This window comes from Zosterops lateralis (assembly GCF_965231275.1).
Source record: "Zosterops lateralis genome assembly, chromosome: 5".
In the NCBI taxonomy this organism is placed as follows: Eukaryota; Metazoa; Chordata; class Aves; order Passeriformes; family Zosteropidae; genus Zosterops; species Zosterops lateralis.
This window is the reverse complement of record NC_139766.1, coordinates 20,416,989-20,993,704: the sequence shown is the minus strand read 5'-3', so window position 1 is coordinate 20,993,704 and position 576,716 is coordinate 20,416,989. Positions and strand designations below refer to the sequence as shown.

Here is a 576,716-nt window from a genome sequence, read left to right as displayed (position 1 = left end):
GTTGCCCTTGGGTCAGAGCAACCCTCAGTTACCAGTACAGATTGAGGATGACCAGATCAAGATCAGCTGTGCTGGGGGCTTAGAGGTGCTGGTGGATGAGAGGCTGAACATGAGCCAGTAATGTGCACTTGCAGTCCCAAAAGCCAACCCTATGCTGGCTGCATCAAAAGCAGAGTGGCCAGCATGTTGTGGGAGGGGATTCTTGCCCCTCTGCTCCACTCTGATGACATTCCACCTGGAGCGTTGTGTCCAGTTTTGGGGTTCTCATCACAAAAAAAGTTATGTGTTGGAGCAAGTACAGAGAAGGGCAACCAAGATGATTAACTAAATAGGGCATCTTTCCTAAGAGGAAAGGCTTAGAGAAAAGAGTTGTTCAGCCTGTAAAAGAGAAGGCTTTGGAATGAATGACCTATCTGTGGCTTTCCAGTACCTTGAATGAGCCTACCACAAAGATGGAGAGGGAATTTTTCAAGAGCATGTAGTGACGAGAAAAGGGGAATGATTCAAATTGAGATTAGGTTAAGATTAGATATTGGAAAGAAATTGGTTACTGTGGGAGTGGAGAGGAACTGCAATAGGTTGCCCAGAGAAGCTGTTGGATGTACAGCTCCTGGAGTTCATGGCCAGGTTGGATAGGGTTCTATCTAGAGCAACCAGGTCTAGTGGATGATGTCCCTGTCCATGGAAGAGGTGTTTAAACTCAATGATCTTCAAGATCCCTTCCAGCCCAAACCATTCCACAATTTAATTATTTTGAAGGAATATGGCATACATTATATATGCTAAGTAAGTTTGATTATGCCTTCTGTAGTCTAAATTAATGCAAATGACAGCACTTATTTTAAATTATGCAAAACAAGTGCTTCACTAATTATTCTAGAGTAAGGAGTTGGCCAGAGATTTTCCTCAGTTCATGTCTTTATAACTTATGTAGCTTATGCTTATAAGTCTTATAAGCATATAAGCATATATAGCATAACAGCATATGAGTATTTATATTGTTTATGCTATATACAGGAGCTGTAAAAATAACAATTTTTCCACATTTTCATTTTAAAACAGGCCATAAAGACACATTTTCAGGAATGGAGTTATGTCTTTTACCTATCCCTTTGATGACAGATATTTGTGATCTGTTTCATAAGATAATAGCACCTTTGTTTTTTAATATTTTTTAAACACATACACATTCAGTTTTTCTGAATGTCCAAATGCTTGGTCGTTTTTGAGGAAGAATCTGCTGCTTGAAGCCATCAGGATAAAGTTTCTTCTGTGTTACCTCTACAGTCTCAGGATTGGACTCTTCACTTCCATTTTCTTAAACCCACCCTTCCATCAATGTGAAATTTTACATGGTAATATGCTGAGATTCTTTTCTCAAGCAGCTAGATTTCTGTTGCAAGGAGAAAAGCACATCACTGCTGTCCCCAATATTTGCCTATTTACCTGCAGTAATCTGTGGGTTTTCAGTATTTCTAACAATACATTTTTGTGCATAGGAGTTAAGGTTTATTTGTTTTGCTCAATGTGTTTTTATGAAGGTACTATATTCATGCCTTCTCTAACAAATAATTCACATGTATAAATTTTATATACATTCTGCTGTGCTATTCTCTATGTGAGATGAAGTAGCAAGTTGAGCAGTTCTTGAGATATTTTGACTATATATTTATCTAGATGTTAATAGTGAATGCCCATCTGTGATGGCTGGGTACATAGGTAAAATAAATGATAGATAAATGCCCAAAATAATTTTTATATTATAAATAGGACATAGAAAAAAAACCACATCACATCTGCCCATAAAGACACTTTAAGAATACTATTGTTAGGGCCAAAACTTTTGATATTCTACCTTCAGGTAAACAAGACTGAAATACCATAATATCATTTTAAACAGCATTCTGTGAGCAGTAATCAATTCAAAACAAAGTAAGGAAGTGGCTGCAGACTAACTCCCTGTACTGTGAGACTGTGTGCTGAAACCAGATGAGACTAAAGGATGTGGAAGCCATCTAAGAATCAACTGAGTTTAACTCAGCCATCTGAGACTTCCATTTACAATGTGGCTAGAAAGAGCATCATCACATTCTGTTCCTTTTGGAGCTCCTTACAATAAATATTCTTTAATAAATTACATTCTCACAGCTTTTTCTATGTATTGCAGATAATCTACTTACTAACATAATGTGCAAAGCTTTTTGTACATGATCTGAAGGATTTTTGGTTCCCCTGCCTTTATCCTTCAGCTCTCTATTCTCAGCCCTGTTCTCTGTGTCAGATTATTTTTTCTTTTTCATTAAATTCTCTCTGGACCTGATGACCTCTGCTTGGGAAATTTGAAGTGCTTCATCACAGGTCAATTTCTGTGATCTCTTACAGAGTTTTCTATTTCATGTCATGTGCTCATTTTAGGGATTTGATCCCTTAATGTTCCAAAATTGACTGATCAGTTAAAACCAAGCATAATCTCTTCAATGAGGCTAACTTTGCTGTAATAGAGTTCTGATATCTTATCAGCTAATATCACCAGTCAAGTCCCCTTGTTATCCTTAGTTTGCAGGGACCTGGATTGTAAGTTCCTTACTCACTACTGAAGAACATAGTCTAATGGTCAGATTCAATATTAAAGGAATATTTTCCATTCCTTCAGCTACCTTTTTAGAGGAAGAGTGGTCCTGGCTATTGTGATTTATATTGTATTAAGGATGCTGACATGAGTTAAGCATGCTCCAGCATTGTATGAGAGACGTTATCTGTTTTGTTTGTGAGAAATTTACTGTATAAACTGAGGGTTTAGTTTGCTTTGTTGTAGCAGCAATGCACTGTGTTATAAGAATCATAATTCAGGAGGAGATTTTCCCTGAAAGTAACTGAGCATATTCAGTTAGGGAAATGTTTATTCTGTTAGAAGCAAGGGCAGCCAGTAAGAAGAAACAGCAGTTGGAGAAACTAACATTTCCAGAAACCAAAATCCCCCACTGATGTATTTCTGTTGAAAGACTGAGCATGGCAACCGTGAACATAGCGAACAGTAAGGGCAGGCTTCAGCATAATCAGGGTATATTTTCATTCTCTATGGTGGTTATTTTAACTCATGATTAAATTAGTTCTGCTAATGCACAGAAATTGTTACAGAGAGCCATGTAGGTGACTTGAATGGAGCACATAGTCTGTCATTATTCAGATCTTTAGACTATTTTAAAGATATTCTCTAGGAACTTGGTGAGAGTTGTGTGAAGTTACTTCCAACACAACAGTGACTCAAAGTTTGTTGATGGTGAAGAAATCAGAATTAACTCCCCATGACACAAAAAAACATTGGATAGGAGAAAGACCGCCTTACAAGTCCCTTATTTTAACTTTCGTTACCTGATAGACACTTGTCCTCTATTTTAAAGATACCTGGTTTCTATGTCTTAAGATATTCTAATTTTTATTTCTTTTAACACAAGCTTTTTGTGAAACAGTTGCTAGTGTTTTAATTTCAATACATAATCAGAGACCTTTTCTCATTTACAATCAGAAGTTTTATTTTGTTCAGCCTTTCTTCTGGACTGTTACAAAACTTGCTCATATATTTGTTCCTATCCTACATGACTGGGTATCCTTTCTCTCTAAATAACAATGTGTGAGCAACAAATTAATGTAGATGCCTAATGGCTTTACCAGTGCAGGGACAAAAGCTTTCAAGGCTTTTTTTTTTTTTTCCCCCCCACTGCCTGGATATGTTGTGATGTGCATTTTGGGGCTTTCTAAAGTTATGTATGTTTTTTTATTAGTTTTGTAATGTTTTATCCTACATCCTCCATCCCCAGTTCCCTGTGGCCTTTCCCTGATAATAATCTTGTCAATCACTGCCACCGCGCCCTAAGCCTGAGAGTTCTGGTGGAGCTTCAGGGTGACTCAGCCAGGTATCAAATTCCCCACTCCCCTTTCTGTCCATAGATGGCCCTGCCAATTGTCCCCTGTTCTTGGTCACTCCCCCTCTTCCCCAGGATTGGTTCTAGGTATTTCCTTGCCCGGGAGACACCTCTGGTACTTAATGGGCAACCTGAGCCCCAGAGACTCACTCTTCACATGGGCTTCAGGGTTGAATAAACCTATCTGCTTCCCTTGTGAGAGTCCTCCTTCTCCTTCCACACCGTAACCACATTTCAGTCTGAGGTTCAGTCCCACCAAACATCAAAGGTACAAAGCTGTACCCTCCATATTCTGACCAGACCAGTGAGAGAGCTAGCAGGTAAAGCTTACACCAGAATATGGATCAATTCTGTAATTCATTAAAACACTCGACGACCACTTTTGGAGTGTCATCATTAATGATGTCATTCAAGATAATCTTTATTTTTATTACCTGCAGGACTTGACATTTTTAAAAGATAGATGAATAGGTGTCTTTAAACACAATTAAAGACATTCAGTTTTTCACTTGCACCATCTGATAGTGTAAGAGCTCCTAGGCACCTGGACATCTGTATGCCAGTAGAATCTCCCTGCACCTTTGCTCTTACGAGCTGATTCCACAAATCTCTACCCATTTCTAGTCTGGAGTATTCCCATTCTCCCATTTCCTGAACTCTCAAGTGTTGCTTATGAGTAAAAAAATTAAAAAACTATAGGGGGGAAAAATGTAATTTCCTAAATAATGGATTTTGCTGTGACAAGCTACCTTGTAGGAACCAAATCAGAATTAGTAGTTTGTCACTTCTGAAGGAGATAAATGATGATTTCTGTACAAACTTGTTAAACTAAATATCTCATCATTCACTATGTTTGAAGAAAGCAAAAACTTTGGTAGCAATAATCTGTGCAAGTCATAATCTTTTCTGAAATGAGACTTTTTTTTACTATTATGTAAAGAAAGGCAATGTTCTCCTATCACCTTAAATATTTGGACTAGGAATGTTCAAGTTGCATTTGTTCAAAAATAGTAATAATGGTAACAATTGCTAGCCTTGTAAAGGGGGTGATATATTTCCTCAGCTTATTAATTACATATTATTGTGTACTATCTAAGGGTTAATGTAGTTGATCTCTTGCATGATGCATCCAAAAATAATAGAAACATTTTCCCAAAGTTTACTTAGGTACTATTATCTAAATGAATACATTTATTGAGAAAAATTTCTGCTTGACATTTTTTGTTTTGACTGGCATTTGCTAGTTGCCAGCTGTCATAAGGAAAGGACTGCAACACATGCCGTTAGCAGCATATGCCTTTTTGGGCGCTGAGTAGCGTTTTCATACAAAAAAATCAAATGATCCATAACATATTATGCTGTCATTTAAAAACTGCATTAGAACTGTAACATTTTTCATTTTCATAATAAATTTTGTTCCCCGAGGCTTAATCTACCATTTTCTTACTGTGTCTGGGGAACTAATGAAGAAAACATTTATTCTATTAATTGACATTTTGTTTTTTCAATACGTGAACGATTTTCTCAGAATGGAGATTTCTTGCAATAGTTTTTAGAAGATTTTGATTTCGTGCTTTGCTACTCTCTGTCAAATCTATTTGTTTTTTCCTACTACACCATCTTCTCCATCATTCATAACACTGACAAGTACTCATCAGATGGGATGAAGATTTGATAACCACCCCATTTTTTCTTTCCTAAAGAACTTTTTTGTCTTTCTACAAAACTGTTTCAGAGATATTTAAGAATGTGTGACTAAAATTCATTAACAATTTTTATAATAAAAATACACATTTATTCTACTAATCATACTGTCTTTTAATTTTATTTTGCTGAGGAAACAATCACCTTGTTTTACCACAAAGAAATAGAAGACCATTTCTTTCCTAGAAAGAGAAATCGTAATTTCTGATTTACATAAACAGTCATTGATGTCTGGATTTCTTTATCAAATATTTGGCAAATATATGTCTCAAATAGGAGAAAAGCTGTTGTAAATTCCCTAAACAATCAAAAGAGAAAAATTAATATTTCCTTGATGGAAATACATTTTTCTTTCTCCAAGGAATATCTGAAGAGCTATTCAAACTGTGATACTAACTTTAACAAACAGATATATAAATTGAGATATCTTTAATTTATTCTTCAATATTTAAGATCAATGCAACATTGTTTCTAAGAAATACCTTACCATTATTAAGTATTGAATATTAGTGAAATTTTCCAAAAGCTCAAGAATTAACTATTTTTCCCATGGAATTTTGTTAAGTCAGACTAATCTTTACCTTCTGCTTTGGTCTGGCTTACCTGTGTTCATTATTTATTGACCATAAAAAAGCCAAAAAGAAACCCATGTAATTTAATTTAATATCACACTAATGCATTATGCAGTAAACCCAGCTTGTGGCCACATTGTTCTTAATCTTTGCTCTGTTCATAGTTTCAGTTATGGAAAGAATATTTTCCAGAGCATAGATGATATAGTTCATAAGTTTGAGACTTGTGTTTGATTATCCATACTTTCATATAAGTATGAAAGTACACACTGAGAAAGAGCCAAAGTAATAATAACATTAAATATTTTAAAAACAGCAACTAAAAAGATATATATTTTAAGAATTTGTTATCTTAAACCAGTACCCAGAATTTTAAATCTACCATTGTAATTAAAATTAATGCCATTCTAAAACAAAGCCCAAACTTTGACTTTAAAAACATGTTTTCTACTGATAGCTCTGAACCTGAGAACAAAGGAAAACAAACACCATTTAACTAGAAATTCAATTTTAAAAAGTAGATATTTTCCTGGCCAAATATATTTAAATAAGATAGAATTTCAAGGGAGGAATATGTGAGGAATCAAGTATGGAGGTCACATTTCAAAGTCCCTTTTACTAACCTGTAACTTGCTAAAGATATAAATCTAATTCCACAGAAGTATTACTTACAGAAGGAATATTTCCAGTGTTTCAGGTCATCTCTGTATCCAAAGCAACCAAGAAGTGGCAAATGAGAGGTGCAGTAATTTGGTAGAAATCAAAATCCCATGTGAGTTTTGTTTAATACATACATTTGTAAAAATTCCTACTCGTTAACTCTGGACTGCTAGTGCTCAGCTGCTGTACTCATTATTTGAATAGCTAATATGTAACAGACATTTTAGACAAACAATCTTTAAAAAAAACTAATTAAATGGTCACCTTTGGATTTTTTTTTTTTAATGTACAGTTAATGTGTGTGTTATCCTGCTTTCTGGCCCAAGTTAATTTTGATCTACCTTTTTGATCTACCATAGAAAAACAGTAGATCGCCAACTAAGATTACCAGTTGGGGAACCTTACCTTGCATCTTACCATTTATATATTTAATTAAATGTAGGCTAAAAATAGATGTTAAAATTTTGATGTAAACATAATATATAATTTTGAATTTTGTTATAAAAGTGTTAGGGAAAAATATGAAACATTATTTAATACCCTGATAGTAATTTGTCACATATATTAAACTATATATTTTCTCTGCTTCACTATGCAGCTCTAAATATAATTGGTTGATAACAATATGTTGAACCTACAGATCAGTTGTATAATGCAAAAGGTGAATATTCTGTGCTTAGATCATTTTAGGAATTTAGAAACATGTCCTTTTCCACTTCATATTTTTTCCTGTACATTGTATATATGAAAACAATATTAATTACGATGTTAAATACTTCTGTATAATCTTTCCTTTGTGAAAAACTAATTTAAAAATGCTACACATATATAAAGTAACACCTGAGTCAGAATGAAAGAGCACTAAACAATAAGCTGTCTCATCAAGCTTATTTTTTTCTTTCTAGAAACGTGGAGATGTTATTTGTTCCTATGAACAGCTTGATTTTTCAAAGCAGAAGTTCCTTACAGATTTTTAATTCTCTCTGTATGTGTTTCAGTGGAAATATTTCTTGCATGTAGCACTGAGTTCCTAGTGTAAAGAATGAAGTAAAATAACTGGCAATTTACACAATGTTGAGTGTAGCAGAGATAATAATTCTTTATTATTATACATAACTCATGTTTGAATTTTTTCAAGATGAAGTTTTAGTTTCAGAACAAAAAACACATGTTGAATGATCAATACTTTCTAACCAATTCTAGTAAATTACATACTATGCAGTGAAAAATATTATTTTAAAGGCTTATAATATGAAATAAAAATATTTTATATTTAATAAAATGGACTTTTATGTGAAGTAGACTCCCTTAGTATTTACATTGCAGATATTATTGTCATTAACAGTAAAAAAATCCCCATTACTTACAAGAGTGATCTTAATAGGGCTTAAAAACTTATCTTTTCACATTAATTTGTGGAATATAATATAAAAACTTAATAGAGATGCACTATATACCAAATATAGCCTTTCAGTTTGGAAATGCAAGTTCTGTCTAGAAAATCCCTGGAATGAGAAATATGCCTGCTTTTCAGCCTGTTAAAATTTGCGTTACTACATTGCCTATCATCTTAAATCTCTTACAAGTATTCTTGGGAGATTATTTGTTCCTGAGATAAGAAATTGGAATCAAGAGACACCTGTTAAGCCATGATGGCTATCACCACAAACAGCTGAACATACAGTTGCTATTTGAATTCATTTCTACATAATAAATGTGTAAAGATCTATGTTTATGAAACCATCTTTGCATGTTTGAAATATAATGTGAGGAAAAGACCAGAAATGAGGCAAAGAACTTCTCATGAATCCTACTGACAGTCACACAAGAAGCCATGTTTTTCTGAAATGTGGAAGTTTGTCTAATCTGATAAAGTCAGAAAGGCTTGTTGGAGCATAAAACCACATGCATGCAAGATTTAAACTCTGCTTGACAACTTGATCACTACTGAAGTTAGTAGTCATTGCAGCAATTCTGCAGAAGTTTTCACACTTATATTAGAAAAACATTTCTATGACCTTAAAAATAGTTCCTTTCATGCTATATATAGTTAAGTATAAACATTAATACTTCATTGCAATACATGTTAAGAATTTATATAGTACTTATTATTAACATCTTCTGGAAATTTTTTATTTTGTATATTTCAAAAAAAGCCACGGGGGTTTTTTTGTTCACAGATGAGGGATACAGAGCCCAAGCTTTTCTTTGTCATAGTTCATATTTTGAAAATAATAACACAAAGTAAAATTCATGTGGAAATCTCTCTGAGAATACCATATGCTTTTTAGTGGCTTCCTTTTTAAAATGCTTCAGTGAACGAATTAAAAATCTCTCTTCTTTATACAAATGGAGGTAAAATAATATTTAATAATATATAAATTTATAACAATTATTATTATTAATAATAAATAAAATTGTTCTATTTATAAATATGTCTTGGGAATAATCAGAATTAATAATGTGGGACCTTTAAGATAAGTTTAAAATAATTATATCAGGTATATTAAAAACATTAAAAATACAATAAAAATTTATGGAACAAAACTCAGATGATTAGTCCTTTTTGTCAAACACATCTGTTAACCATTTGTTGCATTCACAAAATTTAATAGTCACAGAATCACAAAATTCACATAAATTTTTTGATTGGAAGGCGTGATGTGAGATCATCTCTCTCAGACTCTCTGCTCAAGCATGGTCAGCTCGAGAAAGTTATCCTTTTTAATATCTCCAGAACTGGGCCTCCACCTCTCTTGGAAACCTGGTCCAGAGTTTCACCACCCTCACAGTAGAAAAACATTTTCTTGTATTCAGGTGGAATTGCAAGCACTTGCATTTGTGTTCACTGATTCTTTTCCTTTCAGTGTGTCCCACTGAAAACCACCTGGCCCAACTCCTTTACACCCTTCCTTCAGCTAATTTGGACATATTTATAAGCTTCTCCTTGACCTTTCCCTTCTCCAGGCTAAAGAATCCTAGCTTTCTTCACCTCTCTTCAGACAAAAGATGCTCCAGCCCCTCAGTCCTGCCTGTGGCCCTGTGCCAGACTCACTTCAGTAAGTCTATATCTCCTTTGTACCCAGAATTGGGCTCACGCTTTAGGTGTGGTTTTATCAGTGCTGAGTAGAAGTTAAGGATCACGTCCATTGACCTGCCGTCCACACTCCTCCTAGTGCAGCCCAGGCTGCTAAGCTTCTTTGTCACACGGACAAGTTGCTGGCTTATGGTCACCTTGCTGTTCTTTCTTGCAAAGCTCTTTTCTAGCTGGTGGGTCACCACCATATGCAGGTGCATGGGATCGTTCTTCCTCAGATTCAGGACTCAGTTCTTCCTTTGTTGTTTAGATGTATGTGGGCCCTCTGTAGTCATTTCTCCACGCTTTTTGTATTCCTCTGAAATCAGCTCAATTTGATGTATCAGCCATCAATCTCCATTTTCTATCATCTGCAAACTTGCTGAGAGTGCATTTTGTCCCATCATTCAGGTTATTAGTGACGTCAGCATTTTCTGGAGTTCTTTGACTCAGACTCCCTACCTCGTTCAGTCCAGGGCTCTTGTTTTCCATAGTCTTCCCTCTCTCTTATTTCACTTGTAGAATACTTTACAAGCCTTGGCAAATTCATCTCCAGGTTCTGGCTTTTCTAACTCTGTAAACCTGCAAGATTGCACAGAAACTCTAAGGTCTTTCTGAGTCCACTCCCCCTATTTCTATCTGTTGTACACCTACTTTACGTCTGAATTCAGACAAGAGGTCCTTGCTCATCCATACAGATTCTTGCCATTTTTTTTCAACTTCCCACTTTTTAGGCTGAACTGTTCCTGAGCTTGGTGGAAGCTTTAATATTAACTAGTTCTTCTGGACCCCTCTTCTCTCCAGGGTTTAATCCAACATGACTCTTTTAAAAAAATACATGAAGTGGTTGAAATCCAGGACTATAATCCTGTTGTCAGTCAAGAAATCTCTTATATGTCTTGAACACTGCTATATTATACTTCCAACAGATACCAGGGTGCTTAAAATCATGGTGAGGACAAAGAATTTGCAGTTTCCTTCAGTTGCCTGAAGAAAAGTTCCTCTACTTCTTTTTTCCTAGTCATCAGGTCTGTAGCAAATATAGACTGCAACAGTATCAGTGTAGGTCTGCCCTTTAATTTTGACCCATAAGTTCTCAATTGACTCTTGATATCCCCCATGACAGCTCCATGCAACTCATTAGAATAAGATGTAGATTTATATCCTGAACCCATTAAAAATGATTCTGTTTTCTTCAGTTGATGGCTTTATATTAATTGTTCCTTGTGATTCAGAAATACATCCTAAATATACAATATTCCATTATTCAGTGAGAAAACAACTAATTCTGAAAAACACATATCAGCTAATTAGTGCCTAACTTTTAAAATGAAGGTATATTTAGTTTTCAAGGGAAAATACAAACTAAGGAAGTGCCTGAATGTGTAATAAATATTTTGTCTTGTTTTTAAGCTCTCAGATAAGTAATAGTTTTCAGCTGGATGGATATAAAATATCTCTAAATGAAAGACATTTTTGCTTTACACACATCACTTTATAGAGGAAGCACTGGTTCTCACATTCACCATAAAGAATTTTTATTGACAACTGTCAAGGTTGGTGTACTGGACTAAAAGCTCCTTTTTCATGCATTTGAATGACAGTTTTTATACATTCATACACGGTACCCACAACTTTGTCTCAAAGAGACTTGGTGTTCTCCCTGACAAAACTGCTAATAAATGTTAATACAATTAATCTTTAAAACTGAAGATTATATATGAAAGTCTCATACGATAATTTTAATGTACAGGTCAGTACAAAAATTTCAATGTCTCTATGTAAGTGTCATATAGCTATTTCATTTGAAAGGATGATTAATTTGGTCATTTATCTGACAGGGTGATAAGACAAAACAGCAAGTTACCCTTCCTTTACTTATTTTATAATATATAATCCACAATTTTCATGAACTCAGAAGGTTAGAAGCTATACTGTTTCTTTATAAGGCACACAGAGGAGTAACACATACCTCTGGTGATTTGCTAGTATCCTTAATTTGCACTTCTAATTAAAAGTGAAAAAAAGCTGTGTCTAGATCATCCTCATTTGCTGTTTTTTTGTAATTTTGGTTGTTTCCAAGAAATATTGTTTGCCAGGGGCTTGTTGGTATACAAAATGACTGGACTTTGATTCTGATGTCCCATATGGTCTTCCTTGGTTTCCCAAATGCTTACCACAGTGAAACCTATTTTCCTGGCAGCCACAGAAGTCTTTAACAGCCCGTGCTACCCATTTTCCATTGTTCAGAGATGGCTCATGTTTTTCTTGTTATTTTGGCATATAACTGTGAACAGGTGTCAATAGGTGCAAGGAAGCATGTGGTGTCAGTGTAGTGGGGCTGTCACAGAAGATGGACTTCTCTCTTCTTTTCCTGGAGAACAGATGTCCTTTGCAGTGTTCTGCAGGTCTTCCTACCTCAGTCCTATTGATACCTGGCATCTCTGCCTAATGGAAAAAGCTCCACCAAATTCTTCTCAATGGGCATTCTGCCATCCAGACAGATGGTCCTAGAGTCAGGCAGCCCAAAAAAAATTTGATGTGGATATAACATATTTTTAAAGGCCATAATCCCAGCTGGCCACATAGAAATGGTTGCCCTTTCTCTGCTCCTGTAACTATTATTCAGACAATATGTTACTGATATTTTGCCTTTGATCTGTATTAATTTTTCAAATTGCATTGCATAAATTTCATTAAACATTAACTTTTCTCATATATACATATATATATGCATATATAGGTATACAATCAAATAGAGTTAATTTGCAGCATTTAAAGAGTGACTTACAGCTCATTTACGTCATAATACTTAGCAGTTATGCAATCATTTGATATTCCACATCCTTATATTCAACTCACATATTCATTAATTCATATTCAACATCTATATAATCAATCAAGGTCGAGGTAATCAATGTAAACACACACAGTAGAATAAATAAAGTTAATATGTGGCAAAATCTATGAAAATTTTCATGCCTTTATTTGTAGAAAGCTCATTTGAATTATTATAGTAGTTGATGTCTCCTTCATATTCTGAATCATCACATGGAAGTAATGAAATGAGATTCTATATAAGCATTTCTAAGGAAGGTAGAATTAAACTAGACTTTGAATGTTTTCCTTCTTTTGACACTATAAAATTTCCAGAGAAACATTAGTTTAAATCCATTCAACTCTTTAGGATTTTTTTGTTAGGTGACATTTACATATTTGTGCTATATCATCCTACATTAACCAATTATACATGCAATCACTTACGCAATTTGTTGCTGCAGTTTTAGTGCATTTAAATTTACATTAAGAATGCAATGACTTAGGCAATTATATACAGAGGACACTGAAGTGAACTGGGAACTTAGTAAGAATTCCAAAAGTTATTTTTCAAAGAATGCTCATTATTGGAGACATCCAGTAGTAATATCCTAGGTGACTACAGAAACTGGAAACCTCTAGAATGATGTGTTTCAACATTTTCTACTTTTTCCAGCAACTAAGTTAATCTGTTTTGCTGTTGAACACAAAGTCTCGCCCATTTTTCTTTCATGAATCCAGCACCAAATTATGTCTACTACACTATTAGTTGCAAATATGAAGTATGTCTTTATTGTCATTTTATACTACAACAAGGTTTTAAATACAACCTCTTCTGTAGTATACACTTTTCAGAATGGCTGTTAGAAGTTCTCCTTCATGTGTATGGGTAGTACCAGATGTAGAAGTGATTTGAACTAGGCAAATATTTCCAAATCTGAACATTTCCCATGTGGTTTCATTATCATAGACATAGGATTTAAGTTCCAGTAGTCAGATTTATTGTTGCTAAAAATTTTCAATTGAAAAAAAGATGGATTTCTAGAAAAGGACATGACCTATTCTACCATTTTATTTCCTTAGCCTAACTGATAACAGCTGTCATTTTTATCTGAGAGAATAGCGTGTCCTCAGGCACAAGTAGCAAGAAAAAAGGCTGCATAATAAAATTGCATCTATGGTGCTGTAATTTCCATAAAAAGAAAGATAATACTGAAATAAATATGAGCTATAGGAAAATACAATAATGAACTATAACAAAGTAAATGAAAGACTACAGGGGGAATAAAAGATGGAACAGAAGACCTGCAGTTGTCAGACAACCCCACCAATCACTTGATTATATCATGGTATCAACAGAAACTCTATTTGCAGAGAAATCAATCTGTCCAGTTTTATTTCATAGCAGTCTCACAGCTGTATTCTTGTCTATGATTTATCCCCAATAAACATCAGAAAAAGCTAGGGTATGTCAGTTGATATAATAACATCTACCTCACCAGAACATTTTTGGCATCCTTAAGTGGATCCAAGGAGAATCAGTTTTTTCTCAATCCAAGAATAACCACCTGTCTGAAAACAAGAGAAGAGAATTAGCTGGCAACTGTAGATATTAATAGATTTATTTAGAGTTTTGGGTTTTTTGGGTTTTTTTGATTTTTTTTTCCCAGATAGGTTAATAACATACATAGAGTAAAATAAACCAAAATTTGCCATTAAGTATATTATGAAGGTTATGGGACCATGGGTACAAGACAGAGCAGCACTTGCAGACCTTGAAGGCTTGAAGTAGTTTGTGACTTAAGGAAGATACAGTGAATGTGCTGTTAGCCTAAAAATATTGACATGATACTAAATTCAACTCCTTTATAGGGTTCTACAATTTTTTTTCTGTTACTGTTAGTCTGATGAAAGTTGTAAAATAATTAAAAGTGGTAAAAAATAATGAGGGAATGGAAAAATTAATCTATTAGATAATTTACAATCCGGGCTATAGATACTACAAGTCATTTTGCTAAAGGGCATACTCAGGACAATCTTTTTGAAAGAAGAGAGTGTTTCAGCATGGATGGTTAGTAATATCAGTAACTAATTAGTTATAACAAATATCAGTAATATTAGTTATAACATTATATATAACATTATATATATATATACTATTATATAGTTATAATATTATATAATAGTGTATTGTTTCTGTCTGCTTCCAGGGAAGACTTGTCTTCGGTGGGGTTCAGATGCCCACATTATTTTGTTACTTCTAACAAATTAAGTTGTCTGTGATCATATTTAGATCTATATTGCTTGCTTGAAAGTTAGTAAATTGTTTCATTGAGAAAGTAGAGAACAGATCAGGTCATACTGAAGACAGCAATTCAACCCTGCTCTTTTCAAGTCTTTCTTTCCAGAAAAGGTATTTATTACCCTTTAATAAAATCAGCTTTCAAACTTCTAATTAAGGTAATCTAGATTAACAGCATGATACAGTAAGAGGACTCTGCAGGTGGAATTATAAGGCACATATAGGACATCCATTGCTATTTTCTGAAAGTTGTCCCTGCTACCAATCATTAAAGAATGCAGAGTAAACACAGGTTTTACCCTTATAATTTTGTTATTAACTATTGATTTATTTTAATAGATTTCTGAACTCTATGTTCTGTATAGTCACCATAACAGTAACTAGATGTATTCCAGCCTTCAAGCACATTTTTATTCAAAAAACAGTAAGAAATGGTCTTTATAATTTTTTTTCTCTCAAGGTCTTCAGGTCATTTATTGCACAGTGCCTCTTTCTCTCAATAAATAGCTCAGGTATAGTAAAGATTGTTGTGTCAGTGATAGCAGGCTGCCCAGGTACAGTAATGAGCTCACAGCACAGGGCTTTTCATAGTAACATGGCTTTCACATAGTCCTCTGGGAAAAATAACATGCTCTTACTGAGGGTTTTATTTGCTCTGCAGATGGTTATTTCACTGTAGCTACTGCATTTCTGACAACTAAAGTTTTTTGCTTGCATTCCTGTTATAAATTCCTGAAAAGACAAGATTAATTCTTTGTCTCTGATTTTAGATTTACTACAGTAAAAAGAAGAAATCCTATTTTAATTTCAGTGTTCCACAAAACAAGTAAACTTGGAGAAGTTTGTGTTAGCACCATGATCTTCTGCTGGGAAAGTGATTCTTAAGAGGAGTCCTGCCAGCCAAGTATATGACAGGGAGCTCAGTGTCTTTGTGGTTTTAATAGAGATCCACAGTGTTATTACCTGTATCCTATAGTACTGATTGTGAAATTATGTATAGAGGGGCCACCACCTCAGGAAAACACTTCCCTGAATTTGGTATGGTAATGTAAGCTAACAAATATAGTCAGTGCTGAGAAGCCAGAAAAAACCTGCATGATTGTACAGGTGAAAAACATAGCACAGAAAATCAAATGGATTTTGGACATCATTGTTCTACTTCTGAGTTAATAAAAATAACTTTTAAAGAAAGACCTAGGGGCCCTGCATGTCAAGCTATACTGTCTCTTTTCACTATCTCTATCCAAATATTCCTGAATATAGGAGCCCCTATGCAAGGCTAAAAAGAGGTCTCCTTAAATATCAGCTTTCAAATATTGCCAGTATGTTACAATTCCTTTTAGCCCAAAGGTTGTTACAAAAACAAAATACTTCTTACTCTGTGTTATTTAAATTAATTTTGAAATGTTCACTTATAGTTCGCTTCCTTCTATTTTTTGAATGATGACGTTTTGGGTTTTTTTGTAATCTATTTGATTGTTCCTTATACTTTGGAAAGACACTGCTAGGAGTAACACTGCTAGTTTATGGGAAAATGGCAATTTCTGTTGCTATGAGATATGTGAATTTTAGTGAGAAGTATCCAGGATTGAATACACCTTTCTTGCAGTAAAGAACCAACAACACCCTCCCCCTCTCTCTGAAATCCTAACCAAATGAGGAGAAAACCCACCTCTGATCAGCTCCAGTCCATCCGGCTTTAGCTCTGAAAAATCACAAGAAAAAACTAGAAATAACCATCACAAGAGCAGCACACTCTGAATAACAAAACAAACAAACAAATCAGATTTTTTTTTCCAAAATTAATATGGAGATATGTCTGGATTTAGTTTACCAGAGTAAGTCTCAATGAAAGAAAGATGATGTGAAACTGTGGGAAACCAGTTTAATCAAGCATGAAGAATCAGAAATTCTGGGAAAATGATGGTCCTTTGGAAATACAAGAACATATAGCAAAATTGTGCTGGACTATTTCAACCTATATGCAGAAACTTGCCTACATTCTTTTTGTTTTTATCTTATGTGATTGTCATCAGGAGGTGAAGCCAAATAGGTTGTGATTAAAGACTCATCAGATAAAACAGAGGAAAAATGAACGTCTGTCTAATATGCATGAAGCTGCCAACCAAACTACTGTTTCAAGAAAAATCCCTGAAAATACTTATGAGAAATATTTTCCTATATATTAAATTATTATAATTATGCTAATACTTAACATTACACTAAAGAAACGGAAAGAAAAATTACTTACCGTTATAGGGAACTTATAATATTTTACTTTCAATTTAATCAATATTTATTTTCAATTAAGACATAGCAGAATTGCTATACAAAATATAAAACATTTTGAGCTTCTTCCAGATTGAGGTATTGTGTCCTGTTCTCCCATGAAACAGCTGCTTGGCCCTGAGTTCTGTTATTAAGTCTTGAATGAAAGTTTCTTGAACTAAATTCAAGAAATTTGTCTTTTTTTCTTTAGAAATTTACATGGAATTATAATTTCTTGCATTGTGTCAGACCAGCAGCACAGGCATCCAAGGAGTTACTACATAGTGACAGAAAGAAAAAGTCCTGGAATTTGACATAGAATGCCTTCATTTGAAAACAGCAGCATCTAAAAAAAATTAAAAGTTGAGTAATTGTACAGTCTGCATTAGAAACTTGCCTATGTATCCTATGAAATAAATTGATTGCTTCATAAAATTAAAGTAGCATTACTTTATTACCAATTTCCATATTTCATTGCAGTTTCAGGTAAATGTCCTCAAAACTTTTTATTAAAGTAGCTGAAAATTTTTTGGTACATATTTTTGATTAAAAAAATAAATCCATATAAAAGATCCATCTTGAGGATTTCATATAATGTTTCTGAATAACTTGCTTTAATATTTGTTTTTAAATATTGTTCATCTTTTAAGTCATAGTGGAATGGCTATTTTATTAATTTTTGATTATCTAGAGCTGAATTGCAAGGAATAGTCTTCCATTCATGCCTAATCCAAACCTCTGGAGGAATTATAGCTGCTACTGGAATGAAAAGAGGTCTCCTTGCTATTATTTAATCATCCAATCTGTTATCTATTATCTGCAGTAATAAGAGCAAAGTTCAAAAGCTGTAAGTCCTTCTTCAAATTAAATATCATTAACTTTAGCCTCACATCAGATTTTCTTGAGATGTCTAAAAATAAATACCTTCTTTGGATATTTTCAATAGGCAATTCATCCTCACTTGCAAGTAGACAAACTGAAAGAAAGCACTGTGAATGAAACAGAAAAATTTACAGTGTAGTAATGTAGAAATGGTACATTCATTTGTGAGAGAAATAAAATATTTTCTCATAGTATTTGGGGAATTTGCTTGTTAATCCAGTTTCTTTTGCCTTTCTGATATCAATGCTAACATCACATTTCTTCCAACCTGTTTAAATCCTATCCATTCCTGATTTATCAGCAGTGGAAAATTCTGTCTCAGAGCCTTGAATTTCCTGCCTGTACCAATCTCTTTATAAAGGAGTATCTGTAATTCTAGAAGGAAAAAATAAAACCCACTCGAAACCCATCTTTTCTGGCTGCTTGTGTCAAGTACTCACATTCTATTCATTCATTCAATTCATCATTATTAATTGAATTTCTCAAATTAATTGGAAGGATTTTTTTCAGGTTTTGGGCCAATTTATGGTTATGGTTTAGGCCAAGCTCCATGCATAAATTAATGGCGTATTAAAACCTGATAGTGTCTTCAAAAAAGAAAAAAGCTGTGATACATCTGAAGGTTCTCAGAAACACTTTGCAAAAACAGACAGAAAGTGCCTCCAACAGGGTTATTTAACACTGATGGACTCTTGGAGATGGAATTTGGCTATGACTCATCTGACCTCTGGGCACTGGCAAAGATACCCTGAGCTATCTCCAAGCAGCAATAAGGCTGTTCAGCTTATTCTTTAATATTATACCTCCTAAAAATATAAATTTTCTGGTCACTATTCTTTGGATTGTTTTATGTGACCTTTCCTTCATGGTAAAATCTCTGACTTCTATAGACCAAGGCAGATGTAATCTACAGTTTTGTCAAGTTTTAAGCTTCATGTTGCAAAGTACTAAAAAGATGGAAAAATAAAAAACCTCTTATCATGATAATGGTTGTTGTTATTTAAAAACAAAGTTAAAAAAAAGACATCGTTTAAAAAAAATGGAAAATTACTAAATTATTGTTTTTTAAAGGAAATTTTAAACAAGTAACGCCTTCATATTTTCAAATATGCATCGATATTCTGTATATTTATATATATATATAATGTATGCAATATACTGTATTTTTGCCTGAATAGGCACAATTTAATATTCTGATTGCAAATGCAAAAAAATGTTTGATTATATTTCCTACCAAGGAACAAAATTCTGATAAAAATATAGCCCAGAGTAGCTTGAAAAAACTTGAATGACACTGCCATTTAGCTCCAGGAGCAGGGATTCTAACATTTTGACTGTATTCTCACTTTCATCAGAAAGAGCAGTTCTCTCTCTGTTAAAGCCAGCATTTGAATCAGATCTCTTCAGTTTGTTTGACCTTAACTGCTGCACAGTTCCTTTTTTTTTTTGTCTTAGCTTCAGATACCTGTACTCAGAGATATCTATGTGCCTAGTTTGCAGAGTAGGCCAACTTTTATATTTTGTTGCATGTCTGGTTCTTCTGTATGAAACTCAGCTCACAAATTATGCATATAAGTTAGCTGGATACAACAAATCCTTACAGCAATAAATTCTTAAAATTTATGTGTATTTATGGTTCATTTGGATGACTCCAGAAGCTCCAAGGAGCATTTCAACAAGGAAACTGGGTGTGACTAGTAAAGCAAATTCCTATAAAAACTTTTCAGTCATTTTTAATTCCTAATAAGTAGCTGTTACAAAAAAAAAATTAATATATTTAAATTTATTTGAAACAGAAAAATCTTTTCTGAGATAAAATTTTGACAGTAATTCTGAATTTCTGGATTGTTAATAATTGCTCTCACTTGCATTTTACACAACAGAAAGATGTGTTTGAATCAGATTCTTTCTAGTCAAGAATAGTAAATAGTAATTAGTGGCATATGGGAAATACAGTTAATAAAGAAGATTACTTTGTATATAGAAAATGTTCAGCACAGGGGAATTCATGAAAAGTCAAACAGGCAGTTTGTGTAAGAATTTTGACAGTGGTTCAGCAAGATTCCCTAAATGGATAAAATCAAAGTGAACCTTTTTTTTTTTTCTGTAAAAAAAAGATTTTTTTACAGAAATTTCTGAAGATGCTCTGTCAGTTTCTGAGTCTCAAATCTCTGTGATGAAGAAATTCACCTTCTAGACTTTCAGTGCACCCACCTGCACATTTTTTGTCTTAGAGATCTGCTCGCTGTATCAGGGAGCTTGTGAGAGCACAAATGACAAATCACAAAGCGTTGGAGTTCAGTGAGGAAATACTGTATACACACACTGACCCATACTTGAGTGTTTAAATAATCACATTAACAATAATTATTGATACACTTACTCTAATAGGATTTATGCACCACCACACAACGCTTAAAAATCTAGCAAATTAGAACAAATACAAAAAATTTTTATTGCCATTTAAGATGTTGTATATAGTTGAACTACATAGGGAGTTCTATATATACTACAAACTGACACTACAGAATTTTGTTTAAAAATGGATTTTCCTCAGTCTTTCCATTAAAGTTAAAACAAATATATTTTATTTTGTCACGTAGTTATATCATAACAATTAAATAATTTATTTCAGATTCTTTGTGGTCATTCTGCACCAAAGAATAATACATAAAATTTAAACCAAACAAACTAACTAACAAATAAACTCAATTTTTTAGGCTTTTCTACCATCCATGGTTCTGCTGGCTTTGCTGCTGAGGTCCTGGAACTCTGAAAATCCATTTTATTTCAACATTCTTGTAATGTTTTCTCTCTGAAGGTCAAATTTATCAAGTTCCCAGTAGAAAGGAATATGCATGATTAACAATTTAATTTCTATTAACAATTTATAAAAAGAGATTTCCAAGACTCACAGTCACATGTAGAAAGTTTTTAGCTACATAATCTTATGCCTGTTGAAATGCTCACCTTTGTGGGAGGGAAAGATCAGATTCCTGTTACATCTCTCTCAACAGTGGAGGTGGGTGGGAAAGGAAAAATTATCATTGTGATAGTAGGGGAATAAAAACAACAACACAGAGAAACAATAGACTGTTCATTCATTAGGAGATTAGATCAGCAGATAATGAAAACTTAAGTATTTCTACTACAGTAATTTACATAATCTATAGACTTTTCTCAATTTTTTTACTTTTCAGACACAGGAGACTTTCAAGAAGTTTCTTAATCATGCTTGTGATCAATCTCCTAAAATATGTTATACTGTACATTGGAAAGTTACAAAAATTAAAACACTGAGACACTAAGTTCAAATTTTACTTTCAGTGTGAATTGCACATAATTAACCAGGTGATTACTGGTTAACCAGGTAATTAACAGATAATATAGTAGAATTAGAGAGTAGATAACATACTCTTATGGTATATCAACTAATGTCCCTGACATAATCTGGCATAATGTCCTCAGACTACAAGTAACAGGATTGAAAGTTCGTTGTCATGATCTTTTAGGCAAGATACAAGAGAAGATGTTTAAGGGAGATGAATTAAAGACACTGAAGGAGAAATATTTTAGTATGTGTGTAGGTGATGTTGGGATTAAGAGCAAAGTTGCTGCACTCCATGTATGAAACAGACAAATGTATGCCAATTCTCAGCGTTTTTTAAGGGAGAAGAAAAATCACTGGAGAGGCAATGGCTAGGATCAACAGATAAGAAAGAAAAATCAATAATTAAGAGAAGAAAAAAAATGCAAAAATATTTCAAGTTTGACGTTGGAGGATCAAAAGAGGAAGTATATAAAAAAACACTCATAGCCGACAGAAAGGACTGCAAAGATTGAGCATTGGAGTTGTGAAAGAGGACTGTATTGGTCATGGCTCCAAATGGCAATTTTATCTATGTTATGCAACTGATGGGAAAAAGAAATATAAAGTTACCCAGTCATAAAGAGATCTCCAAACAACAGGTCCTCTGGTTTCTATTTCATGTTTTGGAAACAGTACCAACTTAACTGTCATGCTTTGTAAGACAGTACCTTATTTTTTTGTAATTCTGTGCTTCACATTTTGGTTCATATGTATCTATGTTAATGATTTATCAAATCACATGGTTTTAATTGGCAAAAGAAGAATGCACATTCCTTGCCATAGCTCCCTAAGCTCTGTGGTAATTAGTCTTTTCTTACTTTTTTAACAAGGTGTGTTTGTGCATGCGTATGGATAGAGAAGAAAATTTGAAAAGAACTTATGTAATCACGTTTGAATGTACTTGATCACTTTAAAAAGCAAGAATTGAAAAGCCTTATTGTGTATTATGAGGCAGTAGGTTTATGTCTTTAACATTTCAGTGATTATCTTTCACACATTAGGTAAGTTGTAGAACTACACTGGAAAATACTTCTGTGAAGTAGAAAGATTCAGAGCATAAACGTAAGGAAAGCATTGTTAGAATCATGTGTGATTGAATAAATTGGGAAATATGCTAGTCAAATAATTCAAGATAGTACAGAAAATGTTTGTTCTGTATCAAGCGTTCTTTCTTCTGGAACTGATTTGGGGCTCTGAAATAATATTATTAGATCTTTAAATGATCCATCAGGCCAAAATTCTTATTTAAAAAATGGACATCAGAATAAGTTTAATTTGTAACAACAAATTTTATTTCACATACTTGACATCCTTGAGTATGTGAAATAAAAACAAAGCCCCAAAACATCTAGTTTCTTTAAGCTGGTAGTACAATGTAGCACATACAACTGGCTGTATCAGGTCATGTTGCACAAAGCTATCAAATTCAAAGGCTGTTTTCAAAAGCTGAACACTTACTACCAGTGGGTTGCTACCCACAAGCAGTGAGTCTTTTACTGTTATCCATGGGAAGGAGTCAGTGGCAGGTGTTCTGCTTCTGGCATAGCTCTGCTTTAGAATTTATGGGATTCTTTCTGTTTTCCAAGGAAGATTTCATTAAATGCTGTTCCAGCTCTCTATGCATAGTCAACAACCCTAGATTGAAACATAAAAGAAGAAAAGAATTCCTTCTCCCTGCAGATTCTGAACAAAAGGAATATATTATCCTAATGCTTATTGCAGAGAAGAATGATGCCTTGTATGGTACCATTTATTGTTACAATAAAGAACAGGTTGCTGATAAGACAAGCTGTTCATTAGAATGCCATTGGCAATAACAGTAAAAAGTACGTAACTAGATGTTCCTGCCAGCCCTGAAGACATTTTGTGCTCATGAACAACCCTTAGGATATTCTTTCAACAAACTACAAACTTTTATTTCCCTCAGAAATGTATAGAGGTCCTGTAGACTAAATTTATGATGCAAAGAAATTTATCTCAGGAACACCTCATACACAGAAATTAAAACGTAATTATTCTGGTGCGCATTTTTCAGAATCCCTGAATATCAGTTACAGCCATAGTAATTTATCCAAAACTGGGAAAAACCTGTATTGGTTGGGTTTGTTTGCTTTGTTGTTGTTGTTCGTTTGTTTGTTTGTTTCTATTCTATCAGCAGAGCTTAGTTACCCTCTTAAGACCTGCATGTTGTATATTAATTTTGTCTAACTTGATGACATGAATAGCATCAGCTTATTCCATCATACCAATAAAATTAAATTCATTATCACACATGAAATTTATGCTTTCTTTATTAACAGTTGAGAATAAGTACAAAATTTAATTAAGAGAATGAATTGATGCCATGAAAATGGAAAACAAATTTAGGAAAATTATGTTCTAATGGAATTTTGTTCCAGTATAATTTCTGTAATGGATACTTATTTTTCTGTATAAATTTGGTAAATGTTAAAAAATGGTTAATGTTTTAGGAAAATGCCAGTATAAATAACATAAAAACTTTTCATCCAAAAATCATGGGCATTTCATGGCAGTTAACAAAGGCTATTTAATGTAATATGTGCTTTAGATAAGTGGACGTAGTGGGTTGACCCTTGTTGCCTTCCAGACTCCCACCAAAGCTGCTCTATCACTTCCTTCCACAGATGGAAAAGGAAGAGAAAATAAAACAAAGGGTTCATGAGTTGAGATAAGGACTGGGAGAGATCACTCACCAAATACTGTCATGGGCAGAATAGACTTGAATTAAAGATATTAATTGAATTTATAACTAACAAAATCAGAACAGAATAATGAGAAGTTAAATAAATCCTTAAAAACACATTCCGTCACCTCTCCCTCCTTCACATCTCTACCTCCTCTCCCCGTGGCACAGGGAATATAGCTTATGGTCTGTTCATTCCAAAATATTTTTCCTGCTGTTCAGGGAGGGAGGAGTGCTTCCCCTGCTCCAGCAGGTATCTCCCACAGAGTTCTGCATGAACTTCTCCAACGTGAGTCCATCTCGCCTAGGTCTTTTCTCCTTCTCCTTCTCCTTCTCCTTCTCCTTCTCCTTCTTCTTCTCCTTCTCCTTCTCCTTCTCCTTCCTTCTCCTCCTCTTTCCTCTTTCCTCTTCAATATGTATTACAGAGGTCTTACCACCATTTCTGTTTGGTCCAGCTTTGGCCAGCAGTACATCTGTCTTTGAAGCTGCCAGGAAATCACTCTGCTGTACATGGAGAAAGCTTCTGGCAGCTTCTCACAAAAGCCATCTCTAAGGCCCCCCACTACCAAAGTTTGGCCATGAAAACCCAGTACAGTAGATCATACAACAATTAATTGAACAGAGTTTTATAGAATATATTAATGATTGTAATATAGTAATCATATTTTAAGCATGGCTATATGATCTGTTGACAAGAATCTAATAGAATACTCAAAATGTTACCTAATTTCTTGAAAAAATCAATGAACAGAAACAATACAACTGTGTTTTAGTTCAGCATTCCTCTCAAATGGGGTCTTTCATGATTTTGTGTATGGTTTGGGGTTTTGGAAGATTTTTTGTCCTTTGAGTTTCCCTCCTGTTACCAGGTAGCAATTTTTCATTGCTGCCGAAAGGAGATTGTTCTGGCTCTATAATGCTTATACAAACAAACATATACCAAGAAAGATAATCAGTTTCATGCTAAACTTTGCTATCTCAAGTGTCTTAATTGGGATAATTTTTTTTCCTATTGTCCATATTTTCAGCAGTTTACTTCAGTTTAAATAGCTAGCTGAATTTACATCAAAACAGTGTGACCTGTCATGTCTAACTCTGTAGTCTGTCAGAGTTCCATTCAGAGTTTGTGTCCAAAGCTACACTGTCATCCTCTGCATACTCATCACTTGCCCATTCATCTTTTTTATTTTGTTGTTTCCTTCTTCTCAGGTTAGTAGAGCACCATGGTGTTGCTGCAGAACTTCTTCCTTTCCTACTGTGCTTGCCATGTGATTGCAATTTTGTCCTACTCTGTTAAAACAGAAGCTGTTTCTTGTATGACCCTTTACACGGCATTTTAACATTCTTTCCTTGCTGTCAGGATAGGTAACATATTTCTGAAGGATGTGGTGTCGTCCAGAGGAACCTGGACAAACTGAGGAAGTGCACCTCTGGGAACCTCGTGAAATTCACAAAGCCAAGTGCAAGGTGCTGCACCTGGGCTGGGGCAACCCCTGTGTCACTACAAGCTCAGGAGACTGAGCAGAGGGACCTGGCAGGGCTGGTGAATGAGAGGCTGGGCACAAGGTGGCAATGTGCATTACACTTCAGTAAGCCAATTCTATCCTGTCTGCAGTAGGTGATTCTGCCCCTCTGCTCCTCTTTCCTAGGACCCCACCTGGAGTTCTGCATCTAGCACAGGAAGAACATCAACTTGTTGGGAGGCCATGAAGGTGATCAGAGGGCTGGAGCATCTCTCCTGGGAAGACAGGCTGAGAGAGCTGGGATTGTTTAGTCTGATGAAAAGAAGTTTCTGGGGATGCAGCCTTCCAGTACCTAAGGGGTTCATACAAGAAAGCAGGAGAGGGACTCCGTACAAGGGCATGTATTAATAAGACAAGGAGTGATGAATGAATGAAAAACTTTATACAATGCCTGCTTTTGAAATTTACTATGTAATGGATTACAATAAAATAATTATTATTTACTTTTATCAGGGATCCAATATAATTATAATGGGGATCCTTCCCATTGTAGAATTAACAATAATATTTTCTTTCAGCTTTCACTCCTTTGCTTTTCTCTCTATGCTTCATAATTCTAAAGTCTATATTTAGTATGGCCCTCCTTTTTTTCCCCCCTTGTGATTATCCTCATTCTCTTCCACCAGCATAATTCCTTTTTTTTGTGAGCACTTAACACATGAGTTTTCAATATTTATTCAAAATTACACATACTTGCCTTCTGCAAGGCTTGAACAGGATGTAAACTCCACTTTCTCTATTCTAAAGACTGCATATCTCTTCTGCCCCTCCTAATGCTATAATAATGTAGCATGATGGGATCCCAGACTTTAGCTGAATAAGGCATAATAATGTTGATAAGAAATGACCTGCAAGCTTACACCTTACAGACTAATATTTCCTTTTCAGATCAAGATACAGAAGATTAACTCTGCAAAGAAACAGGCTGTGGGATGATGCCTGGCACATGCAGGAGTCTGGTCACACACAATAGACAGAAGGTAACATAAGCTCAGAGTCTAGAGGATCCTGCAGTGTTTTAGTCTCAACAGAGCAAATCAAGTCTGAGAGGCTAATCCTTGTCAGTGCTGTGTGTAACACCTACTCAGTATTACCTCGTAATGATAATAAATAAATAATTTATTTTTTTTTATTTATAGTCTCTTCTGACTCAGGATCATGGGGTTTTTTTCCCCTTCATTTAATATTTTTCTTCCTTTTCTATAGACCCATTAATCTGAACTTTTTTAAAAAAATTAAACTGGGTTGGACATCTGTTATCCTTAGCATTTTAAAGCTCTAACTTTGGGTGGTCCTGCTAATTCACTGGACCCAGAAAGTTAATTCTATTTATAAAATCTTGGAAAAAACAATGTGCTAGTTTACATGTGACTCCTTTAAGATCCATAAGCTACAGCTACAAGAACACAAGAAGAATCTTCCTGACCATGGTGCCTATATAAGAGGTAAACTGCAACATGCCACAGAAGAGCCACTCTTCCTTGGAAGTGGCAGATAGAAAAGACTCTTCTCATATCTTGTTGCTGAGTCAGGAGCAGCACCACACAATCAGGAAGTGGAAGAGCTACACAGCAGAATACATTTCAGAAAGTACTAGGAAAAAATATACATCTGAGAAGACACTCTATAGAGCACAGTCAATTTATTCTTTGTAATTTTTGACATTTTATTTTTAATTTTCTAATGTGCAAGTTACCCTCTTTAAATTCTTTAACAATTTTTCTGAGCTCTTTGTGTGTCTCTGGCTTTTTCCATAAACTTATATTTTATACTTAATAAAATACCGGGCAAGTAAAAACTTTCTTTACATTCTCCATGATGTCACATTAATCTTTAATCTCTCCCCTCTCATCATCCACAGTGTGGATTGCTGAGGAGCATGAAGTGTGCTACAGCAGATGTTGAAACCACTTTGATCAGTGCACTTGCACTACATAACTTCCTCAGAGCACATATCTGTCCTCATTCTCTCTGACACTGCTTTAACATTCTCATAAGATTTTATTCCACACTAACATGCTTTTTCATACTATTTTTTCCTCCACATGTGAAAAAAAAAAAGAAAGAAAAAAAAGAAAAAGAATGGTTACTGGACTTTTCTACTTCCTAGACCATTTTTTAAATTAGATTAAGTTCTTATCTCATGAGGAAAGGAGCTTGAAACTGAGAGCAAGGGATGAAGATGGGGTAGATGTGTGTCTATTTTAAATGTTTTCTGTCATCAGATCACACTGTTACACACCATATTTAGTAGCAAAACCATCTGCTTCTTTCCCCACTTCTGAATATTCTCTGAAACATAAAAGACCTTTAAATGTCTGGAACTTGTGTTTCTTCCATAAATAGTGTTGTTTTGAGCAGCTCTCGTAATGGTAAAGCAGTGCCATTTTGTAGTCAAAGACTACCTCTTAACACCATTTCCATGGAAAGTTCAAAGAGAATAAATTATTTATTATATTCAAGACTGGGCAAAATGTTCATTAAATATATATAGAGACCTAGATTCAAGCTGGAGATGACTTTAGCAATGAACTTGAGGTGTGCCAGTTATAAATATCTGACTTGACTTGCACCCATATAGTGTATTTTTTACATGTCATTGGCTTTATGTCTTTTTTAAAAAAAAAAAACTTAAGGGAATCTATTTCCCTTAGCTTCTCAGATTAAAAACAAAACAAGCCAAGACAAAACAAAACCCAAAAAAAACAACCTCACAAGCAGCGTTCATTTTGATATTCAAGGAATTTGAAGAAAGGTGAAGCTTCCTTCTTGTAAATTAATAACTGTAATTCAAAACACAAAATGTAATGTGACACACCAAAGAAATTTGCTGCAATTAGAAGTGGTGCAGATCAAATACAAGAACAGTTGTGTTGGCATCTTATGAAGCTGTTTACCTTAAAACTTGGACTGAACATCTTGATGCCTATTTCTGGTTGAAAAGTACAACTTTGTCATAAAGCAAAGTAAAGTAAAGGAGAAAATCTGCTGTGGTGTGTACTTGACATTAGACTACCTGAGTTCTATTGCATAATAATTCTATTTAAGGTTCAGCTGTTCAGTTAATTCAAATTCTGCAGGCATTTCAGAGAATGGTTTGGAATTGTGAAGAATTTGCAGTAGGAATAGGAGACAACTGAATATTGATACTGGATAAATAATGATAGAAAATGACATGGACTGATGCAGTCAAGGGATGTGATCAGATAATTTATATTAAAACTTATCATCTTCTCTGCATAATAAGGCATTATTAGAAGTCTTTCTCACCACTAAGACTGAAGGGCCAGGCAAGGGGGAGTGTTCGTGTATGACAGGTGCGGGTGATATCAGCAAAAAAGCTGGGATGCTGCAATAGAAAAATTGAATTTGAAGATAACTCCTTTCTCTTACTAAAAATTCTGTCTCCTCACAGAAGATTTATTCTCCATGCTTCATAGGATGCCACATTTAAAGGCAATACCTTCCACAGCCTCTCCTTCAGTCCCCCAAATAAAAAAGGTAAATTCAGAGCTATCAATAATAATTGTTTTATTATTAAAACAAATATAATGTGTAGAACAGAACATATTTAAAAACAATTACTCCTTCAATTAGAATCCTTTCTTTATATTCCTCTGTGGAGAGCATTTGAGAAATATTGTATCTTTGAGATTTGCTGTAAAATCAGTGAAGCCTAAAATATTTTATTCATACACAACAGAAAAAAGTGAGGGTTCTCTTTATCTTTCGTATGCAAATACAACAGTTAATTGTGCAGTATTTATCACTGGTACTTTTATAAGCTAATGAAAGGTAATGCAGTCTGTTCATTACTGACAGATGGGGAGCGGCCAGCACTGCCTGGTGGAGCAGGGAATAGCAAGCTCCAGCTCCAGAGCCAGAAGAAGCTGAAGGTTCAGGTAAAGAGGTGCAGAAGCAACAGCTGTAAGAAACAGCAGTGCTTAGGGTAGGAATGAAATGTGGTTCAAGACACGGTTGATACAGGCTTGGTAAAATTGAGTTAGACCAGTAGAGAAGAAAGAACAAAGCTGAGAAGCTGAGGAAAGCTGTGAGATTCTTAGCAAAATAAGTGGCATTTCCATTTCAAAAAGTTATCATCTTTTTTTCTCCGAATTCATTGAAACCCTTTATCTGAAGACATATATTTTAAATGCTGTTGTTATCTTCTTACTAGTTCAATATCATCGTGAGCTTTGTTTTAATGGTTTCAATTCATGAATGGCAATAAAGAGTAGCATCATATTTTTTGTGCTAGTTTTTTTGTTGTGTCAGAAAGTTCCCTAAATATTTAAAAGTGTGAATTCTTTCTTTTATGACTTCTAAAGAAATATTTCTTCATTTTTGTCAAGGGCTGATGGATCATGAAATTTGCTTTTTAAATAGTCCCGACTTTTGTACTCTACAACACATTTGCAAAGTTTACCAAGTAAACTTTTATAATTAACTACATCCTAAAAAGTGTCTTTAAGTTGTAGTAAGTGCTTCATTTATTATTAAAAGTATTATCATAGTCTTGTTCCTATACTGCTAATCAGTTGTAATCAATTCTCATATTGAACAGCATCTAATTCCCTCGAGGACTAAGTATTAGTGGGAATTTAGCAGGCTTCCAAATCCCTACAAGTGTGCAATTAGGGTTAATTTTAAGGTTTTCTGACTTGAATACTCTGCTTTATTGCCACCATTCTCAAATCATTTAGCATCCTAGAATGGCTTGTGTTGGAAGGTAACTTCATCATGGGAAGAGATGTCTTCCACTAGGTCAGGTTTTTCAAAAACACATACAACTGCCTGACTTCTGTGAAAAACTCAGCTGAAAATGAAAACTTAAACGAAGTGAGACAATTCTGCCTTACACTCAGAAAACGTCAAAGTTAAGATACCTGGAATGGAATATTTTGCACTCAACTAGACAGTTCTTTACATTGAAATTCATTCATGAGAAGATTTCTATTCATCTTAATTTATGACATTATCATGGAAACCTGAGTCATGATGAAATAACCAATATTTTTCCATAAAGAATTTTTTAGATATTAATCTTTCAGTTAATGGTTGAAAGTCTTTGAATTCTGATTAAAGCAACATAAATTAATTTCACGAGCTTTTTTTTTTGTTTTTCTTTTTTTTTTTTTTTCCTTTTTTTTTCTTTTTTTGTTATTTGGAGGGATACTTCATTTCTGAAGAAGAAGGAAATGTGCTTTGACAGTCTACTTTATGGTCTCTGATGAAACCTCTCATGCAGGATCTTCTGTTTAAAGTAACATGAACAAGGCCTCTTCCATTTTTGTCAAGACCGTTCTGCAACATAAATATCTTATAAAAATAAAACTTTTCCACACCATCGTCCTTGCAGAAGTAAGATCATATTAAAATCAAATAGTATTTTTGAAAGATGTGTCTTGCTTTTTAGTAAGACTATTGTTTGTTATTCTGCAGGGGGGTAGAATATTTTTAAATTTACAGCACACTGCTCTGAGTGTATTTGTACCTCACCACAAAAGGATGTAAAGAAGGAATTATAGAAGATATTGATTAGACACTTTTTCTTGAAAATACGGCATAAAATAATGTTCTCTGAAAAGGTTCAGGCCAGGTTGAAAATGAGTCCATGAGACACAGGAAATGAGGAACAACATTTTGAAAAGGAAGTGTAATTCTTCCTAATGCTTAGCTGTTATCCAGCTAAAAAGCTTTCAAAATCAACAGCTTATTTGCTATTAATTTTTTCATTCATACATCACAAGTTTATGCTACTCACGCTGAAGTTAAACTAACCATAGCAAACAGATCTGCCCCATGTCTTTGCCTGCCTTCCCTGTGTTTCTACTTTCTGCTACACCCACAATCATGATGCTACATGTGACTTACAAGTGATGATGAACTCAGTTAAAAGGTCAAAATATGTGCCAAGATATATTGTTTTTTCTCTTCAGTGACAAAATAGGTTCTAATCACCTTTATAGAGCACTCTGTTTTAGTGAAAATTAGTGACATTTTCATGTTGATGAGAATTAACTAGCTCAGTATTTACATGGGACAGAGATATTAATGTTTTTCACTCCAACAGTACAGTTGGTTTGAAAAATAGCTGAGTGAAATCAATTATCTTGCAAACATCAATTCCTCTCCCTTTCTAAAGTGGGATAAAAGATATAACAAATAAAAAGGCGCTGAGCACTAACCTCTTCCTTGGCCACTTGCTGGGTGTGTAAAAAGGCTTTGTCACAAGATACCAAGAATACAAATTTGGCTGGTTTTCTTCATGGACAACAGTGTGAGAGGCCTAAAGGAAATTACATTTCATCATTGCCAAAGCAAATAAAGTTGGCCTAAAGTGGAAGTCTTTCATAATAGAATAGTAAATAGCAGATTTCTATTTCTTCCAAGTATTCATGTATGCTATTGATTCAGTCTGCTGGAATTTTGAATCTATCTGAGGTTAGCAAGGCCTGTCAATACCAAAAATGCCAGAAGGCGAATTCATTACTGTTGCCTCCTCATATATATATATATATATATATATATAAAATTTACTTTAAAAATCAGTATCTCATTTGCATGTGTTATATTCAAGGTCAGCAAGTTTGGGAAAAAAATCAGCTCATATAGGAGACATTTTATTAAATAGCAACTAATAGTAATTTTTGTTACACGGATTTGAGTTATTGGATCTGAGCAAAGATCTTAAAAAAACCTTTTATAATTGATTTCTTAAAAAAATAACAGTAGCAATAAAAATCAGTTGTGGTGAGTGTGAAGTTTTAAATGCATTATACAATTCACTACAATAAGTAGAGAAACATTACTGTGTTTTCTTACAAAAATATTCAATTAAAAACAAAAATAAATTGTTTCTATTTGTTTTAATATTTACCGATACACATCTGGAGTGTAATTGTGACACTGTCAATTGTCACCATGTCTTACTCTCTGTGAAAAAAAAAAAAGTTTAATACAGAAATGGTTGATAGTTGCGCCATATCATTAATTGATTTTATTGATTTTTCATTTTTAAGATGTAAATTTTGCTTGTAACCTTTGTTGGGTTTTGCTTTCAAATCAAAATTTTTGAAGTTACCATAAATGATTTTCTTAATCATAGAAATAAAAGGTAAGGAGTTGTTTAATCACATTTACAACTGTAATAAAGTTTAACATCTCATCACTTTACAGCCCAGTGTATTAATTAATTCAGATTTTTAAAGTGTAAAACTGACTGATACAGAATCTTTATTAGGTTCTTCAGCTTCACATTCTTCTAGTTATGTTCAAGAATCCAAGATAAACCTTTTATTAGTCAGCAAACAAAATTGCCACTCATAATGTAAAAACTGGAGCACTAGAGGCAGTTTATTGGGGAACAAAACTTATTTTTTTCCAGAATATTAAGTGGAACTTGATAGCTGACATTCAACTGCTGAGCTCAAGATGAAAAAGAGGACTTGAAACTTACTATTTTAAAGTGTAAAGAAGTAGAAACTGAATTGTCTAAACTAGGGGTGAAACCAGACAAGCAAGGAAAGAAAGATACTTAAAACCTATCTCAAATCTTGCCCATGCAGAATCCAGCTCAGCTTGCAGGTATGCAGCACCTTGTCTCTTCTGGGGAGAAAAAGGGAGTAATGATAATTCTTCCACATGCCCAGGAAAGACAGCACTTTCTGTTTTACTGCACACACACATTTTCTGGTTTGTTGCACACGCATATGAGCACCCTTTCCTGCCAATTTCTTTTATCATTTTGTTCATTGATTTTTGTCAAGATTGTGTGATTACATGCTCAGGATGAGAAACAAGTTCTCTCAGTCACAGTAATTTCTATTAAGATTTTCAGAATCTCTCTGTTTCTGTATCTGTCTTTCTCTCTTTCCCTTCCTTCCAATCTTTTCTCTTTTTCTCTCTTAACTAAACTGTTCTAAGATTTCTTTCTTGAAATTCTCCAATATTCACCCTCTAGGAAATTTATCAATGTGCCAACTGGAATGTTACAAGGTTTTGCTTTGAAAAACTACGTGATTCTTGAGTGGGAAGGAAACAAAAAGAAAGAAAAAAAATCAACAAAAGCAACAATGTATGCTAAGTTTCTGGGGGCTTTATTAGTTACATTAGAAAATACAAGAATACCACGTTTGAAAATATTAATAACATTTTATAGACTAATTTTTCACTATGATGCTATACCGCCATTATATAGCTCAATTAAAAGGAATATTCCTTCATAAATTGATCCATTCCTGAAACAAAAGGATCCACTCCTAGACCTCAGTTGAAATCTCCAGAATTTTCTACTGCATGCAGCTCTCCCACTGTACATCAATACTACTTGATTTAGGTTTTTCAGTCACATCTTTAAGGATGTGTCAGCATATATATTATACACATTTGTTATGGGATCTGTAGCTTGAAGGTCAGTTGCCTATGTACAAAAAAAAAGGGATCTGGAAAAGCTCATTCTTGAAGGTCCTTAACCCTCATTTGGTTAATAAATTCTCAAATTACCACTGTTCTTTAGGTACTTAACCTGAGCTACCACATTGCAAGGAACAGTAAGTGCTATAGTGAGATACATGACTTAAACTCTCTTGAGATATTGAAATAACCTAGACATATGTTTAATCTTCTCTGAAGTTGGAAGGACTTGATATTTTACCACTATTCAAACACACGATAGTCATGCACATCTTTGTGAAGCTCTACTACACTAATCAGGGTCACCCACAGTAAGATACAACCAGATGGAAGAATATCACCTCTATGCCCTACTTCTTTACGATTCTTCCATTTGTTTAAACATGTTTCTCATCCCTTTGTACACAATGACACTCACTATTCTTTTGACATCTTATTTCAAAACTGATCTTTTTTGTCTTGGCCTTTGAAAAATTCTGTCCAAATTCTAAATAATATTCAATGTTAATATTACCTTATTTGCTCTTTGTCATGACTTTTGACCTTGAAATTTTTAATTCTTTGCTGCCTTCTCATATGGTACAGGTTAAACTGTGTATCTTTACTATATTTTTCATTAGGAAATGAAAATTTGATCTATATGATACAGAGCATAACTACACTTTAGAATATTCCTCATTAACTCTATTTAGTAAAGGAGTAGAAAGTTCAAACATGCATTCAAACTTCATCAAAACAAAATTTTACAACTTTTGAATTTCTTCTCATAAAATATAAAATAATGCCTTGTTATTTTGCTTCTGTCTGGAAATGAGAAATAACTAAAGATCAAGTAAGAGATATAGTGTAAAGATACTTAGTAATAAAAATACATTTAATTTAAATGTAGTTTTACATAAACCTGATTGGTAATGTTAGAGCTAGAATATTTATAGATTTTACTATACATCTTCTAGAAAAATACTTACATTTTTTGGAGACATATACTAGTTTGGGAAGAAATGAATGAGTACCATATCTACTTTCTCTCTATTTAAAACAACTCAAGATAATTCGCCTTTTAATCCAACACCATTCTATGTTTTCAGTCCAAATTAAAAAGGATTTTGCATATTCTACTATATTCTACAGTATTTCTTCTGTCTAGAATAAACACCATTCTATCAGTTATTTGTCAATCTTTCTTTGAATAAACTAAAGGGGAAGGAGTGGTGAAAAAGAACAACAGTTTGAAACATCTGAATCCTGGGTATCTAAGAATATCTGTGAGTAGGAAGGTGAAACAAATTGAGTGTTGATGCTTCAGTGCCATCTATAACAGACATTTATCATTCTTGTTGTGGTAAGGAAAAAAAATTAAGGACCCTTGCAAGATTGGAACAAGATATTGATCAGAGTTTACTAAGCTGTAAAATCTTGTACTTGAATTTGGAGTAAGTCCTTTAAAAGAGCTGTGTCAGCTCAAAAATTGGCTTTCATGGAACATGTGAATAAAAACTAACATGACTGTAACATGGTTTTCTGGTGAAAAAAAAAGGTGCTATAGGGGATATTTGAATTACAGTTAAAAATCTGCTATTACAAACTGAACAAAATTGTTCAATTTTTCCCTTTCCATTTTAACATAAATTTCAATCTCTTAAGCAGTGAAGTACCTATTGTTATAGATCTGTTCAGTTTCTATTGATATCAGTCTATTCATTGGTTATAGATGAGATACAGAGTTAAGGAAGTTACAGTTTTACCCTTCAACATGATCCATAAGACAAGGGAATTACATAAAATTGTTGATGGGGGGTGGAGGAGTATGTGCATCTACAAGTTGGTGTCAGGAAAAAAATCTTTTATCTGTCGATAGCTTTTATAAGGCCAACAATCATATTTAAACAAAGGACAAAACACAGAGCGCTATGGTCAAAGGCATTGTATGCCACCTAAATACTTATCCCGAATATTTCTTAACAGTTGTCTCTAGAGAAATCATTTGGTCATGAAATGTAAAATGTTCTTCAAAGGAACTCAAATGAAATTTAGTCCATATGAAATTTCTTTTTACAAACCAAATGCTAGACTGCTTGTTTCTGTTTGTTTTCATATCTGAATAGTTGTGTTGCTTCTATTAAGAACTTATGAGAGAAACAAACAAGAGAAATTATTTGCATTTTCATTGATTTTATCTGCAGTAGGAGTTTTACTATTTATCTCTGTGTGACGCAAATACAACCCGGTGTGTTTGTTTTTAATTTGAGGTCTTAAAAGTGTTTGAGATGATTTCTGAAATGAGTTAAGTTTTTAAAATATATGCCTTTAAGATCTTACGAGGAACTGCTTATAAAAAGAACAAGCATTTCTCTAGATAAACAGAAATTATAGCTATAAGGGAGTCCTAATAGATCTCTATTTTGTTATGAAATAATATATTAATATATTTGCTTCATTATTAGTCTTTAACAATATCATACCTAATCTTCCACTTATTTTAATGTTCAAGGTATGAAAAACACAGTAAATATAGGGTAATATCAGGGTGAGATCAGAAATTTTTATATATTAGGTTCTCAGAAAGGCATCAAGGACCTGGACCAGCTGCCATTTATAGGAACATAATCAGCATGTTATATCAGGATGGGACGAAGGAAATTTGGCTGCTATGGAGAGTCAGCTAGTAAAAAAGCCTCGAGGATAGCACAGGATGCAAAATCCTTCCATTTGTAAACTTAGAATATTTCATTGAAATTTTGAGAATATAATTGTCATACTCTCATTATGTGCAGTAGTCTTCTGTGTGTATACATTTAAACTTAGTGAAAAGAGGTCAAATGGTCACAGTCAAAATACTAATATAAAATTCTAATAATTAGATCACCCCTTATGGGCTTTTCCAGTTGAGCAGAGAATTTAGACAGAAAACCAAATAGCTATGTGCTCAGGAATGATTTGTCTGAGCTCTATTCCTTCAAGAGGTTTTGGTGAAAGAATGCCTAATTTCTGTGTCTAAAGGATGTTTATGTCTGGATTGATTTTGAACTAATTGGACTCTGAAAGTCTGGATATGCGCACAGCCGCAAGAGTAGCTTACTAGAGAACCTAAAACTGAAGCTGGACATTTTCTAGGTAGTCTGGATGTTCCAAGGCTCAATGACAGCTGGAAGGATAGTCTTTGGGGAGTTTTATTTTTAAGATCTCAGTGACAGTTCACATCCAGAACAAACCTGGTTTGGGTAGCTATGTACTAAATTTAAGAATCTAGTTCTGAAGTAATGAAACTTGTTTCAAGTTGTCTAAATGCCTTCCATACAAAGAACAAACAAAGAAACAAACAAACAAAAAGAGCAGAAAATACAATACATAGTTACTGACTACAAAAGACACTTCCTTTTAAAGAAATATACTAATTATCTGAAGGAAAATGAATTTACATTTTATAAATGAATACAATATTTTTTCTACTTTGCTCAATTCCAGTCATCTATTACTAAAGAAAAGCAACCAACAAAAAGCCCCAACAAACAAGACTCCAAACTGTATACGCATATAAAAAAAAAAAAACAAAAAAACCCAAACCACAAGCAAAACCCCTCAAAACAAAGTAATTAATATTTGAAAGTCATGAAATTTTAAATAATAAAATAATTAAAAGAGATTTTTCTATTCCAGATGTATCTTACAATTTTTTTCTTCAATCAAATTGATAGCCAAATCATAAGTGTTACCTGAGATCTTTGGATCTTTATGATGCTTTAGAATTTTCTAAAAGGTGTCCTGATGAACAATCACTTGGTTTGTGGAAAGGATTGTGAAAATATGTGGTATCCATCAAAGTCAGTCCTAAACAAAGAAAAATGAAATCTGAAATATAAGATTGATTAATCGGTGACTTAGAGGGCTTACCAGCCAATTCCCACACAGGATTTTTTTTTTTCCCATGTTGTTGGATAACTTTCTGCATTTTCATGCAGTATTTCTAAAAAATATTAAATAGTAAAAATGCTCAAACTCATTCAGATAAAAAACATTGCCAGCCTGGCAATGTTCTGATCTGCCTCATTTTGTCTGTAACAAAACGTTTTGTGAATACATCTAGGTTTTCTGGTCTGCATAGAATTTTGATTAACCTAGAAAGCTGTAGAGATACAAAATAAAAACCTTTTTCTTAATAGAGTACTATATGTGTACTTGTGCATTCAAAGTGGACTAAGCAGTCCTTATTTTTGCTCTCTTGGTGCACACTTAACATTATTAGGATTCATTTAGGGACTAAAACTGTATATTCCTGATTTAGACTGTCTCCACTGGGGTGCAGATACTTGGGAGGAATCAAATGCATCACCAGCAGAGCTCTGTTCTTTCACTGACTTCTACATCTCCTAGTATCTATATCCCTGAATCTTGCTGTGGCTCATACAGTCTTTGCCTCCTAGAAAGCTCAGGATAGTTGCTCTCCAACTGGCATTTCCTGAACTGAGATGCAGGACCCAGGAGAGGCACCCTTCAATTATTTTTTTTACTGCTTCACACTAGCAGCCTCCTATGTGATATTTCTGTGTAAGGTCTGGGAAACAGCCATCCAGCCCTCCTGCTCTCCTGGCCAGACAGGGAGAACAACTTGCAGGAAGATGTAGGAACAGTATATCAACCTCTGTTGGGACCTAATCCAGCATAGCAACTCTGCCAGCTAGTCTGGTCCCCCTCCTATACTTGTGGTTTGTTTTCTTTTTTTGTCCCTCTGTACTCTACTTTCAATTACTCTTTTCACTTTTCTGTTTGCATACTGTGCGAGCTGAAACTTATTTCTTTGGCTGTGATCTCTAAATGTGTAGGAAATTTAGCTGCCAAGACCTGTATGTCTACAATAAAAAAAAGGCTAAAGAACTCAGACTGTCACAGCTTGAAAAGCCAGGATATAAAAAGCCTGCAAGGCCTGGGCTGACAAGGTTGCAAAGCAGAGTAGAAAAGACTTCTGTGCTGGGCTTGTAATGGTTGCAGAGTCTGAAAACATTAGATGTGAAGGCACATGGAGCTGGGATAGATGAAACAAGGTGAAAGCAGAAGTCAGGAACCAAGACAAGGTTGTATTGTTTCTTTTCTCTTTTGAGTAACAGATATATACAGCAGGTAGTATACTTATTCAAGCTTAGTCTGCTTGGAGAAAAATGACTAAGCATCACCCTTGTGTTTTTGTTAGTGTTCGTGCCAGCATTCAGGGGGCCACGCTCCCAGGCAACTTCAGTTTTTCTGAGCATTGCACAGGAGCACAACAAGCAAACACAATCAGAAAGGACTGACAATAGCATGGCAAGAGGGAACTCTCACCAATTTTCAAAGAACAAGGACAACCTAGTTTTCAGTAATCTGTGACACTCATTTGTCACATAAGCACAATGCGGTTTGTTTGTTTGTTTGTTTGTTTTTTTATTAATATAAATTCTTCTCCAGAATTTCTCTCTGACGTGACATCAATTACCATCTGCAGCAATATCCTGACCAGTATTCACACAAAGTAACACACAATGTGGAATGATGGGCAAATATTAACACAGGGTGAAAAGATACTTTGTTTTTAAAAAGCAAGTATTTAGCAACAATGCGATGAGGTATCTTTATAATGACCTTTTAAAACTGAAAACACAATAGAGTTGCCATGAAACTTGCACAGTCTGTCTGGCATGCCAAGTACACAAAAAACTACAGTAACAGAAAGCACAGAATTTGTTTCTGCCTTATGCCTTGCTATAAGCCATGACATTTTTCCTGCCTTGGAATCACACTTCAGAGCCTCTAACTCGTGAAGCTCAAGAAACGTACCTTACTTTACACTCAGTTTTAGTGAGGTAAGTATCACTGTAGGAAAAAAAGTATTCATCATCCCAAATATTTTGATCATCAGCTACAGATAATTAGGAATATGGCAGTATCCTTCTATCTCCTTCATTCTAAAATATGTGTATTTGGCAAAACAAGGGTTTTAAGGGACTTCAATTAACTTAGAGACATAATAGCCAGGTGTCCACTTTCCCAGCCTTGTGGCTGGAGAGGCCAGCCAGTGCCCATGTTTTAAAACTAATGTTGCACTCACATTAAGAAAAAAATTTTAAAAAAAATTATGTCCTAAAAATAGAGCAAATCTTCTGGAGAGCTTATAAAAAAAGGAGGAAAAGACAAAAAAATTAAAGAACCCAAAACCAACAAAAAACCTCCTCCTCCAAAAAATAAACAAAAAATACCCCAACCAGTCAAACAAAATCACAAGTGCCAAAAATAACAAGGAAACCTGCTCCAAAACACTTGCATTTCTATTTATCTACTATCTTCAAGTGTTCCTTCTGACCTTCAGGATGAATATTTTAATGCTTTACATTAATCAACCTTACAGTAACACAAAGCTCACATGCCTCCCAAATAAACAGTAGAACAGCTGTACTAGATAACAAGAGAATAACCAGGAAAATAGCTATCAGGTAATAATGTGTTAGACTTAACAAAGACTGCCAAGAAGTCTAATAGAAAGTTGAGAAAATTAGTTCCTAACACTTGGATTCAGTTATTAAAAACATATAAAAGGATAAATAAAAAATATGTAATATACTTAATATTGTTATTACAAATACTCATAAATAAGAAATTTACCATAAATATTGCTATAACAAATGCTCTAACATATCATAAAACAATATCTAGAAAGATAAGTAAATATTTATAATGGAAAGGACTTGAAATACTCTTTACAAATTCCATTGTTGCTGTCTGCTAGTTTGTGAGAAGATAACAAGTCTTTTGAGATTAATACAAGGTAAACCAGGGAGGAGGGGCTGCTTCAGAGAACAAATCACTCTTTCCTGTTGACCTAGTTAGAGTTTACTTCTCAAAAATAGGTCTGTTCTCTAACTCTGTCACATAACCCTCAGTGCAAAGTAAAATAGGAACAGATTCAATAAGATGGGAAAAGTGATTCACTTCCTCTTATGCTGTGTTCTTTATAACGCACATGGAAAAAGAAACTTAGAATTCCCTTATTTCAGATAAGAAAGAAGAGAAATTGGAATATTACTTTCATACAGTCTCAATAATACAAAGCAATCTGTTTTTCAAGTGAGGTGCATAAAAGATAGAGGAATAGGAATTTGAAGGTTTTTTTAAATACTCCAAGAACCATAGATGAAGTTTCTCTAAGCTTCAACTAAATTCATTTTGATATATGAATCTCAGTTCAGTCTTGGCTTTCTGTTTATGTCTTTCTCTACCAGTGTAAGTGGATATAAAATGGAATAAAATCAGACATGGCCCTTTATACCTAATGTACACTCATTTTGTTTTAGCTCAGCTGACAACAAGGCACCTTCCTGTCTGTTACGTGGAGATACAGAAAAAAGATAAGTTTTTTTTTATTTTTAAAGATAATTTGTTTTCATTTTTGGTGTCTTTAAACCACTGGTCATGAGGACTTATGGAAAAATAGACCTTATGTAGCAAGACAGGTTTTTTTTTGAGAAATCAGCCTCATTATTTTATACTGTACTGTGTTAGTTGTGTTCTGCTTGTGATCTGCCAGTAAGCCTTACAGATAAATGAAGAATATCAATTATACTAAGTGGAAAATTATTTGGATAATAAAAGTGCAAAAGACCAAATAAAATTAAAATTTGGCCAAAAAGATGATAAGAGCATCTCTTAAGGATTAGTTTCGTATAGACTTTTACCCTACTGGCATAGACAAGAGAAGTGAAGTTGTTCCCTAAGGGAAGGTTAGCCAAGAGCTGGTGACCCCAGCACAGGCTGTGTCCTACAGGTTCTGACCAAAGCCAGCTGCTGGAAACTGGGTCCAGCAACAGTTCCAGACTAGGGAAAATGAAAAACAGCAGATCTGAAGTCCAACTCATGGGGTCCAGTCAGGAGCAGCAGTCTGGAGACAGGCCCAAAGACAAGCTTGAAACCAAGTCAAAACGTGCCTCGGGAGACAAGGTGCCTGCATGCTGGGCATGAAGTCACACAGCAAGGAGAGACAAGGCTGGGACAGGCACACATTGGGCACAGCTCACCAAGAACTGGCTGCCCAGGGCTGAACTCAGCTGGCCATCCTGGCTGCACGGGCCAGGTGTGGATGGGAACCTCTGCAGGTTCCTTGTAGAAGCCATTAAGGTCTATTAGTGTCCTTATGACTCTGAGAGCCAAAAGGGGTAAAAAGCAAAGTCTAAATGTTTGGGTTTAATAGAATATAACAAAAAAGAACGACAATCAACCAAGTACAACAGAACAATGAACTCTCACAAGAATAATCCAAAACTTACAATATTTTCATTTAATCCTTTTTGATTCACTAAATCATACTTGATCAGCTAATGAATTCAAGTAATAAACTTTTTATCACCAGGACTGTTTCAGGGAGTACAAATTCTTGTGGGATTTTCATGCTGTAGAGGAGCAACTGGGAAATATTTTCTAATCGCAACCAAATCTGAACTTCTTAAAATATTTTTGTTCAACATAAACAATGAAACATCAGATTTACACCAATTTATATCAAATTACGTCTTGGTGTTTTTAATAGTAGACATTTCTTTGCTGAATTTGTATTATTCCTAAAAGGCCAGTGAAACATCTGTACTACCTTTTGAACATAGAATACCCATGCTGAGAAACATGCTTGCCCGCAATCACCTGCTCTGGGATTCCGTGATTACTGTGTGGAACGAAGTTCATTCTCAACAAGTTTGAGATGCCAGATTGAGAAGAGCAAGCAATTTTCTGGAGGGCAGGGCTGTTCTTCATAGGGACCTGTTCACACTGGAGCCATGATCCTAAAGGAACCTCCTGAAGGTAAATAAAAACACATGCAACATTCTTCATCCAGGATGGAATAATCTCAAGCAAGCAGTAGAGACTGGGTGAGAGTTGCCTAGAAGGCAGTTCTGCAGAAAGAAATTTGGGATCCAGGTGAAAAATAAGTGGAAAATGTCTCAGATATGTGCACTTGCTGTGAGGGAGGAGACTATATTATTAAGTGTGTAGTTAATAGTATAGGGAAAATTATTTTCCCCCTTTGTTCTACACTTCTAAGACACCATTTGGAATTCTGTGTCCAGTTTTAGGCTCCTCAGCATGAGAAGGATACTGTCATACTAGAAAAAGTCCATCAGAGGCCACCCCGAGACTTGATTTCTGGAGCACAGAGTTGTATAAAAATGGGCTGAGAGAACTGGGCCTGTTTAGCTTGAAGAAGAAAAAGCTCAGGAGATCAGGTATGTATTTATATATGTACAGCTACCTTATCAGAGAATAAAGAGAAACTAGGGCTATACTCCCATCAAAGGTGCACAGTTCCCTTTTCCTGGGATAACTAATTTCTGGAAAATACTGATTAGATAGTATGGTGATTTGGTGGTTTTTATTTTTGTTTTTTTATTTCAAAAGCTGGTTAAACTCTCAAAAAGATCTGAAATCTCCATCTTTGGACAAAGCACTGAGCAAGAAAACCTAATAAAAACTTCTCTGTATAGCCATCTGGATCAGAAAGCCTCCACAGGTCAGATACAACTTAAAAAACAGTTGTATGATTCTATATACATTATTTTTAACTTTACTATATTGAAAGAATGATGACCTGATCTAAGGACATAAAAAGTCTGTGGACATAAGGAGAGAAATTATAAGGTATAACATACTACACTTAGCGTATAACTGTTTACTCTTAAGCAATCTTAGTCAGTCATATCTGAAACAACATTTATAATGTAGTTGAAATTCCGAGTTATGAATTGTGAACTTGACAAGAGAGGAAAGAATTATCATGAAGCATGAGTATATGTACAGTTACATAGATATATAAAAATTAATTATTTTACAGAAATAAATACACAGATAAAAAAGAGAAACCTCAATCCTTATGTTTGCAGGTAGTCACTACTGATATTGTAAATATGAAAGTCTATATATAGCCACAGCAGTCTTCAGTACTGTGTGATTAAGACTTAATGCACATACAGGCAAAAAGGACAATTGGAGATTATAAAGAAAGAACAGGGCAAGATTCTAACACTGATAGCGTAAGAAGGATATTAAAAATGTGCCATCTTGAAACACAGATAACAGTAGCTTTTAAGCAGGACTGTAACATTATGCTGAAGTATTGAACTGACTTGTAATAATTTTAAATTATAATGTATAATAGAATGACAAAAATACCAATTTCATGTCTTTTCTGGATTTAAGGCATTTTCTATTGATGATTTCTCTATTAAAGTATTTCTGAGCCTAAAAATAATATATTTTCACATTAATAAAAGTTATCAAAATTTCTAAATAATCACGATCATGTGTTTCATTGCTAATATATTAGCTTAGATCATGTAAACCCTGAAAACAACTATGTGCCAACGAAGTTACTTACTTTAACCTGATCACCTGAAATACCTAAAGTGACACCCAGAGGGTGTGACAAGAAATGTGTCACAGTACTAAATAAGTAACAGAACTATTATTGGGAATTTTACATTCTTATTAACTGTAAGCATTTGAGGACTTCCAGATCTCACATAAAATGAAGACAATAAAAAGTAGGGGGATGAGTCTATCATTGAATTATTCTGAGGCAGGAAAAAAAAAATCTCAGATGCATGTTATTCTGGTGTATTGAATAAGGTTTGCAAAATCATACCCAAACTGATAGCTGCAAACTGAACCACAGAAGTTTTTGAGAGCTAGGGGCTTTTGCAGTTTTAAAAAAGGCCAAGGAAAGCCCCTTCATGCTTTTGAGATCACTAAATCAGCTTCCACCTCTAGTCTACATTAGGAAATAAGATTTCTCTCAATGACTCATTTGATATGTACATTAATTTACATGTTATATTTTCCATTTAATATACATATATTTTTTGTCCATTCATCAAAAAGCACTACACATATTATACTGATGTGTTTTTAGCAAAACATTAAACATCATGAAAAGAAGCTTAACCTGAATTATTCCATATTTTCAACACTCCCCACAGTAAAATTTCTTGTTTTAAAAACCCCAAACCAAACAGAACAAAAAAAACCCCCAGAAACCTGAAAGTTATGTCCTTGTTCTCAGACTTCCCGTTCAAAAACATGCTTGCAATAATTAGGGCAAGGCTGAACAAATTATACCTTCCATAAAGATTTATGTTAGTATTCCCAAATTCACTTTTACCTTTTCAAAAAAAATATTATGATATTTTAATTCTTCATTGAAATAATATTAATTTTTACATTTTAAAAACATTGTATGCAATTAGAAAGTTTTCCTTAAAAAATTAGCACAAGTTCAGTTAGCAGAAGAGTTCTTAAATTCAGCTGTAAGATGCCCCTGCAGAATTACTAACACTCTTTGCCTCAGCAAGGTCAAGTAGGGATCCTCATCCATATTTAAATTCCAGCTAATACTGAGAGAGACAGTTTTGCATCGTATTTTCCAGATCTAATTAATAACATCTGGACAGTTGGGAACAGATTGGGAAGTGCTAAATGTGCAACAGCTAAGAAATTCATATGTCAGATGAGAGAAATAAGGGATGGAATTCAAGTACTCAGAAGAATAGAAGAGATTTCTCATTAAAGAACTTCTTGCTTTGTTTCATCCCAAAATTATGAAGAAGCAGAAAAGGGAAATACATTAAAGCAAAAGGGATATTTAGGTTCTGGTCTTCCTCTGACAGCTAGCAACCAGGCCAAGTATCCTTAGCAAAGGGAGAAGTAGCAAACTACATAACTGCTAAATAAGAGAACAAAATGCTTAGGTAAGGAGACCAAAAGTTTTGATCAATAAGAAAAATTAGAACTATTCATGGCAGAATTTAACTAATGGATTATTTTGCAGGAATAAATGCGAGAGAGGTGAGGAAAAAAAGAGGAAAACATGAGGTGAATCTCATTCCCTGCTTTTGTACACCCATGAATGGATTTCCAATCCATGGCACCCTTTTATGGATTTATCCAGTCTCTTTACAGAGCTAAAGCTGACTCACGTTCCTCTGTTTACCAACCTGCTCAGAGTTTACCTTGCAGGTCAAACAAGTGATCCAAACTTTATGGAGATCCTGTTCTAACCACTTACCACATGGACAAATTCACACAAGAAAAATAGTACCAGCAGCATTTTGAAAGTGGTACTGGTATATCATCAAGTAAATTCACAGAGAAAATTAATGCTTGGTGTATTCCTAATAGAGTCTATGAAAAAGAGTAAGCATATCTTAGCTTCATTAAAAAACCTTAGCTTTTAGCAAAAGTTTTGCTTAAAGAAACTTTAAGCAAACAAACAAAGCAAACCCACAAATTAAGGCTTAAAGTTTGAATCAAATGTAAAAGACTACGATGTATCTTATTTCAGAGGTGTATGTTTTAATTACATTACTGACTATCTACATATAAAAGCAAGAACCATAGAAGTTATGTGAAGCTCAATAATTTGCTTGCACCACAGACATATAAAGGAGCTAGTGCTGTATCTCAAAAGAAAAGACACTGTCAAACAAATAGTCTATATATTTCCAAAACTGACAAAGAGACTAATTTGTTTTAATGCTCTGTGACTTTGAGCTACATTTTTACAGAATAAAATTGTCTGTATTGCCCTTTGCACATACCCCAAAAATTTTTTGGAAACTGACAAAAAGCAAAACTGTGCAGGCTTTGGGTGCCTGCAGATGTGAGTAATGAAAGAGTTAACCTGCCAAGATTAGTTTGTATATAGGATAAATTCAATCATGCAAAGGAATGGAATCCCTACAAAACAGAAAAGAATGACTAAAGGGAGAAATTCCATCACCAGGCAGGACTGCAAAGAATGGGAAGTCAAAAAATAAGTGAATAATAACCACCTAAATGAAAACTGTCATAGGACATGCAGGACTTGCACAGATAAGATAAATGATGGTACATTTGCTCAAATAAAATGAACCTGTAAATGGTCTACTGAACATCACACAAATGTTAAAAGGAAATATTCAGCCTATTGCAGGAGAATTTGTCTGTACAACTAATACAATGGAAGGCTGATCTCTAGTAGTGCAATGATGAAAGGTGGTTTCCTCTTATAATAGTTTTAATATTGTGATCCAGTCTTAAACCACTAGAAAATGCAATGCATTTTACTGTTTTGGTGTAAATAATCCCTGGATTTCACCTGAAGTCACACCTCATGTCATCTAGAAGTTTCTCTGTATAAATCTCCATGGCTTTTGTTTGGAGAATAGAAGAACCAAAGAAACAAAAAGCAATCAGTCATTACAGGGAAAAGCAACCCCACCTCCAAAGAAAATAGCAAACTCCAGCTACATGAACAGAACAAATGCTGTAGAATCTTGTGATGATGTATGATATTTTTCTAAATTATATCACACCAGAAAATATGTATTTCAATACAAGAAATATAGCAGGTGTACTCAAAGTAAATGCTTCATTCAGGGATCCGTTTCAGTTATATTTTACAAACCAAAAACATTTCTCCAAGAAATGTAGTCTATCAAAACCCAAGAAGCTATAGATGTTAGTAAAATTTTAGAAATAACATTTTGAACAGAGGGGGAGAGGATGCTGAAATAAACTAAACCAATGATATCAGTTAATTGAAGATAACAAAAGATTTGTCATCATAGTGTTATCTCAGTGTCTTCTACTTAAGAAGATGATGAAGAGATCACATGAGTGGAAAATAGTGGCAGTCTTCCTTTATTGTCTTCTGGTGTGCTTGATAAGGGGCAAAAGAGAGTCTTTCACCACAACATTCATTCTGTTTCTCAGTAGAACATGATACAATACTTCATCAATATCTTTCCTTCATCCAGTTTTCCTATGAAGTCTGTGCCTTATGTAATTTTTGACACTGGGCTGAAATAAGAATGTCTCCTGATTTTTAAATGCCTTGAGAATACTAAAATGGCATGTGTCTAAGAGTTTGTTTGTGTATAATATTTTTAAAATATATTTCTGTGTACTAATTTGATCACATCGGAAAGAGTTCTAGCTTTTCTGAGGGTCCTTTAACAAATTCAAATTGCAGCTGTATTTTAGCAGATGAAATACATAACTGCAGATACTTTCATAGTTTTAGTCAAACTGATATAAACCAATGTTATTTTTTTTACTGAGGCATAAACAATGTTCACAACGTTTTACTTTACATATTACTGCTATTTTCATATACTATAAAATGAAAATAAAATCTTAGATGTTAGAGATAAACACAAGAGAAAAATAGTTTTGTTGAATATCGTAAGTTCATGGTGGTGACTTTTCTAGCTCACTTTACAAAACTGATCTTTCAAAAGGAATTCATAATTCCATACACACAAGAAAGTCATCCCTCTGAGAAATACAGGTCTTTACTCTCTGTGTTCCATTATTCTCTACCCATTTTTTTTTTCCTTGGAGTAGGAAACTGATCAGAAATATTTTTCCATCTATGGTAGTTTTGTTTGCAGCTTTTCCTCGTGTCTTTGCAAATTTGCAAGGACACAAGTGACAGAGTGGGGAAGCAATAGGACAGATCATTCTGTCTAGTTGCTCTTTGATTGGTGCTGTCTCACAGCACCTTTAAAATGTATGGGAGTCACTTTCTTGGATGCCTAGTCAGAGTGAATTAATATGTTGGAATTGTGTAAGAGATACAAAGTCAAAGACATGCTGTTTTGAACCATGAACAACAGGTGCAAAGAGCTAAAATTTGAGGATAGATTATTTCAATTTAAAACAAGTGTAGTGCTGAAAACTTGAAAAGTGTCACTCTCTTCTGAAAGATACAGAAGGCTTGAAATACCCTTTTAAATTTTAAGAGGAGCCTTTAAGAATCACTCCACACCATTATGTTCTGAACTTATGCCTTTGCAAAGTGTCAGAGCTTACTGCAGTGGGACAGTGAGTAAGGGGACTTTTTATTTCTTCTTCCTTCATCCCACATCCAGGGACTCTAAGATTACATAAAGGGGTACATATCACAAAATTCTCTTCTAAATAAAGGGGGACAGGTCCTTAGTATCTAGTCTTCCAGATATTGCTGAGTTCAGACACTTTAGAATTTTGATGATATTAATATATAATCTGTAGAACTTTTGATTGTGGGCCATTCTAACAAAAAGGGAAAAAGTGAACTGAGAAGGGTAGTATAAAAGATAAATGAGCCAAGGTCATGAAGCAGCTTATGCTAGGTCAGAGGACTGAGTGATAGAAAAAAACAAACTGGATTGGACAAGGCAATATGAATGTGAAGCTAAAGGTAATTCATCAGATTAGGAAATATTTGTAGAACACTATTTGTAGAACTCTATTGGACACTACTGAAATTACAGACAGAGCAAAAAATAGAAATAAATACTACCTGAAACAGTGAGGTCAAAGAATGATTCTTTGGAGACACCTTTATCCTTATGGCACACTTTGTCCTTTGTTAGGGGCAAGTTCTGATCTACAGCCTCTGCCATTGCACATTTAAGAGGTGAAGAAGCACAGATCAATTTGACCCTTTTTGTTTTCATTTCACAGAAATGAAAATATGTTAGCTCTTAAAACTGTTTAAATCTGGTATTGCAATAGCTTAATCAGAAAAGCTCTTTCCTCTGATGAACTAGTTGTTAGAAGCAATACTTCCAAACAGTCAATAGAAAAATTGAGCCAAATGCTTCTGTAGTGATGTTAGTCCTTGGCTCCTATACTATGTCCCTACAGTAAAGTGCTCTGCAATTAATTACCATGTGCAACCCCCACAGCAGACCAGAGGCATTAAGTATGATTAGAATTGAGTGCTGGAGCTCTCCTTAGCTGATGTGATTCTGCTGCCTGCATCACCACCACCCTACTGTGGCTATTTGAAATCAACAGCCTTGTCATTGTACTTGGACAGTACAAAGGTGTGTACTAATAAGCATAATACAGAACCATTATATAATTATGCATATGTGTGACATATATGCTTGTCTATAAAAGCATTGGAAAAATACTATACTACTAAGAAAAAACCTTGTTTGTCTCTAGACAGGATTCCACCAGGCTCTTCCTTAAAGGTAGGAAGACATGACCAACCATATGCTCTAATTTGGAGCATCCTAAAACTCTCAGTGTTGATGGCTTAGGTATTTGGAATCATGACCACTGGCAGAGGCAGTTCTAACTCTACCTGCTGTTCTCTTCTGCTTGTATTAACACCACAGATTTTTAAAGGAAATGAAAAATACTTCTACTTTGGCAGTGCTGAACAAATGTAAAGAGAGAGGGGAGGGGTAGGTGACATTTCTTGTTTGTTTTTAAAATTTGAATTCTTCCTCAGGATTTTACACTAAAAACATTGAGAACAACATATCTTATTTTAAAGAAGCAAAGATTCTTGCCTCCTAATATTCATAATTAAACCCAAAGAATTTGCCATTTCTGTCTATATACTGAGTTAGAAGCAATACTAAATTAGCTTTATCATTTCTATTGTGTTGTGGGCTGCCTAACAGGCAGTGTCACAAGCCAACACCCCACTGTGCTAGGCATCACAAACAACGAACAAAAAAGACTGTCTTGGTGCCAAAAAACATTTCAGCTGAACATTATAGTTCAGAGAAAAAGAAGCAGGAGCCAAATGTAAAGTTCAAATATAACAGTATGCACTATCTCAGCTAGTTCCCATGCCCATCTGTATGTCCTGTTTTATCTTTCTTCTGGTTTTCAGCTTTAGAATGCACCTTGTCATTTCACAGTAAAGCCAGACTGATCTGAGGAAATGTGAATACAAGCAGGAAAAAAATCCTTGGAAATGCCTGGTTTTGTCACATTATTTACTTTCTTTTTTCTTTTTTTTTTTCACTTTTTCTTCGAATCAGCCAGAAGAGTAAAAAAAAAGTTTAGAGAAGGAAAAATAAAATGGTGTGTTTAGTGATTTTCCACATATCTGGCAACAATTAGAAAGTTATGTTAAGTAAACAGGTGCCATGATGCTCAGCTCCTATTCTGCTTTTGTAAGTATGCAAACTCCAGTACTCTGCGCCATTGGTCTTAAATATGTTTGTTTGCATATATACTACCTGTTGCAAATGAAACCATCACAGAAGAATCAAAGTGGACTTGGAACTACACTGACCAAACATCTCATGATCCAGAGCAGAGGATGGACTATGAAAGAGAAGGGGAGAGAGAGGCTGGAGAAAACTATTACAGGGTAAAACCAATACTGGTAGGGGGAAGCGGTGGGAGGCAGGGGCAGCTAGGCAAGTCCTGTGAAAAGTGAGAGGTGCACTGCTCCACACCCCAGCCCCCTGGAGCCTCTAACCCAGCTGAGAATGGCTGTCAATCACTGCACACCTGAAGCAATACCCCACACCTTGAGCCCCAGTCTAGCCATAGAGTGCTGATGAAACCCACGTTGGAGGGGGTGGTGTCAAGAGGCCAGAGCTAAACCATTGCACAAACACTCACTTTGTTATGTCCCTATTGTCCTTGGATTGCAGGGTAGGTGAGACCACACTGGATCCAAGAGGTGGTAGCTCTATTTTGCTGTCTCCCTTAGTCTCCCTTTTTTTACTCCCAACTTCCTCTTCTTGAAATCTGGGCAATTTATAGTTGGATGGGTTAGAGTTTGCTAAGTTAATGCTTTATGAAATGTTTTATTTTGATTGAATGATTGCTTTAAATTTTGCCAAGTTCCTGACTGTGGTGGGTTGACTTTACTGGACACTAGGTGCCTGCCCACTAAGCTGCTCTACAACTTCCCTTCCTAGCTGGACAGGGGAGAGAAAATAAGGAGAAAACAAACTTAGGTTGAGATAAGGCAGTTTACTGAAGGAAACATTAAAGTTTGTGGATGTATAAGCAAAAGGGGAAAAAAAAGCTTTTTCTTAACTTCCCAATCTTGAGTGATGTTCAACCACTTCTTGGGAAGCAGAGATTCAACATGTGTAGCAGTTGCTTTGGAAGGCAAACACTGTAAATAATGAATGCCCTCCTCTATTGTTTCTCCTTCTCTCGGCTTTTATATCTGAGCTGATGTCACATGACATGGAATGTCCCTTTGGTCATTATGGGGCAGCTGGCCTGGTTGTGACTCCTCCCAGGACCTTGCCCACTCCCAGCCCCTGATGGAGGAGGAAATGTTGAGAGACAGCTCTGCTGCTGTGCCAGCCCTGCCCAGCTATACCCAAAACACCAAAACACTGCTGTGTTATCAACGCCTTTACAGCTACCAATGCACCGCACTGTGAGGGCTGCTATGAGAAAATTCTTTGCCAATATACTGTTCTTCTAAAGTTTACAAGTTTGTTTTTTAATCTCCTGAGAACAATGTCACATTTCTTCTATGCCCCTACCTCAGGGAAAAGTAGTACCTTAAGCTCCTTTTAAATAAACTTGCTAAGTTGGGACTGGGGCTTTACAGAAGGTGATGCTTGCAGCCTTCAGCAGGGATACCAAGTCTCTAAAATTTTGAAATACCTATGAACAAGGACAATGTAGAGAATAAAGTATATTTTTCCATATTGATGGAATGTGTATATTTTTAAGGCAGACATGAGATTTATGTAGCATTGTAAGTGTGATTTGCAATATACTCATGTTGTTAGAATTGCTTCTCATGGAGCTAGCTATGATATGCTATGGTTTTTGTGGAGTGAAAATGCTTTTAAAGTCATCTAAAAATTGTCTTCCTAGACTGTGGAAGGAAAATCAATCCATCTACAATTAACTATGTTCCAGTTTTGGGGCAGAAAGGTAGGGAAATATTGTGGGTTTTTTTTTTTTTTTTTATTTTATTTTATCCTTTTAAGATGCACACATAACTATCAGTCACAGTAATCACTAGATAGGTCGTTATCTCTAATTTTCTGAGTAAGAAAACAACAATGTGAATAAAACTTTCATAAACCAGGCTTAGGGGTGTGTTAGCTACCACTAGGAGTTCTGTTCTTCTTTCTCATATTTACAAAGAATTCTTTTCCTGCTCACTGTTAGCCATGCCATTAGCTTGACCTCGATTGCACCACTTCAGAAAACTGAACTGAGAGAAAGCAAACCCAGGTTTAAAGGAGAGCTGGAGGCAGGGAGGAGTAGGAATGCACCTGGGATTTGTAGGTAAATCTGTGTTTATACACACATTGTCAGGGAGCAGTGAGCTGGACTACTCCCTGGGGACGTGGGAAGAGAGGGGGGCATGAAACAGGAGAGCACAGAGCTGCTGAGAAGAGAAACAGCTCCTTTTAAGAGTCCAGTGCTCAGTAGGTAAAAGCAAGATAACAGGTTGAGGAAACCAAGATAACAGCTCAGGAATGGGGCATTCCCATGGCATGGCTGGAGTGGGGCCTGCTGGACTTGGGCTGGGGTGCAACGGGATTCTAGGCCATGGGCAGGGCTGGGAAAAGCCCTGGGGAGGCTGACTAGGGATAGTCAGACTTGTCAGACTGACATGTGAGCAGAGAATGGTTCCTCTCAAATGTGAGGCTTGGAAAAGGTACGGTTCAGAACCTTTTTACAAGTGATGAATGAGGGAAAAAAAGAGAAAGTTATATGATTTTTCAGTAACAATATTTAATTTTTTAATCTCAACCCTCAAATTAATCTCAATTAATTTGTTGACTTGGGATAATTACTTGTATCTTGATTTGAAACACAATATGCTGAAACACTGATATTGCATCCCCTGTTAGATATCTACACTTTCTTAAGTGTTTCACATACAGATGTATGTGGACCAGTGAATTTCTTAACTCATGCTCTTCTTCCTCTCATTCACATTTGAAGCTATATAGTACACAGGATTGCATCACAAATTCATAATTTGGACTATCTGGAGAATATACAATGATTTTCTCTGGAGAAAAGTAATAGTTCACATTACAGGTCTGATACTAAGGACAACGTTTTATGTTTAAAAACAAATGCAGATATTTTAAACATATTTTCAATGACACTTTTTTTGGTGTTCCTGTACTGAAAACACAATTGTGATTTCCTGCGGCTATCGCCTGAAGGAACAATCCAGTGTTGTCTGGGAGATAAGGTTCAAATTAAAATGAAATGGAGAGACTGAAGCCATTCTGCAGATAATGTCTCAATTCACAGGTTTACTAGTCTGAAAGATGTCACCCATTATATATTTTTTGATGCCACATTTAAGGTCTATCTTCATTTAATAGGTTTGCTTTGTAACTGCATTTTCACTCTATCAAAACAAACTCAAAACTAAATCAAACAAGTATTCTTGTTTGCACTAAAATTCTCTCCTGTAATCCATCTTCTGCTGGTATAAAACATATACATAAAAATGTGCAGAAATATTTTTTATTATCAATATTTCTTGCTTAGTGATCATTCAAAGGAAGTTTGAATTAACCTATAAAATTTAACTTGAAGAAAAATACCAAACTGTTTAGCAGTGAACAGAGAGAAATTATTTGCCTATTGTGTGACATTATTTTTATGCAGTTTAAAGGTTAATTAATAATAAAAATTATGGAAATAACAAGTAATGGAAAATAGTATTGGGCAGTTCTAAATGAAGATTTCCTTTGTTATATTTACTGGCTTTTACTTTCTATGCAATTGCCCTGAACTAATTAAAAATAAACGTATTAAAACTCCAGTGAGTTTATAATAATTGAATCTATTAAAATGAAACCTATTAAATAATTTTATTAAGCTACAAGCCACATAAGGTATATTGTAAACGTCAGTCTAAATGACAATAACAATATGAAGAAAACAAAGTATTAGTGGGAGGCATTTGCACGTTTTAATCAATAAGGACGTATTTGTTGCCAGATAACTTGGGACATACTCAGACATAAAAAAAATTAACTCACGTTATACCAAGCAACAAATCAAACCAACTGCATATTGTACAGAATGTTGTAAACATTGTACTATTGTAGAACTGTGTAGATAAACCTTGTACAAAATGTATAGTATGCTTTACAGTTACAGGATATCTCAAGAAGAGATAACCCATATATTAGTGAGTGCATCAAATTAAAGTTTAAAAATGAAAACATGAATGAAAATAATGAAAACTGTAGCAGTTTTATTCAATTTTTTCAAGGTCCCTGAGGAATGAATCACGAATTTTTAACACAGATAAAATCTATCCAGCTATTTTGCATTTTCTATGTGTATTTAATAGTTTTGAACAGAAACACAAAAAATTCAGGCAGGATATCAGGTAGGATTTCCTGAAACAGCAGAATCTGGATTCACCAGCAGGCATCAGAAAGGATTCTGAGGCAAGAAAAGCTGTGTCTGGGAATAATTTCCAAACTATTAAGACAAGTATACAGCCATTCACATTCTCCTTCACAAATACTCAGACTGTGTCTTGTCTTGAGAAACAGGCCACCAGGCTGGCATAAAACAGTATCTGTAAGATGTTGATGGAAGGTCAAATGTCTTGGGAACTCTTTCAAAATGTGAAAGAAAAAATTAATCCATTTTAATTTAAACATTGTTAAAAATCTTAATTTTTTCCCTGCCCTATTTAAGAAAGATGCAAACTCTGTTGCTTCATTTTCCTGTATGCCATTATATTCGCTATGTTTCATAACAACTTCCTACTTATATGCTCTGAACCTCTAGTGCACTTCTGAGTGATACTTGAGGTACACCCAAAATATTGTCTTTATACCATTTTATTTTTTTTTTCTCATGTGAAATAGGAAATACAGTGGAAGCTTGCCTCCAGTTATAATCTAATGTAACAAATCATGGGGTAGTTTAAATGAGTTTTAGTACAACATGCAGCATAACTTCTGCAGTGCAGCACATCCTGCATGTTCCTTTACTTTGCTTCTATAAAAAGTAAATAGCCTACATAACTCTGTAGTGCAGCAGCTAGGATGCCTTTGGAGTCCATGCTAACTACATCTGCTAAAGCAGCACTCTGGCACTTGTCAGGCTCTTCTTAAAAGTATTTTCAAGTACAGAGAATTTTTGATTTCACGTTCCTAAAATGTTTAATCTTTTTCATTTTTAGGAAGGGCATGCCAGCCAGAACTAAGATATTATGTTCTCTATTTTTTTAAATTCATCCATTTATCTGACACAATAGAAGAAGAAAGCCCACTCACAAGATTCTACTGAGTTTTTGACTCCTGCCATTCTTCACAAATATAGTGATATTGGATATTTGTCACATAGTCCGGTGTTTGGAGAAAACCAGCAGTTTCAGAATCTGAACTTTCACAAAAAGTGTGTTTCTAGTTCTCACAGAGAGTTTGAAGGCACAAGGAAAGTGAAGAAGAATGATTCAGGAGCCAGAAGGAAAATAAAAAAATAATCATGCAAAAAAATACTTCTAGCTTTCAAATTTATAAACAGTGTCATGGCTCAGTATGAATGATATATAATTTTAAAAAAATTAAAAGAATGTAATATAGACAATGGTTCAATTATTTCAAGAGACAAAAGATCACCAAAATTTATAGGAAATTTTTTAAAAAATAGTTAAATACTTTGATAAGGTCATATTCTCATTATATTTTATCTTTTATCTCTATAGTTTGTCATGAGTTCATTTTTTCCTTCCAATAAATGTCTTCATAGAAAATAAATATTTAAGATTTAGTTTCTGGAGGTATGAGTTTTATTATCATTATTATAATTTATTTCTTATTTTTGTGGCGTTTCAAGCATAGGAAAGATAGGACTTTTGTTCTTAGGATCCTACCAAAAAGGAGATCAAGAAGCATCAGTTGAAAGCTATAGGTAAGAGAATATTTTCAGTCTGAGCCACCTTCCCCATCACCAGCCCTTTCTTTTACCTAAGTCTTTCTGCCATAAAACTATGCTATTTCAGTGGTTCATTTTTGCCTTCAATGGAGTTCTGAGCTTATTCAGAAAATATCTTCCTGTCTCTGACACACCTTCAAGGATAAAGACTTTTACCTACCATCACAAAATTTAATTGGACAAAACCAGATAATGCATAGCTATGCATACCATCTCCATGAGACATTCTGAAAGGGAATGAGGTCAATAAAACAGGGTAAGCAATTTTTCTCTATTTCAGTGTTTTGGCTTTTCTTTTTTTTCAATAACCACAAGAGGTTGAAAATTTTTCTATCTGTTGATTTGTTAATAACTCTGTGAAAGCTGTTTCCAGAAGCATGGAAGAGAAGCCATAAAATCTAAGCCATAAAACAAGGATTGAATACAGATTCAGAGATCAGATTATAATTTATGTGCAATCATGTCATGTTTGAGTAGACATGATGCAAAACACATGAATATAGACTAAAAGTTGACCAAGCCATGGGGACAGATATGAAGAGACAGACAGATTTTAAAAAGTCCTAATGTAATCACCAAAATATAATGTGCATTTTCTTAGAAGTATAACCTTATATATAGTGCACATTGATTGAAAACTTAAGAACTTTCACACTTGAAAAAGAAGCAAGTTTTTATGTTTGTGTCTTCTTTTTTGTTGTTGTTGTTGTTGTTGTTGTTGTTGTTGCTGTTGCTGTTGTTGTTGTTGTTGTTGTTGCTGTTGCTAAGGAATACTGTATACATAGAGCTGTATCCTTGCCTATTGCCACTAGACAAATATGATTGTCTTGATTCCAGTGTTTTGAAATCTAACCTACCAGCAAGTCTGGCAGCAGCAGAGAAAAATTTAGACACATACAATTCCAACTTCTAAATAAAATTTATTATTTATTCATTCAGTTACTCTTTCTCAAGGGAAAAAAATAAGCTTGTAATTTGGGAATGGAGCTTTTGAAGAATAGGAGGAGAAAATTTTTATCGTATAAGTCTAGTTTGACAGTGATAAGAAGTATCTTATTATATCACTTAAATTTCATTTAAATTTGTCCTTCTTATGTTGTAATTTTCTCTCTGACTAATACCCATAAATTTCAGACTTATCAGAATAAATTAAAAAGATATAATTAAAAAACTCTTAAATGGCATTCGATAATTAGTATTTATTATCCATGACTAAAAGTCTTTTGGTTTGCTTACTGACAGAAGTTTCAACAGATTACAATCATTACTTAATGTTTTATTAGTCCAGTTAAATAAAATAAAAACAAACATACTTTTTAATAATTAGTTGTTAATTAGAGATAGTAAAGTCTGGACAAGCTATTTTTTCTGAAATGTTAATAGTGATAATATACTGAGAGTGTAGGCAAGATGTGTGTGCCTACATTTCTCAAAGAGGGAAAGTTATTTCTTCACTTCTAATTTATGTTCTATGCTTATATTATCTTTTTGGTCATTTAAAAAAATTGTGTAAATTCCAGTGTCTGTATAACTCTTAACATTGTAGTGTTAGCAGGGAATATGAAAAATAAGACTGTGGCAAGCATGAGCAGCACAAGTCCAGTGGCAGTAGGTATTAATATGTATAGTGAGAGCGGGGGAAGACATCTTTAGAAAATTAACCGTGACTTATTGTGAGTAGAAAGTAGATGCACTCCTTGTTTGTAGAGCAAGTTGGGTTTTTTTAAATATATGAACAGATTTAAATCACTGCCAAGTGATTCAGGTATTAGATTGACTACTTTACAAATCAGGATGTGTGCTAAAGACAGATTTTTACAAAGCTGTTTTAACACACCAAGCATTTTTCCTGACAAATGTTTTTGTGACTTTTACAGTTACATTTCAATACAACATGCAGTAGATGAGCTGTAATTGCTTAAATAAACAAAAATAATCCATATAATTTTCTGAATATCAGAAATATCAGAATGCTGGATATGAGACTTAGAGGATAACTAAGAAAAAGCTCAGTTTACAATTAGAGAGGTTTTCTGTAAGATTGTATTGAACACAGAACATAATATAATTTGTGTTTGACTCCAGCTAATGCTGACCAAAGTTTCAAGGGACAAGGACAGTACAAATATCTATACCTCTAGGCAAGTGGGGGATTTCTAATAACTCAGGAGACTACAGACCTTAAGAGGAAAAATTAAAATCCCTTTTGAAATTCAAATTCCTTTCTTTAGCCAAGGAGTAAATTTTGTAGGAGCAGCACCGTTCACCACCACTCTGGGCCCAGCCATCCAGTCAGTTCTTAACTCAGCAAAGAGTGCTCCTGTCCAAGGCACGGGCTGCCAGCTTTTCCAGGAGCTGCTGTGGGAGACAGTGTCAAAGGCCTTGCTGAAGTCCAAATAGACAACATCCACAGCCTTTCCTGCATCCACCAGGCAGGTCACCTGGTCATTAAAGGAGACCAGGTTAGTCATACACAACTGACCCCTCCTAAACCTGTGCTGACTGGGCCTGATACCCTGCCCATCCTGTAAGTGCTGTGTGGTGACATTCAGTATAAACTGTTCCATTAACTGTTCCATATTCCTCCTAATTGTATCTAGGAATAGGAAGGAAAAAAAAAAAAAAAAAAAAAAAAAAAAGAGAAGAAAAATGGAAAAAATGCAAATAACAATCTTTTCTTGCAGGTACTAAGTTGTAGATGGCAGATTACATTTTGTATATCTATATTGTATTTTGTATATCTACAAAACAGATATTGGTATGTAAGCACAGGACAGTCACCACTAATTAGCTTGCTAACAATGTCTTGGTAGTGTCCTGGTAACTCTGTCAGAGCTGAATAAACTCTTAAGCAGCATGATGAAGGAAAGGGCTAACCCACATTGAACTGACATACCCGTAACATTTACAAATGAACTGACTACTTGGAAAAACTATATCATGCTGAGTTGAGGTAGATTTATTGCACATGACATTCAGTGATTAATGAAAGAATTGCTTCTGGCCTTTCTTGAACAGATGCTCAAGGAGAATACATAGAGACTATTCTTATTTTGTGAACAAACACAATTACTATTCTTGCAGTTGAGCATTATCTACTCTTTGTGACTTTCCATAGATGACATAAAGAGGTGAAAAAAGATATTCCATTGCCTTCTTATGCTGGTCACACATAGAAGTAAAGTTTATTATTCAGAATAGTTTATAGTTCTCTGACATTTTTGAGTGCAGGTGGGTCGTTCAGGGGAAAAGTTCATTTTTGCTGGCTTCCTAGAACTACAGCTATCCTCTCATCCCAAACCTAAAAAATAGTGTATAAAGATAACTTATGTTTTCTATATGCAACAGTCTATAGCAAAATTCATTATAAAACCAGTCTTTTCAGTGGGGGATCCTGGATTAACATCTTCAAGAGGCTGCACTGACAACTTTTGTTTTAGCCTTTTTGTTCCCCGATTGCAACATCTGCCAAACACCATGTTTTTCAGCCTAGCTATTGAGCTTCACAATCCACTAAGAAATTCCTAAAATCCTAATTGTCTCCTTCTTTGTCTGCTCAAACTAGAGAGAAACAGCATTTAAAAATCATTATTTTTTGTAATTGTTTGGATCTTCTTTTATTTCCTTCTTGCTTAACATAGTGTAGTTTACAAAAGGAACATTTTGGTTGTTTCAGTTTTGGTTGATTGATTTATTTATAATTTGCAGGTTTTCTCTTAATGAGTACTTTTAAATTATTATCATGAATATCTGCAAGGAAAAAAAGAGTTTTCTTTTGTCTGTCTTATTTTCTAATGAAGGCTTTGATTTCTTCAGGCTTTTGGTGTCCCAGTTTCCCCACAGTCAGCAAATCATTCACATTTACCAATTAAGACATTAACAAGGTTTAAAATAAGAGTTAAACCAGCCAATCTTGTCATTAAACTTAAGATGGATGGGTTTAGTAAACTCAGTTCTATCTCTTACCTTCTTTCCACATTCTGGCATAATATACCATAAACACGGAATTTGTTTTGATTTCAATAAACACCAATGGCCAAAATCTGATCAACAAATCCTCTTAGCTGAGGACAAATTTCCTGATACAAGACTGAGAAAATATTTGTGGCTTCTTATGGTGTTCTGATCTAAGAGATACCTCTGCCTGAATTGAGTTGCAAATGAGCCCTTATGCCAAAGTCAATACTATGGATTTTATTAAACTGTTAATGTGATGTAGGGAAAGAGAAAGAAATAGGAGGAGGGAAGGGAAAGAGAAAAAGAGAAGGGAAAAGAGAGAGCTTAAGTAGAAAGATATAACCACCACAAGGCTCCTGTGGCATCCCACTAGTTCTTCTCCACCCTTCTTCACCTTGCACTGGGGCATGTCCAGAGAAAATCAACAAATCTGGTGAAGAGTCTGAAGCACAAGTCTTATGAGGAACAACTGAGGGAGCTGGGATTTTTCAGCCCAGAAAAGAGGAGCTCATGAGAGACAAGATTGTAGCCAGGTTGGGGTTGCTCCCTTCTCAACGAGCAACAAGTGACAGAACAAGAGGACATGGCCTCAAGTTAGCCCAGAGAAGGTTGAGATTGGACATGAGGAAAAATGTCTTCATTGAAAAAGAAGGCATTGGAACAGGCTGCCCAGGGAAGTGGTAGAATCACCCCTGGAAGTGTTCAAAAGGCATGTGGATGTGGCATTTGGGGACATGTTTTAGTGATTAACATGGCAATACTAGGCTATCAGTTGCACCCAATCTTAGTCTTTTCCAGCCTTAACAATTCTCTGACTTCACCTTTCCCAACAAGGTAGTTTTAGAGATACTCTTAATACTCTGCGATTCACTAAATTGATGCAGCAGGAGAGATACTTATTTAACATTCAAGTTAACTTTCTGTACTATGATTACTTTCTATTCTACAATTAGCAACAGCCAACCTTTGGGCAGCATTCATTTACATCTCAGGGGGAAAATAAAAGAAAGATAAAATGCATGCAAAGAAGAGCAAACAAACAATTCTACTAGTATATATGAGGCCTACTCAAGGGGAAAAATATTTTCATGAGAGGGTAGTTTTAGGGTTTTATCAGTGATCATACTGTCATTGATGCTGCAATTTGAGAAAACAAACATTTGAGGGCCAAAATCAGTAGAATTGTCACATCAGTAATACCCCTTTTAATTTTATGACTTTTTTTGAATATTTATTCTCTCCAGTAACCCAGATATTTATTAATAATACTCAGACTGATATTTCTGGTGATAACCCTAGATAAAAATAACTTTAAAAAACAAATCCTAGGTTTTTACCCTGTATTCTAATATTTAAATCAGTGAAATATGATAGTGTTTACATGCACTCATGTTATAAAATACAATGTGACTGCTAATATATTCCCAGGAAATTGCTCCAAACAGGGCCATTTTTTATGAAATTGAAGGATTATCTCTCCCCAGGGATCAACTCAGACGGGACTAGTTCTTTATTTATCATTTTCATCTTAAAAAGTAGTACAAGAAACAGTGGTAGCTCAAATGTACAATGTGCCAACCAATCAAAATATTTTATCCCCCTCCATGACAACAATCATAAAGATGGCATTGCAGCAAAGCATCGAAATTCAAATTATATCATCAGTCTGACAATATATTGAAAAACAATTCTGTTGCCTATAGCAACAAATAGCTTTATTGAGTCCTATGTTGCCTTGGGGATGCACAAAGACAAAAATTAAAGAACTATAAATTACAAGTGAACTAACTGGCAAAAATGTATATAAACTAAAAGCTAAAACTAATTTAAGATATAGTAGGTGAAAGACCTACCTAAATCCCAAGTCTGTTGCCACCAAGAAAGTTCTAAAAAATGTCAGATAAGTGTATACAATTCAGGAGTAGCCCACAGAGTGCCTTAGAAACCTGATCTATAAAATACAATAAATTTGCATAAATCAGGTCAGGAAACACTAAGCATATGGATCTGAGTTTTCCTGTATATACAGTACACAGAATTAGGGCCAAAGGAAAGCTCATGCGCAGTTTCAGAAATTTGCCACCATTACTAAAGTTATCTTACTGACTACCATTAATGCTGCATTCACTTGCACATGGAAAAGAGAAAAAAAAAAAATCAATTTCTAGAGTAAAGAACTCTACCCTCAAGTTTCATAAACATTTCCTGAAAAGTAAGTCACAAACTATTTATGGTGGAGGATCTTGCAATGCTTTCAGAAGAGTTGAAAGGTTTTTTGTCCATTTTGACAGAAAGACAATAGGAATTATATCAAACTAAAACATAATAACTAACATTAGTATGCATTTGAGAATGGGAAATCTTAACTCCTTAAACTAAAGGGGTGCTCTGTTAAGTGTAATTAGGAAACAGAGACTAAGAAATAATACTGGCTGTAATCAGCTTTTTTTTTTTTTTTTTTTTTTTTTTTTTTTTTTTTTTTTTTTTCAGTGCTGCAGACCTTCCTCAGTCATAAATTTATTTTGTGATGTGAAAATTACTCTAAGACTTATTAGCTAGAGTGGTTAAAGCATTTCTTAGTCTTTCTTTTCTACATCTATGGAATTTGGGAGCCAGATGTCTTGTTGATTAGGTTAAGCTAGAACAACCCAGAAAGTGCTGAGGTACTGTCAGCTTTTGAAGAATATTGTGAGATATTCAGGATGTGGCAGATGTTCAGGAGTACTCTTATAAATAGTAATTTAGAAGGGGACATTTGAAGTCATCTAAGTTACCAGATCCCACCAGGGAGAAAGTGAAAATATAACAACTTTTATTTTTAAAAGACCACCACTAGCTGGAAAAAAAAAAGAACACAAACAACTTTCTTATTTCACACATTCTGAGCGATAATCAGAACTTCACCTCCTCTTTGGAACACATTTAAGAATAAGTAGGAAGTTTTTTGACTGATACAACATGATAATCAGCATGTATTTTCAGAAAGACTTTCCAGAAAACATGCATAAATTAAGAGGAATGTAGACTTATCTGCAATTGTTTTCTCTACAGTTGGAATTTCTGCCATTAGCTCTAGATTCACTTGGATAACACGATAGTAAAATACCAGGAACTTTCAAGTTTGAAGAGATACATCCATCAGTTAGAATAAGCATGCTTCAGTTAAGTAGGATAAGTAAGATCCTGATCTAGCAAACATTTAATAACTTCAGAAACCATGTTCTTAATTAATTAATTATCCACTCTATAGATACTCAGTACTTCTAGGAAAATTATACTCAATTAGAAAGCAAGAGTAATTAAATATGGGAATTATCAAAAAGTGTCCTTTCACAAGTAGGTGTTTAACTATCCTCATATTTCTGAAAAGTAGGAAAGCTGGAAAGCTCTTAATTTTTTTCTGAGAGTTTGCATATTGTGTCATTTTTTGTTGTACACTTTATGGCTTTTAAATTGAGAATGTGGTCCCATATTCCAATACACAAGTTGAATCTCATTTGAAGCTTACAAAATTTCAGCTGTTTTTTAAAAAATCATTTAATGAACAAAAGTAATTACAGTTATAAAAGAGAAGATAACTGTGACTGAGTCATGTGAATGAACTATACATAGATCCTGTCAGGATGTCCTTTAACATTCTTTGCAGCCAGATATCTCTACAACAGATGCCAAAATTATAAAAGAAATAGTCAGTTGAGGCTTGAGCTGTCTGCACTTCAACAGCCCATTAAAGTCCTGAGATTCAACCAGGGGCATGAATGCTTACATGTGACCATGAATTGCTAGGAAATACCAGTCTTTAGGAAGAGGACAGCATATCACAGCAGCAGAGAAGTTTGAAGCTGAGCTTTTTTGCAATTATTTTTGCAATTCTACACTGAACCACTTAACTACATTGCAATCAGCAGTACTGTGTTGCACACAAAGTTAAAGAGCTTCACCCACTGGATCCCAGTGGGATTCCAGGTGAAAACTTATGGAGAGTCATCACACTTCCTTAACATAAGCCAGTGGCTAAGTAAGTTGGTGATGTTGTGTCTTGGAAGGAGGAGGAAGAAAAGTGAGGTACATGAGTCTTGAAACAACAACAACAACAACAACTAGGTGACTGCTTATCACAGTTCTATATATACACAGCTGTGAATAAGGGAGTCCAGTTAGAAAAGGGAAGGTGGCATTGTAGTGGCTGAGTTACTGTAAGTATTTGCAATGACAAAAATGGAAATTCTGCAGAAGAAAAATGATCTATTTATGAGTTGTGTTGCAGAAGTAATTCTGTGAAAGACAGCATATGTATTTGTCTTTTTATAGATATGCAGGATCTAATCCCATAGTACAGATGAGACATGTTAGTGCTAAAACAGTGGATGTGGACTGCAGATGTTTGACTCATAGCAAATAGTTTCCTGTCAAATAAAAGGCATTACAGGGAGATGGGAACTCTATTTTTTTCTTGGAAAAACATGCTTGTAGGGACTTATTAAGGAACTGTAACAAAATTTTGAGTCAGTGTTTAAAATCCAAGTAAAGTATCTGTAGAAAAAGCCAAACTATCTAGACATCTGAAAGACTTTGCAATCTGTGTAGAAGTTTATGAAATCAAGCTTAAAATAACTTTTAAAATAACCTAGGATAAAATAAGCTAGCTTATATACAAGAAATCATAGCATTGTACTTTTGTTTTTAACTCAAATATGACTTGACTCTTTTTCCATCTTCAACATTTCATTTTTTTAAAATAACCCATTCTTCAGGTTGGAAGCTTCTATTTCTTTTCCTGTAGTCTGAAAAAGGATTTTTTTGTTTAGAAATATTAAATAAGCAAGATCCTGTGTTATTCCATGTATAACGGGTATTACAGTAATCCTCAAGTGTAAGAGCTTACGATACATATAAATATAATTTTTAAATAAGATTTCTCCTTCCTAATTTCTAGCCTTATGTTTAACTTAACTAACCTTTTATGCTTTGACGTCCTTTAAAAATACTTATAACAAGTTATGTCTCTCATTGGTGGCAGGGTAATATCTTATGTTATCTAACTTCTTGTCTGGGATTCTATGACCTTACTGTAAGTTAACTTCATCTTCCTTTGGTTTTATTTCTTGTCAAAAGCTCAGTTAAACAGCTCATGTAAATTATTTATATATAATTTGCTTAGAGCTTTTTTTCCTTCACTTATCTGTTACACTTTATACTCAAAAGAGAGCTCACTGTGAGCCTGTATGCTCAGTACTGATCTACAAAGAAGTTCTAAACACATTAATTTGTTTTTCTTGGTCTTATCTGTTCTCTGCAAATTTTTTTGAGATGTATGTTGTCATGAGGTCTTTTGTAGTTTATGTTGGTCCTTATATTTCTGCTCTGAAGTGTACATGTACATATTTAAAACTATTTGCTTCTCTCTGCAAGAAAACCATTTTAAATAGAGCTAATTTGACTTATCAAGCACTAGGAAATGTAGAAAGAAAAATATCTAATAGACTGCAATAAAATCAGCTTTTCCAGGTTATGTGTTTTCTTTCAAATTGCCTTTGATTATCTATTTAAAAGTGCGACTTTTCTATAAATGTCTTTTTTACTTTACTGACTAAATTTTTTGTGGGTTTGTTCTTGTTTGCTTTGTGTTTTATTTAAATTCTGCTTACTGTTATTAAACCAAGGAGCTCCTTCTTCCAGTAATTACAAGACTTACATACATGATTTTATTTCCTTTCAAGGTCATGTTAAAATTAAGATAATAAGACAGACGTCCACTATTAAGGTATGCTGTTTGTTGATGGTAGTGCCTATTTGTTTCTACAGTTTTTTATATGTATTTCTGCAATTATTTCTTTTGCACAAAGCCAAATCAATTTTTTTATTTGAGTAATGTAAACCCTCCCATCATTCAACTGCATTGAAAATCTTAAAAGTGCATTATGAAACACATGACAGGATATAGATTTATATGCACAATGTGTGCTAATTTACACATTGGTACCAAGAGTTATATAAATCAGCACTTTTCATACTTTACTCTGAAGAATTTCAACTTCATTTTTATCACTGGATCTGGATTTATTTGAATTATAATGTAAACTCAGAATCAGACAATAATGAGAGAAGGATTCTGTGTTGTTTTGCTCTTAATGCATTTATATGTCATGCAGCTGTTTATTTCTTAGTGATGTGATCTGTAGCCACAATGTTAAAAAAAAAAAAAAACAACAACAAAAAAAACCCCACACAAAACACTTTAAGACAAAGTGTGTATGAAAATTTGCTATGCATTTTCCTGGTTGTATCACAAAACCTGAAGATATGCATGTCAGAACAGAAAGCAAAGAACAAAAATAAAAAAAAAAAAGGAGATAAATATGCTATTTCTGAGTGAATAACCTCAACAGACCGCACTTTGATTTCCCATGTTAGATTTGAATTATTAATATATTTATTTTTCATTTTAGAAAAGCAATTATAAGTTTCTGTGTGTATTATGAATGAAAAGCTTTTAAATTATTTTCTTTTCTACTGCATTGAGTAAACATGAGGTTGGATTGGAGTTATAAGATTGGCATAGCATTTGCTATTAAAACCCTTTTTACTGTGTTACTAATTCAAAATTGCATGTGAATGTGTTGAAAACCTCATATCTTTGTTTCTTGAGGCAAACTTGATATTCACTTTGTATCCAAATTAACCACTGGGTAACAGAAGGCCTCAAGACAAACTTTGACACCAAACTACTTTTTAACTACAGCTAATCATCGAAAATATTCTATATTTTAAAACTATCATTCTTCAAATAGTATCACTATAATTACCTAGCCTGTTTCACACACAGGTTCTTGCTCTCTCTCCAAGGTATTTACTCAGTTTTATTGTTCTCTGTAGCTCATATAATATACAGATCTAAAAGAATAAAGCAAGCCATGTGGGGATTAGCAGTGGGTTTAAGTGTTAATGCTTCATAACACTCCATATACTCAGAAATTCACATTAAAATTCTGATAGTGGCATAAGCAGTGTGAAGAATCTTTAAAGAAAGATACTGTTAATGTAGGGGGCTGGGGAGGTTATCTAGAGGTGAAAAGTGCAACAAAGAAAGTATGTTCCAAGCAGAACTTTTGTAATATGGTGGGAAAAAAGACCATATAATGAATTCAGCTGCAGTAGCTAGAAGTTCACTAAGGCTGTGTCTGATAATTGTGAAAAGGATTTTTTACTATTCCTACTATGTTTCTGATTTTTTTCTTCTTGTATTGATAGCAAGTATACTCTTGCTATTTATTATGATCTACAACTTTAATTATAGGTTTTTATTTATATAATGGCATAAGTCATGTTTTCATTCATATTTTGATTTTCATGTTTGGAACGGATCACAGCAGTCACTACTAATTTATGAAATTATAAGAATGCCTAAAAAGGTGTTTTGCCCAGTTTTGGTTGTGTTTACCTCAATTACTTTAATCCCTTCTTCAAAAATCTGCTGTTAATTTTACCAATACCAATGTAAACAGAAAAAACCAGATTGAGATTAAAGTCTGTAATCTTTCCTCCATAAAGAGTCATGAAAAGGAAGATATCTTACTGTCCAAATTATTACTTGCTGTGTTGTTCTCTGTTCCTGCTGCCAGAAGTAACTGACCCCTACACTAACTTTGGAGTTCTCATTTTCCTGGAAGAGGCCAGAGCTAACTGGGGTTTTTTTTCACCCCATTAAAAAAATTACTTTCTCAAAAACTGTATGACAGCAGTCAGCAAGATAACTCACAGATGGTAAAGCCAAAAGCTGATATCCATTACAGGAATCAAAGAAAAACAAAATCATGAAAGCCTAGCTGTTTGATTCCTCCTCTATTTTTGTTCCAGTCCAGGCTTTTTGGTTGATTCTCTGATGTGCTGAATTTTTCAGGACTGAAAGGAGTCAAGACTACCTTTCCTCTTGGCTCTTCAGGGAACCCTACCACAATACGGTGCTGATAACATGCAGGCAAGTATAAACCTGTTAGCAGATTTAGTAGCCCCAAATTTCTCAATTCTGTTAACACTTCTATCAGATCAAAGATTTAAACTCATCTTTCATTTTTATTTCACTGTCAGACCTATACTTTACTGTCTTGGTAAAATTATATTGTGTCAGAAATAAAACTTTTTCTTTTCTATGGTGATCCTAAAGCAAGCAGACTGTCTATTTTTTCTATATCAACCGTTTGTAAAAAAAAACATTATTCCTTTGCTGAAATGTAGGAAGTCATCTTCCTTAGCTGTATGTGAAAGTCACTAAGCATACCTATTGTAAAGTAAAATAGAGCAAACAGCACAAATATAATCAGGTAACATTGCTCTGTTCTGGTCTGGGAGCTTCTTAAAAGAGAACCGTTTTTTCACTACATTTTCAAATCCTTTGGCCTCACTCAAGTCATCAGTAAAATTCCCACTTGGTGGACTAGAATAAAAGTGACATTAATGAGTACAAGAAGTAATTGTTATTCTTCAACAGTTATATTAAAAATATACATAAATATAACAATTGCTGGATACTGTAGTTGATCAAAAATAGGTGGCATGATTTTGTAGAAGTCCTGGAGCAGTACTCCAGACTCATATACCAGAATTCACATTGATAACTGAAGCAGGGATTATTGAAAGATGAAGGTGTACAGTTTTTACTGGTTTGGTAGATGGTGGCTGAGATTCAAAACTGAATCCAAAGATCTGTACCCCATTATAAGGAGTGGTCTGGACACTATTTACAGGTATTTTGACATTTTCCCTCAGCAGCGTCTAATTTAATTATGAATGCAAGAGTTTATAATTTAAAAATCTGAAATCACCCATATTTATGATTGTATAACACTGATATTTTCCATGCTTTGTTTTATTTTTTTCAACTGGTGTAATCTTCCTTTTGACAGTTTGTGATCAAACTATGCATGCAGGTGATCACCATCTAAAATATACCAGTCGCTGTAATTTCAACTCCAAGTATTATCCTACTTTTTGAAGCAATTCATGTAATCAGTACTTTTCAGTCTGTTTTAATAAGGAGCACTATTTAAAGAAAGAAAAATATTCATTAAATGGAGCACTGAGTTTTTTCACTGAGGAAGACCAAAGAAATAATACATTGTTTTTCTTGTCAAGAAAAATATATCTTTAAAAATTACATATCGTTCTGTTTGAAGAAGCCCCCAATATTAAAAAAGCAAAGTGGAAAGGCAGGTCTTTACAAAAAAGTACAAGTTCAAATTTTGGAATGCTGTAGAAGGAAGTTGTTCCAATACACTTACAATATAAAATCACAGAATCATAGAATGGTTTGGGTTGGAAAGGACCTTGAAAATCATTTATTTCCAACCATCTTACCATGAGCAGGGGTACCTTCCACTACACCAAGTTGCTCAAAGTCCCATCCAACCTGGCCTTGAACACTGTCAGGGTTGAGGCATTCATAACTTCTCTGGGCAACATATTACAGTGTCTCACCACTCTCAGAGTGAATAATTTCTCCCACACATCGAAACTGAATTTTCCCTCTTTCAGTTTGAACCCATTACTGCTCAACCTATCACTACAGTTCCTGATGAAGAGTCATTCTCCAGCTTCCCTGTAGGCTCCCTTCAGATCCTGAAATGTTGTTATGAGGTATCCACTGCCCTTCTCCAGGTTGAACAGCCCCAACTTTTTCAGCCTGCCTTCAGAGGGGAGGTGCTCTACCTCCCTTCTCAACCTCATGGCTCCCCTCTGGACTTGCCCCAACAGTTCTATGTCCTTTTTATGTTGGAGCACCACAACTGTATGCAGTATTCCAGGTGGGGTCTCATGAAAGCTAAGTAGAGGAGGAATCACAGTGATCCTCTTCTATTAAATTTCTTATGGAAGGAAAAACATTTCCAGAGTTTACCTAAAAAAATCAGACTATTTTGATTTACACCCTTCTATAATCCCTTTTACCACTATCTAAAAGATCTTTAACAAAAAATAGGCTGCCCTGTAATTTTACTTAGAATTTGCTTACCTAGAATTTATTTGACACCTAATTTTCCTCCTTATTTAGCCTTTTAAAGGTAAAAGGTCTTTGGGACAGTCTCCAAGACTTGTTCATTCATTTTAACCCAGCCCATTTTACTAAATATTGGAGACTAATGCTATCCACTAATGCTATCATGCCTGTTCCAGAACTACTTTTAACAAATGAAAACATACAAGCCTTAAAAAACCTGGTTGGAAATCTCATTAACAATTTGTTTGACAAAGAAAGGTTCTATTTTAATATACAAGGTCTCCCTTCCTTCTAGTGACTGTACTAGCAAAACGTTGCACATGCATATGAGGAGCAGATGGAAAACATGCCTGCACTGCAGTACGCCTAAGACTTTAATTTCATTATGTGCCTATTTTTTCTCATTGCTTTTGTCAGACTTCTTTCAGAAAAAAAAGAGTATATCTATATATTAATGACTTACCTCATTTAATCAGCAGCTTTTTGAAGAACAGATTTGCAAATTAATTTGAATTGAGGTAGCAAGGCAGGCAGGTGCTTCCATGTTGGGAGGTATTGAACTTCCCTGAACCTGGTCAGGTCATTCCTGGAATGCATCCATGCTTTAATAGATATTAAAGCTGAACAGGATCTCTATAAGTCATCTGCCTCTCTCCTTGCCAATATGAGTCACTATAGGTACAATAAATATAACCAATCAAGCCTAGTTTTTAAAAACCCAGGTCATGAATATTTCACTTTCTATTGAGAGAGTATTCTTCAGCTCAGTTATTCCTCTGAGTTTGTGTTAGATTTTATGTAGAACCCAAATATTTTCTTCTCTTACTTTAATGGTACTATCTGACTATTGCACCTTTCCTCCAGATTTGAAAAAGACTGAAATGCTTAACTCAATGCCAAGAGTGTCCTTGATATAAAAATTACCAAAAATTCACTGTCAGTTTAGTCTGCTAAGTGATTACTTCCTCTTACTCAAATAATGCCATTTGGGATATGACAGCCACCGTACAGCCTAACAAAAAGTCAATACTAAAATAAGACAACAACTTCTTATTTGTATTACACATATTTAATGACAAAAGGAACTTGTTTTTCTTTCAATCAATGATAATGGCCCTACCTTGATAATGGCATTATACCTTCTCTTTAAATTGATGGGACTTTTGTCCTTATTTTTTTATAAGTTTCTTTCATGTAGCAAGGATCTTTGAATTTTTTGGGTTTATTTCTTTTTTTTATTCCCTTTCTTTCATAGTAGCAAAGCCACTCTTACTTCATGGAGCCTGGAGAAGTATTTTTCCAACAGCACTTTTCAGTTTTGTGCAGGGAATATATTTTTGTCTTTATGATAATGCTAATATGTCAGTTAGCTTTAATATCCCTAAAAGGGAGGTAAATTTATTAATAAATTGTTCATAGTGTGTTCTAAGCCATGCCTTTTTCAACAGCAATGGTAGTGTTCCTCCAAGAATTCTTTAGAACAGCATGTTTCCTACATCATCTAAATTATAGTAACAACAGTTTCTGATTATTAAACCCCACGTTTTTTCACATAATGCACTCTTTAGTGAGAGATAGGGAAAAAGCATCAGTTTGCTATAGGAAGTTTTCTTTGCATATACCTAAAAAAATTATCTGTTCCTGTAAAGCATATTAATTCTAAGGAGAAGAAGAGTGTAGGCACTCTTATTTTGATTTGGGTTTGAGGTTTTTTTTAGGGGAGGGAGGTAGGTGTGGTAGTGTTTGCTTGTATGGGTTTTTTCCCTGGATTTCATCTGTAGGTTGTACAGGTAGAGAAGCATGTGGACAAAACAGGAGAGGAACTGATCCTTGAAAAAATAATAATTGTACATATTTTATTGCTAAATTTATCTATATCAAATATAGATATAAAATATGTTTTGCTACACACACATACATATAGGTATACATATATATTTGCATGTGTGTGTATGTATTTTTAAACATATATATGTACATATATATGTATATTTTGAATTTTTCTGCTCTGGTTAAATAAGGTAGTAGTATCTGAATATCCAGACAGACAGCTAGTATGTAGCCATTTACAAAAATGTTGTCATAGCTGTTAAAAAAATAAAACCCTTTTGAAAACTGGCCCTGCAGGGGTTCAACTGTGAAGATTCGTGTCATAAGGACATCCAAAGAAAGCTGAAGTAGCTTATAAAAATCATAAAGCATCCATCCATTGACCCACAAGTAAAAGTTTATAGTCAGTATTAGTTTAGAATAAGGTGAAGAATTCAATTATATTTGAAAATTCCTGTTAACATGTACGTGAATAGACAAAAGAAACCCAGCACATCACTTTTATGAGCATATATTAACCTTCACAGATCACTGAGTATATCCAGACTCTACAATTATGTTTGCTAAAAACAAAGACTCCTAAGCTTCTTTCAGGTGACTCAGCAGAAATGTATTTTTTTTAATGGCGCTATATTGATCTTAACTATATATCCTTCAAGAAAATCTATGTGTCAGGAAACTTTGACGTGAATTTTCAAAGACAGCAGAAAAAAAAGCTATATTCTTTTCTTTTTCTTCCTGGATTTAGAAAGAGATTTAGCTGTGTCTCTAGTGTTTGCAAAAAAAAAAAAAAAAAAAAAAAAAAAAAAAGCCAGTGATAAAACACTAAATGTTGCTGCAATGACTGAAAAATGCATTCCAAACTCCTGGAGAGCACCATGTTTAAAAGTTTCATGAAATGTATGAGATAATCATGTATTTTCTAAACAGACATATGTTACGAAATAATAGACAAAATAAGACAGAGAGAGATGCAAGCTAGAAATTTTGTTCTGGTTCTCTTTTAGCTTCAGTTAGTTGTGGGGTGAAGGAGTTGGTGGTTTATTTGTGGTGGTTTTTAATTTCCTTTTACTAGAAAACATTTATCTGTCTTTTCCCCAAACTGGTTTGCAGAACACTTTCAAGCTTGGAATTTGTCTCCATCTTGACTTAATCCTGGACATCAGGCCCTATATCAATTAATTCACCAAATTTTTTCTACTTGAATTCAGCATTTATGTCAAAGAGGAGTCACACAAACTAGGTCCCCTGTTATTCTAGTTTCCAAAGATACATCTGGTATATAAAGCCTGCCTATCAAACACCAGCTTTTGAACTCACCCTAAAACACAGCAGTCACTGCCACTTTCAGGTTCTCTCATCCTGCATTTTACAGAGTACCTACTGAGGAAGTAGCATCCAGTTCCCTCGGAACTTCAAGGCTTTAAAAGCACAGCTAACACATTCTCACTGCTGCCAATTAGATTAAGTGCAAACCACTGTCCTTACTGATTTTCTACCAAGAATTCAAGGTTAATAGAATCATAGAATCATTTTTGTTGGAAAATACCTCCATGTTCATCAAGTCAAATCATAAACATGGCAGTGGCAAGTCCACCACTAAACCATACCTAAGTGTCACAGCTACTTGTCTTTTAAATTCCAAGGACAGTGACTCAACCACTTCCCTGGAAAATCCTTCCCATCCTTAACAACACCCTCAGGGAAGACACTTTTCCTAATATCCAGTCTAAACTTCCCCTGGCACTACTTGAGATCATATCCTCTTGACCTGTCACTTGTTACTTGGAAAAGAGACTGAGCTCTTTCATTTAATGAAAAGAAAAAAAAAAAAACCAAAACAAAAACAAAAACAAAAAACCAAACAAACCCAAACAACCCAAGCCTTATAACATATGAAATCTCACCTGTTCATATAAGGAATCCTACGCCCCAAAAAACATTTAAACGTTATTATTTTCATAAAATAAAAACTGATTATATGGGAGATAGAGGTAATTAAGGCAACAAAAAATAATCTTTAACTTACCCTAAGATATTTACTACCGAAAAAGAGGCATATTTTTTTATGTACTCCCCCATATTATGTGATTTTTATATTTTTCCTTGTTTAAAGTAAAGATGTGATTGGCACTGAGAGATATGATATGTGGAGGTCAGAGAGGTATGACTAGGCTGACCATAACTCTTCATCCAGGTTACGGCTGGTAGCCAGAATTGGAAGAATCACTTCAAGTGTTTCTCCTTGATCCTCTCTCTCTGCAATGTGCTTTTTGTTGTATCTTGCTACCTAGCATCTGATCACTGCTTTAACAGAAGTCCATACTTAAGATTTGGGTAAATTAGAAATGCAAAGAAACTGAATAAATAGCTTCAGTCCAGTATCCAAAATTACAAGCATCAATCCAAAAACATTCAGCAGAGAATGTTACTAGAGATTTCCAAGGTAGACATTTTATTTGTGAAGAAAAACATTTATATGTTTCTTCATTCTAGCTCACAGCAAAAGTTTGCTTGCAAGCCAAAAATGTTCATATAAAGAAGTTTGAAATTAAATTTGAAATTAAATAAAACCCTTATGTTGTACATGAATTGATTTTTTTAGAACAGCTAAAATATTTACAGTATTTTTGCAATATCCCTTTCATTAAGGATGAAAAGCTGAAAAAAAAAACCTCAAATTTTTTTTTAAATTTATTTTTTTAAATACATCTTACTCTTTATATTACAGTGACTGTTAAGAAAACTTCCTTCTCTGACCATTGAGGAGCCACTCTGGCAGTCACACTCCCACCACCAGAGGCTTTCACTGCTGGGACTGAAGCCCCCTCACAGCTGCTGGCTCCAGTGACCAGACAGGTGCCACTCTTGATGCCCTACAACACCCCGCTCTGAGTCACACCAGGTTTCCTTCTCCTTCCCTTCCCCGAACACTTGTTCAGGCCCAGGTTTTCCTAAGGCACAGAAACAGAAGCAGCTGGAGCTCCTGCTGCCCAGGAAGGATCCCCACTAAAGGGTTTTTATACTCTCACAGTCCAAGAGCACGAAAGTCTTGGCTCTTCCTCCTGAATCCTCATCTCCTGCCGTATGTCTGAGTGTCCTGGCTGGGCACAGCTCCCCGTGCCCTTGGCTGTGCAGAGTCAGCAGCACAAGCCTCTTCACTGGGATCCCACCAGGCAGAGCCCCACCTGCAGCACTGCCTGTATTCCTTAACAGTGACTGTGTTTGCATTTAGATTTTAACAGTGGCATTTTTTTCCATTTACCTCTCCTAGCCTGAGGGAGAGGTCCCAGGCCCTCCAGACTGCAGCTTGCTGGGCTGTATCATCTGAAGATTTGTTTGGGTCAAAGCCTCTGCCCTGGCACAGACAGCTGCGCCAACACCTCTTGGAAAATGTGCCCTGTGCTGCATAACCACCATTCCTTTGCTGTTGTTGTTAGTAGATGAGCTAGCTATTTCAATGAAATTCTAAAATATTTTAGTTTACCTACATTGGTGGGTTTTTTTTTTGTGGAAAAACATAGAACAATTTTTTGTATATATTTTTAAAACATTTTCTGAGAGCTTCCCTAGTGAATTATAATTAAAAAAAGTATTTGCTGAAGTTTTAAGTTTAATGAAGATTTATGCTGGAGAGAAATTCTCCATCAAACCAATGCTTATTTAAATTTTTCACAGAAAATATTTGAAGAGTTTCTATTATTTTAAAGAATATCTCATAACTCTTAAGCCAAGACTTAAACTGTACCCTGGCTCTACAATTATTCTTTGAAAAAAACCCCATATTTAAGTTCTGATTATTTTATTCTCACATTTTTGTAATGCTTAAAGAAAACCAGAAAAGCTCTGTGATTCTTTGTGAAATTAAGAAATTATCAACATCAGCATTCCTGTCTGATACAAAAGAGGAATTATACAGTGAAATGCATTTCATCTTATACTATAGCTCTTAAATATAGTTATTTAATAAAGTTCACTAAAGTTATTTAATAAAGCCACAGGTGCATTTTACTCTATAAACAAGTAGCCATAGACTTAAAAAGAAGTATCACCCAAGGTACATTTGCTTAAACAGAGTAAGAAAAATAAGATGAAAAAGGGAAAAAAACAGAAGGTGAAGAAGAGTACATCATTTAGAATTATGTGTAATTCAGGTACAAACTTTGTAGAAAATATCACGGAAAAGGCTATAACAAAAGTGCAGAAATTGCCACTGAAATTTTATTCATATTTTATTAGACCAATGAACAAATAGTGTTATAGGTTTAGAAATATATTGAATCCAAAAACTTAATTGTATGATTGGTACTTTAAAATCTTTATAGGTTTTTTTTTTACTATTATCAAATGGGAAGCATGTGCTTTTGGAGCTATATTTTCACTGAACATGGTGACAGACTACCAGCTATCCCAAAAAAAATCAGGGAGATCATAAGGACACAGAATAAAAGTTGTAGACTTTAAATCACTCTTCAAAAAGCAGTCTAAACAAAGGAAAAAGAAGGAGATAATCTAGTCATTAATTATAATACAAAAATGAGCTTTCAAAAAAAGTTATCAAAAAAAAAAAGAGTTTAAAGAGAAATTCATTAAAGCTATATATATCTTTAGATTGAACCCTTTATAAAGTTTTTGCTAGGTGATCCCATAAATATACACAGATGAATAAGTGCACCTAGAAGGTTAATTGTGTGTCTAGGGAATGAAATGCCTCCTGTAGAATAGGCAGAAAGACCCCTGTGCTTCTTCAGTCTGAAAAAAAAAAAAAAAAAAAAAAAACAACAACAAAACAAAACAAAAAACCCTGAACTACCAGTTAGATAAATCCTGCAGAAAAAGCATTTCTCTTACCAGCAAGACCTAATGAAATTATCAATCATGTTAAACTTGAGAAAACTTTTCTTCATGGATACTTAATAGAACATGTTGTCATGTGTAAGACTGAACTCTGCACAGAGGAATGAGTCATTAAAGCTTATGAAGCATAACTAAAGGCTGCCTCCTTCAGAGAAGTATGTGTCCTTGCAGTTTTTCTTTGTATTTACTGCTGTCAATGTAAACAATATTACCAAAGAGGATACCAATTAGTTTCACCCTTTTGAGAGTATTTGATTATTTATGCAACACTATTTGCATGTCAACATTCAGAAGTGCACCAGAAAGTGCATTAGTTAGTTAAAAGCCATGCAAACTTGTAAATTTTATTTAGCTGCATAATTTTTTAAAAAATCTATCAATACAAAACTAATGAAATGGTGATATGGCAGGAGTGCAGACAAAAAATAACACATAACCCAAATAATAAAGCCTAAGCACCTAGAAATTCAGAAACAGCATATGTATATCATGAGAATCATCTTCATTTGTTGACATGTACTTTTCCAGGATCAGCCAACTTAATTTTATATCTCTTCTTCCATTGAAGAATTTAATACTTTACTTCACTGAAATATATTTACCAGAAAAAAATAGCAAAACTGCCATTTGCAGTAATAAGATCCAATTATTACATTCACTATCTTTAGATTTTTCTATTGACCAGCTTTTAATTTTATCCAGTGTCCTGGATAACCCAAAATGTTATCATGTTCCTCAAATATCTGTGCCCAAGGTTGTTGTTGTCTCTTTAGGAGCCAGTGGCATGGCTGAAAATGGAACTGTGGGGCAGGGAGGTGCTGCAGTAAGGTGGAAGTTTGAAAAGTTCATCAAATTATTGTTTTAATTCAAATCGGAACATGAAAATTACAAGAAAAGCAAATAATTGTGTTTTCCTGACTGAAAATAGCCTTTTCTATTTAAGATTGATTTGAAGACCCATATGTTATGTTAACCATAAGATTTTGTTTGTCCCGTATTTTAAGTGGTGTTCACATAATTTTATTGAGTCTTTCTACAGTCTGAAGGGCAAGCACTCTATTACAAAACATGTCCAAAATATGTTATGAAAGCACAAGATAATTACTGAAATAGTAATTATTCAAGAAACATTACTCTGGAAGATTTAAAATTAAAATGACCCTAGTAAGAGGCCAAATGTTTGCTCATAATAATAAGTCACAAGTATGTATTTCTGAATAACCCTTCATAGTGGTAGGATGTTTTTTCCTCTCTTTAAACATGCTTTCTTAAATCGAAGTGGATAAAATAAAAAGAAAATCCCTCAAAAGAATGAGGCTATTATCAGTGATTGAGCTCATCAGAGTTCATTGGGGACAACAAATAATGCTATCTAATTAATTAGGTTGACAGCAAACTGTGTGACATATTTCGTATGGCTGGCTGGTTTAACATTCCAAACTCTCTTGTTTATTAGAGCTTGCATGTTTCAAACAGAAAAGGATGTTAGACATCCCATCTGCTGTGTTACAGATCTTCAGAAAAAAAAAATACACTGAAGTCTTGATAAGTTCACATCACAATAACAAGACAAATGCAGCATCTTATCTGATATGCAATGACACAATTCCAATTGTTCTAAAATTCTATTATTTTAACCAGGCTACATGGAAATAAAACTTCCTACTGTCAACACGATTCTTTGATCAAAGTCTGACGTCAGGTTACTCAATAACATGTCTCAGTTTGAAATACCTCTTATCTCTGAGTAAGCACCAGTAAAATTTTGAAATGGAATTCACATCCTGGGATGGCACATCTTGTTTACAAAGTGGTGGTTGGCAAATAGTGATATAATACTGACTGACTACTAGGCAGAGCTGTGACTCTAATTATGTGCATATTCTGAAATAAATTTGTTAGAAAGCAATTTACTTAAAAATGCATGATTCTATTTCATGCCTGAATGCACTTATGTGAAAGTGCTGTACTTCTAGTATACTTCAAATAGATTTAGCAAACAAAGGAAGGGGAAGAAGTAAAGGATGCTATAATCAAACTCTCTCTTTTTTTTTTTTTGTTTCATTTTTCTTTTCAATAAAATATTTTATAAGTAACTTCATTAGTATATCATACATATCATATCTATATCATACATGGCAAAATAAAACTGTATGCAATTATAAGTTCTTGAGTTCTGATGGAATCGAATGCAGAAATTAGGTAGCAGGACTACCTAAAATTAAAGCACATGACTGAGAGCATTGTCTGGATGCTCCCTGAACTCTGACAGGCTGGAAAATATAACTGGGGGACACATTCCAGTGACTGACTATTCCCGCACCCGGTGTGAACCTTCCTTTATGCAGCTGGATTCCATTTACCGGTGTTCTGTCGCTGGTTGCCAGAGGGAAGAGATCAATGCCTACCCTCTGCTGACACCTTTAAAGAAGATATAGATTGCAATGAGGTCACCCCTCAGCCTTCCCTTCTCTATGCTGAGCAAGTCAAGTGACCTCAGCCACTCCTTCTATGTCTTGCCCTTGAGACCATTTACCAACTCAGTCATCCTCCTCTGGACACACTTCAATAGCTTCTAATAAGTCCTTCTTAAAGCAAAGTACTTAAAACTGCACATGGAACTTGACTTGGGCAGTACCACTGCAGTGTAGAGTGGAACAATTACTTCCCTTGACCAGCTGGCAATGTTCTTCTTGATGTTCTCCAGGACACAGCTGGCCCTTTTTGCCTTTTTTTTTTTTTTCTATCCATTTTTTTCCCCAATTACCATTAGTTTTTTTATTATCTTGCCAAATCTTGTTGATTTACCATTCAAAATATAGGGAAACATTTTCAAACAAGGAATGTTTCCCGTGACATATTCTCATATCTAGAAGTCTAGGTGAGTTCTAGACATACAATGCATTAGGCTTATGTGCCAAATATGTGTGCAGGATGGCTGTAATAGATCTCTAAGTTACCTGGTCTTTAAACTTTACATAGAGTGTTTTTCAGCAGGTGTTCATATCAGGTTGCTTTGTATTGCTCTTTAATTTTTTTTTCATGTTACAATATAAACAAGAACTGATTTATTCTTAATAAGCCCTTTTAGTCAAGAACATTTTGAATGAGTATAGCAAATTGCATGAAAGTTTATGTTTTATTGTTGATACTGTGTGAGTAAGAATAATTATTACCATGGAAATATCCATGGGCAATATTATACATGGAAATAATAACTTTAATATTAGACTGTGTTAGAGATAATTTTGTATCAGAGGAATGACAAGGCAGTGTACTCTGTAATGATCATCTTAATAAAAAACAGAAGCCCATTTTATGTTTTATGGATCACACCAAAAATCTAAGACTATATTCTAAACACACATGGAAATGTGCGTTAATGGCACAGTTAAGAAATCTTTAAGATCCAAAGATCTTAGCAAAATCATAATATAGACTGAGACTCCAGCTGATCTTGCAAAACTCACAAAAAACCATAAGGCTAGACAGGTTTAATTTTCATCATGGGTGAACAAAAAAAAACTCTACTCAGACTTAACAAAAAAAATCCATCTAGAAACATAAAGAACACAGAATAGGCCTTATCCATACTATTGAATTCTCTTACCCTCTGAAACAAGATTATCACAACTGCCCTGTCTTGGGAACAGTCTCTAGCCTGAGCCATGTTGAGAATTAAATGCTACTAAATGGTTTTCCTTTTGCTGAGTTGTTTAAATTCTCTTGTGTGCAGATTTTTAGCTTAGACATCAATTTCTCTTCTATGGAGTCTTGCCATGAGTAAGTAAAATTTCAGTGGAGAATTCAACTCCGTGGAAATCTTTGTACATGTTCAAATTTATATTAGCACAGAAATTTTTCCTTTGCAATTAACCTTATCTTGGTCTCACTTTATTAGGTCTCCTGGAACCTTTGAAACAATTATTGAAAAGTAACAGAGCTTTATATCATGTATCCAAACCTAACAGATTCAGTTTGTTTTTCAAGTAAACATGTTTTACCCTTGACAGCATGAGAAACTGTAGTTTGTGTAAAAGGACTAGACTATGCAGAGACTTACAAACACAATGTAAATGGTTTTCTATTGTTAACTGAGAGGAAGGGTGAGTAGAGAAACCAATTTATTTCCAGTCTGGCCATGTCCATTTTTTTTTCATTAAAACAATAAAAGTGCAAATAAAGAAGGTAATTGCTCCAAAACAAGCGAGTTAAAACCATACTTGGCTATTTCAAATGTAGTAGTTAACCCAGACATTCAAAAAATGCATGCACTGAAATACAAGGAAGATTCCTGGATCAGCTCCTGTACTGACTGTGTTCAGAGAGGAGATATACTTCTGGTACACAGATATTTCCTTTTGTATAAACCTCTTTTGTCAAGAAATTGAAACAAAACTTTAATTCTTCCTGCTATAGCTTCTCTGACTGCAGAAGTTCTTTGAAGTGCTCCCAGCTTTCTGCCAATTTTCTTTCCAGTTGTAATGCAACTGTTTGTCAGCTCCTGAAATATCCTGAAATAAACATAAATACTGAATATGTCTTCAAGGTTTTTCTTCAGATTTGTAATGACTAATGTATTTAGCTAGCTCATTAGTTCAATAGTGATAGCACTTGATATATCTAAAGGGGGTAGTTTATGTCTCTTCTCACTCCTTACTCAGTTTTCCGAATGATGTAGAGAAGTATCTGGATTAATTTTGATAGTGTACTTCATAGTTTTAAAATACAACAGGCTCCAAAAAAAAGTCTTGCAGATGGAAACCACATATAATATATATACAACAGCAGTATGGAAGAGGGTGATATGAACCAGATGTGATTTACACAGACATGTACCTGTAAAACCTCATATGTAGACCTTATCAATATTTTCAACCACTGAAAAAATCTTTTTAGTTCCCAAAGAGCCTCTTTGTCTCAGTGAATGAATCCAAACTTTCCATTTTAATGAAATTCAGAAGAAAAATTGAGGAGAAATGAACTATCAAGAAAATGAGCAAATATTATTAGCCCATTTTTCAAATGTTTGTAACACACAAGCACACCTCCTGGTGCAAAATCACTTTAGCAGTATCTTAAGCTAGTCTGCTTGCTTTACTCAAAAATGTGTTTATGGGCAAGAGAAAACTAACTTTACATATCAAGCCAAGAATTTATTGCTAAAATAATTGAATATGCACAGTCTTACCTGTCAAACCAGAATAAATCCCAGAAAAGAAAATGAGCACTTTGTAGGTAAATCCATTTATATGGGAAAAAACCCTGAGACTTAATTTATTGACATTCTTGTCTGTTGACATGGGAATCAATGTTCAAAAGAAGATTCATCTTACATCTGACATATCAAACAGTTGCCAAACAATCACAACTGTATTTTATGCATCCACCAGGTTTACTTCGGGGGAAGAAACTGCATTAGGAAGAGAAAACTAAATCACTTTGAAGTAGGACCATTAAGTTGTTGCCATACATAGGTGACATTTCAGAAATTTGAAAATATTTATTCAGTGTAAGTAACTGTATACTAAATGGCAGATAATTTTATCTATTTGATTTAAGGCCTCAGAGAAATGGAATAATTACAAACCTGGAGTTGACCCGACAGGAAGATGTATTAAAATATAGTAAGCTTAGAGGTAAGAACACCATAGTAAAATTTAAATAAAATTCAGAAACTCTTCAATTTTATTTAAAAAAACAAACAAACAAAACCAAAACACACAAACAAACAAACAAACAAAAAAAGACATGAAAATCTAACATTTGTGTACAGCAAATATGTAAAGCTCTGGTTAGTGTGGTGGGTTGAACCCTGTCAACTAAGTACCAACCAGTCTAGCATGACAGAGGGTGAGAATCAAAAGGGCAAAAGTCAAGAAAAAAGGAGAGAGGCAAAGGCAACCACTTACCACCCGCCACCCACAGGCTGATGCCCAGACAGTGTCTGAGCAAAGGTCATCTGGGAAAAGCAGTATCCTCAGTGTGGAGTCATAGGATGTTAATTATCCCTTTGGTCAAACGGGATCAGTTTTCACAGCTGTGTCCCTCCCAGTTTCTTGCCCCCTCAGCCTACTCACTGGAAAGGGGCAAGGGAAGGAGGCAAGGCAGAGTAAGAAGCAGAAACCCTTTTTGTTGTACAAACAGTTCAGCAATGGATAAAACACCATGTTTGTTATCAACACCATTGCCATAAATACAGCACTACATAGGATGCTATGAAGAAAACAAACTCCATCCCAGAAAGACTAGAATTTTTTTTTAAAAAATAGGTCTGCTGATTCTTTTCTATGTTATAATAATTTAATAAATAAATATAATGGAAAACAAAGGCTTTCCTTATATGTGAAATAGTAATTCTTGATAACCTTAGTCAAATATCTGCATTTTCGTGACTGGATGGATTCTTTGTGCTCTCCACTAAAGGCAAGATGTGCATAGACGTATCTTTTATGTCAATTTATTTATTTAGCATTGTGGGGTTTATCCTAAATATAATGAAGCTAAAATATTAACTTGATGTCCCAAAGAAAAATATTTTATTCCAGCCAATGCAGAACATGGCCAAATGTTGCATTAAATACCATCTGTATCAACATATTGTCAGCCAGGTGCAAATGCTTAGCTGGCAAATCTGGCAGTCCACCTTCTAGTTTTGTTTAAACAAATGGGTTTCTGTTCCTCTGGGATCCTTCATCTGCTTAATGAAATTCTTGGCATTTAATCTTTCCAAAACTTATTAAATGACATTTCTTTGCTTCTATGCATTCATACACTGGTACATTTCCTGAAGGTGTTCAAATAGCATTAAAAGACTCACCCAACTCAAAAACACACATAATCAGAGTTAGTAAGTTTTATGGAGGAATCCTTGCAGATGGCAGAGAGTAGCTAAAATTGAACACATATCTTTGAAAAACAACAGCAGAAGTATACTATTTTTACTTAATAATGTACCTCAATTTAACATATTTACTCTTTAATCTGCTACAAACAAACAGGAAAATGCCTCATGTGAAACCAATAATTGTTAGACCAATTAAAGTTTTAATAGTTTTATAGTCTGACTCGTTAGTATAGTTACCAATATTGTATATTCAGAGTCCAAACCAACACAGATAAGCCTTGATAAACTATTTTAAAATATACATTCTATTCTATGCAATTTCAAGATATTTATACCTTGTGTACGCATAAAGTTTCTTATGTGCATTTATATATACATATATATATGTATACAATGTTAACCAAGAATATTTCTGTAAAATTCGAGCTTTTTCCAAGGGGACTGTATAGTCATGCTGATTTGAAAAAATCTCTGTAAAACTGTGTGTTACTGCATGTTCTCTTTATTCTTACAATTACAGGAAAAAAATCCCAGTATTTTTTAAGGGTTTTATTGCTGGTTTAGTTACCAACTTTTATTTGTTTTGTGGAAGATCCTACTATAGATTAGGAGATAATTGCATCTTAGTTTGCCCGTTCTAAGATCACCAGTTATATATATGATTGACAGTTTTTCTTAAAGACAAATAAATCTATTAACAAAGATTTCATTTTTATGTGAAAGTCACATTCAGTCACTTGCTTGCTACCCCACCACTGGGATTAGGGAGAGAATCACAAGAGTAAAAGATAAAGAATTTGTGGGTTGAGATATGGAGAGTTTATTAGGGAAAGCAAAAGTCACACACACAAGCAAAGCAAAGTAAAAAAATCCATTCACCACTTCCCACAGGCAGGCAGGAGTTCAGCCATCCCCTAAGAGCAGGGCACCATCACAGGTAGCTGTGACCTGGGAAGACCAACACCATCACTCTAACTGTCCCTTCTTTTCCCCACTTGACATACAGAGCATGATGTCACATGGTCTGGAATAATATCCCTTTGGTCAGTTTGGGTCACCTGTCCTGGCTGTGTCTCCTCCCAAGCTCCCAGTCACCCCCAGCCTTCTTGCCAGCCCAGTAGTACAAAAAGCAGAAAAGGCCTTGTCTCTGAGTAAGCCCTGCTCAGCTGTAACAAAAACATCTCCATATTATCAACACTGTGTTACAGCACCAATCCAAAACACAGAACCATACGAGCTGCTGTGAAGGAAATTACCTCTACCACAGCTGAAACCAGCACAATCTCATTCAGCAGAAAGGAAACAAACAAACAAACACACAAACAAGCATACAAAACCAAAAAGGTTTACCCCCCTTGTCAAATAAACAAGCTCAACTAAAATATAGTTCAGCTTTCTTTTCAAAAGTAATGACATACAACTATATTTCTCTTGCTAACATAATGAAACTGAAAAAGATAAGAAGAGTGAGAAAAAGATAATAGCATCCAAAGGATGAAAAATTGATCTCTTGTACTGACTCCAGCATAAAAAGAAAGATTTCACATCTCTTCATCAACAAAGAGAAACAGTCCAACGCAAAAAGCACAAATGTATGTCAGGTGGGCTGTGTCCCTGCAAACAAGAACTGCTGCAAAGGTAGTTCAAACCACATACAAAATATGGATTCATAAGATAACAGAAAGACTGTAAAGCATATTTACATAATGGCTTTCTAACAATACATTAAACAGTAATTCTACACTCTAATAATCCTTGACAAGAGCCAAATATTTTCATGGACCCCACTTTTTGTTTCTGTACAAATTTTATGTTGTATAGAAAATAGAAGTGTTGACTGCTGAAGACAAATTTGGAATACTACAAGTTGTCACTGGAAAAGACACGGGAAATGCTACCGCAGATCAAGTACTTTTGCACATGCACAAAATAAATGAATGAAAGTTTGCAACGTAAGTTTTAGAAAAAAATATAGCCCCGAACTAAAAATTCTGTGTGTTCAAATATCACTGAAACTGAGGTAAACTAAATTATCTGTAAATGAAAACGCAACGGAATTGGCAGAATTCACTCTGTAGTGTTCTAATCCAACTACTGTGAATGCCAGATGGGTGTGCTGTTGACTTCATATAGGCATGAAGAATCATGTTTTCTTCTAAACAAAATATCCTACTGCCACTATTCAAAACAGGCTGGTAGACTCATAAGATTCCTCTGGTGAGACACTATTCACCTGAAAAAAGCAAAAAAGTAGCCACAGCCCCAGTGATGGATGTGAAATTATCTGAACCTTTTTTGTTCTGAAACTTATGATAGGTTTTAATGCTGTAAGAACAGTCTCTTCCAGAGGACTTGTATTTTCTAGAATACCTGTTTTTCAAGCAGCACTTACACAAGTGCATAGCTGAAATTTGTGTAGTTACACAACATTCAGTTATGTGAGATAAAAAAAAAAAAAAAAAGGTTGTTGCTGTTTTTATTTTAAACTAGGAAATATGAATTAATTGAAACCAAAATGCTTTAAGCTAACATGGCAATTCCCAGAAAACCCATCTGAGGATGAGGCAGATTTTATTTTCCTTTCAAAATCAAGGAAAAATGAACTGTATCAGGCTCAAAATGTCCTGATGCTGTGATAAGGATGTTTATACTTAGTATGATATTCCATTACACAAGTGCAAGTTTAACAAAGCTATTTCATTTGAGGATACAAAAATTCAGTATGTTTCTGGAAATGTTTATAATAAAATTTTGTTTTTCTTCGCTGATGCAAGATACAGTTCTCTAAAATGTTCAAGGAGATTTCAACTCCTTTTAAAAAATAACACTTTGAGAACTGCTAACTATTGTATTTTTAATCTGGAAGTAATTTTCTGATTGTGAAGGAATCTTATTGCTGTAGAATATCAAAGCATTTCATATTTTCTGCTTCTCATTTCACAGGACTCCAAAAACTACAAAGAATGAGGATACAAAAAAAAAAAAAAAAAAAAAAAAAACCCAAAAATAACCAGACTATTTTAAATTACTTATATGAACTAGAATTAATTTTGTCTAAGCTAGAGTTGAAGATGTGAATATCAAATAGTATGACTGTTACTAAGCGGATAAGCAGGCAATAGAGTGTGTATCAGCAAAAAAAGCTTCCCCCATCACCTCCTGCCCCACCTGGACATGCACGGTCTGCTGATTCCTTCCCAGTGATCCTGAGGGCTCTGACCAGGCTCCATGTCTGCCTCTGGCACTCACCCAGCTTGGACACCCAATGGGTCTGCCTCGAGTACCTGCCTCGTGCCACATTCCTCACCCATGTAACCATGGTCCTTCAGCCTCCTTCTCAGAAGGTCTTTCAAACCAGGTGTCAGCCCAAGCCACCAGCCAGGTTGGTTCATAATGCTTCTGTGATCTACCTTTCCAGCAGTTTCAGTTTTAAATCTTTGGTTAATTCTTGACCTGTGGTTCACACGAAGGCCTTAGTTTTCACCTTATTTTCTGCTTGTTTGTATTTTCCTGTTCACCCTGGATAACCATACTTAGCCCATTTGCACAGAACTCAGCTCCTGGCCAAAGTGACACCATCATACTTCTGGATCAATTGCTGATTTATGAGTCTAATGTCAAGGAATTCTGACTTTAAAAATTTAGGATGAGACTGAATTTGTTCCTCCTTAATATCTCACATGCTTATACAGATTTCTCCGTAGTCTCCAAGTAGTATTGAACTGCAAATAAATGCTTAAAAATTATGTAAATAAAGTGAATAATCTATTTGCTTCAAGTATTTTTTCCCCAGAGATACTTCTTTAAAGAAATTCCACTTCCAAAAATGATACCGCAAAAAAATGAATAAATATGTGTCTATATTTATCAATTCAAAATTATTTCCAAATCAAACATAATGATCATGAACACAAAGATAAGGGAAACTTCACTTGCAGTTCTGCAAACTTAGTCTGAGGTCTGACAATACATATGTATTGTTCCTTTTTTTGCCTACTGTTTTCACTAGCAGGAGATGAAAGTCAAGAGTGGCTCTCAGTTGTCTATGCCCAATATGCTGCTGCAGCTTGTTTTCTGCCAAAGTTTTTGATTACAAGAAAATAGAACTGAGCTCCTTATCTCTCTTTCCTGTGGTATGGCACGCTAGCCAATAAAAAAAATGGTTTAGCTTCTTATTTAAGTAGCAGAAAAGTACAGTTGATCCTGAATGCATGCACGGGAACTGATTCTCAACTGCACTCAGAGAATACAAGGTGACTGAACATGCCAGGTGCAGGCCTAATTTCTGAACAGGAAAAGGAAGGTTTTAATATTTCTCCAGCTTACTACAATTACTTATAAACAGGTAAAAATACAATTTGGAAATGAGTATTGTCCACCAGTATATCAAACAGATGCTCTTCAGCTCCATGAGGTTGAAATCTGTGTTTTTAATAAAGCATTGTTTCTAAAAAAAATCCTCTGAAGGGCATTGCCCTAAAGGACAGATTTCAAAAGTGACACCATCAGTGCTGTCCATAGACCTGACTACAAATAATTTTCTGGCTGCACTCCAATCATGAGCCACAAAGAATAGAATAGCTTAGAGACAAAAAAAAATATTTTGTATATGCTTGCTTTCCAGATAAGGATATATTAGACTGACTAAGTAGACACAGAAAGAAAAGTACATAAAACCTATATTCTGTACTGGAGCTCTTGTATTATGGCCTGAAGGATTGTAGATTTTAATGATTATATACTAAATGCTTTTTTATGTATAATAAATGTATACATAGAAACTGACACCAGAGCATGATGCCAAACTATTACATTCTATATCAAGGCAGGAATGTTCCCCTCTCCTTTATAGGTGCAAACATAATGGATTTTCAGTAGTTTCTGTCTCTGAAAGCAGAGCAGCTTCCTTCATATGCAGTCCAGAAACTTTGCAATTTCTTTTTGCCTCAAAAATATTTTACACTATGTTTTATTCACTCACTTTGCAGAATGGGAAATAGCATGCAAATAATCATGTACCTAAGGCTATATCATGGTTCTATCATTACAAGGCATGGCGCACTCCCACTGAATTTTTGTTTTGATGCACAGCCTAAGTGAGATGAGTGTATTCTATGTTTACTGCATATCATTGTGTAGAGCTTCAAGATCTTTTCTGAAATGAGAAATGTTACATATAGTAAATATAAATTATAACTTATTCAACATGATTTATTATTTATATTAAACATACTCAGTTTCCTTAGGAGCAGAAACAAATATTTATGTTAGGTTAAATCTGGTGGTTTTCCTATGCAGCAAATCCAGTTCCAATCCAAATCTTTTGGTGACAGACCATTTTGCAATCTGGATTTCATGCATACGTTGTTGTGATTCTCTTTTTTTTTTTTTAAATGTTTGACCTCGGTTTTGGTGATATTGAATACTCTCAAAGAATAATGAAAATGGAACACATAGTAAAAAAAAAACCCATACCATTCCTTTCTCAAGTGCTTTTTCAAGTCCCGTCACTTAGTGCTCTAGGGACTTAAGAACTGATTTTTCAGAAAAGGAATAGGAAATTGGGTGAAGTTTATTCTTTGAACCCACCTACATACAAAGCAAAAAAAAAACCAACAAAAAAAAACCCCAAAACCAAACAGACCAGAATTGCGTGTTTATACCACAATTTAGCGTATATTGTCACTGGTAAGCACAGAAGCATTTTTACCTGCAGATGGGATTTTTACATGCCTGTTGGGTTGCCAGATGTCATGGATTACCAAATTACACTCACACACAGTTAATAAAAAATGCAAGGATTGGAGGAGGTCTCCATAATTTCTGCGGGTTGTTTGAATTCATAGTTTGGAATTTTTTTAAAATTAATGGCTCTTGTAGGACACTAGAAAACAGTGAGGACTTTTTCTATCATATTTTATCTTCTATGCAACTATTAAAAATGCAATTTCTATCACACCAGACCAATACAGATTTTTCACTCTTTCCCTGCTTCACAGCATAATTAATGAGGCTATACTATGATTTATGATATCAAACTACTATAAAACACATTTTCAGAAGACGTTTATAAATGGGATATAATGGTTTATTCTGTAAGAACTTTTTGTGAGGTTTTTATTTTGTTTTCAGATAGGACAGTTACGTACTAATTAGATCATACTGCTTGTATCCTCCATAGTTTTCTCAGTTCCAAATCTAATTCTATGCAAGTTAGGAGTTATTCACTATAATGTGTCACTTTATTAAGTGCCAAAGCTAAGCCTTTCTGTCATTTCAATAGAAATGCTCTGTTTCAGCATAGGTCCATTAAGAAGTGAAATACATCCAAAAGAAGAGCAATGGGTACTTTAAACAGACATAAAAGCCTCATGCAGTGAATACAAAGTTCTAGATAAAATCTGAATTGCAGTATAGGTAATACAGAAGCAGCTAGGTACACTGTTAATCATTATTCCAGTTTGATTATCTGAGATTTGGAAAGAAAAGTTTCATATAAGAAAAAAAGGCATATTGTTCAAATAGATCAAATAGCAAAATGGAAAGGGAGAAAATATAAGCTGCTTGTTGACCTTCCATACATTACTCAGTATATTATTATAACTAAAATTTGCTTCTTATTTATGTAATACAATTCTAGAATAAAATCCTGGACAAGAAATAAGAAATGCAGAAGTACAAATCCCTTAAGTGAAACAAAATCTGTTCTTGTAAATATTCAACTACTTGGACATCTTACCCTTACCTAAGTGAGTTCAGGTTTAAGAAAACAAACGTGTGAGGAGAAGGGAGGGGAAGCAAATAATTCTACACAAACAAACACACTAACTTCAGGTCAAACATTTGTCAGATTTCTGTTAAATTATTTTTTTCACAATTTAAGGGGAAAATCCATATTTTTTCATTTAAGTCACATTTATTATAAAAATTAATTTCTACATCTATCAAGAGAAAACAGTCATTTCAATTATATATGTGCTATAATAAAACATAGAAACCCCATTCAGCTGTAATAGGTGTGTGTGAGTGTACTGGTCCCAGTCACTGATATTTTTTTAATTCTTCAGTTAAAATTTTTACTGCCTTTTTATGCTCAGTTTCTGCACTCAGGGTTTGACCTTCTTTACTTGGTCCCAGATATTTTCCAGATAGAATTTAAATTTCTGCTTTATTTACTGCTTGACATATTGCTGCTGCCTCTTCCCCCACCTTCTCAGGGGAAGTTTCTCGAATCATAATATCATCCATATATTTTGTTACAGTTTTACATCTTGGGGGAGTGAGTCTCTCTTCAAAAGTTCAGTACGTGTGGCATGAACAATTATAGGTGAATATTTATATCTCTGTGGGAGTCTGCTAAAGGTATATTCCTTCCCAAGTGAAAGGAAACTTCTCTTTATCCTTCTCCATCAAGGGAACCATAAAGAACATATTTTTTATATCTAGCACCACCATCAATGAATGTGCAGCTGCTTTCAAAGCAGCAGTTTGAAATTTGCAATGTTTGGTACAACAGCTGTTAGCATGGCTGTATTAGCATTCAGATACTAATAATCAATTGTTAAATACCACCTCCTGTCTGCTTTCCCCACTGGCCAGACAGCTGAATTATATGGAGAGTGAATTCTGGAGATTATTTGTTGTTTCCCAGTCATGGCTTTGGGAATTCCATTTTGTGCCACAGCAGAAATCATTAATTTTTCAATAAGGGACTGCATTGGCTACAATCATTAGTACACACATTCTAGACTTCGAGTCCCTACCAAGGCTGGGATCAATGTCGGAACCTAAGGACCACACATCAGCATTTGGCTGGTACATCCATCTAAAACATTGAAACCTAAAATATTTTCATGATGATCTTTAATTAAAATGTATGGGCTACCATCACCACTCAATAAGCCTCCACTCGCTAACAGAGAGGCCTAATTGCCTCCAGGTGTTAACTTTTCTTTTTTTTCTTCATGCTCTGTAATTTCTTCTTAAGGGGAGGGAGAGGTTGTGTCCCTTTCTGGAGACTGATTCCAGAGGGGTTGAAATATGTTTCTTCCTTTCACTGCTACCTCATTTCTGGAGCACCTATTACATTCAAAAAGCCTCATCCAACCTGACCAAGAACATTCCCAGTGATACAGCATCTGCCATCTCTCTGCAACTGGTTCCAGTGTTTTACCTCCCTCACTGTAAAAAGAAAAACAAAAACAATCCTTCCTTATAACTAACCTACAACTAATCCTTATAACTAATCAATGCTCTTTTAAACTGCTCTTACTAGCCCTCTTCAAGTATTGAAATGTTACAAATAACATCTCCCCAGAGCCTTCTCTCTCCAGGCTCTAATGGTCCCATCCAGCAACCCTCCTCTCTAACAAGCCCATGTTTTTCTTGTACTAAGAAGTCCAGAGCTGGACTCAGCACTCCAGGTGTGGTCTCACCAGAAGGGAGCAGAGTGGAGGAATCACCTCCCTCACCCTGCTGGCCAGGCTTCTTTTGATGCAGACCAGGATGCAATTGTCTTTCTGAGCTGCAAGTGCACATTGTCTCCTCATGCTCAGCCTTTCGCCCACCAGCACCCCCAGTTCCTTCTTGGCAGAGCTGCTATCAATCTCTTCATCCCCCAGTCAGTATTAATATCAGGGATTGCCATGAGCCAGGTGAAGAACCTCACACTTGGCTTTGTTGAACCTCATGGGGTTCACATGGATCCCCTTCTCGGCCTTGTGAAGTACATTACATTTTCCCCGGGGAGTTCTTGCACTCCTAAGGGAAAGATTATTCAAACTTCTTCATGTGGTAACAGAGTGAATTTTACATTACTGTCCTAGGATGACTATGATGCCTGTATCCCCAGTCGTCTGTTCTGTGAGTGCTGTGTGTTCTATACCTCTAAGCCTGGTTTTGAGAGTGAGCAGAGAAAGAAGAAGCGCGCAGTTTGTTTTGAAAAACTGTTCACTCCTCTGCATCTTCTCTTCGTCCTTGGACTGCGCGTTCATCGGTTGCACAGACAGCAGCCAGAGAGGTTTTTTTTTCCTTGTAGTCAGTCTAGCTACCTGAGGCAGAGAAGTTTCCTAGACTGATTTTTTTCCTTTTCTTGGGAGTGCTTAAGTCTGCTCTGGACTCAAAAACCCAGAGGAGCACCAGGAGCTGCACCTGTGACCCACTGGGGCCTGGACCTCGGCATTTTCCAGCACAAAAAGAACTGAGACTGATAAGAGACTGAGAGAGCTGAGCCAACTCATGGGCAAGGACTCTCAGTTTTGCCATGTCTCTTTGGACCAGCAAGAGGTTTTATTGTTTCATATTATTCATTTCTTATGCTTGTGGGCAGGTTTTTTGTTAAATAAATAGTTTTTTCCACTTTTCTTTGAGACAGTTCTTTTCCCGGTCTGGCTGGGGGCGGGGGGTAGAGGCCATTTGGGTTTACCCTCCAGAGGAAGCCCATTCGGAGGTTTCCTCCCAAATTTGCCCTAAACCAGGCCAATTAGGTCTTATTTGCACAAGGACAAATTTCAGTCTCTAACAAAAAAAAAAAAAAAATCAGAAAGTGAAGTGTAGTGATAATGTCTTTACAAACTAGATTTCAAACAGTCAATTTTAATAAATAGACATTTTCTCCTAGTATCATCATCTCTGTGTTTTTCTTTCCTACAAATGCACAAACAGTAATTCTTGAAAGAAGTAGATGATAGGTTGATTAGAATTCAGTGACTCCTTTCTTTCCCTTTTGTGATCCTCAAATATTTGTCAGCATAGTCACTGTAAGGTCTCAGGAATAATTGCTTTAAAGAAGTCAGTATTTCCTATTTCCTATATTCTAAGGTTTTCCAAAGCTAACAGGACTCAGAAATATGCTTTCTGTATGTGTAACACAAAAAACTAGATGAAGTTCAAACCTGTATCTAAAGGCTTTCAGAGCTGCTAATGTCATAAAATGAATTTATCAGCACAGACAGTTTCCATTACTGGGATAAAATGCACAATTATTTTAACAGAGATCAAGATTTTCTTAGCATTATGTATATTATTAAAGGAGTTAGTTTTAAGCTGATTTGAATTATTTTTTGAGAACATGCATTTAGGAAAAATTGAGGTCTCTGTCAAGAAAGCAGGACTGTGAAAAAGGAACCTAAGTTATACTGGTTGAAAGAAATCCTTCTGTTATAAAAAATCTATTTGAATATGTCTTGTATCTTATTATCCCTTCTTTAGACTATGTCATGTTGTGAAATATAAGGATACACATATAAAATTTACATGTTATCAGTGAAATGCTAACGCTTTTTGCAATCAGATGCTATGGCAATGACCATGAATGAGCAAGATCTGTTGTCCAAGATACTAAAGGTCATCTTGTCCAATCCACCACTCAAAGAGGGGACTAGTTCAGGTCAGGCTGTCTATCACCCCATACCATAGTTCCCACAGCATTGCTGGGCAGCCTGTGTTTGACAATTCTAATTGTGGTAGGTATTTTTTGTCTAAGCTCTAATCAGAAACTCTGTTAGAACTGAGGTTTTTGCCCCTCATCCTTTTGATGGATACCTCTGAGTCTGTTTCCACCTTCAACAGGAAGGATCTTTAGTGTAGCATTTTAAAGAAAGTAATAAACAACACTTTTTTCTTTAATGACATAAATTGTACAGATGAACCATTAAGAAAACAAAATATTTCATTGATGAAGAGATAAATATGTCATACTGTTTTTTCCTTCTTCTAATCTGAAGTCAGAGATTAATCAGAAGTGTGTGGGTGGAGTGCTTGCAGGGCATTATCTCCCTGGGGTGAGGAGGTGTTGTCTGCATCTATCATTAGGGGCATGGTCAGTATCAGTATAGAAAATGTAAAGGTCACACAGTTAGACCCTCCATAACAGGAATTCTGTATATTCTACCCAAGCACTGGTCCTGACAGCCAATGGGATGCGCCTGCAAGGGAAGAGCCTGCCATGGAGAAGTGTAATTCTTTGTTGCAGACAAAATAAATATTTCTCATTTGTTAAAGATTGCTCTACTACTCTCCCATTATAAGTACATACATTTATAAATTATGCATTTTCCATTTTAAAGGCAGATGTGTTTAATAAAGTATATTTTAAAAATACATGAACCAAGACAGAAATAACATTCATTGCCCACTTAGCATCATCTGGCATATGTAAACTCAAATGCCTTGTCAAACTAATTTCTCAGACGCAAAGTGCTGAGCCTACCAAAGAGGAATAAAAAAAAAAAAAAAAAAAAAAAAAAAAAAAAAAAAAAAAAAAGGTATTTTAAGGATTTTTGGTTACTTGTAAGGGGAACAGTGAGAGATGTTTTTCTGCATATGCAATTTGCCATCCATATTTCAATCTGGTAAGATCTGTCTCTAACCGGTGAGCATTTCCCTCCTAACTTACACACCCGTATTGGCCTCTCTTTCATGGTTCAACTCTTTGAACCAGTTCAAAGTCCTCAGTCCTAAGCAAGTTCTTAATAGAAAGAAATTTTAAAGACAAATGGATTGTAGTGATATAGTACAGACGGGTTATAACTTGGTCAAAGGCAAATCATAATTTGATAATAGACTGAAATGTCTGAGGAAAGCTAAAGAAAAAAGGTCGAAAACCCCTGCAAACGGAAAGGATATGCACCTGCTGCAAGGAAGTGGTAGCCAGCTGGGGTCAGTCTCTTCTCTCATGTAACAAGTAATAGGATGAGAGGAAATGGCCTCAAGTTGCCCCAAGGTAGGTTTGGAATAGATATTAGGGAAAATGTCTTCCCTGAGAAGGCTGTCAACACTGGAAGAATTTCCCAGAGAAGTGGTTGAGTCACAAGCCCTGGAAGTATTTAAAAGACATGTTGAGAGACATGGCTTAGCAGTAGACTTTGAAGTCCTAGGGTACAGGTTGGACCTGACTATCTTGACCTAAATGATTGTATGATCCTATAAGGGACTGATTGACTTTAATACAGATATTTGAAATTCATGACTTTTCATATTTGAGTCTATAGCCCAGCATTGTCCATTCTCCGCTCCTGTGGTAGGCCGGGCGCGATTCCCCAGCAGCAGCGGCCGCGTGTCCCTCCTGTGGGCCGAGCAGGGGCTGCCGTGGCCACGGGCGCTCCTGCAGCACCCACGGGTCTCAGGGCCGGGGACACAGCGGAGCCCTGCGGGGCCGGGGGGTCCGGCTGCCTCGGGGAAGGGCCAAGTGAGGCAGGACACGGGCGGACAGGGAAGGCAGCTGGGGAAGGGGCAGGAGCAAAGGGAGAAAAAGGCCAGGGGGGAAGGGGGGAACCGAGTTGAGCCTCCGGACGAGCCCCCAAAACAACCACACCCTGTGGCGGTGCAGTTCTCTGGTTTGATGTGCTAAAGCCCCTCCCTCAGCCCGATTTCCTGGGCACGTTTGTCCCGGGCACAGGGATCTCCCCCCGGCAGGGGCGGCTGCTCGCACCCCGGGGGCGGCGCTTTCTCTGCCCCACCCGGCTGCGGGCGGAGCCTCCCCGGGGACGGGGCTCCAGCCCGGGCACCACCCTGTGGACATTCCGGACCTCCTGTGGGGCACCTGCTGGGCAGAAAGAACAGTCAGACTGGTCCCTCTCACTGTCTTAGAAAAATGATAACATCTAGAGGGAAAAAAAACAAAACCAAAGCAAAAACAACAAAAAAGTATTTCAAAGTGTTTTGACATGTTATGCGGTAACTTCTGTTCACGGGAACAGGCTGCGATGGGAAATGCAGGTTGTTTTCTTCTCCATATATGGTCCTGAAGGAGCGTAGGTCTTCTAAATTGAGAGTAAACATAGCAAGTGTTCTTTGGTCTGTATAACTGAGGGAAGCCGCAGGTTACTTTCCACAGCATCAGAACAAGTCAGTCAAAAAAGTCAGTGGCAATACGTGGAAAACCTGCAAGCTTTATTTTTGTTAGCCTGTTTGTTGAAAGAAAAAAATATTTGAGTTTTATGTCTAAAAGTGTCAAGAAGCCTGGTAGTGGCTGTTGGTTTGGGAGGCGGGGGTATTTTTGGGGGTTTTTTGGTTGGTTGGTTGGTTGGTTGGTTGTTTTATTTTTCCCCTGAATTGATCCTTCTTTTGTTAAAGAGACCTTTCAATAAATGAATTTACTGCACACAACTTTCTTTTAGACACAACTGATTTCACAGATGATCATAAAATGTCCGTGAGAGACTGCAGTAATGGAAAATAGAACTGCCTGACAGAACACTGTTGCTGTAGTTCTTCATAAATCAGAGTACAGGATTAAAATGCTGTGGGGGAAATGACTACCATTACATTCAACTAGGAGAATTACCAGAACTCATCTGTATCCCTCATTTCTCACATGCATAGTCTGTTTTTATTCCTTCTAACAATCTTGGATTCTTTCACTTCAGATTCTAGATGTGCCCTGTTTTTTTCTGAAGGAAAGGATTCACCACCCTTCATATTTTTTAAAATCATATAATGATGTTTTGAAAGGAAATTAAGTAATTTGTAAAGATTTGAAAGAAAAAAAATGTTATTTTATTGCAGTATGTATTGACTGCATTTATATGATTTTTTGGTGCTTTGCACTGTGTAATAATAGAAGATATTGAAAGTAAATTATTTGATCTGATGCATGCTAAAATATTTTCTTAATATATATATTTAAAAACATAAAAAATAAAAATCACAAAATGAACTATTTTAACATTTCTGACATACATGAAAGAGGCAATTTCTTACTTTTTTTTTTTTTTAAATCTATTATAACAACATATTTATTAAGTGTACTGAAACTGATGATTCAGTGCCATTGTGGATTATTGCTTTGTTTTTAAATGTCAGTAATTCATTTCATGGAGAAGAAGTTGTAATGGGTTTGTGTTTTATCTTTTATTTTCTTTTTTTGTCTAACATTGAACTTCTGGAAACAAAAACATCATAAAATAAAAAACTGGGTCAAAATGAAAAAAAAAAAAAAAAGAAAAAAAAAAGAAAATAATTCAAACTCAAATATGTCCTGAAATAAGTATTAAAATGGTTAGTCTTTTTCTGAAGATGATATCCATATTTTTGGTAAATTGCACTGTCAGCTTATGGGAATCCTGGTCTGTTTGTCCTGAAAACAGGCAGCTGGTAGCTCTCCAAGTTTGAAGGCAATAGATATATCATAGAATGGAATTGTAGAAACTCAGGCTTGATACATCTTGGTGTGACATTCACTGTACTTACTATTGATTCCTTTCTACTCAACATCAATTTTCAAATGCATAGAGTGAATGTTCAAGCTAATTTTGACCAAAGTCTTGATAGTGTTTCACCGAGACAGACATTCCTTTATTCTGCTTATTCTGTATCTATATCTATTCTATATCTGTTCCATGTGCTTCCAGAGAGTGGTAGAGGGAATTCTTTCATTTTCTCCAGTTATTAACTACCTTCAGATACCAAAAGGATGGACTTCACCTGTGCAAGACGAATTACACAGTCTTACTCCCCTTATTTTGACATTTGATTTTTGATTTTTTGTTTCGATGTTAGGTCCATATGATTCATACGTTTTCCTTACAGCTTTCTAATAGATACCTAAAAAGAAATAGATACACCTTAGCAGTTTCAAACCATTGTAATATTTTGTAACCATATACATAAATATAGTACTAAAACCACTACTTACAGTACCTTGTTTCCAAATCGGTCCAGGTAATTTTATGTAATGTATTTTGTTTTGTTTAATTGGATTATCTTGGTGTACGTATTTTAAGGCACCATAAAATGTATTAGAAAGTAACTTTTCTATATGTATTTCTGTAGATCAATTAGAAACACTGCTGCATTTTATTTTTGCAGCTTTAGAATACTGTTTAGTCATAACAAGACTTCTCTTATACAAAAAAATGCAGGTAAAAAAGTCAGGGGAGGGGGGAAGAAAAAGAGAAAACCTATTTGATAAATATTTAAAACAATTACAAACTAATTGAAAAACAATGCATGTTCTAAAGTGAAGGTACTAATTAATACTGACAATCATGGAACTGAATCTTTCCCTAAGAATTAGGAGGTCTTTTATTTCATTACTCAACATTTTTCATCATATTAATCAAATACAGAATTATATTTTTAAGCTAATATATATCTGTATGAATTACAGTAAAAATTCTTTTCAAGTCAATAGATTAGATATATAAGCTTTATTTTAAAAACTTTTTTCCCACTTTAACAAGGTGTGACCTTATTAGATATTAAAAGACGGAAAAGGCCTTCTGAAAAATGCATAAAAGCTAAATAACCAAATAATTTATAAAATACAGAGGGGAAATATGTCTTTCCCTGGTGATAAATCGGTACACAAGCTTTTAAAGGAATCTTTGATCTGATCAAAAGAGGTGGGTGTTTCTTATATTTCTGTTGAAATTCTCAAATGACAGGAAGGGCAATTAGGGAAGCTGGATGATTTATTGCTTCAGGGGTGTAATAGACAAAATTGTTCTAACAAAATTAAAAGCATGAAACTGAACTAAAATGCCTAGTTACTTGAGGCAACTAGAATGAATATATGCCCATTTTGAACTGCATTAAAAGGCTGATGAGAAATTAATAACAATACGTACCACAACTTTGTCTTCTCCTTTAGTTCATAAAATTATTTCAACTTTCTAACTTAATATATGCCTTTTCAAGAAAGAATATGAAGACAGGTTCATATCTATGAACATTTATTAGAGGATGTATTAGATGATGGCATACCTGAACTATAATTATGAAGATTAGCTTGGAGCAAATAAAGGAGAGAGAATGAGAGAAAGAGGGAGGGAGACAGAAAAGCTTTAAGGGGGAAAATGCCCACAGGAAATTGTAAAAAAAGTTCTAAGTAAGAGGGAACATGGATAGACATCCTCCCCTGTGGGGTTTCCCCAAATTCAGGCAGTGCCAATGATGATGATGATTTTCAGCATTCTTTTTTTCTTAGTATTACCCTTTCAGTGGGATCTGCTCAAACTCTCCATTGATTTGTTTTTCCGATGGCATTATAACTTCTTGGAAAACAAATGTTTTATATTTATTGGTTATTAAGTCCCTGTTGACACATATTATCAGGTTTTTATAATGAACTTCAGTGACTACTGTTCACTTTCTTTGTGCACCGTGCTAGGCTTTCTGGAGTAAAAAAAGTAAAATCTGCAAAACAAAAATGAAAGGGTTAGTGACAGCCTATGGAAACATGTAATAGTTTGAGTTGAAAGGGACCTTTAAGAGCATCGAGTTCCAAGCCCCCTGCAATGGGCAGGGCAATGCACCTCCCACTAGACTAGTGCTGTGTGTGGAGCAGACACAGTGATGGTTTCATTTCTGTGACAGCTAAGAAATGTTCAGTGAGTAGAAGCTGAACTTGAAGTAGCTTGGATTTATGTACCTCTGAAGACGACAGTCAAAGAGATGACATTATCTCCTAATGGGATCATCTTTTCTAACACACAGATGTGGATAACCACAAAGGGTCTTAGGAATCATATATTAAGCATATCCTCATTATCAAATAAAAATATTGTGATACTTAGAAATATCAAAGTTGTTTTCTTCTCTTGAATTTTTTAAAATTAATCTGTAAGACTTAAAAAAAATCTTTATCTTAAGAGGACATGATATAGTAGCTTTTCAGATAACAAAGTTTTCCTCCTTTTCAGTCAATACTTTAATTTTAAATGTAAAAAAAATTAATGTCAAAGTCTTAAACAATAAGAATGCTAGAAAGAAAAGATAGATAAATAAGAAAACTATGAAGACACAAGTAAAATTTTAAAAAAGGAAATAATTAATATAAAAATAAAAGAAAACATGAAAAGAAAAAAAGAACTAAACTCCCAGGAGTAAGGATCAGTTTTTTGCTTCTTTCATGGTTCCTAAATTAGAGGAGAACCTTTTAAATAGAAAAATCCCTAGTTAATGTCATATTGGCAACCAGAGCCTAGAACAAGATGTTCAAAACAGCGGGTAAATTATTTGCATTCTGCTAGGGTGAAGGGTATCAGTAACCACAGAAAGCACATTTAGTCTTCAGGAATCCATGTCAAAATTGCATTGAGCGTTTGAGTCGGTATTATCTCAAAAGTGAAAAATTAGGTGTTAAGACAAACAATATACGCAGCTAAGTACAGCTGTAGGGAAGTAGCCTGAGTAACCCAACCATCATTCAAGTTCTCTGTTTGCAAAGCACTTTGAACAAAACTGATCAGTGGCAAGAGTTCCATAGACATTTGCCTCTTCAAAACAGTTCTAGAAATTTATTAACTACCTGAGGAAGAGACTATTTTTAAAAGTTGTATTAATAGGATATGTACTGTAACAGGATCTGACCAAACACTGGCTTTCCTCAGTATTTGTGAATAACTGGGGTACCAATCATGACAGAGAAGGTGAGTTTTGTAGGGTTTTAAAAATAAACATGGCACAACACTTGAAGAAGACAATTTTTTAATTCACCTATGACAGTTGCTGTATTGATTTCTCATAAATTGAAAAAAAACAAAAAAAAAAAAAAAAAAAAAAAAAAAACAAAAAAAAAAAAAAAAACCAAACAAACAAAAAAAAACCCCAAGAAAATCAAAGCCTATTTGTGGAAAAGATACATATAGCCAAAATAGAAAGAATTATAGCATACCTTCTTAATGCAAGCAAATCACCAATGATCTTAAAGGTATGTTGTCCTCTTACATGTACCAATCATACATGTTGCAGTTAGGGAGGCGATAACAGATGACAAATAGACTTTCATGGTGTTATCTTGAGTGTTGTCTTACTTAATTCAGATTGCTTCTGTTTTCCACATACCCATGTTAAAAGTATTCTTTCAGTATCTGATATATAATGATTGAGAAATCTGATTGTCCTGCAATGTTAATGTAAAAAACAAGAAGATCCTGCAACGGTTTTAAAAAACCTTTCTTATCTGTGAACATAGATGTTCAAGTTAGTATGGATTATGTTCTTTGAAATACTGGAACTGAAATCTGTGCTATTGCTCCTGAGCCTTTGAATTCAAAGGCCTCATTTCACTGTCTTTAATCTTCTATTTGAAAACACTAAGTCTAGGTCCCTAAAGGGACATTTGTATTTTTTTTTATGCTATATGCATTTCAAATTACTGCATAGTAGTTTTGATCTGACTTTCTGATAAGGTTAAAACACAGCTGATACAAAAGAACAAAGTATTTTGTATCCTGTTACATTCTATTAAGTGATTGTCTCATAATACCAGAAATTGCATTTCATCTGATGCTCCCTGGTATGCAGATCAGTTTAAGTACAGTGTAATGGTGACAAAGAAATGAGGAGGCTTTACATGTAATATTCATTAATTCACTTTTTTTGGCACTTGATAGACACAGTTTCCCCAAATTTCTTAACTTTCTTTCTGTATTCATATGATCTGAAATAATTTAAAACTGCTTACATTGAGTTCACAGAGATTTTTTTTAAATTGTAGAAAACCTTTATTTTTTATTTTAAAATGTATATATTAACAAAAGACAAATGGAAACAAAGGCATTGGTCTTTGACACCTGAAATAAGTTACAAAGAATTATACATTTCTTTGATCAGTAACAATGAAACTTATATCCATTTTTCCCCCTCAGAATCCTTAAAAATGTCTCAGGGAAAGTAGCAACAGGATTGCAAACTCAGATATTTGTCATTTACCTATATATTTAGGATACTAAACCATTCCGGTATCATAGAGTTGGGCCTATATTACAAGTCTTAGAATTCAGATGTCTGCTCTACTAAAATTCCTGCATATGCCTAGCAGACTTTGTGAAATGCCATTGCTAGCATTTTTCTTTTCTCTCATCATTACTCATCTGTTAAACAAATTCAAATTAAAGTTATATGTGGCAAACGTTACAAAGCAGTTAGTTTTTCACAGAAGATAAGATCAAAAGTTTATTTGAATATCTAAATACAGGTGGAATACCTTTAAAAACATCTATAATTTCAGTTTAGCAGTGAAGTCAAACACTTAGTTTGTAACTATTCAACCATTACCATAGTAACAAACTCATCTCTTTAACACAGTGTCACAGTTTCATTGCAATTTTATCTGAAGCTGGATAGGAAGAGAGTGAAAGCTCGTATCTATCAACAAAGCAACAAATTTGAATAATAGGAAAACAGAAAATAAAAAAATATTCTAACTTAAAAGTTTCTCTTAATTGTTGTAAGCAAACCCTAGTAGGCAGCTAAACACCACAGAGCTGCTTGAACTCTCCCTGATTGCTCAAGCTTATTAAAGCAAAAGCTGCATGCACAAGAAAAGCAATGTAAGGAATTCATTCGCTTCTTCCTATTGCAGGCAGATTTTTTTAAGGGATAGCAGGATTTCCTCATGCCTAGCAGCTACTTGGGAAGACAAACATTATAACTCTGGACATTGGAATGCTCTGAAATGGCCTTTTCAATGGACACAAATGCCTATGAATTATCCCTGTTCCCATGTGGAGTTATCCACAGGTCATGGTCCCTTTAACTGGAATTCTCATTCAAGTTCCAGCCTGTCCAGTATAGCAGCACAGGAAGAGCAAAAATGCCTTGTCCATCTGCTAACCAAGACATTTTTTTGTGGTTATCAAACTGTTCCCAGGCATAGCACAGTAAGATGATAAGCAATACAGGAAACAGCAAAAGCAGCCACTAACAAGCACTAGACTTTTATATACAGTAAGGCAAGCAAGCCCCATGGCAAACACAGGAGACTGGCTGTTAATACCTGAACAGTTACAGCAGCTATAAATTCAGTCTATCACACTGAAATCTGTCCTTATCACAAGCCCTTCAAGACTCACATTGGGTTCCATAAAAGACTGTTGTAGCGTAACCCCAGTGGGCAGCTCAGCACCACACAGCCACTTGCTCACTTCCCTCACAATGCAATGGGGAAAAGAATCAGAATGGTGAAGGCCAAGATATGGACATTTTAAAGGATTAAGCAAAAACTGTGCATGAAAGCAAACCAAAATAAGGAATTCATTCACAGCTTACCATAGCCAGGCAGATGATCAGCCATTTCAAGGAAAGCAGAGCTCACCATATGTAGCAGGGACAAACAGATTTGGGCAATCAGATGTTGTAATTCAGAACATCTCCTCCCCCTTTTCTTTCCCATCTTTTATTGCTGAGAATGTTATAACATGGTATGGGGTATCCCTTAGGTTAATTTAGGTCAGCTGTTCCAGCTGTCTCCTCTCAGTTTCTCGTGCATCCCCAGACTACTGACTGGCTGGGCAAAATGACTGGATGAAAAGTCCTTAACCTAAAGTAAGAGCTGTTTAATAACAACTAAAACACCAGTGTGTTATCAACACTGTCTTGGTCACAAATCAAAAACATAGCACCATACAATCTCTGATGAATAAAATTCACTGTATTCTAGCCCAAACTTGTAAAATAACCTAGATTATAAAATAATATTAGATTTGTATTTGAAATATCATGTAAAATTAATTGCATACATTGTTGAAATTCCTTTTAAGGACTTGATGTCTTCAAAAATAATAGCTATTAGTATGATTTTCATGGCAGACTGGGAAGCTGAATTGTATTTCTGCAGTAAACATGGCTCAGAAAAGTTAAACTATGTATTACACTTGAATTATTTTGAACATTTCTGCATGCATGTATTTGCAGTAATTTTTTAACTGTAAATGAATTATAATTGATATTTCAACTAATGTAAGTGAGGTTTAGAAATTTAATGCAGTATATACTAGAGTTAAATAAGAGATTCTACATATTATCTTGGCTTGTTTTTTCTATTTTTTCCCTCTTAGGGTTTGATTGATACAGTGGCTTTCAGCTAGCATCTTACACTGAAATTTCTTCTTAGACAGAAGCAAAGCTTTGTTATACACTGTTACAACACACTGCAAGAAGAATGGGTATTTCAGGTACCAATGCATCAATGTAAATAATAGTATTTGGGAAAACTGCAGTACAGTAATGCTCCAAGTACCAGTCAAAGTGGCAGTTCTGGAGCATTCTAGTGTAATCTTTTCAACTATACTTGAAACATTATGTGAAGGGATAACAAATACACTACGTATAGTTAAATTGCTACCATGAACCAAAATTAAATTCACAGAAGATAGTATTAGAATGTTTGCCCAGTGAAATCTGTGACTCTAACTGGTATTTTATGCTGCATTTTTCAACACAGAGAAAGAGAATGGAAGTGGAATCTATTACAGTATGGAAAGGGCAAAAAGAATGAGCTTCTCATTTTTAGGTCTTAGAATTGTAGAATCATAGAATGGTTTGGGTTGAAAAGGACCTTTAAAACCATATAGTTCCAAACGCCTTCCATGGGCGTTTGATCCACTAGATCAAATTTCTCGAAGCCCCATCCCACTTGGCCTGGAACACTTGAACAGATCATGTCACTTGTAGTTCTTTTAAATCATTAGGACTTAATGAAATTTACTCTTTTCAGACATTAGTATCACAGTCTAGATAACCCAGAAAAATTGACCTCAACAACATGTTTTAAATGTCTTTTAAAAATTATAATAACCTTGTTTTCTGAAATCTTTGATTGTAAGAAATACTTTTAGACCTCTCATTTGAGAGCTTATGTAATATGTGATTTACTTAGCTACAGGTTGTAATAAATTTTGACTTAGCTTTCAATTTGAGACTGAGGAAAAGCATCCTTTTTCCATGCTGATTTGGTGTATTCTGTCTTTTTTTACTACATTAGATGTAGATGTTTACATAGAATAATAGCTAATCTTCTCTCCACCCTATCCATAGTTAATTCTTTCCAGTACTTATTTGATTAACATCCCCCCCTTCCTCCTGTCTTTGAAAACCCAAACATTGTATTCAAATTACTTATATTTATTGATATTATGGAACTGTTGATACACCCTCAAACTTTTGACAACTCAAAGAAAAAGAAAGCACATCTCTGCTCCAATTGTGAATGTTTGAAGTGATGCTGTCTAAACAATCATTCATTTCACTTTAGTTTGTACTTTTGACAAAAAAACTTGTATCCGTTGAATTTAATGACTGTCAAAATCTAATGTCTTAATGCTTTTCAGATGTATAAAGATCACAACAAAGGGTTAGCAGGAATTTGTAATACACATAGACACAGAGATTTTATCCTTTAAATTTCTCTACTATATTATAGGTTACTACAAATACCACAATGAATCACCGTTACCATGTAAACTATCACAAAACTTACCACTAACAAGTATACATATGATTTACAAACTGAGTATATATATCTGACGCTATTACAAATTATTATCAGCATTCACTGATACAGGATCAATCAAAAGTATGTCAACAATCAATAATAATAGTAATTGATCATGTAGCAACAAGCAATAACAGCAACAGCCAAGTAGACATATACTCTTACATAAACTTATCATTACTGAAGCAATTTTTCAACAACTTAACAACAGATAAATACTGCATCACTATCAAGTGAATTAGACAGATTTCAGAAGAGGAAAAACAATCTCAAAGGGGAGGACAAACTCATTCCAGATGGGGATCCAACCATCCTAGAGGGCAAACCAAGTGAACCCCAAAAATGGAGTACAAGGTAACAGACAGAATCTCACTTCAATGATGAAGTGTCTGAGTCTGAAGTCAGACAGGACTTCCCACTGGAAGTCCAAGATTTCATAAAAAGTTAATGTGGAGAATTCAATCTCTTTAAGAAAGGAGAGGTAGGAGTAGTCTGGGGAGTTCTAAGAGAGAAAGGCTCCATTTTAGATGAAAATAAATGTCCTGTTATAGAGATATAAGTGGGCATAGGACATACTAGAGCAGATAGTAGATGCACTTAATTTTGCTTTTTTTTAACCTTAACAGCCAGTAGATGATGGTATTTTCTGTTCTTCTGTTCTTTCAGAGTAATTTTATTTTTCCAGACAGTATTCCACCTTTTCAGTCAATAAGTTGCTGTTACTGTGCCTTGTTTTTGTCTTGTCAGTGGTATCTCAGGGTGGGTCAAGTCTCTCTGTATTGAGCTGTACTTCTAGAAAGTTTATCATTCCTAGACCTAGTTCCCAGGCCGGCAGTGTCAGCCTGGAAGTCCGTCCTCTGTCAGTCCTTTTTCATCAGTACTTTTCAACAGTCATGTTCTTTTGCTCAATAAGTTTCACATTCTAACCAAGCCACCTCTGCAGCTGCTCTCATCAGTAGTGAGCCAAACCCACTAAAACGATGACTGAAGAAATAACTTTCCTATAATTCAGCTCATGTAGACCTGGGGTTTCTCCAAACCTCTTTGCCTAGTATGAGAAGAGAAATGCAAGTATTTATATATCATTATATGAAGGATGGCCTCAGATAATTTTTAATTTTGACAAATTCTTTTCAGAGCGTGTTATGATGCCCACTAGAAGAGGGGCATGTGGAAAATAACTGGTAATATGCTGGCAACTAGTGAAATTTAGAATTTATCTATTGTGCTTTTGTAGATTTTTATTTTTAATGGGGACTATTTGCTTACATTTTATTTGCAAGATTTACATTCTAAAAACCCGAGTTCCAGTATCCTGGTGACTGTGCATAACACATTTATTGAGCATTGCAGAAAGATATCTGTTTTCTTTCCTCTTGCTTGTTCTCTCTGTTATCAGGGATTCTTTCAGAAAGAGAAAATGGTTGTGGAGTGTCTTTCATCTTCTTCTGCCCCATGTGAAAAGGAATTAAACACTCCTGTTGGCTGACTGCTGCCTCTAAGCCACAAGTACACAATTTGGGCCTTAGTGTCTTTTCAGATTCCTTTCTCTGTGATACACTGTTGTCCCCAGGTGCCATTGCTGACACTAGCTTGCCTGTGGCTATACATTCCTCATACATACAGTTTGACACACAAACTATTGTCTGTTGCAGGTTTGTTCTTCACAAACATTAACTACAGTTTGTCTTGTTGGAAAGGTACAATGTACCTTCAGGTTCCTTTTACAATTCTGTGCAGTTATCAGCAGCATTTTTGTATTTTCTTTTGTTTAGTAAGAAATAAATTTATAAAAAACAAAACATCTCTTAGATGTACATGGAGATAAAATACGTACCAACGCAAATATGAAAATAAAAATAATTTTTCTATACTTTAGAGTTTATGGACATTAGAATTTCAGTTTGTTCAGAAAATTATTATGAAGCAGATTCCAGTTGTATTATTTATATCAATATTATTAATGCAACTTGACTAGATATGAGTTTGCAAATATACAGACTGTTGAGACAGTGAGATAATATTTTCAAATGGAACCTGTTTTATGAAAAAATAAAACCTAAGGCTACTGACTTGCGAACTTGGTTCTTGCTAACATGTTGTTGCTATAGGAGAAAAGAAATAAAAGGAAGACTTTCCAGCAGAGACATTCACCCAAGACCGTATTAAAAATTTTTGGAGTTAGATTTGTCAAAGAATTGCTGTTGTGTGAGAAATTATATGGCAATAACATATTACCAACAAATCAAATTTTATAAAAATAAATTACATCTCAACCTTCATTTCATATTATGTGCAAGGCTTCGTATTAGTATGGAAGAGAAGTATAAATTAAGTTCATAACCTTTCTTTTAAAAATAAAGTCTAATTTTGGTAAATAGAACATTGTTGACATATTTTACCAACCTTGGTTCTCATATTACTTCCATAGCATTCTCATTCTTTTTTGTTCTTCTTGTTTTCAATCTGGAAAAAAGCTATAAAATTCAGAAGTAGTTGCATATTTTTTGCATTAAGAAATTTGGCAATTCTATCAAGGGTTTTTTTGGCATTCTAAACTGCCTTCATAATTATTTTCAATTACATTATTGTACTTTCTTGAAGAGAAACTGATATTATAATAGAAATAGAGTGTCCTTCCACTCACCAACAAATGAGCTTGTGTACAAAAGAGTCCTTGACAATATTTTCTTTTCATTACCAATTGCTAATTAGTCCACAGAACTTGTCTATGTGTGTTGCTGTTGTCATGCTTGAGTGCCCTTGAAAAAAATCAAGTAGCAAGCATATATGTTTGATGTCTGATAATTAGGTAATGCTGTACTCACTTGGAGTAATTGGTCTGGAAACATATAATTATTTATTATTCTGAAAGTGTTAGAGATACTGGCTCTTAATGCACCTGATTTTTGGTAACTTGATTCCAATTAAGCTTTAGTTAAAAGGATGTCTTGCAGAAGCTGGTGAAACCAAGCACTGTTGCATGGGACAAAGGTGAGGGAAATATTGTCCCTAAACAGAAGCAGACCAGTTGATATAAGCCTTCCTAACTCTGATTCACTAAGACCAAGTAAAAAATTCTTCTCTCTCATGAAAACATCTCTTTCTCTTGCTTTCACTTCTATATCTTCCTTTGTTAAAAGGGTATAAAAAAAATTAGTTACTAAGCATCAAATAAAGAGACGTTCCTTCTTGCAATGATCACTTCTAGATTTTTCTCTCCTGTTTTCAAGCTTGCCTCATCTCTTTTCTCCTTTTTATACTTGTTATTTCTCTGTTATTTCTCCCACTGCTTTTACTTTCCATAGTTAAGCATTTAGGGAAGCAAAAAAAATGCACAAACATACTTTTCCTACAGAAGAGGTAACCAATAGTCAACAATATTTGCATGTATTTATGGAAGGTATGCATGTTGTAGATCCCTGTGAAGCAGTAGCAGATAGGGGCTTGATCAAATATATGTGGAAATCCATGGTATCTTACCTTTACTAGAATGACTTTATCACTCTTCCCTAACTGAATTGATTTTAAGTCTTAGAGCTGAATTGAGGACACAAACTCCATCAGCTTTATCTTCCAACAGGTAGACTGCCTTTGCCAGTGGAAAAAGAACTGTTTGCAGATCAGATAAGTACTAAAACCTCTCCTTATCTTAGGGTACCAGCAAGTCATAAAACTAGCATGATTTGTCTTATTTCTTGTACTAAATAAATGTAACGCTATGTATGAATCCCTGAAAAAAACTTAAGGCACATTAAAATTCTCTGATAAATAAGCCACAGACCATATATAATGTTTGTAAATATGTAAATGTTTGTAAAGATGAGGTTAGATGAAAGGGATTTGTATAAATAAAAGGGTCACATGTATTTTAGCAAAGTTATTAAAGAATGATACAATCAGGAACACAAATTTCACACCTAGAGGATGCATCCTGCAGCCTTAATTCTATGCATCAGAAAAAATATTAGAAATTCATAGACAGGTACTGAACACTAAGAAAAACCTTTCATAATAGCTTTGAGGCTGAATATTTTATGTTTCTTTATTGATAGAAGGATAGCTTAAACTAATGTGGAATTAATGGGATAACATTGGAATACAGGATCCAGTTCTAATGTCCACACTTTGTAAAAGATACCAAAAATCTGAGTTTAGAAGATGCCTACAAAGATATTCTGAGAAATCAGGCTCTGAGAGCACAGATGGGCCTTAATATTCAGGGGACAGTATTAGCCCTATTTAGCCTCCTCTAAACACCACCCTAAACACACACATGCACATCCACACACATCTCCCAGTCCCTGTGTTCAGAGGCTCGAGTTAAGCTCAGATTTGAATGTCACATCCCTGCCTGAGGCCTGCCATGGGTGTTCCCCACAGCAGCTCAGTCCTGCTTCTGCCCATTCTGATGTCCTGACTCTGCTCCCCAGACTGATCCTCGACCTCACTCATCAGCTGCCATTTGCCTGGTGCTGGTGGTGCCTGGCAGGATGCACTGCTGTGGCCACACTGCTCTGCTCTGCTTCTCCCTGCCTGCCCTGGGTCACTCTCCCATCCCTCAGGACCAGCCTCACTACTTCTGTTCCCTGACAGCTATTGCCTTATTATTTGAGACAAAGAAGGATAGTATTTGTTTGTCAAACTAGAAGGACCTTGACCATTATCTAAATGGAGAGATATTTCTCATTTTATTACATATGTTGACTAATGTATAAAATTCTATAGAAGTTCAGATTACATGTTGTATAGTTTTTAAATTACAATTTTTTTCTGTTTTGTTTTAATTACTGAACTAGCCATAGGAACTACACACAAATTTATTGTCCCTTATCACTTAAATTTCTGAAAGCCCTGTGGAAAAAAAAAAAAATTATTTAAGTGTGTAACCTCACTAAATCCAGTAGTCTTTCTTATTCAGGATCAAACTAAATGATTGTTATACTGTTCTCTGTCCTCATAAAATCTATTAAATAGCTTTTATCATGTAAGTAGTGTGGAAAATAAAATGAAAAATATTATTTAATCTGTCTGTTCAGGGATAAGTGTGAAAGTTAGTAATAAAATACAGAAATGTCATTCTTCCAGATTATACATTTATACAGGAAATAGATAAAGTTTTGACAACTATGCAGAAATTGTGGAACATGTTATAATGTAAATATGACAAAATCTACAACCATTCTAAAGTGAACTGCCTGAAATCCAGATCAACACTGACAGGCAGGAATGCCTGCTCTTTTTGCACTTGAATGAGATAAGAACTTAAACTTATATTTAATTTCATACAAAATGCATAATTTTACATAATTCAGCATGTCTGACACTAATACATAAGCATTAAGAGTGTTCTTTCTTGAGTCAAGAGTTTGCCCAGGGCAGTTTAGAAGTTATTCCATGCATCTTTGTGAATAAGATTTTGTGCTGACTTTCCTACGTTTACTACCTATTCTATGTTTTACTGGTCTTTATAATTTCAAGACTTCCAAATATAGACATAGACAACATTTAAAAATGCAGTTCTAAAAGATGACAATAAAGCAAATAATTTGATTTTCCTGAAGAGTCTGTATACACTAAAATGACACCCATTTCTCACTTCCCAGTTAGTTTCAGGTTCTTCCGCTGGGAAAAAAAATCCTATCTAATATGCAATGTACCAAACAGTGTTAATTCAAACACTTTGGTTTAGAAATATACCTATTTACATGAGTCTCTGTTCTTTCTCCTTCAATGCCCACGTTTGCAGGCTGCTGTGGCTGACACCACAAGATACAGAAAAGGTACCAAAAATCCTCACATATATATTTTAAGGAGAGTTTTACTTTCAGTTCAATGAGCAAAAAAGCATATCCTTTGCATTTAATTGCAAAAAAGATTCTGAGAGAAACCACTTATGTTATTTTGTCCTTCTTAGGGCAAAAGACAGTCCATGTCTTTTGAAACATTGCCCTCAAAATATCTATATATTTTTCTTCTTTCATGTCCTGAAGAACTTTTGGTTATGCCAGCTACAAATCAGATCCCTGAACTGAGTGCCAGCCTCTGCACTTGGGCTCCTTAAAGAGAAGAGGCATCTGGTATTCTTCTTGCATTCTAATATGCCAAAATAATATCTTGCCCAAATCCTTACTCTTCAACATTCTTGCTTTTGCCTTTGTCTTGGATGAAATAAGCTGTTTACTGTTGTAGTGCGTTGACCCTGGCTGGATTCCAGGCACCCACCAAAGCCTCTCTCTTAATCTCCTCTGCAGCTGAAGAGGGAAGAGAAAATATAACAGAGGGTTCATGAGTTGAGATAAGGACAGAAAGAGACCACTCACTGAATTCCATGATGGGCAAAACAAGCTAGAATTACAGTTATTAACTGAATTTATTACAAACAAAATCAGGTCAGGATAATGGGGGGAAAAAAAAAACAAATCCAAAACTCAAAGACCTTCCACCCACCCCTCCCTCCTTCCCAGATCTGCTTCCTCTCCCAGCAGTGCAGGAGACAGGGAATGGGGGTTGTCATCAGTTCATCACATGTTTTATCTGCTGTTGCTGCTCAGGGACAGGAGTCTTTCCCCTGCTCCAGCATGGGGGCCCTCTCACAGAAGGCAGTTCTCCATCAGTTTCTCCAACAGGAGTCCATCCCACAAGCAACAAACTGCTGCAATGTGGGTCACTCTTCCAGAAAGTGCAGTCCTTCAAGAACAGACTGTTCCAGCCTGGGTCCCTTGCAGAGACACAAGTCCTACCAGCAAACCTGCTCCAGCATGGGCTCCTCTATCCATGGGTCTGCAGCTCCCTGACAGCGTCCTGTTCCAGGACAGGCTTCCCAGGGGTTCATAGGCACCTCTCAGGCATCCACCTGCTCTGGTGTGCATCTCCTCTGTGGGCTGCAGGTGCACCTCAGCATTGCCATGTTCCTCCATGGGCTGCAGGGGCAGAGCTGCCTCACCATGGTCTGCACCAGGGGCTGGAGGGGAATCTCAGCTCCAGCGCCTGGAGAGGCTCCTGCCTCGCCTTCTGCCCAGATCTTGGTGTCTGCAGAGTTGTTCCTCTCACATATTCCTACCCTTCATTTTCTCTGGCCATAATTATATCTACACAATAATATTTTTTCTTTCTTCTTCTTCTTCTTCATATTCATCTTCTTCCTTCTTCTTCTTCATCCTTTTTTCACAGGGTCCTTAACAACATTTCTGATTGGTCAATCATTGACCCACACCTATCTTTGGACCTACCAGTGATTGGCTCTGCTGGACATGAAAGAAGTTTTCTCCCCCTTACCAAAGCTTGGCCATGCAAACACTGTCTATCAAAATTGTTCAAAAGAAGGTGGAGAAGGTGGTCTGGGCAATGAAATTCCACATTTTAGTAATTAATAACAACAATAACAACATATAATAATAATAACAATAATAGCACTTATTATAATTTTTACTACTATGTCTTGATTATTTATTTAGCATTATAACAAAAAATCACAGGTTTCCATTAACCAGATTTTTGCTGGTTCCCATTGATAAACTCAAAAATTATGGTGTCTTCTAAAATACAAAGTCACATATAATTTCTCTGGGAGAAAAATAACCCAAAAAATTTAAAACAATAGTGTAATGCTATTAACTTTAAATTAGGCAAACAAAATCCATTCATTTCATATTAGGCATATAACTAACTGACCAGTAAATTACTAATCACCTGTCTTGTGGAGTTGAGAATGTGTTTTTACATGGAAACTCCCAGTTAGGTAAAATTTTGCTCATCTGTGACAGAGACTATAAAGAGTTTTCTGAGTCCTGTTCTGATGAATAAGTTATCTGTCCCATTCTATACTGTGTTGTTGGAATCTACACCAGACATTGGGAAGACTGTTAGGTGATAACTAGGATTTGCTGGTGGTGGTGGCAGAGCTTCTCTGCATTTTGTGAGTGACAGGATTCTAATGACCTTAGCTAGGTGAAGAGGGTGAATTCAGGCAGAAATTCTATCCCATATGTCCTTGACCAATAACAAATATAATAAGGGTATAAGCAATCAACTAAAACCAGCTGAAGCAATAAAAAACAATAATTGAAACTATGGTGGAACAACATAATAATTAATGTAAATGAGACTGCCCGGACATGGCTTTTTGTCTGTATTGAGGACAAAGGGTTCAGTCCCTCTAAGCCTCCCAGCTTGTGAGCTGGTGCATACATTAGCTTCAGTGATCAAAATAAGAATGAAATACATTTTTAAAAATATGAATTCATTACAGGAATGAAGAAGCCAAGAAGGATCCTTTACTAACCTTTAAAATGGAGAAGAAAATTAAAATTCCAGTATATAGCTGTTGTTCTATTTTTCTGAAAAAAGAGGACATGAGGTTACCGAAATAAAATACTGATATGATTTCCAGTAAGGTTCCAATGACTATTGCTCTGTTATAATTTCATTATGTGTATTTTAAATAAAATTAAAGTAGAAGAGTTAATAAATCTTTGTTGAGCTGAATCTTATAGAGAAAAAGACAAGTGAGGGCAAAAAAGGAAGTAGACATCCCATGTTAGATGACCAATTTTTCAGATCATAATGGTAATTAATTAATTTTTAAATATGCTTAGATGGGGCTTACTGCTATGTGAAAGGCAAGAAATAATTTTTTTAAACCTCTTGTACGTATATGTATAGATGACAAGTCAAGTGCGCTTCTTGTTAAATGCTATGCGAAATAAATCTGTTAGTTTACCATGGATTCAGTTAAAAGGAGACAGTCACAAAATACATTTACAGAAGAACAAGACGACATATCCCTGTTCTAATGAAGTCATAAATTTATAGACTGACTCACTGAATCTTTGACTGAATCAAAGCACCAGAGTTTTTCACGAAACACAGGGAGAATACATTAAAAGAGAATTGCAATTGTTTTCACTTAGTAAATATATGCAACATGAACTTTATTGCATTCATAATTTAATTTGGGAAAAACCACAATATGAAATTCTTCTGTTTCAAACAGTCTCCATCAGTGAGCAACATATGTTCACAATTAAATGTTAATCTGTATAAGTAGCTCTTCAGGATATAAATGTAAGTGAAATTCTATAGAGGCAAAAGACAACTATATGTCTAAGTGGTCCCTCACATGAGAAAATACAGTTAGCATTCATTAAGAAGTATGTCATTTTTCAGAACAATCAAAGCATTCTGAATCACACTGGGGAAGTGGTCATGTTTACTATCTAATTATGTTTTGTGAAATGTGTTTCACATATGTCCTTTAGGCCAGAAGTACAGACAAGATCTTTGAAAATACCAAAGTCATTCCTAAAGAACAATGAAATCCCAAACTACTGGTGGGGAAAAAGTAAAAAAAAAAAAAAAAAGCGAGGGGTGGCAATGCAAAAGTTTATGTGCCATAGTTACCATGGTTTGAGGGTGATAACTCCTAAAAGGTGCAACAGTCAGAGATATTTTATGCTGTCTTTAGGTTCTTTATATTTTATCTTTGGCTTACAGTAACATAATTTTAAAAAAGCTTGGCATGTGAGAATCGCATAATATATAAATCATCAGATGCAAGAAATTATACTATATTTAATGAAAATTACAGTCCCCTTTCTGTACACACTTTTTTTCACACAAATTCAGCGCATTATGTCTGTTTTTGCCCTCTGAGCATATAGTTTCTATGTATATGCCTTTATTTCACTGCTCACTTTTTAAGGTTTCCTTCTGTGTGATGAGACTTGAGTCTCATTGCAGCAAACTACCATTTAAAAATGAAGTAATTGGGAATTAAATTGGAGCTTAATTTTAATCTCACAATAGAATTCAGTCAGAATAACACACATGAGCTCAGAAGCTTCCTCAGATGAGGGCCTGAACACTGAGTGTCGTTCTTCCTGCTTAGTTTCCACTTTTTTCAAGTAAAAACATAAGTCCCAGCTCCTAGATACTTATTTAATAACAGCTGACCAAAAGACAACATTTCAGTTTTGCTGCAATGTTTGAATTTACAATTTTTATTTTTATTTTTTTTATTCTGTCCACAGCAATTTTTTTCTAGGACAGATTCACGCTAAACTGTCTTTTATTAATAAGTTTTATGTGCTGTTCTATGCTTACTTGATGATACCATTTGACTGAAAAAATGACATCTTTTTACAAAAGAATGTTATTTTGAACCTGTTCACATCAGGTGTGCATTACCAAGTTCAAGTCTTCCATTTTTTCTCTCTGAGAAGTAAAAAACAACGTTAGTTTTGTTATGTACTTTTCCTTTAAACATGTGGATGGCTACAGAAATCATAAAGAAAAAAAAAATCCTTTTTTATTAAGGATTATCAGACCTAACATTTGCTTTGCTTTGTTCTTTTTATCCTTAATGAGCTCTGATATTTCTGGGTAGTTCTTACCTCACATAATTTTAGAGATTTATGTTTGTTGTTAGATATTGTATGTTTTATATTACATCAACCAGTTTTGGCTTTTAACTGTGATTTGTACATAGACTTTAAGGTAAAAATCATCTTTCCGTTATGAATCTGTTCATTAGTATCTTATGCATTGTATTTTTTGACTATTCTTAACTTCTATACTCAATCATCGAAAAAACATACACTGTATAGTGCTTTAATTGAAACATGCATCTCCAAAGTGGTGTCTTTCCTGTAAAAAATAAGGATTAAATAAAATTCTCAACAACATATAAAAGTGTAGTCTATGTTGATAATTATAAAAAACAAAAGTAAAAGAGAAACTTGAACTGTAACTGACAGATTCTGAGAAGTAGAAATTAAATACTTAGAGACAATTTTTGTGAGCTATGGGATTTTTAATACACTCATGGGATCGAATGAACTTGTCACCCTTTATGTAACATCACATCTGCTTAAGAAAAAGAAAAGAAGTTATTATGAGGCAGTTTTTGCAATGTATGAGTCACCCTGTCCTCATAGACTATTAAATGCATTTGAAGATTAGGTTGATGTAGTCAACAAAACTGATACATACTTTAGATGAAAAATTCAGTCTTGCAACTTTGACTTATTCTTTTATTCTCTAAAGGAGAGTGCCCTGCTAAGGGCAATTTTTTGCTAAGGGTCTCAGTTATGGAGGAAACAAAGTCTGTACTAACAGACAGTGGTTGGAGTTTCTACTACCACTCACTTTTAGGATTACAAAACTAAGGCAAAGTAGCTGCAAAAAATAGATTGCCTTCATTGTGACCACACAGTATTTCAGCATTCAGCATTTTTTTGTTTAGACTGAGTCTATTCAGATGTAAAGATATCATGAGAGACAAAAAATAAAGGACCAAACCTATTGTTACAATGGTCAAATAGCTGAGAGGTGCAGACAGATCTTTACATCAAGTAATCCTTAAAAGTATATAAATATTGCTCAGAAGCATGGAAGTGGCCATCATGGATGCTTCCACACAGATAATTCCATGAAAGCCAGCTACACACTTTAAAGTAAATCTCCCAGAAGCCTTCAGTACCTACTTTTGTACTGTGATGCAGTTTCAGTGTGCATGAGCTGGATCCCTTTCAGATCAAAGTAAAAGAGCAAAACTAATGCATTCTAGATTTAAACATAGATTATGTCTATGGGACCTCCCTGTAGATAATTCAAAGTTAGAAGCTCCTAGAATATATACAGTGTGTATTTCAGGTCTTTAGCTTATTTCCGGTCATGTACACTCCTTGCTAATGTATACAGAACCACTGGCTCCATTTATCTTGAAAGTATCTTGACTTCTAATATCTGATACCGGTTGTCTGGAGTAAGGTGGGAATTTAACAAATGTGAGTTTCATGAGTCAGAGAAATGTTTGCCTTTCATGCCACTGTCAAATTTCTATTTCATGAATATGACATCATAAAATACTTCTGCTTAAAAAAGAGTTTCCACTTACAGGATGATTATGGCATTCATTAAAATGAACTGTGAAGTCAGTAGTCTTTTTTGAAGATTTTGTTTAATGCAGTGGTCATCATTAAAATATCATTGGCTGCCACATAGCTGACAGGGTTATCTCTTGTTTAAAGTGAAAAAGAAGTCTTTAAAACACTGCAGTGACTGCTGACTCTTCAAATGGTGACCTGATTATTTTACTGTTTTGATCATGTACCACAGTTTACAGTGTATAGTTTAACAGAAGAGATTTGCTCACACACTGCTCATTTAAATTAGGTGTACTAGTGGAGAAATGATCTTAAAACCTCCCAGAGAGATATATTGTTATCTCTTTTGCTCTTGTCTCTTAAGCAAAGAGACAAGATTTATGGAGATATAAGCATAAAGCTGAGAATGATTTTTTCTTGTGATACACTTCATGGTATTTAACTTGTTTTATTTAACCAATAGGAATGAGAAATTATCTCTTGCTCCCCAAGGAGAAAGACTATAGCAACTGCTTCACACATACCTATGAAGTGATAGAGATGCTGAATGGCACAATTGAATTCAGTAGATACAAGTCAGACTAACAAAATAATAATAATAATAATAATAATAGTAACAATAACAATAATAATAATAATAATAGGAGGAGAAGGGAATACAGGTGACTTCTCCCCTGATAATTAACAGCTATGTTAATCACCCAATACAGCCTCACCTCGATGAGTCACAGCTATATCCAATAAAGTGTGATAAAGGGAGTGGGTTAGCTGGTGGGGGGAGAATTAGGAAGGAGGAGGAACATTGAGGAAGAGGGAAAAAGAGGGTCATGAAGGAGAAATACTCTGGGGAGAGAATCATTGCTGTGAGGTCAGTCTGGGTCTGCAGTCAGAGCCTGTTGTTGGAACTTGCAGTCACAGTCTATCTGGGTAAAAGCTGCATTCAGAGTCTGCAAACTAATCCCTGCAGTCACAGTTTAGCAGAAAATAACCAGCAGTCAGAGGCTGCAAGGGAAACCTGCAGCAGGAGCTTGCTGCAGCCAGTATCAGTGAATGGTTGGAGTCAGAATGGCTGAGCTGTAAAGAGGAATAAACCAGGACCCTTTTCATGCTGTGATAAATAAGAAGTCTGTGTCTTGGTTCATTTCTACCCTTTAACAAGAGGGCTGCTGCAAAAATAATAATGGCGCAGTGCTGATTTTTCCCTTTATTTATGCTCCCTTCTGAAAGAGGAAAATGCAAATATGCCAAGACAACTTATAGCAGGAAAATACTGTGATTATTCCAGTCAATATCAAAATAATTTGTACTAACATGAGTGTAATACAGGTTTCTTCATGTTATCCAAGCAAATGTTTTGGATACTGAATTACAGGTTCATTCATGCATGAAATCTCTCACTTCACCTCCCTTTTTCTCCATCACTTGCTTCCTCTTCCTCCCTATCCTTATTTGTACCTTCCAGTGAATCTTTGAGTTTGTTTTCTTGTTGTTTTATACTCAAAATAGTGATCAATACAAACGAAATCCTGAATGGTCTTTTTATTGAAAGACATCAAGATAAAAAGTAAAGAAAGACATGGAATTTGCTAAAAAAAGGAAGCAAATCAGTCTTGAAAGAGAGGAAAAGAATCAGCAAAAGTAGACTGAGCCAATCTTCTCCCTTACAGATTGCAAACAGAAAGACACTGAGAATAGCTGCTGGGAAACTAAGCAGAAAACGAATAGAAATTTTGGCATCCATATAAAGCTTATATAAACCTCTCTTCATTTCTGTGGGTTTTTTGCTTTCTCCTTTTAAACATTTGGTCTTCATCTTTAACTCTCTTTATTTCTTCTTTCTTCCTCAGCTTCTCTAGAACGTAAACTAGTCTAATTGAATTACCAAAATTATTTTGGTGCTACTTGTAACAAGTTATACAAAACATAACACTCTGGAAAGAGTGAGGTTAAAATGTGAGTCAGTGCTCAAGAGTGACTACTGTATTCCAGTAGCCACCAATGTGAAATATGCATTACTTTTGTTTTATTACTACTTCTGGACCAAATAATTGTTCATTGTAAATTGTTCTGATTTCAAATAGTTTCCTTTAAATCACATAGTTTTATAACATCTGAGAGTATAACTATGCAAAAATACTCATGCTAATACATGCAAAAGTATTGACAAACTTGGAGGTGACTAACCTTTAATTAGTATTTTAAATATTTTTATATTAATATATATATATATATTTAATCTACATTGAAGTTCTATATTTTTATAGAACTTCAATGAAAAATATATTTAGTGCATGAAGAATTTCCTAAGAATGATTTGGAGTTCATATAAGCTAACAAACAGCAAAGCATAACTATATTGAGGGTATTGCTAAACATAAATTCTAGTGGAGAAAGTTATTTAAAAGTCTACATGTTAACTATGTTAATAGGATTCATTCAAGCAGTGCCATAAGTCACATCCTATTTTAAATCTGGATGCATAATTTCTTTTCTTTTCTGAGAAGTAGGAGAGCAAAGAACTAATTTCACACTTTTTTTTTTTTTTCTTTTCTGCACTGTAGTGTTCTGTAGGAATATTCAAATTCACAGTAAAACATAACTTTATATTCCAAATATTTCTTTCAGCAATTGTATGTAAATCTACTTAATCTATTAATCACAGTGTAAGGTGTCATATTTATCCTCTCAAAGATTCTGTTTCTTCCCCTTACTTTGCCTGACTATGCCAGGTCATAGGGTTAGGGTTAGGGTATTTTTCTGTCACTAAAGGTACTCGAACAACTTCTGCTTACTGTATATGAGGGCATAAAGAGACAGTCATTTAAATGTGCTGAATAAAATAGCATGTGCAGTTTCTGAAACAGTTGTAAATAATAGGAGAAAGATATTGAATATTACATAACATCTGAAGTCTAAGTTGGAGAGAAACAGCTTCTCTCTCAGTGAGTGAATTAAAATTCTGGCAAAGGAAATCCCAATGTGTCTGGAGAATAATTTGTTATGGGAGAGAATTCAATCTTCCTCATAAGCCTGAAAATTTTTTCCAGAACTATATTTTTTTTGTTGGTGGCCAAATACTCCAATTGCTCCAGCCAAGCATTCTGCTATGACAGACATGGTAGGTGATAAAGAATCCTTTGGCAGAAAGCAGGAAAATATTGAAAGTGATTGATTACTTCAATTTCAAAACTATTTTGCAACATTAGAAATTTGTTTATAATTTTTAAATATAAGTGTTTTAGATGGGAAGGATGTCTAGGTAGAGTGGGCTGCACTAGATTTTTAAAATGTAGTTTGTTTTAGAATCTTCAACCTGATTCCTAAATTTGTATTCCAATATTTTGCTGTGTTTCAGTCAAAGATTTTGATAACCCTAAGCCTATTAAACTCCACTTGAGGCTCTTTGTTTTAAAATTAAAATTTATAGTTTCTTTTTTTTTTCCTCTCACACCATTTATTCAAATCATTAATTAGTTGATAAGGAATTGTAGAATGTGAAGGAAAGGAGGAATAAGTACGACTACACTGCTTGCTTTTGTTGCATTTTGCATTATCACCTGCATATGCATCTTTGCAACCAAGGGTCTGTTTGCAAAATATCCCCTTAAGGTTTCTGTGAATCAGGATTTTACAGCACAGGACAGTAAATTTATTATCAGTCCTACTTCTCTCATCTGCTTCTGAGGAAACAGCATACAAATGTGGAGGGTTTTTAAATAAGTTATTCTAGTGTCTAAGGGAACTGCAATATAGACTCTCCAAGCAATTGTAAAGCCTATTAATATCCTTTCTGGTAGAAGCATATGCTATCTTTGGACATTATCAGCTGAGAACCACACTGAGGAAAAAAAAAAATTATGTAAGATCCTGAATCTTGTCTCAGTGGGACACATCACAAAGTAAGTAATGTATATGCTTGTAAGAAATGCATATTCTGATCCCTTTTGGAGGAAAAAAAAAAAACAACCCAGCTGTTCTATGTAACAGAATAGTGGTCATGACATGCAAGCTAAGGCTTCTTTAGTTTTCCCTAATAGAAATCAATAATCCAGCAGCAGCTTTGAGATCACTGTAAGCTTTACACAGAAGCTGATTAGAAGTGAAATTGGTATAGTTAAAATTAAACCAAATAAGATGCCTTGTATTGTGGTATTTTAGCAGAATAGGAAAAGAACTATTATTTTCCTCCTTGTGGAATAAACAGAATGCATAATAAGCACTTGCAGCACTGCATGGAATCGATTTAACTGGAGAACAAATACATTTATTACTCACTTGTGGCTTTGACTTCAGCTGAATTAAGAGGTGTTCTCATTACTTGTGGAATGCGATTGCTGTTCCATAAGTGCCTAGGCACCCTCATGTGTGTATGCTAAGCTCTGAACTTCATGAAAGAAATTCTATTAATCCTAACTATAGGCTTACTCTTTAAAAGTAAGTTTATAAAACAATACAACTAATGATTATTTGGTATGTTCAGTATACACTGAGAAAAAAAATCTCATCAACAGTAAAAGAACAGCAGGGTATTTTTGCAACACATCTATATTAAATTTAATCTTTACAGAAAAGAGTTACTTAATACTTCTACAATGACCTCTGATGAAGAACCTTATCTTGTCATACCATTTATCATGTGCTATGGCCTCACTATCAAAAAGTTTCAGAATGTGACCATTTTTAGCTGAGATTTTACATTGCTATCAGATACAGTGTTTCTCAGCATGTGCTCTGACACAACCAAAGCTGTTAGGACACTTAAGTCTGATGCAAACCAGGCTCATTCCTTCAGTGATATTTCAGAGGATTATAGTCTGTGTTTGACATGGTACTACTACTACTATTTGACTTAGAGGAAATTTGTATCCTTTTTTTCTCAGAATACCAACAGATCTAGCTCAGTTTTACCAGGGATGCCTTACAAAATAGTGCCCTAAGCACAGGAATATCTCTGACTTGGCTATTCCTGAAGTGTTGTAAATCCTTAAGAATTCATTTTTCTCTTTGCAAACAGCCCACAAGTGGGATGTTATTGGACTGATGATGCCTCCCAGACTTACTTGCTGTACAGAGATCTCTCTTTGCTACGCAGTAAAACTGTGGTGCTCAGCCTTCACAGCAGGAAAGAGCAGGTACAGTAGGATTTCTTCCAGCATCTTTTGACAAAGGCTGCAAATATTCAATATCAAAGATCATAAAAATGGAGGCAATGAAGATGATCAGTAAAAAGTTCTTCACTGTAACCAATCTAGCTGTATCCCTAATTGAGGGCCTTCACTTAGTTGGGGGTGTTGAATAAAGACCAAAGTATTTTATTAAAATTTGATTTATTTCCTCTCTCTTGTGCCTAAAGTTAAGCATGTAAAAATTTGTGAAATAACTTTCTGGAACTATGTTTAGATGAGTGACCACTATATCCTGGATTTTCAGCTGAGTGTCAAAAAAACCCACAAAAAGCCAGAGGAGGTAAAAAACCAAAACAACAACAACAAAACCCAGAAAAATCCTCAAACAGCAGTCACAACAAGAACTTCACAATTCAGGGCAATCAGATCCACACGCTTGACTGAAGTTAATTTTAAATTATTTGCTCATTAACTTTGGCTACCTGGAAAAGGTTTTTGAAAAGGATACTGAGAAAGCCTACCCACTTCTAATGCAATATTGAAGAATCAAATGCACGATTTGGGAAAAAATCTTGTTAAGTGAACTATTTCTCTTTAAGTTGCTAGAACTGAAATGAGTTAAAGAAATAAACTATGGCAGATATATATGGTCATGTACATCTGTATTTGGATCTGTATGATAAATATACATAGGCATACATATGGTATTTATATATGAGTGTAAATATATCTCTTCAGCTGATGGAGGGATATATGCAGTAATGTTCATTGAATCTGGAAAAATTCTGATCTGAAACTTTAAATATTTTGTTAAACTTCCAAATTCTGCAGACAGGTTATTCCTACATTTTGTCTAAGGAATTTATAGAACATTTATTTTAATTCTAGATTAAAATCAACATACATTTTTAAAACTGGAGAAAAAGGCTATAAAAAGAATTGCTATTGTCTCATTTATTGGGGAAAGTATATAACCTAATTAGAAATTATTTGGCATGCATTGAAAATTACCTATATAGATGACAATATTGCTTATGCTGCAAAGTGTCTAAAATAAAGTAAAAGAAGAAAAGTAAAAGCCATTGGTATTCCATGTTGTTTTGATTTCTATTGATTTGCAGTAAGCAAAGCAGTATATAAATTGATATAGTGGCATGGAGTGTTTTAGGAGTTTATTTCTTCATTGTTTCATTTTCTCTGGCTTTCAAAACTTGTGTTTCTCAGACTGAATTTTCTCTGTAAGCTTATATAATTAAAATGTAAACATTTCTATTTTTTTAATAGTTAAGGTACAGTCATGAAGGAAGTGCCTATAAAATACCACTGTAATAATTTGATCATATTGAAACATTAAAGCTTTTCTCCTTTTATCTAACTTTTGAAAATTCTGGATAGGTTTTCCACCTTTGAAATATTCTTGTATTGTCTTGTAGATGTTATTACACAGAGAGAAACAAATCCTGTTCAGATCCCTTTTCTTGTACTTTCATAGAAGTTGTGTGACTTGAATAAAGCCTCACCATTTTCAAAATACTGAACCAAATTTCCATAGAACTTTTTGTTGCATTCCCATTCATGGAACCTGCAAAGAATGTTAAAGCTAAGTCACTATACAAAACAGCAGAGGAGAAAAATGTATGCACTAGCTTATTCTGAAAAGTTGAGATAAAGAAGAAAATAGAAAAAAAAGTGCATCAATTATAGAAAGCAATTTATTTGGAACTAAAATCAATAAAGAACTAACCTATAAAAATAATAAGAATACTATCTATACTGGTATGTCTGAGGATAAAATTAAGCAAATATATTATTTCTTATGTGCACATTTTTCTATATTTTAAAAAGCTTTGCTGTGCAAAAATGACATTAATACCTAAAAAATTCAAAACTATACAGGTATTTTTTGTTTATTTTTTGTTTGGTTGCTTGTTTTGTGGTTTCTTTTGGGATTTTTTTGGGAGGGGTTGGGGTTTTGTTGGTTGGGGGATTTTTTTTTTTTTCTTTTTCTTTCTTTTTTTTTTTTTTTTCCTGGTGAAATTTTTCCTCAATGCGCCCTGAAAAATTTGGACATAATTTCATGCAATATGTATATCCAATTCCTGGACATAAAGAAGATGTGTACGGCAGTATTGTGGATGTGCTCTGGTTTCAGGCTGTTCCAAGCCGTGACCTGTACTTAGGCCAGGTAACTTCAGTGTGTTTATAGGAAGATATCAATATTTATTTTACCTAAATTTCGGAGAAGAAGAGCAGGAGACATACAAGAAAGCCTAAATTTATGTCAGTTTGTGGAATTTGTGGTAGTTCAAGAAATATATTGCATTTAAAGTAACCCACCCAACAAACCAAACCAACAAAAATTGTCACTGTCTACAGCCAATAACCTCTATTTTTACTTTCCCTAGAAATAAAATGCTTTATCAATGGAAGAGGAAAAAGACAGTGGCTGATTAATGGTGTAATCCTCACATAAACTGTAATTATCTATATTAGGCTCCATCTCTGTAGTACATGAGAGTCTAATAATTGCTAATATATTTTCTCCAGCTCTGGGAATTGCATTCATTTTCAGAAAGCAATGGAGATGTACACAAAGAGGTGTTTAGGAAGACAGTTCTATTTAAGTAAAATATTCAAAATATAAACCTTTAAAACTCCTATTCAGCAAGCACTAAACACCAGAGGTCATTAAGTTTCACAGGCACCTACATTCACTAATTTTCTGCTTCAATTTGAAAAGCGATCAGTAATTCACCATACAAATGCTCTTGGGAAAAGAAAAAGACATTCCACCACCTGTCCCATTTCAGAGGTTTGAGCTGTTTAGTGCAAAACTAAGACTTGAGTTGCATTTAAAATAGAACAAGACCTAAGTATGATTATATTTTGCCCTCCCTTAACACAAAATGACATATCACCTCAATGACAGTAATTTGAATAATTGATTCTGAACAGATCCCATGATTGGACTTTGGGGCTTAGTCTTCACAAGCAAGCAAAGTGTTTCACTATCATACTTTGTCTCTTTAAGGTTAACCTGCTATCAACATATTTCAAATCTTCAACAGAAGACTCCGTTAAATAACTTTATGCTCTGAGAAGCAACAAACTTTTCTGACTGTTAGGAATGTTTGGCTTATTGGTTATAAGTTATCAAATGGTATTTTTTGGGTATTAATGAACTAATAAATGAGTGAGGTAGTATAATCAGTTGCAGAAGGAATTGGAGATGCATGCAGCTGAAAAACTGGTGTTCTGAAAGCAGTTAATATGTCTCCTTTTTTCTCAACTTTGATTTTGAAATCTTCGCAGATAGGACATGTTTGCAAGGTATGCTCTTCTGGGAAGAGGAGGTCAATACTATCCAAAATTGAAAATTTGAGTTTAAACAAGAAGTTCAAAGGATGCTGATGAATTTACTGCTCTATGATGGTCTTGCAAGTCACCAAGATAGATCACATTAAAAGAAAAGCCAAAGTACTAAATGAATAGGAACTTATCTGTCAGAAAATCCGTGTCGGTGTATTTAAAAAGAAAATTAATATACTAGTTCTGCACACTAGCAATGGTAAATGAAATATGTGAAGAAAACAATTATATGATCCATTCTTAGAACATAATGTAGACAAGTTTTGTGCCAGCCAAGCCATTGATAAGGGCTGAGAAAAAAAATAAAAGGAGAAAGGTAAGGTATGTCAGCTGTAAAAATATTTCAATGAATCCACCACACAAATACACATTCAGACAAGAAGGAAAACAAAAATGGTCTTTATTCACTTATCTGCACTTTGAGTTTTAAATACAAAAACAATAGTCAGAATTTCATCTATGTGGTGAAAATACTTTCAAAAATACTTTCAAAAATAAATAAATATTGGAAGTAATAGTGCAAAACTAGACTTCATTAATAAGTCATGCTGTTTGAAATTATCTTTTTGATTTCAAAAATAGCTTATTTTTTAAGTAATAATATATCTTTCCTTGCTTAAATAATATAATTTTTTTATTATTTTTGTTATATCTTTTTACTTAAATCTTTGAATTTTCATGTTACAGCATTATTTCTTTGAAATGTAATTACTTTTACTGACAGCTAACTGAAAAACCTGAAAGTTCCTTAGGGCTATGGTATACAAGAGCTACATTAATACATGTTCTCTGCATCTGCAAAGCACTCACAGATTTGCACAATTAAAAGTGATTTTGAATAAAGATATTTTTCCAGTGTTTTCCAGACATTTCAAAAGCAATGAATATTAATAAAGACAAATGATAAACAAATTGAAAGCAATTTGTCATTTCTAATGATATAAAATATCAAAATGAGTTTGTGTTTTGGGGTTTTTTTTGGGGGGGCAGGGGGGAGTTGTGTTCTTTTTTTTTCTGGATGCTGAATTACATTTATTCATTTTAAAGACCTGTTAAAGCATACCAGAAAGACAAATAATCTCTCTAACTTTTTTTTTTTTTTTTTAATAACTGTTTTACATAGTTTGAGATAACATACTTGAGATTAATCTCAAATATATAAACTGTCAGGTTATTACAAATGTATGCAGTGCTCTTTTAGAAAATGTTGATACCTCTTCATATTCAGGAAATTGTTTAACTGAAAATTAAATACCAAGCACTTGAAATATTTGATCACATCTTTAGAAGAAGCATTCCTAGATCACAGAATCACAGAATGGGTAGGTTGGAAGAGACCTTCAAGATCGTTGAGTCCAACCCAGTCCTAACACTTCAACTAGATCATGGCAGCCAGTGCCACATCCACTTTCCTTTTAAACAATTCAGGGATGGTGACTCCACCACCTCCCTGGGCAGGTCATTCCAGTATTTAATCACAGCTTAAGACTGTGTCCTCTCGTTCTGTCAGTTGCTGCCTGGAGAAAGAGACCAACACCCAGCTGTCTACAACTACCCTTCAGGAAGTTATAGAGAGTGATAAGGTCACCTCTGAGTCTCCTTTTTTCCAGACTAAACAATCCCAGCTCCCTCAGTCGTTCTTCATATGGCTTGTTTTCCACCCTCATTGCCTCCTCTGGATGTGCTCAAGCGTCTCAAGGTCCTTCCCAAACTGAGGGCCCGGAACTGGGCACAGCACTCAAGGTGTGGCCTCACCAGTGCTGAGTACAGGGGAAGAATGACCTCCCTGCTCCTGCTGGCCACACCATTCCTGATCCAGGCCAGGAGGCCATTGGCCCTCTTGGCCACCAGGGCACACTGTTGGCTCATGTTCAGCTGCTGTCACTAGAGCCCCCAGGTCCCTTTCCTCCTGGGCACTGTCCAGCCACACCGTCCCCAGCCTAAAATGCTGCAGCGGGGTATTGTGGCCAAAGTGCAGCACTTGGCACTTGGATTTATTAAACTTCATCTTGTTAGACTCTGCCCATTGACCCAACCATTCCAGGTCTCTCTGCAGAGCCCTCCTATCTTCCAACGGGTCGACACACACTCCCAGGTTAGTGTTGTCTGCAAATTTACTAATGAAAGACTCAATACCCTCATCAGTGTCATCAATAAAGATATTGAACAGGGCTGGCCCCAGCATAGACCCCTGAGGGACACCACTGGTGACTGTCCCCAGCTGGATGCAGCACCATTCACCACTGATCTATGGGCCTGGCCATCCAGCCAGTTCCTAACCCAGCAAAGAGTGCTCCTGTCCAAACCGTGGGCTGCCAGCTTTTACAGGAGCTGCTGTGGGAGACAGTGTCAAAGGCCTTGCTGAAGTCCGAATAGACAACATCCACAGCCTTTCCTCCATCCACCAGGCAGGTCACCTGGTCATTAAATGAGATCAGGTTGGTCAAACACGACCTACCTCTCCTAAACCCAAGTTGGCTGGGCCTGAGACCCTGCCCATCCTGTAGGTGCTGCATGACGACACTCAGTATAAACTGTTCCATTATCTTGCCAGGTACTGAGGTCAGGCTGACTGGTCTTTATGATGATATAATAGAAGATGATATAATAAAAAAAGCTGCTTGAAGTTGTAGAATCTTGGTATTGTCTCTAACGTTATGAGGCAGAAACAGATGGAGGTTGAAAAAAAAGGACAATATTTCTGGGGAAAACCACTCATGGCAGAGAAGACTAATATGGCATAAGAACGTCCATTTGCAGTCAGAGAAATGCCTTACTGCTTCTCTGGTATGGTCAGTGAATAATTACCTGCAATATTCCTGGTTTGATATCTGTCTCAGTTAATTAACTACAACATTAATTCATAAAAATTTAACACACAAGTGTCTTCATTTGGATGAGTATGCTTTGGCTTTATTTAAAGCTTGTCTGAATATTATAAGTTTTTTTACTATAATGATGAAAAAAGGAGAAATCAAACAGTGAAAAGATCATAGGGAAAAACAAATATGGAGTGAGCAAAGTCCGAAATAAATATGTAGCAGTTGCATGAGTGAATACAGTCTTTACAATGTCAATAAGAAAATACACTGTATTGTATATCTCAAAAGATCATAGAGAAAATACCCTTTTTGATTCTGAGTAGATGTTTCAGAACCTGTTTGACTGCTTGACCTGTTTGAATGCTTGAATATATTATTTGAATTTGAGTTTCAGACCAAAGAAAAAATTGCTATAGTTTAGGTGAAGGTAACTTTCACCTGATTTTCAGATCTTCAGAGTAGAAATGCTTGGCTCCTTCTTATTCCCTCTTCCTATTCCTACCCACATACACAGGGAAATAAATGAGTCCATTTATTTCACATTCATCTGTTCTCCATATTCATAAATTCTAACAGATTTTTGGCAACCAAATAGTTTCTATTTTAATATCTTAAAGAAATCAAAAAGGATCATTAACTAGTTATATTCAGTCCCCTCAACAGATAGTAAAAACCTTCATAGTTTTTTAAATTTTTAAAATTCTGATAGAATCTTGTCAGAATTTAAAATGCCTTTCTGATTTCTGAGCCTGTAAGAAAAGTAGGTGAAGTCACTGAACCTCCAAACCTCCTAAAGATAATGTAAAGAGAAACTTGTCATCCGAGCTCTTCTCTAGAAATAGAAAGATGAGAAGTTCTTGTTAGCTTTCATAATCATAACCGCTTGCACAAGGTAGAAATATTTTACCATTCTTGGAGTACCTTTCAGAGGCCATATTTCTGAATTATGGAGAATCTTAGATATAAAATTCTGTGCACAAAATTATAATATTTGTAAGGCACACTACTTCTAAGTATAGAATTAAATGTCAGCTGCAGGTTTCTTAAAAACTCAACTTCTTTGTCCCTATACCAGGTTTCACAGCTGCAAAATAAGTAAAAATTTTAATATCAGAGATAGATAATATAAACAAGAAACTAAAGTTTGAAGATCAAGTCCATGAAAGAAATATACCTTAAATTCTGAATAATTGATTAATACTACTTTAAATTACTGCTTTAAAAGGAAGCTACAATAGTTGTCCTAAAAAGAATTTTTCATTTAGGAATTCAGGACGTATTTAGGAAAATTTACTACCTATCCAAAGGACTGCAAACTACCATTTAGTTTACCATAGTTAGAACATTAATTTCTGATAATCATCCTGGTGAGATTGTGTGTGTGTTAGAGTGATGGTTCATATGTTGTGTTCATCACTAACCTTCAATAGTTCTTGAAATAAACTCTAAGTGAACTGTTCTTGAACTTCCATGATAAAATGTCATGTAACTGCTCATTTCTTTTTTCCATTAATCCTGTATACAGTTACTATTCTAATTGAGTATAAATTGAAAGCGGAAGAGTATGGTAAATGGTATTCAGGTTTTAGATTAGAAAAATATTAGCCATGTACTGGGCCAGCACATATAGCTAAATAAATGAGCTTGACGTAATTGTGTATACTTAAATGTAAGCTGCATAGGGCATCCAATTAATGAAGCACATAATGTGGAGCATTAGCAGTACTAAATGATCTGTTTATCATTCACATCAAATCATCTTTTCCCATTAAAATGCTTGTATCCCATAATAAGTATTAGCCTCTTGTCTCAAAATGAAAATAGCAATTTACTGACTTGCCATTATAATGTTAATGATAGCAATACTCTGGAAAGGAAAAATACAATTAAAATATATATCATCCAGTGTGGTTTTCCTGTTCGCTTTTTGAATGAAGACTGTTGTAGATAGATCATACAGAAAAAAATCTGAAAAAGTGTTTTTATTTTCATGTTTCTTTACAATTTAATTTACATATTGATTATATAGCTTGAAAAATCTCCCAGTTTGATTCAGTAAAGTAAAAAATGCCTAAGAGTAAATTCATAGCTGAAATTGGAGGATATACTTCATCTAGTTGTATTAATAAACTACACTGATTAGGTTTGTTTAGTAAGAAAAAGCCCTTTTTTCATTTTTATTTAGCATAGACTCTAGCACATTCTATCTGTCTTTTTACAGTATTCTCATCTTTTTATAGTATTCTTATCTTATTCTTATTACATTCTGCAAAATCAAGCACTTTTAGAATACTTGGTCAAACAGAAAAAATAACAGAATAGTAAAGACTTACAAAGTATTTGAAGAGGTAGCTATATAGTGTTTGTGAAGCTTTATTTTTACCTGGTTTTGTGTTGCTAGATGCAAATTGAAAGACAGAACAGCTGTAGTCTGACATTTTCCTTAAAGAGTTTTTGTCTATGTCTTTGTCTATTAGTATGTTTCAGGAATTCTCCTGTGTGTGAGAGAGTATGTATTTTTTTCCACTTTCTGAAATGTAAAGAAGATGTTTTTAGTGACTTGCATTACTTGTTCTTAATACACACCCTGAATTTATTCTTTTGAGGTGGTAGTTAATATAGATATTTAATATCATAGACTTTTCTGGAAAATGTGAATAGATTGAGGAAAAACACAATGTAACTCAAAACAAGTTACTGGATTTTAAAACATTGCAGCAAAACCATTTTTATGGGATGGAATTTTGCTGAGAGAAACACATTTTGCCATCTCCATATACAAGAGAATGAACAGTCTGAAAGACTGAAATATCCAAAGATATTCATAACATCAGATTTTAAATATTTGACAAGAGATTGACAGAGGAAAAGGAACATCAACCAACATTTAAAAAGAGAGATTTTCAGTATTAGTTATTTCTGCTGTTTGTTTCTGAGTCTTCTTTTTCGTTTTTCAATTTGAGAATGTAACATTTTGTTTTCTAGGATACACAGCATATCTGCTACTCTCAATGGCGACTGCAGCTTTATCTCACTGTTCTGCCTAATCACTTCTGGTTTTTTTCTAATTGTATTTTGTTGTCAGCAAACTAAAAGTCACCTCTTACAGATCAGTCATAGGGCATCACCAGCTTTCCAAAAGTCACTGTTGTTATCTGCAATATGTCATCTTCTTTTCTGACCTTCCAGTTTTGAGTTGCTACATAGAACAACTCCATTTCTTGTACACCATACAACTTATTTCTTCAGAAAGACTATTTTGATGTGATTCTATCAGCCAGCTCTCATCTTCAATTCAGCATCTAGGTTTTTAATTAAATGCACCAAACTTTAATGAGAAAACCCTGTCCTTAGAAATCATAGGGAGAATAAATCATTGTACTTTTTGTAGATAAATTATTCCCCTTCTCGTTATTACTTACTGTAGCTGTAGAATGATTTTAATGTCTTATAAGTTTACTGAAACTTTCATTCATTTTCTTCTAATATTCTACATACACAGAGGAAAAGGGAATTTAATAGCACTCTGCTTATCTGAATCATACAATATCTGTAGAAAAGGGTTTCACGCAAACATAATTGAGTATATTTACAGAGTCAGTACTACACAAAGCTGACAGTTTATTATTATTATACAGGATATCTCCTGATGTATATTTTGTCTCATTTATCCTCATTGTTTTGGTTTGATATCTTTATTTCAAGACTTTGCATGGTGTCTCTTTTATGAAGGCTCAAAACTGATTTGAAAAATATTCCTCGCTTCACAATGTACAATGTGAGTTTTACTTTGCCTGGAAATCCAGAAGATTTGCCTGGCTATCATTTTGCTTCATAAGAATTAAGCCAATAGGAAGTAGGCTATTTCTGTGTACAAATATACCAGTATATTGGAAATCAGTTATATTTTCTGTGTAAAAGATCATTCTTATGAGTGTATATGCCACAGTATGTTTCTATATGGCATCATAGCTTGTTTCCTTCTTATTTTATATCCAAATCATGGGATAGAATACATGCTATCAGAATGTATTGCTGACCCAACAAATTATATAATTTTAAAAAACCCTGTCTTTCTTTTGAGAATTAGGTTATTTTCTACCAAGTGTAAAACCCGAAAAGCTAAGTATATCCATTCTTAGAGAACTTATCCCTGTGCAATATTCCAAAAAATAGGTAAGGGTGAAAGATCTAAAGATGAAAGATCTAATGAAAGATCTATCCCTTTTATAAGTGCAGGGATAATTTGGGTAGAACAGACCTGGGTAATTCTAGGAGCTGAATCAAGTATGCACTGAGAAGAAGAAAAAGGGAATGAAGAATACAGAGAGAACGAGTTCAGAAGAGAGTTTATTCAAAATTTCTTAGAAGCGGTGGGAAGAAACTGCTCAGATTGAAATTTTGCTGTCAATATGTCCCTGAGGAGGTGAGCAAGAAACGTCAGTCAGTTATCAACGTGGAAATGCATTCTTTGAACAGTCTGTGATTGCTGCTCTCTTTTCTTGCCCAGGCTCCAATGGGAGAATAGATGACAACAACCTGATTGTGCATCATACGCACAAATGGTATATAGCTCAGAGGATAGTAGCTGATCTGCTGAAGTATGAATTTTTGTTTCAAATGTGAGCTGCAACTGTCATAGGCATGTAGTACACACATTTAATTTGGTTCATCGAGGCATGCAGAAAAAGAATTAAGATGCTGATTCCAGAGCTCCTAACTTCCAGTGCCAGAATGACCATTGTGCAAAAAAGCTGATGAATTTTCACACAACTGTGTTAGAGAACATCTTTTGAAATATTGGTTAATTCTTTTTAAAAAATTTAGAACACTGGTAATTTTTTCACCTGCCATACTGTTGTAGTAGCAGAAAACCCTCAGTGCCAGGAAAGGACTTTTGATCCTTGCATCCTCTCATACTTCAGTCAAAAGGGCTGAAAAGCCTCCCATTACAATTTTCTAGGTGTTTGTACCTATACACATGGACCAAATTGTTTCCCAACTTTCTTTTCAATAAGATGATTTATTTGCTCTCCTCCTTAGCCTGAGCTAAGGCTAAAATACTTAAACTGATGAAATGCTGTTATTTCCAGAACTTACAAGATTTCATCTCTTTCAAATGTGGATAAGGTTGTTGGAGGTCTGGGATCTACTGCAACTGTTACACATACAGCCTCCTCTCCTTCCTCAGCATCTTCATTTATCCTTTTCATTAGTTTTAGTACTGACATTACCCATTGAAGAAATTTTATTGTAATTCCTAAGTCCTTATTCTTTTCTGAAACGGTCTGTCAAATGAGTCTCTGAAATGCAGACATAAACTTTGATTTTGGTTTAGTTTAGCAGAGGAAACCTTATGGGATTACTAGCAACCTTACTAGCCAATGCAGGTGTTTTGTAACAATAACCTGTCCTACTCATTATTTATAGAATCCCACTAAACTTTATTAGATTTTAAGTCGGCCTTGGATTTTGATATTTTAACTAATTAAACCAGTTTAAAAAATTAATCTTTAGAACATCTTAAGTACTAGATTGCTAATAAATAATGTTAATTAGCATCAGTTTCTGAGATCTGTTGATGAACCAGTTTTTTTTTGAGATCCTTGTGCACATTTTCTATGCAAGTGGTGAAGAGAAAAAGCTTCCTAAAGTGTCAGCATGAGTACAGTAGTTTTAAAACACTTCAGAAGACATGATAAACAGAACTGTTTTATCTATACAGACTAAAACTTGTTAACTCTTGGAGATGCACTGATGAAAGACAAGTCCTAAAAGATCAGAATTTAAAAAAAAAAACAACACAACAGGCTGATAGATAAGACTGAAAAAGGGTCAGATAGATGAAAAAGTTAGGAAGGTAAAATGAACTGAAATAGAAAGACTTTTGAAACAGTGGAAGAAGAACTGAATACTGATATTTAATGAGGAAAAAAAATGTCCTTTATCTGAGATTGAGCTAATGAAGATGATACATTAAGAATTTAAAATGTTGGCTATGAATATAAAGAGTTCCAGAATAAGTCTCTTCTAAATGAAAGTGCTCTAGGTTACTAGCTATGTATACTGAAGTGCACTGAGCATAGGAAGTAATAGCTGAAAAGTTAATTTTATGTTTTTCACTTTAATTTTTATTTTTTATTTGTTTTATATTTATTTTTATTAATACAATAAATATACAAGAATACAGCATAATACTTTCTAATTTCTGGCATTTTAGAAGGGCGATCCAGAAATAGATTAGATATTCATTCTTGAAAAAAGTAATAGAATCCAAATTCAGGACTTCATTAATAAAGAATTAGACACTAAAAATATCATCAATGACAATCAATTTGATTTTAAAGGAGGTACTGCATGTCAAACAAATTTGCGATCCTCAGAAGCAATGGAAGCAAGGATTTCCTCTCTTATCTGTTATCTGAAACAGGTTAACTGCATTTCTGAGAATCTGCACTTTCTCTGTAGGAAATGTATAATTTTTTAAGACATTACAGAAAAAATCCACCACATAACAGTGAACAGTTCACCCATAAACTAAATAATCAGTTATTAAACATAATTCTTACAGGATATTGACAGGTGCAGCTTAAAAATTTGCCACTGAGTTTGCTCCAGAGAGAATCAGATTGCATCTATCAGGTCAGACTTACAAGGCACTACCCTAAATTTAGGAAAAATACTCAAATTAATTTTGTGTTCATTTTTTCCCTGGCTTTTTAAGACACTAAGAGATCTATTCAGAAGTACAAATTGCTTTGGTACCAATCAGTAGCAGATAGGAACTCCTTATGATCTGGCCAATTGTATTCTGTTCTTCCAATTTTATTTAACTACACCAGTTACAGGTGAAGATACAAAGGTGTTCACTCAGATAATGAGAAGTCCACCCCAATTTAAGAGTGCTAGCCTTTTAATTTCTGTTTCAAGTAGTTATCATTCCATAATAAAGGAACAAGAGTTTCTTCAGATAAATATGGCATCAAAAGAAAAGTTCCTTCTAATGTTCTCCTGTCTTTGCACACCAGCATTATTTCACAACATTTGTTGTTGTTTTTTTCTTTTCACTGTTGAAATCCTCAGATAAGTACCAATGGCACATTTAGGTTACAAACTCCATAAAGATTTCTGCTTCTTTTTTCTAAACCCATAAATATTTCTTACAAACAAACCTAAAAAGTATGGAGTTGATAAAGTTTGTAGCACCTTAAAAATTGCTAAAGCAGCTGCATTGTTATCAGCAAGCATGCCATAATTGCTACAGCAATTTATCACTGCTAACACTGAGACTATTTTTATAAATACTTCTGAGCCTCTTTCAGCTGCAACTTCAGATTCTCAGCTGCTAGTCAGAACCGCTGAGGGAGTGGATGAAGTGCGATTCTATTGTTTCACCTGAGATTCTGCCTTGAGAACACAAATTGTATTGAATTCATACTTCAAAACTGGGTTGAAAGGTTTTGCTCTATAAAATTTAGTTCACATAATGAAAAATGAAGAGGCAGTAATTCTGTGTCAGGAATCATAGAAGAAACTCTGATACAATTCTGAGTCATTGGCAAACTACAGGCCCTTTGCAAAAATGAAGAAACCCAAAGCAGTTTGGCTTACTAAAAAGTTTGGCCCAAATTTCATATTTTAATTAAACAAAATCAAATACCAACTCCATTTAAAAATATTTAAAGATGTATTGGTATTTAAGGCTTCATGAATATTTTTGATACACTTGTAAGCTTCACTATAAATGAATATTTCCATTTTAAGTCCATGATCCTGATGCAAAGAGAATATAACACATTCCCATAGAAAGTGACTTAGAGCATCTGTATTTGTGCCTTTGTCTTCCTGAATGTATAAACCTGTCTTCTCTAAGGGGTTTTTATCCCATTTCTTACCAATCAGATTAACATATTTCCTATTTCATATTTTAAAATGGTTTCATATATATTTATAACATTCTAAACTTTTCTTGGACACTTAAGAATACAGAGAATATGATTTCTTAGAAAAATCAAATTAGAATGCTTAATGAGTGTATCTTCAGGGGTGTAGTGTTCAGGCAGGTAGAAAGGAGACAATCATAGCAAGAAGGCATACAGCTGCACATATTCTCAGAGTAAGAGAGCAAATTTTCCAGGAATGATCAGAAGCTGGGTGAAGCTTATTACAGCCCAAAGGAGACAAAATATTGTTGAACTGAGGACAGTACCAGTGAATAGGACTCAGTGAATAGACTCAGTGTCCAAGGGGCAGATGTATACACAAATTTCTTTAAAATTAGTTTCCCTATTTCCCCAAAGTTCCCCAACATTCTGTATTTCTCAGTTTGAAACTTTTTGATTACAGTTTTTGCCCAATTGTTTGCAGCTTAAAATAATAACTGGTTCTGGTGTCCTCACTTTAAGATAAACAACCAAATAACCCCAAAACTCTGATTGGGCAGAAAGTGGCATCTTTGTTTTAGTGAGAGTTCCACTGCACCTGTCAACATATTTAGCCTTCAGAAAGTCCTAACAGCTTTGTACATGAAACTGTTAAGCATCATATTATCACACTATATCTGACAGACTACTGCTTACTGTTAACCTATTAAGAATGCACATGAAAATCTATTAATTGTAGCGTGTGTTTGCACCAGAGAAATATAGACATAATGATTTGTCTGCTTTGTTCTCTAGCAATGAAAGGACAGGAAGAGGCTATATTTTATTAGTGTAGAAAGAGATTGTTAGCTGGATTTTACCTCCAATAAAAACAACTAATTTAAAAGTGTCAAGCCTTTCATTAATGATACTTTCACATTTGCTGAAAATCTACAGCCACAGAAGGTAGCTTGCTGTTATATGTTTGTTCTTTGTCATGACTTTAGAAATAAAAATTATCTCAGAGTGTTTTTATTTATTTTTATTTTGAAAATAAAAAAAATCTTTCATGAAATCAAACACTTTTGCAAACAGAATTTGTTTCAATGGTTTCTCTGTCCATAAATTCTTTTTTATTTTCTTACTGTCTTTTCTTATGTTGTCATCATTTGTCACAGGATGATCACTACTGTTATACCTGAAATTCACAAGCAGCCTCCCTTTTAGCTACAATTCTTTCTTGAATTCCAAACTTTGAGATGAGTTGAGGTTGAGGAACTTCTGTGCATGAAAAATGCTAATTTTTGCCATGATATTCAGTATTCGAAAGATCTGATTTTGAGACTGAAACTAGCGTTATTTCTGAAAAGTTCTAAAAATTTAATTTTCTAAATTAATGGGTTTTTGATTCAACATATGAATTTTTTTTTAAATTATCACTGCTACAATCAGTTTTTGATGCAATTGTTGAGATCACAGATTCCACAATTTTTCTATGACTGTCTAGCAACACTTGCATCCAATTCTTTGCTAAACTGTGTGCTGGAGATTTAATGTACTTGTTAGTACATTAATAGGAACAAAATAATTGAAAATACCATAAAAATAAATATTTTTAAAGTAAGCTTATCTGTTGCTTTTGATTTCTAATATAGTAATATCTAATCTTACTACTCCTTGTTTTTTTAAAGAAATATTTATGTTTCACATTTAAACAGTTTTTGTCCTTTTAATTATCTGGAACTAGAACTCCTCAAAATAGTATCTACTAAGGCAAAAAAATTCGACTACTGTAGCTGTTTTCCATAAGGAAAAACATGGAATATATCGGCACTATAAATGCTCATAGGTTCTTTAGACTGACAAGAGTAAAATTTCTTTCCTCCTTAACCCCTAACCTTCCTCTGAACTTCAGACAACGAGATAAAGAAACCCCTCCAGCAAAAGATTCTTTCTTTTCCTAGCCAGTATCAGAAAGGCTGGAGTTTCTTTTGCTGGTTTCTTTGTCTTGTTCATGCTCCTGAAAAAGACAGTCCAACATACATTGAATTTGACACTTCACTTCAGGACAAATCTGTAAGTGTGGTTCTCTCTTCTATTCATAAATGCCTCGAAAATAAGTGGAGCTCCATCAAGAGTCAGGACTAGAGGTTGTGAGAGTGACAGCAAGTTTTACACACATGCATGCCAATGTGACAACAAAGTCCATTTTTAGAAAGCTGCATAGAAACCTCTCTGCATCAGTGTCAAATTAGAGATACTGTTCTGAAACACTGATTATGACTGCATATTTAGCCTGTGTCAGCTGAAAGTATCTGACTTATCTATCCATCTATTACTGCCTGCTGCTCTAATGAATGTCATCTTGTCAATGGGCTCGTCACTACATTCAGCTGGAAGATTTGCAGACTTTCAGCTCTGAGAAAGAACCATTATGGTGCTTATGTATGACTTCAATACTAGCACATCCCTTTTCTCAGGAGTGTCAAACTTCTTGGCAATCCATTCTGTTGAACGAAAACGTGTCCCTGAACAAAATGAATCAATTAATAAACTTTCTATACCATTTTTTCAAGGTACAGTTCAGCAATGATTCTTTATGCCCTTACGAATGTTCCACTTCTATACTTCCTTTAATATAACTCTTGTGTAGCATTATTTGTTTCCAAAAGCACAGTTCTGTGTGAGAAAAAATCATGTATAACAGGCACATCCTATGAACAAGCTGAGGGACAAGCCAGAACTGTTTAGAAATACTTGATTTTATTTTTAACAGATCCTCTATAAATTAAATGCTTGTTCAATTAAATTACATTAATGTCTTATAAAAACAAAGCATTTTCTACTAAGTCTGCTATACCTAAGATTACAAGTTTTTTGTCTCCAGGTTTTTCAGTGAACTTGTATTATCTGAAATTTATGGAGGGCATATTTTCTTGGGTTTTTTTGGGTGGGGTTTTTCTGGTTTGTTTTGTCTCTGTGTATGCATGTATAAGTAGAAATTGCTAAAAAGAATTTCATTTTTTGATGCCTGTTTACACTCAACTTAAAAAATCTTGCAGGGAAAAGGTGCTAGCCTGATTAAATTATTGAATTTTTCTGTGTCATAAGTCACTGCAGTATTTAGGATTTTGGTTTCTGAAAATTCTGACAGGTTAAAAATATTGTATGGATGATATAAGAAAGCTCACTCATTTTCAAATATGAATAAGATAAATAAAGAGATGCTCTTAAAAGAGTAGAACCTGGTAAGGTGAATGGCATAATGTGATCAAGCGATATGCAAAAGAAGAGAAATTAGGGTATTTGTCAAGAGGTTCTTTCTGGGCTCTGGACTCTGTTGTTGGCCACCTCTGAACCACACTCCTGCAACACCAGATGTCAAAGTGGTGATATGATTGAGCAGAAATGTGCTTATTAAAGGTCATGATAACATTGCAGAGATGGAAATAGAAATGTGAGAGCAGAACAGAGCTGAGAAAAGAAAACACTTTTACTTCTGGCTTTCATCTTCCAATGGTATCAACTGGATTGATGCAAGTAGTTAAGAATTTATCTATGAACAAGTATTTTAGGTCTCTATTAAGCATATTTATTAAGCAGTCTTACTAAAGTTAAACAAAAAAAATAATAGTTATAATAAAATAAATTCCTGCCAGTCTTACTAAAGTTAAACAAAAAAATAATAGTTATACTAAAATAAATTCCTGCATCATTGAATGATTATTAATTCAAATATAATAAACAGACCTTGAATTTGCCAGTTTTAACAATGGCTTTTATTTTATTCTCTATTTTGCATTGTGGTTGTTATGCCAAAAGTAGGAGTGTTACTAGACAGCTAGGGAGTACATGGAAATGAAGGAATCTCTAAGTTATTCCCAGAACTCTGCAGTCCTTTTCTGGAAGGAAATGAAGCCCACTACTGTATTTGAAATAGCAACTTCTTACGATTTGAAACAGTTTAGAAGGCCTTTCCAACCCCTATATGTTGTTTTCTGTGCTACTATTCTTGAGATGCTTTATAAACAAAAAGCCTATGATTTTTAATTTTTTTTCCAGCATGAAAATAATTTTAAGGCTGCTCTAGTAATCAGTTATAGTGATCTAGTAATCTCATACAAAAGTGGCTACTTCTCTAAAAGACAGCAAAAATGTTTTTGCAAAGGCATCATAAACAAAAGGACAGCTAAGGAAAATTTTCGTCCATCCTTTGTTGCATACAAGGGGAAATACAATGACAGATACAGAAAAGAATGAGTCCACATGCTGAAAGAAGAATTGGGGAATAGAATGAAACCCCCATAATCAAAGGACTGAAGCACCTCTCTTTATGAAGAAAGACTGACAGAATTTGGATTCTCTGGAGAAGAGAATGTTCCAAGGGAAACCTTATAACAGCCTTCCAGTACCTAAAGGGGGGGCCTAGAAGAAAGCTATAGAGAGTTTTTACAAGGCTGTGCAGTGATGGGACAAGAAGGAATGGTTTTAAACCGAAGCAACTAAGTTTATATTAAATATTAGGAAGAAATTCTTTACTGTGAAGATGAGGAGACACTGGAACAGGTTGCCCAGAGAAGTTGTAGAGGCCCCAGCCCTGGAAGTATTCAGGACCAGGTTAGACAGAGCTTTGACCAAACCGATCTGGTGAAAGCTGTCCCTCCTTATGACAGGGGCATTGGAACTAGATGATCTTTAAGATCACAGAGTCAAGGAATCATTTCAGTTGGAAAAAACCTTCAAAGTCATCACATTCAATGTTTAATCAATCATTGCCTTGTCAACTAGACCATAACACTGAGTGCCATGTCCAGTTGTTTCTTGACCATCTCCAGGGATGGTGACTCCACCTCCCCGGGTAGTCCGTCCCAACTCTTAATAACTCTTTACATAAAGAAATTCTTTCTGGTCCCGTCAAAGGCAGGCTACTCAATGATTCTATTAAGAGAAAGAGAAGTATTTAGGCAGATAATAGTGACATAAAAATGGAAATTTTGTCAAGACAGTGAGATTATGCTAGAATGTAGTCATGGAACATTCTCTTAGCTTTAGAATGATTCTTTTTCCCACCATCATGAGGAAAGGGAATTGACCAGTCTTATTCTAATTAATTAAAATTCAACACTTATCCAATAATTCAGATGGCTACATGTAATTATATGTTTTTTGTTGTTATGTTAAATGGATAAAATAAAGACCATTCAGAGAGGGAAATGTTGTTTAATATGCAAGATACAAAAAGGAAGAATTGTTTAGCAAACTGTAAATACTCTGAGGCATAAGCTCATTACTTTTGTTGCAATGCAAAAGAGCCCCACTAATTCACATTAATGACTTGGAGACTCACTGTAAATGACTGAATTTTATTATGAAGCATTAGGTGAAATAAATGGTAAAACTCTCATGGACTGGCAATTGCAGTTTGATTGGTATCAAGGCAAATGAGTAAGAAAAATAGCAAGAACTAATTACAGAATATCTGCTGGTCATTTTTATGATGGACAGTTTAATTTCAAGTATTTGAGGGGGAACATAGATGGAACTAAACTGGGTTAATTAATCTGGTTTTAAGTAGAAAAAATGGAGCTAAACTATATGATTTTTTTAATGGCATCTTTATTTTTGAAACACTTCCTCATATTATTGAGATTGCTATTTTGTCTCCCACTTCAAAATAATAATACTAATAATACTTATACTACTACTACTGCTAGTATTAAAATTGGTAACCATTATTTTGTGTGCAAAAACATAAACTTCTAAAGAAAAAATGCTGAAAATAGATACTGAGGTGTCTTTGGAACTCTAGCTATAGCAGGCTGATTCTTTATTTTTCATGGTGTTATTAGATAAAAATTTCCTAATTTCAGAATCACCAGTTTGTGATTAGATGCAGCATACTAGCAACAGCATCATCCTTTTCTGGTGACCTTCTCTATTTTTTCTTATACTGTGTTTTTCTGGATATGACAGGAAGAAATAAGCTATTCTACATCTTAAATTATTTTTAAAAGATAACTATTCATTAGGTTTTTTCATACTTTCATTGATTGCAAATTCTCATCTGCTCATCTGGAAAAAATCTGCTAACAATTACAAGCCATTGACTTCATGGGAAAGAATGTTATTTGGTTTTGTATATCTTTTTCTTAATACTCCTCTTGCCATCTGGATATGAATTTAAAGATGTAAAATTCTGTAGAAATTGGGGAATGATCTATTTCGAAATAAGTGGAGGAAAAAAAATCACATGAACTAAAGCTGTCAGAAAACGAACAAATAAAATGCACAGGAAAAAAAGTATGGCCACTTAACTACTGAAAAAAAATCTAGGATCTGTGCCCATTATCACAGAAAGATGGAAAATTGGTTCACACATACAATTTCACAAAAGCAACTCTTTTTATCTGTATTCTGATAAGTAGCTTTTCTACATCAGTGGAATTAATTTTCAGGATTCTGGCAACTAACTTACATAGAATAAGGGATTTCTGGAGACTATATATGTGAGAAGTTCCAGCTTCTGATTTCAAGTAATTCTACTTGGGTTTCTTTGTCTTTTCTAAGCTAAATTAAATGCAAAATAACAGATAGCAATGGTGCTGAACATTTTCTGAGGCAATTATTCACATGCATAGAAACCCAGTTCTTGAGAAGATTTAGATGCTACTCTTCCTAGAATAGAAAATGTGGTTTTTGTTTTATCAAAGAAAATAAAGCCCTGAGGTACCACTTTAGGTCTCTGCATCTAACAGTTTAACACTGAGATCTTCAAATATCTCTTTCTGGCACAAGGATATTGAATGCTCACTGTATATTTTTTCCATCTTACACAGCCCAATAGAACACTTGTTGCTTTGCTGTGCTTTGTCTTAGAGGTGGGCTCCAAATTCCATGTAAATGGCAAACAAAAGTATCAACAACAGGCAGGAGGGCACTCTAGAGAGGAGGGGCAGAGACACAGGCCTGCTCCCTTGCTCCTGCAGTAGCCAGGAGAGCAATCTGTAGCTCAGCTGGGCTGCAAAGTGCCTGTCCTGAGCACTGTTTTCCATGGCACTGTTCCATAGGCTTCCATAACAGCACCCTAACGTGGACATCTTCATTATCTTCTCCCTTTTCAGCTGTAGAATACTCAGATTTTAATTCTTTTAAACTAAGAATTTATTTATAATAAATAAGATTTTTTGAAACCGAAACTTTTTATACAGCCTGCCAAGCATCTAATGAGATTACATTGTCATAATCAGTTTCTGGTTTTCTGACTACTTTGCCCTTAAATAAGTGGTGAAGCTTCACCAAGAATGAGTACAAGAGACCTGCACTATCACTCAGGAGGTTGAGAGTGAGTGTACCTTTACACAAAGTGACAGATCTTGAGCAAACATCCTTCTTTGAAGCAACATGGCGATCTATCTGAAAGCTTGAATGACCTCAGTAAAGTGATGTATTTGCTACTGAGCCTCATGCAAAAAGCCATTTTCAGTGCCCAGATTCATAGATATAGTTTGAAATAGGGGTTTTTGTGGAAGGGAGGATAGGTATCCATTTACTAAAATTACATTATTAAACGAAAAAATAGAAGAATTACATGTTTAAGAGGTGTTAAAATAAATACAAACCAAATAAAATGGTGTCAAACGCACAACATGCACCTCTTTTTAGGGCATTTCTTTAAATGAGTTTAACATTAAATGAGTTAACAAATACAGCTTGAGAGGATGTATCCATCAGTTGTATTAGTTCAAACTTCATTCAGAGAGAAAATTCTCAGCTAAGAAAGAGAAAGAGAAATAGAAAGCAGATCCCACATTCCTGTGTATTGAAAAACACCCTGCTCTCTTTACCAAATAAATCTTTCTTAAAGGCACCTTCTGACATTCACTGTGACAGAGAAAATAGCCATCAGCAACAACTGGCAGCCAAAGAATATTGAGCTGCTTTGAGTTGTTCTCAAGAGATAGGAATTCTAGAAAGCAAATCCTTTTACACTGGCTAAAAATGTCCATTTTTTTTTTACCTGTGATCACCAGATACTCAGCAAATAAATCTCTCCTGCAGCATCCCTCTGCTGCAGAACTCAGTGAGGTTTTTTCCAAAGCATTTTATTTCTATTGACTTTTTTTTATACCTTTAAAGTTTAGTGAAGGAGTGAAGGTATGGTTCAGGCCCGAATTACTTCTGTATTGTTGCAAAATAAGCTAAAGTTTAGTATCTCAGATCTGGTTTTCTGTGACCTATGAAATATAGCACACCATTTTTAAAAAATTTTCCATCATTACTTAAATGTCACATATCACTTCCTGCTAGAAGTCTCTGTAGAGACTATATAAGTATACCACTACTACTACTATTAAATATATTTACAAAATAAATAATGCTCATTTATACATTTAGAAAATTTAGCTTAGGCAGCACTGAAAATAATAAACCTGAATAAAAATGCAGTGCTTCCAAGTAAAACTAGTGCACCAGCTTTTGCTATAGTGTGGTTTGAATAACAATGAGGATGTGCAGTATATGACTTGCTGTTTGCAAGCACAATAAGCTGTGACTGTATAGCCCAATCATAAGTATTGCCATGGCTATTAACAGGTCATTAGCTTTGTACAGGAATTGCTAAACATCAGGACTGAGGCTTGTCAGACTTCGTCTGTTTGAACTTAACTTGAACTTACAAGTTTGTCTCACTGTGAAAACAATTCCTTTATTTGTTGAGGTATTTATGGCTAAATAATTTTACTTTTGTTTATTTTTGTGTGGTGCAAGCATGATTTTATGGAGGCTAACAAGCAGTTATTCTGTATAGAATGAAATATTTCAGCTCTAACACAATGCAGTAGAGAAATGCAGATCTGGTAGCATAGCAGAGGCTTTGAGAACTGGAGACAAAGGATGTGACATAGAGGAGTACAAGCATGGGATAATCAGGGATGTAGCACAGATAAAGAGATCACACAGCAATATATGTTTCTATTTGTGCAGATAAGTAAATTAACAGTGTCATTGCAATTCCCTGGAAAATTTACAGTGTCTACCATGGCTGTATATGGATTTATAGGACCTCTAATGCCTTTACAGTCTCTAATATTAAACATACCTGGATATAAAGTATGATCCCATAGAAAATCTTCTTAATGGCATATATTTAAGTAGATCTTGAACTTCTCTGATTACTCAGTATTATTTCTGTCTGCTAACTTCACAAGCTTCTGGGAATATTTAAACCAGGTAAACAGTTATGCAGCACTTGTGATTAAAGCTTGTCGTTATGCTTCAGTAATCCAAGAAATCAAGTAAAGTTACTACAGGATCTTATCTATGTTCAGTTGTTAAACTATAAAGTCCAAATTTAAATTATTTGGTTTTGTTTAATTTGCCTAAAGCAGTATAACAGCAGGAAGCTTCTGTAGGAATCTGAAATCTATTGAATCTGAGCCTAATTCAAAACCAATATTTTTTAACTCTTATGGCAAAATAACTTTATTTTCAGGGATATATTCTCAAAGAAGGTTTTGAAGAATGTTATTGTAAAAATAGATACCTTGGTGAATATGCAAATTCTTTTACATGAGAGGACACCAGCTCTATAGTATGCATGTAAATGTTGTATGTACCATCCATTTCCTAGCTATGCAAACAGAAGTAGAAATAAGGATTTGATTTTTCAGGAAATAAAGTATGGTAGGTCTTTTAAAGAAGTACAGTAACTTCACATTAGACCCCAAAAAACCCAAACCCATTTCAACCATATTGAAATGGACCTTGAAACTATGTGAAAACATAAATGTCTTTTTAGATTCATAGTCTTAAAAGAAATAGAATTCCAAATTGTTTGGAAAATTTCCTCTGTTACATCTGCAGCTCTGCTTTACAGGACTGAGATGTAAGAAAGTGTAAATTCCTTCTTTTCTTGTGCTACATTAATGCTCCCTTTTTTTGTATCCAAAGATAAGATGAAGGGCAGCTTAGTTCATAAATAACTCATTTTGCATTCTCCCTCACTAAATCTCAATGATATGTTTCGTGTACAATACAAAAGCATACTGGAAAAAAATAATGGGAAAAGCATTAATAATTACACAGATGACAAAAAGAAGAGAATACCTGTTGCAACATGAAATGAATTTTTTTTAAAAAAAAGCTTAGAATAATGGAATACATCCAATAGCATAAAAAAAATGCAAAAAATATTTAGTACACAAAGGGAGATTCAAAAACAATAGCAATGAATTAATAAAAAATAGTTATCAAATTGAACAGAAAGTGAGAGATTATCTAGTTACTGAAACCTTCACTTTATAGAGTTTTATTCACATTACAAATAAATATTTTAAATTAGATTTTTTCCCATTTCTTTTGCACAACTCTCAAAAAGGAGGCCTCTGTATCTTATTTTTGACAGTACCAACGCTCTTATTACCATATTAATAATTTGATTTAAGTTTTCTGTAGCTTCTTTAAGCATTTTTCTTGTACAGATCTGACCTATGTGTTTTGTTACATTAATTCATTTATGTGAAGTAAAAAACAACAACAAAAAAAATCAACACATGAGGATATATACTACATTTAAAGTAAATAAGGGCATAACTGCTTCCTATCCTCATTAGTCCAAAACAGACAGATAACTCTGTTTTAGTCATTGGCCTAAAATTATTTGGAATATGTCAAAGGCTCTGTGACTCTATACAGTTGCTACCTGGAGACCTGCATATCAATTTTCAAGCTCTATCATACTCTTCAAGAATGTCAACCTTAACAGCTTACCAAGGATGCTTCCCCAGCCTTTAGCTTTATTATCTTATTCTCTACTCTCTATTCCTTACATTTTCTTCCTGACACTCTACTCTTTTATGACCTTTTTCAGAGCTTGTCAGTTTAGGTTGTTCTAGAATGGAAATTGCGGACGCTTCTTCTCTAATAAGGCAACTCTCTTCCAATGAAAGAGAAAACAAACAAAAAAAACCTCAACCAAACAACTAATTTATTAATAACTCATATACAAGAATTAAATTTTGAAACCAAGTGCATAGTAGAATAAGTTCCTCCTTTTTTTTAGCAGCTTTTCTATAAAAGCTCCAATCTTTGTCCTTCTGGTAGCTATGCTTCTAGGAAGCTTGCAAAACTAATATAAAGAAAAAGGTGGGTTTTTTATTCATACATAACTGTTGTACAAATCTAAGAGTAAAAACACTTGTTATGTTTAATTCTTCTAGCATAAAGGAAAATCAGAAAGTATGGTCTTCTGTTTTAATCTGCTCTTTTAAGAAGCAAACAATGAAAAGAGAGTGGCAGCGATCACCCTACTTCAATTTAATATTTTTATAGTGCTATTCAGTATTTCAGTCACAAATCAGAGAATGTAAGAGAGTGGAGATGGCTTATAGTTAAATAGCAAATGTCAAAAGGTATATTTTATAGAGTTTTAAGGAATTTTGTAATAAAAATACTTTGTAAAATTATTTATCAGCGCAGCAAAATAACAAGAAATTTCTCAAGTTTCATATCAAGACGCAGAAAACTCAAAAATTTATAAATAGGTACAAAATATCAAGGCTCCTGGCCTTTTTGAATCTCATTGTAGCAAGTAATTTTACCTTGGAATATTTTAAATAAAGTGGCAAATCTCCTTGAATTAAAACTGCTTTAGGAGTCCTTAGAACAAGAGGATAAATACCATAAATGTATAAGAGTATGTTTTCTTGATGAACATCAAATTATTCTGATTTTTGAATATAAAAAAAGCTAAATCTAGTTTGCTGGAAAGTGGGAACAGCTGAATTTCTGGTCACTAGCAGTTGTTTTTTTAGAAAAAAACCAAACATGCAAAATTGAGTAAATGTAAGAGAAAACCACAACATTCCCTTAATAAGAAAGCAAATGGAATGAGAATTGATGAAGTGGAAACTCTTCTAGTAAAATTTAAAAAATTATGTTGATTTTAAAGTATTCTTGGTTTTGTGGATTATAAAGTTTTCTAGCAATAAGTATCTTTCAAATAATTTAAATATTTTTGAAGATAAAGTTACTAAACATTTGTTGTTCTCTCGGTCCACAAGTGGCTGCAGGAATAAATCAATGTATAATCCCAGTTCAGAAAAGCAGTTGTGAAGAATGTTCTTTATTTTAAAATAAACATAGGAGATCTATGTGCTACAAAATATTGGAATGTAATGCATCATAAATATGTGTGGCATTTTGAAGGTCAGCAGGAGTTCAACTCTTAATTCAGTTAAGTGCTTTTCTAAAACTGGTGACTATATGCTCCCTAGGTCTATGAGGATGCTAAGAAAAATAGTTTTTTTATATTCTGCTATTTAGCTGACACAAAAAAAAAAACCCTCTGCAAATATTATTTAAAATAACAGAATTAGATTGTTTGCACAATAAAGAATGACAGATTTACCAAGAGGCCTCTAATATAAATCACGCAAGTTTTATCAGCACAAGGGAACAAATTCTTATAAAGATGGCAGAGTGTAAACAACCAGCAAAATTCCCGTTGTTGTAAAGTAAATTACTTTAAAATGTAACATTTAGGTCAAAAAAACTATCTCTTGGAGAGAGGATGAAGCATGAAGAGAAAAGTGGTTATAGTGTGTGTACTTGAAAATAGAGTTGTTTAAATATAGCTTTATTGTTACACTGTTTTGGCCAAGTTACTTGGTTTGTTATAGAGGGTAACATCCATCTTTGTGAAAGCCAAAAAAAAAGAGTGAAATCCCCAAAGATCCCTTTGCTTTCTTTCCCTGGAAAAGAGAATTAGGGGAAGAAAATATAAGGTCTTCACTTGACAATTCTGGGCATATTGTTTTAATTTTGACAGATATGAAATACCTTGATCATGACTTTTTAACTAAAATTTGCATTTACTTGCTTTTTTTTCCTTTGCCGTTCTTATAAATTTGGATCATTCTTATAAGTTTTAAGAATTAAAATCGAATGATTGCTGCTGCATCAAAACATTCGGAACAGAATACTGATTTGTATGATTGACAACGAAAATATCCACACAAATTGCTTCAAACAAATCTAGGGATTTATAAAACATGCAGAAATTGTTTGGGGGATTAGTTAACATTCTAACATCAACCTTCCTTTAGATAGTCTTTCTAAAACGTTTGTCCTTGCCAAAAAAAAAAAAAAAAAAAAAAAAAAAAAAAGTACGGTCACCTATAGCAAAAGGTATCTTCTGGATGTTTCCATATTTTTGATTTTATGCAGCACATCAAGGTACTGATAAATCACTTGTGAGTTCCATATACCTTCAATGCACCTTCAGGCTGATCTGCAGAGCTCAAGCTGTCATACTCTGAATCCCTCCTGGACAAAGCTGCCAATCATGCTAAACCATGTGAACAGCTTAGTGACACAGACAGATGTTCACAGAGAATGAGACAGAGACCACCAAACTCACTCATTTATAAATTTAACAGGATTGGAATATAAGACTTCAATGTGAAAATCTAATTCATTTATCTGTTAATTTCTTTCAACTGTATTTTTAGAAGATATTTTGCGAACAAACTATCTCAGTCCCTTTAATATTGCTACCAGCAAACCAGAGGGAATACACTTGGCCCCATTCAAGATTTCAAACTCACCATTCTTCATGATTTTGTGCTAATTCAGAAAACAGCTTTTCATAGTAAGCTCTGAACTTTATTTCTCAAATCTTCTTTCACTGGGAAAGAGATACGACATTGAGGCTTAAACATAATAATTTTAAGAAGAAGGAAACTCAGGAAAATTAAGTACTTTAAAGCAAAACCTCAAACACAGGAACACAAGAATTTAACAGCCTACCAAAAAACAAACAAACAAACAAACAAACAACCCTAGACAGACAAAAAATCATTAATATTTACATAGTTATGATTTTGGCTTTAATAAGAAACACCCAAATGCCCTTAATAACCTCACCAAAACCAAAAAACATTAAAACAGTTTTATCTGTGCCTGTGGCAATATCATAGACAAAAAATTGAATAAAATAGTAGCAGGTATATATATATAATCAAAATATAAAATCACTGTATTTTAAAAACATTTTTTTTAGTGAAGCCTAGTTCTGACACATGTAGTAACGTGTTTTCTTCAGTTATAAGTATGATATGTTTGACAAGACATTCTGAACTAAACTGTTTTCCCCAAAAAGCTTTGCCAATTACTCTTATTGGAGTATTTTGGCTTTTATGAGACAGTTTACAACACATACCATGGGAAAAAAAAATGCAGATTTTCATACATTGGTATTAATTCTTTATTCTACTTAATAGTTTGAAGAGCAAGTAACTTATGTGTTCCATTTTCTGGGACAAAGATGAGGCAAAATCCAGTGAGGAACTTATATCCAGAAATGGTGAACAATAGATAATTTTAGGCATAATGCTGAAGTTGGACTTACAGATCCAGGGATGGTATTTTTCTTCTGGGAATATTTCTTGGCTTTTTAAACTCATAAACAAAAGTTAACCTGTGTGCAAAATTGTATTAATGTCTGGAGGGCATTCATTTTTTGAAGAGAATTTAGCTGTTTCTCAGAGGGCTAGGACAATCCATAGATTTAATTTTTCTCCATATATTTTGAAGCACATATTAAGCACATAGGTATGAGATACAAAACCAAAAAAATTGAATCTTCAGCAGGGAATGGCCTAAATTAATGAATACAAATTGAAAAGGAATTGTCTCCTTTATCTTTTTCCACTGCAGAATTTATATTCCATTGGCAGTAAAGGTTTATAAGGATTTAATAAGTAATTCAGTAATCACAATATAAAAAAATTATTTCAGGAAGTGAAGAAAAAAAAAAGAAATTTTGAGAAACTGGTCAAATATCTCCTATTTTACAGTGAAGACTTCCAGTGAGTTGGAGAGAATAACTACTCTGTCATACTAGACTGTTGTATTTTGAATAGAACATCCAATAATGGGGAGAAAGACTTTATGAAATAGTCATCATGTTATTTCATTGAAAAAGGGGGACATGCACTTAGTCCTTTAAAATTTATCTTAGATGCAGTTATATGAGAAGAAATTTAATCCACCCTCTGAATTTTTATTTAGTGAGTCTAAGATTTTCCTATCTGTATTACTTTACTTCAAATAATTCTTTACTATAGAAGGGAAAAAGAAATCCTTTTTCTGGGAAAGACTGATAAAAAAATCACCATAGATTTTCCCACACACTGGAATTTTTTCAGCAACATCCAGAAAAATTTAAATTTCAATGTCTTCATACTGGATCTGTCAATTCTCTGATGAGTGCTTCAAGTTTCCAAACTAGTGAACAATAAGGTGATGAATGATTACTAGCCATAATTCACAAGATATTCTAGGATTGACAGTAGGCACACATCTCTGGAAGTGAATGGAAGGAATCACAAATTTTGGCCCTTCAATTGAGTGACTTCCTTCTCAACAGTGCAAGAATTCAGTATTTTAGAAATTTAAAATAAAATAAAATTTAAAAAAAAATTAAAAAATAGATGTGCCTTTAGAAGAGGGCTGGTTCATCTAAAGCCAGGTGAGTTAAGCAAGTATTAAGTGTAGTGGGATGCTTACATTACCATTTTAATTTTTATTTCAAAATAACTTTTAACTTTTTGATTACTCTTTGTTCAAATATTTAATTATTAGTTTAGAAACTAAGATTCAATCTCAGTTTGGGTTTTAAAAAAAATGCTCAAATAATGACAAATTGGCCTTTTTCTCTCTTTTCATGACAGCTAATCTCTTAGGATTAAAAATTGTTTATTGCTCATTTTTAGTTAAAATAATACACTTTTCCATATTAATCCTCCACATATTCGCAAAAGCTTTATTTTTGTGTTAGGACTCAATCCCCTAGAACATGCTGTCAATAATTACTACAAACAGAGGTAGGAAACAATTTATTTTCAAACACAAATGAAACAATTATTGAAGCAAAAGAGTTATATGCTCTATCTGCAAGGAATGCATTTACATACTTTCATTTCTAGAAAGGGCTCCTTGCTTTGAAATAGAAGCAGTTTTCTAACTTAAAGTAGGTAATTACACACTCCATTAAACAAGTAATTAACAGATTACAATTTTAAAAAAACCAACTTGAAAACGAGCCATTGAGATGCTAAATGTGAAGCACACTGTTATAATTAGCATAATACTTTTTGAAATGGATTAACAAACACACAATGAAAATGGAAAAAAAAATTCCTTGCAAATCAGAAGCAACAAATAGTATTTTATAAGTCAAACAATATCATAGTATAAGAACCTAATGCAAATACCTCACGGGAAAATTGCTTATTAAATAAATAAATTAATAACCTCTTAATTCCCTGGAGATATAGCTAAAACTTTTGGAAGATTATTACTGCATATGCACCATGCTAGGAGCATTCATTATGTGAAAAAACCAAAAGGTCAGATGTTGGGTTTTTTACAAGCAAATATGCTTCTTCTATTAATTTGAAGGTGCATGTGAAATTTTACCTACCACTATTCTAAACATCAGGAAAAGCTACCATATTGAGAAACACTACCCAATACTTTATGACTTCATATCTTGTGTTTATTTTGTACATCTGATGAAGTTTCTCAAAATAAAGGTTAATAAGCCCAGACAGGGTATTGAAAGGCATGAATTGTTTTATGAACTAATTTCTTCAGCTCCTTCAACCCAGCTGGCACATGCTGGCCACCTGTCTATTCCACCAGTACAAAATGTGTGCTTTTCAGCTGCTGCCTTGTAGAAATGCTCATTTTACTTCAAAAATAAGGAAATTGACTTTAATAGGAGCCATATCCTTTGTATATGGTCAGATTATTTCATCTCCTTTGTAGCTATCTCTTTTTATATTTGTTAAAAATATAAACTGTAGACAAGAAATGATCAAGACAGAATCTAGTTTAATCTCTTTTCCACAGATATTTAATCTATTTCTTCTCCTGAATTCTCATTTTAATCATCATTTTACTTCAAAATGGTACCTTCTTCTTCTAACCCACAGGAAGATTTTAATTATTAAAACATTATTTTCAAATGTTCTTTATTCCATAAAAAGAAATTAGTATAATGAGTACTAATACTATTTCATTATTTTTATTAAATCAAAAGAACATAAGAGGTTTTAATCAGAAAGCCAGTAGAAGGCAATAAACAGTACACAAAAGCCTTATTTTTTTATTTTTTTTTAATAATATAAAGTCCAAAACAAAACAAATATTCATGATCTGTCATGAACTTTTTTTTTTCTCTTATGAATTCACAAATCCAGCTACTGGCAACCCAATCTTCATTTATAGGACCTGACAATCAGAGCCCATGGCAATATGCCTGTACAGGAGCAACGTTTTGCTGAATGCATTAATGTCATGATAAGCTGAATTACTCTCTTGCTAATGAAGTTGACCTCTTCTGGTGTTATTGCTAACCAGGACAGTAAAGAAATTCAAATATCCCAGAATCACTCAAGGCTTAATTTGTGTTGAAATAGAGCAACTAAAAATATATATTGAAAAAATTGAATTACTGTGTGATATTGAATCAAATGCAGTATCGGTGGGTAAAGGAGATTGCAAATCTTATGAAAGGGAATTGATGTAAGAAAAACATATGATGACACATCAATGTGATGGGTTACTCCCACATAAAGAACACTAATTTCTACCACTTTCATTTACCTAATAGGTTGTTCTGATAAAGCACCATCTCATATGGCTGAGGGAAAAGGGTCATGAGATGAAGTAAGAATGGCAACAACAGTTACTATTCCTCTGAGTATCAGCAATTACTGTAACTTCTTCAAATGAATAAAGCCCTTCTCAGTTTCTTTCTTAAACCTCTTTCCCTTTCTTAAGCATCTTTCTTGGTCTACTTTGACATTTTATTATAATGGATGGTCCTCATCCCATGATCATGCATGAGAGAAATAGGAATTTAAGAGTTGAGTTTTTCATTCTGCAAGGTATAATTAAAAGCTACAAAATAAACATAAAAATATGTCTATAAATGTACTGTGTTTTATCTCTATTCCTCTATGGAGGAATGATTGCTATGAAATTATTAATTTCTACCAAATTCCAGGAATCTTAAACTCTGATGAATATGATGAATAGTTGAAACTAATTACATAATCAGTTTGAATTTAGTAAAGATAAAAGCCTACATATAAATACACGTAAGTGGCAGCATGAGACAAGTACTCAGACTGATATCATATTGTAAAATGTCCCACATGTGAAACTTTTGGTAGTTTACATTTTTGTTTGTTGTCTTAAATCTTCAAATATAATTCTGGGCGTGTTCCATTTAAGTAACTCTCTTATTTACTATTATTTACTTTTTCAGCAAGTATAGAAAACTGTTCTGGAATATTGTTAGGCTGATTTTTTTCATTAAATTCATATTTAAAGAATCTGTTTTCTAGAGTTATTTAATTTCTGACAATTTAACACTAAAATAAGCAATAAGTCCGCTTCATTAAAAAATTCTTTCTGAATGTATATGTTTCAATGGCAGATAAAATGCAATATTTTTCCCACTTATTTGAGATATAAATTTATTGGACATGGGTCTATTGAGCTTGAAAAGAAAGATATTTGAGTATAGATATCGCTAAAATTAGGACCCATATGTTTTCAACAGCAAATAAACATCCAGAGTTCATAGTGTTTCTAGAAAATAATTTTTTTTAAAAAGTATTTTGCTATTTACATTTGATGTCCTTATTTTGATTTCCATTGTAATTTCAAAAAAGGAGAAAAAACTTGATAACACCACCATTAGACTAACAATTAAGTAAATAGTGGCTGCAATGATCAGACATAAGTTTTAAAAGCTATTGCAGGCAAAAATATTAATCTAGAAAAGTGCTGTAGACAGCCAGCAATTCTGATCCTCTTTCTGCAACTGTTAAAGACAAAATCCCTCTGACTTCCTATCTGTAGATTATTTTTATGATTAGTTCTCTTTTCAATGCCATACGTTGCTGTATAGTAACAAAGATGTGTGTACAAAACCATATCATGAGATGCTACCTAGAACAGCTAATAAAGCTAATAGCTTTGGAAGATAAACCAATGCAAACTCACATGACACTGAATCTGAATATCTTGTAACATCCATTTCCTCCGTGAAAACAAAGCATTTTAATAATTGACCTTGTTGCAGACTTCAGTGTAACTCATAGTCTTGCTTCATAGCCTGAGGAAGTATTTTTGGAAGCTCATTAGAGAAAGATAGATTTTGGAGGAACTTCAGTTTTTCTGTTCAAACAAAAGCAGGTAGTTTCTAAGAAAGACAGGTAATTTTTAAGAAAAATGGAAACTCTTTCTTTCACAAAATTTGGAAGAAATAGAAGGCAAGCTATTTGCTTGCTATTCCTATCTTGTACATTTTTTTTTCAGATAATGCTCCTTTACATTTTAAATTAAATTGTAAAAGCTGAATAAGTAATTGTCTTCTGTTGCAATGCAAGATGTAACCAAAAGTATATATTCTATTACCAGCTGTTAAAAACAGGTGGGATGGTGTTCTTTATCTCTTCCATGACTCATCGTCCCTTCAAGGGGATATCTTCTGTTAATGGGCCATTGAATCTCACTGCATGACTGATAACATTATATCATCCCATTGTGAGAAGCTCCACCCAGGGGGAGGAGCCAAGCAGGATATAATCTGAATTTGGAACACCATAGGCAGCCTTTTTTCACTGGATTCCTAGAGGAAGATCAGACCCTTCTACACCACCACTGAACCTCCAGAGGAAACTACACCATTCTGTAGGATCACTGCTTCAACAGAACCACATCTGTCACTCCAGGAGGACTGCAGCTACCATTTATTTGGACTGCTACCAACACCCTGACCAACAGGGTGTCAGGGTGTATTCTGACTCCATCAGTGTTTTTGTACTGCTGCATTTTATTTTAATTTTCCTAGTAAGTTGTAGTTTTGGTATTTTTGGATTTTTTTTAATTGTATTTATACATACTAGTAAAGAGCTGTTATTCCTATTCTCATATCGTTGCCTGAGAGGCCCTTAATTTCAAAATTATAATAATTCAGAGGGAGAGAGTTTACATTTTCCATTCTAAGGGAGGCTCCTGCCTTCCATAGCAGACACCTGTCTTTCAAACCAAGACAGTGATTTATTTGTAGCAGCAGAAGAATATTTCAATTTCTTGAAACTTGGCAATAGGAAAATTCTGTGATTTTGATAAATAGCATTTATCAGTTTATCCAAATGAGAAAATTAATTTCATATTAATTTGAAAGAAATACACTGTGAGAAATTTTGTAAGCAACACCATTAAAATCATCAATATATTTGAAAATAAACCAGTAAAAAATCTATTATGTTATTCCTTATTTTCCTCTAGATTACACTACCAGATAGTTCTTTCTTGCTAGAAGTAATCAAAATCAAGACAGCAAATATTTGTTTTCACATTGAAATTTAAGGAAATATAAAAATGACCAGCTGAATAGAGTGGTGTGTCATGATGGAGAAGTAACAAATAACTCTACAGAATTAATATCCTCTTTGAACTAAAGTTGTTATAAAAGCCAAAGAACTTTGTGAAACATTATATATAACGTCAGGCTGTCCTATAGTCCAAAAGTACACAGTTTTTGACAAATTCCTTTATGTCCTTTCATTGCATATATTTTTTTCATAAATAAAAAATACTATTTGTTTTCCTAAAATTCATATGTCCAAGAAGGAAAAGACAAAAATAACTATTTTTATCAGTTTCACCTCAGCTTAACAAGCTAAGAGCTACAAAGTGTAAACATTATAAAAAATGTGTATCAACTCTTTACAAAACAAAGGAGCACTGTCTATAAAAATCTTGAACGTCTATTGACTGCCTCTTTGGGCTATCATTTATACCTGTACAAAGAAAGCATAGAGTGTAGTCATACCAAAAGGGTCAAATACAAAGTAGAACTTTTTGGTCTCATTATGCACAAAAACATGATTCCAGAAAAGATTTGAATGAACTATATGAGAATTTTAAGATAACTTATAAATCACTTCTAAAAGGATTTCTAACTTCTAAAGAAAAATGGTAGAAATATTTGTCGCAAAGATTTTTGTTCCCAGTCTGAGATATTCTAAAAATTTAATCAGAGGGAGAAATATAGATTAAAGCATGTTAATAAAAGTTATGCATACCTCACTAAAGTTCCCTGTAATAATAATTTAAGAGACAAAGTGATTAAGAGTATGCTACAGGGCGCTTTCCATTAAGTTCATTTGAAGCTATAGGTTAAGCTCTTGTTTATGAAAGATGTATGGAAGATATTTTATATTTCACAAAGTACTGCATCTATTTATCTCTTATAGATGCAGTGACAAGGAGGCAATCCTTCTTAATCTGCTTCTCATCAGCATGTATTAAAAACCTTTGTTGGCCATACTTAGGTTTGATGTATGTTTCCTAACTTCACTGTTTCAGCAAAAGTGCCACACACATTACAATGATAGTTATTAGTGCTACTTGCATATAATTGCTTTGTACATACCTCTTCCATGCAGCTGTTCATATATCAGTGTTAGAAATGGGTTTGGAACACCAGTGTCAGCATCTTGGTACGCAAGGCTGAAACAAACACATTTGTTATGATTCCCCATGCCACCTAGGAGATGTGAATGTTCAGTTCCCATTAATTAGCATCCAAGTTCCCTGAATGCCTGACTATCTCAGCTTTCATCTCCCATGAATCTTTCAGAAAATAGTATAAGCTTTGACACTGCAAACTTCAGTATGCTTAAATGTTTGTACACGGGAAGTAAAGTTCTTATATAACCTGACAAAAAGGTTAAAGATATATAATAATATGCAAAAAAGTTGATACTTCAGAGATATCAGGTATACCTGTTAGCAATATTTAGAATTACTCTGACAGCTTTCATTACAGTTACTGTCCCACTAATTTCTTTAAATATTTTTCCTCCAAAGAAATGCAGTCAACTATGTTATAATTAACTTTGCTGCCAAAAGATATTATATATCATCAGATGCTCTACCGGCCTAAGGTAGTCAAAGAGTGGCAGCTGTATTGTTCAGTGTTTAATCAGGTCAAAGCTGTGGCAACTTTAATTATAGTTATTGTCAAGATGCTGCTTAATGCTTGCAACAAACCTTGTCACATGTCAGGTCTTGAATCTTTTCTTTTAGTCATGTGTAAGTGAAAAGACCGTCCCTGTTAAATTTGACAGGCATGATTCTATAACAAAAATTGATATATTGCTAGGTAAATTTGAGGTAATTTGGACATGGAGTGTGAGGTTAGGAAGTAGGCAAACATATTGAGGCAAAACGGTATAAATCTTTACTCTTGTAGCTAACACAGAGAATAAGAAACAGGTGCAGAGAAAGTGAGGCCAGCAAGTCACAAAATCTTTTCAGTTTCTTTTTTCTAAAAACAGTCCCACTACATACACCATATCGGCGATTGAAGGAGAGACAGGGAGACTGACCATGATCAGAATCCGATTTCACTCAAGTTTTCCAAGAACTTATATATCATTTCAGTAAGGTTAATAATTTCTACTACAATAATTAGGTTAAAAGATCATACAAACAACTCATACATTTTTCAACATATCCATGTAGGGGGTTGATTGAATCTTCTTCTCTTGAGCAAATTTCTAATCCCATCTTCTCATGAGCTCAAAGTTCTGTTTGCTCTTTCCAGGGCATCCTAGTCACCAGACTAGATATGCTAATTAAGTCTGTCTTACTCTCATGAATCCCCACACACCACACTATTTTAAAAGCAAAATATTATCATGTGTTAGCATGTGTCATTTTAATGTATCCACCTGAGTCATCACATTATACAACAATGTAGAAGACCTGTCATTTATGCACCTGGCTCAAGAAATAAACTAGTTTGGCTCATTCCCTTTTTTCTCCAGGTATATCCACACTGTCTCTATTCTCCTTGGATCCCAAGGCCCCATCTGAATAAAACAAAATTACTTCACCCAAGGAAATGAATTGAAAGGATTGTTGGCTTCAAAATCTTCTCCCTGTAAATCTGCCATATCTTAAGGGTGGATAAGGTTTCATTCTCTCTGTTCACAACAATCCTTCAACATTATTCTGGCATATATCATACCATATCACAGTATGCCTCCACAAGCAATGGTTGAGATGCATGCAGCCCACAACAAGACAGTAGTCTCATTAATTATGTGGCAAGTTTATGCTTCCATAAGGAGTGTTTGTTATAAGCAGAATCTCCTAAGATGTGTCAGAGTACAGAATAATAATTTAGGGATGTGAAGTCAAAGAAACTCCTTTGTCTGCTCGTTTTTTTGCTACAGTTGCTTTGGTGATCTGGTCCCCAGGCTCTAAGTATGATCTTCTAAGGAGTGAGTTGAAAGGTATAATCACTTCTCTCTAGCTACTGGCAATGCACCTGTGTTTGGAAACAGACTGGGAATTGAGCACAGGCACAAGGCCAGAGGGGTCAGGACCCAAACCACAATGATCTTATGCCACTGTATCCAGGTGAGGTAAGCTGGGCAGCTTGGAGAGTGGCAGATGGAGTCAGGCCAGAGTCACATTTCAGGGTTAAGTCCAGCAGTTGTAACTTGTATCAGAAATAACCTAGTGATTGTCAGGCATGTCTACATTGATGGACCAAGACTGAGGCCAGGCAAAAAGTCTGTCCACAGGTCAAGGCTCAGACCAAAGAGGTCCCTAGCCAGCCACATGCAGAGCAGGGACAGAGCTAGAGCCATGGGCAAAACATCTCAGGCATGAAGATCCTGACCAAAGGGTGCTTCCAAGGCCTGAGATCTGGCCAATCACTGTCCCACTCTGCTGGGAAGGGGAGATGAATTAAAACAAAAGGTTCATATGGATAAGGAGAGACCACTTAACAATTATTGTCATAGGCAAAACAGACTCAGCTTGAGGTATTTGATTTAATTTATAACCAATCATGTCAGAATGGGATAATGCAAAATAAAATCCAAATCCACTGTAGGGTCCTGTCTTTACAAGGCTGCAGATCCTGCCAGAAGCCTGCTCCAGTATGAGCTTCCCACAGGGTCACAAACTCCTTTAGACATCCACCTGCTCTGAGCTGGGTCTTCCACAGACTGCAGGTAGATCCCTGCTTCCCCGTAGACCTGGAGTGCCTCCTCCTGCTCCTTATTCACCAGCCTTGCTGTCTTCAGAGCTCTTTCTTGCATGTGCTTACTCCAGCTGCAAGTGCACAGGGATTTCTCTCCCTCTTCTTAAATCCATTATCCCAGAGAGGCTCCCACCATTGCTGATGGGCCCAGCATTGGGTCCGACTTGGAGCTGCATTGGCTTTGAGAGATGTAGACGAAGCTTCTGGCAGCTTCTCACAGAAAACATTCCCTTGCCCCTATGTCTACCACAACCCTGCCATGCAAACCTAGTATAATTATCCATGTCTGGCCCAATAGTTACAGGTTCAAAGAAAAGAATGTGCTAATCAATATGAAATGTTTGGGGAGATGAAATGTAATTTGTAGTATATGAATGTATAAGTGAGTAGGGGGCATAGCTGTGGTCTTTTGGTTTGGTTTTCTTTTTACTGTGTGTGGTAGAAAAGGAATATCTCTTTCTATTTGGAGACTTTTTTTAGAGGCAGATATAAAAAAGGTCTTTTTTTGTTACATATAAGGATTTTATGCATTCATTCAGATAGTTTACACTCTGATTGTGAAGGCTATTAATTTTAGTCTAATAATGGCCTCAAAAAGCAGTTAAATAATTAAAACAAAACCCAAAAAGTTCCCCATGATTCATAATAAGTTATAATTAGGATAAGAATAGACATTAATTTTCATATATTGCAATGGAATCTAGGAAGTTAACGGTAAATCATCTTCCTAATGATTGCAGAAGCACCCTGTGTACACACTGTACCTACACACTGCAGGTACACATTGATGTCTATTCTAGGCATCAATTCTTTTCTCCCTCTGATAAAAACAATAAGATTCAATTCCCAGTTACATAAAGGAAAAACATGAAACAGAACTAAAAAGTCACCTAGATGTCCATTTCCAAAAAAAGCCCTGACTCTTGGTGATTCATAGTAGTCCATTTTTTCCAAGAAGGATACAGTCTTTGAGCAATTCTTCTGAACCAGGAAAAAATTTAAAAACTGGTAAGGGAAGATATTTAAATTATTTTTCCCATTGTTACCACAGAATAATAGAATGGTTTGGGCTGGAGGGGACCTTAACAATTGTCTAGTTTCTACTCCTCCATGGGCAGGGGTACTTTCCATTAGACTAGGTTGCACAAAGCCCCATCCAACCTGGCCTTGAGCAGTCCAGGGATGGGACATCCACAGCTTCTCTGAGGAACCTGTTTCAGTGTCTCACCGCCATCATAATAAATAATTCCTTCCTAATCTCATCTAAACTCCTTTCAGCTGGAATCTATTCCCTTGTGTCCTATCCGTTATACTGTTGTAAAAATCCCTTCACAACTTTCTTGCTAGCCACCTTGAGTTACTAGAAGGCCAATGCAACTTCATCTTGGAATCTTCCCCAGGATGAACAGCCTCATAAAACCTGAATTCCTTGTATGTACAATCCTTCACAGGAATCTAAAAGCATCACAGTACAGACAGCTTGAAAGCTTAGGAACTCTTAAGAAAATTAGGAATTCTAAATTATTTGATTTTGGGAGTTAAAAAAATAAAAGTTAGCTTTGGAAATGTCATGGAAATATTAGTGGTTTTGCAATTTTTACATGTAATTCAATAATTACATGTAATGATAGGATTTAGAAGGGTAAACTCCTTTTAAATTTTTATTAATATATAATTTTTTTTCAGTTTAGAGATTGAAATTTTCCTAGTTCAGTATAATGAGTGGAATTCATAATTACTAATGGTGGCTGTTTGGAGGCTTTACTGTAGCCTGAAAGTTATTAAAAGAGATTACCTTGATCTGTTAATCTGTCGTAATTATTATCTCTCTACAATCTAATAGGTTATATTGCCTAGGTATTGGAAGACAGTGATGGATAAGATGGATGTTTATCAATTATGAATCGATTAATTTATACTATAGCTATGCAAATATTATGTTTTATAATATGCCGGATTTTATTCTCTTGATGAATTTCCTGAAGATAAATTCTCAGCTCATAGCTTCTAATTTTTCAGATAAATTCTACTAGAGGATTATGATACACAAATCATTGGACAAAAATATAAAAATTCAAATAAATGATGGTAACAAATAATTTACATTTTTATAACATCTTTCATCTTGACTCCATATCCAGTATCTCAGTAGTGCCTAATTTTGTGATACTTCAAGCAGAATCTATCTCTCATGTGTACCTTTTCTTAGTGATAATTGTTATTTTGATGTGAAAGTAGAGAAGTAGGCAGGCAGCTCTTTCCACACTAAGAGAAAATGTTAATGGTCTTTCTAAAAGAGGTGTTTTGTAACAAATTTCAGCAGACAGATGATTATAATAGAACCATTTATAGAAAATTCTTGTTGCTTTTTACATGTCAGAGTAGCAGCACTGCTGTAAGAAACATTCTGAGTATTAAATATTTGTAGCAAATACACAAACTGATCTTGAAAAATGTTCTTTTTATTTTGATGTGGTGGGCTTTTATATAAAATTTTATCAGAGATTATAACTGAATAAATAATTAGTATATCTTTATTATGTTATTTCATATATTGCTGAATAATATTTATCATGTGAAGACATGGGAAAATCTTCATAGTAGTATTATTTGCCCATTGACAAGAGAATTAGAAGATTGCACAGATATACTGGTTTTCCCAAAACCCCCATCTGTATTTTTACTACCTGGATTTTAAATAATTCATTATAAATAACCTGCTCCTTAGATGACAACAACAGCATCAGCAAACAGCAACTATAACAACAGTAATACAGACCTTCATTTCCAGACTGATTATAAAACAGAAATTCTGGCAGAGGATCCTGAGTTAAACATCACATATTTTACAGCTCTATATTTAACATCTCTATCCTCTGGACATTTTTATCCTTCAAATACCTTGGTATTTGGATTGATCAGTCACAAATTAATGTACTGTAAACACTTTGTATAAAAATACTTAATCTATACTGGGAGTGATACAATGCAGAATGTTATAGTTTAATGTAAATAGAATTCAAATTATGTATCAAGTATTTTTCTTCTTTGAACAGCAATGATATCTAAACTCTTAGTAGGAAAAACATTAGTCATTCAGAGGTGAATCTCCCAAAAGTAACAATGCCCTAGTTCTACCTTTGCTGAAGACAGTGGCAAATTTTCATTATATGTAACAGGAAGAGAATTTGGCCAGTGTTTTGAGAACTCCACATTTAGGCTAAGCTTTATTCAACTGCTTAATTAAAATTTGTGCTTGTTTTCTACTTGGTTATTATTCCTATGGTGAGCTTAATTGCTGCTATATGAACAGTGCATTTGCCTGCAGGTATTTATTAGTTTTCAGTTGAGAAGCATTCACTTGTTATACACAGTTTGTGGTAAGTTTTGTTAAGCAGTACCCTACTTCTATGCACGTAGTTCATATGATTAAGTCTGTAGTGTGAAACTATATAGAGCAATTAGTTTCTGTTGTCATTATAAACAGACAGTAATATCTTTATTCATTCAGATTCCGCAAATTCCTCTCCCTCTACTAGCTTGGGTAAGTATTACTATGGCACTGCATGATGCTCTGTGTGTGGCTGGGGATTTTCAGAGGTTATGCAACTTTCACATTCCATCCATGCACAACATTCCATCCCAAGTTCATACTGAAAATGTTTCATTTTGCAACCCCTTTTTTTTCCCCTAGTATCAAACCCAGAAGGAATAATTACAATAACAGTGGTAGGCAAGAAAAATTGCAACAATTAATATATCTTTCAAATACAAGAAGCATCTTTTCTAGCTTTTTTCCATCTGTTATGTGTTGAATCATTAAATATGCTTGCTTTTAGTCTTTAGTATTTGACAGAAATTTAATAATTCTTCCTTTTTATACTGTACAATTCTGACATGCTCCACTTTCCAATAACTTGTTTAACTCTGGATCCTCATCATTAACTTCAAAAAAATGCACTGATTCCAAAAGCAGTTGGAGGTGTGAAGGAGAAATAAATTGACACACAGATGTATTTTCTCAAACACAAAACTCTGAACCATTCAGATGGATAGTGAATGTAACCAGAGTATCTATTTAGCCATCATCTCTCTGATGAAATATGGTATTGTTTCAACAGCATATGCTACACAGGTGAATAGTTCTAGACTGTAGTACACAAGACTCAAAAATCCTTTCTTTTCAGAATTATTGTATTCAACAAATTTGCCTTCTGAAAATACTCTTATTTTCCTGCCTATGTTCTTCTTTCATCACCTCGATACAGGCACAATTTGATAATTTTTGTTGTGTGGTTTTTTTTACTTCAAGACATTTTGACTAAGTGTTTCTATGTAAATATGTATCTCTTCTTCCCTCTTATGATGTCATTCAGCACTTAAAATACACAAAAGCTGGAAAGACAAATGTACATTATACCATACAAAGGTTAATAAAAAGTATGTTTTTTCTTATAGAAAGATTACTGCATATATTTTAAGGATCATATTTTGATGTGTATTTTTTATTCTCATATCTAATGACCATAGCAAAATGTAATTTTTCTTGTATTTTCTTTTCTATTTTATGTCCTCATTACATCATACTGTAACATCAAGTTCTCCAGTTCCACATTACAATTATTCTTCAAGAAAACAACACTTACTAAATATTTGTAAAACCACATTTATTCCTGATGTTTGTGTTTTACTAAAAATGTCATCTTTGTGTACCTTGACTTCAAGACATCTTGCATTTCGTGCATATAAGAATATTTACAATTCCTTCTGTTTCTTTTCTGAATTTAAGTAATGTTTTTAACAGGAGCTGTTCTGAGTCATTTTCTCAGTGAAAAAAATTGGCATTTTAGTTACCTAAGAGAAAAAAAAGTATTTTTTGTGACTTTCTAATGTGTGGGATTGTGTATAATACACGACTTAAATTTAAGTCATACATCCCTTAGTCATTCTGCTATAGTTTTTAGTTTAAGAAAAAAATAATGCAGCAGGAGTTTAAAATGCTAACCCGTTAATGTTTTCAAAGTCATGTAGTTTATTCAAATCCACATATATTTCTGACAAAGTCCACAAAAGGATTTTATTCTTTACAAAAGTTTACAGCTATTATACCTGCTTTCTAGGTACATGAGAGCAGGTTAAATACTTCTCTAATATTTTCAGGAAATGGACAGCTTAGTAGGTACAGCCCAAGGAGAGGCAAAGACAACTAAGAGGCCATTATGTGTATTAATTCAAAAAGTCATTTTAGCCCTTGGAAGATATCCCACTGTCCTAGAAGTAGGCAAGGACAAAGTTGAACTTTATGTCTCTTGTGTGCAATCACTTACTTCACCTTTCAGCTGGCACTGCATGCCCTTTGGCTATTACTGAGAATGTAGCTGAGTTTTAACTCATTAATGTGATAGCAACTCACCCAGCTGACACCTAAGGCCTTGAGCTTAAATGGGCATGTTCACTGAATTCTTGTGGGATTCCTTTGTTGTGAGTGAGCATGGATCAGAGAGAACAACCTAATTGCTCAGCAGCAGCAGACATACTGACTCTGTATGAGGGAACTTATGTGAATGACTCATTCCAGTTGTCTGAAGAAGTGGGCACTGTTACTAAATGCTTAAATGCCTCTTTTGATAATAAAATTTTAGTATGGCTAGGGGGGATGTAAGAAAATTAGGAAGATTAAATTACCTAGAAATATTACAAACTAGTCTTGCATTCTTTCTGGAAGTTACTTAGTAGTTCTACTTTGTCAACTCAGGTTTATGCTTGCATTTAAACCAACAAGATTGATGTAAATATAAAGTAATATACTAGCAAATAGGCTGCCAACTGTCTTTAGAGTAAAATCCCAAAGCCCAACCAAAAAGACCCACCTCAGTTTTGACAGTAGAGCCTATTTTTTCTTCTCAGTAACTTAACTATTTTACACTACTTGAAATATTTTTTCATGTATTTTATATCTCCACTTCGCTATGCCATTTGTGCTATTTATTCTCATTAGTTGCACAGTCAAAGATATTATTTGCTGTTATTATAGATTTTTGGACTAAGCCTCCTCTGTAATAACTTACTAGGATATTTTTCTATAGAAAGGTGACAGTTCCTTGACAAAAGAACATTCTTTTGTTATGCAGCACTACACACAGAGGGGTTTTTCTGGTCTTACATCCAGGTATGTCTAGAGTTCCTTGGTGGCTTAATGACACATCTCCTACACATGAACAGAAAGGAAAGATTCCAAATTAATATAAAAATGTTCAGTGTGTGTATGTCAGAGCAGATTACAGCACTGAGCTGGAGGACAGTAATACTGAGCGGTCAGGTAGTTGGACTAGAGGATCATTGTAGGCTCTTTCCACCTGAAATTTCTGTTCTGTTCTGTTCTATTCTATTCTATTCTATTCTATTCTGTAATTCTAAGTAAATATAGGTAAATCTAGGGTGGAAAATTGTGCAGTGCTCAGGCCAAATACAGAAGTCTGTAACTCGGAAGAGGAGGCTCTCCAGAACTCAGAAGTTTTAGCAGCAATTTGCTTTTCAGCATTTTAACCAAGATAGGCTTTTTGAATTTCACCAATGCATCAGTAGAAAATGCCCTGTAATGTCAAAGTTTAGCATTATTTTAGGAAAAATAAAAATGTTTTGAAATATTTTGTAAACCAATTTATTACTTTTCTGCATAATTCTAGTTACATTAAAGTAGAGAGTAAGAGTGAAGAGACTTTAAAAAAAAGGTTGGTATCTTTTAATGTGTATTTTTACATTCTGCTTTGGCTATAGTGAAGATGTTTCTCAGTAGCATAAAGAAATGAATCATAGTGCAAATAAGCATGGGGTTGAGTGTCGCAAAGCCATTCTTAAACAAGTGAAGTAGCAGCCTCCACCACAATCACAGGATATTCTGGGTGGAAAGAGACCCAAAGGACCATTGAGTCCAACCCTTGAGTGCATGGCCTGTACAGGGATGCCAGTTTAGTTCTTACCTCTCACCTCTTAAGGCATTATATTGTGAGCTTAAATATCTGAGAAGACTGCAATTTTCCACAGAAACGGTTTTATTTGTTTTGGTTTCTGTTTTAGGCATTTTTTTTTCCACCAGCTCACAATATGAATATCAAGCTACATAAAATTCTGTATAACACAAATGGTGACAAGCGTCATTCACTTACTGAACTGTAGGAAAATTGTATGCCCTATTCTATTTTTTCAGGTAAACAATTAATACTGGACAAAAATTAAAATGTTTAATTTAGAAAATGTTCCCATTTAATTTTTTTTTTTTTAATGCTTGAAAATTTATGAAATCAAACTGTCTCAAGACAATGCCAATTATTCCCCAGTAAGAAATAATATGAATACTGTCTTAGGGGAATAGATCCAGAACATTTCATTCATGTAACTAGTTCCACAGAAACCATTGAAATTATGCACATAATGGGGATGATTAATGTGATAAAGACTTGCAAGATGAATCACTTCAGGTATGTTGTTACTTTTCATTGTTAGCTTAAAAAAAAAAAAAAAAGAGGAAAAAAGGCCATATTTCAAATAATATAGAATGAAAATTTAACTGAAAGTTAAATCTTTGGAAATATAGTTCTGATAAAATTGATGTTGAGTTGCTATAATAGATTGTTTCTGAAATGCTAGTTTTGACACCAAACATTATTTTGCTGGCAATTATTAGGCTTTTTTGATTTCTATCTACATCCCCTTGCCATCTGGGTTGTATATACAGAATATGGTTGTGGAGGTGAGCCAAAGTTAGTTAATGTAAAAGTACAGACCCCACTTTTCCATGAGATTTGCATGGAGTTCCAGGAAAAGGGAAAGTTCTCTTTAGGAAAAAACAGTTCTACATCCTCCTGAATCAACTCAATTGATATGGGATGGGAAAGATTTCTGGCCTCTCCTTCTCCTTTTACATTGTGGCACTACTGGGATTCTATTAGAACAAGAGTATATGCACTTGCATGGTTAGGTCAAAGGGGATGGGAATATATGGAGATAGGACTCTCTGAACTTCTTAGTTCTTGTAAGTCTGGCCACAGTCTGGCTTCCAAAATGTGTTGTCAAAATATGAAAAATACTTTGCAATTCCTTAACAAAACCAAAAACTCATTTCTTATCCACTTATCATGGTATCTGTCCACTGCCCAAGGTTTTATGGTTTGATTTCTCAAACCATGAAAATGACTCTATTTGGAGTTAAAAAAAAAAAAAAAAAAAAAGGCATGAATGTTAAAACTAAAAAAAAAAAAAAAAAAAAAAAAAAAAAAAAAAAAAAAAAAAATCCAATAAAACAGTTATTTTTTAAAAAATGTTTAACTCCTGTCTCATTTGATACTGAAAGATGGTTATAGGGAGCACAAAAGTAGTTGAGTCAAAAAGTGTGTGTATGTTGGCAGAAGAGAAAGAATGGCACACTTTTGGTTAGTTTGGAAAATATCACATGTCATAGGTGGGGCTCCAAATACATTGGGAGCTATTACTGCTAAAGCATTAAATTTATCAGGAACAGAATTATGTATTGATAGATTTTAAGACTTACACCTACTGAAATGATAAACAACGAAATTACAATTACTCTAGGAAAATTTCAAAATATATGAGTCTATTGTTGGAGTCCAGGACTCCAACTCTCTGGGCACCCTGGAAAGTCACAGACCTCGGTAGAGAGGCCTGGGACCCGAGAAAGGGGGGGTCTGGGGTCTGTGCAGGGGGGTTTGCCTGGCACAGAGCCCAGGAAGACACAGTCTTTGATTTCAGTCCATGTGAAAAACTTCCAACACAGAGAAGAATCACAAGTCACGAATGTGTAACAGACAGTAGTGTAGTTTATCACCGTGTAGAAAGTGTTGTAGTTTTGGGTTTTTAGAATGGAGCTGACAGGGGGACAAGATGGAGGATTTAGGGCGTTGCCCTAAGTTCTTCTCCTTCTTCTTCATCCTCCATCTTCTGAGGTGGTGATGACACCAAGTAGATTGAGTAGATTGATTTAAAGTAGAAATGACCCTTCTAGTATAGATGCTAGGCATTGGTATGAAATTGTAAATAATAAGTACATAGTTATCTGAATGAAAGCAAAGAGACCTCCCATCATGGGGAGAGTTGCATCGTGTCTGAGCTGCTGTGAACATCTTGGTGGGACACAAAGAACTTGTAAAATAAGAAAGAATAAACAACACAAGAAACCAAGAAAACCAAGACCTTGAGACTCCCCATCATTCTCGTGTGGAGCACAGATTTAAAGACTTCAGAGGTCAGAGTGGGAAAAAAAAACATCAGAACCACCAGCCTGAAATCTCAGGGAAAGAAAAACTAAACCCGAGATCTATCAGTAAAACAGGAAGGATACATCACAGGAAACTCAGGAATAAACCTGTGTGGTTTACATTGCAAATTTAAATGATTGTGCAGCATCATGCTTCAAACTGTGGAAGTGATTCTGATCTCTGCAGTAATTACACATTATTGACTTCAGTAAATTTTCTTCAGATTTGCACAGTTGTCAAACGGCAAATATATCCTATAGCTTTTGGGAAGGAAGTTTTACTTTTGAGGTTGAATATCTAACTAAGCTAAAGCTAAAGGTGCTGGTAAAAAAAATCAATAAATAATTAAATAAACATGAAGATGTAAGAAGAGGAAGAAATGCTATGGCATGATTACTGGGATCATAAGAACCTTGCAAAAGTCAGTGCATTTACTGTGCACCTGGGATTTGGAAACAGTGGATGTAAGGATAGCAATGAAGTTACAAATGATAATGCTACCAAGAAAGCTACTGAAATAAACTGCAAACAACTTGCAAGTTCATGGATTTTGCAATTCAATACATCCTAAGGGAATAGTTTTAGAAGTGAACATTGAAAGTTTAGTACCAGGCAGTGTGGAAATAAGCATTTCACAATTTCTAGCACTTGAGTTAAGCTGCCTTGCGTAAAGGATTTATATTTTTTTTAAAGATTGTATTATATCTGGCAGCAATAATAACAATAAAAACATTCAAACATGTAAAATGGTTTCTCTTGGAAAAGGAGTTGATATTAATGAATGATTCAGCACCTGGAAAACAGTATGTTTATCATTATCAACAATAGGATAACAGCAGAGTGAGTGAGCAGAAAATTTCACTGGAATAAATCAGTGACATTCTTACCTAAACCTGGTAAGTTTTTATGGAAGAATCTCGAACAGACAGAGAAATTTTTCATAGACACAAAATACCTTTATTTCTATATCTACTAAGTAAATTTTTGAAGTCAGTATTAGTATTGTTGTTTTGTTATTATGACATAACCATATTTTTCTTCTTTATTATAAGGTGGATTTGGTAACTATTTACTCTTAGAGTATGCCTTCATTTCTCATTTTTGCTGGTTTCTAGTAATGAGAGTTGCAAGATTGCAAGAGATCAAGGATCGAATGACAGCCAGAATATTTTTTCTCTGTTAAATTTTTCACTAATGATAAAATTATATAGACATATAATGAATTTGTGGAAGCAGTATCACCAGTGATATTTTATGTAATTCTGTAGCATAAAGACTTACTCTATGTCTTTCAGATCAAGAGATTTTTTTGTTGTTTTTTGTTTGTTTGGTTGGTTGGTTGGTTTTGTTGTTGTGTTTGGGTTTGTTTGTTTGGTTGGTTTTTGTTTGTTTGTTTGTTTGTTTGTTTGGGGTTTTTTGGGTTTTGTTTTTTTATTGGAGTGTTTGCAGCTCTTTTTTTTCACAGAATCACAAAATATTACAAGTGAGATGGGACCTTCAAAGATGATCAAGTCCAAAACTGGGCCCTGTACAGGACTATCCCCAGGAGTCACATCATGTGCCTGAGAGCTTTGTCCAAACACTTCTTGAACTCTGCCAGGCTTGGTGATGTGACCTGGAGAGACTGTTGTGTTTGAATGTCATACAGTTGGTGATTTATAGTTTCTATTGTGTATAGAAGTGTTGGTAGGTTCTTGGTAATCAAAGAATACCTTTATTTAGCTTTTAGTTGTCTTGTTTTAGTATTTGATTACTTCATTGGTAATTTTTACCACCCATTTAAATGGCAATGTATCGAATGTACAATTTAATGATTTATTTATTGTAACATGGTAATATTTCTCAACATATTTGTAGTTAGAGTAATAAAATTAATGTGGCACATTAACTTGGGAGCTGTCACTGAGCTAGTGTTTTCATAAGACTTTTACTGTATTTGCTGTCACTGAGGGGTTTTTTTGGGTTTTTTTTTTGTGGCAGTTATACAATAGTCTCCTACTGAGATATTCTTTCAGCATTTGTTCCTCTCTGGATTTAGAGTGTTCAGTAGCCTGACCTGTACATTAAAGGTCATTTTTTATGAATGCCAGGAACCAATACAAGCATGTGTATACAAATATCTGCAAAGAAAATGCCACTTAAAAATAAAGATGTTTTTATCTTGTGCAATGATATGTTAGGAAATTAATTTTAAAATCTAGGACTTTCCTGTTCTCTTCACCAGGTATTTCCACATTGTATTTTACTAGTCTTAACAGTCTAATTACAATGATGTGGGGAAATCTTTAAAAATAATCTTCTCCATATATCCTTACAAAGAGTAAGATTCTATGTATCTACATGTGTTCATGCTTGGCTGAAGGATTAGTTTTTAGCCTATAACAGATAACATGGCTTAGATACCAACACAGGTAATAAACTTGGGAAAGCTTTTAAAAAATTTTCATATGCTACTTTTTGCGACAAAACATTTAAAATCACGTTGTATTATAAGTAAACAAGACATGTGGCTACAATAACTGTATGAAAAAATTACTTTGTCTTTATTTCTTTTAAATTTTATCATAGGTTCTATAGTAACCAGACATAGGGCATGATTATTTCTTTATTTACTTTTATTTCATGCTGCTTCTTCTTCTTTGACTAATGATTATAATATAAACACTGCATAGCTAAATGGCAAATCAAGTTCCATAAGTAGTAAGTTTATGGGATTTTATCAGAATATTTTGATGAAGATACTTTTGCTGCATTAAGTAAATTCTTTTTCCAAGTGAACATAAGGAATACCAGATATCAGTCTGGTCCTGACATGAAGATAACATCTTCTTTTAAAGCTTTCCTCTCCTTGTAATGCCAAGTAAGTTGACAAACAGCAATAGATATAAAATCTGACCAAGAAACTAGAGATAATTAAAAAGATATCTGAATGAAACGACTGAATTTAGGACTTCAGTGAGCTAACAAGCCTCAGGAAGGATGCCCTAAAAATAATGTTGAATTGAAAAGTCAAAAATAATTGGGACCAAAAAAAAAAGGAATAAAATTCTGCTATTTGAAAAGAGAAGCACTCTCTTAGTGAGTACATTGTTTATACTTTTATCTTCTGTTAGATTAAACAGAGGCTTTGTTAATATTGTTGTCCAGTAAAATATGAATAAATAAATAACACTATTCAGATACTTTTAGTCCTTTTACCATCCTGCTTTTAGGTAAAAAGTTATGATGGCATGCTAGAATAACATTCCAAAAAATAGACCATGCTTGTACAGCAACAAAGTAACACATTAAATGAATAAGGGATTTATGGCAACAAAATGGTATTTTCAACCAAACAATTCATTAATATGTTCTGTTTCTCAAGCCTGCTTACTAGCAAAATTGAGATCTGGCCATAAGACCAGAATGTAAATCCAGCATTGCATGAAGCAGTAAATTAAGATATTTCTTCATAATTTTTCATAATTTAGCATAAAATGTACTTTCAGTTAAGGATTTACAGATAAAGCCAGTCTCTAATTCATATGAGAAAAGTGGCATTCAGCATGAAGCAGAGATCATCATGGGTATATAGTGACTTCTTTGTGTTCCTGCCTAGGAGGAAACAGAAAGATTGTCTTTCTTACCTTGTACTTTGTCTAGCAATTTAGTTTTTTTGGTAAAATTTGGATGAAGTAATTGAAGACACACAGCAATTTTATTGAGGGTTAAATGACATGTTCTAACAGGCAAAAGGAAAAATAAAATTATGTTTTAAATCAGACTTTAACCTTGTCTTTTCTAAGCACCTTTTCTGTAAGTATTTTAGGGAATTTGCATCTATGTTTATGTAAACCACTACTTTCTTCTCTGCTATTTCTTCTGGAACTCATGTGTGGCATGCAGGAATGTATTAACTTTTTTCATGCTACTATCAGGAATTATTTGATCTAATCTGAAAAAAGTATAAAGAATCATAGATTATTACATTTAAGGTGATGAATAGAGTATTATGTATCAATTTGGGTTTTTTAACAACAGGAAATCAAGTACCATTTAACTGACAGACACTTTCTAATACCAAAATACTTTAGCTCTGTTCAAGATTCAGTTATGCAGAAAAATACTTACATCCATTAGAGCAATGTTTCTATGTAGATGTAGCAGTGCTTTCAGATAGTCATCAGTATCTAATTAGCCTTTTCAGTGGCTCTGAGAAGTAATCTCTTCTTGTGCAGATACAAAGGTGTCTCCTTTGACACCTGATGACTTGCATTAGCTGTCTCCTTTTGGGACTCTGTTTATTTAGGTTCACCCAGGTATGCCCTCAAACACATTTCTTAGTCTTATGTTGATATAAGTTCCACTTACAGAAGGCTGACTAAGGAGGTAATTTGTACCTTCTCTTGCCCCAAATTTTAGAGTATATTTGAAAAATTCTACTGAGTATTCAGAGTTTGTTTTTTTTTCCTCAGAGTTTTTATTCATCTCAGTAATAGTACTCACATGTAGTGAAGATATCCATCAGAATTTGTTAGGTCTTGATTAGCCTGCAGGAAAAATACTAAATATCAATAGTAGGGAGATCTAATTCCTGCATTACTGACTCACCAAATAAACAAGTAAAACTTACTTCTGCACAAATAAATACTACTTAATATGAGAGAAGATATAAGGTGATGCACTGTCCAAGAGTTTTATGATAAAGTCTGGCTATTACATGTTTGCAGGAACTACTATGAAATCTTTAATCTTCTATTTTGAATGACTATATGATGAGGTTTTTGACATGGAAAATAAACATGAAGTATTCAATTGAGAAATAAGACACTAAGATATAATGTCAAAATTAGACCTGTAAACAAATAAAAGATCCATAGAGGAGCCTGAATTCCCAAGGAATCTAAAAATACTACCATGAACAATGATATTACAACCATTGGGAGCATACAAAATTTCTCAAGTCTCAAAAAGGCAAAGCAGATCAATGCCAACAAACCTATATATCAGTACCATTCACAGAAAAAAATGACCATTTTCCTAACTTATGCGTGGAGTTTGAGCCTGTACGGGTGGTCTGAACAATCTTACAGTTTCTAATGTGAGAATCCAGGACTTGCTTTTCACAACTACGCACTCTAAACTCCAGGCTACAGAAACATCTGATTCTGTATCAGTAGACAAGCATTTTAAGTTGTATGTTTTACCAAAGGCAGTAAATAATACCACTCTTTTCCCCTTTTAAATTTGAGCACATGTAAATTTGATGTCAAAACTTGCCTTGATAAAGTCTATTTGACTCAATGAGATTACTTTGATTTAAATTAATTTTTGCTTACGAAGCTGAAAGAAGCTTATATCCTCTCATAACCTACATTTCCATTGAACAGTTAAATTGACCTTCAAATATAAGCCTCTTTGTAAAACTGAAATTCTCATGAGTGCCTGGTGTGCACTGGTGCCTCATGACAGCGTTTTGTGCTACAGAAATAAAGCAAATATCCTTCTGGGAGAGAAGGTTCTTTCAAAGCAGCACCATCTGTACCTTGCACCTTGACCGCCTCTGTTAAGAGGAAAAGAAGGGTAGTTTTAATAGGAAATTCCCTTTTAAGAGGGACAGAGCACCCAATATGCAAACTGGACTCAACAGGAGGAAATCCTGCTCTCTCCCTGGGGCTTGGGTAAGGTCCATTATGGGAAAACTCTCCAGTCTTGTAAGGCCCTCTGATTACTAGCTGTCACTGGTTGTTCAAGTGGCAGTGACAAAATAGCAAAGAGAAGTCCAAGGGCAATTAAAAGAGACTTTTGGGCCTTGGGATATTTGGTTGAATAATCAGGAGATCAGCTAGTGGTTTTCTCAATCCTTCCAGTAACAAGGAATAATATTAATAGGAGTGGGCAGATCTGTCAGGTCAGTGTGTGGCTCTGAGAGTGGTGTAAGCAGAAAAAGTCTGGGTTTTTTGACCATGGGATAATCTATTCAATGCCTGGTCTACTGACACCTAGTAGGACTTAAAGGGGGAGAAGAGCCTCTCTAGAGGGGAAGAAGATTTCTAGCACAGGGTAATTGTTGATAAAGCTTTAAATTAACTTGGAACAAGGAAAAAGAACATACTAGGATTGCAAGTGATGAAAAATGGGGTAGTGTGTCAATACTTGAGGAAATGAGTGCTAATGGAATCCTTCAACCTGCATCATGAGAAGCTGGCTATAAAGTACCACTCCTGAAATGTTTCCACACTAATGCATGCATCAAGAATGAACAAGACAACCTTGAAAATTTCACCCAGTCCCAGATACTTGATATCATATAAAAGCCTTGAAAGGACCAGATGAAATCACTTGGTTTTTTCAGCCTGGAGGAGATTCAGGGGAGATGTCATTGCAGCCTACAACTTTCTCATGAGAAGAATAGGAGGGGCAGACACTGATCTCTTCTCAGGAGCCAAGGAGCAGTAGAACAAGCTCCCCAAAGAAGTGGTCACACTACCAAGCCTGTCTGAGTTCAAAAAGTGTTTGGACAACACACTCAGGCACATGGTGTGATTCTAGAGATATACTGAACGGGGCAAGGAGTTGAACTCAATGATCGTGATGAGTTCCCTCCAACTCAGTTTATTCTGTAATTCTATGAAATTGGTAATTCAATATGACTGTTTCTTAGAAACTTGCTGGAGAAATTTTTTGTTCTAGGCACATGGCAAAATGCTGCACCACAGTTCAAGTCCCTTGGGATTAAAATAATAAAACCAAGTATGAAAATCAAACGTGTTGTATTTCAATAAAAGCATCACTTCTGTTTTGTTTGTGGTTAGAGAAAAAGAAACCTGCAGTCAACCAAACTTCAAGAGAAGCTTTAGTACTGGGCAGCCAAGGTACTGGGCCTCAGAGATGGCCTTATTGAGGATAGGTTGAATTCAGTGTGGAATGGTGAACAAAAAGATCAGAGAAGGAGGTGGAGAAGGTACTGCAGATGGCAGAGTAAGTGCTTCCCTGTAGTCCACAGAGAGGAGTGGAATCCATGCTGCAGGCCATGAAAGACTCCATGGTAGAGCAGGAAGGTATTTCCTGAAAGATCTTCAGCCTGTGGAAAGTCCACACAGAAGCAGTCTTATCCTGAAATATTGTATCCCATGGGAGGGACTGCGTGCTGAACCAGGGGAAAAGTATGAGAAAAGACCAACAGAGAGGAACAGTGACATACTGATCATTACCTTCAGTACTCCATGCTGCCAAAGGTAGGGAGAGTAGTCAGAAATATCATATTGAGAAGGAAAGCTGAAAGCTTCACAGATGAGACCTGTGAAGACAGATGTGTGGGAGAGGTAAAAGTTTGATAGGTTTTTTGTTTGTTACTTGCTTTTGTTTTGTTTTGTTTGCTTGTTTTTGAGGGTTTTTTTGGGTTTTTTTTATGTTTTGGCCCTCAGTACCTGAATATGATTTGGCAATAAACACAATTATGTTTTCCCTTCTCAAGTCTGTTTTGCCCATGACAATAACAGGCAATTAATCTCAATTTTTCTGAACCCATGAGCTTTCTCATCCTATTTTTACCCTCCGTCCTGAAGAGGAGAGTGAGTGGGAGAATTGCTGAGTGGGTAACTGGCTACTGGACAAGACTAACTCTATTGTAGCTTTCTAAGTGGCAAACTATTACTTAAATTAGATCAAAGAGCTCCGCGTCTGGAGTAGAGGAATGTTACTGGTATTACACGCCAGAGCTAACTCTTCAGTGAAAATGTGCCAGAAGAATAAGTAACACTTAGAATATCTCAGGACAAAGAGGGAAATATCTTAATCTTCACAGGAGGATTCAAAACAAAACAAAGACACAGAATAATTTCTGAAAAGTATAATAAAATCCTTTAAATATGGACAGTTATATAACAATCTGAATTTAATCCCATTAACTAAGACAAATGTACTGTCTAGGTCAACCTCACAATAATTTAAAATAATTTAAGAAGATTTGTATGTGTTTATTTTTTCACTTAAATTTTTTGGGAAAAAAAAAAAACCCAAACAAACAAACAAACAAAACAAAACAAAAACAAAAACAAAAACAAAAACAAAAACAAAAACAAACAAACAAACAAAAAAACCACCCCACCAGATTTTATTGTAACCCAAAGCTTGTAGCTTCCATAAGCACTGATGGCACTGAACACATATTTTAGTATAAGGAACTCTCTGAGCAAACACCATACACAGGAAACTATGGTTTGTTGCTTTTCTTTTTTTAATTTCAGTAAAACCAGGTCATTATGAGCACCAGAAATTCTGCCCTTTTCTGCCCTGCTTCTAAGCATAGTTACACCATTTCCACCACAGCCATGTTCTAAAAGGACTGTATGTTTATCACTGAATATTTTTCCAGCCTTATATAAAAGTATATCTGAAATCTGAACAATAATAACTTCAGCAGGTATTCATGACTTGTTTATAATTTTTCATATACTTTTTTAATATCTCTTCAGGGACTATGGCCAGTAGTGTTTTCTGCACAGCAGGCTACATTATAAACAACAGCTGCCCACAGTTACAATTAAACTACTGAAATGAGAATTAGGAGAATCTCTTAATGAAAAATTTCAGCCTGCCTCATACTGTATGAAGTATTCTAGTGGAACCATACATATACACACATAAACAGAATGTGTAGGTTTTATGGGAATGGAAATGGTTTAGCATATGAATTTCGAAGAGGTGAGAAATAAAGAACATAATCACTGAAGCTTGTAACAAGGTCTATATAATTTTAGGGTTTAGTATATATGTTTATAATAGAAATATTATTTACTATTGTCAATTATTAACTAATGGAACATATTAATTCTATATAGGGTGTTTATCATGCTTAAAAACAGTCTGAAAATGCTTTGTTTAAGTTTTTTCAATATTTATTAAATCCAGCTGCTTTGTCAGTAGAAAGTGCTCAAAGTTGTGCAGCTTCCAAATGTTACTGGGCATCTAAGAAATGTTAACAACCTTTGTTTGCTCTGTAAGGTGTGCTCACTTGTACAGAAATCCTACTCCTGGGGGATATTAAATATGTTTTAAATTGTCTGTAATACCTGTAACAGCAGATTTTCTTCTTTTCAACTATACTATACATTCCTTTTTTCAGAAGGTATTTCACAAAGGTACCTACAGGTATGGTATGTATGGACTTTCATCATAGTACTTTCAAAGATGTAAATGTTTGTTAAATTGTTTCTACTAGATTTTTTTCCCCAAATAGGAAGGTTGTATAGAGAATAAAGTAAATGGCAGCACTACTAAGGACTTGTCCAAAGCTTTGCAAAACTGTGAGAAAGCCAAGAAATAAACATAAAATTTTAAAGTTGTAGACCAGGGCCAAAATTGCTGGCCACTTTTCTTAAACCTAATCTAACAGTCTCAGTGCAATATGTCTACATAGATATAGTAACTTACCTCAGTTAAATTTGGGGAAAAATAGGCCCTCATTAATATTAAGAACTAAATCAATTATGGTGCAATTTTAATATTACTAATCTGCTTCTACAAGAAAGAAATAAGAGAAAATCTTTCACAAAGAGAAAAACTTCATTAAAACATACTGTAGTCCATCCAATAGAGCTATGGCAGATGAATAATAGATTACTAACTAAAAGTTCATTTAATGGCAGTTCCACCCCTAATTTTCAATAATGAGTACTGAAAACAATACTAATTGACAACATAAAGTAGTAGTGTCAAATACAGGCAATATCTTTTTTACTCTAGAAATACTTGGCATCATCAATTCTTCTCTTCAATCAACCTCCAGTAATTTCTCTAAAGGCTTTTGTAGTTCTGAGTAGAAATAGCACATACTCTGTTTTCCAGGTTTTCATTGGGATGGGAAGGCAGTCACTTCTGAGTTATAGCCTGGTGCAGTCCTGGGTTTTATCTAGCTCTGTCTGCTAAAACCTGTGTGTAATATGCTTTAAAAAAAAACCCAAAAAAACAATTATTCTAGAATCACTGTGTATTGGGAGAAAAAGGTCATTACTGCATTGGTTTACTTTTGTCCATATACTTAAGTCATCATTCTTTTGTGACCATGTGATTCACAGGTGACACTAGGAGCAGATGAGTAAATTATGAATTCTCAATCCAGGGATGTTGCAACTAAATGATCCATAAGGCCCCTTCCAACCCAAATCATTCTATGAATTCATCAATATTATGATTGAAGTTCTAGCTTTATGGAGGGAGTCAGTGGAGGTATATGTTAAAAACCAAAAAATTCCAATGTCCTGACTATTTCCTATTACTTCTATTACTGTTTTAACTACTGGTCCAACTAATTCCTAATTGAAACAGCAAATTGAACTCAGTTTACTGATGAAAACCCGAAAAGCACTAAAAGAAGGTTTACTGTAACATCTGCACTGTAGAATTAGGGTTTCCTTCCCACCCTCTAACCCAGCAGCTAAAAATAGAAAGAACCAAAAATTTTCATTTTGTAGAGAAGAGTCAGCAGCTAGATTCAGGCAAGCCTTTCCTTTTATTCTGCTACTCATGAATAAAAGCAGAAACCATTTAATATGTCAAAAATAATGGAAAATTTCCCTAGGGATATTTTCCATCGTGTATTCTGAGGCTTGCATTGCTTTTCACATTGTATGTTGTTGTTGTTAAGGTGGAAACATAAGCAATTAAAAAAATAATATCCACAGTTTCCATGGAGGCCATTAGTGTTCTTCACTATTGTGGTTTTTGTGGTTTTGTTTCTTTTTATACTAATGAAACCCATTTCCTTTTTTTCATTTTATTGTAAAATGTATAACACTAATGGATTAGACTTACTTCTTCCTTTGTCAAGTCTAATGCTATGTAACAGTTTGTTTATACTGTTGGTTGCCTTAAAATAAATAAATAAATATATGACTAAATAAAAGATGAAAGAAAAAAGTAATAAGGAAAGACCAATTTTATAATTTCTATCATTAAGGGGTAAATTTGTTGGCATAGAAGTGACAATATTGCTGACAATGGCTTTGGCAAAGACAGGTCTCTTTAGCTTAGTGTTTGATAAGATGGTATTTAATTTGCAGCTCTGAGTTGAAAGACAATGGAGGAGCACACAAAAGATGTAGAAATCATTACCATGGAACAGCAGTTGGTAGGAAAATAAAAGCCACAAGTAAATGCACAAGCTTTGCAAAAAAATAAGTTATAGAGTGCCTTTTATTTTTAATAAATTCTTTCTATGGCTATGCTTTTATTTCCCAAACATAATTTATTTAAATTAGTTTCAAGGGCCATTTTCTATATCACTGTTACAGAATAGCGTAAGTTTTTCTGCTTCTATTTCCAGATTTATCATTGTACAAGGTACTGCATCACATTAGAAACATCCAAATGGTGGACTCTTCTATATTATTGTGTTTTTAAAAATTATTTCTTTTCTTGTGTTCAGGAGATTTTAAAGATCATACTCCTTGAGACTCAAAGCATGGATTAGTAGCAGATCTGATGACTCATCTGAAAATGTAACGAAATAAGAATTGCATTATTGGCTCTATTCCAACAATTCAATATCTTAAACAGCATTTATTCCCTCCCTCTGGGGTTATTTTATATACTACAATGCTTCCTTTGAATGTTCACTGACAAGTTTTGACCAGCCTAGCTGAAAGAACAAAGCTATATATAAATCGTGCATGCACAAAGGGGTTCTGTCTGTCTTCATAAGTGTACACTCAACAATACATAAAATAAAAATGCGTAAGAAGATGCTGCCTTGGAAGCTGAAGCTCTAAGACACAAGCTTTATTCACATGCAGACATACATAGCCTTCTCTGAAATTATTTGGGCTGTGGTAGCTGAGAACCAAGGAAAAAACAGTTTGTTGACATCTGGGTTCATAGAGAAATGTAGAAGAGTTGTGGTCTGTGGATTTGTGGCAATCACATAATTTCTGGTATATAGTAAACCCCATCTTTTGTCTTTCTTGTTAGCTGCAGGACAAACAGGACTTTGACAAGAAAATTTGTTTTGCTCACATCTACTACTTTATTGGACTTTTTTTATTTCCTAATTCATGAACATAAAGAAAAATGAATCAAGTATGAATCCTGGAATTCACAATGTCCTTTTCGCCCATTACACTTGAAAAGGGATTATTAACTCACAATTCTGATTGGAGAACTCTGTCCTTAATTCTACCACTCTCCTGACAGCAAGGAAGAAAATTGTACACATAATGCAGACTTGAGGTTTATTTCTTTTCCTTTGTAACATCTGGGAAAGAAAAAGACAAGCTGGTCTAAGAGGTCATGCTCTGTCCAATGTTACATGTTACATTTTAAAGGCTGGATTTGATTGAAAACAACCTTGTCTAGTAAATCTAATATCACAGTTATAATCTGAGAGCTAAATTTTTATGTTTTACTTCATGCAGAATAAAATTTCTAATCTCCCTGACTTCAGAGGAGTAATTTAGAGGTGATCCATTTACAATTAATGTTTCGTTGCAAGCAAGGACACCCAAATTAATACTAAATTGAGAAAAAAATTATTGTCCAAGGAATAGAAAGTCCACCTCCTCCATTCTTTTCTATGTAAGAATGCACCAAAAATAATCCATGTTCTGTCTTAATTTATACAATGTACCTTGTGAAAGGACTGAATGTAGATCTGGAAATACAAGTAGAACAAATCCTTATTCAAACTTAAACTATTTGAAATTAGAATTAATGCAAATGTAGGGTATACATTGAATTTTTAATTTACTGAAATATCAGAGGTATCTCCTTGGAGACAGTGATAAGTACTTTGTATAATTGATCTGAAAGACACCAATCGGAAGTTAATGTTCATACAAAGCTTTTAGTTCCTATTATATCAATATTTTTGATCAAATCATTGGAAAAAACTCTGAAAGTGTGTTTTGATTCAACCACAGGATATGAGTAAAAACTATAAACAATAAGGTCATTCCAGGTCATATAGGAAATAAGATTAGCTATTTTAACAGACCACAGTTGTCTTAAAATACATTGACATAATGGGAAAATTTACTAAAAAAGAAAACTGATCAAAACAAAAGCAGTAAAGTGTTACTGCTCCAAGACAGCCTTCAGACAAATGAAAGAGAAAGAAGTACAACAACATCTTTTGATTAAAAGTAAGTTTAATATTGACTGTGAATAGATTGGCAATAGCTGAGGATAACATTCAAAGTTGGAAACGCTTATTGGTTTATATCAGAGACTGTAACTGTATCCTAAATCAAAAGTCATAAAGGATATATGTCCCCAAATCTGTAATTCTAAGAGTTTTTCTCACAGATTGGAAGTCAATACTCTTTGACCAATATATAGGTTTAAATAATTCATGTGAACTGTAAGTAGCCTTAGACCTGGATGCAAAATTATCTCACTAAGTAACAAGACACTTAGATCTTGCATTCCCAAGGTGAACTAATTTAATTTAATTTTACCTCATATATGAGGGTTTTTTATGAGACATACTAGAGAAATAAGAATCACCAAGCTCTTTCCTATTATAATTCAGAGCAATTCTCAACGTACAAGTGGTATAAAATTTTATGTAAACTACCTACTCTGTTTTTGTCTCAAGTACTAGATCCATGAACTTCAGTCCCTGGAGGCTAGGAAGCTATCTAGGAAGCATCATATAAGATTTCCTGTGTTTAATACACTTCTTAAAGTATCGACTAGCAAACTCCAGTCTACTGTGGGAGTCAGGCTACATGATCAGTTTTGGTTCTGATCTTTCCTATTACAATTCATAGCTTAATAAAAGGAGATAATGAGATAATGTTCTTATTTGGGCAGTATAGAATTTATGTACTTATATCAAGCCAAAAATTGAATTTGTTTGTTTTCATGTGCTACTGGACCACTGGTTTCTTCTCTAACATAAATTTTTTAAATTATTTTCTAAGAATAGCACATTTTAACATGACTGGTAAAGAAATTAATTCTAGCTCTGTGTTTTGTTTGGTAAGAAAAGCAAGGTAGATATAAAAGTATACGGAAAATACAATTGTTATACTGAGAAATTGCTTTTCTCAGGCATGCTAAATAAGCATGCTGCAAGAAATTGTGTGAGGTAAAGAGCGAGACCTACATGGAAGACACAAGGAGAAATGTCTGTGTTTTGACTGGCTGTAAGAACTTTTTTATTGCTAGTTGCACAGTTATAGGGAGGGGCCCTCTGAACTGCAACCAAAATGGAGTTTAAAAACTGACTAATTTTAAACACTAGCTGGATAATAGATTTTATTATCTTAATTATCAAATCAACTGTATTAATTGAACTGAATAGTTCAATTAACAATGAACACATTATTTTTCCTTAGAAACAGAAAACTAACTTCTGCAAAGCAGTATAATACAAGATTTAATTATTTAAGCACATAAAGAATGAGGATATTGAGAGAACAGAAGTACAAGGCCAAGACCAAATAAAAGTGGAGTTAAAAATTACTTCAATAAACAGATCAAGAATACCATTCACACAAGAAATTTATTCTTTAAATCTTTTTTTTTTCTGATGAATCATACTCCAGACAGAACAAGGGGAGAAGTGATCTGCTTACAGATGACTTTTTAAGAAGATTTAAGAAGCAAAACCAGAGTGTGTACTGCAGCTGGGCTTTTAAGAGGCAAACTACAGAATCACAAGGGTCTGTGAAGACACCATTATGTAGAAATAAAAGGAATAGGTTGGAAATTAAACCAAATAAAATAAGAAACCTCCTGGTCCTATATTAATCTTATACAGAGATTGAAAGAAGCCCCAGAGGAAGTCAGTTTTAAGACAGATCTCCATCAGATTAAAAAAAAAAAAAAAAAAAAAAAAGACAAAACCTCCCAAACAATCAAGTATAGCACAATTATTACAGAACTGGGTTTAGTAGCCCAGGAGACCCTATGGTTTATATTTTCCATATAAACTCTCTGAATTATGTTGTTATAGCTAAAAAAATGTGGTGATGGGTGGGTAATATGGGAAATAAAATATCTTATTCAGGATGGTGAGACCCAGTGTGAATCCTGCCATATCAAACCTTGGCCACCCATTGGCTCTTACATGGACCCATCAGTAGTAGAGGCTTACTTTCAGAGAGGCCAGGAATTTTGTCGTCTACTAGTCACAGAGATTCCAGTCTAGTCCTTCATTAATGTTCATGTCAAAATTATTTTTTCTGATCTGGGTTTTGCTTTTTAGATGTGAGAGAACTTTTTTACCAACTCTCATCCACCATACAGCTCGTTATTCAGTGAGTCGCAGGAAAGATATCTTTTCATGCTAATTCTGGTTTTGAATAGACCTAAGCTCTTATACTTAAAAGGCAACTATCTAGAATAAAGTTCTCAAACCAGAATAGCCTAATGTGATTCCACATGTTCAATATGTAGAGATAGCTGTCAATTGAAACTCAGGTCTGAGTATGTGAAACAACATGGAAAGATAAAGAACTATGATGTTCACTGTTAACCTGAAGAACTCACCAAGTCTCTGAAGTTATCCTTTCTTGCTCCTGTTTCCACAGTTCTATTATCTTCCAGCGTTTTCTGCAACTTCTGAAAGTCATACTACAATTAGTGCCTTATTTCCTATCCTTTAATGCCGCCAAACCTTAAACACTTTACAGTATCCTACTGTTCCTTCCTACAAACTCTGGAAAACTTAATTTAAATTTTACTTCATTTCCTTTCTTTCTGAGATGCCCCAGGCGATTTATCATCAAGCGATGAACTCTGCTTGACATCCTGTATTCCAATATTTGTACATCATATTGCAGCCCAGTACTTTCAATGGGTTTTTTTTTCAGGCAGGTGTCTGTGTCCAATTTAAATTCTACTTGCCTAAGGGTTTTCCCTATTGGAGCTGCTATAAGCTGTACAAGTGACATTTTCTTATTTAACCTTGACCCGTATCCCAGTGAATATAATTTGAGTGATTTTTTATAATATCATCTATTTTCTAATAATATGGTCTGGAATTATTTATAAATCCTTAAACTCTGTAAATTATGATGCAGAATTATTGGATGTGACAGGACATCTAAGAGACTTGCCCTTAATTCCTATGCCCTGGCAGCTAAGAAATTCTGAATAAAACACTATGAGACTGAAAATAAAAAGAGGAGTTTGTCATTGACATACAATGTAGGAAGGTAGCAGAGATCCTCTTTAGGGAAATAATGCATGTAAGCTTTTGAAATTATAACAATTGTTTTTCAGCTTACTATCATTCCTCCCTTTGTTTTTCCTTTATCAGACAGAATTGTAATTTTTTTAGCTCTTTTTCTTATGATTTTCACATCTGAAGATGAAGATCTTTCATCTGAAAAGTTGTGTTAGACTTTTTAAACTATTATCCCACCTTCTGATTTTATTTTAAATATTTCTTATCTCTTCTTAAAAAGCACCACTGATGCACCAAAAAAGTTTCTTCGTATTATGTTCCTCTGTTGGTAACAAGCAAAACTTTGTCAGTCTTCATATATCAGAAGCAAAAATTAAGTGATTGTTAACCTATCTTTACTGATTTTTTTGACCCTAATAATTATAAACCTTAAATAAAAAAATATTTGCTGCAAGCAAATAACACTTACATGGCCCTGAAGTAGCAGCGCTATCCTGAGCTTTCTGCTAATAAAGAAGTTGGATGGTTTTATATCATATTTAATGCATTTATTCAAATTGTTATTCTCTTGCCCTTGTGAAATGGAATAAAATGGTATGAAGATTCTGATCTTGGAACATAGTAAAATAAACTACTCTGAATGTCCTGATATACACTTCCAAGTGTGAAAACTTGATCATGAAGCATTTGAGGGACATTGTTGCTGAATTAGATATGACATGTAAACATTTTTTCTCTGTTAGAAGAACCCTTTAGAAAGCCTCATTCATAAGATATTTTGGGATGTTGTTGGTATTAGAGATATCGATATGTTTCTTCATGTTCTCTCACAAAAAAACCTAATGTAATACCTGAGTAGCTACAGATTTTACTTACAAAAATCTAAATAAATAAAAATATATGCCCATCTAAACTGTTGTAGCTTTATAATATTTACCAAAAAATTCTCTGAAGATATATAGTCTACCTCTAAATTTAATACCTATGAGATTTTGCATTTTATCTTTCTTGATTTTGGCAGGTACTATGTCCTTTTTAGACCTTCTCTTCTATGCAACTTTCATAAATTGATGCTTCCCATAAAATATTCAAACTCTATTCTGATAAAAAAAACTTTAATGACACAGGAGCCCTTACAATGTGATTTCCAAAAGTAACAAAACATATTTTGATTCATATTTATCCTGATTATCTACTTGTATGAGAATATATAAAAGGCAAAGGTACTGTCTATATTTTCCCTACATATTAATAAATTAAAAAATCTATTTTGTGTGAAAAAATTTGCATTTTAAGCAGATTTATGTTATTTCTTGTCCACATTTTTGAATAAACTTGAATGTTTGAAAAGAAAATAATATAATATGAATCATGTTCATAAAATGCTTGCTACTAATGTGATATTCCTTTCAGCCTAAAAATAATTGTTCTTTTGCATTAAGAAAGACAAAACCATCATAAATTAATCCATTAAAGCTCATAATGGTGGTCATTTCATGTCCACTTATGGGTTTGATGGCTTTTAAATGCCCACGGTATGCGGAATTTATAAAACTATCATATAATGTAATGAATATATGGTGCCCTCATCAGATAAGTACTTGAACATCAAGGAGTATACTTATATTAGGTACAGCAAAACATTCTTGAGATTTGATAATTTATTTGACCACCCCAAGTAAATTGAATATGTTTCCTAGAACTCACAACGTGAAGGAGGATGATTTCATGGTGACATTCTGGAGAAATTCCTTCCATTATATTTTCTCTGTCAAACCTTCCATGTTTGATGACCTACAGCATATCATTCCAAAAAAGTGAATATTGATATAAATATTTTGAGTGATGAAGAATCCATTGTTTAAATGCCATTTTGTTTAAACACATTATTATTCACAATAATATTAATGCCTATTGAAAACAACTTAGTCTGCAATTAGTGTTATCAAGTTAAATTTCATGAGTTTTCATTGAGCTTTAAAGAGTAGGTGTTAAATACCAAATTTAAATAGGATTCTCTTTTAGCTGCTCCTTACCAGAACTTGGGATACAATTCAGCTTAACTCTGCTTTGAAATCCCCAGGATTTTTTTTGTCAGAGTTTTGTCAGAGTTTCAGGCTCTGACTAGTTATGTATTTTTGTTGCTAGCGTCAAAGTTCTGTGTCACTGGAGCACAACTAGACTCATTTTATGCAACATATAAACTAAATCCAACTGTGTTATCTAAAACTGTTACTTGTACAGATTCATGAAAGTTCTGGAATTAATACTGAAGCCAATCAAAAGTCTGAACGTGAAAAGCAAGTTCTCTGAGGTTTAAAGCAGTCCCCTCTCAAGGGCTGCAAACTGAATGCACTCCTTTGACTTCTGGAGGTTTTAACGGACAAGCATAATTTTATATCTACATATACATACACACACACTTTACTATCCCTTTTTTTACTGCACCCTCATGCAACTGCATGCTGTTTTGAACATGTGTAATTTTATTTAACTATATATGTGGTACTTCCTCAGTATAATGATGATACTTTTGTTTATCCTGGTGTCCAGACACAATGAAAACAAAAATTTTCTGTTCCCTAAACCTCTGCTTCTTCCAATTTCATCAGTGATCAATCTAGATGAATGATTCCATTTTAAACTAAATGTCACATGAAAAGTTCCAGAAGGAAATAGTTAGACACAGTAGTCTGTGTCCCAGAGGACAGAAGGTTTTCTGGACTCATAAGGTGCTATTAAAAAGGTTGGATTTGCCAGTCAGTATCTTATATGAGTGTTGAAAATTCATTTAAAGCTAATGATATGCAAAGTGGTCTCCCTAGGTAGTGCAGTTTTCACTCATATAGATTTACAATCTCATTTACTTGTGTAGGCTCACTAATCTGATTATAATCATGTTATTTATCTTTAAATTTTGTGTGTGGCAGCTGTACATCAGAAATGACATACAGGTGGGACTATGATACATTAAATCAATTTAATCACATTTAAATATTTCAAGGTTTGGTCTTCCATAAAAAGCTGGTTCTTAAACAAGAAACATAAAAAACCCCTCAAAACATGGCAAACTCATCATTACACTTATTTCTACCAAGGTTAAAATATTTTAACATTAAAATTGACTTTTAAATAATATAATTATTCTCACAATTGAGAAGACTCAGCAAGCTGCTTGATTACTTTGTAATAGAAGAATTGCAATGCTCATTGAATTAAATATATTTTTCCACCCATTCAAGGGGAAATTGCATCTTTAATCAATTTTTATTTATAATTTGGTATTTCACAGAAATATTACTATGTTCTCTCAGATGTATGCAGAACACCTAATTAGATTTCATCTTGATTGGTTACTGGCCAAAGGGACTTGGATCTAGAATCCAGTAAAACTACTTCAATTCCTTGCATGATTTTCGGTGTACCTTAATTTCCTGTGGCATTGTCATTTGTAGTGATGAAAATTCTGAAGACAGGCATTCTTCAGGGGCTGTTGCTTCTTAATATTAGGGCAGTCTTCTAGTGGCAGTAAGATAGGTGGTACTTCAGGTGATACAATCCCCATCTTAGCTGTCAGTCCTTTCTCCATTATCCATCTTCATGAAATTTGCTGAGAGCGCCTTATTACTACCAGTAAAATATCTTGTGTCTGGTCCTATGTCTCTGGAATAGTGATACATATTGCTTTAAGAACTTATGTAGCTTAACCATGTACTTGAGAGCACTCTGTGTAAGAAATATTTTATAACAAATATAGAATAATTTTATGCAAAAAAAAATTTACATATTCTTTTCAAAAATTAATACATACATTCAATATAGCATGCATACAACTTGTGTAGATAGGTTGTTTTTAGCATATCTAAAGCTCGAAGAATTTATATGCCATTTCTAACATATATAATTATAGAGAGTTGCCAAATCTAACATCAAGAGATCAAGACTGTCACTGGGTGCAACCGTAGCAGGTATTCTCAGTAGGCACACCTATAAATGTACTATACAGTACATGCTATCTTGTATACAGAGCCAGCCACACTGATCAGGCACATGCAGGCACGAACACCACCACCAGCTGCATCTCATTCTATTCTCTGGCTGACCAGGATAAAGATCCAATAGTCAGAACAGATACAAGTATTTAATGTTCACTCATCCAGTGTCTGGGATCTGCTGCCCCTGGATGCCAGGATTCCTACTTGGTAGCATCTGCCATGTCACCCTGAAGGCCATAGCCCCACTCCAGCTGCAGGTCTTCAGACCTGTGCTCACACACATACATACATGTATCCCTTCAAATAAAGAAATATTAGATACACCAGTCATGCACCTTCCTTCTGCTCCATTACCTTTCACCGAGATATTCATCTACACAAGAGGTCACACAGTCAATCTCCAGAGCCCAGCTCTGTGTGTCTGGTCCCACCTACTCACCAGTGAGGCTGCCTTGACATTCCTTTGTGATCATACAAACACTCATCATTCTTGCTGATGACCCAGACACACAGACTGGCACTTCAGTCACTGACTCAGAATTCCCCTACACATACATGTGCACATGAAAAGAGCCCTTCACCCAAGAAATTAGTTAGAATTTAATGAGAAAACAAGACAGACTATGGTGGTGCAAGAGCACTGACCAGCATTGTGCAAGTAACCATCCTCTCCTATTTCCTACACCTCTGGAGAACAAGCCTTATGAGGAGCAGCCGCAGGAGCTGGGGGTGTTTGGCTTCAAAGGACACCTGCTTGCTCTCTGCATCTACCCCAAAGAAGGCTGTAGTAAGGTGGGGATCAGCCTCTTCTCCCAAGTAAAGAAGTGACAGGACAAGAGGAAACATCCTAGAATTGTAACAGGGAAGGTTTAGTTTGGACATAAAGAAAAAGTCCTTCACTGGAAGGGTTATCCAATACTGGAACAAACTCCCTAGGGAAGTGGCTGAGTTGACATTCTGGAGGTGTTTCAAAAAGCATGTAGGTATTATGGTTAGAGATACGGCATAGTGGTGGACTTGGAAGTGTTAGGTTATTCCAGCCTAAATAATTTCCTGAGCTACCTCCCAAAACACCTCAGGCACCCTTTCCTCTCCTTTCATCTTTCTCTGAACATCTCATTGTCTTATACAATTCCCAAAAGTCCTTCTCCTGCATCGAATCACAAGTCCCACAGTCCTGTAAGCATCAACTCCCCCATTAGACCAAAAGGTGAACTAGAAGTAACAGAGAAGCATTAACCTTAGGAAAAAAAGTCACCATGCTATGCTTTTATCTAAAGGTTTTGTGCTGCAAAAAGACAAAATATACAGTATCATTTATTAATCATATAAACTAATACAAGGGAACATTCACCCAGAAAATACAGCTAAATAAAAATAGAGATTAAATCACAGAAATTTAAGGATTTATATGCAGAGCAGTTTGGAAAGCAGCTTTAATTAACCGAGGTTTATATTACACAGTAAAGCTAGCAGAGTTAGATCAGTCAAACAGATTGTAGACAGCAATCTCTCTAGCTGGCATGCAGGTGGAAGACCCTTGTTACAGTTATGCCCTCCAGCTGCTCATTATTACCCTTTTGCCAGCAGAACTGGGAGGGCAGTCACCTCCAGCAGAGTGGTTCCTGTGATTGATCCCTCTTCCTCTTCAGGCAAAAGCAGCCAGGTAAACACAAGCAATTTAAATGGTTGGCTTGAGGCTCAGGACAGTTATCCTCTTTCACATCTAGCTGTGCTGATAGCTATTGTTCCTAGTTGTCTCTGTGCTGGAGACTATGCCACTCAGGATATCCAACCAAGTAGTAGATATTTCAGGACTACTTCTAAGACAGGCAAGCTGAGATCTATGTACAGTTTAAGCCCACTTGTTAACTTGCTGGTAGCAGATCCTGTGTTAATCTCTGTTATAAACAGCCTAGTGTGTTTTTCTGTATCATTTGGAAACTTCACTGGCTTTGCTCTGAATGTGGATTAGACAGAATTTGCCAGAAACACTTTACCAGCTGAACTGTGAAAAGGGGTAAGCTCCAGCCAGTGAAAAAGAGAGAGATTGATGTTGCTATATCAGCACCTGCAGAGGTGTCTGTTTATAGCTTTAGGCAGTTAAGAGGGGCAAGAGATGTGATTTCTGATTGTCATAGTTTTGTTCACAAGTGAAGAGGCTTTACAGACACCAATTATAAAGCTTTTTCAGTTCTATTTGAGCTGAATGATAAAAAGACTTTCTATAATTGTACAAAGTGTGCTTTTTCATTCATGTTAGTATCATCCTGCCAGTAAAACCTTTGATATTGCATCAGATCTCAGGTTCTAAATGTACTACCTAAACAAATGTTCTAACTAAAAGACAACTGTAGTGAAAACATTATATAGGAAGACATTTTTATTTACATTCTATTAACTGCTAGAGCTAGTTTTTAAATGTGAGGATGTTAGTAAGCAAACTGCAAGTATTGCTAATCCTGCCTCCTAAACTCCAGACCTTCCAGAACGTAAGTAGCAACTGTTCAGCTTGATGTGCTTTTAAACAGGAGAACGTTTTTAAGGATTAATATAATCTCTATTTTATTAAGAAAACAACTTAGAAAGAGAAAACTGTATTTGTGATATGTATTGTGAAATCCTAACTATTTGTGACACACTGAACAAAAAGATAGATTGTGTTAGAACTGAGTGTAGTATAAATGCATTAGTTATAAATATGCTCATTTTGTAACTGTGTTAAAACGGCAGCAAGACAGCATCACTACCTTGATCTGAAAGGATTTAACAAACCAAACCTTTAATTCAAGCCTCTTCCAGCCACAGAGCAAGGAGAGGCTGGGCAGAGGGACTGAGTTCAGTTGCCATGCAGACATGCAGGAAGGGCCATCCCTTTGGGCAGGGTCTGTCAGCACCTTAGGCCAGGGTGGCATTGCAGTGCACTCTGCATTTGCTAGTGATACAAAACAGCTGTGACTCCAGTCGGTGATTCTTTGACTTAAAGGGAATATCATTCAGCTAAATGTACTGAGCATTTCTTTAGCGTGTTTTCAAAATATCATATGAAACTTAGATGAGCTTTAAGTGAACAAGTGACGAGACAACATGAATAGAGTAGGGAGGTGTTCCTAATGGTCAGGCAACTTTCCACTAGTGTTGTTAGCAGGAACTTAAGATGACCCTTTCATTGACAGTTATGGGGTTTACATGAATGAAATCAAGGTGGTACTTGTAGATTAAAGTGCAGTGTAATCACACAGTCATTTTGTCATATGGAAACACTCTTATTTTTTAAGTTTGGCCTGCTGTGGCATCATTTGGCAAATTCTAGTTTTACCGGTGCTCATTTCCCCATTACAATATAACCACAAATGAAATCAATGATATGTTGATGTATTTAAATGCATTTCTCCAGTAATGCCAAGAATCATAATTGAAGTGATGGCAGTGAATAAATGTCTTTAAAGATAAACTACAGTAAAAGCTTCATACTGAAAATCTAAATGCTGAAAAATTCACTGATTTATTTAGTCCCTCATGCCATTGCTAGTTACATGAGTCAGGTTAAATTTTACCATGATTATTGCAACTTCTCCTGTAGTCTGATGCTAATCATAGGTCTTTAATCTACTAAAATCACAGCCACTATAATTATCTTCCTCATCTCTTATTTCTTCTCTAACATACCAATGAAGAGTCCAGGCATTGATACCCTCTTCCATAGTGTGTTAGATATAGGATCTTCATCTCCTTCAAGACCTTATACAATTTAGACCCAATTTTATATCTCTTTACCTCTGCAGCCCCACAGATAAAAGTCTTAATGTTCTGTTCTCTCTAGAAATTCTTCAGATTTCAATCCTGATTCCGTTGCATGCAGTATACTCCTTGTTACAAATGTTTCTGATTCAAAACTTTTAAAAATATGAAGTTCTTCTGTGAAGTTAATAATATTTATGACAATAAGAGAACAGGCGAGAATCCTAGAACCTTATTTAGCTATGTACATTAATGGCCTACTCATAAGTACTGAGCATTCACTGAATGCTCTTCGCTGAAGTTGCTAGATGCTGGAAATAAACTTTCCAAATGAAAAGTCAGAAATATTCCTTTCTAAATTATATTTCACGTATCATATACAAGCAATAGTATCAACTGGATTACTTATCTGTTAACCGTCTTTGCAGCCCTCAGTACAAAATTAATCTTGAAATGTATTTCAACATTCATAGTTCTGACAATGGTAGCTCATAGTTGGTGCGTCAGTGACAAGTCTCACGGAGAACTTCTAAATGTTGTCCCCTGGGATGACATTCCATGGCACCTCCAGGCTCACTGGAAAGGTCAGTGACACAGATTTGCTTTCAACAATGTAATCCAGTCCAAGAGTGACAGCCAGACTATTCAGCATGACAGAGGCAAGGAAGGTTTTTCATTTGTAAATGACAGAAACAAGTCATACTGGGAATTGCAACCTTTATCTAGAAACTTCTTTGAACACAATGAACACTTCTTGATCTGGTTTAAGATGTAGAAGGTGAGATCCTGGTGTTTTGGCTTAATCATTTCCAGGATAATTAAGCCCAAAGGTAAAAGGTATTCTTACAGAATTGTTAATTCCCTCCCATTGATTCTGTCATCAATATATATATTTAAAAACCTTATGTATGGAAACCTCACTTGCCATTGATAGTATTTCTAATGGTTTATTTTCCACATACATCTTCTAGCAAGCAGAGGTGTTTCTTTAACCCCTATTTTATATTATAATCACAATGTTTCCTTCAGCTGTGAACATTCTGGAAGACTATATCTCTGTGTTTAGGCATCAAGTATATAGGTATATAGATATCAAGCCTTTCAATCATATGAAGAGTACATAACTCAAATTTATTCCTAGAATAGAGGTTTTTCACATGCTAAAAAACCCTAGAATTATCTTAACTCATTTACAGAAACACAGATACTCTTCTGATACACATGTGAGCAATTAGAAATAGAAAATTAATTTCTGTCTGTGTTGGTCCTCATGACTTGTTATGTGCATGTGTGCACTGTGTGTATGTGTGTGTGCCTGCTGCCACTCCAGCTTGCTGGCTGGAACTGGGAACACAGAGATTCAGCAACCTCAGCTCTTTTGGGCTACCAGACTTGGCAGTGCTCTACAATTTCTACTTTCCTTCTTGTCCTTGCAACTTATTCCTCTCACTACTTGTCTAGATGACAAATATAGCAAACTATAACTGCTACAAGCCTGGCTTCTAAATAACGTAGGCAGTTCTATGTACTTCATGTAAAGCCTTCACCTTCAAAAAAATATAATAGATAAAACCCCCACAATTAAAAAAAGTAGCCCCAATGTCATTTATGACATATATTGAGTAGAAGATTATTTAAGTAAAGAAATAATTTAATTTGAAAAGGAAGCAAATACATGAACATGCATATGAACTGTATTTAAAGCACTAAAGTTAAAAGACTGATGTTACATGAGCTCTCTTCAGTCACTGAGTATGAAGTCTCAGTAATAATGTGCTCCTTTTCACATTAATCTCAGTTAGGAAAGCTTTTAAGGAAAACAGTAATGACTACTATATAATTTTTAAAAAAAAGGAAGGAAATTGTTCTTTTTACACTGAAAAAAATGACTGCCTTTTCACCCTGAATTTAGTAATTAAGATTTTGCCAATGAAAAGGGAAGACAAACAATATTAAGAATTTACTCAACCATGCTTAAGAGACAGAATTTTTTCCTTTTCGTGCTAAGGTCATCACAAGCACGATATTCATGCGAAGCTGTGGCAGGGAAATTTGGTCATGATTTAACAGCAATACATCGTCTTTTTTTTTTTTTTTCTTTCAAATGTCAAAACCTTGTTATCACTGCAATAAAAATAATTTAAAAATAGAGTATTATTTGCCTTTTAGGTATTGCCTTGCCTAAGACCCTGTGTTGGGTGCATAGGTTCCTCTATGAGATGAAAGCAAGGTAACTTAAAAGTTAATAATAATAATTTCCCAGAAGTTTACTTAGAAGTGGGTTATACTGCAGAACACTCAAGACATCCCACCTGTCTTGAGCTCTCATGACCCATGCTGGTTGTTCAGCGCTGTGACGTCTGTTACCTGCTGACTACCTACACAATAAATGCACTAATTTAAGACAGCTCAAAGGACTACCACAGTTAAGAAGGTTTCCTGGGAATGTGGGCAAACATTTGCCATATGGATGAAAATAAAGTAGGTGAAGAATCTATTCCTGCTGCTGATTGAGAAGAGGCAGCCTAGAAAACATGTTCTTACCCCTGTCAGCTGCAGTCACAGATCTCATGTGATACTGGGCTGTGGCTAAGTTTCTGTTCTATTTAAGTGTTAACTCTGCAACATTAATTGAAATCACCTAAGACATTGTAGACTAAATCATTGGACTTTGCCCAGCAAGGGAATAGAAGCACAACACTGTCATGTACAGACAGTGCTCCTTTTTCACTGCATTTTGGACTGCTACTGCCAACTCTTGCCCCACAACTAGGCCTAGTGCAGGCAAACATTCCTTAGCCAAGAATTCAAATTTGACTTGTAAGCCAATGTACCATAGCTCAGTTTATTATCAAGGAGAGGTAATTAAAAACACTCTTATGCAAGCGAATCAGGAAAAAAGGAATGTTACAGCCTTTTTTCCACCCAATTTTGTAAACTTGATTTGATCAAGACAACAGGTGTTTGCTGTTTGCATCCAGTAACTCAAAGGTTTTGACAGCGACCTTACTTCTAAACTTGGATGAGGAGAAAAGCAAGCTTTCTATCATCTACTTTTTATGAAACACTTCAATGGTGCACCAGTTTGGCCTTGGATAGAGCTAATTTTCTTTATAGTAGATCATATGAAGACACACAACCAGGGAGCTGACCTGGTCTAATCAAAGAGATGTTCCATACCATATATCACCACACTTGCAAATAAAAGGGAAAAGAGTGGCATTTAGGAGGGTCAGCCATCTTTAGATCAGAAACTATCTGGGCAATGTTCTACCCATGGAAGGTGGGGAGTGGTTGCTTTGCATCCCTTGATTTGTTTTGTTTTCTTCCCTCTTATGCCTACCCTTCAATTATTAAGCATTTATTATTATTAGCATTATTGTTTGTTTTGTTACATAAGTTTTCTCTTTTTTTTCCCCCTTCATTTACTCTTCCTCCATTCCCCTGGCAGAGTGGGAGACGTGAGCAAGCAGCTTCGTGCTCTTTGGCTGCCTATCAGAGTCAACATACAGAAGGACAATAAAGCATTCTTTCAGGAAATGGGAGCCAAAATCCAGTCCTGTTCTTATCCTCACTTACTTCAGATAGGTGTTTTTGCTGACATACTGTGAGATCTCTGCAAGATTATGATTAATAGATTATGAGTTATGTAGATTCTTTGTCTCTTTCCAGTGTTTCACCATGAGCCCAATAATTTAGATTCTTTCCTATGTAATGATGTTAAATCTTTTTACTGCATAATGAACAACAAATATAGCATGTCTATTATCAAAAATGCTATCAAAAATTACATCACATTCTTGTATTTGTTCTATTTCTTCAACGCACCCTTCTGCTTTGCTTTTACAGAGCTGAAAACACAGCTCAGTAAATGGCAAATAATGTTGTTCAAATGTTCTACTAAATAGCATTAAAATTTGAAGATGAATGCCAGAAAATATAATGCAAATCTTGAACAATTGTAGTCAATTGAAAGGGGTTTTTTTTAACATTTTATCGTTTGGAGGATTTTTTTTTTCCCAGTAATTATCTGTGCTTTTTTGTTCCCTTTTCTTTTTTTTTTTTTTTCTTTTGCTGCTAGTCAGAAAAGAAACTGTTTCAATTTGAAATGTCTTTATAATTAAATAAATTTTCAGTTTTAATTTTCCCTCTACCCTCTAAGGTCTTATAAATTAGGCGAGTCTTCTCTGTTATTTCTGTAAAGAGGTATATTAGTTATTATACATCAAGGCACATTTTAACTGTGGAGCCAAATGACAGAAATGTAAAGTCATGATCCTATGGGTTACATAAATGATTTGATGTCATATTTTCAAATATATTCAAATATCCATTTAGGCACGTGTATCGACTTCCCTAAATTAAATACCTAAATAGGTTAAGAATCTGTCATTGGAAATAGATTAAAGCTTTTGCTTTAATTTTAGAGAAAATGTGAGATTTTTCTCTATTTTTTCCCTAAGAGATGTTAAAGAATTTCTTTATGCTTTCATTGTCTCTTAATATTCTACTTCCTTACTTCAGACAACTTTAAACACCCCAGATACTCTAGTAGGTTTTTAACTAACATGTTTTTAACTAACAAGTCTTTATGTCCAACCTATTAATTCTCAGAGTATCTGGAGAAACCAGCTTCGCAACACAGCACATAACTTAAACTGGTATAGCCAACTGTGTGGCTTGTTAATTTTAGTGACTGCAGGCCAGTTGTGTTCGTGTTAACCCCATTCCAGATACTTATCTCACTTCTAGGTCTGTTTTTTGGTTGGATGGTTGTCCTATACTAATTTTTAATTGTGTTTTGGTTTGGATATTTTGTTAATCTCTGCCCTAAGTGATTTCCATATCAAAATTTACTTTAAAACTGATATGAAGACTATATATATATATATATATAATGCATAGGGGCCCTTTAAGCCCTAGAAAAGCTGCTAATTCCATTCTGAAGAGAAAAAAAAAAAGTGGAGGAACTAATTTCTGTGTCTCTCTACCACCTGGCAGGCTTCATAGACTGCAAAAGGTTTTTTCAACAAGATGATGGTTCCTATGTTTGTTGTTTCTTAAGGGACCATGTGTTTTAGGAATAAAAGGCTAGTTTGCTTTTGCAGACAGAAAGATGAGATTACTGGTGTGTTTTAGTCTTTATCTAGAAGGCAAAACTGCTCAAGTTTATTAAATTGTTTGGTGGTAAAGCAGCTAGGCTACCTGGCAGTAGGTGTATTTAGCCTACTAAAGGAAGGAGACAAAAGTGGCATACAATGCACACAAAGTCTGGTAAAGACACTGAATTTTGCAGTTATTGTTATGTACCTAAAAAGGATTCCTTCTTTATCCTTGTGCTTACTGCATTGGCATAACAGCCCAAAAGGTTGTTGTGTGGTACCTTTGATAGTCTGTTTTCACTATTGTATTCTTCCTGTTTAGTCAAGCAAAGAGAAAGTTGTCATTTGACTGCTTAAAACTGATTTTTCTTTTCCTCACTCTTTACCCCTCAGGTCGCCCCTCAAAAAAAAAAAAAAAAAAAAAAAAAAAAAAAAAAAAAAAAAAAAAAAAAAAAAATCTGGGCTAACCTGAGAGGTTTTGGGTACTCTTCTGTTCTGTTCAGTACTCTGTTCTGTTGTGTTCTGATTTGAGTAGATTGGTTCTGTTCCACCCAGTATCAGGATCCGGGGAAGCCGGAATCAGAGCGAAATATTCAAAGAATCATTCATATGAGCACTTCCACAGGAGCTAATATCAGTAATTCTATTTGATCCTTAGTGAGAGTATTTTAATAGTCATTTGCTAGTTTGTAATAGAGTACACTGATCAAGCTATAAGAGACCACAGAAAGTATTTTCCTTTTTTTTTTTTTTCTCAAAAGAAATTAATTTTCTCTCCCGTCCTTTATGTAAAAGGAGACACGAGGTTAATACTATTCCATTGGGTAGGACAGTTAAGTAAAGAAAGACTGTTTATCTCTCCTGATGAATATTCAATTTTCCGAGTTTCAATGGAGTAAGTCAGAGTACCTCACTGCAGAACAGTTTGTGACTGGATAGGTGTGAAGAAAAATAGAATTTTAGATGCAGAACAGGTGCTGCTTATTGGATGTCTCCTCTAATAGATGGGAGTGTGCCTTAGCACTTGCCTTGAAGGAAATGAAAGCTACTATAATGATCCTAGATGATATATGGAAAATCTGTTCCAAGGAATTTTTATTTCCCTATTAAAATTCAACTTGTGTCTGGTGAGCTAAATGCTTCTATTGACTCAGTCTGTCATATTTAAACTGCATAACGGAAAACTGATTTTTACTGTAATTTTTTTTCAGCTGTGTCAGCATTTTCCTTAAATATCTTACATGGATTTGTGGGAGCATGTTCGTAACAGTTGCTCACAAGCTAAAATTTGTCAAATAAAGCCTCCATTCTTTTTCACTTTGATTTTTATTAATGTTGCTGGTTTGTTTTTAGTATAGCAATGGTTCTAAACAGAATAGTTTCTCAAATCAACTGAGATACTTAAACATTTAAAATATGACTAAGAAGCCCTCACCTAGAGTTGCTGAAGTTTCCTGAAGTTGTATTAATAGTAGAAGTATTTATTTATTATTTCAGAAGGTTTATAAGCTCCTGATAAAAACTTACTCTCACAATAAAAGATCTCTCTTTTATTATAGTAAAATGAGCACTGAGATGTTCTCCTATATGTGGCTGTAGGTTTGTTTCACAGGGCTTGATTGATTTCTCCCTTCTTGCATGTACATATGTATGTACATACATATATATACATATGTATATATAAATAGATATGGGAGTGTGTCTTTAAAACTGTGCAACATGAGACCTTGACTTTAGTGTGGAAGCTTTTAGTTTAGTGAACCCAGATGACAAAAATCACATTATCAAGTTAGCCAATTATGCTGTGAGTAAAGTGCATAACATTGAATTCTGACAGGTTTGCAAAAGAGGTTTGTTAAAGATATGAGTGACAAAAACAAAAGCATGACTATTTTTCAACAACACAGATATGAGAATAGGGCATAACTGAGAATTACTCAGCTAATACATGGAGATTAATCTCCTGAAAGATAATCACTTCTCATCACAACCTAGGAAGATGCTGTTGAAGTGTAGGCAGTTAGGTGCCTCTAGGGATGACTTAGCAATAGTGTTTCATAGCTTTATACAAATGGCTCAATTCACTGAAGTCTAGATTAGCCATTTGTTTCTTATTCTTGGTAATTAATACTTGAGATTAATTAGCTTTGAGGTTGATGCAGAAATTGCAGCTAACTTGCTGGCAGTAAGTATTCTCCCAGTTTGTTACATTAGAGAGCTTTTTTCTTTTATCCAGTCAAATGGCATTAAATCTGTGGTCTAAATAATAATGGGTCAGTAGGTTTTTGCTTTTCCTTCTGCTCACTGCTACAACCTTAGTGATATTAGTCCAAAAGAAGAGATGTAAGCAGGTGTATACTCATTGTCAGTGTCTTTTTTATTGGCAAAGTCACGATCCTAGTAACTTTAGAAAACTTAAAAAATAATCTACATGTGTTTCACTGCTTCTTCAAAGCAATCCTCTCTTGCTCAGAGTATTTAGATAACTACAAGAAATAATAGCACATGAGACAAAATAAATATATGAGCAGTTTATTGGGTTTGTTTTGTTTTTTTAATAATGAATTGTTAATGAGTGATTAGGGAACTGTACACAGAGGATCAGTGTCAGCAAAATAACAGACACAGCAATAGCCAAATACAGAAAATTTTAAAAAATGACTGATAAATTTGTGAACGATTTTTCTTGCAATGTCTTCCAAAATCTTAATGGCATAGACACATTCCAAGAGCTACAACTAGCCCAGAGCCCATGTCTCATAGGCACTATAGGACACCCTACATCCACACACCTGTATTGGAGATGTGGGTGCTCCAGCTTTACTGCACCTATTCAGCCCACTTCTTTCAACTTACCAGTGTACACACAGGTGATGAAAACACTCGGAAATTCAAGTGCCACTTCAGCCCCCAAAAGTGTGGATCCCTGTGTACTGTGCCTCAAACTGTTAAACTAGGAGCTGCTCTTTCCAGGGAGCCTTTGGCAGCATCATACCATTTTAGGTGCATTTCTCTCTTCTCACTTTTTCAAATTTTAATGATTCTTTCATACTTAATGACTACTCATCTTTTTTTTTTTTGTTTGGTTTTCTTACCCAAAATTTTCATGGTCATTCACAGATGATTGTTTATTCCAACAGATATTTATCACTGGTGCCATCAGTTTGTTGGGTTGGTTTGGGGGTTTTTGTTTGTTTTGTTAGTTTGTTTTTTTTTTGGATTTTGGATTTTTTTTTAGTTGGTTGGGCTTTTTTTGGAAGTATCCTCTCAAACGTCTTTGAATATTCCACACATATACATTGTTTACATGCACATTGCTATCTTATCATATATTGTTACCCAGGCTGTTTTAACAAGGGAAAGCTATTAGTGTTTCTCCACAAAGATATAGTACTTCTAGTTTATATGCTAGCATGTTGCTACAAGAGGAGCTTGAGCTCAGGCTGTGCAGAGATCCCATCTGTCTTAGTGAAATATTGAAGTTTAGTGACAAAGGACCCTCCAGATCTCTGCACATAGCTTAAATGACAGAATGACACCATATATCCTGTATTCAAGCTGTACATGGATGCCTGGGCTCTTTTTGTATAGTTAACCACTTTCAATTCTTCCAGGCCCTCTAAATAACAACAATTGCCTGTGGCTTGCATCAGCACAGCATGAGGTGTGTTTTAGTACACAGTTTTTTCCACAGGTTGATATCAAATATGCACAACTAATTTTTAAGGTCATCTTCCAGATGTGTTAGAAGCACGGAAAATAACACACAGAAGCAGCTATGTCTTCAGATGTTGAAAGGCTAGATGCTTGGGGATTTGCTTTCTGCAGTTATTCATGCATGTGGGTTGTTATTAATTTTTTTCCTTCCTCAGTACCAGAGGTACACATATTTATGGCACCTATGATTATGAGCCTATGTAGCTTTAATTTCAGTTGTGTCTTATGTTATTCAAAATATCCAAATTAATTTACCAGAATAATGTAAAGTAAACATAATAGAGAAGCTTTGGTTATTCCCAGAGAACGGTCTGTGGAAAATTTGCATGTGTAGCATATTTCTTGCCCTGTTTATCCAGCTTCTTGACAGACACTATGTGAAAAACAAACCAGCAGTACACTTCAAGACATGTGTGTCTTTGTTGTCTTAAGATAATATAGTTTTGTGTGCTGTGGCAAACACATAGTGCAATTGTGCGTGCATGTAAGATATCTGATGAGAATGTACTATGTTACTTTCACAGTTTTAATTTTTCTGGCTAGCAGAACAATAACTGGCATGCACAATAAACTCGAAGACAGACCTATGTCTTTGAAGGATATATTTTACTTCAGTTGTCTACAAACCTTCTAAAACTTAGCCAGATTATAGGACACAGTTTGAGCTGAATTCAGGCCCCAAGTATTTTGAAAGAAATATTTTATTCCTACTGTATCTACTGGTTCTTTTTTGTCTTTCTTTACAGTAAGTCAATTTTGCCAATCTGTTGTTGACTCTTGGGGTTATGGTGGTTTGGTTTTCAGGATTTTTTGGTTTGTTGGTTTTTGGGTTTTTTTCAGGGTCCTTTTGGGGAGTTTTTTTTTTCTTGTTTGTTTAGTTGGTTTTTTGTGTAGCTTTGGATTTCATCTGGGTTTTTTTTGTTTGTTTGTTTGTTTGACTTGTAGTTGCATTTTTTTATTTTCTAGTGTGATGTGTTGTGTGGTTTTTGGAAAGTTCTTTGTACACTTGTTTGGAGTGGAATGTTTTGAGGTGTTTTGGTTCGGCTTCTGGGCTTTTGTTTTTGGTTTTGTTATGTGTCTCTTGTATCTGTGTGTGTTATTTAACTTATCTAGTACATTTTAAAGGGTACAATGAAGGCCAGTGGAAAGGGAGGAGGGATCATGGGACTGAACTCCTGACAAATAAATTTAAAGCTGTAAGGGGAATCAACTTTATGTTGCATTCTCTGAGAAAAATCCAGATTTGATAGCATATACAGAACCCTCAGCAATAAAGTCTCAGTCCTTAACTGTCCATCTTCTGATGTAAGACAACAGTTTCTGAACTATAAACATTTTATATGACCAACCACTAGAAAACAAGGATATAAATAAAGAAATAATAACCCATCATGGAATGTGGCCCTCAACATCCCTTTGCACTAATGTACTTTGAGGGTCTTGGATTCATCTTACAGAACTGTGCTTTTGCACAATAGTTGCTATAACATGCCTCTGGGTTTTATCGTTATAAATAATTACAACCATAATAACAGAAACGAGAAACAGCAGCTTTCATTTTTTTTCACTTTAAAAAGGAATCTGCCTTTCAGGCAATTTTCTTTGTCATATGTCACTAAAAAATCTTTTGCCTCTTTTTACACTATCCTCATACTTTCTTATTTCAAATTCATGTTCAAATACTTTCTGTATCTATGTTAATATTTCATTCTTGATTTTCATTTATTTTAATGAACAAAGAACCAGAATAATTTTTATGTGTTTGAGAACATGAAATTTGAAGGACAGATATTTAATCAATAATTAAGCTGCAAAACATACTGGGCTGATTTCTTTCTTCTGGGCCAAAGTCCAAACCACACCAGACTTATAACTAAAAACCTATAAAACAATTTCAGCATCCCCACATTATTCGTCTATTGTTGTGTATGTAAAAATTTAAAAAATATTGGCATTTTAATGCTATTATGTACTCACTGCAGGATCAAAACTGATACAATCAGTCAAGACCACTGGGTTTAGTCATGAAAGGGAAGCACATAGAAAGTGAAAATGGTAGTGGGCTGCCTACAAAGAATGTAAAGATTTTGTTTGAGCATAAAGGAATAGGTCTAGGAAAGCCAAAACTTACCTGAAACTGAAACTAGGGAGCAAATGAAAGGTATTAGGAGTTTCTGTAGCTAGCTCAGCAGCAAAAGGAGGTGTAGGGAAAATGAGGCACAGTTGTTTAGTGGGCAGGTAAGGTGGTTGGTGATGAAGAATGAGGAAAAGGCTGAGGGCCTGAAAGCCCTTCCACCACTTGTTTTCCCACTCCTCTCCCCTTCTTCCTCTTCCCATCCTCCAGCATTCACTTCACAGGTATGACCCCAGATCTTTTGGGCCCCTTTCATTTATACAAGATGACCAGAAGCTATTTCTGTATTTTGGAGGAAGACAGGGAAATGATCTGTGATGAATTGATTGTTAAATGTTAAAGGAGATCACAGGAGCTGCTGTATACTTAATTCCTTATACTATTCTGAAATCCAAGCTGAATAAAGTTGGTGCACTTAACAAATGAATAATAAGATGCAAGACTGGATCATTGAGCTCAGAGGGCTGTTAGCAGGAATACAAAGAAAAAGCACTGATCTGGTGATCACTGTAAGTGGTGATCATCAGAAATAAAAGTGAGGCCCTTTACCGTTGCTAATGGGAATGACAGTTATCTGTCACCAAGTTCCCCAGTAGTTCAAACGCTCCTGGTGGCCCCAATCCCAGACCTGTTCCAGTCTTATGTCCTCACCTGCTTTGTACCACTATTTCTAATTTAAAATTATATTAAGGGAAAAACAAATTCCCTCTTGATTTTTGAGATACAATTACGATAATACCTTTTCATTCTCATCAAATTCTTGTAAATATAAAGCTATAGAATTAATGGAGGTGATCGGAGAGACATAAAACTCTGTAAATAACAAGAGAATTCAGAACCTCTTCTGTATTCATTAACAGAACTCAGTTGGTAATTAGGCCACTCTGTCCTTGTCTTTCCAAATAAGAAATGTTCTGTAGTCTAGTAGGAACATAAAAAAAAAAAAAAAAGCCAGTGAGAAAGTATAGGTTTGAAGCATATTAAGGCAGCATTGGTAGGTTTATAACAGACATGTGCTATTTCTAGTCCTTTCTAAGCCCAACAGAACTATGTTAGTAAATTAGTCAGTCAATATCACCTAGGTAATCTTTTATGAGCAGGTAAACAAACTCTTCCAGTTCAGCTTAAAGGATGCTATGAGTTTTTTAACTCCATAAAAAAATTAAAAGGATGTGTAGTGAGTGACACTGAATATCCTTAGGCTAGCTTTATTTTTGTGAATTTCTCACTTTGCAGCCTTTCCCTGTACCACCCTACAGTGTTGATCATGCCCTATTCTGACCTGGAGAAATCATAAGAAGGTACTCTTGTTTTAAGAGAGGTAGTCAACTGTCATTGTTGCGTAGATTGATCTGAGCAAGAGTATATTCCCTTCTCATTATACACACAAGAAACTCAAGTGTCTGGCAACCTTATGGTATTTCATTTCTTGTACAGTTTACTGAGGATTTTTAAAAATATGTTGTTGAAGATCTGCATTTTAATTATGCCTCATATGCCCTGATTTTTAGTTATGAAGTTTCTTGGCGTATCTTGTTACATAATTGGTCACATTTCTGAAACTCTTAGAATATCCTGAACACTGCTGTGCTCCTGGAATTTAGGACAAGCATAGCTCTGTGCACAGAGTTCTAATATCTGCTTTACTGAATCAGTAAGTGGCTTGTTAATGTTACTTTAAAACAGCAGGTTTGCTATGCTTGACAATTAAGTGATTTATTTTCTCAAAACTGTTTTATTAAATACAGTTTAACATAAAACCAGAGTCCTAGACCCTCTCCTCAAAGACTATAATATTTCATGCATCATGATAGGAATAAATGAAATTTCTATAGAACTAGAAAAAATTATATAGTTCCAGTTAGAGTAATCAGTAAAATCAGTCTTAAATAAGAATAAAATATTTTAATGATATATTAGAAGGTATAATGTTCACTAATTTTCAAGATGGTAGTTCATTGTATTCACCTTAGGGTTTTATCTCTTGCACTCTATTTGGGGAGATTTAGGGAGGCATATAGCATGCCTAAATCCAAAATTTAGACAAAAATTATTCGAACACAGACGGAACTATATTTCTAATTATTCACTTTTGCCAAGCAATCTATAAAAGATCAGCTTAAGTCATAAGTTTCATGACAAGTGGGAAAAAAAATTGCTCAAGATAGGATGCAAATTAGGGACAAGGTTCAGCTGACTAGCAGAATGTGTAATTGTATTTTGATATGTCACAGAGTAAGACAGTCTCACTTGATTTAAATTTGTAAACTAAAAATAGTTGACTGGAAAAATGGTAGGGAAAGGGTTTATAAAAACTAGTAACTCTTGAGAAATGTAAATATGACCTTGAAAAATAAATCCAGAGAAGGTTAAAGAATAAGTTTCTTGAATGCAATTTTATTTTGCAATAATGTAGAGGTGAAATTGTGATTATATTTGTTTTATGGATGATCTGGAATATCCGTAAATGCATCATTGGTCTGGTGGTCTGATGGAGAAAAGATTCTAACACATGACCAACTGAAAAATCCAAAATATCCTGCATAGTGTGCTGATAATGGACAAATAAAAATCAATAATTATGACCAAAAGAAAATCCCATCAAATGAACAGTGAGACTACATCAAACCAATTCCAGGACCAGAGGCTTTTAAGACTTGAATACAGTGTGCAAGCAAAGATTATGATTAAGAGGGTGTGGCTGCAATACTTCAAGGGCTGTGCAACGTAATTGGTACTGAAAGTTGATGCTTCTGGAGTTGTTCATCCTTATAGCCCTTCAGAACCTGATTTTGATGCATCATTCCTTGGCTATCCATTTGCATGTATACCTGCTTACTGAACATTTGATGGTATGTAGAGATATTTACATGCCTGATCTGTGTCTTCATGAATGCAAATTGCCTATCACAATGTTAATTAATGAATGAAAATTCAGCTTTTTTTAAAAGCTAATGATATACTGTAACTCCAGCATCTCTGGATGCCAGAGTAATGCTATGTATGTAACATGGATTTAAGAGTTTAACATGAGAGAATAATAGCCAAGCAGTAGTTCAGCAGAGAGCAGTTATACAGTGTTGTTTTCAACTAAAGTTAAGCTTGCCCTTAAGCACTTGATTGTATCTTTAATTTATGGTTTGATTGTGTTAGGTTGGCACAATGTTTGATGGAAAAGCAGTAGATTGTTTCTTTTCTCAAACAGTGTAGACACTTAAACATTGACCATGGGAAGTGCAGATTTCTGACAGAAGGCAGTGTGGTGATGCGAAGACATACTCCTGAGTCTTGGCAACATTGCAGCAAAAGCCTTTAGCCCCCTCTGCACTGCAGCACTACTGTGTTTATTTGTATCTCAGCTCAGAACAACATTGTACAGTTTGGATGCAAAGGATCAAACTATATGATCTTATTTTGAGTTTACAAGAAACAAAATAGGAAGCGGAGACTGAGGTGGAAGGCTGGTGTGCCGAACAAGGCAAAAAGATGTTAACATTTTTGAACAGGACAGGTTGTAGAATAAACTCCACTTGTCACTGGCCTCTAGGTAGGGGAAGACACTTTAGAGATCACCTTCTGTTTTCTATCAGATTTTGGGTTTTCACCCAGGCAGATTTTTTTTACTCATCCATCCAGACTATAATATTGTAATCTGGATGTAAGAATAAAGCAGGAAACAGTGTTGAAAGCATTGATTAAACTCAAGATAAGTAATTTCCACTAGATTATCCTCATTAATAAAATAATTTGTTTTATCAAAGCAGGCAAAGAAGTTTCACACGAATCATTTACACTTGGTAAGTGTTGACTCTTCCCAAGAACTTTGTCATTCATATGCCCAAAATTATGTTTCAGGAGGAAACATTTTTCAAGGGAAAAAAAAATTTCTTTGGTCTGTTGTTTTCTGAAGTTGACACACTGGTCTTTTTGAATATGACTGAATATTTTGCTTTTTCCAGTTCTCAGATTTCCGTGATCTGTCAAAAATTACTGACATCAGCCATTCAAGGATATCATCCACCTCTTTTGGTACCCTTGGATGCAGCTCATCTGATCACTTGGATTTTCATGGGTTGAGTTGTCTGAAGTAAGCACTATCTTTATCCTCATCCAGTATTTTCCTTTCACTGAGCACAGATGCCTGGGAGACATTCTCAGCAAATACTGAGACAATGCATTTCATCTTTACACATCTGCTGTCACTAAATCACCAACCCTTCCATCAGTATACTTGCATACTACTGCAGTGCTAGAAGCAATTCTTGTTGCCCTTGTCAACCCTAACAGGTTTCCAAGAGAGCTGCAGCTCTCTTAACAACATCCCTGCATGGCTGAACAATACTTCTAAATCTCTCTTTACTAGCGTCTCCTCAACCTTCTTGTACACTGCCCTTTGTTTTTTCATTTGAATTCCACCATGAGCTCTCTCTTTAGACAGACTGGCCACCTGAGATACTTGCTTGTTTTCCTGGGAGTCAGGATGGACTATTTGTGTGTTTGGCTGGAGTCTTTCACAGCCTCCTTGAGCATGTTTGTCCTTTAAAATGCCTCCTCCTACATGATCCTATACACCTGTTCCCTGAATGATCTGAAAGTTGCTCCTCTAGAGTATAGACTATAGACTCTGCTTATCTCCTTCAGTCTCCTCAGGACCTTGAACTCCATTAATTCATGGTTATTCCAGTCAAAGTTACCTTTGACATTACTCAGACATAGAGCAACATGTCCTCAACTGGTTCTTCCTTGTTTCTGAGAAGGCAATTCAGCTGCACTTAACCCGTGGTTGGTATCACTATTTGCATCAAGAAGTTACCTCTGACAAAAATCCTGTCATAGTGACCTACCAGAAAATGCCAAAGTATTCCGCCATGAGAAGTGGAGTTTGTCATCCAGAATTCCTTATTTCAAAACAGCTTCATTTGTATCCTCACCCTGATCAGATGAACTGTAACAAACTCCTACCACTCTGTCTCTCTTACTGGCCTCTCCCTTGATCCTGAGTCGTGAACACTCAGAAGAGTTGTTGGCTGTCTCGCAAAAGGGCTTGATTACTTCTGAGCTACTCCTTCACCTTTCCCTTGCCCACTTTGTCTTCTTCTTGATGTCTTCCCTGAAGAATGTGTATCCACACATTCTTGCAATAATCATCCATTGCAATAATCGTTTTGTATGAGTTGTCTCCCTACAGCTGAGTAATCAAAATGATAACATATGTAGATATGTAAACACATTCACAATTGCAATCTTTGCTATTTGTTTCCCTGGCTGTGTGCATTTCTGTTCATATAACGTGCTTGAGGTGTTACTTCCTTTTACCTTGTTTTATTATTCTGAAATTCTCTCCTGTACTTGCCACCTGCTCGCTACTTCTTTGCTTGACTGTGGATTGGAATTTCCTTCCCAAATGATTCCTAGGTTAGAGCTCTACTCACCAGGTTGACCAGTCTGCTGGAAAAGCTGCTCTCAAGAGCTTTGTTTTCAGGTCTCCAAAGGAGGGCCGTGTGGTCTAAATCCAGAATTGCTTTTGAAGACATCAGCTATACACGACTCTAATCAATTTCCTAAAATAACTGGGGCCATACCTTATAGTTTGCAAATTTTTGTGATGAACCAGCTATTGAACACAAGCTATGGCAATATAATCATCTAAACCAAAAAGAACATTTAGGTGAAGGGATTTCTTTCCTATGGACTGTATGAAGATTTATTGTAGCCAAGGATTTGGTCAACAATCCTCCATGTTGCTCCTGTTAGATTAGAAATATATGTTTTTATAGTCTTCATATAGAATTTCTATAAGCATTCTTGTTTGCAATAGGCACTGGAAGATATTATAATTTCTCAGGACAGATTTTAAATCTCGCTGTACTTTCTCTTTGAACTAAATTGCTGCTGCTCTTGGGTCACTATATTTCTTTCTCGTGGATTGGGAAGGCAGAGCAAGGGGAGGCTTGGAAGACTGCTGTCATGGATGTTCAACCTTTACTGTGTTACTCTAACAGTGACTGCTTCTTTTTCTCCCCAGGAATTTTTTTTTAAGTCTTTAAGTACTATTGAGAGCAAGAGGGTAAATGTTCTGTAATGACTTTTAGGACAATAAGAAAAAGTAGAAGTTTCTGGGAAAGTCTAAAGAGGAAAAGATGAACAAAAAGCTGTCAAAGATTGCTTTCCTTTGCCTCTTGAACAAATGTCATCTGAGGGATATTCGGTGTAATTGAGGAATCAATGCTGTGTATCAATAAACAGTGAAATAATACACACCTATATGTCACAATTACAATAAAATAATTCTTTTGGGAAGATCCTTTGCAGCTCTGAAATGCTGAAGTGCAGTTCAGTCTTAAGACATTTCTTTTTCAAGAGAGATTTGAGACATTTTAAATTTTTAGCATTCCAACCAAGTCTATGCACCAAGTCTATAGAGTGCACTATAATATGGATATGCAGTAGGGGATGGAATTTATAGCAAAAAAATTAAAAATACTTAGAAGGCTGCCTTTTTCCTGCCATTTTCCTGCTTGTACTTTGAGTATACTGGGACAAACTCGATTCAGATTTGTCCCTATGTAGATTAATTACAGTTGCATGGGTAAACTGAAATAGAATTTCAGTTGTTATTTTTCTGCACATATATTCTGCTACAGTGATGCAGAGGCAAGATTTTTTTCTATGACTAGAAGATAATTCAGTTTTCTCAGGAGCAGGGCATGAAAAATTGTATAACTTTTCAAATACTAACAGACATTTCCTTATTAAAAAAAAAAAAAACTTTAGTAAGACTTCGGTCTATCCAAAAAGAAGTGGCAGCCAGATTTAAGGATTAAAAATAGACATCTTTAGCCATATCTGATTCCTTTCCACAGTTCTAGTGTGAAAACAAAGGACAGTAGCTATAAGAACCTGCAATGACTGCTTTCTGTGCTCAGAGGTAGAGGTCTCTCATTGAGGCAGGATATCTGATCCTAGCTTTTTCTACAGAAAATCAATACTCTCACAAAGGCGGTAATACATCTTTGGAGTTGGAGTATGTCTCCTCCATGTCAGAGAGTAAGTTCCTCAGGATTAGAGAGTTAAGAGTTAGATTCTCCTGTCTAATCTTGTGTAGAATGCACCACAATCCAGAGTCCTGCTTCATGTATTGCAAACAAACCTTTAATTAAGCTATATGAAAATAAAATTATTATTTTAGTAACATATCAGTCACATGTAGGGTAACGTGGTTATCATCTCTGCACTGTGCTGCTTTTTATACAGTAGCAATGTACTTCAAGATAGATGGTAACCTTCTCGTTTCCATGTGGAGAAAAATACCAGAATTTAACTCTCAACAGATATGTTGGGTTTAAGACATTAAGTGCAGATTTGGCACTTAATGACATTACTAATGATAGCACAAGAAACTTCAAACAGAGATTTGAGGGATGTGGTTGGGAAAAAAAATCCTTTTTATTTTCATCCATAGGTAAACTTCTGTAGTATTTTTCTTTTAGCACTAGTTGTCACCATGTTTAGGAAAAGCAAAAAAGAAAAAGAACGAAGTTATATTTTTCTTCTTTGAGAGCTGAGTATTAATTCAGTTTGATCACTTAAATAACTGCATTTCTGTCTTTGTAGTCTTTCAGCTATGTAGTTAATTAAGCCAAATCAAAATGTCCAGTTTCTCAACTTTCTGTACCCAGAATGCACTTTGCTTAAGACTGATGCAATTCTGTGTAAATGTTATCTTTTATTAATTTGCCTTTTTTTTTTTTAAGGTAAAACAGTATATACTTCCCAAGTTTGTAACTTGTGCTACTGCATGGGATGTAAGTAGTACTTTGTTCTGTAAGCCAGAGTTTTAAGAGTTCTGGAGTTTTAAGAAGTTGCAGTACCATTGCTGTCAAACAAAGATTTTTATATACATGTTGAACACCACTGGTATTCTGAATAAATCTTAAAAATATATAATTGTAAATTAAAAAAATGTACCTTCACATAATAATCTTGTTATTTCCTGCCATGTTATGTGAGAATGTTTTTTGAAAAACTGCTGCATGATTCTGTGTTCTTTAAAATAATACTGACTTGTACGCAATGAAATATTTGTTATGCGTGTTAGCTTCATGAGTATTAATCTAGGTTTTAAATAAAATTTTAAAAATTAAAAATGTTTTGTTAATCTCAAATCATTGCAGATTAACCTGCACAGATCCTAATGACTCCAAAATGAAATTCTATAAAAACACAGTTGTTTTCTCTAATTAAATGTGAAGGTGAAGAAACACTTTTGTTTAATGTCTTTGTGGGGGGAAAATATTGTCTTGTCATTAATATCAGAAGATACAGCAGAAGTTCTTATTACACCACTGATGCTAAATATTTTAGGTGTCATATTTAATAAAACAGGCATGTCTATGAACTCCAAACATCACAAACATTATCTGTTGAGACCTCACATATTACTGTATACTTCAGCTACTATCTTCTGTTTGCACTAGTGTTCACAAGTATAAAGTTTTAAATAACAGACACCCTTAGAAAATTGTTTGCAAGTGCTTTTGGTTTGCTTTGCCATCCATTTTTGTCTATATGAATCTCCATAATCAGGAGTGTACAAGGTAAACACCTGTCACTGAGTTAAATAAATAACTCCCTCTAAAACCTGTCTCTGTTCACATGTCCAAATAAGTCCCAAAACAGTCTGTTCTAGTGCTTGTAACCTACATAATTCTGCAAGTTCAGCCATGTGTTTCCCGAGGCACAGAGTTTTGGAGTTTAATTGGTAAATTTATTGCAATCTGAGTTTAAAAATCTTACTTTTTCTCCCTCATTTTCTAAATTTTTTTGTCCTGTTGAAAGTTTTCTCAGCAGAAGAGTTGCAGCAGTAAATTTCCAAGGAGTAATTGTGCTTAGGCTTTTTTTTTTTTTTATCACTCTCTTGGAGAAAGAGCATCAAAAGCATTTCCTGAAGCAAAGCATTTTACTTTCTTAGCTAACGAAATAATGGTGTTGAGGGCTGAGGTGTTTGTTAATTTTGTTCTGGTGTGTGCTTGGTTGAGAGATTTTAGAGAGAGAAAGGGACTTTCAACACAATATTGTGTTTTCAGTAGTGGTTAGCATATTTGTTTTGGTAATAGAGTGGGAGAAACAGAGATATGTTATTATGTTATTCTTACACCGTTCATAAAAAGAGTGAAACTAGAAATACTGTGAGTTTCATTTTATTATTTATGTGAGCCAAATTCATAGGTGCATCCCAAAATTTGATATGTGACAAAAAATTATGTTTGATTCAGTGTGAGGAGGAAACACACTTCCATATATTTTGAATGCAGTGGATCATAATTTCTTATGATGACTCATATCTGATTTACTTATAGTTTCATGACCTTATATATATCACTGTCACACCTCTCAGTTCTCTTCTCCAGGCTGAAGAAATTTATTTGATCATCCTAATCAGTATATCTTCTAGTATTTATATTCTTATCTGTTTAGAGTGGAAAGGTCAGAAGTGTGAAAAATCTTAATGGTGCCCCTGCATCTTTATTTAAGCAGAAGAATTTATTCTGTTTGACAAGCCTTCCTTATTTCTAAGCCTTCATTCTGTTTTGTTTTGTTGGTTTACTTTTTGAGTGACACTGAACAGTAAACTTCTAGAATCCCATCACTGTGTTAGGAAGGACAAGATGTATTTTTTCTAAGCATTGCCAAACTTATTTTATCTGCAGTCACTCAGTACAGAAAACAATATTCTGTAATTTTCAGCTGTGACTCTAGCCCATGGAAAGCCAAATTCTCACCTTTCATTCTTTCTGAATGCTCATTTATATTAGCTGAATTTTCTTTGGAATGGAAAAGTGATGTTTAACTTTTTGTAGCCAATACATAATAGCACCCTATAGAAGTTATAGTACAAAAACCTTGTTCTCCAGCCAGCACTTTTGCATCATATCCCCTCTATTAATTCTATGCCCTCCTAAATGAGCATGTCACATTAGATGCATCATTAATTAGCCATCATCATTTCACTGATGACGCATAAACATAATCAGAATATTCATCAGAGGATCCAAACAGATTGGAAACAGGCTTAACTTACTAGGGTTGGGCAAAAAATGATTCCTTCTTTCTTGCATATATAAAGCACTGTACTTCAGAGGGACATGGAGCATTTGTGCATTTCCCTTGCTTCTCTACATAAGGCACAAATTAGAGGAAGTAGAAATGTACAGCTTGTTATTGTAGGGTTGTACCTACCATGTGGTTGACTCTTTATCACACAGAGCAGTTTTTCAATCCTCTCTGGAATTCAGGATAAGATTTTTTTTTTTAATCAGCATAACACCAGAATATTCTAAATTCAAGGCATACTTCTTGCTCTATCACCTTTTAATATTCAAACATGAAGTTCTGTGTGAGCGAGTCTACCATAATTTTATGCTCCTAAAGATAAGGGTGGCAACATGATGCCTGCTAGATGCTCAGAGGTCACACTGAAAAAGAATATGAAATCAGCTGTTGTTCCAGGGCTCTCTTCTAGTTCAGCAGAAGGTGGAGAAAAGCCAAGTAGGTGCCAAGCTGATTCCAGGTACTGTCAGCAAAAGGAGATGAAGACTAAAAATAATGCTCTGACTTTTGTGCTAGCAGCTTATGTGAGATGGGAAACTAGCGAGAAGCTGAAGCAGGTTCAATAATTATCCAGTCGTCTAACTCTGCCTAAGCATACGCTTGCCACACTAAGTGGTAGATGCTAATTTATGTATTTTGTTCTGTCTTATCTTAAACCTTAATCTTAAACCTTAGAGTAAATACAGGACCTCCTACTAAAGGTCCTTATTGTCCAATATTCTGGATTGGATTCGTTGGATAATGACAAATAATTTTCTGGAATCCTAAAATCTACTTCAAAAGCAAGAGGTGTACATGCATATACATACAAACACACACTTATCCAAGTTATCCCTCTGTAACTTTTTTAAATCCTCCTTCCACTTTTGCTTCTGAATTTTTTTGCCTCTTGTCTTTTATCAGGCCTAAACAATGAACCATTACATTATGTGCAGCAGTTTGTGGATTTTTTCAGACTAATATCTTATTCTGGTTTCTTCACTTCTCTTTGTCTCATCAAATATATATTCAACTAACTTTGAAGAAGCTACTAACACGATAACCTTGCCACAGTTAGAATCAACTTAATTTTCTGCAATCATGTAACACAGTTACTACATAAGAAGAAAAAGAGTTAGGAAGATGATTTTCCCCAACTAGACTTACTACAAGTTATAAAACCTGCAAGTACCTTTGGAAGAAGTAAAACTGTACACTTTTGTGGGGAAATGGTAGAATCTGGTAATGCTCTTTGGGGAATTCTGTATATGCTGGAAATCCTTGAGAGGTAGGTAGTAATAAGACACAGCAATTTTTTGTCCTTTTGTTCTAGTCTTTTCTTCCTTCTCTGATTGCCAACAGGATTGGGAAAAACTTAAGTGGTTCATTGTTATTTAAGTTGCTCTCTTCATAACACTACAGTGTTTGCTCGGTTTGCTCAGCATGCATTTACCAGAGGAATAATAAACATGGTATAAACCTGCTTTTATACTACTTTGGCTTCTTTGTTCCCTCAGTATTATCCTTGAAAGCACAACTGAACAGTGTTGGGGTTTTTTTTCATCTGTTATTAAACCATGAACATGAAAAAGTTGGTTGTTATCCTGAAAATAGTATAGAAATATGAAAACTATATCTTGCGTATTTGGCCATTCCAAAACTTTCTTCTCCTACAGTGAATGCTGTAGAAGCCAGCTGAAATTTGCTTTAGTAAGCTTACAAAAAAGGAATACTGAGATATAAACATTTTTTAACCATTACCTAAATCTTTAGAAGCACCATCTTAAATAGAATCATATGCCTTATTAGAAAGACTCCTATTGTACAAATTACAGTCACATACTGTAGATAGCTACAAATTATGCGTAAATATCTCTCTATTTTAGAATCCTTCCATGGGTTTGAAAATCCTAAAGGGATATATTTCCCTCAATTCTGTACCAATTACATTATACCTATTTGCTGTTCTTTGTTCCCCTTTTTTCCCAGATGTTATTCCACATGAGTACAGAATAAGTATTTTGCATTTTCTGCCCCCACCCCAGTTTCTTGGTAAGTGTATCTCAGTCTTTAAACCAGATGTACTTGCTTTAGAAGAAAGATCTGTATGAACTGCCTGACTAGAATCCTACAATTTTACTAAGAAATACACTCATCTAACACTAGTGCTGCTTTCTTTTTTAGCAAAGGCTAGATGATTTGCATATTTATGAACTATTAAGCATCTTCTATACACTCCCCTCAGGAGGCTCAATAAAGACATGAAATTATTTCTGCCTAGGTCACATTTATTAATTTCAGTCTCTGCATAAGACTTACAATTTACTGCAACGCAGGAGGGAGAAATGAAGCTAGGGTTAAAGGGGAGCATAAATTGTTGGCTTTTGCTAGTTTATAGCATCCTCTCTTACCACTCTTGGCGGTTCAGGAAATTTATCTTATCTTCCTGTAATCACTTTCCTGGATGCAGTGGGTAAACAAGAAAATGCAGATAAAAGACAAAATAAACAAACATAAGGTCATGCCTTGCATGCTACAACTAGTATAAAATAAACTTGAAAGCTTGATTTAAGTTACTCATTAAAATACTGCTACTGCTGAATGAGGTGGAGGGGTAGCTCATTCAAGTGCAGTGTGAGAAATCCAGGGTCAGGTGGCGAACTAAACTTTCTCCATAGGCTTGTAGATTCAGACCTCTGCTTGTGGAAGGAAGAATCTTCTTTGACACATCCATTAGAGAAGACTAGGAAATGTTAAAGGACATTCAGAGAAAGAAATTTGCAATGTAAAGTTTATTTTTAAAAATGTTCTGGTCAGCTTGTATTAATAAAAATCAAAACCTAATCTGTAACTATAGTAAAAGGATATAAACAGCACTTTCAGTGATGTTTACTGGGAAATGGTATTCAATAATTTTTAAGGTTTCTGTAGTAATTCTGTATTTTGCATAACACAGAGGCAGGGGGTGAGAGGAGTTTTGACCTTCTATCCCTCTCCCCACAAACACATTTTTCACATATTATAACTGATGCAAATCCCAATTTAATGGCTGTTTTTGAACCTGCTCTTCTAAAACAAACAAGCAAACAAAGACAAAAAAAGCTATGTATCATCCAGACAGCTAAGGAATAAACTCTTTCTTCTTGTATGTTCCTTCTTGAGGAGGATTTGTTTTTGTTCTTTATCTGCAGTTATGCTGGGATGGATAATTTGATTCACAGCCAGAGAGAACTGGAGGCTTTTATTTCCCTTTTTTCCCCCTGAAATTCTGCATCAAATATGTTGTTTTTCTCAGTATAGATGCTCCACTGACATTTTAGGATTTGTTAATCGCTTTAAACTTCTTGGAAAAGATAGCAGCCTTGTGATAATAAAATTGTCATTCCATAATGGAAATACATGGACTTTTACTAAAGACTTGTTATTCCACTTAATAGAAAGGTTTAGAACACATCTAAAAAATAAGCCATTTTGAACAGTAATCAGAAACAGCTGTTCAGGTTACAAGTACTCTATTTCTGCTATGAGAATAGCTGCATGCTGTCCTGGGTGGCAATAGCCTCGCCTCTATCAAATTTCACTCTGTACACAGGTAAAACCTCAACTACCTCTGCAGCTGAATCTGTGGCCGGTTACTAAGGCAGTGTCATCTTTGCCATTCAAAACACCATCAAATATTTAAACTAATATGTGATTTAATCTAGTAAAATTGGAATAGACTGTCCAAGAAAGTAAACTGGCAAATGGGAAACCAGTTGAACATGTTATATTTTAATTTGCAGAGACAAAAATGACAAGCAATTTATTTACATAAAACTGTACAAAAGCAAATTAAATTATGTAAATATTTCATAAATAGAGGTGGACTAGCGTTTAATACATTTTGCCATGTTTAGCATAGTTGCGTGCATAGTGACTCATAATAAACAATGATAAATTGTTCTCTGCTTCACTATCAACATCCAAGTTGCAGAACAATAGTCAATGATTATTATTACAAACAGATCGTACCACATTGAATGCAAGTGCTTTAAAATTTAGGAAAAGTTGTCTGAAAGCATACCCCAGGTAGCTGGTGAATGTTGTCTTCTTCCTCATGCTTAGCTCTTCCAGTCAGTAATTCAACTTAACTGATGGGCTTTAATTTCTATTGCTTTTTTATCTGCTTCTTTTCTTAAGGAAATTCTGTATATTTATCACCAATGAAACAGAAGGAAAAATATTTCATTGTTGAACTTCCTTGAAAGCATTTGGTGATCATTGGATTTTTGGCAAGATCTTTAGCCATTTTCTGATTTTTCTGCTTGACAACTTCTAGGGTAGCCTTTCAGCCAATCATTTCAATCCCGTTTAAGTTCTTCCCCCACATAAAAATAATGTTTAACTTTTTTTTTCCTGAAACTCAGGCAGCAGGCCAGTCAGAAACTATATTCAATAAACATAGTGGGTCTGAGATCTGGAATAAGCCTTAGATTTTAGACCAAAGCTATTGACCTTTCTAATACATATAAAGTTATATATTAACGCATCAATCTATAAAGGTGCCCTAATGTAAAATACATGCAAAGCTCATTTGAGTTTCCCATGGAAGGAAATAAAAAGATGATTTCTATACAGTACAACTAAAATATGATGAAGGCTAAAAGCAATTTAAAAAATTGTCAATTTTCCTGGCAATGTGAATTGATGACGCCTTTCTAAATAACTATCATATAGACTGATCATATTTTTCCAGGCAGCAGAATTAAAAACAAATTAAAAGAACCCCAAACCCCACACAAATAGTAATAAAAATTCCTCAAGACCTACTTAAACCACAGCCTTGTGTTAATAATGCTTAAGACTGGTCCATTAACTGAGTTTGGCAAAAGGCTTGTTTTTAAATATATCCTTTATAATTTCTCAGAAAATAAACACAGGTAAATATACAGGTTCAAAAAAGTTGGGAGTAGCCCCTTATCCCTCAGTGTCCAAACCCAACTACCACTTTACCATAATAATAGGTATAAAAGGCACAGTTGCATATTTTGCATTCACCCTAATTATTTTTTATAGCTTTATTTGTTTATTTTTATACAAAAGCACTCTATTTATGGAGTGGCACCAGATTTAACCTATTTCAAATAAAGAGGAAAAATACAAACACAAAATATATTTGTATGTCATGCCAGGTCAGAAGAGTAATCAGCATATTAATAGTGGCTAGTTCCACAAGAATTGCTGTGAATACTTACAGTAGATAGAATTTTTAAAAAATTCTTTCACACGCAATTTAGATCTAAGGAGATGCACACAAGAAAATTATGTCATGGCTGTCTTATGTGGCGCAAAAATTGGTGAGTGACTGCTGATCCATTTAATCTGAAGGTCTACTATGACCTGTATTATTAGCCTTGTAAAAAAAGTGTCTAAGAATATACAGAACCCAGCTACCTAATTTATTTTCTTGTCTGTAATATTAAATAAAATCTTATTAAAGGAAGTTCTGTTGAACATTTGTGTTATGCAATTGTGTATTCTGTTGAAACGTGCAAGAAAAATGTGTTTACATTACATAAGCATTTTTAGAAGCATTTTTAAACAGGTACTTACAGATTATACAAAGTAGTAACTGCTATATGCAGTCTCATAACAAAGTACTAGCTTGCATCTCTCCATATTACTTAAATAATTAAACATAAAAATGCTCAATCATTAATAATCTTTGATTTTAATATTTTCTTTCTAAAATGTGCCCATTCATCATAACTGCTATACACAAACTAATGTTACTTGAAGAAAGTAAACTTTAGAGAGGAGAATGAAAAGGCCAGTAATGGCACAACCCGCTATATGGAGAAGCAAATTCAAAAGATAAATGGGATGAGTTGTTTTGATTTACCAACCTCTACCTTAGGCTGTTTAAGATTATTTCTATGCAATTCTTCAAAGCAAGAAACTACCCAAAGCTACATTATGACTACAGGAACTAGTCATCTAGCCATGCCTTCACGCCAGGTTCAACAGCCAGGGATCTGAATGCTTTCCCCATCCTTGAGCTGTCCTTGCTGTGTTGTTTGATTGTCGCTTTTGTCTGAATGTCTGAGCTCGGTCTGTGATTATTACTACAACATCAACTACAAAGCAAATGGTTGATGTTCTGCATGTTTTGTTGCTTTTATTGCACAAAACCCTGTTTCATTTCCTCTTCCTTTCAAGAAGCACTCACTATGATAATTGTTACAGCTCTTGCATATCACAGTAGCTTGGACTCTTTTTAAGTCATTTTGACCTCCTAGGTATCATACTACTGTTTATCAGACCATTTGTTACTAATGTTAAATGTTCTGAGTCTTGATATCATTTAGTATTGCACTTGGTTTTAATGCACTTGGTTTCAAGAAAGCTTTCATTATCCTCATCTTTGACATAATTGAAGCAGTTGATAAGCTGCAACACTGATGACCAGACTTGGCAACCATGCCTTGCAATCTGAAAAGAAGCTTTTGTATCCAAGCTGTAATGTTCTCTTGTTACTGCATTATCCCTTTGTCCACCCTTTTCGCTCCCATCAAGCATTCCCACTAACACAGCCTTCTCTTTTACCATTAGTTTTTAATTTTGATCTTAAAAATTCCCTGGAACTACCATATGCAGCATATCATATGCAGCATGTGCTGCAATATATCATGTCATTACAAAAAAAAGCATCAGTTCCTTTGGGCATTCAACTGAACCACACTGGAAACAAAAATTGTCATCTGGGCTTGTGAACTGTGCTGCTGTGTAGAATGTAGCCAAAGCTGTGTTATGAGTAGATGTGGTTTTTTGTGAATACATTTATTTTCTAAGTCATGCCCCAATACTTAGCAGTTCCCCTGATCCATCGTGTGATCTTTGGCCTTTTTGTTATTACAATCTTCCCAGCTAAATGTTAGTCTTGCCCAAAATAATGATTTCAACAGTTTATCATTTAATCCTATGGTAAAAGTGTTAGTAATTGTGTTTACATTGAAATAATCATTACAGAGAACAAGAGAGAAAGAGAGACAGAGAGACAGCAGGACACATTTGTTCAATGGATAAAACAGAACCAGAGTTCATGAATCACAGGAAAGTATGCCATGTTTTTGACTGCAGTCTCAGGCTGAATATGTTTCTGTTGCTTCCAGCCTCAGATGAGAGGTGAGAATATTAAAGCTGTGGTCTTCACAAAGTGCCTATTAATGATTATTCCTTTATATTTATCCTATATCTTTATGGTTTCTGAAGGATTGTCCCTGATGGGGATCAGCAATATTCAGATGGTATGTTTTGAATACATTTTCCCTGACCTGTTATCTTCAACAAGCCAGATGACAAACAAAATGAGTGGCTTAATTCATGCTTCTGCAGAGGGGAAACAACAGTGTGTTGTGTTCTTTTTAATCAAGCTTGCTACTATGGGAGTAATTTGCAACCATAGATCTAGGAAAATAAAAATCAGGGAGGGGGAATTAGACATGCAAGTAACAACAGTGTTTTCTACATTGTACAGTAAAGTCAGGCAGACAGTATAATTACATGCCTGCTATGGAGGCAGAAGTGGCAGGCAGATGTTTTGTCTCTTTGGTGGCCCCCTCTTTTTTGTTTCACTTTTTTTTTCTTAAAATTGTTGTGATTTTAAGACTTTTGCCCCTTTTCTTTCTTATATTATGAAAGAATTTTGTTGCTGCTTGTTAGCCTACAGGTAAACTTCTCTTCTAGTTAGAGTATTGACAGGAGATGGCTTGTATTCCCCTGTCTGTGTAAGGGGGATATCCTCTGGGTTGCCTTCTTCATTTTTGCTGAAACTAGCTGCACTGAAGGTCTCATAGGATGAGGTCAACTTTTTGTTCAGGAGGTTTCTGTTGCGGTCACCCATGAGGGAGGCTTCTCCATTGGCCAGCTTTTCTTGACTGCCCCGTTCATCAACAGGCATGAAAGTGGAGAGTTTTGGCTGGCTCTTCTGCTTTCTCTCCGGAGAAGTGCGGACTGGCATCCAGCAGGAGTCTGAGTGGCCATATTCGTCACATTCTCGGGTGCACTTCCCTGTTAGGGCTACATCTGGTAGAGGCCGTGAATCTGAAAATAAAAGAGAATTGTCTTTACTAATTAATATTACAGTCACTTCCATTGAAACTGTGAATCCTTAAATTCACAAAAGGTATTTTTAAAGGTCTTGGTAGGAATGTTGCAGTAAGTTCTTCAGTAATAATTTTTTTTTCACATTGCATGTGCCCAGAGGCAACAAGTAGATTTGTACAGTTATTCTCAACCTTAATAATTGAAAAAAAAAAAAAGAAGAAGAAGGAAAAAAAGGCTATTAATCCTCTTCCTGCGCCTGTAAATCAATTCCAGAAGCATTTGGCATTAGGTACTGAATTAATTTTGACACTGAAAGAGTCAAAGAAGCATTTAATTCCATACTGCCAATTTTCTAGACATTATTAAAAATACCTTTCCTTGAATTTTTTTTTGGAGCGAATACTGTGAATTGATGTGGAATTTATCCTGAGACCCTGCACCCTGCAAATACAAACATACTTAATGCCCTGCAAATGAGCAGATCTGTTACTGACAAAGGGACTGAATTTTCATGTAATGTAAACCTCTGCTTATATTTCTGAGGACTGGGCACTTGAGTTGTCAGTCCACAACATGTTACATAAATTGTACAATCAGTAATTGCAGAAGCATACAAAATCTCTGCTATGGGTTATAAACGTTATCAATAGTACAGCTAAAGCCGTTCTGTGTGGATATGTGCATGGTAGGGCATGGGATAAATCTGAGTGCTGCCCAAAGAGAAACATTTTATATGTGACTTGCTATGTTAGAAGGTGTCCTGATCCTGTTCACTATGTTTAAGTTTTCTGTACTTGTAAGAGCTTTCACTGAATACCAGTAAAGTTCAGGGGCCTGCAGAATTGACTCCTACCTATTTGCAATGCAGGTATATTTAATATTTGTATTTTGATACTTTCATACAACTGAGTTTGAAAGCTACCTCAACTATTTTATGGAGTGGGTAAGATTCTTAAAACTTGTCTTTAGTCAGTTATAGAGTACTGTATGGTCTAAAAGAATAACTGAAACTGCCTACAAAGTAACAACATGATATTCAAACAAAGTTGACAAAAATAAATAAAAAAATATTCAAGTCTGTTTGACATGACTTTCATATGATATGACTTATTTGATAAAATATGTAGATTTGGGGTTTTTTAAAAAAAATTTAGAAGGGAGCAGGGAACTTCAATATGGAAACAGAGGCATATGCTTCATATAGGCTGTGGCATCTTTCTACCTTCCCACTACAACATCAAAGTTCTTGTGAACAGTAATTTTTGCCTGTAATAACATGTGCCTTATAAAAACTCTTCCAAAGCCCTGCTCAGTCTCCATTCTGTTACTTTTGTTTTGCCTATTTTTATTTGATTTTGGCTGATAGAGGGCCTTCTCAAATGATCACAATTCCAACTGTCAATTTTTTTATAAATTAATGAAAAAGACTACTACTGAAGATAAAAAACCAACCAAACAAACTAACAAACAAAACACCACAACGAAAAATCTTTCGCTCTTCCAGAATAAACCATTTTAATTTAAAATATTTACAACAGGTGCTTGAAGAAAAAGCATTATTTCATTTCAACATCTATGGATTTAATCCTGATAAAATTGCAAAAGCTCTTGAAAGTCAGATTTATCTTCATCTTGTCCTGATTTTTTCCAGACATTTAAACATCAATTTAATATATAGTTTATTGCAGTATTGTAAAGACTGTGTACACTCTTTGCCACTGACAGGTGTGAACATTTTATAGAATCTACTGTATGTATTCTGAATACTGTATAAAATTTCATATTTAAATGAAATATCACTAACTTTAATGAGGAAACAACCCTGTTATCTAGAAAACTGAGTAACCCTGTAACTAAGATGTGTAAGGTAGGGAGGAGGGAACTGAGTGATTTTTTCTTTTTAAAATATTTTCCCCCCAATCTGTCAATTTGTTCTTTAGGCTTTTGCCCTTAGAAACAATTCCTTTTTTTTTTTTTTTTTTTTTTTTTTTTTCCCAGTGAAGAATGCTATACTGTGAAAACTTATTGGCCTATCAGTTTTCAGATGACTGTGTTCTGCAAACCTACACACAATATGGGGATGGTAACAGGAAAATCCTCTGTTTGTCAGCTAAATCAGCATTATTTTCACTCTCCCTAATGATAAGAAACATAATTAACTGCTCAGCTGTCCTGATGTGCTTTGATTTTCAAGTAGAATATTTCATATTTTTATAACAGAGCCAATTCCCTTAAATCTCCATAAACTATTCAAACCAGGATGTTATTTCCAAAAAACCCCAGCCATTAAACATTATGCTTGCTTCAAGTATTTTAATTGTTACTCTGACATAATATTAGCAACTGCTGATCAAGGCAATATGTCTGACCTTATTTAAAACATAAGAATATATGTAAATTGAAAAGATATTCTTTTGTTGTTTGAGTCTGGGGTCTTTTTCAGATTGAAACAATTAGCATCTCATTATATCTGATGGAGCCTTTTTAGATGAAAAAAAATTGAGTCAGCAATACATTGATTCATAAAAATTCTTCCATTGCTGGTAGTCTTTGAGCCATGCACATGAAAATATACCATTTTGCATTGTAGTGCTTCTCCTAGTCACTTCTGGGCAAATACTGGAGTTCCTTATTGTAAAGCATGAAGACTTAATGTACGATTCAGCCTTATAATGCTGTTTTAAGAAGCAAAAAACCTCCAAGTTAGTGTGTTGCTGAGTTACTCTGTTGGGTTATGTGATAAACCTCATCTTCACACCCACAGAAAAGCTCAGAGAGACCCTGGAAGAACAATACTAGCCCAAATAATACCCTGACAGACCTACCCAGGCCCACCATAGGGCAATCAGACCCTCAAAAGTGCATCTGTCCAGGCCCAGAAGAGCACAGGGGTGTATAAGTAGCAGATAGAAACTTGAAATAAGGATTCAGGAGGAAATCTTTCTGTGTAGTGCTGGGGATTGCTGTCTACATATGTAAAGCACATTATAAGATATGGGGAAAAGGAATTTGGGATAGGAAAGGACTTAGATTATGTTTAGAGGAGGAACCATCAGGAAGACAAGTGAGGAGTTTAGGTGATAGTAGAGTAATAGAGATGTAAGGGGATAAAAGGGCCAGTCACATGTAAATAGTTTGCTGGGTAATAAGTTTGTCTCATTATATTCTGTGCTGGATGAACACCATCTGTCCTGTCCTCTTATTAAATTCCTTTCTAGCTTTTCCTGGGAATGGTCTGTCTATTATGAATGGATGTATAGAAAAGGGCATGTCCACAATCACTTGTGGTCTTTCATCCTGTCCAGCCAGAGAAGAGGACAGAATGAGGCCCCTGGTGTGTTCATGGAAGGGCTTTGAGTGTCTGTGATCTATGTGGACAACTCAGTATGTATTTGGTGTATGTGTGTCCTCTGTGCATGTGCCTACTGGGAATATATCTTCATCTTTGGTACTGTGTGGACTTGGGGGTACGGAACAACACCAAGAGCCTCATCTCCCTCAGTCTGTCAAATCTAGTGCTATATATTTTTCTCTAAAACACCTTTAGTTAAGATTTGACACTTATAGTTAATACAGCCTTTTCTAATCCATTGCTTTCTTGCATCTGTTCTTAGAGCTTGAATCAGTGCAGCATTTGAGTACAGATTTAATCTAACATGATTTGAAACCTGTTGAATTTTAATTGCTCTTCTGTTTAAAAGATTGACATACTTAAAGTAGTCAGTTAAAGAAAAATGGGATGCTTTCTGTACACTGCATTTGATAACAGTGACTTAACCTCTTATTTGGATCAACTGCTGTGCCACTTTAGCTACAAAGTTACTGCATTTTTGCTAATTCACTGAAACAGATCAACTCTGTTTTGCAGACCAAGGACTCTATGCTCAGCATTTTACATTACCTAGTCCATGGAGTTTTGAAAAATCTTTAAATTTGAAAATAAAAAATAAACTTACTCATGTCCTCTAGTATAATTTCCATTGAAACATATCTATCTCTAAGAAAAATGCTTTTTTAAAGTGCTTCTCAGTTTAAAAGTTAAATACTCCAGTAGTGACTCAACTGAAAGCTGAAAAGTCTAATGGAATATGACACAGCAAACAATTTGTCAGCAGAATTGGCAAATCATCAAGGAGCAACATAACAGATTCCTACTGCAGTTATATATCTGGAAACCAAATTAAATTTGTGCTTAAAATGCCCCTTATTATCAAAATAAAACCTTCACAATGTTAATTAGTGAAGAAGATATATGATATTTCCTGTTATACAGAAATCTGTAGATTTGGGATTAGATTCTAAGAGTTTACATAGAGTAGTCAAATTCAACATTTTATCTGTACAAAAGGATCATCAGAAGATGTCAGCAAAAGATATTCTCTTAGCTATTTTCAAGCATATCTTCTCATGGTGTCACTAGATCAGAACTAGGTATTGCTTGACACAACCATTGTAAAGCCATTCCCTAAAATGCAGATATTTAGAAAAAAATTTGAGTATACATGTAAATGGAGACTTCAAACATGAATACTTTTTTAAAAGTACTGAAAAAATAAAGTATATAAATAGTCTGACAAGATTTCACTTGTCAGACTTCAGCTTGGGAAAAAATTGGAAAACATTAATTTAAAGGGCCTTAAAATCTGCTTTGTCATTGTATCTGATAGAAGCTTCCATCACAATTTTTTAAAAGTTATCTGATAAACTTAAGTAACTACTCATCCAACAAATCCTTGAACATTTTGAGTTAGTTTCTGAGGCAATGATATGCTTTATGTTTTCCATAAAACTTTATACAAAAGAATGTAAGTGATTTGAGATATTTATATGTATGCCAATGTTTCTGCTGATTGTAGCTGACTATTCCCTTAAGGCTAGTAGGGCTGCTTATTATCAAAAAAGGAAGGCACCTACCACTGCAGGTTGGACAGGGGAAAGATGATGTTCTATCTCCAGTTTAATGCCAAAGAAACTAACTCAAATATTCCAACCAAGCAGTTTTCCACTATTTCCTCTCCTTGTATTCCTAATCAAAAGAGGTTAATATATTTCATCAAGGACATAAACAGTATTATGAACTCAGTATTATGAACTTATTACACCTGGGGATTGGAACTAGATGATTTTTAAGGTCTCTTTCAACCCTAACCATTCTATGACTCTACAAGTTACAAGTTACGTGTTTTTATTTCACACAGAGGAATATAGTAGAGAATGCTCATTCTGGCTCCTCTCTACACATTTTTAACGACCATTCTTGTACAATATTTTTATAGACCCACATCTAGTCATGACATGGTTCTAGCACAGACACTGGAGAAAAATGTAAAGAGCTTTTCAGGTTTTTTTATTTTTATAAACCACACACGAACCTGATGGTAACAACAGACTTGAGACATATTTACCCTGGCAAAAGTTCTGTTCCACTTTTCCCTGGAGATGGAAAACCTTCCCAATCAATAGTGACACTATATCTAGATACTATAATTTGACCATTTTCAGAAAACATTCCTAGCTGTAGATCTTTTTCTCAGAGGACTAGAAAACCACAGTAGCCATCTAGTACTACAGCAGTGCAGGAGTACTTCTGTAAACCATGCAGCTTGATCCACAGGATCTGAGGAGTCATTGGCAGATGAGTTCTAAATAGTATCTATGACAAATCAATGACTACATGCAGATTTTGCTTTCCACATTGACAGGCCCATCATATCCCTGTATGGTTCCATTTATTGAGGACCTGGAAGAAATGCATGTGGAGTAATTCCAGCTACTGTGAGAAAAGAAAAAAGAATGGGGACAGTTACATAGTATAGGAAGAGACTGTGCTTTGGATGAGCCACATTTTTTCTGAATTCTGCATACAAATATGTTACATTCAGAAGACCATCCAAATGCAAGTGAAACACTACTATATGATTGAAGTGGAGTACATTTACATGGCTGTCATATTAAAAGCCATGACTGTTTTATGAGCTGTGTGACCAGGGACACAATAGAGCTCTTAAAGCATAACAAGTATTGACTACATGATCAGGGAACAATAATGCAGAAAACAACTGAGAGAGTACATATTGTAGAAAATCACTGTTTAAGGGGGGAAAAAAGAAAGCTAGTCTGCAGGGATATATACAGCTACAACAATACTGTTGTTGAAATTCTTGCCTCCTAATTGCAGTAATTCAGGAACTGGACCCCTGTTTGTGCTGTGGCATATTCTGACATGCCAAGACACTATAAAAATACTTAGAACATGTTTGAAAGCATCAGCAATTTTTTTCTCTGTACCTTAGGCCAAATACAGTTAAACAGCAATTGAACATATCTCAAGGAGCGTTTAGCGCCCCAAGGCTTGGACTGCTGTCATTCTGAATGTGGCATTATCGTGTACTGCAGAGATAGTGCATGCCATCTCTGAAACAGTCTTACTGAATAAAGTCAAACACAAATCCACTGCTTGAGACATGCCAACTACACTGAAGTAATGAATATTAATTGCTTTTGGACTAGAATAATTTCACGTATATCATGCCTAATTCTAAAATTCCTTTCAGTGCTTAATAAAATACTCAAGAGTACAGAAAGATTTCAGGTATATTGGTGGAATGATTAATATGGTGAGACAAGGTATGGCAGAATCATACAAAATAATGAATTTTGAAAATTCTTTTTTTTTTTTTTAATGCAAAGGAAAGAAATATAGAAATAAAGAATGAAGAATATAGAATGAAAGTGATAATTTTCAATACTTGAAAATCGTGGAAAATAATAGCTCCCCTTAAATAATCCCTAAAACCAGCAAGACTCAGTGCTGTGATGTGTCCAAAGTCCTAATACTTAGCAGTTTCAAGAGAGACCAGAGTGACATGTTAAAGGAAACACGTGCTGCTAAATAGTCCTTTACAATTAAAACTAATTAAAAAACCCCAAACAATGCAATGTCATAGGAAAACAGAAACAGTTAAATGATTCTTTAACATTTGAAAAAAGTTCATGATAAATAAATGAAAGTGAATTAGTGAGAAGAGAAAGCAGATATGGTAGAAAAGAGCATTGTTAATGTACCTAAAAGGCAAGAAAAAAAATAAAAGAACAAGAATGGAAGCAATCTGTTTTGCATTGCCATAGTGAAAAAAGACCAGAAGTAATGCCTTCATTGCAACAATGACAAATCAGGTTAGAAATTAAAAAAAAAAAATCTTTGAGAATGAATGAAGTAGTAACGGAAGGTTACAGAATCTGGAATGAATTTCACAAATGTCTAGAAAAAAAAATTTCTCGGGATAACATAAAGGCAGCTAGCCCTACCTTGGGAAAGAAAGGCACAAAATGACTTCTGAAGTTTCCCTTCAGCTCTAACAGTTCTGCTGATGTGATTGCCAACTCTCATATACTCTGGCCTCAATCCAGTTCCTAACTGCTTCTGGGTTGAGACTCTTGACTTATTCAATAATAAATCAACCTCAGACAGTGGGCCTCAGTTCAACCAAAAATCCGTTTTGGAATCCTCCTTAAATTTTTATGATGTTAAAACTACAAGCAAAACTCAGAAATAACTGGACCACTTAATTCAGATGTTAATCAAAAGAATACAGAAACATAAAGTCCATAATGATAAAAATGTCTCACCCACTGTCAAGTTCCAACAAGTTTATTTAGCATTTATAAAATCTTGTTTCCTGAAGGAAAAAACCATCCATCCAATTTTAAAATTAGTTTCTTCACAAAGTTAAAGACTTAATATTGCTTCTACTTGTAGTGGTGCAAAACATATCACACCTCTGAAGTCTATTAAACCTGAGACTGGTTTAAAAATCAAAATGCCACAAGTGTTTATATCTTATATGATATTTTTGTTTTGCTTCCCTTGAATATTATCTGTGTTTCAGGGAGGAGTAGTCAAAGAAAATAATGAATGCATAAAGTTTTGATTAATTTTTTTTTTACTCTTATTGAACATCCTGGACCAGTCTGTACAGCTACTTAAAATGATTCAGACATTTAACGAAAGAAATATCACCCAAGTAATAAAGAAATATTACCCAAGCAATAATATTTCTGACTGAGATTCCATATAGTCATAGTTATTTCTATCATAGTTACCTTCAGCAAGTTAAAGTATAATATTCTTTAACTCTTTCCCTAATTATGGAACAGCTTCATAAAAAAAATTACCTAAATTAGTGATTATACAAGTTCAATAATATTGCATCTATGTCCTTCAAGTAATCACCATTATTTCACAACTAACTTAAAGACAATTTATATTAAAAACAGATCTGTTGGTTTAGGTTTTTTTACACTATAAGAACCCATACTTGTACTCCTATGGGGCAAAATCATATTGACTGATGGTTGTCAGTGGAGGATGATAACATAAATTGTTACAACATTATGGTTAAGTGATTCCAAATTCAACAGGCCTAATCCTAGACAAATACTAGTTTGATAGCATTATAAAAAAGGAAAGGCCAGCAGAAACACAAAGTTTTCTCTTGTTTAAATTGTATTTATCCCGTAATTCAGACCATATTATTTAATTTTCTGTCATAGAGCAATTGCATACATATAATATGAACTAAGTAACGGCTTATGGGATACTAATGGTGAGTACCATACGAAATACACCATGCTGAACCTAAATTCCCCAGATTTTAATTTTCTAGATTTAAATGTAATTGCTGCAAGACTTCTTGTAATCCTGTTAAATCCTTTGATAGCCTGATTTACTTCTATCTCTGAAATGGCAACATATCCTTCAGAAAAGCAGGACTTACTGTGGCTTCCTGAAGTAGCATAGACATTAAGATGTAGGAAACATTTAAGCCGTCTAATTGTTCTGCCAATCTAATGCTAAGGTATTAATCTGTCACTGTGTCAAATTACATACCTTTATTTTTTTCAGTAAAATGTGTCAGTGCTTAACAAACCCTGAGCTGAAACAATTTATGGAGCAATTAGAATGTCAGCTTTCCTACAGATGACTTAAGAAAATCTGAATTGAGGCTCAAAAGTCACCATAACTTCCTTGATACTGTGCCAAAGTGTGCCTGTAACATAGGAGCTCTAAAAGAATCAGGTAGCTAGCAGCCATTATTAGCTCACCTCATCTGTTTCTCCCTTTTATTTTATTTCCTGTTGATAAGGATTTAATAATGTATTTTCATATCAGGAATAGACACCAGGTAGGGAAACAAGTGCTCTTACCACAGAAGATAAAAACACCATGACTTCTCCTCATCTCCCTTCAATTTATGCCCATCTCATTCAACAAACAACTTATTTTTGGAGATACTCCAAATAATATTTTCTAAGGGATACTAATCAATGGAGCATTGCTACCATTTAGAAACTAAAAAACACGTCCCCAAAAGATGCCCAGTGTCATTTGGTCTCATGGATATCTCACAAATATCTTCAAGGATATACAGAACTAATAACGAAAGTTGAATACATAGAAAAAGTCAGTGACCGGGAGTTTCAAGTTCTGTTGTAAGATTGATATTTGTTGAAGTAGTATAAAAGTACATTATATATGGCTAAGGTTTAACTTCAAATGGTGACTGATTAAAAAGATAAACGGCCACTAAGCACATGGCTGGTTAATTGTCACAAGTAATGGCAGGGATAAAATCAATAAACAAACAGAAAAAACTGAACCACTTGTCCTTGTCAACAACAGCTAACTGAAGTTTGAGGCTTCTATTTGGAAGCTTTTGTTTGGAGGCTTCTATATTTAAGAATTGGCTTCAAGGGAAAATACTGATTTCTTTTTCATATCTTTCAGTGAGTTACTTTTTCTTACAGAATTATCCTGACACATGAAATAGTAACTTGAACTGATTATGTTGATAGTACCACTACATTTGTAAAAATGAAATGCTTCATATTGTTCCACTTTGTGCCATAAAACATTCCTGGATTCTGGATCGTATTTTATACCTGCATACACAGAATAAAATATTATACAGTAAACTATATTAAATAGCAGTACTGCTTTCATAAAAAGGGAATTACTTGGATTTCCAGAAGTTTTCTGTGTGACTTATATAAAGTATATTTTTTTACAAGTCATAGACTCTTAAAGGTTAAACTTCTAAGTGTAAAATGAGCTGAAGCTCTGATAATTTATATTATCTTATTTTTAGATGGGGAAAAGAACAAAATTACCTATGTTCTACATGAAAATGATCACCTAACAAATATTGAGGTCAGCATGAAGCAGAAACAAATAACTTGTGACTACTTGTCTTTTTAGCAACTGTCAATAGAAAATCGTATTATAAGATATATAGCAGTCATGTGAAGAGTTAATTTAACCTTTTGTATCACATGAAGGTAACCTTATTCGACACAATGGAAAAAATATACACTTATCTGTTCATATCATACATGTGTCTCTCACAAATGCACATATAAATTTGTAATTTTACTTAATGATGTTTGAAGATCTGGGATACAGAACCAAATTTGATTCAATGCAGTAAATTGAAAAGTACAAAGAATGCATTTTCATGTCTTTAACAGAGATCCTACATAACAAAACCTGAATTGAATGTTAAAAACAGAAATAAAAAACATTATTGTATTCATTTACATTTTTCCTGTCCATGTAAGTAAACTTCAGAAGAAATGGGCTAAATTTTATAAAATATTTTGCTCATCCTCATTAAATATGAAGAATACCAGAAGTATAAAATCATACAACTCAGCCATAAATGATAATACTTCTACTTGTCACTGGGAAAGAAAATTATTTACTTATTGTCTAATTACAGAGTTTTGTCTTTTATTCCATGTCAGTGGCATAAGCCTCCTCTTTAGAGGAACTATTTTGAGATCTTGAGCTTATCCTGAGAAAAAGTAAAATCTACCCTGGAATTTTAGAATAGTAGGATAATAGAATATTCTGAATTGGAAGGAATCCACAGGGATCATTGAAATCCAACTCCTGGCCCTTCATAGGACAGCCTCAAGAACCACACTCTGTGCTGAGAACATTATATAAACATTTCTTGAACTCTGGCCAGCTTAGGACCATGACCACTTCCCCAGAGAGCCTATTCTGGTGCTCAAACACCCTTTGGGTGAAGAACTTTTTCTAATATCCAACCTAAACCTCCTGTGACACAATTTCAGGTCACTCCCTCAGGTCCTGTCACTGATCATCACAGAAAAGAGATCAGTGCCTGCACTTGCACTTCCCTTCAAGAGGAGGCTGCAGACTGCTTTGAGGTCTCCCCCCAGACCCCTCCAGGCTGAACCGACCAAGTGACCTCAGTGGCTCATTGTATGGTGTCGTCACCCTCTAGACCCTTCACCATCTTCATAGCCCTCTCTTGGATGATGTCTAGTAGCTTTCTATCTTTCTTATATTGTGGTACCAAAACTGCCCCCAGCACTGGAGGTGAGGCTGCCCCAGCTCAGAACAGAGCAGGACAATTCCCTCCCTTGCCCGGCTGGTGATGCTGGGCCTGATGTACCCCAGGACAGGGCTGGCCCTCCTGGCTGCCAGGACATTTATTCAATTTTTCATTGACCAGGGCCTCCAGGTCCCTTTCCATGTCACTGCTTTCCACCATCTCATTCCCAGTCTGTACATACACCCAGGCTTAACCCATCCCAGGTACAGAATCCAGCACTTTCCCTTTCTGAAATTCATATGGTTGATGATTGCTCAGTCCTCTGATTTGTCGAGGTCTCTCTGCGAGGCCTCCCTGCCTTTGAGGGAGTCAACAGCTCCTCCCAGCTTTGCATCATCTACAAACTTGCTTAGTATCCCTCCCAGTCCTGTCTCCAAGTCCTTCATGATGATATTGAGGAGCTCAGAGGTCAGGATGGAGCTCTGTAGAACCCCATTAGTGACAGGGCACCACTCTGATGTCACCCCATTCACTGCAACACTTTGTTCCTGAATCTGTGAGCCACCTGAACCTGTGAGCCACCTGCTCACCCACCACACCATGATGTGTTTATCCAGATGTGTGTTTGAACTTTTGTCCAGAAAGGTCCTGCAAGAGACAGTATGAAAAGCTGTACTGAAATCCAAAAAGATTACGCCAACTGGCTTTCCTTGATCAACTAGGTGGTTAATATTTTTGTAAAAGGAAATTAAGCTCTACAAGCAGGACTTTGCCCTCATGAAGCTTTGCTGGCTGTGACTGATGATTGCATTATCCTACAGGTGTTTTAAATACCTCACACAATTAATTCCCCTAAATTTGTGCTTCTGTTGTAAGTACTGAAGCTTTCTTATTGAGATTTTGCAGGGAAGAGGGCATTTTGGGAGTTTGTTTTCTTTGGTGTTGATGTCGCTTTTATAATATGTGGAAAAGTCTTTACACCTCAAAAAATGAAGAGAAAAATACAGAAAGATAATGAATCTCTCAGTGTGATTTATGTCCTGCTCAAAGGGATTTTTTCCATTAATTTTTTTATTGATTTTTCAGCTGTGTCTGCAGATTACAGTGAATTAATTGCAAACATCAGCTCAGAATTTTTCCATATTTATGACAGATTCATCTGGGTTACAGTCCATTAGTAATTAAGTATTAAACACAGCACTAATTCCTCTTGAGTGCATATAGCCGAAAGAATGTAATCCTACACAGGAATTATAGGGATGTTCTATGAAAAGAGGTAAAAGTATCAGTGCTTATCTCAGTATGGAATGAAACAGTATGATTTGTTTTTTTCCTAATAATAGAAAGTATAGAAGCAGTTTGAATGAAACAAAATAAAGGACAAACAATCAAGTGTTACTTGCAAAGTCTAAGCTCGTTGGAAACAGTAGTGTCAATACTTGTGAGAGGTAAATCTAACAGAGACTGCACTGTGTATAGTATGTATTTGACCATAATTATTCTACAGTGTTTCATTCATTCAACAGTTATAGGGGGTAAAGAAGTAAAAGAGCTTTTATTTTACAAATAGAACTGTGGATTGATGAATGTTAAAGGCAAGACTGGACTTGAACAGGGGTATCTATGCATTAGTCAGGAGCTATCTCTCATCCCAGTGATGAAGATTATGGGGTTTAGTTGACTAGGTAACAGTGTCTTCAAATTTCCAAAGTCATTTAGTTGAGTTGAGCATACTCTGCAACAGATTCTTGAGATATTCCTCCAAATTTTGTGAAGTATTTCCCAACTCCAAAGTAAAAATGGAATAATTTTTATCAGAAGGAACTACAGTGTAAATATATTTTAGTGAATCAATTCCATTTTTGGTTTAAGAACGTTTAATATTGCAATTAATCTTCTGTTTCGTTTTGCAGCACAATACTAAAATTAGTCAATTTACATTCTGTTTAATCTGATTGCCAAAGCATTTACCATACCCATAAAATTGTAAATCTCAGGAAATATTCCACTGTTACTCTGCTTGTGACATCTCCAGATTCCTTAAGACCCGCAGTATATGTACTTTGGGCTACTGCTTCAGAGTTAACATCCACTTTTTCCAGAATAAATATTTTCCAGCTTGCTCCATTCATTTGAATATCAAGACATTTTGTAAATTCTTAGTTTATGCTTTCACTCAGACTTCAATATAAATGACAATGTTAGGCTTGCTTCACTGGCAATGCATGACTAAATTCTTGACAATAGGTAGAAAAAACCCTAATTATGTCTGTTAGGAGAGCATAAAATTCAGCCAAGCAAAACATATTAACAGTGAGGTTAATTTATCTTCTTTTTAAGAGTACCTATACAACCGAAGAAAAATAAAATATTAGTGTTTTAAATGTATTGACTGGAGATGAGGAAAATAAAAAAAAATCCTCTTGATTATTCCCAGTTTAAATCCACAGAGCAATTTCTACTAATTTACCCAATATTAATTGAAGTTGTCATAATCAGTTAGCAGCTGCTGGACGGTTTTGAAAAACCAAAGAAGACGCAAAATACCAGTGGTTAAAGGGTCAAATATAGTAGCTGGACAGAACATAAAGAAGTAAAAGATGAAAAAATACGAAATCTGAAGATTTCATCTTACTTGAAGGAAAACTATTGTTAAAGCCAATAAAGTAATGTGGTATTTTGGCAAATATTATTTCAGATTTTTTTAAATAAACTGTTAATTTACTTTTATTAAATGGTTATTTCCCTCTATTGCCCCCACAATGTATCATAGCTAGGCCATATGGTTCATACATTGTACAGGCATTTTCCTCTCAGGCCATTCTGAATATAGTTTCCTGACAGAAAAATGTTTAGTAGAAAATTGTTCTCTCCTGAGTATTATAATCTCTGGCTCCTTTCTGAGATCATCATAGAACTGTCAGTTGGAATTGTGGTTCTTGTGAATGTAAAGCATTGCACATTGAAGTATAGCTAATTTATTCGTGTAATAGATTCCATATTTGCTGGTACAATTGTTTTCTACTTGTGTCTACTATGAAGCTGCAACTTCAGACAAAGAAATGTGTATCGAAATATCAATCACCTGAGCCACATTTATGGTCAGATGAGGGAATTATTCCAGAATTATCCAAAGAGTATGACATGCTCATACCAGAGCTGAATGAAGTCCTACCAGTAACTGCACATCACACTTGGATATTTCATGGGCCTTATACAGGAATGAGCAGCAGAGAGGGCTGATGAGCATATTTCATGCCCTTTTATAAACAAAGGATTTCTGATAGTGATCTGTTAAGTAACACTAGACTAAGTACAGCAGATAAACCCACAGTCCACAGTGGTGGGCACCAGTGATTAGTTTATTAAACTTACACTTCAAGATAATTAACTTAAATGGATTGGTAAAGCATTTGCTTTATTTGTATATATAGTCTATTTTAAGTCAGACATGAGTGTCTAGCTAGCTAAATTTGAAAATAATCTGTTTATTTTCAAGTGATACACATAAAAATCATATGGAAAAACTAATGTGTTCTCAAAATATTTTGACAAAAATACTTCTCATCATTAAGATTAACATTGATTTTATTCTGCTCTTTCTGTGAAGATATTCTGAGATTCCTATTTTTTATTAGACTGTTTATGTATACTCTCAAATTTCTTTCCCACCAGGTGTGTGAAAACTAGCTATATATGTAACAGTGCAATAAACAACTGAACAAACTCTCAGTGCATGCTTTACCCTACCAGACATGTGAACTTCAATTACAAATATCTTGAGTGTTGTTATAATTATTTGGTTCTGCTGCAAAAGTATTTTGTGGAGTTTTCCCTGTTTCTATTTACTGATGCTTTTAGTCACCGAAAATAGAGGAGATACAGAAAGAGGTCAAAATTGACAGCAGAACTGAATCAGGGCTTCTCATGCCAATGAAATAATGAAATACAGCACTGTTCTTACAGCAACAATAATGAATATAAATAGACAAAGCTCTGAACAGCTACTGGGAGAAAGAGAATAAGGCATCATTTCAAGAAAAAATCTTTTCCTGCCATCCCAGATAGCTTTGTGAACTGGATAAATTAGGATGCCCTTTAAACAATTTTCATGCTTCAAAAAATGTCTGTGAGAGACAGGTCTTCCTTATATTCCTTTAAGGAATCAGACTTGAATTTTACTTGTATTTTCTACACTTATATTTCTCATGTCAATTATTCTTGGACAAAATCTGTTATCTCATGTTTGACAGAGTTTGGTACTAAATATGAATGTTTTTTTCCTTCCCTGAGTTATTGTCTCAAGCACATATATCCCTATATCTCTACAGATAACATTACCAGAGTGCAAGTATCATCTAAATAATTGTCACTAGATACAAAACATTTGCCCAACTCTTTTTTGTGTTTAAAATTAAGTCCATAAGTAAATGTGTAAATCTGCACCAAAGTAATTTAATGGAATAGCTTCATCTGTCTGATTTTCTTCCATATAAAATGCTGGACACTATATTTAAGGAAAGATTAAAAAAAGGAGGTTTCTTTGCTTTTTTTACTGATAGCATCTTCCAAGCCCACAAGATTAAAAATCATTGAATAAGTGCCATATAATTTAATTTCAAGAGATTACAACATTTTTGTCTGTCACTAAGTGATTCTAGGGACCTAGCATATTTTATACCATGTGTTAGAAAACCAGTAGAGAAATATTTTGCCTTTCATTGAAACTATTTGAATATAATTATTTCTTTTTCTGGATAACAAAATAGCAGTTTGTTACTATATTTATTAATGTCATCATGAGATAAGAGAACAATTCTTCTGGATAATTTACAATAATTTTATTCATAGGGAGATCTTAATCTGAATTAAGATTTACAGACATATCTTAGATTTCAAATTTTAAGAGGTAGAACTGATGGAAAAGGCAGAAAGAACAAATTTGGAATAGATTTTCTTTGCTAAACAAAGTATCATTTAATTTCTCTTTTGTTAGATTCATTCATTATGCTTCAGTCCATGAAAATTTGTTTAGCTGCAGGCATCTCTTGTTCTGCAAAGCAAAACTTATGCAGATTTCTACAATAATCTGTATTTCGAAAAATCCCTTAGGAAATTTAAAATTGTTTTAAAGATCTCAGTTACACAAATTTGCCAAAGGAATTATAAACATCTATGAGGATTTCTGTCTGATTCGGTTTTACCTAAACCATCTTTCAGGGAAAAATAATACACATCTAAGGTATAGCTTTCACAAGATGCATTAAATCACTAGTACATAGGATTTAGAAGTCTGGTCAATCCAGCTTCACTGAAACTTCTAAAAAGCATAAATATTTTGTTTATTCAGAGACTAACTTCATACTGCTCTGATATCCTTTGAATCAATTATTTCTGTCATCAATGAGAAGTGCAAACTCAAAATAAACAACTAAAGCTGGTATGATCCAGATCTGTTCCAAGGACAGGAACTGAAAATTTCAATGGAACAGAAAGATGAGAGGAAGTCTCTCAAGATTATATGTTTTACATCTTTATTATAAAGCAGATGAAGATTTATGCAACTTTAAACCCTTTTCTAAGACACTGACATCAGCAGCGTATCCAAAGCATAAATAATTTTTCTCCAAAAAGATATCAGATACATTAAAGATTGTACCAAAATTTTTACTGTATTTCACTGCATCTCATCATGGACATGGACAGCAATAACATGGACAGCAATAACAAAACACCATGATAGAAAACAAAATTTAAAGATGTGTTTGTAGTCTGTCATATAATTACTGTGTAATGTATTTTTCACCTCAAAAGTGTAAAGCTGCTGAGAAAAGCTGTTCAGCAGCAGCGTGTGTGTTTTCCTGACTGAAGAATTTTAGGTTAAGTGGAACTCCTTTGAGGAAAATAAAAGATTGCTTGATTCTCAAGAGTAACTAAACTTGTTTAACTGAGAGAAATTTCTATGGCTCTGAGGGGAATCTGTGCCCCTGCCTTTAAATTTATAGGTAACAGAATGAGACTTCAAGGACACTGTAGAGTTTATTCTACATAGGAATCTACTGAAGGTTGCTTGACTACATAATGTGGGAGGAAAGGATATTAAAGAAAAGAGGCAAAATGCATATTTCAGATTTTCATATTCTGTCTAGCTAAATTCTAGATCATAAGGTCTTTGTCTTCACTATTAAAAACAACAACAAAAAAGTTAGCTTATTAAATAGTGTTCTAACAAAATAAGAGTCTAGAGAATATTATTATTTTAACATCTCTTGCTGTGTTATTTACCCAACAAGACTCAACTAAAAAAAATTATCAAACAAAATATAAACAAAGGGATCTTATGAAATCAAAAAGTACGAAGTTGTAAAGAGATAGCACAAAAAAATGAAAACTGAAGCTGCTTGTGGAGCCATACCAGGTTTTCTTTACCCCGAGGGCTACATATGTAAAAGTTCAGTAGCCCAGAAACACAGAGTGATGAAAAAAAAAATTGATGTTACTAAAAATCTTTCAATTTTTATAAGATTTTTAAAGATTTTAAAAAATATTAAAATTTTTAAAACTGCAGTGATTAATTTGTCAATGCTGATATAGGATTCAAAAGGATTGTTGTAGTAGAAATGATCTAATCCTTAGTCACAAAGCAATGTTGCACAGAGCTCAGCATATAATTTTTAGGAAAAATTAGTTTGTAAGACAGATGTCTGCTATGATATACCATTACCATTTTACAAATAATACGTTTCATACTATGAAACACACCAATGGCAAGATATATATGCCTACATGTGAGTGGAACACAACAGAGAGGCTCTAGAAGAACACTGTATAATATGAGATGGCAGATGGAAAAGAACAAAACTAAATTTTACAGGATGGGAAAACTTTTCAGTACTTAAGACTAATTTTCACCATTTTTCTCTGCCTATTATGAAGCTGAAATACAAACTGTGTACTACACATGCTATTCTACTTTGAACTTTTTCTGGTCTTCTAGGATATTTTCAGGTATTATTTGGATTGGGGAATAGTATTTGTTGAGATTTTTTAAAAGGACAGCAAAAGAAGGCTAAGAAGAACACGGAAGGAGGCATTTCTGTTTATAAAGTATGCATAACTTAAGAAAAAGGAAAAAAGTGAAGGAAAGGGAAAAAAAAAGAGAAATCATTAGATTTGAAAGGAACTCAACCCAAACAGAACATAAGCAATTGTAATTAATTTTTTGTACTGTTTTGAATAGGTATTCCAGTCAGCAAATCTGACTTAGTCTGAATATTTTAGTCTGAATATTATAATTACCTGCTTCATGCTTAATATTCTATTGTTTATCAAATGAAATTAAAAGCAAGGTACTCTAGGTAGTTCTGGAAGTCTGGCTTAAAAATGTATTGTCAATAGCTATAGTTCATCTTATCTCAAAAAGTCTATCAGGTAACCAACTCATCAAAGGTCTTGCACTGCAGTTCTATCCTACCCTGTTTCTAATTATGAAATTCTTCTCTGCAGGAAGCAATTCTAAAAGAACTGAAACAATTTATTTTAAAGGCTACAAACATCAGAAGAATTCTGTGTCATACACCCTGAAATGCAGAATATCTTATCACCTCACAGCTTGCAACAGGCACATACACAACCCTTGTCTAGGTAGAGTCTCTGGAAAACAGCCTTTCAAAGTAACTTGTGAAATTTATTTCTCACTATTATTAACTTCACAATCTTATGTTAAAAATTAAAATAGTCTTTTACTGACCAAACGAAATTTGTGAAAGAGTATCATTGTCTAATATCTGCCTGAGAAACGTATTTTGAGTTTTCTATATTTTAAATAGTGAGAAATAAATAACGTTGCAAGTAGAAGTAAAAAGAACAACACTCTGTTTTTGTCATATGCAGAAAATAACTTGTGTGGAAATGTTAAGATGGGGAGAAAAGAGTGTCAAACAAATCAGACATTTTCAGACTTACTTCTTTTTCTATAAAAAGTTATAGTACCTCACTTTGGAAACTATTTCACTTGTTCTGAGAGTACATGTGTTCTGAGCTCTGCTACGCACAACAAAGTTAAAGAGAACATTTTATTTCCATAAAGATGTGTCAGCATATTTCAGGAAACAAAAGCATTTATGACAGTTTACATTATTACATTTCTGTATTATACCCTCTGCCACAACCTTCAGTACAGATCATCTGCAATATTTTGATGCTATTGTCCCAGATTCAAAACAAATTGAAATGGTGCATAGAAAATATTCTGATTTAAAATGGTCAGCAAGAGTTACTTAGAAAAAAGTTGTACCAACAAAATGTAGTGTCTCAGCTTAATCTAGGTACAGAACTCATATTCCTGAATAAAGGCTGAAATTGCATTTTTTACTTTATTTCTTATTTATGCAGCTGATATTTCAAGTCATTATCCCTGTGTTCAAAACTGAGTGTTCATAAACCATTTCACTTCCTCCCAGGTAATGTCATGTGAGTATTCTCTTCTCATTGAATATGGAAGAGATCAAGAACACACTCTACATCTCTTGTTGAATGACAAGTTAGGCTCAGCTAGAAGAGGAGGTAGGCACCTGTGAGCAAATTTCAGAAAGCATATTTGTGTTCCTGGTTGAATGTTTCAAAGGGCACAGAGGGAAAGTCACTTTGCCTCCCTCTCTTGCAATAGCTCCTAACAGAGGCTATGCAGGACATAGCTACACAATCATGATGGCTTGCACCAAGAAATGTTCTAGAGAGGAATCCTCTAAAATGAAATATAGTAGCTACAACTTCCAAAAGCCTGCTTGACTGAAAATGTCCATGCTTTCTACTCTATTTTGACCTATGTGATGGGTTCATGTGTTAAGGGAGCATTTAGAACTTAACTGCTCTTTTTGGCCTGATATCTGGATGACATGAGAACACAGATTTCCAGATGAAATGGTTTTGTAACTCTTAATCTTAGTTTAGATTCAAAGGTAACTTTGTGATTCAAAACACAGATTAAGGTAGATGCAAGGGATTAGCTTTGTGAAACTGCTTCTTAGGCACATCTGCCTCTACCCCACTGCTAGAGACAAGAGTAGATGATCTTGAACACTCCCATTTGCCTTAACAAACCAGTCAAAAAGGCTTTGTCTGGCACCAAAACTGTCAAAACTGCTAAGGTTTTTAATTTGAAAATGGCAAGGTCTAGAGCTGCTCTATGACACAAATCATAATGCTGTTAATTAAATTCTAAAGCAAATACTAAATTTTGAGCTGCGATTATTACCAACATTTTCTCTAGGGCTCAATATTGAGTACTTATTTCAATTAATTAACTGCTATGATGCCGTCAATAACTTTTCAAAAAAGGAGGTGGTTAAAATGCCACTAAATTTATTAATAAAATCTTTGCCCCTCAAAAGACTGAAACTTAGCTTATTATCACCTTGTTCTCAAGAGATTAATAGCATGAAGTCCATAGCTATCATCTCTCCTTGCAAAGTATTCAATATTCTGCAATAAATTCTTTTAAAGTAAATATGAGATGACAACTGATTAGAGATCTGTCAGCTTGAGCAGGAATACTTGACACTTTGTTTCTAGTGGAATTTCAAATCGCTTATTTCGATAATTGCACAAATGAAACTCTTGCATATTTTTTCACGATGTGAAAGCCATGAGCATATAAGAGCTGTCATTCATCTGTTAGCATGATCTAAAAGTTACACATGAATGCAAAACGTTTGATTGGCCAAGTTTTTCTTTTGTAAACCAATACCCTGCTGCTTGCTAGACATTTTGAAAGTCTCTGAGGGATCTGCATCCATCATGATGGCTCATGAAAAGCAATTGTTCCCCTGTTCCAGTCATCATCTACTTTCTTCAGCTCATCACTAGATTCCCAACAATAGTCAACATCTCACTCACCAGTGTGATTGAACATGAGTTGCAGGAGCATTAGAAGACATCTGACTAAACTGATATTCATTTAATGTTTCCCATCAATCTGCTAGACAAATTACATCAGGAGTTTCATGACTTTAACTCTTCAAATTTTGTCAGAGAATTTAGTGTTATCAGTCAGGATGTACATTTAAAGCTCCATAAGCTCACTAATTCAATTACTTGCAGGCACTGTAATGGCAGCATTTATTTGATATTGGGTTTAACCAATAAGCAAATATTTGCAAAAATACTTAGACTCAGTTTCTCTGTCCTGAAGGTGCCACTATGATCTTCCAGATAATTTTTAGAATGCATGAATTGAAGATTTTCCCCTTTCCAGAAGCAAGATAAAAATTATGTCTTCCAGAAAATAATAAAGTTTAGACGCTGAGAAATGTTGAGTTTATTAAATCTCTCTGGTGAACTGTTATAATTACCCTTTCTCTTCCTCCTTGGAGGAGCTTGTTTTGCCTATGTTTACCAGAAACATACAAAACTGGAAAAAACTGTCTTATCATATAAATATACCTATTGCAGTATCTTTCCCCTTTCCTCTTTACTTTCTTAATGAAGAAGCTCCGCTCTTCTGAAATTTTATCATTGCTGAAAAAGAATTAGTCGTAATGTAGTTCCCTAGGTTAATAGAAAGATCTAATCTGGAAAGTAATTTTGAGAAGTTAGTGCAATTTTCCGGGCATTAAAATGGATTTGCAAACAGACAAAGACTACATTGATGGATGCTGTTTTATTTCCAAAAGAACTGAAGATCTTTAGAACACTTTTTTTCCCCTTAAAACCAAAACTTTCCTCCCATTTGGGAAAAATCAATATCTCAATAGTCCATTTTATCATACGAACCTTCTTGATTTTTTTTTCAACTTTTATTTGTAGAAACTGTTTTTTTCTCTTTTCTTGCTCCTTTGTTTTTTCTGACCATGCTGCCACAACTACTTACATGATAGAAAATAGACTTTAACAACTCTAAAGTCTATATCATTTTTCTCCACTACCAAGTGAAAAAAAAAAAAAGGAAAAAAAAACAAAAGAAAAAAAAAAAAAAAAGGCAAATAATAAAAGGAAAGGTGTGGTAGTTTCATCACTGGTTAGTCTGAAAAGCTTATTGCACTGTTACTATACTCATAGTACAACAGATTTACTATAAAGGTTCATTTATGAATGTTATCTGGACACAATGATATCCTAAAACTTGATTCATACCTACCTCATTAAAAAAAAAACATAAATCTAACTTTTTAATGATTTTGAATTCAAATTTCCTTTAGAATTTCTTGTTTAAATACTAGTGTAAAAACACTGGTTTTTACCTGTGGACATCAACATACATTTGATTACTTTTAATTTTACTGAGTAAAACATAATCTGCTGCTTAGAGCAAATAAATATAAAATGCAGTTCTCCAGCAAACAGCAAAATTGGACAGCGAGGCAAAAGCCATTAAAAGCTTTCAATTCATAACTAGCAATTAAGAACTTTTTTTTCTCATTTAAATAAATAAATATTCTCCAGACAGTATACTGAACATTGTAGTCTCACATTCATTTTTATCAGTTTCTAGACAAAACAACTCCTTTGTCACAAACACATTTCTGCTGCATTATGGCACATGAAATAATCTGCATTTTAGTCATAATATTTAGCATTAGATTGTATAAACATAAAAAACCTTTTTCAAACAACATTGCAATCGAATTCTCTAAAACCATGTGGGGTAGCGTCACCTGACAGACCCAAAATCTAACAGCAGGATTCTCTATTCCCGGGCTAAATAAAATCACAAGCAAACATGCTTCACAGCCACATTTTAAATGGCTCTCTCTTGTCTCTCTACCAACAAATATACACACTTCCTATAACCTATTTCTGCATTTGTTTCTAACTTTTCTCTTTCCTGGCGCATTTTTCGCTTGAGTTGGCACCAGTCAATCAGGACTTTTGTTCTTCAGCTGCTCAGGCGGCAGCGACCAGGGCAGCCACAACAGACACAGTCCTGGCAGCTCCTAATGTGTGCCCCTGCCTTTTATTCAGATGCTATTTACACAGTGTTTACATGTAGACCACGTAGCTTTTATAAAGCTCAAAGCTCAGATTTTAAATGGAAAGCTTATTAGGCAGAGGAGTCTCAAATTAAATCATAGTAAGTAGCTACTTAAAATGCTTTGGAAGATAGAATCCAGAGTAATACATTTTTATGCACAAATAATGCTTATTTAAAGAAAAAGAGAGAAATGGAATAGGAAATGTAATCAGTGAGATGGACTGGACATGGGAGTTTTATTGCTACACCATTTGTCTACTGTAGAAAAAACCCAAATGATTCTTGTCTTAATTTCATCATGTATAGGTAATTGTGAGCATACAGAACAAGTAAAAACTTGAAAGCAATTTCCTTAGCTAAATCTCCAAGAAACATACATTGAAAGGGTACCATACATTTCTACTGTTAATTTTTAATTTCTGTCCCAAGAATTCCAGACAAACCAATTTGGTTTGTCTTAAAAGCCAAGCAGTTTCCTTTCTGTTCCAATTTTTTCCTTCTTTTTTTTTTTTTTCTCTTTCAAATTTTTTCACATGGGATGTAGGAATGTAGAGTTTCAAATCTGCATTTTGTCTCACACATAGAATTATTCAGGCTGGGTGAATTTCACCTATAATAACATGGAATTCTGTCTAGGAATTGAACTATGAATTTTATTATTCATATTTCCCTTAAAATATTGTGTGTTTCTATGAAATGTTCTGATTAAGGTGAATTTAATTTGCATTGTACTGCCTCACAGTTTGTGCTGAACTTCTTTTAACAATTTCCTATTTCCCTTTCAGTTTCCTTGTCTTCAAGTTCTGTACCAATAATATAAGCTTTAGAAAAACAGAAGCTCCTTATTCCATATTTTGCATGGCAGCTGTCTCCTCACTCCTTCTCATCCAGTATTTCGCAGTATTAATTTAAAACAGGCATAAGTGCACATCCTGCAAATGTGACCCTGCAACAACCCCCTGAATCCAAGAAATGTTTGCATCAATGTCATTTTATTCGAAGCAGAATGCTACTAACAAAGTTACCATTTCACTGTGGTCTTAGTGCACGGAGTTCACAAATGTAAGCAAAAGAGACGATATCACAGGCTGAATTTAAAAAATCTGCTTTAGACTGCACTTCAATTCTCTTTACTAAGATTTGAAATGTTCTTGGAATGTATATCTCTGAAACAGCGTATGAGAAGTTTGAGCGAAGAAGCAAAAACTTTGATCATCAAAGATAAATGCAACAAGTCTTCAAATTTCTAAATTTTTTGTTAAAAATTTAGTTCTATCATGCTTTAAGCTGTTTTGCATTACTAATGGTGATATTTTTTAACATTAAGGTTTCATAATTTATAGTATTTAAAAAATATTGCCTTAAAACTGGGATTATTGCAGATTAAAATTATTTTCATCATTCCAGAGCATGCCATCATTCCAATCTTCTTTACTCAATCGTTTTCTACATATCTTTTTAAGTAAAATAATTTCAAATATGCTGGGATGCACATAAGAAATCTTCTAGCATTAAACACTTGACTGGGTGAACATTCGAGGGAATTAAGTAAAGTCTATTTACTGTAACACATATCTTTGGGAGAGGAATGAAAATATATTAACATTCAATTCTTTTTTTGGTGACGTCAGCTGAGTTTATTACATGTGTAATTCAGAGCAATGCCTATGAACAGTAGTGTAGGAAAACTCTTATTTAACCCTGCTCTGGAGATCGTGCTTCAAAATCCAGTACATAATTAAATATATGGGATGGATGCAGCTGAGTGGTTAATGCATGTAAAATTTCCTTTGACAATTCAAGTTCAAATTCACTTTAGTTCTTATAAATCTTGCAAGAGTATAATTGACTTAATGTTTTCTCCAGTACAGCTAATACATTACTTTTACTTCTGATAGCCAACACTGGAACATCAGGGGAAAACTGGGTTTTCGGTTCATTTTTTTTCCCTGATCTTTCAGATGTAGCCATATGTGCAAATAGTTGATGACCTAAAAGAATGATCTGTTAATTTCAAGACAATAATTTTTAGTAAATTAATCTGGTAAATTTTGATACCTTGATGCTAGGATCACAGGTAAACAAATTATTGTGTTAAGAATTATGTATTTCAAGTCTGTTACACATTTATTTTCTACATGACATTGAATTAACAGAAAATGGAAAAATAAGGATATTGTCCTCGAGTATAATTTCACACTCTCTATTTTGCTGAATCCATAGTTCCATTGAAACTGATTTCAGATTTCTATACCTTCTTTCTGCTGCTCATATCAATAAAAAATATAATCTCGAATTCAAAAGTAATTTTCCTTTCTCCTCTTTTTTGGGAATTTGTCTAGCACTTTGACTACCTACGAAAAAATTAGTTTATATGTTTAGTATATATGTGTTTAGTATATATATGTTTAGTTTATATGTATTAGTTTATATGTGTGTATTTTTAAGTTTTTAGGGTTATAGTATGTATATTTAAGTAAATATAAGTAAAAAAAGTCAACTTCCAGATAATTATTTTAGAAAGTTAAAAAAATGTGCATTTACTGTAAATAAATAAATAATAATAGCAGGAAAAACAAAACAACCCCCAAAAAAACAAGCACCAAAAAATTTCAAAAAATCTCCATGGAAAGCTGTTGTGCTTTAGACCAGGGTAGAGCTAATTTTCTTCACAATAGCTAGCATGTGGCTGTGTTTTGGATTTGTGCTGGAAATTCTCTTCATTGTCAACAGCTTGCCACAGAAATCCTAAACGGCTCCATACCAGTTACCCACACGTGAAGAAAATTATCTCTACCCCACAATACCACAAAGATGTGCTAGGCTTTGCTTTACCTATTGAACTGTACTTATTTCAACCCAGGAGTTTTCTCATGTTTCCTCTTCCACTGGGGAGATGAGTGGCTGTGTGGGGCTCAGTAGCTGGCTGGGGTTAAAACACAACAAAAGCGGACAAAGAACGAGTTTTATGTCAATATCCTGTAAACGAAGTCACATATACAACCCTGACATATATTGGTTGAAAATTTAAATAATACTGAAGACATTTTCTTCCTACTGAATTTAATGGGAATTTTCAGAAGTTATTAATTGCCCTGATGTTTATCAAAACCCCAACCATTTAAACAACAAAGCAAACAAAGCAAAGAAAGCAATCATATCATTACACAGGATAATTTTATCAGATAGAGTGATAATTCTTTCCTAGGTTCTATATTTAATTTTTTTAAGATTTTATCCTCTGTTTTCTGAAATAAAGGAGAAAATAAAGGTTGCACGTTCCAACATTTTCCTCAAGATAATTTTCCACTTTATACTCTAGAATGAACTGAATTGCTCCTAAACTCTCTTTAGAGAGAAGTCAGTCATTCCTGTGTTATCAGCAGGACACGCATGTTTCTCAGACCTGCTGAGTTTTACTTTACTTTGTCTCTTAAATTATTTACAGATTAGCCTATCCTGTAGTTTTTCTTCTCTCCTTTGATAATAAATCTTTTAGCATTCAATCACCTCTTTCTCAAAATGGAAACTTCTTTTTTGTTTGCAATATTACGTTCTAATAGTAGAAAATTCATTCAAGTTGATCAGTGGACTTTGACTGTTGCTCTATCTCACCATTGCTGCCTCCCATTAGACTGTGTAAGAGGATACAAGCAGAGGAACACTGCAAAACTATGCCACCTTTAATAATTTAACTGATCTGCTGTTCTTCTCTATTGGATAAACTTAGCTTTTTCTCCAACATTTAAAACCCTTTTTAATGTCTAATCAGTGATCGTACAAAAGCATTTTTTTATTAGTAGCATATACAAAGTCTACACTGAATCTCATTTTCTGCTTTGGCTATTCATAACAACTGCACTTCAGAAAAAAAAAACCAAAGCAGAACTAAATAAGCCAATGATTTTTCACAGCTTTTGTATTTGTTGCTGTAAGACAGGTTCTGTTTTCATCATAAGGACTAATGTCTCAAGCAGTTGCCAATTCTGCTGTGGCAACGCCCTGTCTCTCATTAGCAAAAGCTTAGATAAACAAAGAGCACTGCCTTCTCCAGGGACTTCTCTTATGGTTTTCACCTCCTCCACATCTCCTTTCCTGTCAGTAAAATAAAATAAAATAAAATAAAATAAAATAAAATAAAATAAAATAAAATAAAGAAAATTCTGGTTTGCAGAAACATTTCAAGAAATATTCTCTGAAGTGTAGTATGAGAAGAGATTCAAAATGCCCCTGCTAATTTACTGAGTAAATTCAACTTTTCTTACTGGGAATTGGGAACTACCAGCATTCAGAATTTTTTCCTTTTTTGCATCTGTCACTGTTAACCTAGCCTTTTTTTAATACAATTAATTAAAAAAGTATCTCTCTAAAAAAGAAGAGAGATTATTATTTACTTATTTTGTTTTTTTTTTTTTTTTTTTTTTTTTTTTTTTTTTTCAAACTCCTGTAAAATGTTTTTGTTATATAACAAAGTAGATTTGCCTCCCTGTGGCTCAGTAATATTTTTAAGTATTAAGAATGCTGAAAAGAAAATGCTTCACACATAGAAGGCAGGGGGAAAAACAGGTGTGAGAACTTCAAGCATGTCACATGGAAGAGCTTTTCCAGTGCTAGTAAAAAGTATTTCCTTAGGGGAAGAAAACAAGTTAAAAAACCCAAAAAAAAAAAAAAACAAAAAACCCAAACCCAGGGATAGCTACGTCTCATTTCTCTACTTTTAAAATGTCAAATGGCACCATGAAGAAACCAGTTTTGCTCTCTACACTTGCAGTCAATGCAGGGAGTGTGCATGAAAACATGTCAGGCTTGAATGACGCCGTGAATATAATAGCACGGTAAAGAACTGGTACCTGCAACTATCTGTGCTTCATTAAGATCTCTTCATGCCAGATTCCCAATCTAAATCTCCTGTGCAAATGCTGAACATTTCTGAATATCAGTATGTACTAACTGAGCAAAGTAAAAGGGAAAATTGTACACTTCCTCATAGTACATAATTTCTGAAGCTTATCTCTGATTTTCATTGATTTTTCTAACATAGTTCCCTGAAATAGCAGAAAAAAAAAAAAAATAAAAAAAAAAAAGGCAAGCAGTGAAGAAACAACTATTCAAAAGTTTCTCCGCTTTAGAATATCAACAGTAAGGCAACAGAAATTCAGATATATTCAGAAATCATAATCATAAACGATCAAGAATTCGTGAAACTTAAATGGTGCATCTCTAAACTGAAATGCAATGCACATTATATGATCTGAGTTCAAAAATTCTGGCAGTGAGTGTAGACACTCTTTGAGAACTTGGCAATGAGACCCCAGTGGAGACATCAGTATGACACCTTGCTAGTTGGGCAGATCAAAATTATTTGTTCTTCCTTAACTCAGGGGGAGAATCATGGCATGAATTCAAATGAGTTTCAGGTTTACCTAGGAAACTCCACTTCAGTGCACATTTAATTTTATTTTTTTGTCACATCAGTTTTCAAGGAACAGAACTAAAGTCCATTCCAGATCACTATTCTTACAGAGCTGTCGTCTTGCCATTTGGTTACTACTCTTCAACTTTGGGGCAAGAGCTATTTTGAAAACTATAATCTGGGACAATACACAAACTAAAAGTGAAACCCCAGTCTCCCAGATATTTGAAATAGACTATGGGAGTACATTGAGTTCATTAGAGTATGGGACACTAATCCCATAGACAGGTTGACACATTCTGCACCAGAGCTTTTTATGCTGCATTACAAAACAAGCTTTTTTTTTTCTTTTTATTGATGCAATAAAAGAACTGAAGGACAAAAGTGGTGAAGTAGTTGAAGGTGCAAATGATGAACCAGCCAGAAAACTGCAACCCAGAACTTCAAATGTTAAAAAGGAAAGATCACCACTACACACAAGTGTAGTTTATCTTTTATAGTTTTATCACCATGGAGAATCTCACTAATTCTACATTCCCTCCGTTGTATTAAAAATCACCTTGTAATCTTAATTTACAAAAACTTTATATGGTGAATTAGATATATCTACCTTAAAATGACAAATCCAGAGAATAACGGACTGAACTTCATCAACAAAGCTGCCTGCAAAGAGTTGGAAGTATACGTGATAGGATGCTATGTATCATGCCTCTTTAAAACAAGCTGCTGAACTAGAATCTGCACTGCACAGCAGTTTCTGTAGTTTGTTCCTACTGTGTCTTCCAGAGGACAGCATTTGGAAATGCTCATGCATAACACAGCAATAAGATTTCAGTAAAGTGGAGCAGGATGGAGAAACAAAAGTAAAGATGCACTTTATAGAAAAACATTCTTATGCTATAAATGCATTACCACAAAAATATTGATTTCGCTTCTGTCCAGTCACGCAAAAAAAGCTGATTCATCAAAATGCTATACATCATATGACTGAATACCAGATTATTCTTTTATCACACTCAGTTGTGTTTTATTTTAAATCCTATTAGATTTTATTCACATGACTTTTACTCTCCCTTTTCTATACTTTGTAGCAAATGGTTTAGTAACATCTGTTATTAACATCAAGGCTCTAAAACAGAATTTGTACAAATAAATCTAAAATACCTTATCTGATTTTTTTTTTTAAATATACATATTTGTGAGGATGTCAATCTATTTGAAATGGTGAGTTAAAATATTTGCCTAAGTAAAAGAGTATATGTACTGAAAATACACAAAATCTGTATTATACATGCTTGGAGCATTTGTTTTATACATATATCAGATATATAACCATCCACAGGAGTGGCAGATACAATAGAATCCACCTGTATTCTGGATGAATGCCTACAGACTTCAGCAGTGTAATCTAAGGAGGAATGTGCAGACAAGTTCTAGGGAAAAGAGCACCTAGAAATAATGAGGATGACTTGGAGTGAATATATAGGTAAATGAGGTAACACTGGCCAAACCCCTTCCCTGACCCCTAAAAAGGAATTAATTTCCTAGTTGCCTACGTATGCTTATATTAATGAGTTCAGATCCACACTTGGTTTAGCTTTTTTTTTAAAAGCAATGAAGCCTTTTTCTTTCCAGTGTTGCTTGAGATCATGACTCATAAATGCCTCAATATACAGTTTCTTGCCAGCACACTTGACTTCTGAAGCCAGTGATATTGCTCCATTTTTAAAAGAAGAGCAGGAAGAATAAGTAATGATTTGCATGAAATACAGTTCCTCTGCTCTTTGCTCCTAAATTCTAAATTTGTCTCCCAAGCACTTATCTCCGAGAAATGTTCAGGTTCATCATATGCAACAAAAATGGTTACTTTTCTATATTACTATCTCAGAGAGCATTACTGGTCCTTAATTGCATCTGTCTTTTTTTCAGCTCAAGTTTGCAAACTGTTCCCAGACCTGCAGGATCTGCTTTAAATGATGTAGACCTTCATTAGGAGTGGGAGACCAGCACATGGATTATCATCATGTAGTTCTAACTTTTCATTATTCCTACACTGTCCTGGGCTCTATGAATGGAACAAAGAGAAATGTTGTAGAAGGGACCACATTTCTTATTACATAATATATGTATTTCTACCTCCTTTCTCACACAGGACAGGGATGGAACGACAGCCCATATTAAACTCCTTCTGAAGCATCCCTTTCATCATACTCAATACTTCAGAGACGTTTAACTTCAGTCTATTCACTTAAAGTGCCTCTTTCACTGTTGCTTTTTCTATAATTTTTGCATGGCATGTAGAAAGCAAAAAGGGAAATAAAGATTAGGTCGTACTACTTTCAAAATAGGTAGATTAAATACAAGGGCAAGTCAATAAAAACAAGAAGTCAATGAATTACAGGACAATAGTAAAATATCTAAAAAACAGGATTATTTGTTTTCTTTTGGGATTTCATCTAAAAATATTTACTCTATTGACCTAAAGAGCTATATAGTTCCAGTATTTTGAGCTCACCAAACTGTTACAGACTTGAGAAGTGGAGTTGTTTTAAATTTCAAGATGAGTAATAGATATAGATACTCCCTGTAAAGGGGTTTTACTTTTTTTTCCTGCTGATTTTAACAAGAAGAGGAAAGTGTGAGAAGCTGTTTGACTACTGTGTATAAAATGAATAAAGTAAATGAATCAGTTTTTTTTTTTTTTCTTTTCTGATGCTCATGGGATCTCTGTGAAAATTGATAGATCAAATCACAGTTGATAACCTCTTCTCAAGAGAATAATCTCTTTCCTGCTTGCAAAATAACATATGTTCACTTTGCTTGACACTGCATGCAGAAGATAACATACTGTAATGTGAAATTTGGAGCAATATACCTCATGTGGTTAACAAAAACACTTAGAAAATAAATAACATCAAGAAATATTTTTTGGTGGGTAGGTTGGCATTTATGGTATCATTTCTTCCATTTCTACTGGCATGAATTCCAACTCTATTGACTTCAATGTCCTATTTTTAACTTTGCACAGACAAAAATAAAATCAGGAAACCATTAATTATAGCTGCAACAAAGTTATGAGGCACCACTTTTGGCATAATGAGGCCTCTGTCCCATTAGTGTAAACCCAGTTGCACTTTTTTCTTCATTCCAGATAAAGATCTGGATCAGGAGCAAACTGTAAAATGAGATCTAAAGTGTAATTCTCATAGATAATATCAATAGCAAGCAAAATGTTTAGTGCTATGAAGTTAGTGACTGTAAGTATTTTTCCCATGACCCACTAGCTTAAAACATTACTGTTTAGAAATGCCACCATGCAGTTTTTGCTCCAGGCTTTTCATTTCATTCTCCATGCTTTTAACAATGTGAATTTAATGGTAAATGGTAATGGTAGTGGCAAATACTCATATGGAAAGCTAACAAGAAAACACACATCTCCTTTGCCTAAAGGAAATATTTTATGTCCAGTCAACTGTCTTCTCTTTCAATAGTGAAGTAAAAATATTTTAAGCAATAAAAGTTTATGAATAATCAAAATTTTTTAAAGAAGAAAAGAAGACACTTAGGGGTGTTTCTAAGTTCATAAAATAAAGGGCTTCAATTATACTACAAACTCTTAATACCAAATGGTATATAAACTGAATGGGGGCATGTCAACCATATAAAAACAAAACCTTGCTGTCATAATATTATAACTCATGTACACACAGATATAAATCATGACATATTTCAAAACATTATCCGTTGAGTGGTTAATTTACTAGTAATTATGGCAGCAAAATTTTACATTTTGAAAATCTGAAGACTTTCATGACAATTTGATGACCTAAGTGAAACAAACCTTCTGTCTTCAAACATGTCTGTGTTCTGTGATACATAAAAATTTGGCCTCCCTATCCCAACAGTTTTGAATTTCCTGCAAGCTGAACAGCAGGGCTAATATAGCACTGAGCCATTCTAAGAAGCCATACTGAGGAATGAGGTGTGTTAGCCTGGAGATGGCTCCACACTTATGCAGATACAGAGACTGCCTTAGAGCAGAAGCACACTCTGCCTGCTCTGAACAAACTCAAGCTTTCCCACCACCCCCCACCCAGCGAAACTCCTGCCCACCACACTGCAAGTATCATCTGCAATTAACATTCAATGATTTCTTCCTTTCACCAGGTAGAAGAGTTCTTACTGATCTTGAGTTTAAAGGTTTTCCCACTAGTAACCATCTCGATATTCTACAGCCTATATTATTTCAGCATTTATCCTATGAAGAGAAACTAAAATTAGCCTGAAATCTTTCATTACCTCTAGTGAAAAGAAACAACCTTTTTGTGACAACATGATTCGAATTTTGGAGAAAGCATAAAAATAAAACTTTTGCAGAACTTTTGTTTTGAAACATGAGAAACCTTGCCTTTTAGTTACAGTTTCATCTGTGTTTAATTGCAGTATCAAGCAACAGATCTTTGTTTTATTCCTAAATTACCCATAACTAACTTTATACATAAAGACATAAATTGCCTCATGATTACTCTGTTGTAGAGCTTTTGCCTATAAATGGTATAGCTCAGCTCTTCTGGATTGTGCAGCTCACAAAAATTTTCACCATATGAAGTGCCCTCTCTTACTGCATGAGTAGATTCTAGAAAAAAAAGAACACATATAGAATCACTAAGATATTTTTACAGTCATTTATCCTCCCTCCCCCTCTTCAGATACAAAAAGCGTAAGTTGAAAAAGGGGAAGGGCATGGTTTGTTGCACAAAGGGAAAAAAAGAAAAAAAGAAAGAAAGTAGATTTAGACCTTTCCTCAGCTCAGAGTCATGGATTATCAATATTCCTGATACTGACAAGAAAGGTTTTATCCTTCCTTCCCAACAGAGCAATTTTCACTTTATCTGTGCACAGCTTTATATGAACTATGCTCGTCAACACTTAGATAAAAAGTACCTTAATGCTTTGTATAAAGAAAACTTTCATTTACCTTGAATTTTAAAGAATTGCATTGCAATCAATCATTGCAATCAATACGAGCATATTCCAAAATCTTAAAATTGTTCAAAGAACATTATTCTTCTTGTTACAAGAGAGAAACTATCTAGTTGGACTTTTATTTTAAATTGTTTGGTTTCAATTCTAGAGCCTCTAATATGGAGCTTATTTGACTTTCCTGAGTCATCTAGTTCTAGCTTAGTTTTATAATTGGAGTCCTTTTTGTAATATAAGTGGTAGAAGACTCATGCTTCAAATCAGAACTCTTTTCTGTCATGGGTTTGCATGGTTGAAAGCTATTTTCTTGTCTCTTAAGTGATCTCTCACTTCTCTAGACTAGAATGAAACCATTTATTTCCAATTTCTGCTCTTGTATTATATTTCTTAGTGTTCTGAGCTTCCTATTCTTCCGCAAATTCTCTTTTACTTAACAACTTTCTTTTAAAAAGTGACACAAAAATGACACCTTACTTGATCTACTAATACAAGTGGAGTGGAAGAATTGCATCATACATCTTATAGCCAATCTTCTTACATATACCTTTACAATATTTTTTGTTTGCTTTGGAGTTTCTTTTGTTCCCAAGATCACTTCAATTTCTAGCCCTTTCTTCTAAATATTCCAAGACTCTCTCAGAATGGTATTATCAGACATTTAATAATAGTACAACCTTCTTTCATTCTACTTTTTAGTCTTCTTATCAAGTCCAGATTTGAGACAAATCTCTCTGGATTATTACACTAAAACTTCAGCAACTATTCTGAAAATAGTTTTCCAACCAGTTCTAACCTGCTTCATACCAGCTTCAATGGTCATAATTCCCTCGATTTCTTAGAAGTATATCACAGAGTATTCAAAATCCTTGTGCATTGGGTCTGGCTGAGATGGAGTCCATTTTCTCATAACTACCCTCACAGTGCTGTGCAATGCACTGGTGGCTGTAAAGGTGTTGATAACACAGCCGTGTTTTGGTGTTTGGGGCACTGCTGGGCAGGGCTGGCACAGCAGCAGAGCTGTCTCACAATATTCCTCCCACATCATGGGGCTGGAAGGGGACACGACCAGGCCAGCTGACCCAAAGGGATAACCAAATGGGTATTCCATGCCATGTGATGTCATCTCAGATATAAAAGCTAAGGGAAGGAGGAGGAGGAAAGAGGGAGTGTTTGTTATTTACAGTGTTGCCTTCTGGAGCAAACGCTACAAGTGCTGAAGCCTCATTTCCCTGAATAGCATTCACTGAAGGGAAATAGAGAAAAAACTTTCTTTCCTCTCTGCTTAGATGCATGCAAACTTCCACTTTTTCTTGATTAAACTGCCTTATCTCAAACTATGAGTTGCTTTCCATTTTATTTTCTCTCCCCTGTGAAGCTGGAAGGGGAGTGTCCAGCCAAGGTCAACCCACCACACCTTGAAGAAGTAAAAGTATATCACACCTTCCACCCTCATTAACAGTTTTACATTTCTCTAGTTATTTGGTGGCGCTTTCAGCAATGGTAAAGGCAGGTCTCTGAAAAAAATGTTTTTTTACTAAAAATTAAACTGTAGGGCAGGAAGAACTGAAAGAAACAAAATAGATAGTTTAATCCTTCTGGAAGACTAAATATTCCTGATATTTTGTGGGGTTCTGGCTGCACAGATGAGATTGATTTTGCATGATGAAGATCTAGTCCTAGTTTCTACATTACAATTTACAATTAAAGAAGGAGTAAAAAAAAGTTATTGTATAAACAATTACCCTCATAAGGTAGAGCTGCTCTCTACCTTCTTCAACAATTCTTTGAATATGGAAGTAGAATAACTTTCATTGCTTTAGTGTTTGTCAAAGGTCATCTAGATCAGGAAAGGGAGATTTGAAAATCGTAAAAAATATCTGGCTTTATTCAGGATAAAAGATCACATATTATAGCTCAAACGCCACTGGGTATGGGATCCTCAAAACTTCTTCTAATTATGATGATCATGATTATTATTAATAATAATTGCTTGTACAGTACATGTCAGAAATCCAAATTATTAATTTAGAGGTAAGTTGTAAAGTCCTTCACAGATCCAGCATAATTTAAATACAGTTCAATTGCATCAATAAAGTAATTTGCTCTCCAAAATTTAGTGAACAACTTTTTGCTTCTATCTTAATGCTTCCCTACTCTGTTGTGATAGTGTTTCCAAAAAAGACTGCTTCCCCTGCTGTTTGGGGAAATGTATCTATAATGCCTTGATCCAAGCATTTCATATTCAACAGATGGTAATCTTGGCTGTACATTCATTCTGGTTTCTCTGAGCCTGAGTGCTTAATACCTCTTTCTCTGCCAATCACTTCCTAACTAGCAAATGAATCCTGATCAGACATCTATCGTTCCTGGTGTTCTTGCTCACCTTTAGTGAACACTGACACCTTCAGACATAATTCTGAGATGTGTATTTTAGATCTGCCAGGTGAAGGAGGAAGTCTCTTACTCTGTTCTTTAATCCTGAGTACAGGCAGGGAAGAAGAGAGGTCTAAGTTTCTACAGAATTAATATTTATTTCTTCATCAGAATATGTTCGACAACTTGTACTTCTACAGGTTGAAAAGCTTCCCCCTCAGCCAGTTGATCTTTTAAACCAAAAGACAAAATCATATTGTAGAGACAAGGTTTTTTCTATGAAACTTAGTTTCATTTCTAAATCTGAAGAACACAGAGTAATGAATCTATGGGCTTTTTGTATCAGTATTTCAAATTTTGGTGGGGTTTCTTGTATTTTTTTTATTACTATTATTTGTTTTTACTTCTTATTCAGCCATCTACTACATAGATGGAGAAAGAAAAAAAAGATAGAGAGTTTTAAACAACACAAACAGTACTGCTCTAAACCAGATTATCCAGAGAGATTTCTTGAAGCACAAGTTCTATGTAACAGAGTTTGTAAGGTTTTTTTATTTGCATTGATGCTTGCTTTTTGTATTAGATCCTTGAGCAAAGTTATTTTTAAATAAAGTGGGAATGACACAAACAGTTATTGTCCCATTTATCTTTTGTCTGTGCAGGAAACAGTGAGGCAGAGCATAATCTGCTCATATTGATGACCATATCAAGGTGGACCTCTTGTTGTTGCTGTTGTTCTAGGATTTTGTTTGTTTGCTTTTCGTTAGGTTTTGGGTTGCTTTCTTTACTTATTGGAGTTATTTGTTTTTGTTTGGTTGGGGTTTTTTTGGGGTTTTTTTGTTTTTTTTTTTTTTTTTTTTTTTAAATTCATGCTAGTGGTAAAATCAATCCAGAAAACTGAAAACAAAGACAAAATAGCTAGCCTCTGTGTAAGAAACAAAACTGTTTGGTTAACATTTCTAAAACTACATATATGGTTAAAAGCAACTCATGTACATGCTTGTGGTTTATCAATAACGTTAATGGAGTCTCATAAAATCCATAAAGAAATACCTCTTTACAGAGAGAAATGACTTAATGAATAAATATATGTGAGACATAAAATTTGAGGAGATATAGCATCCAAGCACTGCTTCCTGATGTCATAAGCCATTTTGTCAGATTGTTTGTAAATTGTGTGAAAAATTAAAAATAATTTTTACATTAATAATATATTAATTTTATATATTATAACAACTACAATTATATAATTATTAGCCATATTAGCAATATATAATACTTGAAAAAACATTATTGTCACACCTCCCTGGATTTTTGTCTGCTTCCTTGCTGACTAAGGAGATTGAATTTACTTTTGCTTGTAGAAACAGGGATCCAGTAAACTGAAAAAATCTGATCACAGTACTGGACTATAGAATGGGGATATGAAAACATTGCTTAACAGAGTAGGAATTCATTTTTTGTTTTGCAATGTTTGGTGCAGTATATCCTTCTGTTTAGATTAAGTCCTACTTAAATATACTTTCCAGTATAATGAACTATACTGTCATCATTAATTAGCATTATTCAATGCACAATCACTATTACTTAGCCTTCAGTATTCAGATTTCTAGTAATGAATTAGCTTTCTGAGAAATCTGCAAAACCAGTGCACTCTACATTGTGGGTATAGTCTGATTAAAGACCTAAACAGGACAAATTTAGAAATTTTAAAGCCACTGGGATTTTTATAGGCATATTGCAGAACTTAAAAGTCTGAAATTTAAAACCTGATCTATCAATACTCTACAGAAGCCACTGTTTCTATTTATTAACATCTAGATAAGACAATCTCTATATTAATCACTTAATTCCTTTTGATTTTCTCACTGACAGTTTGAAATTTTGTTTACTTCAGGAAGAAGTTTAATTCACAAGTTTCAATTACAATTCTGTATTCACCATGGGAGAAAATTCACAAGGATAATTTATAGTTTAAGGATATATTTTTCTTATTGTTTTGCATATCATATAATTCAGATGAGATGTTAAGTATCATCATCACCCCTAAGGCACTTTACATCATTATTCAGGTATGAAAAAATAGAGCATTTCAAACTGTGCAGCTTGCCAGCTTCTATTAGAACTCATGGCATTTGAGTTTAGTGAATATTGTGAAACTTCCTGTTTAGTGAATATTTCAGAACATAGTTTGTGGAATCATTATTTTTAGACTTTCCAGCTAGAAATCTGAAGTCTTTTTGTTTACATTCTTGCCTAAATTGTGGCTTTTAAACTCAATAGTATTATCTACTGTGATTTTCATTATTGGCAAGATATTTTGGCATCTCCTCATTTGAAAACTGTAATAATGGATTAATTAATATAATCAGAACAGGATTTTTGGCAAATTCTAGTGATTTGACTTCAAATAATTTTCTCACTTTTCAGTAACCCGGAGAAGGTGAATAGAGTGCACAGTTATCAAGTTTGCAGATGAAATCAAGCCACAGGACCAACTCACATGCTTGAGAGCAGGATGGCCATTCAGAAGGATGCAGGCAGGCTGGAGGAGCAGGCCAGCAGGAACCATAAGAAAATCAAAATAAAGAAATGCCAAGTGTGAGAGCTGGGAAGGAAGAGTCCCTGAGTTGACACAGGCTGGGCCTTGATTGGCTGGAGTGGAGCAGCTTTGGAGCAGCTCTGCTGAGGAGGATTTGCAGGTGCGTGTAGATGGCAAGGTGGGTGTGAGCCAGCAGTGTGTCCTGGCTGCAGTGAAGTGCAGGAGCACTTTGGGTTGTACCAAGGGCAGCACAGCCAGAAGGTCCACAGGAATGATTAACACCTCTCCTCAGCCCTTGTGTGACTGGAGTCAGGGGCCCACATTTGGGTCTCTGGCTCAATATGAGACACTGGAAACTGGAGTGAGCTCCAGCTGGGGGCACTTGTCTGAGGAAGCTGGAAACTTTTGGGGGGGGCTAACAGCAGTCCCCAAGTACTTATGAGGAGTTCATGAAAATATGAGGGTCAGAAAGCTCACAAACATGGAGGGAGGGTAAGAGATAATGGCCAAAATTTGGAACGAGACAGAATCCACCTTGATATAAGTAGAAACCTCTTGACCTCAAGGACAGTCAAACAGTGGGGCAGGCTGTACAGAGAAGTTATGCAGTCTTTGTCCTTGAGAGTTTTCAAGACCAGACTTGGTCTTAGACATAAAGACCTAAATAACCTATCTGACATCACAGCGGAATCTGTTTTGAACAGAAGGCTGAACTAGAGATGTCCTGAGGTTTCTTTCAATTTGAATTATTGTATGGCCTCATGATAAAGAGTAAAGCATGCTGATATAAACGTATGACCTTCAACTGCTGAAAAGCCACCTCACATGATTGAAGAGATAGAAATAATTGTCTCAATAGTGATTCTTTGTATAGATCCATTAGGTAGCTTGCAGTATCATTGCATTTGGGAATATTAATGCATACACAAAAAGTGTCATTAGTGTACATTTAAAGCTGTAATAATGAAGAAGATAATTTCCTTTTCCATTACTTTTTGCTCATTTCTCTCTATCCTTAGAATTATTGAGGTAATTTGGGTTGCTATAACAAAGGGAAGATTAGACTCTAGAAACTTCTAGAAACTAGTGCCAGTGAAACTTGCTGAGATAATGCCCTGTTTTATTATATTTGATTGCCTACAAAATATTAGCTTAAATGATTACTTGTACTAAAATTTTCTACACTATAGGGACTCGACATAGCGAATAATAACAGAAAACACAGATGTGATATCTATTAATTATATTTAAAGAAATTACCCGACCTCTGTTTTTCTGTTATGGGAGCAAAGACTAAGTCCAGAGACCCTGCCTTAGCTTCTGGCTCTACCATGGACTGAGCTTTGATCTGGCAAGCATTGGATCGCAGTAACTGGATTGTTTAGTCTGTGAAATAAATCTTCTCAATTCAACATGTAAAGAACTTATTGGGGCAAGAAGTAATTTATGAGTGCTATTCTAAAAACATTTTAAAATCTTTATTTCATTCCAACAAAATATTTGGAATGCAGAATATCTAGATTAGGTTAAATTATGAATTTATCTTACCTAATGTCTTCACCATGAAGAGTAAAAAAATAACAGCGATTACATATTTATGTGTTCCTTTTCTTTTACTCATAAAAGAATTTTTCTATTTATCAGAACACAACACATTCTCCATTCATCTGTTTCCTTTTCTTACACTAATGAGTAAAAAGCTAGTTAAACAAAATACAAAAAAAAAAAAACCTCTAGGGAAATACTTTTCCCGCAAGAGGTTGATATCTCATATTCCAGACACAAAGGTAATTATTGCATATTAACACCTTGAGAGAACTTTAGAAAGATATTAAAAAGATCTCTTAATTTTTCAGAAAACTTGTAGATTTCATTACTATTTTCAAAGTAGGTATCATTATTAACCGAGTAATTATATTAATACCTTACATTTTTTTTCTGGCTAAATTATCTGACAGACCAGGTTCATCAAAGTATCACAAGTTTAAAATAACATTTTATGCAGCTAAAAAGAAAAAAATAAAAAAAAAAAGGAACAAAATTTGAATTAGTACAACTTTTTATGTACCCATACTGAAAATTTTGTTTTTCATTTTAAATTCTCCCATGTGCTCTATTAACACTTGTACATACTCTAAATAATCATAAATAATCACAAAATTACATTTTTTATACTTTCTGCTTTAAAGGTTTTAATAAATCAACTGAAAGCTATCTAGAAAGATATTGAATCACTTGTATACTGAATGCACTTTTTGGACAGAAAAGCAGGATACCAAATACAGGACAGGATTTATATTTCTCAGAATATAAGAATATTTAAGTAAATACAAAGCATACAAAGAAATTCTAGCTGTCTTTCATAGACCTCTACATTTTTTTTATACTCAGCTTTAAATCATAATTTTTAAAAAGCCTTTTGCTTGGCTCTTAGCTAGCCTAAGAAGTCAGTAGGTAGTCAAGTGGTCAAGAACACCATCTTGAGATCAGCTTCTGTTCCTAAATGACAGGCGTCAGGATAAACAACTGCAAGTCTAGCTGAGGTTTAATCCATACATTTCACACATTCCTTGTAGCAACAATAATGCACAATCAAGGCATTTTCAGAGCACATCTGCAGCTAGAAAAAGTGATGGTGGCATTGTGCATATTTCCCTGCACAATTCAGTATTTTCAATGGCTATTAATACCACTGAAAAACCACATTCAGTTGCATCTTCTGCTCAAAGCATAACCCTATTTTCCAGTCTTCAGCTGTGAACTTAGTGTTTGTGCACTTACTCATATTCCTACCTGATGAATGTTCTGTATTATATAAAAAATATTCATAGTTTTCCTCCCTCGGCCCTCATGGGAATAAATGTATACCTCTGTGGTTTACTAGTGAAGATATTCTTGTTCTTATGAGAAATAATAAAATGCATATTGAAATTTGGCTTGAAGCACAAGCTTTTGGTTTTTTCCTCACAGTAAGGATTCTGGGCTACAGTGACATGTGATATAGCTCCAGTGCTCAATCACATGAATTATTCTCAGCCATATAGTGAGGTTGCAGCAGAAGAAATTGCACTATTTGATGTAAGTGTACTCTCTAACCAGCCTGCTAGTTATGTTCTCAAGGACTAAAGGACTATTTTAAAGCTACAAAGACAGAAACAGGAAGTCAACTCGTGCCATCAGTATTCTAAATGCTATAACAGGAGAATGAAACATCTCCTTTCACCATATTTAAAAAAAATGATAAAAAATGTACATAATGGTTGCCTTGAACAATGACCTTGCAGAAGGCATTCAAGCCTTTAAACACTTACTAGAGATATGCATCTCAATCTTACGTCTCCCTTACCTGAGTAATTTAAGCACAATTACCACTGTAAATTGATTGTAATGATCACCTTTAGGGAAGCTTCATGCTCCCTATTACAGGAGCAGTGGGTTTCCTCTGCAACAAGCTACATAAATGGTAAAGAGCTATACCGTGGCCTAAATATCTCATTGCATCTATCCCCATGTTTTAATTAAAGGGACACCAGGGTATTTAATGAAATTGTATAACCATCCTATATGTTTAGTGCACATAGATATGAAGAGCATTCTATCTGTTCACTAGGGATTGCAGAAAAAAAAAGGAAATTCAGCAACATCAGTGAAAGCTTATCTAAAAGAGTTAAGCTCATACAACTTGCACTAGATGGAAAATAAGAATGGAAGAAAAAGCAGAAGATGAACTCAGGCTGACACTATAGATCATTAATAATTTTGGAGCAAAAATTACTTTAGGTTACTTTAGGAATTTTCAGGTTCTTGAAATGAATCAGATCCTGGCGCAGGATAAGAATCCTTCCATAACTCATTGTAATTTCATACTCCTATGCTATTCAAATAACTCTTTGGAAACAAGAAGAGAGATTGTTCCTTTTCATCCATTCTAGTAATGGGAGCACAAGGAGTAAAAAATAACCCATTCAGAACTTTTTACCCTCAGAAACAGAATAATAAAGAACAAGTCACAAGTCAATAACACTCCCCAGACTGCCCCTCACTGTCCCCTCCAAAACAAGATGAATTCTTTTTTGCATTACACAGTAATGCAAGTCATAAAACTACTTTATAATTTTTTAATAAAAAATATTATTTCTAGTTCTTTTACTAAGCAAACACATTCAAAAAGGGTAATATATAATTAAATGCATTCATAACCTACAGTTTTGCTAGATGAAAGGGTACTTCACGAATATCAATGTATCATCAATAATAACAAATTCTTTCACTTAATACCCAGTAACATTGTAGCATTTCAGTACATTTAATTTTAATTTAAAGGTGAGATAAAGTTTTTTTCAAAATTGCTGTTGATCTTACAATAAATCTTTTATTAAACATACATATTTGAATGGCTAATCATTATAAGGAACATCTTTGCCAAATTTAGCTTCCAGCTGATGGATCTTGCTATTCTTTATTATTATTTGAGGGCTTCTATTTTTTTTTTTAATCAGGATATAGTTAATTTATATTTATATATTTAAATTTTTTAACCAGTTCACAAGTGTGCTTTACCACTTCTTTACATATTTAAGATTTTGTTTTCATAAATGCTCAAGAAAAAATTGCAGATTTCAAGATTGCCCACAAAAGCAATAGTACAAAATATTCTGTTGTAAGAGAAAATGAAATTAATTGTATTTCTATTCCAGTTATAACTAGAACTCACCAAAATGTGTGCTTTTATCAGCTACAAATTTCTTACTATGTTTCTCAAAATATAATTATTCCACACCACTTACTATGTCTGAGCCTGTATATTCTCACGAAAGAGAGACTCTAGAAATATTTTTTATGTACCAGCAAATTTTTAATTTGTTTAGCAGCAAAGGTTTGCCTCTTTTGATGTTTGAGTTACAGGACTTTAAACATAAATTCAAAGTAAAAGCATGCTTCTCATTTACTAATTAAAGGGAGATAGTGTTAGACGTACTCCCAGGAGTATATTCACAATCAGGAATAGAACTCAGTCCACTGTTCCTATCAGGATTCTCATTATGCTTGATATTGTGCAGGTGAGGGTCTACTATTATGACTTCTAATTCAGGAACCTTAAAGGGATATCAGTGTCTGAAATATCTTCTCTAGTCAGCCATGATCAAAGAGAAATCATTCTCAAAGCCTCTGTTTCAGAGACCACAACAATCAAATTGAGAATTAATTTAGGATGGGGGGTTTTTTTAGTAATATAAAACTAGTAAAAAATAACATTTATTCTTGGCAGGTGGCTTATACTGTCTTTCACTGGGGACAGAAATGGTACTTGTCCAGATCCCACACATGCAAAAATGTTTACGTATTTTCAGTGCTGACATACCAACTACTTCTTCACACAAGAGTTATTCCAAATGGAACAGCATCAAGAAGAAATGTATAAGAGCAGGAGTTGAGACGAGACATAGAAGTTTATACCTCTCTCTCTCTCTCTCTCTCTCTCTCTCTCTCTCAATATACACACACATATTTATAGGAAATATTTTCATAGGACAAGGAATAAAGAGTGAGAGGCAAAAAAAACATTCTGCATTGTTTCTAGCCCCAGGAAAAAAAAAATCTTTTAGATCTTCCTTGACATTTTTATTATCTGATTAACTTGTACTTTGGTTTCTGGAATTACTAAACAAACAAATAAACCCCACCAAACCCCACCAAAAATTATGTTAGATTAACAAAATAATAATTTAAACCCTTAATGATAGTTCATTTGAGAAATAATTCTGGAGAAAGCATTTCTACTCTTGTAAATAAAAGAGCTCGAATCAGTAGTTAAACATCAATTGGCAGAGATTTTAATAAGTCTCCCAACAAACACTTACAATTTTTTCTTGACCTTCTGCACAAGAAAAGTATTTTACTTCTTGTTTAGATATATTTTCCCCAACTCTACAATCACTATATAGCAGCATAGCAATATTCTTTTAGATTTAAGAGTTGTCTTCAATCACATATCTTTCCACAACTTGACATTTTGAAGCCATGGTCAAGTCATTGTGATTCAGAATTAAGTATATTAATTATCACATACAAACATTACTGTATTTAATGGAATATTGAAAATTTTAGCCTCAGGATTCTACAAGTGTGACATTAATGTTTTGTTGTGAACAAGTGTACTTTGGACTATCTCATCCACCTAAAAGGGCTTTGAATGCATTTTAGGTCATAGCTTCAAGTCATCTAGAAATTTTTATGCTCCTGTTGTATTATTTTTGTGATAATACAATTAATAAAGTGTTTCTCATTTTTACCTTACTTAACCCTGTGAATCAATCCTCCAATAAATTTAGGCTTGGCCTGTAAGAACATAAACATCTGTGTGCTTGAGGATAAAATCTGGAATGCAGACTCAGCATCAGATCAAGTAATGAATTAGCTGTATTTGTAAGCATAGAGATAAGCAAAACTGTAAGTATAACTCCACAGATGTGAAAACTAAAACATAATTCTTCAACCCTCAATGACCATTGAAAAGATTCAAAAACTTCCAACAATTTTAAACTTTAATTAATGGAAAATAATATAGACTGAAACATGGATTAATTTTGACCTTGAATGAACTAGGTATTTTGTCAGCTGCTAAAACTTAATTGCTACATAGAGTCTATAATATCCTTTAATTTATAACAAACTTATTGGAAGTCCATCAGCTGCAGTGTATGAAGCACTAAGATTTGTCTGCATATTCCTGGAATGTCTGGGTTATTTTCTGTGTCTACAAAAGTAATTATAGAGTGATATCATCATGGATGTGACCAGCTTTATAACTAATCAATGATTGTCAACTAATACTGTGTAATAGCTTTTTCCATAATGCTTGTCTCTTACCACACCAAGTTATAACGATTTTCCTTCATCTCTATGCAAATTTTGTTTCAGATAATCAATATATCATCCTGGTTGTAAAGAAGCAAAACTCTCTACCACCTACTTAATGCCATGAAACATATTTCAGTGAGAACTGACAGTCTTCTTACAGATGGGTGCTAGTCTGAATGGACTATATGAATGGATAACTCGCTCCAAATAGATTAATGCTAAAGCTTCTTAATGCCCTTCCATAAAGAAAATTAAGGGATGTTTTCTCCTCATAAGGATGTAAAACAATTCTATTTGTGAACAGGCTTTGAATTACTTCTCTTCTGTCAAACCCATTTACCATCTACACAGACCATATCTTTAAAAGCAAACACAAGAAAGGTTTTTCCACTCCAATAGAACTGGGTTTTTCTCACAGACAAAAGGTGAGATTGAACACATCTATAGCACTTAATACAGGCTCAATAAACAGTGCATAATTCTCTTTGTTGAAGCTTCTATTTCTTTCATTTTGACCTTGCAATAATGGGAACTTAATTTAGGATTATTGATTTGAGGTTTTTTTTTGTCCATTAAACCAGCACTTAGAGAAATTCCAATTTCAAGACATACAGATGTGAAATGTCTTTGCATATTTTGCAGTGCTTTTCATTTTTACCGGCAATACTTAAACTATATTAAAATGTCAACATCACTATAGCCAGGAATAAATGAAATATAGTTTCTCTATTAACATCTTTAACTAATATGTCCATTTATAATTTACTTTCATGGGGAAAAAATCCATTCCCTTACAATAGCTATGACATTTATACTATGTATATTTCTGTGAATATTTCTAGGTGCATGATGTTCTTGAAAAGATCAATCCAAAAGACTAAAAATTTTCTTCTGTTGATAGAGCAGCATATCCTACAGTGATATCTAATTTAAACTGGAAGCATTTAATCATGTAAGACCATTGAATGTGATGAACTTTCCCAAATTAATTTGAAAAGTGTTAATTATCAGATGCATGTCCAAATACTTAGAAAAATATTGCTTTAACAAAACAGTTCAAATATTATGTTGATGGCCGATTTTTAATATGATAGATCAATCACCCTGTAATAGACTCAGCCTGCCAGGCAAACAGACAAACGCATGCTGAAGAACATCTAGAACCAAGGAATCATCCTGGACCTTTGACAAAACTTCAGTTCCCTTTTTGGTAATTAGAAGAAAAGTCGTGACTATATCATGGTTAATTTACCAGGACAATGTAAAATTAATATACATAAAACAGCCTCTTTCTTTCATAGGACCATAACATCTTCATTACTTTCATAAATTATTTTGTAATCCTATAGAATTTCAGATTTTACATTGGAGTCATTGAACACTAAATATATGAAACTCTGCACTTTTCCAGTGGTACTTTATAAATGAATACATATATATATATATAGATACACTCTAAATTAAACAAAAAAAAAAAAAAAAAAAAACAAAAAACACCGCAAAAACATATACACAAAAATAAACAAAACCCAAAACCCACAAAAACAACAACAAAAAATGATAACAACAACAAAACAAGCCCACAGAAATGCCGGGCTGGGAAGGGATTTGCAGAGTGCAGAACAGAGGAACAGGAAAAGCAAAACTCTGCGTAAACAAAATACTCTCATAAATTACGTGAGCAGCAAGCCTGGAGCTAGCAGCTATTCTTTCTCACACAATCTGCCATGCACAGAGGTTGACTGATCAGTGAAATTATGCTTATTTGAAGGTGGACCATAACTGACCTGCAATCTAACAAGTTTCCATGCTGCCATCAGCAGTCTGTAATGCCACCATCAGTAGGAGCAAGAATAATTTTCTCCTTTAAATAAACATACAACACAGTACACTCACTCTACTCACAACACTCTGCTTTTCAGACATGAGATGTAACATTTTCTGGACACATTTATCTCTTTTGTGTGTAAATATTGTTTTATATTCTATCCAATAGCCAACATTTATATACTAGGAGTAAAATATAAATACTGCCATATTACCACTGAACAGCAAGGGACAGGCAAAGAGAAGTTCTTACCAAATACTCATCACTGTCTATTTAGCAAATTTGTTTCTCATATTATTTGATTTTTGCATTTTGAAAATATTTTGTTATCTGGCAAACCCATCTATTTTTTTTTTCAATTAGGCAGCACAAAAATAAAGGATTAACCCCAACCTCTGGAGCATTTTAGAAATTAATCGATAGAAAATAAATGTTATGAAAAATCTTAGCCAAAATCCAAACTACATAAAAACTGTATTCTTCATATTTTGCTTTATAATAGAGTAACTATGCTTTAGAATCTTCATGGGAACTATAAATACACATTTCTTGGTTTAGTTCAGCTGACAAATAGTAAATAGAAGGACAAAACATGGATGTCTATGCACAAAGGCATATCTTTGTGAAAGGAAGGAATTTTAAATAGCAAACATCTCATTAATGGGCAGAGCATCTACAGTTCTGCATGTCTGTAAATCATTTAGAGTTGTATAAAGCTTAGTTTCTTACCCCCTACTGTGTCTGTTTTGCAATGTTCCACTAAGATGCAGATCCAGCAGCTCAACAATTGTCCCATGGAGTAAAAAACAATGCTTCATTTACTCTCTATGGCATGACCTGAGTCTCTCTGTCAAGTTTTCTTCCTTTCCCCATAAACAATATTTACATATTTAAAATGTAAGACAAAATGTAAAAGGTGCCAGCTAGTTTCAATATTCAGGCTTCTCTCCCTTCCTCAAATGAAAAGGCAAGATTTATAGTAAAAAACAAGGAGAGACTGCTTTTTCTGCTTTAAGCAGTCCATTAAGTTGAAGTGCATTATTGTGCATGGAGATAAAATTAAAATGAAGAAAAAAAAAAGGAGACAGAAAAGTGAAAAAAATTCCATAATGCTAAAAAACAGATACCATACAAATGGAGCACCAGAGGGATTATGGAGGAAGGAATACAAAGGTTAAAACTACACTGGTATGTCTTGATGCAGATGTTGTCCCTTCACCTTTTCCCCACCTTGTCATCTGCAACTCCCTACCTACAGAGCAAGTCCTTGATCAATGCAGTCCTAAATTCTCTTGTGCAACCATCTGCCTGCCAGATGGGGCAGGTGCTGAGTGCTGTCATTCACCAGCTTCCACTCGTGCTTGTCATGATCAGGAGTTAATAGACTTCATGGCAGGAGGTGAACCATGTACAGCAGGAACAGCAGCACCTCGTGCCATGCTTGCTCACCCAGGGTCTCCAGGGGAAAAGAGAGTGGTGAAGGAAGGAGGAGGCAAAGGAAATAGGAATTTTTTTTCATCTAGCATGTCATTACATAGCAGCCAGTAGGTGTTACCTCAACTTGTTAACTGTTACATCTCCTGTGCAGCATATCCCTTCCATCTGAGGGGTATACCTTTGTACCCTGAACTCACACAATGAAATTCTGAAATGGTTAACATGTGAACTTATGTGAACATATGAATAACACTCTTTTTTTTTTTTTTTTTTTGGCTTTGGTTTGTTGGTGTTTTTTTTTTTTTTTTTTTTTTTTTAATTATTATTATTTTTTTTTGGTTTTGTTTTGTTTTGTTTTTGTTTTTGTTTTTGTTTTTGTTTTGTTTTTGTTTGTTTTTATTTTTGTTTTTGTTTTTTCCTCCAAATGTAGCCAGATTTAAAAAAAAAAAAAAAAAAACAACCAAAAACACAAAAAAACCCCAACCAACCAAACAAACAAACAAAACAAGCAAACAAAAAAACCCCCTAACCAAACAAAAACAACCCCCAAAACCAAAAAACAAAACCAAAAAACACCTAACAAAAAACCACCAAAACAAACCAAAAAAAAAAGACACAAACAAACAACACCAATACCACAAAGGTAAGTTTTCGGGAAAATCTAGGAGGGCAACCCCATCTGATGGCAATCAGCAGCAGCAGAAATGATACTAGTGGTAAACATAGAAAAGGACCATAAAAGGGAAGATTTTTTTTTTTCCTTAGATAGCACTTATTTCTTATGCAGACTAGGTAACACTGAGTTTCAAGAACAGTCTCATTTGTTTCCTCTGCAGGTTTACACTTCCATTATGAATTTGATGCCACTGTCAATAAAAAAGTCGACACTTACAGTGCAAACAATCCCTACAGAAATCTGAGAACCCTCATAGCCAGTGCAATGTTTCTCACTGATGTGTCAATGAAATCTGCTGGTGACTTACTGTCCCCATACAACAGTGCCAGAGGATGTGAACTGTTACTTGGCACTCTTTCTGTAACTAGAAACTGTAGCTCTCATAATCTGAGGAAATTAATTTCTCTGTACATTTAAATGATTGATTACAGGAAGAATTTTTCATTTGGAAAGATGCTAAAATAAACAGAGAATATACACTCAAAGCAGAAGTCATAATTATGGAGATGTTTCATGATACTAATAAAACATTCAGTGCTGGTTTGTTTTGGGGTTTGTTTTATTTTGTGTTGATTAGCCTATCTTTAAAATGCTATTTTGGGGGTTTTTACTAATATAATGCTTTATCGCATAAATTTGATTTTATAATGGACAGTCAACCATCTGACAAAAAACAATTTCTTTACCAAAAGCAGGGTATCTTGCTATATTTAAATTTACTTTACAGAAAATATTGTCCCCTTAATTACTCTACAAGTATGTGTTTCAAAATCTCTACTTTCGATTCGTTATTTTGATTTCATCTTGTCTACAGAAAACACATCTCTTCCACTGAAAGCCAGGAATTACATGCTTGAACACAGGGCATATTCTTTCTCATGAGTGTTGAAGATTATGTTCTTCCAAATTTTCATCACAGATCATACAACTAACTTTGATTCCACTCCTGAGCACATTTTTTCCTGTGTAGCATGATGACTCACCAAAAAAACAGTCACCTGGAAACTTGTACAGTTAAAAAAATCTAGATTAGAACACAGCTATTTTAGTGTTTAAACAAAATACAACTGAAAATTATATTTCAAACCTTTATGGCATCCCAATTGCATCCCAATAGAAAGCTCCAGTTGACAGATTCATAGTGCGAGCAGTCTTTTACTGCCAAATATTTACATATACATACAACTATTATATATATATATATATATATATATATCATAAACACACACACTTCATGTTCCCACAAGATACTTTTCTGCTGATTTTCTATTAACTGTATTGATTTCAAAAAGCCTACATCCTCCAAGGAAAAATATACAACTATCAGTTGGTAATTGATACAAAGTAGGAAGTAGTCAGAAAAAGAAAAGCAGTTTCTAGATTGGGCATCCAGTTTATTATTAATAATATACAGAAACATTTTATACCATGCCAAGTACTGAATAAGACTTCATAAAGTCTCCTGCAAGTAAGAACTGTCAGTGTATTTTCGAGCTTTTTCTTTTCTGTTAGCTCATAAACATCTGCAACTAATACAGTTTCTTCTGTCTATTTCTCATAATAGCACATTTATCTCCCTTCACAGTCACACAAATATACTCTCTAAACCTCATAAGCATGCAGGCTCTGACTTAACCTCATTTTGTTGACTCCTATGACCCAGAGATAAAAGCTTGAAATCTATACCAAAAAGATGAGCAACTGCTGTTGCTCAATTTATCAGTCCATGAAGAATTTTTTTTACCATTATTTTTGTTGCATGCTCAAAGTGACACAAAGACATAAAAAAATTAAAACAGAAACTGGGTGCTAAGAATTCAGTCAGAGGAGAAAAATGAATAAATAAATTGCTTTACTTTGTCTGGATCCTGTGGCATTTTTAGAAAGCAGACCCAGAAAATAAAAAAGGTTAAACCAGTGAAGAATGAATCATGTATGGAGATGGAAATTGTTTCTATTGATTTTCACTTTCTTATGAGCAATGGAGCTCCTAACACAAGAATTATATTTATAAAAAGCTGGTTCTGCGTCATCAAGAGTCTCTACACACTATCCAGGCAAAGGTTGTTTCTCATCTTATAATTACTAGCATTGTCCTGGTGTGAATCCTTGTAGCAAAAGAAAAGGGAGAAGAAGTTTAATAAAAATAATAATGATAATTGCATCAAGCATCTACATTAAAGGAAATGGGAAAAGAAACTACCAACAAACCTTAAGATTAGGGACATAAACTTGCATACAGTGTGACTAGTATACAGAACCAGTTTCATCCCCTTATAATATGCAATACTAATACTATCATTATTTTGCTTCCAGGTAAAATTAGAATCCCACTGTGTTAAGTGTTACACAAAGAATACAGTAAAAAGTCTTCATGTGCAGCCTTTTTTCAGCAAGTAAATTATGTAATAGTTTTTTTCTTATAATCATTGTTTTTTGGGTAAAATTCTTTGCTGGACTGAGTAGAAAATCTTTCAAAGCTTTTACTGTTTAGTCTGCTAGAAGAGTTTGAGCTGGCATCATGCTGATAGATTGCAATGACTGCTGTGCCTTCAGGTTTATCAGGATATAGTACAATGACTTTGATCTTTTCCTATTTAAACCTGAGACATTAAAGAATTGCAACTACAATAGATAATTACTATTCTCCTTGCATTCCTGAGTTTGCAGATAGCTTCACTCTGCAAGATCAGGACTCAGTCCCAAGGCCTGATTGTATCCTCATTTACATTTACATACACTGAGAATAATTCCACAAAGGCCAGTGGAAACTTAGTGAGGTAAAATTGGTGTGAAGCGTTTTGTGAAGTGAGACATAAAATCATGGGTTTTGTGTAATGAATTGCCTCATCTGCAAGAAAGCACTTGAAATTGGAACAATTCGTAGTGGACAATAATAATGCACTATATATAATCTATTTTTTTATAATGCAGTGGCTTTTTTCAGGACTGTTTTTTGTCTCTGGGATTTTTTTTTTTCTATTTCTATTCCCTTTCTACTTTATTATTAAATGGTTGCAGTTTTACTGTCTTTCTTAACAGCAGGACGCACAGCAATAGAATTTAAAAGATTGAGGGGGGGGGAAGATAATTAATATTTTTTCTTGTCCAGAATTTAAATTTCAGTTTTGAATACAAGCCACAGAAAAAGATTTTAGACATCAATTTAGAAACAGTACATGATACACCAACTGTAACACTCCTAAAAAACTGAACTGAAAATTATATAGGGTCTTGTCCTTAATAAGAGAGCTGGATTCTTTCTAACCAGAAGCAATTGAAATATAAGGTGACTTCAGTTAAGTTTACCTGAAACTAAAGAAATTTTTAATTTTAACACAATTTTCCCTAATGATCAAGATTATCAGGAGAAACTAAGAGTCTCTGATTCTATGTAAAATCCAATCTTTAAAAAATATTTACTTTAAAAACACTTTAAAAATATTTATAAATTAAACTGTGTATTAATAAATTATTTATTAATATCTTTTTTCTGGGACAAGGGCAGGGACATCACCATACTCTCCTCAAAATAATAATAGTAATAATAAAAAAATAGAGAATGAATCAACTTCTAGAACACACTGCTTTCATATAAATACAAGAGGTGCTTTTCATCTAAGTAGATGAGGTTCCCTTTGGCAATCATTTCCCCAAGCCTCACATCTATGCAATATACTCAGCATCACCTTGTCTAAGATGTGTACTACTTCGTAAAAGGTAGATACGCACATTGGACAAAAGGAGGCGACATATTGGACTCCCATTCTTGTTGTCAGGGAAAAAAAAAGAAAATCAAACTAACAGACAGAAGGCAAGGAGCAGCTGAGGTGAACTGGAAGATTTAAATAGGTGCCTAGAAGTTAAATTCAAAATCATTCAAGATATGCCAAATGCGTGTATTTCAAACAGTGGAAAGAAATCAGAGGCAGATGTGTTTAATAGTCTGCCCCTCTGTGTCAGTGATCCCTCTGCTTTCCAAGTGACACAATATAAGGCTGAAGGAACAATGGCTGAGGACTGACCCAGCTGTCACAGCCAGGTTGGGGACTATGTACTGTGCTATACTCTAAGAGTATTAATTTCTAAGTCATCCAATTATTGCCATCTTCCAAATGACACAATAGAATTCCAAGAGGAAAAGTCCATTCTCATTGCATGAAATTAATTTAACTTTACTGTGTGGGGCAGGGCAAACATTACAAAACAACATAGAAAATACATAACTGATAGTTACATACGTAAATTTATTAAAGAAGAAATGAAAAGTCAGATCAATTGAATAGAATATGTATAAAAGTTTATTATGTGGGTAAGCAAGTTGGACCTAAACAGAATTTACTTTTCATGTGGCCTGAACAAAATGATCTTTTGGAAGTATATTGGTGAAAGTTACATTGAGAGGCAGTACTTAGAGTGTTTGAAGAAGAGAAATATTTAACAGCTTGTAAAATGTTTTCATACACATACTTCCAACATTTGAGAATATTGATTGGGATTAGGGGTAGGGTGGGAGAATGTTTTTGAACATGTTCAAAAAAAGGCATTCAGCAAACTCTGCTAACAAAAAAGGTTAGCATATTTTTTGTAGATTTTATAAAGCATGGCTATACTTTTGAGAAAGCATGAAGAATAACAGCATAAATCAGGAAGCTGCAATACTTTTAAAGAGTGTTAATGAATCTATATATCAGATACTCATGTTGGAAGTATTTGAGGAATTGTAACTAGTTCAAGATTTTCAAGGTGGGAAAGACATTAGATGAAATAAGACAAGCTGACAAGATACAGCAGATCAACCATGTCAAATTCTGGCAACACATCAGTTCACATGGAACAGAAATTGAAAGTGCGTACATGTGTTATTTCTGAATATATTCTGAAATAACATAACTCCCTGATTTCAAAACCAACCAATTTCATCTTGTAAAAAAGACTGCATTCAGTTCAAAACTGAAGGTATACGCAAAATACCTAGGTTAGCAGCAGTATAGATAATGGGCAACCATATTACAAGAAGACAAAAAAAACCCAAAAACAACACCTCAGGGAAGTTAAATAACACATATTAGCACGGATAGCTGTAAAATTATGCTGATGTAGCTATGTAAACTCATGCATAAAAAAAATGCTACACAACATGACCTTTTCTCTATGACTGCCATTATTTTTCATGCATTTCCATCTTTCTCAGTCTATTATTGTATGTTATCAAGCAAAGTTTCCCTGCCACTTCAACAAAAACTACACTTGTAATAGTTTTTGAGAAATTCTTTGATTATTTAATTTTTCATGACATCTATTTTTTTATTTAATCAGAACAATATTTAGTAGTGCACCTCTAATGATAACAACTGGTCTGCTTTTCCTTAATTTGTTTGTTTATTCTTTTCAAACACGCCACATGACAAAAATATTGTATATTCCATCTAGAATTCTGAACTCAATCGGGTAGTTCTACTTTTATTGGTCATTTTCTGTGAGGCTATACATCATGGACTTAATACATAAAGCTAGTGTATTCCTGAGAAGGAATATACTTGCTGTTCCCTGAGTCTTCCCTTATGGATGTAGAAAGGATAACTCTTTTGTATATTTCAAGATACGCGGTGAATGTGATGCAGCTGGTTTTCCCACGACAGAAATATCTTAAGACATAGATTCATCTTTATCACAGCATAGAAATAATCATCTCAGATTCAAACTGTGGATCAGAAAACAATATTCTGAGTCAAGTAAGGACTCAAAACCTTCCAAAGAATGAGGAATGTGTACAAGATATGCTCCTTTACTTCAGAAGAAATTGAATAGATAAAGCAAAGAAATGAACAAACTGCTAAAGGAGGGAGGTGTGTGTGTGTTTGTGAATTAGAAAAACATGGCAAACCAAACAAGGCAGTATAGTCTGCTTCATAAAATCAAACAAGATATGTACAGCATTACAGAGGGTGATTCACCACCTAAGTGCCAATAATCAAGTCAAAACTACACTGCTATGTTTCAGAACATCCACTAATTGTAGTCAGATATGAGACCCCACAAGGAAGCCTGGAATGGTAAAAAAAGCAGTATGTGAACAGAATCAAAACTTACATTATAACAAATCAGGAAAAGTGCTTCTGAAGTTAAAAATAGATGACTTGTTCACAGACCTGAGATGATAAATTACCAAGATGATAATAAATCTGAGCCACTGAACCAACATTCTAAATGCACCTTCTTACACAATAAATGTGAGATAAGAAAAATAAATAACTCTTCTCTCTTCAAATCTACAAGATTTTACAGACACAAAACAGAGTGAGGAGCTTGCAAAAAAATATTACAATGAAAAGATTGCATCTAGTTTGAAGTCAAAATTAGCACAAAAGGTTAAATCTGAAAGGAATTTTTTTTTTACTCCAGTCTAATATGTAGTTCTATTATAGGTGAATGCTAAATATAATATTAGCAAGACTAAGACAAATACAATGTCATTATCTTATTTTCATGCAGTAATAAAGAACGAGTATTTTTACTAGATCCTGAGGCCAAAGCACAACTGAAAACACGTTATTCAGGCTTTACGTAATTTAAATCACACTCTAAAGAAAACATTAGTGGGCTGTCTTCCACAAGGACTGATATAAACAGGTAGTGGAGGTAAGATATAAGCTAGGGATTTATAATTAGTGTTTTAGACACTTTCTTAAGATATGAGAATATTTATTGAAAATGCACTCATACACCTCCTGCTGCAGCTTTTCTACTCCAGTACTTTCTTCTGGCCTTTATGTTTGCACATCCTAATGCTGCTCACTGTTCAGCCAGTATACACACACTATGCCCAGGGTATTATAAGATACCTATATAGACCACTTTGAAATTATGGAAACTCTGTCATCCACCAATTTCTAAAATATAATGGATTTTAAGATTGTAGCAATGCACCAATATAGGTGGTATAAGCAATAGAATTGTAAATAAAATATCAACATCTGAAAGGAAGAACATAATTTAGATTTTATATAACATATATATATATAAAGTAAATGCATTTATTTAAAATATTTTTAGTATATCTGCTATTATACTACCACCTAATGGCAAAAGATAATTAATATAGCACACAATTACATAAAGATGTCCTGACAAGTTCTACAATTCAAGCACACGCAAGTAGCAACATTCTTTTCTCTGTTTTTTACAGGTCTCTCATTTCTCCTGCTGTTAAGACATGTTGTACTCCTTTGTCCATACTTCTATCTTTTACTGCAATTTTTACTACTTCGGTTACATTCATGGATTATTAAATAGTCAAGCATACATCATTGCAGATAAGGTCATACAAGTCCTGTGTTCAGCAGTATAGAAATTCCCTGTCCTCATACAGTTACACTAGCTGTTGCTTTCAGAAATAAAATTCCTTTTCTACTTAAAATAGAGTATTTACTTTCTTCCACTTTATTTTTAAGATATATTTGCTTAAATCTGTAGTAAAAGATCTAGAAGGTGGGGTCTTGCTGGACAAGGTGAGCCAGAGCAGCAGGATATGCTTGTGTTAAAGAATGCCAACCACATATCCATCTGTACACTAAAAGCATCCACAGTAAGTTGAGAGATGTGATCATCCACTACTAATTCAGCATGTTACAGGAGGGTGTATATGTTTAATTTCCAGTTCCTTACTACAAGATAGTATTTTTTTTTTTTTTTTTGTCATTTTTTTTTTTCTTTAATAAGGGGCATGAAGGTGATTAGGGGACTGAAGCACATGATGCCAAAGGAGGGACTTGAAGACCTTGGTTTATCTAGTCTCAAAATGTGAAGATTAGTAACAGACTTCATTGAAGCCTTTCACTACTGTAGAGGCCTAGAATATAAGGAGGGCAATCTTTTGCAGGCCCTCTGACTTTTGCTGTTTCTTTTGAGGACAAGAACCTATGAATATGGAGAAAAGAGTTAGATTCCACTGGAAGATGTACTTAAAAAAAAAAAAAAAAAAAAAAAAGAAATTACAAGAAGTAGGATATTGAATTTGCAGCAAGCGAAATTTCAACTGGATATTAGAAAAAAAAGTCACAGTGAGAGGAGTCAAATGACTGGAGTATTATGTGATTATGGACAGGATTTTGTTGTGGAATATCCATCATTGGATATGCTTGAAGCTTGACTGGACAACACCAGAAACAATGGGAAAAAACCCCAAACAAACCTATTGCCATGATCTGTCTGAACTTCTTGCTACATTTTGTCTTAACTTATACCAAGCATAACAAATGAAATATACACAAAATATTTGCTCAGCTTTTTTTGTTAGTATGACTCAGCACCACTTCCTTCAGAATGAAAATTCCTATATGTTTTTCCCCTCCATGTTCATCACATACTAGGCTACACATAAGGAGGTTGTGGTTTCACCCAGCTGGCACCTAAGTACCACACAGATAGCCACTTGTTCACACCTAATTTCTCCATTTCCCCCTAGTGGGGTAGGAAGGAGAATCACAAAAAAGTAGAACTTGTGGGCTGAGATAAGAACAGCTTAACAATTCAAATAAGAAGAATGAGAATAAGATTAATGAGAAGTAGAGAGAAAGAGGAATAAAACCCAAGAAAAACAAGTGATGGACAATACAGTCACTCATCACCCACTGCCCAATGCCCATCACTCCACAGCAAATAATCCGTCCTGGACAACTTTACCAGTTTATATCCTGAGCATGTTCTGTAGTATGGAATATCCTTTGACAAGGTTGGGTCAGCTGTTCTGTGTCAGTGCCTCAGTGTCTTGTGCCCTGCTCACTGGCAGAGCAGAGGAAAGTGGAAAGTCCTTGCTTTAGAATAAGCACTGCTCAGCAACAACTAAACCATTAGCTTGTTTTCAAAACAGTACTGTACCAGGTACAAAGAAGAAAAGTAACCCTATACCAGCTGAAACCAGGACAAAGGAAGATATTTTTGATGATGAGTGTGGTGAAAAGCACTGGAGAGATAACAGACGCCCCATCCCCAGGAACATTCAAGGTCAGGTTGGATGGGGCTCTGAGCAATCTGATCTAGTTGAAGATGTCTTTGGTGACTGAAGATAGGTTGGTCTTGATGACCTTTAATTGTCCCTCCCAACTCATGACCCTACAACAAAAACTTGGAAGAAAACAAAATAAAATCACTGCAGAGATAGAGCAATTTTTATTTTGCTTAAAAAAAACCCCAAAAATAAACCCCTAAAACTTATATAAGGATGACAAGATTTGTTTACTGAAACCTGTTCCTTGATAACACAAACTGCAGGGAAATTTAACCTCAGCTAAACATAACACAGATTAATTAATTCTGCTGCAAATTAGACTTCTATGAAAACATTTTATTCTGTTCACGATTGTATACACTTTTTTGAAGACTGATGATAAAAGCAAAAACATGACACATAACCAATATTTAATCTCATTTTAAATTCCAATTTTTATTTACAGTTATTAATCTGTATTAAAATGAAAATTCAGAATAAGAGCTTCCATGATTTGTGTGTTAACGCTCAAATATGTGATTAATTTGTCAATTCAAGCAATCACTATTTCAATTATAAAACATGGATCTGTTTTTTATCTATTTTAATATGGGGGAAATATACCACAGATAGCAACAACTTTCAAAAGCTAAGCACTAAACTGAATACACTTCTCGCTTTTCTCCAACTCTCTTCTCAGTATTTGAAGAAAGCAACTGGCCACTGAAGTTTTAAATCAAGTGAAAAATAAAAATTCTAGATTATATGAATAATATATAAAATAAATTTCTCTATCATCTGCATAGTATTATAACAGAGCTAAAAATTCAGCTTAAACATAAAAATAGATTTAAAATAATTAATTATAAAATATAGGAAAGTGTTAATCAGATGATGCAGAATATCAGTATTGCACAGTATCATCATTTTAAAGAAAAGGACTACTTAGATGAATAATTACAGTCAACATAAAATGAGCTGACAACTTAAAAAATAATTCATCTGCATTTTTTTTTTTAATTTCCCCTGTCATATGCAATTCTAAACATAGCTGGAATTAAAATCTGTGCCTTAAATATTTTCTGTTTTATAACCTCTGTTTTTAATCTGAAAGCCACATCATGTACTTGGTTGTCCTTCCTGTGTACTGCTGCCTTCAAAATTCTAAGGGAGTACTCTGTCTTACTCTGTTGATGTCTGTAGAAGATACTTTGCTAAGACAACCTTCAGATTTAATGTTTCCACTGTATCTCTTGGCTGAAAAACTCAGTGTGCACGTGGCTATGAGCATTCCCTTTGCTGCAGTGCAATAATGCCCTTGTTTGATGACTTAAGCATCTTGTCATTTTTAAAGCACATTTTGATGTTTTATCCTATGAGTACAGTATGTAGAACTAAGATCAACTGTTATTAGTAAAAGCTTGAGGCTTATGATCACTTCTGTTGAATTTACCTTTCATTCCGCATAAAGTAAATGAGTCGGAATTAACAGGTCTGTCCTTGCAAAAGTGAACAGGAAGGCTGACAAAGTAATTCCCTGATAATCACAGCAAATTAGTCTTGAAGTCCACTGACATGGAAATATTCTTACTGGCATCAAGCCTGAGGAGTAGGCATAATCCCTTATTGTAAAATTGTAATGTTAATTGGGAAATTTTAACTAAAGAAAAAGTCCCTTTTTCTTTTATGCTTTTTTCTTTCTATTTTTAGCCTGGTTTAGAAACACTCTTTGCTAAAAATTATGTGTACATGTACACAGTATATATACACACTAGTCAAATTTTGAATACATATCCACAACAAGAAAGTCTACCCACATCTTTCTTTGGAACTTTGTGAAAAAGAACAAATCCATACCTACCAATTGTAAATCTAGAATAATTTTATTTTTAAAGGAAAGATCTCACAATTACATGAAATCAAAATGTTGCCCTCTAGACATGATGACTTCTTATGAAGGAAGCCTACAAGCCCTTGTGGGGGAAACAGGCCAAAAGCACCAATCCCTGTTAGTAGAAGCAATAATTTCAGAGTTTCACACATGGATCTTGAAGCTGTCAATCTCACACTAGGTACTAATGTTGATGAATTAACTGCGGAAGAAGCAGTAATCAGATCATTACAAGACAGGCATGCCAAGTTATTCTTTTAGCTGTGTGCATGTTCCAACGTGTTTTGTAGTTGTGCTAATATTCCTAGTTTGAATCTCTCTGTATCTGTCTGCATATGTGTGGGACCTTAGGCATAGCAGAACAGTAAAAAACCCCATGACTATGGTGAGTCACACAATATTACAGAAGCACGACATTCCTTTCTACATTTCTACATCATGTAAATGCAGCTTTTTTTTTTTTTTTTTTTTTTTTTTTTTTGAGTACTCAGTATTGGTGCTATTAACTGCAGTAAAACAAACTTCATTATAACATTTTTGGGAATTTTTTTTATGATTGGTCAGTTTGATTTGTGATGGTGAGCAGGTTGCTCACAGGTAACCAGGGTGACCATCAGCCCACAGCTGAAATGCAAAGAGTTAATTAATTTCAGCACCTCACTAGCTGTCAGGCTTCAGGGAAGCATTGGGATCCAGGCTCCTTAGGCTCAGTTTATCCTATCACCCAGCAGGGGTGGAGGCAGCCTGCTGCCTGCCCCAATATAACAAAAAACTTCTTGCAAGCAGAGTTTATCACATGGCTGTGCTTTTATGATCTCCCTCTACCTCACAGCAGGAGGCTCAAGCACTGGGTTATATCTACACAGGAATTCTAATTCTCAAAAGAAGCAGAGGATGAATGACTTAGGAATGACTTCAGAATGACTTAGGCATGACTTCAGAACGACTTAAGAAGGAATGGCTTGACCACATTCCTTGCATTTCCAGCTGCAAGATGGGAATTTCACTTCTAGTGAAATTATTCCCTCTCTCACCAAAACTTCTTGTTTTAACCCCTTCCTCCCAACAGGGTGTGCTATTTTTTTTTTTTTCTTTTTCAAAGAAAAATACTGGAAGCTAATTCTAATTGTTGCATTAGCAGGAGTCACTTGGAAACCAAAGCAAGGATTTTTAATTCTTAGACACTCAAAGTACATCCAAATTAATGGACATATAGATAAAAGTGAGCTCATACAGAGGTAAACAGAAAAGTAGAATCCTGAATATATCCATGATTGGACAGAACCAAAAGACTGAGGCCTGAAAATGCAAGGCGTTATGCAACAAAAAATATCTTTTGCTTTGTAAAACTTACAGCTAAGATAGAACACTCAACAAAAGAAGGCAAAACACAGAATGGAAGTTAATGCCATCCAGGGTTAAATACTAAGACAGTATGCACTAAATTTGCACAATCAAAATCCCCACACTCAATGCTCTCACTGTCCAAAGTCAACTGCATATAATATCCTATCCGGTGTCCTTTTCTCCTCTCACTTCAGTACATCCATATCTCCCTTATACTGGGGAGCACAGGCTGGGACACAGTACTCTAGACACACCTCACTAGAGCTGAGCAGAAGGAAGGATCACCTCCCTCAACTCACTCACCTCCCTCAACTCACTGGTGATATTCTGCCTAATGCAGCTAAGAAGGGTTTTGGCTGCCTTTGCCAAGAGGGGATATTGCTGGTTCATGTCCAGCTTGTCTGCCAAGATGCCCAAATATTCTCTGCAGGGTTACTTTCCAGCTGTTCAGCACTCAGCCTATTCTGGTGCCTGAGGCTACTCTTCCCCAGGTTTGATATTAAACATCTTTGGGCTTCATGAGGCTCCTGCTGGCTCATTTCTCCAGCCTGTTTGTAGGTAGCCTCTGAATGGCTACATAGCTACCTGGCGTATCAGGTTTATCTCATGTATATTAAGTCTTGGAACAAAGTTATAAATTTATTGAAGAAGGCACTTCACTGAGTACATGAAAATCATCTGGAGTTTCTTACTCTTAAGTTGTTAATAATATATGGCAAACTTCAGCACTAACTTAGGACTTCCACCCACCTCAAAAATGACAGAAATTCAGCATGTCCCTGATCAATATGTAATGTAACCAAGTCTTGAGTTACCATGAATACTTTGTGCTCTTGAAAATTTTCATAATTGATGATGATACTGTATTGACCTAAGACTCTTCTTATGCTGTCCACAAATTGTAAAATCCAGTGAATTACCTCAGAATTAAAAAAAAATCTTGTCTATACATTCTCTAATTTTCTGAAGAATTATTTGTAGAAGAATAAATTTGTAGAAGAAATTCACATCCCCATGACCAAGACCTATTCTGAAATAAAAGTTAAAAAAACCCCAAACAAACCCTTTCCAAACTATAAATACATATATGCTTTCCCAAACAAGTTTCATATATCATCATCATGAAAATGTAGAATATCAGGAACTTCCAAGGATAACCAGACAAGAGATCCTGCTATGTCTTTTACAGCTCTAAATTCTGAAAAATACTTAACTACTTATCTATGTAGATATATACTCAACGTAGTTTTTGCAATTGCCCAAGACCTAATTAAGTTTGCTTCATCTACAATTATGTCCTTTAAAGAAAGCAGTGAAATCCTTATCTTCCTTTTCCAAATAAATACTCCAATCATCACCATATGGACAACAGAGTTTGACACAGAGAGAAGAAACTGGAATTCTCCAAAAGGAATTCATATCTCTGACAATTTGACTTCTGAAAAAAAAGAGAAGAATGAATCTTCCTCTCTATCCATATATTGAAAGATTGGGTTAAAGTGTTTAATTCGAGGTGGTGAATCTTGTAGTAGACAAACAAGTCTGCGACACCCCTCCAGTTATTTCCTACTGACAAACTCAGGGAAGTTTCACTCAGAATACTGCCTTCTGTGAGTTTCCTTCCTTAGCAGATGACTGCACAGAGAAAAGCATAAACAACTCAGACACGATAAAAGGTGTGCTCCACAGACATCAGGCTCTCAAACAAGCTGCTGGATGCTATGATACACTTATGTACACTATTGCTGGATGCTCAGCCATATTGACACACAAATTTCTCTGAAATGTATAGCTCAATAAAGCTAAATCAAGACAAGGTCGTTCATAAGGTGTCTTCAATGTCAGACTGGTAAGAGTAAAAATAAAAACACTGAACACTCAACATTTTTCATCAGATGGATTTCATCACTGAAACTGCTTTGAAAACTAAAGGCCAGCATGTCAATAGAGTGTCAAAGACTTCCTGCAGAAATACAACGTTTAGGAGAACAATGGTAAAACAATAAGAAAGATAAAAAGTTTCATCAGAATTATAAAATACATGAAATACAACAATGACTAAATAGAATGTAAAAGGTTTCACAGATTTCACTACAAATACAAGAAGAAAACAGAGAAGAGTGTAAAGAAAGGTGACTGATATGGAGAGTTTTAGAATCAAGTGTTGAGAATGGCTAGTCTTGGGGGAGTAGGAACATGTAATGCAGTCTTTAAACAGCAAACTGCACTACTATAGGTTATGGGTTATTTATATTCTCATCTGTAATGCATCTTCTGCCTAATGATTACCTCCTGTAAAGCATAGTGGAAATGAGATTTGTAGGTAATTTTTGAATGGCATTACTACAGATATACATGTACATATACATAGAGATGACAAAGCTCTTATGTTTTAAAAACAGACTGTAACGTCATGGTTAGTAACTGGTACTCTGGATCTGAAACTAATTCATGGTCTGTAAATGATCATACAAATAGAATAGCCCCATTTCATTTTCTCATTCCAGCACAACTGCCATCAACACACAGACCCTCAAGATATATAAGTGGCACATATTTGAAATGAAAACCTCTCTTCTAAGTGTTGCACAGGTATATTTGTTTCAAGTCTACTAACCCTTGTCACAACCACAGAAGAAAAAAAAAAAACTACACCAAGCTTCATGCTTTCCATAGCTGCTTCCACTTTCAAAGGAGAGGAGAAAAAGTCTTATACAAACTACCAACTACCAACACAGAATTACTCCGGTTACCCTTCCACAAAACATACTTAGTGTTTGCTCTTACTATTCATGGAACATTCTTTACTGAAGAAGGACTTGTTCTTTGCCAGACTTCTTTATTAAAACCAGAAATGGTGTTATCATGCTTACAGCAGAATAGAAGAGACACAGTTCCTCTTTGTCATGCCAAAAGCAGACAAATAATCAATCATGTTGCAATTAACAGAGAAATATCATTATCAAGATTTCTGGTCCTATATTTCTTAAAATAGATGGAAACCACACAGGAGAAAAATGTTAATAGTTCAACAGCTCTACCAGACAAGGCTTGGACATTTACCTTGGTATCCCAAAGTATGAGTATTTACAAAGCTGAAAGATCCAGTATCCCAAATGGGAAAAGTTCTGATAATCAGGAAGACTGGTGGCTCAGCAAAGGTAACTTATTTTTTTAAATTAGCATTGATTTTTTTTTTTTACTTTTTATATCCCGATGAGTCACTTACATTACCACAGATAACCAAACCTTGTTTCACAAACAGCAGTGCAGTTGCTCTGTCTTTTTAAGTATTCATTCATTCGTTCATTTATCAGAAACATTTTAAACTAGGAGGAAAGTATGAGAATTTTAAAAATTATTTTCTTTTCTTAAGCACATTCTTAATCCTGTGGTTTTGTTCAGTTACTGAATTGCAAAACATAGTTTTGCAAGCTGAGATTGCACATATCTTAAAGGTATTAAGTCTCAAATTATATAAGAATACAACGCCATGTAACATTTGTGAAATCTTCTCTCAGTAGGTGTTTTGACTTTTTCTTTTCAGTACTTAAATGCACAACTAATAATACACAAGCAAACTAGTACATAAGAAAAGCCTAAATTATGTTTTTAGGCTGTTGCTTGCATTTTAAAACATAGTTGGTGACAGGTCAATGGTGACTTTAGTTAGCATAATTCTTTTACTATCATACTATGGATTTTATAAGAGAAGATATTTTTGTGCAGCCTACAGCACACTGAGGAATGTGGTTTTCTATCCACCTGTCAAGAATTTGTGACCACAGTACTTAGTACTGACTGTGTTTTGACATGCTAAGCATGATCATCCTTCTTAAAAATGAGAAGAATTTCTGAGAAGTATCCTGGTTTCAGAAAACTTCCATGCTGTGGAAAAGTGAGTCACAGCATTGTAATCTGGCCACTACAATTTCTATCAGGATTCAAAGACCTACTTTGTGATAGCATCATTGATCATTCTCAAAGAACACCTCTCAAACAAATCAGAAACACAGTTTTGTGTGTAGTATGTATCATAACAACTGCTGAAGGATAAACATTGGCAGATTCATTAGTCAAAATTTTCATGTCCTTTTTTGACATGTTTGAGTAGACCAGAGTAACCTTGTGCAACAAATAGGGCTTTGCATCCAGAGCCCATATGTTTTGGTGAAATCCATTGCATATGAATCCTCTTAGAGGCACTGTTGCTCAATATTTTTTCTGATACTTCTTTCCTGCCTAATATAATTGCTTCTGTATATTGGAACACATCAGCCTACAGATACCTTGGAATATCCTCTAAATGACAGTGTCAATACTTAGGAACTCTCTGGAAAGAAATTTTAATCCCAGCTGTGATCTTTAGAGGGTTTTTTTTCTTCTTTCTTTCTTTCTTTCTTTCTTTCTTTCTTTCTTTCTTTCTTTCTTTCTTTCTTTCTTTCTTTCTTTCTTTCTTTCTTTCTTTCTTTCTTTCTTTCTTTCTTTCTTTCTTTCTTTCTTTCTTTCTTTCTTTCTTTTTGTTGGGTAGGAAGGAATTAGACCCTCGCATCATTAAATACAGACAGTAAACCGGTATCAAAGTTTCATCCAAAGAGGTATCTGTATTACATTTCAGAAAGGAAAGCGATCTTTAGAGGGCAAGTATTTAGTACTCTCTAAAGAAATAAAGTTTATAAGCAACATCCCAGGGCAGCTATCTCAAAAATAGAACCTCCCAAACCAGTAGCCATTCCCAAAAAATTTTATGTGATTTTTTTGGTAGGCAAGACTCATCTAGTGAAACTTGGACATTTGTAAATTGCATTTCTGGAAACAGTTTAACAAAAATCTAACTCTATTTCCAACCTAAAATTTTATTTTCTGTGGCAGTGGATAGTCTGAATTCAAAACTGTATTTTCGTTACTTGGGCTCTGGAAAATAACTGAAAAAAAAGTAGTGCTTAGTCAGCACTTCTTATTTCCACAGCCTCTAAGTTCCATTCTAAAGCACTACAGCAAAGGGAATAAAGATTCACTGGTTTTTCATTGAAAACCATTGCTTGTCCTATGGGACATATAATGGGACTTTTCTTCAAATCTCACTTTGTAGCACACACAAAATATTAGCACACTAATGTTAAGTATCCTCTAGTTGAGAAGGAAAGAGGAAAGCATTCTGGAAAAGTTGTTGATTTTATCACATAAAGAGTACCCAAACTTGTTTACACTCTAAAGAATCAAATGTTGAAAATGTCTTGCTTTTTATAAATTGCAGCATAGGCTTCCAGTATAAAAGGAATCTAAGAGGAGAAAGAGATAGAGAAATAAATCACTCTTTGATCCAGTACATCCCAGTCCACCATTTGCCTAAATGCGAGAAAATAGGTGGCATACCATATACCATAATTGCTTATATCCTTGCTTGTAATTCTAAAGTGCATCAGAAATTCTTGTTTGCACTGGTATTTTCAGAAATATCATCTTCACTACCCTGAAAGTGGTTTTGTGTGTGTAGATCTCCGTACAGGAACGTACATCATGGACACATTAGCTACTTGGCACACAAAAGTCTAAGCAGCCAATAGCTAGAAACTCACATAGTTATAGCTCAACACATAAACTAGTGAAAAACCACAATATTATTTCATCTGTGTTTTGCTGGGAGGGAATCCTGCTACTGACAGAGCCTAATCCTTGTAAAGGGATAAAACCTGTAACTTTTTAGCAGAAGCATTTACTTCTTGTAGCACAAGCATTCAGGCTCTTAAAGGAGTCCAAGACTGAAGTCTCAGCAATATCCTTTGAATTTCTTATCAGCTAATTCAGTAACTAACTGTTGATGTCTGCTAATTGTTCAAGAATTCATTCTTATTCATCTATGTTATGCATTGCATAGAAGGCTGAGACGTAGGACTGTGAATACAGTGACAAATTCTCTAAAGGTTTACACAACACAGTAATTTCCTAGTTTCAGTTGAAACTGCTTGAAATCTTCCCAAGTACACATTTCCTTTTCCTCCTTGTCTTTATTATTCCAGTAATATAATGTTTCCTTTCAGAAACATAGACTGAAGTTGCAGTGATTTAAATCTACAGATATTTTTTACTTGGGTTTCTTTCTGATAACCGGTTTTTTGTCATATAGAAAGAAAAGTTTAAACTGTGTCATGATCCCAGGACTGGTGGCTGCAAGGGATAATTAAGTATGTAGTTGAAATATTATCAATACCTAGTATGGACTTATCATTCTTACATTATTAAAATAAATATAAAAAATATAAAATTCTAAAAAGAGTCTGTGTACTGCATCAAAATAGACTTAAAGCATGGTGCTCAGTAGAAATGACTAGGTGTAAGCAGGCAAATTTGCAGATTGTCAGGTTTTATTAGCTCAGTTCTCATGCATTAGTAAGGCAGCAAGATTATTTTAGACTGAACTTAATCTTGAAGGCATCATGGCTGCATTTGTACAATGCTGAATCCAACCTAATCATCCTGGCAACATGAGAGCAGGTCGATGTCATCTCCAGCATAGTTCTCTACAAACCAGTTTATCTACTCACTATTAATAAAAAATCAACTGATCTAGGAATAATAAAAAAACTGTAGGTTGACTCTTCATAACTTGAACTAATTCTTTTGGTAAATTACATTCTTACATGTCATATTTATTGAAAAATACAGAAGAAAATAAGCTAAAGTAGGAAATTGCAGCAGCTCTTAGTTTACTACAGACATCTTTCCCAAGATGAGCACTGTTGATTTTCTTTTCTGAGGGAAAAACTATTTAACAATAAAAGAAAATAGATGTTATCTTTTTAGACAATATTTAATTAAGGTCTTGAATATGTCTGTCTGCCTTTTTTTGTGCTTATGCATTCTTTTAGGTTTCTGTATTGCTACACAGAAGAAAGAAAAAAGGGTGTTTCCTAGGCTTCTTATTTGTGTGCTATTCTGATACTCCTCACACAAGCAATTTGTTTTAAGAGGCATACTATTTGTAGCTTGACTACCACATTACAGTTGTGTGAAGAAAATTGCAACACACAAACCTCCTTAACCTCTATTAGTCTTCAGCTGTATGGAATGCATTTTAACCTGTCAGATCTTGTGTTCCACTGCTCTAAGATCAAGCCATATGCAATATTCATCAGCTTAAATAATGTCAGAGGCAAACACTATTCACGGCAACTTCCTCAAACACTGAAACAAGTAACTGGTGTTGAGTATTATAATACCATTTGTTATCTACCTCAGCAATAGACAGAGTTCATTATTGGACAAATTAGCTTCTAAGTTACTGATGCTGATCCATAAATAATTGGAAACAGCAGAAGTTTTCCTAAGATTTTTTTTGCTATGCCTTTACATACATAACTGCTTGGAATCAGTAAGAATTAGGTATTTCAGGAAAAAAAAATTTCTTCCATACATATTTGTTTCTATCATGTTTACGGCAAGCTATACAATATCAGGTTGGCTTGTAAATTAAAATGAGGAGACATAACTTTAGCATCTCAAAAGTCTCTAATGACAACTCACATGTTTGATTAAGATAGTGATTCTGATAGCACCATTGTTTTGAACAAACAACATGAAGACACCGTAGGTACATGCTGTAGTATTTTCAGACAGTTAAATTAAAAATAGTAACACACCAGAATAAGGTGTGTAGGTTTCCTTTATTAAAAACAACAAATGAAAAAACAAAATCAAACAAACAAAACCCAGAAAACTCTAACAAAACAAATAGCCTTAAACAAACAAACAACGCTACTTTGTCTTGAACGACAAAAAGAAAACTAATGGTATCTCGCCTTTGTAGATGACATGAACTGATAAAACAGTGAAAGGCAGGGACTTCTGTACTGGCACAACAGCTGTGTTTCCTTTGATCAGGTAGAGAAATTCTGTCTCCTAATAAATTCATAAATGCTCTGCTGAACTAGAAGATCTATACACAAGGTCAAGGCAAATTCGTCTTGAACTATTCTCCCAGCTAACAACTGCTGTTATATCCCTCAGTTAGCTGGAGTTAGGGTGAGGATGTAGGAATGGAGCCAATAAGCCATGGTGGGTAGTATAGCTTGGAAGACAAGAAGTAAAATATTCTAAGATGGGACAACATTTTTTAAGTCACTGTAAGAAGAAAATCTTGTGCAAACCTACATAAAGTCTCATGTCAAAGTCAAATACACTCATAATGAATCCTACAAAAGCCAGTAAAAGCTACATTCTAAACCAGTCCTAATTTTTTAACTGTTGTCAGCCTAGAAAATATTTTTTAACCTCTATTACCCTTCTACTGCAAAACAGCTAATTGAATTTTCACAATTAACTAAATTAAAACTTAGTAGATATCTGATTACATCGATCTTATTTTTCTTACCTCATTCTTATTAAATATTTACTATCTACTTCTGGAATTTTACACTTCAATGACTGTAATTTCCCTGAGCCTCTCACTGTTTTGTACCATACACGAGGTTGGAAGGAAGCAGGAAAGGCTAGTTTCTTTTGCTGTGTCTACAAATTTTCTCAACAATTTCAGAGACACAATACTCTTAATTCTGTAAACAGGATATAGGCTCTATGTACCACTTAGGTTATGTATCTCACCTCATTCTTCTTATAAAATGCAGGAATACACTGAGGATTGAAGGCTATCCACAATTGGAAATCACTTTGTGTAAAATACAGAATAGGTTCTCATCACTATGAAAGACTGATTTTATTACAAATAATTGTTAATACCCTCTAGTTATATTTGTAATATATGCTCTAGAATTTTTACATCATACTTCAGTCACAGGAGTGATGAACGAAGGTATTTAAATGAGCTATAACCACACTGTAGAAGTAAAGGTGAAGATGAAATAGCCTTCTTCCAATTGTTATTCTGGTAAAATGTGACCCAAAACAAACTAAATCTACACACAGATCTTCAGCTTTGAATTTCCTAGCCACTTAGGCAATAAAATATGAATATTCCTTTGCATTAAGACTGTTAGCATATGTAACTTTTAAGATAGACTTCTATTTTATTTTTTACTGAAATCTGTTGAAGGGGAAGCATACTGAGTATTTTTATCAAGACAACAAACAATACTAGTTGGCTATATTCAGTCTGGTTTTGCAGCTCCATTGGCATTAAATATTTACCTTGCTCTTCTGAAAATTCAACATTTTAATGAACACCTTCATCTTTTTCCTGACAACGCCCCCTGTCTTGCATCACAAATTTTGAAAGTAGTAGCAAAGGTTAGTGTTTTCCCCATCATATTATATTCATATAATTATGTTCATATCAGATAAGCTGATGCAGAAACGGTAGTTTAATATAATTAGGTCTCAAATGACTTTAAAACACATGCAAAATTCCCAAAGAAAAACAAAATAACACAATGACAGCTTAAACAATACTTCTTTACAATTTTAAAATGCATAGCAGGATTCTTACTTCAAAGCAGTTTCAGATTTGATCATTTCAACATAGTCATTATGAAGGAACAATCAGATCTAAGTATCCCCTTTTACTCTCTGGAGTAGAAACTCTGTGGCAGATTCAGTTTCGAAGAGGCTTCCACATTCCAGAGGTAGGTGAGAGGGGAGCAGATGTGGAGCATGCTGCCTGAGCAAATGCCACCTCTCACATTATGCACAACTTAGCTACTCACAAAATGTTAGTTCAGACTACACCTAGATTTTTTTTAAATTGTCTTCCTGAACCAGAGAGTTAGAGGTGATTTGCACAGATGGAGACCAAGAAATAGAACACAGCTCAAGATATGACCTTAAACAAAGCTGGTTGAAGCTTTCAAAACCCAATGAAAAAATAACCAAAACAAGCAGAACTGGAATTTCAGAACAAATATCACAGAGAAATAATAGAACTCATCATTACATGTAAATATTGTGTGTGGGAAGAGACAAAAGGTAGCCTATAATGCAGAGGGTTCTGCTTTAATTTTTGTTTTCTTTCACTGGGGCAGTAAAACATGTACAAACAAATACACATTCCAGATGGCTAAGGCAAGCATACTTGTTCCTAGTAGATTCAAGATATTGTTTAGTATCAACTTAACTCTTGTGGAAGCAGAATTATCCCTGCAATATTTCTAAGGTCAGTGAAAACATAAGGTGCCTGCTGTGCAAGTATCACTGCACAATGAGAATGGCCCAAGAGATGCACTCCAGGTAAGTGTCCCTGTCCACATTAAGCCATCTCTGTTGATAAATTGTGCTTGTGTAGACATTAGGAGGACCATAACTGAAGCACAATTACATGGAAATTGAGCAATAATCTAGCATAATTAATTCTTAAACAGACAACATACACATCGTAGTTTTGTCGAATCTTGCCATCTGTTGCATATGCTGTAAGTAGAAAAATAAAAAATAAAAGAGCTGATTTTTCCCTTACAATGATCAAACTCTTCTGAATTCTTTCATCTCCTTTCAGATTGTAATACATAGAAGTTCATTGATTTGAGACTATTTTGCAAGTTTCTGACAGCCAAGAAAAATGAAAAAAAAAAAAAAAAAGAAAATATTATCATCTGAATGGATGCCAAGTATTTGAAACCAATTAAACAAAATAAAATGCCTCTTTTCTTCTATTTTTTTTCAAATCTGTTTCAAACCACACTATAATAAGAGACAAGTACAATGTAAAACTGTTAGTAACATTTGTTTTATCTGGTGGCAGGAAAATCTCTTTAGTAAGCAGTCAAATACAAGAAGAGAAGTAAGTTATCAAGGCTCCCATATTAAAGAAAAAAAAAGAACGGCAATGTCTTTATAACCTTTTCCTTATTTTTTTTAAATCACTGTCAATAAGGAGTCACTTTAGGCTAACCTAAAATTAAACACCAAATCTATTTGCAGCTTTATACAAAATGAAATGAAAGAAGCATGTTGCCATGGTTTTCCTGTACCTTGGAATTATTTCAAAATTCTTGACTAAACACATAAATATTTCTAGAATATTTGTTCATATATGCATATGCATGTATATGTACACACAAATATATATACAAACATATTAAAAGTCAATATTATGAATGCAGGTGGCTTAATGTAACAGACATAGGAAGAAATTTTTCCTTTACCCTTTTCTTCGAGCAGACACCTGGGAAAACCAAACCACATAAGGGAAGAGCACAAAATAAAATATTATTTTTGTGTGGAAGTAATGGGTTAGGGTTTTAAGCTGAATATTCAGAAATGAGATGTTGAGGCTGCCATAAATCTGTCTTTCTGTATACCATCTCATTACTTAATAAATAACTAAGGAGCAAATAGAATCAGAAAGAATTGCAAACTGAGGAAGAGCATTACTGTACCAATGAGTATTTGAACAGCTTCCTCACCATTCACAGTTTTGCATTTGCCACGCTGGGCTAGGTGAGTCAGTATAGTAGTTTTTAGGTCTCATAGTCTGGCAGTACTCATAGGCAAGCATATCTATTTACAGAAACAGATTATATGCACAGTGTCTGGTTTTTGGTGCCTATTTCTCCATTCACTGATCAGTGAAAAGCTGTAAATAAAGCCATCTGCTGATGTCAATACTTTTTCTGAACCAGGTAACCTTTGTCTGCATTAATTGTTGCTTATTTCTGACCAAAGTAATTTTTCAAGGGGATCAAGGTGGTTAGGCTGGGAAACTCAACAAGTTTTGGCTTCCAATTTCCTTTACAAAGAACAACAACCTTTTTTGGGCAAGGTAATCCACCATGACATTTTCATTTACAACTAGCTAAACAAGCTATTAAGCGTACAGTGTTAAAGTTTTATAGGCCTTGGTTTCAGTAGGAGCTTAAAGGCAGACAATCTCTGCAGCCTCATGTGAAAACAGCCACATTGTAGCCTGAAACAACTGGTGGCTCTAGTTAATTTTAACAGATTTACGACATGTTATAATGCAGCTGCACTCCTATTAAGTCAGAATGGCATTTTCAATTATGCTAAACCATTGATCAACTTCAGTTTCTGAAAGAAAATGGTTTCTTCTAGGAGTAAACAAGATCTTTATACAAGAGAGCACATTTAATGTCAACCTTAAGGAAAACCTGTTTTTTTTTAACACCATCTCTTAGTAATATGAATAGTGTTTCCCAGCAAACTTTTCCTAACCAGACTTGAGGACTGTGTACCTGAAGCATCTTGAAGGTTAGGGTAGCTTCTGTTTTTCCAAGATGTTTGAAACCTACACATTACACTTGTCTCTCTACACAGATAACACCTGCTATATTTGGCATACCACAAAACTTGAAACGGAAAGCAGTTAACACTCAGAGTTTTTTTAAAGTCATACCTGCTGTAGCTTCAGCCAACAGGTAAGTAGGCACAATCTACACAGCATGATACATTTATACCAATGGCCCTGAGAGCACAAATGGCCACATACAATATACTGTTGTTTATATACACATATTTTTGCATTGAAAGATCTCCAAATAAAGACTTTCTCAGACAGAAAAGTAACTAGTTAAACTGCTGTTCTGAGACAGTGGGCAAAACCACAGGTACACGCACCCTATTTCAGTGACCGGTGCTGTTATAGCAATTTCTAATTCAACATTACCCCACTTATCACCTTCTAATATCTTAGTGTTATCTTTCTACAAGGTCAGGAATGATTTAAGGTGAAAAAAAAAACCACTATGGTTCTCAGCAAACGAATAATGCAGTACTTTCTTTTCAAAGAAAACAGAATCTTCCTGTAATATCTCCATAAGGATTAATGTGTGTGCAATACATATTTTACTTCATAGCATTTTTGTTGTGCCAGCAAAGCTGCCCTTAAAATATATTTTACTAAGAAATACCTTCAAGGCATTGAGTTCCTTGTGGTATAATTCATACACTTCAAAAGAATTACGTACAGGATGGATGTGGTCCACAGTATCTGCTACTGGCATTGTTTACCTCCAGGTGGAATTGAATTCCCTGAACTCTGAAGAGCAACATAACAGTAATGTAACATATGTGCAATCAGGTCATTTGGTCTCTACCTGTTCTTTAAAAGATAATTCATTGGGAAATTTTTTTAAATCCCTTAAAATTACTAGTTGTATAAATTGGTTGTATTTTTCTGTGCTAAAAATACATTAATTTTGATAGCTTTGAAAAACAAAACCCCTTCTTTCATGCTGTCCCACTGTTTTATCATTTCAGCTCTTATATTTTCCTGTTTGCTATTTTCTAATACACCTCAATGGGTGCAAATACATCAAAATATAGTATTTTAACATTTGCTATTCTTACAAAGAATTTAAAAATATTTTGTATGCTTTCATATATTCTTCCTAAGCATTTTATTGTACCTATATCTACTTTTCCCAGAAGACAGTAGAACTTACACGTTGCTAGAGCCACATTACTGCTGCAGTAATTTTCCAAGGATCAGGAAAATAATAACTTTAAAAATACATGCTGATGGTTCTTGCTAGTGTTACCTTTTTTTAATTACAAAGACATTTCTAAACTCAGGAGCTCATGAAAAAAGAGGCTGCATCAAGAATTTAATACAATTCTCACTTCTATTTTTAATTCTATAAATTAGGAAGGTGTCGTTGCCAGGGATTTTTTATCCTACTGGGAGGCTTATTGCATTGAGTCATCCCTACAGAAAACCACACAAATACCAGATACAGGGAAAGGGAGGAGACAGGACTTTTCAAGTATGACTGGCAGTCAAATTAACTCATCTGGAAATAAAAAGTATTAGTCTACCACAGTTGTAACAAGCAATTTCCCCTTGAAACTACGTGAAGTTAATAAATAAGAACTGTTTCAAACTAAAGCAAAGTAAAATGAATGAATAGAAAAATTTTAGGGTTCCTAAAAAACTGTTTCAAAGGGAATGGGGAGGTAAGGAAAAATGGGAGCCTTGTAAACTGTTTGTCTGGTAATACAGAGGGAGGTATGACTTGTCAGAATAGAAAGAAAAAAAACAACACAAAGTGTAGTTTGCAACAGAATTATCTGAACCTTTTCAAAAAAACGGAATAGGTCAGATTATAAGTCTTCATACAAAAATAAGGTCCTTGGTCTTGTTTGTTGCTTAATGATTTATTTCCCTCAAGTATGGGTTCTCAGTTATTATTATTATTATTATTATTATTACTATTAATATTATCCCCTTTCCTTAATGAAACAATCAATTTAGAGTCTTTGCTTCATCCTTTAATGAATTTTAGGGAATTGGCATCTGGGGTTTAAAATTATTTCGAGCAGGACACACAAAGGGCCATTTGATACTATCTGAAATATTTTCATTTATCTCCTTTTCCAGCTGTAACTTGTTAATTAAAAATGGAAAAGAAAAGAAGCAAACAAAAAACTAATTTAGCTTTAAATACAAATCTTGATTATGACTGGTCAAAATCTTTGTTTTCCTGGTTGGAATGCATGCAAAGAGTGGAGGTGGGAACTGCACCTAAGCAGTTCAGCTTGTCTTTTGAGCACAGGGCTGCTGTTTCCAAAGCTAGATAGTTATGCAATCAAAACAATAAGAACTAAGGGGAAAGCCTTTTTTTTTGCTTTTAAAGGACCAAAAATTCTCTTGCCCATGCCTAGCAGAAGGACATGAGGCTTCCAACCCATGTACTGTTGGGCACAATACTGTGCAAACCTTTCACTCAGACGACAATCCCTACTTGGAGTCTGCTGCTTTAAACGAACAGTGTATGACATATGTCAACTCCCCCTAGAGAAACAAGAACAATGACAAGAGATGAACACGTTTAGAGGAGTGCCATCAACTCCAGAGTGTCTGTGGCTTGCAATTATCTTGAAAAGTGTGATCTAGAAAGGGCACTATGATGTTAGCCTTGCCATACTTCAGGGCTCTCTCCCTACCACAGCTTCAGTCACTCGTCTGAACACTCCAGCATGGCATGAACAATCCAAACATACATAAAAACATCACAGTGCCTCACAGAAGAGAAAACCAATAGTGCTGAATGACTTATTATTCAACAGTAATTCCAAAATCATTTTAAAATGAGACCAGAATTGCTGCAGTTATTCTTGAGTTTCTCTGATCCTTTTACTCAATTCCTGTGGTTACCCAGGAAGCATTAAAGTAACAATAGACATATGGAATGGAGGGAGGTTTTTTCAGATTCTATGAGAGGTGAAAACATCTAAATGTGCTTAGCAGATGTGGCTGACACAGCGTCTCTATCTGGATGTAACTTCTTAAATCTCAGGAAAAAGTATAAGAAATAGCCCTAATGACATGGTATGAAAGTTATTCAGATGATGCCTGAACTACATTTGCAGTGTAAATTCACAACTACCAGAATGTCTTTCAGTCCCAAACATGTCTGACAAGTGTCTAACTACCCTCACCACTGCATATAAACATTTTTTGTAAGTACTCTTTGTACAAACTAAGCTACTTAACAAAATAAAGAGTCACCCAGCTACATGGAGAACACACCAAATATTTACACTGTGTTAAACAATTTCCTCTGGGTGACAGTTGTGGTCAGTGAACTACAATAGCTAATCTGCTATGAAGATTGTTTATGCTCCAATGGATCACAAGCTGACTACAATTAGTCCTCCAGTACAACTTGATAGAAACAGAGGAGCAGCTGCTACCAGGGTGAAAAAACATTCCTTGAATGCACAAGAAGTATGTTTTCCCGAGAAGCAGTCTCCAACTTCACAGACATCTGATATTGCAGCAGAATGCAATCTTAAAAAGTAACATTACACAGCCACTCGCTCACAATCCCCTGGTAGGATGGGGAAAGGATCAGAAAAAAAGTTGAGATATAAGAGTTTGATAGGCTAGAAAAGGGAGGGAAAATAATAATAATGATTGAGATAAAATAATAAACAAAACAAGGCATGCACAATGCAGTTGCTGACCAATCACTGACTGATACTCAACCAAGGCCTGAGAAATGGACTGCCATCCCGTGTCCAAATTTCCCCAGTTTTACTGTTCAGCATGGCATTGTACAGCATGGGATTCCCTTGGCATCGTACAGCATGGGATATCCCTTTCATCAGTTGGGGTCAGCTGTCCTTGGCTGTGTCCCTTCCCCACTCCTCGTACATCCCTTTCCTCCTCGTTAGTGGCATGGTGTGAAGGCCTGGCTTGGTGTAAGCACTGCTCAGGAACAACTAAAACATGTTGTTTTATACATTTTATACATTATTCTCATCCCAAATCCAAAATGCAACATTATGTCAACTCCTAGGTAGAAAACTAATTTCATCCGAGTCAAAACCATGACTAATCCACAATGCAAAATGGAATACATCAACAGCAAAAAAAATCCCATCAACAAGAGGACCTATGAAAAGAAATTTTAAAAATAATCCCTGTATGGGAAACGTGCCTATCACTGTTATAACTCACTGAAATTAAAAAGGCAGATTACACAGATGGATCTGTATGCTCAGAATGTTTTGATTCATCATTCCCATTGACTTTATCACATTCCTTAACATTTCCATTTTCTCATGTCCACTCAGTTTGTGTAAGTCATTATTTTGTACCTAAGATACTTTAAATTCTTGCAAGAGAGAAGAAAATAAAATTACATAAGAGGACAAAATGGATTTTGCTTACTCACCTGCAAAACAAACATAATGTTTAAAATGCATTTTAATTTTTGTGACCTAAATTGCTGTAAATAGCATTTTGAAGTGACTTCAGTAACTATCTCTAGCATGGATAATTTTAAGCATGAAGATATCTCAACTCCTCTTATGTTCTGCCTTTGGGATTTGGGATTAAGGATAAAGTGTCACACAAACAGCATCCTCTTCATCTGTCTATTAAATTGCTAGACATACAATGCCCTGGATTACCACAATCATTTCCTGCCCAAGAAGACATATTGACACAATTGACACATCTAAACTTTAGGAGTGCTCTCACTGTTACAAAGTCTGAGACATAATCTCTTTGCTCACACCTATCTGCCTTCCCAGAAACATAAAATCATTAGGGAAAACAAGGGGATTTTACCATGCCCTAGTTTTAAGACTTATTTCTATTCTTTTGGGGGAACATAAAGATCAAATGTATATACGTACATACATATACATACATAGATACATATATATATACACACATATATATACATGCGCACGCACACACACACACACATATATATATATACACATATATACAAATATATATATATACACATATATAAAAAAATTTAAACCAAGCATTCATTGAAAGAACAGCTGGGATCCAGGTCTTCTAGCCATACCCACTAACATTTCTCTTTGAAATAATAATTTGCCAAAATATATCAATGTGATAAAGAATATACAGATTAACTGTGAAGATGGTGTTAGACCTAAGGACCTGCAGTCCACCCAAACAATACAAATAAAAGGTATGAATTCTTCACATTTGTATGATGTTTTAAGAAACAGTATTTCACACCATTTCCTAAAAAATGGCTTAAACACTGCAGCATAGTTGTTTTCTGTGCTGATAGTGGGCTTTTTGTTGTTTTACAGAAATGTCAATATGTCACCATTTATATCAATGCTAGTTAAGACTTGCAAATCCTTAGGCTAATTTACTCTGACCTTATCCTCACTGACTACACTAGGAACTGTGAACTTTACTGTACTGAACATAAAAATTACCACTTCCAAGTTACCGTCCTTTTTTAATAATAATAATAATAAACTCTTCAGTTAATGGGAGTCTATTTTCTTGTTTACTCAGTTTATATTACTGAAATGATTTGATGATATAATTCAAATTCAACATCTACTGAAATTTACAGAAGACTCTCCATTCTGTACTACTGGGCGATATTAACAACACCTGCAGTCAATTTACTAATGTTAATGGCAATGGTCCTAGTTTGGCAAGCTCCATAAACATGAAACAAACTTTAAAAGTCGTTGGCTCCCTCATTGGTTCAATATATTCAAGTACATCTACTTTTAAGTTAATTTGACTTGAAATATATGGGAAGTACTATATTGTGTCTTGGATGTTCTTCATCCTGCAACATTGTACACCAATATATAACTCATTCCAACTCATCTCTGCCACTGCATCAGTCTGCATTTGGGTCAAATCCTAGAAAGGACCTTTCAGTAAACCCAGGTCAACCCATCACACCTGGCAAAGTATGGCATATCAGTGCTGTGTGATATAGTACACACTATATTAGCATAGAATATTAGCATAGAATATTAGCAACAAACTATAAGATTCAGAAATTAATGATTAGGTAAATCTTACATTAGGGAAGCAGCAATAAATACTTACTGGAGTTTTTAGATTAGTTAGCTCAATTCATCCATATTTCACTTCGAAAAGTATAAATGAGAAATTTCACAGGTTTGAATATGTTTTATTTCTTTCTCTGGAAAAAGACTAAAGACACACGTTTCTTGTTTCAGTGCTTATTGCTAAAACTTTTTATTGCTCTACAACAGTTTACATATATTATAGCCATAATGCTTTTCTTTTGGAGATTTTCAGATTCTTTTATTCCAGACCTCAAAACAAAATCTGATTTGGAATTCCTACAAAAGTCTTGGTGAAACACATTTGCTTATTTTTAGTGTTTTGTGAACAGAGTAGAGTAATTTTACACTACTATAAACAGGCAAGTGTCTTAATTTAATTTGATTTAAACATTTTTTTGGATTATATTTGCACAGATTGAATTAAGATGTTTCTTGTTCTATATATACTGCAATTCTTAAAAATATACCTAATCCATGGCACTTTACCATAGCTGTTACCCTTGCAGAATCATATGTTCTCACTAAAAAACATGTCTCCATGTACCTTTTAGTAGAATTTAAAATTAGTAGGTTTGAAGAAAATTTAGTGTTTACATTGCCATGTATTCCCCTGACAAAAGCATTTATTCGTTATGACGTCACTTTTAAATAAAAGTAAATATGGAGACTTATAATTTCAAAAATTGTTTTTTATTTGTTTGGATTTCTTTTGGGGTTTGGAGTGGTTTTTTTAAAACAATTATGTAAAATTATTATAGATCCTTACGTGGGTTTTAAGATCAGCTTTTGTCATTTTGGCTAAGCAATAGCCGAGCAATATTTACAAAACAAAGCAAAATCTTACATAAGCACTGTCTGTGATCCTAACATATATGTGAATAAAGCTTAAAATTTATGGAGTCTCACTGATTATAAAAAAAAAATAAAAAAAAGTTTATTTATGCAGAGATACTATATTCATATTTGTTAAAAAAGTGGAAAGCAGAATAGCAGAATAAAAGTTACTCCCTTTGAGCAGCAAACAAACAATTCTGAATAAAGCACACATAGAACTGGTGTAAGCTGACAGAAACAGATCTCAACAGCCACATAGAGAATGAGTATGAAATATCCAATTATGGTATTGAAGGCTCTTTCACTGAAAAAAATGTTTCAATTTTTTATATTGACTTCTTTTACCACATTATACAGACACAAATACATTAGTGTACAGAACCACCTCTGTATACATATACAAGTAAGGCTCTTTTCTCCCCTAGTTTTTGATACATATTTAAGAAATTGTCAGCCTAAATATTGCAGCTTTAGTTTATATGGAGAGGGAGTAAGAGGACAACACAGAATAAGAATGGAGTTGTACCTTCCCTTCTCTTTATAACAGTATTGAATATCCTTGTTGTTTCCAGCTGGTGCTGTGCACTCTGATTTTTTCTTCTAAATGCTGCACAAGCAATAGAAAAATGAAGTGTGTGGCACAGCTATGACCTGCCCCCCTCAGTGTGTAGCCTGTAAGCAAGACTGACATTCAATACAGCATGTGACAAAGCTTGGGAGATTACACCCTTCTCTCATCACAAGTTCACTTAAACTCAGATTTGGATATTCATAGCCACAAACAGCTTTGCTGAATTATATATTACCAGGAGACGTAATAATTAATCATGAGCAAGGACTATGTACCATGCTACAAGAAATACTACTGGTTAGTATTTCCATTGATTTCTTTAATAAAATTCAGACCTGATTAAAAACCATCTCTAAATGCTATTGTAAAAATAAAAATACTTTCACTAATATACATAAAATCTAATATTTCAGGACATGTAAAAAGACAAACATCTCACTCCAGTTGTAGAAGCAGCAGCAAACAGTTATTTCTGGTTTTGGTTTTTTTTTAAGCCAAAATTTACTTGATTTGGTACAGGAATAATTTAGATTCTAAAGCCTGATAAACTGATTTATTTATCCAAAGAAATCCCAAGTAGGTGATGAGAAGCAGAACACTAAAAGAAAAAACTCAAAATTTATCCTTTTTTAAAGTCTCTTTTAATTGCAGTATTTCTCTGAGTAAATTGGGGGGCGGGAGGGGAAATGTCATGGCCTAATGTTTGTTCAAATCTGAAACACTTTCAAATTAATACTAAGAAAAGATGACAATCTCAATTTCCATTCTAAAAAAGGATTAGTTAATACAGAGCATGGATTTGGATAGGAGTCACTGTTTTAATTTTAAAAAAGTCTAATTTTTAATAACTGCACCACTACTCCCCCATAAGGAAAAATTTCAGGAGTTCTGAGCTCTGTCAGACTATATATATCAGATGAAGTTTTACAAACTGTTTTCCTTTCTTCTGGTGGATACAAATGAAATGAGGTCCTAGTCCTGTGAAACACTACTCACATTCTAAATGGAGCATAGTAATCCCAATTCCCATTGACTTCAAGTGCTCATGTTAAGTATTATTTGTTGCACAGAAACATTTTTCACTCTCAGGAGGTTTAAGCTCCACTTGAATGAATAATATCCATTTTCCCATGCAACTGATAGATTCAGGGAAAACTGTTCTTCATGCAAATTAGGTTACACCATGAATAGAATTAACCTAAAACAAAGGTATAAAAAAGTAATAGAAAGTCTCTCTTCCATCTCTAGTTCAAGTGCAGTGGTGGGAAAATGATTCTGTTCCCTGGGTGAACTTCAGTTCTTAATTTGGCTGCTCTAAAAAACTTAACACAAACTGAAGATCTTAATGTCATATGCAGAAAATCCTTGAAGAATTATTTCTCTCTTTATTTCAGATTAGTGACAGAAGGAAGCAACTTAAACATATATGCAAGCATCCCCTAATAAAGATATAATTTCTGGCTACCTTTTCTGTTTGCTTTATTGCAACTTTGTTTTCTTGGAAGCAACAAAGTGAAAATACAGAACCAGAATAACAGGGGAACTGCTGATAGATGCTACAGTGCCTAAAATATCCAGTCCATTTCCACATAACCTGATGGGCTCTCCAGCTCCTTCAACTGCCACGGGGTCACAGTTCTAAAGTACAAGTAAACACATCTGAAACCACTGTCTAATGTAACTCTGAGCAAGACTTCATATATTCGTATTTTACCCTAGTGAGGAGAGGGTGAGAAAAACACTTTGTTCAGCCTTTGGAGGGATTTACAGTCAGTGGTAAACAGAGGAAACCCATCTGTCCATAAGAAGGTAATATACTACCTTTACCCCACTTTGCCACCATCACTCCACCAGAAGTAGCTCAGTCAAGTAAAAGTAGAGGAAATAAAATAAATAGAAGAAGTGGAGGATGAGTGTACATTCTTGCTTTGCCTGGCTACTTTTCCACGTTACTTCCATCATTCGGCAGTATCACTTCCCCCATAGCTCATACATTTTATCCAAGTCTCCTTACATAAAAGAGGAAGCCTCTACTTGCCTTTTTTCTGGTTTAGGAATGGCTCTTTCTGTCAGGTGTCTCAGAAATTGTCCCATTTTTACTCATCTCACATTGGCATAGGTACATACAGCACTAATTATGACTACATTCTACCTAGCAAGAGATGATGAGGCAGGATTAAAGATGATGCTCTGCAAAAAGTCTGTGAAGACATGCACTCTAAGAGTTCCTTCTTAATTCCTTTTATCTGTATCCAGTGCAGGTGTGTCCTAATTGGCATACTAAATTCAATTAAGAGGCCAGGAAACATCTGTCTCCAGTTAAAACACACACAGAAGGGCATGCAACATGTCTTTTCTACCGAGTACTGAAAAATACAAACATACGTTCTGAAGTGGGGGGAAAAAAAAAATAAAGGAAGAGAAAAGCAACATAAAATAAATTCCACGAGAAAGTTTGAAATGGCATGTTAAATCATGGAATATATCAGCTAAAAATGATGCTATCTTTCAAGAAAATATTTCCTTTGTTGTATTGCTGAATTATTTCTTATGTGGAATATTCATCAATGTATCTTTAAATATACACTGGTTATAATGAGATGATTGAGCTAAATATTGGAAAAATGTCATTTCACTTGTCTTACTGGTCCATTAACATGGCTTGCAGCCCAGTGGAAAAGTTACTGTAATATTTGCTTGAACCACAAAGTATTCTTCAGATGTTTCCTCTCTACTACCAAGGATTCCTTCTTTACTTGCACATCTCCATCTAGAAGTTAATACAGATAGATATGACTGTCTTTTTTTCTCATTACTATGACCACCAATGTTTTCTAAAATACTATTCTACTGTTATCTTCAAAGTGAAACAAGTATTATCCTAAACAAGCATCTACAAGTGCTCACAGTACTGGGGTGAAAAAATCCTTTATCCATCAGGACACAGTTTGGCAGATCTAGCAGTAATTTACAGACACTTTTCAAACTACTAAATCACATACAGCCTGTATGCACCTGCTCCTGAACTCTATTTAAAATTTCAGGTTTAAACTCTCCTGTGTCATAAATATAGCTTAGTCATCACCACTGAAATATTCAAAAGCATTTCTCAAGGGAGGCTTTTTTAAGTGACCTATATTAGATGCAGTTTGGAGTGATGTTCATCATAAATGAATTATTGACTACAGTACAGGGGAACATGTTTATCATGTCTTTCTCCTTACATGGATAGATTGATATAAATTTGTATACTTTATTCGCCAGGTATAAGGTATTTTTTGAGAATTGGATAGTGTTACATGAGACTGAAGCACTAAATATTCAATGAGAGAGAAGGTTATTTTCTGAAGTGCTGCAGTTTCCATTGGAGGGTAGGAACTGGGCTAGACCAGACAGAATGGAATTTGGATTACACAACACTTTCAGTTAATATCACAATACACATATTTTGGGCATCATTTTCACAACATTAAAGCCAGAGGTCTTTATGTATTTGCACAAACCATTAAAATTTGCTCATATGTATTTAATATTTATCAGTGAAAAAAATTCCTCAATTAAATTTTTCTTGCTGTATTTACAAAAGTAGTGGATTGACCTTGGTTCTCAACTCCATGAAAACCATGCTGTTATGCTTCTCTTCCAGGAATCACTTGCATAAGGAGGATGGGCCAATCGAAGCATGTTTACTATCTTAAGCACTAGAAACACTTATTTTCTGTGTGCAAATCCTTTAATTCATAATATTTAAGAATTTTTGTATTAATTTTTCTCATTAATTTTCTAAATTAATTCCAGGGAAGTTCAAACTATAGCATAGACTGATGACAGAATTATGTGTTAGACCAGTACCTTATCTGTATGTCAGAAACATATTCCAGCATTAGACTCTGGTGGATTCAAGACTGAAAAAAACTGAGATAGAATAACAATATAACTGAAAGGGGGTGGAGAGGGAGTATGGAGAGGGAAAAAACTGAAAGACTTGTGAGAAGACAAGGATTAAAAACTTTTCTTTTTTTCTGGGATTTGTAAAAAGATAAAGCAAAAAGTAACTGGACAGGGCAGGAGGCAAAAGCTCTGCCAGACCGTGCAGGCAAGATTAGGAAAACTGAGCCAGTTTATTTACTGAGAATTACTGAGCAGTTTAAAACCCAAGCAGTGAATAAGGTTAAAGATAGTGCAGCAGTGCCAGACCAAGAGAGAGTGGATAAACAATTTAGAATTCAGGTCAGGTAAAAAAAAAAATCCATATATATATTTTTTTTAAATAAGATGCAAGTCTTTATACTAATATCTAGAAACACAAGCCCCTTCATCAATTATATGGCAATGAACCAAGACCATATAAAGACAGAATTTGGACCTTGTCCCTTGACTGATCATGTGCAAAGTTCTGTTGCTGAAAAAGTTTTTCTATAAATAGCACTATGCCATGTTTTATATTTGAAATTAATCCTGATGGCAATGCATCATCTAAGAGGTTCAGGAAACAATTAAAAAATAGCTTTTTATAAGTGCATAATAAGGAAAAGAGTTGGTATCTCTTTTTACAACTAATATTTATATAGAATTTAAACTCCTTAAGATTTTTTTTATATATTAGTTTGTTTTTATAGATTATTTTATATATTTTATATATGTATTTATATATATGTATAAACACTCATTTTTTCTCCATTAAACTGTTATACAAAATGGGTTTTTTCCTTCTCAGCTCTTTTCACTATTTTTCAAAAACTCTTTGTCGAATGTTTTTATACCACATTTACCTACCTTTCAAAACATTATTTTGAACAAAAGGAACTGTATTATGCAAGCCCAAAGCTCTGACCATTTTGATAGTTGATACAATAGACTGCCACCCATCTTTCTCCCAAATTACAAAATAAAGCATTAATTTTTCCTGTCAGAGTGAAATCACAAGTCAACACAAGATGAACTAGAAATTCAATGATAATACTGTATATTCTGAATGCAGTTTAAACACAGAATTTATAGCAGCAAAGGAAAATAAAGGACAAGGTAACAAATTAATATTGCCCCACTGAAGATCTCACATGGGAATACAAAGTTCTTACACTATACAAATAGTTTATTTTAGGTTTCAGAGATAGAATCATACCTTAATAAGTTTGGCCAGTGGATATCTGCAGCTGCAGATATCTGCAGCTGGAAATAAGACCCACATAAGATCCCTTAGCTTAGCAGAACTCAAGGCAAGCTTAAAAATTTACAATTAGAGATTACCCTGAAAAAATGAAAACAAGGCAATAAAGAGAATAATTTTTTCACTTTGTTGGTTGGTGTGAAAGACAAATGAGATTGGCATCCATCAGTTCTCAGAAGTAAAAGAGTTTCTTCTGGGTACTGTCTCTAGCAGTCAGTCAAAGGGCAAAGGAAGTAAGTGCAGCTGAAATAATCACACTGAAAATAACATTGTCTACAGCTTCAGAAGACATTCCCAGAGAAAGTAACACTTGGGTGTTAAATATAGTTTTTTGCTTGTAATATTCCTGACCTATTCTAGGGCTGTATAAACCAGCTAGACTCCGTTGTATAGTTCCATTGGAACTAAAAGTTGGTTTAATTATCATTTAAACTACTTTTCCTCCTTCCCTGATCATGTCAGATCTTAAAAAAAAAAAAAAAAAAAAAAAAAAAAAAAAACCACCTAAAACCAACTAACAAAAACCTCGCAAATGTTTTAGGAAAAGCAAAAAAAACAAAACAAAAATTCAGTAAGATAACTGGATACTATTATACTTGCACACAAATTTCTTTTAAAGGCCCAAGGAACATCTCAGCAAGTGTAAGATTTGGAGAACCTGTGGAAGTTGCCTGAACAAGACAAAGTCCAGGCAATACTTTAGTGAGCACAACTCTTGAACAATGGCACACTCAACATCAAGTACTAGAGGCTAAATTTGATTATTGGAGAAACCTGTGAAAGAAATAGCCCAACAAGTAACACATCAAAAGAGAAGCCAAGTTTTCTGGATGATAGTGTATAAAACAGAAATAAAAGTTAAAGGTACTCTTTAATATGAGCAAGAGCACTTTTACTCACACTTATCTTTCCTTCGCACCAATAGATTTTGGTCTGTTTGTGGTGTGTCATGAAATGATTGGCACATCAGTGCTATCAAAAGACATCTGATATGAAAGTGTTCAGATTTTCACGTAAACTTCAAAAGTTGATTTTTCTGTTAAGCTGTCATATATTTTGAAACAAATTAATTACATGCTTCACAGAATGTTATAACCCAGCCTGCTACAATGTTGTGTGCAAACATTGATGTTTGTCAAAGTGCGTAAATAATCCTGATGAATTCTATCGGCCATTTTTTGGTTTGTTTTTTTTTTTTTTTTTTTTTTTTTTTTTTTTTTTTTTTTTTTTTTTCTCAAACAAGTATATGATATCAGAATCTTATCAGTCTGATAAGAAAGACTATATTTCAATTTTAATCTCGATTTCTGAGCATCTGGATTTGAAGCAACTTTTTACATAGAAAATACAAGATCTGAAAGGTAATGTTATGGATCCACCTCCTTTGGTAATTTTGCTCCCTTTGTACTCCTGTTCATGGCCAGAACATGTTCACAGGTGTTCCCAACACTGACTCAGAGTTGATGCAATGTTGTCTTGCACTGCAGTGGTCTAAACTAGAACCACCTATAAACTAGGTGGAAACATAAACAAAAATATATCTGTCTTAAATGAAAGAAATATTCTCAAACAAAAACATAAGAAAAAAATGTAAAGTTAATAAAAGTAAGCCATTAAAACGTATGAAGTTTTTAGACACCTCGCTTCAGGAGATCAAATCCTTTACTGTTCCTGGGACAGTTTACACAGACATCAACTAGAAAAAAATATAGTTAATTGAAGCCCTGATTTAAACTGTTCAGTGAACGTCCTTCTTTTCACTCTGCCGGCAGATAAGATGTTTGCAAATTCTTTTATCTTGCACCAGGCCTACTACACAGGAATGGCCTCTGCCTTTGGGCAAGTCATCTGCCAGCTTGCTAATACATCTTGGATGATTTAGCAACTTTCTTACATTTCTCATGGGGCTGTTAAATCCTATCTCCTTTTCATAATCCACTTCCTTGTAGGTGGCAGCTAATTATTTTACTGCTAAGCTTTTAAGTTGGTGCGCTGCACCCTGGGAACCCCACAACACACATAGTGTTAATGGGGTTTGCCCAGGCAGGTTAGGTCTTTGTAGTTGTTTACATCACCCTCCAATTACGGGGCTGCTTTAAAGATAGCATGTATCAGTCTCGAAACTTCACAGACCTTAAGAGGCGTCTCACTGAAATATGATGCCTCTTCTACAATTCTCTGTTCCTATAGTGCTCTCTGAAAACTGAGTCAGAATGATTCATGTTATAGTCCCAAATGACAGCACATTTCCCTCTCAGTGGAGTTTTGTACATCTAGTTCAACCTGGTTTTAACACAAATATTTTTTTAAAGGCAAATTGTGTCTGCATTATATCACTGTTCTGAATTGTAGCTTTATTTGTATAATAAAAAAAAAAATATAAGAAGGGATATAGGGAAAAAATACAGTACCAAACTACCAAAACTTGCAACTCTTCTGTGATTCTACCCTGAGACTAGACATATCCATTTTATGTATAAGCTTTACACTAAAAATATTCATAAAGCTATAACCACCTTATTAAATCTAGAATGTTTTAAGTGTGCACAAAAGCCCAAACCTATTCTGGATGTACTTAGCTTACAAGCAAGTATGGGTTCACATACAGGAAGGAAAATAATTCCTCCTAGCTAAAAAGAAATATTTTTACTGCACTAGCCCTAGACATCTAGGTAGTGTTCTGTTGTGTCAAAAAGAAAAACAGAAATAGAACACTCCTTATTCATGAATACTTGCTGACGTCTTTATCTGTATGTCTGGTTTCTTTGTGGTATTTCTGTTGCAATAATCCAGCTCAATGTACTCTGTCAGAGTAAATGAGAATTCATATGATACCTATCTAGCAACAGGCATTTTTCACTGGGCCAAGGGCATATTTGCTGCAATCAGAGAAGCCAAGTTAGAATATAACCCAATGGATTATAGAATGCTGTGAGTTGGGTGAGACCATAAAGATCATTTAGTTCCAATCTCCCTTCTATGGACAGGAACACCTTCCAGTAGATGGCATTGCTCAAAGCCCCATCCAACCTGCCCTGGACACTTTCAGCAGTGAGACAGAAAGCAAAAGTATTGCAACAGGGTGCAGGACACAATGATAGAAGAGCTACAAAACCCCATAGTACTTCCGAATTCGCTCCAATATGTAGCATCTTGACTCTCTTTCCACTTCTCACTGACTTCTCACTTTGCACTTAATACAAAACTTCTATTTTCTAGTAATAAGAGTAAGTTTTTATGTAAGTTTGGACAAATTTTATAAGTCTTACAAAATTGAGATTACTCATTATATCTTAGGAGTTATCTACCAAACTACTATAAAAATATTGTTGAATACCTCCTTATAGCTACTTTTATTTAAAATTGATTCATTAAAATAATAACACTACACTCAGACATACAATTTACCTAATCCTTTTGGGACCACAACTATTATATGAAGACAAAGTTCAGTCTGGGAGGAAAGAACTGAATTACAAAGAAGTCTTTTGGCCTGTGACTGACCATATTAAAAAGACATCTCTATCTTTACAGTTACACTACTACACAGAATTTGAAAACTGCAGATATCAATTAACTCCCAGGGAAAATACTCATGCACATACTTAATAAGTATGTTTCATTGGTAGGTATAAATTAATACCTCTTATTTCAATTGTTCTGTGCTGAAATCCTGGGAATTCATTAAGCATGAACCTTACTACTCTAAGCCATTTATGTCTTTAATGAAGGCACAGTGTTGTCTGGCATTCTGTTCATGATTTTTCTCCAAAAGAAACTTCTGCTGCATTTCAGTCAGTATCCTCAAAATTATTTTACAATTAGAATTTAAACTATATAGTTCAGAATGTGTCAATATATCTTTAGGATCTTACCTAGCAATGTAATACATTCCAAAGTGTTGAGAAACTGTCATCACTACCTAATTTTTCTTTCAATTACCATTGTCTAATTATCATTAGGAGTAAAATATTTATTCAGTATGTATTATATATTAAGATATGAAATCCATTTCAGAGTCTGCTTTAAGTTCTTTTCATAAAAGTAACTTCCACAGAAGAATCATTGTTTAGGAAGAAAGTAGAAAAAGCAAAGAACCCTATTAAAACCAAGAAAACAGACAAAAACGCAGATCACTCTGTATCATGCACATCATGATGCCATATGTGGAAAAAAAATATTTTTTCCCCCAGCCAGTTGTACTTCACTAATATTCCTTTGTACAGAAATGGTTCTGCCCTGCAGCCTATCTACTCTATGCTAGCTAACTGTCCTTGGGGTTTTTTTCTGTTTGTGATTGAAAGTAGTCGGTGGAAGTAATTTTACTTTTTTGTGGATATAGCACAGTCCAGTTAAAACACAAATTGAATTTTGTCCATTCATCCTGATGAACACTTAATTTGGCAAATATTCAGTATACATTACCTAACACCTACATCCAGAACTTCAAAGGGTGTCTGTGGAGGTGCAGTGGGCTGTATGAGAGTATCTTAGAAGATAGATCTTGCCAAGAAACCTTGCTCTATCTAACTGTGCTAGGACAAAAGGATGCCTGCAGTGCTAATTCCAACAATGGGGAACTAATCTTTCTTCACAACTGCACCTTCCATTTTTCCTCAAAAACACTGAACTTTCTCCTTATGTCTTTTGCTGTGAAAACTGTGAAATAAATAGGTGCATTATTTAATTTGCCTGAATTTAGTATGGTCCTAGATTTTGAATAGTGACAATTATCTGAGGAGCTTTTATTATTTGGTACAAACAAGTTCCCAAACTTAATGTTGAATTAAGACAGCATCAGGGTAATGCCTGAGCTGCGCTTCCCTAACCTTAAAATAAATTGCAACACTTCATTCCCCTTAGCCTAAACCTCAGTGCTTCAAAAGACAATTATTTCAATATTTAGAAAAAAATATTTTACCTAAAATCAGGTAGTTTTCTGAAAATACAATCTTCCAGATCTCATATTGACTGATATATTTTACTTAAACAAATGTAATGCTAGACTCTACAGTATCCCTTTGAAATATTGGCTGAACAGAAAGAAAATTATGAAGAATCCTTTGGAAAAAAAAAATGAAGCTACTTTTATTTTAGTAATTATTCATGCTGAAATAAATAAATATTTTTATAGTGTTTATAGCAGTCCATTTAGGGATCACTAATTTTATTACTTTAGTACTCTCTGGCAATTAAGAACTCAGATAGTTATGTCCAGAGTATGAAATAATTGAACTGCTTTCTCTGCTCTAAATTAGGCTATTTTCACTGCAAGAGGAAAGAAAATAATTCAAGCAATTCTGAATTAACCTTATAAATAAATATATTGTGAGGTTGTCTTCAATTTATTTAGATAAATATTTGTGTTCTAAAATCATCCTATGAAAATTAGTAGAAGCTCCAACTACACTACATGAAGAGAACTAAGAAACCTCAAGCCTTGCATTACTTCCCTAACTGGAGGAATCTTCATGATTTTCAATCAGAAATGAACCTCCACAACCCCCCCTCTCCCTTATGCCCATGAACTAGACTCCTACAAAAGAGAAAGAATAATGGAAGAAATCAATGCACAGCCTTAATAAAGACAGGGACTAGAAAAGAGACCAAGAAGAGATAAATTCTTCTTGTCATTATCTTATTTGCCTCATGTCTTTAATAACTAAGAACTACAGACACACACACAAAAAAAAAAAACAACAAACTTCCTTGTGTGATGATGAGTGAAGTCTTGCTTGTATCAAGATTCAAGAAAGACTTTACCAATGGAAGGGGATTACTCTATAAGCATTATTTAGAATTGTTTACTTCAGCAGAGAGCAGCAAACCTGTTACTCACATCCATGTATTAGAAATTAATTATTTTGTGGCCTCATAGTGTACAGCAGATGTCATTACATGGAAAATTGAAAGGTTAAATATTCTAATTAATTATCACTTCATCATCTAAGAAAACTAAACCAATGTCAAAGAGTTGACTTTAATTTTGAGACTTTGAAAGTATTTTGGTGAATAATGAAGAGTTTGTTTTGAAATACCTGACATCCACTTTGCTAAAATCAAATACCACTGGACTGAAAACAGAGCTCCTATCCATCATCCTTGACTTTAAGTTTCTATTTATAAGGAAGAAGAATAACACTGGTCATTTCAGATCCAGTAAAAGCGAGCATCAAGACCTGCATTTAGTCCTGGAATTTTTTCAACTTTTTCAACAGTGAAGCCATTGAACACATAATTCATTTACTTCTGTGAAAGCATTCTGGGATCTCTCCTATATGCTGTATGAAGCAAGACCTTGCTTTACATTAGTGGGAAAAATTAGGATTTCACTTCTAAATAGTATCCATAAAGAAATAATTCAATTACTTGACACTTATTTTTCTTTAATTGATTATATATATGAAATCTTGCACAGGTCTGTCGAGGTGTCACTGCAGTTGGTAACCAAGTGCCTCACAGCTGCTCCCTCATTCCCCACCAGCAGGGTCAGAGACCAGCATAAGGCCCTAAGCAGCCAAAAGAGGGATTAGTTTTCTTTTGGTTTTAATACCTTTCTTTGGCTAACTTTTAGCTTAGTCAGTATTTATTACATACCCTGGTGTTAACTTTTTGAAGACAAACAGCATTGCACTTTCCTTAAGTGTACAGGCACCGTGCTGACCTCTACAAATTTAACTTTTTAGGGATAGTCATTCATAAATGTCAAAAAGTGCACGCCACTAATTTTTCTGCTAACATCTAATTGCATCTTTTGTATCATCATATTCTGTTCTCAGGTCCCTAAGTGACTATAGTACATTTAGCTTTGTTACATGTCGTCACTCCATCATCTGTATAATAATGTCCTTTGTAATACTGGCACATGTAATAGTCAGCAACTGCAAACATCCCATGGGTTAACATTTATAATTTATAAGTTATGAACAGGAGGGAGACTGTTCTTTTAACATCTTTCATTTCATTCTTTATTCTCTTTACTGCCTGTTATTTTTCTAAATAAGAAATTGCTTATGGTCTCAAAATATCAAAAATGCTCTCTTCTACTGTATCAACTACTTTGTCAATACAGAATCCATTTTCAGAAATGTTCTCTTGCACATTTTAAGCCTCAAAATCTGGAACATCCTAAAGCAGCTGGCTTTAAAAAGAATGCACACTCAGTAAATTCCAAATATTTTAATTTTTTTAAAATAGTTTGTAAAGTTCCTCACAGATAGGCATTAAGAACAGACACAAATACCTTTATTACTTCAGAAAAGCAAAAAACAAATCCTTATCCTTCTTCAAAAAACATATATTTGTATTAGGAAAATATCCAAGAAAAGAACTGAATATGGATATGAAAAAAAAAAAAAACACCTCAGTTTTTGATTTATTTAAAAAGTTAGTTAAGCTAGGAAAAGTTAAGCTAGGACCACCTCAGTTTTTCTCTTTGACATAGGGGTTTGGATGTTTTTATTTGTTTATTTATTTATTTGTTTAAATTTAATTTGTTGATTTTTTTGTTGTTGTTATATCCACAATGAGCTCATATTTCAGAACACAGGGAAAACACATTCTGGGAAAAGATGATATGTCATGAAACTATTTGTTGTATCAGATTATTAAAACCACAATAAACTCTTGTCAATATAGCCACCTTCAATACGTTCAAATAACATTTTCTGCTCTTAACATGACTGCCATAGCTATGACTACAACACCTCTTGTGACTGTACATGTAATCATAATACCAGGTACATGATGATAATACTCATCTAATTTGAGATTTCCTGTGTTCTTCAACAAATAATAAAAAAAAAAAAAGAAAATATAGGTGCTCCTGCAAGAAGGATTGCAATATTTCTGAGACTCACATTGCTCCCTGAAGAAAAGACATATTTCACAATCATTTCCTTGATCCCTACAAATTACTTCAGCAATAAAACCCAGGCACCTGCAGAATAATTCCTTTATTGTCACATCTCATTAGTATATCTGTGAACTTCCTGATACTACTCTCAAGGGATCTCATACTTTTATTTTCAAATGTTTAAAATCCATAGAAGACTAAAATAAAATTTGGTAGAGGGATCATAAAATTTAGGTGTTACTTTTATCTAGAAATACAAAAATACATTTTTTTGTCATTAAGACTGAGTCTCAAAAAAGTTCAAAGTCAAACTTTTTAACCTATTTTACTGATTCACATAATTTTCTTACATTATATAAATCAGATTTTGCATTCCCATGCCATTTCTCATCACTTATTTTTTAAATAACTAGAATATATTTCAGTGTATTACTAATGCTAATTTCTTTGTAGTTTAAAAATTCTATTTTATTTCTCTTGTCAGATTGGTGAAAAAAATAAATTGCTCAAATGTCTAAATAAGATCTATTTTCCATTACTCACTGATGATATTATGTTCCTGGCTAAACGTTTACATAGAAAAGTATTAAAATTAATTAAGGAATATGCTTTCAGTGGGTGATACACAAAAAAAAAAAAATAGCTGAAAACCTTTTTTGAAGAGCTCGTTTTTATGTATTCACTCTGTAAGATCTAATGTTTAATGAATCTGGGGTTAATCTACATCTAATATGACAATATGGCAATTTTCTCACAGATTATATGTTCCCTAACCAGAATGCGAGAGAATTCTGGTTCCCTAACAAAAGAATTCCTCTTATTAAGCAAAACTGCAGTATGATTCTGTTACATTTGACATTAAAGAAGCCTACAGGCTATACCAGAAGTCATCTTCACAAAATCAGCCAGTTGTAAAAGAATTTTCTTTTCTTAAATAATTTCTTCCTATGAAAGGCCAACAAGGACTTGCAGAATATGAGTTAACTTGATCTGCTTCTGTAAATGAGAGTAGTGCTGTTACCCTATGCTATGTTAAGAATATGAGTGTTATTTGAGGAGGACACAAAGTTGAGAAGGCACTTGCCTTCTCAAGCAAGCCAGAAGCAAGTGTCAGTAAGGTGTTGGTGTTTAACATCAAATTCAAGTTATATTCAGGGTGTCCACATTGAATCATGTAGAATAGTTTGAGTTGGAAGAGGCTTTAAGGATCATTTATTTCCAATCACCCTGCCATGGATAGAAACGTCTCTCACTAGATCAGGGTGCCCAAAGCCCCATCCTGCCTGGCCTTAAATATGGATTGGGCATCCACTGTTTCTCTGGGCAAGCTCTTCCAGTGCTTCACAACCCTCACAGTAAAGCAGTTCTCCCTAATTGCTAATCAAACCTATTCTCTTTCATTTTAAAGCCATTCCGCCTTGTCCTTCTGCTACATGCTCCTGTAGAAAGTCCCCCTTTAGGTACTAAAATGGTTTACTTGAAGCCTTCTTTTCTCCAGTCTGAACAATCCTAACTCTCTCAGCCTGTCTTCACAGGAGAGCTCATTTGAGCAGTTCCTGCTTGGAACCTTAGGGACTCAGTGGAGAAAGCCCTTTTTGAAGGGAAGGCCTGATGGTCTTTGCTCAATGGTCCAGCAATTACAGGAGTAAGAGAGAGCTTTACTAAAGCAATGTCTCTGCCTTTCCATCTTTCTTTATAAGGACAAACTATTCTGTGGGTTTGTAGAGCAGAAGGATGTTAACTTTTTTTACTCAAATATCTAGAGCACTCACCTTCAGTGTAAAAGTTTCCAGTCTTTTTCCCTGAATATTTAATGATCTAAATAAAGGTGGGTCTGAGAACAACAGAATATGACAATCATGTTGGGGCAGAGGCAAGGCAACCTCAGTTCTAATGCAGAAAGCACAGTGAAATATCACTTATTTGATGACCAGCCCAAATTACAGTAATGGAAGACAGATTCAAAAGGAATTAGAACAAGTATATATGTTCCCTATCAACAATTATGAGGCTAGACTGAAAATTCAAATTAAATCAAAAGAAACACATACACAAAATATTGTGAGATTGAGAATAAAACCTGAAGAGTTGGTAAGGCTGGTTGCAGCACCTGTGAAAGGTTAGTTAGCACATACACTTACAGGTATATTACAGAAACTTGTAGACACACTACAGACGTACAATATTTGTATATAAAACAGACAACATGCACTGCTGCAGGCACACTACAGGTGGTAGGTCTTACAGCTATAGTTAATGCTTATCATGTAAATCAGAGATTGGCCCATTTCTAATTAAGCATTCTAATAAATGAAAATTCCTAACCACAGAGAAAAATAAGGTAACCCATTAAATGGCTACTAATTTGCTGTTTACTGCCAGGTATCTGTGGCTTTCTGCATTGAGAAATATGAAGAATTTATAGTTTGGTATTTCTAACATACAAAAATGCCAACCATCTTTCAACTTCAATTTCTTGATTTTCCTGTGTTATCTTTGTCCAAATAATACAGAATTTCATGAAATATAGGTATAGAAAGCCATTTGAAAAAATTGTGTCTACCAAATATTGCAAAATATGTTTGAGATTAATCAGAATTTATCAGTTGACTCAAAGTGTTTTGTCCTCATTTAAAACAGGAAAATAATAAGAACCATCTAATACAACTTACTTTATTGTACAAAGACAAAAAGAGCAATGATTTATTTCACAAGACACATTTATCTTTCTGCAAAACTTTTTCTAGGAAAGACAGTGATTTGACTGAGCTAATTTAAGGGGTAACACAGAAAAACATGCATTAACACTACCATTGCTGTAGATAGCCTGCAGGTAAACTGAGGTCTTCCATTCCCAGTTTCATTTGATATCTTTAACTCAACGCCGAGGGTAGGATTTTCCAACACTAAGTTCAAGCATTGAAATGATCAAAGCTGTACTAGTTTTTAGTGTTGCAAATCTCAATCTTGTCAAAGTAGTATGATTCTGTGGCAGTTCTATATCCAATATTGTAAGAAATCAAGATTTTGATTATTTGCATCAGAAATTTGTACTGTCTTGTCATATAACAAAATGCTTCAGCTGAGCAAATACTGCATGGATAGCAAATATCAAAACAAGTGAGAAATACTTTAGTTTGTTTTAATCTTTTGTATCTTCAAGCCTAGATTCATCCAATACTAAATGTTAATGGAACATGAATATTAGAAAAGGGATGGAATATGACAGTGCATATGGAAAATATTAGGTTTCCTTTTCTATCTGAACTTTGTTTCAACTTATTTCTGACTAGAGTGTTTTAAAGAGTTAGACCTGAACAGTTAGAAAAGCGACAGTCTTTATATATTGAGTGTCAGAAGTAGTCTGTTATATAGTTCAAAAAATTTCACTGCTTTTTATGCTTTTATTTTAATTGTACAGTGGTGTGCATGGAATTTGATTTATGAGTCAGGGTTTTGGTTTTTTAATAAATGCTTCTATTAGCAATTCTTCAGTTTTGTCTATAGAAAGCTCTTTTAAAATGACTAACCTCTTTAAAGCAGTTTGGTGTTCCTTAAAGCATTTTGTGACCTGCAGCTTTATAATTTTATTCATATAAAATAAAATTTTATTAAAGAGTTTCATGTTTTAAGGGCTTTCAATCTGGGGACAGCCCATTTTTGCTAATTTGGGAGCTCAGCTTGACTTCACAGGTTTTTTTAATTCTCAAAACCCTCACTAACTAAATGAGTATTTGGGAATGCCTAAGAATTCAGAAAACATACCACAAAAGTCTTAGACAGGTTAAAAGGGATGAAAAAAAAAAAACCTAAAAGCAAGCAAACAAATAAAAAAACCCCCAAAAAATACCAAACCCAACAAAACAAAAAAATTAAATGGGAAAAGTATCACACAAAACCTTATCAGTAATTGAAAATATGAAAATTAGAGGTTTCTCTTAAGTGTGTGGGCTGCAGTGTAGTAAGTTCTATATGCTAAGTGGTAAATCATAAAAATTGAGTTCAAGTCCTTTATTCAACCTTGTCCTCTGAGAAATAACATATATGTTTAAAAAAAATCAAAAAGTAATCTTCAATGCAATAATCCGCACAGTAGGGAGGTATATGGGCTTTGGGTGACACACAGGTCTCTGCTCTTCATATTTCTGAATACCAAAATAGAAAGGATGCACCAAATGCTTTACAGAATTTTTAAAATTAGGAGATTTTGGGGCAATATCTGTATGACAAAGAGGTAATAATTAAATTGCAGGAGCTTTGCAGACTCTGAAAACTCTATTTGGCAAAATCTGATCAAATTTATCTAAAGGAAATGGTGAGGGGTGACCTCGTCATAGTCTTAAACCTCCTCAAGGGAGGTAAAGGAGAAGATGATACTGGTCTCCCCGTGACCAGCATCATTACCTGAGGACATGGAATGAAGCTGCATCAGGGGTAAGGTCAGGTTAGTAACAGGTTCTTCACACAGAGGAGGTGGGCACTGGAACAGGTTGTCCAAAGAAGAGGTCAAGGCACTAAGGCTGCCAGAGCTCAGGGGAGCATCTGGACAGCCCTTAGTCACACGGTTTATCATCAGGGACTAGAACTCAGTGATCCTTATGGGTACACTCCAACTAAAGATATTCTATGACAGACTATGACTACTTTGCAAACTTTTACATTGTCCTTTTTTTATATAACTCAAGGACTTCATAGAAGAGCTATCTGAAAAAAAATCTGTTTCACTATGAAATAAGAACTTATGAAATGTTATTACTTTTCTGCTTTATGAATCGTATCTATTATTAAACATATAAATCTTTATATATTTACAACTTTACCATGACTTCTGAAACCTATCCTATTATATAACATTTAACTTTACTTGTAAGAAAAATATTGAAAAAAATAACTGCGCCAGAGCATATTTACATTATGTATTGAGGTTTTTGACTTTCATTGTCTTAATAATATTTGGTATGTGTAACAGCTCTCAGAAGCTTCCTCAACATGGAAAACATCTATGATAATTTTAAATCACAAGAAGGAACAGTTTCATTACATTAGCAACTCTGTAATGCTGCATATCTACAGACAAATGCGACTATGCTATATTTGATAAATGAAGTCACAGTAATTGGTTTCAGGAACTTATTCTGGCTAAAGAATACCCAGTAACACTTTTGGATATGAAATTGCATATTTCAAAATGTCAATTTGTCACAGTTCCACATAGAATGCATACTGATTACTGCTACTTTATAAATATGCTTGGCCTAATAAAATCAAAATAGTCACATTAAACTACTGCAGGTTGTGAAGTTTGTCAAAGTGCAATAAAAATAAATAAATTATAAACATATAGCATAAAAACTACTAACCTATTAGTTTTTCCGTATGAAGAATGAGAAAAATATTTTCTAAACATGTAAAAGATTTCAGTAGCTGTGTGACAGAGATCTATTACACCTTTTTACTCTCAAGCCTAGAAATAAAACTAGGTTTATCTTTAGCAATATCTACGGGGTTCTGTTTCTCTAAAAACAATTATTTGAGATCTCAGTTTTGTTGTCCAGTGTATACATTAGTGCATACTTCGGAAAGAAAAAAGACAAACTACTAATATTACTAATTATGCAATCTAGATTAAAAATTAAGCAAAAAATATAGATAATATAGGTCAAACTTCTTCAGTATTATATTTTTAAGAGGAATGTGTATAAAAATAAAAGCTCTTTCTTCTCAAAAAGCTCAGCACTTTCTTCACACCATTACCATTTGCTTATGAAATTAAACCAGTCCTGTGTTATTTTAAAATGCCTGGAACGCACCACCTTTTTTTTTTTTTTTTTTTTTTTACTAAATGACAGTGACCTTTATCCCAGTTCTACGGAAATGGCCACTGGGAAAAAAAGAATGGGAGAGTAAAACAACCAGCAGTATTTTGCATCATTTTGTAACTTTTGGACTAAGATTAATGGGGTTGAATTTGAGATTTGGTGGGACGAATACCATTTCTGGAGTGCCACTACCAATGGCTACAGTGTGTTCAGAAGAGAGAGAGGCGGAAGAAGAGATTGTAAGCATTGTCCTCTACAATAAGAGTTGGATTGAGTGTGAAGAGCTTTCTCTGAAGAAGAGCCATGAGCAGGAGAAAAGCCTGTGGGTAAAAATCAGAGATTAAGGTAACAAGTAGAACCTAATGGTTGATGTCTAGTACAGATCATGTAACACGGGGGAGCCTGTTGATGAAACCTTTTTTCTCCCACCACAGCAGGAATAGTGCTCACAGGCTCTTGTCCTGCTCAGACACTACCACAGCATCGGCTGGGAAAGTAGAACAGCAAGCTGTAGGCAGTCCAGGACAGTCGTGAAGTGCATGGAGGACAACTTCTTGAGCCAGGTAATAGACAGCCCTACAAGAGGAGAGGAGGTACTGGGTCTAACGTCACAATTAAACAAGCTAAATGATGATGTCAAATGAGAGGCAGCCTGGATGGAATGCATTGATCATGCACTGATTGGGTTTGCAGTCTTGAGGGATATGGCTGTGGCAGGGTAAAGTTAGGCTCCTGGAATTTATGAAAGGAAATATCCCAACTTTTAAGGAGATAGCCAACAGGATCCCCTGGGAGACCACCCTCAGGAACAAGGGAGTGAAATAAAGCTGGCAGATCTTTAAGTAAATCCTTAGTGTGCAAGAGTTGGCAACCCTCAGGAGCAAGAAACCAGGCAGGGGAGGCAAGAGACCAGTATGGCTGAGTAGGGACCTGGTGGTCAAATTAAAGGGAAATACGCAAATGCACAGACAGTGGGAACAAGGACAGGTAACCTGGGAAGAGAACAAAGAAGCAGTTTGTGTAGGGATGAGATGAGAAGGCCAAGGCAAAGCTGGAATTAAACCTAGCAAGGGACATTAAGAATAAACAGAAGGGTTTCTGTAGCTATATTTACTTCTTTCTTGCCTCAGTCTTCAATGACAGTTTCCACATCTCAAGTGAGTTGAGAGCAGGATGGGACTGAGGGAGCAAAATGCTTCCCAGTGTAAGAAAAGATTGGGTGCATTGACCACCTGAGGAATCCGAATGTGTACAAGTCTGTGGGACCTGATAAGATGTATCTCAGAGTCCTGAAGGAGTTGGCTGATGTAGTTGCCAAGTCACACTTTATGACATTTGAAAAGTCATGGCACTCAGCTGAAGTCTCAGGTGACTGGGGAAAAGGAAACATTGTATCCATCTTTAAAAAGGACAGAAAGTAGGACTCAAGGATCTGCCCACCTGTAAGCCTCACCTCTGTTCTTGGGAATGTCATGGAACAGACAGTCCTACCAAACTGTACTAATGCACTTGGAGGACAGAGAGGCAATTTGAGACAGCCAGCATGACTTCACCAAATCCTTCCTAACCAAACTAGTGGCCTTCTATCATGAAGTGACTACATTTGTGGACAAAGGAAGAGCTATAAATGTAGACTTCTGTAGTGTTTGACATTGTTGCCTCACAATATCCTTCTCTCTGAATTGCAGGGAGATGGATTCAATGGTAGACTGTTAAATGGATGAGGAATTTGTTGGATGGTCACATTCAGAGGGCAGTGGTCAATGGCTCAAAATGCCAATGGACATCAATGACAAGTGGTGTCCTTCAGGGGTCCATATTGGGACAAATGTTATTTAACAGCTTTATTAATCACATACATGGCAGAAATGAGTTCATCCTCAGGAGATTTGAAGGTGTTACCATGTTGAATGGTGTGGTTGCCACATCTGAATTATGGGATGCCAACCAGAGAGACCTGCTCAAGCTCAAGAAGTGGGTTCCTGGGAATCTCATAAGGTTTAACAAGATCAGATGCAAGATGTTGCACCTGGGTCTGGGCAGCCCCCACGGTGCCAATACAGCCTGGGAGATGAACTGGAAAATACTTTTGTATTATAATATTTCCATGAGAATTCAAGACAGTTTCACAAAAAGACAGTTTCCATTATGTGATGGAAATAACCTAACATACACCATAATATCATGCAATTCATATCAAGAGACATATTAATGCAATTAGTGCATATTAGTGCAAAGGCATACACAGTGGTTTCATAATTCAGCTGTGAAAGGACAGCATCTTTACTTACTGTTCTTTGTGTATAGATTGTATAAATGTTTCAAAGACTGACAAAGACTTGTGGTTTGACTTATGGAGGTGAGTCTTTGCTACTATTAGATTCGTAGCTGGAATTCAGATCAGCAAACTGATTGTTTTCAATTTCATCAATTCCTTTTCCATTACTGAAACTCGTAACACTCATGAGTTTAGTACAGTCATCTGTGTTTTGTCATGTGTTAGAGATTAAAAATGACCAGTCAAATATTTTGTTTCCATCTGGTTTGCTGCACTGTTCACAGATTGGTGGCATCTACAATCTGCGGGTTCACAGTGACTCACAGCACTGCCTACATTCAAATATCACTCTTTTACTGAAGCTAATCTTAAACTACACCCAAAACATAATGACACTTGCTCATAAAAACACTCTCATATTTATGTGTAGTTTTATTCAATGAATATTCTAAGTACGAGCTTGTAGCACTAAGGCACCAGAACAAACAAAATGTAAAATATAAAATTCATAGCTAAGTTCTAGGCCTTATTTTTCATTTTCATAATACAGAGACTAGAAGCTCAAGTCTAAGACACTGTTTAACTATATATTGTTTCTTCCCTTCTGAATTCACATCACTATGATTTTTTTGCTCTTATGATCTAGTCAGAAGCAGACATATCGTACCCTACAGTCAGATAAAATGGTGATACAATCCTTTTTAATCTTGCAAAAACATCTCATTGTTTATCCTTTCTTCCTTTATTTATTCCATGTATCTTTCTTCAGTTTGTTATAAAAGAAGAAAAAAGATTTAATCATTTAAATACTAGTGTCAATTCATTAAGCCAGCACATGTTACTGGCTCTTTTTACAACATATTCACATCTCTTCACAGCTGAGCAAAAATCAAGGATTTAAATATCCTTACTGTTCATAAGAATACTTTTACCTCTTTTACCTGCTGCCACAGTGTACTTGAAGGATGGGCAGATGTAGAGTCAACTCTTGGTATGTGACTGGCAGCTGTTCTCTTTTCTAATGAAGAACTACAGATCACAGGTAATAGAATATACAAAATATCTTGATCTAAATGAAAAGCAAAAGATCAAGGAAGCTGAATGAGAAGTTAGCATGCAATTGTCCGTTATTGCCTGATTCTTTCTTTTCAGGAAGGAGAGTGACTAAGCTCCTAGTCACCTTTTTATTCAGACTGCATACTCACTGAATTACCATGTGCTGCTCAAAGGCAAAATATAGGTGTTTGTTAACATTTCAGTCCTTTGGTTTGACACCATTGCGTTAATCTGTGATCTGCCCTACTATTGAATTCATGCAGTATTAAAACCAATAACGTAAATGAGACCCTTTGGTGTTCACCTCAAGGAATATATTCCTAGACAAGGAACGGGTTGATAAAGTTAGTCTACTGAAACTCAGGTATTTGTTGTTTGTTCCAATTGTAGGAAGTTATCCTCTAATTGCCAACATTTACAGTAATCTCTTAAATCTGCATTAGGAAGAACTATTACACTGTTAAATAGATATTGGTTAAGTTTTGCTTATGGTTTAGCTACATTTTTAAGCAATATTTTTATTCTCAAAATAAAAACAAGAACAGGCAGCAGACAGACACACACAGTGTACACTTGACAATGCAGTCAAAATACGAACTCTAAGTTTTTTGATTCAATTCACTTATCTATGTTCAGGACCCTAACTTTGTCTAAATGAGAAGATGAGTTTTCTTAACATTTTTTAAAATCTTAAAAAAAATCCATGTGCAATTTTCTTGCACAGATACAGAGGGATTATGATTTTTCATTTTACAAACTATTCTTAGTTATAATATTTTAAGCAAGTTGTCAGTTGATTGGATTAGATCTATCTATTTATTTTTAACAGCTAGATAGTGATAATCTCTTACAGGGAAACTTGGGGAAAATCATAGGGATTAGGAAAAAAACTAGTCAAAAGACAGAAAACTGAAAATAAGATTCAGCATGAAAAGTTAAAATAAAGAAAAAATACTCAGAAAGGAATATTATGTAGAAAGAAAAATGTTGGAAAATACATAATACCAGAAGAAATGTATGCCATGAAACAAAATCCCAGTAGGATTTGCAGCCAAATATATAAAGTCATCCCATTATAAAAGAAATAAGATCACTTAATTCTATACATGACTAATAAATTACACACAAAACCTGCATTTATTTATGTGCACTAAATTGACTGGAACCATAACAGCAAAATGTCACTTCCTATATTGCTCTATTTTCTAGACATAGCTTAAAAATACTGAATATGTGTAAGTAAATTAGTTAGTCATCCAAGTCAGCTGATATTCATATGATACTAAAATCATGGAGACTTTCTATTAACTAAATATTTAATCAAAATCCACGTAAAGAAACCCACAGAAATAAAAGTCATGAAATTGTGGACCAGACCAGTATCAAAAAAAGTACAGCCAAAATTTTTACAGATCGCCATGCAAAAGAAAAAATCATAACAGAATTGGGTTCTACAATGACACATTTGGGGAATTCTATTTCCAGGTATGTTAGTCCTATCAATTAAATACCTACTTCCAGTTGGGAAATGTTATGCTTTTTCCTGCAAAGTATATTTTATCTAGCTTCACATAAAAGGAATTCAGTCCTCATGCTATAACACTGCTCTGCAATAGTAAAGCTCTTTAGGTCATGACAGTCAGCAACTTGAAGAATGCTCTTGCACAAAAATAGGATTCATACATGGATATTCCCAATGTCCAGAACTGTGAGAGCAAAAACTGATTTGGTCTTTTGAGGCACCTTGTGTTTTAGCCCAAAAGTTTTAAAACACACCTCCAGGCTCAGAACTCCTTGGTTTTGACAGGGCTAGGTATGTATGAGCTAAGTGTCTAGCTGCACCTTATCAGTTTCTGGAAATCAGGCGTTCTGCCTGCAAGGAACAGGGAAGCATTCACTTCAATATGTGTGAGAAAGATTCAGTTCTTAGTCAGAGAGCTTTGAACACCATGTCTTCATTCCCCAGTGATGACACACAAATGCTATGTCTAGTCTACTTCTTGAACTTTTGTCTCTTGCTAAATTTTGGACATTGCTTATAGGAGGTCAATCTCTTTGGGCAAGAGAAAGAGCAAACACACAATGAAACACATTGTTACATATGAGTCATTAAAATATCTGACTATCATAAAGGCAAAAATGGAAGTGAAGGGGGATCTTGTTCCATGTTATCTTAGTATTTTATCCAACAACTGTGGGATACACAAGTAAAAATAGACATGGGGACAGGAATCATAATCTGAGATGTTCCCTTCCCACATGCAAGTACAGAGTTACTCATAAATATTATTACTTTGGCATTTCATAATAACTTTAGCATGAAGAAAGAACTTGGCAAATTCAGTGAGCTAGATTTGGATGTCATTTACCTGAAGGCTAATCCAAGCCCATCTCCTGCTTCAAAACAATTTATAGTAGTAAATTAAATAAGCTTAATAACTAATGTAATCAGATCAAATTAAATGACCTGGTTTTGTTGTTTTTGTTTTTGTGTTTTTGTTTTTTTTTTCTTTATACTAGTAATGTCTTGAGGAGTAGCACTATAAATGCATTTTATCAGGGAAGAGTCTGATATATTAGTGAATCAGAGGAGAAATTATGTTGCCAAGTCAGATAAAGATGAAATAAATATTTAATCTGTGTTTGTCATGCACTGCATAAATTCTGAATGTACATCTCACGGTGCTGCAGAAACATTAGGAGGTGCTGAGGTATCATGGTTAGTTTATCCAAATTTTAATGTAAATTTGAAAATAATTATCTGTAAAACATTATTTTTTCAGGTTTTTTTACACCCCCAAAGAATGAGAACAAAACAGCTGAGATGTAAAAAAGGATTAGTAAATTATTCTGTTTCCTCTATCTACTTAACCATGCTGGGTGGTCTGCCCCCAAAATCTGTCTGCTAGCTATCCAGCTGGCAAGTACAAACCACTGTCTGTTGAAACTACAGCACAGCTGTATGAATGCCATGAAGGATTCTTTTTCTGCCCAGATCACATCCAAGTTTCTTAACCCACACTGAGCTAGAAGGAAACTACATTAGACAAATGACAGACATGATGTGAGTTAGTGTTTCACATACTCATGGCCATTTACTGACATATTTTTTTTTTTCCCAAAATCAACAAAATGGTAGTGAAATAACATAACAAATACAAAAGCCAGAGAACTGTTCTGATGATTATGTTTCTACTTTAGTTGTGGTTTAGAGGAATTTGTAACAGTGCCTAAAAGTAAAAAGGCAAATTCCTTCACATTTAACTTTCACAGCAGTCTAAGTAATTGCACTGTAGACTGGTATGGACTGTTCACATACTCAGCTTAGTTTCATCCTTTGGGATTCCAGTGCACTGAGCTCCCAATGTTAGAAAAAACTTTCAAAGAGGAATTGCAAATCATATATATACACACTAATTTACTGGTGCCCAGAAAACACCCAGCAGAGCTGAAAAATTAAGTGCATAATTCTCATCCAGAAATGGCAAAGCACTTGTGGAATATACATATTATGAAGATTCCTTGGGAATAGTTGCTGGAGAAAGAGCAAGTAAACAAAACATACAATTTTTTTTTTCTTTTTTCTGTTTTTATTCTGTCACTGGGTATGAACTGAAGGCAGTCTTTTTGCTATGAAAAATAGTTTCAAAATGTTGATTATAAAGTGACAGAAAAAAAATAGTTCTTCGATAACTCGCATGGCATCATTTAGTCATATGGGCTAATCTTCTTTGAATAATTGATTGTTGGTATTTCTATCCATTTCTGTTTACTCCTCTTTTCTTTTGAGAAAGAAAGATTTGTAGATGACAGCAGGCAGCACAAATAAACTACAAAGCATGAAATCTGTTAATAATGACCACCAAAGGAATGCTGCTCTTCTGGAAGATAGAGCAGATGGCCAGATAATGCAGTGTAATTAATAAAGAGAAGCACATAAAGACTGAGGTTTTTCTGGGGGCTAGAACAGCAATGGTTAACAAGTGAAAGCTATTTTGATTTGATTGGGGTCTTCTATGTTGATCTTTCTGACTGGCAGATTTATTAATTTTTTTTAATACCAAGAGTGGTAATCTATTATCTTCAGGTGCTTACTCTCTGCTTTGTTTGAAGTCAGCAAGTTATAATTCAGAGTTTAGCATTTAATACTTACACAATTTAGAGCTTTATTTTTCATTTTAAAGTTTGTATTCAACATTAATAATTTCAGAGTTTACACTGATTATTGGTTTAGCCAATTTCTACTACTTAAAAGGACAAGATCAGTTCCCATTCCAGAACCCTATCTTATTTGGAAAATAATACAGAAGGGTAATCTTCAAATAGACATTAATTTAATGCAATTTTTTTTTTCGCCTTTAAGAGCAATCACAAAAGCATTGTCTTTATATGACGAACACTTCAGTTATCCAAAATAAACTCAGATCTGCTGGAACTTTCTTTAACAACATGTTCTTAAAAAATAGCTAAAAGATATTTCTTTAACTGAAAAGGACTTATATTACTAAGCCTGATGAGAAGCTGAACATCTGTCATGTCTGTAAAATAAGAAATCCAGTGCTGAATTTGGAAATTACATTTATATGTCACTATGGGGAAAAAAAGTGTGATTTAATTAACACATAAAAGTTTATTTTTAGAAAAAAATTTTTAGAAAACTAAAATCAAAAGGAGAGATACAAAATAAAAACTAAAGAATAATGACACAGAAGTATTATGATTACTTCTGGTTTATATCATACGTAGAAGTACATCAACCAAAGATGCCTGCTCTCCTCATCCCTCTCATATTTTATCTTCTCAGATGCAACTTTTGTTCTTTTATTCTTGTTCTAAATATCGCACCCATTTTTCTTTCCTTTTTTTTTTTTCTCTTTTTTTTTAAGAAAACTCAGGGTATGAGGTGTTTCATTCAGACCTGATGTCAGCAAATACAAACATGGTTTATTCCACAGGCTGTACAGTTAGGAAAAATTTGGCATCTAATTTTGCAACCAAACTCTTTGTAGGGCAGATTTTCCAGCTGCTTATGATGGAAATCCTTTCATAAGGAGGATTTTCTAGATGACCTCTAAAATCCCTTCCAACCAAAACCGTTCTATGGTTCTATGATAAGGAAATCCTTCCATAAGTGGAGTAAAGAAAGTAAGTTTTTTTTCTAGAATTATAATATTAATAGATTAAAGGAAACATTTTAAAAGGAAAACTTCCACTGACCCTCTTTATGAAAATAAAAGCCTACCCACAAGTATTTAATATTTTATTTTCCTAAAGATCTGTCACAACCACAGAAGGTTGTGCTAACCATGAAGTTACAAGCTAATCTGTGGAAACTCTAAAGGACTGTACACTGAGTGCTGTTGTTCTGTGGAAAAAATACAGAAGTAAAGATAAAAGACAAGACTAAGAAAGCAGATATCAGTGTCCTAGTGCTAGACTCAGCTGGGTAAGCAGAACCCTTGTTCTCTCGAAATTCTCTTTACTTCATCTTACCATTGCTGAGCACAATTACTGACTCAGTCCTGGGAAGAGAAACCAAAAATTTCCTGTGATTACAGCAGTCAAAGATGGGGAATCTTGTATCCAGCCCAGCAGTTTTTATTCATTTTACCTGACACAGTCACTTACTAACACTTGATGGCTTAGGTACTCCCTGGGTTTGTGGGAGTCAGAATTTCAAGGCTCTGCAAAAAATAAAACTACTTAAATCCCAGTTTGTCTTTACAGCTAAATTCTTTTGTCATTGACCTATGCTGGCATAAGAGAAACCCATACAGGTGGCTTAGAAGATCTTAAAGCAAGCTAAATGAATCAGGGAAAAGAAGGGAAAGGAAAACACTTTTTCTGAGAATCCTTCTTCGTAGTTTTGGGATTTTGTCTAACACCAGAGCTTAAGGGTGTAGGAAAGCAGCAACAGTATAATGACTTTGTATATATCCACCAGTAAAAGTGTAAATGCTTGGAAGATTAGATTCAGCTGAGTTGTTTTGAGGCTATCAGTGACACTTAAATGATAGATGAGTACTTAAAGAAAGGAGATAAACAACTACATATCTTTGAAAAATCTTAGCAGTGGTTGCTAGATATAACAATTTATCATAAAATAATTCTAGAAATGCCTACTAGGTTAACAAAATAGCCTTCAAGCAAGAGATGTTCCTTGCTCTACAATTACAAATGTTCATATGAGGCCTCTATCTCTTCTTTCACAAGAATATTCTACTTCTTTTTATCTGTAAGCACAAAAATCTTGGCAGTTAATTTTCTCTCTCAATTTAATGATAAGAACTTATTTTGCATCTGCCACACCTAATTTCAAGCCTTTTAACTGCCAACTTATCAAAAAGACGAAACAGGAGATGGCTGAATTTTTATTAACACACTAACTTGTTATACAAAAAGTGCAATACAGTGACTTTAACCAGATGAAACTTGGGTCAACATTATATGGTCCTGAAAGGCTTATCTTCTCATGTATATGAGCCGAAAATCTTCATCCAGAAAGCCAAAGAATTGAGTATATCTTGAGCTGGAAAGAACCCACAAAGACCATTGAACCCAACTATTGGCTCTGCACAGGACAGTCCCAAGAAATGCACCACACACCTGAGAGTATCATCCAGACCCTGGACAACATTTCAAAGTAACTTCTGATAGCTCTAGATTGGAAAATGAAGAAGTTCTATGATTTAACTAAAGAAGAAATTGCTTATCTTTCTTTTTGTTTCCATAAAGAGGAAAAACTGCTAGATCAAAGGCTACCTATGTCATGGTAACTAGTTATCAACGTGTAGAATCTATAATGAAATGTTTTTTCTAGAACTCTTAAATAACAATAATATTTAGTTTAACAGGCTCAATAGGAAAACCATAATAATACATGAAGATTAGGAATTTTTTTTTGTCTAATGTATATTACATCAGATTACAATCATTTATCATATGAGAAGGTGAAGGAGACATATGAGTTTGAATGTGGTAGTGATGATAAATGATTTTAATCTTAAATTTTAAATTATTTATTAATAATTTAAAAAATATAAAAACCCCTAAAAACAACAACAACAACAACAAAAAAGCCAAACCAACAAACAAAAAAACCCAACAAAACACAGGAAAAGCAAAATGTAGTTAGACAAAATTACCCCAATGGATGCTGATATAATAAGCGCATTTCAGAAAGGGTCCATCTGACCTTACTGGCAAACCAACATGAACTATATTGAATGAGGATCAGGTTTGGGTAAACAAATAACCTGACTGCAATTTTCTTCAACCCATTACCTGGTATTAACGCAATGAAGGCCATGAAAATTGAAACATGGTTCATTAACTGTGTGTGGGCTTTTGACAAGCAACTCTGAAATCTGTGTTCTCTCTGATGACCAAGAATAATCTGCACTGTAGCAACCTGATGACGTGTTTCAGTGCATAACCTATTGACCACCAGCTATTTGATATGCTACAGATGATACTTTAACAATCCACAAGGAGCTAGGAATAGACAGGAAACAAAACCTCTCATCCCAGCTTCAATACGCATTACTGAAAATCAGCAAGTTATTTGAAGAAGTCAAGGATGGTTTAGTCCAATAAAAAAGTACTTTTACCCCTCTTGAACTTCAAAACAAAACCTTTGCTTGCAAGTAATAAATAACTAAGTGAATTGAAGTGTTACTACTAAAAACATAAGTTAATTTGCTGGAGATCTTAAGGTTACTGAGAAGGGTTACAAAACCCTTCATGCGTGAATCCTGCATATGAAAATATGATTATTTTCAAAATAAAATAAGTTACTCTTACCTTACAGTCTCAAAAAGTTCCAAGGATCTCATGAATTTTCTAAACATTGTCTTGTAAAGCTGGTCATTTTCATATAACATTTTTTAACACTCTTTTAAAAACATAATAGAGTTCCTTCCTTGATTTACTCAATTAATAAGTGCTATAAAATTATATTATTACCCTTTGTCTTTTCAAATATAGCCATTTCAAAAGTCTTCTATACTATGATATTTGATCATAATTTTTAGGAAATCCTTGCTCACACATCATAATAAAAGTCATGTATTATAACAAAGATATTAAAGACAGGTTTTTCATGGTGCTGTATGGTGGGAAGATGAGAGAAAAGAAGTTTAAGACAAAAGATCTTCCAACTGGGAAAGCTTTTACAACCAATCTTTTTCCATGAAACTCAGCTGTACTGTTCATCATCACTGGAACTTATATTCTGCAATTGGATTTCTCCTAATTATCAACTGATTTATTAAAGGAGAAATAAATGGCACATAAATAAAAACAAGGAGATGCAACACAAGGATCTGTCTGATTTGCTTCCATATATAATCAAACTAAGAAGTAATTTAATCTATTTCTCCAGTGGAGATCAGGTTTAATGTCAATAAACCTAAAGGGAAATTCATGCTATTTTTTATCTTCTATAGAAAAATACACAGTTGAATGTTATTTTTCAAGAAATTTACAAATGTTTATCTTGCATTTTCCTAGCATCCATCTTAAGTACAATAGGTTTCCTCTGAATAATACATGTTATTTTAATATATTACACTCATTTTAGAAAGATTAACAGAAAAGACTACTTTGAAGTTTCTTTTCTTCCCTGGGCATCAACTAATATGTCTCTAACACTGGCTACAATGGAAAGCATCTAAAGTAGAACTTGAAAACAGCTTCCCAGATAAAGGTTTTTCTGCCCACTTATTATTAGTTTTTCATCACATTAAATTGAAAACCTCATTCTGAAGGTTTTATGGCTACTACCAACTCAGTTTATAAATCTTAAAAGCTTTAAGCTTGTGCATCATTGCAATGATTTTCCACACTAGGACCACATGCTGAAAATCAAAAACTCTGGAATACATCTTCAAATAAAATACTGGAGTCAGTTTGTTATGTTTTAAAGGAGATAATTTAAAACATAGTTAAATCATCATCAAAATAACTACAAGCTTCATAAAGGGAAAAAGTATTCTACTTCTAATTGCTATAATAATAAAGTTCCTAAATAAAGTTATGCAAATGTTGGTGTTAACATAGAAAGGTTTCTTCCTGTCAGTTTTATAACAACCTGGGGAGATAATTTATTTTACTGAGCATAACTGTAAGATGAAAATAATCTTAAAATAATTTTTAGCATCATCTATGTAATGGTCTGAAATATTAGAAGAAGAGTTCATAAGTTCTGCACTGCAATTCTTTCCCTCCTTATGTTGAGTGTTAAAAAAATCTGAGAATTTTGTCCAAAACGGAAAACTTATTATAACTGCAAAAACTCCAAAGCAAGAATGATGCTTTGACAGCATCTTTGAAAATTCCTTTCCTTATGTTAAGCAGTAAGTAAGTTTTAATCGATGCAAAGTGCCTGCCTCCATCCCAAAGTACACAGTCCCTACATTACAATATAAAACTCTCTTAAAGTAGAGAAATATTATGATATTGTTCTATCTCTTTTAGGAAATGTAGCTTTAAAACTTCTTACTATACATTGGGCAAAGACTTGAATAGCAAAGTTTCATCATGCTTTGAAGCATTAAATATAGTTCAGGAAAATAAAAGTGGAAAAAAACTTTGCATCTTGCTCTGACAATCTTGTCAGACAAAATTATGTATGTGGGAGAAATGTAAAGTGTATATATTTTAGATCACTGTGTATTCATGTAGCATAAAAAATTGTTCTCTAATATGCATTTGATGACTTGACAAAATATATGTACGTGTCTATTCACACACATGAAATGACACACAAAAGTTAAGAAAGAATAAATTGACAATTGACTTGGTAGAGGAGTTTAATAGCTTCCAATAATGATACCTTTGATAGTGACATCTCTATGCTTCAAAATATGTCTTTGTGGAGTTGTTGGGATTATTTGAGATTTTTGGTGCTTGCTTTGTTTTTTCTTTAGAAGGGAGAAGAGTAAACCTAAATAATTATTCAAAATTATCTATGGAAACATTTCAGTCTGTATGTTGTTTCTACACTTCCAAAGTTGGAAACAATGAAGCTCAGTATTCTGATAAAGAATACTCACTGAAAGGAATACTGCATACCAGCAGTGATTTGTTCCAAAATTTTGAATAGTAAAGTTTAAAAAGTGAGCTGGGAGAAAAACAAGAGAAATGCAGAGTATGATCAGTTACTCAATCAGTAACATGACATAAAACATAAGCAAACTCAAACATTCAGAGAAAACTCTAATTTTCCATTCAGTAACCAAAATAAAAGTATTTGCTGAAGAAGTAATTAGGTAGAATCATAAGACATGCATATATCTTTCTGAAAAAGTATATGCTAGATACATCATGTGCAAGTTTCCTACAAAGCTCAACCTGTGTAAATTTAGTTTGCTTTTTGATGACAAGGGCAATGACACCTTCAACAATCTGCTGAGTGTGGGTCATCTAAGTTAGAGCTGCCTGGAGTCACACTGAAATAATTTTCTTCCAGGATAGAAATCAGAAAAAAACAAACCAAAACAAAACCACAAACCAAAAACCAAACACATTCTCATCCCTGTATTCATATCTGACAGATTTTGTAAAACTCTTAGAATAGAGGTTACACTAGTACAAGCATGTTTGCATAAAATAAGTTTCTCCTCAATTTATCACAAACTACAGGGAAAAGAAGAAAGGAAAAAAAAAGAGAAAAAAAAATTAAAAAAAAAAAAAAAAAAAAAAAACACCCACAAAAAACAAGGGCAGTATGTAACCTAGAAGCACCATGCAATCAATTAACTTGCATATTAATCACTAGTTCAGAAAATCACATTAATAATATAGGGTAAAGAATAGGTGATTTCAATAATTGGAGACAAAAGCATGGAAAAAATCTATCTTCATGTCTCTCTTCAAAAGCAAATAAAAATTGGCTACATTTATTGATAATATGAAATCTCGAGTGACTTTTAGCCTCACAACAACAGGTTAGTCAACATCTGGCATGATATTCTACACGTAGAAACTTAGTCTTGACTGACTCAGTTTAGGCACGAAGCCAAAAGAAGTGGTGACTCACTCTGCATCTCATCCATCTGATATCGTTACATCAAAAACTGGGGAGAGAGAAGGTGTTTGTTTAAACCCACCTAAAAGTAATGGAACTAAATTGAAATTTCCTTTGTTTGCACAGTCACATTTTGGTTAAAATTTTAGTTATAGTAACTGTATATATTAAATAGCTAATAGAGTATGTTAAATGAGATGATACTTGGGTGAAGAGGTTTCTCCTGGAAACAGTGGAAATAATTTGTAATCATGGAAAACATTTGCATAGATTTACCTTCCTTTTATTTTTTTTTCCCCATGAAAATTCTACTATCAGGATAACTGTGGAACTTATTCAAGTCTTTTGAAAAAAATCCACAGTGAATATCCACAACAATAAAGTCATTCAAAGCAAACAGATATATATGGCTGGACAATTGATGTAATCAAAAAAACAACTGCCTTACAGGGGATCTAAACTTTGCTAGTCATACAACAACAAAAACCCCAGTCAGTATGCCACAGAATTTTTAAAAAATTAAGTGTTACATCAAATCTTAGAGTAGCTCAGGTTTGAAAGAGCTTTGAAAAGCATCTACCTCTAGCACATCTGCCTTGGGCAGGGGCATCTCTCTCTAGACCCAGTTGCTCAAAGCTCCATCCAATCTAGCTTTGAACACTTCCAAGTGTGGTAAGACAGATAGAGATAGTACAAAAGGCCTCTGATAGTACAAGCTGCCTCTGATATATTGCAGCTGTGTTAATTACCAAAGAGTGGGAACAGCCTTGCCCTCACAGCTGGGTGTGATAAAAGATGAGTTAGTTGATAGAGAGTCAGTTGGGGTCTGTAAGGAGGAAGGGCCAGGGGGTTGAGTAGGACAAATAAGGTGAGCCACTGTACGAGGGACAGACAGGGTCAGGTGGCTGTGCCAGGGACAGGAAGGCATGAGCTGGAACTGCAGAAGGAAGAGAGAGAACCAGAGCTGTGTGGAGCTGCCCATAGGATTGCTACATAGAAAATGTATGAAAGACTTCTAGAGACCATGGTGCTGGTACTTGAAGCCGCTGAGGTTTTTAATGAAGCACTTTGAGTGCAGTGGCCATCTTGACTACAAAATCCAGGGTTGTGGTATCCACAAATTTTCTGGGCAATCTGTTCTAGTGCCTCACCACCCTTGCAGGAAACAGAGGTTTTTTTCTAATATTAAATCTGAACTTACTCTTTCTATTTAAAACCTATATCCTTTGTCCTGTCACTACACACTCTAGTTTCTTCTACAAGAAATCTCATATGACTTTAAAAGTGTCTTATTCTGTCAGTCTTGGTTGTCCAGCATGGGTTTTTAGTATGTATTTTTACAGGTTTAGAACCACATTGGAACTATATTTTAAGATAAAATTCCAAGTTGTCCCAACAATTATTGTTTTTGAGCACAACATACTGAATTATTGAACGTTCTCATTTGAGGACCTTCAAAAAAAGCCAATAATATTTTCATTATTTTATGTGGGATTTTTTTGGTTCTTTTAACACCTCCATCAAATCTTGTATACTGAAATTACAAGCTTCTGAATGTGCAGTTCAGAAATCAGGACTCCCACCACCTGTGCAAGAAACCTACCTCACAGAATTACATTTCTTTTGTATGTTATTTTCTCCAAGTTAATGAACTTCATATTCCTTTCTCCATTGTGTCACACATTCACGTGCAGAAAGATTCTTCACCCAACCCTACTGCCTCCCATAAAAGAAGAAAGAAAGATTGAGGAAACTTCAAATGGAGTTTCCCTATTTCTTGTGTAAATACTCTAATAAACATTCAGTAAAAATATATTATTGTAATATAAAATATGGTCTTGGCTACCATTCTCTGCCTATTATTTTTAAATAATCTATTCTTATGGGAAAAAAAAAAAAAAAAAAAAAAAAAAAAAAAAAAAAAGCAAAGCCCACCAAAAATGTACTTACTAAAAAGAAAAAACTCAATGCCCTTATCATCCACTTCACCTTACTAGTGTACAGTTAAAAAACTGAGGTACTGTAGATGCGCCCAGAGTTTTATATTGACTAATTCTGGAGAGATCACTTAGCTCATGCATGATGTTTTGGTTGGTTTCTTTGGTTGGGTTTTTTGTTGCTATTTTGGTTTCATTTCTCTGTTTATTTCTTTGTTTGTTTTGTTTTCCCGAGTTTATTTATTTGTGTAGGGTTACCTTCACAAAACACAAAGCTCTGAGTTTAGAAGTCTACTCTTGATGGCTGCCTGAAAAAGAAAATATACAAGTAGCTCTTGCTCCTGAGTCTCCTATAAATTTTAGCTCTCATGTCACTGGCCTAGTTTGTGATACATATTTTCAACATCTTTTTATATTTTTTTTATTTGAGCATTTGCCACATCAAGTTTATTACAAGTAAAATTATTGTTAACACTATTTTCAGAAAGACCTGGCTGAGTATGGTACTGTTCCCTCTTACATATCTTAAATATGACATTATTTTTATACCAAACTGTCATGATTTTTAGAGGTCTTCTTATGGAGTCTGATTAAAACGTGAAATACCACTATTACTTCTCACCTTTTTCAGTAAGAGAGGAAACACAAAAGTGCAAGCCAGCAAAATTATTATCCTACTTGTAGATGCTAGAACCCTCCAGGGAGTTTCAGGTTAATTACTGATGACTCACTGGGACAGCTGTGGCTGATTACACTCAACATTTGGTATAAACAAGTAAGAAGAACAATATTCTCCATCAAGACCAGTGATCTGGGTATAGGTACTGAGGGAATGAGTTACAAAAGCTGGCATTGAAATCAAGGGGAAAAGAACATAAAGGAATGCTGGCTCTACTTATGTTCTAAGGTTGAATTTGGCTTCCTCACAGCATAGGTTTGTCTCAGCTCCGCCTGTTACTGTTGATTATGTGGTCAGGTGAATGTTACAGCTGGGAAAACAACCCAACTCAAACTCTTCTGTGGGCAGAAGCCATCTGCAATTATTATTTTTCAGTAAAGTCATGTGCTTTTTTGAGTTAATAACCCTGCTTAGCTCTGCTAATAATGTCTCTTAATTTGCTTGATTTTAGAAACTGGCAACCACAACAGTACAGCTTTCCTTAAACCTTTTCCAGACCAAGGTAGGATTATTCACTTATACATGTTGTAATCTCAGCTACAAGTTGGTGATTGTTGTCTCACAGTGCAGATTTTAAAAAATATATTTCCAATTTGTTAATTTACTCACTGTAAACACTTTTTCTACTATGTACGTTCTCTCTTTATAAATATATATCTAAATACATGCATCTAGATCTGCGTGTTACACATGGACTCATCTATATTAAGAGCTCAGCTAAAAAAACGCACATGTAACTCTTCATCTACAACCTTCTGAACCATTTTCCAAGATTGAATTTTGTTATTAGCTGTCAAAAGAAAAACATGGAGGGGAAAAAAAAGGATGGCTGGACCTCACATGTCATAGATACAGGGAAAGATCATTGGTTTGGTGACTGCTGATCCAGGAAGGCTTGAACAGTAAAACATTTTTTAATTAGAAATTTGGATTATCTCATAGCCCTGAGATGGGAAAAAACCTAAAGACATAAGGAAAAAAAGGAGTGAACTGATTGATATTATTCATGTTCAAACTTGTAGTTCCTGTCTATCTTACAAGAGAGCTGTAGAAATTGGCTTTCCTTTTATGATAATGGCTTTAAATTGGAACTCAACAAATTTACAGAGTGAAATACACAATAAAGTTTATGAGAGAATGGGAGTGCTGAGTGGGAGACCTCTTCCAGCCACTACACTATTTTATGAAAAAAATAAATCTCAAATATAATATTTTTTAAAGGGCATTTGCATCTAAAGCACTTTTTATTGCTGTAGTTTCCTTCAGTAAAGCTATGCAGCACAAAAAAAAAAATAAGTGTTTCCTATCTTTTGAGAAAATGATTCCAACATGATTTTAAGTATGTATTATATTGAAAATAAACACTAGTCACATTAGAGTAAGTTTCATTGTTTGATGAGAAATTTTTAAAAATCTGAGCTTTAGAAATGTATTCTGAACCAGACATACTTAACAAAGAGATTTGGAAAACATACTATTAAAATAAAAGAAAAGCCCAGAAAAACAATTTATGGTTTAGATCTGATTTTCTTTCTTCTTTAGTCTTTTTCTCTCTTTACACACAATATTCTATTGTGTTACGTTAAATTTTTTGTAATTAGAATAGAATAGTTATAGTAGGAAGAGATAGACCTACAATTATCATCTAGTTTAACAAAAAGTTAAAAAACGCTGCTTAAGGGCATTGTCCAAACACCTCTTTAACACTTACAGGCCTGGGCATTGATCACCTCTCTAGGAAGCCTGATCCAGTGTTTGACTACACACTCAGTAAAGAAATGTTTCCTAATGTCCAATCTAAACCTCCCCTGCCATAGCTTTGAAACTTTTTCATGCATCCTTGTCACTGGATCCCAGTGAAAAAAGCTCAGCATCCCCTTTTCCACTTCCCCTCCACAGGAAGCTGCAGATACAGGCTCACCTCTCAGCCTCCTTTTCTCCTAAAAACAGACATTAGGGCATGGTCCAGCAAAGAACCAAGTGATCTACTAGATCTTATTTATAGTAGTATCTTTTCATGGTAGATTTGGTTAGGACAGATAGAAAGGAAAAGCTATTCTCTCTATGTTACTTTTCGCTCTGAGGTTTTAATTTTCGGTTTTCCAAACCAGTAGGCAAAAAAACCTTGTAAATTATTTTTATAGATGTCTTGATTTGATATTAGTGGTTTGCATGACATTTTACTATGAGTCAGGAAACCACCATGCAGTGATATAAATATTTCTCCTGCAGCATACCCCGCTGTTTTATTTCTGTACCCCTGCAAGGCTAATAAGCTACATGATATATTACCATCATGAGGTAAGGGTAACACTCACAAGAGACCAAAGTATTTTGCTATTTATTATACTCAAAGCCAAATAATTTCCTTCACTATTAACATAATCAACAATTGACTACAAAAATCTTTATAGAACAAGGGAAAAAGTTACAAATCCACCAGATGTAACTAGAAATTGAGGAAAAAAAACCAAAACAAAACAAAGAAACCAGTGGTTTTCCAGAGGGGGAAGATCTATCTATTACAAATATGGATTTACCCTTCATTTTTTTAATATATAATTAAAAAAGAAAAAAAATAAAGTATTACACCAGGTAAAGTTAACTCCAATGATTGTGCCATTTCTCAAAAGACTAATCCACGTTATTAGTGAAACCCTATAATGGAGACAAAAAAAAAAAAAAGGATTGGAAAATCTTAAGTCCTCAAAAGTATGCATATTCAAGCAAGCTACTAAAAAAAATATTCTGTATGCTATTATTGCCTCAAATATGAAGGAGGGATAATTTTTTTCATACATAGAATTCAGTTCTAGAGAAAATGATTATTTCAATCATCTTTGACAAAAACAAAATTTCTGTAATTTTTTTTTTTTCTAGGAAAAAATCAAACCCCCCCCCCCATACTTCCCCCAAAAAGACCCACCAGCCCCCCAAACCCCCCATTGCTGCAAAAACATAAACCAACCAAAAAACACAACAACAAAATAACATGAAAATTTTAGAATTGCAATATCTTTTGAGAATTCAGGTTTTTTGTAAGGATTTTTGTTTGTTTGTTTCCTGGCTATTTTTTTTTTTTTTAGGGTTTTTTTGGGCTATCTCTACAGAAGGATTAAAAACTACCATCTTGAGCATAAGAAAATTCTGTAAAGTAGCATTTTATATGAATAAAAATGTAGAAAAGTAAATGAGATTTCATCATGAAAACAGTTGTGATTCTGTCACTAGGGCTGTGCTAAGCACTTCCATAAATAATTATATAATTATAGGTTTATGGTAAAGACACACCAGAAGAGAAGCATGTACGATCTTCCAGAAATCTAGCACTATCCATCATTCAAGGAAAACAAACTATTCTGATTCAGGAGAAAGATGGAATAGAAAAGCTCTGTGGTGTACATGAAAGTATTTATGTGCTTGAAATAATTAAAATCCATTTTCTTTTTAAAAAACTGCATTAAGGAAGCATTTAAGGCTTTTTTTTTTTTTTCTACTTTGGATTGTCATTATTCTTAGCTGAACTTAACCTTTGAATGACTGTAAAAAAAATAATTTAAAATGCTCAATTTATGACACTTTAAAATGTAGAAAGTTAAGTATAATTCTGGCATCAGTATAAAATGCCCTTTTCGTTTTCTCCACCTAAAAAATCTCATTTATAATTAATGTTGGAATGCTACTTTTGTTGAAGTCATTCTTACGTTAGTGGTTATACTGTTGTCACATACTCATCTGCTGCATATTTTTTTATTTCTTATAACAAATATAAAATTTAAGTGATACAGCTATGTAGTCTGATGTGTTTCTGGAAGGTTTTCAGATGACATAGTATCTTTGAACTTATTAAAAACCCCAACTGAAACATAAATCTCCATTTCTGAAGCACAAAGAGGCATCTTCAGTAATACACATCTTCACTAAAGGCACCACTTTTTGCTTCGAACTCCAACATTGGCAATGAATAGTCTACTTTACTAGAAAGCTTAAAAAATGTTTTAGAAACAAATAGAGGAATGGCTTAACATTGTCTTAATTACAATTTTAGCTACTTATTCATCTGTAAGAAAAGGGTAATTATTCCTTAAGCATATTAAAACATTCAGCCAAATAACCTTTACTATGTTGCTAGCTATAGTACTCCTACACGTTACACTAAAGGTAAGTTATGGCTCAACAGGATGTTTTAACCCAAGCACCTAAATTACATACACTTCTCCAAATTGTGGATACTACTCCATGGCATGAAATTTCAGCCAAACTTAAGAAAGGCCTTTCAGAAATGTTGCTGGAGTACTGGAAGCTTTGTAAACTTCTTCCCTCCTGCTCCAGGTATTAGATGTACTTGTTAACAACAAATAACTTCTTGGTGGGGATGGAAAGACCAGCAAGGCTTGAAAAGGGTCAGAGCAATTCTGCTGGAATTAAGCACTGATTGTTTAAAATCAACATGATATTCATGTAAAGCTTAGCTTTTTAATACAGTTCTCTCAACTCTGAGGAAATATATTTATTAAGGAAAATGAATGTATTGGTCATATCAAACCTCTACAGCTCCCTTTTCTTCACTTTTAATATTTTTCTCCTTTTGTTGACAAATTATGTGTTTTCAAATCATCATGAATATAGTGAGATTTTCAGAAGGTGAGAATAGTTGTAGTAAAGGTTGAACTTAATCAAACTATAACTTGGAAGTAATTTGAAATTGGCAAGTATCAGCAGCTTTCCCTTTAGGAAGATCATTGACTCTTCATCTCCCAATATCTATTCCAAATCATGCTGTGAAATGAATTCTTAAGCTGGAATCAAAAGTGGAAGCAGCTTATTTCTTGCTGATACAGCACTGTGCAACTGCTTCTCCTGCAAAGATTTCTATTTGGCTACCTGATTTGCTGATTAATCAGTGAGATTTGATCATAGATGCCATTTTATTTACCTGTAAATAGTTGTCTAAGGTTTTTTTGGGGTTTTTTTGAAACCTATTATTTGGGCCTCTTGAGGTCAACCTAATATCCATTTTTCTTATAGGGGCTTTCAATTGATTCTGACAGTAATATTCTATTATATATGTGAGCATCTTGAGATTTGTAGGATTTAGACAATGTGTTGAAACATACAGTATCTGATCCAAAGTGTCTGTAATTGAATGAGCATAAAATATAACAGGTTTAGATATTTGTTACAATTCTACACCCCTACTGATAGCATTAGTTACAATCTTGTCATTTGAAACTCATAAATAATGGTTGATCTGGTTGAACAGATACTACTTGCAGTGTTTTCATGATATCTCAGTATAAAATGCTGGCTAAGTGAAGAGCATTTGCAAAATATAGAGCCTTAAGGATGGAACTATATTTAGCTGTTTATAATGGTTGTAAATCCCTTCTTTATATAGTTATAGTAATGTGAATGAATTTTTAATCTATTTTTTATAGCAATATCTCAGAAATACTGTATGCTCAAATATTTTATTCCTTTAGTGGACTGTAGTTCCTCTGGAAAAAGAAGCAGCTCTTGTAGCATCATGCTAAAGAAATTCTAGTCCTGTGTGAGATATGGAAAGAAAAGAATAACTCAGATTTAGGCTGTCTAAATGGGTTCATTGTTTATTGTTGTAAATTGATAATCCCTTTGCAATAACTAGTAAAAAAGATGATGCAAGAAAGTCCCACAATGTCCTCTCAGTGAAGATGTTTAGAGATTTTGACACCAAATTATGAGGCACACTGCTCTCTGAGATTTTGTCAGTGAACAGAGGAAAAAAATCAACACTTTAAAAGGCATTTTAATGGAATTTCTTCATAAAAGGTACCTTTAATGGAATTTCTTAATTTTCAATTGCTCTTTCAAGACCTGTTTGGAAACTGTATTGGACACACTTATGTGAATATATATGTGAATTTTTACAATTGGTAATGAGGGGTTATTTATTGAAGAGGTAATCAAGGAACTGGGAAATTCACTTAACATGAGGCTTTCAAGAAATATTTGTGAGAGAACATAGTAAATCAATATGGCAAAATTTTGGAAAGAAACACTTTTTTTTTGAAGGAGATCAGAATTGGTTGAAAATATAGAGAGTAGAAAAAATAATTTTTTGTTTAATTCTGTTTTCCAGTCTTTCTTGATGAACAACTAACATTATTTTCATCTAATGGAGCACAAGCATTCCAGAGTTCCAATACTGTAAAGTATCATTACTTTCCAGGAGGCAAAAGTAAGTATTTCACATTGTAGTATTACTAAAGCACCTCTTTGCATTGAGGTGATCTGAACTTGTTCACATAAGAACATTTAAAATTACATTAATATAAATGTTAAGAAATTTAGGAATCAATTCTGCTTTGAAGCTTATGCCATGATTAGTGTCCTTCACTACAATTATTTTAGTCCACTGCTGAAGTTCAGCCCTGTGTGGATCTCCTCTTTCCACATAAACCTAGTGCTGATAGGAAGTGCCAGGTCATCAGTAGACAGAACACTCTCTCCATGATACAAAGCCAGTCCAAAAAGTAGCACTTGGCAGCCATTGTTATTCAAAGACTAATGGACTCTGTATCAAATCCTTTTACCTCAGTTGTTCTTTGCTCTCCTCTTTCCTGAGCTGACAGTCTCAACAGGATGCTAGTTAATGCTTGTGGGGGCATGAGCATCTCTCCAGTGGGCAGTATTCTCAAAGTGCTAACTCATTTTATACAAGCCAGTTAACTGTCACCTGAAAGTAATGACTTTCTATCACTACTGAACTGGATTCAATTCTTTTACTATTTATCTTCACAGTAATAAACAAATTTGTCTTGTCAGTTTGTTTGCTTAGGCCCTTCTAAAAAAGAACCTTCTAAATGTCTGTTGCCTGTGACAGAAAATAAAACAGTACCAGACAGAAGGGTAGTAAAGAGAATATTTTAGTTTTATAAGCTCCTTAAGTTCCTCAATTAACATAACATTTTTGAAAACATTTATCAAGAAACTTCAGGATAACATCTTTCTTTATGTTTTGGAAAAGTTTTTCCACTTAAAATTCATAGCATGAACAACAGCATGTGGGACTCTACCTGCTAAAAGCTAAAGGCAATTGTTTCTTTTTGAAGAGAAAAGCAAGAGAAAAATATTCACTTATCTAAACCTTTGGGGGCATCTTGGGTTTTTCTGCATTTTCCCATTACTATTTGTGAGATTAAATCTGACTGTGTCTCAAGTTTCCATATCTATGCTCCTGGCAAATGAGCTATGCCTCTAAGCCACATCCTTTGTCAGGAACAGTGCGCTGTGGCAGCATAGAGTCTGTCCTCTGTATTGTCATTTATAAAGTCTAGGATGTATTTCTCTTTGACTCTCACAACTATTTTGTTTCATCATTCTCTGTGAGCGAGCTTCTTATGCCACTGTTATTTCCCAAAGTTTAATTCTGCAGATATGACCATTTCCAGTATAGGAGGAAACAATGGGTGGGAAAAATCAATTCTATTCATGACCCTTGCCTACTGCTGTTGAGTCCCTCATATTGAATAAAAAATACATAAAGACATTTTGGTGTAACTTAAATTTGTTTTTTTTCCTATCAACCTTTACCCTTTGTCCTTGATGTCATCCAAGTAGAGAGCTATGGGCAGAATATATTATTTTAGAATTGTTTCCAAGAAAATGAAAAGATAATATGTTGTCAAAGTTATTAAATCCTGTTTTTCTTACAGCTTTTCTCAGACCAATATTGATTGCTAAAATATGAGAGGGCTATCTGGAGCATGCCAAGAGTAGAACCAAAGTCCCTGCTGTTTCTCTCCTCTTCCACCTTGCTGTACCTCTGTACAACATCACGTTGGAAAAAGGGCTTCAGGAAGGATGTGAGTCATCCACACAGATTCCATGGCTCTTGAGTAATACTGTGGAGGTTCCTTCTATATTGTCAAATGGATCAGTCACCATTTTTTAGTTCTCCAAGACTGCTTAAATTTTTTTCTTACATGCTTACATGCTCATTACAAAATATTTTTCATCATACTATTACAAGCTTTCAATAAACATGAAAACTTTTTGTACATCTAATTAAGCAGGTTTCATTTTAACTACCTTCACCCACCCTTTTGTTACCATAAGTAATTTAACTGAATAATGAAACTGCACTAAATACAGTATATTAATCATGCTGTGGGGTATTTAATCAGATATCCTCAAGCACAACTAAAATACTTAGATTTCTTGTATTTAAAAAATCAGCATATGTAATAGTGTTACTCATGGTTACTCCTCTTTTGTCCACTTAACCCCCTTAGCCAAAGAAACCACCAGAAACCTAGAAAACAAGCAAAATTACCTATTTAATTACTCTCTCATACACTTGAATAATAGCTGTGTATGAGATACCTAGAACAAGCACATTTCCAGAGCTGTCAAATCTACTGATACATTGCAATAATCTCTACATTATTGCTACAATATATAGCAGAATATGAAAAGAATGTTGGCATAAATTTTCTAATTCAGTATCAGGGAATGATGACCACTGTTAATAGAATTAGATATTGAGAGATATTAATAAAATAATATACCATGCATATATAAGTTTATCTCTCAAATACTTTGTTAAAGAAAACTAAGAGATTTCTATTCTCCACTCAGAGAAGTTTCTGTTATTGACTATCAACAGTGGAAGGTAAAATTACATGGACTCTCCTTGCCTTCTCTTAGTAATAAAATTTGTAATGTCATATTCCATTGATAATGTTACTTTAATATCTCATGATGATGTGAATGTCATTGCACTGCTCCAAAAAGGGACAGATTCTTCTCTTCAAAGAAAATATGAGTTTTCTACTTGCTTTTATCTGTGCACAAAAATTTTGTTGGAGCATAAAATCCCCGAGTTTTATGGTTTTTTGGTATTGGGGGTTTTGTTGTTATTGTTATTCTTGCCCAAAACAAGTCAATAAACCCTGAAATATTAAGTTACTGTACTAACAAATTTAAGCAATTTTTAATGTAAATTCTAATGTATTTCTTGTTTCAGCATAAGCCATGATTTTTTTTTTTTTTTTTTTTAACTTATTCAAGACATTTGAGTTGCCATTCATGTTGAATGCTGTGTTGCTGTTGAGGAAAAAAAAGCAATATAGGTGATGCTGTAATAATATTCAGAAATACTTAAATGTCTGAATTCATATTATGCTTGCATTTAAATCTTTTTGTCATCACAGAAACAGTTCCATTTCTCTGAAAATCAGTTATAAAATATAAAATAGAACTTTCAGAACCATGCTGGAGCTTCTAATTCCTTTAAATATCATTCTGTAGATTTAGGGGTAATAAACTTACCTTTATATTTGCTAAAATACATAAGAGAGACACACACTTCCCTTCAATTTTTGGGGTTTAAACCTTTTGAAATATTAGCTGAACAAAGCGCTTCTTATACAATAGCAAATTTTAGTATGGGTTCAAATCAACACGTTCTCATTTAAAAAATTCTATCTACTGTTCCTTTACAGGCTAGGAAGTTTATTTTTCCTTTGTCCAATCCAAGACTTATGGGACATCATGTTGAAAACCCTCATAGGGAAAAAGAGATATTAATAATTGCATGCAATGGAAACTGGACAAATTTGAATATGTAAATCCATAAAGATTACTAAATGAACATTATGTGGCTCAGGGAATCAGAATTCCCAACTGCTGATGTATAGAAGACTACTTGGAAAACAAATCAGTTTATTTGTCCTGCTATACATTTCCTTGAGCACCTTATTTTGGCCACCAGATGATCTTTGCTCTGACCTTATACATTACTTATATTTACCATACATAGGGGAAAAAGTATTTTTCACTGAAATGAAGATGAAATACCCCTATAAACCACTTGGTTTGGATCTTCATTATACTGAAGATCCATTATTTTGAAGATCTGAAGGGACAGAAAGATCTAATGTTGTCCAGGAAACTGAAGAATCTGTCATTAAATAAAGCCAACTGGGAAATACAGTATGTTGAAAGGACTCATTGGAACAGAGGAAAAATAAATTTCCGTTGAATCTTTGCACTAGATTTTTTTTTCAGGAAAGAGCCTGCCTGGGATGCAAAGGTTGCTAAATATTCCATTCATAAACCAGATGTCTGTTCTTCCTTGAGTCTGTAAATTTTGGAATGCATTTTGCCTTCCATCTACATTGAGGACTGCGACAGTATCAAAGGGAGTTCTGCAATCTGCATCAGTGGAAGGCTGCCTGAGCTAGCAGCTGGCACGGAAGACTTGGACAAAAGCTTAACTTCACTAAGTTGGTTGCAAAACCTTCATCGAACTGGAAGTTGATGTTCAAATTATTACTTTTTGGGGGGTGCACAATGTCTGGATCAATTCACAGCACAACAGTGGACATACTGGTTTACTTTCTGATCATTTAGTTCTCCACTTGTCAGTTTAGTATGTTCGTTCTTATCCACCTCAGTGAATTGATTTGAAATTCATAGATGAGGCAGGTTATATAACTGCAACTGTCTAGATCTCATGGGTATTTGCAGTGACAGCTGACTCACTGAGATGTGTACAAGTGTGCACACCCACATGTACATACAAACCCTTCCCTCACTGCTTCACCCTAACAGATATAACTGCAGGTATGGTTCTTTAAAAATCCAAAGTCTTCCTCCACTTTCAAAGTATTGCTTAGAAACTGATGGAATGTAAACATGGAGTTCCTTTTTTAAAGGGTAATAAAAGAAATCAAAGGTTTAGTGCATGGCATTTCAAGTTATCTGGTATCAATAGGCTATTTTTAACAGTGGTGAATAGTTACTGCTGTGTGTATTTTCTTTTTAAGAGCAGGATCCTGAAATCAGGAGTGGAGGAAGAAATCCTATAATATAATTTTTCAGAGAAGAAGCATATGCTGTTCAATCTGCAGTACAAAAGGAGCTAGAGCAAATACAATGAGAAAGAAACCAAGAGAAGAGAAAGAGACCTACAATTCTATTCAGAAAATCAGAAAAGTGCTGAATAGTTTGTTTTGCTACCAATGTGTGGGGGTGGATTTCCAATACAGAAATACTCATTCCTTCTTCGATTCCAGCAGATCCAAGCATGTGTTCTCTGAGCAGTTAAAATCCTGGTCAAGTGGAAAACCATTCACAGCAAACTCAGGTACACTTCATGAACAGAATATAGAAGTTGTTGATATTTGTCTGGACAGTCAAGGGAATTAGAGAAGGTATGAAAAAATGCTATTCTGTTGTCTTCAAAGGGAGCTATTTCTGATCATATTTGGTGTATATTTGGGGCTCTACTTTCTATGGTCCTTCCCACTGTGCATTTGAATATACAATAAACCTCAGTGCAATGACAAGCAATGGACAAACTAAAATAATTTCTCGACTTTGTGTGGTAAATTATTGACTTAATGAAGTAAATGTATATGTAAAAATATATATCAGCACTAGGAATTTGGCCCAAAATATATTTCCCTCATTTCTATTACAAGTATATATACATAACATATCAAAATACAAGTAATTCTTAAAGAATAGGCACAATATAGTTTTGAAACTTAAAGTATTAATATGCATATAGGTTATCAAACTTATTCCTCTGTCAAAAAAATTCACAGACATATGGGGTAAGGTCATCTAAAGGAACACAGTAAAGATTTGAAATGAAAAAATATCAAGGAGAAAAGCAGACAATGTTCTTCTCAGCCAGGTTCCCTGCCTTACATAAGACTGCACTAGTGTATCAGGGATTCCTGAACAGTTTGTCTTCTGTCTTACAAGCTGGGCTTTTTTTTGATCTTATAAAATGTCTTTTCACAGACCTTATCAGAATGCTGTATTCTCAAAAAACCCTGCTTCAAGATATAATTCATCACTGAATATGTATGTGTTCCAAAACATTACCATGTATGTTGCTAGTGTTACAGAATCCAAAATTCATCATGTGTCTAATTATAGGTTAGGATTCATCAGAAACAAGGACAAGAATTCTTACGTATTTGTTTTATATAATAATTTTTGCAGCAATTTTTTGCATTTTGGGTTCATGCATGCAGGGTGATATTTAAGAAAAAGTAGATGTAGCAGCCATGACAGAATAGAAAGAAACCAACCAAACAAAAAAGGAACTGTTACTGTGTAATCATTACATTGAAAACCTTTGCTGCCTATGCCTCTTAGATGGACTACTTGCTTCAACGTTTTCAGGACACAAAATTATTCTCATGCAATTTTAGGACCTGGATTCAAGAGAAAAGAACATTTGAAAATAATGGGAACTGTAAAAATGTAGTCATTCTCTGAAATAAGTCAATGAGTGTCTGTTTGCCATTATACAATGAGGACAGTTATTCGAGAACATTAAGCTGTGTTATTTGCACTACAATAAGCCAAATAAAAATAGATTCTGTAAACACAGGTTCTTTAAATAATAGATTCTTTTCTTCACACTTTTGTCCAGAGAAAGATTAGGAATCTATTTCACAAGCAAAAGTGAAAGAATGCTCTTATAGATAAAATTAATTACATTTATTAATTGTCAAAATTCACTTTGCATTTTCAAGCCATCATTTAGTACATTATGAACCCCTACTCTATACTGATGGTGGAACTTTGACACTTGCAGTCTAAATCTGAAATTGGCATTGAAAACGAGCATATTATCAGACTATGAACCGAGGTAATGCACTTCTCCTCCCTGGCTTTTATTTCTTCATGTGTCAATCAGAGAGTAATTTATCTACTGATTTCTTTGTGGGAGTCAACTCACTGAATCACAAAAATTCTGAGCTCCTTTTTAAGCTCTGCTCCTTACTTTATCTGTGACTTCAGACATGCCACTTAATCTTTCTTTACTCCATTTCCCCCTGCAAAAAATGGAAGCTGTAAACCATTCCTTTATTTTCCTTCTTTCACAGAGATGACTGCTCTTCTCCAACCATGTTTGATATTGAAACATGGGCTAACTTAAAATTCTGTGCTGCAGATCAAAGACTTGCTCATGTAGAAGTACCTGAGCTAGCTTTAAGGCAGGTATCTCAGGTGTGGCAAACAGTTTAATTAGGACTGCATGGAAACAAATCTCAAGGGAAGATCATACAAGCCATAACCTGCAGTCCTGCAGTTTCACCATTATAGGTCATCTAGCTAAATTAAACAAAAAATAAATCTGATTAGGCCACTACATGCATAAATAAACTGTAGGTATGCAAAAATCAGGGGGTAGGGAGAAGGAATATAATGAAACATTTCTGAGAACTGCAAGAAACCTGAAAGAGACCTAATAGAACCAGGTGAAGGGAAATGAAACAGAACAATGAAACCTCTGTTTAAAGATCGTATCTGTAATTAATGACACGGGAATTAGGATTAAAATGCTGTCTTGTCCATTCCTCAAATTGTAAAAGTACATCTCCAGCTACCCCTACCTTTGCTAGAAGAAATAGAACCTAGGAAGATTTATGATTTAGACGAAAGGTAAATTATAAGGAAACATAACAATCCATAGTATTTAAAAACTAAAATGGCATGCTTCCATGCTCTTTCTCATATTGAAAAAAAGGAATAGTCACTAAAACAGTTAAAAAGAAATTTAAAAAAACAAACAAACCCCAAACAATTTTGGTAGCCTTCAGAGGATTTCACTGTTGAAAGACACAATTCAGGCCAGTAACTTGGCTTGTGGCAAATTAGTGGTGTTTTAGTGGTACTATTATCATTATTTAGAAAATCACATGCTGACTATTAACTGTTAGGGTCAAGAGGAGAGGTCATTCTGGAAGTTTCTGTCACAGGGCTTTTTTTAAAATTTTCGTCTGAGATGTTGTTTTAGGCATGGTCAGAACTAGAAAGCTATGACAAAAGACCAGGAAACTAATTTACCATGGTAATATATTTGCCCTTGATATACAAATATGAATGTAATGGAAATGTTCTTCAGAAAATTATTTGCAATTTACATTAAGACAGTACCATTCTAACAGCAGACTCAGAGAAGGCTTCACATATGAGCAGAATTTCCTTGTAAGGAAAGCTCCAAGGGCAGGGGATAAATTAGCTCAGAAGTTACTTTTGGTTCTGCAGATTTTACTAATTAACAAGATCTTTGCAAACTGAATTTTCACAGTCAATCTGCTAACATTTCTTTTTTTCTTTCTTTTTTTTTTTTTTTCTCCCACATCTGACACCACAGCTAATCAGCAGAATAAAACTTCAATCTACATCTGACAGTCATGTAGGCTGGTGGGCAATGTACACCATATTCTAAGAAAATCAACCCCCTTACCCTTTTTTTCCAATTTTCCAGTGTTTTATCCTCAGCTGAGAAAATTTAAAGAAACTCTTAACAGCAAACAGAAAGTTGAATTTCCTATATACTGTCTGTGAACTGAACCTTCTTAAATTTGCTCTAACTATAAAGATTACTTGTTTTCCTTAGATATCTAGGCTTGAAAAAAAAAGAAGGAAATGTTTCAGAAGGTTTCATGTACTGTGCTGAAGATCATTATTTTAAATTCTAAAATGAAAAGACATCAAAAAAAATAGTTATAACTTAATTGTTTCACACCAACTGAAATTGAATGGTAAATATTTGAAGTAAAAATTATTAACTAAGATCTCTTCCAAAATAATGTTTCCATGGAAAATCTTCGTAAAAATCCAGTATAAATCCTGACTAAAACCTAACCTAGCCAAACACTGCAGATTACCTATTTTCCAATTAAATGTGACAAATTAATGGTTGACAGACTTCAATTTCAAATCAATTTCTGTCAGAATGCTCTATTAATATTGAAGACTACATTAATAGAATTTGAACAATGTAATAGTTAAAATACAAGTGGACTTAAGAATCATATGACAGAAAACTCTCACTCAAATATCAAGTATTACACATATGAAGGAACAAAAGTACATTTCATCCTGTTCCATCATTATTTACAGATTAATGTTAACAGAAATTTTGGGAGGTAGATGACATGGTGTTGTTGAAATCTTGTCTTTAAAATGTGACAGCAAAATCCAGAAGTCCATAGAATATAATTTTCACTGCAATATCACTCATAATTTAAAGGTTTCTGTTCAAGGTTTTATAAAGGAGGAGGAAATCCTAATTCTATGCATGTCTTACCATGCAAAATTTTTTTACTGGAGATTTTTTTTTTTAATTCACAATGTACTAATGTATTTATCTGCTTCTATGTTTTTATCTATTAATTTTAGAATACTAGTGTCAAAATCAAATCCAAGAAATTCATCCTACAAAATATAAAATAGACTATTAAAAAAAAATCTAAATTATTTTAGGTTTTAGAATGTAGTTCCAATTTTTGCATCAATACGAAAGCTTAAACTATTTTGCTTTAGCTTATGACACTTCTCAAGGACTTTTTGTTTTCAATTACACTTCCATTAGTGTGATTTTCTTTTTCATTGGCTACCAAATACAGTAAAAGTTATATTCATTTGTGATTCTAAAGTTTCTCCAGCATGGATCAGACATACCCCATGTCAAAATACTCTCTGAACTCAGAACTTCATGTCTACAAATGTTCCATATTTCTGGATGTCAAGGGAATTGACAAATTGTTAAATTTTATTATCCTAACCACAAAATCTCACTACAAAACAGACAATAAAATAATCAGCCCAATTTAGGTACAAACTCTGTAAGGCTTTTTCCTGACTTTTTTTTTCCAGTAATGCCATTATCACTTTTCCCCCCTATCACATCCCCAGAAAAATGAAAGGTAAACAAATACATTCATATAAACAACCAAGGAGAATATGTAAATGCAAATGTATAAACACACATAACCTAATGTATCTTTAGATGGATAGTACTATCTTCCTTTTTAGTTAATTATTTTTTTTTACTATTGGGATATACACTTGAAGCATATGTAGACTGCTGTGGCCATTCTTCAGTAATATATTAATAGATTTGGAAATATTTGCCATGAAAAATAACATAGCAACATGGGCTGACATGTCTATCTCAGATAAAACAAAACCCCAAGAACAATTATTCAGATTGTAATCTCTGAAAAACTAACATGCACTTTGCCATACTAATTAATTCATACTATAACTTCTTGCATGTACCCACCTATTACAATTGAATTAGAAAACTCATTATTTCTTTGGTTATCAATAATCTGTACACTTTGACATGTATTAATTTATTTTGTTGTTTATGGGCAAATGAAAATATAATGAAGTCAGTCTCTGACTTCATAAAACTTTAGATCAAGGCCAAAAAGTGGAGAGCATTGAAATATTTGTGGTTTATAAAATACATTTCAAAATTAATAATTTTTGGTTTTTTAATCCTGAATAGTTTTATAAAGGAAGAAAAACAGAACGTAACCTAAGACATATATTAACATTTTTTTGTTTTTAATAATAAGAGAATTACTATGGAATAAATATTTAACATTTTCCCCTCTACATAAATGGACCCTGAATTTAAATGAGATGTTGTAAAAGTACTGTACAAAAAAAAGTGGGAAGAAAAGGAAAGTAATGTTCTTCTACTCTGAATAATGAAGAATGGACTAGACATTGGGTTTTATTTTAAAGACAGTCTATACAATATTTCTGGGGAAAAGAGAATTCTCTAGAGTGGGGTTTTAAAATGTTATTTTCTTTTCCTGATTCTGTATCTATTACATTCTGGGAAATTTTCGAAGTATGTGTTGAATCAAAAATGGAAGGAAATGAGAATATATGTCCTTTATGGTCTTTTATCTAAAATGAAAAGTATGTAATTTTTATTCAATTACCATTTCCCCAGACCTTTATTTTTTCAGTGTTTTAACTGCTTCTGCAGTATAGATTTTAAGTCACGTAAAAACAAGAAAGTTTTAATTGGTGTTATGTTCCATTATTTTGTATACCTGCATTTTAACAAACTTTAAAATCAAATAGTTACAATATTAATTATTTAATATATTTATTTATGTTTTTTGGACTGACCTTTCAAAAGTCTACTTAGTATCACTTGCTAGTGAGATTATGTGTGTGAATGTCGTGTTTGCCCCTACCATTTTCCATATGCTCTGCCTCACCAACACTGCCATCCGGCGTAGTCCTTTCGTAGTTGTCCTCTGGGAGTGGAAGGGCACCCAGCCTTGGCCCTGATGAACTCTTACTGCTTGGTGTTTCTGACTCCTCCAGACCGCTGTCATAGCAACTCTGCAATGACCCTTGATGCGGGTCCTGAGGCTGACTCACAACAGAAAACGTCACTCTACGAAACGGCTGCAAGAGAAAAGAGTCTGAATGTCACTGCAAAGTTCAGTCTTTGAACAACTGATTCTCAAAACATGACTTAAGCAAACTAATATTTTAACATTTACCAATTAAACAGTTTTGTCTAGATTAAAGCAAACAGAAAGTACAGTTCTTACACAAAAGGCTACTGGACAGGGTGTGCATGGAATTTTACTGTAATACATGGTCCAGAACCTTCACACAGTTTATCATATCCTTCTTTCAAGTGGCTACATGGGCTAAGAAAGCTGGTTATAATTATTTATAAATTTTGTACAGTTTCTCTATCAATCAGTTGTAATAAATTGATTAGAATTAATAGCAGACTGTATAAAGGTACTTGACTGTGTGCACAGGTATGTGTAACATTGTGAGGGTGGGTAAAAATGCTCATCTGTAAACTCCATTGTGGGTACTACAAACATAGCAACACACCCATAAAATTTCTCTAAAATCACTATCTGTGTTTCTGACAGCTAGTTAACATGAAAAAGGAGGGGGGGAAAATGAAAAAAAAACCCCAAAAACATGAAAGGGACAAAAATGTCTCTTAGGTCCTTTGCCATAAAAGCCAGTGCCTGGAGACAGGGTGTGTTGCCAGCTGACTTAATAAAGCCTTTAAAGCACCACAAGCACAGCTGACACAACATGCTTCCTCTGGGACTGTACAAACATGGATTGTTAGAGATTTGTATTCATTTAAAATGACAGATATTACTGTTGCTCTGGAAGCCTACATGCTGAACCCTGGCACCAATGAGAATCCCAGGAAGTGGAAGAGTCAATCCTTCACATTTCAGAGGATTCTGAGGACATGTAGGATTTTCAGTGAGAAGTTAGGGGATTCTCCTAGGATTTAAACTACACTCAAGACATTTAAAATTATTTAATGACACATTTGAAATAATTTGATGTTCACATGGCTAGAGAACCACAAAAAATGTCTGTTCTAGAAAGCACCTTCTGAAACAAACAACAGACTCATTTTATAGGACACTGTGCAAATTTTCCTGTGTTTAAAATGGGGTGTCTGACAGTGCTGTCCTTTGGATTCAGATGTATTTCAAGCCCTAAGTTAGAATGAGACATAGGCATACATCAGTCCCACTGGCAACTGTAGTCACTATAAGATGGAAATATATAGGCAGGCCAGAAGGGAGAAAACAGCAACTGCAACCACTCACACAAGCTCTGAAGAACAGAAGTTCACATCAGGTTTACAAGTAGAGGGGTAGGTGGAGTTTCATTTTGAGGGTACAAAATTCTCTTTAGGGTACAAAACTTCGAAGATATAAAGGCAGTTAGTGCTGATGATAGACAGGTTGGACAACAAATATAATGCTAATTCTTCCTGGCACAAATATATCTAAAGTTTAAACAGGTGACAGTTACCAGAAATACTTTACTGTAATTGATGGAGAGAAACTTCATGCAATGAGATGCTGTAATCTGTAACTATTCATCAATTACTTGTGGGCCAATTACACAAACTGCGAATCTCAGAGATTTGAATTCACTTAAACCATCCCATAGACTATTCCTGAATATCATACTATTCTGGCAGTCACATTTGGACCAGCTGAGCTGGGAGCAAGGCCTTTTGGCATTTACACACCTCAAATTCACACAGCCATATTAGATTTCCTTACTGGCTCGACCTCAAACTTCCTATAGCAGAGTCTCAGATTTCCCAATCCTTTAAATAATTTAATCTTGATTCTGTAACCATATAAAAAAAAGTAACAGCTCAATCTGGTATCTCTGAGGAGGGACCCTGGACTGAGGAATACTGGACTTTTATACCTTCATAGTCTAAGTACATGGAAGTCTTGGACTCTTCAGCTTCTGCAGCGTCTCTGAGTGTCTGGTCACCTGCATGGGCACAGGTCCTCATGCCCTTTGTAGGCAAAGGGTTAGCTGTCCATGTGCCCTTGCCTAGGGCTCCCAACACCCAGAGCTCCCACTGCAGCTGCTCACTAGGCTACCTGCCCTGACTGTATTCCTCAACACTAGAAGGATTTGCATCATCTACATGTCCTGCAAGAGCAGTGATGTAACTTAAGATGGGAATTAAAAAAAAGAAGTCATCAAATATTTGGAACTTCATGTTTCATTTCTTATTGATATCTTGGAAATCTTCCTCGACTAGATCACAAGAACAGAGCACCTGTTTATCACATCTGTAGTTACCACAAAAATCATAGCAAAGTTATCTAAAATAAGTTTTGGAACAAGCTATAAAAGATTTAAGAGCATCCTGTTCATTTTCACATATTCTTTAAAAGTTATATGCCTTACCTAATTGGCATGTAGGGAAGAGATGTGACAGATGCAAAGTTGGGCTGTTTTATAGCTGAGGCTGAAAATTCCCTAAGAACATCACTACATGCCCTTGAAACTTAAAGAAATTTGATGTATTTTTACTAAGTTCTAAATAATAGTTTTTAAACAGATCTGGGTGTTAATCTTGCTTTTTTCTTAAGTGCTGTACTGAATAGGAATTATCTAACACAAAACTAACACACAGAGTATTCAGCTCAGTAGAGCCAGTTCAGCCTTTCCACAGAATATCAATGAGAATGACATAATGATGATAAAATTCTTTCTGAAAGAATGACGTGCATATTAATCGTTATTTTGCAGGATTTATTACACTTCTACTTTCAGTATAAACATCAGAATTCTGACCTTTCTATTGCATTACCTCTGAGAACCAGACCTTCTCAGGCAATTTTGAATGCATCCGGCCTTACAGAATAACATCATGGCCTGTCCTTTTCCAATAAGAAGAAATAGATTTGGGTCATAATACATGTCTGCTATCGGCATAGTTAGAAACACTCATGTGATCAATATAAAAAAATTTTAAGAACAACAAATATTTAAATGTCTGCATTGCAGTTGACTGTTCCCCACGTGTCATCATCTCTGATATGTAAATTACCATATACTTTAGACAGAATAATCTGGATAAAAATTTGTCAGAGCAGAACTATCAGTTATAAAAGATACTGAGTTTTTACATTGAACATTTGGGCTACATGAATTATAGCACCTCATTTTTACACCCAAAAAAACTAGGACATTATAGAGATAAAGTTAATAAAAACATAGCAGTATGGGATTGCACTAAAATGCCTCTGGAAAAACCCTGTATATTCATGTATATGTTACTGTTTATGGAACTCATTCCTTTAATTATTACTAATAAGAGCATTTAAGTTAAATGAGTTTAAATCCCTATGAACTAAGGAATGAATTCTAGAATACTAATACATAATAAATAGTACTTATGCATTAGTTTCTATAAATGCAATTAGCCTCCTCCAAAACCAAGAACTTTCTTCATATATTCTAATCTTTTTTAATATATCCTAATCTGAAAAACAGTTGAAATTCCACATAAAACTGCATAATAATGAAACATACAAGAGGGAAAAATGATGAATACCATCATTAATATTTACAAAAAGTTATTGGCAAAATGTTGGTTTTCTTGTGCATTTATTGCCATGCAAAAAATAAGGATAGTAAGCTCCACTTTAACAAGCAAAAACTACATACTAGATTTTGTTCTACCATTTATAAAATTACATCAGTAATATCTCAGAAAAAGGGACATAAGAAATTTCCAAGTCCTGTCAAATTAAGGCATCTACCTATGGGGGAGAGAGGGTTATGTTTGGCTCTATCGATTTTCAATGTACAACATTAACACAACTGCATCTTTCGCCACCATGAATCAACTTACTTTTATTAAATCGAGTTACTTTTACCTAAATAAGTCCACAACTTTTCAATTCGTCCATCCCATCAAAAAAGTAACCCCCAGCCTTTATTAGTCCTTTGGTAGGGGCTTACGATATTCAGATTTAGTAAGACTGTAGGTTTAGTAAGAAGACTGTGGGTTTGATAATTTTCACCTTCAGAAAACTGATATATTTTCTGAGAACAGCATATGGAGTTCTTTCTAATTGCATCTGATCTTGGAGATTAACAGATCACAGAGAAAAGATACACCTTTGCATTATACCTCAGTGGTAAATCCATTTCTTTTTTGCTTCAATTGTATTTCTTAAATGGGATAGTTTCTTTTCCACTCATCCGTAGAACAAAAACACTGCAATGCCAAAGACATATACTTCCTGCTATCTGTAGTAATTGAGCTCTATTATCTTATTCTATGGTACAGAGTTTATCTTACCCTTTATTAAATAATTAATCCCTATCCAAGCTGGAAACTAAAATTATATTTTCAATACGTGAAGAACCCCAGTTCTGGAGCTTGACATTAGGGAGAGAGTTTGAATAGACTTGGTAAAATCAATATATCCATATAGCTCCATAAGGCTTAATTGTGACACTTTTTCCACCATTACAGGAGAGATTTTTTTTTTTTAAATATCCCAAAGTTTGAAGTTTTGCATTGTAATTCCTAAGGTTTCACACTGCTCATGGATTGTATTATATCATAGTTTCTGTATATCATTTGCTATCAACATAATAAACATTGTTCAAAAATGTTGGTGCATTTGAACTGTAGTAGGGAAGTGGCAGAATAAATCCTTTTTACGTTTAACTGTTTAGAAAGCTAAGCTTGCAACCATCAACCTTTTCTCAGCCAGTTACAATACAACTTATTCTGTGTACAAAGTGCATGCACTAAAGTACAGCTATCTTAATTACTTAACACTTGGACAAAAAATATTAAGACCTCCAGACCTTCCTGTGGTCACAATACCTACATGTCAAAATTATAAGGATAGAAAATGTTTTAAGTGTAAAATGCAATCCAAGATGCAACTCAGCGTGTAGAGAAGCATAAAAACATTAGCCTAAACTGAGAACCAAGCTAAAGAAATGTCTTGGGGTTTGTAACCAAAAAAAAAAAAAAAATGTTTGTTCTATTCCATCTGTTGAAACGCAGTTGGGGAGATTTTTCTTTATCTGTTGTAACTCCAGAAGGGAGGGGGTAACTGCCTTCTCTGATAACAAGTCAGGTGTTAAAACCGGGTGGAGCATTGTTTCCTATCTCTGCTCAGTTATCCACTACCTCCCAAGCCAGCTGTTAAAACAGGATGGGGCATTGTTTCTTATCTCTGTTCAGTCTTCCACTACCCCCATGGAAATATCTTCTGTTAATGGACCATTAAAGCTCACCAACGGCATGACACATTTCATCATCCTTTTGTGAGATGCTCCACCCAGGGAGGAGGAGCCAAACCATTTTCACCCAGATAAAAAGTAGCTACAAGTGTCACCAGGCACTCTGGTGTTCCCACAGGACTCCCAAAGGAAGACCAGACCCATCTCTGGACCCCTGGCTCCACAGGACCATCTCTGCTTCCAACAGGACACATCTGCCACTCCAGGAGGGCTGACTTTGGACTGTTTCCAACACCCTGACCAACAGAGTGTCAGGTTGTATTTCTGACTCTGTCAGGGTTTTCTAGGATTTCTTGTTTGTTTGTTTGCTTTTTTTTTCTGTACTACAATTATTGTATTTTTAATATCCCTGGTAAAGAACTGCTATACCTATTCCCAAAATCTTTGCCTGACAGCCTTTTAATTGCAAATTTATAATAATTTGGAAGGGGGGGGGGGGGGGGGGGGGGCTTACATTGCAAGGGAGACTCCAATCTTCCTTGGCAGATACCTGTCTTTCTAAACCAAGACAAGCCAGCTGTATTATTTTGAGTATTTCTACCAGTTTGTTCATCATTAGCTTGGACATTACCCAAACCCCTGGAACATTAGGAATTAAGGTTCTTATTTTTCCCTGACTTTCAAATCAGATGACCTTCCACTTTAACAGTGTATGATATCTTAGGGTATTTGCAGGAATTTAAGATGGCCTAAGAGCTACCTGGAGACCATCTAGTCCGACTCTCCTACTCAAAGTGGAGTCAGCAAGAGCACTTTGCCCAGGGACGTGATCAGTCAGGTTTTTAGTATCTTCAACAATGGAGACTCCATGGTCTTTCTGAGCAAGCGGCTCTGCAGTTTTGCAACTCTAATAATAAAAGAGGTTTCCCTTAAGTTTCGATGGCATTTCTGTATTTTCTGTTTGTACCGAGCATGAAAAGCAATGGTGATGAGTCAGGACTAAATAATGTTATAATTCCTGTTAGCTTCATAAAGTCAATCAACATCAAGCTGTAAGAGTAATACAGTGACTCTGAAGTGTGCATAATGTAGATCTGAAAAACAGGCAGAAGAGATGCATCAACTGATCACGTAAATTCAAATTGTTTCTTTAGCACTTGAATTTTGATAAAACATGTCATTATCCTTTTCTTTCTATTCATTCTTAATTGCTGGAAGCTTGTTGGAAGACAAACAAAATATTAATGAATGATTCCTATTCTGCATGAATAGTTTCAACCCACACAACTCTTTTCCCTATTCAAATCACATGTTTCTACTGTTTTAAACTCCCATCATCAGTTAATATAAAATTGGCAGGAAATTAAATTAAATAGGCATTATTTTTTCAACGAGAGGATTAAAACACCTGAGATTAGTATTAGAGTAGCAGACTAAAAGAGGAAAATGATACAAATAAATTCATTTTTTTATATTTATCAAAATGCAGTGACAATTGTAACTTTAAACAAGACAAATAAAATAAAAGAAATATTTTGATATTACAGCTCTGCAGCAGACATCTCCTGAACTTTAATAAACTTATTTTAATTTATTTTGTTTTCACTTTTATTAATTTATCTTGCAGTAGTGGTCGTCTGGTCATTAACCAGAAGCACTTTTTTTTGTTCTGTATAAATTTGAAACATGCATCCACTAACATCTATTTGTTTGAACCCAAGGCTACATGTTAAGATATGCTATTCAGAGATAATATTTTGTAATTCATTTTACATTATGGACATCATAATGTACCATTCAAACATATTTTTTTCCTTTTAAGTTTAGTGCTTTTCTCAAATAAATTTTGTTTCTTGTTATCCAAATTTCCCTTTCTGAATCACAACAATTACTTCCGAGCAGGCCAAAATTATTTTTATTCACCTAGCTACATTCATTAAATAAATTCCTAATAATTCTTGTCTCTAAGTAAACAAATAAAAGGCATTTCTTTATTTCAGTGAATATCATCAGAGAAGAAGCAGTGAAGAACCATGAAGAACATCTCTCATTCAAAGATATTCTCAAATATAAAATACTCTTTCATGTGAGAATCTTCATATCAAAATACAATACACTAGCTTTTTTGAAAAATTAGATAAAACCTTAGAAGGCTTGTAGTCCAATATTCTTAGCATATCACAAGAGCTCTTGCTAGCTATTGAAATGCGAGCAGAAACCAAGAATAAATTAGAATCTGCATCAGAGATGGTCAAAGTAATTTTACCATACTCTTTTGTCTGTTCATAAAAATGTGTTTTTGTTACCACTTCAGTGTCCAATTGTTTGAAAAGTATAAACACAAAGCACCTATGACACTGAAGTGCTCTCCTATTATTCTACTGCAAAATGAAATAGATGAAGTAGCATTTTCTCTTACCAAGAACAATTACAACATGAATTAAGATTTTTATCATATTTCTTTCTATTTTCTTAAAACAGAAACCTTTCCTATCTTTCATGAAGATTATACAGAACTTCAGTGTATCTAGAGGGTTTTTTTTTTCTGAACTCAATGCATTAGATTCCAGTATTCTACTCTTTCTAATAATTTCCCTTGAAATCTTCTTTGACTCAAATCTTAATTTATTAAAACACTATAGATGCCATCTTTTAGCTAAGTGTCCAGTATCTGGTACTACTCACTACTCACACCTTCATGTTCTTGGCTTACGTTCCCTCAAACTTTGCTGCGATATCATCTTTTGCTGAAATATTGCTGAGAACATGCCTTTCCTGGAGGAGTTTGTTTGTTTTCTTTGGTTTTCAGCAGAGAATATGCTGCCTGAAACTACTTCAGCGATATTAGTTCACAGAGTGTTGTGTCTTTCAGCTTCTGTCTTTCAGCATGAGAAATCTTTAACTTGCTAAAAGATATAAAAGTTTCATTAAAGTTTTTAATTGGCTGAAAATAATCAAAACCCTCATTTCCATCCTAGGAACTCCATCACCCGAATGTTTGGGTTGTGCATATCATCATCTTCTCTTGAATCTGGATTATTAAATTATTTAACATGTAGAAAGGAAAAAGAATATACTTCTTAACCCTAGTTATGAGCCACTAACAAGCCCTAGAATGGAGGAAAGCCTTTATAAACCTATATCAAAAGTCATTTACACAATATTTTAGTTCACCTAAGGCTGTTTCACCATACAAATCAATTCCTCTTGAGCCATTGTATTTGCTATTGTAGACAGAGACAATGTTTAAAAATTTCTTTCTCTTTGTTTTTTTTCCCTGCTCAAAGACAGGCTTTGCTGAGAAGGAATCTTTGCCAGAATGCTACTGAACTCACAGATACAGATAGCTAAAGCATATATGAACCTTTCAAAATACAGCCTTACTATTAGCAAATCACTGATGCATAAGTAATGTCTTCTATGTAATGTAAAATATTCTTGCTGCCAAGATGAAATATTTTGAATAAACTGAAAATACACTCGAGTGTTCTGTATAGAAATGATTAGCTAAAAATAATAATTAAAAAAAATATCAGAAAAGTTTTGAATTATTCATGCATATGTTAAATCAAAGTAGAGTTTTTTTGTGTCTTAAAGTCTCACCTATGTGCTGTCATTGTTAAAAAGGCTAACTGTTAATATTATTGAGAATATTTTGGTTTTAGTTACACAAGATTCAAGCCCAATATGAACGCGAGCATTGCAGCACCAAGTTTTAGGGAAACTCAGCAGCAATAACTCCTGGAAGAATCAGATCAAATTCTAAATGTATATGAATGCATAAACAAGACAAGTTCAATAGGGAAGTTATGTACTTATATTCAATAAAGATACAGAGATTCATTCATTCTCTGAGCGATTAGGGAAAAGGACTTCTGCACTGATCACCAAAATTATATTGATGATGACATATTTTCCAAAATCTGCATTTGCAATGTTTTTCAAAATTAGATAATATACTTATTATTTTTTATTATTTTTATCTACAAGTTAGTTTTCAATGTTTGCTCTCAATGTTTGCTTCCTGTTTATTTGTCTAAATCATCCAAATTATTCTTTAAACTTAAAAGTCTTAAATTTAAAGGCATAGTGATTTTTAAGGACTGAGACATTTTCTATACATTAGACAACATAAGTTCAGGCATAAAATCTCAGCTAGTCAACTACACTTTTCTACAAAAATGAAAGGGCAGAACTATAAGTATATCCCTTCTTGGAAAATGTTTAATAGAATGGAAATATTCTTCATTACATATTGAGGAATTTTAATTAGCTATATAATTTGATATCACTTACGTCAGAGGAAACAAATGCAATTTTGGTGAACACTGTAGCTATGCAAGTATAATAATAAACATGCACAGGCTCAAAATACAAGGCCTTGGAAGAGAAAATGATTTATTTTTTTCAGAAATTAGGTGTTTGAAATAGCACTATTGATTGTGCTATATAGGGGAAAAAAGAAGACTTGAAAGAAGTTAAAATTACATTTTTTTTTTCATTATTTCATTTTAATCAGGGTTACATATACTTTCATTGTGACAACTAGACTGCTGGAAAGAATATATTTGAACAAGGTAGTTGAAGAGGAAACTGATAAAAGGTAGTTACAGTCAAAATAACAGATAGTTATTTTGTCCAGAACTACACTCCAATCATATATATCTATACAGCCACCTTGTATAATTAAAAATCCTGCCAAAGATGTGGGGCTGTTTGTTAATGTGCTTATTTTCTACATTTCATATAGAAAAAATACTTTGAATGAATTGCATTACTGTAAAAACAGACTATGCATTTTCTTTTGTTGTACAAAAAATTTTTGAAGTGTAATAGATACTTCAAAAAACTAATAAAAAGGAGACATTTATGTGATAACAAATTACTTGTTGCAAAAATATCCAAAATACACAAGAGGAAAATGTGTGTTCTTTTTAAATTAAGAAATTAAAAACCTGTTGATATGCAGCTATTGCGACCTATTTTCTATTATGGTCACGTGGAGCACCATGCCTGTTGCTCTAGGTTAAAAGTTACTCTGCAATTGTCAGTGATTGTATATAAAGCAAATTGCTTAAAACTACTGAATTATAAAATTATCATTTTACACTTGACTCAAAATGCTCTTAACTATTTGAGAATGTAGTTAACATATTAAAGGTGCTGTAAATGTACAACCTCATAAGAAGTACTGATCTATTTACCCATGGAACTGATTACAACCATCATCTTGTTATGCAACTATTACTGAATGAGAAAATAGTGTAATGTCACAGAAGAATATGTTTGTGGCTTGATTTGTTTGGGTTTTTTTCTTCAAAAGTCTGGTCGTGCAATTCTATTAAAACAAATGTTAACTTGTGTTGTCTAATAAATTTTTTCCTGGCATATGTTTGCCAATGCATGCTCCACCCAAATATTAAAAGCATGACTTTCAAAGAAGCCAATGAGAGAATCGTATGAAAAAAATCAGCACGGTCTTTGCTAAATCCTTGAATAGAAGTACTTTTATTATCCTAGGACCTGATTTTCACATGTACAGTTTCAATTTCATTTTTTCATGCCATTTTATATCTTTTGCTTCAGATTTGGCCCCAAAAATGAAGGACATATGCTAATCACTTAAAATATTTTCATCATGCACTTTTAAAAAGTCATCAAAGAACTTATGTATCTGTATACATGTCAAATTAATATGCATACATAAAATACCATAAAATATAAACAGAAAAGCATGAATTATAAAATATATTTTAACTCAAATTATTAATGAATAAAACTTTATAGATCTGTTTTCCATAGTGTTACTATCAATAGGTTTTAACTGTCACACTAGTTGAAGTATTTTCTAACCGATTTGCGCAAAAAAAAGAACACATTCTCAATTGAAAACGTGACTGGCTATACATGTCAGATTACATGTCAGATTGCATCAGCAATGTAACAAAGTTGAAGTATAAAAATTCAGGTATGACAACCATTATTATACAATATGTTATGCAAAAATACTTTCTTCTATTGATGAATGTTGGTTGTTCTTCAATGATTAGAACCACAGACTGGTTCAAAGGTTCCCTTTTAAACAATTCAGGTCATTTGCTTCCCTTCCAAAACCAAAACTGTAGAAACATTCACAGACATTTCTTCAGATTGGTTATTTGTTTGTAAGAAAGATACACCAGTTTTTGTTAACAGGAAGATGCACTTGCTACATCTCATGTTCTTTTAATCACTTTAAGTCATTCTGAAAATAAGACAGTAGAAAGAAAAATACTCTAGGTTTAATAAATGTCTGGTTTAGATTGAGCGTCTCATATAAATAAAATAGACAAAAAAGGTTTCAAGATACATTTTGTTATATGGCTGATGAAGGATAAGTCCAAATTACGATTCACTAAACTCTACAGTTTTAGTAGTCGCTGCATAGTCATTCCTGTCAATCACATTTTTACAGACATTTTTTGATCATAAGAACATTATCTAGATTGTTCACAAATACACTGAGTCTCTAGAAAGTTCTGCAAAGAGATCACAAACTGGAGTTCAAATTCTTTCATTTTGGACCTATAGATGAAATGGATAGCTTTCAACATCATAAGGAAACAGCCCAATGAATTTCCTGGAAGAAAATACAGGCCCAGAGAACAATCCTTCAGTTGAAAGATGATTAAAAGAAGTCTGTTGCCTTTTAACCATCCCAAATCATTCTTATTATGCATTTTCTCAAATATTCATCTAGGAATGTTTTTAATGCTGTGACTGTAATTCAAGACACTTATCAGTTCCAAAAAGTTTTAAATATTAAGATATTAGTAAAAAAATGTGACAAGGCAAAATAAACCTTCATTGCCCCTACCATTAAGAAGTGTCACGTGGAGATGGAATTTTTTTGCCTAACCACCTTTCTTTCTCTCAAATACCAAAGTATGGGAAGCACTGAGCAAAAAATGCTTTGGACACTTGATGTAATTCCATTCTTTCATTGTATGGTGTCACGAAGAACATAAAGTGGGATAAAGAACATAAAGTTTTGGGATAATTAGGTGTCATAAAAAAGAGTAACATTCGACTAAAGCAAAAATAGAATGAAAATAAAATGCAGGAATTTTTCCTTCTAAACCCTAGCTTTTATAATACTGTCATTCAGAAAGAAGTTAGGATCACAACTTGAAAATATTATGTAATTAAGAAAAGAATCACATATTCCACAGGGTTAGACTGACTTGCAGGTTCTGATAAACTGCAGGGGTAGCAAGTACTGGGACCCTCATAGGGCATGGTAATTCGTAATATTCAGTAGGGGCAACAGCAATGCTTAGATTTTCTCTCTGGATATACCAGAGAGAGCTTTTCTGGCAAGGAATCTGGGCTTCACTCTGAACTTTGCTATACATCTACACCACAAATTGTTTTGCTGTGAGAAGTCACCCTAGCCAGCTCTAAATAAATTGCATTGGAAGGCTGTTTGTGAGCTTCTTAAGTGCTTTGCATCTCTATTTATACATCACCATATAGTTGAATGTGTGCAATTTCCACTTTGAATGCTGCAACTTTCAGGATTAATTTCACTATTTATTCTTCATTTACCTCATGTGAATGAATAAGATTAGAGAAGTCAAACCCTTGGCTGATATAAATCAATGTAGTCTTGTTGTCTGACTCTGGATGTCTGTTCTTTCCCTAGTTATACCAGGATGTTTTTCTTTTTTCAAACAAAACAACATAACAGGCAACAGCATTGTCATGGCTGCAGACAGTCTTGGATCTTGATTGCATGAGGCAGCATGCACTTCATAAAGCCAGCTGGCATTAAAAAAACACTTTCTGGTCAATGCCCTCTAAAAATAAAACAGTATCAATATCACCAAGAGCAGACCCCTATTGCAAAGTCCAGAATTAAATGCTGCTCTCCCATTTTGCTGCTTTATTGCTGCCACTGTGCCATCTGGCCAACAAAATTATTTAGCACTGCATCAATTTTATGTCTGTAACTTTTAAAGGACAAATATTTATATTTGAGTTTTGTCCAAAAATTCTCTTAGATAAGTGGTAGAAAAAATGTCTTTCTTTCCAGTTCATGACAAACAAAGCAGAAAGTCTGGGCAGACGTAGGGGAAAGAAACTTAATTCAAGAACTTTACAGTGAAAAATAAATTCAATACTTGTGCAACTTTTAGACAGATTTGAATAAAAAAATATAATTGATTTTATGCAGATGTCTTCATCTTAAATGACATGGCTTTCTCAGATTGTTCCAGATGATTATAGGTTATTGGATCAAAATAGATGTAAAGCCACAGTCTGTGTAGAATTGAATGTACAGCTTTTATTCAGAACTCTGAATGGAAGAGTTGGATCAATTAACTTTCTGTTTTCTTTAATTTCATGCCTTCAAAGATGAAATTGTACCTGTTTAAATCATTATGTAAAAGGTAACAGAAAGTGCACAATTTTCTAATTGTAAAATAATTAAGTGATGCTCATGTAATTGCATTTATCACAGCACTCTTCAGCTAGAAGGAGGGAAGTTGAAAGAAAAGGAAAAGAATGTTGGAACGTCTGGATTTAATTCCTGGCTCTGCACAAATGTCATGTTTTGCTTTGGCAATGTCTTTCACCCATCTGTAGATTCAAGACAAGGATTACCCTTTACCTTTGTATAATGATTTCCTTGACCTCATAAATAGACTTTGTAAGCCTATGGTAAAGACTCGTTGGGAGAACAGATGGGAAAACTGCACAAGCTAATGAAACAGGATTTCAAATAGCTGAAGACATTGCAGGGGGCCACCATAACCCTAAGAATCCAGAACATGGGGGATACTGCTGAATTTTTTATACTATAAATCTTCTTGGAAACTGGAACAAAAACCTATTAAAATTTCTGGCCAGCAACACTACTATATACATACAAACATATCACTGATAAAATGCTTCCAATACTGCATATCATTACGCAAATTTCTTTCAATTGTTTCCAAATTATAAACCTCTGCAAATAAACACAGTGAGAATAACTAAAAGTAAGGGGTGCATCACTAGGATTTTACAAACATTGACTGTGTTGCAACTTCAGGAATATATTTTGAGGTTACTCTGCCTCAGTGGAGTATGTGTGCTCCCAAAAAAACCTCAACTTTACTGAACTAAAAAAACCAGCTAAAACTACAGTTTCTGTAGCTGCACAATTATGTTAATATTTCAAATTCTAATTTTAAGATCAAGCTTGAGCTCACAGAAATTCTTTGTCACTGTCCTTTAATTTCACTACCTAAATAGGACATGACAAGCACCTAACAAACATGGCACAAGTAGACATCTTTGATGAATACAAAAATACCTGTTAAATCACAAGGAATGAAAATAACATTTAAAGTGTTGAAAGTCTGTTCTTTAAAAAAAACAAATTGTCAGAGTCCAAGAAAACTGTAAGAGACTTTATTTTCTTTTACTTACTTTTCTGTCTCATTTTAATGTAGAAAAGGAGAAATTGTTATCATTAGATATGTGAATATCTGAAATATTTCCTATATAGATAAAAACAATTAAAGTTTTTTGGTAAATCTGTATTACTTGACAAAATCTAAAGCATATCTGTTTCTAAGAACATAATTTTTTATAACACTGAGACATTTAATTACATTAAAGCTGAGTTGCAAATTTCCTCTGCAAGTGGTTTGGACAACAAAATGTCACTTCAGGCAAACTTTATTTAGGTTTTTGTGAAAAGATAAGGAAGAGATTTTGAAGGACTTTAAAACACTAAGTTCACAAATAATTTTTATCTCTTTTTTCTGAATATAACTGAGTTTTATGCTGAAATGAGCAATATATGTTTTGAATACAGGTTTATAAAAGATAAATGCTTCCACAACTGTTTTCTTAATTCCATTTTTTCCCCCACAAACTTTCATTTTGATAAAAAGGTATCTTTTCAGATAAATCAAATGCTTTTTCTTTTCCGTATATATTTCTTCTCCCTACTCCTTATTATCGGAAGAACCCTAGTGGTTTTATAAGGCATCAGAACCCCCATAGTTCAGTAACCGTTGCACAGAATTCACGCGCAACAGCACTAATGTAATGAGACTTTTGCATAGAAAATCCCTCTCTACTTAATCTTATAGCGATAATCATTCACACAACTTTATTTAAAATATACGCATACAACCTTTATGAAATTTCATAAATCTGCACACACACCTTGAGCATGAGTGTATTTACACAAAGAATCATTTGTGTAATCCTTTTTTCTACATTCACTGTTCTCATGCTTCTCATCTTTGTCTCAGACTTTAGTGGAAAGACAGCTTGTCCTCAGGACAACTGTCCTCCTGGGTTGGTAGATGGTGTCAGGGAGCAGAATGGTGCCCCTGTTATCCAGGAGGAGGCAATCAGGGAACTGCTGAACTGCTTGGATGTTCAGAAATCTATGGGACAAGTGCCAAGTGCTGCACTTTGCCCACAATAACCCTCTGCAGTGCTGGGGGATGGTGTGCCTGACCATGCCCAGACAGAAAGGGACCTGGGGGCTCTGGTGACAGCAGCTGAACATGAGCCAGCAGTGTGCCCTGGTGGCCAAGAGGGCCAATGGCATCCTGGCCTGGATCAGGAATGGTGTGGCCAGCAGGAGCAGGGAGGTCGTTCTTCCCCTGACCCAGCACTGGTCAGGCCACACCTTGAGTGCTGTGTCCAGCTCTGGCCCCTCAGTTTAGGAAGGACCTTGAGACGCTTGAGCACAGCCAGAGGAGGCAACGAGGCTGGTGAAGGGCTTGGAACACAAACCCTGTGAGGAATGAATGAGAGGGCTGGAGATGTTTAGCCTGGAGAAAAGGAGACTCAGAGGTGACCTTATCACTCTCTACAACTTCCTGAAAGGGGTCTGTAGACAGGTGGGGGTTGGTCTCTTTCTCCAGGCCGCGACTGACAGAACGAGAGGACACAGTCTTAAGCTGCACCAAAGGTTTTTTATGCGGAAAAAGTTTTTTACAGAAAGAGTGATAGAGTACTAGAATGGTCTGTCTGGGCAGGTGGTGGAGTCACCATCCCTAGATGTGTTTAAAAAAGACTGCATGTGGAACTCAGTGCATGGTTTAGGCAAGGTATTAGGGCTGGGTTGGACTCGATGATCTTGAAGGTCTCTTCCAACCTAGTGATTCTGTAATTCTGTGATCTTACTTTTATATGAAACAAGAAACCTTCTGTAAGTCTGACAGATAACCTCCATTGAATCATATTAGTCTCCATTTTGGATGCTCCTAAAGTGGTATTTCACAATCAAACCCAGAATTAGACTTTAGAGGAACTATAATTGACAAGGAAATAACAGATTCAACCACATTCAGACTTGAAAAAAGAATAAGAAAGGACTGACAGAAAAATTGTATTACAGGCACATATATTAACAATGCAGATGGCCATGCTTGCTGTCAAAATACTGAAAAACATTAAAGTGACTTTCAGTCAGAGCAGAAATATTTGTAGGAACAAAACTGAGAAAACATTATCATTCCAATGCTTTTTCATAGTTCTGAAATATAAACTCATCAGTCACTCATATATTTTCAGACGTTTTGTCAACGCTTTGAAACTGTTACCTGTTTACTCAGCAATAGTACAATCATGGGTAGTTTCCTCCAATAATTTATGTCAAATATTTTTAGTGTTCAGTGTTTCACTGTAAAGACAACCCTGTACATAGCTTTTTTTTGCAGTAAATAAGTACCTACACATCAAAGATATCAAGGTATTTGTCAATACTTTCTGAACAACAAGTTTCTGAACAAGTTATAATTTTAGACTGGGCTATGACGTGATTTACAAGTAATTCAGAATATGAATGAGTATCAGTAAGTTCTGCTTGCTGTTTGTAAGTAATCATATGAAGCAGGCAAAACATAAGATGTCTGAATCTTCAGAGCAGTGAGCATACTTTAATTCACTTAACTTTTCATGTCATAAGACGGTACCACAGCGCATTCCTCTTTCCAGGCCAGTTGATAAACAGTCAAGCTTTCGCTCTGACTGTGGTCTTTCACAGATGGTCAATGACATCTCTTTTCCTGTTCAGTCAGTGACATCACTAGTTAAGATAAATATCAAAAATCATCCCTTTGTGATCATAGAATAGGATCCTTGAAAGAAATGGGACATGGAGACAGTTTTAGAAAGGGATTCTGGTATTCAGCACAATTTAAATCAGAGGGTGATATCACAGAACTTACAGTCCTGTTACAAGAACATGAGTGAAGTCAAAATCAACCTTCCAAATTGCAAAGAATCTCTGCTTTATTGAACCTCCTATATCTACTAAGAATAGGCTTCCTAATATGTTCTGTTCACTGTAAACATGGCAATGCTAGACTAAAAGGGTAGTTACAAGGCTTCTCTTTTTCTTTAGCCGGCTTTCTGAAATGTGAGGGGGGAGTTAGGGGCTGTACAGCTAGCTCTTCCCAAAGGCATCAGAGAACAATCTAGAGGTCAAAAGAGAAGGATCAACTTCCATTCATACTCTCATGGAACTGTAATGGCTAAAGGAGGCTGATTTCCTCTTTAGACTGTAAATGAAAAGCACATTGATTATAACCAATAGTGAATTACACTCAAACCTCACAAGAGATTGAGGAGCTACAAAGGCATTGAAAAACCACAGAGGGCAATTAGAATTGAGATATCTTCGTACAGGTTGTATTCCTCTTAATAACTACTAATTAATAATTAAAAGTACAATTTTTGCCTACTAGTTTATACAAAAATAGGCTAGGATCAAAAGAAAATTCGTTCTGTGTCCCAGATTACACATGCAGAAGCCTCCCTAACTGGTTTTCAAGTAGAGGGATTTTTTGGGTTTAACATATCTACCATTTACTCTGCCTCTCAATAAAATTATAAATAATGTTTTTTAAAAAACAGAGAGAAAAAAGGCCAACCGAGGAACTGAATTCTAAATTCCTGAAATCCATTTGCAGTTGCAAACTGGTACATTACTTGTTCTTTCCAGATCTCTCTCTCTCTTCAAGTCATTGTAAATTGGAGGTAAATCCTTGGCAGCAATATGCCTTGAGTCTGCACTAACCTGTTCTCCAACATTTGAGACAGAAATAGGAACACTTAAATTTCAAGTGAGCAAGCACTGCAACAGGTGTCTCTTGGGGGTGATGGGTCTCTAGTAAGTGAGCAAGTGAGTGCCTCCTAGGGGTTTAAGGGGCATGGTTAATTATTAACCTCAGCTGCTGCAATTCTCTGCTATTTAGAATGCATGTTTTAAAATTCACAAGGTCAGGAAATATCTCTCTGTGTGGGTGGGTGTCTGAGTAGGCTCTCAAGGGGAGAAGAAGACAAACAGTGCTGAGAAATAAAATCATTTACTGAGGTGCTGAGTGCTAGTCCTAAGAACTACCTTCAAAGATGAGTAATACTAGAGGAAGGGCATTTAAAAATGTGTAATGAAAGAGTAGTAAATGATTTTTCTCCAGGAATTGTCTTTCTGGTTTTGTTTTGGAGTAAAATGACTAAGAACAGCACTAAGTTTTTTGTTTAAATCTGCTGCAATTTTAGAGTTTTCTTTCTGTGTGGGTCGGGGTGTGTTTTTTTTTGGTTTTTTTTTTTTGGGTGTTTTTGTTTGGTTTTTTTTTTTTTTTTTTTTTTTTTTTGTTTTGTTTTGTTTTTGTTTTTTGTGTTTTTGTTTTTGTTTTTGTTTTTGTTTTTTTCCTACTCAGTTCTATTTCCTTCTTCATGCACATTTTATGGTAACATTGGTTTCTTGTACTATTCTTTGGAGAAATAAGCATGCACATTCTGTCCCAGATCTGCAATAATACATGTGTGGGTAAAGCAGCATCAAAAATATGACTGAAAGAGTAGTAAGCAGGGCTGCACAGAAAAGCAAAGACAGCAAGAGAAGTCCTGGCATCCTTGAAGCTATTGATCTTGAATCATGAAAGAAATGCTACAAAAGACCTAAAAATCTTTTACAAAGTTGAATTATGGAAGTGATTTTTTACGATCTTCATTAGAAACATGAAAAAGGCAAATTACAAATCTAAGAGAAGTTACAATGAATAATTTAAAAATTTTTACAAGTGTTTGACACAGATATATTGCTTCCAGTCTCATTGTCTTGTCTCATTGTAATAATGCAAAATCTCCATTAAATACATATTGACTCAGTCTTAACTATAGCAGAGATTTTCACTGATTTTTGTACCATGTTGTCCTTTCAGAATAAAATTTCCATGGAAAATTCTGACATCTCTTGTTTCAGAAAAATTAAGGCATGTTGTATGCATAAGTCAATTGGCTAGGATGCTTCTTATTTTATTTATAATATTAAAATGAAAAAATCCTATTTTAATAATAGAAATAAAAAATCAGCCTTTTCTTTTCCTGAAAAACATAAATATTAGAACACTTCTTTAAACTATTTTAAACTTAAAAATTACATTCCCAATAGCAAAGTATTCCATGTGAAAAATTCTGGAAATGCTCCAATTGATGTAGTTTCTTTGTAATTCTACAAGTATGCTATGTAGCCACCGAAAGTAATCTTATTTTATTTATTTAAAAATGATCCATGGGATCCACCCATACGCCTTGTAGTTCCACAGTCTTGCAAAAAAAAAATCACAAATAATGGACAAATGAAAACAGGAACACTATCTATAGCCATCACAATCTAAAAATCTCCATTATGTGTTCTTTCAATCCAGTCTGAAGATTCTTAACAAGATCAATAATGTGGTTCATATTGACAGCATGTACTATCAAAGAAACCATTTTAAACATTAAAACAAATTATTTTTGTGTTAAATGCCTAGCAGATTGAATATTTTTCTGAGTTCAGCACTGTAGGTGAAGAGAAATGCATACCTATTTGGGATGGCAGTGATGAGTACGGGATTCTTCATGTAATCAGAAGCTGCAATATGTTCCTCTGTACATATTGAATCCAGAAAATAACTGTAAGCCTTTGTTAAAAGCTACTGAATTATAATGGCAGATTTCTGACATAGAGAGTTGTGGCCATCTGAATTCAAATGAAGCAAACCAGTTATGTGGGAGATGTACTAGGTAGCTGACAAACCACAAATGTCTATTACATGATCTTACATTACATCTGTTGTAATTCTTTTAAATAAAATAATTAGAAAATTTCATATATCAAGCTTTAGAAAGAAAAAAAAAGCGCAAAACACAATGGCTAAGTCTGTTCATAAAATGAGCACTGACCTGGACTTTTGGGATTTATTCTATTTTTACTATAGTAATGACAGGTATAGTGATTTTTTTTTTTTTTTTTTTCAAATGGAAGTATAAAACCATTGTCTGGATAAAATCTTTCAGCAACATGCTCTCCTAAATTTTATAAGTGAAATTTAGTTTTGAATGCCTCAAGTTCCTTTATTTTTTTGATTGAAATTTTTTTTAAATAGGGAGGAGAAGAATATAATATTTTGAGAAAGATCAAAATGCTGTTACATGTGTCCTGGGAAAAATTATTATCTAAATTAGGTGGTCTGACTAGCATGTAGAAGAAATTTTTGCATGTAAGAAATATCAATAGCATTACAATGAGAACAAACAGCATAAAACTGCACCAAATAGGTGACAAACTGGAACTGCTTTACCATTGGTTATGGGCCTCAAGTTCTGCGTCAGTGGTCTAAATATTAATAAGGTAGCCTGGTCTTCTGCTGAACACAGGGAATAAAAGTACAAACAAGATAAATAGAGTAAGCATCTCCTGTTGGATCAATATGGATAAAATGACATGTCGAATACATCCCGGTGTAATTCTGGCCAGTCAGCTATCGTGATTCACTCTTATGCTGACTCAGTGCTTCAGAGTGAAATACTGCCTCCCACCCATTCCACTGGTGCTTGCCAAATCCCATTAGGAAATGTATAGCAATTAAGTTCAAATAACACCTTTCTATCCCACTCTGCCCAGAAGGTACTCCAGAATGTCTCTGAAGTCAACTAGAAAGGAAGTCTCTCAGTCCAGTTTCAGAAATGCTGAATATCTGTGAGTAGCAAGATCTGGGTTGATCCCTCCAGGAAGGTGAGCCAGGAACCCAGGGTGCCTCTAACACAGGCCAGGCAGTAACAGCACTGAGTGGGAGCAGCCCCACTGTACCTCAGCCAGGCTAGCAAAGAAGGGTGGTGACACTGACAGGTTCTACCAACAGCATAAGGACCATCAGGCTAATTCCAGCTAAGATCAGCCCAGCAAACTGAAAAAAACCCCAATTCATAAATATACGTATCTGAGCCGAAGTGGAGCTCCTGGGTTTCAGATCAATTGCTGTACTAATATCAAGGATTTAGTGTTACTGATGACTTTGCCCCGCCATTGGATAAACCCAGGATTTTTCACCGATTTGATGTGAAACAACAACCTCCTGTGCAAATTTTAAAGCAAATGTCCTTAATAATTTCATGTCCTCCGGAAAAAAATTTCAAGCTATATATTAGGAGATGTATTTTTCTCAGATAGAAAGCCTCAAGGCACATATTTTCAATGGAAAAAACCCAAACAAACCACTGCTACCTCTGCCATAATACTTCATCTAAAACAGCCAGCAATAGAAGCCTTACTGCACAGCCAGATCACAAGAGATCTTCTGCTGTCAAAGTACAATGAAAGGTAGCAGATTGGACATTTTTTAATTTACTCTGACTTGCATGGGCAGCAAAGGGCAAAAGAGAGAAAGAGGGATGTCATGAGTGGTCTTAGAAAGCAACATGAAGACTAGCAAGCCTCATGCATCTCATTAGTAAACATCACTGCTTAAAAAACCCCACTGTCTTCCACAAGCTGAATGTTCACTTGTGTTCTGCACAGACCTAAAGCACAAGAAGACTTGTGGGTGCTTGGCTTTTCTTAACTAGTTGTGGAACAATTTCGATTACACTCTTCTCAGTATCCTGGCATCTGGATATGCAACCGCTTAGTAGGGTGTCTGAAAACATTTGGCTTTAGCCTGTGACTCATCATGCACTTTAGGTGCCTGTTTATTAATCAAGAATCACACACCCTGCTGTGTGTTATAATTTTCAAGGAAGCAACAGAACCATTAGTGTTCAGTGTTTCTTGTTTTGTATCTCATATCCAAGTCAGAATTAACCAACACACCTGAGATTTAATTACTGTAAGCAACAGCCCATTTCAGTCTTTCATGCAGTTCAGCCTTTCCTTGACATTCTAGGTTCTCATGGACAGGTCCTAAGAATTTCTATAACCACTTCAGCACTATTGCCTATGCGTTCATATTCACATTTGTAAGTTTGAATAAAAAATAACCTATTTTTTTTTCTGAAAATCTTTCTGTGATCAAAGTAAATTTTGGAGGAAATAAAAGTAAGATTTAATGCTTTGAAAAGGCATACATTCCAGATATGCCTCTAAATTACACATATACAGATTTCCTACTATAATTGTGGAATTTAAATATTATGAAAATGAAATCAAATATTAGAAGTAAAAATATTTCCTTTTCTTAAAGTTTGCCTTTGTTGTTGTTGTTGTTGTTGTTGTTGTTGTTGTTGTTGTTGTTGTTGTTGTTGTTGTTGTCTTTTGTGTTTTTTTTTTTGGTTGGTTGGTTGGTTGGTTTATTTGGGGGTTTTTTGTTTGGTTTTTTGTTTGTTTGGTTTGGGTTTTTTTTTAATAATTAAACTTTGTGGTTACAATGCTGACTTCTCCTGGTCAGTTAGAAGTTTTTCTACTTACTTTATTGGAAATAAAAATTATGGAAGCCTTGCCAGATATACTTGTCATCAAGTTGTCTGATACATAGATAATTGCTGTAACTTTAAAAACATTTTTAAAAGATATTAAGATAATAAGATGAGATAATAAGATAAATCTTTTTATCAATTATTACTTCATACTAAGATGAAAGTTTGATGGTTACCATTCTGAAATCAAGTTGCGCAACTGTACTTTTTGCTCCCACTCCACTCTTAGTCTTGCTGATCTCATGGCATTTGATACTGTCCCTCTGCAATTTAAGACAGGATAAACTTCCAGTAGCTCCCAATGGAACAGTAACAGCAATGAGTAAAAGTAAAATGGCAATGAAAAAAAAAAAATAAAACTAGAGTTATGATGAGGGAGTTAAGTGATATTTCAAATCACCAGTATTAAATCTCTTGGGAATCTACCTGTATCGTGATGGATCATGAAACATCAGAAATTAGAGTAATCAGTGATACATATTTCACAAAAATAACAGAATCAGTTTTGCCAAACAGGAACTAAAGAGGTAGAATAAATGTATTTTTAAAACACCTCAAACACACATAGTAAACTTTATGTTAACACTGAGGCAAAATTATGTCATTGCTTTCAGATGCTGATTGTCTGATTCATGTCTCCAGCATTAATAAAGTTGGCATATTTTACTGATGGCCCTGGCTGTCTAACAGATCAAAAGTCAGTGTAGATTTAGTCTCATAATATCTTCATACTTTTAAACGAAAGACTCAGCTTCCTTCTTCTGGGTCTAAAGGACTCTTAAATTTGCAACTCATATTGGCACATAAACAAGTTTACCAATATAATCCGAAGACTGTGAAGGTAAACCTTTTCTTATTTAGGGATAAAAAGCAATTAAAAATGCATTCCTACATAGCCCAATTTATATTTCCTCATAAAGGTGTGCTAATTGCAAGTCACAATTGAACAAACTTCCTGGAAGGGTTTATTCCACAGGAAATTAAAGCTATTGCAGAATTAATGTTTGTCATTTTGTCAGGAAGGTGCTAACTGGGAAATCAGAAGCATCCTACAGGTTAGGTGAGAAATCAAATTCCTCTTTACACTCAGACAAGAAAAGCAAATAAGAGAAACTGTAAAAGGGAGCAGTGCAAACTGGTTTATATGGGCAAATAAAGCAATTGGAAGAACCAAGACAATTCAAAAGCCTTTAGAAAACACTATGAAATAAAACAAATTTTGATTTTCATTGTATTTGTGTTAAGATAACGTAATTCAATCAAAAGTTTACATCATCCTACAATATTGCCGCATAAGCACAGAGGACAACCCAAATGCCTTTTATCTAATCAACATTTATCAAAAGGAAAAATTGCAGGTCACATTACATGTTTTATCATGAACCACAAAGAGGTGAAAATTGTATTTTTTCTACCAGAGCTTCTTGTGAATATTAGCACACTTTAAAAAAGTATACTATGTAAAACACTTCTATATGAAAAACATGTAATGGGAAGATTCGTATGGAATTGTTACTTAAGTTTATGATCTTTTCTTGTAATGAAATATTAAGTTGAAAACTTATGGACTATTTTAATTTATAGTCATCTTACTTTGATTAGGATTTTCTCTGAGGCAATACACTGAAAATATTGTTTATTATATAGATTTTGAATATATTGTCTAAGGTGGTAAACCCCACACATTTCTCCAGAGACATGGAGGCCAGAAACTAGAATGGTGTTGCTACTTAGTTCTTCCTTTTTTTTAATGTTTTTTTTTTTGCTATAATTTTCCCATTCCAAGTTGGAATGAAAAACTGATAAGTTTCAGATGTTTCTTACTAAATAATAACCAGTGGGAAAAAAAAAGTAAAAATAAGTCAATCAGAATTTCATCTAATGTGTTCAAAAAGTGTCATTATAATATATGCTGTACCACTATTACTAACACATTTCCAGAATGAAAAGTTATTTTAAGGTCAAGCATTTGACTTTTATTTTCTAAGTTGAAAAGCAGAATATTTCATTATTCTCAAATGTTTGTTAAAAACAAAAGTTTTTTGAAGCAGACTTAGAAATTATTCCAACCAAGGCAAACCAGATTTTTCCAAAAATTATAATAAAAATCTTCTTTTTATAATGTTAGATAGAAAATATCTAATTTATTTTGTCATATACAATTTGTCTGTTCTTTGGACTTTCCCTAGGGTTCTCATTTTAGTTTGATATCTGTCACTATTTGCAATTTGTACTGGTACACTAAACAAAATGTGGGTACCAGCACTGGTGACTTTTGGCTTAATGAAATCCTACACCAGTATATGACTATCTTTAAAGTAGAAATAATCCAAAGAAACTGAGGACATGAAAGGTTTTTTTATCTTTGTTGGTTTAGGGGTTTGGGGGGGTTTTGTATTTTACGTGCTTAGAAAAACTATCTCCAAATGACAGAAATAATTTTTCCTCCAATACATTGAAAAAAATGTCTTTCTACCTTGAAAAAACCCTAAATCTGGAAAATCTATTAACTTCTGCTTGTTTTAAAATAAAATAATTACAATAATGAAAATATAAGAAACATGACTGAGCTTAACAAAAATGTGTGGTTTACCCTTTCACCTCATCTGCCTCAGAAATTTTTCTAGTCATGGTTACAATAATGATATTTTACTAGCTTTACTCATTTGATCCTTTTGAACAGTAGCTGAAAATATGTGCCGAGTATTTTTGGCTACAAGCAATACCTTTGCTACTTTGATCTTTCATACATTCTCTGCAGTGGCATTTTTCTGGCTGATCACCTTCTGTTCTTTTGGTTCATTCTGCATCTGGGGTGCTCACAGAAAGTTTACTGCATTTCAAGTATGCTCAGAGATATCTCAGAATTGAAGCTGATTAGACTGAACAGTGACACAGGAAAACATATTCTCCTCTAGCACAGTTCTGAGGCTGACTAAGCCTTTGGAATCTCTCCCCACATCTGGAGTAACTACTTTCTCACATGTTTTATGCAAAATAATTCAATCTAAACATTTACCTTGTCAAGAACTGTTGAAAAACCTTGCACTCAGCTTTGCTGAAAAATTCAGTGAACTAATACTTAGGATAAAATATGAGTTATTGGCAGCATCTTCTAAAAACCCCACAATTTCTAGACAAGACTGAAGAAAAGGGCAAACTACTTATTCTCTGTAGAGACAATATATTAATCATCATTGTCACAAAAAAAACTTAATTACAATGATAGGAAAAATGCTAAATGAACACCTGACTTAAAGGTGGGGTTTTTTTTCCCCTAATGAGTTCTATAAAAGAAGAAATTTCCTGTTTTGTGTTCCATTCTTATTTACTAGATTAAAGCACATTGGTATGAAGTGATTCATGGTCAGTGCCTTTAAAATCAAAATTTAGAAAAAACAAATTCTTTTGGATCAACACAAGCACAAATGACTAGCACATTTACAACCCATGTCAAAACCAGATAAAATCATCACACAGGTGTTTTACTTCAAATTAGTACTGCTTTTGTGTTTCATAGGGGCACCAGAATGAGATTGGTCGCATTTTAGCTCTTCTGCAATAACCTGGAACTTCAGATAGACTTCAAATCGTTATATCTCATGTGCTGATCCAGGCTTCTTGCTTGCTAGCATTAGCATTAGCTAAGCATTTCTGACAGTGTCCAAAATCAATACAAAGCACTGAATGCCTTAATTTGATGTACCATGCTGGATACAGTATGATTGTATCTGAAACTCCACAGGAGGCTGAAGACACTGGCATAACTAAGAAAATGCATTTTGTTGTGCTTCTGAGCTAAGCAGAAAAATGCATGAATATCTGTCTTCCTAGACAAATTTGAAAAGTTTGCCATGTGAGACTTTAACACAATACTGTAAGGTATGATCTGTAAACCTCTCTGTTTATCAAAGACTATATTAAGTTATTTGAGAGTAAGTTCCCTATATGAAATTTAAACTTAATTTTATGAAAAAGGACTGGGATGTCTATAGTAAATATAAATATATATATATATATATATCTGAAATAAAAGCTAAAATATCTGAATCAGTTTTGACCTAAGATAAACTTCTTGATAATGGCCTAAATGTACAGCTGCTTAAGGAGGAGAAGCTGCTATTAATATCCTGTAAGGATAGGCATTGCTCTGTGAAGTTCAATGGACTTGTTCACTTATCACCAACCTCATTAAGTTTTAATTTTATTTTTATATGTTGTACGTAACCAGCGATAAGATGGATGCTGCCAAAGCATCTAAAAATCAATTCAAAAAGCTTTTAAAACCGTGTGGAGAGACAGAGTGGGGTTATAAATGGAACTGCTGACAGACCTTATCTCTGGAGTCTTGAATGTCTCTTGGTCATACTCTAACACAGTTCTTAAAAAAAACCTAAAATTCCTACCTCAAATCTTTTAAAAAGAGATGAAATATAAGAGGATAATCTGTATTCTAAGCTCATTACAAATATTGCTCTTTATTTTTAATAATTTTCTATAGGTTTTTCTTTTTTTCTACTGTAAAATGACAAAGGGAAAAAAAAACCCTGTGTATGCATAACCATGTAGCAAAGGAGGTTTAACCACTGGAAGATCTTTTTTTAAGTCTATATTTCTGAATTTTTCTTGGGAAAAAAATTAGTGAATAAATTTTTGTAAAATTATCTGCAAAATTTCTCATTGAACTTGCTGGGAGACATTTCATATCTGCATATATATATACACTATAAATATTACTATACAGCTAAATTATGAGAAGAATCATGCTGAGTCTGACATTTGGAAACTTCCTGCTGAAACAAGCTAAATAGCAAAAGTTAGACTAAATCATAAAATCAGTAATGCAGAATCTAATATGTAAGAGGAAAGCCTAGGCACATGAATAAACAATACTTGTAAGTAATGCTGACAAAAATAGACTGCATAGAATATATAAACAGTAAAACTTGAAAATTCAACTACTACAAAAAAATTAAAAGATTGATCATTGAAATATAGGTTTGTCCCAAATATAGAAATTTAATGGGTTTTTTAAATAAATTTTCTTACAATGTTTAACTGAAGTCTTCACCATTTTATCTAAAGGTTGAGAATGTATGTTCCAAAGTGGACTATATAAATAAGTAACAGAATTATAGGTGTCATTAGTATAAGCAATTATATTAGTAGTTATACTAACTACGACAGAAGTCCATCTGACAAATGACCCACTATTTTCAGGTGATCCATAAACACTAATGGTAAAGATTTAATTACTCTTCTGAATAGTATAAAAAATAATGAACATAGTAATAAGTTGATAAAACTTATCAATGCTTCTTGATTACAATAGCTATTAAATTCTAGATTTTTCCAACTGTTTATATTACTTTTGTTGACTCTGCTGTTTTCAGTTTCAGTGAAGGCACAGCACATGTAACTGATGCAACCAACTTAAAAAGTTAAGCCTTGCATACATGGCAAACTATTTCCTCAGGTTAATGCCTAATTTGAATATTAAGAAGAGATCAGGCAGTTCAGTTGTTATAGGATTTTAAGTTTTGGTGGCTTTTTCTTGTGTCACAAAAAAGATTTTGTTTCCTCAGTGCCTACAGTTTTAACCAACACTAACCATCTCCTAAATCAGTGTGGTATCTGAACAGGAAAGGTCCAGTATTGGCTCTAAGGGCTGCTGACAAAGGAATTTGAAACCATGGGAACCTATTCCCTAAGGTGATATCTGTTTGGTCTCATAAACTAAATGAGAAACATTGAGGTTTTAGGATTATTTCATTGTGTGATGTCTACCTACAAAAAGACTTCAATATAAGGAAAAAATACATAGTTTCTCTCCTCAAGAAGAAAGTAAAAGTAAATCCCAATACTTAATTTAATGTTTTTACTGTAAAATATGGAAATATTGAAAAATTTGGGTTTTTTCTGATGCACAGGCTTTTTAGCTTATTTTTTACTATATACTTCTCCAATAATTTTCTGCAATAAAGAATATACAGTATAATTGTTGTTATTATTATTTTGTTAATCTTTAATTGAGTAATATCCTGCAGTGACAAAAAAGATAAGCAAGATACTTTTAAGCAAACCAAACTTTAGTTACTCCTCTGGTTAATTTTCCACAAATCAGTTACACAAAATATTGTTTGACAGTTTCTGCTGTAATAATATTCTAGATATGTTTTATTATGAGTTATCTTGCTCTTAAATATGGAAATACATTTCTCTTTGTCAAAGCTCTGCAATGAGGAAAAAACATTTGTTCTAATTCTTACCTTTGTAAGGTCTACACTTACCTCAAGGGGATATATATCGACTACTAAAAAGCAGGAATTACATCAAGTGAGGTGGTTTTTAACTAATAGTTCGCTCTTAAAGTGACCATAATTGAAAGAATCGAGAGTACTGCATGTGTTTAGACCAGAAAAACTATAATGATTTTTGAAGACAGGGAAACTTCCCATTCTCATTATTAAAAAGAAAACTGGTTTGGATTTATTTTTTTTTAATACTTCTCTGTAATGGATAACAATGTGCAAACTGACAAAAAAGAGCTTTGGACTTTAATGTTCATAGTCTGTATCATATTTACTTTTTATAGTTTTCCCTTAAATGTGTGGCTGAATATTAGGGTCTTTGTTAATGTTAATTAAAGAAAAGGTGTTCTTTCAGTGTTTCTGCAGGTACTGAGCAGACTGATATTTTTCTTAAAGAGCAACAACATGGGCAAAACTCTGAATCAAGTAAAACAATGTAAAATTCTTAGATTAACCACAGTAACTCCTGGAATCATATAGTCACACTTCCTTAAATTTTATTAAATCAGTCATGTTCCACTTCCAGAGCAGACAAAAGTCAAAGTATTTCAAAAACAGACATAAAAAGTATACTGCTGATTCATTGAAAAAAAAAAAAAAAACCTTCTATTGTAAATGTGTGTCTCAGAGTCAGGAAACTTATTTCATATGAAAGCTCATAATACATAAACTGCTAAGGACTATTCTGTGAATATTGGGTGAAATAGCAAATGAGAAATGAAAAAACAAACAAAACTATTTCCAAAAAAGCCCACCAAATTATTTCAACCTAACCATGAAGAAAACTTAGAAATCAGAATGATTTCTAAGTTTTCAGATAAAACTATAAAATAGCTTATTTCAACTAAGAAGAGTCAGGGAGAACAATAGTGTTAAGATGGCATTTGGTGCCTCTGTTAAATGGGGTTGCATGTTGGGCTTCAAAGAAAGGGACTTGATTTGGTGACACAATATATTTTTTCCAGTCCCATTTCTTATGTATGTGAACTGAATTGCCTTTTACAACTAGGAATTGTCATAACAAATCCACCTACTCTTAAGTAAGCAGAAAAACTCTCTTTGAAAGCTCTGGTTTCCTTTTATCCAGACCCTCTACAGACATCCTCAAGGATATTCTTCTGTGTCAGGAAAGAAGCTAAAAGATACAATCACTCCAGAGATTCTTGTCATTCCAGATCAGTGAGTGGAGTGAAATGACACCAGCATTTTTTCTGTTATCATCAGTTTCTGCACAGATTATTATTAATTTTTAATTAGGTTTTGAGAACTGAGATATTTCTTACATTGTATTTCTTACTATATGACTTTTCATGTAGACAGACCGGAACTATTACTATAAAAATGATGAGAATTGTCCTTCTGCTTTTATGTTGAGCATCCTAATGCTTGATAATTTAATGATCAGCTTTTCATTCTGTAAGAGTTGAATTTCATGAGCATTTTTCCATGCTCAGTGGTGAGCCATACATTTGTAAAACTGTCTAAGCTAATTAGTACAATATATCCACTTATGTGCAAAAATGTCTGATAACAGTGTGGTAATGGCCTGCACAAAAGTCATTTCCCAAATTGTTCATGGATCTCTGACATCATGTAATAAAAATCTGAAGGAGAGAATTAAAATATTGTAATTGTTGATTATTTTGGTGCTTAAATTATTTTCAGAGTTTACAATAAATTCTGAGGTTTAACACAGAATAATAATATTTTAATTATTTAGGTATTCCTTTGCTCTGACAGTGCAGACTGAACACATATCATATGTCATTGACAATTAAAACAAAAACAACCCACCAAAACACACACACACCCCAAAAAACCTACTGCAGAAATATTTTTCCTTTATAATTCTTGCTTCCTAGATGGACAAATTCCTACTAAGAGAGAGAAGCTGAAGACCAAGTTTTCCTTAGTTAAACAACTTAAAATTCATAATGTGATTCACCATAAATTCGAGTTTGGTACTAGAGTAAGGGTAATGAAGAAAAGTTTTTACCGAGATCAAGGCAGAGGTGAAAAGGAAAAATAAAAGGCAAGAGGTATAATTAATTTAATCATCTGATGCTGAGGAACTCAGGGCCCAAATCTTCCAATTAAATCAATAGATTATCAGTCAGGAGAGAATTTAGCCTGGAAATGTCAAAGCAGAATGCCAATGCGATCTGAGTTCCTGGTTCTTTCAAAAATTCAAGAATTCTTAGGGACAAAGTCAGCATACCTTTTCATGGGCAAATCCTGCCTTCTATAGTTAAAAGGCTGATGTGGAACAGCGTGATAACATTACACCACAACGAGAACAGAGTATTTCCTAAGCCTTCAGATTGACCGCTTCCAACAAAAAAGAAATCAAAGTTAATATGATCCACAAATTATATTTCAAAGGATATGAGAGCAGAGCCTCACCTACACTAAATTATTTAGCATTTAATAATTTCAAATACCAATTTATGTCAAACTAAAATCTTATCCACAAACTTTGCCTTTCCAGAAAGCTCATGTCTGGTTTGTAGTGAACACTAACTTCCAGTTGCTGTCTGCATTACACAGTAAATCACAGCATGTTTTGAGCAAGTAGACACCCCTGGTTCACCCTCCTGCCCCAAACTGAGACGTCTTAAAAGCAGTAGGTTCAAGGCCTTGACTGGTTATGTTTCCAAGAACGGAGTTCCCATAACTTTTCTGTACAACCTCTTGTACTCTTTGGTGAACTTCATGATCAAATATTCCTTCTCAATATCTAATAAAATTCCTCGAGTTGCAGCTTGTGACACTTATCCCTTTTCTTGTTACCGACTCCTCTGAGAAAAGTCCAGCTCAATCACAGATTGAATCTTGAGTACCTTTATCTTATAAGCACACATAAAATGCATACAGACCCACACAATATACACGTATTGTTCTTTGATGTCTCCCACAAACTTTTTCTATCAGAATGATTTATATTAGCATGCATAAGACTAACAAAAAATCCTACAAAGACTTGTGAACATGAAAAATTTTCCTGGTTAAGCACTACATTCACCTCTAAGGGATGAATAGCAAAGCTTAATAAATATCTCTGAAGGATGGTAGCTTCAGTCTATCATATGATTTTCAATTCAATTACAAAATTACAAACGTTACTAAAGTGTAGAGTATGATTTGGGAAAATTTTATGGTGAACATAAATTGTAGTATTATGGGAAAAAAACAAAAAAAAACAATAGCAAACTAATCAAAGGACAATTACAAAGTAGAAGAAAATGCAAATTTCTTGAATATTTTATTATTTTAATAAGTTATTAATTTTTGCTTGACATCATCACACGTGGAATAAATATTAAATAATACTAGGCAAAACTTAATGATCTATTAAACATAATGAAAAGCAGCTGGTAACAATCAAAGCATAGGTAGAAAGTTCATTGAAAAAATGAGACCATTTTTCTCAATATATAACAAACTGGCATCTTGACTCAATGATAGAGTAGAGAGAATTTTGTACAAAAATGCTGATGTGAGTTGTGGTCAGCACTTGTCTGTACAATTTACATTGAGATTTGTGACACCTGCAGATGCCCTCAAACTCGATTCTCCTCTTTATAAAAGGCTGCAGAGCTGCTGGCAAAGCATTCTTTTTCAAGGGACTTTTCCTCTGGAATGCTCTTCCTTGCCAAGGTCTAAAATAGCCATAAACTGTTGACATTCTGGGTGTGCTACAAGGTCCATCTGTGTGAGCTGACTGAGGCAGTAATGGGTGGAATATCTTGTGAGAAGGCGTGATGGAGGTGCACAGGTCTTATGACAGGAATTAAATGGGGCGTTAGAGAGTGGGAGGACAGAAGACTGCTGCTTTTTTGGGAAGCTTTATTTATTGCAGTTTCTACATTATATTTTAAAATGCATGCCAAGGTAGTTCACAGTCTTAGGTGTCCTCTGGAGTGCGTATTTTGGATTGAAATCTAAATGAATGATAATTCTATTCCTAGTGTTAATGATTCATATTGTTTTCCAAATTTCTCAGAGACTTTCCATAAATTTAAATCTGAGCAGCAGACTGTTATTTTTCAGAATACTTACACAATTAAATTAGTATGACTTTTTAAAGACTAAGACACTATGCAGAGTAAGAATTCAAGAATCAACCCAAATGATTTTGACAGTTAGAGCATGATGGTTTACAGCAACTTTTTTTGTTAAAATGCCCGTGTCACACAAAATGTATTTACAATGGTAGTGCTGGTTTGTTTTCAGAGGAAAAAAAATAATGTAATGGTTAAAAATACAAATAAATAAACAAACAGGGAATTATAGAGATTCCAGGGATTGATTAGATTAAATATCTATAAGAATATTTTTTTAAAAAAAAGCCCCTTTATAACAAGGAAAAAAAAAGTTTATCAATTTCAATTTCAAAAAGATTCACATTTTCCTGTATTGAACACTATGACTAAAATCCAAAATACTTGCCATTTTAATCACTGATCTTTAAGTGGCCTATAGATAGTCTACTCTAGCATTTGTTTACAAGAGTAGCCAAAGTCCTACATTTATACTCAATTTAGCAGAGTTCAGATAGTGAAAAAGAGATGCAGATAACCAGTATTTAAAAAATACTGGTTTCTTACTACAAGTTTATAAAAATAACAGTTTAATTTATAAGAATTGATTATTTATTCAGAGCTATCTGAGAGATTTCATGCAAAAACTTTCTCTTTCAACTGCAATGATCACCTGGCATTCAGATTTTAGCACTGTCCCATACTAGGTATAAAAGATGACTCACATTTTATATGCTCTTTTCAAAAGTACATGATTAAACATTGTTTTCACTGGTGGCATTTGGGATAGTAACCTGAAGAGAATGATATTCCTAAAATCTTCCAATTTTTCTTAGTATTTAGTCATCAAAAATAAAAAATCCAACAGCTGAGATAATCATGGTAAGTCATCTGCAGAAACTCTTTCACAGTAGAGTACTATCAGATAAAATTACTAAATTCAGTACCATAAAACACTAAAGTTGATCATACGTTTGCTTTTGTTTAGTGGAATGGGAAAAATTTTAATCAAAAACTCATTATAGTCAAAGTATTTTAGTAGTAGATATGGTCTGAGAACTCTGTCAGTTTTTCACTATACAAAGCTACTGAAGAGGTAAAAGATTTTCCTGTCATCTGTCAATATTCTGACCTGTTGTAAATATTCAAAAATGTTCCACTAGACATGACATGAAAGAATGTGACTTTATTACCTATTCCTTCTTTTCCATCTTTTCATAAATTTCTCAGTTCAGCAATTTTATTTTTTTAAGGATGAATTAAATAAAATTTGAGACTGTCACCTCTTAAAAGTCTTTAATTTCTGCTACTTCTTGGATGTAATGGGTGAAAAATTTGTTTGAGGAAACTTTTGGGTTTTGTGAATTAAACTAGAAATAACTACAAAATACTGCAAGTTTAAGGAAAAATTACATGGAGGATCAAACAAAGATAAATTTTTTTGATAGATGTTCAATTTTTTTTTATTTTCATTATTCTTATTTGATTATTGACTTTTCATAACAATTAGTAATTTCAGATAACACTGATATACCAATAATATCTTCTTGTAACAGGTCACGCAGCAGTCACATAGCAAAACAAATCTGGAAAAAAAATTTAAAGAAAATACAAAAATTTGAAGGTTTCACAGTAGAAATTTATTTCAAAGTACATTCTAAGATTTCTTAATGAAAAAGAAAAAAAATCCACAAACCTTTTGGTTTTAATTCCCTGGAAATTTTATGTTGCTGTTGCTGTCTTTTCTCAGCATATGTAATTCTGGCTTTGTAAATATTAAATGCATATTCTTTCAAAACTTGCAGAAAACCTCAACAAAGCACATTCAAGTGGAACAAACAAAAAAAAAATAGCACGTTTTTAAAGCTATCCAGCTATTCATACTGTTAAGTAAATTGATCAGCACTCTTCAAAAACTTTGCTTGGTAATGAATAAGCTCACAATAATTACCCTCTCCTTCTCCACATTCCCGTCTCTTCTTGATACTGTCTAATGTGAAACCAGGCAGCCCCACAATGACTCTCATGCCCTTGAAGGAAGCTATAAAAGCGTAACTTTTCATTGCAGGCAGCCACCAGCAACAACAGCTCTTCAATTATGTCTAAATCCACTCAATCAAGATGAATTTAAAGTCTTCTCTGGGATTTTTCCCCCCTTTTATATTTTATTTTCTGTTCATCTTTCTTTACCACAATATTGATCATTCTGTTCAAAGAATGCTGTAGACTCCCACTGGAAATTCTCAAAACATCTGAAAGTAAAAGAAGGCTTTCCTCTCTCATTCCCTGTCCCTACTCTATAGGTTGCACTGAATTCTTGTTTCTACACCTTAAAGATCTTCATTTTACATCAAGTAGCCAAGAACATTCCAGTGTGCTGAGGCAGACAAACCCTCTGTGCCTGAGGTGTGTCAGATACAATCAGCCTCAAGAAGCACTGAAGTAAAACACCAAGACCTTTTGAAGCTTATTCAAAAAGAGAGTCATTAGAACAGACACATTAATCAGGCTGGCATTATTATCAGTACTGTAAGTCGACATGACAACACAGGAATGCCACAATTTACCCCTCACTCTTGTCACCTGCAGAAACAAGGTACAGTTCTCACAGGACACTGAGAATTTCCATTCTAATTCATACAGAGAAAAACAACTATCTCTGATGTCTATCTATGGGTTGAACAAGACCTCACTACAGAAAAATTCCACACTTTCACTGTAGTATTTACAGTTCCATATGTCCATTATTCACACTACACAAGCAAGAACTGCATGTATGCAATAATAGTATATTCCAACTGAGGTAACACTGAGACAACAAAAGGCTGTCTGGCAGCAAGTTTGAGGTCATTCTTTTAAAATCACAGTTTTGGAATGTTAGTTTTTTCATTAGGCTCATAGATCACCCGAACAACTATACATCTATACAAATGTAGCAAAACAATCCTGATCCTCCCAGCAAATTAAAAAAAAATCCAAGGATAATAGTACAAAAAATAGCTGAAACAATAGAGACTTTTAAAAATCAACAGAATTTACAGAGTTTTTTTTTCTGAGGAGAGAGCAAAACAGAAATTACATGCCTTTGCATGACACACTGTATTTTATATTTCTTGCTTTTGATGTTCACCTTTGATATGCTATAAGAATAAGAAAAAAGAGCTATTAAAATGATTCCTTTGCATGTTGAGTGACTTCAAAACACAGTGAAAAGCACTTTAATAAACTGTCTTTTTTTGCTTTGCTTACTCCCATGTTAGAGTCAACCAGGGCCAAGACTGGCAATCATAGATCCACAGTAGATACCAAGTATCTTCCTTACTGATGAACACTCTGCAAAAAACAAGCTAATTATGTTCTGCCCTCCCTCTTCCGTCAATAATTCAGCTTTACTAGACTCCCATTCTTTTGCATTTTCCTCCATAAAACATGATGCTGAAAAGTGGTGGAGAAAAAAGTGTGGAAAGGGTTTTGTATACAAAAGAGTATAACAAAAATCTAGATTTCTAAATACCCCTGTGCTTCTTCCTTGGTACTTACAAAATAAATAAAACTGCAAATTAAAATGTGTAAACTGTTTGTTTGTTTGTTTAACATAAATCAAATTACATACTTTAAATTCAAATGCATGTAAGTATGCAGATTATGCACATATACACATTGCTGCACTTTTTTTTTTTTTTTTTTCATTTTACAAATTCATTCTCTAAAGGCAGAAATTCCTTATTTTTAGGACTAGAAATAATTAATGGTTTCAGAATAATAGCATCTTCTTCACTGAAACCATGAAGCTGCATCTTGTTAGATGGTTTGGACCTTATTTCATGTACAATAAGAACCCAAATATTTAGGATGAAAATTATTTACGAAGAATATTTCTTTTAAAAGGCAATAATTTTCTGGGTTAGGTATCAGTCATTAGAACATACCTCATTTTTCTTCCTATTTAAGAGCCATTCAATTTATTTACTCTTAATAAAAAATATAGCTCAGCAGTAATTAATCTGTAAAAGGTGAAAAATTCTGAATAGAAACTATCCACACACAAAAAGTAGTAAATTAAAGGAAATACTTCCATAAACAGGCCTCCTTTTTCAAAACCACAGACAATGTATACAGTGCATACACATCCAGAAAGCAGTAATATCTAATTTCAAGTCATGAGCTATTTAAATTTCTAATGCTTCAAGTGGAAATTATGCAGAGAATTGCAAAGTGTGAAACAGACCGTTAATCTATTATGTAAATGATGCAATATTTAGGGTAATGTAGAAAAGTATCTCCTGGTTAGACCTTATTGTTGCAAGTTTCCTAAAAGTATGAAGAAAATCATAATGTCTGCTTCACACTTCTTGGGCAGAAAGAGGGCAATTTTTCTTTTCTGGAAGGTCAATACAAAAAAAAAGCTAAATACAAAAAGAAAAAAATGGATTGATGAGTTGAACCTCATAGCATTCAGAAAATTCAAATGGAAAAATATCTTGCTAATTCTAAATGTGGCATTACAAGCCTGTCGTCTGAAAATTTTGCCTGTAACTGATGGGGGTTTGTAAACCTTTGGTTAAGGATACATCTATATAGGAAAATTTTGCATAGTTGAATGTCACTACTACTGAGGTTAGTATAAATTTATTAAACAACTGAATGTACTATGAAGCCAAGCAGTTTGTTTTGTGTAGAAAAATTATGATTAAATTCTTGGTTTATTTATTACTATGTAACAGATACTGAAGATAAAACTCATCTAACTAACAGTTAGACTAGCAGTTTCTTTAATTGCTACGTTTAATAAAATTATTTAAATATATAATTTTTTTACTGTATTTCTCACTCTTTGTTTCTAAATTCTACCTTCCTGATCCTGGACTTTTTGTCCCCATAGAACCATATGTAAAATTTAAACAAAAAAAAAGGCAGAACCTTTCAACCATCATCAGATCATCTAAATGGGTAGACATACAGAAACTATCGATTAACTTGTTTATGTAAATGATTTTACATATACATATATACACATTTATGTATAAAACCTATAAATAACAGCATCAGCGGAGCAACTGTCACATCAGGACGTATGTGACATCTAGACCAAAATGAAATGCAGAAACTCCATTTTTCTTCAGCTTTTGTTGTGCTTTGAATTAAAAAAAAAAAAGCAAAAAAAAAAAAAAAAAAAAGGCAAAAAACCCCCCACCATAATTAATAAACATGGTGCCATCCATGAATGTGCACATTTAAGTAGCAGTGGTAATTTTCTAGGAAGTGTTTTACTCTGGAAGAACTTTTTGTTTTGTTATCAGAACTAGAAAAATTTAGCAGATGACTGAATGAAGGCAGAAGAGCTGTTGTCACTAAGTAATTAAGTTTGAAAATATCCAACACATCCTTCCTTCTCCAGGAAGACTGTGCTTTAGGAATCTAAAACTCTATGTAAGACTAATGGACCTGTGAATAGTAACATGAAGTTGGAGCTAAAATATTCATTCCTGTGTAAGACAAAACTTGTCAACCATTTCTGATTCAGGTGAATCTATCACAGGAACAAGTTAATACACTCTGTACTGTCAACTTTGCAGAAATAACTGGGAGCATTTATAGCTCTGTTGGAGTTCCCTGACTTGGACAGTCATCTGTGCTTGGGTCATGCTGGATCCATAGGCTTACATAATTCTTATGTGTAGTCTGCCTATTATGCCTAGTTCCAGTCTCATAGGTTTTTCTGTTGCTACAGATTTTGTCCCTGTTTTCCCTTCAGTTAAGGCAGAACTTGAAGCCCCACTGATTTAGGCCCTTAGGACCAGTGTTGGTTCCTAGAATATCTCAATAAATTATTTTTCTCTAGTGGTTCAATATGGTGAGCATATTTCACTGCTTTTCCCAATGAAAGGAATAATTTGAGACCTAAGATATAATACATTACCACTTTTTGGGCTTACACCAGGCTCCACTAATGCATTCTTCCTTCAGCTTTGGTCTATAGATAACTGATAGTTCAGGGAGCAGCAAACGTCTACAAAACAGGTGCAGTGAAAAATAAATAAATAAATACAGACACATATCTTCCTACACACTTGGAAGACATGAGTTGGTAGCTGCCAGAAAGTATAATGGGAAAGCAGGTCCCAGCTTCTGTCAGTGCCTCCCTGCAGGCAAGTTAGCTCCATTTTAGTGCATGTTCACAGCAATACAAGTTCAAGAGACTTGCTCATACAGACCCTGGATCTACAGGATTATTTTCTGTAAAGGGCATCAAATCCTAGCTGATACAAAAAGGCTTTTCAAGTATATTACACCCAATGTTTATATATACAATTCTTGAGTTTAATGGCCTTTTTCCATGAACTTCAGCACTAATAGATTCTAGATCTCAGGCTGTGTCATGGGTGTAGGACCTTACAGACTATACCAATATGCCCACTTGACCAAGATACATGTGATACATAGTCAGTGGTCAAAGAGGAGGCTTATATTTGTAGGCAGTAACAACAGTGCATCAGAGTCTTTCTTGGAAGCTCCTTTGCAGAATGGAACTTTCTGAGCATCAGGGTGGTCCCAGAAGAGTTGTTAATGTCATTTTAATGAGAAGCTAATCAACTCTCTTTGATTCAGACTACCCTGTTCAGTACAGGTCTCCTACCACTGATGTGAGTCCTGTGAGGAGGCACGTTTGAATTAGTTCAAGCTGTAGATTCCACAGCTGCAATTCACGTAGTCTTGCTGTCAACCTTAATTTCATAACCCAATCATGTTAAGCATGGCTAACTTAATTTTCACCCTAATTTCAGCTTGATTTAAATGTGAATATGGGATGCAGGGTCTCCCTTTGAAACATACTGTATATCCAGAAGAATAGAGACAATAATATAAAGGTTGAATTTTGGGGGGTTCTTTTAATAATAAGTGTAATATAAAGTGGTTAATAGTTCTAGTTCTGTGGTTTCAAGAAGAAGCAAATCAACTTTCAGGAAAAATTAGGGAAATAAATCTTGGTAAGGCCCTGATATCAAAAACACAGTATAAAAAAATATACAGTGATTCATCAGATAATCTTCACATGCAAAATGGGATGGCAGAAAACCCATGCATTTAATCTTTTATAATTCAGAAAATCTCTGAAATAGAACTTTGTTTACTTTTTAGATACAAAAATGCTGTGGTGAAAATGTCTTTAAACATTGCTAAATCCTATGAAGATCTATTCAAACTGGTCCATTTCTTAGGCTCAGACACTTCACACATAAGCTGCAATGTCATAGTAAGGCAGGTGTTCTCCAAAATGGGTATTAATTTTGAAGTGATATATTACACGATATATTTATTTGTAGCTGATCATCCCATGTAAATGAAGCATATGACTCTTATGAAACAGGCACATAAGTTTTAATGTGACAGTGATCTATCTTTCCTTGTGGTGCATGCAGGTTCATGTGTAAAACATGAAAAAACAGCTGGATGCTAAAGAAAGACAGCCCTCAAGGCTAAAATTGTAAAGCATTTTACAAAATATAGGTTAGGAATGTACTATATGGCAAATTCTTATGTCTATATGGCAAATTCTTCAAAGGAAATTTTCCTTATTTCTTCTGCAAAGTGCCATTCTTCAGAAATAGAAGGAGTGAGTCTGATCACAGTTAAAATTATTAAGGCTATTAAGGGAGATGTAGATAAGGCAAAGTAGCGTGCTCATGTAAGCAATGAGTGTTGGAATTACAAAATGGGTCCTTAGGCTTTCATATACAGAAAGGACTTTACTATGCCATGTAAAGATAGTCCTGTCTGTACAGCAGTGTAGTGAAGCAAGAGGCTTTAAATTCAAGAAGTATTTTACTCATGGAACAACATTTTTAGAAGTAAAATAGCCAAATAAAAGCATCTATTCTGGGGGAGCTTAGCCACCTTTTCCTGTTTGCAGCAACAATTCCTACCAGCTCCAAAGAAGCTGCAGCAAGAGCATTACACCCACTGGGAGAAGTTCACATCAAAATCTTCTACAATGCTGGAGGTGGTATCTTGCTAAAAATAAAGGTAACTGTAGAATGACATCCTTGAGGTTCTATCGGAATAGGGTTTGAAAGGAAGAATAAATATGTTAAAAAAAAAAGAGGTTTATATTCAAATCAATAGTGTCAGCAATGGTGTTTCATTAAAAAACCTTTAAAATAGGCTGCATATAGGATTTTTTTTTTTTTTTTAGGTGTAAAGAACTTGCAGTAGGAAATGCTGAATGTTACTTCATTAGTCTTTTGTATTAAAGAAAAAATTAACTTTGGATAATTTCAAAGCTTTTGTTTTCATTACAATATCTGTACCTTCTAAATGTCTGTGCTATTCTACACCTTATTAACAAACTTAATGAAGTAAAAATGTTTGTTTTCCATTTTTACGTTTATTATGACTATACAGCATAGCTGACACAATAATTCTAATAAGTATCTACATTTTCCTTCTCAGAAGTTCATCACCAATTAGTGAACCGAAAGGATTTTTTCCAACATTTCCTTTTATCAAAATACTCTGTGCAGCAAGCTAGTGTCATATTTAAATGTGGAGCAATTTTATTGCAATCTCAGTGGTATCTGCCTGTCAGCAAAAGGGTGGCATAATGGATTGTAATCATTTTTGCACGGAGTAAGGACAGGTCTAGCAGAAAATATTTAATTCTAGGTGATAGCTCCTGCAGAGTCAGTAAAGGGCACATGCTAATAAGGAAGCTGCAGAAAGGCACTGGTGATGACATGCTCCCTGAAAACAGCAAGCTCAGCAGATACAGTGCAGCTAATAGAACCATTACTGCCTTGTGTCAAGCTATGAAAAATACCAAAGGACAGAGTCATCACAGTGAAGGAAAAAACAAAGCTCTTGTACATTATGGTTGGAAAAGCTTTATAGGCAGAACAATGTTAGGATAACAGTGTTATCAAATGCATGAATAAAAATATGGCAAAAAGCTTGCTCAGTAGAAAGAGCAATTTCCCCACTGTAATTCAACTCTATATTCCACATGTTGTAGCTGTTCCACTCTTAGTATTAATTTTCACTTCAAAACTCATTTCCCACTAAGGCATCTGTTGTCTTCTGCTGATGGCAGCAAGTTTGCTTTAGCTTTTCTTTTTTAAACTTCAGTTTATGATAGAGTCCACAAGTAAAACATAAAGTACTGCAAAAGAAGATGAATACAAGACAGGAAAAGCATCCAGATGCTTTTACAGAGAATTAATTTTCCAGACTCTGATTAAAGGCTTCTGTTACCACCGGCGAAGTGTTGATCAGCTTCTCTCCTTCTAAAACTGGGAGTCTGTCCAGAATCACTAAGACTTTGAAATCTTCAGAAGCACTAAGATTACGAAACCTTCATAGCGTGCCTGTATTACAGCAAGAAGCACTCTAGCTGGACATATTACACACAGATAAAAATCTGTTTCCATCTGACATAGCATTGACAGTTTAAAATTGTGCTTACCAACATTTTATCGCTAATTCCAGATATGAATAAGATGCTAAATATAAACAATGAGGTACATTATAAGTACTTAGACCTACAACATCTAAAAATCTACTGCAAAATAAAAATTCAGTAGACATTTTCTTAACTTTTTTTTTCAAAGCTAAGTATTGATCTTAATTCTCCCCAGAAACATAAAATGTGTCCTAACCTACCAGAAAGAGTATTGCACCTGCTTATTTGTTGGTTTTAAGGACAAAAAAACACTGAGGTTCCTCTCCCTCATTCCAGTCTGTGAATATGAGTTTGACTCTGAGTCACCACTTAAGAAAAAAACAAGCTGAAAAAAACAAGCTAACAAATGCCAGACTCAAGAGTAGCCATCTAACTTTGCACTCTTTGAAATTGCAATGCTGCTAATGGGATCTTTGTTTTACTACCAAAGGGCTTAATTAGTGAGGATTGTTAGTGAAATGTGCCTAATAAAAAGCCTACTAAATCTATGGAGTATTTCTATTGGCTTCCACTGATGCTGACTTTCAGAACAGTGTTAATTTGATGAGTTAGATCTATAGCACCAAATCTTGGAAATCAAGTGTTAGACTGAGCTTCTGAAGTATTAATTTTATGTCCTTAAAACTTACCAAAAAGTTGACAGCTTTATTACTAGATGAGTAAATGTTTCAAAGTACACTTTTGTATAATTTGCCATTATACTGTTCTCTTAATTTGCTACTTAATACAAGCTGAACATCAGAGGCCAGCTCAGAAACGTCAGAAACCTCATAAGTAATCCTCTGGAACATGTAGTTTATGATCCCCATTCTTCCTTTTCTCTTTAAACTATTAATCGAGTGTTTCAGTGGGATACCCCTGAATAATGTAACTTTTTTGCACTTCCTGCCCTGCCTCAAACTGTCAAAAACACAGAACCACTACAAGAAATAAGTTAATTAGAAATTATTCTCTGTCCATTAATGTGCATCATTCATCATAAAGATTAATTATATTAGGAAACAATAATTACACCTGAATCTCATTTATAAGGAAGATGAGGGCAAGTGCATTTTCAAAGAGCTCGGTCACTTGTATTCATGGGCATTCTTTACCTCTTAGAGATTTTTAAGCTAAGTAAGCCTCAAGTAATTAGTTTCAACCTGGCTCAGAATACCAAATGATTGAAATCAAAGGCTTGTGTAGTAAGAAACAACCTATAATTCACTTACTTAGTGATTTGAATTGCTATAAAGGTCTCTTTTAGAACCTGAGAGGAACTCTGCAAACCATGGTCACATGGGAAATTTTTTTTTTTTTTTTTTTTTTTTTTTTTTTTTTTTTTTTTACATGAATAGACCCATTAAGTCAATGGGGGTACTCATGTGAACAGAAACTCATGTCAAAAACCACTGATGCTGAGAATGTACTCTTTTGTATTTTCTTTCATTTGTATGGATAAGCAAGGAAAAGTGCATGAGGAGTACTATGTGGAATATTATGCTCTTATTCAGTATGCTAACCATATTTCACAGTATTTCCCATTAAAAAAAAATATGGTATGCTATACTTTCACTCACATTTTATCCTTAAATCTCCTAAGTAGTATTAGAACAGTAGATGCTTTTAACTCCAGACATGATTGTAATACCACAGTAATTAACAGATTCCATACAGGTATCGTTTCATCCTTTGAAGTTTCCTATTGACTATTTTTTGTTGAAAGAAAACTTTCTTAAGATTTTGTTAATCAGTATTTTTGTTTCAATAATTCTCATCTTTCTACAGGGACTGATCTACTCATGCATTTTTGGGTAAGATTCTGATCCAGCACATGTCAGAGAAAAGGAAGGTGTATTAAATATTTTGGTTTTCTTCCCTTGTTTGTGTCAACTAAAGAGAAAATAGAGATGCTAGAGAACATTAGAGACATACTACACTTCTCATCATTGCCACATCAAATATTCTCTTAACTGGACAGATTTCTGTTATAACTCTGTCATATATGTAGATTAAACAATGTTACTGCTGTCTGCCAAAAGGTGTAGCATTAAGACAACATGCCTGTTGTACTCCAGTTTGTGGCTCCAGGAAGAAAGTAGGAGAGGTTGCCATCTGCTTCTGTTTGTCATTTTCTGCATGTAAATTACGTAGCAAACTGTGGAGGAGATCTTGCCTCCTCTGGAAAATATTGTCAGGCTATAAAAATGGCTCTGAGGATTTACTGCCACTTCTGTGATACCAGCAGTTGTATACAGGGTACAAGCCTCTCCTTCTGCAAAATACCAAAGTCCTCCACTGAGCTTTAACTAGCACTTCAGTATGCTACTGACTTATACAAATACATGCTTTACCTAAAGAAAAGAAAATTTGAAAATATCTTCGTGTGCACTGTTTTAATAATATGTTTGTACTGTTACATTGTCCAGACCAGGGGATTATTTAGGAAATAGTCTGTAAAGCTATCTAGGCTGCTTAGAAGCAATGAGAAAAATTTAAAAGAGATTTTCTTAAATATATTAATGCATGCATCTTCACAAAAGAAATTCTGTCTTTCTTGTTTTCTTAATAGATTTTGGAAAAAAAAAAAAAAGGAAGTGGTTTTAATTAAAATGAGAGCTATCGTATTACCAATCTCTGTAGATGAATTGAACCAGGGGAAGTAATTTATCATTATTTTAAGCTAGTCACAGAGAAACTATGTTCCAGGCTCCATTTTGTCTCAGCCTTTAAATCAGGCCAGAGGGGTGTGAAAATTATATATTAAAGGAAATCAAAAACATGTTTAGTGTACTGCAGAGAGCAGAACTCTGTTCATGAGGATGCCCCAGCTGCTTCTGGAACGCACCTTCATGGGGTAAGCTCTTCTGTCAGAGAGGTGCTGTGCCACAGTTATGGGTGAAGATTCTCTTTCCCGATAAAACACCCTGGTTTTGTTTATACACAAAGATCGACCCTTTTAATAATACCTGTGTACTTAAAGCCATGCTTAGAGTGTAGATACAAATATACTAGTTTTAGAAACCAAGTCTAGTTCAGGTTTCCTCATAGCTGTAAGGAAAGGGACCATATCTTTTGATGTGAATCACCAAAGCAATTATCACAGGCTGATATAACTGCATACATGTTAATGATATACAACTCCATTGGGAAAAAATATCATGCTCCTATATAAAATAATTTAACTGACATAAAATCTGTATTAAAATCAGTAAACATCCACCCTCCATGAAGATTTGAAACATAGATAAGGCCGTCACAGCGTTATCCTAATTTTCAAACTTTGCAGCCATAGAGAAGGCTCACAATAAAGCCTGTTGTTAAGACTTTACGGTTGTCATATTGCATTGTGTTATTATAACATTAAATTGTTACTACAATGAGACAGATGAGAAAGAACTGGAAAGAGTCCCCCAAGACAGTTAAAATGTACAAACTTCACTTTTCATTCCACGGGAAGAGAATCTCTCCTGCTTTCCTGTAAAATAATGTTTCAATCACAGTTGCTAAAGAGTTGCAAACAGCTGCTTACTTCAGTGTGTACGTGAAAGAACAAAAGCACTTCAGAGCAAGGGCCACAAGAATAAATGTCATGATGGAAATACTCTCTCCCATCATTATGAAGTAGCTTGGAAAGTAAATAGATCTTAACTGAATTAGTTGAAAATAGTTGCCATACCTGTCTCATTATGCATAGTAAAAATAACAATAAACTCGCTAATCTATCAGAGTATTTATCTTTCCTATTCTTGAAAATGCTGTCTGAAAAAAAACCTCAAATAAATTAGATAAACACATTTTGATTTTTTTTTTTTTTACATTTCTGTTTTCTCTATTTTCATTAAGGTTCATTCCAAGTTAACTTATTCAAAATGCTTGAAGCCACCTGATTACTTTTTTCGATACAGGCATACTATTCTCCAAAATTAAACCTGGGTATTTATGCAAATCTGGTCATGTTATAATCATGTTTTGTAGAGAAGTATGGAAAATAGAGAAGTATAGGGATAACTGAATAACCATCACAGGTGGAGTTGATGTACAAAAGAAAGTGCAGGTTTGCAATCTATAAAAGTGATATAAGATTTGCCATTTAAGGCATAAGGCAAAAGAACTAAATCTTCATCCAATTGACCTTGGGAATTAATAAAATATAAGGCATATACAGGCATGTTTAGTGTCTCACTTCTGTGTAAATAAGTCCTTATATGTCCTTGTCACTGTGTTGCCTATGAATACTTTATTTTTTCTTGAACAGTGATGGATGAAGGAGGAGGTAACTAACACCACAGGATTGCTGACTAGCCTGCAATCTCTCAAACTGCATGCTGGAATATCACACCAGTTGTGGAGAACTCTTCCACATTGCTCTGCAGCCCTAAACAGGGTATATCAAGTGGACTTGGAACTGCACATACCACTGCAGATGATGGTATTTGAGAGAGAGTGAGTGTGCACATGAATAATCATCTAGTGACCAAAATTAGTCAGGAAAGCTCTCTGACATGGTGAAGTACAGTCACAACTGAAGATGAAGTGAAAATTTTCGGGGTTCATATAAAGGATTTTACAAAAAAAAAAAAGTATACAGTATTTCCATCTGTATCTGGCCACCATGTTATTAGTGATTTCTTTTTGAAATTTTTACAATTTGCCTTTGAAAAGAAAGACTTTGTAACCCAACTGAACCTATTTATTCATAGAACATAACTTCTTTCTTCAGTTACTTTGGGTACATGCAATTTGCAGATGAATCATTTCATTTGTCCTTGTTAAAAAAGGCACAGAATTCTATTTTTGTCTATTTAAGTTATATTTAAACAAGGAGAAACTTTTATATTACCATCAAACATTAGCATTTAATTCCTCACATACTCTATCCCCACATCATCACCAGGCCAAAAAAATTCCAAATTTATATCACTCAGTTGATACCCTGACAAATGAACCTGATCTATCATTCTGTGGAAATCAGTAACAATTATGGCAGAATACTCACCTAATGGGTATATATTGCTGAAGAAAGTTGCCCTTACCCATGAAACATCCTTTTAAGATGAGATTTTGATGTCAGAGATTGATCTGCTGGGCTGAAGTGTGGGATTTGGCTGTACAGAGTTTGAAATAATGTTTATGGTGAAAGCCAATGACTTTTGAAGATGGATGTATTAACTGGTGTATAGTCAATGTATGGTTTACATTTAAAAATTTCATTTTAGAATGCCAATTATAAAAATTCTTAAACCTACAGTTACATACTCTCCCTGATGTTATACTTGACTCTCCTATGGAATTCATAGGGATAAGGCAAGCCAAGAGCAGAGAAAGTAAAAATATTTCTCTTTTAGAAAAGTTAGTTGTGAGGGTGAAATCTATAGCTATTTCTTAATAATAATAATAATAATAATAATAATAATAATAATAATAATAATAAATAAATAAATAAATAAAGACCAAAAATAAATTAAATTGCTACCACAAACTATTCCTTTGTATTCCTGAATAGTTTTACAAGGCAATTAAGTCAGATTTCCAATCTGCAATAAAGTAATTTAAAAGGCATTTTTACTGCCAAGAGTTGAATTATCATTCCAATTAAAATTATTTTTCAATGGATATTGATGTGTTGCCATATTAAGGTTTATTACAAGTCTTACAGTCAAAATGTGTACACTTCTATACTTTTTTTTAAACATAGATGGAGTACTATGTTGTAAACCAGAGGCTGCTGTTCTTACCATTAGTATAAAAATCTGTATTATTCTCCCTATCATAACCTACCCATTTCCTGGGATGGAAAAATTAATAATTTTCAATAAAATTCATAATCTATTGAATTAACTTCATTCAGTTAAGTGCAGTCAGTATTGATTCATCCTTGTTCACATGCAACTTTGATTTACATAAACCAAGCCATACCCTCTAACATCTTCTTGCAATGACCCAAAAAACATCTAGAGTCTTTAAACTGAATGGAGTTCTACACATACAGCCTAATAATAACACCTGTTTTAGTCGAATAACTTCTTCAGGAAAGACCTCTGCACACATTTATGGAGCATAAAGAGTGCCTGTTTTAAGGTTATCAAAAGACATATTGAGGGGAAAAAAACCCTAACTATTAGAAAACTAGAATAATTTGTCTTCAAATGTTTGTTTAATGATTTGGATCTTCTGATTTTTCTAATCCATATCAAGTTTTAGTGATAAATTTATTAGAAAAAAAAATTAAGTTATGGTCCTTATTTCTCAGTGTCAAATGTCTTCATTACCCACAAGGCACTTGGTTTTACTATGCCTACAATAATAGCTGCTGGTCTATGACTGAATATTTCTGAATCAAGAAAAATGGTAAAAGTGAATTCATTGAATTTTACACTGAATGAAAGAATTAGTCAGGATAGGGAAGTAACAGGGAGTGAAACACAGGTTTTAAAATCTCTTCCAAACTTTTATGTGAAAATGTAGACTGACAAATTGTGCTGCTTTAATTTATGTAATTCATGTGTCTGTAGAATATAAACTAGTGTTCTCTTGGAACAGTATGTTTATGAAACTCTCTTCAGCTGTTCAGGTGTTCCTCATTCATCTGTAAATAAAAGGTATTTCTTGTTTTGACTATTTTGGCGCTATCTGCCACCATGAATACAGAGTACAACAGTGCATATGTGATTTATTAACATTGAAAAAGGCTAACAATTCTATTATTTAAATATTATATTTTATTATTAAAATCGACATAAATCTTATTTTAATCTTATATTAAATCTTGCTTCCTTATTTAAATCTATATAGCTTTGTAATAATTCTATTTGCACAAATGAGTGGAATATCAGGTATTTAGGATTCGTATTTGCTTATCAGTTAGAATTCTGACAGCTAGACATCTGCATATTAACTAGTGAATGTCATCTCACCCACTTGAGAAGATGAAAATTAAACCTATGTAGCTATTTATTTAAAATACCTTCCACACCCCCAAAACACCCTCTATATTCAAAAGGTTTTTTGCTGAAATCCTATTAAAAGATGTCAAGAGCTTGTTGAAACTGCTCCTTGAATGTCAAGTAAATATGACATGCATTGAAGATATCAAAAATATAGAATACAAGAAAAAGAAAGGTTAAAAAAGAATTGAAACATAATGAGAAAGAAGATAACAAATTTACTAAAAATATCTGTTGAATATGTTCATAATTTTTATTTATTCCTAGTGATTCTTAAGTGTAGATATTATATGGATAGGTAGTTTTATAAATATATTCTGAAATTACTTCCATTTATTTTGACTGTACGTAAAATTATTTAGTTTCACTTTTCATACTTTAAAAGCATTTTTTCTCAGTTTTCTGGAAAGAAAACAATAAAGAAATTCCTAAGAAAATAGGAATCCATGACTAAAAAGTTTATAAGTTTACTGAAATATATGTATTATATATTTTACAGAAATTCTTCATTAACAGTATACATTCAAAGAATTTTGAATGTAAAAAACAGATTTTATAAATTGAAAACATGCCTTACCCTCACATTGGAAAAAAAGAAAAAAAAGGAACCAAAACCAAACCACAACCATTTCTACTATGACAGAGAAAATCAACTGCAAGGTGTCTGTTTTCAAATAAAAGCCCAAAAATGTAAAAGAGAAAACCTTAGCTGAGCAAAAAATACTGTATAAAAAGCAAAAATTGAGTACTACTGTTATTATTATTACTATGACTATTAATATTATTATCAGTGCAGAAGAGAGAGATTAGATGAAAATTTAACTGCATTTCAACCATAAACCATGCAGTGAAGTATAAAATAAATTAAAAGACATTTAATGAGCAGGAAGCAAGAACTGGCACTGTAAGAAGATCTTCTTCAAGTTACAAAGGAAGACAAAGCGGCAAGAGGATAAATGTATATTCAATAAAACTTGTTCTCAGTATAAGCAAAATAGATGACTGATTTTGTCATTGTTGAACCCTTTGCAATATTTCGGTGATTAGTGATTTCCTCAAAATCAAGGTGTCCCTTAATACCTTATTAAGCATCATAGTTTATACCCTCATATAATATCTGCATGTCTATTACTATAGAACTAACATCTCTATTCAGTACTGAAATGTATGTGGTTAGTCTGCCAGGTCAGTTTGCAGGTTATATTTCTTAGAAGATCTGGAAGATTTTCCGGTCATTTGATGAAAAAAATCAATTGCATTTTAGACAAGCAGTATTTTAAATGAATTCACATTTTAATGTCATCCCCATGGAAAAAAAAGTTCCTCACCCAATGTTTACATAATGCTTAAAAGGCAAAATTATTTACTTTTCAGGATATACTTATCAGTATAAAGCAGGTTTTCTGCTTTCACAGCACTGCAATTAGTTTTCATTCTTTTTCTTGCTTTTGTGAATCTTTCATTATTAATTTATTACTTATTAACATCTTTTTCATTGCCTAATCAAAAGTATGATTAAATTTAGAGAAGTTAGGATAATTTTGTATGAGAAAGTCCTACATTTGAGAAATCAGGTAAATCCTTGTTAATCCATGAAAAGTCTATTAAAGTAAATAACAGGGACCCAGTATTGCACATATACTAAATTCACAGAAAGTGAACGGCCATGTGGAAGCCAACTGAATTATACATGGATTTAAACATATAATGCAATACCCAAGAAGGTAGGATCTGATAAAGTAGAAAATGGGCTTTAATGCCACTTTCCTTAAGGAAACAAGTGAGTCTCATACTGTTGAAGTCAAGCCAAAGGAAAAGACATAAATCCAAAATACTAAGAGGAACTTTCTGGTAACATATTTTAATTTTTTTTGCTTTCAATGAAAGGTAAAAAAAAAAAAAAAAAAAAAAAAAAAAAAAAAAAAAAAAAAAAAGCTTGTTTTACTTTTTCTCTTTTTTAAAAATTTAATTTATCTTTTTATCTTGGATTATCTCAATCCCAAATAAAATACCATAACTTGTTCTTTGAGCTTTTAAATTTTTCTTGCAATTACTCATTGAGTAAGAGGAGTGATTGCCTCAGATCTGTAAGCAGAGTACAGTTGAAATCATAACACAGCAAAAGAAATATAAATGATAATTTTGTTTTCTTGGCCACAACTGGTCTTACAAGCCTGTTCCTCTCTATGTGGATCTATATGTCAGCTTAAAGTCAGATCACATTATCTAACAGCTGCCCGTGTGCTCACTCTTTATGGACTCTTAAGGAAAAGATTCTGCATTTCATCGTGGTACCAGTAGAATTATTAACAATCAGATGTATTTGCATCATTGGCAGTATAATACTTAAGAGACTTAAACCTATATGAAAACCCAAGAAAAAAATAGACGATAAAAAGCTTATAATACTTCAGAGCGTTATAGAAATCTCCACAGAGAAAATTATTTTAAAGAACCTTAATTATGAATTTTATAATATTAAATATGAATATTTTAATTGAAATATTCTGTAATAGTTAGGAACATGGTACTTTGTCATATGAAAAAATACCAGTATACACAGTCTCTTTCTATCCTGAAAATCCCATAACACATTGAAAAACAGTGTATTTAATATTGATGGAATGATATTTGATGACAGGATGGAAACTACACCTGACAACAAGATCTATAGTCTCAGCAAATTCTCAGACAGTGACAGACTTTGGAATGCAACTAAGGGGAAAAATAAACAAAAAAAAATCAGAACTAACTACAAACAATATTAACTTTTATAAAAGAACTATGTTTTTTGTAACTCCTGAAAAAGCAGCAGAATCCAACTGCATTTACATAACCTGACACAGAAACGATTACCTCAGTTCTAGGGGAGCCAAACATCCCAAGTCATTATTCAGCAGCAGAACAAGTCTTGATTTAGGGCAAGAACTGTCAGTCTTCCTAACAACAGGGAAGTATGCCACCAGCTGAAAGATGCACAACAGGGTGATCCCTCCAGCTCACAGTAAGTTGGGTCATAGTGCAGATTGCATGAAGAATTTCAAATGTCTTACAACAGGGATATGCTGATCTCCATTCTTTGCAAAATGAGACATGTAGGACATCATTTGAACACAAGTAGGTATGGGCAAGGAGAAGGATATTGCCATTCTGAAAAAGTCTCTGCAGTAAAGTGAAGTAACACACCAATTTTAGAGAAAACAGGTCCTACAGGAAACCTGACAAGTTTGCTGCAAATGCCTGTCAAGAAAGTACTGACAAGGTATTTGTGATTCTTTCATCATTCCCATATATGTATGATGAAAATTTTACTAGCTAAATACAACTGAAAAAGCATATTGGATCCATAAATGCTTTTACTCCTGTCCTTCTGTCCACAGAATCATGTTGTAGTTAAAGTTACCACTTAGTTCTAATTTCTGATGGACTTTGTGGCTCTCCTTTGGACTTGATCCAACAGTTCAGTGTCCTTCCAGTACTGGGACCTCAGAGCTGGACTCAGTATTCCAGGTGGGGTTTCACCAGAGCAAAGTAGAGGGTCAGAATCATGAATTTTTTTAGATTGCAACAGCAGCCTTGGCTGAAGTGGTTCAGTGATTTATTCAGTGTCCTAAAGTGCTCTCAAACTCTATGCCACTATTTCTTCTCCTGCTGCAATATTGACTTGTGAAACATAAGTTTGAAAAGACATGAACAAAGGTAAAAGCACATGTAGCACTGCTGCCACAGTGGACACAATATGATACATACTCTGTCACGTAAATTCCTATATCCATGCAGAACAGAAGAACAGATAGCATTGTAAGTATTTACTAAACACTATTTAAGTCCATCCACACTAGAATACACAGGGTCAAAACAAAAGTAGCCCAGTTTGTATCACATATATTTCCTCCACCATTAAAATTATATGTATTACAAAAGCAAAGCAGACAGGAGTATGTGCAATGCAACATACCCCTATAACAGCATTACAGAAAGCAAACGTCCATAAAGACCAATTAAATAAAAAGAAAATAAAAAGAATGTAGTCCTTTTTTAAGTTTAGAAAGGCAATTAAGGCTAGATCAGAAGGAAAAAATGCAAGTAGGCTGCTTCACAGAACTATGCAAAAGAACATATTTTCACACCAGCAGGCATGACTCTGTAGGAAGGATGGGGCAGGTGGTGGAGGAACTGGATGAGAAGCAAAGCAAATGAAGATAGATGAATGTTTGAAAAGCTTTTAAAATATTTGGAATTTGAATTGGAGTCAGTGGAAAAGCATGAGCATCCAGCTGCCATTTCCATAGTGGTAATTAATGAATTGTAGTGGTTTTTACTGGTTTGTGAAACACAGAAAGCTTTTGCTAAAATTTGGACTCAGAAATCAATTTCTTAAGATAATATGAACTGGGAAAGATATAAAACAGTCTTTCCTAAGGGTATATGTGAGAAATGGAACAGCTCTGGTGAAAATTTGGCTGTAATGACTATAGAATATATGAGGAATAATTCAGTTCAGGGTCATACGATATATGATATATGCAGATACCATACCAGCATAAATTTTGAGCCAGAAGGGATTTAGGGCTGCTATACCCTCTTTGCCAAATAGTAAAATTTTATCTTTGTATATATTAATTACTGTGGGCATGGAAGGCTTTAAGCTTAATGTGAACAAACATACAGGTGTCCAGTTCAGAAACATATAGAATTAATTTTTTATTATTAACATACTTGTTAATAATACATGAAATTAATTTAAACAGTTGTATAAATCATGATGAAGAGGAAAAAGATTAGGTGTATCATCCATGTTTAACTGCCTGGTGAACTTATCCAGGTGTGAGATAAAGAGTTTTTATTTTAATGTGTTGTTTTCAAGGGGCCAGAACTAGTCTAAATTGTAATGATTACCTTCTTATTCATTAGTGTTTTGAACAAGAATACCAGCTGATGAATACCACACAAAAGACCTCCCTCTGCTAGTATAAAATCCATTTAGAACTATTCATGAATGCTTCAAATTTAGAAGATAAAAATATTACTTTGAAATCTAAGTATTTAAGGTGCAAAATAAAACCTTAATGTCATGGTTTCTTTGTAGTGTAGTCCAAGTGATAAGATATTTTTATGAATTTTACAAATAATACTCCACAATAGATCCAGCAAATCCAGACAGACATCTTCAGAAAACCTTGCAAAGCCTTCCTCCTTGCTATTCCAGTGAGTGGTCCTTCGGTTCTAGCAGGGATTTCAGTAAAGCTATTGATTTTATTGTGGAAAATGATAAAAATATATAGTAGTTTTCAAAGGTATCAATATAAAATTTCAAAGTGGATAGAAAGACTGATAAGGAACTAGATAATAAAAAAAAAGATGTATTTATCTATAAAGCTGATTGTAATAGTTCAAACCAATCCCACACTTCCATGTGGGTAAAATAAAATTGTGGTTAATATACTATAAAACAACTGAAATTCTATTGTCTTGCTTACAGCATTCTTGGCTTAAAGTGATATAGAACCACCTCTTTTCCAGTGCAGCATAAGAGCCAGAATACCCTTGACTTCTCTAAGCACAATGGATATGCATTGTGGAAGACTGCTACATCACAAGATTCATCTTCTGCTTCATTTTGGTTTTGGCCACATAAGCAGCCCTTTATACATCAGTTATGTGGGCACCTGTGTAATTCTTGTGGGAGAAGAAAAGTTCGGTATCCCAAGGATATGAGAAAGATGTACAGAAAACTTCTTACAGACCAGTCTATTTCTCTTCAATCTATTCAGGTTTTACTATTCTGCCCTGATATTTTAACAGATGCTAGGAAGTCAATTACCAGACAAAAAGGGTTTGGAGCTCCAAAAAAGCTTAATGCATTTCAGATTTTCTTAGCGAGAATAGCAGAGGATATAAGGTCAAATTTTCTTTAACAATTTTTAGTTAGATTAGCAACTCCAAGGAAACCATTCAGCAGTCCTAATAGAAATGCACTGACAGCATTTTAAGATTTTATGTGCTAATAAAAAGAAAGATGAAACTTTCAGTGAGAGGCTCTCAATGTTACTTCTGATAAATCCACTGAAGTTTAGTAAAGCTGGAATCTTAGCTCCCTGCTGTATGTCACTCTCAGCTTTGCACTTGAGTATGAAAGGCTGAAATTTCTTCATTACCCTAACAATAAAATAAACAGCTTAAATCGGAATTTTTACAGCTTAATGTCATGAAGACTTTGTGCAAACATACTTTTCTTATCACACAGTTCTTTTTTTCTGCTGAGTAATGAGGATATCAGATGATTGGGTAGACTGTGATGCAGTGAAGTTTTCCTCCAGTGATGGAAAGCAGCAGAAATTGCTCACATAAATTCTTCTTCCAGTGGTTCAAAATTCAATTATACAACCTGCAAATAGTCCCTACAGCCTGTCAGAGATTCAGATATCTGTCTCTTCCACAGCCTTACTCTTTCACACTGACCATTAGGCAATTTCCCTCTTTCTGCACACCCAAAAGGGATATTCTTCTCTATGCTCTTAAAATACTGAATGAGATTAACACAGCCACAAGACACATATATGTTATTCACTCTGTAGTTGTAATGCTTTTCTATGTCTGACCTGAGGAAAGTGAAAGGACAAGAGATACAAATATTCTGGTCCCAAAGATGTATTGATGTTGGAGTTCTCAGTGAAACGCAATTCCTCTCCTGATCCCTTTCTTATTCACTTGTGTATTCATTTACACCTTCTCATATATTAGACCTAGGGCTCTGGCTAGGACTGACAGAGCTCTATTTCAGATAGTATTTCACTTTTAAAAAGGCTAGTCTGGTATAACTGAGCAAAATATAGACTCAAACTCATATCATGCTTAGGTGACAAATAAATGCCAAACCTAAGGGATGTCAAGAGGACAGTTAGTGAGCATCTAAGGGATGTCAAGAGGACAGTTAGTGAGCACTATCTCATGTGGCTGATGCCACATTACTCTTCACAAAGGGATTTGGTAGATGAGCAAGGAAATTCCAGGTACATATCCAAATTTGAACATATTGACTAAGTTCTTTTCCTAGAGATTTCAGAAGGCAAACTATGCTGACTAGTCCATAACAGCTGTGCATACTTCTCTCTCCAAAAAATGGGTTAACTCTGCAAAGATCAGCATTAACTCCCACACAAATTTCTGCTGGAAATCTATCAGGTTGCTAGGATAGCATGCTGTGCATAAAGGCTGCTCCCTGGCTGTGTACCCTCCCCGCAGGCACATGAAGCCCTAATTATGAGATATATATACAGAAGAGTTTCTGGGAGCTAAGAAGAAGCATCAACAAATACACTACTTCCTTTGCTCCATGAGTTACAGACCCTTTGAAGCCTTTTTCTTTTTCTTGGTTTGTGCTTGCATCATCATATAAGAGGCTGTTTCAAACTTCACTTCTATTATTCTCACCAAAAATAACATCTAATTTCTTACTATTACTCATTAATTTAATTTTAAAATTCAAAGCAAACAAATCTTGAACAGCGAGCAATAAACTAAAAACTGAAAGGGGATGATAGTGTGCTGTGGCAGTGGGACTGCCCTTGTCCCATTTCATTACCAGTTAATGTGACATTTTTCTTTTGCAAAGTCATTTAAATACTGTATAAGAAAAATACTTGTTTTTTGTCACATTTTGCACCTTTATTAACTTATTCATTGCTGCATTCATTTCTTTCTTTTGCCTCATCATAAGGATTGGAGAACAGTTTCTTTCTTCACTTCATGTTCTATTTCACTTTGTTCCTGTATCTATTTAAAGACTTCTTTGCCTCCTACAACCTAAAAAACCTTCTAATTTCTATAAGTCCAGCACCAAGTCATAAAGGATGACTTAAGCATCCTTACAGGCTCACCAGTATGGCTGCAGTTAAATGCAAAGACTACTCCTGGCTGCCAGGAGCTTATATGCTATTTCCATAGCTTTCCCTGATGCTCCATAATGAAAGTGTTGAGACTGAGATTCTTCTGTATTGTTACACTAGCCCATAAATCTGATTGCCAAATACTTTGAGAGCCTGTGTGTGCTAACATGAACCATATTTTTAATTTCCTAAATAACTAACTTATCCATGAATTTCTAGAATATAAAAGTTGAGAAACTGAATAGAACAATCTTGGCACTGAGAAACATCGGTGAACTCTTTAACATAGGTGAATTTCTTAAACAGAAGAGAGGCAAAAAGAAATTACCCTTTGTTTTACAGTATAAATCCTTTCCAAATCCACACAGGTTAAAAATGCTAGTTGTCATATTTGTTTTATATTTTAGCATCTTTGTTTTCTTTATGCTCAAGATGCCCTCAACATATATCCTCACGAGTACAGCTAAATTGGAAGAGGAAGGTTAAAAAGATTTATAATGTTGCCAGAGCTGTCACATAGGCAACAAATGGGGAGTATTTCATCATAAGGACTATGAAAGTATTCTGCCTATCATTTCTTTTAAAGTACATGTTTTCCTTTTTTTTCTCCCTAAAGAACGAATATCAGTCCGTTTGAAACAAAAAGGTAAACTATTTGTAACAATTAGAACACCTGCTTAATTTTTGTCTTGTGGGTAGAAATCACAGACATAACCAACACTGGCAGAATTAGGTATGAAATATTTGCAGAATGTGCATCAATGAGTTTTAATTTTCTTACACCCAGTTCATTTAAACCAAGTCCTTCTTAGTTCTTTTTTGCTGTTTTCTTATACTCATATCTAAGTGTAATCTAAAGGGGCTTTATCCCCTTTTCTCTCATCCATCACACATCTAATATGTTTAGATTTATAGTCTGGATCTCATCCCCCAAAAACAAGAATGACAGTAAGCAAACCTTTAAGTTACATTCTGCTACCATAAGTACTAGCCTGACAAACATTGAAACTTTTATTATAATATTAATAATAGTAATTTAATAAAATAATAAAATTATAGTTAATAAATTGTTATAATAATAAATGTAATATTAATAACAGCAGGTTTTAATTATGTACATTGATTGATCACTGCATGGGTCTCTTATTTTAACCAAATACACATTCCATGGCAGTTATAATTTTGTTTTAATTTGGTTGCATTTTGTAGTACTTTTCTGAAGAGCTTCAGCAGTCAATCTTCATCATAAACAGAAAGGGGAAAAAACCCCACCAAAACCCAAAACAGCAGCACTGAGGTACAAGATACAGCCATACAAGATAACTAGTAGTTCTCTGAACATTTGGAAATGTCCTAGCCTTTTTGGGGAAACAAAAACAGACAAAAGTTCTTAGATAGTTCTTATAAAATAGACGCAATTGCTCTACTGAGACAGGAGTCCTCAAAGATGAAAACTTCACGTGTTAAGAGAATGAAACCCCTATATGGATTAAAGACAAGAAGTAGTTCAGGATTAAAAATATTAACACATTAGAGATTGCCTTCCTTGCCAGTACTGGGAAGAGAATAGTGTTTCTAGCCTCAGAAAAATGAGGACACTAAGTAATTGGAAAGAGTCCATTAGGCAAGTCATAAATCTATAGAATATTTTATCTCCCCAAGCATCTCCCTAAACAAATACATTGCTTAAAGTTCCTGTTTCTATATAAGGATAAATGTATTATACCAAAATGCAACAATCTCTTATTCATTTTACTCAAGTATTGAGCTTCTTCCCAGCACCTTAATTGAGAGTACAAGAAACTTGTCCTCCTGCAATGTGTAGCATCAATAGTGAAGACCAGTCAAGGAATTCTAGCTTTGTGCTGACTTCAGGGAATTTTTTGTCTTAGATTTTTAATTTAACTCATATTAAAAATTATGTTATATAAAAGTGAATAAAATATTTTGTTCTTAGTTGTGATTGGTTTTGTGCCAGAGAAGAGGGTCTTTCCAGCTTCCCCTCTCAAACATGCAGGTAAATTGAATACTTATGCAAAGGATCTAATTATTTATTTCAAATCAGATAAGTTTCTAATCAGCATCCTCCATTTAAGTGGCATTATTGGTTGAATGGCAAAGCTCAGAGGGTCATGATTAGTGGAGTAGAATCCATCTAGAGACCCATAACCAGTGTTGTACCCCAGGGATCAGTACTGCATCCAGCCTTTTTCAACTTGTTTATCAGCATCCTGGACTAAATAGAGCATAGCCTAAGCAAGTTTGCTGATGATACAAAATGGGAGGGAGTAGCTGATACACCTGAAGGCTGTGCTGCTTTTCAGCAAGACCGTGAATGGCTGAACAGTTGGACAGAGAAAAAACAAATGAAGTTCAACAAAAGCGAATGTAGGGTCTGAACCTGGGGATGAGGAACCCAGTGCCAGCAGAAGTTAGGGGACATCTACTAAAGAGCAGGTCTGCAGAGAAGATCTCGAGAGCCTTGGTGGATGAAAAGGTCACCATGAGCTGGCAATGCCATTGCAGCCAGGAGGGCCAACCCTGAGGGAAATCAGGAAGAGTATGGCCAGCAGGCCTAGGGATATTATCCTCCCACTCCACTCTGCCCCACAGGCTACAGCTGAAGTATTGGCCTGAAGTATTAGATCAGAATCAATTCTGATTTCCACAGTCCAAGAAAGACAAATTGTTACTGGTAAGGGTCCAGCAGAGGCCGCAAAGATAATGAGGGGTCTGAAGCATTTCTCCTGGGAGGAGACACTGGGGGAACTGGGGAGGGAACTGAGCATGTTTAGTCTAGAAAAGAGAAGACTAAGAGAGGACCTCATCAATACATACAAATATTTTAACATCTGATATCAAGAGGATGGTGCTGGACTCCTTTCAGTAGTGCCAGTGAAAGGACAAGGAGCAATGGTCATAAAATAAAGCAGAAGTTCCATCTCAACAGGATGAAGATCTGCTTTACACTGAGGGTGGCAGAGCACTGGAACAGCTGCCCAGGGAGGTCATGGAGTCTCCCTCTCTTGAGACATTCAAAACTCACTTGCATAAGTTCCTGTGTAACCTGCTCTAAGTGACTCTGTGATCTCCAGTGGTCGCTCACAACCCTAACTATTCTGTGATTCTATGATTCTGTAACTGGAACCTAGTCACAACAGACAAAAAATATTCCCTTTAGAGAACTCTGTGTTGAGTTTTGTTCATTTGTATTTTTCCACCTATCTTCCTTTGGCATTACAGTGAGCAGCCCTGTTTCAAGACATCAGCTGTCTCATCCTTCCTTCTCTTTGTGTTCCTTCCTTGCAGTATTTTATACATATCAAAAAACCCAAAAAAACTGAAACAGAAAAATCCTAAACTGTCTCCAATAGGTGATATAAGTGAATGAAGAAGAAACGCTAAAGGGACAAACACAGGCAGAAGCTAACTGCTGCTTTTTATATTTTCTTCCACATAAAACCAAACAGCAGCTAGTTTGCCCTGGGCATTTTGCTTTATACATTGTGCAGAATACATATTCTTGTCCATTTATATTCATCAGACCTAAATCTGGAAGCTGCTATCATGCGGACAAAGAACCAGAGACAGAATCTAACTCCTGTGTTGCTCCTGTGTATGATAATATGATCTCTGTGAGTGGAAATTCACTTGGTACCCTTGCACAGTGTGACGATGGTATCAATCTGCCTGAGTAAGATTAGCAACACCCATTCAGTTTCCAACTTTGACATGAGGAGGAGTGAACTAAACAGCTAAAAAAATACCAGTGTCCACAAAGAAAAAACCCTTTTTAAAATATTTTCTTGTGTCTAATAGGAGTTAATCAAATATTTTCAGTTACTTTGCAAGTTTCGATATTAAACCTTTAAAAATCTTAATCCATTTCTCTTCTCAAAGTCAACAAAAACTGAAGCAGAGCACATAATTAGAATTAATTGCATTTCCTGCTTGCAGGAGGAGTTCTGAGATATCCACTGGAGCTCCAAAAAAGGCCTTTTTCACCATTTGGGGGACCTTATGTAAGCTATTTTGTTAAATCATCATTCATTTGACATTCCATAAATTTTGCAAGTTGAATCAAAATGAACAGTGCATGCTTTATGTTGTTTTCTCCCCCTTCTGTTCAGCAGCAGGAATATCCTACAAATTTTAAACAGGGACCACTGCTAGACTTCAAAGAGGGATCCAACATCCCATTATCAAAGTTTTATTAGAAAATACTACAAAGATGATACAGCTCTGAAAACCAAGTTTTGTTAACTTGGTTAACAATATTGTTAACTTCATCCAGAATGAAGACTGCAGCTTGCCAATCACTAACACTGTCATGGGGAGCCAGAATAGTAGCACAGAACGAAGGATGTTTTCAGGAGCATATTTCACATTAATAAAATTCACTGCACATAGGTGATTAAAAAAAAATCACTTTCCTAATGACTTCTTACACTGACTCTTCTTAAATGTGGCAGAAAGCTCAACTTTTCCATCTCTGCCTCAGATTTTACATTTAGTCTTTGTGTTCCTTGGGTTTGTCAGCACTCTCCTTATCTGCATTTTGACTGGAATTTATGTTTTCCTCTAAAGGGCTTTACATGTGTATTTACTGCAGTGGTATATAAATGAATAGAACTTCAAAGTGAATGACTGAATATTAAATAAATCAAAAGCATAGCTTCAAAACACTTAAAGTGGAAAAGTACCGCATTTACAAAACTGACAGATTTTTTTTTTTAATGTATTTACTTTCCTAATACTGATCCCAGACTCTGTAAAGGCAAGGCTATCACTAGCCCAAAAAAGAAAGCTGGAACATTGCAAACTGCTTTGTTTTTACTGCAAAATATTAGTCAGAGATATGTTAAACTACATAGTACATTCTTTCTTTTCCATACAGTCAGGTAGTCAGAGATGACAGACCTGTATGCCAGGGACCTTAAACACAGGGAGATTCAATTTTCACCGAAAGCATTCCCAAGGAAGAATAACTCCCCATGGAGAAACAGGGGAAATAAAAGAAAAATACTATCCCAACAACTTGCCGCCGTATGTAAAAAGCACACAAGCTAAATCTAAAGACTTGAATGTTTAAGTGAGAATCATTTTTTACCAAGTGAATTACTACATTTCATGGTAATAATTAAAATTATAATATAACATGCAATAAAATAACGAAAAGTATAGTGATATATAAAAAAAAAACCCAAAACAATTAAAAGGTTTATGGTTATACAGTCCAAAAAGTCCAACCGAGCAGGGATAAAGATAAAAGCTGATTCAAAAATGTGTGATGAAGAATGCATTAGTCACAGAGGAGAGGAAAAAAGAAAAAAAAAAAAAAAAAAAAAAGGATAATTCATAAGAAAACAAAGAAAGAGGTTTAAAAAAAGAGTATCATAATTCTGAATAAAAAATTCTGATTCCAGTAAGGATTTTTGAAGATCATTTAATTCTTATGATTTATTAATTCTTCAACAGAACTGAGACACTAAGTATTTTTTTTATTAATAGAAAATTATTAATGCCACTGAAATCACTAACAACTACTTTCATCAGCTACTGGTCTGGTGTTGATCAGATGATGAAATCAAGGAAAGTGAATTGGTAAACCAGCTGGAGAAAGCATTTCTAATATAACTTAAGACAACAACAACAGAAACAGAATAGCTTTCTCCTTTTTCTTCAGTTCACTTCTGTCTGTAACAGTGTGATTTTATTTATTCCTATAAAAAGTGTGCATAAAGTCCTTATCTAATACTTAGACTAACCACCTCCTCTTGAATGGATAAATTACAGCACAATCCAAATACAGTGGAAAGATAAGATCTTGGGATTTTTCGTGTCCTAGTCTATTTTTACAATGGGAAATAAACATGAACAAATTATGAGAAATCTGTATTTTTAATCCTTTCCACTCTATGAATCAAAATGCAGGAAAGGCTACCACAACCCTCTGTTTGTGAATTGAGCGAATGAGAATTTTAAAAGACTGAAGGACCAGCAAAACACATAGAGACTCTCCCTCATTAGATTTTTTTGCACAATAGTGACTACAGAGAGCTATGAATGCACAGTACTATGAATAATAAAACATCTGTGAATTACATAATGTCACTAAGTACATTCCAAATGGTATGCATATATTAACCCACAAACACAGGCTGGTACTTATTTAATACAAAATCAGCAAAAAAAAAAAAAAAAAAAAAACCCTCTGTTTTAAAAGTGCCCCAACACCACCCTGGTGATAAATAATTTTAGGATTTGCATGCTTGCTGTTAGCTTTAATCACTATGTGCTGCTTTTTCACTGCTGAAGCAAGGCTTCTCTTAAGCAGCTATAGTAGTCTCTTGACAGTGTAATACTGATATGGATCTATAATTATAAAGGAAATTCAAAATTATAATTTCTCTGCTGTATATTCTTATTAATGACTTGTTCAGAAACAGGAACATAGGACTATTGTTTTAAACACAAGTCTGAAACCCCTAGAGGTTTAGATTAATGTTAGATTTTTTTTTAAATCACATTTTTTCTGTTTCTCTGAAATCACCTATTCTTTCAATTAACAGAAATCCACGATGTAGTAAAAATACAAAGTATTTTATCATTCTATTATAGGTTGATACCATTATTTGGAATGGTCTTTACTATGAAGCAGCATACTGTTTATCCTCCCCTAGTTGTATATACTCTTGAAGTCACTGACTCACATATTCCTTTTACTTTCTTGAGTCAGAAGTCTTTTAAAAGTCAAATGCTGTTCATCCTTTCACTCTAGTATGCAGCACTCCAAGCTCATCTCACAACTGCCTCCTCTGATGTTATGACCTCCATGGCGAGATAGTGTAGGAAAGGTTTATTCAGTATAAAAACTTAGGATGAGGCTCTAGGGTTTATGAAATTAACAGATGGCCTCAACCTAAGTGTATTTAAAGGAGATTTTATTTTTTAATGAAAATAATTTGAGATTGGGTATGTAACCAAAACTCAGGTATGTATTTGATCTTATCTCAGAAATAATTCAAGATAGATCATCCAGGTTACCATATGGGCTATATTCCATTCCTATTCCTATTAAAAGCAGATTACAGAGTGGCTAAAGCTGCTTATGATTTTTCAAGCTTATCAGTATTAATTTGAATAAGATAATAGATGAGGGAAGGATGATTGACAGTCATTCCATACACACAAAGTACAAATCTCTTCAGCAGAATTTCAATGGATTGCAGAATTAAGTATCAAAAGATCTAGTGATAATTTGATCTTCCATTTTTTTAAATAGTAGTACTTCTTCAGGTAAGATTATTCAGTCGACTTTTTCCTAAAAATAGAGATTTGCCATATTTATATTCTGGCCTAAAATGCAGTACTGTAAAGTATTATGAAAGTTTGGATATGTAAACTGAGGTATTAGATATATGCAACATAAAGTCTGTTGATGTGCAAAAATCATGAAGGGCACACAGTGAGTTATGAATACAGTCTTAAGTTCCAGGCATTGATATCCATATCTGGTGACAAGAATTCCAATTGTCTTCTTTCCTGGTTATGGCATGTAGGGAAGCAGCTAGTGCATCTGTACAGGCCCTGAGAGACAGATGAACAAGCCAGAGAGATGACACAGATGTCCAGAATCTTCCCACCTGACACCTGGCTGAATTCACACTGGTTATTGCAAGATGTAGATAACCATCTGTCCATCTGTCTTGTAGTTACCCTTAAGGGTCATATTGTTTCAAAAAGTTAATCACTGGAGGAAGTAATAGGAAAGATTTTTGAAAATTCAACACTAATTTTTACATGAACTATAGTAGTCATTATATATCTCTCCTGGTACAGTTCAACATGGCCAGAATACCAGAAATCCAGCAGAGTCAATGCACTATAAGAAAATGTATATTAGTAAATTTCCAATAAGTTATGCAAAAATTGATATGATTACATTTTAAGGACAATTCTCTGCCTTTTTTCCCATCATATTAATATGAGAAAAAATTACTATTCTGACAATGGTAATGCTGAAATTATTATGCCAGGCCTCATGATTCTAATTTTTTAACTTCAACATATAAAAACACTCCACATGTGCAGATGAAGAGTTTCCCTAAATTTTATATTAGAGCATAAGTCAGCAAATTCTCATTGACACTCCTGTATCTTGGATAGAATTTACTTAAGCAATTCTTATCATGCAATGCAAGCTGTCCTATATGTATTTAATACACCAGATAGTCAAGGCACACAGAGATCTAAGGTGGCTTCTTCCATCCCAGGATGGTAGGTCAGGGTCATTAACAAGATCCCCAATTCCCATTTCCCAGCTCTATGTAGTAAACAGATAATTCATTTGAAATTAATGCAGCTCATGGTATAAATTCAGTCTCTACTGAAGTAGACAGTAAGATAGAAATGTGTCCTCTTGTATGCAAGTTTTATATATAAGCAGAAATCTAAAAAATGTATCGAGAAGATTCTAGAAAGTTAATGCACTAAATGGCAGTTCAAAAATCTTGTGCCTTGTTTCAAGACTTGCTAAATTTATCATCTTCTATCATTACTTAGAGTAATGAATTCTGCAGAGCAGAGATTCTGACATTACTGTCTGACCTCCCATAGTTATTAATCCTATTTTTCTGAAAGCACTTTTTACCTTGAAATGCACTACAATAAGACAGAAATTCAAAGGTACAAAAATTAATATTAAAATCACCTTAAAAACATATATAAAAATACTATGTATTTTTCAAAAATTATCCTATCCAAAATAACTTTTTGAGTGAAATCAAGATCTGTCTGGTGCTGCTCACTGACAATTCTAATTTCAGTGAGAATGATTAAAAGCAAAGTGCAGAAGGCTGCATGGAAGTGTTCCACAAAACAGTACAAAATGAAATTGTGTCATATTAAAAATCTAATGCTATATTTAAAAATTAAATTTAATTTTTAAATGGGAGATTAAAAATTTAAAAACAGTTTATTGGTATTGCCCCTATGTTTTTACCTTTTCATTATTTCAATATTAATGCCAGAAATCAACACCTTCAATAAAAAAAAAAAAAAAAAAAAAAAAAAAAAAAAAAAAAAAAAAAAAGCAAGCTAGAGACTGCTTCAAGAGATTTTATTTGATTTAGCTTCCTGCACACATTTCAAGTTCTTTGAGAATGATCCAATGTCTGTACATGAGAAAGGCACAAGCTTTGCTCAAGAGCTATGGTCAGATTCATAAAAATATTCAAACTGATCTTCCCTGAAAGATCAAAACCTGAACTTAACAGGTAACCAGCAATTATCAACTCCTTATCACTGCAAGATGCTCAGACTTCACATATGAAGTGAAACACAAGGTGAGCATTACATGACATCATTTTTACAGACAAATGTAACTGTACTGTTTGCATTATCCTTTCACCATCATCTTTGCACTATAAACTCTTTATCATGCATAGGAAACACCTGACTAATTGCATCAGGAAGTCTTCTCTTTTTATTCCACAACACTGCCTATAGCTGCTTCTTTCAGGCTCCCTGGAGCTTTAATTCACAACTTTTTAATGCCCTCCACAGGGAGTATTTCAAAATGAGGGATGGAAGCAGGATGAAGGCAACAAGAAAAACACTGGGTCTCCCACAGCTTGTCAAGTTGTCTCTTTATAATGTGAGTTTCTCAGGATAAAGCTCATGTATCGTTGTGTCACTACCAGCACTGAGTATATATTCAATGGTTTCACAATACTATTAAATTAGTTACTTCTGTGTCTTTTCTCCAATTTATTGAAATACTTTACCCACTAACTATGCATCACAGTCATGAAATACTTACACAAAACCAGATGTGCTATGTATATTTAAAACCAACAAAAAATTTCTTTTCATTTGCTTGCTTAACATGATTTTTTAGGAAAGAAAAAGTAACCCTTTTTTTTTCTTAATTGCAGCATAGTTAAATCTAAAGCATTTTTTGACAAAAGTGCATTGAAATGTACTGAATATATATATATATATATATATAACTGTCCCATATACATAGTGATGAAAATTAATATCTCTTTCAAACACTTTGGGCAGGAGGCAGTTCATAACTGTTAAAATAACAAAAGGATTTGCTCTGAAAATCAGTTCTCCCATCTCCAGTGAAACAGAAGACATTGAAGCATTTCTACATCATACTACTCTTTGGAGACATTTGTATGGATCTCATCACTACACCTTGTAATTAATTCACAAAACAAAATGAATCAAAGAATTTTCTCTGATTGACACAATAAAAATTACCCTTTTCACAGGTGCAACCCCAAAGAAGCAGGTAGTAGTGGCAGATCTAAGAACAGAGACTGAATTTCCTGGTTTCTAGCCCTTCAACAGGTAGGCTGATTTTCTGCCCCTCCATAGAAATGGTGTTGTGATATTAGTAAAGTCAAATATACAGTCTTCTATCATTAGATGCATGCTAAAACAAACTAGTGTGATGAGACATTTCTGCTTAAAAGTGTTCCATATTGGCTGACGTCAGATGCAGAAAGATTTTGAGCTTGAGCACATAAAAATCCTCTGAGATTAAGTCTCTCTGTAGACTCTCAGAGAGACACCAAAAAAGATTTCATCCTAAATATTAGAAAAACAACTTAGGCTGAATGAAAGGGTGCTCACATATGCCAACTTCCTACAGATAGTGACACTATGCAGCTAGGTGAGATGCCAAACTTTACAATAATTATAAATCACCTGTTAAAATTATGCCTGTGTAAGTGGCTACATGCTAACTCCCTTCTTAAAGGTGAAAGCTGAGACTAGCTAGAGTTATCTTTACTCCCTGTGTGCTTCTAATGTTCTCACAGTACATGGCAGGATAGCAGAAGAAAATGATCATTCTTCTAAAAGTAAAAAGGAAAAGCCAATGGACATTTATGATATTGAACCCTGGCCACACTTCTTATGAGGTTAATTAGTTTATAAACCACTCTTTCGCTCGTATTTTCTATATTAAAATTGCTCTAGACAAATTCAAGAAATGATACCTTTTATGCAGAAACAATTGTCTGCACAGTTTCATCACTTAAAGAAAGGTTATTTTGTGTCAAAAGCCAATTGAAAAACCTGCTTTCCTGAATAAAAACTTCGCAAAATGTAACACAAACAGATAATTAAGCCTGATAAAATGAGCTATAGAGCATAATGAGGTTTATTAAGTCCTGCAGAACATTTTTCTCTGTCATATTTCTCATAGATAATATTTAAATAACCATAGTATTTTTATGTGTAAATAATAAAAAATGGATTTTTTTTAAATTGGCTTGGTTGGCACTTGCTATTCAAAATAGTGTTACTGGGCTAGACTAAGATGTTTAAATGTAAAAACTAATCTGATTTGTAAGAAAATTAATTTTAAACTAAATGTAGAAACATTAATGCCCTTCTTGAATTCCACCACTGAAGAATATTGAGGGCTCTGTGGTCACCGCCAGGGGTCATAACAAATCTTTTCTTTTTTTTCTCATTAGCAGGATAAATTCCTTAGAAAGGGCAACAAATTGGTTTTGTGTGATAGACGCCATTTCTAGGAACTACAGATCAAAGGAAAACTCACTGCTGCAATAGTAATCTACTGGAGTATGATGGAGAGTAGACTTCAATTTTGGCTTCTTGATATTTCAGGATCACATTCCATCAAAAACAAAGAGTTTAATGCTAAACAAATTTGGGGCATTTTCATGGTGATATAAAGGATTTAAAACACTTGTCATATTTGCTCTTATTGTAGATTCTGGCAAAATAATGAGAACAACATAGAAGATGGAAGAGCATTTCACATATTTATAGTTTTCTTTAAATGAAATGTCAAAAGTCAGATATAATGTCTGCAAGCACAATAGCTTAATTTTTCCCCAATGAAAAGGGACATACTACTGAGTTTGTAAGAATGCATAATTAAGTATACATTGGAAATTTAAATATAGCCAGTGTATTTGATAGTACAAAGCTATCTTTTACTAGCTCAGCAAAATTCAGTCTATTGAATGAGTGTCAAAGATTAGAATGAGTAATGGGTTAAAGCTTGGATTGTCCAGACTTTTTAAATGATGAGTAGGTGAATCCAAGAGTCTGTGCTTGTGGACCCAAATGAAGCTTGCAGAAAGAGTAGACAAGGAGCTTTTTTATAAGCTTGAGAGATCTCCGGTGAAGGTTTTAAATTGTTTATGAGCCTTTGCAAAAACAATTTACTTGAATTGAATTGTATTGTTCACCCTGAGACAAAAGTGCGATCTGAGTGGTGCAAGTTTACTTAATTTAATCCTTTAGTCTAGGTTTGACAGACAGTTAGCAAGAAGACCACATCTACTTCTCTATTTATATGTAAAATTGTGTTTGGCATCATTGAGAGTGCCTCTACAAATTGTGACAGTACACATTCACCAGAAGTAGAACCATTAAAAAGAGAAAAAGAGATCTTGTGCCATACAGCTCCCTTTCCCACTGGTTGCCACTTCATATAATATTCCTACTAATGATTTATCCAATTTGTTCTGTAACTAGCTAAAAAAACTGCATATCACAACTTCCCTGAAAGCCTTCTACCAACGTATCTTGTTCTTTGGTGTTCTTGTATGCAACAACTGAAAAGAAAATGATACTGGAAAAGAGTGGTTTTATACAAGAAATCTCCAGGTATATTTGCCTGGTGCTAAGAGTAAGACAATTCAGATTTAGCTTTAAAAGCTCTAAATTAACCTCTTCCTAAAAAAAGTAAAAAGAGAGTTAGATGTATGTATTTTTTCTCTCATCCAAGCAGGATAACGGCAAACAGAAAGTAGAATGTCACTTGTCACAAATAACTTTCACTCCCTCATTCTGACATAAAAAGAGACACTACCCAACAATGAAGCAGCCATAGGAGGCAAAGAGGAAAGAAATAGTTCATAAAAGCTATATTACCACTTGCAATTCTGAAGCTCCCAGTATCTTGCAAGTTAATGTAACAGAAGAAAAAACTCTTCATTTGGCCTCCCACTGTTTTGCTGCCCTTTCCCCACTGGTTCTGTAGCAGGAGGCAATATAGAAATGCTTTTATTCCATACAAATTGCTTGACTGCTAAACTCTCTGAAATCTGAAAATCACAGTAGTTACACATTTTTTCAAGGGTTCTTTCTTCACAATTGCTTCTGACCAGAAAATTAAATACAGAAGAATGAAATTGCAATGAACACATAAGACACAATTTTGATTTCATTTCCAGTTGAAGAAAAATTTTATTGAAATAAAATTGGTATATTTGAGATAAGAATCTGATCAGAGGTACTTAACAATGCCTTTACATGTTCCAGGTTATTGTTTTATTTTCTAAGAAAATGTCTATATTCAGAAAAAGGCTGAAAATTTTACAAATATATTTGCATACTTAGTGCATTTATTTCTATAAAATGTTACATCTTCAATATTTTAGTGGTTTTTTCCTTTGTTTTTCTCATCTTTAGGTAAGATTTGCAAATGCTCTGAACTCACAAAGTATGGTCCATGGGCTACAGTTATTTCATACACCATTTCTAAGCATCAATTGAACTAAAGAAAAGGGATTGAAAATGCAAAAAAAAGAACCTGTGTGCTGGTTTTTTAAACAAAGCTGTTGGTACCAATCTTTATAGTTCTCTGATATTCCTAAACAATGTATTCCAATAGAAAACTGTGCTTTTCTTTATCTCTTTTGCATCTTTTTCCTTCTCATTCCTGTATGTCTTAACTGTAATTTCTTTCATTGTGCATTTTATTAACTTCTTTTATGCAGAATACTAAAGTTCCAGACTAGCAATCAAGTTTAAATAAACAACATACACGTAGAAAACCTGAATCAATTCAAAAATGAAAGAATTGATTTTTTTATTTTAATTTTGCTCATTGATTTTGTTCACAGAAAACAAAATCAATATGGTAGCAGCCTACTGACTTTGAAGTTTGATAATATATCTCAGTACAATAAAGAGGTCAAAGCCCCTACTGTATCATAAATTCCTCCACTCAGAACTAATTACTCCAAATGGAAAAAAGTGGCAGACTATCAGTTTTGAAGGAATAAGCAGAAAGAATGAGCTAATTCAAACATAAAAGCATAAAAATCAGGAAAGGAAAAGTGTTTTTCAGCATTTTTGTTCATACAGTTGAAAAACCATATTATGAAGGCAAGTCACAATATACAGTCTTGTTACAAATATAATGTAGTTTTCTCACATAGTTATACCAGATTTACATCACAAACTTCAATGGGCTGAAGTTATGCTTTATTCCTAAGAAAAATACCTTGTTGGAAAATTATTATTCAAATATCCTCTTTTGTTGCTTCTTATGATGAAGGATATGACTTAATAAATTATTTAGGAGAAAATATTCAGCCTTTCTCTAAATCATAAACTGAAATATAGAGTAATATCCAAACACATATATAAAATGAATATAAAAATTGATGTGTGTAGATATGTGTGTATTTATATATATATAAAATTGGAGTTGGCAATATAACCTTTGTTCTTATGTGGTGAATATGGCTTACTAGTGACTGCAGAGTCAGAGGTTTCCTGTATAAATTGTTCTGGTACTGGCAGTTGTACAATCCTTGATACAATTATTCTAGTCTTGACCACTCTAGGCAAGTGAATTCAGTTGTCTTTAGCGACCAAACTGTATTTGTGCCAGGTGAGTGACTGTTGATTTCCCTGTTTGCTGATATTCATTTAGCACGTTTGGTTTCTGCTTTGTATCTATCTCAATTTCCTTGTAGAGCCATTTCTCTCAGCAAAATCTGAAGGACTCAATGCTGCTTGACTTGAATCCTCTTCCACCCTCTCTCTCACATACCCGAACAGGAAAAAGATTTTCAAATACTAAGACTCTTCCTGGATTTCCAGAATTTCAGTCCTGAGGTATATTTTTTCTCTTTGTTTATCTAGCATAATATCAGGGATTTTTTTTTTTCAGTAAACCATAAATACTTCATTGATTCAAACACTGAAAATTCAACCTTGTTCATACCCATCTCCCAGTTACTAATTCAACAAATCATCTAATCAAATTTCAGTCCTTTCAAAGAAGGAACAAAAAAGAAAATGGTGAGCGTTTTCATCCTATTCATACTCCTGAATTAAATGGTATTTGATCCTCTTCCTCCACTTATGATCAGTTTTGCTTACCAAACCCTTCTTACGCACCATTTGTTGTCCTGTTTTGGATTTTTGACTCCATTTAGTTTCTTTCCAAACGCATCCAAAATGTAATCTAATCTCTTGTTTTCAGTGATTTTTACCATGATTTATCTTTTTTGTTCTGTTTTTTTCTAATAGCTTTGCTTTAAAGGTCCACTTAGTCCTGCAGTAACCCTGCCCCCTGGGAATCAATGTCGTAACATAAGAGTAAAGAGAGTTCATGGATTTTATGATCCAATGTCCCTTAGAGTTGGAGTGTCATCTCATAAATAATTCACTTACGAGCACATACATTCATTTTACAAGATTCCTCAATGTGGCCAGGGTGCTGAGTAGTCTGCACTGTATCCACCTACAAAAAATACAGAAATACATGTCTGCTTACCGGGATGTGAGTAGTGTTTGGCTAACTTAATCCTCTACCATGGATTTTACTAATGAAAAAAATTCTCTTCTCTGCCTTAGGTCCAAACATATTCCATAGAATAACTATTTTGGCAGCAAAGACAGAACTGTCTATTTCATACAGACATGTACAGAAACATACTGTTTCATATTTCTTAAGAAAAATAAGGAATTAAGTGAACTATGCCCAGAAACAGACTGGTTTTAAATTATAGACAAATTGGAGTGATAAATTCTTCCCTTTCTTACTCAGAGTTACTGCAGACAGAGTAAAGAATAATATAGATGTCTCAGGTATCAGTGATGAGCATAACTTTTCTCCATTAAATGATGGGATAAATAGTGCAGTACAGAGTTGAAAGAAGCAAAAATTAGGAATTTTATAAGAAAACAAACAGGCAACTCCTCTTTCCCTTCATCGCTCTCACTCAACCACCAGATCAAATGCAGTGAGCAAGCCAAATTTGAAGGACAACTTACAGTACATAGTGACAATTCTGAGTGTCCACATTCTTCAAAACACCAGGTATCAACTATCTTGCTCTGAGGTGGACATAAGGAAAATGGAGAACTATGAGAGAACCTTCTTCTTTTGAATCACTTTGATCAATATGCTTGTGAAGTAAATGAGACACTGAAGAGACATACACATCTAGTGATAAACAGTGAACGTTTCGGTCCAATATATTCTTCAGAAACAGCACTTAAAATATCTCTTGAAATTGGGTCATCCACACAAATAATATTAACCTGTTATTGTTGGTTACATAACAGGTTTTGTTGGCATTCATCAGTCTTTTCAGCTTTTCCAGTACTGTTGAATTATTAATAATTATTATTTATTTTACATCACTGACTACTGCATCCTTATTTTAATAACAATTTCTTCTAATCTGTTACACATACATAAATTTAAAACCAAATTACACAAAAGTAGGATATCTATGTCAAGCATCTCTATAAAGCATCTTTTACTCTATGAACATCATCCATAAGAGACTCCCAAATGTCCTCAAATAATAGTGTCTGCTTCTCTATCTATATATGATCTTACAGGAAGCCATCTAGGGCAAGCAAGCAGAACACTCTGTTTTGATTGCAGAAGAAATATGTTTACACCTCAGTAAAATTCTTCATCATAACCAACCAAATTATATAAAAATCTCTTTGTTCAATTTACACTGACTTAATTTGACAAAACAGCAAAAACACTAAATAAGACGAAATATTCAATAAAAATACAGGTAATGTATCTGTCTGTCTACCTACCTACCCATTTTTGTTGATCTCTCTGTATCTTTCATTTAAGTTCATTGAGTACCTCAAAATTCCTAACTTAACAGTTATTCAAATTCATATAAAATTAGGTTTTGCTAACTCTAAGGAGAGTACATTCCCTGAAATAGTAGACTTGCCCAGTATGCAATAAACAGGGATCTGCTGACATGCTTTTTAAATATCTTTCTCCAAAATATAAACACAATTGTAGGCATTTGGTGCATTCACAAGGTATTCTGAGGTAAGAAAAAAGTTTCTGAGGTAAAAAAAGTTCATAGATGTAACATATACCTTCTACAATTAGAGCGTTCTTGTATGACAGATACTGATATGATTTTCTTTTTCGGTCTAACAAATCAGATCATAAATTGTGAGAGAAAACCTAAAACAAGTAAAGCAAATTACATGGCGCATACTAGACAAAATGTTGAATCTTTTTTTATCACAAAAGCAATACACCAAATCATTAAATCTCCAACAATCATGGAAGTCTGTGTATGCAGTACACCTGATGCAGCGTACAAGGGGAAGGATGATTTGTTGTGCCTCTTTACATTACATCCTAATGAGGAACAAAGTCTGCATCACCTGCCAATCTCTGGCACACACTGTGCAGGCACAGAGAGCAAAATGATGGAAGGCCCTGCACCTGCTCTGCAAGTGCTACACACTCTGTGACAATCTAAAGACAATGCTGGAACAAATCAATGCTCCAAAATGCTCGGTGGTGCTCAGAAATATGTACAGAAGGACTCCAAACATAGACTGAAGACAAATTCACACCCAAATCACATTCCCATGCTCTGTGTCATTAGTAGATGCATCCATACATCCATAACTGACAGAAAATAATCCAAAAATTATCTTTTCTCCCCAAATTTCTGTTAAATTGGGTTCTGTTTACCCCATCTTTCTACAGCAGTTGAAGAATCTTGCTAATTTCCATGAAACTGATACTACTGTCTTATTCCTCCTTCCATTTCCTTGCACAAAATTCACATACACCAGAGTTAAATGAAGAATTGAGAGTCACTACTTCACTTGTCATGACCAAGATGCTTGCAGCTCTCCACTAATCCAGTCTATAATACTAAAATATAGGCTGGAAGTTTCTTATTCCATACTGAGTACACTTGCTTATCATAGGCATAATTTCACATAATTTCTTGATAGGTTACAATTCTTTTGCCTGAATATTTCAATGGAAATTGCTTCCAGAATTTCAATGCTGCAGTACATAAAAATTATTGTAAAAACAACCCCAAAATTATTTATGGATCCTTATTTCTGTTTCTCCTTTTTCCTTAACTTACATCATTGCCATTAGGAAGCAATCTTTTAGTATTAGTGATATATATTTGCTATTACTTGTAATTATTTTTCACTAAATAAGTGAGAAGTCACAGTTTAACAATAGTGATCCCAGGCATAACATATTGCTGCAAACTTGGAATTATTAACTTCTGCAAGTACAGTTTTATTGTGGGGGGGTTAGCCACTTATTTCATTTATTCTTAGATCTGTATCTCTGTCTGTAAATATGTTATGATTCCAATATATATTATATATTCATCTGATGGATGTGTGCACATGACTAAAAATGTGACAGATTACAAGTTTCTGCAACATTCTTAAATGGAACTGAAAGGCACAACATGGTAATTTTTGCCCACTACAGAAAATTCCAGATAAAAATGTATCTCCATAGATTTCCTGTTGCATTTCACAAGATACTTCTAACCTATTTTTAAACTTCTTATACATATGTAACTTTATTTTCAGTTTGTGGCAGAAATGAAAATAGGATATGGGGAACTACAGAAAGTGTACTGAATGTATTTCCTCAGAATGTATGTGTTGCATAAGGAAAGCTAATGCTCATATTCTTAAATAAATAAAAGAAAATTAATCAGTAAAAAAATATTCACTATCTTTATTTTGGGCTGTTTGTGTGCACATGTGAAGGTCATATGGAGCAAAAAATAAGCAAATGGAACTCATGAACAGTTTTATAATGAATAAGAAATTAATGAGGACTTCTATACATGATCATAAAGGGATGCATAGATTTTAATAATTAAAATTTCCATAAAGTATATGGTCTAAATTAATACAAAATTTTAATAATTCTAAAAATAAAAGTTTAAAAAAAGAGAAATAAAAGAAAACAGTTTTAAAGGGCAACACATCTAGAGTTAGTACACAGTTTAACAGAATAGTTGTATTCTCACCTAACCTCATTCAAATTAAATTTGTCATATTTTTTCTGTGACTGCTTCTGAGTCCTGCATGTTACGTAAATCAAGTCCTTCAAAACTAATATTCTTATTTCTTACAAAAACAAAAACAAACAAAAAACCCTAAACAAAATATTCTCCTCTTAAGCCATCATTACAAGCATAAAATTGATAAAATAAATGTCTATCATCTGTTATCTTTAAAAACTTCCTGGCTTGTTGATTTCCTTCTCATGCTATGCTTATCAATGATTTTGAACATTTAGGAATCTGTCAAATCCCACCATTTATGTTATTTTCATAGTCACACTTCACAATAATATGGTGACATATCAACCACTCTTGATGTTAAACACTAGAGGACTACTGGCTCACAAAGACAGTGGCTATAGATGGAAGAACTGTGAACATGCCATTGTCAGGTAGAGCATATTCAGAAATATAACTTGCTAAAAGTGTTTTGAAGGCACAGAGTGGAATAACATAGTATTAATCTACCTAAAGTCTCAGTCATGCAAACTTCCATATGGTTTGCATTTCACTTATGTAAAACATTTATCAAAATTCAGTCACCTTGCTTATTGATGTACTGCATTAAGAAGCACTGTAACGCTAAGGATGATACCTATTTAAGTAATTTATTACAATCAAGCCACAGAAACTCAAGACCTCCTTAAAAACTGAACAATACTGCTATGTTGAGAAAAAAAAAAGGTTCATGGAAAATGATATCCTTAGATGCCTCTGTTGCTGCAAACATCACACTGAGAAATTTGTGCTGCTCCTTAACCAGCCTACAAAACATAGCATGATCTGTAGGTAATGCTACTAACAGTTTAATCCATCATTATGGAACTAAGGCCTTAAAAGTATGGTCTAGGTTTTGTTTTCCTTTTTTTCTTCCCTTTTCTTAGGAATACACAAACCTACTGGAAGGAAAATATCTGTAATTCTATTATTCTAAATAATAATAATTCTATTATTCTAAGCAGATGAAGTTTCATTTCAAAGCTATCAAGATATTTTTATGTTACCTCCATATCCAAGAATTTAAATTTCTTTTTTTCAGTTTCTAAACTAAATATATTGTGTTTATTTGCTGTTATGAATATTTGATGTTAATTTGAATATACATATTTGCTGTTATGAAAATATTGTTCTTTTATAAGTTTTGCTGATATTTATTCCCAATATATTTATGAAGAGCAATCACATCCCCTCTCCCCAGTTACTTTCTTAATGCTCTGAAGTAAATGTAGCATTGGCTTAAAACAAGAGGGCAGGAATAGTTACCATCTGCTCCACCCTTCTGAAGAGGACTAAAGCCTTCAGGGCAGGGGTTTATGACATGACTATGAAAGAGCTCATGTACTATTGCAGTCTTCAGCTGGGTGTATTAAAGTAAAAGAATTCCAGTTTTGGTTTAGCCTAATATACAAAGCAGTGGTTCACAAAATGATTCAAAGGAGCTTCAAGTATTCATGCCTTGAGGATAGTAACAACTTCTGCCATCCAATTTTAGCTTGCCACGGCACGTCTCAGAGCCTTAAGTCTGAATGAGCAAAGCCCTTTTAGTCTTCTCTTCCACAGCTAAGTCTATATTCCATGGTTATTAAACAGCTTTTTCTGAATGTTTAAAAGTAAGCTTAATTCTTCCTGAAAATGGTTGACTAGAATAACAGAACAATTTTTAAGAGGAAGTCTCATGAATGACTTCTCAAATGACCTGACTCTGTCTGTTCCTCTCACAGCAGCACCCAAATTGATGCAGCTTTAAACGGCAAAAATGAATTTGTTTGTCCCATTGGTGCTCCAAGTAACTCTTGCCTAATTTATTAAATTCTTCTCTTTTTCTACTGCCCCCATGTCATTATTTCCTAACTGAATTTACAACTTGTTCTTTTTTTAAGTTTCAACTACTTAAGTGGTTTTCTAGTCCTTCATCTAATACAATCTAATTCTCACACAAATTCATTATGTTTATCATATTTGTTCCATAATCAAGTCTCCTTATTATATTTGCACTGATTTCACTTTAAAATATAAAGCAAAAATGTTCTTAAGACCGATTCTTGACTCAAGCAACTTCTTATAATGCTTGCCTTTGCAAGAAAACCAATTGCCATCTCATTTAAGTGAATTTCTTACATATTTTTTGATTCCTTTAGTAGGACCCATCTTCCTCAGGTGCACAAATAATTTCCCAGGTGGCATAGTATCAACTGATTGCTGAAGTCCAAGGAGAGAGATTACTAAATTTCCTTTGTCTAGAAAATTGGTTATCTTTTCAAAGAAAGTTATCAGATTGGTCTGTACGAAGTCTTTTCAGTAAAGACATTTTCAATTTTCATGTTATCTTCCCTCGCTTTTTATGTCAGTAACTTAATTTTTTTTCATATAAACTCTGCTCTACTGTTTGATAAAAGATGAGGTCACACTTTTAGACCTTTATCCCTTCTTTTCCATCTTCTGCACTACTTAAATATAAATATTGTATTTGCTATTCTCCAACAAAACAGTACTGGGGTTTTTTTCTAACAGATTTACTTAAAAGAAGATGTGGCCTGCTTTGTTCTATATCACTCAGAATTCTGTGGTGACTCCTGTCTGGTCCTGCTTGACTTACATACATCAGACTCCTGGTTTTGCTTTTCTCTTGGACACTCCCAGCTTTTGCCTCCTATGTATATCCCTATCACATCTACATAACATTTCCCTTCTAAGTGTAATAATTATCCTGATTATCTCCCTTGCTCTTATAGCTTAATAAAGTTCTCTTTTAATCATCCCTTTAATGTCTACCTTAGTTGACATTTGTCAGCACTTTATCCTGATGATGACCACACCCCTACAATGTACATCTCTCTGATAATCTGACTTACTGTCTCCTTCCTTTTCCAATTCATTGCAATTTCCTGATCTTGTAATTTATTGCATAAAAAAAAAAAAAAAAAAAAAAAAAAAAAAAAAAAAAAAAAAAAAAAAACCACCAAAAAACTTCTCATGAATCTACATGGGATAGACACCTGTGCAGCTGAGACTTGAAGGAGGAATTTGAGACACTTTACTACACAGACAAGTATGAAGAATATTTCTGTATCAAAATCCCCACTTTCCTCCTATCTGTCACTGTACATAAATTAATTGTCTACCCCTACTGAAGGCAAGTGCTGAAGAGAATAAACTGTATTGATTGAATAGGGGATGTACGTTTCCAAGTCCCAGAATTAATCTGCCTAGAGGCAAAATGTCTGTGTTCTCTATTAATGATCCTTTGTCACTTCAAACATGGTATTATATTTATTTATAATTTCTCTAGCCATCATACTGTACTCACCAAGACAGAAAGAAAATTAAGAATGGCAAGACTTCAGTGTCTAATGTATAAAAAAGCTGAGGCAAAGGACAAATATGGGCTTTTTCATATAATTTTATTTTTTAGAGTCATTAATATTTGGTTGTTTTAAAGGAGACTTTTTTAATCAATCATTGCCTAATATATAATCTACACAAAATGGCAGCTGTCAATTAAATTTGTTGCTTGCTATGGTTTCCATTTGCACATGCAAGGCCAGAAAGGACTTTTAGTGAAATGTTCATGAGAGGCAGAAGAATTACTCAAGGAATTAAATACTTTATAGATATATTTAAAACAGATCACTGTGATGTGGTAGAAATAGCGAGCTGATACATTTATTGCTTATTTTGTTAAAGGAAGTCTTACTTTTCATCTCATGGGCACACCAGACTTCACAGGAAACTGTATACTTCAGGCCTTTGGAGACACTGCACCATAATCCCTGTTCAGTACAGACCTTCCTACTCTGCCTGGGGTACAACAGACTCCAGGGGCTTCTCTTGCCCCACCAGCACTCCTCCTGCTTGCCCCTGATTGAGAGAGGCATTTATTCTTTAGTCAAAAACACTAACACACGTGTGAAGCAGAGACCTGCTACTCCTTCTTGGTGAATAAAACTCCATCCATCAGGCAACAAAGAAGATTATCCCAAAGGCACAGTAGGGTTCTAAAGGTAGAGACTTACACAGCAGCCAAAACTAAAAGTCATGCAAAGCAGGAAGAATGAAATATGTAGGGAAGTTCGTTTTATATGTAGGGAAGGTGTTTTATACAGGATCATTAGGCAGGAAAGGACAGACCTACCAACCTTTATATCAAATTCCACAGTACAAGTAGATATTAGTCTCACTAGAAAACTCACTGATCACAGCAATATGTCTCCTGATTGGAACGGTAAAGTTAAAAAAAAAAAAAAAAAAAAAAAAGGAAAACTATGAAGAAAATGTCAGGAGATGAAAGAAAGCACTTTTACCAGCACACCAACCATTGAAAAGGTATGTCACAATAGGCATAGGTTGAACCCACTGTTTGAACAGATCACAGAAAACATGGATGAAAAATATAGATTCAAAAAGTGACATTAAAGGACAGTGTTGTGCAGTAAGCAAAACATAAAATTAGGCTTCAAGTGTTAAGTGTTCCCTTAAGTGTTCCTCCAAGTTACAATCAAAAGAATTTTAAAAGGTACAAATTCTTGGTTAGTCTGTACATTCATCTAAATAATCACTTATATTATGGAAGCATCATAATGATGAACTAAGTTTACAAAGAATGGAGCTATTCTTAGATGCTATATGTATGCAAAACATTAAATTGTTGTAACAATACCATAAACATGTCTGTATTGTCAACTATTTCTTAAAATTATGTTCAAAACAAGAAGAGGTTTTTTGTATCTATGTCTTCCCTTTCAAAGGAAACACAATATTTCATGCTTCTAAACTTGCAACTTTTGAAGTCCTTTAGCAAGGAGAAGTATCGTGTTTCCTAACAAATAAGAGCTTATTTTACGCTGTGCCTTATGAGTACACTATGGTAGATGGGTTTAAATAAAGTCCGTCAAATTATCATGTTTTCCCTACATTTTGCAAATAATTGTTTTTTCTTCTCTGTTTACTTTTTGTTAATGGAAACAGAGAAAGTTATTTTTATCTTTAATATATGATGTAGAATTAAGAAAAAAAAAAGAAAAAGTAAGCAATTAATGATGTCACCTTTAATTTCTTAGACATGCTTTTAAATTAAATCTAAAATGACCAAATTTAAGCTAGATTTGACAACAGTTACATATATGAAATAATGTCACATATTAAAATTAGGCTGTCATGCCAAGAGTTCACATGTAAAATATCTGAACAGTGGAAAGCAACAAATGTTGCATTCAAATATTTGTAAGATCAGTTGAATTACCTCACATTACATTGCACTCTGGTGATTCAAACAGCATAGTTTAGACACTTACAGATTTTAGGTAACAACTAATCCTTTTGCTCATAAACTCCTCATGGAAAATGAATATATGTACAGAATTTTCAAATGGGAGTACTAAATTAACACTATAATCTGGTTTAGTTTAGCATTTAGGGTTGGGGTTTCTCTCATATTTGATCAAAAATAAATAAAAAAAACTTTTTCCGATGAAGTAGCAAAATTTTTGTTGTAAGACCCAAAATCAGTCTTGAGAGTGTCTCCACTTCTTTTGTATTAAATTGCATCTAATATGCAGAGGGAAAAAGTTTTTTCTCTGTTCAGGTAAGTTACAGGAAGATAGTCCAGTTTATTTTTACTTGGCTGCCCCTACTCAGAATATTTCCAGCTGCAGTACTCAGGAGTGAGACACATTAAAATTTCTGCCCCATTTCTTGGAGGGTTGATGAACCACAAAAGATATTTTTCCAGTTAAGTTTCAAGAGACAGATGTACACCAATGAAACTGTGCCTAGCCTGGCTGGCAAGCAGAGTATACCAGCCAAGACTGATAGGTTACAATTCTAGGTATTTATTTGTGGGGGTTTCTATTTCAAATGGAAGGATGCCTCAGAAATTAAAAAGTAGTGTATACTTGGTGTATATTTAATTAGTTTTCTGCATCACTGTAGAGCATTTAACAAATGAAAGGCCTCTCTCTCTTTCTTCAAATAGCAAGACTCCTAAGCTGATTTCATCTTAAAGTTTGCATAACCTTTTTCCTGACGCCCTTTAAGTAGTTATTACTTGTAAGTGGAGTCCTCCTTTGGATGCCCACAAACACAGAATTTTTTTGAGAAATTTCTAAATAATGCCTTAGCTTCTTCAAGTAATTGAGAGACCTTCAAAGATATATTCTTAAAGACTGCACGTAACGTATCTGAGGAAAGAAAAAAAACATTAACATGCTTTACTCCAACTTCTGGCTTTCTGAGAAACAAACAAATACATGGTATAGGTCCATAAATGCCCTCTGCTTTTTAGGATGAAAAATGCTTAAGTCCCTTCTATGTATTAGGAAGGAACTTGAGAAATCCAAGGCTGTAGATCTTTGGATCTGCTACATTTTAAATGATGCAAATTCATTTTGCAATACTCTAGAGGGGACTAAAAAGAAGGAAAATGTCTTGACAGGTTTTAGTATAACACAGTATAAGCTGTGTTGGAGCAGATTGACAAATAAGACCAATTCATCGCAGAACACGAAGGAAACAGCAGCAGCCTGAACTCTGGTGCTTCCTTGTCAGTATCTGCACAGACTGTGGGTAACACACAGGGCTTTTATTTTATGGATAGTGAGTTCCACTCTCAACAGAACTTTAAAACTTAGTAAAGTCTTTCTGCAAATTATTTCTTTTGAGTTAAATGTGAAGAGAACGTACACTTGCAGCAAGTCTTATGCCACATTTAAAAGCAGCAGAAGAGAAACATACACTGGACATTTACCTCCCTGCTTCTAGGATGAACAAGAATTTCATCATGAGCATTTATATGTGCTCAAGTGGAGAGCCATGCTCAATAAACATTTCTCCCTCTCCTATTTTTAAAGACCATATTTACAAAACCTACCTTTGTAGATACCTGGTAATGCTCAAAATTATTGAAACAAGCAGGCCAGATGACCTTCCTGATTTGTGATCCACAGAAGTGCAGCAGGAACCCATGAAACTGAGTGCTTAGAAAACCAGATCTGACAAAAATATTCTTCTGAAGTTATTTACAAAATATAATTCTGAAAACTGTAAGATTTCATTTCAGTTTCATTTTACTAAATTTTACATAGATTATCTCTATGTAACTATGTTTCATGAAAGCCTGTTATGATTCAAAACTATGTGAAGATAACAATTAAACCAGAACAATTATGCTACTCACAGAGTGGTTTATGTTTAATAAGTCATTGTTCTACCTTATGCTTACAAAGAGAGAGGAGAGAAGGAAAAAAATAAAAGGAATTGAAAAGGTGTTGCATCTTCAGTGAGCGCAGGCATTTTAGATCTACTTGACTTACTCAATTTGTTTTAAGAGTGAAAAGCAATCCTTGACAAAACTGTCATCTTTAAAATATGGTGATATTTTATCTTCTCCCTTCTGCACTATTTAGATTGCTGGGAACTGAAATACTTCCAGCACTCACTGTGTCCAATTTTTCAGAACTGTCATTTCCTAGTAAATCTGCTTAAGCAAAATACTTATGTTAGAAAACAGAGCAAACATATGATATAAAATACATTCTACATTTCTTTGCAGGACAACTGGTATTCGAACACAAAACAGAATGAATATGTAAACATCTGTAATTTGAGTCCTATAGACTCTTTTAAACTGTAAATCTGATTAATTTCCAAAGATGACAGAATTAGCTCACTGTTTTTACTTAGCTAATTTATTTTTTTACAATAATTATAATCAATGCTATAAAATTAAAAAAAAAAAAAAATAAAAATGCTATTTCCAAAGAAAACACTCCAGGTCAATAAAACTAAAAAAACCCCATTTCATCTGAAAGACAGAAAACCAGAAGATACCCAGTTTTATCCTTCTGTAATTCACAGGCCCTTTTGGCCTGTATTTGATGCCCTGCAAGGTAATATAAAACTGGAACAACTTTACACTTAGGTGTCTTTAGCCTCCAATATAAAGGGAACAGCCATTACATGAAATGCAAACAAATCATGTAGGTTGCTAAAAACTACACTAAAAAAATGTTAAGGTCTTTACCTAAGACAGATTACATTTTGTAGAAGAAAAATAATATAAGAAAAAACCAAACAAAACACAGCATAAAATAAAATGTTTCTTTAAAGAGCAAATTTTAGACTCTGGATGACAAGAAATTTTACAAATGAAAAAAATGCAGAATGGTGGTTGCTCTTACAACACAGTAATTATTAAATTTTATTTTCAGAATTTTAAAAATATTTTCTGATTTCATAGATTTAATTATACAAAAATCTTAGTAATATTTGAAGTTTACACATGAGGAACTATGTAAGTCTAACTTTAGTCCTGCTGCTTTAGAAAGTCTGTCATGTTAGGAGAAAGTCAGTGCTTCTTTCTGTGTACAGTTCAAATCCCAATACTCTGACGGGCCGTTAACTCCAAGTATGTCACCCTTTAACACTACACAATCAATACACTGGCATGTCACGGCACCCTGATGAGCCACAAAGCCTCTGTATACATTTATTAGACAAAGATTTTGCATTACTTCAGGGAAGAAATGTGTCAAGTTAAAATCAATTTCAAGTTTCTTACTAAGAAGGAAACAGTCTTGGTAAATAAATGATTTTTTTTTCAAATTTCACTCAATCAAACACAAGGAAGTTAACAAAGAAGTTAAAAGTCATTTAGGCATCCCCTTCTGAATAAGGACACTTGACTGTGCACACTGCTCTAAATTCTACTCCTCATTTTTAAGATTTTTTTGACAGCTCTTTCCCAGATCATCACCCACACAGCCCTTGACGAAATCTTTCAGGATAGGACTGAAAAAACAAACAAAAACAAAACAACAAAACAAAACTCCAAAACAAACAAACAATCAAATCCAAAACTAAAATAAAAATTTTAGTATAATCAAAAAAATAGTGTCTCAAATCTTAGTTACACAAAGCTCTTCTAAACATTATTTTGTCCATTTTCTCATATGATCATCTAAATATTGGGACTACTACAAGAGAGACAAGACAATTCCTTACTTTTAAAAAATGTTTCTGCAGCACATTATGAGGAATCGGAGACAAAGTTATTGACCTTTCTGACAGCAGTGAAAAATTGCAGATGAGACAAACTCATCAGCATCTTCTCACAATTAAATCTTAAAAATATTTTCCAAATCTAAGACAAGAAGTGTTGATTACTTGCGCTCCACCCTTGGATAAGCAATACATACTTGCCAATCTGAGATTACTTGGATGTTTCACAGAAAAAACATTTTTTCAAAACCTCTTCCTCAGCTGCTGTGCAGCTGGCAGAGTAAAGATTACTGTCTTTCTTTAACCTCTGGATTTCAAAGCTATGTACATTTGACACACACAGAAACATATACATGCACACCTGATTCCTGTATATCTCCCAGGCCTTGTCAAGGAAAAAAAAAAAAAAAGTATAGCTGTCAGTACTCACATTTCCATTAAGGTACATTAACTATTTAAATTCATAAAATAAAGTCTTCCTAATCCATATGAAGATTAGTTATTTTCTCAGTCAAACGGCTAGCACAGAATAGCAAATTCAAACTGGATTCTTATGAACTTTAGTGTTATATTAATTCATTACAATTTGCTTTAGTATAGAACAAAATACTGCTGTAAAAATGGGATTCTTCAATATTTTTTATAAATATGATTCTCCAACTGATTTATATATGTGGGATAATAAATGTATCAGTACTGAAGTTGCAGTAAACACTTGCATGTAAAAAAAGTACATGTAAAATATTTAATGTGTTTCTAAGGTAGTAGCATAGGCCATGTCCCTGACAGATAAGAGGTAACTTTTTTGTTCAAAGAAATATAAACAAAAACCTATCACATCTCATGAAATTTTTCTTTATACTGACATATTGTGATAGAATGATTGTGTGTCATTCTGTCAACCCAGCTGCTGGCTATCCTGCATAATACTAACTAAATTGAGGGGATTATCAGTAGGGCTTTCCATTAATACATTAGTGGCCAGAAACAAATAAAAACATCAAAAGAGGCAATGCTGCAACTTTGCTGTGTGAAATCATTGCATTCCACCTCAGAGGCTGTTTACATACAAGTGCTGCTCTCCTTTTCCCTCAATCAATGATATCTATAACAAGCAAAAATTAAAAAAAAACAACAACAACAAGAAGAAAAGAACCAATCACACAAAAACCCCAGAATAACAAAAAAGAAGCGCTGAATATGGTTTCTGCATGTTGCAATAGAACTTGAAAATTTCAAATTACTTTGCAAAGGTCCCACCAAATAATGGGTTTTAGCTGTAAGTCATGCAAATTGCATACTGTGAAGAAAGAAAAAGGAAAAAAAAAGAAATAGGAAGATCCCTGAGAATGTGAATATCCATGTTTTGTCTCCTGTGAAGCCTTTCCTATATAAGATGGTTACTATTGCTACTTTTCTTGGATGCATTAATATTTTCTGTGGCATCTCCCACCAGCTCATGAGTATCTCTTAGCAGACATTGCTGTGCTTGGCTATAAGTCTCGGGAGGGCTAGAGTACTTTTGCCAATTAGAAATAAGCAAGTTTTTTAATTAAACACCCTTTTCATTAATAGTTTAACCCAAAGCTGACAGAGAGTCTTTGTTGCAAACCAGGAACAAAGAAAGGAGTACTAATTAAACACCCTGAAGTTTCTAAAACCAGAGTTTATTTCAGTACCCAAGGGATTCTTTGAACTCCTCAAAAGACCTCTAGAGCCTTCCAAGAGCACTTGGAATTTCTTATAATTGTCCCACTCACTCTGGAAAAAACAACAACAAAAAAAAAAACAAATAAAAAACAACAACAACAACAAAAAAAAAATTACAAACCCACCAAAAAACCAAAGTCTAAATATTCTAGAAAATTCAGATGGTTTTGATTTCAACGTCTTTAAACCAGACTAAAATAAAACCGATTTTGACTTCAGAGTAACACAAGTGTAAATTCAAGCCTGGAAAACTGTTTTCAACTCTGGCCTGAATTAATGAGATCAGTGCTAAGCAAGCCACTGTGAGCTACACATTAGACATTCCATGGGAGCTAAACTGATGCAGAAGAAAAGAGGAAAGGTGATTCCCTGCACTGGCACTAAGTACCTACCAGAGGGATAAACAGAAAATCTGTTCTATGGCTGCAAACTTGTATCTTTCTACACTCTTTCAGACTTTCTCTGTGCATTATATCCTACGTGTGTGGTGAATATATTGTCTTAAAATCAACTGGCAAATCTAAGCAGCAAGCAAAGGTTTCCAACTAGATGTGGGTTTGAATTGAGAGTTTCTGCTGCAAGAAAAAGAGCAGCTTTCCTGGAGACAGAAGTGATCTTTGCTTCAGCTCTCCACCTTTCTGCCTCCTCACAGCTATCTACACCCACACAAGGAAAAGCAAAACTGTTTATGAGGCAGCAGCTAACAGCTGCAGTTTACAACCTGGTATAGTGAGGCCAAAGAGCACTGATTCTTTAATATTTGGGCCTCAGCTTGCACTGACCCAATAACTGCTGCATGAGCAATTCCTCTGCTCAGGAGCAACAAAATGATAGACAGAGGTGGTGTCACAAAGTTAGACATTGATGCCCATGAATCAGACCTCTAAGGCAGACTGGGTATGAAGTAACTGTAAATGCAATGTGCTTTCAGGGAGCAGAAGCAGTATTACACTATTTTATTCTCCCTCATACCCACATGTACTTAGCTCCTACATTTTCTAGAGTCCAATGGAATGACAATTCAAGAAACATGACCAGACTTTGGAAGCCTGTTAAACCTAAGGCTCAAAATATCAGCCATCCAGACTTCCTTCACCTATCTTCCTTTCTATTTTAAGAACATACTATTTCTTTACTGTTTTCTAGACATTTAGACATTTATTTCATTAGTAACCAGGAAATTAAGAAAATTCTTTTTTCATTTAACCAAACCTATGTACTTGCTTGTTCAAACATGTCTTCAGATGCTAAATTCAAGATTTTTGTGATAATGCCAAGGACTTATTTTTCAGATTCAGACAGATCCAAAGTTCTACAGATCCAAAGGTCATTACACCACAACCAGCAACAGACCAAATCCTGCAGACTATTGTCACAGACAAATGAGAAATAAACAAGTCTGCAATACAAAAACTGAGCTACTCTTTTTATGCAGCAATAGATCAGAATTTAGTTTACAAAATAGATTTAAAAATATTTGGTTTGTAAAGCTGTTTATAAATACATTATTAAATGCATGTAGGAGTGTTTATTTATCCTTTCTTTTATAGTGCTAGTATTTTGGAAAAACTTCATAATATCAGCGGCAGTGTTTCAGTTCAGTGTTCCTAGACACAAAAAGTCTGCCACCTAGTACTGCCCACATTAGAAAAAAAGCTCTAAGGAAACACAGTATTACACCCACTGTCAACTACATTCAATCACAGTATGCCTGGAGATCTAAGACTATACCAAAATCCACTGACCCAAAGATTTCACAGTTTCTTGTTTCATGATTCAGTGGAAAGGATATGAATGAACAAGTGAGAGAAGAACAAATAGAAGTGAATCAGGACATGCTCTGGAACTCTAACAGGCAGCTGGGCTCCAGCCAGGAGTCTGCACTTGCTTCTTTTTCCTCCCTAAGGAACAGTTCCAGCATACTGAACTGCTTTTTCAACTAACGAAAAAAAGCAATTTTTACATCCTCAGCCTGAAAATTTAAACTAGTCCCAGTACCATACAGAAAATACTTTAAAAAATAATCCCTATTTCAGGATATGCTCCAAAATTCTTTCTAAAAAATTAAAAAAAAAAAAAAAAATAGATATTATACAGTGTAGTGGTGTGTTCTGGCGTTTGGCCAGGTTTTTTTGTATGTATTTGTTTGTTTTAGGTTGTTTAACAGTGGTTTTCCCCGTAAACCCTATTTTACCCCATTATGGTTTCCCCCAGTTATCGTTATTAATCAATCAATCATCATTTATGTGACACCTGGGTCCTGTCTATCACTTCAAGGTCTCGCCTTTTGCCTAGAAAATTCTTGTGAAGGCTTCAGGTGATTGACAAGGTCAAGGTTCCCTGTCCCCCTTTATTCCTTGATTTGTTCTATGGGTTGTCACTTAGGTTCGGGGTCACTCTCTTCCCATTCTGGATTGGTTCCAAGCTGTAACCTCCCCATTCCCCCACCCCAGATTTAAGGGGAGAACCAGCGGGTTTGGCAGGCTTTTTGGTGGATGATTCCTGATGGAAGGAAGTGGTTGAATCTAATAAAACCCAGTTGAAGCTTCCCACTGGAGTTCCATTCCTTTATTTCTTCCATTGTTCATGCTGCTGCCGAGGCAAGGATCCACAGGAAGGGAGCTGTTCTCTGGAATACAGAACCGTACCTGTCTGTGGCGCCAGTGCCAGAGCTCGCCAGGGAGTGCGGGCGACAGTCCTGAGAGAAGCACCGCACCCCCACAATACCGAAAATATTCACTGTGAGATTCCCTTCAATAAAATCTTATGCAGATGGGATAAACACAGCAGCTGACTGGTACAGCCCTCTGGAGTAAACATTTCTTCCTCCAACTCTGAATATTTCTCCTTTTCTAATTCTCTCATCCTAACAATTAACACAGATCTGATCTAGCCTCCAGGAGTTATCTTTGGAGGCATTAATCACCCACTGCTCTTCACTGATTGTAGTGAGAATTGTCTTTATTCATCTGCCTAAAAAGCAAGCTTTTAATGATCTAGCATAATGCAACATTATTTTATAAACTATTTTTTCTAACTAGTGATTTTATAATTTTAATTCTATTTCCTGATTTATCTCACTTTTACTTTGAATTTTACATAAGTAAATGATGCCAATATGGCAAATAACTATTTTTTTTTTCAAAATAGCTTTTCTTCTGTCTTTGAATTCCTTGTAGTTGTTGGTCATTTTATTTGAATTGCTTTCACTCATCTACAAACATTACACTTTAATAAAAGTATTAAAGGACTTGTCCAATCAAATGAAGCAAAAATAAAGGTAATTATTCTATGGATTCATATAAATATGAGAAATAAAGTGAAAAAAGTAAGTGCAAATTATCATTGTGAAAAATATGAGGAAATCTTTGCTTATTTTCTTCTTAATGAAACAAAGAAAGTATTTTTTCCTATTTCTTTGAACAAATTTTAGACATTTTGTTTCAGTAGATCATGAAATACAAAATACAGAAGCATAGTTGCATTTACTAAAAGAATAACAAAAAAGTAGAAGAACACATCTATGCAGCATTTTTGAAAGCTACTTTTAAATCAGATTTTATTAATGGGACTTAAAAATTAAGTATATTAAATGAAAATTTTTTCTACCATTGAACTTAAAAATCAAAGCCATGTTTTTCCAAAGGTTAATGTCATTAAAAGAAAAAAAAAAAAATCTATGTTCAAAACTACTTTTCAAACACAAACCTACATGAATTAAGACCTCATTTTGGCAAAGGGTTCAGCTGATGCCTTAGAGCTATCTACTGATATCCTGATCACATATGTATGTACCCACAAGACTGAGGTATCTCCACAGCATGGTTCTCTTCTCTCTTGAAATAGATATTACTTTCCCTTTTCATTCTATGAACAGCTTTGTTTAAGTCTTCCCAGTCAGATTTTTCTCCTTCAGCCAGTTCTTGCTCAAATGAGTTGTAAAGAATAACAAAGGCTGACAATGGAATAAATGGCAAAACAAAAATGATGTGGAAACCAAACGCAAAACTCCTTGTTCCCCTTTTGTCTATCAGCTAAGAACAGAACAAATTGTAAACGCATTAAGATCTCTCTCTGAAGCCAACAAAAATCTTCTGAAGGAGAGGAATAATAATAAATAAAATATTATGTCTCCTTTAGGAATTACAACAGAGTCATGAAGGCCATGAGCATAACCCATGAACAAATAAATCCATTCTTTGTAGCTTCCATTACAAGAAGTCAAACTGGAAAGGAAGGCTTGCATTAACAAAGGTAATAGCAATGACGTGCCTAACTTCACGGCAAGAAGAAACTAGAATTGCTACAGCTGATTTATTTCACTCCTGCTTTCCTAACTTTAGAAGAGCAGAAATGCAGATGGATTTAATTAGCAAGTCCAGACCACTGGATTAATGGTCGATAAACAACATGCACTATCAGCTTCTATAAACAGAGTTAGTATTTCAACATTAGAAGAACTCAAATTAACTCATATAAACAAACAAACAAATAAAAGAAGAGTTTGAAGCATCAGGAACACATATGACTGAACTAATAATAGATAAAAATAGACTTTATAGCAGCAGCAAGTATTTTGGCTTCTAGGATCAGGCCAGGGTCTCTGTGATTGCCAAGCTTGGCAGTAGTTCCATAGTTTTCTCTGTCATTTACAGGTAGGCTTATGCTGCAGGGCTCAGTGAGATTGGATTGTGTAGGTAATGGAAGTAGCTTAGTTTCAGTGTTAACCAACTGATACAGCATTAGTTAACAGCTGTATGCAACAACAAAAACACTGAACTCGTATTTTTATGGGGTTTTTTTGCAGTTCATTCTGAATTCCATACTGCCATTACTAACTAAACAAACTGGCTATGTTGCTCTATCCCCATTTAGGGTATATTGTTCTCATAATAATTTTCTCTGTGTCTGGTATTTAGTGTCTTTAAACCATACTCTTTTAAATTAAATTTACACATTTTTTTCAAAGAACATTCAGATTTTCACTTGACTAGCAGCGAAAATATGAAAATATAAAACTCTGTCATTCTTTTCTAGGGAGTGTTTTGATTTTGATTTTCTAGGAATTGTATTAGCTTAATTTATTTTGGTTAACGGTCTTTCTTTGTAAGTAGGTCAGTTTATTCAAAGACCATCTGATCTAAAACCAGAATTGAAAGAATCTTAAATGGCTGACAGAGGATATAGAATAGAGGTTCAATATTAACTTGCTCAGATGAAATGACCACAGCATTAGTGCTCTCCATTGATATTCAGTTAGTTGAAAAAATATGTCCTTTGGTAGCTATCCACATTTTGCTGGCAGGAAAAGGCAAAACTGCAAATGAGATGCTATAGGAATATTTCTTGCATTTGGCTTAATATTTCTTTAATCCTGAGCAATGGTATACTCCTGTGGAAACTGTGGATGACCCAAAACATAGAAAGGCTGTGAGCACTGGGAAGAAAGCAGGGTTTGAATTCAAATGACCTTGACAAATCCACATACTAACTCTGTAGTAGAACTGTAGCACTGAAAAAAGGGCTAAAAAAATCACAAATACATAACAAATTACATTTTATGCTGCCTCACAGACAGGACTTGTTCCAATGGAACTGAAAATAGAGCAGAATGACAATGAAAATTAAGCCAAGATGTGTAGTAAAGAGTCAAACACTGAAAATGTACAAAAAGAAATGGTAGTACGTAGGACACTGAGAAACCCATTTTCTATTCAGAAATGATAATACTTCAGTTATAATAAAAAGTATTGCTTGGAAGTAGAATTTTTCTGACTGCATTGGCATCTGGCCTCTGATATACTGGCAGGTAAAAAAGAACACAGAGGACAACAACAATTAGAAGCCTATGAAAAATAAACTGTCTTTTTTGATGCAACCTTATCAAAACATAACAAAACACTAATAAGATTCTTCAAATTGTTATAAAAGGACAATGGAGAACTTTTTTCTGTGTACTCTAACTAAGGAGAGGAAAAAATGAAACTACTTCACCCTGGCTTGCACATTACCATTTCAATATTCTGATTTAGGCATTTATTGCCTTCTTCACACTCCATTCACTGACTCCCCTTTTTATCTCCTGTTTGTTGAATGCTTCCTATTTCTCACTTTTTTTTTCTCTAAGTCAAATGTTTCCATTAAACATTTTTTGTTTGTTTTAAGCACTTAAAGAACATTAAAAACAATAGAAGTGACTTGCAGATATGAAGAAGGCTTGAGCATCTTAGGGACAGAGGTGAAGTACTCTTAAGCAGCACAAAGAATCACAACAATAGCACTAGCAAAGCTTTTAGGGAAAAAAAATACAGTTATAAATTCTATTACACTCTGCCTAGATAGGGAGTGAATGTTCTTTTTTTTAAAGGTTTTGAAGAATTTAGATGCAAGATATCTAACACTACACTGCTAATGCTTCTGCAAGTTTTGTACCCTTGGACAAAAATGTCTAAGAAATATTACGCCAGGTAGAATCAAAGCTTCCTGTGCCTCCTCCTATTCATTCTGGGTTTCTAAGTTTGTGGTCAAAGCAAAGTAAAAAGCAGCATCCATTACCTTACATTAAATTTATAAAAAAGTAGAGCTAAAATACTTAATGAAGAAACATTTATGAGGGAAATCAAATGTAAAAAGACACCATTCGGCATGTGCTTAATAAATATTCCATTAGCCTTTTCCCCTTGATCTTTTTAAGTAGTGTAAACATAAACAGCATGGATTTTTATGGTTTCTCATTTGTGAGTTTTGTAAAGCTATTGGTTTAATAGATAAATTTCTCATAGGTAATAGTTATAGCCTGGTGGAAACAGTCCAACTATGTATTTTGTATTATTACCCCTTCAATATAGATCTCCATTTACTCTGTCAGTCCTGTGATTTGCTCCCATGATCTTAAGCCAGCTATTTTGTTTGGAAATCTATTCCACAAATTCATCCAATGTTCATAACATGCCATTTAGGAACATTTGAAAAAAAGTTCTTTCACATCCCTCCTCCAAGAGGCTTAATGAATTATTACTTTTACAATTAGAGGACTCAAAAGAAACATGGATAAGCTTCCAAAACCAGACATTGCAGTCATCTATACAACAAGCAATCTCAACACTTTCAAATTTCTCAGTACTATTAAAAAAAAAGAAAAAAATAGCATGATACCTAGTTAAAATCCAATCCCTTATTTCCTTTCCTTTTCCCTCAGAACACCATTTCTACATTTATGTGCACTTTGAAATCTCTACCACGGGATGACAATTAAGCATGCTGTCCTGGGCCAGGAGGTCACTGCCTCCTGTTTTTACCAGCTGCTTTTCCTGACTTTCCTGCTGGAGGTAAGAAGCTCCTCACATCGGACAAGAGAACCATATGTGCACTTCTCAACTCAGCTCTGTCAAAAAGGTTTCCTTTAAAAAAGAAACCCACAAAAAATAATAATAATAATAAAAAAACCCAAAACAAATAAACAAAAAACTCCAGCCAACCAAAAAAAGTCTCAAAAAACAATAAACCAACCAAAAATATCTGTTTAGGAAGTGTTTAAGGTAAAGTGGAGTTGCTTGTCTGAATCTGTCTTAAAGGCAGTTTATCTTTAAAGTTCAGAAATCAAAGCCTCTGTTAACAAGACAAACAATGATAATCAACTTATGCTTCCCAAATGGTTTCCAAGGCATGTTCTTTAATGCTCAGGGGCAAAAATAGAAACATCTGAAGGTAAATAAATTGTTCCTTTTCTAGATCAAATATTGACATATTTTACAACATATCATGCTGTCTTATGCAGTTGGCTTCATCTATGATTGTAGACAGCATTGCAACATATTAAGATATCATCATGTTCCCTATCCAGACCAGCGTATTTATATCATGCTTTTAGATTTTCTTTATCATTATTCTGTATGATTGTAATATATTTCTGTTCAACTGCAGGTTATACAGAAGCCTTCAGGAACTCTGTTATAAAAGATTCTATCACTACATTTGATACAATTTGACATTTGATGTAACTTTAGAAATAACTATTTACAGATGTTATTCAGCATAACATAGCAGCTACTAGCACAGAATAAATGTGAAAAAATACACTTCAAGTCAATCCAAAAAAACCCAGCTTGATATATCTCTTTTTCTGCTATGAGTAGGTATATGTAATTATGAACTATCTGTACTGAGTTCATGAGAACTTATAAATAGGTGCTTATCCAGTTAGCTTTCAGGTCAATGTCAAGACTTCCAATGGTTTTGCTATTCAAGCTACATTAGGGTCTGAGACAGAATCACCAATTTCTGTCTAATCCTCTGTGCTGCCTCATGACACAAGCCAAAACAATGAATTTGAGCTGATTATTTTACTGCTTTGAAAAGGTGAATTTTTATTACTATTATGATGACATTATCATTAAGACTTAGGAACTTGAGGAAAAAATGATGGGAAATCAAAGCTCACCTAACTCCTTAGAAAAAAAAAATCTTAACATATAAGGTAATTAAATAATTAGATGACTGTGGCATCTGTCTGAGACTGACTTACTTTTCTTCACAGCAGCATACAGGGTACCGTGTTTCAGATTTGTGACTGAAATTAGGAAGATAGTATACCAGTCTTTTGTCTGTTGATGAGCAGAGCTTGCACAGAATCAAGTTACTCTTTTTCCCCACTCTGCCAGCAAGTAGGTCTGGGGTGAGCAAGGATCTGGAAGCAAACATAGCCAGGACAGAGGACTAAATCGACCAACAGCAATATCCCATGTCATAGGATGCCATGGTCAGCAAGAAAGGCTCAGGGAGAGAAGAAAAGGGGGAAATTTGGGGCTATGGCATTTCATTTCCCAAGAAACCACTACTTGTGATGAAGGCATGCTTTGAGGAAGTTGCTAAACACCTGTCTGCCAATGGGGAGTAGTGAATGAATTCCTTATTTTTGCTTTGTTTGTGTGCACAGATTTCACTTCACCTACAAAACTGCCTTTATCTCAATCTGCATTCTCATATTCCCTTTATTTTCTCCTACTCCATGGAGAGGAGAGGGAGAAAGCAGCTATGTGGGTGCTTGACTGCTGGCCAGGTTCATCTTGCAACAATGGCCATTTATAGTAATTTACTATGACTAAACAAAAATAAATGAATGTTAAAGATGTAAACCTCACAAGAACTCCAGCATTACTGAGAATTTATCAGTGCATGATCCTCGTTACTTGTAATATCAGTGGTAATACTTGTCTTTTTAAATCTAATATAATTGCAAGGAGGGTATTATCATATGATCTTAATTTTTTTTCAGTCAAAAAATACCCCAATTTTGTCAAGATTTCTGTTCAGACTAAAGTTTCTTACATTGCATGACAATCTCTTTCCTGTTAAAAGCTTGTAATGTAATGCATTATGAATAATAACTCTCACATAAAGAAAACCTCTTAGATTTCAAGCAATTTGAAATAAAACATCTTTTCCCATTAAAAAAAAAGGAATGAAGTGATACATTTGGGCTTCTATCACTACTGCCGTTGCCATATTACAGTCAATTTTCCAGCTATTTGATGGATGACTTTGTGTGTACAACAGCTGGTTCTGTATAAGGCAAAAGGGATTTCAGGATATATTCTAATGAACCATGTTAAAGGCTAGCAGCTCACACACACCTGATACTTTTTTTTCAAGCACTGCCAACTGTTTTCATCAATCCCAAGCACATAAGTGGATAATAAAGATTGATTGAAACCAGAAGTATTTGAATTTGAGCATCACGGGGTTTGGAATGGCACAATAGTCTCACTGAACAGCTTCATGTAGCTAGAATTATCTGTGTTTCGTGTACTGCTCTTGTGAGTTTTACCCATTAGGAGGCTGAAATAGCACTTTTATTCCCATCATCTATTTCTCATATAATCCTCAATGTATTTTGGGTTCTAAAACCTTTCATACTTGGGCAGACTTTTTTTTCCCCCTAATCTGAGTACTACTCCTCTAGCCATCTAAGAATTATCTGAGTGTGAAAAGATGATATTTAAGTGGGTTTTTTTCTTTTAGAATATGATTTAGCATTTCTTTCCTTAGGTATTTTAGCATGTATCAAACCCTGATATTAGCAATTGTACTATATTTTTCTACTGGTAGTAGTCATTTCAGAAGTTTTCTATCTACATTAACCCTAATGCATTTTTATTAGCTTATTGCAATGGGAAATTCCAATTGTGCCTCAAGAACTGAACAAGAACCTGTCATAACATTACACTGTAAGAATTTCCTGAGGTTCACTCCATACCACCGATGCCTGCTGATAACTACTTACACTCTATTCAGGGACTGCTCTCAGCATCTTGTGGTACCATGGCCATCCTGAGATAATGTATTTCCCAGTGACAGGAATTTAAGTTCCTACACAACTGCGGGGATTTCATTTTTAGTGTTGAGAGAATGTTTCAATTGCCACTTTGCAGGAATAGATGTAAAAGTATCACGGGACATATTCTACTTTCAGTTATATAAATGTAAATTTAGAATATTTTTTCTAGTGTGCTTTTATACCTAAGCTGAAATGAGAATTAGAGTTTGTAGTTCCATTGGTAATATTCCTACAAAAAGCAGTTCCAAGTGGTTAATAGGAAATGCTGTGGGCATTATTTTTCCCAGGAGATTTTATTTAATAGTCATATATTGGAAAGAGCAAAAGAACCCTGATTCTGTAGAGTACTGTAATCAGAGTAGCAATGCTGATATTTACATTAGAAGGATTTATTAAACACCACCCCCCAAAAAAAACCCTCAAAACCCACTTTTTTTTAAAAGCTTTTAAAAGGGACTCAGAAAACAAGTTAAACTTAGTTAAGAATAATCATACTTACCACACAATATTATAGGTATATTTTTGCTTTACTTTGCTTTTTTGGTTCTTGTTTATATTTTTTCTTTAAACTGAGATCTGAAATCAAAAACAATGATCCTACAAGTAATAGTCTGCACAAAATCCCAAGCATGATGTTTATGAGTAATTTTTCTAAATTCATGCAAAAAATATTAAAAAAATGTGTGATTGCAGTCACTTAAAAATCTACTTGATCTTTTAAGTATATCTATATTCAGTCACCACATAAAATTTTATTTTCCATATGGAAATACAGTTACCCATTAGCATCTCATCATGTAGCTGCAACACAAAAAATACTTTTTTTTATTTTATTTTTAAAGTAGTCCATTACTGCAATAAACTAAAAGCCTTCTGAGAGGACGATAAAGTGTTATTTATAGTAGTAAATTCTACAGGGTCATGGCACATTCTCATTTTCTGATAAGTGAGTATCCATAGCACTAAATTATCTGCATGACCTTTAGTACAATTTTGGTTGATGCCAACCAGCACTTGGTCCCCAAGAGTGCTAAGCCACAGTTCAGCAGACACCACTGCCCAGGAATCATTCCCAGCCCATAATTTGAACCCAGTCGTGTTCTGAAGGGTAAGAGAAGCATGCCAGCTGGTCTGAAAAAGAATAGGTATGATCCTATGAATTAAATAATGTTAGCTAAATATTTTTTGGAATAAAAACGTAAAAAGCTCAAGAAAAATTTCTGGAATAATGTTTCAAAATGTCTGCAGCAATTCTAGCGGCATCAGCTACTTGCCTAGTACCTGGGGATAAAAGGAGGAAGTAGACATTGTTGTATTTTATCAGTGTACCTGCATATCTATGTAAAAATGTGACATGCATTTTTCCTTAAAATACTGACTAATGCCATGGTTCATGCACACAGAGAGAAAAAAGTCAAAGCCCAGCATACAAGGTTAACTTTTAAAAAATAATTTGAAACAAATTACATATATCACTGGTTACTTTAAAAGAAAGCAAAATCTCTACATTTCTTCTAACAAGATAGTATCAAAATAAAATTCTACACTGATATTACACTGCAGGGTACTGCACAGAACACATAAGGAAGATTGTCCTCAAGTAGGTCTCATAAGAGGATAAATACTGAAACTGCAATGAGTAATACACTAACTTCTCTGGCATCCTCTGGGAATGTGATGACTTGGAAGAGACTATGCTGACATTTGTAACTCCTTATCACAGATACTCTATTAGCTGTTCTCTTCTACTGGACTTTGCCTGCTGGGATTACTGGAGAAGAATGGGATACTCCTGAGTATATCACAGCCAATTTCGATCACTTCCAAAAGCCAGCAGACAGACTCTTACATAAATTGCTTGGTCCCTGATCACTTTCACAGCAGGTGAATGAAACACTTATAGAATTATATGACTTGCCAGAGTGTTTCCTTAGGTAGGTCAACGAGAATTTTTATGTTCAAAATTTTTGAATTGTCAGAGAAATACCAAAGAACCGCACTTTTCAGCAGCTGCTAGAAATGTAATGAATTATTTCAATGCATTACACTAAGATTGTGCCACCAACCAGTGCATAAAATTGTAGCCCTGTGCTCTGGTACACCATGCTTCTGAAAACAAAAGAAAAACCACTAATAATAATAATAGAAAAATAAAATAAATAAATAAATAAATTAAAAAAAAAAAAAAAAAAAAACCCACAGGGAGTGCCCTGTCTCATGATCAAGTAACATCAATGTTCAGTCCTATAAAATATTATTGTATAAGTGATGTTGAACACAGTGGTAAAAACAGTCATATTATGAACCCACTGAAGTTCCTACTCTCTCTATTCTGAGATATTTCTAATCCATCTTTTTAATGCAGACAACCGTTTAACTTTGTTGTCTACATCATTTGAGTACTCTTCTTTAAAATAACACATTTTGCATGAATATCATGTTTGATTAAAAAATTAAGCTTTAAATAGCAAAGTAAGTATATCTATGTAAATATAAAACTAATACACTTTTAACACATAAGGTCATAACTTTTTTCTTCAAATTATCTACTGCATGAATTGAAAGGTTTTACTAAAATAGAGGCAAAATAGCTTATATGCATCTGGAGGTGCTAAGCCTCAGAAGTTCCTTAGCCTGTTAGCTAATAGAAAAAATCCGGGGTTATAATTTTTAAAATATATATTTTATTGCTTTTCTCATTTAAGTAATTAAATTATTATCATAATTAATGATTTATACAGTAAAATATATTTATTTATAATTCTATTCTATATAATTTATATTTAAATTGTCATGCAGAATAACAATTCAACATTGCAGAATAATAATTAATTCTATAAAGTAAACAAAATTATTGAATTACATCAGAGCTGCCAAACAAAAATCATCTTTTGATTATTATTGGATAAAATATTAAACAGTGAAAACCATGTTTTTTAGGTATTGAAAGTAACCCTATTGATTTAACAGTAAGTCTGAGAATAAACAGCATATAAAAATATCAACCCAAGGTCCTGTAAACACAGTTTCATCAGAGCATGTAGGACTGTGCCTTTTATTTTTTTCTGTATGTTTCACATGCAAAGTCTGTTTCTTTGTTTTTAAAACTGGGAGATAAAAATACTAAGCCACTGATACACAGGTGTTTCCTTTCAAAAAAATGTGCAGTTCAAGATCAGAGAAATGAATAGAAAATTTCTCTTCAAACCACTTTGAAAATCATCATCTTTACTTTACAAGCCACCTCCCCCCAGTTTGAATGATAGAAACAGCTCTTTGTCAGCAATGCCCTGCTCCCCAAATGGTCTTATGCTAGAACAGAAGTCAAGTCTGCATTAAGGCAATAGCTGGGAGACAGGCACAGCTAAATCTTCAATGACTTCTCCAAATCCACTAAACCAGGGACTAATAACATAAGAGTGATGACATTTCTAATTATGTGCTCAGTCTGGCTCTTTGCCTGTTTTATGTCTCTATAGATGGCAAATCCAGGAGAACAGGAATCAAGATGTGGCCTTAAAAATTTTTGCAGTGATTGATATTAACATCCTGTAATGTAAGAGAAACCAGTCACAGGAAGTAGTTACACAGTTTATAAAATACTTTTTATCAGCCTGAGTTGTATAGACCCCTAAAAATTTATAGACTAGACCTAAATCATTTGTGAAAGCTGACCAATAAGAGGAGCTTGATTTGGTAATATAACCATGTCTGTAGGAGAAATGCATTTGAAGAAATAATGGATAATAAAGTTAACATTGATTGTTCAAAGTCCAGGCAACCTATATATTATGTTGTTTGCACATGAAGAGTCTATAGGTCATGTATAAGCAATATAGTATAACAACCACATCCTGGTATCCTGCATAAGTTGGGTGAAATGAAATAGAATCTATTGTAAGAACTCATGGTACTGAGTTACTGCTTCTTATCTGTCACAGCATCTTATTCTTCACAAAGACATATCCATTGATGGACCATATAGCACTCATCTGCAGCCAGGCAGACACTTATCAAGGACATACAAATCCATCCTAGTTGGATAGACCTCTTTGAACCACTTCAGCTATAATTCCTGCCACACCTGTCTCTGTTCACTGTATTCCTGTATGCAAATATTTCCAAGTTCATTTGTGGTTTTTCCTGCTAGGGCAAAGAAAATGCATACTTTTCATCTTCTCACTTGAATCTCCTTCATCTGCCTTATTACTTTTTCTACCTCATAAATGTCAGCTGTTTGTCAGCAAAGAGAGAACAGGACGTAACTTTGAATGTACGGATGCAGATTTTGGAAATATATATACCTGTCACTCAGAACACTATAGATATTCTCCTGTTTTCAAGCCTAAAACTTTGTTTGTTAGAACAACTGCACTACTATTTTTACTTTGTATTGTATTTCTACAAGTATATTATGTATTTTAAGGGTAAAGAAAGATCGATGGCAGAAACAGTTTTTATAGTCACCTTATAAATACCACTGAAGACACTGGAACAAAACACTGTATCATGTCATCACAAAACCAGGATAGTATGGGGTTTTTTTTTTCTAACAGACGGTTGTCACAAAGTACTTTGCAAAAAAATAGGGTTAATCTTGTAAACAAGAATTTTATTTCTTTGAACTTCCTTAAATTACCTTTCCAATTTCTTTGAGTTTGTGGTTGTTTTTATTACTAAGTTTTGGATTATGACCATTGCTAACATTACTAACTCATTATTGTTTCCCTTTTTCTTCCTGAAGAGGCTCAACTTAGAGGAAAATTTACCAAACCTCTTTCATAATCTTCAGCACCAACACTACGATGAAGATAAAGACAGTACATTATTAAAATCTGATGTTCCTAGAATCCTAACAAAATAAAATCCCTGTCTTTTGGCACATTTATATACAACTTCTATGTCTGTATCATGATACAAAATTTATCTACCTACTTTTTTGTCTTGACTATTACAGTTCAAGCTGTATTTGTTAGATAAATGCCAAATAGAGGACAAAACATAAAACAGTTTAAGACACCGTGACTGCTGCATGTTATCTTAGTTATTAGGCAGGCTATAAATACTTTCTAGTAGTTCAGTTTGCATATTCCTCATTTTCTAGGCTTAGATACAGAGAGAACAGAACCCATCAATGTTATTTATGACATGTGATGAACACTACAAGTCTTTTTTTCTTTTTAATTAACTTTGATGTTTACTGACTATAAAAATTGCCTAGGGCAAGAGGACAAAGCAAAGCATCAAAATTCTCTGCAAATGTGAGGTGAAATTAAAGCATGCATATATCCTGGTGGTGATGGACTCACTGTCACATAAGTGCTTGCATTTCCATCATTTATACCTTTTACTTAAAATAACTAAGGTAAAGAGCTAATTGCAATTTTTAGAAATAACAATATGAGTGGTATCTGGAGAGAATATCTATAGAGCATGTGCATTTTGCTTGCTTTCCTAGTTCCCCCAGTCATCTTCCACATTTCCAGAACATACATCCAGGCAACAGGTGAGAGGGCAGAAGGATGCATAGCTACACTCCTTTAGCACACCTAGTCCCTGTGTTCTTGTCCCCTGCTTCCACTACCAAATGCATTTGTCTATGCTCCAACAGTCAAAACACAAAGAAATACCTTAAAATAATTTTATTTTAAGTCTGTACCATTATTTATGTGAATGAAATATACCATCAAAAAAAGTCAAAACTTATACCTGCTTTCGAAAAATCACAGGGCAGCTGGAATCTCAACGCAAAGCACCTAGAAGCCATCTAAACTACTCTCCTGCTATGACTAATGGAGAGAGAGGTCCAGGAGACATACATAGCTAAAGTAGGGACAATAGCTTGACTCCTTAAGGCATCTATCCCTCTTCATGTGAATTGTCCCTAGATAAGTAACTTGAGTTAGATAACCAGCAAGTGAGGTGAGATAAACTGGCCTAAGGGCCAAAGTACACCTTTAGGTAACAAACTTAAGAAAAAATGTTCTTTACTAATATTGGCATTTGTACCTCATTCTTGCCCAGAGAACTCAATCTGATATGCATATAGGAATGTAACAATAGTTCTGTTGTTTGAAATACTGTCACAGAAATGAGTTAAGCATAATTCTATGCCAGTTATTTAAATCTTTCAAGGGAACAAAGAGTGAGACTAATACAGGGAAATTTTGAAAACCTTATCCCTCTTCACTCAATATGTATGAAGTTGAGCTTATTTCAATAGTGCTAAATAAGGCCAATATGTTCTAATATTAGGATAAAATAACTACTATATTCTAATAATTAAACACAAACAATATATAAAGAATGCAGAGATTTATTATCCTACTATCAACATCAGTAAATAGGAATTTAATTCTGATGTACTAAAATGAAGTAAAATGTATAAGAAATTTAAGACACTATGTTCTCAAGAGAACCAAATTCAAGCTCTGTTAAGCTACTGAAATCCATTACAATGCATACTTCAGTGTATTGCAAACCATCTCTATAAACATATATAAGATACATCATCTCATCAGGGTAATTTCAAACTGTCCTGCAAAAATTGTCCCAACATTTCTAAGATTTGAATAAGTAATCTTACAATTTGTCCTTGTTTACACTTCTCTTAGGATGTGTAGCAAAACCAGATCAGAGAACCTGACTCTCACAACATTTTGGACTCTGACTCATAGACTAAAATCCAGAGTGTGGACAAAATTCTGCATGCAACAAGAACACTGGCTCATTTACTGACCCCTCTCCAAACTTGTTACATGATCATGAAGCAAAAAAAAAAAAGCTATTATCTACTTCCTATGGACAAGAAACCAAAAGGGTGATGTTAAGGGCATGTCTAGAATAAGACAGGCCTGAACATATGCTAAAGGACACTTATGACAGCACACTGTTAACAAGGTTCTGTATTTCTCACATGGATTCTTTCTCATGTAGATTCTTCTGCTGCTCCCCTTAAATACAAATGAGAATATTTGATTAAAAAAAAAAATTTAAAACCCCACACCTTGATGTGATTTCATTATTTTACATATCATTTATGTAAATCATAATTCATGTAATAAAAAAATCATAATTCATGATTTATGTAAATCACTGGCATTTACCTGCCAGTCATCATTAAACATCTACTATTTAGAACTACTCTACAACTTCGAACAAATTTAAGCCCAGGGTATAGAAATAGTGTGATAATACTGCATCATACCCCTGTATTAATGTAATGAATTAAATTGTATTACTGGATATTATGCACTGCACTGTGGATAGTAGTTTGCAATGATTTTTATTATCTCTCCTCCATACTTTAGATGCTAAATATTTGTTCAGCTTAAACTCTAATAATAGGTCATCAGAGTGTTTCTATTACTTTGTCTGTACCTCTCTTTTCTTTCTATGCCTGTAAAATGCCAACATATAATTTAATAATGAACTGCCAAGAAGATAGGTAAATGTTTACCCAGAATTTTCCAGTCTGAATAGCTTTCTTTTAAATTCTCTTAGCCTCTTTTAAGACTGTGTGATAAACCCTTAAATTCTCTTAACCCACTCTAAGGCTGTGCTATAAACCATGAATCTATTCATAGCTTGGATCATTAATGAGTAAGTATATTCCTGCCTTTAAAAAGAACTGGCAAAGGCGTAACATTGCCTCATTTTCCCCCTTCACTGTCAATTACACACAAAGTCACAGAATAAGCTTCTCACAAATCAGGCTTCCTAGCTCTTGAATTATGGAAAAGTAGAGAACATGGGCACTATTTCATTTGTGCTCGAAATACTTAAGCCTCTTTTGGAAAGAAAAGGTTTCATGAAAGACAGAGGATTAGTCATAAAACTGACATTGTCTCTGTTTATTCTGTACAGCATAGGTCAGCCATAGGTGTTTGCCAAACTGACTGTGAATTTGACTAAGGGTATTGATTCATGGAAACAGAAATCAGCCTGAGTTGAGGTTCATTTTTGCAGGCTTTTTTTTTTTGTTTTGTTTTTGTTTGTTTTATTGTTTGTTTGGTTTTTTGTTTGTTTTTTTGTTGTTGTTTGTTTGGTTTTTGTTTGTTTTTTTTTCTGTTTGGACTTTTTTTTTTCAAATTTGACTTTTTTTGTTGTTGCCGTTCCTTTAGTTTTACTCATTAGAACAGAAAAAGACCTCTTCTGGAAAACAGTATCCAAGAAGTCATACAGACATGCTGTTATTCCATGGGACAGGAAAAATCTGCAAATGAAGATCTTTATTGTCTTCACTGTCTTTCATCACATATGCTCAGATCTTCAAATATTAAAGGTTTTAGAATAGAATTTAATTATTAAAAATAAGGAACACTAAACAAATATAAAACCACCAACAAAAACAAATAATAACATACTTATAGATCTACAACACTTTCTGCAATCCAGCAGAAGGAACAAAATTGAAATAATAATCATTGTCTAAATTTTCATAACATTTGATCTCTTATTGTGGTATCTGACTCTTAGAGTATTAGAAAAATAAACTGATTTGGTGGGAAGAACAGAGGCTGAAACAAAAATCCAAAAATCTTCAGACTTCTACTGTGAAGATAAGACTATAAATGCAGAGCACAAAGCTGGGATTAGAGGACAAATAGTATAGGACTCCATGACATGTTATACATGAGTGAAATTCTCACGTATGTCAGCATACATATTCTCTTGCCTCCTCATTAAAAGTTTTCTGTCCAAAACACCAAGTAATTTTACAGATTGATTTTCTTTGGCTCTAATAACAGCTTTCCATAAAGCCAACATATAAGTAAATATTTTAAGGTTCATTAGGTTGATTTTTGAACCAGAATCTTCATATTTAAACAAAAGAAAAACTGGGGGAAAAGATTTTGAAAGCAATTTTTCCATCAGAGATTTTTTTTTTTAATTTTATTCCTTTATGCCTTAGTAGTAGTTATCCAGCTTACGCTTCCTGTAAAGTCCCTTCAAAATCATTCCAAATATAATCATAGGAAAAATAACTAAGCAGTCCTACAAATATAGAAAGATGAAATTTTCCTATCTGCCTCAGTGTCTTAAAAGTGCACTGCTTTTGATGAAGATGATGAGGAACATAAAGAGCATAAGTTTTACTTGACAAAGTTTTACACAAATATTAATTAATGACAGACTTTGCCAGAATCTAGTGTTGGATGATTAAAAACTAGATTTTCTTAGTTACAAAGAAAATTCTAGAGTTAAAGAAAAATAAAAATGGCAGAACTCCAACTGTTCTCCTTTTCTATGAGAAAAGTCTTGCTCAAATACTAGGCCTTTCTTTTGAGAGACAAAACAAATACCTACAGATTCACGTTACAGAAAAAAAAACAAATCTGGATTTCCTTTTCTCATGAGATCTTTCCTTTTCCTCCTCCAGATTACAGGGCTACAATGCCTTAAACATGGGATGTACATTACAGTGTACCTCACTCAGTAGCCAGATTGTCTAATTACTGAGCCAGACATTCAGGAAGAACATATGCCTCCTGGATTTGTAATTTTTTCTTATTAATCTTGTGGTGAACTGTAAGCTGTTGATTGTATCCTGTAACACTTGTCTTGTAAATAATCAAACTGTCTTCTCTACAGGTTTTATAAAAGTTTGAAGTGAATCTCAATTATGTTAAAAATAGGAAAGACAGCAAAATGTTTTCTTCAGAGATTCAAGGACTCTGAGACATGCCCTTGGTCCAGATTAGCATGGCTTTGATGATGCTCTGAAAATGTGAAAAAAATTACCAGCTCAGTGAGGATTTCAGAAAGGCTGAAGATTAATTCCCTAGAATGAGAAAGATTAAAAAAAATGAAGTACTAACATTTCTAGGCATGTTCTTACTCAATTGATTCCCTTATTCAGGACTTTCTACTGTATAACTTAGAATTTATTTTCTCTGTTATCACTTTGAAAATTGAGCATAAATATTACAGATTAAGTATTTGGATTATTTGTGTTCTAATTTCTTACAGTACACAACTTCAGAATAATGTTCAATTATTACTGAAATTCCTGTTTCTGTCCATAATCTAAAAATGTGGTTTCTGATTTGAAACACTCCTATTACCTATGATTGCTGCAATCTCAAAATGGAAGACACGATCTACCACATCTTAATTTACAAAGAAGTAGTTGGCGAGTATACTTTTAGACAAACTTGCAATTCAGACTTCAAGTGCTAGGTACCTTTAAAAAAATGTTTTAAAGCATTCTTGAAAGTCTGAAGATTCCTTCTGACTTTTATTGATGCCAAACTTGCTATAGTATTTGCTGACCTTTTCCTAAAGGACCTTTCTGTGTGTGATTACATGTTGTATATACAAGAGCATTCTGCACAAAACTCCTAGATTCCCTCAGTGTACATGTTCAGGAATTCTCTAACGTTGGCAAGAACTACACATTTCATTATGCACAAAGAAACCTTCTCAAGCATACTCATATTAGTATTAAATTACTAATTGAAAAGATCATTGGCAGTAATAGAAAAATGCTCACTATTTTAACTTTCAGTAAAGGCAAGATACATTTTATGACTTCAGGTTTAGGGGCATTTTCTCACCATCTCTTACACTGAATTTATCAAGCTCACAGTGATAAATGCATGTTGTCATAATCCTTCACTGTCACTGTGTACTGCTGCCCTAACAGCATCCACTCCTGTAAAACAGAATTGCAATCAAAAAGTTCAAAATTAATAGCTGTGAAATCTCAAGCACTCATAAGCATGTGTTTTTATCACTTGCATGCTCTGCAGATCGGGTACTCTTGTTATTTATTATTTGTGACAGTGAACAATTCCCACTTGCTTTAGTGAAAAAAAGTGAAGAGCTGTTTGCATAACTAGCAAGGTGTAAAAAAAGATTTGAAACTGCTGGAATCATTTCACAAGAACAATGTACACAGCCCAGAAGACAGTTTTCTTCCAGAACACTGTAATGTGCTGACTACAGACAGTATTTGCTATTCTACCCTCTATGTATGCCTTGTTTAAAAGCAGCTTTTACAGTGAGTTCTGTATTTGTGAGGCACCTGAAATGATGGAGTCCTGGTACAGTACTCGAGCTGCTGTGTATTTAATCATCCTCATCAACTTCACACTGGAAAAATGTGAATATTTATAATGTCTTAACGATGTAATCTGCACATATGCTATATACAGTTAGTATGTGATCTGCAATTGATTCAGAGAGAACGCTGGCACCCACACCCCAACAGCAAGTCCACACCCACCAAGAGAGAGTTGAAGCGCTACTTCCTGCTGCAGTTTGTAAGACATGTTCCTCAGTGCCTGAGATAAGCCATAGAATACGTAATATTACATGTAAATACTTCCTTAAGCATCAATAGGGCTTCATCTTCTAAAGAAGCAACTGTTTTAAGAGGAGAAGCTAAAGGGAAAAGCATGGTTATAATGTTCCCCTTGAGATTTCTCTTTTATGCATTTCTTTTCAGAAATTAAACATGAAGGTAGTATCTCCAAACAATATATATTTCCAACTAAAAAAAGGAAAGGTTAAATATGGCAACTGCAACAAAATGACTCCATCTGATGTAATATTAACATACAGGAAAATCTATCATAGATCAGGACAGCGAGTAAGATTTGCCTGTGGGCAGTGCTATTATCAGCGCACAATTAGTTGCAGATTGTAGACACCAGCCTTAGATCTGTTCTCAGCCCGTAATCTGTTTCCTAGCTGATTGAAATCCAACAGCTCTTGATGAAATGCTATTTATTTAGCTACTGACAATTTGATTAAATGTAAGGGTAATAATAAAACTAGTAATGCCCAACATAACATGAAATGGTGTAGTTCATATTTTAATGGAGACATTTCAGTGAAGGATAGGAAATTATGAAACGAGACAGGATCCATTACATGAGAAGCTTTTATGGCAAAGTCATTTTCTTTAGTTTAAAAAAAATCCCCACATTGTAAATGCTGAAAGGAAGTCTTTTCTACTGTCAATTACTATAAACCCATCACAAAGTATGAATACTTAGTCCTTAATGCTAAGTCTTTCAAATCCTTGGACTTATTTAATTTATTTTTTTCTTTGATAACAGATGGATTTTCTTTTATCCTTAGTAATTTGCATCAATAGTAGATCATGAAGTCTTATAAATATATAAAGCCTTTTAGAAACATTTGGTAGAGTGATGCTTTAGCCAGCCCTTTCGTATTTCTGTAACACTTTTTCTCCAGGAAGTTTACTGTATAATTTAAAGAGTTCAGTCCCTTCATATATTTAATTAAGAACTAGTATAGAAAAAATACATAAATTTAGTATTCAAGGTTCCTAGAAAGGTGCACTAATGTGCAGTATTAGAAAGTCCAAGATAATTTTTCAATTCATTGAGCAGCTTCTGAAGGGCCAACTGAATAAAACATCACCCAGTCTCCTTGACTATGAGACCATAAGTGATAAAACATTTTGCAATCTAATGAAAACAAAATCTTCTTAATTTATGCTGCACAGAGGAATTTCACACTGTTGCTTATCTTCTCATCTGCATTAAAGAACAAACAGAAAGATCCAGAATACTAGCAAACACTATATGTAATTATTTAAAGTACCAATATTGCACAACAAAGGATAAATTATATAAGTGTCCAGTGATCTCTGTAAAACACAGGATGGCAAATGGAGAGCCATTTTGTAAACACTTGCAGAAGTTTCATTTACTTCTAAACTAAAGCAGTCTTGTGTATTCTTTTAATTCTTGCATGAAAGCACAGAAAAACCTACCAAAAGTATGAAGTATTTTAGTAGCACATCTATCGGTTCTGCCTATGGAGCTGGTGAATTTAAAGAACATGAAGGACTGTGGTGCACCAAGCCCCAGTGGTTTAATGTGTCTGCTCAAGGATCTGCCAGTGCCAGGACTGAATCCACCCATTACACAAACTCACATGCTGGTGAAACACCTACTGCACCTCAGTGGTAATTCTCTGTCTGTGAAGTACTACTCACATCTGCACTGTAGTTCAGACATGTCATACTATTCTGTTTCATATGCACATAGTAACAAATTGAGCAAAATCCATGACCCAGACTTTGTGTTGCAATTCCCTGGAAAAACACTCATATTTTAAAGACTCTATGAAAACAGGTACTTGCGCTGTTTCACCCTGCTGTCACTTTTACTCATCAGAATTAACACTTGCTCTAGATATAGTTGAATTTTACTCATATTCAGAAAAATTCCATTAAAATAAAATGGAACTTTATTTTAATGGAATTTTTCTGAATACAGTGAAAGTTCAGGCCCTTAAGTTGCAGCAAGAAAAGTAAACCCTTCAGTATATAGTCAGAGGAGCCATCTGAGTGAATCTTCTAAATTCACTAGTGTGACAGGTCTTACCCAAGATCTGGGCTGAGGTTCAGAGGCTGAACATGTAGTGCCCTGTTAAGTAGACATTTCTAGTTTCCAGTGCAATTATTTCCTTCATAGAAGAACTCACAATATTACTGGAAAATTCAACAAATATTTCTCTCTCAAGTAAATCAATTACTGTGCTTCTGTAAACTTGAGCTGAAATTGGAATATAATTACATGCTCATGGAAAATAGCACTTTTCTAATCCAGCAGAATGATGGATATCCTCTCTCACTGTCACACAAGGCACACGTTAGGTCATTATAACCAAGTTGGAATACATGGGTGGAGATAAGGAAACTGATTAACTATTTCATTACTCAAATTTTATGACAAGGTAATGCCACTTAGAGCAGGTGTGACTTGATGAGGTCAGATGTACGTTAAAACTAGCAAAACTGTAAATAGCAAAGGAGGTATTGTGAATAGCAAAGGTGTAAAACAGGGGCTTAAAATATCACCGTGAAAAAATTAAGAGTAGATGAACTAGTGCTTTAATTATCTGTTGGTTTATTATCTGTATTTCCATTCTTGTCTTTTACCTTTAGAAAGACTGCAAATTACAGAAGTATTTTCTCTTGTTAAATTTATTGTTTTAAACAGGACTTGCAATAGACTAAGCAGATTTTCCTAAGCAAATGGCAGATTTCATCTGAAGCAGTTTTGCATTATGAAGTTGATAGGAACTTTTAAGTCATTCTTATAAATATGCCCACAAAGGGTAACACACAGCTCCACGAACTTACACCATGACCTGCCTGAGGACCAACAAAGGTAGCTTCATATATGCATTCTTGCTGTCCCATTAGTTTGAGCAAGAATGTGTTCAATACTAAAATCTTACTTTTTTGAAGTGTCATTAAAGCCACATCATTTTCAGACCCCTTTAGAAAGATAATTTTACATTTGGATGGAATACATGATGAAAACCTACTCTGTTATTTTGCAAATTATATACATGCTAATAACTTAAATGTGGGGGATTATCCAAACTGATAAACTGGTGTTCTATTTTCTATATTTTATTTTAATATGAAGCATTTTCTGAATATTACAACACCTGGTACAATTTACTGCATTGAATACTAGTTAAATTTGATTTACTTTAGTGGAATTACTTGTAGTTTCACCTGAGATGAACATCAACATGAGAGGTCTGACAATGAATGAAAATTCAGTTAATTGCTTATATGTGATCAGGTATCTGCACATGCAGATTCTGTTTTATTAAATGGCACGTGTATGGCACACACATTTGAAAACTGTGCTGAAGTTCTCAAATGAAAAATAATTTTCAGCCCTGCCAAAGTACACTACATGCACAGGATGCTTAATTTTATTTTAAATATTGTTCCTTTAAGCAAACCAAAGGATTTAGTGATCACCTTTTTTTCTGGCCTTGAGCTGCAGCTGCAGAAGTGTCGCAGAAGACATCCAGGTCTTGTGTCACATCTCCTGTGTGTGCAGCTCTGTGCAGACAGCACAGGAGCTTTCAGGTACCTCAGCTGGCATTAGGATGCACACCCTCAGATAGGTGAATCATAACCAGAATGCCATGACAGTCTCCATAACTTCCTTTAATTCATTTTCCAGCATAACACTGAAGTCAGAAACATGATTCTACCCCAAACTGTATCCCTTTAAAAGCATTGTTCTGATGAAGGGTCTTTTTCTACCCAAGCATAAGTCTCTGTGTTGAAGTAATTCTGCCTCTCAAGATTTGGTATCCAAAGAAAGTAGGGGTTACTTCTCATATCTTACACTGCTCCAGGGTCTAAGAGACCTTGTAGAAGTGCTACAACAGACAAAACATTTGACACACATTTCCTGGCCACACCACTAGTCAAGAATCTAATTTTAATGGACGTTATGGCAGATTCTTCACGTAATCATCATGTGACCATGTAATTCAGGATTTTTGTGCTATCAGGTGGCAATTTTTTTTTTACTTACAAGGTGGTACAATAAAGGAATTTGTCTAGACATGACTGCAAGATAATATTGCCTCTGAATTTTTGGCAGGTGGAATCGGCATTTCTGGTTCTATCTAAGAGCAGTTTTCAGCATCAGCTAGTACCTAACTTCAATACCAGCCTTAAAAAACTAACTTTATGTTATCCATAATTACCTGTAAATAATAAAAGACCTTATAACAAACAGTTTGATAAATACAAATTTATCAAACTGGTATTATATCAAGTCCCTAATACTGCAAGAATGCTATTTGCAAGCACACATTCTTTTCATTGAGTTACAAATTCAGACATTAGAACAATGTTTGCCTTTAAAAAATATACTCACTCTGGTCAGTAGTTAATAAGGTAAATTAGGTTTTGAAAGACAAAGATAATGCTTTTCTTCAGCTTCCAATAATTGGATTGTTTGTGATCCACTCTGAGTAAAATTGAACTTTTGGGGCTATGTGGCAACATTTTACAAACTAATGATTTCAAAACTTTGTTTTTGCCTAAATGAGAGGGGTTTTTTTTGATTGGTATAAACAATAAAAAAAGAATTCACATCACTTTAACCTACCTTGCAGTTTTAAATGGGCCCAGAACATTGTTTTTGCTCAAACTTCTAAACTCCAAAATGTATTCTAAAGTTTTTTCCATATTCCCCTTGCACAAAAAAATACCAATAAGTGGTTCCTCCACACTGCTTCTATGTGCTATATATATAGATAATCCCTTGGTGTTAATACTTTCAAATGTGGTTCTTAATTTTAGATCTCGTCAATGAAAATGGCCACATAAGATTGAGCAGATGATTCATGCTAAGCACATCTCCACACAGTTGGAAAACTTCAGTGTGTATCACTGACATAATTCAGGAACTTGACTAACTGGAACTTCAGTACAATCACATATTGAGATTTTGACTTGTGTTCATGACCTGCTCTCAGTTGAACATTTATAGAGGAAATTGCATTAAAATAAGAAATTAAAAAGTTTGAAATCTCCTATGGATTAATCTGGTCTTGTTCCATTCTTATTCTTGTCACCCATTTCAGATGCTCCAATAATCTTAGTTACTCCAGCATCACTGTGATATTTTGCCATCCCCAACAACAGAATACAAGTGACCTTGAGAAGTCTGTTTCCTGCAATATATGGAAGACAGTAAGTCAGTCCTATCTTGAATTATACCTTTTTTCATGTCAGAATTTTCTTAACAAGCTTAATTAAAAATTAAAATAATGCAAATTTATATACAAAAAATAACAATAGTTTAAAAAGTCTTTTTGATCTTTGTGAGTAGCTGTTAGTCTATTTTTGTCATTTCAATTATTGATTAAAATGAATGTATAGTATATGCTAGAAAAGTCCAACATCTGATAACAGAAAACAAATTTAATCTTCCAGGAAAGAAAAATCAGGGAAGAAAAATACAAAAGTACCATCTTCTCAGCATATGCTGAGATAAAACCATCTAAAAAGGTTATTTTTTTTAATGGAGAAATGTAGAACATAAATTACATGGAACATATTATGTGTAATATGGCCTGAGACTGAAAAAAGTATATTTTGCAGCTTTAGCAGTTTCTAAATATCTGTTGGAAGCAGATTTGCTTAGAAAATCTGCCTGCTAAATACTGTACTGCATTTCTCATATGCTCTTATCAGTGGGTATATATATATATATATATATATATATATATATCCTATATATATAGTCAAAATTATGTTAATCTTGTTAAGATTAGTAATTAAGAACTAAAATGTTTTGCAATTATAGTGAAGAGATCATGGTGCTTGACAAGGATTTAGTTGACTTCTAATGCTAACTACCTCTGAAGTGTGTTGATTTTCTTTTATATTTTAATGCAAAACCAAATTGATTAGTTTGATATTTCAAAGTACCCCAGCATATTTCTAAGTACATAAAGCTTCTAAAAGGTTTTGAAAGGAAATACTTAAAGGAAAAATGAGTATGAAACTGCAGATATGAAACAAAACTGCACTGATGGTCAAATTAGCAACTACTCAAAATCCAAAAAAAAAAAAAAAAAAAAAGAGAGAGAGAGAGAGAGAGAAAGAGGAAACACCCTCAGAAACATAAAGATGGACAGCAATAGTAAAGCTGCTAACCATGGTTATAACCCAAGTTTGCTGTGTACAACGCCAGAGAGCTGTCTGAGTTGATAAATCAGATTCTATCCTTTTAAAGATGTTTCTTGCTACCCCTTGCCTATAATAGTACTGTTCTTTACTTATTCAGAGCATGTATTCTCCTTTACTCAGATCCTGTCCCTTTTGGCTCTGTGCATCTCCTGGGAGTGCAGAATGATTCAGTGGTAACTCAGTCATTTGTGCACTGTACAAGATGATTTTACTGGAAAGGGAAAAAAGAAAAGCTGCACTTATCAGTGGAAGAGTTTCTGTTAAATAAAGTTAATTAAAGCATCAATGATACATCCATTTCATGTTTAATTAGCCCTCTCTCATCATAATTTGGTACTGAAGGTCAAATGTGGGTCACTTTTAAAAACTAATTGTAAAATATTTAACATAATGCAAAATGAGGAGAGAAAATTGAAAATACTTCTGTATATTTTCACTAAACAGTATGAAAGTTAAATGTATGAAAAAAGTCACCAATGTAAATGTTTATACTCAATAACCACATTCTCTTTCTTTTTGGCATGGCAGTTAGTGCCACCATGACATTGTTATTTTCATGATTATTATACTGTATATTTGCTTAGCTTAAAGTTGTGAAAAAAAATATTCTTTCAAGGTGTTTGGGAATATAAAAATAGCCTTTGAGATAAGCCTTTCTGTGTATGTGTGTGTTTGTACATAAACAAGAGGAAAGATGATGCCTTCCTGTATGGTTAAATTGATTGCCTTTTTAATGGATGAATTTGGGGTCCTATGTGAGGCTTCTGGGTATATGTGCATGTTTATGAGGAAACTGGTCCATTTAGTTTATAGATACAATTGACATACATGATAACCAACTAGTCAAAATGCTTCTGCAATATTGCAGCAGATTAATGTTTGAAATTTTCTAAAATAAATTAACTGATTACTGAACAATGATTTCTTTTTTTCCCCAGAAATTAATATCTACATATTTTACTTTCAGGGAAGTAAGACTTTACAGGAAATGCATGTGATTTTGATTAGAGTGTCAGCACACTGGTTTGATAAACATTTTTCTTCATGAAACAGTACATTTTCAATGAGAAAAGGCACTGGGATTTTTCATAAAGAATTACAGAGTTGGCTAAGAAGCCAATATCTGAAGTACAGAAATAATTCTACTCAGAAATTCCTTTACTTCTTCTACTAGTTCCACTGATAGTGACCAATATATCTTTAAAAAACAAAAACAAAAACAAAAAAATAAAAAAAATAAAAAATAAAAAAAAAAAAAAAAAAAAAAAAAAGCACTCAGCACCAGAAGTGAAGTGTTTTAAAGAGCCAGTAATCATTGCTTAGCAGAGCAAGTAAAAAAGAAACCAAGATAAGATGATGGTCAAGAAATATTAACACATAAGAAGTGTTTAAAAGGCCTGCTCTTCAAAGAGTGGCTGGAAAGATGCGGATTCATGATTAAAAGTTTCACTGAAATAAAGCTGCTTATACGCCCCTATTTTGCATAAGATGTGGAGAATATATTATAAAAATATACCTGCAACTAAATGATAAAATAAACAATTATTTACGATTAAAATTTATTATGAGATTTATGATTAAGTATGTAACTCTCCAAGCTGTTAAGTGATTCCCCTTAGGCACTGAGCTTTCATTCATTATCTTTGGCTGTCTTTGCTGGAAATCCCAATACCCAGGCTCCTCACAGGCAATGTGCAGCACCTGGAGGTTTCAAATTTTAAATCCATGATCTAGAAAAACACTTATTTAAACTCATCCCCATTCAGTAAAACACCTCTGTACAGCTTTAACTTTTGGCAAGTGATTAAGACCTGTGGAATACTAAGTGTGTTAAACATTTGCAGAGCTTTACTGAAAAGGAGATAAGTGAGAGGCTAAAGGAGTATCTCAGAGTGATGCCATGCTAAGTAAGACAAGGATAAGAGTTAAAATGGTTAAAGATCTCCTAAAAACATAGTGACTGTGAAATGTCAGAACTCTACTGAATACAGAAGTTTGTTTTAAACTTTACATAAAAATCATGATGTCAGAAGGAGGAAAGTTATAAACTGTTTGCAGTTTTCTCCAATTAAGTTCTCTTACACAGTCCTGTATCAAACATGATGTCTTTTGAAACTCATAAGAATTCAATTCATGGCTTTAAAAATTAAGTATCAAATCACTGGAATGAAAACAGTGTGTGCTCCCTGGGGCACACCAGTCAATCATGTAAGTAGAGATTCTGTTTGCTGAGTGTTGTATTGTAGATATAGGAAAGTATCAGTTACCAATTCTAATTACACTAATGGGAAATTAGCATCACTCTCATCTCCAGTAACTTAGAGCAGGTATGCTCTGCTGTGTCCACTTATTTGTTCTAAAATTTTATACACTGTCTAATGTCTCCTTAGAACAAAGGGAACTGACAATGAGTAAATAAAGGCCATCTTAGAGATTTCAAGCAGCCTCCCTACTACAGTCACACCATTATGGTACTGGTTCTGTTCCACATGTACAGCAAACTACGAAACAATCTGATATACATCCCACCAGAACCCTTTATATGCACCTGCTTCACATTTCCCTCCAAACAATTGTGCTGAACAAGAGTTCCACGTGGTTTGGGTGTTAAAAACCCTCAGGTATTTTGCCTGCTAAACTGAGAAATACTGCACTGTCAGTGTTTGAGATGTGAAAAGTGTACATATGCAAGTAAGTCTTAATGTGCTCACTACTATGTAAAATGAACAAAAGTATACAAATGTCACTCAGCAACAAGCTGGCAAGTGCACATAGGAAAGTGGTAACAGAGGGTTTGTGGCTGATAGACTTTCCCATGAAGTCTGTTATTTAACACTACCTTTCTTGTTTTCTTGGAAAATTTCCAATTTATATGCATGTTTTACAAGTGTGAAAACATTCTCTATGTATTTAAAAATAAATAGATAAGACATTAGAATACTGGCTATAAACTCTTTGAATAAGGCAACATTCATAACAGGCTAAATATTTAACACAAGGGAACTATCAACACTGAGAAACTGGTTTGCAGCAAACAAGTAAAGGAGCAATTCAAGGTGCACTTCTTTGTAGAAGTGCAATAAAGCCATTATCTTTTACTAAGTTTTCTCATATACTTTATATCAAAACAAATCCTTGGAAAGTACTAACTAATTCAAATATATTTCTGTATTACATAATCTTAATTAAATTTGGGGAGTTTTATTAAGCAAAACAGTAATTTGTAATGTGTATTCCTTAACCATTTCTACAGTTGGAATGCAAAATATTCTGTTACACTGAAATTAAATTACACTTTAACAGATTATAATCCATATGTTTAGATAAATTGCAGCATCAAGAAAGTAGTATCTGATTAGCATATATTCTAGTGCTACTTTTTTTTCCAGTGCTTGCCAAAATGGCATAATCTACTCTGTGCTTAATAAGCCTTAGGAGATGAAAGACAAAGACCTTAGTAATTTGTATTTTATACAGACTATTCTCAAACTGAAAATGTGATGTACTCTCTAGGAAAGCGTTAATGAAATATATCACATCACACAGAAACTACAGTGTCAAACGTTCTATGAGTCTGCATCATTTGCAAAACCACATACACAAAAGCATTGGTGGATAGTAGTACAATCACACTACTTTGGTGACCTGAAAGGCTGGAGGGGGGGGGTCTCATACAATTCATTTTATGCTACTGCATTTTAAGTATTTCTGAGCAGAATGCAAACACTGGAAACTTGTAAAACTTCAATTTTAGTAAGCTAGCAAACATTTCAAAGTATAAAAAATAGTCATCATGTACCATGTTTGCATGTTAATAAGTGGAAAAGAAAGCATTTTTGTCAAATTAGTCAGAATTATTCTGTTCCAGACTTAGACGTGTAGTTACATGAATCAGCATTCATTTGCCTCTAGCTTCTTGAGTAACATGCATCGTAGCTGAGAAAATGTTTAGGATATTGTCTTATACGTATTATCACCCAAAAAAGTACTCCCCCAAAAAACAGGGACCTCTGTTCAGGCTATATATGTGTCTTATAAAATAAACGGAAGCCTTCACTTAGAAGCCTGATTCTCCCCTGTGCTATCTCTACCTTATTTCAAAGACTGCAAAGACTGTCGCTCCCATCACCAGTTTTAGGCTGTGGAGCTCCACTGAGCCGAGCCCGCCAAGAGCAGAGCCAGCCACTCGTGGCACCCCGAAGGCACATTTCGCTCCCAGAGGTCTCACAGCAGCCACACCACAAACACAGCGATGCGGTAGCTGGGCGACCAAATTAGGGCCTCTCAGCGGGAATGAAATTTCATGAGATAGGCAAGAGGGCCATTAAAAAAAAAAATAAATAAAAAAAAAAGAGCAATGAAAACATAGCATACTGAAGTGCGATTCTGAACTCACTAAGGCTTACATTTATCCAGAGCAACTGCTGCAATGAGTGCAAATCTCTGTGGTGTAAATTAGAGCGCAGCTAGGCTGTGTAGATTATTTAAGCATTTTGGCCCCAATGAAAGCCCCGGTAATTACAGCCATTAACGCTTCAGCGCGGCGGCTGCAAATCCACTCTCACCCACAGTTTTAGGAATCGTCAGGGCAGGCAGTAACCCCCTTTCCCTGAAACAACTGGCTGCCGAGGAGAAACTTTCCCCCTCAGCCGGAGCTGACCCGTTCCTAAGGCAGGGAAACCATCCGGGGGGAAGCGCCGGGCCGGGCTGAGGGAGGCGGGGCCAGGGGCGGGAGGGGGAGGCGGCTCCGCCTGCAGGGGGGTCCTGATCGCCCCTCGACCCCCCGAAACCGCCGGGCTCGGCCTCCCGGAGCGCGGCTGGTAAAGGCACCTCAGGCTGCCTCACAGCTCGCTGGCGGGACTGGCGACAGAGCCTCGGCCTCCCTGGCCGCCTGCAGGCTCGGGATGGGGGGCTGCCGGGCCTGACAAGCGGAGGGAAAGATAAAAATTACAGTAACAACAGTAAAGATGTCTGACTGTCCTTCCTTCATGCTGCGTGTTGGTCTGTGCACCTGACTGCCTGGAGGGAGGGGGCGGGGGCACCAGACTGCACGGGTCACTGAACCTGTGGAGGTGTGTGCTGTGCCGGTGTGGGGGGCGGGGGAGCGGCATCCCGGCCCCTCACCCGCCCCGTGTGCTGTGTGCGTGCTGGGGCCCGCGGGGCGCAGCGCTCTTACCTGCTTGCTGTACTTGCTGCTGGCCTGGCAGCTGTACTCGGAGCAATGGTCCGAGCCGATGGAGATGTTGTCGCCAGCGCCCACGAAGGTGTTGGCTGGGGGCAGGTCCTGCACGGCCTGGTGCTTTTTGCCGGCGGTGGGGGACTGTGGGTGCAGCTGGACGGTGGGCAGCGGCGAGCTGGACTTGTAGTGCCTGGCCAGGTCGGGGCTGCCTGGGCCGCCATTGACCGAGCGATACCGGCCTATGCCGGGGCTGTCCGACAGCTTCTCGTTGACACTGTCATAGCGCTGCCCATTGGGCTTGGAAGCCTCCACGGTGACAATGCTGCTATAGAGGGGCTGCTTGCCCTTCTTGCCTTTCTTGTCCTTCTTGGGCTTCTTGGCCTTGTCGTGCTGCTGGGGGGTGAAGAAATCCTCATGGTCCTTCTTGCCGGCCTCGTAGCCGTGCTTGCCCTTGGATCGGCAGTAGCGGGCCATGACCACCACCAGGATAAGAAGGATGACGGTCATGATGCCAGCCACCACACCAATGACTATGCTAAGCCGCTGCTTGCTCAGCTCATAGCTGGGATCACCAGCAATGTCCTGGGCCAGTGGGGTGTGAAGGCTGCGGGCCACCTGGCTCTCCACCACGGTGGCATTGGACAGGCTCTCGTTGACAAAGACATGGAGCAGGGCAGTGGTGGACTGGGGTGGCTGCCCACTGTCATTCACCTGCACAACCAAGCGGTGCAGGCCATAGTGCTTGGGGGCCAACTTGCCCACCAGTGACACCACACCACTGGCTGGGTCTATTTCAAAGAGTTTGAAGGGGTTGCCTCCAACAATGCTGTAGTTGAGGTCAGCGTTGAGACCAGTGTCAGCATCAGTGGCAACCACCGTGGCCACCACGGTGCGCATGTTGCTGGAGGGTGGCAGCACGGTGTAGGAGCTGTTGCTGGGGAAGGTGACAGTGGGTGCATTGTCGTTCTCGTCCATCACAAAGAGAGACACGGTGGCTGTGGCAGAGCGTGGTGGCTCACCCCCGTCCACTGCCTTCACCTTAAAGGTGTAGCTGGTCTGCTGCTCACGGTCAAAAGAGACAGTGGAGAAAATTGTTCCAGTGTCATTCTCGATGGAGAAGATGCCAGCTGCCTGGTCGTGGTCTCCGGGCTGGATGGAGAGGCTGAGCTCGGCGTTGCGGCCCTTGTCAAAGTCCATCACAGTCACCATGCCCACAGGGCTGTTGGGCTGCAGGTTTTCTTTCACATAGAAGGTGAACACGTCCTGCATGAAGCGTGGCTCATTGTCATTACGGTCCGACACTCTCACCACCACTGTGGTGGAGCCCTGCAGCGATGGCACCCCCTTGTCCCGGGCCGTCACCTGAAATTCATACGTGTCACGTTGCTCACGGTCCAGCACTGCCTGCACCGACACATCCCCAGAGTCAGGGTCAATGCTGAATATACTGCCCGGTGCCTCTGAGGAGAGGGGCGAGGCTTCCAAGGAATAAGTGATCTCAGCATTCTTGCCACTGTCCGCATCTGTGGCAACCACCGTGGCCACCCTCTCACCAGGCAAGTTGTTCTCTGGAAAGGAGACCTCTAGCACAGCCTGGCTGAACATGGGAGGGTTGTCATTAGTGTCCCCGACCCGCACTAGCAGGGAGTTGTTGCTGGACAAGCTGGGGCTGCCTGAGTCCACAGCAACGATCACCACGTTATAGTCACGGACAGCTTCATAATCCAGAGGGGCCGAGGTGTGGAGGAAATACTTGCGCTTGTTCTGTGGCTCCCCTTCACCCTCGCTGGCTGGTTTGAGCTGGAAGGGCACATCGCCCACCACGGTGCAGGTCACCACACCGTTTTCACCCTGGTCCCGGTCTGACACCTGCACCAGGGCAATGGGGGTGTCCACCAGCACATCCTCGGCCACGCTCGCCACCCCGTCCCGCAGCGGGATGCGCCCGATTTTCCGGATGTCGATGGTGGGCACGTTGTCGTTTTCATCCCGGATGTTCAGCACGACGGTGGCTTTGTCTGTCTTGGGGGGCTGGCCCCGGTCTCGGGCCATGACAGTGAAGCGAAGCTGGTTCACCTCCTCCCGGTCGATGCGGTGCAGGACGCTGAGCCAGCCCGAGGTCTCGTCCAGCCGCAGCAGGCGCCGGACGGACTCAGTGGCCGCCCCGAAGACGTACTCGATCTGCCCGTTCACTCCCACGTCCAGGTCGGTGGCTCGCAGCTGCAGGATCGGAGTCCCAGGGCTGCTGTTCTCCGCCAGGTCCGCCTCGTAGACGCTCTTCTCGAAGCGGGGGCTGTTGTCGTTCACGTCGGTGATCAGCACCCTCAGGATGGCCTGCGAGGACCGCGCCGGGTCGCCGCCGTCCCGCACGCGGAGGCTGAGCTCGTAGGAGTCCCGCTGCTCGCGGTCCAGCGCCCCCTTGACGATCAGCTGCGGCTGCTTCTCCCCGTCCAGGGTGTCGGCCACCTGCAGCTCGAAGACGCTGCTGCGGGCCGCCGCCTCCGCCTCCTGCCGCCGCTTGCTGCCGCCGGCGTAGGGGGCGCTCTCGGGGCCCGCCGCGGCCGAGCCGCCCCCGCCCCCGGCCCCGCCGCCGCGCCGGGCGCCGTCCCCGCCGGGCTCCTGCAGCAGCTCGTAGCGCTCGATGCCGTTGCGGCCGAAGTCCCTGTCGGTGGCGGTGGGGAGCAGGTAGAGGGTCCCCACGGGCCGGTTCTCCTCCACGGTGAGCGTGAGGACGGGGGAAGGGAAGGTGGGGGTGTTGTCGTTGATGTCCAGGATGATGACCCGGCCCTCGAAGAGGTCCACCCAGCTCTGCGAGGGGCCGATGACCGACACCTCGAAGTCCAAGAAGCACTCGTTCTCGTCGAAGATCATCTGGCACTGCGGCAGCTTCTCGCGGTCGATGCGCCGCTCTGTGGTGCTCAGCTCCCCGGTCATGTTATCGATCTTGAGATAGTCGGAGCCCGACTCCAGGCTGAATGTCACCTCTCCGGAGCCCGTCACGATCCCCAGGTCGGAAGCCACGTTGCCGATGCGGATGTCGGCGGGTCCCTCCTCGGCCAGCCGGTACTTGAGGAGCTGCTTAGCCGCTGCCAGGCTGACCCAGAGCGGCGGAGGCAGGAGGAGCAAGAAACAGCAGCAGCAGCAATGCACAAAGCGAAGAAGGGTCCGCATCTTCCTCATCTTCCTCGTACCGAAACCCCCCGCCCTCCTCTCGCTCCCACCTGCCCCTCAATAAACTCCCCTGATAAGCCAACAAAGCGGCTGAGAGTCCAGGTGATCAGTTATAAAATCCTTCTATTTCTGGAAACTTATTGTCTCATGACTGGTGCAATCGGTGGTCCAAACCCTGCTGCCGGCTCCTCTGCTCTTCTCCCTGCCTTCCAGTTGCGATATACTTACAGTTCACGGGACAGTGTATTTTGCTTTTTAAAGATTCATCTCAGTAGATAGGATGGGATTTTCCTCCTCCTCCCCCTTCTCCTCCTCCTCTCTGATTTTACTGTAATCACTTTGCAAGGTTTGCAATAAAGGCAGGAGCAATACTGTACGATTCGAAGCCCCCCAGGTCGTCGTCTTCAACACTAGAGTTAACTACAATTCACACACTCTCTCTCTTCTCTCTCTCTCTCTCTCTCTCCCTCTCTCCCTCTCTCTCCCTCTCGCTCAGCCGTTTACGACCAAGGCATTAGCTTTATTCTTCCCCCTCTCTGCACACACAGGGGAAAAAAAAATGTGATTCGCTTTATTCAAAGGGCTTGGGTCCGGGAAAACTCCAAATCCTCTTAGCAATGGGCAGTTCTTTAAAAAAAAAAAAAAAAAATTCCAATAATGTCGGTAGCTGCACAGCTGATAGGAGAAGAACCCCGAGTATTACAGTGCAGTCCACAGAATATCCCCTTTGGTTGGCAGAAAAGCACCCAAATCCATCTTCACAGATCGCCTAAAATGTTCAGCTCTTTCTCCGGGGAGGATTTTTTTTTTTTTTTAACAACTCTGCGCAAGGTCATTAGTCACAAAGCAACGATACAGAAACTGCAGAAGCCGTTTGCCCAGAATTTGCAAGGCTGGAGATAAGAACATAGACACACAACAGTCCCAAGTTTGTTTTTGCATCCGCAGTTTGTGTGTGTGCCTTACCTGCATTTGCACTGCATGTGTTATAGCAATCTGGATCTGCAGCACTGAGAGCGATTCACAAATGAGATTGCAGTCTCTCTCTCTCTCTCTCTCCTCTTCCTTCCCGTCCCAATGCAGGTAACCAGATCTGAACTTGATCCTTTCAGTTCAAAGGTTAGCAACAAAACTATGTGTCCAAAGGCGATTATTGGTCTCTCGTAATTGTACCCGGAGCGGAACAAGATGTAACTGGATCCCCCATGTGAATTAACACAGATTCTGAATTACATCCATATAAAGCGGAATGGCAAAGGGGAGGGGAAAAGAGCCGCGACGCGATTAAAAAAAAAAAAAAAAATAAAAAAATACAGAGTTCTATTTGCAAATAAAATTGTATCAGTCAGTTGTTTCCCGTGATCTGCACCGCCACAGTGGGTGAAATCTGCAATTGTGTATTCCCTCCTGTGTCTTTCAGAGAAGTGTGGATCAGGCGCTTTCACGGCAGAGCGGCTTGTGCTTTAAAATGTTGAATGGCAATTGAGAAGCTTCCCACTCGTAAGGAGAAAAAAAAAAAAAAAAAAAAAAAAAAAAAAAAAAAAAAAAAAAAAGAAGCAGTAAACCGGCAAGTTTGCCCAAAGTGGAAGGAGCTGCTGAAGCCTCTCTCGGTGGCTCTTCCCTGACGCTGCAGCAGCAGAGCCGCCTGCGCTACATACACACAGAAAGAGAGAGGGAGAGAGAGAAAGAGGGAGAGCAGAGAGAGAGAGCGAGAGAGAGAGAGGGAGGGCGGGAGGAGGGAGGGAGGAGGAGGAGGAGGAGGGAGGACGAGTCGAGCGCTGCACTCCAGAAAGCTCAGTCTTACCCTCCGTGTCTGCTGCTAGTGCTGCAAGTGGGATAGCTGCTCATCACAAAACACCAGTTCAGTCCTCAAAACCGATCCTCATTTCATGCCCGAGTTTTGCTTCTGTTGTGTTCTCAAACCCGTGATCTCTAGTGATTTCCTCCTAACCTTTCCCTCCCCACGTTCGCTATAGACTGTGAATCGAGCAACGACTTTTTAAAGCAAACGTTTGTTCGCCTTTCTTTTCTTCTATTCTGCATTTTGCGGAATCAAGCTGGTAAGGAAACTCGTTTCCCAGATTCCCACCTTCTCCTGTTGTGTCAGTGCTTTTGTGAAATAGCTGCAGTCACTGTAACTGCATAAAACTCCAGGGAGGAAGGGGGACTGCCTTAGATCTCAGACTTTCGTCCTGTTTCTCAGTGCTGTTTCAGCCTCTCGGTCTTTGTGATTGTGTTCTTCCTATTACTATGTTTTGAATGTGTCTTTTCAGCATGTTTGTGGGTATCCTAGGAGAAAAAAAAAAAAATCCCTCGGAGAAGATGTTCAGAAAAGGAGCGAGAGGGTTAGTAGAATAAACACATGTAAGAAGTAACAGATTTATTTCCGAACAGAGACTTGCTGCTTCGATGATTGCTAAAATGTAGCGTCACCTACCTGGGTAAGTGAGAAATAAACTTTAATGGTAAAGCTCTCCGGCTCAACTTTGCTTATTCTGACGTACCTAGTTCGCGTCTCCTTTTGACTTTGAGCCATTTAATCGCCTATGGCTTTTGTGTGCTCCAGCCCTACCTACCCCTGGCTCTTTACCTGTCCTCTCCACTCGGAGCCCGGAGGGAAAAGAGGGAGACTCCGGGAACAGGCGAGTGTGGGGCAGCCAGTGGGGAGAGAACGAGGGTGTGCGGGGGTGTGTGTGTGGTGTGTGCGTGTCTGCGGTGCTGTGCGGGTACTCGTGTGTGTGGGGTACACGTGTGTGTGGGGTACATGTGTGTGGGGGGTACATGTGTGTGTGGGGGGTACATGTGTGTGTGGGGGGTACATGTGTGTGTGGGGTACACGTGTGTGTGTGGTACATGTGTGTGTGGGGTACTCGTGTGTGTGGGGTACATGTGTGTGCTCTGTGTGTGTGTGTGTGTGTGTGTGTGCAGCCAGGGGAAGGCAGGAATCCAGCTGCTCTTTCTGCCCTGTGAACACATGTGGGAAAACAAGTTGTTGCGCGTTCTGCATGTGTTCATGTGTGCACTCCTCGTTAGAGATGGCTCTTTTGAATAAAAACGCATGCGGACGAATGCGGTGAAGTGTCTCTTTCATCGCGATGATATATTTGAGCGAAAAGCGGCCGGATATGTTGAGGTGGTTCAAAGCAACGGTCACAGCGTGTCTTTGTCATTCGGGGCGGTGAGTGATTGTAGGAGGGAGGGAAGGTTGCCACCTCTTTCCTTGAGGAGTCCAGAGACACGGAGGGGCAGAACGCGCCGCATGGAGCCGGCGCTGGGGAGGGAGGGACTGCTCCCTTCTCCGGAGGGCTGCAGGGCCGCTCCTCCGACGCCTCCTCCGGCCCTGGCACCGGCCCCGGCCCCTCTCCTGCCTCGCCAGAACACGAAAACCCTCCCCCGCCGATGCCGGAGACACTCGGCTCTCTATCTGCAGCATCAGCGAGAAAGGGCAGCTCGGCGCAGGCTCAGTGCTCACCGCCGCAGTCCCGGCCGGAGGAGGGGGGCTCGGGAGCGCAGCATCTTCGCAGCGGGTTAAGTAGGATTAGTACCAAAGCCCTATTATATTTGCCAAGCAACTCGAATTTATCAAAATTCCCCCTCGCTGTTCTGGAGCTCCGTGAGGAGGAAATTGTGCTCCCAGTGTAAGATGCACACATGCCAGCACGCAGGAATACCAGCGTACTGCATTACACTGGCTCCCTGCGCTGGAAACACAGCCGCCAACAGCAGCTCCCGCTGTTCCCGTCCCTTTGTGGTTTTAAACGCAGCCAGAGAACTTAATGTATTCGCCAGGGAAGGGGCGGGATGAGAGCGTTTTTAACCTCCCCGCCATAAACTTTAATGGGATTCGGGGCTGTTGCACGGCATGGACGCTCTCGCCTCTTGTCTCCTTCCCCGTTGTTTCCACCACGGTCTGCTCGCGAGTGCCTCTTTCAAGCGAATGAGTGATTTCTTTCTCTTGCCGTGTGGAATTGCTCCCCCTTCCCTTCCTACCCTCGCTGGCCTCTCTTACACACACTATGCCTTTCACACGCGGTCTGCGCCCCCCAGCCCCCCCCTCCTTTCTTTCTCTTTTGCAGTGTCTTCACATGCAATCTCTCTCTGAATGTGCAATGTCTTTCCTGCTCGGGAGTGCTGCGTCCTTCACAGTGGATTGGTTCCTCTTTCGGAGCAGAGGTAACGGCCCCCCCTTTTCTATCATTCTCCCTTCCTCCCTCCCCTCCTCCCCTCCTCCCGCAGGGCAGGCGGCCGGCGTGGGAAATGGGCCCGACGTGCGCTGCATGGTGGATGGGCGCGCTGTGCCGGCCCACGAGCCCCGCTGCCGGGGGAGGACGGGGCCGTGCTGCCCGTGTGTCCCCCGCGCCCCCCCCGTCCCTCTCCTTGGAGCTGCGGGAGAGTGGCATTACCGCCGCGCTCTCCCCGCCTCCCGGCACGGCAGACCCGCCGTCCCGCGGCCCGAGCAGCCGCAGCTCCCCGGGGCTCGGTCGGAACGAGCCCGGCTGTGTCGGGGGGGGGAGGTTTGTCCCTCTCGGGCAAATCCGTTCGCAGTGTAACCCCCTCCCCTCCCCCTCCCCCGCCCGGCCGCCCCCTCCCCGTGCACACAGACGCCCACACGCGCTCAGACACGACACGGCATTTGTCCTCCTGATCTGCCGAGATCAAGTGGGAAGAGGGATCACAAATGTAATCGTCTGTAATAAATAAAATAGCCCGAGATGCTGGTGATATACAGAAGGGAAATAGGAGCTTGTGTCCTTAAAGGGAACATCTGATAAGGCCACCGAAATGGCATCTCGCGTGTGGGAAGGAATCCGTCTTGCTGACAATCGCAGCCTGCTGTACGTGGGGGAAGCCTAAAGCAGCCTGGGAGCTTCCCCGGCTTCTCCGCATCCCCCGGGCGCCCGATGCTCTGCGCTGGGGCTTTGTCGTCGTCGTTGTAGTTGTTGATTGGAAAGACAGGGGTCATGGTTAAAATGTGCAGATATAATTAATGGCTGGATTATCTGAGCCCGGCTCCTGCCGCCGGCAGCCGAACGCGCGGCCTCACTCGGCGCTTTCAGCCCACGACAATTCGGTTTTCACAGTTTAGGAATGTCAGTGGCTCTCACCGGAAAATTACTTCTGGGATCTGCAGTGGGAATCAGTCTCTGGTTAAAGAGAGACTATTTACATATCCGTGCTCTATACATTAACAAATGCATGCTACATATTACTATTTGCACTCACTAACGAAAAAGAAGTTTCGGAAGGGAAAAAAATCATATTGCCTTGAAAGTAAGGTGAAAACAAGTACGTGGAAACGATTAGGTACAGTAAACATGATAGAAAATACGAAAGCAGGGTAAAAACAAGGACAGAACCCTCACACGAAGCATTTAAAGCCATTTGAGGGAAAGGCGAAACTAAACTCAAGAACTCCACCAAGGGACAAGCAGCTGCAATGACACCACAGCAGCGCGGGCCCGCCGTGACCTTTCGTCTCTCCCAAGCGTCCCGCTGATCTGGTGCAATTCTGCTGTGACCTCCTGGCTCCCTTCCCCAGCAGCAGCAGCGCCCCCGGCCGCACCGGAGCTCCCCGAGCCCCTCGCACTGGGAGCCCGCCGGGGCTGCAGGGGCTCCTGACACTTGGCCGGTTTCTTTCACAGCTTTGCAAATGTGCCTGCTGTGTAGTAGCGTGTCACAGGCAGCAGTGATTAAATTATTCATTGCAGCAACAGCTTTCTGATGGACGTTAAAACGTAAGAGTTTAAATAAGAAAACCACAGATTTACTTTTAAGCAGATAAAACCCACATCTGTGCTTATTTAACTGAATGCTAGCTAAGCATGAAACCAGTTACTTTGTTTAAATCCTCTCTCTTTTACTCTCTTTGAGAATTTTGAGCTAGATTATGCACCATAAAAAGTTACTGACAGAGCAGAATTAATCCGTGTTGGATAACAGTGGTTAAACCTCGCATGATTATAATTGTTCATTCTTAAACTCATATCTGAAGTCTGTTCAAAGTGTAAGGTTCTTGCAGAGGCATGATTCCATCAGCATTTCTGGGTTCTCACATTTATAAAGAGTCATGAAAAATAATATTTAGCCAAAGAGACAGTGATTCTGTTTACTAAGATTTTTGCAGTGTGTATACATTCCTTAAAAATCACAATTATTAACATTGAGATCTTTCTTTCTTTCTCTCTTTCTTTCTTGAAGGCCTTTTACAGACTGGGGTTTTTTTTCCCAGACGTTGACAAAAAATCTAACCACTCATAATCATGCAGAAATGACAGGCAGAATATGCCTAAAATCAGAAGGAAAAATTAATGAAAGATCTTTAAAAACTCATATGAATTTTAATGAGGGGAGGCATATTTTTTGTTAAATTTGTTTCATATGCAACTGCTAACTTTCCTGGATTTGCAGGGATATAAATGAATGCTTCACCCAGCCCCACTATTTTATAGATTTATTTTTAAATTAAACTATTGTTCATATCCTCTAAATGCAAAGTAAACTATAGAAAAAATTAGGGTGAGCTTTCATGAATCCCTATAAAAATAGAGGGAAATTATGAGTCATTAGTACACATTCTACATGAAGAGATATAATGAGACATTTAGGATAGATAATTAAACCTGGACTTTATTTAAATGAAATGTATGAGAACCAGGTAGCACTGCCAAAGAAAGAAAAATATGTTAATTGTGACTGAAAATATTAAATGCATACAGTTGATATGTAGATAGATTCACTAGCAAAGAACAGCACAGTTACTTTGTAAAATAATTTAGGGATTTTTTTTGTTTAAATATAATGTTTCCAAGGTGGATATCAGTAGTGAGCACACTGAAGGTCTCAAAGTGCTTTGCAAATTATCCCTACGAGATAAAAAGAAGTGCAATGACCTGGTCAGTCACACAGGCAATCCATTAAAAAAAAAAAAAAAATTACTCTTTCCAGATTAGGTTCATTAGACCATAATTTTGCATTTCTTTATGTTATTTTAATATATTATGGATTCACATCAAGATTTGTCTTTAAATATGTGGCAATCATTTCTGTTTTATTTGGTGGATTGCTGGAAAGTCAAAGAACTCTTTCTGAAGCCTTTAAAACAGGTTTGGATTCCAGAGAACTACACACAAAGAAAATCTTGTGTCATGAAATTTGATGGATAGCAGTAAAATATACTAAACTGTTATAGATATATTGAAATACAGATGTTTTTAAGCTTGTGCTCTCACTTATTTCTGTCATATATCCTTTATATACCAAACTGAGTACACAGACTTAGTTAAATCATTTTGCTTCAACATACTCTTGAAGACTTCTTGACCTAATATGATTTTTCAGTTCTATATTCTACATTTTTACTGGCTTTTTTTTAGGATGCTACAAATATTTTTTCTGTGAATTAAAGTTTTCTTTCATTTTTAAATGAAAATCACAAGAGCATAAAATCTTTTGTCTAATATGCTTAGTGCATCCTGTGCAGCTTTAATTTATTTTTAATATGATTCAGGAGCGCATAAAAGATCTGGCATGTCTTCATGATTGTACTGTGTCAGCTGCCTGTTGAGCAGAAGATAAAATACTCAAGCAAGATGGCAACTCTGAGAAGTTCTGAAAAAGAACCTTTGATATTATAATTCAAGCACTGTTATGGATAACTGAATGCTGTGCAACTCTATTCCTTTCTGTGAGTTAATGCCAATATATGTTATTGACTACATCTAAAATGAAATTTATAAATCTACACCTATACTCAGTTGGGAGCTTTAATGTTTCTGTCTGCTTTATCAAAACAATTACTGCTCTCTGTAGAAAAAAACTAATAGTTGTATAGAACAAGTAGGGTATAGAATACAGTTGTTGCATATTAGGGAAATAAATATGATGGCAAGGAAAATAATTTAGAATGGGATCAAGGTGTTGATTGCTTATTGGACAGGCTATTTGGCTTTGTTCTGCAATGTTTAAAACTTCTTGATTAGGTATTTTATGTTAGGCTTGTAGTTTCTTTTCATATGAAAAGTGCGTCATTAGAATCCTTAGAGGTCATGTTGCTATAAACCTTATTCAGCTGTACAGTGGAGAAGCAGACAAAGTTTTCCCTTAATTCACTGTTTGATGCCATCAGAGGCATGACTGTTCACTGAAAAAAAGCAAGGGCTAGTCACCTGCTACCATCAACTGTTAATGGTGAGCAGGAGAAAGTATGAAGAAGTGGAGTCCCTTGGGCATTTCCCTGAACTACATTAAAACATTAACTTATGTATTCATGCCTATACTGTTCAAATCTAGTGAACAGCTTTGGTACTTAGCCAAAATGGCAATTAGAAGCTGAAGTAGGCCCTGGTTCTATCACCCTAAAACAGAATCCTCTTAGAACTAATAGGAGTAGCCAAAAATATTTTAGGCTGTTAAGCACTGGTATACACCTGATGAGCTTTGCTTCTGAAATGTTTTGCACTTCTATCTGAACTCTCCAAAATAAGAATGAAGGGTATGTAGCCACCCTTCCTGTGAGGAAGATCAGGCTATGGCCTGACATTGAAATCATCTGTCCCCCTGCTGTCTCACTTGCACTTTTTGCTGTGCAGGGACAGCCATACTTTTATGTCTGCTTTAGCTGTTTTGCAAAGTTTCTTGGTGATCATCCTTTGCATAATTGCATTTTTAGTGTCCTTTATAAGAGTAATAAGTGCTGTACCGAGTGGGTTTTTATGACCTACAATATATCTAGAGGAAGACAGATACTGATAAGTTTCTACATTTTTCATCTTCTGATAGAAACCTGACATATCTTCTAGTTCATTCATTCTGTGAGATGATTAAAAAGTTGCTCTTCAACAAACTAAACCTCATCCAGGGCTCAGCAGGAAATAACTGCAATCTAAGCACATTAAAGAAAAGACAGGGCAAGCCAAAGCATACCTCTTTCTTTCTCTCTTCAGATATGGGAAAAAGAGAAAAGCAGTTTCATATTGCGATAAAACTGCAGCCTGCAGCAGCTGGCTATGGGTAAGGATATAGAACCTAATCCAAAGCACACATAAGTCAATGGAAGCACTTTGACTTAATAAGCTTTGCATTAGGCACCTAGTGAGTGAATGATGTTTAAAGCATTCATGTAGATCTTAAGCAGATGAGTGAAGAAGAAAATTATGTGCATTTGAATCAAAATAAATGCCATTAAAATTCTTGGTGTAAATGTTATTTTGCTGACCCCAGAGATCATCTTTATGACTCAGAATAAACTGGCATTCTTGGGCACTGAGTCCTGTCCTCCATTAGTGCAAGAACTCATGTTGCATGAAAAGCATATCTTTAAAATATGCGTTTGTATATATATGTAAAATGCTTATATTGATACTAATCTTAAAGTTACATTATAAACATCTGCAGGCTCTTTTTACCCATTCATGTGTCTATAGAGTGAATTTCTCTCATCTTAGGGTTGGGTTTTTTTCCTGCAAAATAATACAAGATTTTTCAGTTTCCTTTCATGATCCAAGTTCTGCATTCCTGACATTGAGCTGATGAACTTCCCCTTCACCTCCCTCCACTCCATTTTTAATGACATTTTTAGTGAATCTTTGTTTAATATGGAGGACACGGATGAGTTATGATTTTCATCATGAAGATGTACTCTACCTCATGTGGTAGTGTTAAACATCTCTTTCCTTAACCCAGAAGTATTATGTTCAATACTCAGTATTAGCATTTTTTCATAGCTACATCGTGTTTTGATGATGAGTAGTCCTTCTTTAGTAGATGGCTGCATCTTTCTTTTTCTCTGTGGGAGAATGAATTGTAAGAGAATAGAGATGGTGCTTTCCCTTGATGAGTTGTAGCTGTACTAATTACTAAAGAGTGGAAACAGCCTTGCCCTTAATAGCTCACAGCTATATCCAATAAGGAGGAATGCTATAAAAGAGTGGGTTAGCTGGTTGAGAGTTCACTAGCATTTGCTGGCTGTGCTGTGGGGAGAGAGGATCAGGTGGTTGTGCAAGGGGTTGGCTGGTTGTGTGGGAGGAAGAGTGAAGGAGTCAGTGTTCTGAGGAGCTGCCCATGGGAGCTCAGAGAGACAGTATGAAAGTTATGCTATAAGATAATGAACTGACAGTGGCAGTAAGTTTGAGACCACTGTCTAGTGGTGCCAAGCAGCACTGCTGACATTTCTTTGTTATTTTCAGCTGATAAACTCAGCTATATGCTTATAGCTGAAAATCTAGTTATATTGCTCTTTGTACTCTTAAATATAATCCCATTTATGTTATAGAAGTTATCAAGTTGTCTGACTCTTCTTGTTTGTTTTTATAATTTTGATGGTTCTCAGACTTGCTTTACCAGCAAGTTTCAGCAGTATGCTTTGAGGTTTTATGATCTAGTTTTTAACTTAAATATCAGAAAGTTCTATAACAAGGACCCCTTAGAAGATTCTATTTAATCACACAAATACCTAACACAACCTGTTGTCCTCTCTTGATTAGTCAATTCTTTATCTTCTCTGTCTTAAGTCATTCTTTTCAAAAACCTGTTTTGAAGTCCAGAGATAGGTGAAATTTCTTGCCTTGAATAGGAGACAAATTATTAAAGATACTGATACATGGTAGTATCTTCTATCAAGTATGTTTGGATAGATTTTATTAGGTTTGCTTCTATTCTCTGTACTACTTTTATCAAGAATAGCAGACCAGGCTAACAGACCAGGGAAGAGATTGTCCCCCTCTACTAAGCACTGGTGAGCCCACATCTGATTGCTGTATCCAGTTCTGGGACCCTCCAGTAAAGAAAGACATTGAGGGGCTGAAGCATTTCCAGAGAAGGGCAATGGAGGTGGAGAATGCTCTAGAGGGTAAGTTCTATGAGGAGTGCCTGAGACACAGTACAGGGCTGGGGCTGTTCAGCCTCAGAAAAGGAAGCTCAGGGGGGACCTTATCACTCTCTACAACTGCCTGAATGAAGGTTTTAGCTAGGTGGGGTTCAGCCCCTTCTCCCAAGACAAAGGGACATAGAATCACGCTGTGCTTTTAGAGGTTCAGGCTGGGCACCAGAAAGGATTGTTAAATGTTGGAATAGACTGCCCAGGAACATTGTGGGGTCATCATTCATGGAGGTGTTCAAGAAATGGCTGGATGTGACATTTAGAGCCATGATCTAGTTAACAAGGTGTTGACCAGTCAAAGGTTGGACTTGATGATCTCAGAGGTCTTTTCCAACCTAAATGATTTTGTGATTCTGTTCAATTATTCATTCTTAGCTTCAAAATTTATTTTAAAACTTTGCATTCTGAATCAATAAAAAAAATCTTATTGAGACATTATTTATTTCCTCTTTTCTCTTTCCCTTTTGAAACTGTTATCTTTACTAAAAATTCTTGTTCTAGATTCTTCAGGTATATGCATTAATGTCTTCAGAGTTCTGCAGTGAAGGTTACCTGGACTATTGTCTTCAAATAATTTATAGTCTTTTAATTAATTTTATTCCAGATGTGATAATTCCTCTTCTATGAATTTACTTTCACTGGTAATTTTGTTCATTTCAACACCACAGTCCTTGTTGGGACCTGAAACAATGTACACAATTTATTTGGCTATCTCTAGGTAAATAATTATAATTTTACATATTTTTGTGTTTATGGCACCTTCTGCAAAAGCGTAGCCGATGCTTTCTTAGCAGTTTTTGAATAAGATCTAAGGGTGATTTTTATTTATGAAATCACTTGACACTTGATTAAAGATTACAAGGTATAACACTGTGAATATATTTGCCTATTTTTCCATAGCATGTTTTTTTGTCTGTCTTGTCTATCCATAAACTATATATCATCTACATTATCTTCAGAAAAATCATTATTTTGAATGTCTGAATGCTTTATATTAGAAGGGTAATGAAAGTGAAGATAAGAAGATAATTCCAGAACGAAGGAAGCTATACTTGACCAGAAGGAACTTTGCACTTTCAAAACGTTGAGTAATACACAGGTAGATTAAAAAAAAAAAAAAAAAAAAGGTAAAAATATTGTCAATACATGGATTTGGCACTTAGAAAAACAGAGCCATCCAGAATGTCAATAGTCGATCCAGATGACAAGCATTACTACCAGTTGCCAGGTGTTATCAAGCTGAATACACAGAAAGTGTATGTTCATATATATATAAACTCCTTGATGAACAACAGTCTATGAAGAATCTTGTATCAAATATCTTAGAGAAGTCTAGAGAGATAGATCAGAATGAGAAGATTAGAAGTAGAGTAATAGGAAGGTGAAGATAGGAAGTGTTTAAGTTTGTTTTAAATTTTGTGAACAAATACAATAAAAAATTTATAAGGGAGAAATGACAAAAAACATTTCAGGAAGCTGATGGAGTTCCAATTTTAATACATCAACACAGCTACTTCTTAAGTTACTAATATTTTATTTATTAACTTTTGTTTTTCTTTTAAAATATTGTAAACATTTTTGTACAAAATGCCTATTTTAAAGGGGGACTGCATGGCTCATGGTGTAATTTAAGGAGGATATACTTAATTTATTGCAGTTTCAAAAAGCTTATGTACACATAGTGTTGAAGAACTTTTTTAGTTTTCATCTTGTGTCATTCTTGGAAGAAGTTATTAACTTGGTTTATTCCTCTGAAAGTTATAAGTAAGAATGATAGCTATTATGATTTCATGGCACTTCAAATAATATATCCTTTTTTTTGGTTGCTTATTACTTTACTGAGTTTTAGAATATAACTTCTTTACAAGTCCAAAGCTATATTTAAATTTTTGAAAAAAGTCAATCTGATTCAATAATATCTAATAATGAAGCTAGATTTACCCATGATGAAATTTATATGCAATCTCATTTAAATATTTTCAGAATTTTTATACATTTCACTATGAACTTGAGCTTTTAAGAAGCTAACTTTTGGGAGTTTTTTGTCTGAATATGAAAATCCATCCATCCAAATTTGTTGTAATTGCAATGCATTAAAATACTACATTTACATAAGGGTGGTAAGGACTTGATATTTTCAGAGAATAAGTTCCTCAAATATTCTATTCACATTTTATGTAGCCCAACATGTGGTTAACTAATATTTTATTGACAATTTCTTCTCTTTGTCCAGAAGCCACAATACTCTGGTGTTATGTGACCTCTCTTCTGGGACATAACAATGCCAGCAGGTGGCTTCCATGTTTGAACACAGAGAGGATGAAAGTTAGATCTGAATAGAGAGAAAATGATGGAGAAATGCTATTGACTGTTCCAGGTACCAGTGATGTCAAAAAATAGCTGCAAAATTTGCTACAAAATGATCCTGTTCATTCTCTCTCTAAACATTGTATATAATTAGTTCAAATTTCAAAGATTTTTGCTAATGACCAACCACATAAGTATCAATAAGAAAGCATATGACTTAACTTTTGTTGGTTTTTTTTTTTTTTTTAACTTCTGTTTTGGCTGGAAAATTACCTAGTCAAAAAAAAAGTTAAACCTCAAAAACTAGTATCAAGAACAATATTAATATTGCCAAATATGGATACTGTAGTCAATATAGCCCTCAGAAATCAGAAAATATTAGAATAATACTTTCAGAATGCCACTAATTCAGTGATAACAATTAATTACATGTTCACATACTCTTTCTGCATTGAATTTGGAATAAAATTAAAAAGTGCAAATGAAAAAAAATCAAATAAAGAAAATTATTGAATACATTAACAACTATTTTTATTTAATTACACAGAAATATATAAGGTTGGACTTACTAAAAATTTTTCTTCATGTTCAGTATTTTTCATGGCCTTGTTTCCCACTGTTAGAACAGCATCCTGCACACAGAATTATTTAATGAATTTTTTTATGGTGTATATCACTGCATTATATAAAAATTTTAAAAACTTTATTCAATTTGAGGAAACTTGTATTATACTGTGGGCTTTCATGATTTGAGTATTAAAAATGGGAAGGTACTACAGAGATTGAAGTAAAAAATATCCAAAGGTTCAGTATATCTAATTTGAGTCTTTAAGATCCATATTTTTGAGGAGTGTTTAGAATGACATACTTTTGCATATCGAAGCCAAACTCTCACTGCCATAAGGTGTGTCAGGAAACATTAATTCTTCAGCAAAACAGTCTCATGATTTCAGGTAGGAATTCAGATATGGTGAAATCACAATCAAAAGGGTTGATCTGTGATATCATGGGGGAATTCTATGCTGGAAGTGAATGTCAATCTCCAGCTTTACAACAAAACATTCTAACACTATGAAACTTTGGATTTTGCCTTGTTTTAACATCAGAGAAGGTCAGTTCTTTACAAGGCATCAAGCAGGGATTTTGAGGAGAAAAATACAGCTTAATAAAAGACTAGGTCTGACTTCACAAGTACAAGTACTTGTACAGGAACTATCATTACACTTATAGCTTCATTTCACAATTTTCTAGCTATGAAATGAACACTTAATTTTTTACCCTAAAAATGTTATTTTAATATAATTTTGTGGCATATAGTAGTTTCTATTGCAGACAGAGGACAGCACAGAACCCTATCTCTACAAAAGGAAATGTACTTAGGTATGCAACACTTTGGAGAAGGAACTGGGGTGTGGGGAAGAACTCTTGAATAAGCATAAGTGGGAGATGCACAGATGGTAGAAGTTCTCAAATGTTCTATGATTCTCTCTGGGCATCTTTTGCTATATAAGTGTGATAACATTTGTTAGAAGGCATGATTAAGGCTTTGTAGGCTTCACAGATGGAATGTTATTTAGTGGAAAGACTTGAAAGAAAGAAGATTCAGACATGAAATGTATGCTATGAAAGGAAGGGGTCAGGTCCAAAGAGGCAGCATAGATACAATAACTAAATATTGTTTTGTAAACTTTTCTGTGAAAGCAAAGACAGGAATAAGTTCTTTTCACCAGGGATATTTCTCTGTTTTTTCTCAAATGAATATATAACATAAAACCTATTAGCAGTTCAGAAAACGAATTTAAAATCATATATTCAATTAAATAGTGTATCAAGTTCCAGCAAAACTTCTACCCTTCCAATTTACAGCAAGCCTCATATCTACTAAGTTCTATATGTCCGGTAGGAAAGAAAGCACCTTGATGAAACAGGACAGTAAACTTCAGAATGGAAATAAACTTCTATTTCTCTTGGCTTCCACTTGGAGGAAATGGAAGAAAGTTATACCAGAAAAATTAATTTACCTAGACCCCACTTCAGAGATTCCTGTATAGCATATACACACAAATGCTTGCATGAGTATATTTGAATATATTTCTATATATGGTCACCTGACTATAGCTAGAAAATATTTGACAACTAGCTGCTGCTGTAAAACTTCATAAAATGCAAGAGTTGTCAATAGGACATCAGAATTATTTATCAACAATACACAGAACATGGTCAGTTTTCTTAGATTCATCAATAGAAAGACTGGGAGTAAATAATGTATGTTGATTTTTTCTTTCCTTTTATATGCACTTCAAAAGCAGAAATAGCTTTTAGAAAATAGTTTTGGCTTTAATAAAAAAGGATTAGATGCCAACTAAATGAGTGTAGAAGAATGCAAACATCATTATTGATCCTCATTCATGCTGGAAATTTAAGGTCCAAGTCAGAGAACAGCCCACGTGGTAGTGCTTTCTCACTGTGCATGTGCTCTCATTAAAACTATCCAAGGCTCCTGTCACTTAGAATTTCTAAATCAAAAAAAATTAAAATAACTCTGGGCTAAAGTGAGGACTAATCAATCATGAAATACTGTTTTAAAATCATATTTTGCTCTCCATAAAGGGAAAAGAAGGCTTCTAAATATTCAGCTTTTGCGTTATAATTACAACAGTAATATCTCTGTTAGAGATTCTTCGTTAAGTCTGGTAGTAAGCTGGGCAGAGACAAAAATATTCCCAACTTGTGGCTGGTTTTCTGAACTTGAAATATAGTTTTGAAGAAAGAACCTTTCTAAAATACCTTTCTAAAATAAGGGCATAGTTCCATTTTAAGGAAGAATGTCAGAGAGCCAAACTCTCATATTTGATGTACAAGTATATTGTGGTCAAAATCTCACTTGCTGGTAGCCTGTTCTTGATAAGGTGTTTAGTTTTACTGGCTGGCTTTCTTCAGTGTTTTGTTTCCCAGAGCTGTCTCTCCTTCATAGAAATGTTTATGTGCCAGTTTAAGGGATTCTAAAGTCAATCAGTTGCAAATGTAAGCTTGTATTATGGGACTTTCCTCTACTTTAGTGTGGTTAATGACTATGTTCCCATGACTTTTAAAAGGACTGGTGCCTCAGCACATTTTCAAAATTATGCCATTTGAAGACATTTCCATTTATAATGCAGCTTAAATCTCATTTCCCTCAATATGTGCCCTCACTTAGTCTATTTTAAGGCTTCTCTGGAAAAAAAATTATATCTCAGCTGCTGCTCCTGCTCTTAATGCCTTCCTAGTCTCAGTAAGAGCAGAAACCAACTGATGCCTCATTCTGATACTCATACAGAGACAATATGCAGACACTGCACTATCCTCCATTCCTGGCTGAAGAGCTCTGTCCTACCATTTCGTATTATCTACAGACACAGCTGCTGCTTTGTGTGTCTGCTAAAGCTTCGTGCCTCTCTGTAGTGTCTGTGACTTCACAGTTTCCCTGTAGGAACTTAGAGTAAGACTGGCAAAGACTCCCTTAATTGCAAGATACTGCGGATCCTAATTGGGAAAAAAAGCACGTCACCTGAAATACTAGTACAGACACAGTCCTGGATGAGTGGAACAAGGAAAAATAGAAGGGGTTATAAAGAAGGGGAGAAAAGAGGTGGAAGTTGTACTATTTGATTGTGTCCTTAACTTGCTGAGTCAGCAGGAGCCAAGAGCTCGGCAGGGGCACACTTAGCCTTCACATTTCTCCATAGAAACCCCATCTGGCCAACTAAATTGCCAGCAATTGAGAAGTCATGCAGGAAGCTGTATCCAGCTATTCTCATTCAGTGTGAAGGTTACTGTGTTGTGGAGGCAGTGGTAGAGGAAATAAGGAAAATAATGCAAGACTATGCCTCTCACATACAATAATGGAAAGCATCAAATTTGAGCTGTTCACTGCTATAGTTATACAAATAAGAGTTAGACATTGCTAAGAAATGTAGCTTCTATTATAGAAAGACCCATAATCAGGCAAATTTTTGAAGAAAAATAATCCTGAAGAAAAATGATGAAGGAAATTTAATAACTGTAATTTACTATAGGATTTGTGTTTGAATTTCAAAATCAAAAGCTTCTACTTATATCTATCAGGTTATCTGAAGGAAATTTCATGGAGCCCTACTTGGCCTTTGCAAAGACATCTAAATTCAACCTCCATTTAAAAGGCCTAGAAAAATTAAATACTTTCTCTGGGCCTGTTAACTTGCAATGCTCATTCCAGTGCAATGAGAATGAGATATAAGCCAGAGACAAATATACCAACGTTACATAAAAGAATCTATCAAGTTATATGAGTAAAGCTCCAGAAGAATGCATCAGCCACTGATTTATGTGCTGTAAAACAGCAACTGCACTTTAGCCCTGCATTCAGTGTTTCCCAATGAGTAGGGTTGCTCTCTCTAGAGAGATGTGCCAGTATCAAAGGTAAAGCACAGAACTGAGTGCACTCCAATGAATGTATTAACTGAGGCTCTGTGCCTAAGTGGCACTGCCAGCAGTAGTAAAATGATGGAAGGAAGATGGGCAAGTACAGCAGTATGAAAAAAAGAGAAACGGAGGAGAAAAAGTGTCCAGGAAAGCTTGGTACCAGTGATTTGTCTCTCTGCTCACAGTAAAACAGGTTAAATGAGCCAACATCCTTTGCCACGTAAGTAATTTTCCTGCTGCTAGTTGTGGCTTGGTGTTGGCACGATGTATTATCCTGGTGATACACAGTCACACTTAGTTGACTAGGTCTCTTCATAGTGCATTATTGATCCAGTCTTCACGTGGTCTAAACAGTTTACAAGGGCATCAGTATTCAGCCTGCAGTACAGAATGAGTGATCATTCAGATTCAAAATTATCAGTCCTCTGTGTTTTTTTGTTTTTCAGGAAGAGAACTTAAATTTTAATTTCAGATCAATTTTTTCTTTCACTGATTAAACCTTGTTTTCTGTAAGCCTTGCAAAGCTTTGACAACTAGGCATGAAGAAGTTTCCCAGGAGCAAATTACCTAGTTGTTTATAAGAACACTCACCACCCCATGAGTTTTCTAAATCATCGGTTCCCAGCCAATAAGTCTGGAGATACGTGTCACATCACCAGTGAAGCAGAGAGCAGTACAGAAACTAATAAACTTCCCTCAAGAATAACACAATAAACTTCATTCTATTAATGAGCAGTTGAAGCTAGAGATCAACTTTTTCTACTATCTTACTTTCTATCTATTAAACTAGTACCTGGGGTGGATTTATATAAGCCTCAGTTAATTTTAAAATTTTAAAAAGGTTTACATAAAATTTTTGTGTGTTTGTTTGTTTTTTCCCAGAAAGGCTAAAGAAATGGACTATTAACTAAATTCTTCCTAGCAATGTAGAAGTACCAATGAATGTTAAATCAAGTTACAGCGAGTACTGAAGAAAGTGTATGAAGCTGACTTACTGCTAAAACCAAGCAAAAAAAAAAAGGTAGGTTTATTAGACTTCTTCTAGAAATTATGCTATCTTATAAATCAAATTTTAATACAGAAAGTATTTCTGTAATTATCTGCAAAAAATCATATATTAAGGATATATAATATCCTTATAAGGGTATATCCCCCCCATGGCTGCAGTAGTAATCTTACCATATTTCTGTCCAGAACTGGTAACAAATACAAATGTAGACATATTCAGCCTGTGTGCTTTGCAAAAAACTATCTACCAAACAACATTCTTAATCCACTGGAATCAGTGTCCTTTAAGTATTGAATTTGAATGTATATGGCTGCTTTATCTTTTTGGAATGTAGCAACTGTGACATATTATTCATGTTTGAAACAGTGTTTCAATCCAGTGCACCTTTAGGTTACCTTTTGAAGTCTTCAGGACATGTCAGAATGGATTTTAAAGCCATAATTAGCTTTTCTGCCAGTTTAACGCAGTGCTCATTTATTGCAAAGATGGCTTCCTACAATCACATCTGTATCATTTCCTCACAAAAATTTTGGTGGCAAGATGGGATCAATCACTTGACCTTTGAGCTCCAACCACAAAACAGAACCTTTTCTTTCTTTCCATGCCATTGGGAGTTAGCATGCTGTTCTGTTGAGTCCTGGAGGCCTTCCCAGGGAGAGCTAATGCAGACTGACTTTTTTTCAAGCTCCAATTCCTCTTGCTCACCAAAGAACGGTGAGAACAAGCTTGTTCTCCTGTGGACTTCAATTCTATTCCTAATTCATCAACAGATGGCAGCAGAAAACTCCCTACTTTTCCATCATAAGACCAAAGGCCTTACAAATGACCCTAATGATGTCAAAGGAAGAAAAGACCATCCAAATCATTGCTGTATAAGTCTTATATATATATAAAATGCACTCTAATCTTTTCAGGGTAGTGTGAAATTCTTCTAAGGATTAATTTTGTGCTGGGCCTGAATGACCAGAAACAGCTACTGCTTTGGGAATAACTGTCTTTCCTGTTACCTTCTGTTTTTAAAGCATTCTTTTTTATATGGACTTTAATTCCCTAGTCATGACATAATACATTGAATATAGATTATAGTAAATAATTTACTTTCCCTACTGATTTTTGTGATAAGAAATCTATTCTCTTATCTCAGTAAGGACTTTTTCAAATGTCATCATTGCAGTGACAGAACAAGAAATTTAATCAGTAAGTTTTTGAGACATACCTTACTAGATTTTGTCATTTCATTATTTCCTCCCCCTTTAAATCAAGTAGGTGGTATAATAAACTTAGTGAATTCTTTGTATAGATTGAAACACTAAGATGCATGGAATATACAGTAGTTTCTTATTTAATTTTTTAAAATATGCTGATGTCTTGGCATTGCCAATCAAGGAAAAAGGATTACTATAAAAATTTCTTAGAGGCATGCTTTTCTGTAGTGTACAATAGTGGGTGACTGATATAGGAAAACTCATATTATGTAATTCTTTTTTAGCCCCAAGGCATCTGAATGAGGCCTAGAGTTCCTGATTTCTATTCCCACCTCTTTCACTAACTTATCTTAATAATTTTTTGCAGTTCACAATTTTCCAGCATGCTTCTTATGGTGAAAGAAACTGATTTCAAAGGGAAGGAAGAAAGAAAGGAAGAAGTGCCTCTTTCAAGCACTGCTGGAAGGAATGGCTTAATTTTCTAAACATAGTGGAAGTGTCTGAATTTGCTGAGCCAATGATTTAAATTTAGGTAGGCTTGAGTGAAATCTTCTTTGGGATCTGAGCACTGATTTCCGTTCAATTTAGTGAGTGGACCTTTTGAGAGAGTAAATTTTAAACCCTGGCCATGTGCTGGCTGTGTGATGGTGCTACTGAGCCCTGATGCAGTTGGCAAAGGAAGGTGTATGTCCTAGAAGCAGTGCAGAGCATTCTGCCTCCACATGCTTCTGCAGAAATGTTGAGGGAAAGCCAGCATTGTGTCAAAGCCATGAAGACTGAAACCTCATTTTTAAAGCATTTTTCTTTTTGCTTTCTCACCAATATTTCTCATTTGGTTTGGGGTTTTTGTTTGTTTGTTTATTTTCTTTTTTTCTCTTTTTCCTTCCTTTAAGGAAATAGAAAGCCTGACACAGAAGAATATCTTTCAGTCCCATTATTAGAAATATTTATTGATTTTTACTCCTCCTCTCATCTGTTTTTACTAAGTATTGTAAAGTTTTCCTGTAACAAGGGAAAGGAGATAGATAATATGGTAAGTATTAAAATTATTTTAAATATATTTTGGCAGTATTTTAACTACAACAGGTTGTTGTCATTTTTATATAAAAAATGAAAGTAACACGAATTCTTTGGCTATAGGTATAAATGGTGCTGTTGAGCCTGATACTATCTTATTCCTATCAAAAATAGAACCTGTATTATAAAAATGACGTTTTAGTTCAGGTATATATATTTGAGTGAGGACATTGATAACAAGTTTGTGTTAGCTAAAAGTAAATATAAAACAATAATAGAAGATATAATTTAAAAGCTAAGTACTCATACATAAAAATAGTTGCAGATATTAATTTAGTCCTATTATGATGTCTTTAACACATTATCATGTACATTTGTTTCCAGTGGACCCTGGATATTATTATGGTAGTGTTAGTATTTGGAAGATAGTAGCTTCCTTTGTAAATAACTTTGAGATATGTTTTAATAAAATATTACAATATTATATATAAGACACTGACAGTGTGAAGTTTTTATGTGCTGAATTTAAAAAAAATTAAGCAATTCACCAAAAGTGCATCTGCACTGGGAGTATGTTCTGGATGAATATCGAACTTCTACACCTTTAAATTTACATATTAGTTTTGAGGATCTAGCAGTGTTTGTGCACAGCACGGAGCAGGCCAGAATGCAGCAAGCCCTCTGTCTCCTTCTGGGAACCCTACAGTATTGCTTCAGGCACAGGGGTGGATATTCTAAACATGAATGTATTCAGTGCAATGGAACAGCTAGTGAGAGGGTTTGTGGTCTGGACTAAGTACCTCACTAATGGTAGCTGTATTGCTTCTGGGAGGGCTGGTGATCTGTGTTGCTGTGACCATCCATCCCCAAAGGTCTTAGTGTGCCTGAGGAAGGATAAGATCCTGTTTATTCCACAAGTGGTAATTTATAAAATTGTACCAAATGTGTGTTTTATGGCTGGCAGTATGATGTGGGAACTGTTGGGCAGCAAAGGTGGAAGGCTTTGCGGTGGAAGGCTCTGTGTGTACCATGCAGGTGTGTCTGACTGTGATGGTGCAGATGTGCAGACATTGTGATCTTATTCATACTGTCTATAGGTTTACTTTGGAGTAAATTATCCCCACCTGAAGTTTCCCTGAGAGAAAATTAGCTGTGACAGTTCAAAAGGGAGCCCAGGAGCAAACTGACATAGAAGCAGTGTGAACTGTCAGTGAACTGCAGAGTGAAGTGAAAGGGAGTGCTAAGTTGTTTGACAGCATGCAAAGGTGACTTAGATCAATGTAGCTTGTCAACTGTATCTGTATGGCAGCAATGTCCTGAAGAGACATACCCTGAAACACCATTCTCATATCTGCAAAGATTCCTGCACAAGTACATGCATACCATAACTAGCTATTTTTTTTTGTGTGCCTTCTCATTTTTGAAGCTATTTTGGTGTCAATGTCTAACACATTGCCTGTGTTTACTCTGCTTTTTATGCTCAAAATACTTTACCTTTCAATTTTCAATGCAACCCTGATACAACACAGAAAAATTAAATGACAATTTACTTCTATTGTGAATTATTATTTCCAGAAGGTGGCCTTATTTTCTAAGGCCACTTTTTCTGTGTAAATAAAATAAAGTGACTGTTTCCTTTATTTTTTACTGTATTTTTAACTTCCCAGTTAATTTTTTCATGGTTTTTATCCCCAGAACCTACTTTTGTCTACCTTTAACCAGTTATTAGAAAATTGCATTTCTTTCTTTACCTTCCCCTTATACAAAATTCTGTAAGAAATTTTATTTCACTACAAGTATCTTCAGTAAGAGTGGTAAATTTCATCAGTATTCATCTTGTATAAATGTATAATGTGTAGTTGTCTTTTAAACAGAAATATTTTCCTCATTAACTTTGTAGAGATTAGACAGAAAAAAAACCAAACTAACTGTCGGGAACATGCAACTGTAAACTGTAAACCTTTCTTTTTCAAGTTCTTTAACCATAAGAAACTGTATGTCTGTAATGAATTTGAAGTATTTCTGTGTTTTGGAAGGTCCTGTTATTTCAAACTCTATTTTCTTAAAATACTGTTGAAAGAGTAGGCCTAGCAGTAGAATACGAATTTTCAGAAACTGGAATAAAGTATTCATGGTCAGACTAGTATTGGACAATCAAAGCAAACTTTAAAGCTGAAATTAAACTCCTGCATTCAAAACAACACTTCAGTGTGTCTCTATTAGCAATAGTTCATAATGGAGAAACTCTTATTTTGGGTTACCAAATCTCTGTTACACTGTCTAAGAGGGAGAAAGAGGGCTTTGGCCAGGAGAACAGGTAGAAAAGAACCCAACCGCTAAACTTCCAAACTGCCCTCTTTTCAAATTTGGTTTTTAGTTCAGTCAATCTCTGGTGTGAAATGATCTCAAAATTCACACCATATGGAAAATATTTTGCCTGCTATGCTACAGAAACTGCATGGTCTTGTTTAGGTCAGGAAATACCTGCATACCTGGCAGAACAGGTATGTGATGTGGGTTTTAATATCTCTTGGTTAGTTGAACGCTTTTCTGGATTTCTATGTGATTTGCTGTGCAAAACAGGATAACTAGCCACTGTTTAAAAAGGAAAATTTTGTTCTGCACACTAGGTAGTCTCAAGAGGTAAGAGTGCTCTGATTGAACAAAACACCAAACATCTCAAAAAAGGACTGCAAAGTACTAGGTGTACTAAGTGGTTTTTTTTGTTGTTGTTGTTTTTTGGTTTTTTGTTTGTTTGTTTGTTTTGTTAGATAGCTTTAGAGAGATTTTGTGTGTGTGTGTGGTCTCTGTTTAACTTTTTATTTTAAAGGGGTGTTAAATATTTTAAAAAAATGTGATGTGGCAGTCATTTCCTTTTATGTACGGAGACTCCTAAAACTCATACTCATGGTTGAATATGGTTTTGCAATAACATCTATTTTTGGTGTCTTTTATGTAAAGAACTGCAGTCAAGAATGGAATTATAACACCCTTCTACTGGAACATGGAAACACAGCCATCTGGCATGTATGTGTTTCATCAATTGCCAATTTTTTCCTACAGACTATTTTAGTACTTGGGAGAACCTTCTTTTACTTGGTGCTTTTGTCAGAGGGAAAAATGTGCAGAAAGGCATACAGTCTATATCTGTAAGATCTGTAAGATTTCCTTTTCACAATCTCTACTGTGCTGAATGATTTGGTAAAGATTCAAAATTGCCTGTGCTAACAGATTAATATATAAATATAAAGTTTTTTATAGAATTGCTGAATTTGTCACTTGTATGATTTAATCAATTTCTCAGTACATGTTTTTCCACTTGATTTTTGAAATGAAAAAAACTTATTGTCTCTCAGTGTAGTTACTCAGTATCTCTACAACCATGTTTTTAAAGAAAATACAAAAAGGAAGCAATTCAGGGGTCAAGAAGAATCATACCCTATTGCAGTTGGATTTAGACAGATAGTAAGAGTTATTTTTTCTTCTCCTCCAAGAGTGCTACTTACTATATTTATTTTTTTCTTTTTTTATGGGGATGGAAAATTTCTTATGCAGTTTATGGTTCACTTTTGTGAAAAAACCATCACTCTGGAGTACTTTTAAATATATTCCCAGTTATTCTATTTACATTTATTAGGGAATTTGCCATTTTTATCTGTTAATTTAGTGCCAGGTTGGGACACAGAACTCAGTAAATGGAAACAAGAATTCCTCCTATTTAAACATACTCTGGGGGTATATGTGTGGTTCTAGGAAGGCTTAATCAGCTCATCTCCACACTGGCTCTAGATTTGTGAGGATGGTTACTTACAGCTACCAAAACCAAATTAATATCTTATTTCTCACTCATATTTTGATTCACCAACTCCAGGCAGATGATGATCCCTTTCATCTTACATCTCTGCCTTCTAGAATGAGGAGTTAAAGAATGTGCAACATCCTCTTAATTTTACATCTTCTTGTATTCCTTTAAATGTTCTTAATGGAATGCATAGACATCTCTCTGAACTAAAAATCTAGTTTTTACATAGGGCCTCTTTGAAAAGTCTCTAAGTAGCTCTCAAAAGTAAGAAAGGCAAGGTGAAATAAGGTCAGGAACACTTCAGAACAGGTATAAAAAAGGTACCAGCCTCTGAACTATTGTTCATAAATTAGCTCCAGTTCACACTTTAGTATGTTTTAAGTACTTCATACTTTGTGACTCTGATCACACGAGCTGTTATTTTCCTTCTGTTCTGGAGCTGTATTAGAATTGGCCATCTTTTCTGTATGTGACATGCACAGAATGATGACACAGTGGTATAATCAGGGAATTTTTGCATCTACCATTCCCTAGACAGGAAACAGGTATCTGCTTCTTACTAGAAATAAAACAATGAAACATTGAAAAGCAAAATGTGTGTAAGAATGCTGAAGAAGTCCAAAAAAGTGTCAAAAAATCTAGTGTGTGAAAGCTTACCTGTATCATATCTGCATTCTCTGTGTACTTAACTTCTTTTACCCCTCAATAGGGTGAGGAGTATGGAAAGCTATTTAGCTGCCTTCATTTTGTTATACCAGTAGACAGGGTAAATCTAAGAATTAGCCACACAATAGTATGGTTTCTTCTGAGCTGATCTCCGGGCCAGCCCTGCTCTTCAGATAACCATATAAACAAGTTATTCCTGTGGGTCCAGACCCCAGACAGGGACGTGTTCTGGGAAGGGAAGAAGGAGCAGACTCACACTGGGGAACTACGAAGGCTTATTCAGTCCCGTGGCCCAGGTGCAAGTGAGCTATTCTGACTCTTTCCTGCCCTTAAGTACAGGGGGTGTTACCTTTGGTAATGAAGGGGAGTGACTTAGGAACAGGGGGCATTGGCATGGCCATTTGGGGGCAAAAGTGGAGTGGGGAACCTGAAGCCTGGCTGAGTCACCAGCTCTTGCCAGAGCACTCAAGCACTAGGGTGTGTCAATGAGTCTTGTCATGGAAGATACAATGGGCTGGGAAAGGGCTTTTATGAGGGAAACGACAGGAATTTGGAAAGGGGTGGGGGGGGGGGGTGCGTAGGGATGAACTATTACAGAAACTTAATAACAAAGAACATACAGAACTTAAAAAAAAACAAAATGCACACTGCAACAAAATAGATTATAGTCCAAAGAGTCCTTGAAAGAAACAGCAGTCAGAAAAATTGAAAACTAGTCAATTCTGCTGGTATCCTGTGGGTGAAGGACTGGAAGAGAAATTATAATGCCACATTATAGAAAATCAGTACTTTTTGAGACCCAGAAAGGAGTTTTAAAAAGATGAGAAGCTAGAGTTGATAAGGCTTTTTGGAACACAGAAGTGACTGACAATCATTCATTTTGCCTTCAGTATTGTGCAACACTGGTAATTTTAGCAACATCTTGTATTCTCTGCAGCTAGGAGTATCTAAATATTTTCATTATGAGCAACATTTGTCAGACATTAAGGCTTTTGCTATTTCAAGCTGTCTTAGTATGTATTTTTTAAAGCTGTAACACTACCATCAGTGCTTAACTTCTTGATCACCCCACAAAATTCATGAAGTCATTCAGGTCTGAAGTGGAAATTTGTGATGTTGCTGAAATACCCACTGAATCAGCATGAATCATTACTGAAAAAAGTTAAGCTACTGGAGAAGACAGGAAGAAAATATTTTTTTAGAACCAGAATAGAATGTGCAATTTTGTTTTCATTTGTTCTCTACTGAAGATTTTTTGTTCTGTATATACTACTGCTGAAATAATATCAGTATCAATTCTATAACACCATAATAGATCACCGACTGGTCAGTCCTAATGCTTTTGAGACAAACCAGCTCAGCAAGTCTGGCAAGTTATTTAAATTACATGTCATCAGATGCTTTATAAGGATAAGTGAAACTGCCATTTTCTGATATCAATGGCAGTAGGTAAGTCGCTTGAGATTTTTTGAAAGATTTGTCAAAAATGTGTTCCTTCAAAGAGTAAAAAAAAATTCACAGAAATTCCATAAGTGAATTACATAAGAACAGCATTTTTCTTGTAATTTGCACTGTTATATGATATATCTGTAATCTCTAAGGATCGCATCAGTAATTTTATTAGTATTAAAGCATAAAAAATTGCATATTGAGTCAATCACACATATAACATTCGCTTTATTTACACTCCTTTATTTCTTCATTTTTTCTCCTTTTCTTCTCCTGGCATCTTGATCACTTATACTGATGGAACTGTTAAAGTTAAAATATGCTTCAACAAACTATTTTGACATTTATTTTCTTTCTTTCTTTTTTTATGTTTCATAATTACTCTTACTAAATCAATAACCTGAAGCTTAAAGAGGTAATTATAATATCTAGAACCACTGTATAAAATAATCAGGACTAACAATAAGGCTTTGATTAGCTCTAAGGGTTACTGTACCAAAGTTCTGTTTTCATTTTTCAAAATACAGTTTTCCATGTACTTTTGCATTTGCTTGTATGCAAGACATATGCTGCACTTTGCAATCAAGAGAAAAAAGGAAAATCAAAGAAATGCCCACCTTAGCGTTGTTAAAAAATACTGCACATATCATCCACTGCATTTATGATTGACAGTTCTTGAAACTAAGATTGACAACATGTAGGATGTAATGAGTGGGAAGACGACTGGAGTGTTCAGCTTATAAAGAGAGGTCTGCCTTCACAATAGCACTAGAAGTTGTTACAGTCATCTGTTACTGCAGTTGAAGAAGCATATGATAAACAGTGTCTAAAAAATCCCAAAATGATGTAAATGACTACTTTTTAAAATTATGGATTGTATTTATGGATCCCCACATTCACCATATTGCTTTCTCAGGGCAGTGCTGTACTAATGTACTAATTTTTCTTAAGTTAATAGACAAAGAACAGGGGGAAGACAGACAGTAATGGCCAGTGAATGGATAGTACCTTGAGACTATGCCCACAGTACTATGTAAAAAACAGTCAAGGAATGAGAGTTTCTGAGAACTAAGAGTTTCTGAGGTCAAGTGAAAAGGACTTGACCATTTCCAAAGTTCATTTCCACACTTGAGATAGCCATTTGTGCACAGCTTTATCTGATCCACACTACATAGTGCTCAATTTTGTCTTTTAGCCAAATCTTGAAGGCCCTGAGAGACCATCTTTAATTTACATGTCTAGAGGACAGTGGCAGGTGGATCTGCCCCATCTTCACCCAGATTTAAATACCAGAACTAATGTGAAAACTATCTTGCAGCTTCCTAGAGCAGCAATTTATATAAAGAAACTCAGAGGATGCTGTTATTGGAAGTTTTGAGATGTGACATGTGGATTTGTGATGAGCGACTGCGTGATGAGTTTGTGAGGCCCATATTCGAGGACTGTGTAAAATATGTGGAGGGAAAACTGGTGGAATTCTGACCGAGTTTTATCTGTGTATACTTTTGAGATTTGCTCATGAAAAAAACTGTTTCCAAAAGTCTGTGCAGGTCTTGTCTTAAGAGTTATTTGGAGCAGTCTAAAGCATAACTAGGGAAAGAATTATCAAATAAGCAGGTGTAGATGTACAGAGGTCTAGTGCTTAAACATTTCTCTTTCATTTATTAGGACAGATGGAACTGTAGATACCAGGAGTCAGGAGAGTGTTTATTGCCTATAGTGCATGGAGTCAATTAGCATTGGCTCATAGGCTAACAACAATGATAATGCACAAGCCTAAAAAAGTAGTCACATTATGACTCAAAGCCACAGAGTTCTGTGTTCTCACACTTCTATCCCACTCTCTTTTTCAGGTAGAGAAATATGCCAGTGTGTATGAGTCCTGTAATTAGAGTGGATTACTTTTCATAGTTCCTATGGATTGGACAGTTCTATACTATTTATGGTCAGTTTTCTAGTTCCACCTGCTAAGAGGGTAAACCAATGGTTCTACAGAAGCTCCTTTCTTCTGTGCTTGCTAGCAGTTATATAGGAGCAAATGTAGGCAACATGAATGCTGAACAGCCTCATAATTCCTGGTGTGGGCACAAAGCCAGGATCACAATCTGGCTCTTCAAGACTTGACACATTCTCAGAACACTGTAATACAGTATTGTTATTTATAGAATTTTGGACCTGTTTGAACTTTCCTACTTTTCTATCAGAGTATAAAACCTGAAGATATCTTCTATAGTCTGTAAGACGTGGTGTATCTTTCTGCAAACTCTGATGATAATTAGAGAGTACAAATTACTCTAGACCTTTCAGATTCCTGTGCTCTAGCAATGTCATTTTAGCCTATGTAGTTTTCTGGTTCTCAGCAATAAAGGAAACTAATTTGATTATTATCTCAGGATTTTTTTTCTACTTCTCTTTATTATACTGATCCAAGATGTCCCTAAATTTAGATATAACACAGCAAATGGGGTAAAATAAAAGAGGGTATGGTTAAAAAATGCTGGAATAGTATTTGTGCTTATTTTGGTGTGAAATTGGTTCTTGGGAATTAAAGGATTAATTTCCCATACATAACAGAAATTTAATTGGAACAATTGTCCTGACACTTTTTAGAATCTTAAAACATGGTTTACACCAAGTTGCGGCAGTGATTATCACGCCTTTTGTAAGACTGGACTGTGATGTCTTTGTGTTGCATGGAACTTTAAAAGCCATATCTTGTATGAGAATATTTGTTTTTAAAATATGGTGAAATAGCCAAATTTAAAAGATTTTGAAGAAAACTTCCATGCATGTGGATCCTGGAAAAGCTTGTAGGCAGTGTGTACGTGTTTCTACTTGTTAGCAAGAATCAAATATGTTTATAAAACAAGCTTGCTATTGTTCATTACTGAAATAAACATGCGGGGTTAGGAAACAAGGTTCTAACCCCCATCTGACCTGAATTAAATTTGACAAGATGTCCAGGCATTGGGGCAAGCAGACAACGGAGAGGAAGACATGAGCTGAGACTGACTGTCCTCTGGTCACCATTCTCAGGAGGACTCATAATGTTCAGTGGAAGCACAACAGAAAAGATTATTCCGCCTTCCAGGCACCAGCTAGCCATTAACATTTGCAATACCACAGTATAATTTTAATGGGGGCAAGTGACTGGAACTTTTACACCTTGCTGTCTTGAGTGCAGTAGCAGAAACAGGGTGCATGGAAGGACACTTCACATTCTTTACTCCCTAGCCAGCAATTCAGGGAAAGAGTGCTTATTTATCTCTGAAGAAAGGCTTTTGAGAAAAAAAAAAAAAGATTCTTTAACTTTAAGATTCAACTTTATCAGTTGATTTAATGAGCAAAATAACTTTTCTTCGTAACTTTTGCCCTCTTATACTGCAGAGTCCAGAAAAAGAAAGGGGAGAAAGGTTATCTCCTTTATTTACTTTATTTGCTTTTCCTTATTCATACAGGTAAGCAGCATGTGATTTCAGTTTATTACAAGTGTTCTCAGCTAATTCCATACATCTTTCTTCTAAAGTATGAAAGATGTATTTATGCTTTTTCATAATAACAGGGGTCAATGAATGTAATATGTAAATACTAATGTCACCACTCAAAAAAAGCAAACACTTAAATTCATGCCTTTTTTTTCCTTATTGTGTGCCAATGCAGGAAACAAGAGAACACAGGAAACCATTTTCCTCTAAACAGACTACTGATCTTGCTCACTTACCTAAGAGCAGGCAGACACAGAAAGATATTATTAGCACAGAGGAAAACAAACTGTAAACAGAAGTGGGGAAGAAGCTGATCGTGGTGGAGTCATGATCCCATTTCTCCTTTGGAATGGTACTGAGTATGCACAGGTTGGTTTCAAACTTGTGCTCTAATAAGATTTATTACGAAAAAGTGTGTCTTATAGATTCCATCCAAAACAATCTCTGGCAAAGCTGCTATATTGAATTTTGGACACATTTACATATTGAGAGGTGGGGACATATGTCAGGTATTTACTCTATTCATAACAGTAATGGAGATTTGTACCTTAGCTGAGAATTGGCTAGATTCCATAATTTTTCATTTTCTGACATTCCAGCATTTGGGAATTTTTAAACAGGTGATTTTTACAAAGGATTTTGATATATTATCAATAATCAGAGTTGGATAAGGCCCATCAAAACATTCCTATCCTGCACAGATTTTAGCAAAGTTTATGCTTAAGGAATATTTGAATAAACTAGTGCTTGGTAACTTCGGAGAATGTCTCAATTTATCAGTGCAGTGACCCCTCAGATACGCTCAGAAATGGTATAAAATTGCAACAATTTTTTAAATTATTACTCAGATACATACATATTGAATAAGATTGCTGTTCAGTAGACTTAATAATGTATGTTTTATACCTTTAAAATTTTGTCTTTCATTCTGTTGCTTAACTCAATTAAATATAAGCGATTGAGGACTATGTCCCATTTTCCATTGCCTTATGCATTAGTGCTATTTTTTAATCAAATGAAAGATGAAAGAATTACAAAAATTCAGTCATAGTATAGTCATAGGCTGATGAAAAAGTAGCTATCCAAAAATCCATTTAAATATGCATAAAATAATTCTCCTTTTTTCCTCGGACTGCATTATTCCTTTCTTCCCTCTGTTCTTGTATACCTAACTTTTCACTGTACAATTTGATTAAGATATACTTGATCTGAAAGATAACCTAATCTCACGTTTCAAATTACTTGCTTGGTTCTAAAAATATCTTTGAAGCAAATCAGTGAATTTCTGAATGGTGTTTGTTCTGCTGAAATCTTATCAAGGAGACCTGAAGTCCTACCTAATTTCTAAACAGCTGTTCCGTATGTCTGTATTCTACACAGCCTAACTTCATAGGCATCGAAAGGATTTGTTGACATCTTTGCTGCTTTCACTCATTTTAGTGGTGTTTATTTTGGGGACATAATTACCTATTTCATACTTATGTCTCTACCTGACTAGGGCACAGCAAAATAAATGCTGAGATCTATAAGGCATTCTGAAAAAATGACCATGATCCTGATCTTTTAGCTTCCAGCACTGTTCAGCTTCTTCCCAATCAATGTCTGTTTTTAGCATTTTTCAGAGAAATCTGAAAGTTTCCTTTTTTCATTTTAATCACCTTGAGGCAGAAAAAAAATTTTCTCTAAATTCTGGAAGGGCACCTTTTCATCTCTACTGAACTGTAAATAAATAGTAGTGAAAGAAACAGAAGCTATTAGACTCCAAATGAATTAAAAGGATCCTATCAAATAATTCCTTTCTTTTTTCCAATTATTGACCTAGTATAATACAAATACGTGTTACAATTAATAGCATATGGGCTTTTTTTTCCCATTTTTTAATCCTCCTAAGAGAGAAGACTAGCTTCTTCTTCAAGTGTCAAGTTTCTTGCCCTTTCAGCCCTTTCAGTATTGTCTTAAGACATGAATTTAATTCCCCTGCTTTTAAAGCAGACACAGAACACACCTCTCCAAATTCCTAGGAAGGTGCTCTAGTATGAAGTATTAGGCAATAGGTAAAAAAAGCACTGGAACATCTCCTTTGAAAGAGCCACCATCCATTTTAGAAGAAGCTGAGACACATTAGGTCCGGAGCAGAAAGAATTGCCTAATGGAAAAACCAAATAGACACCTATCTTAGATACAGTGCATTACACAGTGGAGGGGTCTGAAGTTAATATAGGTGTGATGGGGATTTTCAGAATTGCCACTCCTTCTTCACTGATGAACTAGAAATTTTAAACCTTGACTTCTGAGAACTGAATTTTTCCTCACCCATCCCACGGAGATGACCACCTAAAATTTAGATCTACCGGTTTAAAAAAGTAATTTTGACCTCCAGCCTCTTTTTAAATTTTATTTATTCTTGCTTTATTTCCTTTTGAAACTAATTTGAGCTTGAATTTTGAGAATAATGATATTTTCAAGTTTCATCACCACAGGATAAAGGCTTTAATGATATCATAACAAATAATTTCTCTTTTTTTTTTTTTAATGAAAAGGAAATGTTTCAGTATTCTACAAGTATTCTGCAATATCAGACACTTCTCTGTTGTTAATATGCTTTTCTTAAGACAAAGAGTAGTAAGTGCAGTTGTCTTTCATCTGAAACCAAAACCAGTTTTCATCTAGGAAAAGGAAAAAGTAGTATTTCCTAAAACATATCTGTATCCATACTTAAAATACCTCAAAGATTAGCAAAAAAACAGTTAGCTTTTCAAAAAACCCAAAAAGCATATGTTATTTAACTGCATTTTAGTCAACAAAAGCACCATTGACTACATCAAATGTTGGCAAAAGCTCTGTGAAATTTGAATAATTTTTTTTCCCTCAGCAATCAGTATTTCACTCAGAATTAATCTGTAGTGAGCAAAAGAAAATTGCTCCAACATTCCTAGTTATCAGTTCTCCATGGAGCAAGAAAGAAACTTGTGCCTTTATTTGCTTTTTAGCATAAGAAAAAAAAAAAAAAATCATGATCTCAGTTAAAGCTGAAATCTGTGCTTTCCTTCTCTGTTTTGTATTCTCTAGTGACTTTTTTACTATTATGCTTCATGTATAAGTGTAAAGGAACATCTTATATGCAGGTACACCACCTACATGGATGGTATAAACACACTGAACAATTTCATAGGGAATTTACTTGATTTCTTCCTTTGTTTTCCTTCTTTAAATATTAAGCAGTTCATCTTTTATAAATAGAGTATACAACTGCTTTCCAAGTATCGAAAAAGATTACATTTACTGTCTAGAGGTATCGACTTTCAAAATCACTCTGTCTCTTGAACCAGTTAGGTTGTTTTCTTCAAAGTAGCTGGCTACATTTTTGTTTCTTACTAATAAATTGTTTTCAATAAACTGTGCATTTGTCCTATTTTCTACTGTTCCAGCTCTGACAACCCTGGACAATTTTTCTGTTTTCAGTCATCTTAAAACTCAATGAGACCTCTATTTATGGCTTGAGTTTGGGAATATGAATTACACGCTGACATGCTTATAGTGTAAGAAAGCTTACTGTTTGACTTTTTGAAAAGACAGAAAGAGTTTGTTGTGTTCAATAGGTTTTTCAGCAGCTTTAGAAGATGGCATTTTGTTTATCTAATTCTGTGCATAAAAATCTTTCCAAAGAAAGTGAATATTACCTGAGCATTGTTCTTCATAATCTTAAATCAAGAAATAATAGCACATTTCTTTACGGCAGAACAGACAATTGAATGGCACTATCTGATTCTACTGTGATGTTATCCCTATTTAGGTCATTATCTTCAGCAAGAGCTTTGCTGCTTTATCAGCTGCAATTTAAAATACACGTGCTTTTCATGTTCTTTCAAAGGCTTAGCTGATAATATCAAGTAAAGTGAATTTGAGGTTTAGTACAAATAATTTCTCTTACCTGAGTAAATCATTCTTTGAAAGATGCAAATCAAAGTGAGAGTTAGAAATTATGTTCACTATATAATAATGTTCAGTTTTATACTGTTGTTACTCCAGAATAAAAGTGATATTTTTCTATTAGCACCATTGCACATTTTCACTGATGGTACCATTAGTAACATACAAAAAACATGACACTGACTAGAGAAGAAGGAAAACACTAATTCAGGGACTCATATATTTTTGAATGTGAAAAAACATTGTGAGGTTGTGCCTATAGTGCAAAGCAGACATATGTGTGGCTAATGTTTTTGGCAGCACTTCATATCTTTCATGGAAACGTCTTGGCCAGACCAACTGTCCCATGTTCATACTACTGTCATTCAGCAGGGCAGCTCTTATCCTTATTCAAAGGAATATTGATGGCATGTGACATGGTGCTCAGCAGTAAAACTACCTTGTGGAGGAGTGGTTTTTCCAAGATAGCTAGAGGACTGTCTGGAAATTGATCAGCTGATGGGAGGTGGTTAATGCCTTTTTAACCCACTTGTGCGTTAGTCTCTATTTTCTTTAACTATCAAATCATCTTCATCATGATCCATGAGGTTTTTGTCATTTTTTTCCTTCCGATTCTCTCCTGTACTCTGCTGGGTAGAAGAGTTAGAAGGCAACTGGATGTGGACTTTGCTTTTGGCCGGCAAGGGGTCAACTTACTGTGAATTCTAAGTCATTTGTTTCTGACTTTATTTTAATAATTCTGTAAGGCTTTGTAGGAGTCTAATGCCTTCTCCGGGCCAAATCCCTCACATATTTGAATCAAAGGTGTTGATCTTTCATAATTTCTTTTTATCAGTCATGTGGATGGTACAGGAGAAGCAGATTTTCATCTTTTAATTCAAGCACTGGGGTTAATCCAGAGCAGATCAGAGCAAGGAAAATCCCCCTGTTCTCCTCCACTTCTGAGCTGGATGTTAATTTCCTGCATATTTTGGTGTATGCACAGCCTGATCACGCTTGGAACTGTGTGTGATAAATGCATATTTGTTGAGAAGAAAAATAGTCAGAAACTTATTAGGTAAACACTCTCAAGTACTCAGAAGCATGGAGAGTGATTCTTGCATGCTTATGACTTTTCCAGACTTGGCAGAATTTGTTTTCAGATCTATATCTTTGCCTAAAGCCTCTTACCTCTTGCCAAATTTCTAAGTGGCCTGATTCTGCTTTCATCTTCTGTGTATTTCCTGCTTGTGCTTGAATAATGACAGGAGTCCCTTGTTCATTCATGCAAATCTTTTGCCCCCCTTGCAATAAAAGGGGATTTTCCTGCCAGCCCAATCAGAAACCACTTCCATTCCCTTCCCTCCATTTCTTAGGTCCCCTTCTTTTGCCTGGTGGTGAGAGGGTGGGACATCCATTGCTTCTTGTGAAGTGGACAGCGCGTGCATTTGTCTGAGGTATGGTAGAGTGCAATTCCTCCAGAAAATCTCTTCCTCAGAGTCCCTACTAGCTCTTAGTCTTTCCTCTTCACCTTTCATCTCTGCCACTAGGCTGAGCACATGGTCATCCTGATGGCATCTCCCACAGGTGACCCTTCTGCTGCCCCTGGAGAGCAGGGCCAGATCTGGCACTCCCTGCCACTGGAGACCTGGAGCCTTGCATGCTCCTGTAATTGCTATATCTGGGTCACCACACCCTTTGTGGTATGTGTAGGGAAAGAAACTTTTGTCTGAGTGAACACCATACCTGAGCTCTCTCAACAAGGGGGATGACCACCAACTGAGCTAATTATTTGAACCTACAAATAGATAATTATTGTTAATCACCCCCCCCTCCAAAAAAAAAAAAAAAAAAAAAAAAAAAAAAAAAAAAAAAAAAACCAAAAAAAAAAAAGTAAACCAACCCCCTTAAAAAAACCCAAACAAAACACCCAAAACCAAAAACAAACAACAACAAATCAATCAAACAAACAAAAACCCAAAAAACCCCAACCCCCACAAAACTTGCCTCCCTTTATTTCCTAACAAAAGTTTGGATCAAAATGTAATATTTAGCAGACTAATAAGTATAAAATATCTTTAGCCAGGAAGTAGCTAAAATTATCAGTGCTGGATAATGCTGGCAATCCTATCATTTTTAAAAAGGACTTCTTATGAGATATAACCAACTAATATTGCAAATTCTATCATTCTAGTGGCCCATCTAAAGGCCCCGAGCTTCCCTAGTTCAAGCACAGTAGTGAAGACTTATGCCTGACAATTTACATATTTCATACTGAATTTAAATTTTTCTGTCTCACCTGCTCTTATAAGCATAGATTATTATCTAGTTTTCTATGTGTAAAAAAACAAAATTAATGTTCTGTTTAAGAATCAAGGATATCATCCTTTTCTGAGAAATACTGAGGTGTCAAGCATCATGCAACTTCTTAAGGTTGAGCACAAATATTTAACTATTGATATTTTTCAGTGTCTTTATACTTTTTATTGCACAGACAGGTAAACAGAATTTACAGATTTTAAAATGCTCAACACTGAATTAAGTATGCTCCTCATGAGTATTGGATTTTAGAGCTAGATCCATGAAGAAAGTGTGGTGCAGCAATGATAAATTTCAGTGTCTAACATACAGATATATGATTTAAAGGAGGATTTATTGACTATGATTCTTTAAATGATACTGTCTTACTAATGCCAATAACAGTCACAGAATATTTCCAACATGATATGACATTATCTTATGGACAGAAAAAGTAATTTCTACAAATATGTAATAAACTTAAATTTTAGTCTTGCAGGGAGAGCGTCCAGTGTGGATCCACATTCCTATTAAAAAATTAGTAAGAAAATCTGGTGAAAAGTGTGAAAAATTATTGTTGCATCTATTTACTATTTCAACGCAGTACAAACATCTCCTTTGTAGTCTCATTACATAGTGATTAAAGGATGAAAATAGAATTTCATTTGCAAGGTATTAGTTTACAATGAATTTTTTGTAGTTGTCAGGGCAAAACTATAATTACATAGAAATTAATTTTTCTCTTCAGGATATTAAGTGACAATGTGTGCATTTGGATGGAAAGGATGGGAATAAATTCTAAAACCAATGCTCTGAACAAGCAGCTGCAACTCAATATCTGTAAAAAATGATGAAACCAAGCTGAATAGTGTAAACTTGAGTGAAAAAATCATCTCTTGAGATGCAATCTTCTTGCAAAGCTCTTGAATGATTAATAGAAATGGTATTTCACTTGTGGTTGTTTTTTGAAGTGGGTCAAGAACACATATGTTTATTACACACAGAGAAATGATGTTAAATTTTAAAGCTATGAGAAATTCACAAGAGCCAGGCATATTTAGGATTAAAACTTTGACTATGTCCACAGTACATTCCCCCTGTGCCTTCATAATTGCAATGTTGTTAAGGCTTGAAATCAGTGCTTTTATATTACAAGTTAAAGATTAATTGGAAGCCTTATCTTTGAATTTTCTTTTTTTCTTGGGTTAAAGGCAAATCATTAAAACAGCATGAATGCATTTCCTTTTCCTATATTAATTTCCTTTTATTAATGGGGAAGGGGAAGGGGGAAGGTGGAAGAAGAAAAGGGGACACTGAAGGAGAACTCTAAAACAAATGTGTGTCGTATGCATTCAGTTAGGGGGTATGTTTATTTTCTCATTGAGAAGAATTTGATTTTCTAATTTGCAAAAATGTAGTATTATTATAATTTGGATAGGAAAAGTCACTCTTACTATACAAATAAATAGTCCAGGGTTTAGCCACACTGATTCTAACAATATACAGATAACAGCTTTCCCCACATTTCAACTCAATAATCTTTATCTCATTCTTGCTTTTGACTTTGTTGTTAGTGCCAGTTATTACTGGTCAATAGCTATTGTAATTATTGTCAAATAAGAAGAAAAAACTAAAACTGTAGTAGAATATGATCTTTTTGAACTAATTATGTATTATTGTTAATTTACTTTTAAATATGAAATTTCTATATCCTCTGCTTTTTTACTGAATACTTTAAGTTATTTTATTCAAGTCAGATAGCAATAAAATCTGCTAAAAGAGGAATTCCCTTCAAGAGGGAAATTGTTTGTATCTGTATCTTATCTTGTTGGTGAAGCAATTTTTCATACTTAGAGAATCTCAAAATAATATTTGTTCCCACCACAACAGTTTATTTAAATTTTTTAATATGTATACATATGTAAAGCTATTGTCCAGTTATAATAAATTGCCACTGTGTAACTACCGTTGAGATTAATGAATTACTCCAATTCATGTTGTACTTCTCTTGAGAAAAACTTTAGAATAAAATATGTAATATTTTACATTTTATGACTTTGCTGTCAGTTGTTAATTGTATCAGCAGTCAGCACACACTTATTGATGGTAAATAATATTTTATTGTACCATCACTCGCTTTTCCTATGACATTTTACACATCATGTGGAAAATCTGGAAATACATAAAGCATTATAAGGTTTGACTGAAGAGTAGATTGACAATCATCTGCACACAAAAGCCACTGTAACAGATATGGAAAGCTGACCCTATGACTTAATCACTTTGATAGCAGTTAAAAATACCATCCAAACCAAAAGGCCCACTTAGGTAACAGTCCTATCCTGCAGGATGGGGCATGGAAGAGTTGTCAGTGTCTAGCCTGAATCAGTCAGGTGGATGGCAGATACGGCTGAGAAACATAGCAAGAAAATGGGTCTAACAGCAGACAAAAAATGGAGGCAGGGCCACCTGTGTCTTTATCTAGGTTTGGAGGAAATGTCAAGCATAGGCAGGAGAGTATGCATGCTTTGTTCTCTTTTTCATGTCAGTGAATAGCTTTTCTGAATGCAAATAAATCACATTTTGTTTTCAGAAAGGTGCACATTCTAATTCTGGGATACCCATATTTTCTGCAGCCTTACAGATGCCATATTCTGAGGTCTGCTGATTTTCTTTGGAAGCATAAGAGGTATATATTGGAAATGCAATCAAAGTTTGTTCTTTTGGCTCAAAAATAACCAGTGGAGATCCAGACTTTTGAAAAGGATGTTTTCATAAAAGTCTGAATGAAGTTTTGCTTAGCATAGTCAGAGATCACAACAAAAGATTAGCTTTCAATTTATCTCTTCATGAAGTTACTAGAATGACTTGAAAAACAGAAAATGGTTGGTTGCTCTTTTGATATGTGCAAACCAAGGGACGTCCATCTTTGATCAAAGAAATTTATCCTGCTCTCTGTATTGGGTACCTTCTGTCAGATCAAGATCAATTTCTGCAGCTGCCTGCTGCAGAGGAAGGGAAAATCCTATACACATTGTACCTGAACACAGATACTGCTCTTTCCCCAGCTTTTCAGAACTTCCCAAAATACAAGTTTTCAAGAAAGTTTTCTATGGACTAGAGTAGGACAGAAAATACAAGCTTTAAGAGAAAAGAAAAAAGGTGCTTTAAAACTGGCAGAAGCTTAGACATTGCACAGCTCAGTGCCTAGGCTGAGAGTTGATCAACATATAAAACTCTTCATAATTAGTTGACATGTGAAATCAGATTATGTATATAGAAGTACAAAGGATGGATGTTTGTAACAAGAATGTGTATCAGAGCCATCAATGCCTCCTTGCCACTTCTGCAGTCAAATATGAGATACTTTAATCATTGTGCAACAGTTAAAATGCATCTTTAAAAGTAACCAGATCAGATTAACCCTGAAATAAACCAAGAATCTACTAAAGAAAAAACTCCCAGTTTAAGTTTTTCTCACAGATCATCATTTTCTCTTATTCTGAATCAGACATGCTCTCCATAAATCTTGTGAAGGTAATGAGATTTATGAGTGCTCATCAGCCTTAAAATTAGGCTACTTAGATTTTCATATGCCTATAAGCCCCCTCTTTCCACCTAAATTTTGAAATTTCCATTTCAAAAATAGCCTAAAAATCTTATTTGCTGGGAGTTTTAATGTCTTTCTCTTTTATGCTTTCAAAATTTACATTTGTAATATTAAATATCAGTTTCAGAAGACGTTGCATCAAAGCCCAATATATTCTTTTGTTTTGCATTTAGTGTTATCTTGAATCTTAGAAGCTTTTTTCAATGTGAACCCCCAAATGATGCATAACTAACAAATACTAACCCCCTGCTATGGCATCAGAATGATCATGTAGCTTGACACTAGGTGGCAGACAAGACAACCAGGAAGACCCTTGAGCAAACTATGCCTACCTCTGTCCTCTGGTGTGATGCCTTCCAGTTTAGCACCTCCTAACACACAGACAACAAAATCACGGAGTTAGTACTGCAAAGATGCTAATTGCAGCACAGATTTTCTGCACACATATTGACTGACAATATCTTTTAGTGCTCATGCTAGTGTTTTCAAGCATGTATAACACTCTGAGAATCCTCTGTCATTGAAGCCATGAAAACACACATTCATTTAAAATTTTGTTTTGTTAATAGTTTAATTATGAATATATACTTGAATACATGTGAAAGAATACGCATTTCATAACATATGAGAAACAATGCCCAGCTAAAACTTCTTGTTATATAAATATATCTCTTGTTATATAAATATATCTGTATACCTACATATATATCTATATCTATGTTATATCTATTGGCCTATAGTCAATCTATTGGCTAATATTCTAGGATCTGCTCCCCAATGCATTCCAACTAAGACAAAGTCAGGCAAAAACACCAGGAGGCCTGTGTGGCTGAACAAGGTCAAACTCAAACACAAAAATGAAGAATAGAAGAGGGTGGAATCAAGGACAGCCTGGGATGAATATAGAGAGATTAACTGAGCAGCCAGGCATCAGAACACAAATGCTAAAGACCTGATGGAATTAAATCAACCCATGAACATCAAGGGCAACAAGAAAAGCTTCTATAACTATGTTGACGATAAAAGGAAGATTAGGGAAAATGTGAACCCTCTCTGTAAGGAAATGGAAGACCTGCTGACTTTTCTGCCTTTTTCTTCAATGACAAATGTCCCACCCATGCTGCCTGTGTCACAGGACAAAGTCAGGTACTGGGAGAATGAAGAATCTCCCACTGTCAGAGAAGACCAAGTTTTAGATCACCTAAAGATGCACAAAACCATGGGATCTGATGAGATGAATCTGTGGGTACTGAGGCAGATGACAGATGAAGTTGCTAAGCTGATATCTGTGATATGTGAGAATTTTTGCTGCTCCAGTGAAGCTCCCGCTGACTGAAAAAGGGGAAATTTTACCCCCAATTTAAAAAAGGGATAAAAGGCAGACCCATGGAACTACATGTTTCAGTCTCATCTCCATGCCTGGAAAGATCATGAAGCAGATCCTCCTGGAAGGTATGATAAGGCATGTGTAAAACAAGGAGGTAATTGATAACGGTTAAGATGGCTTCACTAAGGGCAAATTGTTCCTGAAGAATTTGATGGTCTATATGGTTAAGGCATTGATGAATATGGGAAAGAACAACTGATGTAATCTATCCAGACTTGTGCAAAACATTTAACACTGTCTTACAGGACAACCCTGTCTCTAAACTGGAAACGTGGATTTGGCAGATGGAATAGGTGGTGAATAAAGAATTGGTTGGATGGATGCACTGAAAGACTTGCAGTCAATGGCTCAATATCCCAGTAGGGACCAAGCACGGGTGGTATCCCTCAGGAGTCAGTACTGGGGCTGGCGCTGTTTAATGTCTTTGTTGGTGACGTGGACTGTGGGATTGAGTGCACTCTCAGTGCTCGACAACATCAAACTGTCTAGTGCAGGGAGCATGCTGGAGGGAAGGGATATGTCATCCAGAGGAACCTTGACAGATTTGAGAGGTGAGCTTGTGCACTTTTCATGCATTTCAAGAAGGCCAAGTGCAAGTCCTGCAGCTGGTGTACTAGGGCAATCCCAAGTACAAGTAATGGTCTGGTCTGGGTGAAAAAGGGATCAAGAGCAGCCCTAAGGAGAAAGACATGGGGGTATTAGTGGATGAGAAGTTCAATGTGACCTGGCAGTGTGCTCTTGATATATAAATATAAATGGAGATACTCTGAAAAGTTTTAGCTAGGCTTTCTACCATTTTTTTAATTGAATGATTATACAATACTTTTTTCTCTATAGCAGGGAAAGTGTCTGTCTATTGCTTTCTTTCTTACTATTTTTTCAAATTCTGAACCATCTATTGAATATTGTGAAAGACCTTCCATGAGAATATGCATAAATTACATAATTAAGTCATATGAATAGAGCAAGAACTTTGTTATTAGCTCAGAGAAATAAGAAATTTGCTAATATAATTAAAAATTTAGCAGAAATACTGGTAGACATATTAACAATATTGATCAAATTATAAAGGAAAAATTTTAAAAGAAAATTACTTCCAGAATATTTTGAATATTTTTCTGCACCAGGAACACAAAGTTATTAGTCACAGGGGACTAAGTCTATAATCTGATTTCCAATTCTTAACAAACTGTGCTGGGTAATAAACTTGTAATGAGAAAACAAGCAAATTAAACTGTCTAAAAGGTCTGATCCTTCAATAGGTTTTTTTATTTTAATGAAAAAAAACTATTGACTGAAACTTAAATTTTCTTACTCTCTTAGTTTTGAAGATACCCAAACACACACAATATTGCATCCTTTTTAGCTGTCAGCAAAATCAGTTGAAAAAGCATCAATGATAATTGAATTTATATTAAATGTATCAATCCAAGTGTTCCAGGACCTTTTCAAAAAGATACATAAGCAAATAGAGCGCACTTTGACTGGAGCCTTTTTTTCAGAAAGTTAAAACTGAAGATATTTGAAAGTTATCTAAAAAAAAAAAAATTGTAATTTTTACTTTCAATTAACTGTTAAATATCAGGAATACTGTGAATGATAATTCATAGATAAAATCAGTGTGAAGGTTAGATGGGACGTAAACCAAAGACCAACAGGAGGTTTTCTCCTTGCTTAACATTATTCGTTTCTGGACTGAACTCATTACCAGATACATCAATCAAGCAAAGGTATTTATCCAGTGAAGCTGAATGTATTTTTTGCATTCTGACATTAATTCAGTTGAAAATATGCTGCATAAGGAAAAGGATAGAGGCTCAGAATATACAGTCTTGGGCTCCTGCTGTGCTGCTTGCAGGATTCAATGCCTCTGTGTGTCTATTTGTAAAACTAAACCAAGCTGCAGATGAAGCTCACTTTAATAGTACTGAATTAGTTATCTCCACATCCAGGACAACTTTTCTCCATTTCCTCCTTTATGCTACATGTGCCAACAATGTCATTGTCTGCCATGGGCTTGCTTTGCAACAGATTGTGCTGTTTTGCTCTTACGTTGCATTCATTTTGGCTTCCAAGTGGAAGTGGTACTCTAATGCATTTCTTAGGCACTTACTATAAAAACAATTTGTCTTGTTGGCAGTTTCAGATACTCAGGAATTCTATGTACTTGTCTTCACTTCGCAGATCATCTTTTTTTGGCACTTAAATATCACAGGAGGAACTTCCTGACTGGAGATAGCACTTACCGTATTACATGAGCTGTGCATTCTTTTTGGCTCTAGGGCTACACATAGAGACAAGCAAGCATTTGGTTCTAGCAGGCAAAACAAAAAAGAATAAATTACATTAGCAGAAAAATTCACTTCAATATAGTTTTGAGCTGCAGCAAAATCACTTGATTTTTACTATCCCTGATGATTGATTTTTTGATTTTTTTGTAGTGTAGACTTATACAAGACCACATTTATTTTTATTACAGATAAATTAATGTTTACTTCCTCTTATGAATAATCTTCCTCTTATAGTTCAGCTTCTAGTTATGTTCTAAATGTTTTTAATTATCATTCCATTTCTAAAAAGAACTAATATAAAAAATTACTTTTTTTTTCAAGTGTCATGTTTCTTATGAATATAAACCTTAAAGGAAGCAATTAGACTGATTTTTACAGCCAAAGCTTTCAATACAGGTAATTCTTATTTGATAGCATACATTTTGAAACAAACATTTTTTTTCTATGATAGATACTAATTAGTTAGAGTTGTTTCATAAAGGAAATTAAGTACCTGCCTTATACTGAATACATACATGAACAGTCTTTTTGTGATTCCTTGATTTGAGACCACTCCTCAGTATCAATTTATCATGAGGAAAGGTAGAGAAAAAGTCATGATGTGGTATGCAAAGTATAGTAAAACTTCCAGCTTTTCTATGTACTATGCCCTTTTCGAGATGCTGAATGTCTAATAAAGCAGAAAACATCACTTTGCAAAGTGAATGTTGGTGATATAATACAACCTTTTCCTAAGAAAAGCATTCAAAAATTAGAGCTAGAGGATGTGTAAAATCAAGGGGTGGGAGGCGAAAAACTATAACCTCTCAAGGGAATATGACGATGCTGGATGTAAAATTCACATGAAGAATAAACCAGTATGTATTAATAAAGGGCAAGATAAATTTGTACAGAATCAAATTAATCATTTGCATCAGACTCAGAGGAAAAGGAATGCAACTGTTTCTTTTACCTCCTTTTGTAATTAAAACCATATAATATGTGTTAGACATAGGAAATAATATCAACAGCAGTAATAATAACAAAGGGAAAAAAAATCTGTCATTATCCAAGTAGGATATTTAAGTAGCAGTACTGGAAAGCAAGGAAGATGTGCTGAGATGTAACTTCAGACATGTTGCAGATATGTGGCTGAATATTTAGGTCTGTACCAGTACATATGTGTCATATGGTCCTTCTCCATTTGCTAAGATTTTGCTCCTTGGTAAACTCAGCCACTTGCTCAGAAAGCACTAACAGGTGAAATAATCACTGACAAGTGTATTGTGGAAACATGTCACAGCAGTTTTATAGCACATTTGCCTGTATATACTTAAATTTGGCACATATATAAAATTGGTGCATACTTAAAATGCTAAATCCCATATAATGAATTATTGATGCAGTAGTGCAGTGAATTTCACACAGGTGAAAATTTTGCTACTGTAGTATTGTAAAATATGAATCAAGCTAGTAAATGAGTATACTAATATTTCTGTTTCCCAGAAACTCTTTGCTATGCTTTAGGAAGGTTCTTATTTTCATTCTGTTTATTCATACCCTGAGTCCCTTAGAGAAATGTAGAATGGATTGTCCATTCAATAAAGCTGTGTGAACTCAGCTCCTCTTTGAATCTCTAAATAAACAGTAATTCAGAACTTCACTTTCAAGGGGTGTGCAATCTTCATCCCTAGGATATATCATAGGCTAAAAGACATCCTGACTTTGCTCATTCAGTTTCAAGAAGATGGAAGAGACAGGAAATTTGGAAACCCTGGAAACTCTCTAATCTATTAGTTAATCTTTTTACTGACTGATAACCACACTTCTCAAGGTTAACTCTGCTTTTCAGTATCCTTTTGCTTGGCATTACATTTAAGTGATTTTTTTGTGGAATTTTGTTATTTATATCTGACAGTAGATTTTTATTTTCATCACCTCATGTATTTGACTACATAAACAATGAATGCAACATCAGATGTATGTAAGAGGGAATTAAAAATTGGGACTTCAGAGTTTACATTGTGAATGAGGTGGAAAAAAACCCAATATTTTACAGGTGGAAATAAAAACAATATTTTATACTGTGAATGAGGTGGAAATAAAATATTTTTTGAGTACCATTGTCTTTGTAACAGTAATAGCCTTAACCTTAGAGACTCAGTCAGGGAACTGAAGATATCAGTGTTCTGTTGACTTGGGCAGAAAAAATTGAATGTGCTAACTTCAGGAAAAAAAGAGAGAAGTAAAAAAGTAATTAGATTTGACAGATCTCTAGAGATTACATTAGATTTAGAATGCCTTAAAAAATATAATCAAAACAGTTCTTATGTCTTCTGGTATGCCTAGTTGCTACCAGATCTTCTAAAAAAAAAAAAGTAAAGAGTCATTATGGTTTTAATATTTGTGTTTTGGTTTAGGGTTTTGTTTTAGTTGGGGTTTTTTGGGGGGTGTAAGGGGGTTTCCACATGGAAAGTACTATAACAAAGTTATTTTTTAAGTACAGACTCATTAACAAATATAACCTCCCTACTAATTTTTTTTTCCAATAGGTCTGTTATTCCCACTCCAAAATTGTCTAAGCAGATTTCTAAGACACAAAACGTATTTTAAAACATAAATTTTATTCATATTACTCAAATAAAGTGTTCCTGTCAGATCTGCTTCTGTGCATCTCCCATATCCAGATGAATACATGAAATGTTAAATACTGAGATATATTTTGACTCAACGTTTTACATCTGCAAAGTGGAGATTTAAAGAAATTAGATGTCTTGGACAAGATCATGGACAAAATACTGACAGGCCAAGGAACGGAGTGTTCAGAAGGTACTTCGGTGAGCCAACAGGTGTTTTTAATGTGTGTTTGAACAACATATGCATTTTACTGCATTGGTCAATTTTTACTGTTGATGTTTTACAAGTAGAACCTATATTTTAAAGCAAATAATAAAGGATCACATATACTCTTTTTAATTCCAGATGACTATATCATATAACCATACCTTCCAAAAGGTCTTCAAAGTCTCCATATCAAAGTAAAGAATTCGGCTGTTTCTCAAGTGCTGGCCTAAGCATTAGAGTATTCTTATCCATTAATGTTGCTTCGCGTATCTGTCTCTCAGGTCAGCTCAGCGTCAGCTGGGCCACCCTGCTAGCTGTGATACGCCCAACAGTACCTTTGCGTGGGTCCTTGGCTCCGCAGCCCCTTTGCCTTAGCTGTCTCGGCCGTGGTTAGAAAGAGGGGACACTCCAGGCTCAGGGAGAAAAGGTTTTATTCGGGTAACTCAGGGGGCAGCCCCTGGTTCCAGGCCTGTGCCTCTGGGGAGTGACCCCGGGCCTCGGTTACAGGGGGTTTTTGTTCCCCCAAAATCTCAGGGGTGGACACAAGTTACAGAGACCAATCACACAAAGCCAGGTGGGTAAGGTCAAAATGCAATACACAACATTAACAAATCAGGTGGATTTGGGATGTGGCCCTGGGAGACCCACCAATCCCTGTCAGACACCTCTCCTGAAGGTCTGGGGTCTGGGGGATGGTGGACATGTGGGGGAGAAGTACAATGGGATGGGGGAAAACACAATAGGACGATCGAAACCCAGGGCAGAGGATTAGAGTTGTCTTGGCAACTCTTATCAACCTCTGATAAGCACATTCCAAGACAGTAACTTTACCTGGCTAGGGTTAAAGTCCAAATCACATCAAACCTACAACTAAGAAACTTATGATACCATTCCAGCACCCCCACACATTAATTAATTTCTTATTGAATTTATAGAATTTATTTTGTTTTATTCGGGTTCTTTTTAGTAATTTTTATTCTTTTTGTTATATCTTTGTTAGAAAATCCAATTATGCTTTAACTTCCTCCTTCTCTGAAATCTCTCCATCTCTTATAACCCTATCTTTTGTGAAACAGAAAACATTTGTTATCCAATTCTTCAGAGTCAATCAATCAATTGATCTTTTTTTAGTTCCATAGCTTTAATCCTGAAGTTTTCTACTGTTCCATTATTCAATTCTAATCTATTAAATTCACTCGAATCATAAAAACATACTGTGAAAATACGTAAAGAGAAAATGTAGCATCACATGGCATTGAGTGGTTTTGCTCAACATATTGTGAGTTTTAAGTGTAGCTCAGAATATTTCAGTGAAAGTTATTGGAGCAAAATATTAAAGCAAATTTACAAAATACATAATACAAGCCATGAATATTAGCATATTTTTAGCTCTACCACTGTTCACTCTATAATAAAAATATTTTATACTATGGCCTAAAATATCTAAAAGCAATGAAACAGCACAAGAGGTCTCTAAATTGGCTCTGAATTTTCTTTTAATGTATTGAAGTTAGCCTGAAGATAGAACTTTGCTTATGTGATTTAATATTTATAAGGGTAAACTAACTTCACAAAGTAGTACATATTTACATCTCTAAGTAAGTGCTCCCAGTAATTAGTTAATTGCATTACTAGGGATTGCAAAGCATTCATGAAAAATATTTTCTGTACATCCAGTGATTTACAAACTCAACCTGGACTTCATATAGACATAGTGCACCTATTATAAAGTAATTGTACATAATTTACATGTAGTTATTCTTTGTGCAGAAAGCCTCACTGATATCAACTAGCTAAAACTATTTAGTTACCAAGGCACATCTGTAGAATTTTCTTCTGTGCCTGCAAAGTTAGCAATAGTGTAACAATATTGTTCCACTTTTACTTGCATTTTAACATTATTTGAAATAATGTCATCTGCCAATTTGATTCAATCTGAATGCCAGAAGCACAGAATAAAAAAAAAAAATCTTGTATCAAGAAGATACAGAGAGAATCTTTCACCTGCCAAATTTATTCTGGGGCTTGCACAACAGAAAAAAGAGGTTAAAAATGAAAATATTTTCTAGATTTTATGTTCATCCATGGAATTAGTTTGATATTATATTTAAAAGAACAGATTATAATTAATTATTGACAGGAGTTTGAGATGCTACAGAATGTCAGATTATTTTAATAGTACTAAGACCTCTTTTAAAGCTGTATCTCTACAGCTTGTGAACAATCATGACAATTCACAAAAAGGCAGGTTACCAGTGTAGGCACATGGAACATACACGCGAGTGTAAAGAAAATTATAGAGTTTTCTCAGAAAAAAAACAAGGATTTAAATTTTTTCTCAATAAGGCTCTGATGCTGTATGTTCAGCCACAGTGTGGAAAAGACTTTTTGCTGAAGACAGGGGAGTCAGATGATTTAGTAAGTCTACAGATCCAGATTCTAATCGTGTGTAGAGTTGGTTATACGTATCTCCCCAATCCACACTGATAAACTCCAACAAGTTTCTTTCAGGGATTAAAGCAGATTTTAGGATTACATATACTGCAACTGTTTGAGAAAAAACACTGTAGCTATGAGCAAGATATGAAAAGCAACAAAGAATTCTTTTGAAAGCTGTATTAGAATATTGCATATAATTCAGATAAATATTTACAAACAAAGTTCTGCCTAGGGGAAATCAAAGAGAAAATAAAGTAAGGAATAGCTTTAATAAGAGTATCATTTTCAAAAGTATATAATGCCTTGCATAAATTAAAAAACCTCTCTATATCTCCCTTGGAAATAGAATAGAAATATGAAATGAAGGTACATGTATCACTCCCAACCTTGTTTTTCAACAAAAACACAAAGATTTTATTTTTCTAAGTCATACTGCCAGAAGAAGTTGATGGGAAAAGAAATCATAGAGGTCATATATAGTTTTGTTTTGTCTCACTTTGTCTTAAAATATGCTAGCTGTCACAATTTACTATTTATAGAAATAAATAACTGCTGCTGACAGTTTTCCACGTCCTCCATCCCATTCAACAGTGACATTTGATTCTTATTTGTGTCCGTTCTAGAAAGTCTGTTCATTACTAGTATGTAATATCAGTTGAACAGTAGAGAATGCACATTTCTGCTTGCCTCGGAATTCTGAAATAAATTCATGGAATAATATACTTCTGTAAATTAAATTTATCTGGAGCATAAGATTAAAAGTACAACTCGTAATTACTATACTGTAGTAACCATGGAGTATAGACTGAGTATTAGCATCTATTGATCGATGAATTTTCGGGTAGATGGCACTTGAAGCAAACTCTACACCTTGAATATAAAAAGTGTGGGTTTCATCTTGTGATGAAAATTATCAGTTAGTAAAGAGGAGATCTCTGTTCTTGTCCTGTTTTACTTGTTCTGTTGTTCCCTCTTGTGTTTTCGTCTTCTTCATTGAAAGAGTTCACATGCAATGCTTTGAGCAGAACATTCCTAAATGTAATGCCCATGTTTTATTCAATTCACATTAGCGAAAACCTGTTCTGATTTGGTTTGTGTTAGGGGTTAGGTTTGTTCCTTTTTTACTTTAAAGAATTTTTCCCCCATAAGTTACCAAGGAGACTAAGTATTGGATACTTAACCAAAACAAAGAGATGGCCAAACCTTGGTTGGGGAGATTTTTCTTTATCTGTTGTAACTCCAGAAGGAAGGGGGTAACTGCCTTCTCTGATAACAAGCCAGCTGTTAAAAACAGGGTGGGGTATTGATTCTTATCTCTGCTCAGTCTTCCACTGCTTCCCAAGTCAGCTGTTAAAACCAGAAGGAGTAGTGTTTCTTATCTCTGTTCATTCTTCCACTACTCCCATGGAAATATCTTCTGTTAATGGACCATTAAAACTCACCAATGACATGACACATTTCATCATCCTATTGTGAGATGCTCCACCCAGGGAGAAGGAGCCAAACCATTTCCACCTAGATAAAAAGGAGCCACAAGTGTCACCAGGCACTCCGGTGTTCCCACGGGACTCCCAAAGGAAGACCAGACCCATCTCTGGACCCCTGGCTCCACAGGACCATCTCTGCTTCCAACAGGACACATCTGCCACTCCAGGAGGGCTGACTTTGGACTGTTTCCAACACCCTGACCAACAGGGCATCAGGTTGTATTTCTGACTCTGTCAGGGTTTTCTAGGATTTCTTGTTTGTTTGTTTGCTTATTCTTTTGTACTACAACATTTGTATTTTTAATATGCCTAGTAAAGAACTGCTATACCTATTCCTAAAATCTTTACCTGACAGCTTTTTAATTGCAGATTTATAATAATTTAAAAAGGGAGAGAGGGGGCTTACATTCCAAGGGAGACTCCAATCTTCCCTGGGAGATACCTGTCTATCCAAACCAAGACAGTTTGTTAACAAGTTTGGTAATCTTAAATCATCTGTTACTAGCTATGACTTTATGCTATTTCACTGCCTCACAACAGAGTATTGAATTTATGCTGAAAATGGGTTGGAGAACTGAAGAGGTAGAAATATCCTCATTTTGTGACTGGAACACTGAGATGCATTATCTGATAAATCAAAGACTGATTTGAAAATCTAAAACCTTACTTTTAGAGTACTTAGCCCTTCAGTTTGGGCTACTGTTCACAGGGTTTTCAAATGCAGCTGCGGGCATCTTGTAGTTCATCTGGTAGCCATTCATGCCATTAATTGTACTCCTAAAACCTGCTGCATGAAAAAAAAGGTATAAATGGTGTGATTCAATTGTTCTACTTTGTATCACGAAGTTTTTGCATGTCCGGACTCTGACAAACTCAACTAGAGGAGAATCTTGAGACAAGTAGCTCTCCATGTTCCTTTCTTTAAATGAACACACCAAAAGACATTAAAGTTTCTTAATCTTCAAAAATGGATTATTTAAAAAATATATAAACTAAAACAAGGTAATCTTTTTTGTAAAAAAAAAAAAAAAATCAGATGTCTGTTTCAAACATCAAAATTACCTGAGAAGGCTTTAAACAATTTTCCTCCTTCTCCACTATCTCCTGTTTCCTAGCTTTGCTTTTTAATCAAAGAACTTCCTGTGTCCTGGGTCAGAAAACCCCACAGATTCTCTCTAGGTCTTTAAAAAAGAAATTATCTTGCACAAGTTTGGCTTTTGTTTCTACCCAACAGCACACCCTTCATTTCAAACAAGGTCTCAATTTCCCTTATCCTGTAGGCTACCCCTCAGTGCCTGCCTCACACAATATTTTTCAAGATGACCAGATGCTCAGCATAAGAGAGTAGTCTTCCCTTTCCTGTAAGCATTCCTTTTAAATAGCAAGGCAGCAACTTGGACAAGTAGCCTTTTTCCCTCTTGTTCAACCATGCCTTATAGACAGAATATATAATCATAGAATCATTAAGATTGGAAAAGACTTTGAAGGTCATCAGGTGCATTGGAGTGTGTCATAAAGTGCCACATCTACTCCAGGAATGGTGATTCTGCCACTTCCATGGGGAGCTTTTCCCAATACTTAACCACTATTTCAGTAAACAATTTTTTTCCTAATATCCAGCCTCACTCTCCCAACATGCAATGGCATACACATGCAGTGGATTGTTAGATAATTCAGTTCATCATAGAACTGTAGAAATCACAGTGTTCTGAGTCTTAGAGTGTTTAATCAACAAAATAGGAACAAAAAACTCTTTGGTTTTATGGATAATTTGAAGGGTACAGAGTTTTTCCCTTTTGTGATTTGGTCATTAACCTTTCTGCCTTCCATCAGTTTTCTCCTCCATCTCATCTTCTTTCACTCATTTCCTTTATTCTTTCATCTAGGCTCTCTGTGTCATCTCTTAGGCTTCATACAAATACCTTGACTCCTCACCAGTCATCCCAATTTCTTTTGTTCTCTTTATTCTCAGATCTTTCCTTGCCCTTTCTGTTTACTATCACAAGTTTTTGCTTTCTGTCCACCTACTGATCTTTTCTCTTTCAGTTTTTAGCTCATGTACCTTCTAATGAAAAAGGGCCTAAGAAAGTGAGTTTCCTGAATTTAGTACAAATGTGGCTATCTGGAGTTCCAGGCAATAGTAGTTTTCTGAGGAAAGATTTGGTCAGTTTTGTATTGCTTATTGTTATCTCTTGTGTAGTGAAAACTTTTAAAGTCTTATACCTTGAGCAGATTTGAAGATTTTAATGGATAACAACAGACATATTCTTGACAGACTTTGTAAAAATCTCATTTCCAAAATGTGTAGTATTGCAGATTTTTATACAAGGAAATAGTATTTAATTTTGCATATTTTTTAGATACTTTCTTAAGAATAGCACACTTGTTTGATTAAACATTTACGGTAGAAATGCAAAAAAAGGGCAAATTATTCCATCTTGAGTTGTTCACTTAGCATGGAAAGTGTGAGTTCAGACCATTTAACCTATGCAAAGTTATAATTAACTGAAAATATGAACCACTGGTCAACCCTAATAATCGGTGATATCAACAGTACTGCTTAAAATCTTTATGATCTCTTGTTGTCAATTGTTCCAACACAAATTCTCCTAAGACTTTATTTTTCGATAATAAGAATAATATATTTCATTTAAATATACTTGTTATGGCTCAGTTTCTCAGGATGGGAACACTAGTGTTTCAGTTCTCACATCATCAGTGTAAAATATCTTAAAAAGATGTATATTCTAGACATACACATACTATGGAGTAAGATTTGAAGTATGGAGAAGTTGTGAAGTTGCAACATAGAGTGACTGAAATCTGTAATACAGACATAAATATACATTGTATATAATATATATTATATATATTATATTTATATATATTATATTTTGTTAACACAGGAAGACTTTACAAAATGGAGCAGAAACAGCTTCATAGGTGTAGTTGCATTTCCTCCTGCACTATTGTGGTGAGGTATATTGATTGCCATCAGATTCTGTGTAAAGACTGGTGCAGGCTGCAGGGAGCTTCTTTCCCTTATTTTTACATCTATGTTCATCTATTGTAATTTGTACATCTGTGCTAAGAAACATTATTTCTTCTGGCATTTGGAAAAAAAATGCCTTTGAGGACTTTGGGGCTCCTAACATTTCTTCAGTAATTGCACCAGAACTGTGCAAAAGGAGGAAAAAAAATAATTTTTGATAGGTAAATAAAGAATATAGAGAAAAAATAAAAAGGGTAAGTGAATCTTAATTTAAACAGAATAATGCTTATGATTTTCATTAATTATTATTGTTTATACAAAAATGTTGATTTATAAAACCACCTCTTCTTACCTTAAAATATAAGTTCATTATTATCTACTTCTATGTAATCACAAAACAACTGAATATAGCAATGATTCAGTTCAGTTTTCTATTCATCTCTAATGTTCAACATTCCTTACACCATGCTACTATGTACCATCTTTACTTGCCAGCAAAGTAGAAATAAGAGCAATAAAACCAACATACATTGAATCCCTTGGCTTCACAAATTTTGACTGATTTTCTAAAGTGCTGCACATTTCTAGATAAAATCTGTTTTAACATAAGGTATTTATTGCAACTTTTAGTTTTACTTATCTTCAGGATGAAAAAAAGGAAAAAAATTCCCTCCCGCATCATATGTTCAGTGATGCCTTCTTTAAGTGTTTTCTGATTTTCCAGTATTTCAATTTCTGTTACTGACAGTTACTCCACCTACGAGACACACCTTGTCCATCTTAAAGCAAAATTCACTGCTATATTTTAAAAATTTTACAATTTTACATTTAAACACCTTCACGTATTTGAAACTTCTGAACCCTTGTCCACTTTTCCAGTGTGAGGCAGTGAATGACTGGCTTGTGTGAGACTGAGCTGCCTACTGGAGTAAACCCACAGCTGCTTAGTCAGGTAAGAATCTGCATTAGATAATATTTTCACTGCAGAAGTCTCTGGAAGTTGCTGCTAAAGTTGAATCCTCATAGGCCAGATGCCAACAGAAGAACATAAGGAGATAGGATTTCTGCAGGTATGCAGTGTATATAGTGCAGTTCTCAAATTTTCCATTCTTATAACAGTGTCAGTTGAGGCTGGAAGGGACCTCTGAAGGTCATCTCACCCAATTCCCCTCCTCAGGTTAGGTCATTAAAACTGTTTTCTCAGGACTGTGTTGAGACGGGTTTTGAAAACCTCCAGGAATAGAGACTCCAGAGCCTCTTTGGGCAAATTGTATGAGTGTTGTGAGAGAGAAGGTTAGTGTCTTGAGATATTTTGGGGTGCATGTGTGTGGGAGAAGTGGCAGGTCAGGCCTTACCCTGGCATGGCAGTGCCTTGCTCTGCAACCCCCATCCCTAGAACCTGTATCCCAGCCCAGCAGTGCCTGTCAATCCCTGGCACAGCAGAGGCAATGCTCCACGCCTGCTTCTGGAGCTCCTAACCCACCTCCTGAGCGGCCAAATGACTGGAAGTCCTACCTGAAGCATGGGACCAGGAAGGCCAAGGAGTATTTAAAGCTGAAAACAAGGCAAGCACATGTCTTTACACTACCTCATCTTGTAATTTCTATCTGCTGAACGCTGCTGGAACCCAGGAGTTTGTAGCTATATGTGCCCTTTTCTATATATTTTCTGTCTTTATCTCCACTTTCTTCTTCTAATTCTCTCTTCTTGGAATTTTTGAGTAACTGAAAATCAAATAGGCCTGGGGTTTGCTAAGTTGAATAGGCTAAGTTAATACTTTGAGAAGGGTTTTATGTTGACTGAATGCTACTCTAAGCCTTTGCCAAAATCTTCTGATTTTCCGAGGTTGCCAGTGAACCTTTTTTTTGTTTTGTTGTTTTGAACTCTTGAGAATATCTTGTCAGTATTTCTCCTGTGTGTCTAACTCAGAGTACTTGAATACCCATAACCCATTTTAAAAGTCTCATTAAGAAAGTTTTGGGGGGCTTTACACATGCTCAGTCACAACATCAAATACAATACACAAAACCAAATACAATTAAATATGATAGAGTATGGATCATATTTTCTGGTTTTGTCCAGGTTAGAATTGATTTTCTTAATGGTAGCTACCAGGGGGCTGTGCTTTGGATATGTGCTGAAAAGAGTGATGCTTTTCAAAGTAGCACAATATTTTTAGCTTTTATATACAAAGTTATCTCACAGCACCCAATGGTTATAGACATTTTCTCTTTTTTCCCCTCTCCACATATATTTCCAAATTTTAACATGGTATGATCAGCAACTGGTTCAGTCTCCAAAGTCACTTAGGAGGTTAGTAAACATGTAAGAAAAAAAAAATTAAAAAAAGACCAAAATCACCAAGTAACAAGTTATCACTGTAACAAGTGATCAAATAAAATTCATTATAGTAGCAAGCTTCTGTTCTGCTTCCAGTTACTCAAAAATTTCTTCCAGTGTCTGCAAAAATGAAACTCAGATAAGTATGTACTTAGTTTGTTGCAGCCTGCAGGTTTGCAGACAGGAACTTTTGCTGAGTCCAGAGTTCTTTATGTTTCTGAACGGTTCTCTTATAGGAATGGAATGAAGTACAGAGGCAAGCTGAGTACTAGTTGATTCCTGCTATAAAAGAGGATTAAAAGTTAGGGTGGCCTCAAAAGCTAGTGCCACCAGCAAAGTAAAACTGAAAAAGGAGCAAAAAAAAAGCTGCTATACAAATTGAAAAATCCATTGGATAATATTACTTTTGATACTAGAGCATAGGTATCATACTTCATAAATTGCTCATTATTGCTGACTTCTAGTAGCAAGGTCACTGTAATGTACTCAGTGCCTGGCCACTTCATTCATGTCTAACAACACTGGGAAAAAAACCCTTAAATAAGCTGCTTTTGCAGCTAAAAAGCAATTTGCCACAGTAGTAGCTAAAGAAAAAAAAAGTGAAGATTCAATTCATTGGTACTGCAGTTTTATGGTCAAACAAATTTTGGGACTGAGGAGCACCGTACATGAATTCAGAAACAATTTGAAAATAGCCAGGGCAGATGTTATACTGACCTCTGCCCATTAGAATGTGATAGATAGTTTGGCTTATTTTTTTTATTTTTTTTATTTTTTTTTACCAGATAATATTACCTCTAGGGAAATCATTATCCACAGTGCATCTTTAAGCCATGTGTTGTCACATATTGAATAACTGTATTCCTTTAGGAAAAAAAAAATAGCTCAGTTGAAAACCAAAACTGATTTTGATACCATTGCTGATGTATAACAGTATAAAGAAGTTAATTATAAGTGTACATATAAAAATAAAACTATGGTCCAACAATAAGGAAATACTTAGTAGATGCTTTGCTTGAATTGCTGTTTTAAAAATAATTTACCATCATATTTATTATTAAAAGTATTATTTTTCATAATACTTTTAGTGACAGATCCAAATCATACTTCTAACACTAAAAAGAGAAAAAAATAGTATTATTGTACTAATGAAAAAATATCCTATGGATTTTCACCCCAGAACCTCTTTGGACTCGTGAATTTGCATCTGAATTGAGTTCTTGTTGGTTTCGCTACAATTCTTGACTCTTAAATAAAATAGTGATCAGATGTCTCATGAGGTTTTTTTTTTTTGTTTATTTGTTTTGGTTTGGTGTTTTGGGTTTTTTTTGGGTTTTTTTTTTTTTTTTTTGGTCTGGCTGGTGTCAAAGCAATGTGTGTTGCATTTAGAACACACAATAACAAAGCACTAGTGAAGACACATTTGCACAGCTTTGTGAAAGCCTTGAAAAAAATCTGTTCTGCTGTTTCCTCCACAAACTGATTTTCATCTTGTCTATGTTCATTTCTGGTGTATGAGGAGTGGGAGAATTTTATTTTTCCTTACTCTTAAAGATCCTTAAATTATTTAAACCATTAATTTTCATTTTAATCTAAAGAAATACAGGAGACAAACAGACATCGGTAGGCAATATTTCATGTTTGGTGAACGAGATGAGATTTAAGAGACCTTAACCTTTTTTAAGGGGAGAAGTTTAACAAGAATTCTAAGAAAAACTAAGGTTGTTTATGTTGAAGGGTGCCACTGATAAATGAAAACAAAAACTTCCCAAATACATAAATTCTTTTCTTGAATGAATAAAAGATCTTTGAACTTTCAAACTGTTGATCTAGGCATAACATATACAGATTGATTATACACAAAAGGGTATGTAGTTGTCTATCTGGAGTTATTAATAATATTCTCTATTCTTTGGTTCCATTTATCACTAATGATAAAGTGTCTTTTTGACAAAATTTTGTGTGATACCAATATAGTTGTCTAAGCAGAAGAATTAGGTTAATAGACTAAAATATTGACTAACAAATAGAATATTAGTTGTATATATTATATTGTTGTATATATTAGAATATACTATTGTAATAGAATCTGCAGTGTGAAGTTATAGAGCCATAAAATCACAGCATGTTTTGTATTGAAAAGGATCATAAAGATAAAACCCTCTTGATGTGGGCACAGACACCACCCATTAGACCAAGTTCCTCAGAATCCCATCCAGCCTGGACTTGGACTCTTCCAGGCATGGAACATCCACAACTTCTCTGGAAAATCTGTTCCAGTGTGCAGTGGTTCGGCTTTTCCAATGGGTGCAGCTCCGGCCAGCCCTGCCGCCACTACATCCAGGGGGCCACTTTGCCAGAGGCGTGGGCAAACCCGACCACGGTGCGGATAGTGCGCAGAATAGAAAGGCGGGACTCTCAGGATGTGCAACCAAGGGGTGCGTGGTCCCCAAGGCAGCGCTCCGAGGAGAGACGCTGGCCTCGAAATGGCACGGCTCTTTATTGAGTGGGTTCAGGGGTGGGATTGCGTGGGACCAATCACAACCTTTTGCCAACGTATAATGAGGGAATGCACAACTTTTGAACCAATAATAAGTAACTTGGGGAGGAGGAATACATGATGAGGGGGTGGGGAAGTTATATAACTTAAAGATTGACACTTAACAGAAAAGTGGTAAACAACTATTATGGGATAGGGTTACCAGGACAACCAAGGTTTTGGCGGGAAAGTCTGGGGGAAGGGGAGAAGGGGAGAAGGAGAGAAGGAGAGGGAAGGAGAGGCCATCTTAAACAATAGTAATAATTACAAAATTATAAAACACAAATTATAAAACCAAACTGGAGCAGTGAAAACCCAATTGGAATTGAATTTAAGCACCACCACACCAGTGCCTTGTCATCCTCAGAGTGGATAATTTCTTCTCGTCCATGTAGCCTATCCTGGAGCTGATGGCTGCAAGGACAAGCTGCAGCAGGGAAACCAGCAGGCTCACTGTGCTCCAGCCATCTCATTGTGCCTGACATTGCTCCATATGGCTCAATGCAGAGGCTATTGCTTCACTTAACAATCATTCAATTATATCTACTCATGTTTTAATTTCTTCCATACACAGTGGTAGGATCAAATAACTAATAGTTCTTCCATTTAATTCACAGTTAGATAATTGCCTATTAAATGGACAGATCTCACATCTTTGTCTTAAATGTATGTAGGATTGTTCATTTAAATTACTCCATATATAGTATTTTCTGTACATGTACATACCATGTTCAAAGAAAGTGTCAGTGGATACTACAAACTCCATAATTTTCTTTAAGTATGTTTTGAAATTTTCATTGCACTATTCACTAAGCAAATTTAGTTCATAAACTATTGTGAACAAGACAGAATTTCTCTGTTATAATTTTTGTTTATTAAATTGATATTTTTTGTGGGTAGGAGGAAGATAAAATTTTAATAATAGATAAAAGAAATAGCTTGCTAAATTTGATTAGAAAGCTTTGTTTTTTTATTCCACAGAAAATACTGGGACTTGAAAGTTTAATGTCCCCACACAAAAACAGCAAAGCGGATTTTGTGATGAAATTAAATACATGCAAAAGTATTTATATATATATTTATACGTATACTGTGCTATACAGTATGAAAAACCATCTACACCATCAACATGAATAGTTTATTTCTGTTTCTAGATTCTGTCTTGATCACACAGGATACAAACCCATACCTTAGTCTTACTCAAAAAATTGCCTTTCATTTTTTTTTGATACACACTTGTTAGGAAATTGAAATTGCTATTTTATGTTAGAAAATATTGCACATTGGCTCACAATATTTTAAATTATATTTTATTATTTCTTTTCACATTTTTCCATTTTATTGTAACTGAGCAGAATTTTCCAGTTAATAGTCCCTAAAGATACAAAAACCTAACTTTGCAACTGGATAGAGCTAATTTAAAACTGCAAGTTATTCTTGTGTTTAACAACTTCCATTTATGAGAATTAGATCTCTATTGCCATTATGAAAGTAAATTTCAGTTTTTCTGGAAATCTTATACAATTTCTTCATCATAATCATAATCATAACTAGTCTTAATAATGTTGTGTTCCTAGAAAACATCATGGCCTTCCTCCACATCATCTTTTTCATTTCAGTATTGAGTATATGTGAATATAACAACCACATTCCTCATACAACATTTTGGAAAATCAAGTTAGTAGCATTTCTTGTCATGCTGAAAATCGATAATTTATTCCTACACTTTATTTCCAACATCTATGTCTGTTTAAAATGCATGGCAGTATTTTACGTTTCTTCACATGACTAGGAAATTTCTACGAAGGACTTGCTAAAGATTTCTGGAAGGCCTAAAAAATTACATGAACATTTCCCATTTATCCACTATCTTAGTATATTACAGCGGCTTTAATTTTCTTTGTAGCAGCCATGTTGTTATCTCCATCTCTGTTCTGACTTTCAGAATAACAAAACACTGCTAATAGTGAATTTCCTTATTCTCTGTTGACAGGGAAGCACCTTTGAAGAAAATTTGTAATTTCTGTTCAAACACTAGCAATCTAACCTAGTAACTGGTTTATCTGCATTGATTAACTCTGTCTTTCCTGACAATTGGTGGTCATTTTGTGGAATGGTGATGGCACAATAATTCTTAGATCTGGAAGTACTTTTCCTGCAAGTGGTATGGGGTTTGTTTGTTTTAGTTTGGTTGGTTGGTTTTTTCCTGGGGCGGGGGGAACTCAGTCACAATGTGAATATAAAATATTCAGTTTGCTTTATGAATAAATCCCACAAAATCAGAACAAATTCTAAATCTATTTTTATATCATAAGACAATTTTCAGAATTTAGGACAACTTCCAAATTGTTGAATAGGTGTCTCCTTCTCTCTTTTTAGTCAAATTTTGCTTTTTCATACCACCCATTACCAGAAAATATAGCCTGTATAGGCATCCAATATGATGCAGCCTAGCTATATTATTTTTTCTCTTTAATTTGTTTCTCTTCTTTGATGACATACATAATTTTTACTTCTATTTTCATGTGTGATTGAACTTCAAAGAAAGAAAACCCATCTGGGATGCAAAGTAAATTTAATTAATGGAGAATTTCTAATTTTACCCTGGTATTTGTGTAGTTTCTTCAATGATATTCAATAATACTAATTCTTCTTCATTAAGTGTGGTTTTATAGTTTTCCCAGGATCTATCTATGTTGTGAAAGAGCTTATATTTGCACCCTGAATTCTAGTAGCTAGAGAACCACCTAAAAATATATTTGGTATTTGAGCTCACAGTTAAAGAAGACTGCCTTTTAAATTAAACACAATGCAAGAGTTTTGTGTGACTCTTAGCACTTCCAAGGTGAAGGCTAAATTCTCATGATTTTGATGCATGTCACAGAATTTTCCTAGCTAATGAAGCAAGTTCACTTGAAGAAGGTCCAGTAAATTATAGTAAAGAGACACTTCCAGACTATGAAACTCTGCTGTTCATAATTCAAAACCGCTAGAATAATCACTGAAATACTTTTGCTTTGTGAAATGTTGCAGTCCTAGACACAGTCTGGAAACTAATGTATGTCAGAGAAAAATCCCTGAACTGAATGGTAGACACCTGTTTTGGAGAGTAACAAGGTTGAAAGTAACAATGTGAGATATTTCCCTCACTGGCCTCAATATCAGAAACTAATCCCACATTTTTGTGGTAGTATGGACATAAATTCACCTCTGTGTCTTTTAAATACCAAGAATCAGCCTATTTTTTTCACTATGAAAAATGTTCCATATAACTAAATTTTAGGATTGTCTGCTCAAAGGAAAATAAGTTTAAAGAATTAGCCAATGCACATTGTGCTGGTTTGAAAGCAAAACCAGTGAGAGACCCTAAATCAGAAATACAATTTAGTAGAAGTGGAAAAAAAAAAAAAAAGAAAAAAAAAAAAAGAAAAAAAAAAAAAGAAAAAAAAAAAGAAAAAAAAAAAAAGTAAAATAAAATAAAAGCAATAGTACAAAAGGCCCCTGACAAAATCAGGGTACAACCTGACACCCTGTTAGTTAGGGTGGTGGGAGCAGTCCAGATGAAGTGGTCTTATAGAAGCAGTGATCCTGTAGAAAAGATCTGATAGCTCTTGTCCTTTGGGAATCCAGTGGGTAAAAGCCCCTTGTGCTGTCCCAAATCCCAGGTTATATCCAGGTGGGAATGCTTGGCTCCTCCCCCTGAGCAGAGCATCTCACAGTGGGCTGATGTCATTCAATGAGTCATGCAGTGGGTCCTTGATGGCCCATTAAACAGAGATAGCTCCCAGAGGAGTTACCTGTGAGTCATGGGCAAGGCATTGATGGGCCATTAGCAGGTAGAGGGCCATTAGAAGGTAGCCCAGCGAGAGGAGGCCTGGGAAAACACTGCCTCACCTGGTTTCAACAGCTCGGGGGGATGGTGATAGAATACATACTTTGGGAACATCTTAGATTGTAACCTAGGACACACATTTAGCCACATAAACCAGCTGAATGAATATGAATGCATGATACGCTTCCCCTCAAGTTTCATGTGATAAATTGGTATGTATGAGTCCTTCAAGCTTTGTAAAAGCTTCCCAATCTGGATGTCTTTGTAATTAATTTCTCACTCTGGAAGTTATTTGGGTTAATAACAGTTTTTTCTCCCTTTGCACTTTATTTATTATTATTTTATCCAAATAAGAAGGTGTTTATCTATAAGTCCAACAAGCCATATTTTTCTATTTTTTTTTTTAATTTGAAAGGATTAATTGCAATTTTAATTTGAGATTTATGGCAAGTATTTAATCACTTTTTCCCTAGCTGAGCTATTGACAGGTTAAAAAGTCATAATGAGAAACAGCGCTCTTCTTCACTAGGAAGTGCTCAAGGATTTTGAGCATTTAATAGACCAGTGTTAACATAGATGTGTTAATCATATCTCTAACAGTTACGTAAGTAAGTTAACAATATACCTCAGAAAAGGCCAGAGGTAATCATGATATTGTCACAAAAATGATTTAAGGAATTTAACTTGTTCTGAGTGACATGATTAAAACTTTCTACTTTGTTTAACTAATCATCTCTAGTAGAAGAGAATTTTTATTTTTCTTTACATGCTGCCTAGCTATCTAGATGCAATTATATTTTTAATAAACAGTTTCTATATTTATATCTGCTGGTGTGTTTATGTACCATTCTTGTTACCTGAGTCAAGCCATATGAAAAATTATATTTGTTCTCTCTAATGTGCTCATAAAGTGAAACATATCGTTCTTAATAGTGACTACTGAATATTTCTTGAATTTTCTCCTCTGGGAAAAAATCAAAGCCATTTACAAAGAAAAAAAAAAGTTTTCTCTCTTTAATCTCTGATAAAGAAATCTGTACGTAATTTAATAAAATGTGACATATTGTCAGGAATAGGATTGACACTACTTATCTGACCAAGTAAAACTTGCTGTTGATGGAGTTGGACATTACACATTTGGATCACAACTAATTATTTTATATATATATATATATATATATATATATATATATATATACATATAACTTCTGCTTTTATACAGATTAGAACTCCTTAAATATAAGAGATGAAGTTTAATTTTACTAGCAGAATTCTCTTAAAAGCATATGCCTAACCACCTGTTGGAAGTGGAGTTCACCCATTTTTTTTGTCTTGCCTTCAATAATTAAAAACTGATTGACCCACAGCAGAAGGTAAAAAATGAGTTTGATTCTCTAGACTTCTTTTAGACTATTTTCTGGCTGAGAAAATGAAAAGTGGCTAGGAAAATGAAAAAATAACACAAAAAGTCAAATAGTTGATGCAATTTTCTAACAATTGGTTTATCAAATAAGCAAGGATAAAACAGTCACCAAAGAACTGATTAGCTTCCTCAAATGAGAGGAAACCTACTTTACTTGATAGATAAATATGTAAGCATGGATTGTTGAGAAACATTTTGTAGTTTGATGTTCAAATTCTGTTTAAATTGCATCATGTGTAACTAAACCCCTAATATCTTTTATGTATCTAGATTTAATTTTTCAAAAATTCAGTACTGATCACAGCATATATACCTGCATTTACTTGCTAAGTTTTCTTGCGCATACTTTGAAATTATCTAATTGGTATACATTTTATAAGTTAAAAACCCAATACATTAGTAAGAAAAAATACCATATATGATGTGTATGACTCTAGTGTCAAATGCATTCTGTCCTTCTTTTTTACAATGAATTATGCTTCTGACACTACTTTTCATAAATTGTATTTATTAAATGGCATGCTCAATATATTTTACAGTCTCACTGACATTGTTTTCCATTTAAAAATCAGATAAACTATATCAGTTACTGCAAACATCTTCATATAATGGTCGAACAGCTGATACTATTTTTTTATGCATGAACTGACCATTAATTAGACAGATTCTTCACTCATGGGAGACAGGGGTAGTTAATTTGTAAGAATAATTATTCTGTCTTTGGACTGGGAGAGTTACTCTCTTTACTGATTTTTCAAATGCTATTCTATTGTTACACAACCCAAAATTCAGCAATTAGTATACTGTCTGAAGTAAGAGGTCCAAACCATTACATATATCTCTATGAGAAGAAACATACAGTCTCTCTGAATTAATTAAATGAGCTAACAAATTACAGTGGATAATTAGAGGCATCTAGAGATGTGAGACTGCTAGCAATCAGACACTTGTAATGCTAAGAGAATAATTTCATCTTGTGGTTTGCCTTGGAAGAGATTAAAAGATATTCTATCAATCAGTAGTATTTTGAATTATTTTACTGCTCATTAATGATCATCTGGGGAGAAAGGGAAATAAAATATTTTATTAGTCTTTCTAGAAGACTACAAAGTACTTTCAAACAAGGTATCACTCAGTGAATATGACAAAGAAATTAAAAATATGAAAGTAGACAGAAATGAGAGAACACTCCCTTAGCTTCTACTTATATCTTAAATTTCTTATAAAGGGAGTTTGTGACAAAAAGTGGTGACCTAGAATCCACCTAGATGACCAAGGCAAGCCAGCTAATATTTTTGGATTTCAGTAAATCTTTTTGTCTCTCATAGGATTCGTCTGGACAAAATGTCCAGCACACAGCTGGATCAGCAGATCATGGGATGGCTGAGCAGGTGGGACAAAGCATTAGAGCAAATAGGGTGACATCAGAGTAGGGACCTGTCCCTAGTGGGGCTCCACAGGGCTCCATCCTTTGTCCTGTGCTCTTCAACATCTTCATAAATTACTTGGACACAGGACTGGGAGGGACTGAGCAAGTCTGCAGCTGGGAGGAGCTGTTGACTCCCTCAAAAGGCAAGGAGGCCCTGCAGAGAGACCTCGACAAATTAGAGGGCTGAGCAATCACCAACCACATGAATTTCCACAAGTGAAAGTTCTGGATTCTATACCTGGGATGGGGCAACCCTGCGTGTATGTACAGACTGGGAATGAGATGCTGGAAAGCAGTGCAGCAGGAAGGGATATGAGGGTCCTGCCTCACCAAAAGCTCAACATGAGTCAGCAGAGCCCTGGCAGCCACGAGGGACAAGCGTGTCCTGGGGTGCATCAGGAACAGCATCACAGGCCAGCCAAGGGGACACTAGTAGTGTCCTCCAGGAATCAGTCTTGGGTCCAGTTCAACGATTCCAGACAATTCCAGAAGACCCACCTCAGAACACAGCTAAGCCCATCAGTCAAGCTGGTGGTGCCTCTAGGAAACCATATTTTAGAATGGGAAGAAAATTTTAAATAGGCAGAGAGAACACAAAGAGTGACAAACAGCAGAGGGAATACTACATTCACAGAAAAGAAGAGTAAAGGTTTTCCAGGCACTGAAGAAGGTATTTAACTTTCAGTCCATGAAGAACCCACATGAGACTAGAGGAACTGTGTGAAACAGAAGGAGAAAAGACAAACAACTGTGCACTGACTGTAAACACTCCCCAGGTATTTTCACCACTGCCCCATTGAAGGGCCGAAGGGACTGAGGCAATTTTTGGCAATTAGGAGGAGAGGGAAGAGATGAGGGGTGGGAAAGCTCTGCATCTTTTAAATATCTTTAATGGCTGAAACAAAAATCAGTTAATTTGAAGAACTAAAAAAACATTCCTGATATCCTGATGCTATCTCCGTAAACCTCACCTTAGGAATATGCCTGAAATATCTGGCAGATTTTTTCTATTTCTAAACTCATGCAGCTGAGGGGCTTTCTAAAACAGTTTTATTTATGCTTTAAAAAGATGATCTCAATTATATTTTCTTGAATGTGTGCTGGGCTTTCACCTTATGCTTGGCTTTCTTTGGAACTGTCTACTTAAAATTGCTGTGTAGTCTTATTTCAGATTTCTGCTGGCTTAAGATAGAAGACTGATAGACAGATTGTTCCTTTGGGGAAGAGAAGAGAAGAGAAGAGAAGAGAAGAGAAGAGAAGAGAAGAGAAGAGAAGAGAAGAGAAGAGAAGAGAAGAGAAGAGAAGAGAAGAGAAGAGAAGAGAAGAGAAGAGAAGAGAAATTAATAGCCATGTAAAAAGAAGCTTATATATCAGTCTGTGACATTCACAAAATCTGCTGAATGTAGTTTTTATGGAGGAATGATTCTGGACTTGAACTGTCACTAGGTCCTGCTGGTCCACCTTTGGAAGAATAAGACCAGTTTTGGACTTGATCTCATCACCTAACATATGGGGGGTTTTAATTGTGCATTTGTATGTAAGGTAGATTCTTGTGGCAATATGGGTAACAGAAAATGCGTACTTTGAGGAAATTTAAGACATCAAAAATTGCCAACTTTTATACTCACCAACAAATTCAATGGTTTGACAGCCTTTTCAATCAAAAATGACTAGCCATAATAAGATTCTCTGAGCATTCCTCCTGTGGTAATTCTCTGTTGCATCACAAAGTTGAATCATTCTTGTTAATATGTGCTACATAAAATTCAAATACAGCCTGGATGAAGACATCTTTTTTTTCTGATAGGAAAAGCAGAAAATTAACAAAAATTGCTATCAATCTGTCTGCGGAGTCTATGAGAAGCCATAGTAAAGAAGATATTTGAGAACAGATGTTCTTCAGTCTAGTAAATACATGCACTGTATACTTGTTTATTTGTATTTGGATGCATGTTAATTATGTCTGTAAAGAACAAGATTAATGTCATTCCTTCTTTGTCTGTTTTTGGAGAACTGTTAGCCTATTTCTGTTGTTTTTGAAGTGAACACAATGTTCTGTATCATATTGATTTTAGAGATTTTTAAAGCTAAGTATTTTTAGTGAGCTAATTTCAAAAGGAAATCAGCTTTGTTTAAAATGTCTTACCTTTCAGTGGTATTTATAGGCATTCAATTATTTCTAAGTCAAGCAAAAAATGTCCTGACAATCTTAGGTGATTGTTAGGATACAGAATACATGGAGCTTGGTTTAGCTCTCTTACCTCAAAAATAATTTTTTACTTTGAGCAGTGAATGGAAAAATGTGCCACCTTACTCCTTGGGCAAGGATTTGGGTTTTTGATTTGGCTTCTTATTTTGTGTGGAATAAATTTAGGCAGTTTTATAAAGAGCATAGATGAATACTGTTCTCCATGTAAACTCTGCCTTAACTCAACTAACTCAGAGCAAAGAATTCTGCCACATAATGGTACATGGGAGCCAAAGTGTCAATGTTTAATTCCTATAATTTTTCATCTATTTTGGGGCATTGCTAGAATGCCCTCTGCCAGCTGAATACACACTTACAATATTTAGTTAATCACTGATTCAGATCTCCATTTGTTTAAATCCTCTTAATGGCTCAGTGTAGGAGGTATTCTTATGTCTGTATTCTTCTCTTTCTGATAACAGAGAACATTAACTGTGGGAGTGTATTTGTGACTGTTCCCTTTAAAAATATATTTTTATTTATTTTAGGAGCTTATTTTATAATGTAGTTCCTTGAATGAACACTGGCTTATTACATGGATTGATAAAAAACTGTCTCAAAATACGCTATTGACAGACCACTGATCTTTTCAGAGTGAGGGAATTCAGACACCCAGATTCCCTTTCATCCCAAACTTAATTCTTTAATCAACATCTTGCACTGTGGGACAACTATGAAAGGGAAGAAGAAAGACATATATGAAAAGGAAAGTGATTTCCAACTTTCCTATTTAATCTGTCACTACATAGTTAAGAATATAAGATTTATGGGGAAAGAATGAAAGGGAAAGTGAGAAAAAAGAGAAGAAATGTAAGGAAGTATGATACTGAAAACTAGTGGCTAGAATATTTCATCAGGATGGAAAACTGCGTTATTCTCTCTGCTGTTAAGATTCTTTCTGAATTTTGTTTAATTACCTTTTAGTTATTTAATTAAAAAAAATCCAGGAAAAGATATTTTCACTAAGTTCTGAGCAATATGACTGAATTCTGGAATAATAAAACATAGCTCCATTTTGCCTTTTCTGCATAATGTGGATGCCTTCTCATGTTTATTTTATAGTGATTCAAGACACTTCTCTCTATGAGGAATTTGCAGACTTGTTTCAAGATCAACATGTTTTGAACCAACACATCTTTCTGAATGCTATTTGCGTGTTTGAAATGGTCCTTTGAGATGCCAGCTTTTTATCATTTTGTCTAAGTATAATGCTCTGAAAAATTTTCATGCCAAAAAGAAATAGGTCCTACCTCTAGCAAAGATGGGTCAAAGAAGATCACTGATCATATGCTACTAAAGAAATAGTGCCTACATTTCTGTGTATGGATTCAGGATTTGAACTGTATCTAATATTCCAGGTGATAGATAGTCATGATAGATAGATTTTCAGTTTGAGATGAAGTTGTTAGCTTTATGCCTCTGGCTAAATCCACAGAATTACTTTTGGAAAGTAATTACTGAGACATCATATGTAGAACAAATTTCTTCATTAGAAGAACAACTCTTTATTAATAGCCCAACTTTGTTACTGAGTTGGCCTTTACTCAATAAAGTGATTGCAGAGAAAGATTCTACTTAAAGTGAAATTAGTCTGGCCTACCTTGTGCCCATTAGCAAAATAAGTTGTTCTTTTCTAATCAACTGTGTGTCTTCTTCTAATCAACAGTGTCTCCCTCTCACTCTGTTAAAGAGAAAACCTTACCATACAAAGCCAAATGAAACAATGATAAAATTTATCCTCATTGGGGAAATGCCCATATGTTCATAAAAAGGTTGACAGAAAAATTACAATTGAAAAATAAAACAGGTACTTCTTTAGGGGTTTTACCTCCATTCCAGAAGAAGGGGTGGGAAAAATACTTGAGTAATACAGGAATGAAAGGGAGTTATACAACACATACCAAATTAATTTTTGAGGTTAATTTGTCCTTAGTGAAAGACAGATATAGTCACAAAAGCTGTTAGTTAACCATTTAATCCATACATAATTTGCTTTGATTTTCATAAGATCAGTTTAAAACCATTTGAAGAATTTTAAATTCATATAGTTATTTTTTTTTTCTTATTTCTCCCTTGTATTTCGGCATTAGACTATTTAAAACCACTTGGTGAAAAAGATGAATAGTCTCTTGGATGTTATATGCCAGCAAGGTGCATAGGCCACTTCTGTGTTTAAATCTGATGTTGCCTAGACCAAATGTTTGGTTGGTGGAAATCAAGGTATATACAGATATGACATCTCGGATTAGACTGTAGCAGATGGCGGCTCCCATTAGCTACTGCCTATCTGCTGAAATGTGTTAAGTAATTATTTGAAGATTTTTCAGATCTTTTCTGTGCAAAGTAAAAACCTTTAGTGAGGACCCAATTTAGATGCTTCTATACAAATGGCTGGGGAAAAAATACGAAAAAATAGAGATAACTGCACATCTATAGGGCTATAACTTAATTGTCAGCATGGAGACATGGTGGGATGGCTCCTCAGGCAAAGTCAGGCAAAAAAGACAGGATGCCTGCATGAATAAACATTGTCCTGCATGACATCTTTGTCTCTAACTTGAGGAGGCATGGATTTGACAGAGGGAGAAGTCAGTGGATAAGGAATTGGGTGGATGGATAGACTCAAAAAAGCTACAGTCAATGACTTGATGTCCAAGTGGAGACTAACAATGAGTGGCATTCCTCAGGGGTCAGCACTGGATATTACACTGTTTGATATCTTTTTTGTGACATGGAGAGTGGAACTGTGTGAAACCTCAGCAAGTTTGCCAATGACACCAGGCTGTGTGGTGTAGGTGACACACTGGAGGGAAGGGATGTCATCCAGAGGGACCTTGACAGGCTTGAGATGTGGCTCTGTGTGATCCTAATGAAGTTCAACAAGACCAAGGGTAAAGTCCTGCACTTGGGTCAGGACAATCCTAGTGCAGGCTGGGGAGAAAATTGAAGAAATGTGACCAGCAGGTAAAGGCAAGTGATTTTCATCTGTACTCTGCTCTCATGAGACCCCATCCGGAGTGCTGCATCTAGCTCTGGGGTCCCCAACACAGGAAGGACAGGGATCTACTGGAGCAAGTCCAGATGAGGGCTGTGAAGAAGACCAGAAGGCTGAAACATCTCTCCTATGGAGACAGACTGGAGAGCTGGGGGTGTTCAGCCTGGAGAAGAGAAGGCTCTGGGGAAACCTTATAGCAGCCTTCCAGTAAATAAAGGGGAATCTACAAGAAGAGTGGAGACACATTTATGAGAAGGGCACATGATATGACAAGGGGAAATGGCTTCAAATTGAAGGAGGATGGGTTTATATTAGATGTAAGGAGGAAATTCTTTGTTGTTAGGGTGGTGAGGCACTGGAACATGTTGCCCAAAGAAGTTGTGGATGCACAATCACTGGAAGACCAGCCTGGGTGGAGCAATCTGATGTCCTTGCCCATTAGAATTATATAATACTTTAGGCCCCTTTCTACCCAAACTATTCTATGATTCCAAGATTCTATGAACTAACATGAAATACAATCAAAATATTTTTCAAAACAAACAAACGTTGAAGTAGACTAAATATGAGTATGACTATGAGCAAATTAATGAGTTTGCGTACGACTATGAGTATGACTAAATTAAGAACAATATACTGAATTCACAATTCTGGCTAGTTTCAGAAGTTTAGATAGCTTTACCCTGTTTTTTTTTTCATTTTTGGTTTTTTTGTTCCCAGAGATTAATATCTGTGTATTTGAAGATTATACATATGAATGGAGAAACTCTGAGAGAAAATGCATACTAAACAATTTGAACTTGATCAATAGACCCTACTTAACTGCATTACTGAGAGAGTGGATGAAAATAAAAAAAAAAATAAGATACAATGCCTTATACATTATCGATATTGCAAAATTCACTTCTTCCAGAAAATTTATCAAAAAAGATTATGATGCCTTCATTTTGATTTTGGCAAATAATAAATATGCGAGATGGAGCAAGACAGTATGTCTTTGCTGAAATATATTAAAGTGGTTTCTTTTAAATTATGTAAAAATAATGATTCTGTTTAAATTATATAAAAGAAAAAATAAAAGGTTCTAGGACTCTTATTTAAAGAGAGGAAAAAATAGGTTTGTGAATCGTGGGAGAATGGGTTATAAAAGAATAGAGATAATGGTGCTGGCAATCTTGCCTCTGATTAGTTCCAGCTGTGTGAGACAGGTGAGCAGCATTGAAGGAAAAAGAAACATGGAACATTAATGTGTATTGACCAATCACAAAAGGGTAAAAGGGCACACAGGTGCTATGCATGTGAGAAGGGTATAAAAGAGTGTACTGGGGAATAATGAATTACTGATTTTTGAAACCATTTATGGTGTCTGTTGTGTGTCCTCTCTCAGGGGAAGTATATAATACAACAAAAATTCTCTAGGTCAAAATTACAATAAATTTGGACCTTACTTGTAAGGAAAAAAAGTGTTTTAGTAGACAACCTACAAGTACAACAAGAGAGAGTTTTTCTTTTTCTCAGCTGAAGGATTTGTGTATTTGATTTTGTTTGTGTCAATAAGTACAGAATAAGGAAAGAAAAATCAGACGTTGATGAGCTGATTTAGTGTGGAATTAAAAATAACTGAGTTTTGGCCTCAGGAACTTCATGTTTCAAGGATTTAAATGTGAATGTTGAGGATGAGATGTTCATGTTAGAATTGTGTGAGGAAGTTTTCCTAGTTATTAGCCTTAGAACACAGGAAAGTGTGAATGTCTGTGGTAGGTGTCAGATGTCCATCTCCTCATAAAGGCACCATTTTAACACTGACAGTATATTTATCTAGGGCAGAATAAGAACACAGCCAATGAACAGCAAGAAAATATGATGCTTCATCCTGATGCTTACTCACGCTCTATCTCTTTTAGCTCTGAACTTTCTGATTCAGAAAGAGCCTGTTTTGTAGCTGTCAGTGAATCTCCAGCATGTGGTCAGGTCTTGACACTTTCAGACTTAGTAATTTTTTGATCTTTTCTGTATCCTGTGGCAAATTAAACTTCTTTCACTGACGTTGCTGAAGAAATGCATTTATTTTTTAATGTGGCCATCAATACCTTACAGATACATTCTAAACATGTTTTTAAGATAGCGTGAATAAGCTCTATCCACTGTGCTTGATCTACCATTTTCTGATTGTTAAGTTTTCTTGTTGGCAAGGAAATAAGTTACATAGTCAGTCCTTATACTGTAACTCATAGAATTTAATCTTTAATTTCAAGTAAAGAGTCACACGGTTTTTAAGGAAATGACAGAGTAGTGTGTCAGGGAGCCAGCCTCAGCTCATTTTGGCCTTTTTTTTTTTTTTTTTTTTTTTTTTTTTTTTTTAGCAACTGGCCACTCAACACACCTGTTTTAACTTTAGTTCCTTGAATTCCTGGTATGGTAGAAGTCTTACAATCTATGTAGTCATTGCATAAACTCCATTAATTTTGTTATAGGATAATAAAGACCATTGGCTGCCTAGGGTGTGGGAAAGGATTAGACATAAAGCTTCATCACAGGACTGGCAGGACACAATCCTCACCAGCCAGTGCTTGTCCCATCAGCTAGGGAGGGGTCAGGGAAGCTCTGATGTACTGGGCATAAAAACCAGGCTTTGAGGCTGAGACTGCAAGGTGTCCTCTGTGGAAGGAGTGCATGAACTGCCTTGTGCTGCTGTGGGAAATAGTCCATGACACCCCAAAACTTCAAACAGAGGACCACATGTAATTTCTTTTCAGGCATGTTTGAGGAGGGTTGGAAGCTGCTGGGGGCAGGAAATGCAAAGACACAGGACTACACTCAAAATGGGACACATGAAAAAGTATGTGAAGAGAAGTATTTGGAGGAAGGGGAGAAAGAATGAGGGAAAAGAGTGGAAAAAAATTTTGGGAACAAAAATGAACCCCTTAAAGGAAGTACTTTGTGATGGACAAGGGACACCCCTGAGGGATCACATCCTTTGTGTTATCTGGGCTGGGGCAGGGATGCCTCTGAAGGGACTATGGCCCAGAGACAACCCATGCCAGAGCAGGAGAGCAGTGTGAAACAAGAAGTAGTTGCAGAAAGAAATCTCTGTGTGCTGTTCCCATCCTTCTGCACTGCCTGTTTCCCCATCACAAGGGTTTGGAGGGACTGAGTGTAATGTATGGTGAAAACAAGAGTAGTTGAGACAAGGAAAGGGGGAGAGCTGGACTGAAGCTGAGTCTGGACAAGAAGGAGGGAAGGCATTTCTCCAAATATTTCATTACTCACTGCCTTAACAAATAATTACAACTTGATAATTGGCAATAAAATTATTTAAATTTAATGAGCTGAGATTTTTTAGCTTGTTACAGCCAGCCATGGTGACCAGAGCCAGAAACAGGCTGATGTACTTAGAGGCTGATGGTGGCAGACAGGGATGCTGCAATGTTGAGACCAGGATATGGGTCAGAATAGGCCTGGTGAGGGTAACGGGCGTCAGACATACCTGGAATGGCTGGACAGGGCAGAGGAGTGGAGGAAAAACCAAGGGCAGGCTGGTACATCAGTATGCAGGCTGGACATGTCTCAGGTGGCAGGGTGGTGGTGGAGCTATCATTTTTGTCAATCCTTTGCCAGGTGAGGGGAAACTTACTGAAACCAATGAGAAGGAGAGAACTGTTATTAGAAAACACAGGAAAATAATCTCTAAATGGTTGTCAACACTGAAGAAGAAGGGACATGCCCTTCAGGATGTCAGTAATTTCCTGTTATTACAACCCTTCTCTGCTTAAGGAAGAGTGGTGACACAGTGTCATAGGATTTTAAAGGGATGAGAATAAGAGAGGAGGAATGGTATTTTAATTTTTCTTGTACAGCAACAAAAAATACTATTATTAATGAGGTTTTCTATATTCATTTAGACTATGATTGCTGGTATAATTATTGCTTCCTTTAGCCTGATTATATTGCTTAGTTTTTATAAACAAGAATTATTGGCTATGTGCACTTGTATTTAAAATATTTATGATGTATTTTCTCTTAGTAACACTAAGATTTTGATCTTTGGGATGTTTTTGCTATACTTTTGATCTTGTTTCCATCCTCTTTTCCATTGTTATTTTATTCTTACTGAGGAGAATGAAACAGAATTTTACATAGTACTGAAAATGCAGGATAATATTGAGTTTGTACACGGAAAAAGTACAACACCTTCTGATCTCTTTTTTTTTTTTTTTTTTTTTACTAACTTCTAATATCCTGATTTGCTTTTATGGCCACTCCTGAATATCAAGCAAATGATTTTTGTGATTACTGCTTTTGTAACCCATAACCATGCTTCTGAGGAGTTGATTGTCAGCTCAGAGCTGATCATTTTTTATGAGAAGTTAGACTAGTTTATTAAAATTTTTATTAGAATTGTAAAGACAATTATTATTGCCTTTAATCTTATCTTTATTCATATTGAAGTTCATCTGCCATTTTAGTAGCTAGTTTCTGCTAGTTCCTTCTGCAATTACTTACAACCAGATTTTGTCCTTGCTATCTAGAATAAACCCTTGCCACCATCATCACACTTTGTCGTTGTCACATTTGCTAAATGTGTATACCAATCGTATACCAATATTTTCACAAGTGATGTCAGTGTAACCTCATCATCAACTACTCAGTGATTGGTGGTCACCAGTAGTTGACCTCTCTTTCCTGTGAAAACTGACTTTTCATACCTTCATTCCCATCTTGCTCTAAATAATTTAACATTGCAAAGCTCTTGTATGTCATTGCTGATCAGTTTCTTTAAAAGCATTTGTCAAGAACCTTTTCAAACCTTTGGAAACTCAAGAAGATTTAGTCCATTAGATTACCTTTATCTTATGGGATATTTGAGAAGGCAATTTGATTTTCATTGATGTTCACAAAAAGGCATAAGGTGCTCATGAAATTTTCTGATGACAGAAAATTGGAAGTTAATACCCATTCAGAAATAGTTCAGAATATCTGATAGAATTAGATGATCTTAGAAGTGGGTTGAAATATGGGTGATCATCCATTTATATATTAAAAAAAATTTCTGCTATAAAATGGGATTTTTCTACTTCGACCCCCCTGCCCCTTCTTTTTTGTCTTCTTTCTCATAAAGGTTTACATATATTTGCTTAAGGGTATACTTTTGGTACAATGAAGCATAATGATATAGAAACCTGAGGTGTCCCATATTGTGATCCAGCTTTGGAGTTTGTTTCAGAACTCTGAAATCATAGTTTACTGAGATGCCCTAAAGTGACAGAAGAGAATGAGAAAGGAGCTCAGCAGCCCACTGACATGTGAAGGTAACTATCTCGCAGGGGAGAACATTCTCTATGATGTGTTAATCCATTCTTATTAATAAGATGATCAGAATTTGAATTAGGCTATGGAACGTACAGAAAAATAAAATAGTAAAGAAAGAAGAAATACAAATACATTCATAATCAAGTGGAGAGCATAAAACCCACCAGGAATAGTATAAGTAAAGTTTATTTAAAGTGGAGAAGTAAGAATAATGTTGATCAGAAATAAGTGTTTTCTTTTAGTTGCTCATATGAGTATAGTTACACTGTACTTGCAGAGAAATTTTGATTTAGGATAGATTCTATAATAGTTACCAGTTATAATATAATCATAATAATGTTAAAATCTTCAACTTTTTCCTGACAGTACTTCAGCCTTTGCATGCAGTTTACTATATTTGCATCTTTATGGGGTTTAGTTACACATTGCTGAGGATACCACTTAGAAGTCACTCTCAAATCTGAGATTTTATGTGGAAAGAGAGGCTAAATGGAATTTGACACAAAGTGGCACCTTGACACTTACAAAACATACAGAGGAGAAAAGGAAGATTAGTCACATGAAGAAGTAACGGGGAAAGAGCATTTGATCTTTACCCTCTACATAAGTGTAGAAAAGAAAAAACGTGAACTGAAGAGTGACTTTTCTCCTTGTTGCCCTTCACATCACCTCCTTCTTGTGAACTTTGATTTTTAACGTTTTTCCAATGAGACTGAGTTCTAAGGGTTTTCCAGAACTTTGTGGTCAACAGCAGAAACCTAAATAAAATCTGATTTTTGTCCTCTTCTAGCTTGAAGGCTGTTAGTCATGCTCTGCCTTTCAATGAGAGCGGTGGTAAAAAGAGCATCACACAGAACAGGAATGTAATGGTGTAGTCTGACTGACACATTCCAACAGGATGTGCTGACACCCTTTGCCATTTTAATATATGTCCTTCATTGTTTTCCTTTTAGAATTGTTGCATCTTTAATTAAAAAAATCCTCATATCCATTTTTCCACATTAAAGTTTTCATTTCAAGGATGTGCTCATGTGGGTATCCAACAGATGTCTAATGTTCCTAAAATCCTTTAAAATTATTGAAACATTATAAATTCCAATGCCCTTGAGAAAATATTTTAAACAGAATGATGATTGCTAAAAGTAGTATGTCATTTCATAGAATTTAGAAGAGAACTACATGAGAGACAAGTATCCGTGAGTCCTGCCTTTTTTTAATTAATGTGTACAATGACAAGGCTCAAGACACAACTATCTTTTGTTAATCTTAGAAAAGATTTTTAAAGGAGAGGTGAATGGTCTTACCCATAAGAGGGGAGGAAAAGTGTTGCCTGAGATCCAATTCTCCAGTGAATTCTTGTTACATTACTCTCATTAATACTTATATGATGGTGCTACCATAAAATAGAGACCAGATAGGTAAGAGATACATATTATAAATAGAGAGAAAAATTAGTCCCAGACTATAAATAAGATACAGGAAAAGTTTTGCTCACAAATCTTTTTTAGCTTGGCAAAGATCTAAGTATTTTCACTAATTCTCATGTAGCTGGGAGATAATATGTGAATACTGGGCATATATGCAGTCTGAATCAGACAACTTTCTTGCTTTCTTACTACATAATTGACAGAGGGTTGTAAGGAGGATTTTTTTTGTATGATGATTGTCATAACTTAATGAACCTTGTGAGTTTGTAGTGCTGTGGCTGAAAAAGGGTGTATTTTAAATTTAAAATATGGCAAATAAAGTATGAGGTTTTGAAATATTCTAAGGTGTCTAAAAAGTCAATGTGTTTCTTCAGGCAAATGGTGAAGATGGATATCTTTGTTCTAAGCAGAGAAAAGTTCAACATTCTCCAGTTTTATATTTTTGTGGAGTATTTTGTGAGCTAAAGTGGTGGGCCCTATCTAAATATTCAAGTTCTTATCATTGCTTTATTGAAAACTCTTTTGTCCTACAGAAAAGCTTCTTTAACTCCTTTCTTGTCCAAATGGTTGTCTGACACATTCTGATTTTTTCAAGGAAAGTAGCGCCTTCCATGTCTGTCTCTTGTCTACCTCTTTGGAAAACAATAATAAGAATTTTCATTTTTTAATTAGGAATTGGAATACAAGAAATACAATCTGAATCTTTTATAATACTTGTACCAAAAGGACAAATCACTTTAAGAAGACAGGTTGGGGATTGAAGCCTGCTCTTATTGCAACTGTGCCTAAATTAACAACTTCAAACTTCTGCTAGCCCTTACTTGGTATACTACCAAGAAAGACTACTGAGGAGATCAGCAATGTATTTAGGTAATTTGGGATTCTAGACTCAGAAAAAATTATAATTTTACTACCTTTGTATATCTACTCCCTTTCAATATTGCTTGTTTTCATTTGTAGGATAGAATGTTCTCTTTTACACCCAGTAGAGTGTAAAAAATTCAGTCAGCAATCTTTTCCTGATCCCTGGAGCTCATGGCACAAAGGAGGTGTAATCTGAAAATCCTGTTCCTACTAAAATTCATTTAAGTGAAAAATACTCAATAGCTTGTGGGATCATGACTTTTGTATAATGTTTTTTCAACAGCAGCCTGAATGGGAATGTAGCACATTTTCATGTGTAATTTGTATCTTGTTTCCCTTTTTCTGGATAATCTTGATCACATTGAGGAAAAAATTTTTTTCTTTGAGAGGCAGGGGGTTGCAGTTCCTGCTGAGTTTACAGCTAATAGGTGTTGTAAGATAGTGCCTTAGAGCATGATAGTGTTGATTAGAAATATCTTACCTTTGAGAAGAGGAAGAACTCCCACTTCCACTGACTTTCAAACTCAGCAGGAACATAGAGCCAGGAGCTATGATTTCTTTCATATTTACTTCTGTCTTTGTCTTTGTTTAATAACACTTTCATTCCACATAGAAAAGACTCTTTTTAGGTTTTCTGAGGTATTACCATAACGATTGCAGAAAATCCTAGGAAGAGTATGTGAAAAAAATATTGGGCATGGAAACATGAAAATGAAATGAATTATGAAAAGTTTCAGCTATTAAGAATAAAGTGAAAAGAAACACAGTGAGGATGAATCAGGGTTAGAAAGGCAGGAAGACATGTCATTAAGACAAAACTAGTGACTTTCTCACAAGGAAACAGCACTTATGAAACGAACACTTATTCCTTCCCCACTCCCCACATTTTGCCTGTGGACCTCTTGTATCAACACTCATGACCTTGTACCTGTGCAGTAGGAGGGACAAGCCAACTGATTTAGCTAAAAATTAATCTTTCATTGTGTTGGTTTTACAATCAGAACATCAGCTCATGGAGGTCTAACAAAGTCCATAAGGAAAACCAGCAATGGCAGATCTCAGTCAGAGCCCTCCAATCAATAAGGAAGGCAGCAGCTCAAAACTAACAGTAGAAATTGAACATAGCTCAGAAAAGAAAAAAACCCCACAAACCAACAAACCCCTCCCCCCCAAAACAAAACAAAACAAAACAACAACCAACCAAACAAACAAAAAAACCCCAAACATGATGAAAAGTTTTGACAATTGAACCTGAAAAGGATAGTTAAAACAGAATCGTGTGTCAGTCTGAAGAAAAGAATGGTAGGGACAGCTGTAATGACTATCTATGTAGATGTAAAGGGACAAAATAAAGGTGAAAGTATCAATTATTTTCAATACCCAACAAATACAGAATGGGCAGTAATGAAACAAAAAAAAAGTAGTAAAATTTTATAACCTTTGATGTGTTCATAATCCAGGAAGAACTAATTTTCACAATATTTTTCTGTATTTAGTGAATATTATCAGTGCATTTTAAACATGAAGATACTGAGGTAAAAAGGTTTTCTGGCTTTCCCTAGTTCAGTTAATGGAAAGCCTAGACTAATACTGGAAAAGATTTGTATTTGTTTTTATTATGAAAATGTCAGTGCTCAAGATTGAATCCAAAAAGAGGCTGACCATTCCTGAACATTGAATTGAACACCTACACTTCATGTGTACTGAAAGGAAAACAAGCACTTCACAATGAATTCCACAGAAAAGAAAATAAAAAGCTTATTTTCTCGGAAAAAAAAAGGTTGCCTAGAGATATAGTCCATAAAAAGAACATTAAAAACAAGGATTTCATCTCTCTTACAAACCCAGTAGCTTTACTGGGGCTGCTCAGAGGCAGTACTTAGGATGGCAAGACAGTCTTTCCCTAAAAGTGAGTCCTTGGGAATTTAATCTTAAGGACTGAAGCCCTTCCATTTAAATTTATTCTTCAAAGAAGATATAATATTGCTGAGGAGGAAAAAAAAGAGGTTTCTTGTGGAGATTTACACACAGGAACAATATGTAAAATACATTTTGGGATATTCATATTATAGGGCATATATGTTCATATGCAGAGATATCTTCATATTTGGACTGAAAGTTTGCCTCAAAAAACATTAAAATCTTTTCACTGTCTTCAAAGTTGCTAGGAGTTAATTTTCATATTTTATATTTTTGTCTTAATCAGTCTAAATAGTGTCATTAAAGCCCTCTTTTAGGGAATCTGTGTAGGGTCCACAGAAGTGTGTTAGATGTTTTACAGTCATGCAAGAATATAAGCTGCTACTTAGAAGTGATTTCAGTTTAAGTAGACAGTTTGCATAAAGAAGGGAAAAAGAAATTTAAAAAAAGTAGGGTAGAATTATTTTCCTTTTCCCCTATGCTTTAATGATTTGCTCTCTCTTGTTTGGTTTCACTTAGCTCCCTGAGAATGATATGATACTGCAGGGTATTTTTCTTAAGTTGATAAAAAATAACAATATATTCAGACACCATCTCCTTGCATATTTCAGGAGTCTTAAAGTCCATTAAAGTAACTTTATCTTCAGCTGATTATCATTCTCTATACTTTATTATTTCCCCAACCTATGCTCCTTACCTCACCATGCTTCAATTTAAAGTTGTTCTCATTATATCTGTCAGTATGCCTTGTCAGGGACTGTTTTGTCATGCCACCTGATTAGGATTTTTTACAGATTAGACCAAAATGAAGTTCCATTTTGAACCTACTTGATGAAGAAATTGAGATTTTTCTTGCATGTGCATCCCTTGGATGGAGTGCCAGTGCATTAAATGAGAGTTAGGATATTGTGAAGACTAGGCTAATTTCCCATACTCTTTTACTCTCTGCAAATGCTTTTAGTACTTTTCACGATGGTATCCATCCTTATGCCAAGAAACTGTTTGAAACCTTGAAGTATAGGACTGCTAGCACCTTCAGGCAACAACTTAAAGAAAACTGCAAACAACTGCATTTACCCAGTTATTAGTTCTAACTTAAAAAGCACAGGATGTAGCTTTCTAAATTCTTGATAAAGAATTGGAAGTTAAGTTTACTAGGCAAGTAAAAAAGAATGCTTTTATTATAGAAATAAGTATCCAACTTGAGCTGTTTGAAATATTTTACTTCATGCAGGGTACTTGGAGACATAATGTGGTCACATTAATAGTCTGATATTGTTATGATATGATGTAATTAATTTTGTTAACCACTCAGCACAGAATCGTTGATCCTGTAGGTTTAGTCAGGGTAGTTTAAGTGCTAAACATGAATTCTGGAGAACCTGTTGTGGATATACTCTTTCTTATGCCTGTAAAAATACTGTAAGTGGTTGAAATTCTGTCCAGTTAATATTTACAAAGATATGGTCAGAAAATTCTCAGTTGTATGGCTTTAATTCCACAACATAGGGAGTCACATCCAAAGGCCATCTGCTGTAGCAGATAACAGTATACTTATTGATGCTGTCAAATCTCATGAGCAGAACAGGATTTGCTGACCTGCAGAATACTAGAGGAAAGCAGATATAATGACTCTATCTATGGCCTTTACAATCCCTTGCCTGCTGAAGTAATTTCTTTAGAAGACACAAAAGTTGAATCTTCTGATGTCAAGTCACTAGATGACTTCATTGTCATTATGCCATCTAGGTAGCATTGTCTTTTAATCCTAGACACCTGTTGTAATGAAGCTAAGTAGGCACTCCTAATGCTTATTAGAAATGCATCTTCCTGAACCCATGTTCTGCACTCCTCTTTCCAGTTGTATGCTGGCTCATACAATGTTCATTAATCAGTTCAAATTATTTTCAAGCTGCATTTCAGTTTCAATATTATCATCAGCAAATCCTTACTTAACAGAAAAGATGTCTCCTATTGACCCTGGCAAATCATATCCTTATCTTCTTCATATTGCTAAGGTTGACCATAGCAGTAATACCTCTAATTCACTTAAAATCCTTATAGAGACAAATTTGTAAAAATTGCTTTTTCCTTTTTTTTAATAATGAGGTAGAATTATTGAACTGTAGGAGTTTTGCTTTTGTATTTGCTTCAGCTTTCAAAATTGTTTAAATCAAAAAAGTTAACAGCCTTCTGTCATAGTAAAAAATAAGTATTTTTTAAAAAATTAATTTAGACCAGGAAGTTTTATATATCTACTTTAATAAGTGCAAAAATTCCACATGTCCAAACATACCAACTGTGTTGTTTATTGCAATATTTAAAGAATCAGTGTTTTCGAGAAAGAAAAAGAATCAGCTGAAGGATAAATGAAAAACAAAATCAGAACGCAGTATTTTCCTTCTCTTGGAAATTTCCCTTCATATTTTACTTACTTGGTTTTGTTTTGGAATTAAGTTCTGTAGTGCTAAAGTTTTAGTTACTTAGTGTCATGGTTGATCCCCAGCCAATAACTAAACATCAGACAGCTATTTGCTCATTTTCTCCTGGTAGGATGGGAAAGAGAATTGGACAGTAAGAAAACTGGTGGATTGAGTTGAAGACTTTTGTAGGGGTTTTAGTTTCCCAATTTTTAATTTCCTGGCCAATGCACCAATTAATGTGGTGGGTTGAATGCCCACTAGAATTATTTACTCTTTTTCTGCTGTGAGATAGGATTATGAGAAGAGCAAAGCAGGCTCAAACTTTAAAGTTTTATGAACATCTTAAAGACAACAACAAAAGCCTGTACACTGTGGACAGATCCATCTGGCCTCAGTGCCTGTAAAGATCATGGAGAATTTCCTTTCAAAAAAATTTCCACATGTAAAATAAAAGAAGATAACCAGGTAGCAGGATAAGGCAAAACCTGGTAACTAACCTGGTTGCCTTCAATAGTGGCAATGGGTAGAATGAAAGAGCAATAAATAGAATATGCCTTGCAGTAGGATTTCTGAGATTTTCACTTTCAGCATGCTCATTTGGAAGTAGAACAATTATGGACTGAAGAATTGGAAGGATAGAGATTTGGATGCATCACAAGGGTCTAAGGATAGTAATCGATGCCTTGGTAGACATTTGGCAGTTGGTAACAGGGTATTTCTGTGTTGATTAATGAGTAAATATTATACTGTATCATGAATAGCCACCTTGATGACAGGTTAAAATACATCTTCAGTAAATTTGTGAGTGATGCTAGAATTGGTACAGCAAACACAGCAAACTGGAGTTTCAGTTCAAACCGATCTTGACAAACTTAAGACTAATCAATAGAATTCTACAGGGAGAAACTGAGAGAACGGTCTTGTTTACTACAGTGACAAAGGTCCAAGCCAAATAGCAGATCATAGCTTCTTGACAGAGAGTTAAAGACGCGATGGAGTAAAGTAGAAGATGGTAAAAGCAGCATCTTAAAATTATTGCATTGGAGTTCAAACTGGACATTATGACATTTTCACTAAGTAGTATAATGTTAGAACAGATAAGCCAAAGAACTTGTTGAATCTACTTTCTTGGAATAGCTTAACAGAGCTCAAAAATCAGGTTTCTGAAAGAAATGAACAACAACTAAAAGAAAATATTTACTTATCACTGGTAGACACAAATATTAGAAGAGAATGATGTGATGCAACACAGAGAATATAAGCAAAAAGAAATGGAATTGTATGAGAAAAGAAAGGTATATCCTAAGAAAGCTATCTCAATGCAGCTGAATGTGTTTGGGGAAATAGGGAAGAGATGAGGGAGTGATATAAAAATGATGAAAAAAATGGTTATGTGAACTGGAGTGGGCTTAGTATGTCACAGGTTGTGTAGGGGTTGAAAATCTCTTACACATGTAGGACAAATAAAGGAAAGCAAACAGAAGCCAATCACAATCCTAGGGGTATGTAGGGATAATTTGTCATCATCATAGCTGATAAATGAAGAAAACCAAAGCTTTTGTAGAACAAGAAAGGACAAGTCCACTTTTGACATAAGAAAACAGCCTTCTGATGGGCTACAGCTGACTGAAACAGATGTGAAAAAGATCACAGACTTCTTAAAATATTAAGAACATTTTTATGGTTTATGCTTCGAAGTTTCTAATGAGACTGAAAACAAATATTTTTAGGCCTTCAGGGGTTTTCAAAAACATTTTTTTCCTTTCTTTTCTAATTACAAGAATGAAGCAAATTTATTAACTATGACAAAATCTTAAGTTCTTTGTCCTGCCAGGAAGTGTGTGGTGCTGCGAGGTATACAGATTAATTAAAATGACTCTACGACTTTCTTCTTCTTTACAATAACTTTAAATACACAGAAAAAGTTGAGGCCAAGAATAGCCAGATCATGTTATATATTGTCATTTTCTAACTACATGTGTACAGAGAATCTTCTAATCTGATTGAGTAGACAGCTATGAGAATACTTCTTAATGTCACTGTGCAGTTTTAATGAGAGTAGTTTTAACAGAAAAAAAAATAGAATGTTATAATTTAGAGATATTTTTCAATTTCCTTATTAATACATCTATTAATATTTGTGCACGTTACCTCTATTAATATTTGTGCATATGTCTTTTTTTCATAAGTAAACCGGTGTTGGAAAATAAGAACAGTGTGGTTAATTATTTTGTTTTGGTGCTCTTTATAGGTGTGGTGTTTTTTTTGTTTTTGTTTTTGTTTTTTTTTTTTTTTTTTGCATGACAACTCTAGTACCAGCAACTTAAGCAATACTTGTATACCTCAGGGCTGACAATCTCTATTCCAGTTGTGTTCTTCAGAAAAATCTCCTAGAATCTGTACACGTTATTTCCATGTCTGCAAAGAGAAGTAGCAGCTTTTATCCCTGTAGGGAGTGTATGATTATGAGCAATTTACAATGTAGAACAGGAAAGTTGAAAACTTTTAAGATGGACTCTGATAAACTCAATAAACAAATTAACTTACAATAGAATTTATGGTAGCAGGGGAAATAAGCTTGACCTTTTGGGTTCTTAGTAATCTTGTTATTAACAACTGCAAGTAACTGTAAGATTTTTAAGAGAACTGCAAAACTTACAAAGTCTGATAAAATTTTCAATGTAAAGATAACAAAAGAGAGGTAATGTGTTTACATGACTTCTTTCTGCTGTGCTTTGCCTTTATTATCAGCGTTGTTTAGTTCTGAGAGATTTATTCATTAACATTCCAAGTAAGTTTGTCATTGTATAAGCCTGGAAAGACAGGTAGAGAATAGATAGAACTACACATGTGTTATGAAGGACTTAAATGTTTATTTGGTTCTGCAGGTGGCATAATGAGCATAAACTGGTCAGAAAGCAATAAAGAGTTTGGTACTGTTTCAGCAACCAAGGAAACAACTCTTTCTTTGTGGTGTTTTGGAGTGAATATATCTTGAATATTACATTTAATATTAGAAGCTACATTCCAAAAGAGATATTGACAAAGCAAATGAAGTTCTGAGGACAAGTTTAAAAAGCAACAACCCCACCTGACCTCCACACCAAACCAAACAAACTCCAAACCCTAGATCAAGGAGATGGAGGGATTGATTTCTGAGGAAAGATAAAAGAAGGAGGTGTGTACAGCTTGACCCATAAATGAAAAGGGGCAGAGAGAATTAGCATGCTACAAATTGCCAATGGTTTGAAGTATTAAGTCAGAGAGAAATGATTTATTGCAGGACAAGATGATGTAGCTGGAATATTGGCACTAAACTAAAAGAAACTGTAAATTGAATGTCAAAACAAGCATTGCAGAGTAGCTATGTTGACCATCTGATTGAATTGAAATCACAACTCAATGGAAGTTGTTACACTAAGGTTGATCTTTAAACATTTATATTAAGAATATTATAGAGATACATAACAACACTGAGTCATAAATTAAGATTTTTGGTGATATGATTTTATTTTATAATCCAATAAATCATCCTGGCCTGTGTTATGGGGAGGGTTTCCAGCAGGTCGAGGGAAGTGATCTGTTCTTTTTATGCTTTTTTAATAAGTTAGTTCCTTTGTTTGGATTTCTTTTTTTAGTAAATTGCCACCATGAACATATAAACGGTAGGGTGTCATGAGGAAGAATGAAGAAGAAAATAGGATAATAAGAAAAGGATAACAAGAAGAGTTTTGAAAGATGAAGAGAGAGAGAATAGAAGCTGTGTGAATAGATCATTTGGAAGCAAAAGTAGTGGTTAATACTGTCAGGGCACTAAGGACAATATCAGGCCTTATTCTTCTTGCTCAGCCTCACTGAGGCCTCTCAGTGCCCCTCTGTGGTGCTCTGGACCCCATTATAGCTTCCTTGGGCCTTCAGTCTCTGTCCCAGGGCTGGTGTCCAAGTCCCCACAGCTCTGACCATCCCTGGACCAAGCCCACCTGCCAGTCCATGCCTGGCCGGAGTCAGCCCCTCCCCTCCCAGCAAGGTGCTCAGTGGGGCACCTGTGGCTTCCCCCAGTGACACTACTCCCCTCCTGGCCTGGGCAGTGGGACAGGATTGTCTGCCCAATCTGGGAATTCCCCAGGGCTCTCAGTCCCCAGCCCACAGGGAACTGCCAGCTCACACCTCCATAATAAAGAATATACTCAAGAGAGCAACTTGTAAGTGGGTGAGAAAGGATTCGTCTAAACCATAAGTCATTTGCCTCGGGGAAAAGAAAAATACTCTCAGCTGTTATTCAGCTCAATTTCACAGACAGCTCTCTCTTTTAGAAAGGTGACATATTGCATGCTATTTTTCTATGACAAGTTAAAGTTTTCTTTGATTTTTTTCAGAGCAGAACCGCATTTTCTGCTAACATGTTTTCTGTAAACTTGTAAGGACTTCTTGTAACTGCATTGCTTAAAAATGCGATGTTTTCATTCATAGGCATAAAATATATGTACACTTCTATAAGATATATGTACTTAGCAATAAGTTTACATTCATATTGCATTTACATTTTCACTGCCATTGTGCAAAAGTTACACGTTACAAGACCTTGAAAAGTTTCCACAGCACTGATAATTCAAATAAGTTTTGAAATTTGCTGTGGAATGTACAGAAACCTGTCAGTTTCTGAACACTTGAATTTAAAATGGCCAAGATTATTAAAAAGAAGCAAATCATGCTTTAACATTATATTCATTTCATTTCTTTCAGTTCTTTGAGAACTCTTCAATTTATTGCATTGAATCAGCGTCCTTTGAAAAAGACCTGATTATGTTGCGCTTGCAGTTCCAGAACTCATATTTTAAAAAGGTCAAAATGTTTATCTTTATAAGAGAAAAAGTCATAGCTGCTTATTGGTCTTAAAGTTGTTTCCTGATCTGTTCCCCTGATGTAAATTCCAGTGCTTTAACTTTCTTATTCTCCTTTCCTTATAAGCCTGAGGTATATGCTTTTGATGTACGTAATTCAAGACAAATAAAAATCAAACCAAGTAGAAATGATCTCTTTGATCCTCTAAATTAATTCCTAAATTAATCTCTTTTTCTTACCTATAATTTTTGAAAAGGACACTGGTGCTTTTGATGTACTGACAGAGCAAATTGCCCCTCAGATACATGCTTCAGTGCTCATCTAGAACTACTGTTTTCCTCTGTTTGTCACAAAAAAAAAGAAGTCAAACCTTGGCCTTCTAAACGATGATCACCTTTCCAATGACCATAAAGGAATCACAGGTTTTCCTTTTATAATTGTTTTAACTTGTTTGGTTTATTCTTGAACACTTCTATTGACAGCTCAGGGAAGAAATTTTTATCCCTTTAGAGCATGGTCCCATGCACAGCTGATAAATGTTCCAGCCCTACTTGTATGGATGAAACATTATAGCAATACAATAGGGCCTTTTAAAGTGGTTTTGTGTCTAATGGCATTGAAAGCTACACTTTCAGTTAAAGATTTGCTGTTGGAAATATTTGGTCTCATTTCAGATGCTTGTTCTGCTCACGAGTGCCAATACTGAACTGATTGTTGTATGGTCTTACTCAAAATGTGAAATTTTCCTGGGAAAGTGAAGATGCAAAGTTAATGATATATTTATTTAAAATTAATTTCAGTTTCTGGTTTAGGAAATATAAGGGAAAATTTTTGACCACATGAAATTTTTGTGATTAAAAAAATTAATGAGGAAATTGTCTTGCTGAAAACTTTCTATATAGGCATAATAGAAAAAAAGTTGCCTTTATAGTGATGAAATCACCAGTTTTACTATTTGGATGAAATATAGAAATTTAATTTTAGTTAATGAAACATAAAACACTAAAGACTTTTAATATATTAATTTTGGTAACTTTTGAGAAGGTGTTTTTGATATTTATCTTTTTTCAAAGTACTAACGAAGTTACTCTAATTCTAAATGAATTTGATACAATATTTATAAGGTTCTTTTGTGTTATAGTATTATAATTTTACAATTGGTATAAAGTAAATATATTTGACATATAGATAATGTAGCAGGACTTTTGAATTTCATAGGGAAAATATGCATAAGTATAACATTGAAGTTATACTTAGGCATAACTAATGTTTTTTCATTTGGCAATCGTTTTTTCTGTCATCAGAAAACTATATATTTTAGTAAAAAAGGAATAAAATCTTGATGGGAAAATGTTGCTTTTAAAAAATGTTTATTTTCACAATAAATGATGTTAATTATTTTTCTTCACTTCATTTTCTGTACACATCTGTCTTTTACATAAATATTTTCGTTCAGATGGTGAAAAATAGAGTTATCTGTTTTGGAAAATAAAAAAAAATTACACCCCTCAATATTTTTTGTCTATGAAGTGACTCTGTCTTAGGTAGGAAGCTATTAGTTGCTGTAGAGACTTGGTAGCTTTTAACATATTTCTTAAACCAATATTTAGTCCAATATTCTAAATATTAATTGGTAGAGGTGACAGTTAGATTTGGAAGTATGTGACAGAGGAATGGACAGGCCCTGTGTTGTCAAATCAAGAGCAGACTTTTATTCCTTTTTCTCTGTATTGCCTTCAGCAAAGTATTTTCATGGCAACTTTCTTTATCCCTTGGCGGAATAAAACAGCAGATAATTCACAAGAGAATTAACTCTCTTCTGTATAAACTGTTTTCTTTGTACTAACAAAAATGTGTCAGTTGTCTGGGTGTGAGAAGGAGTCAACCTCTTTGTATGGCATTTCTGAGTAAAACTGCCTTTCAGCCTGTACATCTTTCCCAAGAGGAGAATTCACATTATGGACATCTAAGAATTTGCTGTTGAAGCAAACACTGAAAATGATTTTGCTACTTTTTGCCTACTGTGCAAATAGCTACAACATTTTTTAAAAAAGGTCATAGATATTTATGTTATGCATAATTCCTCTCCCTGTTATATGGAGAAGCTTTGAATTGAGGCCAATCTGTTAATTTTGCCCAAGAGAATTCCAGCAGAAGAGGAACATAAAATTATCTTATGGAACACTAACCAGCATTGGATCTAAGCTGAGTCCTTTGTTGTTCAAAATTCCTTGGACTTGAAGAGTTCTCAGTATTATCAAAACCAGAATTGTGTGTAGTAAACAATACATTTGGAGTTTCACAGCCAATCTAAAAAAGACCATGTTTGTATCTACACAGTGTTATATTGATGCCTGAGCCAAGAAAGCCAATAGCACAGCTAGGCTGATTTTTCTTCTGAGTCAAGCTTGACTAGAAACATTTTTGGTTGCATTCCTAAATTTTGGTATCATGAAGAAGCTTAAAGGTTGCAATTGCCAGAGTTCTTAGGACACTCATAGGTCTTAACAACCCTGACCAGCCTCACCTGGGGCTTCCAATCACACCATCTACACTGGGTTCCAGAAGCTTCATATGAGCTGAGGTCTGATTAACCAGTCCCCTATCCTGGGATATGACTGAAACATACTTGTCCTGCACTGACCTGCACTGAAAGTAAGTTATATAAAGGACCTCTCATGTGGTAGTTACATCTTGTTTCCAGTCTTGTCTTTGGTCCTGTCTTCTGCTGCTCCTAACTGGATCTGTAGATAAACTCTGTGCCTGGTTCATCTCCTTGCTTTGTCTGGGACAGTTGCTGGACTCAGTTATCAGCTCAATAACAGGTCCACTTTGGTTGGGAAGGGCACTACCCTCTGAGTGCTCTGAAGACTCTTGGTGGCTCTTCCCTGTAGGGTGGCCCTGCTCTTTATGCTTCCCTGGACTGCTACAGCATGGCGGTTCTAAACAGCAGGGAAGAGGGATGGTAATGGTAAAACAAACAAACAAACAAACAAACTAGTCAAGCTAAAACAAAAAACTTTCAATGTTGGACAAGAGAATACAAAAATCTTTGTGTACAAAAAACTAGTGAACCTCACCTTGACTGAAAAAGTAAGAGATTGATGCACCAGCTGAAGACTGAATTCTCCAGTATCTCCTGCTTGTACCAGTGAGACTGTTCTGCAGCGTGAAAAAGAAAATTAAGATTCAAACTAAGTATCTGGTACTTTTAAGGGAAGGGTTTTAAACTGGGGGCCTCCTGTTATTGCTGTTCTTATGATTCGTCCAGCAACTACGGGTTATTCTGTTTTCACTCTCTTGTTTTCCTAGTGCAGACGTAATTTTATATGTGTAATTGAATGCTCCAGAGACTAAAGTCTGAAAAGTGGAAGAATATTTAAAAAAACATGGTTTACTATATTAATATAATATAAACACTATTAATATAATAGTATTTATTTTTACAGATAAAGAACATTTTCTCGGAAAAAGAGCTTGAGACACATATTTTTATGAAACACTTTGTGAGTCTGTTGATTAAAGTATTTATATGCTCCTAAGACTATTCAAACCTTCAGCTTCCTAGCCTCCTAAATAAGGAGATCTAATGTTGGGCTTCCTACCTGCCTGTGTACTTTTTGAATCTGACTGCTGTTCTGTATAGAAATCTTTTCCTGCTTTTAGTTAAAACTGCATCCTGCAGCAGCATAGGACCAGTTACACTAAAAAATAGCAATAGCCAAAATGCTTTTTTTTTTTTTTTTTTTTTTTTTTTTTTTTTTTTTTTTGACAAATGAACATTTTTCTAATTGAAAAGCTGTTGGCAGGTAATATTTGACTGGCCCTAATCACTTAAACTACATATTTGAAAAGGGAGATCAGTAGAGAGTGTTATGGACTTGAAACATCTATGAATTTAGCAAAAGTACAAAAGTAAACAAGCATTGCTCTCCCTTTCAACAAATGTTGGCAAGATCTTATATCTATATACTTAGATGTCTTCAATAAGTTAATTTTTTGGGATTTTGCCAAAATTTCTCAGTATCCATTGTTGCTTTACTATGGCAGAAGCTAAGAACCCAAGCAGCTTCATAATTATAGGTCTGTTAATATCCTAAAATAAAACTCTAGAAAGTATTTTTACAACAATTAGATATAGTTTTCAGTGCAATTTTATAGTTTTCCTCTAAATAGTTGCAGTTTATAAAAACACTGGTAGATATTCTATCAATTTAATAATATTCTCTCAACCTTCTCAAGTTGTTAAAAACAAGAACAGTGTATTTTTTGAATGTGTTATATGTGTTCATTTTGATATATCTGTTCATAATTTACATTCCTGACAAACATTACTGGCTTTAGCACAGACTTAAATTACTACATCTTAAATCTTAACTGTATCTGAATGGATATAGTGCTGGTATGGATATGGAATGGAAAGGTGCAGAAACAGCCTTTTCTCCCATTTTATTTTTATATTATGATATTGTAATACATTAGAAGCTGATTTTGTCACTTGAAGGATACATATAATTTTCTGTCACATACATCAAACTTTACACAAACCATGATTATTGTATGAAAGTATTTTTAAGTATACTTGATAATTTTTAAAATTATACATCATGGCACATTTATAAACACCATTGCTAGCCCCAAAATTCTGATGTCACCATGACATAATAGTCACAGTTTTTACTAGCTCTTAAGTTTCTATGTAATTTTGGGAAAAAAAAAATAACTACAGGAATAACCAATCAATTGGGGAATGTTATGATATTAAAGATATTGCTGATTTTGAGACTATCAAAGCAATACTGATCAGCATGATAGCTAGGCATCTTCACTGGGTATATGAAAAGGACAGGCCTAATATCTCTGTAGCCTTAATTTGAGCCTCCTGCATGTATGAATTATGGTAGTAGTTTTACTTACATAATTGCATAAAAAGTAAGGGATCATTTCCTTGTTTGTTTGGGTTTTCTTATGATAAGACTCTCACTTCTTGTGTAGTATTTCAAATTCTTGTCTAATAACTGAAAGACTGTAGTGTTTGTGTTCCTTTTTCTTTTAAGGAAGCCATATAATTATGATTCTTTTTTAGATGACTCAGCTGTTTCTTAGTACTATCAGTTTTTACAAAGCAAAATCACCTCCAGAATATTGTTACATATTTATTAAAAACACTTGTTGATGCCTCTCTAATTGCTTCTCCAGAATTTGGTAGGATCAAATTTAAACTTGAATGTATTATAATCAAATACTTCCTATTCAGAAAGTTGTAAAAAAAAAAAAAAAGGATATTCTATGAAAATCCTTTTTCAAGTATATTGTGTTTTGCTTATAAGAAAGTTTTAGTCATTTGGCTCTATATCAATAATGGTTGTACTCTAGCAATGTTATCAAGCTTGTGAAAGTGTTTGAACTCAGAAAATTCTAGCAAGTACAAAGTAGAGCTCATATTAGGAAAAAACGTAAGTGTGAGAACACATAAATTAATAACTAAGGAGCTTAAAGTAAATTAAGTGCACTGTTTCAGTCCTTCTATAGATATAATAGGTAGTACAGAGGTTCTGAAGGAGTACATTATCATTGAGTTTATTAAATTTAAGCTTACTTGCCTTAAATCAATCTTTCTGTGATTACAGTACAGTTATGCAGTTAAATGACATTGAAAAATTCCAAAGAATTTCCAATCAGGTCAGGTTAATAATGAGAGAAATAGGCTGTGCAAAGGCAGGTGTTTTGTCTTCTCTTTTTTAGTGGATGTTATCAAGGTAAATGCTTCAGTTTCTATTGCAATCTCATAGATATTAATTTATACAGTTTAAAGGTAGTATTCTTTAGTTTGTCCAAAAGTTTTAGAGACAATTTCTTTACATTTTTGAGTGAAAAACACTATATTTTGTAATGCCTTTTGTAAATAAAGTCATTCAGTGCAAATCTGCATTAGAATTTTTTGGAATCTATTTACATTCCCCACAAGGCCATCCAGATGATTAACTCAGGAAATGTCCTCTGTAGATGTGGGACTTCTCTAATGCTTTGATGATAAAAAGTTTTGGTTCCCCTAAGGTGTAGAAAGTCCCACAGTAGAACACTGTAAAATTACCCTCTGAGTAACTGGTCTCTTTCTACTTTTGTGGTTTTTTCTCATACTTTGCTATGTAACACTTAAAAGAATTCCACTGAGGTGTCCTTTTAATTTGTATAAATGGAGTGCATTTAGAAGTCATCCAATTATGCTTTTCCTTGACTACTTTTGCAAATCTATATCCTCCTTTGACTCATGTAATCACACAGAATTCTAAAAGCAGCAAATCACTCAAAATAAAAATCTCCAGATGTTCCATATCTGTCAGCTATGAGAAGCAATATAACTATTTGTGGGTTTAAGGATGTCATCTTAATTAATATACTTGACACAAGAATAGTTTAATTGACCTCTCTCAATTAAACTGATTATTTAGGTGAAACCAAAAGCTTAATAATTTTTTTTCCTGAATAATAGATATTGAAAAATGGCTGTTCATGAGAGACCACAAAGACCACAGCTAACGTCATAGACAGTACGTGCCTCTGGTAAACAAATTTTTGCCAATGGAAAGCATAATATTTGTTTCATGGTATGCAATCTAGAATAAATCAGATGTGATAGAAGGTATAAATTTAAAATTTGAGAGATTGCAACAATGAGAGTATTAATAATAGAATAATGAAAGCTATGACTTATTTATACTTATAAAATATTTTTTTTAAACTTAAGAAAATAAAGAACCTCATGACCATTCTACAAACTCTCTGCTGTAAGACAAATTCTGGAGGCTCATTTGGTGGTCCTTCACTCTTAAAAGTCTGAATTTTTTCACAGCAAATGGTGTGGGAATGTTACTGACTATCAGGGGACTGACAGTATTTCATCAACATAGCCTGTATCTTCATTGCAAAGGGCTCTTCCCAAAAGGAAAACTACACACATGCCTGAACTTACATAATCTGAGTGAGAAACTTCATTCTGAAAGTACCACTCAGTTTCTTCTATTACCTTTCAGTGTAATCATCTTCACAAAAACATAAATTGGTTTTCTTGGCATCTTTGGCTGCAGTCTATTTGGTTGTAAAAGAGATTTATATCCTATGTATTTGTCATATTTACTATTTCAACATGATGCTCCTCAATCAGCAACAGAACTTATACAATATTCTGCCTGAAGTGATTCTTGGATGTGTCTGATTAAGCCATACTCAAGCACAAGGTTCAAAAAGTTAAGCTGAAATTTGTCTTGCCAGACTTTCACATTTATATTTAAAACTTTTTTTCTACTGATCTGGATCAGATGGTAAATTTTGTGGAAAATTAAGTAATGTGGCACAAATAAATTTTTCTCCTTCAGACAGAAAGCTATTCATGGTCTCTTTTCAGGAGAAAATTGAATTTTCTTGATACTGAAAGGACTGGTTTCTTCATACTGAAGTGAAAGTCTTGTGACTGTGTAACACTGAGAGCTGATAATTTTTTAAATCTGGTTAATTAGACATATCTGAAAGAGACTACACACTAAGAAGTAAAAGATTGTCCATACCATATAGCATAAAAATCTTATCAATTCATTTGAAAATAAATGAAACTGAGAGGCCTTGCACCAAAGCATATGTCTGACTTCAGCTTA

At 34.8% G+C, this 576,716-nt stretch overlaps 1 protein-coding gene across 5 annotated transcripts; it reads right to left on the bottom strand.

Moving 5' to 3' along the window:
- Nucleotides 1-223,155: 223,155 nt before the first annotated feature.
- Nucleotides 223,156-483,660, bottom strand: PCDH7 (protocadherin 7). Of its 5 annotated transcripts, none has more exons than XM_083861234.1 (4): nucleotides 478,807-483,660; nucleotides 431,427-431,486; nucleotides 358,252-358,468; nucleotides 223,156-224,079 (listed from the first exon to the last, which is right to left on the bottom strand). In XM_083861234.1, exons 1-4 carry the CDS (start codon nucleotides 481,987-481,989, stop codon nucleotides 223,700-223,702), a joined length of 3,840 nt encoding a protein of 1,279 aa, XP_083717360.1. In that variant the 5' UTR covers nucleotides 481,990-483,660; the 3' UTR covers nucleotides 223,156-223,699. The 5 variants fall into 5 exon arrangements, with proteins under 5 accessions (XP_083717360.1, XP_083717361.1, XP_083717359.1 ...); XM_083861235.1 differs by having other exon boundaries at nucleotides 431,445-431,486; XM_083861233.1 differs by lacking the exon at nucleotides 431,427-431,486 and having other exon boundaries at nucleotides 223,156-224,136; nucleotides 358,252-358,485; nucleotides 478,755-483,660.
- Nucleotides 483,661-576,716: the final 93,056 nt, after the last annotated feature.

What these genes read in the sequence shown, in the direction of transcription:
- PCDH7 (XM_083861233.1), bottom strand. Translation starts at nt 481,989, where the DNA reads ATGAGGAAGATGCGGACCCTTCTTCGCTTTGTGCATTGCTGCTGCTGC. An exon ending in GCACACAGCACACGGGGCGG is followed by an intron (nt 358,486 to 478,754) that starts GTGAGGGGCCGG and finishes AGTGACATTCAG; the next exon opens with ACTCTTTTCTCTTGCAGCCG. An exon ending in GGCAGAGCATATGGAAAATG is followed by an intron (nt 224,137 to 358,251) that starts GTAGGGGCAAAC and finishes AAGGATTCACAG; the next exon opens with TTTCAATGGAAGTGACTGTA.